At 40.0% G+C, this 422,500-nt stretch overlaps 29 protein-coding genes and 2 long non-coding RNA genes across 53 annotated transcripts in view; 17 read left to right on the top strand and 14 right to left on the bottom strand.

The window, feature by feature from the left end:
* adgrl1a (adhesion G protein-coupled receptor L1a) overlaps positions 1-30,271 on the bottom strand; it is a 94,086-nt gene extending 63,815 nt beyond the window's left edge. Inside the window, exons 1-2 of one of the 3 annotated variants that reach the window (XM_068336921.1) lie at positions 30,097-30,271; positions 29,839-29,958 (exon numbers count right to left, since the gene is read on the bottom strand). The gene's annotated coding sequence lies outside the window, so the exon portion shown is untranslated. Of the gene's footprint in view, positions 1-12,330; positions 12,398-13,333; positions 13,421-29,838; positions 29,959-30,096 lie in introns of those variants that run through there. The other 2 variants (XM_068336923.1, XM_068336922.1) reach the window with 2 other exon arrangements.
* Positions 30,272-59,711: 29,440 nt separating this feature from the next.
* LOC137609055 (uncharacterized) lies at positions 59,712-67,335 on the bottom strand. Its single transcript, XR_011038283.1, has 4 exons — positions 67,214-67,335; positions 62,045-62,094; positions 60,298-60,452; positions 59,712-60,092 (listed from the first exon to the last, which is right to left on the bottom strand). It is a non-coding gene; the product is annotated as an uncharacterized lncRNA (long non-coding RNA).
* A 31,397-nt stretch (positions 67,336-98,732) lies between these two features.
* On the top strand, positions 98,733-106,586 carry LOC137609848 (adhesion G protein-coupled receptor E2). The gene is made up of 19 exons (XM_068337183.1): positions 98,733-99,088; positions 100,638-100,718; positions 100,823-100,993; positions 101,107-101,259; positions 101,436-101,582; positions 101,911-102,033; positions 102,191-102,237; positions 102,339-102,446; positions 102,626-102,779; positions 102,882-103,004; positions 103,119-103,309; positions 103,409-103,573; positions 103,684-103,878; positions 104,132-104,349; positions 104,454-104,514; positions 104,598-104,689; positions 104,940-105,108; positions 105,184-105,279; positions 105,681-106,586. The coding sequence occupies exons 1-19, from the start codon at positions 99,058-99,060 to the stop codon at positions 105,720-105,722; spliced, it is 2,367 nt and encodes a 788-aa protein (XP_068193284.1). The 5' UTR covers positions 98,733-99,057; the 3' UTR covers positions 105,723-106,586.
* A 2,498-nt stretch (positions 106,587-109,084) lies between these two features.
* slc27a1a (solute carrier family 27 member 1a) lies at positions 109,085-114,358 on the top strand. Its single transcript, XM_068336444.1, has 13 exons — positions 109,085-109,648; positions 110,597-110,764; positions 110,857-111,251; positions 111,805-111,972; positions 112,280-112,349; positions 112,430-112,521; positions 112,604-112,713; positions 112,798-113,007; positions 113,084-113,210; positions 113,305-113,442; positions 113,680-113,844; positions 113,948-114,094; positions 114,189-114,358. Exons 2-13 carry the CDS (start codon positions 110,598-110,600, stop codon positions 114,344-114,346), a joined length of 1,947 nt encoding a protein of 648 aa, XP_068192545.1. The 5' UTR covers positions 109,085-109,648; position 110,597; the 3' UTR covers positions 114,347-114,358.
* A 983-nt stretch (positions 114,359-115,341) lies between these two features.
* On the bottom strand, positions 115,342-117,795 carry trim35-13 (tripartite motif containing 35-13). The gene is made up of 6 exons (XM_068336445.1): positions 117,472-117,795; positions 116,605-116,700; positions 116,293-116,523; positions 116,167-116,189; positions 115,949-116,067; positions 115,342-115,881 (listed from the first exon to the last, which is right to left on the bottom strand). The coding sequence occupies exons 1-6, from the start codon at positions 117,676-117,678 to the stop codon at positions 115,343-115,345; spliced, it is 1,215 nt and encodes a 404-aa protein (XP_068192546.1). The 5' UTR covers positions 117,679-117,795; the 3' UTR covers position 115,342.
* Positions 117,796-120,608: 2,813 nt separating this feature from the next.
* On the bottom strand, positions 120,609-124,943 carry vac14 (vac14 homolog (S. cerevisiae)). The gene has a single exon (XM_068336337.1). It carries the CDS (start codon positions 124,941-124,943, stop codon positions 122,565-122,567), a length of 2,379 nt encoding a protein of 792 aa, XP_068192438.1. The 3' UTR covers positions 120,609-122,564.
* Positions 124,944-125,013: 70 nt separating this feature from the next.
* On the top strand, positions 125,014-127,793 carry LOC137609357 (uncharacterized). The gene is made up of 4 exons (XM_068336338.1): positions 125,014-125,484; positions 125,609-125,721; positions 126,240-126,330; positions 126,418-127,793. Exons 1-4 carry the CDS (start codon positions 125,181-125,183, stop codon positions 127,227-127,229), a joined length of 1,320 nt encoding a protein of 439 aa, XP_068192439.1. The 5' UTR covers positions 125,014-125,180; the 3' UTR covers positions 127,230-127,793.
* A 190-nt stretch (positions 127,794-127,983) lies between these two features.
* Positions 127,984-134,771, bottom strand: LOC137609364 (zinc finger protein ZFP2). The gene is made up of 8 exons (XM_068336348.1): positions 134,473-134,771; positions 134,306-134,375; positions 134,101-134,206; positions 132,770-133,444; positions 129,843-130,118; positions 129,479-129,612; positions 129,277-129,382; positions 127,984-129,191 (listed from the first exon to the last, which is right to left on the bottom strand). The coding sequence occupies exons 1-8, from the start codon at positions 134,769-134,771 to the stop codon at positions 128,578-128,580; spliced, it is 2,280 nt and encodes a 759-aa protein (XP_068192449.1). The 3' UTR covers positions 127,984-128,577.
* Positions 134,530-137,135, top strand: pgls (6-phosphogluconolactonase). 2 transcript variants are annotated; one of them, XM_068336340.1, is made up of 6 exons: positions 134,530-134,616; positions 135,502-135,775; positions 135,867-135,974; positions 136,090-136,191; positions 136,459-136,599; positions 136,805-137,135. In XM_068336340.1, exons 2-6 carry the CDS (start codon positions 135,512-135,514, stop codon positions 136,949-136,951), a joined length of 762 nt encoding a protein of 253 aa, XP_068192441.1. In that variant the 5' UTR covers positions 134,530-134,616; positions 135,502-135,511; the 3' UTR covers positions 136,952-137,135. The 2 variants fall into 2 exon arrangements, with proteins under 2 accessions (XP_068192441.1, XP_068192440.1); XM_068336339.1 differs by lacking the exon at positions 134,530-134,616 and adding an exon at positions 135,186-135,243.
* A 575-nt stretch (positions 137,136-137,710) lies between these two features.
* Positions 137,711-145,228, top strand: colgalt1a (collagen beta(1-O)galactosyltransferase 1a). Its single transcript, XM_068336446.1, has 12 exons — positions 137,711-138,175; positions 140,093-140,203; positions 140,298-140,415; positions 141,413-141,547; positions 141,634-141,838; positions 141,939-142,058; positions 142,526-142,602; positions 142,727-142,833; positions 142,931-143,063; positions 143,147-143,274; positions 143,371-143,577; positions 143,684-145,228. The coding sequence occupies exons 1-12, from the start codon at positions 137,952-137,954 to the stop codon at positions 143,949-143,951; spliced, it is 1,833 nt and encodes a 610-aa protein (XP_068192547.1). The 5' UTR covers positions 137,711-137,951; the 3' UTR covers positions 143,952-145,228.
* A 2,294-nt stretch (positions 145,229-147,522) lies between these two features.
* Positions 147,523-160,274, top strand: gmip (GEM interacting protein). Of its 6 annotated transcripts, none has more exons than XM_068336299.1 (21): positions 147,523-147,808; positions 149,078-149,165; positions 149,650-149,728; positions 149,923-149,986; positions 151,938-152,063; positions 153,065-153,129; positions 153,238-153,345; positions 153,455-153,535; positions 153,781-153,942; positions 154,047-154,184; positions 154,858-155,048; positions 155,347-155,432; positions 155,535-155,597; positions 155,699-155,788; positions 155,890-156,032; positions 156,131-156,307; positions 156,413-156,550; positions 156,666-156,865; positions 156,951-157,275; positions 157,693-157,798; positions 158,768-160,274. In XM_068336299.1, the coding sequence occupies exons 1-21, from the start codon at positions 147,763-147,765 to the stop codon at positions 159,382-159,384; spliced, it is 3,093 nt and encodes a 1,030-aa protein (XP_068192400.1). In that variant the 5' UTR covers positions 147,523-147,762; the 3' UTR covers positions 159,385-160,274. The 6 variants fall into 6 exon arrangements, with proteins under 6 accessions (XP_068192400.1, XP_068192401.1, XP_068192404.1 ...); XM_068336300.1 differs by having other exon boundaries at positions 157,696-157,798; XM_068336303.1 differs by lacking the exon at positions 149,078-149,165 and having other exon boundaries at positions 147,523-147,833; positions 151,943-152,063.
* Positions 160,275-160,461: 187 nt separating this feature from the next.
* On the top strand, positions 160,462-177,571 carry lmx1al (LIM homeobox transcription factor 1, alpha-like). Its single transcript, XM_068336305.1, has 9 exons — positions 160,462-160,753; positions 162,451-162,539; positions 163,193-163,382; positions 173,248-173,480; positions 173,950-174,113; positions 174,289-174,366; positions 174,441-174,561; positions 175,220-175,375; positions 175,653-177,571. Exons 1-9 carry the CDS (start codon positions 160,710-160,712, stop codon positions 175,808-175,810), a joined length of 1,233 nt encoding a protein of 410 aa, XP_068192406.1. The 5' UTR covers positions 160,462-160,709; the 3' UTR covers positions 175,811-177,571.
* Positions 177,572-178,052: 481 nt separating this feature from the next.
* LOC137610188 (coiled-coil-helix-coiled-coil-helix domain-containing protein 5) lies at positions 178,053-179,288 on the bottom strand. Its single transcript, XM_068337663.1, has 4 exons — positions 179,199-179,288; positions 178,833-178,973; positions 178,583-178,734; positions 178,053-178,322 (listed from the first exon to the last, which is right to left on the bottom strand). Coding segments are annotated over exons 1-4 (324 nt in total). The 5' UTR covers positions 179,201-179,288; the 3' UTR covers positions 178,053-178,293.
* A 348-nt stretch (positions 179,289-179,636) lies between these two features.
* Positions 179,637-188,176, top strand: atp13a1 (ATPase 13A1). Of its 2 annotated transcripts, none has more exons than XM_068336903.1 (25): positions 179,637-180,112; positions 180,771-180,860; positions 181,210-181,476; positions 181,614-181,769; positions 181,917-181,986; positions 182,073-182,179; positions 182,318-182,447; positions 182,589-182,644; positions 182,783-182,909; positions 183,053-183,190; positions 183,315-183,435; positions 183,594-183,751; positions 184,050-184,225; positions 184,315-184,425; positions 184,535-184,660; positions 184,747-184,855; positions 185,061-185,254; positions 185,634-185,730; positions 185,816-185,997; positions 186,104-186,218; positions 186,319-186,515; positions 186,631-186,773; positions 186,899-187,010; positions 187,099-187,242; positions 187,344-188,176. In XM_068336903.1, exons 1-25 carry the CDS (start codon positions 179,759-179,761, stop codon positions 187,452-187,454), a joined length of 3,591 nt encoding a protein of 1,196 aa, XP_068193004.1. In that variant the 5' UTR covers positions 179,637-179,758; the 3' UTR covers positions 187,455-188,176. The 2 variants fall into 2 exon arrangements, with proteins under 2 accessions (XP_068193004.1, XP_068193005.1); XM_068336904.1 differs by having other exon boundaries at positions 181,213-181,476.
* Positions 188,177-189,547: 1,371 nt separating this feature from the next.
* On the top strand, positions 189,548-194,581 carry LOC137609859 (kinetochore-associated protein DSN1 homolog). Of its 2 annotated transcripts, XR_011038384.1 has the most exons (12): positions 189,548-189,599; positions 189,801-189,831; positions 189,933-190,218; positions 190,321-190,394; positions 190,656-190,728; positions 191,033-191,120; positions 191,215-191,271; positions 191,397-191,468; positions 191,571-191,718; positions 192,102-192,189; positions 192,285-192,458; positions 194,478-194,581. XR_011038384.1 is itself a non-coding variant. In XM_068337198.1 (11 exons), the coding sequence occupies exons 1-11, from the start codon at positions 189,565-189,567 to the stop codon at positions 192,359-192,361; spliced, it is 1,029 nt and encodes a 342-aa protein (XP_068193299.1). In that variant the 5' UTR covers positions 189,548-189,564; the 3' UTR covers positions 192,362-194,378. The 2 variants fall into 2 exon arrangements, 1 of the variants encoding a protein (XP_068193299.1); XM_068337198.1 differs by lacking the exon at positions 194,478-194,581 and having other exon boundaries at positions 192,285-194,378.
* A 1,008-nt stretch (positions 194,582-195,589) lies between these two features.
* On the top strand, positions 195,590-224,353 carry pbx4 (pre-B-cell leukemia transcription factor 4). Of its 7 annotated transcripts, none has more exons than XM_068336231.1 (10): positions 195,590-196,117; positions 198,368-198,481; positions 199,897-199,970; positions 215,190-215,434; positions 217,211-217,401; positions 217,554-217,689; positions 217,940-218,096; positions 219,473-219,576; positions 220,412-220,498; positions 220,957-224,353. In XM_068336231.1, the coding sequence occupies exons 1-10, from the start codon at positions 195,933-195,935 to the stop codon at positions 221,071-221,073; spliced, it is 1,410 nt and encodes a 469-aa protein (XP_068192332.1). In that variant the 5' UTR covers positions 195,590-195,932; the 3' UTR covers positions 221,074-224,353. The 7 variants fall into 7 exon arrangements, with proteins under 7 accessions (XP_068192332.1, XP_068192333.1, XP_068192336.1 ...); XM_068336232.1 differs by having other exon boundaries at positions 220,984-224,353; XM_068336235.1 differs by lacking the exon at positions 219,473-219,576 and having other exon boundaries at positions 220,984-224,353.
* An 84-nt stretch (positions 224,354-224,437) lies between these two features.
* On the bottom strand, positions 224,438-227,455 carry lpar2a (lysophosphatidic acid receptor 2a). The gene is made up of 4 exons (XM_068336239.1): positions 227,197-227,455; positions 225,735-226,487; positions 225,066-225,325; positions 224,438-224,693 (listed from the first exon to the last, which is right to left on the bottom strand). Exons 2-4 carry the CDS (start codon positions 226,483-226,485, stop codon positions 224,643-224,645), a joined length of 1,062 nt encoding a protein of 353 aa, XP_068192340.1. The 5' UTR covers positions 226,486-226,487; positions 227,197-227,455; the 3' UTR covers positions 224,438-224,642.
* Positions 227,456-231,535: 4,080 nt separating this feature from the next.
* Positions 231,536-267,321, bottom strand: brd4 (bromodomain containing 4). Of its 5 annotated transcripts, none has more exons than XM_068336623.1 (20): positions 267,184-267,321; positions 264,777-264,922; positions 244,996-245,380; positions 244,306-244,443; positions 244,087-244,222; positions 243,659-243,999; positions 241,098-241,478; positions 240,861-240,989; positions 240,265-240,495; positions 239,948-240,174; positions 239,463-239,794; positions 237,697-237,792; positions 237,247-237,612; positions 236,194-236,997; positions 235,990-236,096; positions 235,741-235,891; positions 235,517-235,647; positions 235,182-235,387; positions 233,828-234,080; positions 231,536-233,715 (listed from the first exon to the last, which is right to left on the bottom strand). In XM_068336623.1, exons 3-20 carry the CDS (start codon positions 245,218-245,220, stop codon positions 233,647-233,649), a joined length of 4,323 nt encoding a protein of 1,440 aa, XP_068192724.1. In that variant the 5' UTR covers positions 245,221-245,380; positions 264,777-264,922; positions 267,184-267,321; the 3' UTR covers positions 231,536-233,646. The 5 variants fall into 5 exon arrangements, with proteins under 5 accessions (XP_068192724.1, XP_068192726.1, XP_068192725.1 ...); XM_068336625.1 differs by having other exon boundaries at positions 264,672-264,922; XM_068336624.1 differs by lacking the exon at positions 267,184-267,321 and having other exon boundaries at positions 264,777-264,931.
* pet100 (PET100 cytochrome c oxidase chaperone) lies at positions 265,286-266,773 on the top strand. The gene is made up of 4 exons (XM_068336629.1): positions 265,286-265,665; positions 265,842-265,928; positions 266,052-266,084; positions 266,348-266,773. The coding sequence occupies exons 1-4, from the start codon at positions 265,639-265,641 to the stop codon at positions 266,435-266,437; spliced, it is 237 nt and encodes a 78-aa protein (XP_068192730.1). The 5' UTR covers positions 265,286-265,638; the 3' UTR covers positions 266,438-266,773.
* A 580-nt stretch (positions 267,322-267,901) lies between the features above and the next one.
* stxbp2 (syntaxin binding protein 2) lies at positions 267,902-280,151 on the top strand. 2 transcript variants are annotated; one of them, XM_068336626.1, is made up of 19 exons: positions 267,902-268,005; positions 270,365-270,414; positions 270,499-270,580; positions 271,637-271,713; positions 271,808-271,883; positions 272,087-272,190; positions 272,848-272,996; positions 273,084-273,168; positions 273,790-273,920; positions 274,033-274,140; positions 274,410-274,467; positions 274,572-274,637; positions 274,876-274,956; positions 276,390-276,531; positions 276,697-276,803; positions 276,896-276,994; positions 277,094-277,179; positions 279,249-279,409; positions 279,499-280,151. In XM_068336626.1, the coding sequence occupies exons 1-19, from the start codon at positions 267,969-267,971 to the stop codon at positions 279,576-279,578; spliced, it is 1,779 nt and encodes a 592-aa protein (XP_068192727.1). In that variant the 5' UTR covers positions 267,902-267,968; the 3' UTR covers positions 279,579-280,151. The 2 variants fall into 2 exon arrangements, with proteins under 2 accessions (XP_068192727.1, XP_068192728.1); XM_068336627.1 differs by having other exon boundaries at positions 279,252-279,409.
* A 2,686-nt stretch (positions 280,152-282,837) lies between these two features.
* LOC137610296 (tubulin beta-4B chain-like) lies at positions 282,838-286,193 on the top strand. The gene is made up of 4 exons (XM_068337852.1): positions 282,838-282,976; positions 283,550-283,658; positions 284,344-284,454; positions 284,569-286,193. The coding sequence occupies exons 1-4, from the start codon at positions 282,920-282,922 to the stop codon at positions 285,624-285,626; spliced, it is 1,335 nt and encodes a 444-aa protein (XP_068193953.1). The 5' UTR covers positions 282,838-282,919; the 3' UTR covers positions 285,627-286,193.
* Positions 286,194-289,243: 3,050 nt separating this feature from the next.
* LOC137609170 (uncharacterized) lies at positions 289,244-289,748 on the top strand. The gene is made up of 3 exons (XR_011038305.1): positions 289,244-289,291; positions 289,390-289,524; positions 289,624-289,748. It is a non-coding gene; the product is annotated as an uncharacterized lncRNA (long non-coding RNA).
* A 240-nt stretch (positions 289,749-289,988) lies between these two features.
* LOC137609539 (uncharacterized) lies at positions 289,989-294,449 on the top strand. Its single transcript, XM_068336628.1, has 10 exons — positions 289,989-290,091; positions 290,219-290,395; positions 290,638-290,782; positions 290,880-291,055; positions 292,435-292,602; positions 292,776-292,929; positions 293,013-293,158; positions 293,406-293,588; positions 293,805-293,843; positions 293,945-294,449. Exons 1-10 carry the CDS (start codon positions 290,074-290,076, stop codon positions 294,374-294,376), a joined length of 1,638 nt encoding a protein of 545 aa, XP_068192729.1. The 5' UTR covers positions 289,989-290,073; the 3' UTR covers positions 294,377-294,449.
* Positions 294,450-295,471: 1,022 nt separating this feature from the next.
* LOC137609536 (myosin heavy chain, fast skeletal muscle) lies at positions 295,472-306,485 on the bottom strand. The gene is made up of 38 exons (XM_068336620.1): positions 306,276-306,485; positions 305,971-306,114; positions 305,720-305,876; positions 305,600-305,627; positions 305,398-305,512; positions 305,226-305,318; positions 305,081-305,144; positions 304,870-304,968; positions 304,610-304,713; positions 304,382-304,520; positions 304,066-304,184; positions 303,815-303,964; positions 303,557-303,727; positions 303,170-303,464; positions 302,998-303,077; positions 302,832-302,919; positions 302,615-302,732; positions 302,056-302,179; positions 301,838-301,974; positions 301,482-301,737; positions 301,147-301,389; positions 300,875-301,051; positions 300,580-300,725; positions 300,377-300,467; positions 299,900-300,289; positions 299,625-299,751; positions 299,281-299,399; positions 298,092-298,288; positions 297,823-298,006; positions 297,574-297,739; positions 297,370-297,494; positions 296,952-297,260; positions 296,666-296,869; positions 296,460-296,585; positions 296,176-296,346; positions 295,964-296,068; positions 295,785-295,880; positions 295,472-295,684 (listed from the first exon to the last, which is right to left on the bottom strand). The coding sequence occupies exons 1-38, from the start codon at positions 306,483-306,485 to the stop codon at positions 295,487-295,489; spliced, it is 5,865 nt and encodes a 1,954-aa protein (XP_068192721.1). The 3' UTR covers positions 295,472-295,486.
* A 7,160-nt stretch (positions 306,486-313,645) lies between these two features.
* Positions 313,646-324,982, bottom strand: LOC137609534 (myosin heavy chain, fast skeletal muscle-like). The gene is made up of 40 exons (XM_068336618.1): positions 324,873-324,982; positions 324,533-324,755; positions 324,201-324,344; positions 323,950-324,106; positions 323,798-323,825; positions 323,604-323,715; positions 323,427-323,519; positions 323,274-323,337; positions 323,089-323,187; positions 322,901-323,004; positions 322,679-322,817; positions 322,484-322,602; positions 322,224-322,373; positions 321,964-322,134; positions 321,574-321,880; positions 321,194-321,261; positions 320,994-321,081; positions 320,785-320,902; positions 320,132-320,255; positions 319,914-320,050; positions 319,533-319,788; positions 319,102-319,344; positions 318,830-319,006; positions 318,537-318,682; positions 318,334-318,424; positions 317,857-318,246; positions 317,445-317,571; positions 317,198-317,316; positions 316,617-316,813; positions 316,342-316,525; positions 316,078-316,243; positions 315,843-315,967; positions 315,444-315,752; positions 315,155-315,358; positions 314,949-315,074; positions 314,665-314,835; positions 314,453-314,557; positions 314,274-314,369; positions 314,040-314,171; positions 313,646-313,749 (listed from the first exon to the last, which is right to left on the bottom strand). The coding sequence occupies exons 2-40, from the start codon at positions 324,734-324,736 to the stop codon at positions 313,729-313,731; spliced, it is 5,811 nt and encodes a 1,936-aa protein (XP_068192719.1). The 5' UTR covers positions 324,737-324,755; positions 324,873-324,982; the 3' UTR covers positions 313,646-313,728.
* A 2,444-nt stretch (positions 324,983-327,426) lies between these two features.
* LOC137609535 (myosin heavy chain, fast skeletal muscle-like) lies at positions 327,427-339,389 on the bottom strand. The gene is made up of 40 exons (XM_068336619.1): positions 339,368-339,389; positions 339,019-339,241; positions 338,765-338,908; positions 337,620-337,776; positions 337,473-337,500; positions 337,278-337,392; positions 337,090-337,182; positions 336,946-337,009; positions 336,711-336,809; positions 336,500-336,603; positions 336,278-336,416; positions 336,083-336,201; positions 335,823-335,972; positions 335,563-335,733; positions 335,115-335,421; positions 334,734-334,801; positions 334,534-334,621; positions 334,325-334,442; positions 333,672-333,795; positions 333,454-333,590; positions 333,073-333,328; positions 332,643-332,885; positions 332,365-332,541; positions 332,072-332,217; positions 331,869-331,959; positions 331,392-331,781; positions 331,100-331,226; positions 330,889-331,007; positions 330,535-330,731; positions 330,260-330,443; positions 330,008-330,173; positions 329,796-329,920; positions 329,091-329,399; positions 328,751-328,954; positions 328,546-328,671; positions 328,266-328,436; positions 328,052-328,156; positions 327,873-327,968; positions 327,640-327,771; positions 327,427-327,527 (listed from the first exon to the last, which is right to left on the bottom strand). The coding sequence occupies exons 2-40, from the start codon at positions 339,220-339,222 to the stop codon at positions 327,510-327,512; spliced, it is 5,811 nt and encodes a 1,936-aa protein (XP_068192720.1). The 5' UTR covers positions 339,223-339,241; positions 339,368-339,389; the 3' UTR covers positions 327,427-327,509.
* A 5,998-nt stretch (positions 339,390-345,387) lies between these two features.
* On the top strand, positions 345,388-353,815 carry xab2 (XPA binding protein 2). The gene is made up of 19 exons (XM_068336902.1): positions 345,388-345,522; positions 345,903-346,051; positions 346,318-346,441; positions 346,530-346,727; positions 347,090-347,224; positions 347,345-347,509; positions 347,666-347,810; positions 347,899-348,050; positions 348,177-348,296; positions 348,399-348,530; positions 349,146-349,277; positions 349,465-349,578; positions 349,684-349,846; positions 349,954-350,144; positions 350,510-350,632; positions 350,748-350,919; positions 352,325-352,451; positions 352,576-352,688; positions 352,777-353,815. Exons 1-19 carry the CDS (start codon positions 345,487-345,489, stop codon positions 352,836-352,838), a joined length of 2,553 nt encoding a protein of 850 aa, XP_068193003.1. The 5' UTR covers positions 345,388-345,486; the 3' UTR covers positions 352,839-353,815.
* A 1,135-nt stretch (positions 353,816-354,950) lies between these two features.
* camsap3 (calmodulin regulated spectrin-associated protein family, member 3) lies at positions 354,951-379,246 on the top strand. 2 transcript variants are annotated; one of them, XM_068336893.1, is made up of 17 exons: positions 354,951-355,418; positions 361,608-361,870; positions 369,278-369,418; positions 369,650-369,736; positions 370,844-370,982; positions 371,066-371,205; positions 372,474-372,558; positions 372,646-372,679; positions 372,766-372,821; positions 373,092-373,164; positions 373,243-375,370; positions 375,492-375,616; positions 375,877-376,169; positions 376,276-376,369; positions 376,496-376,614; positions 376,702-376,820; positions 376,962-379,246. In XM_068336893.1, exons 1-17 carry the CDS (start codon positions 355,286-355,288, stop codon positions 377,259-377,261), a joined length of 4,329 nt encoding a protein of 1,442 aa, XP_068192994.1. In that variant the 5' UTR covers positions 354,951-355,285; the 3' UTR covers positions 377,262-379,246. The 2 variants fall into 2 exon arrangements, with proteins under 2 accessions (XP_068192994.1, XP_068192995.1); XM_068336894.1 differs by having other exon boundaries at positions 373,128-373,164.
* Positions 379,247-379,478: 232 nt separating this feature from the next.
* nr5a5 (nuclear receptor subfamily 5, group A, member 5) lies at positions 379,479-383,108 on the bottom strand. The gene is made up of 7 exons (XM_068336675.1): positions 382,889-383,108; positions 382,120-382,235; positions 381,840-381,981; positions 380,807-381,555; positions 380,548-380,667; positions 380,260-380,407; positions 379,479-380,097 (listed from the first exon to the last, which is right to left on the bottom strand). Exons 1-7 carry the CDS (start codon positions 382,986-382,988, stop codon positions 379,850-379,852), a joined length of 1,623 nt encoding a protein of 540 aa, XP_068192776.1. The 5' UTR covers positions 382,989-383,108; the 3' UTR covers positions 379,479-379,849.
* Positions 383,109-384,249: 1,141 nt separating this feature from the next.
* soul5 (heme-binding protein soul5) lies at positions 384,250-386,121 on the bottom strand. The gene is made up of 7 exons (XM_068337214.1): positions 386,001-386,121; positions 385,793-385,864; positions 385,532-385,613; positions 385,349-385,454; positions 385,004-385,146; positions 384,708-384,868; positions 384,250-384,581 (listed from the first exon to the last, which is right to left on the bottom strand). Coding segments are annotated over exons 1-7 (666 nt in total). The 5' UTR covers positions 386,003-386,121; the 3' UTR covers positions 384,250-384,481.
* A 3,369-nt stretch (positions 386,122-389,490) lies between these two features.
* notch3 (notch receptor 3) lies at positions 389,491-417,681 on the bottom strand. Its single transcript, XM_068336274.1, has 33 exons — positions 417,441-417,681; positions 416,314-416,386; positions 405,833-405,975; positions 405,417-405,752; positions 404,636-404,758; positions 404,313-404,546; positions 404,060-404,215; positions 403,774-403,959; positions 402,525-402,638; positions 401,323-401,436; positions 400,152-400,385; positions 399,803-399,913; positions 399,512-399,704; positions 399,237-399,382; positions 398,742-398,975; positions 398,481-398,633; positions 398,129-398,357; positions 397,831-398,032; positions 397,578-397,734; positions 397,305-397,489; positions 397,065-397,197; positions 396,711-396,968; positions 396,503-396,615; positions 395,858-396,381; positions 395,440-395,766; positions 395,210-395,349; positions 394,895-395,123; positions 394,676-394,766; positions 394,384-394,552; positions 393,971-394,275; positions 393,724-393,871; positions 393,527-393,624; positions 389,491-393,412 (listed from the first exon to the last, which is right to left on the bottom strand). The coding sequence occupies exons 1-33, from the start codon at positions 417,499-417,501 to the stop codon at positions 391,898-391,900; spliced, it is 7,434 nt and encodes a 2,477-aa protein (XP_068192375.1). The 5' UTR covers positions 417,502-417,681; the 3' UTR covers positions 389,491-391,897.
* Positions 417,682-422,500: the final 4,819 nt, after the last annotated feature.

Genomic DNA, 422,500 nt, shown 5'->3' on the forward strand with positions numbered 1-422,500 from the left:
TCACTTTTCATTTTCCATGCGAAACACTCCGATGAGCGTGTCTTTCTTTATATCTCTCTTCTTTCCCTTGAGGTAAGACATTTTTCAGAATTTCAACAATGTCTCCTGCTTCAGTAAACCAGGCTGTTCAACTGGCTCAGAATAGATTTCTACTGTCTATGTTTATTCAAGGGAATAAAATGCAACTGCTCTTTATTTACCATCCTTAATTTTTCATAGTGTCATTAATCGAGCTGTGAAAGTAATTAATTTTACATCTTTCATTCCTTTTTCACCTTCCCCTTTGAAAATGGAAATCACAACTAATTCTCAGCTTTCTAATGAATTAGCAAATTTGGAACAAATACGCGGAAGAATCCAATGTTCTCATACTCAGATAGATGATTAATCTAGATAATTTCCATTCTTTAAAAATGTTATTAAAAGTAGCAAAAACGAGTCAGTGGCACATTGAAATAGAGCTGGGACAATTATTTGCACTGATGCTGCCCTTGGCATTAATTGTGATCCACAGCAGCATGGCCAAGTCATTCCAGACTTTAAGTGTGTCATTCATAACACGGGCTAAGCTAGATAATGGAATTCATTAAAGATAGACAGAAGGAACTGAGAGAGGCAGAGAAGAAGAAAAAGAGAATTTATAGAAGTACAAGCTTCAGTGAGTGCTAACATTTCTAATTATCTCACTGTCATGTCTGGAGGTAAGAAGATAACACCTGAAGTCATAGGGGCAGCAGAGTGGGCATACCCACCTACGGAGTGTGCATACAGTATATTCAGTCACAGAGACTAACACATCCTCCACATCCTGCACCTTCATCCTAGGTTCCCAGATTTGTCTCTCTCTCTTTCCATGCTTGCTTCAATCTGTCACTCTTTTTTCTTTCTTTGTAGTTCAGCAGAAATGCATTGAGACAGGATCTATCCTTGGACTCTTGGTTGGTTGGTTGGTTGGTTAATTGGTTGGTTGGTTGATTGATTCATCAAGAATAAACCTTGTCAGTTTTCTAACTTTCCCCCAGAGGACACATCATCCCAGCAAACCCTGCCAACATACTAATCCTCTACAATGTTATGTTTTGTGAAACAAGTTTTGACGAAGTTAAAAATCAAACTGAGGGTTTTTTTTTTAGTCAAATCAACATTCATTAACATGTTGTTAATATCAGTATGTTATAAATGTCATAATCATTTTTCTTTGAAAGCATAAACTATTTGCAACGTTTACGTTTGTATGTAAGACTTTTCCAAATCTGGGCAAAACGGAAGCGTTTTTCAGAAGCATTTTTTTTTCTCTTCCTTTGTATCCTCACTCTCATTACAAAACACACTATATGTGAGGTTTAACCGCTGTTCACTTGTGTATGCATTGATGTCAAGATGTTGCTTTCATCTCCCCCCAATTGCTCCTGTGTGAAAGCAAGGCCAACAATGCATTGCATCTTCCCACTTATTTTATCCTTGTCATGCCAGTTGAACGTGGCCCGTGTTTGGTATTAAACCACATGCTGAGGTTGGCCAGTTGCTCCACTGATCAGACCAACACCAAAGGAAAGAAGGGAGGATTTACCTGGTTTTAGTAATCACAACAGTGCATCCATCCCCTCTATCCACGAAAGGGTACATCCCAACGGAGGGATTTGCTTTAATACTGCAGGCTAGTTCAGACTGCGCTACCGTACAAACGGAAATTCCTTTTTTCTATAATGCCTGAGACATAACATGTGACTTCACAGTAGAGCACTGTATTACTACTATAGCCGTACAACCTTTACCAGGCTGCTAGCTTCTAAAATGCACTGCAGGGATGATGAAATATTCACAGTCCTGAGTGTTACAGTAATATGGGATGTTGTGAAGCTTTATAAGGTCAACTTTCACCAAGATTTTTGGTGCAGTTGCCCATTTGATGCCCTGTAGACGGCCCTATGGTTGTGACAGCCGTTCTCCTGAGACCTCCGTTTCTCTGTCACCCAGCCATCCTGCTCTCACCCCCTTTCCCCCCAGGCCTGTTAGCAGCAAGTAGTGTGAAACCTGAGAAAATTTCCTCTGTAAAACCAGGCTGTAGTGACTCAATGGTCGCTGGAGACCTACATGACTTAAACTTTAAGGTGGTGTAAATGATGGAAGTATTCAGGGAACAACCTTGAAATTTTAATCACGTTAGAGATGGAAGAACCATCCATCCCACTCACTGCTTTGATTGTCTGGACTCAAGTGTTACTTTTATCGCCTGAGAATTGAAATTTAGACTTCCCAGTTCTCTCCAAAAAGTCATCTAAAGTAAACACACTGAGACATACAGAGATATTTATCGAAGAATAGGCCTTCCGTACAGACAAACATTCGTTGCTTGTAGGGTTGCACAACATTGCAATAAGAGTAGACACAACCACATCACAGGTTGTGCACTGTCACGTAACATACATGTCAAATCTTTGGAATACCAGTAAGTCTTAGAACATTTCTGCGCTTTAACGTTCCTGTAGAAACTCAGTGGTATCTTACAGGTAAATAAATTGAATGCATGTGTTCACAAAAAATTGAAAAGACTACCACAAATAACACTTGGTCACACGTGCTGGTCAAGTTAGTAAGACAGCTGACATCCACTATGAAAATACATTTTTTACTACTGCAGGTTTAAATTCAAGCTTTATGCATGCATTATTCACTTCCTACGGATTTTGCGAAAATGTGAAGTTTTACAGGTGAGCATCTGATGAGACCGGTGTGTGTGAAATATCCCAGAGGTACATTAGCTAAATTATTCCAAACAGAACCTTTTTGCTGCTTGATACAAAGCAGCAAAAAAAAGTGATTCTAATTTCCCATGTCTGATCCACAACAGAAGATATAGATACACAGAACATAATACACTTTGACTGACAGATCCTTTATATAATAATTACTTGTCAGAATATGAGTCTAACAGACAGGTCTCTGGATTTGAAAGTTCCATATCTACTATGAAGACATTTTAGAATCATAATTCTTTTCAAATAAAACCATTAAAGCAGTTTGGTAAAATCCTGGATTTTGTCATTACGTAACTATACTGGAGAAAAGAAAAATATTTTACCGATATTGTACAGCCCTATACGGCAAGTACCTGGGAGAAAAAAAGCCAAGCATAAATCATCCTACATTTACAGGTGCACAAAATCCGCCTGGTTACAGAGACCCTGCATCTTGGTTAGTTGCATAAATTGTTCTCCAGGCTGCCTCATCATCAAATCCGCTGACACACACACAGCTACAACCTGGTACTCTGCTCTGTGGTCCTACAATCCAGCATCAACAGCACAGAGGTCCTGTGTGACTCATGGTATTGACCCTTCAAAGCTCCCGTGGAACCTGGAGTTCTGTCTCTTTGACATCACATACCGGGCTCTGATTGGTCACCAGATGACTGCCCTGTTTGGATTCTGGCCTAAACTGTGCAGACTGAATCACTGGCTCATTGCTAATATGGACACACACACACACACACACACACACACACACACACACACACACACACACACACACACACACACACACACACACACACACACACACACACACACACTAAAACACCACACACCACACACAAACATCTCACAAACACACACAGACACACAGACACACACAGACACACAGACACACAAACACACAAACACACACACACACACACACACACACACACACACACACACACACACACACACACACACACACACACATACACACACACAAAGATATGGATTCTTGCACATAAGCAGAGCTGCATACATAGAACAAGTATCAATGACATTCAATTAACCAAGCTCATTAATAAAGGATAAGTCACGTAAGTGCCAACAACTACACCTTCCTCTCAATCTCTCTTTACCTTTTATATGTCTTGTCAATTGATTTTAAAGGGCCCCTTTTTGAAGATTATGGCTCTTTAAAATCTAAGTACCCTTGTTTAACTTGGCTTAAACGACTCTTCCTCTTTCCTTTGTGGGTTAGGCCCCATTTCAACATTTCTGAGCACTGTCCTGGGAGACATAAAGCAATGAGAAGCAAGGGCATTCAGAGGAGGAGAGAAAGAGAGAGAGGTTTCCTGTGCAATGTGTCAGTCTCCCAGTATACCCTGGCTTTTACGGATGTATCTACTTTCGCTCACTCTCTGTTTAGCTACGTGAAGCAATAAGTAGCCCTTAAGTGCAGGCATTCTCTTTTAAATACACTACAAATGGATGCTAGCATCTACTTCAGCCTTGAGAGGCACTCCTGAAGCATTCCTGATTGAGACATGAAACCAGAGCACAATCCCATCCCCTTCCTGCAAATCCCAAAGGGATGCCTGCAGCATGCCTCTCTAAAGATACCCCCAACACACACATTTGCACCAAACCCAATTCCCTGAGGACAGCTGCAGGCACACTGCAGTGTCTGTCCATATATCCAAACCACCATTCATTTCTGGTGAGCTCCAGAGCTCCACAACACTTCTGAAACAGCCACAGCATTGTTGTCATTCGTCTCTCTACATGTTAGAAATGCTTTTCTTGGTTGTTTCAATATCTTCTCTGTTCATCTTGACGTTCAGTCTTGCGCACTTCTTTATTTCTTAATGTCAGTAGGCTGATCAAACACTTGCATCTGCAGCTTTTTCAATCTCTAAACCCTCTCCGAAGTTCAAAAGAAACAGAAGCACAACATTTGGCATGGGACAGACCCCCTACTGCACCTGTACCCATTCAGGCGGATCAGTATTTAGCATGGGCTGACTGCTGCCCCAGGGACAATGACAAGAGATGGGCGGATGGACCGAGGATTTGAGAGGAGGACTTGGACACCATTCCCCACCTTCTGTGCCAGCGTTACGAATCAAGTGGACCAAATGTCTACTCATTGGCACTAACACACAGCTGTTTGATGATCTGCCTTTGGGCCAGCCCCACACAGACACATTCAACATCTTGTTCAACACTGCCATCTCCGCTTTTTTTCCTAGACTATAAAAAGAAGGAAGAGGAAAAGGCTAGATGCATAGGGAGGGGCTATACTGAAATTATGGCCGTGGTTAACAAGCACTTGTTCTCAACAGACTAGGTTTGATTTAAATTAGCTCCAACATTCTCAAATTAGGGACCAAAGCTACTATATTTTGTTGTGCAACTATGTCTGTATCTATATCACCTTGCTTTGCATTTCAATGTGTGCCAGCAAGACTTCAGACTCGTCTCGTGCTTTTTCCCCAAGGTTGCCATTAATACTGAACAAGCTTTGCTCTAAATTCAGAGAGAAAAAAACAAATCCCTCTTGGTACCAAACACTCCTGCACCCATCCCCTCTAATATTTAAAAAAAAGCTGTTCATCACACCTGTTCCCACTCCATCTTTGGATGTGGGAATCACAATGAAGAGAATGGTACCGAATGATCTGATATATCTGCTTAGGAGCTGCAGCGCTGTGTTTCTATGGCAACACTCCACCCGGTGTTACAGTCACTTTGGTGTCTTTTCTTTCACTGGCAGCTATTCTCAGAAACAGTGTGGGTCCTGTAAAAAAGGGCCAACAGGAGTGGAGTCATGAAAACAAGTCAGGAAAAGAGGAGAGACTCAAGTCTTACATTTACTCACCCAATATTTTTGGGTAAAATTTCCATCCATAAGGCTAGCATGGGGAATGTGGAAATATTTCCAATCTGTTCAACAGCCATATTTAGAGCTACTTACCAACAAAGGACGATCTAATTAATGAATCATTTTATTTATTGACTAAAAGCTATGTTTGCCTGATTAAAAGCAAAAGGTCATTTTAGAGTGCCATTTGCGAGTGCGACTTGAATGAATAAATGAACATGGAAGTGTGTGATGAAAGAGTAAGACACTCCACTGAGAACATGATGTTCTCTGGCTATGACTTTCTGCACAGTGACAAACTGCGATCAGTAGGGCACATTATTGATCATGCTCTGATGATCAATGTCTCCCCTTGTCCCTATCATTACTATAACTAGTGGCATTAATGAGCCCTGCTGCTCACATTATTGAGGCCTATATGTACTTTCCCTGTCTTACAGCATGTGTTTTACACACACACACGCACGCGCGCACACACGCACGCACACAGACAACACAACATACTTTCATGCACAAAGGGGGAGCTACAATATCTAAGGTGTCATATAATTAGATCATGGCATGTGCAAGAGATCACACATACGTGTGGTACATACATTCACAATTGGACAAAGGGCAGGGATCCTTGCATTCAAGTCTGCCGTAGGAGGATAAACTGAAGCTCATCCATGAAGGATAGACATGGAGACAGAGAACCGCAGGAACAGAGGTAAGATGAGAGGGGAGGCTAGAGAATAAAAGACCAGGAGACTACACTAGCCATATCTCTTCTTCCTCTTTCTCTCTGGCCCTGGAGATTTGCTGAAGAAAGCGTGAGTGAACAAGAGGTAGAGGCAAGAGACTGACTCACCCCTGAGGCTATAAAAGGCTAAAGGGTACTGTAGTGCAACAAAATGACAAAGCTCTGTACAGACAAATACCACCAATTACATCCACATTATAAATACAACATTGCATACAAACACAAACACTCTGAAGGCAAAAAGCAAGCATAATGGAGGCATGAGGGAAAAAATAACAATACAAACAGCACAGTGGAGGAGACCTCGATGGAAAAAGACAGAAACAAAAAGAGGAGAAAAGAGGGGTAGCATCATCAGACCAGGCGCATAAAAGACTGGTAATTGAAAAGAAAGACATAGAGCTAGTCATGAAAAGAAAATTGACCAAGGTATGTGACTTCCTCTAGACTGGAGCGCACAGTGGAAGAGGAGCTGATGAAGATGAAGAACGGCCGGATTGGGGGGGCTCTTTAATCAAAATGTTTTTCAATTAATTTTACAATTAGGGCTCTGCTCATTAGCTTTGGCACACACAAGAAATGACATTGCTAGCAGTGCTATACGTGTCATTAATATAATGATGACAGATTGGCAGACCCAAGGGACTGCCTTGGTAACAGCTGGGCCCTCCACACATCGTCACCTGACAGCAGGACACCACCTAACCTCATTCAACATGGCTGTGCCATCGGTACCAGGGACACAGCCGCTACACATTAGCTACCGCACATCCACTCCGAGCTGCCAGGAAGGGCATCGACATACATGGAGACACTGTTGCTTCCTTCTCCCTCCCACCAGCCCTAGTTTTGTCATTCATAGTCATTTGTCATTCAAGGACACACAGCCAAACAAACAGTAAAAGGAAATAAACTCCCACACATCTTTTTTTACAAAGAATACCCAAGGTGCACTTGTGTTACAGTAGTGTATCTTCTCACTGACCATCAATCACTTGACAGCAGAGCCAGTATGTGAACAATTTCATAGGCACACATCCGTGTACTTTGCTGGCGCCTGACTCTCTTACACACCGTCGTCATGGCAACCCCATTAAGGGAGGACACTCAGCCTGCAACTCAAGTGAAATAAGCACATCTCTCCTCTACCTCTCCCCTCCCTCTTTCACACACACACACACACACACGCAAACACACGTACATCCCTTCATTCTACTGCCAGCCATTTCTATTTTTCTTCTTCCATTACTTTCTCTTTCTCACCCAGTGTCCTCCTTCCATCCTTGGATCACCCTTGGCACACCTCTCTGCCTGTCTCTGTCCATTACCATGTTTTCATCTCCTCACCTCCCATCATCCACTTCGCAGTTGAATGTGAATATGTCATTTTGCTTTTCAAACCCTCATCGTGTTTATAACTCTGACTTTTGTTTGGTATCTGCCCACACATTCTGAAGACCTGTCTGCATCTCTCTCTCTCTCACTCTCTCTCCCCCCTCCCAACCATCCTTAGAGACACAGAATACATTTGTGATTGAGGCAGCATGTCTCTTCTGGTGGCTTCTCCAATTAAAGGGGAGATTTACAGGGGGAATCAGTCAGATGGTAGCCTTGGAGGACAGCTTTAATAAAGAATACGGGTTGTATTGCTCTTTTCTCCCTCTTTAGAAGATGACTTGCCATTTAGCAGGTGCGAGGACCAGTGACGAGAGAAACAGGTTACATGATAACCTCTCTCTGACAAGAAGATTAAACAGTGGCCCAGCTGCTTAAAGCCATCCAACCATCAATGATCAATGCCACTTTAGGAGTGTCCTTATGTAGAAAAAAATAATCATATAAAAACAAGCTGCAGAACTTAACAGCTAAAAAACATGTTATTCAAGCTCATGCCTTGAGACTCAGCTGCCACATTAGTTCCAGCAGCCACCCCATTCATCTTGTAGCTCACTGGCAGTTGGTGGGCCGTCTGTGCCGCTTCACAACTTCATGTTTTCAAAAGCACGCCTTAACAAATAATAGTTTGTCCTTTAGAAAAAGAAAGCTATAGAAACTCCACCATCCTCCTTTACCTTCAGCAGTATCCCTGTGGGACACCTGTATGCCATAAGCAGAGCATCCAGCCTCAACCCCCACACAAGTCTCGAGTCACTCCATGATGAGGTAAATAACACAGTATGGTGGAGAGCATAGGATTTCTCCCAAGAGAAATAATCTGGAGATACAAAGGAGTGCAGACCATAAGCAACTGGATCCAGGTCAGCAGGCAGTCTGCTTGATGAGAAGGGAAGGATAATCAAAGAAATGGTGATGAGATGGAGAGAATAAGAGAGCTGGAGGGATAAGGGTAGCACAAGACAGAGGCATCCACGTGGGTGTTTTTCCAGCCTTTACGTTTCTTAGAGTCACACTAGGACCCCATGCCCAACAAAACATCTCTGACATCACTGTGTTTCGTTTAGTAGAGGAGTCCAGATTCTTTCCTGTTCATAAATTACACGAGGATCTAGTATGAGTGTCTGCTGTGTGCCCCGGGGGTTTGCCAGTTGACTCTTCTCAGCCAGTGCTAGATGGGTTTCAGGATAAGGAAGCCACATGGACCATTTACCAGAAAGGGGCTTGTACCCTGGTTGAGAAATTGAATGTGAAGGAAGGTTGTGGGGAATGGAGGGATGGGAGCAAGGAGAAATAACGACCACATTAATTTAGGGACACAGTCTGAGATTTGCAGACATGCCTGCAGCCGAAAGTGTGTTATATTAATACACACTGGACATGCATTGGGTCAGAACTTTGAGAAAAGTTGAGGCTAACAGTAGCACGCCTGTAGAAATGGTGAGCTCTCTGCTGTTGTTGCTGTATGGCTGTTATGCATATTTGAAGTAGTCATATCGCTCGGCTCCTGGCTGTTGCTTGAAGGGGGAAAATATGGGCAAGAACACAGAGTGGTTGGCAATGCATAGAGGCCAGTGTAGACAGGGGGGTTGCAGGCAGTGGCAAAGGCAGTGGCCCATCCTGAGGCTGGCAGCAGGCGGCTCAGTGAATGAAAGCAGGGCAGGTCATGTGTGGGTGGGGAGGCGGGACTCTCCTGCTGCTGAGACAGATGCCACGGTTGTTAGGCTTAATTTTCTTTGCCAAGCACCACCCAGCACTGGCCAAAAACAAACTCAAATGCTTGTGGCCAGTGTGTGGGTTTCTGTTTGTGTTTTGAGAGTTAAAAGAGAGGAAGAGTGCTGTTTGATTTGGTATCAGGCTCTACCAGGAGCACACACAGGCAGAGGAGTAATAGTTTACTGTTCAACTCCGACCACCTTCCATTTTCTCCTCTGTCTTTCTCACCCCGTCTCCATTTCTCACCATCTGTCCTCGTGACTCGTTCGAGTCTGTCTTTCTCATTCTCTCTCGATGTTAGCTCCATCTTTCTCTGCAGCAAAACTGGCTCCTACTGCAGTGAAAAACGGGAAAGGCAAAGAGAGGGTGGGGGTGGAAGACAGAGATACTGAAAGAGAGAAGTGAGAGAGCATTGTGGTATTTGGCTCACTTGGCATTATTTGCTTCAGCTGATCTGATCTGAACAGATTACATGAATGCAATATGTACAAATCACCATTCTGTCTTGTGAGCCTTGCACCCTGTCACTCACAATGAGCTGACACCCACAACCATTCTGTAGATGCTGATCTATCCAACATCACATACAATCATCACTACCACCTTCCTCAACAAGAGGCATTAAGCATGCAGCAAGACATGATTACCTCTTGACTCATAATTACTAAATTAATACAGCAGCAAAAAGACTGAACACATTTCATTGTTCTCTTATAATGTATTCATGGTATAGTCGTCTCCACATGCACTTCTGCTCCTCTCTCTGTCTCTTCACTCCTCTCTTGACTTCTTCTATGTTTGCACATTAATTCAAGTATTGATCATGTTGGTGTTTCTTGCAATGAAAAAGAGAGCAGCGAAATCAGGAGAAACCCAATACAGAATTTAACAGAAACACTCGCCATAATGACCGTTACGGAAACAAAAAGACTGTTTATACACAAGCACAAGCTGGTTTATGCTTCCCAACTCCCAACAATACGCTCCTCATAAACATATTTGTAACCTATAGTGTTGAAGGTATCTTCAGCAGCTCCTACTACCCCATCTTTCTGGCATACTGTGCAACCACCAGTATATTTATTTCACATGAAGCACAGCAGGTCTTTGGAAGCTGATCCATAAACATCGATTCACACTCTGACGGCACGTATTCATTATCTATTTACTCATTCATTCACTTTAGTATTTCACATCAAAGAAGTGCCAGCTGCTGTCGTTGATCTCGCTATTGACTGCATTGATTATTTAACTATTACCCCATTGAAGACACAAAAAAAAGAACAGAGTTTGTTTTTTCTGCCCCCTGTGGATTTTTTTTTCAGTTGCTCAAGACAGAAAAAACACCCCTCATCTCCTGCTGCATCATGAACTCAGACGTTGACATTTTAAAGATTTATATGTGAATTGTCAATGTAATACTCAAGCAAGCTGGGTGAAATCACAGAATTACAGTGCTTTATAAAAACAAAGAAATGCTGCTGCTAAACTCGCCATTGTGCAACAAAGCAGTAATCTCTCACACACATCACAACACACAATGGTGAAAGCACTACAAAGGATCGTCATGCTTTCTGGGTGGTAGATTCGCTTTGGAGAAAACAACGGTGAAAATTTAATTCCTTTAAGACTAATCCTATTTCCAACCTCTGCAGAGTCGCACATTGTGACAGTCAAGGGAATCTGTCTCAATTGCTCTATTCAAGGAATCGATGGTTAAGCGTGATACAGCACAAATAATGGAGTATGCACAAGCACCCAAGGAGACTATGACAGGGTCAGACAGGCATGCCATAGCCAAGGGTGCTGGAGAGGCCATGAGATAGAGCTATGCCAGACAGGAAAGGGAGAGAGTGAGACAGGAAGAGAAAAGGGGACAGTAAGTGCGTATTTATGCCATTCTAATTCTCTTAAAATTTAACAGGCGATATTGTTTTGCTGCTGTCGCTAATGGAGATGAGGAGAGGAAGGATTTAAGTCGATCAAGGCTGCAGGACAGACATACTGTATACAATCATATATAAACTTGCTACTGAAGGTGAGTCTGCCATTCGCATCCCGTTGGGAAAGAGAAACAAGAAGTCCTCTCCCTACAAAAAACACCAATCTATCACATGAAATAAAAAGGGTCTCAGCTACAGTGTACCAAAAAGGTCATGATTTTTGTTAGTGGAGGTAAATCTGGCCTAAAGATGCAGAAATTATTTTGGTACCTTGGTGATGGTGAGAGGACAGGATGGAGGGCCATCCTTGAAAAATAAAGCACAGAGCAATCTCACTCTCTATAATGACACAGATCAGGAAATGATGTGCTCAAATGTAGCCACATTTATGTGCAAAATAGACTGGAGAGATGCTCATCCCTGGGGATCATCTAAAATGATATAGTAATGTCAGGAGGCTGACACATAGAGATGGATGCACAAACACCATCCACCCACTTTTCAAATTTATATTCATTTCACATCCAACTTGAAAATCAAATCCAATTTCACAGTCAGTTCACGTCCAAGCTGGCACTCAAATGTAGCCACTTGTGCATGCAGCTTGTATTTGCGGGTCAGTGTGGTTAAAGCTGACACTTTCTGTCAACGCACACATCACTAACCCCCATTACTCGATCACTTTGTCTCATCCGTCGTGTCTTGCTCACTCTTGACTGCGCACTCACACGTGCACGAATGCCCACTGAACATGCAAAAACACACAATCGTCACCCACTTGTTTGCTGAGCAATTTGTTCATTTACTCAGCCTGGTTGTAATCACATTTTTACCCACATTGACATTCATTCATTGTCCCAGCCACAGAGTCATCTGGTCCACCGCTCTCACCCACTCACTCAGTCTACTTCTCACCTATTGTTCGTACTCACACTCCCATCTCCCTCTTTTCTCTTCCTCTCTTGTTGTCACACTGCGCAGTCAGACTGTTCCTCCCCTTCATTATCTGCCTTGATGACACATTTCCTCACCTTGCCTCTCTGCTCGTCCTCCATGGCTCTCTGGCTAAGACTCTTCTCCCATTCTGTCTTGATTATCACACGCACCAATAAAAGATTTAAGAGTCCCTTTAAGTGTTAATCAGGTTGTCATCTGTGCAGCCAAAATCAGAGGCTTGATAAATGCTGGCTTGTCTATGTTGGCTAGAGGCTCACTGTGTTTAAAGGGGACACCAGAGTGCATTCTGAGTGCACAAGATCGATGCCAGAACCCCTGGGGTCTCACGAAACGGTGAACAGAGACAAAGCTTAGTCCTCGCTAATAATGCAGGGATAGGCAGTTTGCTCCCTATTTTCAGAGCTACTCTCCACGGGCTCGTCCTCCACTCTCCTTGCTCTTTTTTTTTCCTGTTTTCTCATGACAGCATGCTCTCATAACACACAACTAGGCAGAATTGCATAAACATAGACAGTCAAAAATTTTATTTTCACATATTAGATAGAAGGTTAAGCTATTGTACTGAGTAAAGTGCATTTAAAAAAGTACCGACAGCTGCAACAATCACTATTATCTTCAATCCTCAACCAGCACACTCTCTTTTGTCCAATCATCCAATCATCTTTCACTATGGTCAAGTTGCTGCTCCACATACAAACTGTGCACATCACATGAAATATCATTTGTCCAGCTCTTCCTGTCAGCCGCCATGTCATATGAATGAAATACTGCCTTCATCTAATAAACCAGAACCAAGGCAAGCTCAACAGATGTGTGCTATCACTGATTTGTATCTATACAGGCTGACAACACGTTGCTCCTCTTTAATTATCCTAAGCCCCCAAATTCATCTCACCTGGAGTCCATTTACATTCAGTCCCAGGGAAGTGCTTTACCCTATGATGGCAATATCAAGGTTCACCTCTTGCTCTGTGGTTCTTTCTCCTTGCTTTGATTTTCTGTCCTGCAAGGGGGCGTGGATTAGCAGGCTCTTGTTTATCTGCTCGTCAGTTTTATCTATCTATCTATCACTAAGCCATCCACTGTGCTGCAGTAGCCTCAGCACTGCATTAATCCCCTATCAGCCAGCCAGCCATCCATCACCCCACTGTCTATCACGTCAGATCCATCATCTGCCCATCTGTCTTGCACTGCCCATGCTCAGAGATGATCTCCACGGAGAGGTCCACTGGTGAGGCATAGGGGGTGGAGGGGACAGCTGGATGGGATAAAATTAAAGCAGTGGTGGGCCGTGCATTTTACACCTACGCCTACAACGATGTTCTCCTTAGTCGAACTTGCATAAATCCAAATCATAACACAGTGGTACCTCTACTTAAGAAATTAATTGGTTCCGGAAAACATTACATCAGTAGAAAATTACTTAAGTAGAGACGCGTTTTCCATGGAAAAGCCCTAATCCGTTCCAAGCCCCCAAACATTCCGACATAAATGTTTTATAAAGCATAAAAATGCATCAAAACAAGTAACAAACACATGTTACGATTAGATTATTAGAGAGCCGAATGAAGAGGACTCTGCATAAACACCGATCTAGCGCCACACAGAGGTGGAATGGCATCCCTCTTAGCCAATGGGATGCCAGGAAGATATTAGGTAATAGCCAATGGCAGAGCAGCTATGAGAATCTTGCGTTCAGGAACCTGTGGGAGCTGCAAGTATCAGCCGATACTGTATTTTTACCTTACGCAAGTCGAAATTTCTTTCGTAACTAGAGGCAATATTTTCCTGCTGAGAAATTTCGTAAGTAGAAAATTTCGTAAGTAGAGACATTCGTAAGTAGAAGTACCACTGTACCGTGAGCAGCTCCCACCGCTGCCACCAATGTAGCGTTCAGGACTGAGGTGCTTATGACTTCTCTCAAACGGGACAAAAACCGGCATCATCCCCACTCCTTTTACTGTAACTGGAACAGAAGAACCCCGTGGCCACAAGTTTTATAGACGTCACACAGCTTAGTCACAATAAAATCAGCTGAAATGACCATCATTTATGACACCACTGCTAGAGAAACAAACTAAAACAATACTAGATGTGGCATCACCTCTATCAGGTATAAAACAGGCTATTTTCCAGCAGGGACACAAGTCTCTCTCTGTATTTCCACTACAATCACACAGCTGCGCAAGTGTGCCAGGTGAATTACACACATTGCAGAAGTACAATCATTTTTTTTCTTTTTTAGTATATTTGTCATTTTATTTCCTTATAATTGATTTGATATAAATTAAATTGAATTAAATAGAAAACTTAAATAAATGAAATGCTTGTACTCACCGAAACAACTCTTCAAACGGCATATTTAAACAGAAAATCCATTCTTCTCTCTTTCCTCAAGAACACTCCGTTAGCTACAACAGGTTAGCTATTTCAGGTTAGCTATTTCAGGTTAGCTATTTCAGGTTAGCTCGTTCAGGTTAGCTAGTTCAGGTTAGCTAGAAAGAGGTTAGCTAGAACAGGTTACCTAGTTTAGGTAAACTAGAACAGGTTAACTAGCTCAGAGATCAGACCCTCAATGTGCGTCTGCACAGCGTTTGCATAGCGCCGCCTTCTCATAGTGAGTATCCAATCAAAGGACACATACATGAACGTGAGGCCAGCTAGACGGCCTGATCATGATCATGATCTGATTGGCTAATGTATCTGTCTATTAACTATATGTTCCCGTTCACTCACAGTGCAGGGAGGACTGCCTTCTAGATTTTTGAAGGTCCTGGGCAGATTTCATTCAACCTGGCAACACAAGCTAGCTGAATTCTGATTGGATAAAAGCTCAAAAATAGAACACTGACCCAGTGTTGGCCTATGTCATATTATATCCTAATGTATCATAATATATTTATACATACATTTGAATACATTTAATTAAGGAAAATGCAATAAAACATAATTAACTTTATTATAAATATTATCATGATTTCTGTTTATGTTACACCAGCAGAGAAGGCCTGATGGCCCTGACCGCCCACCATTGAATTATGAAAAGAATCAAAAATAGGACGGCAGAGAGGGAGGGGGGGGGGATTATAACTCATATGTTCCTTCATCCATCAGAAAGCATATTCTTCATCTGACTACAGTTTATTTGTTTCCTTGCAAATTGTTGATTTCCTCTCCTGCCTATTCTAGCTATGAGAAGTACTCAAAAGAGGGAGAAACAGCTGCTGGAGATGGGGCTCAAAAATTCCTCAAACTCTGATGTAGTGAGAAACCCTGGGTCTCCTGTCCTCACCACTTTACAGTAAGGAAGGGATATTGTTTAAAGCCTCAAGGTTTAAAACAGCTCAATATCTGAGTTCATGAGAGGTCATTTGTATTTCCATCCATATGTGCTCCCATCTGAGGGTGAGTAGGGAGGTCACATGAGTAGGAGTGAGAGTGAATGTAAGGTAAATGTTGGTACACTTACATAGGAAGAAGTCCACACAGGTACATGCAGGTGCAGTTTGCAGGGGCAAAAGAGTGCAAACAGCTACACAGGGTTTAAGGAAAGAGTAGGTTGACAGTCTGACCTGTTTGACTGTCCCTGTAAAACCATGCATTTAAGCAGATTACCACCGCTACATCCGACGCAGCGGGTCACGGGGAGCCGCAGCCTATCCCGGTGGCATAGGGCTTGAGGCTGGGGACACTCCGGGCTTGACACCAGTGCACCGCGGAGCCACACACAAAGACGTACAACCATGCACACAGACACTCATTCCTAAGGGCAATTTGGAACGGCCAATCAACCTGAAGCGCATGCTTTTGGAGGTGAGAAGAAGACGGAGAACCCGGAGAGAACCCACGCAGACACGGGGAGAGCATGCGAACTCCGCACAGAGCAGGACTCGAACCCGGGTTCGCTGTGTTGTGAGGCAGCAGCGCTAACCACTGCGCCACCGTGCCGCTCTAATGCATTTAATGCATTTAAGCATGCATTAAAACTTGTCTATATTTACTGTTTGTGATTATTATTTATATTCATTTCCATTTCCATTATTAACAACAGAAGACCATTGAGTATACAGACTCTTTTCTGCTAATGTCTTAATTACAATATATACAACATAAATATAAAATATAAAAATATTATAGTTAAAACAAGCCTATATTCACATGAAACAACATAGAAACATTAAATAAACACAAAATAAAGCAATGGTAATTCAAAGAAAACACACTTTGCTATGTGTCGATCAAGTGATTTAAATTAATTAAAATCCAATTTCTGAAGATTGTTCTTCTTATGTACAGTGTGCAAGACATCCATCCATCCATCCATCCATCCATCCATCCATCCGTCATCAATCAATCCATCCATTTTCTATAGCCACATATCCACCTTATGTGCCTTGGTTCAGCTAGAGCCTCTCACAGCTGGCTACGGGCGTGAGGAACGGTACACCCTTGATGAAACACCAGCAGGGCAAAAGATGTGACATGTACTAAAAAAATTAGTGGGTCTGTATCTCTGGCTTTCTTGCTTTTTTGTCCATTCATCCTGATTCAGTGGGAGTGGTATCTGATTCTGAAACAACCAGACAGAAGGAATAAACTTTATACAATGAATAATTACCTCCAGCTAATTGTTTGATTATGGTAACTCGGTTGGCTCAGTAGCCGTTATTTACATGATGCCACACATGCTTATTAGGGTTCCTCTGCTACCCATGCTGCTGTTCGTACAGAAATACCTCAAAATTTAAATGCAAACAAAGCAGAGTGTTTTGGAGTACTGTACACGAAATAAGATGAATTTAAAAAATTCTCTATTGTATCAAGACAATCCAGCTATATTTCAAATGTACAGTCTGACATCTACTGTGGATAGTACTCTGGTATGCACACAGAGTATACAAGTTGTGTGTCATCAGATCTCCATGCGGCATGCTGAGGAGTCAAGATAAGTCACTAGTTAGACAGTCTTATATCCAATGTCAGTAGAAGAGAGTTAGCGTCCCTCTCCTGTCCTCCATTGTTTGACTAATTTATGGATTGAAACAAACTGAAAGTGTACTGATAAATGAGTTCAAGCATTTTCATCCTAGATCTCCGGTGTTAACGGTGTGTCTGAGTAACTGTACACCTACTGTCATAGCCTGATGCCACTATAGTCCAGTATGGAGTACAGTGAAAGCGTGTTACCTTTTCCAGTTCACACACTATTTAGATAACCACTATGTAGATAAGGAAGTGGCTCAGGTTGAGAATCCCCAAAAAACTACAATACAGTTTCAAATAGTCACTGTGTGTCCTGTGCAGAAAAAAACATATATTCACTCAGAAAAGAATACTGTGCATGTGCTCCCAAACAAATTATGTTGATTGTCCCTGCTAGTCCTGTGTTGTAAAGTGTTGTGTAGGTACATTCATTTTGCATCTAATCAGCATCAAAGTGCAATAGTACAGCCAAAGGTAAGAACGCCTCGATTACAACCTAACCTGCAGTCTTTAGCATGATAACAATCATATTTAAAAATGACAATGAAGTTCAGTCCTCACTTCATTCACTACATGATTATTCCTAAACTTTTCTCTCTCACCTTGGGGCAAGTGTGAGAACCTCTGGAGTGTAAAATGTATGCTGGAATAAAACGGAGCATGGCAGGGGAAGACATAGAAGGCATGCTAATGACAAAGAGAGGGCAATGTGTGTTAGATAAGGGCAGTAACTACGCCAAGGCAGGTCCAGGGAACCTGCAAACTAGGAAGGCGAGGCACCTTTTCTTTAAAGACAGACTGTTCATTCCAACCAAATGGTACCCCAAGATTAAGGACCTGACCTGCCCTCATCCATAAATCTGAAAGAACTCTTAAGATCTCTTTTAGTTAACAACATTTGCATGGAGAATTAAGGGAAATGCCTAAAAGTATAAGGTTTGCACGTACTGCTTAGCCAGTAGTGGAGTACTGTTATGTCCCACTTTTTCTCCTTAAGGAGCTTTCAAATGCCCAACTCCTTCAAACAACCCCTTCTTCTTTGTACAAGCCAAGGAAAGTGGAGGCAGGGAAGGTCTTCACTGGCCCTTTAGGCACAATGTCAAATATCTGGGGCACAAAGGCTGCAGAGTTACTGACCAGATGCTCGTATGCATGCACAGAGGCATTTGGATAGACCATGTTCTCAGTCCAGTGAGCCTCTCTAGATCACAGAGGTAATTCAACACGAGTGTCAAATAGCAGGTGCAAGTGTACCTCCTTTCATGTCAGCACACTTGAGGTGAAACCTCTCCAGCACTGCTTTGCAGAAACTACCTGATAAATAGTAACCTTGCTGTGAACCTTCAAGGACTCGTTTTTGCTTACTACAAATTGACAGGTGTCTATGGTCTCCGAGACAACATGATTATCATTGGCTTTTGTTTGGGTGCCACTTTAACTAGTTAGTGTGCCTGGTGTGTATAGCTTACAACACCTTTTCACCCTTATAGTGGCTGACCTCTGCATCAGCATGGACAGTGAAGCTCCGGTAGCATCTCACACCAGGGCACACAGTAGAAGTTGATGCCTAATATATGTGTCATCCGTACTCTGGGGATGAATCCCCATACATATAGATTATGTAGCTGTTTAGAGACATACTCTCTTCACTCAGAGAACAAGGATTACATCATAACCTACAATTCTATGGTACAAAAGAAAAAAAAATCTGAAAATGCTGCATAGTAGTTGAGATTGATGTTTTTATTTCAGGCATCTATAATCTATCGTTTTCCCCCAAACTTTGAACATCTTTAAACCTTCATCTAATTAACTATATACAGCACAGATTATGTATATCATATAATACATTGCAAAAATGTCAGCAAAGCAGGAGTCCCTGCCTTTTCCCCATTCCCTGGGCCACAGTCTATGTCATATGATTAAAGAAACTCAAGGAGGAGTTTATACTTCCACCGTGTTTTGTTGAGTTTACCCTCCACCAACAATCTCACTGCCTTTCCTGGATTTTTTATCATGAATCTTCAACAGCTTTCAGGAACTACAACAGTGTACAAAATGCCAGTTAATATGACATATAACCCTTGGAAATTCATAATTTTATGTGAGCTCTCTAATCCAGTTGATTTCGGTGCACTCAAACAGTCCTGAGTATAACAACTAGGTTTGCATACTGTCCTATGAATGGGCAGCCAATTGACAGCTGGGAGTTTTTTTCAGTCTGAAATACTTATTGGCAGTCCTCCATTACACATGGCATAGGAGGACAAAGATGTGTAAAATATTTTTTCATAATAAGCCTTAACAAACATCTCCAAACAAATGTTCTTCTCCCGCACGCAGCTGAATCAGATGAGACAGCTGTCAAAAGGCATCCATACCCACTCTGAGTTGTTCTAATTGAAGAAGTACTCTCCCTCCTCTGACCCTGTTTGACAGAAACTGCTTAATCACCACACCAGCGCCGAGCCCTGCTCCAGATCAACAACATTATGACTGCAGTTATGCTCATTCATGTCATATATTGATGCATACTGCATTCATCAATACATAGTACTCATATATGATGTTTAAATGCTAATTTTATTTGCACGTGCATCCATTCATATGGACATGCATGTTCTGTCAGTCAGTTATTGATAGAGGTGGAAATGCTGAGCCTGCGTATGGCATTATTTTACAACATACAGTGGAGGCATGTTCAGGAAAAGTATAAATTGTAACTGGGTTTACTCCAATAGGAGGGTGAACCCTGTAGTCCATAACAGATGCAATTACCAGTTACACAACTACTGTAAGTAGTGAGACAGAAAGAGAGACACAGACATAAACATTCACCCAGCCTCATAAAAATGTACCTACATTATTTTGTACACGCTGAATTAATCAGCTCTTAGACAAATAGCTGAATAAATACTGTGGATAACCAGATCAATATTGTAAACTCAATTCATCTGAGTTCACAGAGATGTCAAATTCTGCACAGTTCCATAGCACACTGATTAAACTGGCACAACATTAATTCAGCAAATCAATAAAACCAATCTTTCAAATAAATCAAGTCGCATGGACGGCTGGAGCCAAATGGAGGGCAAAAACACATTAAAAATCCCCTGTTCCAACTGCATATCTATGTCAAGCAGGCAACACAATGATTTGCAGTGTGGATTCCACAATTTGTGGAATTAAAATGATTAATCCATTAAACAATGGCCACAGTGCCAACAAGGCACATGGTAATTCTATAATGATCAAAGACACAATTAAATCCGTTCCCACTCTCTTCCTAAATATGGCTGCTGAACATGATGAGAATCTGAGTGTGCATATGTGTTTATTTGTGCTGTTGGTGCTATTGTCTGAGTGTGTGTCTGGGCTGTGAGATGCCCAGGGGTTAAGCTGTGGTTTGGTAAGTATCTTTTGTGGTCAGATAACGTATGACATGTTGTTCATATCCATACTCAAAGAGTACTACTGGATGGGAGCAGGAATGTTGTGATATAAATTACTATTAGATTGCAAAATCTTTCATAATATGATAGATGAACCAGTGCACTTTATTGGAAACATGTCCCTCACGATATGACCACAGACATTCAGGGTGCCTATTTTCAGTTTTCGTGTAACTACGGTATGTTTTGTTTTGTTTTTCAAAATGAAAGTAGCCGAGGACTAAACTGAGGCCGAACCTTTACATTACCAGGGAAGGTTTGCTGAGGCATGCACGACCATTTTTAGCAGCATCTTATTTCAAACTGATACTGTCACACCTGGGTGCTAGTTTTTGTTTTGACATTCAGCGGAAAACATGGGCATTTATCCCCCTAAAGCACAGGACTTCACAACCTCATTCCTGTCTTTGTAATGTAAGGAGAAATGGTGTCATAGAAATTCCCTATACTGCCAATATTTAGCAATTTAAACTTCAAGGGAGGTCGAAGGACTGAGAAATTTTTCTGACATTTTGCTTTGTCTCTTGCAGAGAATGATAATAGAGGTCATAGACTGTATGCACCAATATGATCAATTTGTGCCACAAATTCTTGCTTGAGTATTTACAACACGATGTAACGTCCACATTGGATTCTGGGTATTGCAGACACGGTTGAAAGTAAACATAAAGTCTCTGCACAACATTTGAATTTACTGACTGAAAAAAAAAAGGAATTTAAGATGCTCTAATAAACATTTTTATTAACAATCAATCACATCAACTGTCGCACAAAGGATGTCAGTCACAGCAGCAACGCCACTGAGGATGATGAGGTGACTCAGCAGTTCGACTCCTCTCTTAAAGCAGTGTTTTATTAGCTTTTCATTATTTTTCAGCTCATTGTTTTGGTTTTACAGGACAAAATTTTATTGTTTTAAATCAGTTCACTTCTCTCATCAATCTTGAATCCACTCAAAGTCCTGTTAAAGGTCGCCACTTTCCCTCTCTCTCCTCTATTCATTCATCCACACACCCATATATATACAGTATATATATGAGATGACCACAACCAGTGATCATCGAGGGCAGTGAGGTGGAGGTGGTAGGTAACTATAAGTACCTGGGACTGCAGCTAGACAGCAGACTGGACTGGTCACTGAACTCGGACTGTGAGTACAAGAAGGGGCAGAGCAGGATGTACTTCCTGAGGAGGCTGGCCTCCTTCAACATCTGTCCTAAGCTCCTTCTCATGTTCTATCAGTCCGTAGTCTCCAGTGTGCTGTCATATGCCATTGTGTGTTGGGGTGGGGGGGCCAGGAAAAGAGATATGGACCGTCTTAACAGACTCATCCGCAGAGCGGGCTCAGTGGTTGGGCTGAGCCTGGACTCTGTGGATACGCTTCTGGAGAGCAGGACCATGTCTAAAGTTAAGGACATCATGAACAACACCAGCCACCCCCTACACACCACCTTCTCCCAGCAGAGAAGCACCTTCAGCGACAGACTGCTGTCACACAGCGCCTCCACAGAGAGGCTGAGGTCCTCCTTCGTGCCCCGTGCCATCAGGGGGTACAATGACTCTCTCAGGAGGAGCGGGGGGAGGTGGCCAGGTCAGTACGCGGTTAAATGGATTTAATTTAATTTAATTTTATACTGTTTATATTTTAATTTTTTTTTTTTAGTATATATACTGTTAATGCTACATGTGTCTGTTAGTGTAGTGTATGTCTTGTAAGTATCTATCTATCTATCTATCTATCTATCTATCTATCTATCTATCTATCTATCTATCTATCTATCTATCCATCCATCCATCCATCCATCCATCCATCCATCCATCCATCCATCCATCATCCATCCATCCATCCCACCATTCATTCATCCATCCATCCATCCATCCATCCATCCATCCATCCATCCATCCATCCATCCATCCATCCATCAATCTATCTGAAGTTAGCAACCTTGATGTATCTTTTAGGGTATGGACACGGAGACTGAGAAGACATAATGGGGTGGATTAAATTAAAGAAAAATGCCAACTAAAAAGGGTAATACATGTTAAGTTTGTTAAGTTCATGCATTTTTTGCAGCATGTCAGAGAGGTGAGCCTATGATAGCATAAGTGTGAGTAGTATTTTCCTGTGGCTTCTCTCCTTATGTGCAGTGGAGCAGAGGGCATGAGGACTGGAGACGAGGGCAGTCTCAGGTGAGAGACATGCATAGTCCCAACATAATTATAATCCTTAATTAATCCACTCCGGATGCGCTCTCCTCTCTCTCTCTCTCTCTCTCTCTCTCTCTCTCTCTCTCTCTCTCTCTCTCTCTCTCTCCCTTCTCTCTCTCTCTCTCTCTCTCCCCTTCTCTCTCCCCTTCTCTCTCTCCCTCCCTCTCTCCCCTTCTCTTCATCAAAGTTCATTGCTCTAGGTGTTTATGGACTTTTTCCATCAGGCTGAACCTCCCCTTCTTTGTCTCATCTGGCATCAGCCGACTGGATTATGCTCTGGGTGTTTCTACAGCTTTTTATGAATATACTGAATGTGCCCCTTCACACCTCTGTCTAGGAGCTTTATCTCCCCTACCACCTCTTTTTTTCTTCCCTCCAACTCCCTGGCAGACATGCTGCCTCTTTTGGTCTTGTCTTGTTTCTCAGAGTTAACTTTTTCACAGCTCACAGCATGAAAACATACACATGTAGAGACACATAAACACAAACATGCTCACACGAGTCCAACACGATTACTCCGAGGAGAGTACCGCTGACACAAATACAAATCCACCAGAGCCATCCTCTATGGACTTACTCAGGTGAGTCTCAGGTGAGTCCCACTATTTTTAAGGGCCAGACAGCAAGAAACACACACACACACACACGCACACGCACACGCACACGCACACGCACACACACACACACACACACACACACACAATTCTGCAGCTGGACAGAATGCATTGAAATCTCAGGCATTACTGAGAAACATCAGTCAGTGAATGTGAGGAGTGGGAAAGAGAGGGGCTGATTGTGTAAACAGAGATGTAATAAGGGACCCCTGTACTCCTGCAGTGGCAGATGAAGAGTTTGGACATGGCACTGAGCTGAGTAATAAGGACCAAAGTGTCAGTATTGACACTGGTAGAGTGAGAGTGCCAGGTGCAAGACGGAGAAGTAACTACTCCTGCTTTGCCTGTTCCTGCGGAGCCAATTAGAGGTGCTCATTTGGCACTCCAGTCTGCACCCTTCGTCAAGCTATCAGAATAACATAAGGATTGATTGGACAAGCTATTAGGTCAATTGATCCCTGTTTCCTTTCATCTATGTACTCTTTCTTTTTTCAGATGGACAGACTGGACTTGGAAAGCTAGTCCAATTACCTCAGGACACGGGTTTACTTGATGGACCTTCTATCCATCTTGATCTTTGTGAGTGAGAATTTTTTGCAAGTTTCTCCCTTCCACTCTTCAGTGGTTTTAGTTTGTGTGAAAATTTACCGCTCAATTTGTGTCAACAGATAATACAGTCCTGCGCGAAAGTTGTTTTGACTTGCCAGTATTTCTGAACATGCACTGCATGTTTCAGCATCCAGGCTGCCTGTGGGGGATGTTGTGTTCTCTAATGGCAGAGGGTGATCAGAGGCAATCACACAGTATTAAGCATCATTCACATATGTTTTCAGCAAGTCCTACCATAATTTAGTTCCTAACATGATAGACAGCTAGATCATGATTTGACTGATTGGTGATCATAATTCTCAAGTGCTTTCAAAGCTGTATCATGACACGTGGCCTTTAAACCCTATTAAATGCATGTTAAGAAAAGGAAGCTGACAAACACGGAGGAAATATCTGGTATTTCCTTTTCCCTTTTAACAGCATGAATAAGAAAATCAGACAGTCTCAAAAGGATAATCAAAGCCAGCCATTAAAACAGCAGTTACGATTTAGTCGAGAAAGCTGCAGCGACGCTTTTTAAAACACCGATTCAGAGCCTTCTTTCCTGGGACAAATCCGACTAAAACCAAATGAATTTCTACAGCGGGTGATCGGTCACATTGATTGAGCATCACTGAGTCTTTTCACTGCTGTGCACCAAGTTGTCTCTCAGTCGATAGACACAACCCAAATACACCAGGCACTCAATCCAGTGTGTTGCTACATGGGCCCATCCGGCTAATTTAACACCCACTCCATTTATGAAAAAGAGTCCTCATCGATTTTTGCTGTTCATGTGCTGTTGTTGCTCCTGTTCATTTTCGCCATGCCGGCGCCTACACATGCTCAAGGCTGGCAGCAGTTGAATTGAATTAGTGTGCGGTAAGGTTCCTATAACATCGGCTTTTCAAAACCCACACCTCCAGTCTTGCTCCAGATGTAGCAGAGACCCGGAGCCAGAGGCTGCAATTAGAGGCTGCTGTGTGGCTACGTCTGCAACACAAAGGGCGTGAGCTTTGAAATGGATGCTCACTGCCCATTACTTTTACACCTCGGCACCACAGCAAAGATGATTTGTGCTTGTTACTCATCGTGTGCATGACCCCTCTGCTGTTCCTCTCTGGACTCTTTGCTCTATTCTATTTTAATTTCTCACTTGTCCTCCACTTATCCTTCCCTTTATATCACATTATTCCAAGTCCATGCTTCTGACATGATTTTACAATCAAGGGAGGAAAAAGCCAACAGGAATATCCTTGGAAAATATAAGAGGTATTGCTATTTGCAGTAATTAGCCCTTTGAAACCATTTTCAGTGTTTTGTTGGCAGTGTTAAAACTCTGAAACACGGTAACTGTCATTTCAACTATAATAGCTGTCCTGTCAGTACAAGTCTTATCAGGCTGGTGACAACAACGGAGGAAACACTGCCAGGTAAACAGCTCTGCCTATGAGGGGAAGCTACTTCCCAACAATAAACATTTTCTAGGCCAGTCCAATGAATAACTGCCCCACAGAGACACAGCGTTTTGACATAATTGAAAATGGCATAAAAGACTACCTTTTGTCGATGCACAAGAGATATGTATTGTATTGTACGGATACACAGCAGCAGCTCATGAGCCACTATAAATGGTGCATGGATTCTAGCTCTGCCATATTCATCACTGCACACATTCACCCTAATGAGACGGATCAAAGAGAGCTCACTGATCACCCACGGAAATGAAACTACAATAGGCAATATGAGTATTCAACACATTCCAGTAATAGCAGTAACCAATGGGTGTAAGTTTTTTGGCACATGTTGACAAATCTGTAAAAAAAAATTACAAAAAATCTATTTTAGATATTCAATATTTCCCGTTGTTTTCAGTGGATTATAATTACAAATAATCTTTAGAATTGCAAATAAAATAAAGTGATCCAGTGTCATCCTTCAGAATAAAACCACCATAAGAAACCAGTGACCAGCAGAATAGCTTGCCGGGCTTTTCTTACAAATTGAATCCTGTATCTGGGTGTCGCTATTCCTTTTGAGTCTAGGAACAAACCCCTAAACACATAAACCACCGTGTAACTTTGAGAGGTAACTACACACACACACACACACACACACACACACACACACACACACACACACACACACACACACACACACACACACACACACACACACACACACACACACACACACATCTCCAGGGTCATTCCCCCACAGCCACTGGGCTAGGTTCCAGCAGACCTCTGACCCCCAAGACGGATAAGTGACTGTAGAAGAAGACGATTAAAGTCATCTCATCTACAAGGAAATGGCTGGATGACGGTTCCTATTTGAATGCTACTTCTGCTGATTCCACTGTGCTCTTAGAGGCTGGTTGCTGTGCAAAGCGCTCCGAGGCTGTCTGCACTAGTTGTGGCATCAACACCTGCCTTCCCCTTCACTGCAAACTATTGAGGCGGAACACTTTACACCATGGGCCAAGTACACCTGACTGCTGGATATGTTTCTACAGGACAACTGATTGGTTCGTTGTGACAGTGACACCCAGATGTGCAGAGAAGTCTGACTTTGAGAGCACAAACTGTGGCACAGAGTGAATGTCTAGTGGTTCACTCTCATTGTGATGAGTAAAAACAACAATTTAGCCTCATGAAAGCGATGGAAGTACTATCTGAACTGGGGTACCACATCAAGATATGAGAATAAACATAAGAATATTCAAAGTTAAATTGATGATGGTGTCATAAAACTGCTGAAGTGTGTGTGTGTGTGTGTGTGTGTGTGTGTGTGTGTGTGTGTGTGTGTGTGTGTGTGTGTGTGTGTGTGTGTGTGTGTGTGTGTGTGTGTGTGTGTGTGTGTGTGTTATAGCTAATTAAGTTCAGTTTTTATTTTTTTATTGAGTGACAAGTTGTGTTATCTTTTTTGTTCCAGCACCTCATGGCGCTGGAAAGTTTTGTTCTTTTTATATCAATTTTTTTTTCATAATAATCAAAACTGATGAGATAATGTTCGTAGTCACAGTTTAATCATCTGTTGAGATGACAGGCAAAAAAGAAAATATAGGAATATTTTATTTCCAAAATGAAAGCATAATTAAAATGTGTATTTGCTGGATTCTTTCAACCGTGGCGTGTAATCTGTTTTTTCCCTGCCTTACTGATGTTATTTGTTACCCAAAGCCAATTGTCAACCCGAGACTAATACGCAGCTACGAAAAACCACGCTAGCTTTTATTTCACACCATCTTATGTGTTAAAAAGAATCTCCATGCAGTGAAAAAACAACATTTCATTGACATGTAGTATTCAATATGTATCCCTTGTTGTTAATAATAGCCATGCTGCGGAAATGTAGGCATCGTGGGATGTTGTCCTGATACCAATAGCTATCAGCATCTTTTAGGATCTGGAGAATTGTATTCTCATAATATGCTTTGAACCAGCAAATACAATATATTACATTTGGCTGTCCTGGGGGTGTGAAATAGCATAGGTCATTTTTTGAAATTCATATCAGGACTATTTTTTTCTGCTTATTTTCTATTAACATATTAATTCAATCAGCCTAGTCAGAGCTACAGGGGGTTCAAAGCCTATATTACACAAAGGAGAATCTAACAAAGATGTGAAGAAATATAAGAATATTCTTTTGGGAAAAATACACTTTTATCCCTAAGCCTATTCATAAAATAAAAATAGAGTGTGTGTGTGTGTGTGTGTGTGTGTGTGTGTGTGTGTGTGTGTGTGTGTGTGTGTGTGTGTGTGTGTGTGTGTGTGTGTGTGTGTGTGTGTGTGTGTGTGTGTGTGTGTGTGTGTGTGTGTGTGTGTGTGTGTGTGTGTTGGAGAGTAGTCTGTGTGCATAATCTATGTATCTCGCACACACACGTACACAGTCACGATGCATATGAAAGTATCAGCCTGTGTATTTGTAGTGTAATCCCATGTGCACCGTACACAGATATTTTTTTTTAACCTCATGCATTTTAAATTCAAACTATCTAATTAAGCTGCACAAAGATTATAGAAAAAGTTATTTGTGAAGTATTCACTCCACAACACCTTGAAGAAAAATATGGTAGTCTGTCCAGTCTTTCAAATCCTTACAAAATGCTCACACACAAAAAAAAAGTAATCATAGTTAGAGACTTATTAAAAGTCGGAGGATCATTAATGTCATGCTAATGCATGATTATTATGCACCAACTGAAAGCCGAGAATAATTTTTTTGATGGTGATGTGACACACAGACAAGGGGAAATAAATCCTCCTGTCTTCCCGGGGAGAGTGTTTGGCAGTAAACCAATTCTAAGTCTGGCTTCTTGAATACCCAGATAACGCAATCAGACAGTTGCAATATTGCTGTTTTACCACCTGAAGAATTTGAATTTCATTCAACCCCCTCAGAATAGTAGACATGCCAATTTTTTCCCGGAGAATTGGAAGGACAAACACAATGCACCCCGGTGAATGAGGAAGAAGCTTACCAGTGGAAAATAACTGCTTTCAGTGTCTTTCCTGTCTGCCTTCTCAGGATCCATTTTACAATAAGAAAACAGACAAAAGGTTTAATTTCTTCCATCATAACTATAATGCAGGTTGTTCATTCCTTTTATTTGATCTTGCATTATTAAATTGGGAATTAGTTCAGCATGACAATAAAAGGGGAACCTCAGTTTTCATCACATGAATATTTCAACATTACAGAGTCACTTCTTATCTAAATTATACGCTGTCTATTTCTTGGTGTTTTTTTTAAACCACACTCAGGTGACATTTTCATTTAAGACATGAACGGGAATGAAGGACACGCACTCTCTGATTGAGGTTTCATACATTTTAAATTTCCAAAGGAAAATAAAACCACCTTTCATGTGGCTGGAGAACATTTTGCAAGGACTCCTGGGGCTGCCCTACCCATGGATTTGACAAACTACAGGATTAATGTTGTTGTCTGGGGGGACTGGGCAGAGCAGTTAACTTTAAAGCTGTGCTCTGGTGGATATATTCCTAAAATATCAATGAGGTACTTATTTTTTCGTTCTCTTGGACGGAATTTGTGCTCAAAAAAGAATAAACAGTGAGAGGGTTTAAATCTACACAGCCACCATCCAAAGACATCTGTCTTTATCTACTTTTTTTTCTGGTCGGGATGATACCAAACAATTTATCCATGATATAGTTCTTTTTTTTTTTTTACACTGCTGATTATTTAACAGCATCATAGTCTTCACAGACTTTTCCCCCGCCTGGTTATAGCGAGGACGAGAAACCACTCCATAAAGTCTCGATTATATCTGTTTATTAAAATTGAGCAAATCTATGGAGGCGCAGGTCACGTTTCAACACATAGGCCCTCAAACGGGAGTCTTGTTTTTACATCCGACTAATTTAGATCATTCAGCACGCATGTTAAATATGAAGCGACTGCTGTTTACACACTGTAAACAGAGAGCTGCGCATCTGCCTAAGCATAAAATATCGACAGATAAATCTGCTTACGTGCCTGAACACCTCACAAAGCCTAAAATGGAAGACCGGACCGGCACGTTACGCGCTATAATGATCACACTAGTTTATGTATTGATCAAATTTAACATTAAAATTGTGTTTCGTCCTTACCTCGGTTCCTCCAATCTCCTTTTCCTTAATTGCTCAGTGTGTCTCATTCATTCTCGCTTCCCTCCTCACTTGCGTCCTTCTCCTTCTCTCCCTCTGTGGTTTTCTCCACTCTGGTCCCGTCTTCGTGTGGATGCATAAGAATTAAAAATTAATAGCCTGCAACCTTAAAGACAAACCTACTAAAAAATAAGAGGGGGGGGGGGGAAATCCACTCGATTAAAAATGTGATAAAGGCAGTGGAAGAAAATCCTCACGTACGGAGCAGATTTTCACAAAAATGCGCGCGTAAGGGCATCAAAATAAATAACAGCGACGACATCGCTGCTTTTGCTTCAACACAATAGGCTTTAATAACATGCCAGTCAGCCTACTGAAAAGTCGTGAAAACTGAATGGATTGTTAACAAAATTGAAGTTGTAATCGTGTCGTCCGTCCGTCGTTGGTGAGATGGTGCGCATGTGAGCAAATGTGGCACCGTCTCAAAACGTCTGCGCAAGACAAATCAGACTCCCCGATGTCTCGCGTGAATGTAATGACAGGACGCCTCTATTTTCAAACGTACTCCTTCACTACGCGCAGTCTGAAAAAGCCATGAGACGACCCGTTGGAATCAGTCTATACCCGGGCCATCTGCGGTAGCCTCGTACACGTCCTGACGCACCGAGCGGATTACGCGGCTACTCGTTTCCATCTTCGCTGACAAGCAGCGCGCACTCTCATCAGGACCATTATTTTCGACAACTGCAGGTCTGCAGCAGGCCTGCAACAACACAGCGAATTCCTCATTGCCCTTCACAGTTTGGTAGACTTTTTTTTTTCTGAGCAACATAAAATTGGAAAAATGTAACACTGCTTAAAGCCCACCACCTAAATGACCTCGGCTGACTAACGTAACGCCTTTGTTTCTGTCTGCCTGACAGCAACATGATCCACGCTTCCACAAATTGGGGGTTCAGGTACCAGCAGAGGTTCTAGAACTGGTCGTTAGCTTTTGAATTACAAAACTGATTTCTCTGTTGTGATTCTTCAAAATCGTCTGCATGTGTGAATAAAAAACCATTACAGTATACTGCATTCACAGCTGTTAGTATTTTCAAATTGATTGTTAGCAATGTTAATCCCACAGGGGCTTCTTAACATGTTTTTAATTTAAAAAATGTATATCCACATCTGTTCACTAATATAAAAATGGTCTTTAACTGATAAATGGTTTCAAACGGCTAGAATATTTCACAAGAGCTAGAGTTCTGTACTCTACAGCATGGATGAACCCACCATTGACTGCTGTTATGTAAGAGCTGCAATGGAATCATTTACTGTGATGAGAGTCAAATACTCATTGCTGGACTGTGTGTTTCAGGTAATATTTTAAAGGATAATCAATTCTTAGGATGCAACAAGTTTAATACTGAATCCCCAGCAAATAAATCAACAAAGCATTAATTACCGCTTGTGGTAATCATACAAGTTCAACAGCTCATTTGTAATATGAAACGTGTGAATTCTTCTCTGAAGTACAGCATCTTGAATTTAAGTGCATCCCAATGAGATTTTTAAAAAATATTTTGTCATTAGTTTATGAAAACACTTAAGATAAAATTTCTCTTTTTAAAGCAGTCCCAGAATGGGAATGCTTACATACATTTATAAGATAGAAGTTTCCTTTTGTGAACAGGCACAAAGTGCTTTGATTAATTTCTAAAACAACCACTAAAAGATAAGTTGCTGAAGATCCTAGTTGAAGGGGAGCTCTGGGCAGAATGACTGCTATTAGCTGGTAGTTAAGGGGCTCTTCGTTACTTTAAGGGGTTCTTCATTATGGTGATAGCACAAATGAAAACTGATAAATACAAAGCCAGTAGTAAATTCAAACCCTTAAAGCAGTGATTGGCGACTGGTGGCCCACAGGCCGCCAAACTTAATTTTTTCTGCATAATACTAATAGACGTATAAAATGCAATATCTAACAGTTCATTTTACCTCAAGAAAGTAGTGTATCCCTGGGATGCACTTCAACAAAACTGTGCATCCTAACATGATGTGTATGCATCCGAACAGTAATAACAGAATATACAGTAGACGCGTAGGCAAAAATTGAGTTTTGCCAATAATACAATATAGTACAATATAAAAACTAAAAAAAACGTTAATTTAAATAATTTTTATTAATAATGACATCATAACTGTTTAAGTAAAAAGAAAAAAAAGAGTAAAATTATATTATTTTTATCAGAATGCTAAAGCCTGGTAGTCTTTTTTTTTTTTTTTTTAAAACAGTTTTAGAAATAAAGAAAGATGTAATACAGTTTTTTTTTCCATTTTTGCTTTTCACTCAGTAGTTTTCTTTGCCTTTAATTCATATACTGTATTTTCCTATGGACACTGCACCAAGCTGACAGCCCTCTCCACACAAATTTCAGTAACATCTGTCAGTACTATCTCTCTTTTTCGTGTTTAACTTGTGGTTGTTTTTTATTCAATGGGGGTGGCAGCGGCTCAGCGGTAGAGCAGGTCGTCCAATGTTCGAGATTGGTGGTTTAATTCCAGCTTCCGCCCAAAAACACCTGGAGTGTGAGCTGACAGTGGGAGGTGTCAGCTCACCTCCGGAGCACTGCCGTGGCGCCCTTGAGCAAGGTGCCGACCACCCCAACAAGTTGCTCATTTGGGTGCACCACAAAGGAGCTGCCCGCCACTTTACCTCCCCCTGCATGCGTACCTCCCCCTTGTGTGTGCTTGTGTGTTCAGGGACTGTACACACTAATATGTGTACAGTGTGAATTAGTAGCACAAGAGTGTGCCAATGATTTCCCCTAGGGGATCATTCAGGTATGTAAAATTAAATTTAAAAAATGAAAATAAAAAATTATTCAAGAAAGCTCTAATTGTCACTTGGTTTTCTCCAACTTTTGCGTCTTTTTCGGAGGCATGGTGATAATCAATCAATGAATCAATATACCTTTGCAATATTTGAATAGAGCTTAATCACATCAGCAGACATTTTAAAGCACTTTAAAAGACAGACAAACCCAACAGGACCCTCCAGAGGAGGGTCTAACTAACTCCTCACTCTCCCTGCAGTGTGTAAAACGAGCAGACGTCGTGCTGCCGTTTGGTCAATTTTAATAAGGCAGAATCACGCAGGTGTGTTTTGAGATGAAAACATAATGGCAATTTCCAGGTTCGAAATTTAAGTGGAGAAATGGAATAGTTATGAATGCAATAATCCATCGCTTATCCGTGCATCAAAAAGCGCCGTTTCACTAAATTGCAGCTTCCAAGACTGCGTTCCAAGACTCACAGAGTGTGCACTTTTGTATATTAAAGAAACAGTTTTCTTTAATTTCAAGTTGTTTTAAATAGTCTACTAGAGTGTGGGAAAAGGTAATACAGCTATAAGGTGGTTTAACATCAGTATGACAGTGACACACAGTCCAGCAACGAGCAGTCGAGCGTCGCCTCAGATAAGACTACCAATTAAACAAAACAAGATTTAATTAATAAAAGAAGATAAACATCGAAGCTTAAATATCAGCTTCGAACTTCAGATCAGGAAATAACCCGCCCTGTTCAAACTGAGTGGTACATTCGTAATGAACTTAACCAGACTGCTAATTTAATGGAAAATACGGCACTCTGTTTGACTCATAGAACTGATATAAATGTGTTATTTCCAACCATGTTTGACTGTTTTTGTCTGTTAAATTTGTGTGCTTTTGATTTAAAATGCATGTCAATAAGTTGAACATGGACTTTGCTGAAATTTTATTGAGAGGTCAGCTTTAATGAGGCTGACCCATTTATGGATGTGGGTTCTGGATTGATTATTTTATTCCCTTCATGATCACATGTTTTAACATTTGACCAATAGCATGAAAAATAATGATAGTAAATCAAAACAAAACAATAACAACACATGCATATCTAATACATTTTATTTTTTAAATTTGGATCCATATCAGGACCGTTTTTGAGGGGGTGTAGCTCTAATGGAGAGGCATGGCACTGCTGTAAAGTAATACCTAAAGTGGTGCAGATTCAGTAACTAAAACTGATTTTATGTGTTAGCAAAAAAGAAAAAGTTAAATCTAGACAATATCCAGATTCACCATCACATAAAATCGTCTTCTTACAAATACATAATTTCAAACGCTAGGAATGTGTTGATAGAGTCAGGAGTCAGGTGTGTTTTAATTTGACAGGAGGTTTATCTAACAAAATAAAATGTCATCACCGCAGCATCATCATAACATGAGTTATGTTTACACAATAGATGTCGGTCATACAAAACAAAATGCATAAAATATTCACAATCGTCTTTGTTCAGAAGACCAAATAACGACAGGAACTGCTCTCAACAGAAAAAGCAATTGAGAGAAGAGTTCCTACAGAGTTGGTTTAGTATTCAGTCCTGACTCCATCCTCGGTGGAGGCCTGAGAGTATTTACTAATTAAGGATCTAGTTATTACTGCTCTCTCTGATATAGCCAAATAAAGACCCTTTATTCTTATTATATGGGAAAATGGAATTATTAAACAATAATAGGCTACAAATGGACTTTTTTTATTTGACAGTCCAGCCATACCCTATCTGCTCCGGAAGAGATCTTGGCCGGAGGACAAATCTTGCTGCTGACCCCAGCTTTGCAGGATCATGAATTAGATACTGCACAGCACATGCAAGATTCTCCATGGGAAGAGAGCACACAGCAACAATTTCAAGCAGAGCGTTTGAAATATTCCTCTTCAGCTCTCTGAACAGCATGCAGCTTGTAAGTCAGGTTTCTTTCCTGGAGGTATAAATAGAAAACTGTCCAGAAGACATTTTATTCTTATTCCATGTGGCAAAGCAGGCCGGTGTTAATGTACCAAAAGCCATGCACAAATCAATTATTCATAGTTACAATAGTGTTTGTAATTAGCATTGTTCATCAAACACATGAATGGGACTAACATCAGTTCAATGATCGTCAATATTAGGTAAACTCCACCTATTATAGAATATACTGGACAGGCTATAGCCAGAGGTCAGGTGTGTGTGTGTGTGTGTGTGTGTGTGTGTGTGTGTGTGTGTGTGTGTGTGTGTGTGTGTGTGTGTGTGTGTGTGTGTGTGTGTGTGTGTGTGTGTGTGTTTTAGAGGGGTGGGGGGTCACGTCCTCACACAGACAGACAAGGGAGGAGGGGACTCTGGGACAGACAGGGAAAAATACAGGATGAATGCACGAGGGAAACATGGAGTCACGGCTGCATCATAACGCTTTATTGCCTTTGCGATATTGTTCTTGAAACTCCTGTGTTGGTAAAACCCCAATGAACTGAAATGAATGGGAAAATGCAGCGCTACAACAAAAAACAAAACACCCTGCAAGGCATAGTAATCAAAACTCTCCATAACAAGGAAATGTGTTTAATTATATCTAAATACAAGAATTTACTGGTTATAGTACAGTTGTGGATATAGTTTGTCTGAGTGGTGTTGCCATGCATTGCTATATGAAACCTTTTGAGATAACTCTCAAAAAATTGGGAAACCACTAATTTCCTTCAAAGAATTTGATTGTTTTATTCCAAATAAACAGAATATTCTTATTATGTAAGCTTGAATAATTTTTTTCCACTAATAATATTTAGGCATTCTGTGCTAGAATCAGTTCTCAGCAGTAGATGTCACTGGTGCCAGAAGGCTTCTTAAAAAAAAGAATTTACAATTTTATTCACTTATTTAGTTGGAATTGTTTTCCGTTTTAGGAACAGAATATTTCTATTTTTCCTTCTGATGTTGGCTCTTCTCCCTGATGACAGTTATCTTAGATCTTGGGAACCAATAGCCTTTTACCTTCTATACAGTATGATCTCAATATGTCGCTACAAGCAAGTGATGAAGGGTAGCATGTTATATTATTTGTTATGTGATTTGCTAGAATGCTAAAATGCTCACAGATATAATGACATTTGATATTTGCTTAAGGGCAGCATGTTGATGCAGTAGTTAGTTAAATCAACTCAAATCCTGACCCGGGGCCTTTCTGCTTGAAGGTCTGTTGCTAATCAGTGGGAGGTCAGTGTGGAACCAAAGGTTGTGTGACACGATGATGTTTCACTAGTTTAGACAGGCTGACATTGAATCACACATTTAGCTTGCAGTTATATTTTTTCATACCTAGACATAACAAATGTTTTCAGAACATTTTACCTGATTTACATTAAATTACTTCCAGTTCTTATTACACTACCAATGATCCGAGACAAAGATGAATTTATAGATCCATTTAATTTGTAATGGACATAGACACAAATACTGTGTGTCCGCCGTAAGGGAGACTCCATGTTGGACACAATTGCATAGTGTCAGAGAGTTTTATAGGCAACCAATGTAAATACCACTGGTGTTCGCATACAGTTTTACTGCTACTGTTTCAAACCCATTAAATAGGGATTAAACCATGAACACGCTTCTTGTTCTTTTTTTCGCCAAGCCACTGCTGCTCTCCTGGTGACCAGGGCTGGCTGCACTGCCACATGAAATTATTCAACTTTCATATCTCCCACAATAATTGCCCCCAGTGCACAGAGCATGTTGCATTTTTTTTCTCGCCCCTCCGAAAATACCTTTGTCACTTTCTATTATGATGGCTAATTTTGGGCTCTATCGAATGGGGCTCTGCACGCCTTTGCCACTTAGCCTTCTGTCACATCGCACCTACTCTGTTCTACTGCTCTCAAATCCAGTCAATTGACCTTCATGGGCTGTCTGACTCATTGCGCCAATAAACAGGTAGCATAATGTAGTTTGTGCTCCATGGCAGTCACAGACCCTATGAGCTTTTTTTTTAAAGATGTTACTCATGCACACACACTTCGAGCTGTGCAATCTGAGGAGACTGTTTTCAAACAGCGACACCTACTCCACAGAATAGACCCACTTAAAATAAAGGTAAGTGTGACCTGATTTAACCAGGGCTTTGAACCAGAATTTTTTGCCAATCGGTTCGTTTCGAACAGAAACGGAATTATAACGCTTCCGGTTTTGTGTTCCACCCATAAACTGACGTTCCTAAACCGGTCAGAACAAAAAAATAAGGTTCCTGAACCGGTTGGAACAAAAAAAATAAAGTTCCTGATATATACTGTATATATATATAGTATATAGATAGATAGATAGATAGATAGATAGATAGATAGATAGATAGATAGATAGATAGATAGATAGATAGATAGATAGATAGATAGATAGATAGATAGATAGATAGATAGATAGATAGATAGATAGATAGATAGATAGATTTTAAGATTAAATTAATTAAGATTAAATTCACTTTGTTGATCCGTCGGTGGGGAAATTATCTTTTCACTCATTCATGTACATGCATATACTGTATGTGTGCATTTATATGTGTTAATCACAGCTCAATGTTATGTACAGCCCCTGAAGCAGACACAACACTCTAGGGGCCTATAGGCATGCAATTAGTACAGCAGGATAGGGGAGGCAGAGTGATGGGTCGAGACTTCGGGATGCACCCCAAATGAGCAGCTTGTAGGGGGGACAGCACCTTGCTCAAGGGCACCTCAGCAGTGGGCAGGAAGTGAGCTGACACCTCCCACTGTCAGCTCATACTCAGAGGGTGTCTGGTGCGAATGAGAATCGAATCGCCAATGTCTGGGGGATGTCTGGTTTTAACATATCTGTTCTACCGCTAATCCACTGCCGCCCCAATATATATCTATAGATAAATGTGTGTGTATATAATATATACACACACAATGTGTATATATTATATATACACACACACACACATATATATACTGTACATTGTGTATATAAACTATATATATGTATATATATAGTGTGTATGTATATATATGTGTGTGTATATATATATATACACAGTATATATATATTAGATCAATGATTGCGACTCCATCTCATTGCGGATTTTTAGTTTTTAGTGGGTAGTCACGTGATACCGTATGCGCATTCTGTTGGCTGATGGTATCCTGAAGTTTGCTCGGTTCCTTCTCGGACTTCCGTGAGACACAAAAGTGCTTTAAACAGTCTATAAGAGTGTGGGAATAGGTAATACAGATATAAGGTGGTTTAATATCAGTATGGGGAGGGTTCGTAAACGTTTAAATTACCATAAATAATAAGATAAATAGATCGCAATCTCGATCACGGATTCCTCCATCGTGTGTGGTTCCTGGAACACATTAACTGCAGAGAACGAGGTCGCACTGTATATACAGTATCTAAATCTATATAACTATCTATATCTTTATATCTATTAATATCTAATAAGATAGATAGATAGATAGATAGATAGATAGATAGATAGATAGATAGATAGATAGATAGATAGATAGATAGATAGATAGATAGATAGATAGATAGATAGATAGATAGATAGATAGATAGATAGATAGACAGATAGATAGATAGATAGATAGATAGATAGATAGATAGATAGATAGATAGATAGATAGATAGATAGAAATAGTGATATAGATATAGAAATATATATACATACACACACAGTATATATGGGGGTTTTACTGTTCTACTACAATTCATTATGGTTGTATGAACTGGAGCCCTCAGCTCATTTTTTTCCTTCTGTCACATACTGATCAAAAGTCCAGCAATATTCAAAACCTTTTCAGAGACAACATCATAATTACTCTCTTGCCTTTCACAAAAAAAATGATCCAGATAAGTGTTGATAAATGCAGTGGTTAGAATACACAGGAGATGGGACATAATGAAAGGAAACCTGAGATAAGAGCCTGTCACTGCGTAGCCTTTTTGTGTTTTTGTACTAGTGTGTTTAGATGTTGAATAGTTTCATACTGGCTCGGCCACGAGTGTGAAAATTTCAGTCAGTGTTAATTATGATTCTTTTTTCTTCACTTGTGTCCCATGTTTCATTTTTATTCCCAATACAGTGATGTCCTGAATGATAAGACAGACTTTTCCAACAAAGAATCAGCAGCTCTGTTTGCCTGGATATTTCTTGTTGTCGTCCAAAAAAGGAAAAGATGGACTCTTACAGCTGGCATATTTTAATTTGTTGTAGCTCATGTTTGATTAATGCCAATTTTTCCTCATCAGAGCTAATGTTTATGCAGCACCATTATTTACATAACACCTTGCCCTATTTGCAAATAGCTCCCATTTTCGCAGTTATATAGCTTCTTGTTTTGAGATGACAAATTGTCTCTTTTACAACAAAACACATTATATTTTTCTCAACATGTTTTATAAAAGTGCTTATTCATTGTGTTGCATGAAATAATTGCTTTCATAAAGCAAAATTATTTGTTAAAACGACTAATAAAACTCATAGTGATCAGTTATATTAAAAGCTGTGATGCTCTATAGACAAATCAATATTACAGTACTGGGTATGACACTGGTAACACATTCATCAACAAAGTAACGGCATTTCTTTATATCAGTCCAAGTTGTACACACATAAACTCAATATCATATTTATGTAGAAAATAAAAAACATACTGTGGCACTTTCAGTCTTCCGTGCATGCCCTCTATATACTGTACAATGTAATGGAGCAGGAGGCCTGCGGGCACAGATATGAACTTAATGGCAAGAGAGAAAACTGTTTGGCATTTCCAGTAGTAAAAAGGAAAGAATCCAATGAAAATGCTTTAAAAATTCAACAAAGCCCAACATACATCATAATTTCAAGCCACAAAAGCTTTGGTGTAACCCCTTTTATATAGCAATCCTGTGACCGTACACGTTCCCTTCATATCATATCACCATTGGATGGATGTTCGCAGTAGGAATTTCAACATTTCAGACAGTACACCTCTCTATCTGTTTTGGCGCTTCCTTTGTCTCCCCATCTCAATTTTGTTCTCTTTTTCTCTTTTTGCCTTTGCTGTGTCTCTATTTCCCTTATGCAACATGACATCGTCCATTATCTGCTTTTATTACTAATTGGCTTATTAACGCTATGTTGAGGGTGACAGTGAGGGAGAGTGAGAGAGGGAGAGAGAAAGAAGGAGAGGATAGACAGAGTGAGAAAGAGAAAGAGAGAGATGCAGGATGAATATGGATGAGAGGAGCAAGGGAGGGTGTGAGGCTCTGGGGGAGGCGAGCACAGAGTGATTCTGTGTGAGTGAGAGAGAATGGGAGGCCAAGGTAAATCTTTTAAGCTACACAAGTGGTTAAGAGCGGCATGGCAAAATGACGAGTGAAGGGGAAAAAAAGAAAACCATCCTGTAATGGCTTGTTTTCCTTTTTTCAGTTGGCCTTCTCTGTATCCCTTTCTATCCTGCTCTCACCGTCACCACTTTCAACCCAATTATCCACTCTCCCTGGCGCCACTGGCAGCATATGGAAATGTAAATTGCAAGCACTTTTTTTCTAAATTTGTGGAACAGCATTTTTTTTTTTTTCAATTTGTGGAGCATGGGCTGCTCTTGAGGATGGGGAGAGTAGGTGGAAGAAATGGAGGAGAGGACAAACAACTGAAGCTAAGGGACTGGTTTTAGTCTCAATAGAATGTCAATATTGCTACACTATCAGATACACAATTGCACCCACGAATAATTTAGTCACCTCCATTCGATTCCAGCTACAGCCTCTGAAGCCCAAATAAAGACAGAATGTGTGCAGCCGTGAGATCAAAATTTACAAATGACTCGATATCAGAAACATTCGTTCCATTTATGGACATTCTCTCTCTCATTCTCAGAATCACACATGCCAGGCATAATTTCACACATTAAATTTTATGTAGTGAGTCCAACAGTTGAGGTCCACTTCCTCTGTGCTAGAGAGGCTTTTCAGACGGGGGTCTGCATGCCAGCCCTCAGGCTGGTGAAGAGCTGCTAAGACTGAGGATGCGGAGATCAAAAGGTGCTCATCCTCTCCCATCCGTGTGACATTGAGACATGTACGGGCTGATTATTCAGATAAGCATATCTATCCTCGGGGGCGGACTCAAAAAAAAAAATGGAGGCGAGTGTTTTGTTCATTATCATTGAGATCTGGCTTTTTCTCTGTTCACCTCTCTTCTCTCCACATGCTCATATTCCTCCCTCACAGTGCTGATGAAGCCAACTTCTCAAATCTGCAATTTGCTCAATTATTTTCAATTATCCTGCCATTGCTGCCTCGATCATTCCCCTTAGTTGAATTGTGAACAGAAATCACTTGTTGATTGACAGCAAAGGCCAATTAGAGCCAAGACGAAAACTCAAACCCCTCCAGCAATTACTGCTGATCGGTGTCACACAGACATTTCACAGGACTTACCCACACAGAGCCTCGTGAGAGCAAATGTCTTTGTCATCATTTGGCCACCTCATCATCAACATATTCTACATTTAAAATACATTCTTGTTTGGGTAGTTTGCAGAATTATATCATGATACACTTGGTGATGTATTTATAGGCCTGAGGAGAACTGTGTTCATTGTGAGGTTTCAAAGGGAGCACTGAGATAGTATGAATTTCTCTCTACTAAGAGCACCGTGTCTTAGTGCCTTTAGCGCATTAACTTCAAGGTGGTGCTATCTCAAGGCTTTAGAAAAACTCTTCAGAAGTTGGCATAGGAGTCAATGACGAACTGCTTTTGAACACGACAGAGACCCACAAATTCAATATACAGTACCTTTACCAGTTTTTCTGTCTGGTGCGTCTTCAACATTTTTAGCAGGATTATTCGATTGAGGATAAATAGAAAATCAGTTTCTTCGTGTACTTTCATTTATTTTGCATTTGTACTTATTTCTTTTCGTATTAGGTTTTACATGTTGGGATACATGTACTGTGTGTCATAGTCATAAAGTTGGAAATGAAAATTGGACATTGCTTGGTACGGTTTAAAGCTGAGAGGGAGCGGAGTGTGCGTGTGTGTGTGTGTGCGTGTGTGTGTGTGTGTTTGTGTGTGTGTGTGTGTGTGTGTGTGTGTGTGTGCGTGCGTGCGTGCGTGTGTGTGTGTGGTGTAAACGTATGCACATGCTCATGCTTCATGTTTGTGTAATTTTTAGAAAGCTCACTCAAAAGGCCTTTTTAACCATCTGTTCAGTTTCCCTTAATGCTGAAATGAATCTTATTTAAATAAAATTCTGCTTTTCAAAAATGAATATTTAAAGGGAATTTACAAAGAGGGCACAGCATTTAATTAATATTTCACAACTCATGTGAAATGAATAAGGGCAGACAGCCATGACTGGACTGTGATGTTACCACCAATGACTTGTTGGAACAGACACAAATACAAAATCCTCCCTTTTGCTGCAGCAGCCAGTATTTTCATCTGAAGTTATTCTCTCAGATGAGGAGACTGAACTTTCATTTTTCTCTAATCTCCTCTGTGCTGCTCTGCGAGAAAATGTTCTCGCAGGCCAACGTTACTGACTTGGCCTGTTGTTTGTGACAACTGTTGTTTGTGACAAGTGGGTCGCCTATGTAAGCAGCGGTTACTCAAGACTCCTCTAATGACATTATGGGCCTAATGAGCTTTAATGGGAAGGAGATCTTAACTTGCAGGCCTAATTGCATCTGATTAAAGACAATATTAGTTTTACCGCTGGTAAATTGGTTTGGGATGGTGGGTGGAGTGGGGGATTTGGCAGGATCAATGCTGTCCTTGTGGAAATATCCTAAATGTCCTCTGAACGGTGATGAAGAGATGTAACAAACGCATAAGAGCAGAAAGGGCTGGGTTAAGAAACACTCAGTGCGCAGCCAAAGTGTGATGAGAGGAACTGGAAGAGAAGCGATTATATAAGTAGCACTGAAGGGTAACATCTCAATCAAAACAGGATTTGTCTCCAGCCACAGTTTTTGAAATTATTTTTCTTGTCTGTACTTTTTTAGATTGAATTTTTAAAAAAAAAAAATGCAGACAACACCATTACACATTTTAGTAATAGTTGCTCTTCTACCTATCAACTGTTTAACAATTGCAAGTTTCACTTCCCCACAGTGTAACATTTACTACCTCACATTTTGTTTATATTTCTTGGTTTCATTTCTTAGCTTGCAGTTTTTCTGTGAGAATCTGCTCTTCAGCAGAATTTGTCTATTTGTGTGATCTTCAGCAGATAAATCAATATTTGAGAAAACAGTTTGCACTCAGAGCTGGGAAAGCAGCTCAACAAGTGTTCTCATCTATTCATCCACATATCTTCATGGGCTGAAAATGATTAGATCAGATTTAATGTCTAAATTTTCTCTTGCTCTAAATTGCCTGAATCTAATGTCTCCAGTTGAGTGGTGTCTTTCAACAATGTTTGCCTCTTTTGCTCTTGAATGGTGGAGGAGTTATTGGTCTGCACGGATGCTGCTTTTCTTCCTGGGGTAAAAATGATTTTTAACAGAAGGCCTGAACTGCCTTGACTCATAACACGGGTGTGTACAAATACTATTCAGGGAAGGTTTAGCATGGCGTCACCAGAAATACAAGAAGGTTTACAACAAACCACCCAAATCCCCAGTCACAGATGACGAGTATCACTATGGTGGTTAGCAACTTTCACAGTCCTGTGAAAAGCAGGAATTTGATCAATTATTTTGGCTCTTTTTCAGCACAGCATGGAGCGACCGCGTGCCGCCTGCTTTAGCAAGGAACTTCTGTCACAAAAAGGAAGCTGTGGACAAAAAAAAACTTTAAAAGTAGAATGAAAAAAATATGAAAAAATAAGCTAGTGTCTGACTTTATTATACCATCCCATACATGCCTAAGGCAAAATTTATTTCTTAATGATGAAATGAAGGAAACTTGGGTTTTTCTTTGAAAAAATCAAATGGAAATTAATTTTAATTTTGATCTTAATCTGACAGGAACGGTAATAGACTAATAAGTGGACTGTAGTGTACGTATCCTCATCGTTCTTCTCATGTGTGGATAATATGTGAAAATATTTTCTGCATCGCTGGCTAATTGTATGACGGTTCCTTTGGCAAAAACAGCATGAGATGCATACAGATCGCGCTGCTCTGCGGTAATTACACGTCTTTGTTTGGCGACATTATTAACGTACACCTCAGCAAGTTTGCATATGTGAAGTATTCCCTCAGCTATGGATCTATACCCTTTCCAAAAAAAAAACTGACAGGAAAAAAATTAGTTAAAGGGCAGCGCTGCTTGAGGCCATTTTACTCTGAAAGTGAATATAACATAATCTGGAGCAGGTTGGGTGTTGCATCATAAATTAAAGCGGTGAACCAGTCAGGTTCAAAGAAAGAGACCTTTGTGACATAAATAACTCTGCTTGCTAACCCATTAATTGGTCTTTGTAAAACCTGCTTTCATCAACCTTGTGATAACATAATTTAAGAAATAAATTATCTCCATTGAAGTAATTAAATGCAAGTTACAGTACAAACATTCCAACCTGATTTATTGCATATTTTTGTATATTTCGATCCATTCACAATGTAACAACACATTGAGGAAGATATTTGCATGTTACACATTGGTGGTGCAAGTAAATACGTAAACAAAAACAAACACAACTCTCCTTTCCTCTCAATGCCACCATAAATATGAGCTTTGGATCAGTGGTAATTTAAAGCCAGACACAGGAGAGTATAGTAAATTATGTGTGTATGAGGCTTCATTTCCTCCTCTTCTTAAGCACTTGCTTAATTGCCATTCTCACCTGAGCAATTTTTATAATTTCCTTTATTTTTCTCCTCCTCTGCCCAGAATATGAGTCTATAATGAGCTGTGGGTGTCCCCCAAAGCTAAGCCTCGCGCATTGAAATAGGTTTCACTAATTTACCAATTAGTCATAAGATACAATTAGTGTGCAAGTTCCCCAAGTCCATGAGTGCCCCCACCATCGGCCTCCCCACTTTGATTTTTCAATCTCTGCAGTGATCATCACTCCATTACTCATGCTCTCACCCTCCTTCGTTCAGCTTCGCTATGAAAGTGAGGTCCCACCTGCACTTTGGATATTACTCTAGCCCTATGTGCCTCAGAGGGAATCGGGTAGGGAGTGGGAGTGTGTGAATGTGTCTACGTCCACATCTCTGGGTTTCTATTTAAGTGCAGCTGGGAACAGTTTCACTGACCAAGAGGATGAGAATTGGGGAGGGGAGGTGGGGGCATCTGGAGACTCAGAAACTTATGAGAACTGAGACAAGTTACGGAGTAGCAAAGTGAAAGTTTGCTGGAGGTGCAAATCTAATTTATGTTTGGAGAATACTTTGTTGTGTTTCTCTCCTTGGTTTTTGCCCAGCTATTAAAGCCAAACCTGAGGACAAGTGTACAGACCCCCCCCCACCACCACCACCACCACCACTGCAACTATAAATGCAATGATGCTGGTGGTTGTGTTATGCCATGCAGGAGACTCTGGTTGAACAGCAATCAATATGTGAAAGGTCATTTATCAGTGCTTTTTTTCCGTGGAAGGATTTCTTTCCCTTTATGGAAACGTAGTTCTCCTACTCAAAATTTGTTGTAATTGCAGTAAATGTGTTTTCATCAGTGAAAGGTCTTTGCATGCATGATGTGCTTTACATGCCTCCCTGTTGTGAGCCATATAATAGATGTAAAGAATACTTAAATAAAAGGTATTGCATGTGTTATCACATGACTGAGTCCAATGAATAATTTACAGTAAGAAACACACAATTTTTTCTCATAGACCTGATGAGAAAAGGAGAGGGGGGTTGAATTTCATCACGTGTTGTTCTGTCAGCCAGAAGCTCAATATCTGCACATAAAAAAGAAAAAAAAGAAAAGCTTGTGTTGGATTTGAGCTTAAAATGTGAACATCTCTACAAAGAAGAATTAAAGAAGATGCAGAATGTCATAGTGGGCTACATGGTGACAATCTCATTCTCTCATTCACTTCATATACACAAGAAATTTTACCCTAATATGCCTGAGAATTTGTGAGTTATGAATAAAAAATACTTTGTGAAGTCAGTGACCTTTAACGACCAAATGCTAATCACTTCATTCTGGAGTCCAAGTGGTCATTTGTAGCGGATGTAATGAAATTCCCTCAAGGCGTTCCTCTGATATTGTGTTCACAAGTACGGGACGTTCAACTCAGACACATAATGATTCCAACCGTGGCTATTGCCGACACGGAAACATCATAAAATTAATTGATGGCTAGGAGAGACTCAAGTCATTTGAAAACAAGGACGTAAGAGACAAGAAATGCAGATAATTAATCATTGTGGCATTGTCATCCTAAATATCAGATTTTTGAAGACTACAAAAAATTCTTACTGTTTAATGCACGCTGTGTCCACCTTTAACTGACACGTATACAGTTTGTATATATACAGTATATATACTGTAAGTAAGTTTGTCAAAATAAGAAGTGTAAGAAACTATGAAAATTAGAATTATTGTCAAATCACACATATATAACAAAGAAACTGATGGTTTCCATGAAATAATCTGAATTCATCTTCTCATTGAGCAAAGACAGAACCAGGAGCTCTTATGTCGATCGCAGTCACCACAACAGGAAATTCAGTGTAATCACACCCAACATATTTGAGTAATTTACTGAAACAACAATGGAACAGTGTATATTTAGACGTGCTACACTGATGCCATTTAATCCCCAAATAGTAGCAAAAAACAGTGATCATAGGGAGGGAGGGAGGGCTAACTGTGGCGTTCTCTTTGTCTTCTAAGCTTTCACACTGTTTATTAAGTACGACTGGCTAGTCACTTCCAACAGACATGTGTGAAAATTAGAGCACAGATTACACCCATTTTGTCTTGTTAAGACGTACTGAGCACCACACATTGTGACTCTCTTGTGCAGAATGTGTACACAGCATCATCAGATCTATCCAATGTTTAAATCTATAATGCTCGAGATTTCAGCTCTGGTTGATTTGACAACACCATCGGTAATACGAGCAGATTTGATTGAAGAAGTAAGCAAACACTCTCCAAGTAGAAGACAAAAACCTGAATCTTTTTCCAGCACAGTCAAACAAGACCACATCATTTGGGACTACAGAAGTCAGTCAGTCATTGCAGTGATAACATAATTTCACGTCTGTGGCACAAGTACTTCTCTACATGGAAACAGAACAAAGTTAGGAGTTAGTTACTTGGCTGACAAGTAGGAGACGGCTGTTCATCCAACAGTTCAATATGGCTGCTCATTTTTGCTCTGTTTACTTCTTGCAAATAGTTCTGCAACAAATGAGTTTATAGGCCATTTACAATGAATGCTCATTTATTGTAATTTATTTTTGTTTTATTTAAATATTTGCTGACTTGTTTGCGTTTGGTGTACACTCAGTTTATAAAGATTTGAATTACAGACAAAGTATATAATTGCAGCTTCAAATGGCTTTCTTTAAACTGGTTGAATATCTGGTAAGGAAAAAGTTTTGATTTTTAAAGCAAAGGTTTAAAGGTAAGAAAAGTGAAATAAAGTGTTGAATATTTTGAGAATGTCAAACTAGTTCTAGCAGAAGACAAAGCAGATAGTGAAGTCATGTTTAGATCCAAATAACCCAGATCAATAACTCTTCTGCAAAATGTCAAAACACAAATAATACTTCTTTCATGTGAGAATAAAGTAAGAAATAAGTGTCATCTCCATCAGAACAAGCTGTTCTCTGAGTCGGGAGAAGAACAGGACTCTATGTTCGGCTAACTGTCAGACACATTACCAGGGACTGTCAACAAAGGCCAAACATGAAAAAAAGATCCAAAGACATTTAATAGCTTTGCTGCTACTGTTTACTACAGTGCAGTCCCAATGACATCAGTCCACACATTACTGCTGGATGTACTACCATAATATTTTACTGACATGTGATTACATTTAATTTAGGGGGGATTTTTTTTTTGAGAGAGAGAAACTATTGAACGATTTTCCAGTCATTTGTTACATGGATGATGTGACCTTTTCTGAATCTGTAATGTAAACTTAAATAGTTTTTCTCCCGACCATGGTCTGTGTGTCTCAGATCTTTACTGAGTGATCCCAAATCATTCTGAGACAGTAGTGATTTCTAAGGCGAAGGATCAGATGGTGGCAGTGGTGTCTACATCATCACAAACGGATCCAAACTTGTTTTGGGGTCTTTCTATTCAGTTTTTTGTTGCCCAGTTGCGTGGATTGGAAGGATGACTTGGATTGATGATGTCTTGTTGTACGAAACGTCTTTCATTGATTGATGATACTGTATTGTGGACAGGCCTCTGTTCTCCACATATCTTAATACTGCCTTGAACATTTCTCTTTGTGTCTGACATGCAATAACTTTTAATTTTGAAAGTCCTTGATTATGATTAAGTTTGATTCGATAACTAGAGTTCTCTATATAAAAAGGTGCATTATAATGAAATCTGTGTGTTGTGTCTGGTTCGTTACTATTGCACACTACAACAGAGCAGAGTGATTATTTTGCGTATGGATGTAACATTATGTACTTAATCAAATTAACTTTTGAGGATACAAGGTGAGAACGGAGTGCTCTGAGGCTTCTTGAGGGGTGAATTATAGTTTCTTGTATTTTTGACGAAAAGAAAGACATCCAATATAAATAGTAAACAAGATAAAATTCTCTCTGATAGTCTCTGATAGTCCTCGGAAAAAATATTTGTTTCCAAGGATGTCTGCAGATCACGTTTTCCTTGTATTTTTCTTCATTTATACGACGTCCCTGTAGCAATAAGATGAGATCCAGAGATCTCAGGGCAGCAGCTCATGGTCTTGAGCACAGAAACTGACATGTTGGCTGGTTTTGACTCACCAAGCACAAGTCACTATTAAAGTTAAGACACAGTCTACATTTGTGGGTCTTAACAGAAGTGTTAATTTAAAATTTTCTTGAGTTATTGGGTTTTACCCATTTTTCTAAAACCTTGCAGACATCTTAAAGGTGAGCATCTGATGGGATTGACATGAAATTCATGTCACTTCCTTGTAATTTACCAGAAGAGTTCATGTGAAACAATTGAGACTCATAAATTTAAATGTATGAATGTTTTGTTTTGTTTTTTGCTTTCCCATGGTATGTAATTTAAATGTTGGGTTGAACACTTTTGCCAGAATGGCGCCGGGCTAACATCAGCAACTGGTTAAAGTATAACTTTTTTGTTTCATTTTACTTCTTTATTCCATATAAATAATGTGTTGATCTTAAAATTATAATAAACTTTTCTTCCCTGTAAATAATCTGTGATTGGTTCAGTCTTTCCAAGTATTTTTGAATTGCACTTGAGGTATTTTCTGTTGGGTTTTTGTTAATGACATAATCTTCAATAACAGACAAAGTTAGACAATCCCGTTTTTCCAGGGGATGCTCCTGGCTCCAATCTAACCTACAGCTGAAGAAATAATAGCGTGATTCACTGGACTAATCACATTAAATGTAATTCTATATATGAAGCTTTTAGGCAACCGGAGTCATGGATCCTTCCTCATAAAATCTAACTTAAATATCTTATAAATCAACTTTTCGTATTTGTTTCAGTGTAGGAGAAAAGGTGGGTGTTGCCATTGGCTGGTAGGAGGCTAGGTCACACAAAATTTGTACTTGATATTGTAAAATCAATGAAGATCGTCAAAACAATCGTATGTGCATTGCTTCCAGCACATCTAAGAGCAGGAAGGACCCAGGAGAATACAAAGATTCTGAATTTTCACAAGTTTTTGTACATCTCCAGATTTGAAACTGTTCCTTTTATTTTGAGAACTTTTAATCCGTTGATATTAAGGTTTAATTAAAACAAATAATTTACTCAATTGAGCAGCACAGCAGCTTGAGTGAAAAGAAAATGTTCCATCCCATTGGTGCAAATCTGATATGAATATGCATTCACTCACTTATCATTCACTTCACAGCGTCTCTGACAATTCTTTATCTCGGTTTCCCTCTCGTTCCTGTTCTCTCCTCTCTCTCTCTCACTCACTTCCTCTGAGGTTCATTCCCTTCATGCTAATGGATAACCCCCCTCCACATGTCTATCTAATCAAAAATCAATTAAAAACACCTCGCCGTCGAGTCGCCATTGCCGAGCCCAGGTTGAGGGTGGAACAGAAACGCTTCCCGTACTATCTCCCTCTCACAGCATCTCCCTCCCTCCCTCTTATTCTCTGCCTCTCCCTCCTTCGTTCTCTTATGGTCTCCCTGTCTTTCCCCTTTAAGCTCCGCCCTCCTGTCTACTGGAAGTTGGCAACATGATTTACGAGAACGGAGAACTTAATTTATATATTTTTTTCCTCTTGCATCCTCTCATTTATTTATTAGATTTTTCTCCCCGCCGCCTCTTCCTGTCTCTGGCGTGGAGGGGAAACGGAGGATAGAGGGAGAGAGGATAGGATTAGATGGAGAGTGGTCTCGGGGCAGACCAGTAGACTGGCAGGCCTGCAGACATGGAACAGATCTGTCCCACACTTAATGGCATTAGTGCCGTCCCTGAGAGGGGGAGGGGAGTCCGGCAGGGAGACAGGCTAACATATTAAAACTGCTTCCATCCCAGACGCTTGTCTACTCCACTCAAACTTCTGCTCGCTTTCTTTCTGGGAATATTTGTGTGTTGTTTGATTTGGTATGTGTCAGACATTCTCTTGAAACTAAAGTCTGAACTTCAACTCTCTTTTCCATTTGATGGATGCTGATCTGAATTCATGGTATTGTCACGTTGCTCATGTTGCTCCCACACGATTAAATCGCAAATAGTTACACAGTTAAATTCATACAGAAAATTTTGTCTCGTGTTGCGTCAGGAAAAGCTAGCATAGTCCTGGGTCGACAGTGACATCTCTGTCAGCCTTGTCTAACTGGATAAAACCACAGCCACCTCTTTCTCTACACCCTCTGGTTAACTCATTGGAACGTTCTCTGTTCCTGCCTGGATTTTGCACATCCTACAGATCTGTGTGACTTTGGTGTCATCAGTGCTGCATTGCTGAATGTCAGCAAACCATCCAAAACGAGATCCAAGCACCACGACATCCTCAGAGGATCAAATTACCTTCTGTAAACTTGTTGAACAGTGCACTCATACTACACACTACTACTGTTCCAGGAGCATTGGGGACATTGCATACGGGGAATGGACAAGAATGAAAGAGATAAAAAGGTAAGGAAAGACATTGAAATGTAGAAGATTTGAGTCAGCAACCAAAGGCCAGGGACAGAACAGAGCCAGGGAAGACAAAGAGGATAGAGCTCTGAGTAAATATGCACATATCAAGTGTAGGAGGCCATGGAGCGACCGGGGGAGAGAAAGTGGCAGGGGATGTAAGAGGACACTGACAGACAGGTGGAGCCAACATGCTGTGTCTTTTGATTAATGGAGCAGAGAGCTAGTAAATATACATGGACCCCGCCCTCAAGCGCTTTCAGCTGTCTCAGCACAGCCATGCATAGATAGATGGGGGGAATTTTTTTTTAACCTCACCTTTAAGAAAAGGTTAAGTCACAACAATATTGTTCCGGATCAGGAAAATATTAGCAATACTTCCCCTCTGTCTCATGATTTGATTTATCCATCTTCCGCCATGCTGGCTGAGGAAGAGGAAGAGGAAGAAGAGGAGGAGGAGGAGGAGGAAAAGGGGTGGTGAAACAGCGACAGGAGAAGATCAGCAGACACAAACAGCCTGGGGAGTGTTTTCTCTTTATCTGTGTGTCACAAAGGCCACCTTGGGTACAGCAGGTGTGTCTGGGAGAAAGCTTTAGAGAGAGCTATTGATCCTAGCGAGTACTCCTACTGTATATAGCCGAGGTCTACCCACATCCTCACACCCTGAGGAAAACTATACAGGAACGGGCCATGCTAAAGGTCACCCTCTGATGGAGACAGCGTGCTGCAGCCAGCTCTGCATACCTATTTAGTGTCTTAACTTCCTTGGAACCTTATTTCTCAGTCAATCCACACTGTCACAGACTTTCATTTCAGAGTGAGAGGAACAACAATAGAGCATGACTTGAGTGTATTATTATAATAAGAGTTTGTTTAGAGAATACAAAGCACATAAATACAATATGGAGCACATTGATAGAGTAGCTACAGTTAAAACACTAACTGGATGTTTCAGTCACGCATTTAAATTGATGCACTATTGAATTGCAGAACATGAATCTCCCTCCTCCTTCTCATGATTCATGTTTTTTTTTTAAGTTGCACCCTTAAATTTTGAAAATTTTGTTGGTCAAAAGAAAAATAAATTGCTTCCTGGAAAAATTAACACAGTCTCATGACGACTTCTACTTAGAAATAAGAAATATTATCTTTATCCTTAAAGCACTTTTTCTACACCATTTTATAACAAAATCATGTAATTATAATTACTATTGGAGATAGAAAAAACCTGTGTCATATTTATATTAACTGATGAAAATAGAAATGCAATTATTGAAACAAATTAATCTTACTAAATGTATAATCTTGTCTACTTCTCTATTAAATTATTGTAAAAATATATATATATCACAGTGCCTTGATTAAATTTAGAATTTATGAAGATGCCCAGGGTCACAAAAAAATACTCACAATGAATAAATATGGTTTGTACACTGTTTATCCTTAAAAACAGGAAACTGAATAAGCTTGTTGGAAACCTTGTGAAGAACAGATGTATCTGTTTGCTCTGGGGTTAATTGGTGATGGGAGTGAATGTCCATTAAATGTAATCTTTTTTTATCTAACGCTCAAACCACAACTTCAGAAAATTGCCCATCGACGAAGATATCATCCATCATCCCCCTGACAGTCTGCCAGAATGTTCACAGATAAATTTAGAGGTTTTTCAAGTCTTACCTGTCTTTGAAAACCAGACAATCATAAACACACGTACAGTAACAAGGAACACACTCATATTTCTTATCTTGTTCAGCACATCCGGTGTGTAAGAAAAATCTTTTTCTTTCCTCTTTGCCTGCTACGACTCACTCTGTCAACAGCTGCCTTTTATCCAACATTTTTTATTTCACATCTTGATGTCTTCTCTGTGTCTGAGTATTTGTGTGTGTCTGAGCTCCTCCACCCCGGCTCACCTCCTTTAAATGTATGCCATGATCCACCCAGAAATGTGAGGTCTTGGTTTAATGAAATAGTGCTTTTAGAGTTGATCTGAGGACCTCAATAGAACACTTATCGCAGCATCAACAGTGCTGCAGAAGAAAAAAAAAAATCTGCCTTAATCGGATTGCTGAAGCTCTCAGAGGTTTTCTGCACATGGGTTCCTCTGCAGCCTGCTGGGCTCCAAGGACAGACTGGGCACCGAGGCTTGGCTGCCAGTCCAACTAAATAGCCTGTCTGATAAAATACAGAAGCCCACTGGTATTTTTATGCAGGGCAGGATGAGTCTATGAGTAAGATTATATTAATTAGAGCTTTTGAATATGTGATTCAATCAGTGTACACTACGCACAGATGGATGGAGAGGCATCTTTTTTAGACCAAGACTACTCAGTTATTACAATATGAGTCGAGGCGCACATGCAGACTCACACTGAAATTTGCTTTTGTTCTCTTTCTCTCACTGTACACCTACACATCAGTCCACACAGGAATTCATTTATCAGTGGTTCACTGTGCCCTGAAGCAAGCTGCAGCAGACATTGATCAAACTGACTTCTAACATGAAGAAGTTCAAAGTCACAGTCTTCCAATCCCTTTACTGCTAGAAGCCTTCCACCGGTGAAATAAAAGAAAGCACACACACATATACAAACACACAGACAAGATTACATCCTGCTGTGTGTGTTGTAGCAAACACCCAGATTTCACACCCCGTTCACACATTGCATCAAAACGCACATCATGCTCTTAACAGTTTGACCTAATATTCAAACACGGCTCGTATTTCACTTCACTTTCACTCGATATCACTTTTTATTCTCCTGATTCTCTAATTTGTTCTCACAAATTGCTTCATTTGTTCCATCAAATTCATAAATCTTGTCCTCAATTTATTTTATTCACACAATGAAAGTCCTCCTTAGTATAATCAACATTGTTCTTGTTGCCAAACAATCGTGCTACAGACATTTAGATGTTTTACTGCTTTGTCACATTTTCTGCTATTCAATTAAATAATAATAAGGTGTCTGGCAGGGCTTCAGCTCATTTTACAAGATAGCAGGTTAATTCTGCGGAAATACAGAAAATGCCAAAAAAAACCACTAATTTGGAGCAGTTTCAAATTCACCTGAGCTACTTTACCACTGACATTGAAAATATCTCTTCGTGGTTCAGATAAGCTCTCAAAACTACTCAAAGAATAACAGAAGTCTGTGTTCCTCCTCCAAATGATACAAAACCTGTTTGGCTTCTGCAAAAGTCAAGGAAATATACCATCTTTTTTTCACATCAGCTCCAGAGTTATTAGCCTTTGTTCCAACTGTTTTACATATTCAGCTTCCCTTCCAGCCCACATCGATGTTAATGCACTCCCACACAAACAGATCGGTGTGAACAGGGCAAACATATTTTCCATCGCTCTGTCTCATTCTCGCTCTCTCTTGCACACGTGCATCGACAGACAGACACACACACACACACACACACACACACATACAGACACACACACATACACACACTGGTGTTTCAAGGAGTTGAAAAAGTCTGCCTGGACCATCTGGGGCTGAAAAGTTGAAATCTGAAATTCTTCAAATCTCTTGTGAGAATGTACCTTTACTCTTGTTAACAAATTATTTTGTTTCCTAAAACGGTTTAGCTTTACAATCGCAGAATCACTAGAATATTTGATTAAATGATAGATATATGTATAACAACCCTTTAAATTGTCTCTATTTGAGCTGGAGTGTTTGTTGCTCTGTTTTCATTGAATGTTGGAGAGACTGACGTGGAATCCTGCTGAGTAATGCTGTCACCCTACATATGAAGCTTTGTGAAATGTTTTGTAAAGAAAAACGAACGTCCCAAGAATCATCAAATATTTATTAAATACTAAAAATCCAACACGAATCTAAAAAAAAACAAACAAAAAAAACACAAACACATCATTCATACATGGATAGGCAGATGACAAGCGTGTCAAACTCCTTTCTCACCAATTTGTAGGTTTTTATGAGTCACATACTATCTCCTGGGGGAACAAACAAATGCAGTCTATAAACTCTTGCAACATTCAAACCACATGTCGTGAGAATAATAATAGATATGTCTGTAAAATGTGCCAACACACTCCATTGACCTCAAATGGTTAACAGTAATATTGAGACAGTCGCTCTGGGCAAAATTAACATCAGATCCTCTAAGAAATCTCAAACCCATATGGCACTGGTGTTAAATTACCACTTTAATATCTGCAATTATGTATTTACATTTATTGTGATTGTAAAGTAATTCTCCTTCTCAGTTAGAATTTGAAATATTTAGACTCAGGCGAAACATAATCTTTTGTGTCTTGCTTGAATTTATTTCAGTGCTTAGAAATTTCAATTCCTTCTCAGAAATGCTGTCTAAATGTTCTCCATGTTATTAAAATGGCAATGTAAAAATGTTTAAGTAAACGTTAAATAGACATTATCAAGAAGTTATTGTCTCTCACTCTACACTGATGAAAAACTGATGATAAAAGTGGTCCAGTTAACAACAGTTCTTGGGTAACAACAGCTTGGACTCATCACTTAAGCGAAAACAGCATTCCAATCCGTGTGTTTTGAGATGTTCAGACAGATCAGAGAAATTCTGAGAAAATAATCCACTTAGTGGTGGGTGGATAGTTTATGCAGAGGCGTACGAGCAGATTCGGGTGAACTCAGAACCACAAGGGGGCTGCAGCTGAACTCACTGATCTTGCATAAAAGATGACGTTAACCAGCCCTACCTACTCCTTCAGCTTCTCTACATTCACACATAATGTAGGCAGTAACATGAGTTCTGTCAGTTGGGAATAAAATTATTTTGGGAAATCTTTTTAGATTTTTATCTTTTTCAGAATGGATTCTAGTTAAATGGCAGTCCCAAAATGCTAATGTCAACACACAGATATATACCACTGACTCAACATCATTCAGTCATTGCTTTTGTAAAACCCACACGCCTTACAGGCAACATGTGTACCTACATTTATAAATGGACACACATACACATACAAGCAAGGGTTTTTTTGACTCTCTAGCCACCACCTTTCATTGTGCTGGATCAGCTGAAACAGGATCCATTCCTCAGATCCCGCAGTACTTCTCACACATACTGATGTAGCCTGATCTCCTGTCAGTGAGACGGTCTGCAGGGAGCGGGTTTGGAGCTTACAGCACGGCCTCTCGAGACAATATCAGCCAGATGCTCAAAGAGCTGGAGAGCCAGGAAACAACAGCCACAGCAGACATTCAGGATATTATGGGGCCAGGGATTTTACACTGGACCCTTGCTACTTTTTATGACATCACCACAAAGCTCACGTCTGGCAAGTCACCAGCATTCAAACGTGAGATGAGTGCAGTATCGTGATACGCCTCGAAGCACAAAAATGCATGCTAACCCGCTCATGCCCACAAAAGGCTTATACACACTCTTAGGTCCCTGTGGCAATTGTGTCACAACAGTGGGCATGAAAACAAACTGTGTCAAAGCAAATTTACAGTACAAAAGCTGAGTGTCACTGCATGATGGCTTTTAAATGGATGCCTATAGCTACAGCTCAGACTCTGCAGCGGCTGACTCTCAGTGAGTAAAAAAAAAAATTGTTTCTTTTTCTGTGGCATTTCTTCACGCTCACAGACATGTGAAGTCATAACGCAGGGGTGTAAGTAAAAGTAAGTCTATTTTGTCATTAGGTGAATCATTCATAATACTCCATAATAAAATTCTCTGCCCATGCTTTGTGCAAAAGGTCTGTTTTCTTTATACAACACAGCATATCGTTAAAATACCAGCACAGTTTTATCTTGCTGTGACAATGTTGTAGTCATCTCTTCGTGCAATTTGTTGTTCTCCAATGAGGTAGACGCAATCCACTGTTTGCAATACAACATAGTCCACTCTCCTCCTTTTTTCTTTTTCTTTATTACTGTCTTTATATAAGAATGTATACATATGGAATATTGTGAAATTGATTGTTGCTCTATTCTGTTCAGTGTGACCTTCCTCCCATTAATCTCGTGCCTGCAGAAGAAGCTGAAAATCTATCTGGAGCCCTTGCTGCAGACAATTGTCTGAAAGGCCTGTTCCATCCAAATTAAATTAGAATCAATTTGGAACATACACAAGAAAAAGCATCATTAGATCAAGAGACATAAGTAAAGAGAGGGACAGTGAAGGAGACAGAGAAGGGAAGAAGCTGATGACTCTCTTCCTTGCAATATCAAGTCATCAAATGACATTAGAATGAATGAATTTTGGTTTGTTAATTTTTGTCAGCTTTTAAACTGACTCTTACTTTTGTGCCCTTGAACACAAGTGCAGCATGCACATACATGCATAAAACTCACATCTTTTCCAAATTAGTGCTCGTCTCAGCCTTGAGCCTACAGGTTTTGATGTAGGCAGAGGTGCAACAGTGGAGGGGGTGGTGCAGGAGAAAAAAGGAGAAGGTAGGAAAATGAGGAGGAGCAGAAAAGAGAAGGCAACATTGAGCAATTCGCATGGGCACAGTGTGACCAGGCTCCGTGAGTGAGAGCAAGACGGGTCTGAGAGGAAAATGAAAGGCTGTAGGAAAGTATAATAGAAGAAGAAATGGTGTATTATTGTGAAGCTGAAAGCGGGTCAGCGAAAAATGGAAATACTAGGTGGTTGATATGCCTGTCACAGCAGCAAAACTATTGATATGAGTCAGGAAAAGCTTTAGGTAAAGAACCCAAAGAGGAGCCAGTTGGAGATTAGGCAGATTTAGTCAACAGGAGATGAAGAAAGACTTTGAGAGAGTACATTTAAAAGCAAACGAGGATAGGGTAGGCGGATGATATAAGTAATTTCGAAACTGATGCAGTTTGTAGGCAGGAGAGACTCGTGTGAGGGGGTTGAGGCAGGAAGAGAGGAGATACGGTGTGAAAACAGAGATACAGAGAAAGAAAGATATGAGAGGAGGTGAGATAGAGATAGATAGGCCAGCCTGGAGTGAGACAGAGTTATCGGCCGTGATCGATCTGGCCGGCTGATGCCAAATGGGGGGTGTAATGATGGGTAATGATAAGAGCCCGGACAGGGAGCGCGCGCGTGTGTGTGTGTGTGTGTGTGTGTGTGTGTGTGTGTGTGTGTGTGTGTGTGTGCGAATTTTAATCCATGGCCACAAAGTCGCTCACATTTTCATTATTAGAGCCATGTCATCGCACCTCACAGAGAGAATTTAAAACCCATCCCATAATAAGAGGTCTTTTGTGTAAGCATCACAACAATTAGAATTTGACCATCTCAAGCTTTCTCTCCACGTCCATCTGTGTGTTTGTGACTCAGTCTTTGTTCTCCATCTTCACTCCTTCTTTTCGCCCTCTGTCCCTCGCCGCTCTGCAACTTTCACACCCATCATGTGTCCCTTTCTTTTCCCTCCACGGTAACTTTTTCACTTCTTTCACACCCAACACAAATCTCATTGAATCTGCTCATCTGATTTTCAAATCAACATGTGAATCAGTTACTGCCGGTGGATTCTACAACATTTCAGTTGTTAATATACATACCAAACGATACAAACACACACACGGATATCATGATGCGACAGCTTTGTCTGCATATCCTTGGCAGACCTGCTGACTTTTAAACAGTTTCCACAGCAACGTGAAGTTAGAATGAGGAGTTCTGTTATGGAATGACTAGCATTACCACTGTCTCTCTTTAGTATTTTAAAAACCCATCAAAACAGCTTTAAGCAGCCACTGCGTTGGCTAATGATGTAAATGAGGAACTGCTGTGCTCGGATAGTGATGTTGGAGTGTGCAAAATCACAGGCTGGCAAAATGTTCATAAAAATCCATGTCCTCTGCCATCATTTAATAGATGGGAAAAAAATTGTGAGAATCACTATTGGAACCCCGAATCCAATTCAAATGAGTTGTTTAGAACATCTTTCAGAAATTAGTATTTTCTATTTGACTATACAGATCATGGTAACTCACAAGCAGACTGCATGAGTTAGGAGTGGAATATTCAAATGCATTTCTATCAGTGAAAAACATGCACTATGTCCTTTAAACTTAATTACAATATTTACTCTGAGATTCTAATAATGGATTGATAGAACAGTGTAACTGCTATCTATAAAGGTAAATAAAGTGGGGATGAAAGTGTTCTCAAGAGCTGGACAGAATAGTGAGGATGAAATATGTATCAGAACCAAATAAGGCAAGAAATCTGTAATCATTACAGGAATTTTCCCTCATAAAAATATATGATTAACTTTTTGACACGTAAAATTAAATTATGATGTAATAAAATAATAATATATCAAGTGTATAAAGTTTGATAAAAGTTAATTCTACTGTAATACTAAATACAAAAAAGTGGTCAAGTGAAAGTTCCAGCACCAGAGAGGCTAGGCACAGATGGTTCCCTGAGAGGGGCAGTATTTCTTGACCACGTCAGCTAAAAAGAAGAACTTAAAATGATTACGACCTTAATTTCCTGTAAATGTCCTGTATAATGACCAAAGTGTTTAGTAACTAAGCATGACAGCAGTCACATACTCAATCTGGACCATGAGCTGATCCTGCCATCTGTGACTTCGCCCAGTCTAATTTTTGTCTATTAGTAAATGAACTTCTTACAAAAGTTAATTCAGATAGAATCTTTTGCAAACAGTTTATTCACAATCTATTCAGACATTCACATTCATCACTTATTAGTTGAAATCATCTCTGGCTGTTCATTCAGATTTCAGCTGGGCACATCTACCTTACAGTACAGTGACGCACCTTCACTGTTAGCCTTTAAATGATTAATTATAATTTTTTTCAACACAGCAGTTATAGCAGGTTCTTGTTTGTGTTCTTCTTTTTTTTAACCATTTCTTTGTTGGCCTTGTCAGCTTTACCCTTTTCCACATTTTGTCTTTTTTACACAGAGCTTCTTTTGTTTTTGTGTTACTTTGTCACTGCACCAGCTGGATCAATGTACAAATCTAGTTGTGATAAAATGTCTTTCAAACCAGAACGCTCTATATTTCATTTCATTTCTGCTGCACTTGGCCCACACTCATAATTTCCATTCAGTTAAGATTGTGATTGAAGGTCTTCTGCCATGAGCAGCGTCTCAGGGTTCAGTTACTGGTGTTGGTGTTGGCCGAAGACTTTGCTGAGGATGATGAGGATGAAGATCCTAATAAAGTGATGAGGTTGGTGAGTATGTGAAGTTCAGGCGTTGCTGTGGAGATGGAGAGAATGTTTAACATTGGTTTGAATGTGGGTTTTCGCAGGTATTTGAAGACTGGTTCATATGGATAATTATAGTAGGATAAGGATGAACATGGACTTTGGAGTGAGCACTGGCCAGGCTACGCCTAGGCTGACCAAATACGTTCAAATATCTAGGGTGAAGCCAGCAGGGGCTGGAGGAAGGGAAGACTCACCAGAGGGAAGAGACGTTCCTGAAGGCTAGAAGAGGAGAACGGTTGCTGTGCCCTTGGGGAGCTGTTGTTGACAAATGTTGTCAGAGTGACACAGTACAGTGTACTCTCCACCACACACCCCAGGACAATGGGGTTGTGGAGTGCATCATGTGCAGCTAAAGAACACAGTGCAAAAAAAAAAGAGAAACAAGACTATTAATATGATTAAAACCCAATGATGCAGAGCTCCATGGTACAGAGAGCAGAAATCTTCTTTAATTGTACTCTTGTGTAAATGTAAAAAAGCATTTTGTGCCATTCAAAATTTTGGATGTAGTTTCCCAAATTGTATTTAAATTTGAGCTCTTATATGCTTAGAAATATGTGAAGCAGTCTTTTCTCGACATTACAGCAGTGAAAGTTAAAAGCAACTTAACAGATAATACAAGTCTAAATGGATCCTTCCTCCCTTTGCAATTATACATGAAATAGCTTGTGCTTGCATCTCACGGACGCACAACCACCCACATATGGTGCTGTCACAGGACTGTGAATACAGGCCTGTTTGTGTTTTCTTTCAGAGTATGCAGAAGCTGCCATCTAGTTAAAATGTGCTTTCTAAAACTCAAAAGCCACAGAGGATGCAGCTCTATTGAAAGAGATGCATCAATTTTCCATTTCATGCAGGATGTTACATCCATTAAGCCTTTTTTAATCAAAATAATATAGTCAAGGACATCAGTCAGACAAGTCTCAGACGAGACAAGAGGCCAGTTCCAGACAAAGATGTTATTAAATCAACTACCATTATATGTCACTAAACCACAAGCCAAATTGAAATTCTAAAAAGATTCATGTAACTTCAATGCACAGTAGTAAAACCCATCATTAGCTGCCTGTTAATTTTTCTATATGTGCTAAAACAGATTAAGTCAAATGTTTGTTTTTTTCAAGTATTTAACAGAATAAATAAAATTCCTGGAAATGGCATGGCGGTTTTTTTTATGAGCATTTTCCTGTTTGATCTGCAACTATATTCAAAAAAAGAAATCACTTCAACAACCAAACTGTCTGTTTGAGTCACATTATATCATTATTTGATTTGTCACAAGTTTTGTACAGTTAATAATTCAAATGATGAAAGCCTGCTGTGGAGCGAATATAGGCGACAGCAAACAGACACTGCGTATCGGCCCATTATCTCTTCTCCGGAAACTCCTTCTCACAACTTTACAAACTGTGCCTAAAAACATTCATGTGGACGAACTGGCAAGTGAGCATGAGGAAAATAAATGAGAGGGAAAGGCTGCTTAATGAGAAATGCTATTTTTATTGCTTTGATGTCTCCCATCTACATATGCACACAGTTTGGACAAAAACAAATTAGAGATGTCGAGATGCATCCCGAAGACATTAAAAACATATTATCACTATGACCATTTGAGACTGTGTCCACACACATGCACATGTAGTGTGAGTGTGTGTGCATTTCAAATTCAGAAAAAGTATTCTTAATGTATTTCTTACTTTGTCCATGCTGGCATTATGAATGCACATAACTGTGAGCTTTTGTTCTGTATGGCTAATAGCAGACAAAATATCAACATAATGACAATATAGTTTCTGCACGACTTGAGGAGTCAAAGGCAGAACAACATGATTTATTTCCCCATTGGCAATGTATAGAATACAGATGACTGAAACTATAACATCAAAGTGGTGGTGTTGAGCATATACGGGCAAATCTTTAAGCACTTTTTCTTCTTACTTTTAATCTAGGAGTCATCGGAGAGGAGACGACGACGCAGAACAAGAGTCCTGCAGAGAGAATGAAACAAACAGAAAGATCAGCACTGATGAAAGCGAAAAGCTTGAATATTATTTTGGAAGTTACAACATGTTTACATAATTTGCATCACTATGAAGGATGAGCAGAGTGCCGCCACCTTTGACATCTATTGCTTGTTGCTGTGGACGTCAACACTCAACACACTGCTCTGGCAAACTTTGCTTGTTAGCAATTACATAAAAAAAGAGACCCATCGCTCTCTCTAGGAATTTGCATGACTCTGTGCCAAGAAGTGTATCATTTCTATTTTTCATGGCAAAGATAACAACAAAAGAATGACAGAAATGTAATGACCTATTTCTAATATATTCTTCCACGGCTGATTCTTTATCTTACTTCTTAAAATTTTTAACCCTCATTTGTTTTCACATTTAAAACCAACTCTGTACCGTTTGCTGAATTTACCACACCTTTAGAGCCAATTATTTCACAACCTTCAAACATAGACAACATACATTACTTGGCCTTTACCCTCATGAATGCACTGATTAATTATTATTAAAACATATTTCAGGAGCTAACCACAGGCTCTTATCCGGCATTGTTTTTAATTCAATAGTTTGCAGTGCAAGTTACATAATTTTAATGTTTTAGAAGTTTATAAAAATAATTAAATGAATTCTACATGATGGAGACATATTCTCCAAGTCAGAAGGGGAATCATGTAGTTTGTTATTGATTCCTATAATCATTCTTACTTTCTGATCTTGTGCTCATACTGACTTCACTACACTGTAAAGCAAATCATCGTTTATTCCCACAATAACATAATCTGTCATCTGAGTGTCAAAGATTTGTTTAAATCAAGCTCTGATCACTCAGATTGTCATACAAACCATATTAAGTTTCTATACAGGAATTTGAAAAAACAACCAAGGCTTTAATATTTTCTTGATAAGACAGTATAGCTTATTTATTAAAAGAAATATAGGATCAATACTGGTCAGTATTGTCAGAAGGAGCATCGCTAAACTGTAACACACATTGAACAAAACAAACACAGAGGCACACCGTCAAGGGAAAGATGCTGGAAGAGGGTTTTATGACATTAAGGGAATGGTAATGAGTGACACAGAGAATTTGCAATGTATCAAGAAACACAAAGAGACAGGAGAAATGAAGGAAGAGTGGTTAAAATGAGGAAAATAGAAATGCCTGCAATAACTGACCATTGACTCTCGACCGCAGTCAATATATCTAAGTGGATTTTAGCTGTGCAGTAATGCTTCAACGCAGCTCCAAATCACACACCACACACACACACACGCGCACACACACACACACACACACACACACACACACACAAACACGTATACACTACAAACAAACAAACTCAGAATTGGTTTAATTCTACCGGCTGGGTTTGAATGTGAGAATAGAAAGTGACATCATACACACACACTGCTACGTTTTCATGCCTGCCTGCAGCTTCATTGGGTAGTTGGGGGCAGCGAGGTTGCGGGCTGAAATATTAAACCATCAATCACCCCCCAAATTAGGCATTTTACATCACACAAGCACTTACGGCTCTCTCTCTTTCTCCCACAGGTGGGGTCCCAGCCATGGGAAAAGAGATTACATCACAAAAGCAATGAAGGTGCGGCAAGACTGAATACATTACACTATCATATATATGGAGAGAATGGCAGGGAGATGGCAACAGAATAATAAATCATAATGAATAACATTTAATCCCCTAGTTATTTTCTTACTTTGATGTATGTAAACTATACATGAATGCAGGGATTTTCAGTGCGTTTTAAATGGGAGATAAAAATATTGGGATGTGATTGGAACAATTCTTCGTATCTATGTCATGTCTGATTCATTACTTCATATGTTTTGGTCAGTTGTAACACACAACAAAAGGCTCCCCGCGGGCCTCCATGGTGAAAAAGATGGCACCGTGTCCACTGATAAAATTAAGAATTAAAAGATCATATTGACGTCTGTTAACCCGGAAAAACCATAAACACACTCCATATAGACAGGGGGGCACATAAAGTTGAAGTCAAACTAAAGAATGAGGAAGACAATGTTGGGGGGCTGGCAGACAGGAGAAGAGAGGGTGAGGGCAAATGAAGCATGGAGTTGCATTTATCCCAATTAGCTGCTGCTGGGTACTTGGGTGAGGGAGGGAGAGAGTGTCCACCCCCATTAACAGTGTTTGCTGACATGCCTACTGATTATGAGCCGGGTGGAGAAATTGATTACACAGCTTCTCTCTCTGCCAACCCGAAAAAGAAAATAGTATATATGCTTCTACAACCAGAGAGAACCCAGACTGATTTTTTTTACTCTTCCCATCTTCTCTTTATTCCTCTTTACTCTCGCCACCCTGCCTCGCTCTCCCTCCCTCCCTCTCATTCTCTCTCAATCTACCAGCACGCCCAACATGAAGGTAGATTTCACATGGACCTTTTTTGAGTCCCCTCAATTCTCACCTTCCTCGTTCAAGTCACTCTATGTTGTGTGGCGGCGATAATGGAAGTAATTACACCGACTCCATGTCTGTTCCGCAGCACGGCAGCAGCGGAACAGGCGGGCGGCGACAACAACAAGCCCGCTTCCCAGCTGCATCCTCACACCGGAGAATCGGTGTTAAAGGGTCTGCACACGGAAACACAATCATCTGGGGAATGAAACTGTGTTTGTCTACGAGTGCGTGGATATTTTCATGTGGTAATTTTCACTCTCTATTCATTCCACAAGTATTTCACCTAGCTTGAATATGTTACTCCGTTTTAGAGGAGATTTGCTCGAACCTAATCTACCAGCACCGCTGAGATAAGCTGCCCGTGGGCAAACATACCGCTTCTCTTCTGACCTTCCAGTACAAAATAGCATAACCTTTGTAGCCCCACATTGTACCTGATTCAAGTGACTAGAGGAGCAAACAAAAAAGAGCATTGAGGAAATTAGTTCCTCTCACAGAGAGAGACAAACAAAAGAAGGGAAATGCAGAGCGCCAACAAAATCAGACCGGAGACAAAGAGAACATGCATTCACAAGACTGAAAGGCCTGAATACAAAGTACTTGTTGGTAAATCAATCAATACGTTGAAAAGATTTAATTTGTATGTTTCAGGATGTCAGAAAACACTTTTGTCTGTATTGACGTCACAGATAAATTGTTGCATTGTGCATCACAAATTATCTAATTCTAGATATAAGTTGGTTACATCAGCTTTTGTAGCGCTACAGCCAACATAAAAATGAAACATGACATTGGTGCTCAAAAACGAGCACAAAGACAAGCACAGGACCCTCCTGTCTGGGTCTGACCTCTGACACCTAGTGGTGTGGACGACAACCCACCTACCTGTGGACAATGAGTGGTATCAGCATAACTACCATGTATAATACTGTAACACATCTGCCTCTTTTAAAAGATGCTTAACAAAGACACATTAATCAAAGTGAACCCCTAACCACATCAATTACTGGTGTGATTCGCATGTTGCTCGTTCTCAGCACCACGATCCCTTCTCACACAGTCAAAGAGCCGTAAGGAGATCCGTGAGGTGAGACAAAATGGATAACAGTTATGGATGAGGTGTCAGCTTTTGTGGCTGATCAGCTTTGGTGTGGGTATGTTGGAGAAATGAGCCTCATATCACTGACCAAGGATGATTAAAAGCCAGCCTTCAGGTAGGCAGTGTAATTAGAAATCAATTAAGTTCTGGGGGAAAAAAAGATACTGGAAAAGAGTTTGTGGTATTGTTCTGTTGTTAAAATTTGTTCTATCCTGTCAGTAAAAAGGCATCGAGACTTGTTGTGTTTTTAAGTACAACTTTAGGAAAATAAATCCTGGTTTCTTTTCACACCACTGATAGGCAGGAGAAATTGAAAATCCTTCACATCACATTACAGTTTTTGTCAGTCGCTAACAAGCGTTTGTCAAAACAGTAGTCACATTTTCAAAACTCTTTAACACAGACTCACACCTAGAAAAGCACAATTAACCAAATGGTTAGTTTTTTTTCAAAAACACATTTTGTTAAATAAACAATAACTCTTCATTTCAAAATAGAATACCAAAACACCAACGCTAGTTAGTGACTGAAAAAAAAACTGTAACTGCAAGGAATGAATCCGTCAAAACTTTGGGGGGGGGGGGGGTCTCTTGAATTGTAAATAATGTTGTAATGTTGTAAATAATGTTAAAATGAATGTGAGAGGTTGCATACAGGATGTCATTATTCTCCTTAAGGGGGTAGACGTGACAATTATGACTGGATGACACACTTAAAATACCTGTCTCACCCCATAGGTGTGACACTAAATCAGCTGACAAGAACATGGTGACACTCCCCTCCAGTCAAAAAAAAAAATAAAAAAAATCAGTTGAATCATGAAGCTCTTGAAGAGCTGATCTGCCATGACTGTTCAATGGGCTTCTCTGATAAAAGCCAGACAAGGTGGTATTACACCAGCGAGCCCCAATCAGAGGGACCCGAGTCGATCTGTCATAGTGTTATCTGCGGAAGAGGTATATTACCTGGGGCCCAGACAGCCCTGGGCATGCATGGATGTATGGTGCCGATAGCAGAGTTGGCTGTCATCCCTCTGGCTTGATTAATGAGGAGCTTGGCCCAGTGTTTAATGTGTTTAATATGGGCCACTGACGAGCCCGTCACACTGACGGAACCCACCCGTCTCTCTGACTGATGAAGTCACTCACAGCGCTTTCCCTCTCTCCCTCTCTCGTACATTAAAATGAAAACACACACTCTATGAGAAACACTCTCCCTCCACCTCTCCCGCAATAATTTCTGAATTTCTGTCCTGTTTACCAACATGCAAGGAACATTTGAAGAGAAATTGTCCTGCCTTTTAATAACATCAATTTTAGAACATTGCTTGCAGAGAAAAACAACTCGGCTTTAAAAATAAAAAAATAAAAAAAACCTAAAATATCAACTGAATACACACACACACACACACACACACACACACGGATATGACAACTCCTAACCATCCTGTGACCTTTCATTTCATGCAGAATGAGAAAGAAAATGAAGGCCAATCAAAAAGCTCTATTCTGAGGTATTTTAGAACACCAAATCTCTTACGAAGGATACTTACACCTCTTTTTGTGTGAAAAGACGTTCTCACTCTGTTTAATGAAACAGCTAATATTCTTGTACTTTCTCTGCCCAGCCATCAGATTCGCCTCCACCTCCCATTCTCACTGATAAGTCTATTGCTTTCAGCCCCCCCCCCCCCACTCTCTTTTTACTTTTATTTCAGCTCTTCTACTCCCACCTTCTAATTTTCACTTCCTCCTGCCTTTCTCTCTCCTGCAACTACCAATGCCTTCCCACTCCTTACCAGCACATTTCTATCTCTCCCTTTTTATCTATCACCTCCTCTGCAATGTTCTCATTTAATCATCCCCTCAAGAAATATATTCACCTCCCAACAACTGGGCTCCTATTAGATCATATACTCCTGTTGTTACCGCTCTCATCGTGTCCGATTCCTGTGCTGTCAGGGTGGCCAGAGGCTGCCATGCAAAGAGTTCACACCGAGAAATACATACAGAGAAGCAGAGATGCATAATGCAGGAAGTATCCTGTTTAATATGTGTGAATATCATGGTAGCATTGCTCAAAGCACAGATGTGTTAACATCTCAATGTTAACAACATCCAATCCCTCCCGTGTGGCTTCAACTCGCATACTGTGCCAGCTATCGCATCTTTTTCTCAGCTCATATCCTTGCAGTTCATGTAAAAAAAAAAAAATCAGAACTAAAAATATTCAAATCTACCTGGTGGCAAGTTGATATCCCAATATTCATAGCAGCTGACCCACATAAGATTGTTTGGTTGTTGTTGTTTTCTTAAATCAATTTTGTTCTGGCAAGTAGTAGAACTCTTTTTGCATGATAGCATCAACAATGCTGAAGTGTTAAGTGCTTGTTGAATCACTCTTACATGTGTGGGTTGGACTGAAAATGTCATTTACAAGTCCGCGGTCCAATGAAGAGTTGCACAGTATTGACTGTTCTCTGTGAAACAGGTACAGATCCAGACTAGGAGCTGAGAGGGGGGGGGGGGGTTCACTCACTCCCTGCAGGCAGGAATAATGAAATATCAGCTATGTTCTGCCCTCAGGGTCATTAGCTAAGGTCCAGTTTAACTTTACATTATGGACTGAATCCTAATGATCCCTTGCCCAGTCCTCCTGCTTTGGGCTTTGGTGTTTTTAATATACAAGGCGCTGCTATTTAATTATCTCCAAGACACGTTACACCTCCTGCAACAAGAAAGACAGAAAAGGCTCCTGCAACAAGAAAGACAGAAAAGGCATGATGGCTACTCCTGCTGCAGATTTTCCAGCTCTGGCATGCATTCCTATCTGAGATTTTTTGGGTTTTTTTGCTTTTTCACACATGCACAGTTTGTACGAAGCGTATGCACAAGCAGTGGAGAGAGAAACACATGCAGAGTCTCATGTGAGGATGCAGCCATGCACGATTGAATACGCAAGAGTAGAGGAACACATATACTTCATATAATTGTCTGTTGTGATTTAAAGACTAAACCTGATGGCTTAAGACACACATAAGGTGTGTGCAGTGAACATGAACAAGTACACAATCTAAAGAGAAGAAGTACCCTTTCAAAAGCAGATTTTGAAAGGGTCATGACATTTTCATTAATTACGAGTATGTGGCCACTCCAAATAAACATGTAGGGTCTGTGTTCTCAGCGTAAAGAATGTCTTTACTTCTCCGTTCCCCATTGATGTATCATAACATAATCACTGTCAGGCCCAGAATGAAGGTGTTTCTTTCCCAGGGATGAAGGCAGAACTGTGGTAATTATGCAGCCGTAATGGAGTCAGTGCCTACTGAAAGCCTAATGAGCTTACTGAAGTCTACCATTGAGAATTGATTCCTGAGGAAAAAAAGCAGTTGTGCTTGCAGGAGAGGGCTAGCGGAGGTGAACTTGTCTCCATTGTTGTGCACTTAATTGACAGGGAACCAACATGCACTGAAATTCCCCAAGAGCAATTAATAATAATGAAAGGTGCAGAAATCTTTACACACTGAATATCCAGATCTGAAGCCTTTCATTGTATTGTCACCTGTCGGGAGGAAGACGTCTGATCATATTTTTAATGTGTGTGTGTGTGTGTGTGTGTGTGTGTGTGTGTGTGTGTGTGTGTGTGTGTGTGTGTGTGTGTGTGTGTGTGTGTGTGCGCGCACGTCCGCTCACTCACTGTACAAAATAAGATAAAACTGTCCATATCAGCAGGGGAATCGGAGAATCCCTTCCCAAGCTGGCGAAGCTGTCATAGTCCTCCTGCAGAAGAGGATGAAAGGAGTCAAGACAATTTTTATTATATAGTGCCAAACCTCAGACTCAACGTTCCCCCATGAGAAGCTCCTGGGAAATATGGTGAGTGAGTAAATACAGCTTTTTAAGAGGAAGGCACATGTGATCAGATCCATGTGTGGGGGGGGGGTGTAATGAATGCGATTATGTAAGTAATAATAAGAGGAATGATAACGGTGATTATAATAAGAGCAATAATTGTAATGATTAGAATCGTGATGTTTATTATCACTAATAATTATTATTAACTTGTACTAGTTATACAGTAAATAGCAGCTTTTATAGTAACATTAACTGTTACAGAAAGAGAGAATGAAGACGACAGAGAACCCCAGTGCATCATGGGAAGGGCCTCTGCCTTTCTGCTTTAAGAGACTAGAGACCACTGGTTACAGTGCACTGTTCTAGTCAGCTGATAAAGAACTATAAGCTCCTTAAGATATGTCAGTACCTTTACCATTAAATCAGTAAGTGAGCTTTGTAGGCAAGGAGAAGGATTTTATATGACATTCTGGATTTTTCGGAAACCAATGCAGATAATCTAAAACAATCATGGTCAGTACGGATGTAATAGACTTCTGGATTAGCACTTAATCCGGAAAGCAGTAAAAATGAATGTGAAGTCTTTGTGCTGGCCATAGTGTAGTAGCGGTAAAGCAGGTAGATGTGCAGTGTTTTCCTATGTAATTGTATGTGTATGTCTGATGCAGTTAATATTTAACACCAAGGCTCATATCATCTCGCAGACATATCACAGAAGCACAGATTTCTTATTCAGTGACATGGTGCTGTATTTTTTTTGCCTTCCCAAAAAAAAAAACAGATTAGTTCATTTCTATGGCGTGAATTACAACACATCTGCCGGCTTCAGACAAAGCTTTCAGACTTCATTTTCACACCTACTTCACTCAATAAGTGCTCTCACAGTTTTTTTACACTTCTCCCTGCCAGCCTTATCTTTCTGCCATTCGTACCGCCTCATAATATTTCCTGCAATTAATGCTTATCAAATTTACTCACCATTACAGTGAGAGAAATTAAAATATTTGGTGTAATTAAGAAAACTAAGTTTTGAAGGGAGTGACTCTCTGTGGCAGTGACCATATGGGCACTGGCGATACCATTCTGGCAAGTAGGCTGGGAGCAGATGCTGCAGCCCAGTTTATTTTCCCTGGAAGCAGGAAATTCAAAGTAAAATTAGTCTATTCTTGAGAGGAATTTGCTTATTTTGAGAGAAAGGGTTTTAGTGGAAGAATTGCATTCATTTTGGAAATAAAAACAGGTGGATGGCCCAAATGGGACATAGTCCTTATGAGTCACTTCACATTCATTGCTTAATCAACTTATTTTGTCTTCTTCAGCCAATATTAACATTTAGACGAGGGAAGAATATTGAGTATCGTAATAGTTCGGCTTCCAAGGATAATTAAACTACAGTAATGCCATGTTTTGGGGTAAATTTGAAGCTTAAAAAGTATTTCATAAACTTTTGAAACTTTACTTTTGCCCAGCTCCCGTCCACATTCATCCTAGATTAAATCTGACATTCCAAATCTGCACAGGAGAGAGAGAGAGAGAGAGAGAGAGAGAAGTGTATGTGTGTGTGTGTGTGTGTGTGTGTGTGTGTGTGCGTGCGTGCGTGCGCGTGTGTGTGAAGGAGTGAGAAGAATCTGTCACAAACCGACCACATGCTTCTTCACACTCTGTATTCTTGGAATAGCGCTGGCCATGTGACGTTGGAATGAAGCAGTTAAACATGGAACATGTGGTCTGATGGGAAAATCTGTAGATCTGCTGAAAAATACCCTCCACTGGAGCTGATGTTTGACGAGTCACAGTTTAACACAGTCAGACTCTTCTCTCCAACAGAGAAAGCATGACGCATTGTCTAGCACCAATAACTGCAGTCGTACTGGTGCAATTTACAATATGACCATAATGTATCCACAGGAGGTTGCGTGGTTTTTCTGATCAATACAAATGATCATTTCCCTGTTATGAGCTGTGCCTTTCAAAACTCACTTTCCTCACACGTCCTCTTCTCACACATCCCCTGAAACAGGACCTCCTGTTGTTTTTGTCGTTATCTATACTTGCATTTCCAATTGCTAAATCGAACAATGTTTAACATTTCAGCTACGAGGCCAGCGCTGAAGACGGCAAAGCAAATGACACAGCAGTATTATTACTGCAGCGTTTTGTATTTTGCATGGTGATATATTACCTTTACAGAAGCAATTTCTGTTAGACCTCTGGTGTAATTAGCTACCATATTTATCTCACTTGCGAATACAGGACCTCATTGTTCCAGTAGCTGACCACCTTGGATTCAAGGGTGGGGATGGGGGTCGCTGCTGTCTCTACTAAGAGGTGACTTCCATTGATGTTGTTGCAATTCCTATTGATTGCCAATAGATGTCAATAGAGGTCATAGATTACTGAACAGAGCTCAAATTCTAAAAGGAAAGACATTAGTCATGTTATTGTGTCTGTATTATATTTTGTTTTTCTCAAATGGTCACAACTGCGATTCAGAATGAAATAGCCACAGTAGCTCAAACATAACTGAGCATTGTTAATATTTCCGCGTGAAGTGAAGTGTGGGAACACTTGAGGATGGTGGTTATCAGAAAGCATGCAGAGAGGAGTTTACACATCGGTGCTTTGAGCCACAGAGGCGTGTTGCTATAGAAGCAAGGGCAGGATTTACTAAGGGACATGACACACCTACACACTAAAGAACTGTTCACTTAATGTGCTCCTGAGGGACTGACTCACTGCAGCAGACTCTTATTCATTTCAATCATCATCTCTCTCTTTCTATCTCTCTCTCTATCCTTTTCTCTCTTGCCCTTGTCTTTTTCATTCTCTTTCCAGGTGTTCAAATCTGTGTGTTAAAAACTCCCTCCAGTTCTCAACTGTTGAATATTTCATGCCTTTCCATTTTTTTCCTGGGTATTCAAAGTAACTTTTAATACGTCTGCCCCTCTCATTTTCCTTATCATTCCGTTTTTCAAGACAGATATCTGCTCTTTCTGTAGAAACATTTCCACAGCAGAGTCTGCATTAACGTCACGAAATCAACAAAAACTTACATTCTGAATAATGTGGCACCGCGACACATTTCCTTCCGCATGCTCTCTCCCTCCATCCCACAAATGAATCGCATCAGTGGTAGACTGCTGACAGCATTGACACTGACATACTTTATCACTGTATTTCAAATCTCCATTGTGGCATTTAAATAGTCCAACGGAAATCCCACAATGGCTCGACTGGACAGTTGAGATTGGCTATGTGTGGGTGTGCCAAGGCCAAGTATTCATAATGGCTGGAATGATTAGAGGCAAAGGAGAATGAGCGGTGAATGTTAATCATAAATAAGAGATGACACAGGGTGGAACGGCATTTACAGTCTAACCCCATACTGTTTCAAGAAGATGAATATATTGCAATTAAATGGAAAGGCTTTTGAAAATGCAATTAAACAGTGGCCTGGACTTAATTTGGTTGCCTGTAGATACCAGAGGATTTCATTAAGGATTTCATTGTTTGGCCTTGACCAATTGAGCATAGACATTTTAACCTGAGGGTTAAAAAGCTATTTGTGAGCATTTGGCTTCTCCATTCATAGAACAACTTTCTCCCCTTAGGTCTGCTACAGTCTGGTTCTTGGCTTCAATTCTTTCCTTCTACTTCTATCAGGCAGTGGCTGTAGAGGAAAGAAGGATGAGGTGTGGGGAGTGCACAGCCCTGTTGAATCAAAAAAGGCCAAACATTTCAGGGCATGCATTATCGAATCCTGTGGGACCACTGTGATTAAGACCTGAATGAAACTAAAGGGTCATGGGCCGCAGTCAATCTCTCAGAGGTCTCCAGATCCCTTATTGCTCATTGATTGGTCACCTGGAGCAGCAGCACCATTTGGTAAAGTACACTATATAATTATACTACAAAAACATAATACCTTCAACAAAAACACAATCATGCACATGCTCATACAGCCGCAGGCAAAACATGGACTCTGGGGAGTTACTGAGGAAACTGTAAGAGAAAAGATGCAGTACACTAAGTTCTATTTGGATAGAAGCGTCATCAGTCACAGTGGGTAGTATGACGCTGTTTCCTCCTTATAGCCTTCTTCTTTCAGGTTTCATGGTAGTGGCATTGAACCATGTGAGCAGTTGTTTCTTTCTCAGCTTCATTCGTTCTCAGGAGGAAGTTTTTTGAGGTTTTTTACGACTGGCTGGCAAATAATAATTAAGGGACCCTGTATTTGTGTTGTGTTTTTGAAAAACACCAATTATATTCTCATTACAAGATAATCAAGGATAAACCTGGTATTTAGATTAAATCCGATACTAATGAGGATACATATAACACTTTACACATGATATTATAATAAATAATGTTGTTAACATTAGACCTTGGAGTCAGGGAGCACTATGATTTTAAGTCACACCAGATTTTAATCATTACACAAGAGGGATTAGTACAAAAAAAAAGAACAATATTGATATCTGCTTATGGGAGATGAGTTTGATAATTTACATAAGATTTCATTTTAATGCGTTTTGAACTCTAGCGGATTTCTTCAGATTGTAGCATCTGTGAACTGTTTGAGCAGTGACGTACAATACATCCAGTGTTAATGATTGGTCTGCACTGCTACAATACATCACCTGTGCCCTTAACATGGCTAATTACGCATTCATAAGCCATAAGTAAGCAGGACAAATGAACTGTCTGCTCTTGCATTGCTTTATACTAATTACCACAGCAAGCCAGATGCTAATTACTTTTATTACCATCCATATGGTTACTTTTAATTTATCACAAAACTATGTTTTCCCATCACGAGCTACTCTGATGTGCTTACAGTGTATATAATGACAAGGAATATTTCAAGTGTAGTAAATAATTTTCAGTAACCTCAGAGTATACACACATTCTGATTCATTATACTCCAACTGGGTTGAATTTTCATCACATCTCCTGGTGGCCTAATAAACAATAGGTGGTGACAGACCCCCCCCCGACACGTTACTAAAGCATACAACCTGCAGAGCAAAAGGTCATTCATGTTAACTGGATCTTGGCGAGCAGACAATAGATCTATATCCCACATCTGAGCGGGAAAACCACCGGCTAAGATGGGACCAGTGTGTTCACAGCAGATACTCCACATACATAATATATGTAATACTGTGCACATTTAGTGTTTTATAGGAGCTCATGAACCATCTGTTAATTGTAGCGCGTATGGAGAAGACAGAGGCCAAAGCTTGCTCAGTCAAAACTCCTCAGTATAAAGGTTCAGGGGCCAAATTGCTTTCATGTGTCACAAATTCATCACAATTTAGAAGTATGCTATTGTCTAATATAATTGACTCTTTTTTTTTTTGATGATAGAGTTTCACAGAGTGGAGACTGAACATGTGCCAAACAGCTGATACACAAATAAAATTATAGCAGCTTAGTTTCAGATCAAAGTTGCAGTAAACCTGGTTTGTCCACATCTTGGAACAAGAACCATCATTCTGCATTGAGAAAGATATTACAGTATTTTCTGCACTATAAGGCACACTGGACTGTACTGTAAGGTGCACCATCAATGTATTCTAAAACTTTTTTCATATATAAGGTGCACTATTCTGTTTTTGAGAAAATTAAAGGCTTTTAGGTGCACCTAAAAGGTTGATTGGCCATTCCAAATCGCCCGTAGGAATGAGTGTGTGTGTGTGTGTGTGTGTGTGTGTGTGTGTGTGTGTGTGTGTGTGTGTGTGTGTGTGTGTGTGTGTGTGTGTGCATGGTTGTATGTCTTTGTGTGTGGCTCCGTGGCGCACTAGGCTCCAGCTCCCCATAACCCGTTGCGGTGGTAATCTGAAGATGACTGAAGGTGCGCCTTATAGTGCGGAAAATACTGTACATGTTAAAGAAATGTGTCAAGTCTTTCAGGTTAGCTAATATGTAGCACACTGACTGAGCAACATCCACAGCAACAAAAAGAGCGCTGGTCAAATTGGAGTGGGCAAATCATTTGATGTGTGCTTCAGCGTATCCTATTCCATGTGGAATGTATGAAGCAGGGAAGGGAAGTGTAGAATTGAGCAGGATGGGTGTCATGTCAGCCTGGACCTAAGTGCAAAGTGTAGCATCAGGTAACGCAAGACAAATCAGGCTGACGATGGTGGGAAACCTTTCCTCATGTTCGCCATCTGAGACAGTCACTCATAAAAATGGCTTTGATTTACAGTGAGTTAACCAATGATTTCACTTAACATGAATAATACCTAATCTATAGCATTCAAAGTCCTGCTGTGCTTTTGTGGCTGTATATTAATTAAATGCTTAATTCTTCTGAGACCGTGGAAATGTAAAAGTTGCTGCTTTTCCAGGGTTTAGGTGTCTGTTAATCCCCTGCTAGTGTGGTTACGGGGGTAAAACACATTTCCTCGCTCATGCTCTGCTGCATGTTGCACTGGTGTATAGCTTAAGCTCCGAGCAACAGAGAGGGAAAGATTCAGCCATTTTTTTTTCCCTTAGAAGAGAATTTTTCCAGTGTCGTGCTGCTGAACGCGTGTATTTTGGGGATTAGTGGCTTAATCGACCTTGTAATAGGGAGATCAGAGTGGCATGTAGGCACAGAGAGACGTGCATGCACACTTGCCAATACACATGTGTGCATGCACGTCTCTCATATTTAGGCAAAAACACTTAGACGCAAAAAACTGTGTATCCTTACTTGTCAGAAGCATTCCTTTATTTCATAGCCTAAAACAAGGAATGAAAGTAACTACTGCTTTCTACAGAGAACTACGTGCCCACCAGACACACACACACACACACACACACACACACACACACACACACAACACACACACCACACTAATAAGCTCATACTTCTCTCCAACAGCCAGAAAATGTACACTTACACCACATATTGCACAGGAGTGCATTGGATACGTTATCGCTGCTCCCACCCACTGCTCCCTCTGTAATATGCCGCGGCTCTGTGGGTACATTGCACTGCAAGCAGAGGGCTCTCTGGGGGGTCAGTGCATTGTCTCAGTGAACAATGAGCAGACTGGCTAATGCTTCTGTAGAGGTCAACCCTCTCCATCTATAAGCCTCCTATAAAGCATGTCCATCTCTCTTTTCCCTTTCTCCGAGGGATTGTTTGCCCAGTCTGCCTGGGTCACTCTTCTTTATGACTGGTGTAGTGAGACAGTCGGACTGAATGGTGAGGGGTGTATGGGAGTAATGCGAGTGTTATCTCATATCAGCTTCAGTTGTGGAATCCAGTGCAGTGCGGCTGATAAGATAAACAAACATTTGGGATCATTAGAGCGAAGACATTGTGTAATCACCCCTCTAATCTCCCCCTAATCCCAACATCTCCAACCAGCCAGGGGCTCCAAACCAGGCAGGCCCAAACACCAGTCAAATAGCCTGGCCTCTGTATACACACATACACACACTCACTCACACATAAACACATAAACACATACACACACACACACACACACACACACACACACACACACACACACACACACACACACACACACACACACACACACACACACACATAGCCACCAACTCTTCTCCACAATCCACTTTTTTGTTTCTAAACTAATAACAGGCTGTGCGCACATGGCCAACCCAGAGGAAAAAATCAATACTCTCTCAGACAAAATCAAGATTTCTTTTATCCTTCTATTTATTCTCTTTGGCTTTCCCCAATCGCTCTGTTTCCTCTCACACTCTCACTCTCCCTTTCCTCAATCGACATCGACAGCTTCTTGATCTCGGTGTAAGTCCTTAGGGCTCCAGGAACTAGTCACTCCACTAGCACATCTTTAGTGGTACTCACCCTCAGAGGTTGATCGATTAAAATAATAAGACATTTTCCCAGGACGTCTCCATGACCCAAAACTTCGCCCTGGCCCAGGCCAATCCGAGTTCATCTGTATGTTACAAAGAAGCCCCCTGCGATAGCAGTTCAGGCCTCCCTATTTCAGCTACATTTCTTTGAAAGGAACTCCTGGGTCAAATTCCATCTCTCATCGCCCCAGGACAAAGACTCCCGCCACAAATGATGAGCTGGGAAGGAGGCCAGCAGAAGACACTATTGCATACACACATTAAACAAATACTGTATGCAGAATAAAAATGGAGGCCAATGAGGGAAATACGTTGAGACAGAGGAAGGAGGAAAAGAGTTGAGAGGAGAAACAAACAAAGATGGACAGCATAGCGTCCAAACCAATCTGGTGATGCTTCCTCTCTAATAGGAAAAAAAAAATAGAATATTTTCCATTCAGGGATCTCACTGGTCAACAACAAAGAAAAAAAACCCAAACAGAAGACGGACTGAGGAAGATGGGTGAGGAGTCTGCATTTTCTGCTGGCTGCAGTCATTACATACTGGCAGAGTGGAGACGTACTAAGGCTGCAAAGGGAGAAGACGTGGAGAGGAGGATATTATATTACACTTTTTTTTCCCTTTTTGCAAAGCTTTGGCATCATCAAAATGCTTCAGTCATGCCAATAATGGTTGTTGGAAATTAATTGAAAATACAGAGGCAGCCAGTGAGAAGACGGGGAAAAGAGCAAAGTAAGGTGTCAGAACAGGGAAAGAGAAACTCATTACACCCCACTTTTTTTTATAATATATAGATTTCTCATTTTGTTTCTGCAGTATGTTTTATTTATTTGAAGTTAGTGGTGTAATGAGATCCCAATGGTCCTACAATAGCTAAGAATGAGGAAAAGAGAGACAAGAGAGATGAGAGACAAATAATTTCAGGGAAAAAAGGGATGGACGGATGCAGGCAAGCAAATAAACAACAGAAAGACAGAAGGGCTCTGGATCACAACATCAGAGGAAGTATAATATTGGCAACAGAGGACAGGATAAATGATACATTAATGTACAAGCTCACTGTAAAGTGCTTTGCCGTTCTTCTGTAAAGCACTTGCAAACAGTTGCTTTTTTTTTTGTTCTGCACCTGTTCTGACAGATATACATCCAAACGTCTGGGAACAGACAAAGGTGTGTTCAGCCAGTCTGCTGTGAGCTCCAATGAGATGAAGTCCATTTCAGACTGCATTCCTCAACCTTGGCTGAGATGGATTGGTCACAGTGCAGCGGCACTCGGCCAGCGCTTTTTGCCAAGCAAAGGAATGGAAACAGATGCCACATAAAATACTCTGGTTTGGGGGCTGCATATTGATTTATTTGCTGTACTTTCTCTCTTTAAACAATGCTACTTTATGACTTTGCTAAATATGCCGTATGGTTGCATTAGCATGCACACACACTGAAATGAGGACTTGTGTATGTGTGTGTGTGTGCATATTGACCAGGGCTGCAGTGTTGGGCTCAGCCCAAACATATTACATCTTGCCCACCCAATCAAAAGTGAATTTTTTTTTTTTTTTTTTGAGAGACACCAAAGGCTGAACAAACTGATCAGGTGTTCTGGCTCTGTGGTTGGGATGGAGCTGGAGTTGGTAGCAGTGGTCACAGAGAGAAAAAAAACACTGGACAAGCTTCTGTCCATTACTGATGATGTCATCCACCCTCTGCATGCCGCCTTCACATCATAGAGCATCTTCTTTTACAGCAGACTGTTGTCTCAGAGCTGCTGTATAGAAAATGTCAGAAAATCCTTCCTGCACAGAGCCAACAGACTGTAGAACAGCAGGAGGGTTGAAGCAGCACGGTTTACTCTGTGGCTCCATGTGTTACATGCTGGACTTTGCATTTAAAATAAAAATATTTACATTTCTATCTTTTTTTGATTCAGAAAATTGAATGAAATTCAATTTGTTCTATATAGTATAGTATAGAGCATACCAGTACCATTCTAGGTTTGTGATTGGGTGTACAGTTAGTACACAGTTGCTGTTTCCAAGATGTCTTCTCTGTCTGTTACTTCAGACCCATCACAGGAGGCAAAAATCTTCTTCACAGAACACTTTACAGTTATAATCAATTTAAAAATGATTATCAAGTGATTTCCAATAGAAACATATCATCGATTAGCTTCTGTCCTCCACTGGTTATTGCATTGATGTGAGCAGGATCTGACTGACCATGTGACAGATTTCAAGGCGTAAATGGTCATCACACAAGATAGCCATCAACAACCGTCAACCCCCAACAGCAACATATTTTAATAACCAACAACTGCACAACATAAAATAATAGTGAACATCCACAACTCGTCCAAACTCAAGGCTTATGGCCTCAAACATCATCTCAAGGTGTGAATAGAGGTCTTCCTACACTCCCCAACATACCACAATAGAAAGAGTTCCGATCTATTTTGACTACAGTCTTGGTTGTGGCCTGTTTAGTTGTTTTCTGTGTCCTTTTGCAGTTTGAATATGAGGAAAAACTACCTTCCAGCTCTATAAATTGTGTGGTTAATGGTAAGAATGATTTTATTTTAGTTTTAGAACTAAAGCAGCAATCAGGAAAGCAGAGATGCAACGGCGTATGAACTTTTAAGCTCCTGTTATCAAACAGCACCCTGATCCGCTTCGAGATCAGTAGATATGTGCAAATCAAATTTTCAAAAGTGATGATGCTTCTCGTTTTTTTTAGTAAACAAGTCCAGGAGAAAAGGTTAAATGGCCTCTAGAGAAATTAACTTTCTCCCAAATTCCAATTCAGAACTGAGGCCTTTACTATGAACCATGTTCAACCATTCCAGGCTAAATATGATTACCTAGCACCAGTAAAAGTCAATGACAGTAATAAAATACTAGTTAACAGTCTCACAAAACAGTGGTCATAAAATCACAATCATAACAGACAACAAATCTACCAGCAGCAATGTGACATCTTACAAACAAGTTCTTCACGCGTATTATCCAGGCTAAAAGCAACAGATTCATCTCCCAAAAGCAGGAGGGACATCTAATCTATGAATGTGTGAATATGATTGTAATTCTCAGTGGCCCATCAATGGGTCACATGATGTGACCATAATTATATTAGTGTACTCCATTGACATCAAGTGTTGCTGATCCCTTTGGTGTCCATCTGTGATATTATGGGGGCCCAAAGGACAAAACCCGCTAATTCTGCTAATGCTGCTATAAACTCCTTCCTGCTCAAAGAGCTCAGAGACTCTGCGTTTGGAATTGGCCTTTCGCTGGATTTGTGGGACATGTGACGTGCTGCTGTTAGGGTTCTGCTGAGGGATATGTAGATACACGCCAGCTGAGGTAGCGTTGCCCTTGAGGTGTCAGTGGTGTCTGTGGCGGGTGACCTGTGGACCAGTGCAGATATACCTGTAGTGTATTTGTACTTGCTCTGTACACAGACATGTATTCTGGCTTTATTCTTTCAGCTTTTTGTCACATACAAATGTAGTGCAGGGATAAGATTGTAAAACTTGTTCTGAATATTTCACACATATTTTGGGAATAGAAGTGAGTCACCACCACATGCAACCAGCAATGAAATGATTTTAACATTGATTGCAGCCACAGGAAAAATGTAAATAGGAGACAAGAGGGGGCCTTCCTACATGGAGAATGATTTTCCTGGAGCCAGCCCTGAGATTTTGGATAGTAATGAATGTTTTCCTGAGAACAGACCGGCATTGGGGGCATTCTGTCTCGTTTTATCAACCACGATTTGTTCCACAGCAAGTTAGATGACTGACAATGTTGACAAAAACCCTGAGGTCATCTCCCATAAATCTTGATTTGTAGTACAGCCTTCCTGTGTGATCATACTTATTACCCTTGTTTTTCTTTTGAGTCTATGAGTCTTTGTTATTTTTAAGCTGCATGTGTTGTTTTTTTTACCTTCTCACCTTCCACTTGCCTTTCGGAGGACGTCCCCTCTTTCTCGTCATGAGCTTACGCATCCAAAATGCATGACTTGTACCCTTCAGCATCATTAAGGTTCATAGACGTCCCTTAAATGTCAAGCTCTCGCTTTTCCAGAGCATTTCTTTATGCCCACTACCCCCTACTGCTTGCAACTGTCTGTACAGAGAGGAAGAGATGGTTGACTTTTCTTCTTTGCTTTGCAATGAGTGGAAGGAGTGGAAATGGCAGTGAAAAGGTGTATGTTACAAACTGAGGCAAAGGGTGAGGAGGCAAGCTGTGTGGCAATGAACAGAGAAGAGATGCGGGCATAGTGGGGGGGGGGGGTGTGAAAAAATGCAGAGTTGAAGGGTTTGGAAATGCAGACTCAGCATCTATGCAAACACTCTGAGGAGCTAGCCACAAACACACATACCCACACACACACTCACACCTGTACAACAGCTATCCAGTAAGTTTGCTGTAGCACTATTACGAATACCGTCCGTATCAGGATGTTGTACTGCGTAGAGTCTGCTCCTGGAACAGTGACTCCCTGTTGTGCTGTGAGGCTATTACATGGTCTAACAGAGCTCAGCTAATAACGGACTGGATCAACCTCTTCCTTCCTCCTCAGATCATCACATATTAGACCAGTTTGGGCATTTTTACCACCCACTCATGCCTGAGACCTCTCTCAATCCTAATCCTACACAAAGGACCACACAAACACACACGCACACACATGCACACAAAGTACTAGCCTTCGTTTTCCATGCCTCCTAAACTCCCTAACCTGCATGTATACCCATAATACATAAATCAATTGTTGCCATCGGTCAGTTGGCGACCATCCACCATCAGCGCTTTATTGCGCTTTGTTTGGATGTTTGTTACCATTAATCTGTTTGAATAGCTGTGGGGACCTTTCCAAAGCACTTCCCGCTGAATTTACTGTCTTGGTGGCTGAGCACACATCTGTCTTTTCCTCAAACAGAATTCACACCCAAATTCACAGGACAAATCCAACACACATCAACACCTCCAGAGCCCCAATCCCTAAATCCCTGTTTAGTAATCGTGTGAGCATGCATGTGTGTTAGGCCATCGCGGGGCTGAGATGTTTACCGTCGCCGGTGAGAATTGCGTTTGCCACCAAACACATTACTTTTTTTCGGTTTGCATTTTGTGCTATGCTACTGATTGAATCAATTCTATTGACTGACCTGAGTGATAAAGAGAGATGACACGTGAAAATCATTGTATTAAACAGTGAGGTCTTATCGACTCTCATAATGTTTCAATTGCACCGAGCTGAATTGTCTTGCTGATTGGGTATTAGATCACATGTGCTGCTACTATAGCTTTTAAAAGGGATCTTTAAGGTTCGCTTCAGTGCTTCAGTGGCACAAAACGAACCTTCAACAACAGTGCAGAGAATAAAGGCATCATTACTCTCCTCTCTACAAAGAGCGCTGTAGTCTTCTTCCAGAGCCAAGAGTAGACGTGTGATTTGGCAGGCTTCTGCAAAGTAAACACCAGTAGCAGTATTGGAAATGGTTTTATTGTAATGCTATAGGTGTTCTACATGTATATGTTAGTGCCAGACAACACACTTTACTTCAGGTGGTGTAAGATTGCATAAGAAGGTGGCAACCGATAACTGTGTGTACAGAAAGATGTCCTCTGGGACTCTGGAATGGAACACCATTAAATGGCTCCCAAGCACTGGGCTGTATGGCTTTATTGCAAGTGGTGGTGCATTAACTGCAAGTGTATTTTCACCAGGATAGAGCATTTTATACTAGACACACCCGCAGGCATAATATCTGTCGCTCTGCCTCTCCGTCTGTCTCTCTCCCTCTCATACCCACAGGGGCATGCATGCACACACGCACAAATGCACACACACGCACGCACGCACACACACACACACACACACACACACACACACACACACACACACACACACACAAGCTCCTGTCAAGCCCCTCCCTCTCCTTAGTCCTCCATTTTTTCCCTCCATCAACTCAGTGACACCCAGCATTGGGCCGTGACATTAGAGAAAAACAGAGCGGGGGGTGGGGCTGGGGGAGCTTGGGGAAAGGAAAAGTGAGAGGGGAGTATTGCAGGAAAAGAGGAATAGAAATTGTGAAGGCAAGAGAGAGTTATTTAAAGAAGAGGTTAGGAGGGTGTGAGCTCCAAAAAGATTGAGAGGGAGCAAGTGGTGGAGTGAGAAGTAAGTGAGCGACATGTGAGCGATTTCCTCAATGTCATGAGGCAACATGGGGGTGGCTGCAGCCACGGGTGAAGGAGCGGTGAAGCAAGCTTGATGGCCTACACATCTGATAAGAGGAACCGGTCCCCTTGAAAGAAAAAGCTCAATAATTCAAAGGCCTGTAGAAAAAGAGAGAGTGAAAGGCATGAAGGGGACAGAATGGAAGCTGTTGGCTGATACGTTTTTAGAAAACACCTTGTGTAGAGGGTTGGGAGGTGAGTGTTGAGCCCTTATTGGTCAGAAATTATCTACACCGGCACTGCTCCTGCCGCAAATAACACCTTGCAGGCAGACCAATATTTGCAGTCCTGAGGCAGCATTCCTGGCACAGTTTCCATGTATTAAAACCCCTATGTCCATTGGAATGGGCTTGAAATATCTTTGTCTGTAAATCAATAAATACTCTGTAATTAGATGATGTCAGCATTGCTGGTTGCACATTGGATCCTGTTTATTCAATCACAATCTTGACTTTAAGTATGCTCTGAGAGAGTGACAGACATCCAACAGAACAAGCATGGACAAGCAGATTCTTCCAGCTGTGGTCACATTTGCATTTGGTCAACAATTGAGTGGCCAGCTGAGAACGATGATTTTTTTTTTTCCTCATGAGGCTTAGAGATTTCATCCAAGTGTAATGGTGCCATTTCGCAGATGTCTGTCAAATAATACATCAAAAGCAAGTCACATCAATGCGCGGGTGAAGACGCTCTTCCTGTGTGGGGAGAAACGGCTTGGCCTATGACTTCCCACTGCACCAAGGCACTACAGCGCAGGAAGCAGCTGGGACTTGGAGCTGGAGTGGTGTACTATCCTAGCAAATCAATCATCAGGGCCAACCACAAGTCATACTTTGAAAATTAGTTTTCAACATTCAATCTTATGAAGCTGCTTGTCTGAAAGGAGACTTTGTGCCACAGCATCCAAGAACAAGGGTCTGTTCCTCTGCCAGGCCTCCTCTACAGTCTGGTAAAGAAATGGGCAAAAGGCCACCAGGAAGCTATGAAGAAGTTGTAAGCAGTGAAACTAAGGTGGCAATGGTCAAATGGTATGACAACAGACCAGTTGTCATGGCGTCCAACTTTGTTGGTGCTGGCAGAATGGATGAAGTTCACCATTGAGACAGAAAGAGGACCCAGTTTGTGATGGTGTCGTATCCAGAAGTGATGAATCTATATATATACATATCTATACCACACAACTATTCGGTCTTAATGTGGGCCTTAAGAATGACTACACATGCTTGTGACGTGGCTGTGGTGACCAACCAGTTAAAGTACAGGACTGATTCCAAGAGAGCCATGAGACCAAGACATCCAGGATCTCCTCCATTTCAAGATGAATGTGTACCGAGAGTCTGGTGAGAGTTCATGAAACAGCAACGGTACACATGGAAAACCCAGTATGTCTCCAGAACCACAGATTGTGTCCACAGATCAGGTCAGGGTGTTACGTCCTCTACCTGACGTGCAGTGTGACATGGTTGAACACATGTCAAGTTCTGATCAGAAGTAAGAGACTACCTTCATTTTGGAGATGAATCAGTTTTAAAAATATGTTTTTCCAGCAGAGAATATGTGGTTGTAAAGGGACTAAAATCTGTCTAGCTCTTTGTGCAGGGCGTCACTTTGGAGCACTTCCTTTACACTGGCAGCTGTGCAGTTTGGACAATCAGGGCTGCCACCATCAAGCATTTCAGGCACAAACAAAGGAATTATATTCTTGTGAAAACCAAAGGGACCCATCCAGGCCTCCGATGTTCAATGCATAACTCCATACTGTATAATAAATGCTGTATCATTTGTCTCACATGGCAGTGCTCAGAATGCAAGTAAGGATTTGAATGACGAAGGAGCAATTTGCTGCAGGAATAGCATAGTAAACATCCATTCGCCTTGTGAGTGGTAAGACACCCAGCACTTATATGGCACGTAATGAGGGCAGCACAGTGAAAAAAGAAATGAAAGGGCAGTTCAGAGGTTTTGGCCTCAGCAAAATTAATGTTGAATGGAATGAGGATTAAAAAGAGGTCACATTGGGTGATGCTGTGACAAGAGGACACAGAATTCTTTATAATGCAGTATATTTAAATTTATTTCTTTGGGCTAAATACTTTTACCATGTTGAAAAAAGTTGGAAATCTGGAATTGTTCCCAAGTTGAATGATAATAGTAAGACTAATGCAACTTCAATTAAGCACCAAGCAAGATAAACTCAGTGCAATTTCAATGTCTAATTTGAATGCTGATATTCATTTATGTGAAAAATGTCATTTTTTTTCCTTTGCACTCTCTGCAAATATGCATAAGAAATTGTGGCTTTTAACTTGAAAGTTTTCTTGGCGTTAAAGTTGGAGCGTGGTGGGGCTGCAGTGCATCCTGCTGGTTGAGCACGAGCACAACAAGCCCCTCACCCTCCCTTCCTGCGAGAGGCCACTTGACCAACTTTTGCTTAATCTACAGTTTGTGATTTACAGCAGGAACATTTTGCAAACTCAGCCCTGATTGAGGCTAAATGGGAATGTACAGGCTGATTTTCAGGGGGACTGGTACAGCTCTAAAGCTCTCACCTACTTACTCTTACTTACTTCCCTAAAATACTAAACCTAATCCTCTGATCAGTATCAATGTCCAAAGAGATCGACTTCTATTATTCCTACACAGATGTTCACACAACTAGTCCTTAAATAGAAATTGGAATAATACAGACAAGCAAACATATAAAGCATCAATACACCAACACATCCACTATGGATAGATGTGAGAAATAAAGAATTTTAAAATACATACATATATGTACATATATTTATATGTACATACACACACACACACACACACACACACACACACACACACACACACACACACACACATATATATATACATATATATATATATATATATATATATATATATATATATATATATATATATATATATATATATATATATAGACACACACACAAGCAATTACATATACAGATACGTAGTGATAGTCTGGTGTTAAAGGAGAGGATGCAAAACAATAAGATACAGATGAAAGATATTTCACACCGACTGTTCTTTCACGCTGCATTTTGATAATATATCAAGTTTTGTTCCAGAACAGACAAAACCATTTACAGAATAAACAAATCATGCACAACCTTGGTGCTTGTTGTGTCCTTTTTGGTGTAAAATAATAAAAAAGAGTTGAATTAAGTAGGTCTTAAGTCTTTGGCAGTGACTTTCGACTTTTAGCAATATATTTTTACCTTGGTGTTCCTAATTTAATGTATTTTTAAAGTACTTGTTTTTGTTTTTTCATTGGTGTAGGCATTTTAAATTCTACTGAAGCTACCCACTTTTTGCACTCATGACTCCTTTAAAGACCTGTGGGTGTATGTGCAATATATCCACACAGGCAAGCGTGGACAGAACTAATGGTAAGAAGTTATGAGCATCCCTGATGATAGAATAATGCAATTATCCTAATGTTATTATGTGTAAGAGTTTGATCATTTGTCCCTTGAGCAGCCTCACAGTGTTTTGTTTATTCATGCTCTCCAAAACGCAAAAACACATTTACATTTTTACTATATACTTATAATCAAATGAAGGAATAATCAAGTTCAAATGCATTTCATACAATATGAAGTACATCAGTCTATGATTATTAACTTAGTGATGTTGAATGGGTCTGGTGGGGCTCCCTTTACAACAAATGGGCTCTTACAGGCTTGTTGCTGATAGTAGCGAACGCTTAAATCTGCATTAGCCACAGACTTCAGCACTTTGTAGCGTGCAACCACTGAGCTGTTAGTGGTTCAGTCTGGCTTTACATACATTACTTATTCACAAAGATATCCAGTAATATGACCATGTTAATATAATAATTACATTAATGTTTTGTGGTAATATACAACAAACAGTATCTTACAACAACCCAAGCTTTCTTTAAAGGCTCTCTTGATAATCTCTCATTTCAGTATTCATTTGATTTAGTAACAACATAATATATAGTGTCCTCATTATTAACTAACAAAACTCTAAAACTACCATCCTTCACCGCTGTACCTTAAACTGACTTTTTAAAACATTTTAATCTTGCTAATAGCCCCAAAGACTATAGTAAATAGTATTTTATGAAATATTTTCAAAGATGTAATGTGACACAGTAAAATGAAATGCACATACTTTTCAGTGCAGCTGTAGGATGTGACAGATTTAATAGGGGGATTATAATGTCCAAAATGTGACCATTAACATGATTACTGATATATTCAAACATAATGCATTAGTCCAAACTGGTGTAAAATCCGCAAGGTGAACTGAGGTATACTAATATTCCCAGACCTTTATGAATAACATACATCAAGAGAGATGAAAGGTAGAGAATTTATGTGGAACAGTTCGGGTCCAGAATGCTAAATTTAAATTTCTGTGTTCCATGCTGTGATAAGAGAGTTGAGAACATATAAATGATGAAACAAATTCATTTGATGCAACATTAACATTTATTTTTTTGTGTGAATGATTAATAAATCATCTATAGTTTTTAAAATATCTTATCACAACATGTATTGAGAAAGTATTATTACTCAATTTTTTATGAATGGCATCAATTCTTTGAGAGAATTTTATATAAGGCGCTCCAGGTATCAGCTTCCTGCAGTACATGCATATCCTGTATAAAAGGTGTTTGGTCTGAGCCTCAGGCAAAGAGAAGTAATCTGCGTTGACCCAAACTTTTCTGAGGATGAACTTTCTCAGTTTTCAGTGTTTTCACATATCAGTTTTCTACATGTGTTGAAAAGTATAATTTCAGTGGTTCACACAGCTTCATTATGATATTTAATGATCCTCAGTGATTCAAGTTTACCAAGGCCAAGAACATGTTGCAACGTTGTGCTGTCACTCTGTCCTCGTATTCACTGCAGTCTGTCAGTGGGAGCACGGATCCACATTGTCACAGAATACTGCAGGAGCCCACTCTTTCTAGCAGTTTGCACCTCATTTGCAGACGATGCAGATAATATTACATGTTTTTGTGAGTGACAAATGACAGCCTCTCCTTGGCCACCCTTATAATGATATTGCAGGGCAGGATAATATCTGAATCATTTCTCCAATTTGTGTTCTGACTGAAATGATTATTCAGACCAGATTGCATTGGAAGATGATTCAAAATTCATCCACATCCAATTCTCAGAGGGTGGCAGTGGGCCATAGAGAAAATTAGATGAGTACAGTTCAATCTCTCTGTGGGGAATAAAAAAGGGCATCCATCACTCTGCAAAACTGTATGGTGGCTATGAAGTGACATTCTTTGTTGTTTAATGGTTTTTTTGCTAGGGCACCAGGTTATTTTTGGAGTTGGACTGTTATTTTTGACCTCTTAATTGAGTCAGTCAAAAATGAGACAAATTAAATGAAAAATAAATAAAGGTTAAACAATAACTTGAATGAAACATACTCCAAAGAAACATGACTGTACTGTGTCTGTAAAATTGGGAAAAGGTTCAATATTAGATGTATGATGATCTGTTCAATCATGTCTTACTCCTTGTCCAAGTGAAAGTATATACACAGTACAGTATAGAGTATTTGTCCGGCCAGACCCTAAGGTAGGTGTAATTATTCTAGTGTGGATAAAAGCTTCTGTAAGGTTGAACTTTCCACCTACAACAGTCTTATGACTCAGCAAGTAGAGGTGTTTCAGTAGATTTGTGCACAAATCATTGGTCCCATCTTTGGCTGCTTGTGAAAGTGTCTGTGTGCAAGAGACTGGACTAATAATATGACTTACACGGCAGCCTATCGAGATGTGAAAATGCCGTGTATGTAAAAGTGCTTGGAATAGCAAGTAAACTACAAAAAGGACCATATAAATGTAAGTCCATGTACAGAAATTATGTACATATGTAAACACATACCTCAAGAGACAAGGTTGATCCATACATGTTAGTGCCATAATCTGGATTATTCAAACTATACTTGATGACCCATGCTGCGAAGGAAAAGGAAAACATGTTAACGTTTAATGTTGTAATAACCATGGATAAATGCATTCATTTACAAAAGATTTGTTCTATTCTGCCCTACCTAGTTGTAAAGAGCCAATTTTTGCTGCTAGTTACATGTGACCTGTGATAAATGAGAATCTAAAACAAGGAAATGTATGTGGACAGCATAGCGTGAAGGAAAACTTGATAATGACTCATCTACAAAGGAATCAGTAAAGAAAGAGAGAGAAGTAGTAGGCAGATGAAAAAGACAGTTATGAAAGAAACAATGTTTCTTTCAACACCAGGAATCATAGCTTTCCTAATCAATTTTAGCAACTAAGACATATATATATATATATATATATATATATATATATATATATATATATATATATATATATATATATATATATATATATATATATATGTTGCCACATCTGTCTCACTGACATGCAGGTTTGCGTATTTAGAGAAATACTACTTTTAGGAATGATACATTTTGCACTGTAAGGTTTTTATAAGGCCAGCGTCTTCACTGTAATTAGCTGTTGGGTAAATGAACATCAGGACTGCTGTGTTTATTTTTTAAAAGAGAAATGTGCACAACAACAAACACACCAGGTGCAAAAAACAGACAAATAATCACATTTGTTCTGTGGCTGTGGCAATTTAACAGATGCTGGTATTCATTCTGTCTCTTCAGTTATGTCCAAGAATTTCCAGCCCATCTGACCCAACCATGATCCACCCTGACAGGCGTTTGTCAGATCGGGGGAATTCTGTCTCACCTCACACCTTATCATCAAATATGTAGGAATGCAAATAACGATGTCTAGTGATGACTGATAAGTGTGTAGCTCACAGCTACTTTTCATCTATTCAAAAGATTGCTGCACAAATTTTGAGTAATTCAAGTAAAATCTCCACTGGATGAGGTCTTACAGAGAGTACTGACACTGTAACTCAGAACAGAATTGACAGCCAGAGGCTCCAGGGCCTGGTAGTAGATAGGCTTGTACAGTCTGACCCTGGCATCATGTACTGAGTCTGAAAAGCCCATAAATGTAACTAGAAATCTGTGTTTGCATCACAGATGGCTTGCATTTGCATTCATAGAACAATTGTGCAGGAATTTCATTTCTATATTAATTTTATCCACTCAAGTGAAAATAAGTTCTCTGATGCATCTCTGGCGAAGAATATCATCCTTGTACTTTGAATTAAATCTTATTTTTTATCACATTCCATTCAAAATATAACATAAAACATAGTTTAGTTGGCAATGACCAGCAATCATACAGGAATATTAAAGTGTAAATCTAAATAAGTAAAACTACAAAAATAAAACTGTCTAAATAAAATGCTGAATCAAAAAAAATGATATACTTGTCTTTACTTGTGTAAAACACACCCTTCTGCTGGTGGGTGTTTCTGCTTCCAGAAAATGCTGATACAAATCTGTGGCAGGTTCATCCCAAAAGATTCCATTACATCCCCTACCTAAAAGATATAGGGTTGGTAAAACACTGTAGAGGCCTTTTTTCTTTAGTTTCTAGAAAATCTCTTACACACATCGCACAGTATGGAGCAATAACCTCCCGAGTCAAAGAAAAGAGCAGACTGTCAGTCAGCAGCCTCAGTAACGTGAGCACACACCAACAGCACTGAAAATATCTCACCAGGTAGCCTTTTCAGAAGGAAGTTCCTTTGTGGCAGTGCTTTGCTGGTATTTAAATGATTTTACCCTCTTAAGTTTTTTGTTTTTTTTAATTCTTGCATTTATTAACCTTTAAAAAAGATTGGGAGGTTGTTGCATGTAGTGAACTTGCAACTCAAACATGTCTCCCAGCAGGAGATGTCTGGTAGTCAGGTGGTGTATTTCAGAGGAGACACTCTATTGGGTTGGATTTTATCAGTTTAATCCTTTCAAAGTCGAGTAATGAAGGGTGCCTCAGCCGGCTGGCGTGACTACCAACAGCTACACTCCATAGATCCACTGCAGCCCAGAAACATATACAGTATATCTACATGACATCATTGATATAAATGTCACCGTCCCTCAATAAACTATACACTCAATTTATATGCTTGTTCATTTTCAATGGATAATATATCCTGTGCAGCTTGTTGTGTGACATTTTAAAGGTTTTAAGCTAAATGAATACTCACCAAGCAGAAAATGATTGTGGAACAAGTTTTCTCTTGCGTCATTAGTGTTATGCAGAGTTCATCTGTTTTTCTTCTGGATTCTGGAGTTATTATCAGTAGCTCATTCCACTGGGCCTTGGCTTTGAGGACGATGCGCGGTTCACGAGAATTCTTGTGAAAATAATTTCCCTACGGCGACTAATAAGTTTTACTGTAATTCTTTTTTTTTTTTGCAGAATTTGGTTCCTTCTGTCCAGAACCAAATATCTTTTCCTCTTTTAGCCCATTTATTCTGTTCCCTCACATAGCTTAGGGATCTTTCACATCTGACTTTATGTTCCACTCAAGAATGAGTGAATTATTTTTGTACTTTTTTTTTTTTTAAATTAAAAATACTGTGGTAGGTTATACAAAAAAGTCGAGTCAAGCTCGGACTTTTTAACAAGTGCTATTAAACATAATTTGCTGTTTTAATTTGTTTTTGCTTTTACATTCACAAAAATAAACAAAAGACAAGAAAGAAATGCGAATCAGAAACACACAGAGATTTCACCAGAATACAACACATCTTCTTACTCTTCTGTCTGTCCACATTGAGCCTATGTTGCAGACTTGTTGATGTTGCTTTTAAAGGAAATGTAAAAAGTATTAAATTGAATGTTAATATTTCATATTAAGCTAATTAAGAAAGCAGATAATCTTGATAATTTCCTATTAGTCCAGTGTTGGTCCTAATAAAAGAAAGGTTTTAGAAAATGTGTGGTAGAGAATGTACCATTAATGTGTGATCATTTCAGCACCATTTAATAATGACTAAAATGAAACGCTGTCCTAAAGATTCCGTTTTGGGCTTGGGAATTTAGAGATGCATGTATTAACATAAAACACGGCTTGATCAGCGCCCTGGAGCAGCCCTCTGGCTTTGTTACAGTACATGTAAACCAGCAACATGTTCAAAATGCTTAAATCAGCATCTTGAAGAGTTTTATTTAATCCTGCTGAATTTGCTGAGTTTGTGGATCCACCTTAATTTCCAGCCTAATAACAGGAGGCAAATTGTTGTTCCACTCCACACCTGATAAGAATAAACGTCAACAGTGAAAATTATTTTTACATCTAGAATCTCTACGGAGACCCTGGTGGCCTGAATCTTTGCCCTCAAGATTTTTTTTCAACGTAAACAAAGATGAAATGATACAATAGAAAAAGAAATATAAAGCTATAGTTTTATGAATAGTAAGCAGGTGTCTGATGTTTAGGGCGGCACGGTTGATTCTAGGTTCGAGTCCCGTTCTGTGCGGAGTTTGCATGTTCTCACCGTGTCTGCGTGGGTTCTCTCCGGGTTCTCCGGCTTCCTCCCACCTCCAAAAACATGCGCTTCAGGTTAATCAGCCGGTTCCAAATTGATCATAGGAGTGAGTGTGAGTGTGTGTGTTTGTCTACATCTCTGTGTGGCTCCGCGGTTCACTGGCGCCGCGCCCGGAGTGTCCCCCGCCTCATGCCCTAAGCCAGCTGGGATTGGCTCCAGGTCCCTGTGACCCACTGCAGAGGACAAAGCGGTAGCAGATGAATGAATGAATGAATGAATGAATGGATGGATGAATGGATGAATGGATGAATGAATGAATGAATGAATGAATGAATGAATGAATGAATGAATGAATGAATGAATGAATGAATGAATGAATGAATGAATGAATATCTGGTGTTTTTAATATTTGGAGTTATATTTCTCTGGCGCGCTCATTGGGGGCCTGTGTATGACACACTTTTGTCCACTAGGTCATGTCATTTCATAGCAACAAAACACTGCATTGTTTTTGCAAAAACGTTGATTGAATTTTGGACCAATTTAAGTCATACTCTGACTCTGAAAGCACGTTTTAATATTTCTTTATTGGGTGATGGGCATAAAAACAAATGTCAAGTAGGAAAACAGCTTCATTCACCTTTTAAATTATCCGAGACTGAGCCACAAAAGGTTTATAAATTCAACTCTTAGTATCTGCAGAAAACAACACTTTAAATTATGTGTATTTGACTTAAAATTCTTAATCTAATAATCAGAATTCACATCATTTTCTCTACATTCACAAATGGCCATGCCAGTGCGAAATGAAATGTTTATGTGTCATATTTATACAGTGTGTATATATATACACTATATGTTACTGTATATACTATATAAATACTGTCTGTATATACAGTATAAATACTGTATACATACTGTATACTTATATACTTACATATACACATACTGTATCTAGAGTGTATGTACATATGTAGATAGTTGTGTTTATACAGTGCGCCCTCGTTCCTTGCAGTTAATGCGTTCCAGGTACCACACGCGATTAACGAATTCCGCAATATAGCGACAAACTATTTTTCTTTTTTACGATAATTTAAACATTTATGAACCCTCCCCATACTGATACTAAACTACATTCTATCTGTACTACCTCTTCCCACACTCTCATTGACTGTTTAGAACACTTTTGTATCTCAAGTAAGTCTGAGACTGATGGAAGGGAGCGCGTTTCCGGATGCCATCAGCCAATAGAATCCACATACGGTATCATGTGACTGGCTACCAAAAATCCACGGTGACGTGAAGTCGCGAGCGTTGATGCGCGAATGCGCGAGGGTGCCCTGTATAGTTATATAGCTGTTTTAGTGTGTGTGTTTGTGTGTGTGTGTGTGTGTGTGTGTGTGTGTGTGTGTGTGTGTGTGTGTGTGTGTGTGTGTGTGTGTGTGTGTGTGTGTGTGTGTGTGTGTGTGTGTGTGTGTGTGTGTGTGTGTGTGTGTGTGTGTGTGTGTGTCACTTAAAGAGAAAAAAGCAGAAGTGTTTTCCCGCAGTAGTTATCAGAGAGAATGAACGTAGACTTGAAACCAGCATCCTCTCCCCTCTATAAAAGTGGCATAAGGGTCACAGAATTGTTGGAAGTTGTCAACACTATACAAGCTGTACAAAAATTATTCAATGCCAGTTGTCCTCACTTCATCCTGTGAACTGCAGTTCAGCTTGAAGGCGTGAATGTGGATTGTGTGACCGTAGTTCCTCTATCCACATGAGAATTATTTTTTACAACTTCGAAAGGGAAATGTCATTTCACACATATTGTTGCTTAGCTACAGATGTACTTTGCATTCAAGAGCATGTGCTTGAGTGCATGGCTAGCAGTGCCATTCTCACATGATTCAATGTTAGTAAAATATATAGTTAACCTGTAATAGTAAGAATAATCTTAGTAAACTAACTAACATGTGTACAGAAGCCCAACAGAATTATTGTTTTGTAACATTTAAAGTTATGGTATCCTCCAGCCCTGTCTGTAGTGGATGGCATAATGCACTTAATAATATCAAGTTTTCTCAATTAATGGTATGTCGCCAAATTTCAGCTTAAGTTATTTCAAGTCACTTTAGAATAGAAGCCTGTTTGGATCAACGCTTTATTCTACCCAACATTCCCCCATGAAGAAGCAACAAGAAACAAAAGTTTAATAAAATAGTAATGAAAGCCAACATATAAGAAACATAGAAAATGTAAACAATCTGAAATATATAGTGGAAAAAGTAATATACAAGCAAAATGCAAATTTGGGGACATGGAGAAAATATGGTCAATAGTAGTGATATTGATATATTTCATCTATCACTAACAAGACCCCAGTAAGGGACGTGGGTCAGCAGTCAGGATTAAACACAGTTATTTAACATAACTATCTTAAAATTTACTTCCAAACAGCATTCGTATATCTTGAGGTACTTGAACTGAGTCTCCACACCCTCTCCATCGCTCATCTCTTCTGAAATGTTTGACTTCTGCTGTCTGAAGTACAGTCTAGTTTAGGCAGCTGTGAACCAAATAACCTATTTGCCCATTTAAATGAAACAGAAAGGAAATAATGAAATGGAACTTTACATTTTTTTAAAATTATTACAACATATATTACATATATATTACAACATCAACAACAACATCCGAAAAGAAGGGCAGACGGATAGAAGCCAATAGGCTTGTGAAAATTCCCATCCCCAGAATCAATAAACATCTCTCTCATTAGAATATTTAATCAACAAACTCAGACATTAAAAGTTTTCAACCAGCTCATAGATTGAATTTTGACAGACGTTCATACCGTTATCCACTTCCATATATTAGCCTTTTACCCTACAGTATAACCATGTCAACATTCTTCTTAGGAACAACAAGGTTTGTTAACATCACAGATAGTCAAAACAAGACGTTGTCCTTGCCAGTGTTCTCCACAAGAATATAATGATCATATTCACCTCTTTCAGCAAACAGTGTTTATACAAGATTTAACCAGTTTGTTGCAGACACTTGAACAGTTTTACATGGTATTATATCGTCAAAAGATATCAATATGCTCTTTAAAGTCTCAAAATTAATGTAATCCCATATTAACACAAATACATGTTTTGTTTTGTTGTTGTTGTTGTTGTTGTTTTGGCGGTTTTTTTTGTTTGTTTGTTTTTTGTTCATTAGTCCATGTTCCTGACATCGATGATGTTGATTATTTCAACTGTTCCATGAAATACTTGGCGTGTCCAAAATTGTAGAGCTCCCAATATTGAAGTGATTCTGTTGTACTGATCTTTAGTGTAGTAACAATTCTTGTCCGTCTTTATTGCTCATATTTCACCAACTCCTCTGCACTCCTGATCACCGTTGTTTTCATCTGGTCCGGAGAAAGCCCTTTTGTTTTGATGAAGATCTTGCAGTTGTTTGTCCAGGTGTTGTCGATCAGCCTATTCTTCTTCAGTTGTCGAGCTTTTTTAGCGATATCAGCATTCTTTTTAGTGAGATTCTCATTTTTTCCTTTCAGTTTGAAGCATTGTTTCGGAAGAGAAATTTTGTGTTTACGATTGTTGAATTTGATCCTCACTGCAGGTGGTCTCCCACCTCCAGATGGTAATGGGTAACATGTCAATCTGGTCTGGATCTATAGTTATCTCCAGATCCCTCAGTTGAGAACTCACTTGTTACTCCAGAGATTCGATGTCAGCGCTGTCCACAGCATTTCTGTAATTCCTCGGCTTAATTTTGCTCCCAGTGATGATCACATCATTTATACAAATGCTTTGTTCCAAATCATCAGTTCTTTGTTGTCCCTGTTCTTTTTTTTCTTCCTAGGCGTCTAGCATCGGTTTTAGCTTTTCTTCAAACTTATTATCAAAGTCATGTGGTTGTTGTGGTTAACACATGGTATGGTTAGGGTGTACATCAGCAACTGCTGCTGATGCAAGGGAAGGTGACTGTAAGACTGATGTCATCGTTCCTTTCGATGAGACATTTCAAATGACTATATTAGAGCTGTTACTGTAATAGTAGTTTGACTGTTCCTTCTTCATCCTGACCTTTCTGTACAGAGTTAATCAGGAAGTTGTTGAGACAGAGGTCCAGACTTCTCATTGTTTGAGATTTCAAGACAGAACCAAAAGAACAAACAAACATGGATTTAAAACTCTGTGTTTGTGTATGGGCAGGAAGATGATTGTGAGCTAGTGGGCAAAGTCCTGGATGCTTGCTGTGATCATGTTGGCTACAAACGATACTTGGAAAAGAGGCCAGAATTCTTTAAATTCAGGCTATGTAGAAACGTGATATTATTAGGCTCATCATAACTCAACACAGCCACGTAGAAAACACTTCAGGAAATTTGTGTGTGGGCTTCAGTACTTTCTCAGTGTAAATCACCTATCACCTTGTTAAATTTAAGACTATATGGTAAACATGTTTTTTAGGTGATTTATTATGCTGATTAAGAACCAGCGTTGTGCAACATGTGCTGTGGAATAAAGATGTCAAAACAAAACAGGATGCTGAAAATTAGTACAAAGTGTTCTTTAACATACCAGAGCAGCGCGTCAGCACAAGTTCACGTTTTCGCTGTCTGTAAGACCCTTATCTCTATGCAGGTGGCGTCTTCCTGATTCACACTTACAGCCTGCATCTTGTTGTTCACATCCGCCATCGTAAGGTTAATATATTATTTGTATGGAATCTTAACCAGAAAACATTTAAAAACTTTGGCACTAATGAAAGACACTACACCTAGTTATGGAGAAAATGGTAATATATCGGTCTGTACATGCTTTCTCTACAACAGTCCCTGAAGATCTCTTGTCTGTCATTATTATGTTCTGAGAAATATGCAGTTCAAAACTCACTTCATTGTTAAGAAGTGTTAAATGTGCAGTAGCCAATCTCCTTTTCAGTGAGTTTTTAGACCTTCAAGTGGCCTAACAATAGTGCTGCAAAAATAATACTTGATGAAAATGAAACAATTTGTCTGATTCCTTTAAGTTCCTTTTAGAAATGCTTGCAGCTTATTGGAATTTCCACAAATTTTTAAAGCTCAACCCACACAAGTCTCCATGTGCAATATTGTGTACCGTGTGTTGGCATCCTGTTATTCAGGTTGAGTGAACATTAAAAGTGTGTTATATACATTTGATGCTACAGGGTTGTTCGGTCCTGTTTTATTGTTTTACACTCAACATTAATCCATGATAAAACAAATTTTCTTTTTCTGCCCTTTCATTGAAAACTAGTCCACCTTTAGGGGATATTACACGCTTTTCTATTAATTTCTTTCCAAATGAAGCTCAACAATGTTACCATTGTTGCATTGTCTCAGACGGACACACTCAGACTCAAAGCTATATATCTGTCATTGTCATAGTTCTCTCAGCGCTAAAAATCCGCCTGTGGGGTTAAATCTACCAGCAGCAAAACAATGACCTGTCGCACAGCCAAACGACTGTGCCCTGGCCAGCAATAAAGTTCATTCAACAAAATTAGCAAAAACAGAGAGAGAGATAAAAACTACCTGTAAAAACATACTATTTAGTAACACATGTCGTCATGGAAACAGAGTCACATGCGCTGGCCCAGCCATTTCCTCTCACTGTGACCCTGCCCTGGTGAGAGCATAAGTTCCTGCGAATCCTCTACGAAACCTCAGCATAAGAGGCGTGATTGAGAGAGAGACCCCTCCCCAGAAAATCAAGTCATCTCAGCATGTCACCTCAGTGGTGAGATGATGAAGACTGGGAGAGGAGAATGAGAAAGCAAGAAAGAAAGAAAAGAGAGGCCATCGTTAGATTCCCCCTTTTATATATAAGCATGTTTATACTGTAGCTACGAGAAGAGAAGAGAAGAGAAGAGAAGAGAAGAGAAGAGAAGAGAAGAGAAGAGAAGAGAAGAGAAGAGAAGAGAAGAGAAGAGAAGAGAAGAGAAGAGAAGAGAAGAGAAGAGAATAAAGAGAACAGAACAAAACAGAACTCTGGACTTCTTCATCTTCACCATGATGGGCAGGTGGAACCTTCATATACTGGGTGAGTCAAAGTACTTCATACATTGTAATTCTTAAACAAAATTAGATTTCTACAAAAATCAAGAGTTACGTTTTTTTTCTAATTTTCATGGTTAATTACTTTGTTAAACAGCGTTCTGTTAACATCCGGCAGCAATTTTATCCTGAGTCTTGCTGTCAAAATTCCAATCTTACACTGTTTCATTTCTTACTGCCAACCCCTCGGCAGCAGTGAGGGTGGGAAAGTACACAAATAAATTCATATAAAGGAAGAAGAATGATGCCCAACACAGCAGTTTTTCTTCAAACAACCCTCTGGTCAGCCCCCAAAGCACAAAGGACCTCTGTTCTTCTGCTTTTACAGTGATAGGCCTATTTACACACTACGGGCTCAGTACCCACGATGCCTGTCATCTGATAATGACTGTATCTGAACCTCCAAAGAAGAGACTGTTGCCGTTAGTAACAACACCTGGAAACATTTTGTAATGTCATGACCACAATCTCCGCTGGCCACTTTTTATCTTAAGTCATGTTGTTAGCCTAATTTTACTCTACCTTATTTTAGTCATGTTATTAATGAAACCAGCTGTACTCCCAAATTGCCAATAACATCCTGAACTTACTTATCCTTAAAATGAACCTATATTTAGGATGCTGTTTTTACTCGGAGCTATTTCCTTCCAAGGGAGGGGGGAAAAAACGGTGAAACTGTCGACTTAGAGGTTTTCAAGCACAAAACTTTCTTTGCAATGTCTGAGTGTTGCGGCATATGCTTGAGCAGCAGAATACACGAAATGATGTTTCAGTATTGTTGGGAACAGAAATAATTTACTGGGAATGGTTGAGCTGAAAATGATGGGATGAGGCTTGTGTTTCAAGCGATGTTTAGGGGTCAGGAAGAGGTGCCGGGGGGGAGATGAAATGAGGATACAGCTTCTTCACCCTTCTTTGGTTCCTATGATACAGAGAATGAAGAATTACTTAGACTTACTTTGGAATCATAGCACATTCTTTAAAGGTGGGGCTGTCTTACCTTCATATCTGAATAGATAGATGCCATTAGTGATAAGTGGGAGTATATATCTCTGAATCAGCACACTTTAATTAACAGAGCTGCGTCTCTTTACAGTGAACTGACAGTGTATAAAAAATAAAGTTTACCAACTCAAAACATGCTTCTTCTTTCCATTAACTTTGCATTATAGTCAGCTGGAGTCGTTCATACGTCCACATAGCACTGACTCTTCACTCTTTCCCCCTGAGGATGTCGTGCTATTTTGTGCTGGGCCATGCCAGCTGACATTTCCTCACACATAGGAAGCTCCTCCATACACAATGAATTCATTTTTAATTATGGTACAGATGCTGCTGCAGCAATCTGAGGAAACTGGTTTGGACAATGAGAGAATGAACCTTGTCTTTACGTCTTTGTCTTGTTCGAGGGATTCGCATTGATTCTTTCATCGACATGGAGTTACAGAAAGGCAACTGCGATGAATGAAGCATAGACAAAACAGAGGTAATGTTCAGAGGAGGATTAAACCAACAGTTGTTTGGTTGTTTTTCAGCTATGTACTTCTTCTCCGTTGTGGTCCTGTCAAAGCCCAGCTGCCCCAGAGGATTTAGTAGTGTGAATCTACAATGTATTGGTATGAAAATCAAACATGTATTTCATTACGGTAAATAAATATATACATGTATACATACATGCAGGGTATATGATGGTGTTATCTCTCATTCAACTTTAATGAAGATGAAAATGAATGTGACTTTGAAGAGGATTATTCGGATGATGTTGGGCCCTGTGGAGAGAACACTGCTTGCTTTAACACATACGGCAGTTTCTACTGCCAATGCGTAGACGGCTTCAGGTCATCCACAAAGACTGTAAATTTTTCTGCTGAAACATCTGCAACATGCAAAGGTCAGTCCCGCTGTATTTCAAATCTATGCAGGCAGACGCTCTGATTACCACTTTACTGACTTTTACACTTGTAGTCAAAAGTTTAAAGTCATATCTTTATTTTTTGCTTACAGATATCAATGAGTGCTTGGAGAACACAGCTTTGTGTGGACCTCATGCATTGTGTTTTAACACAATTCCACACTATGACTGCAGTTGTGATGATGGATTCATTTCCTCAAATGGAGTGGAAATTTTTCGCCACACTGGCAATGTCGCATGTATAGGTAATAACAGTACACTCGACACAAGAAACACTGAAATACTGTGTGACATTATACACAGCATGTGCATCCATATCTGTACATCTTTCTCACCATGTTGCAGCAACATGATTGCAGTGTAATCTTAACATGGTGTGATGTTTTCATTATTCTTAAATACATTCTGTCGTGTCTTGCAGACATCGATGAGTGTGAAGAGACGAGCGTTTGTGGTCAGAATGCAGAATGCATCAACACACCAGGCAGTTACGTCTGCGTCTGTAATGCTGGGTTTGGACTGAAATCTGGCCATGCTAACTTCTCTGGGAGTCAGGAGCAATGTGAAGGTTAGAGAAATGACTGAAAAATAATTGGTATTTTATAATTAAATATTTTGTTTCATTTTTATTCTCCAAAGGCAGTCATCACAAATTCTAAAAATGAAACTAAAAAAAAGACTGGAAAAACTATTTCACAACTTTTTCGGAAGATTGACGATAAATGTGTGCGCTGTGTTTCAGTTTGGTCAGATCTGTTTTATATGATTGTGTATTATCTTTAAAACCACTGTGATGTGAGCCTTCTGATGAAGCGGGATATCTACAGTATCTATCGTTCCATTGACACTGAAAGCTATTAAACTATTTTCCTCTACCTGATCGCTTTCCTCTCCAGACATATGTGTCATTGATAAGACAATCTGTGGAAATGGAACCTGCCGCCATGGAGCCAGTGGCCATTACTGTGCATGCCATGCAGGATTCACTAACTATGGCAACACAGGGTTTCATTGCACCGGTAAGGACACAGGAACACTCATCTTTTTCCAACATCCATTACTGAACCAATATTTGCACTGTAAATATTTTAACAGAACTTTTTCACAAGTAGAGGTACCAACATGTCGTGCTATTCAACAGCAAATTTAATGAAACAGAACTTCCTGTCTCCTCAGCATTGAACTGCGACGATTTTCAAAAGGAAAACCTGAGAGAGCTAAAGGTATACCAGAAACAGAGTCGGTATGCATTAACACTTATCTAATATGTGTTGTGGCTCATACTTCTCTTTCATTATTGTCTTTTTCCTCAAACTTGCTCTAGGAATCTCAGGATGCATATAACTTTATGACGCAGTTGGGAAAAAGCTGTCTGGAGCTTAAAAACCAGTCTGAGACTCCAACAGGAGTGGATGGAGCCAATACACTGACGGTATTTTTGCAAAATAAATTCATTATAACTACTAACTCTTAACTTGTTCGGGCCCCTTTGAGTATGACTGCATGGCCATGTCTGTGTACAATTTTGTAGACTGTTTACAATGACCTGATGTACGCAGCCTGAAAGTCTCATGCTTATGTGGCTCCCTCTGGCCCTCCTCTGCTGTGTAGAGACTGTTGTCTGTGGTCGACAAGCTTTTGTCCACTGGGGCCTTCAAGGATAAAAGGAAAGTCTCTGCCTTACTGGATATGGTGGAGAACAGCCTGAGGTTCATAGGACCTTTCCTTGGGCCCCCCGGAACAACGAAATCCTCCCCTCACACAGGTCAAAGCAATTCAAAGAAGCAGAATTTCTTCTTGGTTTCTTCGCTTTTTAAACACGGTCATAACTTGTTAATTATAAGTTGATCTTTGTATTTGGGTGCAGAGCTGCAGCTGCTGGTGCACAGAGGGGTTGACTTACCCCACGGATCTGTAACTTTATCACTGAAACAAGCCCAGCTGGACATCCAGCTGGAGACAGCTGCTGGGGATCCCGTCCATTACCCAGGTATGGTTCGTGTCTAAAATCATCACACTTTACCACTTTAATCAAGACACAGATGATCTGTAAATCCAATGAACATCATCCTCATCCAGTGTTGTTCTGCTGTGATTGCGGAAGGCTTTGCAACGGTGTCCTTGCTGAGCTTTGCAAACCTGGAGGACTCAGCAGACGGCTTCTTTAGTGGGATGAAATCGCGAGATGACCGAAGATTCCAGATAAACTCTAAAATTGTGACCGCGACTGTCAGTAACAGAAACACGAGCTACCTCGAAGAGCCAGTTAAACTAACTTTCTACCACCTGAAAAAGGTAGCATACAGGATCCTATCAGATGATAGAGAGGGCAGAATCTATCTCCACAGAAAGATGTCTTCTATACTGGCCATTATTTCTTTTTTTGTTTCGCAGTCATATAAATCTAACCACAGTTGTGTGTTCTGGGATTCCTCTGAGGGAGGAGGGAGGTGGTCTCCTCATGGCTGCAGCGTGGAAGAGTCCAACCCTGAATACACTGTGTGTTCCTGCAGCCATCTGAGCAGCTTTGCTGTTCTCATGGCGCTCTATGAGATAGAGGTGAGATCCTGGACACATAGGAAAATCACATCACCAACACTTCAGGGTTTACGGTTGGATTTTCAATCTTTTCCTACTGTAATGTGATTCTCATCTCTCTGTCCTGACAGGACAAGTTTGAGCTACAGCTGATCACATGGATCGGTTTGTCCCTGTCACTAATTTGTCTGTTCATCTGCATCCTGACGTTCTGGCTGGTTCGCTCAATCCAAAGTCCAAGAACCACCATCCACTTGCACCTCTGCATCAGCCTCTTCATTGCCACCCTTATCTTCCTTGTGGGAATCTCTCAGACAGAGAACCAAGTAAATACTTCTGTAAAAGTTCTCACAGTCAAACTGCTAGTGAGCCCAATGTTATTTCCTGAAACCTCTGAATACAGCAAGGGAATAGACACTGAGCAGCCATGCAGCTACTGAATGATTTATGTGGGTGCCAGAGATTTATAAACAACAATTCAGCAAGTTGCTCACGATTCCTTTCTCCCAATTTCCCAGAATCCTCTGTCCTTTTTCACTGCTGTCATGCTGATCATCATCTCTCTCCCTGCTGCATTAGGTTGGCTGTGCAGTGGTAGCAGGGCTCCTGCATTTCTTCTATCTGGCAGCATTTTGCTGGATGTGTCTGGAGGGCATACAGCTCTTCAGGATGGTTGTCCTGGTCTTTAACACCAACTTCAAACCTCTTTGTATGATGGTAGGGGGCTATGGAGTCCCAGCTGTAATTGTTGCTGTTTCAGCCTTAACCAATGCCAAGGGATATGGTACTGAGAGATAGTAAGATTCCTCTACTGATGCTGATTTTATTTTAGTTCCTTTTCATATCCAATCCAGATCCTGTTAGAATATGGTCTTTTATATAAAGTTTCAATTTTTTGCAGTTGTTGGCTAAATCTGGAATTAATTTGGAGTTTCTTGGGCCCTGCCTGCATCATCATCATTGTGAGTTAGAAAAAACAACAATGATGAATATCCCTAAAATAGATGTCAGAATTGTCTAAAGCTTAATCTCCTATAATTTTCAGATAAACATTTCCTTCTTTGTCCTGACTTTGTGGAAGTTAGCGCAGAAGTTCTCAAGTTTAAACCCTGACCTGGACAAACTGCAGAAAATAAAGTGAGTCAGCAGCAACACACAAGCTTCTGCACACGTATGCTCAGTACATGTGAACGAAGAGTACATGTGTATGTAAACGTGTGGGTAAATGTTTTGAAAGTGAGACTACACATTTTCCATGTGTAATAAATGATGTGTCTCAGTAAAGATAAGGAGAAAAAATATATAAATATAATAATATAAAAACTACAAGCTCTTATCTGCCACAGTCTCAGATTTAAACCTTATGTGTATTTGTCTCCCCCTGCAGGTTATTCACCATTACTGCAGTTGCTCAGCTGTGCCTGTTGGGCACCATGTGGATATTTGGTTGTTTCCAGTTTGAGAAGGGCACGATAATCATGTCATATCTCTTTACAATCTTCGGCAGCCTTCAGGGCGTCATGCTGTTTGTCATGCACTGTCTGTTTGCCAAACAGGTCAGTTACCATCCTCTCAAAAATAACTTTGCTGCTGTCTCTGATGCCAAAACTCACTTTGGATTCTTATTTTAGGTGAGGGAAGAATATGGAAAACTCCTTTCCAGATTATGTGCACCTACAAAGAAGAGATACTCAGAGTTAAGTTGGTCACATTCTGCAAAAGCTCAAGTAAGAATCTATGTATTCTTCACTACAGTATCTATGGCTCAAAGAGAATATCATGTGACGTGTTGGTGGTGAAGTCCATTAATTTACTTTTTCTGAGCAAACTATACTTTTTGTATGGAACTGGATGTCACACCTTTAGCATTTGGTTAGCAGTAAGATCTTAAGAAATCCAGTGTAGATAATTCAATTGAAGTACATTTTTGGAGCCCTTGCAAATTCAAACAAGACATGGTCTTTTCCAGGGCTTGATAACTGAAAATAACAAGGTATTACAGGAGATGAGAAGTGAAGCGTGGAGTATCTGGGTGACAGAGTAGACCCTGTCAAGATTATGAAAGAGTAGCCTACTGAAAGTGTCAGTTTTGATTGATTAGGTCACATCTCTTTTCTCTGGTCCTCAGGCATCTAAGAGTACCCAGGACACGGGAGAGTCTCACATGTGAAGAGCTTCAAACAGATGTGGGAGCCAAGTCTGATTTATCTCCTGAGGACTGCCATCTCAGACATATGTACAACTACCGCACTACCATTTATAGTCATTATATCTGTGTTGTTTAGTGAGAAGTGTTGTAAATATTTTTATTTTTTCATTATAAGCTATTAAATGGGAGCCTTGGTCAGTTAAAGATATGTCTATTGTCCTATACAAAACAGTTTTTAAATGTTGAAATAAATTGCATAATACAGGCTAGTCTGCAAGACAATGTAAGATAATGCATATTTAAAGCTAGTGTCCTTTAATTTCATATCAACCGTTTATTGTCCCACATTGCAAATAAGTATTTAATTGAAAATAAAATCAAACCAACAGAACAATTTTGGACAATAAAATCTAAATGATACTTGATAGCATAAGGATATATTTTATCGAGTACACATGATAGGATGTGTTGTGTCCTCCAGGTACTTAATTAAACAAAGATAATCTTGATAGATCATTTTAAGGCAATCGATTTTTTTTTCTGTGTATCTTCTCAACCTCATTTAAATGCATTCATCCAAATATGATCAACAAAAAAGCGGAAAGACAGATGATTGTAATTCACATGTTTGTGTGCATATTACAAGGAAATGTGTAGTCACTCCTGCCTTATTCAGCGTGTTGTAAAAGGATACATGTATTATATAAAATCTATATATTAGAAGAGTTAATTAATTTGCCAATTTCAGACAGAAAATGTTTCAAAACTTGAATATTTACCAAACAACTTTATATTAAATATATATTCCTTGTGCTTGTACATCTTGCCTAATGCCAAACAATTACACTTGAATTACTTTAATAAAGAAATAGAATAAAAAAGTTATTTTTGTTATTATGAGAACACATATTTTGGCAAATGGAATAAGTAATGCAATAATTTGGCAAGATACAGAACCCAGTACTGTTGGTGTGAAGTATTAGTGTGACTAGTTAGACCATCCAGAGAAAGCATAAGCTGTCGCTCGTGCTTGGAGAGTCCTGTTGGGATTCTCTGTCTGTTAAAGTGCTTTGAAATGTCTGCTGAAGTTATTAAGCGCTATACAAATACAGGTTGATTGATTGATTGATTGATTGATTGATTGATTGATTGATTGATTGATTGATTGATTGATTGATTGATTGATTGATTGATTGATTGATTGATTGATTGATTGATTGATTGATTGATTGACTGGTAACCAGTTCAACCAGGTGGTTCCTGTTACACTACAATATGACTGTTAGTGTGACAAGGGGAATGCTTTAAGTGGTTCAGCAGTCTACAAGAATGCACTATATTTAGACCATTTACCAGTCCATTTACATGATGATCTGAAGGAAAACTCTAAAGTCTCTACTTAAATAAACATTCACTGTAAAAACATAAATATCCCTGCATTTTACCTCTTTCAAGACACTATATTGAGACGCTGTGGGTGGGTTTTTCAGATTTACACTCAGCTTCTTCTTCCAGAAAACTTAAGGGCAGAGTTTAGTTAGCATCTTATCTTATTACATCTTGGGAATTAATGATTATAGCCCCAGTTCAGTGCAGGAAATTAGATGCATTTGAGAGAGTAAATTAGAAAATTTTCCCGACAAGTAACTTATTTTGCAGCTCAGATATTCATTTAGCACTGGATCAATACTACACAATGAAAATGACTTCTCAGATCCCCTCTGGTTCAAAGGATCAAGAGGAAAGATGAACAGATGGAACACATCCAGGGAGGAAGAATGAGAACAATGCAAGTCCATCATATTCATATAAGATAGTTGCCAAGCCACTCTAGGGACAGTCAGGCCAGGGACAGAATGAAATTACAACGAGCGAGGGAAAAGAAAATAAGGGCAAAAGCAAATTAATATGAACCACGGTGATAAATGAATATTGTAATTCAAGCAGCTTTGCAGACAAAAACATTTTTCTTGGTCACATATTCCACTCAAAACAACTCAAATTTCTGAAGGAAAGCATAATATATTATTCATGAAGATTTAAATGTAATTTCATAAGTGACATATTTGCCACATTATTTTCTTATGGCAAATTCGACTACAGTATGACTAGGAGTTGGATCATCATGAAAGATACTAATTCTAATTCTAATTCTATTTAATCTACTTTCATTATAGATGTGAGATGGGAGGCAATTCACACATCCCACTAAAGTTTTTTAAGACACAAATAATGGAGGGAGGATATGTCCCATAAGGTCAACAGGGTATTAATTTAATATGGCTGAGTCGCTGACATATGTTGTGAAAAGAACAGAACAGTATTCTGTGACAGAGAAATTAAACAGACTAGACAGGGAGCAGAGTGAATCCCATGACTTTTAATGTTCTGCTGCTTTAGTGGTGTTGACACAAGGAGAAGCAGTGGAATTTAATCATTCTCTCTGAGGCTTTATGTGGTCCTTCATAACCTTTGAAGGTCTGTAACATGAGCAGGTTATGTGGTAGGTGCTCATAAATCAAGTGTGGAGTTATGAGACTGGTATCAAGAGTGAAATAATTATTTGTAATCGTACGAAAATATGCAGAAGAAGCAATTCAGGTGAAAAATTCACTTTCCTCTTGTCTTAGGAACATAGCAATGCCTGGAATCCTGCAGAAATCGAGGCTCTTGCAAGATTTACATGCAGTCTGTATGTCTGTGGAATTCATTGTTTAAATTATAATTATTCTTGAGAAAAAGAAAGGATTAACCAGCAAGCGTCATCAAGCTTAATCCCTAGAGTAAAACACAAAATGTATCACAATAGACTGCATTTTGTTCATGCAAATGAGAATACAATTGAGGTTGATCACAGCAGATATCGGGTGGCAGGACAAAGACAAGCCTGAAAGGAGGGGGAATCCAAATGATCACATCCCACATCTGCTTCTGTAGCACAATAGTGAGTGAGAAAAGTAATTTATAAAAAGTGTTTGTATTTGTCAGAATGGTTCTGTCCATGTTTACCTAGAAAGCACTTGTGCTTGTATAATAATCAAACACTAAAATCAATAATCAAGAAAGGGAGTCTTATTATTCCAAGGCTTCTTTGAATGATCGAACTATTAATGACCTGATTTTCTTCATTTCATGCAAATAAAGATGAAACTGAATCAAAATCCGATATACTGTATAAACAAATAAATTGACGTGGTCACAATCACAAAACATCAAAACGTTGTCTTTGCAGTTTTATCTCAGTGAAAACAGGAGTGGTTGATCTTCGGGGAGGAAGTGGAACACGGTGGGAGTGTTTAAGGGATGGTGAGCGAGTTTCGCAGCATTCAGGGAAAGTCGTTAGTAGTCTGTGCCGGTACGACGCTAAATAGTCGCTCCACCGAATCTGGTCGTAACGGAATTAGTTTTGTCCAATAAACGTTGAGGAAAGCTTGACGAGCATTGAACCTGACCAATGGCTGAGCGGTTCGTGAAACCTGACACCGGGGTGGGCGGTGCTGCCGAGGCATCATCTAAATTCAATATGGAGTACAGAGACTAGCCTCATACTGATTCACTCAGCATTTCACTGCTTTTATTCATAATCGCGTGTGTTTTTGAACGTGCAGAATGAATGATGTGCTCTCCCCGGTCGGTGCTATCCTCCAGGTTCCGCTTGTGACATATTTGTAAATGTCGTTTATTTGTAAATGATGTACTAGCATAGTGAACAACAAGCGTGCTAGCGACAAGTGATCTGTAGAAGTGTGGAAAACACAAACTAGGTTACTTATTTATATTTTTAAAAAGTTGCATCGCGCATGTTTTGGACGCTGTCAGCATTCGTTAAAAAAATAATTTAATTATTTGCGCGAAATTCAATAAATTAGGCCTAAATTACAAGTTTTGATCGTCGGGGAGGTTTTTTAGGTGAAAGGTGTCGTCGCTCCAGGCAGCTCAGACCGGAGGTGAGTGCCGTGTGTTCATGACGGCCTGCATGTCAATGTTTTACTGAGAACTGATTTTGTGTTGATTTTGTGTGCCTTTAGGGATTAGCTAATCTCAGTTTACAGTTGACATTTGAATTGGTAACAATAGTAAACCCCCACCGTATGGCAGGTTTGTTGTCAAAACATGTTATTTATCAGATGTTTGCAGTGACAATGCTGTACTGTAACCCCCTGCTGACAGTGAAGCAGGGTAACCTGGTGATCCCCTGGACTTATTTTGATTCTTCGGGCGTTAGAAACCTTTAGCGTTTAAAGGTGTGATGGGTTCCATTATGTGTCAGATAATCCTATAAAAAATTATTTCTCCATCCTCCAAAAGGGATAACAATACCAAGCAGACCTCAAAGTCCACCAAAGCTTGGATTAAGAAGTCCTTGAAATTTCTAGAGCGGCCGTCAGTCGCCTGACTTGAATTCCTTTCAAAATCCCTGATGGGGTTTTAAGGAAGGTGGTTGAAGTAAATGTTACAGAACTGGAGTTCTTTGTCCATGGGGAGTTGTGAATGCAGCAAGTTGTATCATCAGGTGTCGTACAAACACAAAAGTTACCTGTTTAGACTTTTGCAACTGTTGCGTTTCTTGTTTTGTGTATTTTTGTGTGGTTTCCAAGGTGGCAGCTAATGAGGATCCAAATTAATGAGGGAATAAAAATGGATTTTGGGTTATATTTGAAAAAAAAAAAAAAGGTTCTGTTTTTTCAGAATATAACTTTTATTGATTAATTTTGTTATAGCAAAAAAGCAGGTAAATGGAACATTTGTCAGTAGCCCTAATATACAGTGAGGTGTGAATAATTTTGTATACAGTATCGGTTAAGTTTTATAGCTAATTAAAATCATCTCTCATGTGCTGTAAGGGCTCAGTTTCCCAAATGAAAACCATCTTTCTCAATTTAATCCTTGACAAGAATGCACAATGCAGCAAGTGTCTCAGCCTCTCTGGGGTCCTTTGGACTGCTGCGAATTTTCGGGGTGTCCTGGTCCTGGAGTCTGGCAGCAAGCCTGGGGGTGTATCTGTGCATGAGAACCTGGAAGTACTTCTACATCGCTGCTCGCACCGCCAAAAGAGACGCCACGTAAGTTAAATGAAGATGTAGTTCTTTTGATTTGAGTGTACGTATCTTCTTTCTATCATGTCTCCTTGTCTTTTTCCTGTAATCCTCTCTAGTGGCCTTTGTGTGCTGTTGAGAGTGAAGCTGGCTTTGTGGAGATACATGCGCAATGGAAGTAACATCCCTTCCATGTTCGACCAAACAGTAAAACTCTGCCCGAATAAACCAGCGTTGATTTATGAAGCCACAGGGGAGACATGGACCTTCACGCAGCTGGACGCGCTGTCCAATGCTGTTGGCCACTGGGCAAGGGGTCAGGGGTGGGTGTCGGGGGATGTGGTGGCCATCTTCATGGAAAGCAGACCGTTACATGTGGCGCTGTGGCTGGGCCTTGCCAAGGTTGGGGTGGAAGCTGCACTCATCAACTTCAACCTCCGTGGTGATTCCCTGGTGCACTGTATCGGGGTGTCGGGGTCACGGGCGATTGTGTTTGGAGCAGAGCTTGTTGATGGTGAGAACATGTTCAAATACAAAAAAGCTGATCAGAATTTAGCTTGTAGTTTTTAATTATGCATCAGTGGAGTGCTTCTTTCTCAAATGCTTTATTACAGAATAATGCACATCAAATCATTCACAAATGAATACCAAAAAGCCTCTGTAACAAACTTCATATTTCCTGTTTAACGTCACGTGAGCTTGCATGCTGCTGCAGCGTCACACTTTCACATAATGACAGTGATTGTGAATCTTTCATACCATGTGATCGGATGAGGCCAGTGATCACGTTGCCAGTAAAAAGTCTTTTGTTAACCTCTGTTTAAAGTTAGTTTACACTTGTTTCATCTGTAAAAGACAAACAGCCCTATGTCTGTGTGGTTTATCTGCGGTTCTAAATTTCTGTATAAATTAGTTGTGTTTGCTTTGCTTTTGTTCTAGTGTCATCCCACGGTGCTGTGATGTTTTAATTTGACATAATTAAAGACCTTAATGTCTTCATGTATTATATGACTTGTTGTAGTACATATTTAATGTTGCTCAGGTTTCCTCTTCTTACTGTATGTCAGCCGTATTGGAGATCAGTTCCTCCTTCAGCCAGTCCATGGTGAAGTTCTGTACAGGAGTCCTCAGCGCTGAACATCTGGCCTTTCTGGGGGCTCGACCGCTGGACCCAATTTTAGCTTCTGTGTCCCGGCACGCCCCTTCACCATGTGTTCCCTCCAAAGGCATGAATGGTGAGTACCTGGTCATTGACTAAGCTGAATTAACTCCAAAACTAATTTTATATGTTAGAATGCTTCCTTTGAAAATTTGTTTCAAACCGAGTCCAGATACCACTCCAAAAATTCCTGGATCCTGGGTGCCACATGTACCACATTCCCATCAAGCTCTGGGTTTTTACAGTTTCCATGCCTCAGTTTTCACATCATCTATATTTTTTATTTCACAGAGAATTATTTTCTCTCCATGCTCTACCAGTAACATCACTCCTCCTATGATGTTTAGGTTATATATATGTCGTCATTGTTCTCTCTTTTGCAGATCGTCTGTTTTATATTTACACTTCTGGCACCACAGGACTTCCTAAGGCTGCCATCGTAGTACACAGTCGGTAGGTGAAACACTTTCCAGAGTTGTTACCAACGCTGCAGAGTGAATGATGACTGAGAACGTTGTCCTGTCTTCCCTCAGTTACTACAGAATTGCAGCTTTTGGGTATTATGCTTTCCGGATGCGTTCTGATGACATCATCTATGACTGCCTACCTCTCTATCACTCAGCAGGTATGTGATGATGGCCTCATTCTTTAGATAAATACAGTATTCCACTTGCTTGACCAAAGTGTTAGCCGTCTTGTCTTGCCAGGTAATATTATGGGAGTTGGTCAGTGTCTGATCAACGGAATCACGGTTGTAGTGAAGAAGAAATTTTCTGCCAGCCGCTTCTGGGACGATTGCATCAAACACAACTGCACTGTAAGAGCTCATGCTTGTATAGAATTGAAAAAGTGCTCATTTTGAACAAGCACAATAACAAAAACGGCTCACCTGTTGTTGTAGGTGGTGCAATATATCGGGGAAATCTGCCGCTACCTCCTGTCTCAGCCAGTACGGCCATCAGAAAAAGGCCACAAAGTTCGACTGGCAGTCGGAAACGGGTTGCGACCCAGCGTGTGGGAGGCCTTCACAGAACGTTTTGGAGTGGGACAGATCGGTGAATTCTATGGCGCGACTGAGTGCAACTGTAGTATCGCCAACCTGGATGGAAAGGTCAGCAATTAATGTTACTTTTTTTAATTCTTATGAATAAGATGAGGATGGGATTAGAAAGATTCTGTCCTTCCAGGTTGGAGCCTGTGGATTCAACAGCCGCATTCTCCCCAACATTTACCCGATCCGCCTGGTGAGGGTGGATGAGGACAGTATGGAGCTGATTCGTAACAGCCAGGGCCTCTGTGTGCCATGTCGTCCTGGTAACCAACTGTAATATTATAGTAACTGCTTTGCTAGATGTAGTTTGTGTTAATCCTCCAAAGTAACTCAGGACTACTTTGCTGTAACGTTCAGGGGAGCCGGGGCTTCTTGTGGGTCGTATCAACCAGGAGGACCCACTACGACGCTTCGATGGGTATGCTAACCAGGAAGCTACAAAGAAGAAGATAGCTCACAATGTCTTTAAGGAAAATGATTCTGCATACATATCAGGTTCCCAATTGTTTTTACGTCTCAAAATACAGAACAGTTTATTTAAAAGCATTATGTGGTGGCATGCCATCACAGGTTTAGCAGCTTGCATGACTTGTTTTTAAAATGTAGAATTAATCTCCTACATTTACAGCTGTGAAAACACAAAATTTTAAAACCTGGATTGCAGTGCTTTGCCAATGCTCAAATAGGGAAATCTATAAATGTCTCATGTCTAGTTTCCATGTGTCTTTTTAGGTGATGTGCTGGTGATGGATGAAATGGGCTACATGTACTTTCGAGACCGTGGCGGCGACACGTTCCGCTGGAGAGGAGAAAACGTGTCCACCACTGAGGTGGAGGGCATACTCAGCAACCTCTTGTCTCAGACAGATGTAGCTGTGTACGGCGTGACAGTTCCAGGTGATGGTTAACTTTCAGTGCCTTCAGCAGAATGTTTGGGTCATATTTGTTCATTCTTTATAAGAAGAATTATATTTGACTCTCTACTTGTGTGTCATACCAGGTGTGGAAGGTAAGGCAGGTATGGCTGCCATTGCAGACGCCACGGGGAGTTTTGACTGCAACAGTTTTTTGGAGAAAGTCCAGCGATCTCTTCCCCCATACGCTCGCCCTGTGTTCCTGCGCCTCTCGATTTGTGTCGACATGACAGGTAGGCTGTCCTGATATCCCGATTGACTTAACCAACACTGATGTCGTGTCTTTACATCCTAAATTGTTTTATGTGTCTCCTCATTTGTTCATAGGTACATTTAAAATCCAGAAAACCAGGCTGCAGAGGGAGGGATATGATCCACGTCTCACTACTGACCAGATCTACTTTTTGAACAACAGAGCTGCACAATATGAGGTTGTTGATGAGGAGCTATTTAATGCTATAACGGAGGGAAGAATGTCTTTATGACCTGGAGGTTATAACAGGGAAACAGTGTGATGCATTATGCATAGGCTTAGAGTGAGGACCTGTCGGTCTCGGTACACCACTTACCTGATCGTAACCTTTCAGGGAAAGAGTTCAGAATATTACTTACATAGGCAGAGACTCTGTACAGATCATGTTTTGACACTGTATGAGTAACAAAGCAGGACTTAACAGGAGGGCATTTACTCTCTTTTTATTTCATAACTTAAATACATGAACACCTCAAAACATTTTTCAACATGTACATAAAGTGGGTACCTCCCACGATAGTACTAATGCTTACAATAGTATATGCGGGACAGCGAGGGGGAGCAAAACTGTTACAGGGTATTTTTATACCCGTTTGATATATGCAGCAGAAATATTTCTGTATAGGTTGAAGCAATACTTTTATGTGAAGCTAAACATTTGTGTGTTTGGAGGCTGAAAGACTGCACTTTATCATGCAGTACCTGTTACAGCTAGATCTAGCACTAATCATAGAGTTTTATAATGTCATGGACAGCTAACTTCGCTGGTCGTTTTTTAACTCCTTAACAGCAGCAGCACAGATTTACAAATGCACAAAAGCTGTTACAATATGTGCCTTATATGAAACTTCAAATCAATGATTCATCTGTATTTATACTTTTCTTGAAAAGGAGCTCTAAAGATTGTGGAAGTCACAGTTATGATTTTAAGTTATGCGTCACACACAGTGATGGTCATTTTACGTGCAAATTTTATCACTGTAATACACAGGTGTTAAAGGCTATATAAGTTTTCACAATTTCACATCTCATGTTGGTTTACTTGTCGTTACTCAAAATGTTTCAAAACTCTTTCTATTCTTCATTAAAGATGTTATCCGTTTCCTTTCTTGGAAATTGAGTCCATTCTTTTCCTCTTTTTTCAGCTCTTGAACAAACAAAACTTTTATAATCCTTGCAAGCTAAGCAGCTCCTCATATTTTTGATTTTGAATGACAGTTAATGTGAATTAATAGTCCGTGGACAAGGAGATCCTCGAGGGCAGGATTTTCAGTGGATGCTCTTTGCAAGCCGTGCAAAAGTAAGGGAAGGTTCTTGGTGCGATGATATCTGTGAAGGTGTAGAGCGGTGTTCTCTCTGTGGGGTCGTAGAAGGTCACCTTTCCTCTGTCCATGTCTAGAACTACTCGGATCACTTCTGGAGGCTTGTTCATGTTCAGGGGTTCCCACGGCGCGGTGCAGGCCTTGTGCTCTCCATTACGAAACCTTATAGTCCAGAATCCCTCTGCTGGCGTCAGTACATGCTTGCCTTTCCTCTCTATGGACTTGCTAGCTACTCCTACCACCCAGTAGGTGTTGTCCTTCACTTCAACATCCCAGCTGTGGCGTCCAGAGGAATAGCTCTCTGCAGCCAGCATCTCAGCGCTGATGTCGAAGCGTTCTGGGTTATCCGGCAGCTTGAAAATCTGGTTGCTGTTCCGCACCACTGTGAGATCCTCAGAGAGGCTGAAGCAGCTAGCAGCTGTGTTAGGGTCTATGATCACAGGACCTGGACAGGAAAAGGAGGGTTAGAAAGCAAGCTAGTCAACGCATGTGACTAATTTGAGGAGCCTCACTGTATTTAATTGTCCTCTTCATCTTCTCCCACACTTTGAATTTCAGAGAGCCCAAGTGCTTGGCTACGTCAATCAGAGCACCAGAAATCAACTGTGGGTCAGGAGATGTTTTCCAGGTTCTGAAAAAAATATTTCTGCTGTTAGTTACTGAAAACCATGCCTGAATTGCTATTTTATGATAAAATGAATGGAATCCAAAGGGTGGCAATAACTATTACCTCCTTATTGTTTCCTTATAATTCTGAAAATAAAGAAGACAATTTTCACAATGTTCAAATGAATATGAGACCCATTTCTGGATGAACTTTATTTTTTAATATGTCTTAAGTAGTGTGGTTAGCTACCTGAAGGAACGGGACATCTGGAGATAGCATCTCCTGCTCCACTACTCTGATGGAGTTGGAAAGAGAAGTAATTTCACTATTCATTTCCAGAATCTTCTGGTTAATCATTTGATCCTTCTGATCTTTCTCAGCCTTTAAGGCAGAAACTCTGGCAGCCTCCTGCTCATTCAGGAAAACACGAAGAGCCTCAAATTCCTCCTTTATCTGCGTTTCCGTGTGTTCTGCTTGGTTCTGAACAGAGACATGATTGATCATACATCAATACTTTCAATCACTGGCTCTTGATTGTTTAACAGAATATATTGTCAATACCTTGACATGTTCTGACATTTCCTCACAGACTGTTTTTGCCTTCTTGTATACCTGCAGCTTCTCTTTCAAAGGCAGCAGTGCACTCTTCAGTTCCTCCTGTAAAGTCAGTGACATCACATAAAAACAAGGTCAGTCTGACAGGTGGTTAAGTAGACAGAACAATGTCTGACTTTCAGCTGCTGCGTGCTATTTCATGCACAATAGTACCCACATTAAGTTGGGACAAATCTATAAAAGATTTAATGTCCTGCCTGCAAGTTTTATCAGGCTTGTGCATTGTGAAATCAGGGTAGAGAAAAATATGGCAACCAGATGCACTTCACATTACTAGATTGAGACGAGTAGAATGAATATAATGTCACAGAAATGGTGGGAGTCGAATTTCAGTCCTCTGGGGACTCCAACGGCAACAGCAAACCAAAAATATAACACTATTATTAGAGCGTTAATGAACTCAGCCAAACACCTTCATACATACAGTATCAGTATATCAGACTGAAAGGAGTACAAATATCACAAGAAAATCAAAGACCACACCTGTGGGGAAAAAAATGCAAACATGCATTGCATTAAAATAAAACTGATATTCAAGGTTCCATGTCCTCTAATTATTAAGCGTGTTTGACATTTCATTTCACTTATCTCTCCATTTACTTTTCTTTATTTTTAATTAGCATTACATACTAGTCTATTAAAACAAACTATTTCAGTGTTTATTCCAGCCATAATCATCAGCAGTAAATCACAGGAAGAGGTTTTTATTTCTCAAGCAGTTGATATTGAACAATGTGCTCAAATAAAAAACATTTGCTTCCAGTGTGTTTAGTCTTAAGACTGATGTGAGCGATCCATAACTCCTTTTCCTACCTTACAGTCATGAACACCTTCCCCAATGGGATAGAGCCTGTGTCCAGTGTGTGCTGCTGCTTTCCCACACAAACCACACAATGGCTCCAAGTCCTCCAAACAGAAGAGTGTCAGCTTTTCTCCATGCTCCTTACAAGTAATTGAGCCATTCTTGCTTTTGGACTCACAGGACCTGTTCAGCACAGAGCTCATCAGCATTTGATCCATGGAGGAACGGCGCCAGCACAAAGGACAATAGTGTGAATCCCCACTGCCTTGTGTCTCCCAGCTGTCTTTCAGGCAAGCCTGACAGAATCTGTGTCAGCAAGTAAGCGCCACTGGTTGATTGAGTGTATGGCCACAAATTAGACAGGAAAGGTCATCAAGATGAGTGCGTCGGGTGACCATTCTGTTTGACAAGGTTTTGATGACAGGGCAGGATGTGGAGTCTCCTCCCACAACTCTGCAGGGCAACCTCATCTTAACCCCAGGAATAAGTGTCAATACCTTTGCCCCAAAAAGCATCTTGTCTTACACTCCCTTGTGTTGAGCATGCACATTACACGTTGTCAGATAAACACACCTGAGAATGAAACAATTTAGCTTCACATTTCAGAGACTGCATCAGGTCAGAGCAAACTCTAACATAAATAACCCCAGAATGACCATTATTGTATGGTGACACTGGGGTATTTTCATTGAAGTTGTTTTTTTTTATTGGAATATTTTCCTAATCACCTTTAATCACCTCTTAGCCATTTGAGATGTCTGACGAAACAATCTGTCACAGTGTAATAAAAGAACCCAAAGAGACACAGCGTCCAAAATAAGACTTGGGTGAGGTTATAAATAGGATTATGTGGCCCATGTGGATCGAAGTTATGTGGGTAAAAAATATCCTGCTCAACACTGGAATATTTCCACTTCACAGTCAAGTTGACTTTGGCCAGTTTTTAAGGATCAACATAAGATTACTTATTCGAAATAAAAATGAAATTGTATGTTGTATGTTTACAACTTTTGTGTCTCAACAATAAAGTCTTGCTCAGACACAAGGGGACAATAATGCATGTGGGTCTGCAGTTCAAATATATTGATAGCAAACGATGACAACTATAAATCTCCCATGAAGCCGCTGTGCACCACAAACAGAACACTGCTACCGAATGTCATTCCTTTAGACGCCTCTGCAAGACAAATCCTAGTGAGGGGAGAGGTCGACGTGACGTTTCCTGAGAAAAGAACAGGAAATGAAAGCACACAGCTGCGGGCTTTATATGGGGCCTCACACCATCAACACTGCATTAACACACACAAAAACACACAAACACAATATACTGTATAAACAATAACCCAACCAAATTACTCATGTTTGTGTGTGCAGTCATTGAACAATTAGAGATGTTCCTTTAAGTATGTAAATTTTAAATGTGGTTAAACTATTGTTTATTTGACCTAAATTGGTTTCTGGACAATGAAGTTTAAATTATTTGGGAAAAGACAGGAGTATAGTATTTTCATAGTGTTTACAGTACAAGGCGAACCCAGGAGCCTTTAATTTTCTCAAAAACCAACAGTGTGTTTTATAATCCAGTGTGCCTTATATGTGAAAAAAACAGTTTTGAAATTCGTTGCGGGTGCGCCTTATAGTCCAGTGCGCCTTATAGTGTGGGAAATACTGTAATGCTTTGCTCTGCAAGTTAGAAGTAAAGTCTTTGTGTTTGCTATGACAAGTTGTACATTACCAGATCATGTAAAAGACAGGGATGACAACATGGAAAATATTTTATCAGCTGACACCCCCGCCAAACACACACACACACATACACACACACATACACACACATGCCCCCCAGAATGTGAAATTGATGAGATAAACAAAATGCATAGACTTAAAAAGAGCCAACATATTTCATGAAAACTTAACTTATTTTGGAAATACATTCAGTCACTCTTTTCCTTCAATACTTTGCACTTGTTCTCCTGAGAAAGCTTCTGAGAAGTCAACATCTCTCTTTTAACTTCAAAAAGTTTTCTAGCTGTAGGTTTTATTCATATTTACACTACCCATACCTACTACCATTGGTGCTTCTAGTTTGACAACTTCCTCTCCTTTACAGCACGTTCTGCCTTCCTCTTTGATCCCTTCTGGTGTGCTTGCCGTGCCGTCATCTCTTAAATGAAGTCTCTCGCCATGAATTTGTGAAATGAAATGCTTTGAGCATTCTCATTGGTCAGTCTAATTTGTTTCATATTCATCAAATACCTTATTTTTATTCTTTCAACAATTAAAATAAGGTTCCCATCAACCCTAAAATGTTCTCAACATGTTCAGATGATTCACAGAATTGATGAATTTGAATTAAAAACATAAATCTGCTGATCAGAGGAAAATTATCTTCTGTGAAAAGGTCGATTATTATTAATCACATAAGCGTGGTCTCTATTTTATTCTAGGATACATCTGTGAGGTTGCTTAACCTCTAACCAATATTTTTATTTTTATGATACATTTTTATCTTACCTTACAACACACTGATGCTTCATTAATGGGACAGCCTTTTTGGTGCACATGCAGGGCTGGTCTGCAGCATGCAGTGCAGACGGCCTCCGGATGAGCCGCAAAGAGAAGCAGTCTCTCCTCATGTGCTTCACATGTTTTATGCAGAAGGTGAGTGTGCTCTTTAACGCAGAGAGGACACTCTTTTCCTCTGTGCTGTATCCAGAACTGCTCCAAACATGAGTCGCAAAAGCTTGTATCACATACGATGCAGCAGAGGACCAATGCAGTCGTGAAGATTTCGCCACAAACGGCACAGTAGGACTCCTCCACATCTTCATAAGTGATATCATCCTCCATCTGAGACATTCAAGACAGCACTGCAATGTCTGGCCGGCAGTAACACATATGTTCCCTCTGTATGTACCGCATGTATCTTGTTTAACATACATAAAATGGGAGGGACCAGCTCTAGTTTCCCCATAAATAACAGTGTTTTGAGGTCAATTTCCAGACAGAAAAAACCTTCATCAGTTTCAACTTGACTAAGTATGATGAAAAACATGAGGCATGAAAGATAATTTTGTGCATGTAAGCCATGTAGCAGCACACTTTATATGATTTAATAACATATCATTACATTGATGTCATTTTGGGGTCATTTTGTTATACAGTTCATATCTTAATCACAAGAAAAGCCTACAAGTAAAGTTAACAGAAAAGCATTAACAATTCCAGAGTTACACTGATTTGATAGCGAACGTTACTTAAATTATGCAGTAAAGAGCTGTTCTATGATGTCAGAAATACAGATTACTACCAGAGCAGGAAGGAAGAAAAAGGTCATTACCATCTACTCCTACTGCTTCATCCTCGAACTTCCTTTCCATTTGTTCTGTTAGGAGTCACCGCAGCGTGTCATCCTTTTTTCATTTTAGATGAACGCTCCCATTTGTTTGGCAAAGTTTTTTACGCTGGATGCCCCTCCTGCCGCAACCCTCTCAGACCGGCCTACAGTTCACACTGGCTTGTTGCACCCGTAGGACAGTTGATGCCGGGGATTGAACTCAGGGCAGCAAATGTGAAGTATTCGCTCCACCACTGACCTACATAATTGGCTTATTTTACAAAACTGTATTTAGATAGATGTACTTTATTGATCCCAAACTGGGAAATTCACAAACCACATTTCTATTTCTAACTACACAATGAATATGGAAAAAAGTGTGTTGTAATGACATAATTCAGTTTATTTATTTTCACACAAGACTGAAAAAAGTGTAAATATTTTAAGCAGACAGAAACAGTACACAGAAATATACCTACTAGCAAAGAAATGTAAAAAAAAAATGGAATGGAAAGAAAAGCTGGAGGGAAATAAGTTGGAAAGGTATGAGGGAAAGATTCTAAGGGGCTCCACCAACAAACAAGAGGAGGGTGGAAATAGAATCAAATCCTCCATTACTTCCCAAATTCAAATCTCAGTTGAGCTCAGTCAATACTGTCATCTTTTCTGACTGATAAGTTTAAGACAACCCTATCCATGCCTCTCCACCTGATAATCCAACAAAACACTGTGGTTCACACAGAGATTAATAGGCCATTTAAATCTTAAATGCTTATCAGATTAACTTGAAACGCTGGACATTTCATGTGGCTCTAACAAATCTCAGGCGCTGGCAGAGCATGATGGAACCTCACGATGTGACTATATTATCACCCCGTATGGGATCAATGTACATTCTTCAACTTAAATGAGCACACAGACCTCCATCAACACCATTGTCACTAAAGCCTGAACAAAATGACAAAAAGTTTCAAGGCTGTGTCTGGATCTGATATTTGCTTATTGGAGGTTTGTCATCTTTACTCATTTCTGCATCATGCCAAATGAAGCACTGCCACTAATTCCTCAATTGGAAACCTACTCCTAGCTTTTGAAATCAATATAATTTATGATTAATTATAATAATTTATTTCATTTTGCAAATACATGACATGTATAAGATTGACTTACTTAGTAATATCTGTACCCCCTTCACTGCCATGGACTTGTACATATTACCCCGTTCCAAATATGTACTCTAATTCCAAGGATCCCAGATCATGAGTTTTTCATGCCTATTTTCATTTGAATTAATATATTATTATTTTTCATGATACTGACAAAATTTAAGAACCTGGAACGTGATCGAGATTCTGTTCCCAGTAATTAACTCTTCTTCAGTGTGACAGTCAGCCCTAAACATTTTCATCAATGTCTGATGACAACTTTCAAGGATAATTTCCAGACAAGCAAACATGGGCAGAGATCACAAAAGGAAATGTATATCTGACGTGTATAAAATCTTTTCTTCTTTAAAGTGTTTTGTTTCTTACGTGACAAAAAAAAACTTCTCTTACCAACTTATTATGCAAACAAAGCAGTTGTTTTTTGACAGTGCATACCCAGTGTTTCCGACATACAATAATTTGAACAAATAATATTTTGATTCACTTGTACCTTCATCTTTTCTTTCAGAACTACATAAATACATATATTGTTTTGTCCTTAATAATATTCCTTGGTCCTCTTGCAGTATTCATGGACCTGGGTTTCTACGACACAATCACTTCACATAAACTTCCTGTCGGAGAAATCCGAGGCCCGTCCGGAGCGCTGGTGTCGAATCTCCAGATGTTTGCTCTGAACGAGGTCAAAATGCAGCAGCAGCTCTTGGTAATCCATCTGCGTGTGAGAGGCACGTCTTGAGACCACCTGCTGTTTGGACTCCATGTACTTGGATTCATCCACAGTCCTCATGAGCTCTGGGTTGGGGACACATCGCAAGCGGTGGGAGAGAAGCTGGAAGGCTTGGCTCTGTGGCAGCAGCATCAACAGACCGTACAGCGCTTTTATCAGGTAAGGGTTGTTCTCCACGTCTAGGAGCTGCAGGCGCAGGTAGGTGAAAATTGGGCTTTCAATGAGCTGTACCAGCTTGTCAACCTCCATCAGGAAGTCTACAGTCACCTCCAGATCTCCAAACTTCTGAATGAGCTCGTAGGCGTGTTTATAGTTCTGTGTGAGGAAACAGAGCGACACGGTGGCCACAGGGTTGTGGCACCAGGAGCGATACAAGCAGCAGAACAATGCACAACTCTCCTGAGTACGTAGGTCTTTCAGCTGGTTGCGTAACTGGAAGAGTTCAGTTGAAGTGAGCAGGATGGTGTTTAGAGTTTGAACCATGGTGGAGGCAAATTTGAGGTCCTCCTCCCTCAGCAAGATATCAGCCATAGAATGGAAGATGTTTTCTGCGTGAAGCAACAAACAGAGCTGCCTGATGATGAACGCCCCTCTGACCTCCAGAAGCTTCCTCTCCAAACTGAAGCGCTTCAGCAGGTTGATCATGAACTTGTAAAAATACGAGTTCATGCTCGGAGTAGAAGGAGACGTGTCCGATGCTTTGGAACTAGCGCTCGGAGACTGTCCTGGCTTGATGTTCTCTGGAACCTGGAGCTCCAGTTTGCCATCACTGTTGTCACAGGAGTCAGACTGGTCTGACTGGCCAGCAGGAGATGATGCTATCTCAGCTAACACCTCCAAATCTTTTAATATCACTTCATCAGATTCGTCAGACAGAGTTTTTAGCAGCATGGGAAACAAACTGTCGGTGTGCCGGAACATTTTGCGTGGTGTCTTGATGTAGAGGTGATAGACCCATTTGAGCACGGCTATGCGAGTCATCATGCCAGTGGAGGAGTCGTGAAGGTGGCGGTCCAACACCTGAACAATGCCGTCCAAATCCAGGGTCACCTGAGGGCGGTCTGTACTCGCTGGAGTGAAGAAGCTGATGTTACTGAAACCAACAGATTCTTGTGACGTATTTAGCATATCACTACTGTCTGCCTCTGTCTTCAGCTGGCTGTCTTCCCTAGATGGTGTCCCTATACTTCCACCTTTCTCCTCATCCTCATCATCATCATCATCATCCTCAGGAGTCACCAGTTTCATCAGACTATGATTACAGGCACTGGCTGCTTCTTTTGTATTCTTCTTTCTGTCATCGTAGGAAAGGCAAGGCAGCACCGCAGTAAGAACTCCAGAGGAGTAGGGGAGCATCACCCTGCCTGCATGCTGGATAAACTCTCGCATCCAGGTCATTGCCGTCAACTGGATCAGATCGTTTGTGAGCTTTGTTTCATCTGCTACCTGACAGTGGATGACAAGTATATTGGCCATCTCAGCAAATTTCACACTGGAAGGTGTTTTCTTGATCTCCTTCAAAAACTCTGCCAGGACTACCTCACACGTCCTACGGATCTCCTTGCTGTTGTCTCCTAGGATCTGGAAGAGTCCATCCAGGATCTCAGGGAGGTAGTCTAAGAGGTTTATGTCTGGCACGGACTCAAGAACATGAATCCAGGAAATGATGAACTGTCTAGCGTATTGATTATTGGAGTAGATTCTCTCTCTGAGGAGGGGGACAAAAGCCACTAGGTCAAACTTGTTGCTCTCTGTCACAATGTCCTTCAGCAGTCTGTCCAGGAGCTCAGATCCACTTTTCACATTGGGGTCTGGATCTGCTGCCAGCTTACTGAGACCATCAAACAGCAGGTTGAAGTGGGGCAACACTGCTCCTCTGGCCACTTTGACGATATTATAAAGGGCCTCACATGCATAATAGCGTAAGCGGCTGTCTGCGTCATTGAAACATGTGAGCACGGGTTCAATGAGCTCCTTCAGATACAGACCTGAGTCCTTACCCAGGGCGATGGAGCAGGCTGCCAGTCCGATCAAACCCCCTTTCCGGCTGTGGGGGTGTTGGGAAAGCGCGAACTCCGAGGCCAGGATCTGGATCACGTGTCTGATCTGCGTGGAATTATTCTGAGCAACAAATTCCCGCACCAGCTTCTCAATTTCCAGAGCGGCGACTTTCCTCTTCTCGTACAGCTTGTCATTCAGAGCTCTGACGATGTTCGGCGTCAAAGGCGAAAAGTCTTTTTCCGAGCTCATGTTCGGAGCTGAGTAGTTCCAGATTCTCCCCACCGAAATTTACGTAAATACCAGAAAAAAAGTAGTCTGCGTTTAAGAACATTTACCAGTCTCGATTACTCTAACGTACCCGGAACAAAGCAGCTGACGGTTACATCCGCCGGAAATACGTCATGGTTGCAACCGCTATTGGTGTCCGGCTTGGCGGAGGTTAGCATCACAAGCTACACACAGGAGTCCGTCCAGTGCCTCTGGTTTATGCGGGGTTTTTCTTCCACGCCGGTGATGTCGAGCCGCCTCACCTTTCACTTACAGCTCGCCTCCATCATGGAGACGATGACCAGGTCTGTCCTGAGTCAGGTCTACCAGCTGGTGGACGAGGACTCCGGGAAGCTGCGGCTGGAATTGTCTCGACTCCTGGAGGTTAATTCCACCCTGGCGGACAGAGTCAGGAGTCTGGAATGTGAGCTCACCGCTGCGAGGCGAGACGCCCCCGAGACGAGCAGGACGAACCGCAGTGTGGGGGTCCAAACCGCTGCCTGCAGAGACGGGGAGGCTCATGGTGCGTTGCGTGGTCACAATCAAACGAAATGAACTAAAAAAAAAAACTACCAGCATGGCTTCTTTGTTTACTTCTACAGCTAAAACATTTTTTGCATGTTATGTTTGACCCCCACCACCACCAGCGGCCCAACCCCCCACCATAGCCGGGATTTTTGGGAAAGATTGGTGTATGAATCTGTGGAAAGACAGAGACCCAGACAGCCTGGATCGAGTCCCGCCACAGTCTCCTGAGGAAGTAAGAGGAAGGTTCACAGGTTACAGAAACGTGCATGTCAATAATAATAATGGTAAAAGAAATTAAATGCACAAATTGGAAAATTACCAAAAAAAATCAAAATTATCTATTGAACATTGAAAAGTACAGTAATTGCAGTTGCAGGGTGTAGATGTCCTGAAACATCTCTGGACTATAAATATGTGTGTGCCTGCTTTTAAAGGGAGACCACGTTCATTTAAAAAAGGGTCATTACAGTATATTTGTGGCCATTCCTCATTACCAATCCTCAATCCCAGTCCCTTAGTCATGAGATTTTAATTTTAGTTTTGTTCAATTATTGTATACATCCACAAAAAAAAAAAAAAATCCTTTCCAAAGCTTTCACGGAGAACCATTAACTCACATATACAAAGCTGTAACCATGGAAATTTTCTGTTATTGTTTGAATTCCTTTGGCAACTAATCACTTCAGTCTTTAAATTATTTCTGTCATAGAAAATAGACTACAGTTTAACATCTGAACTGTTCTTATTTAGAAGTCCGTAGCACCGCTACCTGACCACACTGCTGTAGCTGAAGTGACGGTGGACTCTGGTAGCTGCCAGGAGGCAACACTGAATGCAGAAGGTGAGACAGTGAAGGATCACTAGGTTGAGAGAATACACACAGCAAATGAGTTTATACTTTTTTCTGTTTGTTTTTTTTCCAAAACAGAACATGAAGAAATCCTGTCTACAGAACCACAACTGTCTATTGGGTACCAGACTAACAACACTTTCAGCATGTCATTCGATCAGGATGAAGAACAGATTTTGTCTGTATGTGTCACTGAAGACCCGTCTGTGCATCTGCTGTCCATCAATGACACTGAAGAGGCCTTCACTACTTATATGGTTCCAATTGAAGAGGATGACGATGATGATGTACAGTTTGTTGAAGAAAGTCAGCAGGAGCCTTTAATGAATGATACATGTGGGTCTGGCCACAATGAGCAGCAAACATTACCTTCTGACATCTGCCAAAATAGTTCTGCTCAGGATAAAGGTTCACAAGAAACTTCCCAAGATCCAAACAGAGACAAATTTACTTGTTCTATATGTAGCAGGTCATTCTTCCACAGGGGGACTCTAACACATCATATGAAATCACACAGGTCTACCTTTTGTAATATTTGTAAGCAGTATTTCCCAAAGAGGGAAAAGATGATCTCACATACTTGTGTGCCGCCAGTCCCCAAAAAGAGTATCAGCAGGTCGTGTGAGCTGTGTGGGAAGACCTTTGCAAACCAATCGGCTCTGCGCATTCACTATGTTGTCCACACAGGAGAAAAGCCCTACAGGTGTGGCTTATGTGGGAAAGGGTTCACCCAGAAAGGCAATCTGAAATGTCATCTACGTATCCATACTGGAGAGAGACCGTTCCGCTGTGTTCGATGTGGGAAGACCTTCACACAGAAGGTCAACCTCAACCATCATTTAATGGCACACAGATATCGGGAGGTTGTAGCAGAGAAGTCATTGCTATGAAATCTCTCACACATTTGTATGAATGGTAGTCTAAGTACCTGTAGGTGAAAAGGAATAGTAGTGATGTTATCTTTAATTTTTATGTATTCTCAAATTCTTGTAAAAGAAATCAATGTTGTGTATAAACCAGTTGTAGTATTGTCCATTCATTCAGTTTCTACCGCATGTTCCGCTGCATGGCAACTCGGGGTTGCTGGAGCCTAACCCTGCTGACTTGAGTGAGAGGCGAGGGACACTCAGAGCACAACACCAGTACACTCCAGAACCACATGGAAGGCAAACAACCACTCATGCACTCACATCCAAGGGCAACTTGGACCAATCAATCCACCTAAGCTTCTTAGAAGTGGGAGAAAGCCAGAGAGAACCCACAGGGAGAACATACAAACTCCACACAGAGAAGAACTCGAACCCGAAATTATTTTACTGTGAGGCGGTGTACGGAGTGCACCACCGTGCTGCTGTATTGTATGTTAAAAAATGTTAAATGCTCTTATTTTGCCAGTCAATCTTGTAGCAATTCAGTGTTCTAAACCTTTTTTGTGTTTACAGTAAAGCAAATAAAAGTTCTCATGGTTAAAATTTTATTTGCTCAAATGTTTCTCGTTACGTTAGGAATCACTTTGTCAAAACTAGACATTACATTAAATCATCTTGATCAATGTTAGCCCTACATATTTAGCACTACAAAGGTTAGTCTGGACGGGGTTCTGTCAGGGACATGCAGGTTTGGAAGGACGAGCGGAGATTCTTCGGCAGGGAAGACTCAGTTGGTGTGGTCTGTTCAGGATGACAGTTCAATAAAGAAAAAGTTTTTTGACAAAGACGGCTAACATTCAGATAAAAACACAAGTTTGGCTTGACTTCACAGTGTTTCTCACAGTTTGCTTTTATTAATAGTTAAACCTGAAGAATTTTAATTCATTTAAATACTATATGACTGAAACATGTCTTCTTAATCATTGGTAAACAAACCAGCTGACTCACTCTGTCAAGTTAAACAGAGAAATGAGGCATTACTAATAGAAAGCAACAACAAGACATAACCAATGAAGTAAAGAGTTGTTACTTTAAAGGTTCTACATTGTGAAGAGGTAGTTTTTAAGGGTAGCAACATTTGTACAGTGGAATTTGCCTTAACCTGACCATTAAATGGTATATCTCTTAGCATTAAAACACAACTGTCACATGGACGGTAAGATTTGATAAAGATGGTAATAAATTTACATTTTTCCTATTCATACTGTGTTGCATATAAATATTTTGGCACATGTTCAACCACTTTGAGCAATACAGGGAGCACTTTAGTAGATACACAGGCTGCGATCAGAGTAGAATTTTGGGGAAGTCAAGAGAAACACTGATGGTGATTTAAGCCATACTTATACGCATAACATTTCCCACAATCCACACAGCTATAAGGCTTTTCACCGGTGTGTGTTCGAAGATGTATGTTCAGAGAGCTTTTCTGAGAAAAACTTTTGCCACAGTCTGGACAACTGTAAGGCTTCTCCCCGGAGTGCACACGCTGGTGCAGTTTCAAGTATGTTTTCTGTGCAAACCTTTTACCGCAAACTGTGCAGCTGAAAGGCTTCTCACCAGAATGACGCCTGATGTGGACTTTTAGACTACTCAAATAGTTAAATAGCTTCCCACAGAATAAACACTGAAAGCGTTTTGTCGGTTTCACAGCTTTTGGCTGAATATTGAGTTCTTTCGTTGCATTTGTGTTGATATTGTTGGTATAGTCAGAATATTCTGTTGCAGCTGAAAGAGGATTTGCGTTATCGGTCAAAATGCTCATCGCTGCGTCATCTATTAACTTGTCCATAAGAGTCGACTGTGCGCGCAGTAGTGTCTGACTGTGAGCCGTCATGGGAAAGTTGTTCAATTCCCCCGATTGAAGCTGCAGCTCATCAACAGATCTATGAAGCATGGTCTCCTCCTCAAAAATTCCAACAACTGTCAAATGAGAATAAATGAGATTAAATCACAGATATTTCTAAGGATATTATTGTCTGGTTTGGTTTTATCGATTCAAACGTACTCTTCCTGTCTTCGGTCAGCCTCATCTGTTGACCGATGGGGTGATCGTCGTATGTCTCCTCCTTGACAAAGATGAGATCAGATTCTCGCTCCAGTAAATCGACGGCCTACCAAAGACAGACAGGATCGTTCAGTCATCGCCCGTCACGGGGGAAAAGGGGAGTGGGTCTGAATGGGTGAAAGAGCAGAGATGACCGACTCACCTGTGTTGCCATGCTGGTCATAGCGGTCGCCACCTGAGGTTTACGCTGAGATGAGTGTTTCTCCTCTTTCCACAGATCCATGCACCAGTCCTTTCCAAAAACTCCATCGATAGCCAGAGCAGACTGCTGTTGTTCTGGAATAACAAGCAGATAGGACACCATGACCTTCTACAACCTCGACAAAGGGAAGCTTTATGACCAACACTCAGTGAAATCACTAATGTAATGAGGATCAGCTGTAGTCTACACCACAGCTGATCAGCCTGCTCCGGTCTGTCGTATTAACACCCCGTCTGACCTGCTGGGGTGAACCCGGACAGAGTGACAGGCCGGGCGGACGGCGGAGCGAGGTGACCATCCTGACCTGCGGGGTGTCGGTGCTCCACGCCGGTGACGTGACCCGGGTAGGTCTGCGCCTCCCTGGCGGCTCTCAGCTGGACCTCCAGCGAGTAGCACTTCTTCTTCAGCGCCTCGTTCTCCGTCTTGTGGAGGGACAGCTCGGTGTGAAGGACGGAGGAGCATTCGTCTGCCAGATTGCCTATTTCCACCAGAGCCGCCTTCGTTAGCTTGTCCAGGATGGTGGCTAACTGCAGGCGGAAGTTTCGGTTGGTCGTGTCGCACATCATCTCGACGGGGAACGCTCAGTTTTCAAAGGAAAAAAATAGTCAATCCCTTGCGAAAATGGGGTGCTTTTTAATATAGATGCGATGTAGCTGGGCCGCAAAGGATTGTGGGAGATCGGCCTTGCTGCAAACTGGCGTCTACAACACACTGTAGGACACGCCCACTGAACCCAGGACACGCCCACCGGGATATTTTCCTGACCATAATTGTCGGTTCAGTGTGTCCGTAAATACGCCTGTCCTCCAGGGATTTAAAGGACCCCACTCATATTTTCAGCCTAGTTTGAAAAATAATACCGTATTTTAAAATAGGTAGTACATCTATCTCTACACTGATCGTCTATAGCTATATATATATATATATATATATATAATTTATTTATTTAAATATATAGCTATAGACGATCCGTGTAGAGATGTACCACCTATTTTAATATACGGTATTATATTTGAAACTATATATATATATATATATATATATATATATATATATATATATATATATATATATATATATATATATATATAGTTTCAAATATAACACCGTATTTTAAAATAGGTGGTATAATATATATATATATATATATATATATATATATATATATATATGGTTTCTTTTTTGATGAATATGCGTGACTATTTTTTTTTGGGGGGGGGGGGGTTTAGATCTTGTTTCTGATGATTAAATAATTAACCATTAGTTTGCTAAGATTGAAGTCAGTGACAATGCAAATGGTTGAATGGATGAAGAAATTCACATCACATTCAACATCAACACTATGAATATACTCAGCCATGTTGTACATCAATATTCAAACCTATGTCAGGTCACGTGTGCTGTTGATGGAGCCTCACATAGTGAGTTGGACGGCAATGTGATAGATCACAGTTTGTGTGATAGCCTGGAAACAGTCAGCTTAGAGAGCCTAGGCTTCCTGCAGCTTGTGTGTTACTATCCTGTTGTGGTGATCAAGCATGGAAAAATCAAGTTGTTTGTGATCAGATAACAGCCAGCACTTTTTTTGCTGGAATAAATTAGTAGGTGTAAATTATTTGGAACAAATGGACCAAGACAATGCTAACAGAAAAGTGATCCTCTTCACCGTCTCTCTCCTACTCATGCATTTCCAGCTCCTGCCTCTTGTGAAGCTCCTTCAAGCCTCATGTTATCTCTGTCAAAAGCATCTGTCACAAACTGATGTCTGTCTTCTTTGGCTTCACCACTTAATTCAGAGAATGAGTTTTAAAAGTAAACAAGGCCAAATAGTTTCTATAAATTTTCCACTTGCTGTATTCGATTTCTTCCACCTTCGCTTCACCCACATTTTCAAAGGAACAGCCATTCTGTGACAAACCCTGGTGAAAGACCCAACAGTTACCTCTCCTGATTTCATCCACCTTCATATTGTCCATATCTTATATGTTCTCTGAAAGCTGATACTGCGTGACAAAGATGAAGTCAGACAGTATCGCTTTAGTATTAATTCACTTCAAACTCTTTGTGATAAAGATTTACTCTTGTTGACATGGTTTCTTTTATATTTTTGGTGGCTCTACCGTTCCTTAATTCTCCAAGCAGACTCAAACTCCTCTGCCTGTAAATTTGAATTATGCCTTTCAGTGGGTGGGTGCACTGGCGTTGCACCCGGAGTGTACCCTGCCCCACACCCCCAGCCAGCTGGGATAGGCTCCAGCACCTCACGACCCGCGACAGCGGATAGAGCAGACATTGAAAATGAATGAATATCTAGCGCCCTCTACTGTCCAAGAAACTACAACACAATATTTATGGTTCAAAATGATTCGCAGTCAGAAACACACGTAGCGTAACGAGTCTAATACATGAATAATATTGAAATACAAAATTTTTTAAGACTTAGGTTTCATCAAATATAAATATCTTAAATATTTAACAAGCAAAATAAAAATTGTCACAGAATAAGTTTGTCAATGCAGTTACAATCCAATGACTCAAAATACTTTTATTTTAGTGTTTTATTATAAAATAATTATTACCCTCGTTTTGTCTGGAGAAATACTGTTATTAAAGGAGCAGAGAACAAAAAAATCTTGTTCTGAGATCACTTTTCTCCTGTATTTCTGTACCTTTCACAAGATCTATGATTCTAAACATGGACTCAAAAGTCGGTCTCATTTATATTCCTAAAAAAGCTTTTGCTGAGGCAGCTGATCAGTTCCTGATGCGGTGTCACATTCAGGAGGACTTTCTTCATGTTATTTGACTGCCCACTGATTTAGAAGCTTCTTTAATTATCCATCCATCCACTTCCTTGCAGATGAGAAAATTGAAATGGTCTCATCTATAGGTCTGTGGGAGCCTATACCAACTGGCTACAGGCAATAGGTGGGGTATACCCTGGGTAAACGCCAGGTCATTGTGGGGCTAAATGAAAGACAAACCCACATGCTGACACTCACACATATGAGGTTCTTTTTATGTAATCAGTTTTGACAAATATCATTAACACAAGATTATTTAATAGATCAGTTGTCAGAAAGCACAAAACATTTTGTATCACATTGAGCTTGGACATTTTGGAAAGGGGATTGGCTCAAATGAAAATAATCCTAAAAGAACTTTATTTCCCACAAATTCTTTCAGTTAAACAGGAGAAACTTCCTTTACTGGTTGTTTAGGTGGTTCCATTTATGAAAGTCCCACTAAATGTGGGTGCAGTAATCTCACTACTGTACATGTTTAGACTAGGATCTAGATGAACTGCTAGGTGCTTTTTCAGATTACAGTTTTTTGTAAAGCCTTTGCCACATTTGATACAAACAAAAGGTTTTTCTCCTGTGTGTGTGCGCTGATGCATATCAAGAGTGCATTTCTGAATGAAACCCTTTCCACAAACAGGGCAGCGGTACGGCTTCTCTCCAGTGTGTGTGCGCTGATGTGTGTACAGATGCCCTTTTTGTGCATATCTCTTCCCACAAAGTGTACACCTGAACGGTTTCTCCCCAGTGTGACTTCTTTGGTGTATTTCCAGCTGGCTAAAACATCTGAAGCTCTTGCCGCACTGCAAGCAGCCAAATCTCTTGGTAGCTGAGTTCCTTAAGTTGTGAAGCTTCATATTCCTAAGTGCACTTAGGTTTTGTGAGGCAGCATTTTGGGACGAGCTTTTCCCTGCCTCTGGGTTGGTATGTAATGATGAAAGCTGTGGGTTCCAGTGTGTTTGTCTCCCCCCTGGTCCACTGAGAGATGACTGGGTGCTGAGGATAACAAAGCTGTCAGGAAACACAGGCTGCTGACGCTCTGTGATGGCGTACGGATGCTGCGTTACTTCAGGACTCTTCTGAGTACCTTTGACCTCTTCCTTTCCTGTTGACAGGACATGACCATGTTAAATTTGACTTCACTCTCACTGGGTTCACATTTAAGTTATTCTTTAGACCTCAAATGCTGCTGCTTTGAGTTTTGAGACTTAAGAATACAAGTTCTGAAAAAATAATAATCAATCCAATCAATCAATGCTTTATTGTCACGTGTAAAACAATCACATAGAGCTGTCGCGGGGATTGAAATTCTTGTCACAAGCTCCCTCATACAATGCTTCAAAAGTATTAATAGATAGATAAATATAACTAAGTAATAACATATCGGCCTAAAAAGGTTATTAACAGCATATACACCACATAGAAAAATATTTAAAATTAAAAAAACGTGTAAAAAAAAAAGGGGGTTGTCAGTAAAGTGTGACATTACCTTGGTGACTTCCTAATCCTCTTTCACATTCACTAAACCGAAATAGTTCAAAGACAATATTTCTTAAGCTGTATCAAATAGACTTCAACATTTTTTGTGGTTTCTTCTGAATTTTGTGTCAGCATATCTTCGAAAAACACCTCAACGTGCAAATGTAAGGAATTTGAGGATTTCACCATCTACAAATCATAATATAAATAAAATATTCAGAGGATTTCGGCAAAGTGAAAATCATGGGAAGCCAAGGAACAAAACGTTCATTAAATACTCACCGTTTGCACTTAACCTGTCCTGTTCCGTGTGTCCACTGTCATCCTCTGATGGCTCTTCTTTAACAACTATCACGTTGCTCTTTTGCTCTTTTTGTTGATTTGGGACCTGATGAAAAATAAATTTATCATTATCGCTTGTTCCAAATGAAAAACACAGTGTATGGTGACAACAGTGTGACTGTAATAATATGATTTAAAGACTCACTTCAGTCCCTTCACCCAGACGCAAGCTGCTCCTCTCTGTGGATGAAGTTATGTTTTCCCATGGGCTCTCACTAGGACGCAATAAACTTAGATTAGCTGACAAAGATGTATTTATGGTGGCACAGCAATACAGACACACTAAACGCCTGCAGGAATCAGCAGTCCTACCTTTTGGAGGCATGTCTTGTCCTGTTGAGGTCTAACACCCCGTCCTCTGAGCCGCCCCTCGCCGCTGAGCGCGCTGCGCCTGACGCGCCCTGCCTGCTCCCCTGAGCAATATAAAGCAATTTCTCCATCAGCTGCAGTTTCTCTGTAAGAGATGCAATTTCGTTCCGCCCTCGAGTTATCTCTATTTTCAGCATCTTCGACTCGATCTCGACCAGCTTGCTTATTTCCATTACAGCCGCTTTAGACAGCGCGTCCATGATGGAGACGAGCTGCGTCTGGAAGGAGAAAACTGCCGACATTGTTTTAAATGTTCTCCGAGCATGTGATGTAGACAGAGACAGCCTTCAGATGTTTATGTTAAAGGAAGTTACAGTATTGCACAGGAAACGTCGTGTGAGCATGCCCCCTAAAACACAGGAGCGTCTTCTTGAAATTCAGGTGGGGGATTTGAACGAATTGTCGCCGCCTACCGGCTAGGAGTAGGAAGTACAGCTCCGCTTGAACGTGACGGCTTCCGTAGTTTACTCGCTCTTCTATACTTCTGTGAAATGTTTCCACTTTTACTTAAAACAATTTGCTGGCTGCATGTTTTCAACTCGCATCGTTCACGCGTCTAATTTCTATGACTGACAATGACCAGAATGCATTGCGGTCTAAACAAGAGAATGTGATTGGCTGATGACGACTCGATCCAGGAAGTAGTGAGTCGAATTTCATTTTTGCCGACTGAAAATCATCCACATGAAAATCTGCTTTTGATAATTCAGTCCAGTAAGTGAAGCCAGTTATGGAGGAGTTCTCGGTTGGACCTGACTGTACATGCATATTCTGGCCAACATGTTTAGAAAATAACGTCGTATTTCATCTCATATTTCTGACATTCTCGATTGTAAAGTTTTGCAGAAATAGCCAGGCTTGTTAGGGGTTACAGTCACGGTGTTACAGTAGGGTGTTACTAACATACACGTGTCACCATGACTTGCACAAAGGTGTTGGGTTGTTTGACTTCCTTCTTCCGTTTCTTCCTAGTTCTCTCTTTATGGCTGGTCGGAGAGTCGCGGTGTTTCCCTCCTCGGAGGATCTGGGCCCCACGCTGGCAGATCTGGTGCGATCCCGGGCGGACAGAGCCATCGCGTCCCGGGGCAGGTTCACGTTGGGGCTCAGCGGAGGAAGCCTGGTGTCGATGCTGAGCAGAGAGCTGCTCGTCCCGCCGGACCTGGACTGCAGCCGGTGGGTGGTCGGCTTCTGCGACGAGCGCCTGGTTCCTGTTGATCATCCTGAAAGCACTTATGGTCAATACAAGGTACCTGTTCAGACCTGTGTCTGTCAGTTCTGCATTGATGTGTGTTTTTTGTTGGCGCTTACTAAATGGAAAAGTGCTTTTTCTTTTCCAGAACAAGTTGTTTTCCAAGGTGAACATCCCTGAGAGTGGAATCTTGGCGATCGACTCCTCTCTGCCGGTGAAGGCGTGTGCTGAGGATTATGCACGCAAACTGAAAGAGGTGCAACATGTTCTGTGATTATTGCTGCTTTTAATTTCACAGAAATGAAGTCTTTTAGTTTGGATTGCTTTACACAATATTTGCAAAAACGTTTTTGTATATTATCAAAGCGTAGGCCATCCCGGAGGATGATTTCCCCGTGTTTGACCTGTTACTGCTGGGTATGGGGCCGGATGGACACACCTGCTCCCTCTTCCCAGAACATCCACTGTTGGAGGTGAGGGCAGTAAGATACACGCACAATCACACACTTGTTCTTATCTCATTGAGTTACCCTCTCCTCTGTGTGTGAAATATTGGTAGGATTTGATTTAAGAACATACTATTTGTGGTTTTTTTTACTTACATCCCTTCCTCTGTGCCTGCGATGCAGTCTGGTTCATATTTCATCGGGTGTTGGTTCATCTTTATTTCCTTGTTATTTATCAGTACGGTGTGCATTGCACATGATAACTGTTTGTGTATGGATGTACTCCATTTTCAGGAAACCCAGAAAATTGTAGCTCCTATCGATGATTCTCCCAAACCACCACCACAGCGTGTAACTATGACACTTCCAGTGGTGAATTCTGCACGCTGTGTGACTTTTGTCTCAACAGGAGGAAGTAAAGCACCTGTTCTGAAGGTAACAACATTTTTATTGAACTTAGAAGTAGTTTAATATGAGATATTTGAAATAGGAAAGAAAAAAACAATTGAAAGATAAATTAAATTACTGTAGTTATTTTCTATAAAGCACATATATCTAATCAATAAGAAAAATAAGAAAGTCCTTCCAGAGTTATATATGTTGATTATTTTATTGTAACAGAGTGACCTTCTTCTTGCAGGAAGTGCTGGAGGGCAGAAAGGGTCCAGCTTTCCCAGCGGCCCTTGTTGTCCCGACTAATGGAGAGCTGTTCTGGCTTGTTGATGCCCCAGCAGCTGCCTCCTTAACAATCCAGGTGGAGAGGCTGGGGTTAGGGGCCAAACTGTAGAGCTGTATATCATCCATGTGTCCATGGACCTGACAGCTACTAAAACAATGTGCCGTAGCTGATGCTCATTTTGCTCAGCGTTGTGTAACAACCTGCAAGATGTCTGTAAAATATCAAATCCACAACTTGACACTTGAACAGCATTCCTTTGATATTTATTTTCATCTGGAATAAAGAAATAAAATTAAAACATTGACTTTTTTTTTTCTCATGTGCAGTACTGCATTGTCGCCATTTCAAAGTGGAGGTGGGACTGCATCAGGGATCAGCTCTGAGCCCATTCTTGTTCGCTATGGTGGTGGACAGGCTGACAGACAGGGTTAGACAGGAATCTCCATGGACTATGATGTTTGTTCTAGAGACAGTGTCACTGAAGAAAAGACAGGAGGCAGAGCTGGAAGGTAGCAGAGATGAAGGTAGCAGAGATGGAGGTAGCAGAGATGGAGGTAGCAGCATGAAGATGCTGAGGTTCTCTTTGGGAGTGACCAGGATGGATAGGATCAGGAATGAGTACATCAGAGGGACAGCACATGTTAGAGGTTTTGGAGATAAAGTCAGAGAGGCCAGACTGAGATGGTTTGGACATGTCCAGAGGAGAGATAGTGAATATATTGGTAGAAGGATGCTGAGTTTTGAACTGCCAGGCAGGAGATCTAGAGGAAGACCAAAGAGGAGGTTTATGGATGTATTGAAAGAGGACATGAAGGTAGTTGGTGTGAGAGAAGAGGATGCAGACGACGGGGTTAGATGGAGGCAATTGAGTCACTGTGGCGACCCCTGAAGGGAAAAGCCGAAAGGAGAAGACCGTATTGCCGCTAGACCATCCCCTTTAAGACCGAGGCGCCCCTCCCCTTTAAAGCTGAACTTCGCAGTGGTGTCATTAGGATCTCTTGCTCAGCTCCTCTGTGTGATGATAGAGCCAAGTAATGAAAAAAACTCTCCTATAGCCGCCGCTTCGACTGGTTCCTATTAGTATATCTATTCTTTATTTATTGTGGCGATGCCGGGTCCGGTCGGCCTCCTCCCCGCCCTGCTCCTCTCGCTCCTGTCGCCATGCATTCCTGTCCGGGGATACTTCGCGGAGGAGCGCTGGAGCCCCGAATCCTCGCTCCTGGCTCCCCGGGTCCTCCTGGCCTTAGTCTGCAGGAACTCCGAGCACTCCCTGCCGTTCGTCCTCGGTGCCATAGAGCGCCTCAATTACCCCAAGGACCGAATGGCTCTGTGGTAAGTTTGGAAATGGACTTTCTTGGTCCTAAGCGGCTCCCTGAAAAGTAAATATATTCGATATAATTGTGGATCGAACCCCCGGAAGAAGAAGGATGATCAATAATGGAGCCTTAAAGTTGAGTTTGGAGCATCAATGGACATTTAAAGCGATCCGAGTCATCCACAGTGTGAAGGTGTGAGGGGAGCGCGTCTGGTCCATGCATTGATCTGTATACGTGGAGGGGAGTGGAGGGGACTGATTCATCCACGGGGGGAGCTGTATGGTTCTACACAGCAGCCATCAGGGAATAGTCTATTAATACACAAGCATTATTTCATCTCTGGCTATTTCTTTCTTCGTCTTTGCCTTGGTGTGTAGTAGTAGATGATACATTATACAGATATGAACAGCCTCCACCTTTATTCTAGGAGCCTCATCAGTGGTAGGTGGTGTTATTAGAGGGGTAGGTGCAAACAGTAGGGTGTAGTCAGAGAAAGTAGATCCACGTTTTCTCTTAAGAGGAAAAGGAACCGATCAGGACTGAATACATCCTGTTTGGTCTCAGTTTTTTTTCTCTACACGCTAAAACTTTGTGGCATCGTGTCCCGTTCAGGTTCATTTTGTAAGGCGGTGATGAGATCAAATATGTCTCACTGTATCTGTGTTTGGGGTTAATATAACTTTAATGTATAATTTTTTATAACTTGTGAAATTAGAGGTTGGTGTAGACACTAGAAGAGGTGTGATATCTCAACAACAGCCTCATCCAGATGACTTGGAGCGGTTTGCTCTTCGCTTAGCCCTTAAAGAACAAATTTGACTTTACTGAAGGGCAATAAAGTGTCCCCCTTTTTTGTTTGGTACTCATACAACCCTTGTGTAAATATGTTTGAGGTATAAGGACATTTTTGTTTTGAAATGTTCCACAACCACATTAGTGGACATCTGGAAAAGGCAAACAGCTGTGAGATGATGTAAACACTGCACGGCCTGGGGATTGAAGCTGCAGTTTGACATCACACTGAATCCCACAGATTCCAAATTGGCCAGAGTGTCTTTAAAATCTGCCAATTAGTTTCACATTTCTTCCTCTGTGGAGGAACAGTGGCTCGATTGTAAGAGAAGCGCCATTTGTGGATGTATGTGTAGAAACGCCAGCCTTAGGTGGTTCAAAATTATGCTTTTGGCAAATGTTTGTTTGAATCGAACATGAAGTGGAAGCTTCGGTGTCAGTCAAGGTTTGAGACTTGGGAAGGATGGTCAACATGACACGGTTTAGGAAGGAGCTGCAGTGTTCTCACAGATCCATGTGAAATCTGTCAGGAGAACCCGGTTTGGCAGTCGTCCCTCTGAGCAAAGCCTGATTTCAGTGCAGCTGGTCTGAAATGTTGACTTCAATACACTGGATGCTTAAAGACAGGAAGGCTGTGGATGTGTTGTGGCATGACACCTCAAATCCTGATACATAGATTAAACACCTGGTTTTGTTTCTTTCTGCTGCACAATTAGAAAAGTGGTCTAGCTTGTGTTTGCTTGTCGCATTCATGAGCTCAGCTGGTTCTGATCATTTCTTTCTGATCAAAGGTTTTATTTCTGTACTGCTTTTCCTTCTCTATGGTGTGTCTTCTCTAAAGTGTAACATGCTGCCCTAAATTACGTCAAGTAGATGTGCAATGTCTCAGTTTTGGAGGTATCAGTGACATTTATGTAAGTTCTGCAGACAATGAACTCATCATAAGCCGACACTGGGCTTTTGTTATGTGAGTCGTGGTGTCGTCTTTCATTCTTGTCTCAGCTTGAATCCAGGCTGGCGCAGGAACTACAATCATCGCTGTTGTTTTCCCACTTGATGATTGCAGTTGTTGATAATGTTCTGCTCCTCTCTTATTGAATGCAGATCATTGTAATCATTTGCATGCATTTCATATTGACAGGGTAGCAACTGATCACAACCAGGACAACACCACATTCCTGCTGCGAGACTGGCTTGTCAAGGTGCAGAAGCTTTACCACTATGTGGAGTGGAGGCCAAAGGAGGAACCCAGGTTGGTTGTTTTCTTGAAGATCTACCGTTTTTGGTTTTGTTACCCGATGAGGTCACATGAGACCAGTCTGATTGTGCATAAATGTCTCTTGTAGTGATTATGAGGATGAAGAAGGTCCAAAGCAGTGGACGGACCTTCGTTACGAGCATATTATGAAACTTCGGCAAGTGGCTCTAGATTCAGCTCGTGAGATGTGGGCCGACTACTTTCTGGTGGGTCAGCAACACTTCTCTTGCACAGTTACACTGAAGTGTAATCATTCAGCCAATGTGTCTGTCTAGACTACATGTGTCAAACTCAAGGCCCAGGGGCCAAATGTGGCCCACCACATCATTTTATGTGGCCCACGAGGGCATTAAAGGTCAGAGGGTCTAAAAATAAATAGGTCAAAAGTGTGCTTTAACCAAAACTACATTTCCCACAATTCTATAATTTTAACTTTGATAAAAACGTTTTGAACAAAGTTAATGTCCTAACTTGTGTTTGATGTTATTTTTATTTATTCTCTTTGATAGTTTGATTCCTGATTGGTGGATTTATGTGGGTTTCATAACCTGACAAAAGGTTTGACGTTATAACAGAGCAACAAGCAAACATAATGTTTGGAACTTGAATAAGTAATAAATTTAGAGTTTATTCTATTTATTTTACATTACGTTGTGCCACATTTAGTCACATTTATAAGTTACATCTGGCCCTTTGAGGACAGCCATTATGCTGATGTGGCCCTCGGTGAAAATGAGTTTGACACCCCTGATTTAGCCGATCATAATTCCAAGTCCAAAGTGCCTCAATAATCATAATTTAAGCACCAAAGAGGGTGTTGAAGTTTGGCCTTGTCATACTTTTCTGTCTCTTAGAGGTGAATTTAAACTAGTCTGTGTCCTTACTCTGTCACAAAGCTTGACTGATCATGAAGTACTGTATACCTAAAAATGTGGCTCTGTTCACATTTCTATTTGTATTTCTCAGCCCGGCCTTCAGCGTGTGGCTTCAGTGGGGTATAATTTTGAAGTAAAGTACTCACAAAATTGCAATAATCTTGTTTTGGAGACTTTCTCAACCTTGTTCTTAGAAAACTTGAAAAGAATAAATATAATAAAACATTCTTGTCTAGATATGCCTGATTTGGTTTCTTTTTTGCCACGCATACATATCATTGTCAGTTCCCAAATAAATTCTCCAGTCTGTGCTCTCTGCCTGGTGTAGGTGATAGACTGTGATAATATCCTCACCAATCCGGAGGTCCTCTGGAAGCTCATGAACGAGAATAAGACAATCGTCGCTCCGATGCTCGAATCACGTGCAGCGTACTCAAACTTCTGGTGTGGAATGACCTCCCAGGTACCGTGTTGGCAATTTGAGTTTAAGGTTTGTTACAGAAATGGTTTTAAATTTTCTCTTATTTAAACTCTCCAACATTTCTTCAGGGCTACTATAAGCGTACTCCTGCCTACATGCCCATAAGGAAGCACGTTCGTAAGGGCTGCTTTCCAGTCGCCATGGTCCACTCCACCTTCCTTGTAGACCTCAGGAAGGAGGCATCAAGGCATTTGGCCTTTCACCCTCCACACCCAGAATACAACTGGGCTTTTGATGACATCATTGTGTTTGCCTTTTCTGCTCGGATGGCAGGTATTGACAACGTACTACACATTTATTTGTCATTTACTTGTTTAATACAAACATTTTAACTTTAGATTGAAATAACATTTGTATTCGCTGCTTTCTACAGATGTCCAAATGTTTGTATGCAACAGGGAGACCTATGGTTATCTCCCTGTGCCACTGCGATCCCACAATACTTTGCAAGATGAAGCCGACAGCTTCAGGCACGTTCTGCTGGAGGTCAATGGTGAGTTGTCTGCATTCAGACTGAGGACTTACTTTTGCATCCAACTCCTCTTTTCTTCCCTTGGTTTGAAGTCATTCTTCTACTTCCTGCGTCTTTAACCCACAAGTAAAGCTCCTGTGCAGTGGTGACTGTTCAGAACATGCTGACAGGTCGGCCTCCTGTATTCCAGCTGACAGATTTTATGAGAACCACTCATCCAAAATTTGTCAAATGACCTCAAGACTCATTCGCTAAAACCAGCATTGCTGTTCGCACACCCTCACCATCCTAAGGGTTAAGGTGTGAGAAATATCCTGAATGACATACGTATGCCCCTAGCAACATACCTACTAATTATAACGTAAATCAAATGGAGGGTTCTCGGGATGTTCCGACGTGATTCTCCCTCTTCAGATGATAACTATCAGCTCTGTTTTCTGAATATTATTCATTCCATTTGTGCATCCATCTTCCCTTTCACCATGTAGTGCGAAATCCCCCAGTGCTGCATTCCAAATACATTCGTCCTCCTAGAAAACAACCCGACAAAATGGGCTTTGATGAGGTGAGTAATGAGTGAATTGAAGATGGACTCTGCAAAATGGCTCTCTATCCACTTCTGTGCTGAATGCCTTCCTCTGCTTTTAGAAATGGGTAATTAAAGTGAGTCCATTGTTGCCCATGTGCAGGTCTTCATGATTAATCTGCAGCGGCGGAGCGACCGCCGAGAACGTATGTTGAGGGCTTTATACGAACAGGAGATTACATGTAAGGTCATTGCAGCTGTAGATGGAAAGTAAGTAATTTTAGTGAGTTCTTAATTCTTATTTAGGACTTGGTCATCACAGCTCGCTGCCATGTCCCATTTTTCAATTTGTTCTTCTCTGTTTCAGTGCAATGAATATCAGTGAAGTTCACAGTATGGGCATCCACATGCTGCCCGGTTACAACGACCCCTATCATGGTCGCCCACTGACAAAAGGAGAGCTGGGATGTTTCCTTTCTCACTATAACATATGGAAAGAGGTGAGCTTCAGACACCGAGCTAAAGACCGTTTGGAGAACCAGATCGATGAGTGATGTGTTGGTAAATCTGTGTCTGACCTCAGATTGTGGAACGCGGCCTGCAAACCTCCCTGGTGATCGAAGATGACTTACGCTTCGAGATCTTCTTCAAACGTCGATTGATGAACTTGATGAGTGAAGTGGAGGATGAAGGCCTGGACTGGGATCTCATGTGAGTTTGTTCTTCTTTCACCACCAGTTATTTACTCTGTTTGTTCTATGTGTTCAATTCCTTCACACTTCTTTTTTTCCCTCTTGTTTTTTCCAGTTATATCGGTCGGAAAAGAATGCAAGTGGATCATCCAGAGAAAGCAGTACCTAATATACACAACTTAGTGGAAGCAGACTATTCATATTGGACACTGGGTTACATGATCTCATTAGAAGGAGCAGAGAAGCTTTTAAAAGCAGAACCACTAAAGAGGATTTTGCCAGTGGATGAATTTCTCCCAATAATGTACAATAAACATCCTGTGTAAGTATTTTCTATACCTAATGTAAGTACATACTCATAATGAACACACGTGTGCTCAGAAGTCTAACCTGTTTTACTTTTCTTGTTATTTCATTCTCCTCCAAAGGTCTGATTATATGGATCAGTTTGAAACTAGGGACCTGAAGGCCTTTTCAGCCGAGCCTCTTCTAGTGTATCCAACTCACTACACAGGCGATCAAGGGTACATCAGTGACACTGAGACCTCTACAGTGTGGGACAATGACAAAGTTCATACAGACTGGGACAGAGCACGCTCAAGAAAAACTCACGAGCAGGCCGAGATCAGCAGCGAGGCCCAGAACACAGACGTGCTTCAGTCGCCTTTGGACAGTACAGCACGGGATGAGCTATGAGAGGAATTGTAGTAGTCCCTTAAAATTTAGATCTGCACAGGAAAAACCCTTTTAATTCTCTAATCATGTTTCATTTTTAACACTTCTAACTTTCTTTCACAGCACGACAGGAATGTGACTTCAAAGTCAGTAAAGAGTTGCGTTAATTCACATGCAACATGTTACAACAAAGGGATCAGTTGCGTCTTATGTTTTCTCTTATGTTCTCCATTTATAGTTTTTAATTTATAATGGCACTAGACTTGCCATATGGAATGGCATTTGCAGTACCCAACTTCCATCTGTCATACAGAAACGAGCCTATAATTAGCAAGGAATGCAAGGAGGGGTGGGCAAATTGACAGTTTTACATCGAGATTAATTTGGAAAGAATCCACAATCTACCTTGGAGACAGATTGTAGAGATTTTACCATTTGATACTTCTGTTTCCAAACTCCAGATAACCTCATTAAATAGCCATCCCTCCCACATAAACAAACCAAGAATAATATAGCTAACTAGATGATTACACTTTGTGGACAAATTACTACTTTATGTGCGCAAGTAATAAAAAATGAGTTGTAGCATGCAAGACAGCGGTGAGACCAATCTGCTGAAGCTTGTTTTCTTTAAGCTGCAGGAGGTTGGAGAGCGGACTTGAACGTGAGTAGAGCCTCGAGGTCATTCCCACTCCTGAGCACAAGAGCGATCTACCAGAGATTCAATATTTCACTAGAATGAAGCGAGACTATCAGAGCTTCAAGGCTGTGTTGGCGCACTTGTGACCTAATCCAAAAGGAATTGCAGTTTCTGGAACTGAAGGAAAATGATGATTTTTTTTTTTCTGCCAGTTTTTATTTTGTTCATTTTTTTAATTAAAGTAACCAGGGAGAGATAATACATAAAAATTCCATCAGCTAATTATTTGCCCCTTCAGTTGCTGCGAAATGCATATCTGTGTAATGTCACAAACTATAAGCCACTTTGAGTAATTTATTATATTAATAGTTGGTGGAATTTACATTGGGCTTTACATGAAGCTCCTCCTTTAGTTTTGTATTCATTCGGATTCATTGAAAAATCTCTAGACTCACGGAAGGCTGTCCTGTCTTAAACCATTAACTGACCAATCCACAGACATCAGTCGAATGCTAGCTGTTTGTGGCCAAATCATTTTCACTGTAAGAAAAGAACATTAGGTTTTGTTTTGGTTTTTTTCATTTCACTTCTGGTGTACAATGGACTAAAGATTTGTTGTCCATTTTGATATGATGGAATAAATGTGGTGTGAAAAGGCTCTCTGGGGAATGGCTATGGGTTAACTCCAGGGTCTAACTAGTGGTTTAGATTCTTGCAAATTGTTTAAGGACTATTATATTGGAACTTCTGTCACAACAAAGTGACAGATTTAAATAATTTCATGTCTTAGAGAAGTCAGGGCTTTTAAGACTGATTAAAAAGGCAGAAATTTGTGACACAGATATCACTGTGTATCCAGTGTGAGCCCCATCTGTGGAGACTGCAGTCCAGCATCCATGGCCTCAGTTCTTGCTCACAGGCGTTAGCCGCTCGTCTGCTCCCTCACTGTTTCTCTCCATTTCCTGTCACAAATTCTTCAGCTGTTCTATCTAAATAAAGACAAAAAATGCACAAAAAGAAGCCTATTCCCCAGATTGCCCACCCCCAAGTGGAGCAGGAACTTAATATTTCAGGTAATGCAGGCTTTATTTGATATTAAACTCCTGAAATGCTACCTTCATAAATTTATCAAAATAGAAATTAAATGAATTCACATCTTAAATCTGCAGCAATTTTAATATACAGTATGATGTGAACACATTTCCCTCTCTCTATGCTGCATGTATTGCTATGTTAATCCCAAATCGGTAACTGATTCCTGTTATAACTTTACGTGATTTGTTGTTCATTTCAGAATTAATGCAGTTTTTGAAGAAATAATACAACAATCGAAGTTCTTTTTCTGAAGACACTGCAGTTAAATGTCGTTAAATGGAAGAGCCAGATAAGTTATTTCAACCACAGATATAACAAGATTAAAATCAAATACATGTCTCTGAGAGAAAGCCCAGAATGAAAAACATCATCATATTTGTTATATCAAGAATTTCTATTTTTCTATTCTTTTTATATCTTCTCTATTTCTTATTTTTAAACTTTTTTTTAATTAATCATTACCCATTTCTTGAGATACTTGAAATAAAGTTTTACCATAGTCACAAAAATCCAAAGATTTCAAATCAGCTCAGTTTTACTTTGGAGTATGTAAGAAAGCAGTTTGTCATTCATGTGTCTTTTGTCACTATAAATATTCAAGAAAACTCCATCCAACCACGGTCAAGCAGGCATCAGTTTATCCACTTCTGTGTTTCCCAGTAATTCTGAAAGTATTTTGAGTAAGCAAGTCCTCACCCAACAACAACATGCCCCTACACAAGACAAAAACATGGAAGTTGGATGTAATTACATACATTTGCCATACACAGCTTCGCTATATCTGCTTTGGTTAGTGTTGGATATTAGTGATTGGAGCCAACTATGAACCTTGCTGAAACGTTAATGGTTCACTTTGCCAAAAAGAAATAAAAAGGTTTTTTAAAAAAATAATGGAATTTGTTGTTAATTCAATATTTTCTTACCATGCCTAGTGTAATTTATTTCCTTTGTTACTGCTGATAATGCAATATTTAAATTTGATGTTGGTATTCTGTGGCCAGAAAAATGATGATGCCATTTGACAAATTATAACTATAGAAATAGCGATGCGAACAAATGCTGTGTACTCTGGTTGCCAAGCAACGACATGTCATCGCCAGATTCACTGTTCTGAGTCTCTGTGCAATGACAATAAAAGGAAGCCTAAGTCTTAGTCTATAAGGGCAACGGATTTAAAATTTACTCTTATAGTTTTCTTCAGTTGCAGTAAATGTTCCCTTATGGCTCATTTTAAATCATCTTAAATACAGTGTAAACAATGTGAACCTTTTGTTGCCTTCATATCTACTGTTATGTTACTGTTACTGAGGAACGCTGCAGTAATAATTTTGTGGCACCAATCTTTTCTCACTAGTTTTGTCCTAGAAGCCTTGAGGGTGTCATTGTTTCACCAATGTTACTTTTAACTCTCAGTTAAACAGTCACAAACAACAAATGCAGGATATTTAACAATATGTTAAAGCAACCATGCTGAAACAACTAAAACTCTTGTGCCTTTTTGTCTGCCTTAGATCTCATAGAAAGAATGATAAATAAGGCTTATTGTGGCATCTGAAATGAATAACTTACCCCATTGGTATCATTTTAAATTAAATGTTGATGGTGATGTTTAATGTATAAGTATTAGTGGTGTTGCACCAACAGCTGTCAAAAGAAAAGGTGTTCAATCTGTGATAATACATCTTAGCCCAAACTTGGATGTCAGTCGTTCTCACAACAAGTTATAAGTCTTCTAACTGAGACAGCACAATTTAAGCACAGTTGCACTTTCTCACTATATGCTATGTGTGGTGTCATAACTTGGGTGGGGCCTAAAGTCACAGTAAGATACACTTCCTCTTCTCATGGTGGTGGAAACATTGGCCAATCTCCATTGTACAAGACAAACATCGCTTTTAGAGCACAAACAGTAGTGAGGTTAAAGCTGCATCCTAAACATTTAGTGTGTTAGGTTGTGTGTACGCTTCAGTGTAGAGTCCCTGCACCCTCTGTTGTTTGACACTCATCTGCTGATAGTGTGTTAGAGATAGACCTCAAGGGCAGACGATGTGTTAACAGTGTTGGTGGGGTCTTCTGTCTGTAGGGATAGTGGAAGTAATGGAGGAAGATAAAGTACCAGCCGAGGATCCCTCTCAAGCCACAGGTGAGATAAAGTGATTCCATGAGAGGTAATGATGAAAAAGTGCTGCTGTGTATGCTTCATATGTATAAATCCTTGTTGATGTATTTGTTTAAATGCATGAATATTGCCATTCAGTGTGCTAATTAAAAACTGCTTGACGTTGCTGTTATGCCATTGTGACATGAGCATTGCGTGTAAGTTCATGCATGCGGTGTCTGCACATTGTGCCCGGATATGCTTTGATAGTTCTGACGGGGTTTGTGGTTCTTTGTTGCATCCCCTAAGTCAAAGACAGATTGTGAACTTCCTGAATGCTTTTTTTTTTTGTGTAACTTCTGTGTATTTATTCAATAAGATAATGCGTGTCCATCTTTAATCGTTGAAAGACAAAACTAGAAAGTATCAAGCGTGATTGACTTTGGTGTCAAGTTAACTAGATAATTAGAATTCTTTCCATCAATAAGTCATCATTGTCATGAATGTAATTTATTGTCAGCAATTAAATGTATGGACAGAGGAGTATTTGAATTTAAATAAAACATAGTATTTTGATGTTTGATTGATTTCATGCATCTTCCTGTAATTCTCATTCTTTGCTGAAACAGCTTGTGTGAAAAACACTCGTACGCTCTTTATGAGGCATGACACCAATCATAAGCAGGATGTGGTTGACCAAAATGGAGACATCTCTGAGAGACAGAGAGAGAGATTGCTTTCTTCTTTCTTTCTGTTATTTGGATATGCCCTATGGTGAAAAATCCGTTAAAATGTGGGAGTACAAAATGACGGGTTTTGTTATTAAACACCAAGATATTCTTCATTTCATTTCATGTTCGTTTTCTATTCAAGCTGTTCTCACAAATGCAACAGAAATGCTGTTAGATATGATTTCAAAATAGATCGAGATCCTTTTTTTAATTTAAGCATATTTATTCATCTTCGTGTTTGTTTTTAATATATTCTCTTGGACTGTAATGTAATTTTGTACTTTAGATACTGTATGTTTCTGATGCCTTTTTTATGCAGCTAGAAATAAATGCTAAATTAAAATACAAGGTTCCCCAATCACTTACCTACTCTACATTACAGGTGACCACTAGGCATCAATTGGACAATAAATTATTTATTCGCCATGCAAACATGTGTATTCCTATTTTTATGAAAAAAGACAAACAATTGAGAATCTTTCTGCTTGGACTTCTCACTGCTTTTTTTCAACTATAATATCGAAGTTTGTACATTTCTATTTACAGAGACAGAGCAATTTAAAATTACCGTTTCTTATTACAGATGAGGATGTGGTTCGTAAATCTGAAACCAAGCGATACAGTGAAATCCTGCGGGACTTTGATAATCTTGATCTTTCCTTATTCTCTGCGTAAGTACCACACAGTTACATACAGCATGGCCATGTGTTCATCTCGTCCGCTGCATTGCGCCGACCTTCGACCTGAACACAGTGACAGCAAAACTAGAGAGTAGTGAGTCATCCTTTAAAGATGTTATAAGTTTAGATGATTTGTAGGAATCCAGACAAGATGGAACTATTCAAATAAATCTGTAAGCTGAAAGTTGAAATCTATCAACCTCAGTCAGCTATAAGTCATCGTTAGTATATTTCTAAACCAGGCATGACTTTATTTTTTTGAAGCTGTTTAATCTAAACGGTTTGTTCAATATTGAAGCAAGTAAGTACGTGTGATAAAAATGTGTAATAGTGATCATCGCACTAGTACACTATGTGCATTTGGTGGCAAATATTTATCCAGACATGTACCTACAGGACATTGGTATGCTTGTGTATAGATTCCTTTTAATTTTTGCCAGCTGTCTGTTTCTCAATACACTCTTTCTGTCTTTAGCACAGGGGAGGATCTGCTTGCAGATATTGATTCACAGTCCATCCCAGAATCAATCTCTTCAGAGCAACATGACATTTCTGTAAGCGATAAATAACTCATATTAAAAACCATTCAAGCATTATTTCTTGTTGATGATTTGCTAAAATACACTTCTACACAGCAGAGACAGCATTGCTTTATGTCTGTGTGCTGATTACACTATAAAACATACTTACAAAAATATTGTTTTCATATTTTTACAGTATAAGTGAATCTTTTTTCCCCCCCCAACAGTGTAAAGATAAGTTTAATCCACAGAGATGTACTGAAGCCAGTGAAGTTGATGGAAACCAATCAGGTATGTTTAATATGAGAAGGAAGCTGGGGAGAAATGATATAAACTATGAAGTTCTACTCAAAGGGAATCAATTTAAAGCTCATACATACATAAAGTCATTGGTGTGTTTGTTAAGGGGAGGGGGGTATGGCATAGACCACCCTGCCATAGACAATGGATCATTAGTAATGAAGTCCTGGAAACGCTGTTAGTCCGTCGGGATCCCATTCAATCTTTAGATGTTTTCTTACAATTAGCCATGATTTGTAATTGCCTTGTTGTAATGAGATTAGGATAAAGGGAGAGGATTACAGCAGGAGACAGCTGCTCTCAGACAGAAATGAAAGAGTGATGCACAGCAAAAGGAGGTTACAGCAGTAGTTACATGCCAAGGAGATGGAGAAAGAAGACATGCACTTAAAGCTTCTGACACGAGATACGAGTCACAGCTCTAGAGACTTAGAATGACACGCATGAATAGTGTTTTAAAGAACGCAGTGGCCTGTGAAGTGTAGCTAAATCAACATTACTTGGAATAACCTATGGCAGAATGCTGTCTCTGATTATTGTATTTTAAAGGCCTGCTTTTGACTTCAAGCTCTAATTTATCTGGTGTCTCTGTCTTTTTTCACACATGTCATGCTATCACTCCTCAGGAGGTCCATTATTTTGGTTCAGGGTAATTTTTTAATCAGATTAAAAAGTCTGCCCTTAAACACTCCTCCCACTAGTCCTCACACCAGGAGGTAAACCTCGCTCAATGCGCCACCAAAGTCTGTCACTCCACAGTCTGGGCCTGATGAGGATAATCTCCAATTCAAGTGAAGGAGGCCGTACCCATGGCACAGCACATAATCTGCTTGGAGGCTGATTTCTGAACATTCGGAGCTCTCCCTAAAATGAAACACAGAGAAGGAGGCTAAAAGAGGTCGACCTTGACAGGAAATCCAGCCAAAGCGACATCATTCTCCTGGAACTCTCTATTCTTTCTTGTGGATTTTGATTGAAGACAAAAAAAAGTATCTCTGCCTGCTTGGATTGTATGCTACTTCAACCTGATTTGGAATCTTTTACAAACAAATGAAGAACAGGATAAAATCTGCAAGTCTGATCAACAACCTTTCACTTTCTCTATTAGTATGTGATAAAAGAGACGAATACGTGGAACAGCCTCCATATCAGAAGAAGTGAAAGTTCCTGAGTGGCATCTTTGCTGCAACGCCATGTCTCAGCAGGAAAACAAGATGTATTCTAATAGATTCTGACGTCCATTCTCTGTACAGGACGTGTGGGGAGCATCTGAGGCCATGTGACTGTCACACACACATCATTTGTCCTGTGTTGGTGGGACTCAATGAAAAGCCAGAAGGCAATTTCATATCAATGCTCTGCATGCGTGACCACTGTTGATCTGTGACATGGTGTCTGATGTTACACGACGACACTGAGCGGAGCTGATGTCCATGCTATCCAAGCACAACTTTGTAGGTGACTGGAAGTAGACAGGTGTGAGAGGGAGGGGCCGACAGAGAGAGGAAGAAGGGAGAAGAGGGAAGTAAAGTAGTTAAACTGTCTTTGGTCTACAGGACCTCTTCATTATAAAATCATAACCCTACAACAGTATACATCATTTTTTTATACAGGCAAGAGAAACGGAGAATGTGCTGAAACCTACTGGAAACCACAGGATCTTTATTCTGAGGAGCAGCTATGACGCGTCATATACAGTCATGGTTTCCTGTTTTGGGTTTGAGTGAACTTTTTAAAGTGACAACGGATTTTTGATCATTTTTATCTTGTCTGATAAAATATAGGAGCAGTGGTGCGACTGCTCCAAGGTATTTTGTGTTTCTGTGACACTGACTGAGTCCTCCAGAGGAAGGACAAGCTCGGGGTAGAGCCCTCTGTGCAATCTCTGGGTACAGCTCCACCTCACTCGAGCCTGCAGTGATACTGATGTACTCCCTCCCAGCCCAGGAAGCAGACATGGCCCTCTGTCGCTGTGCGGATGGAGTGGAGACGGCGCTACAGTACACAAAAATGTGGTGCCGCTATGCCAAAGACCTTCTGGTCTGGCTGGAGAAGAGAATCAGCCTGGGTAAGTGTACCTGTGGGGGTGAAAAGCAAACAGAAGTGCAGCATGCTAATTCTGGTCATACCTGTGGTTGCTTTATCAAGACATTAGTTCCTCTCATGTTCATGCATTTGAATGTAATCTGCATATTTAAAGCAAATGTAGAAGGAGTTAGAATATGTGAAATATCTTCTCTACAATGGATAATCCGATTCAAGATTATTTTAGTCACTGCGCAAAATGTAGTTGATGCCATTTGAAGTGAAAGTATATTTGATATCAGAAGATGTTAAATACAACATTAAGAGTTAGTATGAGATCCACAGGATTTTTACTTTATTACTACAGATTGCCAAAAGAGATAAAAATACCCGATAACTTTACATCAGACGTCACAGGCCCTTAGGAGGCGAGAGCCACTTCATATCATCCATCAATAAGAAGCCGGTACCTGAGATATGTGAGGAGGTTGACTAACCTGCTACAACATGTCCTGACTATGTTATTTCACTGCAAGGGTATCTTTAGTTGGTGAAGTCACCCCAGTTCACACGCTGAGATACAGGATTAGTATCTCAGCGTGTGGGCAGATTAACAGGGCAAAGCAGGGTGGTAAAGAAGACAGAGTGCCTTTGACATAGACGGTGATTATACTTGTACCAGACTTCACAGGTTCCCAATGTCCAGACAGAGATGCCAATCCTCCATTGACGGCAATCTAATTGTAAAGCGACACGGGAATCCAAATAATAGCAGCTGATATGTTACGATGAATGGAACTCAGCCCGAAACCACCAAGTGTGACAGAGTCAAACAGAAACACACAAACAAATCCACTACAACTTTCAGTGGTATTATCAGAACTAGTATTTTATAATCCATCATACTAGTGGAACTACAGAACCGACGTTTCTTAGTTCCTCTTCTAAGTGATATCTCTCCAAATACAGACCGACTCAGCTTTTTTGCATACAGAATCGGGTGAGCGCTCCAAGCTAAAAATAAAAAGTCATTTCTGTTGACAGAGCAAGAATTTGCAAAAAATGTGATGAAAACAGCTGAAGGAGCCAAAGTCAACGTGGCACAACAGGTACAGTTCTATTTACTTCAACTATCACGATGTGCTGCAGAGTTTGTTTGTTTTAAATGTCTTCTTGCACCAAATTTGTGTTTTTAACATCTCATTTATCTCTGTTAGGAAATGATGCCACTACAGTACATCTACACAATGGCCCTGGAGCAAGATATCAAGAACAGCGTGACCTCCAGAAAGACTTCAGAACTGATTCATAACCGCTGCTACCAAGTATAGAAGTCTATTCATTCATACAGAAAAGTTTTAGAACAGCCTCTGTGTCTTTTTATCTAGTATGTAGCCATGAGGTTGTGTTTAATACGGCATCACTGTCTCAAAGGCCTTGACTGCCAAGAAAAATGAGATCGACAAATGGCGCAGAGAGTTTAAGGAGCAGTGGGCAAGAGAACAAAGGAGGATGGTGAGGAATTAGGAATCTTGTTTGTGACATAAGTAGAATTCAGGTTATTGCACTGTCAAAACTAATTTTCTCAAATGTAATCCATTCTGAATAGATGCCTGAATAAGCATTGGAATCACAATATTTCTCTCTATGAAAGAAGGATTTGTCTGTTAAAACCTTGTTGACACTTCCTTTAAACATATTTGACTGTAAATGAATCATGCAGGAAAAGCAATCTGTGTATCCCCTTTGTTTATCCTCAGAGCGAATCAGTGACTGCTTTGAAAAAGGCTCGCCAGCAATATTTCCAGCGCAGTGATGAACTTGAAAAGGCCAAAGCTGTGACTGCTAAAGCTGTGGATGACACAGCAGGACTCAAAACACTGGATAAGAGGCGAAAGTCCAAAGATGAAGCCCAGAGTAAGGTGAATGTCATACAGAAATGCAGTTCTAGTACAGAATAATTGCTGATTTGTAGGACAAACGAGTTTTGTGATAATTTAGCAGCTCTCATGTCCATCTCCTCCAGGTGGTGGAGGCAGAACATCACTATAGACAGTGTGTGAGCGATGCCAAGATCCAGCAGGAAGAGTTAGTGAAGGTCAAAGAGAGAATAATCTCCCACATTCGTAAGCTCATCTGTCAGGGAGACACTGTTCTCAAGGAGGTTGGTATGAATTGAGAAAGCTCAACGCCTGTCTTCTTGTCAGCTTGCTGTTGGAAGGCTGTTCACAACAAGGCTCTGCACTGTTACTTGGTTAAACCTGGTTGTCTTTTAATTATAGGACTGTTGTAATTGTTTCAAATCCATTTATATTAGTCACAAAAGCAGATCTCTGTGGCTTGAGGCATTACAGTATTTAAGGTGCACCTTCAATGATTCGCCTATTCTAAAATTTTTCTTTCATAAGGTGCGCTGGATTATAAGGCGCACTGTTGATTTTTGAGAAAATTAAAGGCTTTTAGGTGCGCCTTATAGTGCAAAAATACTGTAAATGTCCATTTATGGCAGTGTTTAGGTAGGGATGCATTTGGAGAGAGTCTTTTGTTCTCTATTTCAAAAAAGACAGCATTTCCAGAGAATCTGCTTTTGTATGAAACAACACATATTTCTTAGAATGTAGCTTCAGTTCTACTTCTATATAAACAAATGCATCTACAGTATTTGCTCGAATATTAATAATCTACTAAAACAGAATTGTATGTTTCACACCATTCCTTCCTTCCTTTGAGGGCAAAAGTAGGACTTGGAAATTTATATTTCAGTTTAGCGACTATCTTTTGATAGACAGCAGAGGAACATCCCGGCTTTGTCTCATCATTTCTACTTTTCGCATCAGGCAACAGTCAACATGTTCTACTACCAGCGCCAGCAGACAGAGTCTGTTCCACTCGGCTACCACAACCTGGAGATGACATGCAGGTCGCTAGAGCCGGGTGAGCCGTACCTCCTCTACATCCTCAGCAGGCGTCGCCACGAACACCCCGTCCAGGTCTTTACCTTCCAGGAGTACACTCCTCAGGGAAAGGGGTACGGTTAACTGAACAATGTCAATCTCTACTGCTATTTTGGATGTGGTTTGTGTATGTGATGTGTATTTTTGTGTTTTTCCTTTTAAAAATATTAATATCCAAATGATAATCCTCTATGCAAAAAAAAAAGAAGCTGTGAGTTGGTTCAAGCAGTAAATCACTTGCATTTGTTGAAATAGTTTAGTTCAGGGATTTTAAATGGGATAAAAGCTTACAAGTTATTTGATGTACATAATTATATACTGTATTTTTTTTAACTTATTAAAATGAATGTCACTCTACTATTTGTTTGAAAGATACAAAAGGAAAAACAACATCCTCAGCCCCGTGCAGGACCCTTTTATAACAGAAGAAAACACTTACAGGCGATCAAGTGACGCCAGTAAGGACGCTACATGATCACGCCATCAACATATAGTATTACAGTGAATAAACTTTCCTTGAATTTCTGCTCTTCTTATGTTTTATACTGTATTACATTTAGGAAAACAAGGTTACAGTGACAGTGAGAGCATTGGAGGCAGTTTGGAATCTCTGTCCAGTCCTGGTAACCACAAGCCTTCTCTTCCTTTTCTTTCACCCTTATTTGAAAACAAAGATGGAAGTATTTGATATGCCCTCTGCTTCTGCTTTGTTAAAATACACAAGCTCACACTAATAGGAGGCTACCTAAAACCGCATCCATTTTGACAATGTCATCTGACGACCTGGATGACCGTGATATTGCATCAGAATCAGGTAAGGTTTGTCCATATTTATGCCTTTACTAGCACGATACAGTACGTTTGTGTGTTCATTTAATATTGTCATTAATTAAACATGTCTGTTCTCTCCAACAGAATGCATTGAGGGTCAGCCGGTCAGAGTACGCACGCTTTCACGAGCCGCCCTGACACACCGACTTAGGAAGATGAAGAGTAAAATGATTAAATGCAAGCACTGTGACAACTACATTGTTGTCACTGGGGTTGAATGTGAAGAGGTAGGGGCCAGGATAGGAGGAGTAGACGGTGACAGTGTATTTTGAGAACTCTAATCATGCAAAGTAAGCTTAACAATGTCTGTCCTGTTCCTGTTTAGTGTGGGCTTGCTTTGCACAGGAAGTGTATGGAGGTTTGTCAACTGGAGTGTGAGCACAGGAGGGGAACGGTGTTTGGAGTCGATCTCTCCCTGCTGCTGTGTGACAGGCCAGATGAGATTCCCTTCGTGGTGCAGCTCTGCACGTCTGAGATTGAGAGTCGTGCGCTTTCTGTTCAGGTTTCTCTTTATTTTTTATCACTATAGTGACTAAAAGGTAGAAAAACACAGACGAGTCTTATTTTGTGGTCTGACAACTCTCCCTCACTGCTGCTTTTCCTTCAGGGTGTATATCGTGTCAGTGGTTCCAAGCCTCGCATCCAGAGGCTCTGTCACGCCTTTGAAACACAAAAGGAGCAGGTGGACCTGTCCAACCTCTCACCGCATGACATCACGTCTATCCTGAAACACTTCTTCAAGGAGGTACAGGAGCGATTGACCAAATCAGCCACAATGGATGCTTCAGGATGAATTTATTGTTCCTATATTTTCTTTGCGATCTATAATTCTAATTTATATTAATCTCGTTCTGTCCTAGCTCCCAGAGCCCCTTCTAACATTTGACCTGTACAGTTCTTTCATGGTGGTGGGAAAAACTATTCAGCACTTGGGCGAAAGGGAGCAAATAGAGGACACTAATGAGATTAAGGACATCATTCACAATCTACAAATGCTACTGCAAAAGCTCCCTCCCCATTGCTACAGCACCTTGCAGTACCTGATGTCTCACCTTCAAAAGTGGGTCTTAGAATTCTGTGGTTGTATTTTTATTTAATCTTTTCTTTAATCTTACTTTGTATATCACTGCTTTGTGTTCTTGCAGAGTGTCAGATAATGAAGAAAATAAGATGTCCCCTAGCAATTTGGGTATAGTGTTTGGCCCAACGCTGTTGCGCCCTCCAGTGTCTACAGATATGCCTATGATTGCTTTGCTGGAAACCACTTACCAAGCTGTACTTGTCGAGTTTCTCATCAGACATCATGACAAAGTTTTTGGCCTTCAGCGAAGATCAAGCGTGCCCCTTCCCCCTGTCCCTACTGCACCTCTTCCCAATGCCCCTCCAGGAGCTTCCTGTCCACTAGATGGGGAAGTCCACGCCAGCTCGGAACATGAAACCTCCTCCAGAGAGCGTCCACGCTCATTAGAAGTAAGTACTGCAGTCACAACATATTCACCTCAAATCTAGCTGCAGGATCAGTGGCCGTTGCTTGGCTTGTCTATACGACAGTGTGTTTAAACCAGAGCTGTTTTCCTGTCTGATTAACCTGAAAGAGTCTTTGCACCTTCACTCAGTCAGGATTAACACACTGGATGCTACTTCACCTCAGCTGCTTTCTGGATTCTGCTTTGCTTTATATTTTTATAATGTGTTTCAAGATGCAACCATTACAAGTTGCTTCAGGTGGTTAAAGGGGGGCTAAAATTGGGTCTCAGCGCTCTAAATTCATAGCCTCTTCCATAGGACTCGCCATCACGTACTGAAGCTTTAGAATACTTGAGAATTAGACCTGGTATGTACAGTAGGTACTATTGGAAATCCACAACCCAACTTGTGTTATTTCAGCAGAGTCGAACGATCAAGAGAGAATCAAGCGAGGGTTATATATCTGACAAGTCTTCATCCAATGAGGCAGTGGACCAGCTCAGCTCTGAAGCCAATGAGAGAGCAGGTAGGCACACTTTAGAGTTAGAGCAGTGACTGATTCTGAAAGGCTAAAGAGTACATAGTTAGTTTCCAGTGTTGATGAGTAACATAGTTTAAGGGGGGATTAGTTATAGATTATTGTATAAACTTGTATTGATGTTGAAAAACATTTGGTTAATACTCATTTTTCTAACAGACTTGCTTTTGCGTAGCTCATGACTTCTTTTTGTCTTATGAAACACCAGATCGAGTTCTGAACAGTCTGTTGCAATCCTTTTTCCTTTTCTTTTCTTTTTCTTTTTTTTTTTTTTTTGCTCACTTCTACACATATCCTCAGGCTATTTTTAGAAATGAGGCTTCCTTCTTTCTGCGTTGAAGAAGCCATTTTCTATTCATCTGTGGTCAGATTGCTTAGCTCTTCATGCATGTTGTTAATTTTATCAGAGGTATTTGAGCAACATTTCTCAATTACATTTTTAAAAAGAAATGTGAAAATACTCACATTTTGCTTTTGCTGCTGCGGATGTCTGAGGTGTCATCCCTTCTTTGCTTGCTTTTCTCTGTGGCTACAACAGTGAGCAGCTTCATGTCACTATTCACCTAAAAAAACATAGTTTTATCATTCTCCAATCCTGATTAGTTTAATTTTAATCTTCAAATTTGTGTAGAATATTGTTTCAATCTGCAACATAGCCTATGATCCATCTGCGGCTATGTTTTCTGTCAGGGTACTACTCATTATTACCAAATCTGTGTTAAAAAATTATACAATTATACAAGTTTATTGTAAATTAATAAATAGTATTTGTGAATAACATGTGACGGTCTACAGGATGTCCCGTGTGCACAGACTGTAAATCTCCCTGAGACAAATGTACACTGGGATTTTGAACCATAAAAAATAAAAAATTTGTTGATTGATTGATTGATTGATTGATTGATTGATTGATTGATTGATTGATTGATAATGCTTCTCCTCCCTCATCTACATCAGTCCTGGCTATAAGAGGGGTGTCGAGCGATCCTCAGTGCCAGCTGGTGGGTGAACCGTGCTCGGATGTGGGGACCCAGCCACACTATCGCTTCACCAGACAGCCTGTGAAGTATCACCGGCATCATAACCCAGGAACACGGCTGACCAATCCAGGTCCTGTGGTCAGACCGCCTGCAATCCCAGTGACAGGAGGTCCAGGGAGTCCAGAGAGCAGCCACAGCTCCTCTCCAGAACCAGAGATGCAAAGACCTTACCAAAATTTAGTGCAGTGTGAGAAGACCCAGCAGGACACCATTGCCACCATCAGTAAAGCTGACATCCCACTGAGTCCCCGTGAGGTTGTGGAATACATGCTGAGACTGGATGCACCATTATCATCAGGTGTAACAGCACCACCAACCAGTAGAACACAGAACTATTCTCAAGAGGTGATAGTTGGGTGTCAGGCTGACCCAGTCATGAGTATGGACAGTAACAGACTGAGTTCTGAACGTTTTCCCACTCTGTGTCCATCGCTACCTGCTGAACGCAACCAGCCCTCCCCAGCCCAAAAGGTTCTGTCCAGCCTGAAGCTGAGACGCAGTCAATCAGGGAAGGACGAGCAGCTCTTTGTCTGAGAATAGAACTCCTAGGATATTACACTGTAATGAATTCACACACATGCTGGAAGACATGAAGTCATGGATAGCACTTTGCTTGTAGCGACTGTCAAGCTGTTTTTATTGCTCCCAAATTCTACACACAAAACATGTTACCTACAAATCACTCAGTTAAGATTAAATGTTCAAAACTCCCATTTGAGGAAACACAGTTTAAGAATTTGGGCCTGATGCTAGTTTGTTTTGTATTTGACTTGTTGACTAACCAGGTGTGTAAAACTTACATTGGATGATGTCTCCATATTTTGCATACAGTACTTGAATACTTATGAGGGGACCCAAGTGATTTTATAACATAATTAACACATAATTATGAAGTTCTTGTTTTTTTTTATGAAGGTTTTGTTCTGAACAAACTGTGGTGAGAAAAAAAACTGTAAAACACCAATGGAATCAAGTTGTGTATATTTTTTTTAGACAAATTTTTTGTGTATCTGTTGTTATTTTTGTGTTTCATAGGTCTGAGATGGATCATTTGTTGTACGTGAAGACAAGCGTTGTTAGAGGGAAGTCGCGTTTTCAGGTTTTGTTTCATGCACTTTTCCTCTTTTAACACAGGGGGGCATTCGTCTCCCAGTGTGAAGGAGAAACGCGCCATAAACAATAGCAGAGGAAATAAACCTCATACTTCTAATTACAACAATGGTTTGAGATGTCACTTCTTATATCTACATTTAAGCCTTTCTTTTCCTGGGATCTGTTTTGACATGGAGTGTAGAGGCGGAGAAAGTGAAGTGGCAATATTTTCTGATTGCATCTTATATGTACAGCTATAGAAACATGATTGCTGCTGTCATCTTCATGTGCCTTTGTTCTTTTTTACCAGAATAAGGCAGGAGAAGGGTCAAATGAAATATTATCAGTAGAATAAATATTTTCCATGTAAAATCCAGGGGAGTTGGTGTTTCGCACTAAGTCTTTTCACGTATCATCTTTGCCCTTCAGAGTCTCTGTCTAACGCTGAACACAAATGCAAAAGATCATTCTCATCTGAGTTATCAATAGGATGCATCATCGCTCAAACCCCCCCCCCCAATCATCATCTTCCGCACCTTCTCCCTCCCTCTCTGTCTGTCCATCTCCTCCCTCTGCGCCTCTTTACGCACAAAACAAGTCAGAGCGCACACACGGGTGGCGGAGAAAACAGGCGAGACAATAAACAATAGTTCGGGTCATCATGGTATCTGGATTTTTGCCGTAGCACCAGGCGTGCCGTGAAATGCAGGCGAATAATCTGTAGACGCGTCTGTTCTTCTAGCGGCTCAAAGTTTCCCCAGGTTTTAATGTTGCCGACCGAGATTTCAGGAGGAGTGTGTTTCACTTCAAGGTAGGACTCCGCACCTTCAGAACAGGTTGTCAGTGAAGGCATTCTTGTGATTTAAATGTTGCTCCTTGAGTTGATGTGTGTCTAACGGTCCTGGAAAAAATGTTTTCTAAGGGGTTTCACCTTATTTCACGTGTTTTCAAAGTGCTCATGTAAAAAATAAAAAAATAAAAAAAAGATCGGGCGACCCTGATGTTGGAGGAATTATGAAATTTGAGTGTTCAGTCCACACTCCACTATGAAGTGGTCGGGAGTCTTCGCTGTTCTCCCTCAGACACGCTGATTTGGAGACTGCTGGGTGATTATGATGGATAATATTTCACACCGACACATCAATTTAGTTTTCTAACAAGTGGATAAATCAAAACAAACTGCTGGACAGAAACAGACTTATGTCATTTTAAAAAAAACTTTTAATTGTCGAATTATTGTTTTCAAAGCTTTGTTTATTATAAAAACAATTCTTGAACATTATCAGCGTTCATTACTTTGAAATCGAGTAAAGGTTTTTACTCATTATTTCGACATAAAATCAATGTATTGATCTTATTAATGACAATCATGAATCTATAAAAGGTATTTATTGAAAAGTTTATTAAATCTTGACATTTATTCCTCTATATACAATAATAATATTATATAAGGTATATAATATAAGAATGCCTCATTATACTCTTTATCGATAAAATCCAACTCAATATTATATATATTATATTTTAGGATATTTTATTTATTTTACTTAATTCGTGGAGCAAAACCTACATACGTTATAAATGAGATTTTATCTGCTTAATTTATATGTCTGATGTAATTTTCTTCTTTTAAAATATAGGCTATAAATACGGCCAAATATCGTTATGTGATAAGGCCACAACAATCAAACTTTGTTTTTATTTTCTATGTTTAATGTTGGTTTCCTCAGAAAAGCTTTTCTTCCATGGATTTGATAACTTGAAGAGAACTTTGCGCAGTACAAAATCCCGTCAGTGTCTGTTAGTGCGTCTTCTGTAACACAGTACTCCATTTATTAATATTGTTATTGGGAATAGATTGACAAAAAAGAAATAAAAGCCCAAAATTAATTGACTGGCCGTAGAAACACTATGAATAAAAGACATAAATATATATTTTTTTAAATAATTAAACAATAATTTCAATGTTAATCTAAACAATTCTCTAACAAGTCAATACATGTACAGCACATATACTAAAATATGCTTGTTATTTTCACAAATCCTGTTGTTTTAAAACCTTTTGTTATTTTTGTGTGTCTGGTGTGTATGAGGAGCGCAGTGATTATTTTACAAATAATTTGATGACTGACTTTTAAGCAATACTAGACTAAAGTACTATTATACTTTTCTCTCTCTTTCTCTCTCTCTCTCTCTCTCTCTCTCTCTCTCTGTGTGTGTGTGTTTGTGCGTGTGTGTGTGTGTGTGTGTGTGTGTGTGTGTGTGTGTGTGTGTGTGTGTGTGTGTGTGTGTGTGTGTGTTGAAATGTGTGTGAAATGTGTGTGAAATGTGTGTCTCCTTTTATGTGTGTCTCGTTTTAATTGTAGTCAAATATTGGATCTGTCTTATCTGTAAAATTTTTCCTTGCAAGTAATGTCCACTCTTCAATTACCTGGTACTCGAACGTGTTTACTGCGGAAGTCTATCTGATATCCTTCTTTGAAAATGGTGCATTTTGTCTTTCTATAGCGATCACACTGAGGCAAGGAGAGAAGGGATGAAAACAGAGGAAAGCCAGTCGTCCTGTCTGCAGCAGCCACCATCCTCAACGCCTTTTGGTTAGTGTTCATTAAAACTAAACATTGATGAAACTTAAATATTATCACAATGTAAGAGTTTCATGGTACCAAGGGTTGTGAATAACGGTGCATATGAAAATCGTAAATGGGTCACCACGAATATAATTATTTTCAAATCCCGTGTAGGCTTTCTATAGTCACAACATATTAAAAAAAAATTTTTTTTTAGAAAGTTTGATCTCATTGTAATATTAAGTGCCAATACATGTCATCAGTATTTCAAGCAGGCCTATAAAAACTGTGATCAAGACAAAATAACATTCACAATCGGTGCAAAACAAAAAAAATTCGGGGTCTACCAATATCAGAGAAACACAATGAAGGGAGAACCAGAAAGAACAAAAGTTTGTCTGGTCCGGTGAAATCAAAAAGCGGCATACCATTTTTAACGGAACGGGGGGCAAGACTTATTTAATTATGCTGGACAAATAAACTGCAAGACCATGGAACGGCAATTTAGAGGAAGAAAAAAAAAAAGAATTAATATTCTACTAGAATAGTTAAATTAGGAGAACGAAAAAATCGGGCGCACCGAGGGAGTCATCGTCCCCTCGGGCGTGAGGACGCAGGGAGACCCACACTCGGCCCCGCAGCCTCCGTCTCTCTGTCCAATCACGTGTTTCCCCCTCCAGGTCCGGAGTACAGGGGAGGGGGGGAGTTGTGTGCGGGCTGCGAGGCTCCCATCGCCGACCGCTTCCTGCTGCGCGTGAACGAGCGCTCCTGGCACGAGACCTGCGTGAAGTGCGCGGTGTGTTTGAGCGCGCTGACCGGGACCTGTTACTGCAGGGACCGCCTGCTGTACTGCAAGCATGACTATGAAAAGTAAGCGCGCACGCACACACACACACACACACACACGCACACTTGCAAAGAACTTTCTGCTTCAGCTGCGCAGGACAATCGACCTGCCCTGGAAAAAGAACGACGATGGCGTGGCACTTTTTTTTTTTTTTTTTAGGAATGACCTTACATTTAAGTCCAGTACGTACACTGTACCTCCAATAAAATGGTTTCTATGGATTACAATATGCACCTAATTTTTTTTCTCCAAGTTTTACAATAGACTATTGAAGTATATGTGCATACAGAGGTTGTCAAATAGGCGTGGAACTGCAATCTCTTGTGAATTCAGTGAGCACAACTGTATTCATGTGCATCAAAAAGCATAATTCTTTCATAAATTACTAAATATAGCATGTCATTCAATCACAGCATTTTCATATTTGTTCCTTGTGGTATCAATGTGTTTTGTGGGAATTTTTGCCAATTTTGTCAAATTGTTACATTTGTATGAAAAAATAGATCTCTACAAGAATGAGTGCAACATGTTTTTATATACAGTACTTTCATCATAACATTCTAAACACATTCTAAGCAAGACACACATGATCAGTGAGCTGAAACAAGGCTTTTCGGTATGTAAACTACCACATGTCAAAATGTAATTTATGAAAAAAAAATTTCCTTAATGTGACAAGTTTTTATCATATAGGAAAAATAGCTCTGATATTAAAGCCACAATTTCCTCTAATCAAAAAGATGATGTTATATCACATATCTTTCTCACATTGCATACTTTTAGACACCTGATAAAGATTTGAAGAATAATATATCGAAAGCGACTGATGACCACATTGGATTTATTCAGTGAACACTGTTCAGGCTGAGATACATAGATTGAGCATTGTTTGACAGTTACCGATCAAGTTAATGGAGTCTACACTCCATTATTAAGTTATTTGATAGCAGTGTTACAGAGGATTCTCATATTTTTCAGTTGTAATACTGTGCAATTTTTATTATCAAGATGTAGAGTTCACTAAAGACACAGCGGCATCTTTAGTCAGTTTATTAGATAAGATGAATGTATGTAGATGGTTATAATAAAGAAGAAAACATCATTTATAGAAAATGAGTGTATTGGATTTTTGTCATATCTTTAATAGTCTTCATATTGAAACCCATAGCAAAATGTCTACGTGTAAAGAAGCTTCAGTCAAACCCATTCCTTTATTTTTGTTTTAGTGATTGACGTTGACTTATGTATAAATACATGAACATGAAGCGAATACATTTCACTGAATGATTGAGTGACTAAACACTAGATTGTTGTTGACCATGTGTAAAAAAAAAAGATAGAAAGAAAGAAAAATAGAAAGAAAGAATATGGAGCATTTAAGGGAATATTTGTATTTTGAATGATTAATTGGAAGATCCTATTTCATAATATTTAGAGAATCCTGACAAACTCCAGCAGCTCAGTTTCCTCTGGGAATTGTTGTAATCATAAATTCTAGTCGACCGATTTCTGCAGAATTGTCTACTCACAATTTTAATTATCGATTTTTTTGTCGATACCTGTAGTGCTTGTATTCACAATCTCCTTTCATTAAGATGCTTTTATTGCTGCTCTTGCATGCAAATGGAATGCACAACATCTGATGCAGTTCACTGTCATGCTGAACACTAACACTTGGGAAATATGCAATGGTCTGTTTTGAGTTTGATGATTCGACTCTATTAAGCCATATGGTGTGTCTGTGATTTTGTCTGGACTGTTTGGTGTGTACTGCGGTCAGTGGGTGTGCCTGCAGTGGGAGCTCTATGGGTAGACAGCTGAAGGACGAGCCTGAAGCTTGTTATCACTGTTTTGAAAAGTGTCAGACGGTATCAAGCAGCACAGACTCTCCCACTGTACCTGACATCTGGAGGAGAGTAAGAGAGAACAAACTGAGAAAGAGAGAGTGACAGAGAGAGAGAGAGAGAGAGAGAGAGAGAGAGAGACCAAGACAGAGAGAGAGAGATGTTAGCTGGTGTGACGTTTATCTGGAAAAATAAATGACAAACGCTTGTCGTAAATGGGGTTCAGTTTCAGTGATGGAATGAAAAAGCGTGTTTGCTCTCATTGTGTAATGACTGTAATTGTTGATCCAAATTAATAGTCAGCAGCTCCTTCACTATGGTGTTGATTTAGTCCCCTATACATTGCATATGGATAGTTGCCTTGTTGTGTGAGTCGGTGCCAGACTTGGCCCGATGCCTGTGACCTTCAGTGGATCAGTAACAATGTCTCCTTGTTTTCCTTGCAGTCTGTCCATCAGCGCCTAACACTACTACCCCCCCATGCAGAGCAGGTGTGTGCATTGTAACAGATAACTGTGTCCAAGAGGGACAAGAAGGTGCATACAATTTTGAGGGGAATTCAGATGATTATTAGGAAGTTTAATATTCTTTCAAATCTGCACTTTAATCTCATTTCCATTTACTGTAATTTCAAATGGTTGAGATATATCTGCACTATCATTAGGTTAGGAACTGACTTCAACGTATATTAATGTAATGTATGCACATATATGGTAAGGACACATCTTCCAGGAGTTTCTCACTCATGCTTGGTTGTGGTCCAGTTGCCCCATAACTGCCTTTTTGGCTTGTACAACTATTTTATTTTAATTTATCCTTTGCTTTGATTGCGTCACCCATCACATACAGACAGGCAGAACTCTCCTCCCTGACTCTCCGTCAGCATAAAGGCCTCACCGCACAACACGGTTACTAAGTGCATTTGCTCAAATGTGCTTGTTAGTATTCCCAAAATGTACACATATCTCAGACATCTCAAGTTTAAAAAATAATTCAGTCCGTTGTAGCAGGAAAAAGACTCATGGATGTGGAAATCAGTTAAAATTAGAAAACAAATTTAATTTTAAAATGGACCCTTCCCCCACTCTGATTAATCTGACCTAAACTGCCTTCAAGGCAAACATTTATTCAGTATTTACATATTTAATGTTTTTGAGGCTATTTTACTTCAACGTGAATCTAAATTGTCAAGCATGACACGGTCTTATTGTAATAGTTATTGTCACCAGAAAACAATAGCAAAACAAAAATAAATTAAATCTATTTCAATGTATTTTTTCAAGACTAACTTTTGAGTTTTTAAGTGACATTAAAGTTACGTGTTCAAAGTTCTTCATGAAAAATAAGTGATCTCCCTGCTGCCATTTATTATCTATGCAATAAAACAGGAGGTATGGCTTCAGTCGGCGATCCTTGGTCTCAATCTGTTATGGAAATAAGGGGATTTAGACACAATAAACTCAAGTGCATCTTGTGGATTTTTCTTGTGGGTTTATTTTTCTTTTTAAATTGAAAAAAAAATGGGTGGAACTCCCCCTTATGGACCAGATGTTTGGAATGAGGCTTCAGAATAATTTAACACTTAAAATTTCCATCAGGGTGTGGTTATGCCTTGATGCATTTTACTAATAAGACACGGGGATTCCATTTGAATGAAAAACAACTTGCTACACCAGAAAACACAAAGTCCAAATAAAAGGTCACAATTTCTCAAAGATCTAAATCCTCTCTGGTGGAAAAATGGAGGCCATCTTTCTAAATTAAAAATTACAGGATAATTGAATATATCCCTCATTGAACAAAGCACAGTCAAACCACTTTATGCCTCGACCATCCTTAACGTCCCAAGCACATTTTTTTGCAATCATGGGCTTTCATACACTGACTGGTTCCTTTCTGAACTCAGGAGTATGAGGCCGGTGTTCCCTGGTCAACAGTGCTGAGCCCAAACAGAATGGAGGTAGTCTGGCTGTGTGGAGCCTGCATGTGGGCTCCCTTATAAAGCCCCATAAAGGCAGCTTCAACCCTGTGAAAAAGCAGGTCACCAGGGTGGATATTCACTAAATCTTGGGTTTAATACTTTACTCTGTGGGGTAAAGAGCACTGTGAGTACATCAAGGTTTACAAACCCTCTCTTTTCAGACAAGAGAGCGCGAGACACTGCCTCCATAGCAATGGAATCTTCCACCACTGACCAGGTCGCTAGTATCCTCTCGGGTTATGGTGTATTTATGTGAGTGAACTTGTGACTTGAAAAAGAAAAAAAAGATTGAATGCATCTTCCACCCTATGGTCTCCCTTCCATACCCCCACCTTACCCACAATTCCCTGTCTCTCTGTCTGTTACCTCGTTCATCACTGTCTGCTTTGTAATAATATTTCTCGATTCCAAACCTCATTTTGTTCTTGTTGAGATTGATGGCAGCGATGACACCAAACAGTTTATCTCCCCGTTTATCCCTTGTTTTCTCTTAATCGCCTCCCCTCCCTCAGCGCCTCTTTGTGTCTCGGGATGGTTATGGGAGGAGGTTGGGGGTCTGATTGGGTACACTGCTAATTACCCCGCCTTCTGTGGCTGTCCTGTGATGACAGGCCTGACACTGGGCTGCAGGGAAATACAATCAGCCAGAATTATGCAATGGTGTGTCAGACAGACAACATGCTAGTTTCTATCAGCTCGTGCAACTCCTCTCATTTCAGATATTTGTGATCTTAAAAATTAGTCAAAATAATGAAAAAATTATTAATTACTGTTTAAGATACAAAATTGCAAAATATATTTCATGTTTGCTCAAGAGGTATCTAATTAATTTTTAAGATATTCTTGTAGAAAATGTAGGGAAGACAGATAAACCTTTATTATGGGTATTAAGAGAAATTAATATACAATATATGTCAAAAAGCAGGAAAGTATTCTTTAACAGATCAATAGTAATGTATCATGGTGTTATTGGGGTCTCTCAGCTATTCTCCTACCATTAGAAGCAAAAGAGAACACATATGCTGGTATAACTGAACATTACTGCTCATATAAAAGATTCTCTTTGTGGAAGAGAAGTTGTGGTTCTGGGTAGATTGAGGTGAATCATGGTGGTATGTATGACTCAGTACAATACTGAATATAGAAGTCCTAATGAGACACTATATATAATACACATATGTGGTTGAGAAACACCCGCATCTCAACAGCAGGTGATGGCTGAAGGTAAAACAAGTGTAGAGAAGTTACAACTTTTGATTTGATAATGCATTGTTGGAGAATAGAAAGATGTTTTTTTGTATACATGCCGAATAGTTAGAAATTCTTTTAAAATTGTGTATAAAAGAACAGCTTAAGATGAGGTGTCTAAAAGTGTTATTTTGGGGTATAGTCACAGAGAAGGGTTGATTTTTGTCCAGGTGCATATTCATGTATGAAAGGAGGGTATGATACTGCCACTGTTTTTGCATAATGTGAGATGAGACCCCATCATCTTTCCACCCCCACAACAATTTTATAACAGACAGCTAATAAATGTTTCATGGCAGAACAAGCTGCTCGCCTTGGCTTTATTAAATCTGAGATAATAAAAGCAGAGAGGGAGAGGAAAAAAGAGAGAGAGAATAGGGGGTCGCACCAGAGAGGGAGAGATAGGAAGATCGGCGTAGAGTTTTCTCAAATCGACCGGCTGTATCTCCTGTTTCTGGGGCAACGGGTCCCGCTGTCCCCCACCAACTCCCCCCCCTACTGCTTCCCACTCCGCCAGAGACAGACAGGAAATGAGAAACCGGCAGACAGGATATTGCGTTCTGGTGGCCTGGGGATTAACTGTTTTATCTAAACTAACACACACACACACACACACACACACACACACACACACACACACACGCTCACACGCACACACTCATTCACACACTCAAACATCGATATCCTCACACATAGCACTCATTTGGTAGCATCAGGTGTAAATCTCACACACCCAGAGACACGACTTATGCATGCTTGTTTCTTAACGTTACTCCACACAGGTACATTACATTAGGTTTTCAATGTTCCAGCCATCAGTGTTGCTCTCTTGCAGGGAAGGTCTTATTACTAATGTAAATGAGTCGTAGTGAAAGTCGTGACATGTAACAGTATAGCTGTGGGATTGATTGTGGGTTTGTGCAGAAATGTCTCTAAAAATATTAACTAAGCATTGAAGACTCTTATGACCAAGCAGCTTTTACAAATTTTGAGTGTTCATTGAGTAGTTGACTGTTTATGATGTTAGATTACTGATGCTTGGATGGATGTGGTGTACAAACGATAGCATCTGTCAGTATTTTATTGGTGTTTGTACCCAGGCACCTTATCTGTGTTTACACAAACTGGGCATATCTATGTTTATGTGTGCATGTGACTATACTGTATATGCCCATGTGTGTATGTTTCTGACTATTTATATACTGTGTGTGTGTGTGTGTGTGTGTGTGTGTGTGTGTGTGTGTGTGTGTGTGTGTGTGTGTGTGTGTGTGTGTGTGTGTGTGTGTGTGTGTGTGTGTGTGTGTGTGTGTGTGTGTGTGTGTGTGTGTGCGTGCTCTTATACTTTTCATAGTCATGTGTGTGCTTTGAGTGAGTGGTGGCAGGGTAGTGAGTATCGTGGGGAATGCTGGGAGATTTTAATAACACAGAAGCAGTGCAGGGAGATTTAATAAAAGGAGATGATGTGATTACTGAACCCTGGCTCTGAGCCATTTTGCTTCACAGAGCAATATCCGCCAAAAGTGCTCTCACACACACACACACACACACACACACACACACACACACACACACACACACACACACACACACACACACACACACACACACACACACACACACACACACACACACACACACACACACACACACACACACCATCAAACATCGAGGAAATGGATACTAAACAGAATAAAACTTAAAAGTAAGGTTGTTGCGTATCATTTGTTCTGTTTGCATCTTCCACCTGATAGTATGTACCTTCATTTTCAGGGACTCAGTAAACTCATAGTTGTTTAACAGACACGGTCATTCCAAACACTACACTTCTGAGAAACCTCTACATGAGTAACCATATCATACATATGTGAAATTGAGATGCGTCTTTAGGTGTAGCCTATTGAATCTTTGACGAGCCACTGTTTCACAGTGATGCTTGAATTTGTGGGAGCGAGTACAAACAAACCTATACCTGTATATATTCATCAATTATGGAAGCAAGCACAGCCACTGTAATTGCTCATAGGCACATCCATATTTATGGAATGATTGTGTTGCGGTCCCAAAAATGTCATCCTCAGAGCTCACCGGCAGAACGATGCCACATGACACAGCTTAGGGAGACAGGAAAGATTCTGTTATTCTGTTTGTGTACAATAAGCAAGTAAGAAATGACAGATTATAACCACCCAACATTTATGACACATGAAGTTTTTCTTTCCTTTGTTATATATGATGTCATAATTTAAGTGTTTTTAGTTAATTGCGCCCTCTAACCCTCATGAACCCATTGCAGCAAACATTAAGTTGCTTGCAGCTGAAGTTATGTAGATCACAGACTGGCAAGCAGTCAGTCTTCTGTCTGCGCTGTCTGTTCTTTATGCTGGATGAATATTACGTTCAGTCCTTTAATAAAGGGAAGCCATCTGAAGTCGAAGAAACACCCCCTCAAAATATCCTTCAAGATAGATTCGTTCACAGCTGGTCTTAACTCTGTAAGACAGCTTTGATAAACATCGATATATGACATCAAACTAAACTAAACTTATTGAGTCGTGACAATTTCTTTTACAAACTTAACCATATGATATATTGTACAAAGCTAAAGAGATGATAATCTATCTTAATTTATGATAAATAGAAGAAAGGATATAGAAATATTAGTATTACAACAACAACAACAACAACAACAACAACAACAACAATAATAATAATAATAGTAATCTTCTCCTTTTGGCTTTTCCCTTCAGGGGTCGCCACAGCGAATAAGTTATAATAATAATAATAATAATAATAATAATAATAATAATAATAATAATAATAATAATAATAATAATAATAATAATAATAATAATAATAATAATAATAATAATAATAATAATGTGGGTTTTTATTAATCATATACGTTTGGGATGGATACTTACATTATTTGATCAGTCGCTCCATAACCAAATTGTCCGTACTGATCCATACTGATTTATTGAAAGCTACATTCTGGTAAAGAGCAGTGTGAATGATACTTCTATTAGAGGGATTAGACTGATCTACTTACAGGCCCCCCTCTGAGGCAGTTGCCCCAAGTTCCCTTCATTTGCCATGTTGAGTAAATTCCTACTGTGCTGTGCACACCCCGATTAGGGAGAGCGCCCTTAAACATCGACAGCATCAGTCTTATGTCAAGCAGTTCTGCCTCACAGTAACACGAAGCATAGAGAGTGAGGCTGAAATATGCAAGTTGGCAAAAAATATTGTGGAAGATTTGTTAGAGCTCAAATATGTGGTTAGTGTACACATTTTACAAAGTACTGTAAGTATCTCTTTGAGATGCAAGGCAATGCAAACCCACTGCAGTTAAGATTAAACCACCTTAGTTAACCTCAAGGCTGTGTCACAATAGTTCTGTGTGGAACTGTTTTAGAATACTGTTTGATTTATGATGTTAAATTAGACAATGTCATTTTGGAAATTTGGTGAGCATTTGGCAGATGGATTGAGAAAAGATTAGCCATAGCAGCTGCGTTTGGGACAGAATTGCAGATTAGGAGCGCTAATGTGCAGACCTGGCTCCTTCTTTACACTCCAGATTTGGACAGCAACACCTTCCTATCTCTCAGTCAGGGAGCGTCAACACTTTTGCCTTCATTCCTTCCCCTTCTCTTCACTTCCCTTTAATCCTCCCTGCCCAGTTGTTCAGGTTTGTGTTTTGTATTTTTTTGGAATAATATGACCTTTTCACTTTCTCACACCTCTGTACTGACATCCAGGGGACTTGCAGAGATATTCTGTTCTTCAAGCATGTTTGTATTATTTCCAGATTTCTGGTTGTACCACCTCCATGTTCATGTGATGTTATGGTGAATGTGGATAACTAAACGATATCCAACTAGTTATGCTGATATTCGGTGGATGACTTTGTGCAAATGTCTGTGCACAGCCATGTGTGTGCACACGCATTTGTATGTGTGTCTATGTGTGTGTATATGTGTGTTTTAGTGTGCCTAAGTGAGAAGGGAGAGATTAACCCCATGCTATCCCCAATCCCTGGTTATGAGTTTACAGCGTCTGTCTGGCCATTGCACTGTTTAAACAACAATCTAATTAATCCTGTCTTTATTAGTTTCAGTGAACTGGGGAGGGAGGCTGGGAGGGCATGAGGGAGAACTGGGAATGCTGGCAGAAAATACTGGTATGGGGGGTGACCAAGTGCGAGTTGAGAGATTTGAGAGGAATTTCAGTGCAGGGACTTGTCCTGTGAATAGAAATGAGGATGCAAGGCAGGGGAGAATTTGAAGGGTTATAACATCTCACAGAGGGGGAACTGGATGGACAAAGGGACGAAAGTGGAAAAGCAATGGACTTTAGAGAGACTCTGCATTAAGGTTATTCATAGAGTTAAATAAGAACTTTAAGATTTGGATGGGATGTGGGTAGACCGAGTTTACCCCATCAAACAGATTTAAACATTTCAGGATTTGAAAGGGAGAGTCACATCAAGCAGTTCTTGCATCACCAGCTAACTACTGCCACCTACTGTTACAAGGGGGGAAGAAAACACAACAAAAATGCAGACAACTGTGATTTGAATCAGCAGATGTTCACCTTGTTGCTCTGTGAATTGGGTAATGTTTATACGCCTTTTAATTAAGAGGCTATGCTAATTACCAGAATCATTTGAGCTGAGGGTATTCGTATTGATGCTCTTTGTCTGTGCCTCCATCTTTAATTACGTCACCTTTCTTTACTCCTTCACTCCCACAATGCCATGTTATTCTGTTTATGTACATATTCTCATCTGTATGTCTTGCTGTGCACTTCTAGACTGTTTGTGAGGAAGTGCAGCGCCTGTCTGCAGGTGATTGGACGTTCGGAGCTGATAATGCGAGTGCAAGGCCAGGTGTACCACCTGGGCTGCTTCACTTGCTGCGAGTGTGAACGGAGGCTGCAAAGAGGAGATGAGTTTGTGCTGAAAGAGGGCCAGCTGCTCTGTCGCATGGACTATGAGAAGGAGAGGGAAATGCTGGCAGCAATCAGTCCGACACCGACTGAATCAGGTAAAACAGGTTTCCTGAAAAGGCTGCCCTATCTGAACGAGTCAACTGGACTTATGCATCTTATCACATTTTCAGTTCTGAATATAAAGAAGTTCCTTGGATGAGGGGCGAAACATCTTCAAGTTATTAGCAATTTTCCTTCTCTTTCACATGCCCTATTCTGGTTGTCAAATGAGTATAAATTTACTTTCTTGTTTCTTTGGTCGGAGATGAAACTGTATATAAAACAAATAAAAAGTTTCGTCAAATAATCCAATGACCATTGCAATATGAAGTCAAGGCATACATTAAAAACAGTCAATTGACATTGAGTAGGGTAATTCTCCAAAAGCTCCATACCCAACTTTAAATTAACTTAAACGCACAAATATTAGTTTTATTAGTTTCAAATATTAGTCTTTTTCTTTTAAGGGAGTTGGAGGTTATACTTTGCTGTTCTGATGGTTTTGTTGTCTTCTCATATTTGTAGTGAAAAGTGAGGATGAAGATGGAGCAATAGGTTCTGGTGGGGGGAAAGGTGGTGATGAAGGCAAGGAGCACAAGCGTTCAAAACGACCACGTACTATCTTGACCACTCAGCAGCGTCGTGCTTTCAAGGCCTCCTTTGAAGTTTCTGCAAAGCCCTGCCGTAAGGTGGGTAGACCGCTTTGTCTTATCAGTGGAAATGTCTTCTACACACTACACCATCACCCTGCAGTCTTTATTATTTTGGGGCGTAATAGTAATAGCACAGCAATTAATTCTGAAATGTGTTTGTCAATGGAAATTTTTTTGTCTTTTAAAAATATTGTTAAACTCAACTCTATAGGTGAGAGAGACACTGGCTGCCGAGACTGGACTCACAGTGCGTGTTGTACAAGTGTGGTTTCAAAACCAGAGAGCCAAGGTTAGAATTTATACACATGTTTTGTGTTTCACACATCAACACAGAAGGTTTATAAAGTAATTTTTGGGTCTCAGATGAAAAAGATAGCTCGCAGACAGCAGCAACAACAGCAGCAGCAGCAGGAACAGGAGCAGCTAGGAGGGACCAGAAGAGGACCCAGCAGAGGCGGCCGCCAGAGCAACGATGACAGTGAGGGTAAGAGCTTAAAGGGTCAGTGCAGAAATACTGTACCTCTACCTGTACTGCTAGTTATCCATACAGACTTGCTTTGCTTTTCGAGATGGACAGTTTTGGAGTTATCATCTACAGTGATATCAGCCATCTCTTATGTACATTTGAACTAGATGGGATGCATCTTGTGTTGCTTTCCATCACTTAAGATAATCTTCCAAATATTGTTTTGAGCAGTTTTACATTGGAAATATGTCTTTTCAAATAACTATGTAAAAGGAAGCTCATGGATAAGAGGCTAGCCAACTAAGCTGAATTAATGTCACAGCTCAGCTGAGGGAGAAGTCATGAAAGTTTATGTGCTGCCCTGTCAGAAGCACAAGCCTCTCCACCATGATATGGTCTAATGTTGGTGAAATGGGCTAATTCTCTACAAGGAAAACAGCTGCACGCCAAGAGTTTTGTAAAACCACAAAATGACATCAATTTTCCAAATACTCAAAGAAACTCAAACATCTCATCAGCAGATATTCCCTGAACTCCCACGAAAACATTCTGTTTGGAAAGATGGAACTACAGCTAAAACTAATCCAAAAATGATGTAGAACCAATAAGAACTGGCCAAGACTTGTGGAACAAATGGTGAAAGCGTAAACTAAATGGATTTTTATCTTTAACATAGATGGCTCTAGTAACCATGGCATGGATGGTATACTGGGGTATCCCTCTCTGCCACGCCAACAGCTACTTGCTCTTGACCCCAACATCTATGGTGGAGAACCTTTCCGACATGGACTAACACCACCTCAGTTGAACAGTGAGCAGATCCATTCCTATGGTAAGACAAGAGATTGAAACTGTAAATTCAAAAAACACTGTCTCAGTTTCAAAGAGAAAAAATAGGATTTTTCAATTTAGCCCATCGTCAAGTCTCTGTAACTCCAAACAGTTACAGCTTTCTTCAATATTTCATAAGGACGTACATATTAAATAATCTGTTATGTATAATTAATGTATTCACAACAGTTGCTATATGTTTCAGCCCATTTTACCCTCTTCTGTGTTACTAAACTGTTCCACTTCAGCACTGAACACTTGTTGTTTTCTCCCTTCAGACTCAGAGACAGTGTTCCATGACCTGGACAGCGATGGAAGCCTTGGTCACCTTGGAGATTGCCTCTTAGCGGCTGGGGATGGCAGTCTTTTGCCAGGGCGAGTTGGAAACCCCATTGATCGTCTCTACTCCATGCAGACCTCCTACTTCACCTCCTGACCCTAATAAACTCTTACCCTTTCTCCTCCAAGTCACCTTTCACCTCAGAGATGCAGCTAATGGAGTCTGTCCATCAACATGCTTTAGCAACCACTCCATGAAAATGCCTACACCCAAATACAATTCTGAGTTTTTATCACAGGCCCAAATCATTGCAAATGCTAAGTCATTGTCAATTACAAAATTTGCAGAAGATTTGCATAATGTTCCCATGCATTATCCTTCCTCAATAAGAATCACATGCTGGAAATACATACACTGTAAATTCCAAAATATGTAAAAAGACCTCGATTGCTCCTGTTTTATCTATGTAATGTTCAATGAAACACCTTTCACGGCACTTTTCAACAAAAAAAAATCAACAAAGACACTTATTCAAACATTAATATATATCTATATATATCTATATCATGAATTACAGATGATAATTGGTTGATGAAGGTGAATTCATCAGTCAAGTTATATGTATTTAGGAGTCTTGGCAGGTGTTACAAGCAGCTGAGGGTGTAGCTTAAATTAGCATATTGCATAACTTTTTATTGATAGTAGTTAATAATTTTGTGTTAAAGACTACAATGTATACATACTGTGTTTGGCTTTAGTAAAATTTTTCTCAGGTTAGTGTGTATGTTTGTGTAACCTGAGCTATAACTCAGGACAGGATTACAATTTAACTAGCCAAATTACTCCAGGACCATAGATTGCATGGAGGAAGAAACGCTTCATGTAGAGCTAGCATGCCACTCACTTCTGCCAAGGCCGAACAATCCTACACATCTGCTGAGTTCTCTTGGCCCATGCCCGATCCCTCCACAGAGTATCAAGGCAATCGCTTCAGTAGTTTTTGCATAACAAGGAAATATGTTGAAAAGTTTGTTATCCTGCAACTTTAAAGATATTAAAAATTCCCCTTTATTTGGATCTACACCAAATTAATGTTCTTTCCTCGCCCATATTACATCTTTCCACCATGTTTTGAGGAAATACAATAATAGAATAATTCTGATGACAAATTAACCAACTAATAGATACGGTGAAAACTCACTGTCTTTGACCATTTCAAAAGACATTCTTTGTTTTTCATGGCGAGCGTGACAGGTAAAATAATGGCCAATAAAAATATATGTAGACATTACACTACAGGGTAATTTGAATAGCCTTATGCGGAAACAGGGTCATGTAAATGAATATTGATTCAGTTTAGCCTTCACTTTTATAATGTAATCACTAGCAGTGGAGTAATGACAACCAAGACCAATAATGCGCAAAATTTAGGACACTAGCTACTTGATGATGTTTTCCAAATGTAAATGTAAGTATGACTGTGTTACAATTAATTGTTGTAGTCACTTTCTGTAATAGTTTCTTTCTCAAACATCTTAAATTAGATGTTGTTAGGTAGATGATTTGTACCTTCTTCTGTGATAAACAGCATATATTTAAAACGTGTCATATTTTGTGTCACAAAGTAGGACTAATGGAATAGTCTCCAAACTGAAGCTGGATATTAAGTGTTGCAAAAAGAATATGGATCAGATTCACTATGTGGTACAGAATGAAATACGATTAAGGGAAACAGCTTGATTTTGCATACCAGTGATCAGCTACAGCTTGTAACATTCTTTCATGACTTTGACTGATTACTGACTCATGGTAATTTTAGTGATATTTTTGTGGATGTAACTTATTTGTGCGGTATTAGATGACCTTTGATCTTACTTTTTTGTTCAGTGACTGCCAGGTGATGTGCTTTGAATGTAATGTTGCTATATCTTCAATACAATCTGGAGTTTCACCTTTGGCGTGTACTTGTCTTATTCTCTAAAATGTAGTAAACGATGGTGTACTGATCACTTTTTCATCTGGCATAAACCAACATTATTACAGCTGAAAAAGACAAATCCTTTTCCCCTCCATATCTTTTATAATTGAACCAGAAAAAGTCCGTTCTGCTTAGTGGTCACAGGGCTCGTAACTCAACATACTCCCTCTGTCTCTCTCAGTAGTCCTACTGATTAGAAGTGGACAGCCTCCTTTCTCTCCTTCCTTTCTTCCAAGACTCCCTACTTCTCAGTCATTGAGTAGTAGGGACAGTTTTTGTGGGAGTGATGCATTCCAGTTTAATATTTAACTCTGACTCAGACCTAGAGAGGGCAAGGATGGGAGGGGCAGATATATACAACTAAACACAGCAGGATGAAATCAAATCAAATGAATACTTCAAGTATCGTATCAATTTTAATTAGATACCTGAATTTACAAAAAACTGTCAAAAGGCAATTATGTTAATTTCACATGAACATTACATTTATATGACAAGTTAAATAATGATGCAATCAGTATATATTTTACACAACTTTTCTGAACTCATATGACATGGATCTCTTCTCGATTGAAGACAAACGTATTAAGTAGCACATAGGAAAACAATTTGCTGTTGGGAAGGCAGAGGTAGTCTGTAGATGATTGGAGATCTCTTATTGCTACGATGGCTGAGGATCAGGATTCACATCTAGGAAAAAATAGAAATAGAACAAGTCATGGATCCTTTTTCATGTGTATTTCATTCTCAAGATCATGCCCAGTACATGACAACAGTGCTACAAAAGTCAGAATAACCAGAATGCACAAAAGTGTGTGATAACATAAACACAGCTCCCCAGAAAAACGCTAAATATGCACAATCCTATCATTTATAATCTAATCACTTCAATTCAGAACTGTTTATACTTGACCTGGAGATTTGTATGGTCAAGTGCAGCAAGGATTTACCCATTCCACTGATGTCCACGGTCTCTGCACAATTCACAAAGCATGCCACACGTGCTGAGCAGGAGGTGGGTCTGTCCGGGTTCTCCCTCAGACATTTCTCAAATGCCACAAACTCCTTGGAACATTCCTGTCTGATTTTTTGGATCACTGGACTGTAACAGCAAAGTCATAGGTTACATAAAAATGTGCATTAAGATGTGAGATGAGAGACTGATGGACTGACAGCAGATGTTCAGATATACTGCCTTACTGTGATGATGTGCACTGTCCAACCTTCATCTTCAGATGGTGACACTCTTGCTGCCATGTTGATGGGTTGAGAGCCACACATTCCCCATATTCTTCCATTTCTTTGTGGCAATATTTTGCCGTAATATTCATGGCAGCCTGCCTGAAAAGTAGCAGATTATGTAAATCAGTCGGCCCAATGGGCCAGCAGTCATCGATCTGGTAAACTTGTTGTAAAATATAAACGCACATGCGATTCATAATTAGCAAGCTGTAGGTTCACGCAAAGCGGTGAACCTATCTTTGTTTACAGAATATATGTACTCGTATATCAAGTGAACTGAAAGACTAATTGTGGTATTGAATTTTCCGCATTTAATTTTCTTACATGTTGGTGTTTAGAAGTTGTCGTACGGGAAGAAGCTGAACAAGGTTATTGAAACTAGATATCTGCAGGAGACGCCATGTTTGTGCGCGACCATCCCGCATAGCATTGTAACCACTGGTAGTAGGATGGACTACAAGCACACTCTGGATGCTAATTGGTTCAGATTTGTGTCACTCTCCTATTATGGCCACGCCCATACGATGACGATATATATTTTTAAAGGGGCCGTTTTTGAAATACGACATTGAAATGTAACTAAGTAGAAATATTTTTAGAAATACATATATTAATTTAATGTTAAAAATTAAAAAAAACACGATTCAACTTTGTATAAAATATAAATTATTAGTTATTTTCAATTCAATGGTGCCATTCCGATTAACGATTACGTGTCTTTGCGTGTTGACGTATGCGGAAACAAGTCCGGCTACAAAGCGATTCATTAACGAGATCCATAGACTGGAGCTTTCACCGCTTCGTGTGTAGAATCGTCTTTTAAAGGCTACAACACGACGGGTGGCGGCGGATGATCGAGGGGACAGGGGAGTGTGCACAGTACAATGAATCACGCCATGAAAGAGGGAAGTATGGCTGTAGACGGGATCCGAGAACCTGGTGAGATGCAGACGGCCCCCTCTCTGAACCATAACCAGCATGACAACGGCACCGGCGACGAGCTAGTAAGCTCGGTGACGCTGTACAGGCGAAGACCCCGGCTGCTACATGGCACTGTCCTCCCCTTTCTGGCTATTCTGTACCCTGGCTGGCTGTACATGTGGCTAGGAGTATACGGTGCTTCCGAGTATCCGGAGGCAGGCCTCCTGGCTCTTGCCGCTATCGGGATCGCGCACGTCCTCACAGCGCTCTCAGGTTATTGGTCCGTGCATGCGCACTGTTGGCTCACTTGTTCCAAGGTAAACACGAGGAGCAACAACGATAGTAGTGCTTTATTCAGAATTCTTCTACATAACTGAAACGCCAGGTCCAGTCTTAAAGAAAAAACAGTGTATACAATGAATGAAGTAATGTTCTGCTCAAAGGCATGGCAGAGTTTGGGGAAGAACTCCAATCAGGGGTCTTGATGATGGGCCCTGTAGCTGCTGCAATACACGAATGATCAAATATCTATCAGATATATTTTCTGATTTAAATGCATGTATGTACATGTACGGAGAATCAGCTAGCTATGGAGAATCACTTGTGAAATGTCTACGTCTAATTCTTTAAACTGTATTGGGAAGTAAATGAGGTATTTTCTGTAATAAGAAAATTATTACCTTTGTGCTCCCAATTCAAAAGTGAAATTTGTGTTTTATGACACTGTTACCTCATTGAAATGATTGTATTTTTTTTAGCACCATATTGCACAAATGGAATGTTGCCCAGCATTGATGTTTATTTTCTTATAAGTACTAGCAGAGAACAGACTAGAACCCACAAATTGTTTTAGATGAGGCCTGTATAAACATCGAAATTAAATCAAAACCTAGGAACATGGCTAGCAATCATATTAAGCAAACAACTTACTTGCCACATTGTGTGAATTTGCCACCTGTTATTTTGTACACACAGGAACCAGACCCAAAGAAAGCTACACTGGCAAAGGTCATACCCACCCCGAACAACGGTTTTGCTGAGCTTGTGGCATTACAAAGGGACCAAGTAGGTTATCAACTCTCAGGAGGTTCCATGTTGTCTCTATTAGAAATATGTTCGATATCATTACTGTATTTGAATGCATGCTTCGGATACAAATAATTTTTTGGTTTGTGTGAAATCGACACCAGTTGCTATCTATTGATTCTGCATGGGTTCTTTGACTTTCTCCAAAAACAGGCAACTGGTCATACGAAATTGTCCATAGGTTTGAGTGTGACCATGTGTTGGTTTGTCTTTCGTGTGGCCCAGCGATGAACTGGCGTCTCATCGGAGGTTTATTAAATGTGTAAAGAACTAATTTCCTATTTAGAGTATATCCTATAATCAAAAAAACATTTTTTGTTCTGTCCAGCAGGATGAAAACGAGGAGGAAATTCTGTCTTTTGAGTTTCAAAAGATCTGCTACGTATTTGACCACAAAGAGAAGAAATGTTTCCTACCATTAGCATTTCCCGTTAACCACCCAATGGGCTACTTTCAGTCGTGGCGTGGCTATCAGGAGGAGGCAGAACTTCGAGCTGCAGAAAAACGTTATGGCACCAATCGTGCTGAGATGGTGGTGCCAGATTTCTTGGAGTTGTTCAAAGAAAGGGCCACAGCTCCATTTTTTGTTTTTCAGGTTTGTTTGCACGAAAAGTTGTAAAAAGTTAATACAGTAATTGTTATTTATTTTTGAAGTGCTTTGTATTTCCTGTTGTTATCATTTTAAGGCTGCCTTTGTCTTAATGAAGTTACTAAGTGATTGCTGTTCATCAGGTGTTCTGTGTCGGGCTGTGGTGTCTGGATGAGTATTGGTACTACAGTGTTTTCACACTGTTCATGCTGGTAGCATTTGAGGCCTCGCTGGTTCAGCAGCAAATGAGGAATATGTCTGAGATCCGCCGTATGGGAAACAAGCCCTACATGATCCAGGTAGTTTTGATCACATTAAAAACAAAGTCCATTTATGTTAAAAATTATAAACACATTTTATCTTGCACCTCACAATTCATAGCTAGAGAACATTAGTCATGTGTAAACGATCCGAAATGTTTTTTTAAAAAATCTGTTATATGCTAGGTATACCGAAACAGGAAGTGGAGGCCTATTTCGAGCGATGAGCTTGTCCCTGGTGACATTGTCTCTGTTGGTAAGTGTCAGTATTTATATGACTTCAAGTCGAAACAAACAGTTTGGCTTTGTTAGTGTTGAAAATGTCTGTCCTCCGCTTCGTAGGACGTTCACCCCAGGACAACCTGGTGCCATGTGATGTGCTGCTACTCAGGGGCCGTTGCATTGTGGATGAGGCTATGCTGACTGGAGAGTCTGTTCCCCAGATGAAGGTAAATGATCACTAGTATAGTATATGCAAGTTAGCACCATATATAAATGACAGCGTAGGTTACACCTAGAGATGTAAACCTGAATTGTTCTAAATAACCATGATGATATAAGAAATGCCGATAATATGGGGTTTATAGGAGCCTGTGGAGGACTTGGACCCAGAAAGAATCATGGACCTTCAGGCTGACTCCCGGCTCCACATCATCTCTGGAGGGACAAAAGTTGTTCAACATAGCCCCCCTTCAAAGACCAGTGCTGGACTCAAACGTGAATGCTAATTCCTCCTTTAATTTATTTGTTACCAACAACATGTACTGGCAGTAGATGAATCATTAATGTCTGCATCTATGACCCATCTCCATCTTCAAAATAAAGTGCAAACTCACAAATGTTTTCCTCTATGTGTAGCTGTAGATAATGGGTGTGTGGCCTATGTACTGAGAACGGGATTCTATACCTCTCAGGTAAGGAATTTGCTCATACTTATTCTGTCTTTATGACTTAACTAAATCTTTTTCTTCTCATGCACTTTAATTCTTGCATCATGTACCAGTGTGGGACTTTTTAGGTCACGTCTTATGTATACTGATAACTGCCTCCAGGGTAAACTGTTACGGACCATTCTGTTTGGTGTGAAGAGAGTGACAGCAAACAACCTGGAGACTTTCATCTTCATCCTCTTTCTCCTTGTGTTTGCCATTGCTGCTGCTGCTTACGTGTGGGTAGAAGGTGAGGTTTGCAAAATCAATTCATTAAGATACTGTTCAATTCTTATTTGGTTATAAAGTTACGATAACGAAGTGGTAGTACATAGCTGGAGGAAAGGGCGTACTTAATATGTTGACTCTCTTTGTGCTTGTACACTTTCTCAGGAACCAAGGATGCCAGCAGGAACCGCTACAAGCTGTTCCTGGAGTGCACACTAATACTCACCTCAGTGGTCCCACCTGAACTTCCCATTGAACTTTCCCTGGCAGTTAACACATCTTTAATTGCCCTGGCAAAACTTTGTATGTCTCTAAATATACTTTTCCTGCTGAAATATTGAATATATTTTGAGAGATGCGGACAAAGGAGCCTTAGAATACAAAAGTTTTATAGCACTGTTTCATGTCTTTTTTTCTTTCTGAATAGATGTATTTTGTACAGAACCCTTCAGGATACCATTTGCAGGGAAGGTGGAAGTTTGCTGTTTTGACAAAACAGGAACACTGACAAGTGATAGCCTGTTAGTACGAGGAGTAGCAGGCCTCAGGTAAACTCTGCTCACCACAACTAACCCTACATGATAGAAGCATAACTTCAGAAAAACATACACAAAGCACACCATGCTTTGCTTTACGTTAGTAAATTGTCATACATTTTGCAATGTGTAGAGCATGACAACTGATGTTCTCGAATGTTTATTGACAGGGAAGGAAAGGAGCTGATACCTGTGTCTGAGATCCCAGTTGACACCCATCGGGTCGTGGCCACCTGTCATTCATTGGTCACCCTGGATGATGGACAGTTAGTTGGCGATCCACTGGAAAAGGCCATGCTGACTGCTGCTGACTGGACCCTCACAAAAGGTATATTAAAATGTCCACTGAATGTACCTCGATGGGCAGTTGCAGGTTTTTGAAAGATTATTTGTATGCTCTTTTTTTGTGTGTATGTACAGCCACTGGCATTTGTATATAGTTCCAAACACAGGTTATGCGGAACCTGCTTGTGTTCAGCTTGGTAGTGCAATGTGACTATACAATTTTACATCAAATCAGTCAAAAACATTATATTTTAATGCAGATACCACTATATAGGTGCAGTCACACTTCATGGAACAGTGCTTTTGTGTGTGTCTTACTAACTTATTGACTCTATGACCAGATGAAAAGGTGTTTGCACGAGGTATAAAAACCCAGGGACTTAAAATCCACCAGCGTTTCCACTTTGCCAGTGCTCTGAAGAGGATGTCGGTCCTGGCCTCCTATGAGAAACTGGGTTCCACTGAACTTTGCTACATCTCTACTGTCAAGGGAGCTCCAGAGACACTGAGAGGGATGGTTCGTATGGCTAATGACCTTAATACTGTACATTTGGGTTCTAGCCATCATGTGTTACTACCAATGTTCTTACATTGCTATTATCATAGTTTGCAGAATACCCTGCAAGTTATGATGAAGTCCACAAGGAGATGTCTCGGGAAGGAGCCAGAGTGCTGGCCTTGGGTTACAAAGAGATAGGACACCTCAGTCACCAGCAGGTTTTTGTTTGATTTTTCTCAGAACCATCAGAAATCCTCTGATCTCTCAGATTTATCTGAGAAGGATAGATTTAGTTTATACACTGTGTTGGATCTATGTGGATCACAGGTCCGTGAGATGAGTCGCGATGCGCTGGAGTGTGACTTGCAGTTTGCTGGATTCATGGTTGTGTCCTGTCCCCTCAAGAGTGACAGCAAGGCTGTCATTAGGGAAATCCAGGAAGCTTCTCATCATGTAAATAAAAGGGTGGCGGACGATTATACATGCATTGTCAAATGCCATGCTTTTAAGATGGATAATAATGGAACCTTTGATTTCAGGTGGTGATGATTACAGGTGATAACCCTCTAACAGCGTGCCATGTAGCGAGAGAGCTGCACTTCATCCAGAAAGAGCACACACTCGTACTGCAGCCGATCCCTGGTCGGGGTAAGACAAGTAATTATTTCACAGAATAGCATAGTTTACAGAATAACATGTATGTTATGTACATGTGAAGTAAACCAGTGATGAATAAAGTCAGGTATAAGTTTTGTTGAGGGCGTAAATGGTTTAATCCATGTACAGTAGATGTTTTTAACAAGGCCAAAGACAAAGTGCAGAATCATGTACATGATGTTATTTTGCTTTCCAGTTGCGTGGCAGTGGGAGTCCATTGATGGCAGTGTCCATGTACCGCTACCCCCTCCCTCTGTTTCTTCATTTGTGCGCCAGTATGACTTATGTGTAACGGGGGAAGGGCTGGCCAGATTGGGCTGTGACCCCCGACTACTCCACACCATCTTGCCTCACATACAAGTCTTTGCTCGTGTCAGTCCAAAACAGAAGGTAGGACCAAACTCAGCAGCTTTATGTCCTTTGAATGCTACATGTTTTGAACTTGCTGATGAACTTCTCCCTTGGAAACACGATGCTAAAAGGTCAAAAATTGGAAATGGATAGGTGCAAGTCCACTATCTCTTCCCACATTTGCATGTTATAGGACCTTTGTTTGAGTCTGTGTATGGATGTGAGTGTGTTCTAGCCTATGTGTGTAATAGGCTAGAACACACTCTAAAAACAATTGTACCGTTGCAAATTATTGGCCACTTTAATCAAAGCTAGGTAGTATATGATGTGTTTTTTTCAAAGAGCAAAAACATCTCTTTTCACTTGTGGTTATATCAGCTGTCATTATCTATAAAGATGGTTGTCTGGACTGTTTCAGGAGTTTGTCATCACAAGTCTAAAGGGCCTGGGTTATGTTACTCTGATGTGTGGTGATGGCACCAATGATGTTGGAGCACTCAAACACGCCCACATAGGTAAAATCTATTGACAAACCAACACTGCAAACACATTTCCCCATGTGAAACCTCAACAGTGTGTAGTGATAAAAGTTTTCTTCAGGTGTCGCTCTGTTAGCCAATGCCCCGGAGCGCATGCCCGAAAAAAAGAGAAGAGGGAGAGAAAAGGATGCAGCAGCAGAATCCAGACCTTTACCGCCTGTCAGCTCGGGAGGTAAACTGAGTTCCAGGGCAGTCAGGCAAAGAGTGATGGCCCAGAGAGAAGAACAGCTTGCTGCACAAAAGGTCTGCATCCACAGGAACAGCCTCCTTACTCTCTAGAGAGTTGTTAAGAAAACATTTTGTAATGTTTTTTTGTGTGTGTTTGTGTGCGTGTGTGTGTGCGTGACAGGAGAGGATCAGTCAAGTCTTGCGGGAACTTGAGGAAGATCAAGTCCAAGTAGTTAAACTGGGCGATGCCTCCATAGCTGCCCCATTTACCTCCAAACTCTCCTCCATACAATGCAGTGAGTAGCACATTTATGATTTCAGCTGGCGATGATGTTATTGAAGTTACTTAAAGCTGAAACTTAAAGCTGAAACCTGTGATTTCATCTTCTTCATCAGTCTGCCATGTAATTAAACAAGGCCGCTGCACTCTGGTGACAACACTCCAAATGTTCAAGATTCTTGCGCTCAACGCCTTGGTGCTGGCCTACAGCCAGTCCGTACTCTACCTTGAGGGGGTCAAGTTTAGTGATTTTCAGGCAACTCTGCAGGGTCTGCTCTTGGCTGGCTGCTTCCTTTTCATTTCTAGGTCAAAGGTGAGATTTTCCGAGTTTGTGCTGTAAGTTTCTGCTTCTTTGTTTTAGTAAGCTAACCATCATGTGCCTTTTGTCAACAGAAGTCAGATTAATTGTGTTTTTTTAATTTACACAGCCACTGAAAACATTGTCTCAAGAGCGGCCCTTACCAAACATCTTCAATCTTTATACTGTGTTGACCGTACTCCTGCAGTTTGCTGTCCACTTTTGTAGTCTGGTATTCCTTTACAGAGAGGCACAAAGCAGAAGTCCACCCAGGTAACTCACCGTCAGACAGTAGGAAAGAGAACAAGAAAGTGATCAGGAGTTCTGCTGCAAATGTATTTATGTGAAAACCATAAATACATTTTAATAACATTTCACCTGTCGTTTATCCCTTGCAGAGAGGAGCAATTTGTAGACCTATATAAAGAGTTTGAACCCAGTCTAATCAACAGCACCGTGTATATAATGTCCATGGCCATGCAGATGGCTACCTTTGCCATTAACTACAAGGTACACATCCTTAATACCATTAATGTTTGTTGCATGTATATTATTTGTAATGTAAGAGGATCACAGTCTTGCTTGTTGTGTCCAAAAGGGTCACCCTTTCATGGAGAGTCTCAGTGAAAATCGGCCACTACTGTGGAGCATTACTCTGTCGGGCCTAGCAATTGTAGGACTTCTTACTGGTTCATCACCAGAATTCAATGAACAGTTTGCTCTTGTAGATATTCCAACTGAGGTGAGCTGACATTATCTTACCACATATTGCTGTCTTGTAACAAACCTGTTATAATGTAGTATACCATGAAGTAACCTGTTTCCTGTTTACATCTTTTGCAGTTCAAATTGATCATTGCCCAAGTTTTGGTGGTGGACTTTGTTGTTGCTCTGCTGGTGGACCGTATCCTGCAATTGCTGCTGGGAAAAGGAACATTAAGGCTGCCTTCATGAACTCAATACCAACAATGACAGTCTCCTTTACCAACCGAACTGTAAAGAGAAAGAGGACTTGGAGAACAAGAGTTAAAGCTGTTGTGTCATGTCAGAGCTGAGATGGCCGTGGTGTGCAGTTCTGTACACTCAGTATATCCCTTCTTTCCTGCTGCTCAGCCTCACCTCATCCATCTTTGTTTCCACATTTTCATCAGCTTTGTTTAAAATCTTTTTCTGTTTTATTTAAACTGTTGATTTTAAATATTCACATCTCTCCATCTTTCTTCCTCTCTCCCTCCCCCCTGCTCCACAAGGCCATGAAGATAGCAGTATTGAGTCAAGTGTGAGACTGTGTGCCAGCTTGAGAGAAAAACATACAGGCACACAAATGTGGCATTCTCCAAGAGAATTGCAAAAGTGTTTTTTGATTTTTTTTTTATTCCTCTTCTTGATTTTGTAAAAAGTGAAAAACATCCCTAACAGACTTATAAAGACTTAAAGATACAAACTATGAAGTCTGTCAAGTGGTTTTGTCAATTATAAGTGCTGAAACGTCTACACAAAGGATAGGCATGTTCATCTGTTCATGAACTGTTCCCATAAGTAGGTAAGTAGAGAAGGATCGAGTTATGACAATATTATACAACTGTACAAAGAGAGGCATTACCTGTTTAGAACGTTTTTCGCATGGGAAAAGTCACCAGCCAATACAAACATGCAATTATTTTAAGTTTCAGTTGATCGGGAAAAAAAACACAATATGTCAACTTTGTGTTCGTTTGTCATTTGAGATTAAATTACTTTTTTTGTTTAACTTCACCTGAATGTGAATGAAAAACATACATAAACTTGGTGTTATCAGTAACATTCATTTGTTTGGAGGCTCCAGCGTCCTCAGCAACTGCTAGACTTTTTAGATTGATAAAACAGTGTGCTACATACGTAAGTCCATGAGAGAAACATGGTGCATGGCAATTTTTGATTGTATAATTTCTGGTGGGATTAATATGTTTTTTTCTTAAACAGTATTCACTAATCATGGAAATTGTCAAATTTTGCTATTTAATCTAATGCCTCCCTTTTACAATTAGAAATGCAAAAGATGTTGGTTGTTATAATCAATGAGTTTGTTTAAATAGGTAATTTAGAAGAGAATAATTTGAAAATATCTCTAAATTAAGGTTTGTTTTTTTTACATTTTAATATACTTGGTTTGCCAATATTGTGAAAAAAAAATTACGTATAGGTATGATTAGTGGTGTTATGGACCCAAGTCATCCAGGACACAAGGAACTCAAGTTATTTTGTCAAAGTTAAAGGCAAAAACACACAGATTTATTTTGTTTGATTTAACCATTATATGTATATGTACATATTTTCATCAATGTAAATTTGTCACATTTAGTGGCAAAGTATTTTATGAACAGATTATGATGAATATACTGGTGCCATGCTGTTGATCAAAGGTGAATATGCACAGTAACTGAAATGGGAACATGTGTCAGCAGATCTTACTTCTGTTTTCCGTAAAACAGAACCATCAACAAATGGCAAGTATCTGGGAAAACTGTTCATACTAGGACTTAAACTCTGCAGCCCTTGCACTTGAAAACTCATACATCAGAAATTAGATTTGCTCAAAGAGAATCATTCCCAAGGTTGCACTTCTAAACTAGTATGTCAATGTCTATGCTTAACTTATTCAAAGGGCGTTCAAAACTAAGAGTATTTGATCCCTCTGCCATACCAAGGCCAGCTCACTGCAGACATCTATATTTGATTTGATTTGATCATTTTTATTTCCTTCCGGGATTATTACAGTAAAGTATATAAAAAATTTTAAAAATGTTTTCGGTTCTGAAAAATATTTTTATTCATGTTGTCTTAATCCATATTCTTATTATTCATCTTATGAAATAATTATTTGTAAAATCTGTACAAAAAACAGTTTTTTGTCTGTATTTTAGACTGTCAGGACAGTATCTAATTTTACTACATGCAGCAGAAATGAATCTTGGACTGTATCTTGACGCATGTGCTACAATCACACTACATTTCCCATCATACCTTGGTGGAGTGGGCCGGGCTTGTTAGGCGCGCGGTGAGGAAAAACCATTCGAAAGCAGAAATGGCGGAAAAACCCTCGGAAGTCGCAGAAGACTGGTATGTAACTTGTTTTAACGGCAACAGCGTTTATGTCAAAAGTTTTTGTGACACCGAAGTAAAGGAAAACATTTTCATTCAACTTCACCCATTTTTGTCCGAAGTAAATGGTTGTTGTCTTTTTGTGAATCGTACTTTGGAAGATTTGGACGCATCCTGCTGCTATTCTGTAAATCTGAATATTCATTTACGTTCTTTCAGTGTTGAGAGTGTTGCTGATTCCCAGGATGAGGTAGTGTATTAGTTTTTATTTGCTAGTGGTAAATAATAACGCCTCAGCTAACCCTGTATCCAGTAGCTAGCTGTGGTCCGTCTCATGGCTACTCTGTTCAGTTTCTATCAATCAAGGTCAACTCGAAAGAAACCTCGAAAAGGTGCTCCTCCAGCAGCCCCACCGCGGCTCCCCCTGACAAAGCCCCCTGCTCCGGACTGCCATCACCGGGCCCACACACTCCAGATACAGTGGAAGAACCCTCGGAGACAGACAAGCAAGACGTGCAAATAGAAAGCGCTGACGGGCCTCAGAGTCCAGCTGTCAGCCCCACGGCGCGGAGGAAATCCTGGAGGAGAGCCACCCTCACTCGACGCTCTCTCCCTGGGCTTCCGAACCAACATCAGAGTGAGAATTCTCTGTGCTGTGCCTTTTTAAAACGAATGAATTGTAGTTTTTTTTGTTGTTGTTGTTATATACTATATATATATACTTTTTTTTTAATTGTAGTTTTATGCAGAACGATAAGTACATCCCTATCACAACAGGAGAGACTCGAGAAACTGATGGAGGCTTCAATGAGGGTAACTATATACATGTATTCTGCATTAGAGGATGACAATTCTCATGTCCAATATATAAGATTCACTGCAAACCTTAAATCTCTCTGGTTTTTATTATTATTATTATTATTATTATTATTACATGGAATAGCACACTCTTCCGGATAAGGTTTTACCCACTGAATAGATTGCTTACATGAGGGGAGCATACAATCCATTATAATGTATCGCAACTGAAATTCCTAAAGGATGTCTTTCTAACTACATCTGATTTGTCTCTAGCTGGCAATAGAAAAAATTCAAAATTCACTGGAGTCTTTGCCAAAAGCCTCACTAGAGTCTTTTAATCAACAAGGTTGGTATTTGAGTGCTCCTTTTGTACGTATTTCTCTGAGCTCATTGTGTTAACCGAACAGCTATTACAGAGATATGAATTAGTGCAGTAGTTAATTCTATTTTATTATTTTAATTGATTTGATGATTTCCACTATTAGTGGTTGATTTGCTGAAATAAGATCATCACAATTTGGGGGAGTTTAGAAGATATCTTTGGATATTTTTTTTTGACTCATCAACAATCCAAAACCAAAAAGACTAAATTATTTGTCGTATCTAACAGAAGTTGCATTTTTCACTTTTTTGTTTGTTTTCTGGTGCAGTTCAGCTCATGCATAAAGACTGGGCTTTTTTGGCTGAAAGCATACGTGGTGAACCAGAAAATCATCAGCCCCTTGCTAGTACAGTCAGGTATTCTCAATAATTCATTTTATTTATTTATTTACATAAATTTGAATACCAACAAATTTATTTTCTGCTTTTATGCATCTGTTATGTGTTTCAGATTAAGTGACCCCTCAGTGCAAATAGCCATGGAAAAACTCAGGAAGGCCATCAACAGGCATGTTGTTTTTCATTGTTAATATCAACATTTCACCTCCAATATTTGTGCAAATCATGTATTAAAAAAAGAAGGTTTTGACCTGAGGCACAAGGTTCCTCTTTTCAGCATCTTGTGTGTTTCAGGCTCAAGGAAGAAAGTAAATCTTGGGAGTCCTTGTTGAATAAACACAGGAATAAAGCTGAGGAATTGAAACGGTAAGCATATCTACTGTCACTAAGTAATACTTTACTAACACTGTGTAAGAGTACGGTAAGTAAAATGATTTTGACCTGTATTGTTTATTTTATTCATTGCAGCAAAGTGGAGCAGGGCCAGGAGACAGGCATACCATTAGACTCTGCATCTGTGGCCCAGTCCTCACAGTACCACCTCATACAGAGTAAACCTGACTACCACGGTCTCCTGTGTAGACAGCAACCCATCCTTCACACTATGGCAATGATTGTATGTTGAAACGTTTATTTTCAGATCATTAACAACAAGAATCAAAATTTGAACCAATATAACTATTTTTTCATGTTATACTACTAATTCAGAACTATGAGGGTTTTTTCATAACCCTAATTATCATTGTTGTATGCTTTTGTAATAAATAGAAATTTATGTGGAACTAAGGATGTTTTTAATTGGACCTGTTGAAAAATACATACCACAATTAGCTGGCATCTTTCCTGGTGTGTACCCCACCTCTCCCCCGTAGCTGTCTGGGATAGGCTCCAGCAGACCCATGGCCTGCAAAGTGGATAAAAAGTGTTAGAAGAGATGATCGCGATAATCCTGATCCTCTGTATTATGTTTTCTAATCAGTTATTGCTGTTTATTTGTAGATGGATGCTCAGCGTAAGATGGTGAAACAACTTCTGGTAATCAAGGACCAATCACAGTTATTTGTGAAAGAAACCAGTGGCCGATTGGGTAATAATTCTAAATGTCTTAACAATGTATTTTCTCAAATAATTCTATAATCCAACAGTGATTAACTTTTAACCTGGTTTACTTTTTTCCAATAGCGGCAGAGGCAGGATTTGAGGACCTTCCACCTGACCCCCTCAGGAAGCTGATGGCAGCACCTTCATTCACCACATAGTCGCTCTGGCAGGAGGAAAACAAGCCTGCAATCAATTAGTTAATGCACCATGACTCTTCATGACCTGTATATGAAGCTCATAAAAGTGTGCTTTCTGGTAATTTTCATTTTGTTAATATTTTTCTTTTGCTCTCCTTGTTGTTTCCTTTATGACATAAGGGACACTCTTAATTGTATGTCACCTTAGGTTATATTTTATGTCTGTTATGAGCATGATTTGATCATTGAGTCGTCCAAGTAATTCGGACATGTGACCACCAGATGGCAGTAGGTGACAAAAAAATAACGGTCTGAGCGGATTCTTTGAAGGCTCTAACCGAGGCATTCTCACCTGAAAAATCAGACTTAAACTAAACCAAGTTATCTGCTTAAAATGAAATTTACATTTATTTCAATAAAACGTTGCTGTAAAATTTAAATTATTGCTCATCAATGACAATATTTTTTTCTGTTAAATAATGAACTTTTGAGATTGTACTGTTGTCTCCAGATATTCAAATATAACTGGGAAACGAAAACTGATCTGCACTTACAAAATAGGATTATTCAAAAGATGTAGTGCAGTGGCATTCTTGGTTACTTGCATCGTATAGATATCTGTGAAAGTAACTGTCCAAAGAGTAATATGATCTCTTTAGCATTTGTTATATAGAAAAAGTAAAGAAATCTAAATAACATTTATAATTTTTAAATTCCAAATTTTCTTACATAAAATAACCTTCAACATCAGGCTATGAGATAAACATGAGTTCAAGAACAGTAGACTCTGGTACTGTGCCTACAGTTTATATGGGGTCCTATAGAATAGTCTGTAAGTTCTCAGTCATCCAGGTTGATATAAGTCCAAAAAAGAACAAGTGGACGGTTCACTTCTAATCCAATAGGACTGTTCAGTTCCGACCAACTAGTAGAGTCCAGAGACATAAAATGCAGTTGGATCAGAAACACTCATCCATAGTTGCATTTACTAGCTTTTTGGTACCGTATCTATTTCACTTGATCTATATTCCCTGACCATTCAGAAAGAGGCCCCTCCCCCACAGTGACTCACCCCCATCTCTTGCATTTGGCTGGGTCACTGATGCAGAACGAAGCTTTGACATTGTACCAGTCAGTCAACGCTTTGTTGGCTATCATTCTTATTTCTTCGACTCATTTATTCATTAATGTTCGGGCTTAATTTTTCCTCTTGATAATTATTGGCAGAAAAAAGCCTTATTATGCTGGTGCTACTAATAAAGGCTGAATGACATGTTTTCTCTATTACTATATTGTATAATATAGTCTGGTGAATTTTCTATTTGATTTTATTCAAAGAGGTGACAAGAGAGCACAGGGACAAGCTACAAGACAAGCAGGGCTCTGTGACCATGAGAGTTGTGAGTAAGGGAGGATGGTGCACAGCAAGAGAGATCGATTCTTATTTAGATGAAAATGAGGCTTGATGCTTCTGGGGTGAGAGGAGGGCAGCTTTAGCATCCAAATGAATAGAAGTTTCTCAGAAATGATCTTTAACCGAATCACCTAAAACAAAAACATGAAGAAGTTTACTAAGCCAATGACAGTCATTTTACATTTGAGAAGGGTCTCTTAAACAGTGATCTATACTGACTTTGGGGGTTAGATGGGAAACCCTGCAGCTACTGTAATTGTTAAGTGTTGCTTTAAACAACCTCAAAGAGCCCAGTAAATGACATGTTATAATGTGTTATTTTAAGTGATTCATTTGGGTGTAGTGCTTATTTAAATAAAGGTTCATTAGGTTTGACCAGGTTTTCTGGGCTCCTTGTTTGTTAAGAAAAAGGAAAAGATTATTTTTTGTATTATGAATTGTTTTTATGCTTCAGTCCAGACTGGAGATTTGGTTGTGATAGTGATAACTTAGAATGTGTAAAATCCACTGCTTAGTGTAACAACAAACCTGAATTGTGACTTGTACTCTATCTGTATACACATGCAAAGAACAATTACTATTAGATTACTGTGGTCTCCATTCTTGATGTCTCGAACTTTAGATTGATTAGTTACAGATTGTAGTAGATGGATGAGTGGAGAGTCAGCATAAACCATTGCCAGTTTGGTGTTTCTCTCATGCACACCCATCATCTCTCCTCAGTACTGCAAGGCTGGCTGCAGCTCTCCTCCACATCTATTCAGCCAGTCATTCGTCTTGGAAAGCTGTCTCTCTGATCTGAGTGATAAACTACAGCAGAATTGCCCAGTTTGCAAAAAACAAGGACAGTTGTTTTCAATCTGTACTGTCAACATTTTCATACTGAAAACTGATGGGATGTTTCATTCATTGGGGGTTTAGGAAAGAGTAATAGGCTGGACATTTTATTGCTCTGGTATTTAATATCATTTTTGAAAATGACATTTTCCAGATATTATATTGGTGAATTGACTTTTGTGCACAATTTAAGAAATTGCTTTACTTAGTAACAATTTTTCCAAGCTTTTTTTCTGAAACACATAAAATTATAGAGATTTTTTAAAGTAAATATTTCGATTTGTCCATTTCTGCTCTTGTTTTTACAAAGAATTAATATAATATTTACTATTGTTTGCACAGCTTGTGATGAAATTTTGATGGAAATGTAATATCACACAGAAAGAAATATTTGAATATATTTATATTTATATGTTTTGATTTGAAATGCCTTCCAGGTGGGAGGTAGCATCACTTCACTTTATTGGGGGAAAAAAAGCCTAAATTCGTATAGGACAACCATCGCTGATGACGTAAGGCGCCATTTATTTGTTAAAGATGTACACGGGAAGAATCTTTTCACCTGGAGGATAGCGCAGTGATGGAGTCTTGAAAACTGTCCTATAAAATGTATACGTTAGTCATTTCGTGCCTTGCGTAGACCAGATCTTCTATACATTTACCTGCACCAGCTGATACCTTCTATGGTTACGTTTTATTCCACTGGTAACCCGCCTTCGAGCTCGCGGGCTGTGATGCTGCGAGTTCAATGGTCAACCTACACGGCTCGCGCGTCTCAGATCATCCCACACACACGCGCGACATCAATAACAATGGCAAACCGTAGTCTGTTGGTGAGAGATATCTGATTGGAGCTAGACGCTTTCGAAAGCATTGACGTCTTGCACTTGTCTTATTTTCTTTCTTTTTTAAAAAAAACAAACAACTACATTTTTTTTCCCCAGGCACAACCCGCTATCAAATTTTTTGTTTTAAATTTTTTTTTTTTTTTCAAAATGTGCGAGGCGCTGTTGGCGAGCTCACACAGTCAGTGCATGTGTGTCCCTGCTGCTTTTCTGCTGGGCTACGGCTACTAACCTAGCTGCCTTTCACTCGGTGGATAGCTAGCGTTAGCTTGACCACCTTTATTGACTTGAGGGGGAAAAGCGCAGGCGAATGTAAGGCGTGTTTGAGCGATCTGTTTATGACAGCAATTCTCAACTATTTTCCCCGTCGTTGCTGCCAGGCACGGTAAAAAGTGTTGTATGATTTGTCGTAGAAAATACTTTGCTGGCTAGCTAACAGGCTAGCTATTTGTGTGTGTTCTTCGACTGAGGAAAACGGCGAGTTTTCTTTGAAAGTATGGATGACCAAACCAGAATGTTGACGGGTCTCACCGGACTTGCTGGACTACAACAAGCCGATGTCGGCGACCCAGACTCGGTCAGGAAACAGCAGTCCCTTGGTCAACCTCAACAAGACATAGGAGATATTCTACAGCAAATAATGGCCATCACCGATGAAAGCCTGGACGAAGCGCAGGCCAGGTAAGACAGGCGAAGAGCCATTTTCCACACAGGATCGCTAAGCTAAAGTGCTTTTGAATGTGTTATTTTTGTGTTTTGTTTTAGCGCTCAAGCGTTTGTGTGAAACGTTCGCGTAAAGGTAATGCGTTATTGCAAACACCAATAAACTTTGTAATTTTTGTAATCCACTGGTGAACGTGGACATTTACTCACAGAATAACTTGTGCAGCAACATTGCAATGCTGGTGTAGTTTGAAAGAAGGTTCTTTGTTGTTCCAAGTCACGCTTTATTGTGAACTATTCAAATCCACATTCCTGTTTTAATGAAACAAGTCGAGTTACGTTTAACTGGTCTATCGTTTATCAAAAAGTTGGAACTTGTCGTTGATGAACCAGTTGTAGTCGTGTTAAATTCACAAAACCATTTAACACTACAGTGTCGTGTTGCGTAGCTGTTGTTTTTTTATTTCATTTGACCACTTAAAAAGCGACATTTTCATTAAACCCCTACATAAGGTGAACAAATTGTACACATCTAGTGAGTTTTTCTTATCTCTCCATTCTGGCATAAGACAGTAAGAAGTTTGTAATGCAAATTCTATTTGTTCACCAATTATTACAACTCTTATGAAGTACGTTGACACCATACAAAATGGTTTCCAAAATGGAACATATTAAATTACTTGTGTGGCTTCTGAAGTCTTCGGGTCATATTGCTGAAGTTCACAAATACTTATCCATTCCAAATCCAGTTTCCTAATTATAAAAACACTTCTAAAATACTAATTCACATAAAATTAGTGCCAATAACATTAGTAATTGAAATGCTAATGAGTGGATAAATTAAGGTAAGGATGAAGATTACTCAAAGGTCCCATATGTCACCCGTGTGCTATCTGTGATGACAGCAGTCATTCTAGACATATGACTTGTCACTTTATGTATGTGCCAGAGGTGTTTTTGAATGCCATTGTTGCAGAGAGTGTTCTGCAGTGAAACACTGACCTGTACTCATTTACCATGTGGCTCAAGGAGTGTAAGGTCAGCTTCAGATGACGCGTCAGTATTTTAACAATAGACAACCGCCCACTGCAACACTGTGGCCACAGTGTGATGTGTCATTAGCTAGTGATTTTCCACCCAACATTTGACCACCTGGTTCTCTTAATTAATTCACTCCTCTTTCACTCCCTCCCTCCCTGGTGTTCATCCTTTTCATTGTGTGCTGGGTGCAATCAATTCTCCTATAATGTGTACGCGAGTGCAGCTGTCCGCAAATCGAGTTTCTATTAATGAGATGGTGGTGAGGGGGAGGGATGATGCTATACCAGCAGACTATGAACACTGTGATATTACCTTGTCGTCAGAACAAGTTTGAGGACTTCATCAGCCCTCATTGCACAGACAAATTAAAATATTTTTGCTGTGGAATGCTTCCGTTAGTCCAGTTTTGTTTTTTGTTTTTTTTTACCCCTGTCTTTTTTCCCCAAGCAAAAGGCTTACAAACTGTTACAATTATTTTGATTTAAGGGTCCATTTATAATTTAGGACTTTATATAGGACTAATATTACATGGATTCAAGCTGCTCTGTAATTCCAATTCAATGTGGGTTCTTTGGAAGAGCTAGAGTGTCCTTGCTGTGTGCTTGTATTGATCTTTCCTCCCACTCAGAGCATGTCCTCGACATGCCATATATCTGCAGGATTAATACTAAAAGGAATGTAGACTATTGTCAGTTCAATGGACTTGATGCAAATTGTGTGGCATGTCCACCTCAAAACCTTGATGCTGTGTATAGCATGCACGTAATCAATAAACGGAGTTCTGATGATAAAATATTCATCCTCTGGAAAGTTTTGCATTAGCTGAGAGACCACCTTGATTGAGGTGTAACATTGTTGAACTGTTTGCCGATGTGCTTCTCAGGTGGACTGCACGTAATGAGTCAAACATCACTATACTTGAGACTACAGTTTGCTGTTAGAAAGTTTGCAAACATATAGCAGTGACTGAATTAAAATGGGCAGTGGTTTTAAACATCATCCTTAACTCTAAGCAAGTTTGCCAAGCACACACCAGTCTTTGCCTTGGTCACGATTTCCCATTAAATGAGTTTGGAGGCTCCCGTGTAAGCGTGGCGTCCTTGTTGTGCAGGGTGGCAGTATGTTGAGATGGGGAGCGGTCAGGGCAGTGCAAGAACATGGTGTTGCAGAGTCCACTTCCTGAACACCATCAGCCCTCATCCTCTCACCCTGTTGACATATGTTCAGATGCTGGCCAGAAGAATCGCCGGCGCATTGGGGTGGATCAGACGACCCCACAGAGGGAGGGAGAGCAGGGGGGGGCATGGCAGGGGGTGGCCTGCCACTCAACTTCCAGCACAGGTCAGTACAGGACCGCATGAGCAACTCCTTCTCCCCCTCCTGCTCATACCCTCCATGCTGAAGGCAGCCCTCCCCCCAACTCAAATCCAGCAGTGATAGAATTGGTGGACAAAATGACATATTTAATGCTTGACACATAACTCTTTACTTCACACTGCCTCAATATTCTCAGAAAGGCAGTCTTCCGTGGAATCAACCGTAGGCGACTTCTTTCTAGTCCCCATCGTCCCTTCATTAATACTGCAGTGGACATTCACAACTGGAATTGGTGTTGAGGTCAGGTTTAGCCAAATCATTTTCATCAGTTTTTTTTGTTTTTCTTGTTTCTTTTTTGTTATTGTTGTGTTGTTGTCGTTGTTGTTGTTATGAGCTCAGTTGGAAAAGAAACTTGAGTGATCTGATGATTTTTCTTGTTTCATGTTTTCTAAATCATACTCATCAGAAATGGAGGTCTCATTTTGGGTTTCGTTTAAAACATTTTTTTAAAAAAACTTTTCCAGTTCCATAGCAGTGTTGTTGTAACTGATGCTTGTTTTGCAGTAAGTAGTACTTGTTGTGATTTGTAAAATTTCGTGTCATGATTGTTAACTCCACATGGACGGGAAAATGCAGGAGGTGCACAACAGAATAACTTTTAAAGAATGAGACAATATAAATCATTCCAAATTATTGCCATGCAGTTACAGTAAAATAAATTTTTATCATTTCAAATATTGTGTAACAGTGCCACCTACACACATTGAGAACAAATTAATGAATATTTAATTACATGTTTATCTGTACTTTTTGATGTTGAAAGCAGACTTGCAGCACCAATGTGTGCTCAGATACTAATGAACTCTGTCACTCTGATGTAACTGGTGTATGCTGTTATAGATCACATCAGAGTCTGAGCATCAAGTCCACTATTGTGACATTAGTGTAGTGGCTTTCCAGCATTCCAGTCTGGTAAATTTTGGTACCTTAGCAAGTGTATGTGGGTGAAAGACTGTCTTAGAAATTGAAATGTTATTTATAATTGTATTAATCCTAAACCTCTGCATACATTTACAATGTACTTCAATGGAACAAGTTGAATTAGATCACTATGTATTGACTCCGGTGCACGGTAATGACGACCTTGAGGTTTGGCATCATTACTTGCCCCTCACTGCACTGCACTCAAATGACACTATAACTCTTTCTTGTTCAGATAAGACAACTGTTTCTTCTTTTCTTAATTTTTTTTTTCAATGGCAAAGCAAGGTATTTGCCTATTGGAAATGCCTTAAAACAATATTTCCCTGTCCTGCTGTGTCGCATTATACTCTTGAAATGCTATATGTAATACACATAATATGAAATGATTTGAAATGGATATTTTTTTATTGCACTTATTCTTCTTACCTCGTCTAATTCCCACTTTTCTCTTACAGGAAGCATGCTCTGAACTGTCACAGAATGAAGCCAGCCCTCTTCAGCGTTCTCTGTGAGATCAAAGAGAAGACGGGTAAGTTTCTACTTCACTCGTTCTCTTCATGCTTCCAGTCTGCACGTGGTAACCCCATAGCTGTAGTGTGTCTCTGCTCCAGTTTCTCAGGGAACAAGTTACTTTTTCTCTGGATTGATAGAGAATATGTTTTTTTTTTTTATTTGAAGCTGTTTTAACTTTGTGTAGTGTATGATTTGATCGATTGCATTCTGTTGTTGCTCGTTTGCATGTCACATGAACAATATGGCAAAACTTATAATTGGCTTGACGAACAGACTCCTGAAGTTGGATTAATATCATTGTAATATTCACCAGGGATGCAGAATGTGGTTTGAACCAATAGTATCCCAATAAAGGAAATATTGTAGAACCTGCTGATAATGAAATAATAGCAATAAATAGAGCCAGTAATATGAAGCCTAATTATCTCTATTGACTGAACAACCGCAGCGTCTACATGTTCTGTCATGGTTTGCATAAACAGGTTATGCACTTTAAAATACAAAATATGAAATGATCTATTATATCTATATTATATCTATTATATATTTATATGTATTATTTTTTATCTATTATTTCTTCTCTTTCTATAATCAGTATTGGTAATGGGTGATTAAGTGATTTTCCATATCTGCTTGGGGGAAGGAAAATCGTGTCGAGCCTCCTGAGCACTTAATATGTGATTGCAGAAACACCCACAATTACCACCTCTGCAGTTTATCATATCCAATTTAGCCAATCCAATAATTAAATTAAAGTAATCTTCACAAATAGTTCATGCAGCGCTTGATGACGGGACGTAGAAATGGAAAACTCCATTGGGGTTATCGCTTTACAGTCAGAATGCTATTTTTGTACAAAGAGATGATCATTTCTCCTGCATATTTCAAAAAAGCTACACCATACAGTGTAAGGTATTTGTGTATTGGGAATAAATTTCTATGCACATCAGTTCAGTAGCTTCATCCAAACATGCAAAGCAGCAGGAAACTGTTCTTACACTGTCTTTACAAATAATACTGAATTTCAAATACACATGATCCTGATGGAAATTATAGCTTATGTAAATGTCTCTCAGATTTGCTCTTGCTCAGAATTGTTCAGAGTAAACACGCTGCTTATTCTCTTCTTGTTAGCTATTCGAGTCAGCAATGTGACAGATTCCTCAGTGGTTCAAAGGAGCAGGCCTGGGATGGATGGGAGATTGATGGTTATGGTAGTGTAAATGGGATGTGTTTTTGAATCCTCTCCCTCTGCCAGTCTCTTTACTTATCTTTCTGAGCTTTTTCTTTCTCTCATTCGCTTTGTGTATCTTCTAACAGCAAACCAGTGCTGTTCAAATACAATTTGAAAATGCTGCACTGTTGCCCATTGTGGCCCTCTGTCAATAATATATTATTGCTCTCAAGTGATTGGACAAAAGTAAAGGCTAGGCTTGAGTGAGTGGGGCAGGGTACACTGTTTCCCAGGCAACCAGTGGTCCTATTTACCCTAATGCCATTCACTTTGATTTTCACATTTAGTCTCCCAGCAAACTAGAAAGAGGTTGTGTGTGTACCGGTAAGTTGAGCAGAAAAAAGACAGAAAAATGTTAACAACAGATTCTTGCATGCGGTGACTATATAACCATGAGCTACAGAGATCTTTTCCATCCCTGTACTGTGCTAGCCATCTGCCTCGAATTGCCCTCCTAACTGTACTGTGTACCTGCTTTGGCATTACTCTGCTCCTCCATCACACCCCCTGAAGGCCCCATTATGTACCTCCTGAATGTGAATTGACTGCTCTTCATTGCAGCATGTGGAAGACCAAATCAGTAGTCTCTAGTATCTCCACAGATTCCATGCAGCTTTATTTATTTATTTATTTCACTAGAAAACATGCACTTGTGTCAGCGTACCCATATGCACACTGCCTCTCTTCAACAGGGATAAAAGCAAATTCAGTCTCGGGTCTCCTACTGCCTCAGTCTTGTCCTTTCTCCCAACCCTCTCTATGCCGTGCTCCTATTCTTGAAAGAGAAGACTTGCTCTGAACTCGGGGCTTTGATATGGTAATGTAATGGTGGTGGAGGAGGGGGGATGGGGTGTGGGGGATGGGAGGTGAATTCCTCTGAGTGCTGCAGTTGGTTAGATTGTTTTCATTGTAAAGGAAATGTTCTGCGCTAATGCCAGTACCCCCTTCTTTCTACCCCCCCCCCCCCCACACACACACACACACACACAACAGTGCCTGCGTTGTCCTGTGCTCTCACATTAAACGTGACCTCCATCGGCATGAAATTTGATTCTTGTTAATACTTCATTAAAGCTAGACTCCAAAAAATAAATCAAAGCACGAGGAGAGAGTCAGGAAATGATCAAAGTTTGGAGTAAGTGGCTCCGTTTCAACTCAGTTCTGTTCTCTCCTCCTCTCATGGGTATTTGCTGTAAAAATAGCTCTTGGTGCAATGGGACAGCTTATGCCAAAATCTCTCACAAGCCACTGCAGTTACTCTCAGAAGTTTTTCATTTGGTTTGGGCATGTTTGAGGCATTTTTCCTTACTTTTATGCATTCACTGTGTTTTATACATGACAGCAGTTGCTGTCACTCACTCTGCTCTGCCACCCTGCTCAAGTCGCTGTTCTTCAAGCTTGAACATTCCCTGGTGGTTATTTTTGGCCAGGCTTTAAATACAAATAAAATATTCAAATGGTGTTAAAACCTTAAATCTTGATAGCACCCCTGACAAACAATTCTGTTGGATAATGCGGCAAGTTGGCTATGTAGAAATACTCCGATTGGCTGGCATTCTACTGGACTTACTGTCACCTCTTATTGCTGAACCTTAATGTGTCCTTTAGCATCTTTATGATTATGCATGTGTCTGAACAGAACCAAAGTCATGGGCAGTGTTTCCCCCAGCAACAACAATGATGGTTCAACAGTAAAATATTCTGATGGCTTGTAGCCAGTCTGATGTAAACTTGAGGCTGTGGGTTGTTTTGTGAGGTACCCAGTTATGCCAGTGCCCTAACAATGTCCCCGGGGAACTGGGTTTTCACTCTCTGCCTCCCTTCTTTCTGAATTTTCTCTAGTGTTCCCCATAGCTTCTAGCTGAGACAATATTTTCATATGCATAGTCATTACACATTCATCCCTTGTTGGACGCATTCGTGTGAGTCTTTTTTTATCACATCTACACTTCTATGCACACTTACATGCCTCTTTTCTCTTGTCGAGCTTCGAGTCCATAATAAATCTTATGAGACAATTTTTTTTTCTTGACATTTGTTGAACAATCTTTTCAAGCACTTAATTTTTAAAAAAAATAGAATTCTTTACTTGGTCACTAAAAGAAAATTTCAGATACCATAACAAAGTCAACTTGTTAAAATGTACAGTATATACTGTGTGTGTAATCCAAAGTGCCGTTAGTGTCTTCATTGTCAAACAATTTAATACATTTTTTATTCTAATTGCCAGGTATTAAGTGTTCTTAACATTCAATTTGCATGTAAAAAAATACAGTATATGTATATTATTACAGTATGTATGTTTTTCTGTTAATTTAAAAAGTGAATGCATTCAACACAATACCTCTTTGCATCATAATTTTAATTTTAATTGCTTGATCAATTACATTTTTAAATTAAGATTTTACCTGTTTGCACCACCTATTATCAGTTATGCAACCTGACAGAAATGTCTAGTAATGCTGACTAACTTTTCTTTTTATTTCAAATGCAAAAATTTATAAAGTATATCAAAAGTAGTGGGCTCCAGTGCTGTAAATTTAAAGGCTCTTTTTAAAAGATATGCTTCTTATGCAGTGATTTAATTTTTAAAGCACCTCCTGTGTTGTGTTAATGCTTCATCTAAAATTACTGAAAAATATAATGAAACCACTTTGACTGTGTAACATCTCGAACTTGAAACCTATTAACATTTTTATGAAGTAATAAATAAAGCTGTAGTTTTGATCTGGTTACACCTTGTGCAGTTGCACTTGGCTTTTACAAATAATGTCAAATTAAACAAGCTGTAACTTGGATTTCGTTGTTTCTTCTACCTTTGCCAGCGAGCTTATTCATATACTGTAATTCTTAAATCGCTTTTCAAATGATTTGTACCATTTTAAATATTACATTGCACCACCTGACATCTAAGGTGTAACAGCGTATCTGTGAGTTGAATTCAAGCTATTTTATCCATATTGGACTGATGTACAATGCCACTTGAAGGTCACTTGGGGTCTTTTTGTTGTTGCATTATGGGAGCATAAATATACTTCAAACAGACAGAATTTGGGGTGTGAAGCTTGATACCCGAACTAGATGACAGGCTGCATTCAGATTGGCAGCCAAAATCAGATTTTTAGCCCAACAAGATTGAAAGCGAATGGCTCTATTGTAGTCTAAACAGTCACATACCACATAAAATCCGATTTTTGCGGGACGGATTGAAACAACATTCGGAGGTAGTTTCAAATCGAATTTGGACAGATGCGTCTCAATCTGAACAGCTCCACGCACACCGATCGGTATTGACTGTCCGTGACATTGCTCTACGAGACGCAAGAGCCAATGTACGCTATGGAGTATGGACGACACCTCAGCTTTGACGTCGTCGCTATGGCAACCTGTCAAATGGCCAATTATGTGGCCCAGAGCAAGATCCCATTTGGACACTTTCTAAAAACTGTGTAGACAGTCAGCCCTAAAATTCAGATATGTAAGAGAATCTGATTGTCTTACAATTTGCCTGCAGTCTGAACGCAGCCTTAAAACCACCTCGTAGCACTTATGCAGCTACCTCCATGGGGAAGAAAATTGTCAGTGTTGTGCATAAACCTTTGTTTCACAAGTTTCTTATTGAAACTATATGTCTCCTGCCATGCCACCCACCACCAAAAGTAAGTTTGCAATCTGTTGGCCAGAATTATTTTTATAATTTTCTGTTAATTAAATGCTGATAAATTATCTGATTCTTAAAATAATTACTTAACCACAACATTGAAAATTATTGATCTATCATGGATGGATGTCACATTCGAAACAAACTTCAAAAGCTTTCATTTTATGCAACCAATATTTTTGAAATTTCATTACCTCCAGAATCCTTCAGACACATTCATAAGACATTTCTTTGTCCTTTGGTGAATTTGGCCTGCATGTTTTCCATTTTCTTAAAAAAGAATAATATTTTGAAATTTATCTTGTGAGGAGGAATCACAATGCATGACCTCTTTATCCTATAACGTGTAGCAACACACCCAACCCCTTTGTGATTGTTTGTTTATTTATAAACTAATCTGCGCAGTCATTTATATAATTTTCTGTTATCCTGTTGACAAGCACACTCTATTTTTGCAAACCATGCAAGTTCCTTTATCAAATTATTAGCTTACCTGGGCATTCTCAGCACTCCACTAGTTTTTATATATTACAAAACCATTCCAGCCACCAGATGGTCACAATTACATGCTAATTGAATTACAACATGATTGCAGTTGTTAAGACACCACAACAAAACAACACTATTAAGAGTTACAAATAGTTGCTATGCGTTTATTCAGTGCCAGAATAAAGACATTACATTAGGTATTTTTACAGCCTTTAAAATCACATTTTAATTTGTATGCTTTTTTTTAAATTTCAGAAGCCATTAATAAAATAGAATCATGCACCAGTGTTATCTAGTTGGTAAAGCCCAGTTTTTGTGAGGAAATAAAATGTTCAGCATGATTGATTGAGATGTTTGTATTTCAATGACTTTGACAGAGTGCAGTACATGCAGTCTAGTGAATCACATGCCTCATTAAAAGAACTTCATTATTATTAGTTTTCAAAGAGCCCAATTTGGAACAGAGCCATAAAGTTTTATGAGTTTTTAGGAACCTGAGGGATGTCTTCGATTATATTTTTAAGAGGTAAAGCATTCAGTGCCTTTTGCACCAAAATAATAATAAAAAACCTGGCTGAGTTTTACTATCACTTTTTTTCCTACAAAATGAGGCCATCTAGTTTTTACAGTGGAACAACTTCGTATTTGGTCATTTGTGTTTTTTTCCTTCTGATCCTTTTTTCTGTGTTCCGCCGTCCTGCCACTCATTCCTTTTTTTTCCTCATTCTGCCTCTTTGCAGAAGAGAATGAAGAAAAAATAGTGTCTGTTGGGAGGAGGATGAAAGAGTGATACAGGGAGATTGATGAGGCAGTAAGAGCAGGAGTAATTACTCTGTGTCCATTCCCCAAGCCAGATTGGCAGACGGCTAATATCACACAGACCCCTTGCCCTGACAGACACCCCCAACCCTACCCCCCAACTCAAAATTGGGAGGCATAGCACCCCAACCTTCAGCCTAGGCCTAATGGTGTGTGGGCCAGCAAATATCCCCATGTGGCATTATTCCTGTAGGAACTGGGTTTCTGTATATTGACAAGGGAAACTGCTGTCTGCACTGTGTTTTTAGGGTGGGAAAAACTCAGTGGAATTGTTCCCATTTAAAACTGCTGCAATAAGATCTTGACCATGATTCATCAGCAGGGATTTGGCTCAAGTGTCATGCAGCATTTCAGTGGGATCATGGTAGCTGAATATAGGTGATCAAATACAAGATTCATTATACATGCACTAATGATGTAGGTCATTTATCTGGTGATATTAGGACAAGCAGCCAATCTGGGATTTTTTCAAATTTTATTTTGTATGTATTAATTTATTTGTTGTCCAATTTGCTCCACATAGGTGCTTGAACAGCAGGTTTACTAAAAGGGGAGTACTAATATCACTTTTATTCAAGCATGTTTATTTGCTTGATAGTTAACATTAGACGTATAAGATTTAAAATAACAAGGTGAAATTAAAATGAACACCTAGGAAGAGGATGCTCAAGTAGTGGTACTCGAATCCTAAAATTTAATGGGTTAGAGTGACATTGTAGGCCAGTAGCCTTTTTTCCACAATTGTCTCTCACTTTGGATGCACATATTCCCATCAATTTATACTTAACAAGAAACCAGGACATATCGAGTGACCCATCAGTATTGGTCGAGGATCACCCACAGGGAGGTCTCCTACCTCTTCATCTCATCTGCCCTCCCTCTCAGCATGTCTGTGCCTCTCGCTGCTTTAGGCTTTGCTGTTGAAGAAAACCAACCGTCTCTTTAATTAAGGATATGGAAATGTGGTCTCAGCTGGATTGCAGTAGTTTGGTGGCAGTGGGGTGGGAGAGTGTCAGAGCCTAGCCCCTAATCTTGACTAATTAAGGATTAATTACAATTGATGGGAGCTTTCCACCCCTCTGCAGCCGTGCACATTGCTGTCCCAGACAGTATTGTTTGTATACTTCACACCATGTCATAAATGCAGAGGAGAGATGAAAACATCAAGGACAACGAAAAGGAGGGGTTTTTTACAACCCACCCAAGATTAGCCAAATACAATAGGTTGTTACAGGTAATGGGATACCCGTGTCTATGATTATTGTGTTAATCTTAATCAGTAGTTTAATGGCATGCTGTGGTAGTATTTGCTAATCTGGGATATATCCATATTCTGGGAGGCTGATACATTTGTTTTCCTGTCAAATTTTAATATCTGTGCTGTACATATTTGAGATTTCACACCAGGATAGTCTCCTGTAGTACATTGGTAAATTTTCATTCTCAATAGGACAGGTATGTTATGAACACATTGATTTTATTTCTTACTAAGCTGCTACATTGGACCAGTGTAGACTAACCACATAGCCTCAGCTCGCGCCAGCACCATCTGACTGTGTCATAATGCTTGTTCACTTGTTATAAATGGGCACTGCTCTTCTGATCTATTGCTTAATTGCCACCTAATTTGCATAACAGTGCAAATTAACGGCCTCTCAAATGAGCGTTCATTTTTCACAAAGTCTTTAGGAGCTCCTTAAGAGTCTGTGCTAATGAGCACAGGAGGCAGCTGGCCTGATGAGAGTTGACTGGGGGAAGATCTTAACAGTGCTTTAACAAGCCTCCAGCTTAGGTGCTCTTCGTCATCTTCATCTTCCTCATGTGACATTTCAAAAATTTTTCCACATTATTCATATATTTCTGTTGATATGGAACTGCTCTGCATTTGGGATATGATGGAAACATGGTAAGGTTTCAACAAAGTGCTTAATACATCATTATAAACCTTCATCTTTTTCTTCTGCTTTTCTTCTGCTTCTTCTTGGAATCTAAATTATTTTGTTGGATTATATTTTATTTTAGCTATTACCGGTTTGCAGAATTCAGGTAGTCCTCAATATACAAACATTTGACTTACAAACATTCAGAGAAATGAACAAACACACGCCGTCGTATTCAATTATTGTCCTGCAGTCCCCCTTTCTGCCACAACCACTACCGAGCAGTACTGCTGTGTTCACTAAGCTTGAACACACGTCTTCCTCTCTTGTTACATCCCGCTTCAAAGTGGTGATGTATTGTAATTGCCAGTGTTAGTGTGTTCATCCGTTCCTCCGGCCGTTATTTAGTCCACCGAATATCTTCGCAACCTTTGCAGATAGAAAGGTGAAACAAAAAGGACAATACTCGAGCGGCAAAGGGGATGACAATGAGATGATGGCTTTGACCTTGAGAAAACTATGTCAAGGTCAAATTTAAACTTTTGTACATTCAGGAACCAGATGAGGGAGAAGGCTAGTGTGAGTAACACCATAGATCAGTGAAAGTGGGTCGGAGCACTAGCTTTGATTTTTCACCTATGCAAGTAAGTCAGGGTAAAATTTTGAATTCAGGGATGTTATGGGATGTTGCAGTCTGTGACTGCCTTGTTGTTTGTTCTTGTCTCGGTGAGCCTTTCAGTTTGTCAGGCTTTGTACTTTCTATACATTACTGTTTATCATGGAGGTTAAACCAAAGGCTAGTGAAGACAGTGGTAGTGGTGACGATTTCTGATGACAACTTTGCTTCTGAAAAAAATAACCCCCCCCCCCGTTCTTCGCTCTAAAGGTAAGCTAAATGCTACAGTACCGTACAGCGGATCATCTCCATCAACAGCTGACTCTGGCTCTTGTTGTTGGATGCACTTAGAAAACTGTTGGAGAGTTCTTTGAAGTGTTTTGTTCTTGTTCTCCTCAAGGATTATATTGTAAAGAGCAAAATCTTGCCGTAAACTAATCTGAATTTGAAGCAGTTGTGTGACTCGCCACAAGTGATGCTTACCGGTAGATATTAGAACTATATGTACATATTTTAATATGATTATATGTTATTATTTTTGTCTACTGTTACCGTAACATAATATTTTGTGCTTTTAATGATTTTGTAGTGATTTTAAGAGCCCAATATTAGTGACTGACAAAGTCTTGTACGGCACCGTCTTGTCTTCAGCTACTTCTTCCGCATTGTGGGAAACAGGGATTGGTACGAGCTGATAATATGATGCGTTTTTATTCTGATTTTTTTGCACAGTAACATCATTAAAGTTTTCTAGTGATTTTACGGGTTTGCCATTTGTAGTGGACAAACGTAAATTCGAGTGAAATTATGTAAACCTGATTGTTATTTTTATGTTGTTGGGTTTTTTTTAAAACCATCATATAATCAAGAACGACATAACTTGATGAACTTGTACCTGTATGTTATCTCATTATTTGTTGTTTTTATGTCCTGTAATTGTGTCTGGCAAGGTTTAGTGAGTAGCACTTTCGTATATAGAGTAGTAATGGCGGTTATGGATCGAAATTTAATAAATAACAACTTACGAACAATTAAACTCAGGAACAACTTCTCGGATTTGTATGTTGAAGACTACCTGTACTGCCACTCGTATTTCAGTTGTATTTTAATTTTGTTATGATTTGAGTGACTTGTTTAGGCTGTCGACTGTCACAGTAGATCACATGTGTCAAACTCAAAGTTAAGTACAAAGTTAATGTCCTAACTTGTGTGTTGATGTTATTTTTCTTTATTCACTTGGATAGTTTTATCTTTGGCTGATGAAATTATCTGAGTTTTGTAACCTGACAAAGGATTTATGTTACAACAGAGCAACAAGCAAACAGATTTTTTCTGTGCAACTGTAATGTTTGTAACTAGAGTAAATTTATTAAGTAATAAATTCTGAGTTATTTAACATTAAAGAGTAGTTACATTCGTTATATGACATTGAGTTACATTTAGTTACATTTATTGGTTACATCTGGCCCTTTGAGGACAGCCATTATACTGATTTGGCCCTCGGTGAAAATGAGTTTGACACCCCTGCACTAGGTAATTGCAAAGACTGCATTCAGGTAATGGGAGCTTTTTAGGTCATTTCACTTGAACATTTATAAGAAACAGTTCAGTAATTCTTATGTATAACGATATGGGTTTATTATATATTCAATATTTTTGAAATGTAACACTCATTATTGATGATTATCAAATGTGTCCCAATGTGCGTCTTGTAGAAATGAGAAATCATGTTCTCTGTGATTATTTAAATTCTGTTTCGTTCATCATCGCTAACCATGTTTTTGTTTAACCACTGTCAAGGAATTATTAATTCTACAAAACTGTGCATATAAATGACAATTTATATGCATATGTATGCAAGACATGGTACTGTTTGATTGGTTATTGCTTAATATTCACGCATATTAAGTGAGAACACAAACTGATCATTAGTGCATTTTTGTGCATCACTTTTGTGTATCACTTTTGTGTATTTGTGTGTGGCCATTCAATAGGAATGCAGCAACCTCTCTCTCTAGTTAATTAAGGGCTGATTAATGATGTGTCGGACTGAACTTTTGCTTGCCCAAGGTGCGAGTCCTCCACTTCACACCTTAATCAGCCCACACTATTTGCTCTTAATGCTTTTTGTGCGTGTGTGTTTGTTTGTTTGAGAGGGGTGGTCTGCGTGCAACAGGAGTCTGAAGTACCCAAACAGATGCTGATTAGTGTGAGCTGCTTAAAGTAGGAATGGACATATGGATTAGACTCATTAAGTTGACTGTACCCAACCAAAACACCCTTTTAGATGAATGTTCTCATTCTGCGTATTGTTGCAGTAATCATTTTCCCAGAAAACCTTTGGTTAAAAGCCTAGCAGGGAAACAAATACTTCTTATTTGATTCTATATCGTGCAACTTACCAAAGGCAACTTTTTTTCCATCCATGATCATATTTTAATTATCCCTATTCTATCTTAAATCCCAATTTTGCATATATATTTGTTTGTAAATTCAATTGGAAAAGGGTCTGTTTAAAAAATGCCATCGGCATGAATGCTCATCTTCCAGATAGTGAAAGATCATTGATTTTGAAATGACGTGCTATTTATTGTTTAAGTGATTTGATGTTATATTTCAGTTGAATGCATGAACATTATGAGTGTGAATATTGCATTTCATCTCAAACAATTTGATTTCACTTTTCTCTTACTCGTTACTGTTCCTCAATGTCGAAGACAAGTTAGTCAGCACAAAAATTATGGAGAAGAACACTGAGATCATGTATTGTCAGGTTTGAATTATGTATGATGCCCACATTTCTCTCCCAAATTATTCAAGAGGTTCAGGTAAAATGTATTTATGTTTTGCCATTCAGGTTTCGTTTGTTATTATTAACCCTAAAAAGATCTGTACTTAAAAAGGTTATTTAAATAGTAGTGGATTGGCCCCAGTTTGTATGTTTTAGAACTGCATGTTTTTCTTATACTGCCACTGTGCTCATACCAGCCATTATATCTCCATTCAAGATGGGGTTTTTCAGTTTTTGATAGGTAAATTTGGAAATTCCTGTACTATTTTTTGTCCTTTACGGAAATATCCTTTTAAATTAGCTGTCAGCAATAAAAGAAAAATCTGATGTTTTTACAGCCCTATCTATTCATTCTTTCAGGCTCCTCATTCTCTGGCTCATATATACTCTGGTTTCGGTAGCCCCCCCCCTCGCTCTGTCTTTCTGTCTCTCTCTCTCCCTTCCTCTTTTGCACACATATCTTCTCCTCTGACTCTTTTTTTCAGTTCTCCTTGGTTCTCCTTCTACCCTCTTCTCGCTCTCTCTCTCCTTACCTTTTTTTTTTTAAACCGTTTTTCCTTCTCTATCCTTTTCTCTCTCTTTCCCGCTCCCTTGCTCTCTCCCAGTGAAAGGCTGAGAATACCCAAGGGAGCTGATGCAATTAAAATGCTAATCCTGTCTGTCTACAGAGAGAGGGAGAGGGGGGGCTGACAGCATGAGGGATTGCGGCTCACATGGAGAACTCGACTGAAATGGAGAACAGAGGGGAGGAGGGTGAGGGGGGGTGTGCTGAAAGGGAGAGGGGGAGGGGACGTGTGTTGGGGGAGACAGAGTGAAAAAGGGGATGCCAGCGAGGGAAAAGACAGACAAGGATAAAGCTTGTGTTGTGAGCTGAGCAATGATATACTGACTGCATTTAAGTCTTATCAATTCCTATGTGTGGAAGGCATTACAGTTAATGTACAGCACTCTGCTATTCACCCTTACCTGCACCACTTCATATATTGTGTGCTGTGTCTGCGCAGCACACCATTTCTACATTGGCTGTGCAGAAATGAGAATGATTATGTATGCAGTGAAAGCCCAGCTGGATACCCTGAATATTTCATAGTATGTGTTGCTTGCTCAGTCTCTCAATGCCACCCAGCCTAGCTAGGGTGGTAACATGTGCATAATTGTGTGATTTCTAAGATCTGTGCATGCTGACTGTGGGCCTTAAGCTGTGCTTTTTTCTTTCTGTTTTTTTAAATGTATGGTTATTTAAAGCACTCAATAATTTTAGTCTCTATTAAAGAAAAGGTGATGACAGGAACCAGTTAGTTTTACCTTTTGGAGCAAAAGAGAAAACCAGCTTTCACATTTGTAGGCTTTATTCTCCACTGTTCTACCTGTGTGCATGTCATGGGGTCTTTTTCTGTTCAGTCTTTTAACTTATCTCAACAGCTGCTATGATACTACTATGCCGCTAGACTGTGCATGAGTGCAATTGTGGGTAATCACAGCTTAATTGGAGTAATTAAGGGAATGTAGGGGCATTAGGCTACAGCTGGGGGCCATAATGAGGAGTGGAGGTATAAGGGAGGGGGTGAGAGGTGAGAAGCTTCAAGTGCTGTATTTGCCTTCTTCACTGTAGGTCAGATGCACATGAATGGTGACGACCTACACATGACCACATACAGTCAGCGCTGCTTGTGGTGAAATGGCCTACATTTTCCAGTTTACACAAAACTGAGCATGAGTAAAAAGCGTCCAAATTATCCTGTGGATACTGCAAGCAGAAACTGGGTACTTCTGGTCCTTGATCAATAGATGGAAGTATCGGCTGCCTGTCTAGGAACTGCTATGAGATTGTTAGTGAATGACTGAAAAAGAAAGAAAAAAGGAGGGAAAGAGATGGGCGAATCAGGGTCATTAGTTCAGCCAGCTGGGTCTGCTGCATTCCTGAGCCCTGAGATGGGGGAGCAGCAGAGGAGGAATGTGCCTTGGAGAGAGGAGAGACCTAAGCAGAGGGACAGAAACAGGCAAGAAGCAACAAGAAAGAAGGGGGGAAAGGAAAATAAGACGCTTTGTTATGGGAGACCTTAATGTCGGGAGAATCATTTATCAAATTAAACATAAAAAAGCAAGAACTACATCTGCACTGTGGCACTTGGAAATTTAGCAAAATTTCCTTTGTCCTCATTTCTTTCAGAGACACAGTATAGTTATACTCATTAGTTTGCACTGACTGCTCTACCGCTGAAAACTTGTTTTCCAGGGTGACTCACTGCAGGAAAACTTTGAAACATCATGAAGAGCTAAAAGCTTGTTAAAGGTGTGCTCACAAGAGAGTTTCGGAATGAGTGATTCATGTTTCCCCCCCTTACCTTTGATGAGCTTTGAATAACTAGCATAATCCCTAAAGAGGACAAGTAGCTAGCCCATTTACAACTGGGATTAATGCTGTCATCCATATTGTTAGCGTCTGTTGTTCAGAGTCCTGTTTGGCATCAGTATTGTTCAATTGCACTATTTTCTCCGTCATTTAGATTCTATTTAAAAATATCACGTAAAATTTTTCAACAGGTCTCGCATTGGTGTGTAAACATCCTGGTTACTAACATCCTTAGTTTCATAATGCACATATACAATTAAAATATTTTTCCTTGCTATGAGAAATGTATTAATTTCAGTTAATTTGCGGCTTATGTTTTTGATTATTTGGTATGCAGAATTTGAGAAAAGGCAAATTGCAATTCTTCTGTCTGTATGCAACAGCTTTGAATTTCTTGCTCTGTAAAAACACTTAAAAACTGAAAATACACTGTGACAGACAGAATGTTAGGTTGTCCTCATATTTAAAAGGAAACTATTTAGCATTTTTGTTTAGAAATGGTCTGAAATAGTTAAATTATTTTTTATTTAGATTTTTGGTGATAGGATAATTAATTAATCAACTTACAACCAAAATTATGCAATATGTCTATTTGACAGTACAGTCAGCGCTATTTCACTAATTCAAATAGGATTCAAATGAGAACCGTCATAAACATTTATTTCTCATTATTTCGAATTCGATAAAGCTGTTAATGAGCAGTCAGTAAAATCATGTGAAGTTTCTGCTCTGAAATTGAGTGATCGAGATGTGAAAGGGGCAAGAGTAAATTGATTTAAGTGGTAAAAGCTACAGCCTCTGGAGAAAAGATGTTTGTCTGTACTTAAAACTTTATCTTTAAAGGAGTGTGTGTATGTGTGAAGGAGAGAGAGATGAGAGCATGGCTGCAGGCTGACAGAGGTCCTGGTATAATGCAGTGGTGGGGAGCAGCAACTGATAACTATACTTATGGCCACTGGGGCTCATAGTGACAGCACATGCACTCCCATTACTGGTCCCATGCCTCATGCCCTTATAGCTGGCAGCCTGCCATGGAGGGACCACACTGCCCTCTGCTGCTGAAGAGGGAAAAAAATTTCGGCTCATTGAGAATTCAGCCAGGCGCTCATAGCAATGACTCAGGGGAGAAAATTGAGTGGGTTTTGACAGGGCTGCACTTGGTTGAATTTTTAGCAGTGATAAAGCATCTCCCTATGCACCCCTAGTATCTGCTGTATTACTCTTCTCCTATGAAAGGAAATGTGCGGTCTGTCAGTTTTCAAAAACTTTTTTTGCCAACAGGTAGTCTTAGCTCCTAAAAGGTGATGTAGCTAGGCCAGAAGACAACAACACCAGTAAATACTAACTTTGTCCGTCCTAACGGGTCTATGAATTCTCTATTCTCCTGTCCAGTGCTGAGTATACGAGGCGTGCAAGAGGAGGACCCCCCGGATCCTCAGATCATGCGGCTGGACAACATGCTGCTGGCAGAGGGCGTCTCAGGACCAGAGAAGGGTGGAGGATCGGCTGCTGCCGCTGCAGCAGCAGCAGCGGCAGGGGGCTCGCCTACTGACAGCAGCATCGAACACTCCGACTACAGAGCCAAGCTCGCCCAGATCCGCCAGATTTATCACTCAGAATTGGAGAAGTATGAGCAGGTATGTGCAGAGCAGACGGAAATGTTAAATGATTTAACTCCTATTTTATCCGACCCATATTCACATGAGTTCACATCAGGCCGTTAGGCTGCGTTCAGACTGCAGTGATATTGGATTTTCTTCCATATCTGATTTTAAGGGATGACTGTTCGCACCGTTTTTAACAAGTGTCCAGATGCGTTCTGGCTCTGTTCAGACTGGGCCAAATTATTGGCCAATTTGACAGGTTGCCGTAACAATGACGTCGGGGCTGAGGCGTGCAGCAACAACAACGGCGAACATGAAGTTTTGTTACCTTAGCGCAGTGGTTCTCAATTATTTTCTGTTGCACCCCGCCCCTAGCAAGAAGAAAACAATTTGTGCCCCCGCACTCTCTGCCGCGACTATAAATAATATAATTTTTCTAAAAAATTGTTATGAGTACACCTCTGCATAACACTGTATCCTTATTAACAGTAAAGAAAAAAAAAAGAAAAATAGTTCAATTTATAACAAAGAATAATTTTACTAACATTATTTTTTAGTCAATAACAGAAAAGATTTTAAGTGCATCAATTTGCTTGGAATTAAAAAAAACCTTGTTTAAACTGTAAACGTTTTTCACTAAATTATTGCACCATTTGTTACTGAAAAATACAATTAAATAAAATCAATAAATAAATTTTAAAAAAATCAAAGTCAGTTCAGTAACATTAACTGAGGAGCACAATATATAAAACACCTTAACCTACAAAACAGAAATGAATAAAACAAGTTGTGCTGATTCCCCCCCCCTTTTTTTATCAAAGTGAGGAAATCAGGATTACTAGCTACAATGAGCTCGTTTAGGCAGTGCACAGCTGTCCGAAGCGAGGTTTGAAGCATAAAACTGAACTCTCAGCTGCTGCACAATGTTTCAGCTCCTCTGCTATGGTAGGGGTGTTTTTGCACTGAACAGTTTGGTGCTCCACCTTATATGATGCTAACAGAGCTCACTGGTTTACTGAAGTAGCATTCACAAAGTGGAATGATGGCTGGCAATGTTTGGCACGTTTTCACTGAAAAAACTTCAGCAGCTTATCGGCGTGATTGGGGTCTAATGTCTTTAAGTTCCTCCTTAATTTCTTTGGCTTCATGCTGTCCGATGCCATTTTTTGACACAGTAAACACACCGGTCTGTCGTCACAGCGATGCCCAGCGCTAAAGACGCTTCCTTGTCTTAGCTTTTGGGTAACTTGCTTTTGTCATATATAAACAGGGAGAACATGCAAACTGCGCACATAGCAGGACGCAAACCCAAAACCAGAAGTGCGCTACTTTCCGTGGGTCTCGGAACGCAACAAACTTCCATGAGGCACAAAAGTGCTTTAAACAGTTGATAAGAGTGTGGGAAAAGGTAATACAAATATAAGGTGGTTTAATATCAGTATGGGGAGGGTTCATAAATGCTTAAATGACTGTAAATAATAAGATAAATAGTTTTTCACTATATCACAGAGTTAGTTATATGTGTGTGGTTTCTGGAACGCATTAACCACGAGGGACGAGGGCGCACTGTAGTTTGCAACTGTCACATAAAGAAGTGTGAAGTGTTGTTCAGCTGCAGTGATACTAGTAGTCACATCCACGTATCTTAGCGATGGTTTATTTTAAGATAAAAGATGGTGTGCAATCCAAGGATTCAGACTAGATTCTGTCAAGACCTGAGGCAGAGTCTGTTTTGAGTCTCTCAGTCATTTTTTCCCTCTCTTTTTACAAAAGCATTCAACTCCTCTTTTCTTTTTCTCCTTGGTCCAGGCCTGCAGTGAGTTCACAAACCATGTAATGAACCTGCTGAGAGAGCAGTCTCGCACACGGCCCATCTCTCCCAAGGAGATTGAGCGAATGGTGGCCATCATCCACCGCAAGTTCAGCTCCATTCAGATGCAGCTCAAACAAAGCACCTGTGAGGCCGTCATGATTCTACGCTCACGCTTTCTTGACGCCAGGTCTGTCTGAGATTGTGGAGCTGTCGCCATGTGTGTTTGATGGCTGCTTATTTCTTGAGGGCTGAAGTTATGTGAGGACACTGACCAGGTTGTATGAGCCATATAAATTCCAAAAATGTTCTCATTATTGTGTGTCTGTGTGTTTGTGCTAGACGCAAGAGGCGCAACTTCAATAAGCAAGCCACAGAGGTGCTGAATGAGTATTTCTACTCTCACCTGTCTAACCCTTACCCCAGTGAGGAAGCCAAGGAGGAATTGGCCAAAAAGTGTGGGATCACTGTGTCTCAGGTAATTGTTACTACTGTACACTATTGTGACTATTTTTGTGAAAGCTGATCTTATTTTACTCATTAATCCCAGACTCACCTGTGAAGACTAGCTTTATATGTCTGCATGTAGCATCATGAAGAAATGGATGTAATCTTACTTGTTCAACTTGTTTTTTTGCTGAGGGGGCGACAATTGTGATGCCACAACAGCAAAAATTAATGTGCAGGAAAAAGTGCATTCAAGTAGCTGACATCCATCTGTCCTTCAGGTCTCTAATTGGTTTGGCAACAAGAGAATACGCTACAAGAAGAACATTGGTAAGTTCCAGGAAGAGGCGAACCTCTACGCCGTTAAAACAGCAGTGGATGCTGCCAATGTGTCTGCGCAGGCTAGCCAGGCTAATTCTCCGGCAACACCCAACTCAGGTACAGCATTTTTCCATCTCATCTTCCGACAGTACGTTGTTCTCATGCTTCTGTTTCTGTGTATGATTCATGTAGAATTATCTTGTTGGCCTCTTTCAGTGAAGTTGTTGGAATGAAGTCACTACATTTAGACAACAATGGTAGACTGGTGGTAATAGAATCCTAGACACAATCAGGACACATTTCATACATCGGCAGCTGTCATGCACTACTTGATTTTATGTTCGAGCTCCATCCTTTGTCTTTTCAATTGTGACATCAAATAAATAAGTAAATAAATCAAAAATAATGAGTACTTCATAGTTTCAGTTTCTTTTCCATTGGTTAGCCAAGTTACTCCCCCCATTGTTTAAGTAAGTGCTTTATTGTGTGAGTTATTTATTTATTCTACACATAACACCTCTTGATTCATTTGACCAGCTACCCTCTTGGGCTTCAGTGTGCTCCAAATAAATGGTGACCACTTTAGACAGCTATATAGAGCCTTGTGTGAATGACTAAATGTAAAAGATGGGACATCAAGCTGTCTGTCGTGAGGGCAGGGGGGTGTAATTTATAGGCAAGTGACAGAACAGTGCTCTTCCTGAAAGATGCATCGACCATAGGCAGATTCTTTTTGTACAAGGAAAGAGGAAAACATTAGCATTGCAAGACTAAGCACAGAATTAAAAACCTTTCACTTCCAAGAATAATTTCTTGATGTGTAGAGGGATTCAGATGCGGTTAAAGCTGACCACAACATGATCAATGAACTGTCAGTCTTCCCCTCCTCTCTGACTGCCCTAACACAACTGCCATGAGATGATTGTATTGGTTGGAATCCTCACAGAATTGTGGAAAATAAATTTGCTCTCACTATTTTTTTAAATTACATCCTGCTTTAAAGTGGTGATGTATTGTAATTGTCAGTGTTCGTGTGTTTGTCCGTCCGTCAGTCCACCAAATATCTTTGCAATCATTGCAGATAAAAAGATGAAACAAAAAGCACATTACTCGGGCAGCAAAGGGGATGAAAATGAGATGATGACCTTGACCTTGAGAAAACTAGGTCAAGTTCAAATTTAAACTTTTTGTACACCTAGGAACCGGATAAGATATAGTATAAACACGAGGGAGAAGGCCAGTAGAGTAAGACCATAGATCAAAGCTAGTGCTTTGAGCAATGACAGTAAGTCAGAGCACTAGCTTTGATCTTTGACCTATGCAAGTAGATTAGGGTAAAATTTTGAATTCAGGGGTGTCGCAGGATGTTGCTGTCTCTGACTGCATTGTTAGAATTTGCCTCTGCCAGTCAGCTGTCCATGACCACTACTCACCTTTTGACCCCATCATCCTGTGATGGGGCTGATTGGATATTGGCTATATATTGCCTGCAGGGTCACCGGGGTCATACAGTCTGTCTCATGCAGGCGAAGCCTACCTCAGCCTGCATTCACTCAATGGAGAGGGTCTCAACATCGCCCCCTCTCTACAGCCGCAGGTACGCGTTGAGGACAGCTGCAGAGCCGACCTCAATGCCTTTAACCCAAACACCCACAATCCCTGGATACCTACCCTTAGCTTAGCCCCTTTCGACCCCGACCTCTCCTGTTCCAACCTTACCTTAGACCCCATCATTGTCCTCCCCCAACACAAATGAACACAAACTGATTCTTCATTACTCTTCCCAGAGCCCTGAGGCTGTTGGCTTTACTGTAAAGGAATAATGTCAGTGTGGCTAGGGAAATTTAGGTTAATATTGCACATCCATCAATAGTTGCATACATAGTCCCTGCCCATTCAATTTTAACACTAATTAGGGTCAGCCTCGGTGCTCAACAGCTGGAACAGGCGAGAGCCTCCTTAAAGCTCAAGCTTGTACAGCAAATCCAATCCGTCATCTGCCCAGCAGCCTCGTTGTTAGTCCTGGTTTTCCCCTGGTCTTCTTCAGATTCCTTCATTCTATCTCTCCACGTCACCCCCTTGAGTGGACCAAGAACTAGTGTCCTGCAACTGAATTGTCTTTGTGACTGTCGTCTCACAATGTTTTGATGGATCCACAGATTTCTGCTATTAAACACAATATAATCTGGGAACATTGAGAATTAGAGCAGAACTGGTTTGACGAAATTTATTGAAGTTGATGGATCACGATGTTCAGTGTGACCTCCTGAACGAAAACGTGTTACGTAAACAGAACAGTCCATTAACAGGAAATGAGCTCTGATGGATGCAGTAGAGGTTTGTGGATGCTGTCACTTTTTGTCTGGGATGTAGATGTTTAAACATTGTTCTGAAGTTTGTGTTGGAATTTCTGAGCGTTGTGTCTTTGACAGGTGGATACCCTGCACCGTGCTACACACCTGACGGGCGACTATGAGGAGCTGTCGGGTAGTGGCCTCTACACCCCTCATCGCCTGGATGTGAGTGCCAGCTAAAAGATGTTACAGTGTAATTGATGAATAAGCAGCTCCAGAATCCTGCCAAGAACATGCTCTGCCGTTGTGCTCGAATTAAATGCAGATGGATGAACGGCTGTCATAGTCTCACATGGAAAGATTGTCATTGAAATGCTGTTGAACAACCGTTATATAGGATCTACTGTAGAAACATTCATCGGGGTCTACACGTACTGTATGTGTTAATCTGCAGCGAGGGAAAATATTGTCCGATGCTTCTGAGGAACAAGGTTGTTTATGCATGAAACTACAGTAAGAGTAATCAGATGCTGTCGTGTTTTAACAGATTGTTTGCTCTTAAAATGAATACTGTAGTCTCTCATCTGCAACCAGTATGTTTTATGGAGTCTGCATCATTTTGCCAGTAAGCACAAATATGGCTGATTTAGACAACTAATTAAAAAAACTCCTTCTTCATGCAGAATACTCTCTTCACTGACTGTTTGCAGGCTAACAGCTGGCAGGACAACACCAACCCCCCCTCGGTCACCTCCCCCCCTGGTCCTCCTGGCAGCGTCCACTCCGACACCTCCAACTGATGCTCTCCTGCCATCACGCTACTCCCTCTGTGGTCTGCTTTGACTAACATCCTCTGTCCTCATTTCTCACTATTCCCTCATCTCACTTAAGCGCAGCCACACAAGGCTGTTCTGGCACTTGACAAACACAAACTGTGCTGGAACACAGGACAGCCAAACCCGTTTCACCACACTCCTCCTCTCCAATGATAGAATCTCCTTAAATCCCCATAAAAGAGGGATGGAGCGTGCCGATGCTGAGACGGATAGAAACAGTCATCTTCAGTCACAAGGACTTTTTGAGAAACCACTGACCCAGCTGTGTAGATGATCAGGATCTCTGTACATTATGTGTAAATGCACGTTAACTCCACACAGTACCCACACAGCTTGTCCACGTGCTGTCGACCGCTGCACTCAACCCTTTGCTTTGGAAAACTGTGCTCGATTGGCCGTGTCTCCTGAAGCCTTGGCAGTCGACAGCCGAACCGTTGACACGGATCACCAGAGCTCTGCTCACCTTGCTCGTACCAAAGTGCTGCCCCAGTAGTTGTCAACACAACTGTTGCTCCGTGAACTCCCTCTCTCTCTCCACTCACGAGATACTGTTGCATCTCCCGGTCCTTACAGCCGGATGTTTCATTCTGTTGGGAGATTTCAAAGCCGGGACTAGAGATAGGCACAAATGTGCTCCCCCTCCACCCCCCCACCCCCACCATAATGCACACACCCCACAACAATCCAGAGTTGTCATCTTGAGCTGACAAAATGTGTCAAGCACAGTTAGCATCCGTGTTCTGGGTGTCTACCTGTCAAAGGGTAGTAAAGGGGGTCACTGTTCTGAAGCAGAGGGGACAGGTGATGATAGGGCTGGTGTGAGGAGTCGGAGGAGAGGGCAGAGAGAGGATCATATCTTTGGTTGATTGGATGTAACTAATAACCCATTTTGTTGCTAACCAATAGAGGGTGTTGTTAGGTGGCTTGTAGACTTAACTTCTTGCTTTCTGTCTCTTCAGTTTGTTTGATTGTAGGCTATTTTCTAATGCTGTTTCACCAAGAATACACCAGCCGCCACCAAAAATGAGCTCAATAAAGTGATGGAAGGGTGGAAGGGTCTGGTGCACCGATGTGTTATTGGGACAAATGAGACATGAATTTAGAAAAGTGACTGTCTTCCATGCATGTAGGACTTCTAGGCGTGGTTTTGTTCTTGTTTTCATTTAACCTTCCAAGTTTTAGCTTCGTTTTTATTCACTAAAATAATTAAGGGTATAATTATTACAGTCAGACCAAAAAGGAAAAAGTGCATCATGTATTACTATGATGTGTGTGTGTCTCTGTGTGGGCGTGTGTACAGTGTTATTGGGATGTCTTCGTCCAACAGGCTGGTGCCCTCTGACCTTTGTAAGCATTAGAGACTCGGTGCTTCCACCAGCCAGTGACACACTAGGTGGGGCTCACCAGAGACGCCCCCCACCACCACCACCAACCCCTCCATCTTGAAACATTTAAGCTCGTGAGCCTGAGGCAACACATTACAACCGTCTGTTGTACCAAAACCAAAAATACCATGTTCAGCAATGTAATAATGCTACTCTGTGTCTCTGAAGCCGGTGCGCAGCCACCAGCGCGTTCAGTTCGTGGAGAGGAGGGAACTATATTTGTATCTGTGTCTCTTTGTGATGTTGTCATGTCTAAAATTGATTTGATTTTGGGGTTTTTTTGTTGTTGTGGGATTTCATGGGAGGGTGGGTGGAGTGAGGACTGTGATCACATCTCAGTTGTTGATTGTGAGCATAGATAGCATGCTCTCCCCTTTACTCATCTGTTCACACCTGGTGAAACCACGACTGTCTTTTAGTTCTAAGGCCGATTGGGTAAGGGCTTCTCTCTCTCCTCTGTTACCAAAAAAAGAGGCAGCACTGGGCGTAGTAAAACTCTTCACGTGTTTAGGACAAACCTGCAATGTTTTATGGGGATTTTTCATTTTTTTGGAACTATTTTATACATTAACTGTTATGTGAATAACAAAGCGTTTTGATAGTAAGGTAAAGCCTTATGAAGATTTAAGTGTCAGTCAACACTTTGTTCAACCATGTGTTACAGAACAAAACTTGAGCTTATAAGCTGGTCATTTGTGATATCCCACATCTTAGTTACTTATTTTGTTACTCATCGCAGTTCATACGACTGTATCTTATAACGTTATCACCACACCAAATTATCATTCTCCCTTTTTTCTACCTGTTGTAATGGATGTCACTGTACAGTTTGTGTAATGTTTCAGTATTTTTTTTTCCTTTTATATGCTTCGATGCTCGGTCGAGATGCCAGCTTTTATTTGCCCTTTGTGTCATACACGATAACTCTGTATCACGTTTGAATATTATTTAGGTTATGTTACATGACTGGGAGGAAATGTAGGGATAACAAGTGTCACATTTGGTGCTGTGGAATTCAAATTTACAGACTATCTTCACATCTGATTCCCATTCTGTTTCTTCTTCCACACAAGGTCAATTTTTAAACATTAATTAAATCCAGAATGACTTCAGATTTTTAAACTGTTTGTTAAATGGGCATCTCCTAAGATTTAGATCAGCCATTGCAGCGTAATGTTAAGGAGCAGATGTTTTGAAGAAATTTATTCCCAGAAATCGTACAATATTACAAGTTTTTGCCTTGTTTTTTTTTTTTATACAAACAACTAATGGCGACTCGATCTAAAACTGTTAATAATGAACTCCCTGTGGCAGGATGAGCTACAGGAGAATATTAAACCAGATGTTCTGCTCTGCTCGTTCTGACTTTAGTGATGAGTACAGCGAAAACATTTGTCTAAACCTAACGGATGTGCAGCTGTAACACAGAAGCTAATTTAACTGTTTTTTACGATGTGGTTTGGCTCCTGCAGGTTACGAATTGACCCCCACAGCACCAAATGTTTTCCTCAGCTGTTTTCATTTTTGTTTTATTAGTATATTTGTATCTCCCCTCTTTCCCTTGTATTTACCCCTCTCTACCTCTGTCTTTCCATTTCTCTTGTATATAACCCCCACTGTTTTCAGACTTGTGAGTCTGTATGAACTCCTTTTATACCTCAACTTTAGAATTGTTCTAGAAAGAGTAAAACAAAAACGAAGAATATGACAAATTGTAGTGTTCTTATTAGAAAATTAATAAAATGATTTAGTGTGATTTTTCAGTATTTGATTTTGGATTTTAGGAGTGTTTCATTTTATAATTTGTCACAAATGCTCTTGTGATAGTCAAATGTAATAAAAGGAGAGATTGCACCATCTACTGATGAAAATGTGAATCTTTCAGCCTCACAAACGAACCAAACACCATCTGTGGATGAAAACTTATTCAGCATGTCAACCAATACAAGCACAGTCATTTTTCCTTTATTGAAGTCACGAATGCAAAAGCTGAAGAGAGGTAGTTTGGCTGAAGGTTGATGTCCATCAGTAAATAATCGATTCATTTTAAACAATATGTTTCGGTAAGCAAATGGAGAGACTTTTTTTTTTCACAGGCCTGTAGCCACGATGTCCTTAGTGTAGTCCAGCCGTCTCTCTGTTGTTCCTTTATGTGCAGATGATGAGATCCTCTGACTTCTGGACACAGTCGACAGTTTCCTGTGGAGAAAACATCATTTACAGTGTCGTAACAGTGCTTTAGTAAATGTGAGCATTGTTTTAGCTAGAAATCCAGACAGTGCAGCCACAATCCTTGTTTTTTACCACTTAAACTAGAAAATTTAACTACCAAGATTAACTAAATTAAATCAAGGGAAGGAATTTACTCCTTCCAATTCCAGGTATCTGATGCGATAAGACTGGAAATCAGTGTGTGTGTGTTAATGTGGTAACCTACGTGAGTCACTGAACTCAAAGGCTTTCCTTCTCGGAACAGCAGTCATCAAAATACTTTTGTCATTATCTCGACTCCCAAGCACTGATACAAACATGAGTTTGACTCTCGGTGTATTGTATTCCCGCTGCCAGTACCTCTGGCTGAATTGGTGCCAACACAACCGGCGCCCCCCTCCGCTGGTCGGCGCGTCTCCGACACAGGAAGCACAGGATTGACTTGAACGTCCTCCGCATCTCATCGTCTCGCAGCGAGTAAATGATGGGGTTGACCAGCGAGTTGCACTCCGCTATCACCAAACAGAACTTCTCATAGGCGTTGGCGTGGCTGGCTTTACCCATCAGCCCATCCAGCAGGAGGGTCACCAGACCGGGCGTCCAGCAGATGACGAATGCGCCTACAAAAGTGTGGGATGGAGGCCAGAAGAGAGTCAACAAAAGTAAAGACAGGGAGTAGAAGCATTTCTACCTACAGCTTGTCTGAATGTGATCATAACCCTCAAGCAATCTAAGATTTGAATCGACAGCGAAAGCGTTTCCATTGTCAACACTGGGAAATCGTATCAACCCCTCATCTGCCATGGTCTGTTTGGTTAAAGCTGCAAAACCGGTTTGTGGGGGAAGTAAGAAGCCACAAACATCAGGACTGAACAAAGTCCCAGTACTGTACTTAGTGCAAGTAAAGTGGATTCACTTTCATAATAACACAGTGCTAAACAAAAAAAACTTAACAGGCGTGACCTTTAATCCATAACTAACATCCAATTGTAGAGCGTTGCACATGGACGAACATGGACAACTTCTCACCCAGTACTATGGAGATGGTTTTCATCAAGTTGATAACAGTCTGGCTGTGCCGCATCTCTGAGTTGTGCTGGGATGCATACCTGCTTTGGTATCTCACATAAACAAAGATCCGGGTGTACATGGCCACCATGATGACGAAGGTTAACAAGTTGAGAACTGCCCAGAAAATGAGGAAGCGTCTGCTGTAAAGAGGCGCGATGGTGGAGCAGTCAGTCAGGTCACACTCACAGTTCCAAATCGTGGAGGGCACAAGACCCATGATTACGCTCACAGCCCAGATGCAGACTATCAGCAGCACCACACGCCGTTTGGTCATTTTACTGTGCAGCTGCATTGTGATGATTGTCTGGTGGCGTTCCACGGCGACAGCCAGCAGGTTAGCCACCGAGGCTGTCAGGCTGATGTCAATCAAAGCGCCACGGATGTACCACTGCTCCTTGGTTAGGGTGCTGGTCCAGGGGCCGGTGTTCAGCATCAGGTTGGCGTAGGCAATGCCTGCGAACAGGTCTGCTGCTGCCATATTACCCAGAAGATAATAAATTGGAAAGTGGAAGCGCTGGTTCATGGAGATGGCCACCATCACCATTATGTTGGCCAAGACTACGATGAGACACACTGTCAAACCCAGTCCGATCACCACCATGTCCCGTGTTGACCACACTGTATTGATCTTCTTGCCCACCCAGTTGTAGAAGAAGGTGACATTGTGGCTGTAGTCACAGGTATTCCACATGCTGCTCTCCATGGCCATTACTGCACACACAAAACAAGCAGTAACAGTCCACAAGATGCCCAGCAGCACAAACAGGGTTCTATTATTTTCAATATGAAGCTTCCCATTAAGGGCATATTTAACATTCACCACATGTGAGAGTAATGATAATGGTTTAACTTTACCAGTACAAGCTGCTAAACAGTCAAAAGTCAAGGTCCTTTTTTTTTTGTTGTTAAATTATGACCCTTGGAGTGTAGATTTTGTGAGTCACACACATGGTGTTGACATCACAGTAAAAAAAAACTCAACGCAGTGGTCATCAGGTTTGTGAGGACACCAATAACCAACAGCAGAGCAGGAATAAAAGTTCAGGTTGCATGAATATCTTACTTTAAAGGGTGGGTGATACATGTGTTTTCACAGGTTAAATATTACTGTAGAAAGTATTTGATAAAGCAGGTACATTAACTTTTGTTGCTCTAAATGTTTCTCTAAAGTACTGCGAAATAAAATAAATGTTAATTTAATGTAGCATCACAATTTTACTGTAAGCAAAAATGACATCTTAACATTTTTGTTTTGCCTGTCCAGCAGTCAAAAAAAAATGAAACAGAACGGACCTGATCTGAAAAGTTGAAAACAGTGTGTATAACTAAAAAACAATTCTTTAAAAAAAATAAAAATAAGAAATAAAAACTCCAGGGAAATTAACTCATGTTAAAAAAAAAACAAACTCAGCAGACATACCCGTCAGAATGTTTTTCAGGTTGCGGTGAACTTGTTACTGATCCCTTGTGACAGCAGCGCTGCTCTCCTCCGAGTTTCGTCTAAAGAATCCGCGTTAATTCTGTGAAATCTTCCCCGGATCGATTCCCATTCATCCAGACACAAAACGAAAGTGTCTCACCTGCCATCTGAACACACCAAACCTGTGAGCTTTCTTCACTCAAGTCTGTTCATGCAGCTCCACAACTTGTGTTCGACAGATCGGATCCGTGTCGATCAGCTGGAGCAGAATGACCGGCAGGCCCAGCGTGATGCCTTCACGGCGGCCCGGAATCCTGGGAACACAGCCACAGCTCGTTTGAGTCATTATGAGTCTCCAAAACATAATTTGGAATGAATTACTTTAGATACAGACGCAGAAATTTTTCTCAATTTTTAGAAGTTATTCAAACGCTTCATTTGAACCCGGAAGTGGATTTTAAATGAGACACGTTTTCAAGTTTAGGAGAAGTGCCTCAACGCAGCAGGACACGACGATCATGTTGTCAACATGATCGAGAGCGCGCGAAATCAATAAACCAGATAATTCTAATAGTTTTTTTTGACGTCATTCATGTTTGTTATCGTGCTAATATGGTCTGAGACATTAAAAGCTGTCGTTACTTTTATTTCAAAAGTATTTGCCGGATGTTTTAGTAAAGTAAAAGGAAAACACCAGAAGATACAAATAAAGATGCATATTTCCTTCTACCTTTTGTTTTTATCGATCACAGACATGTCCTTGGTGAAATGATTCATAACAATTGTGTCTTGGTACGATGTTAGTTGTGAAGTTACCTTAGCAAATCCTAATCGTGTTTAGAAACATGTTTATATTTGATGCTTAGACCAACAAAGAGCACATTTTAAAGGGTTCCTATTATGAAAATAACATTTTTTCAGGTCTCTACATATACATAGTGATCCTCCCCTGCCCGAGGAACTCCCAAAACCTGGAAAACAAACGCTTCCTGCATCAATAAATATTTGGAGTTTTAGATATTCATGACTCAGACCGAATCAAAACGATCGGATTTTGCTATAGAGTGATGTCACAAACGGTGCTCTGTGATTGGACAGAGTGATTGATGATATTGATTGGTTGACATGGCCAAGGGCGTGGCCATCCCCAAGGAGGGAGTTCTTTCAGGCTGAGATAGCATTGTGCGGTAATGTCCTAGCTCAGAGCTACACACTGAAAGTTCCTCAGAAACTGTTGAAGTCAGCTAGCATTTGGCTAACTAGTTAGCTCCGCTTCAGTCGTATGTGTGTGTGTGTGTCGGCTATAGGAGTAACCTCAACGTCATAGCGAACACAGCTGCGTGTGTACACACCGGTCATAAACAAACAGCCTCAGCCTTTATTTACAGCCTAACAGATATTCTCAGTTACCAGTCAACATAAAGCCTGCATGTGAAATACACACACACGCACACACACACACACACACACACACCTACAACTTCCCATTCTCCCTGTGTCGTAAGAAGTTGAGTCTAGACCGGTTATCTGACTTTGAAGTGACCGACTCTGTATCCATTACAGGATGTAAAACCCCTGCATCTTCGTCACTGTAGAGAAAATAGGGACGGCACCCAGCAGCCAGTTCGATATTCAGTACTCGCTAGGTACAGTACTCAAGTCCTACTTTTCCCATGTTTCATTTAGACAGCAATAGTTTCGCTCACTGCAATCTCTCATTGTCCATGACGATTGTCGAGAAACAGCATACATCTGTAAACATCTGTTGTCGTCGCCACCGATGATTGTCTCATTTGCAAACACTATGTGTTTTAAATTAGATAGAGGCCGCTCAGAGGGGAGGGTGTGGAGATAGGGAGCTGAGAGCTACGTCCCATTAACACAGAGCGTTTGGGGGCGGAAGTGATTTTATCAATATGCAATCAAAGATATTGAGGACTACGGATCACTTTGGGGCAAGACATTTCGAATACAGTGTAGTTGGACATCTGGCAGCTGAATGACATGAATTAAAAAAGCATAATATGGGACCTTTAAAATTACTGAAGCCATATTAGTCATTAATTTTAAACCAAAGGCCAGTGCTATTATCCTTAGTTTGTTTTAACCAATTGAGAATACGTAACTATTAGTGGTTAGAATCAGGAACCGCAACTTTAAAACTTCAAATATTTGCTTCAAATGATTAAATGGGTTATTTTAGGTAACTGGGTTCAAGGAATGAAAGCACCTTCTTGCACTCTATCGGCCAGATAGAGATTTTGAATTAATCTCTATCTGACCGATAGATGAAATTATAATAATTTCATCGACCAGATGAAATGAATTAACTTCTGCATTCTTATGCAGTAATAATGTCATTATGCATGAATAGCTTTATTTATTACCACACAAAAAACGAAGACTTTTTAATACAGCTGTGAGCTGATAAGGGCGGGCGACGTTAAAAGGGCATCTACTGCCGTCTGGTGGCCATAATGACAGCTACAGCATATTTAAAATTAACCGCTTTGAGACTTTCTGTCTGATTTCTCTAATTCAAGATTAAGGGAGCCAACAGGTAGATTTCTACTCATCCTCAGACCCAATAAGGACCACAACGAAAAAGCCACGACTCATGTAATCAGTACAAGTGATTTTAGTTTCACTTTCTCCCCAGAAGAGAAGCGTTATGGTGTTTGTAAATACTGCCACCAAGTGGTCATTTCTGGAAACTGCTGCAAAATGCTTTACTGAAGCGGCACACAGGGGACGCTTTGTTTTCAGTTCGATAACATGGACGTTTAAATAAAAAAACAAGTCGAGTACTGGTTCTACACACGCAGTGAAGCGGACTTGATCTAATGTGGTTTCGCTCCTGCTTGGGGCCACTAGAGGGCAGTAGAATTAAAACTTTGACGCTCGTTCAAACATGGCCGATAAATAGCAGCCTTGTCCCGTAAATAGAAAAAAAACCAAACCAGTTAATACGACTTATATAGTCAATGGTTAATATACATATTGCATCGCATAATTTCATAATCCCACCCTTAAAAAAGCGCATGACTGAATGAAAACCAGCTAATTCAATTATTTTATTCGATTTTATTTTATTACAGGTATGTCACAATACTAATAGCTATTCTTGTGTTGTCTTCCAATGAATATCAATGATGGTCAATCCAGTTTCATGGACCCCATAGAAGACTCCATCACAACGTTTGTGAACACTGAACAAAGACAGTCAGAACTAATCACGGTATCTCTTATCTGCGTCTCAAGTTTTACTTTTTTTCATTTGAAAAATTATAATTTATCGCAATGTTTAAAAAGTTTTATTTACATCGCTTCAGTCATGATATTGTTATTACTATGCTGTTTGTGATAGTCAATGTTTTCCTCGCAAAATCACTACGCACATTGAATACAAATCAACATTTGAATGAATAAGCCCTGTTTAATTTCAATTTAGCCTTAATGTTAAACGTTGCAGTTTCACTCTATATCCACAAGGGGACAGCAGAGAACCCGATAAATTTATATCCATCAAGTTAGACGCAACGCCTGACATCACAATTTCCTACTACTGTCAAAATAAAATATTCAAATTGCATCGCTGATCAGGCTAATTAAAAAATGTCAATACATGTAATTTCATTATGTAAATAAATGAAATTGGATTTCATGCTACATTAAACAGTACACATCTGACAACATCTGGATGCCTTTCATTCACTTATTTTACGATTACATTTGATGGATGATCAAATGAATGCAAACCCCTCAGTTTCTGGGATGGTGATTTTTTAAAGCCTTTGATGTAATCCATTTTTCAATCAGTTGTTTAGATTACAAGTTGACAAAACAAGACAATAATGCGATTTGTGTGATAGTTTCGTGTTGTTACAATGCCTCCTCATGTTGTGGATTTAATTTTTAAGAACTTTTTTTCCTGACACAAAATAGGACATCTAAAACTGGTTTAACAATGACAGTAACGCTCCCTCAACTAATCACCAGAGGCATTCAAGAGACAAGAGGCAGAATTTGATTTGTTTTTTTTATTTTCTATAAAAGAGATGAGTTTATTCAATGATCATAACAGACTGAATCAGGGACCTCGATAGACCACTCACATACCAAATGATATTCGAGGAAAATGTCTCAACAAAACCCCAAAAATACATATGTAGCACAAAATAAAATACCTGAATAAAGCAAACTCTGAGATGAGCTGTGGGTCAGCACATTCTCTGTAGAACTCATGGCACATTATGTCCAACAGTTATTGTGAAAAGAAAAGGCTAAAAAGGAATGAAGTTTTTTTTTTTTTACCATTTCAAAAGCAGTCTAATAAAAATTCTATACTCATATATGGTGGACTTCATAGAAATAAAAAAAAGGTGACTTAAGCACAGAAACACGTTCTCCTGAAGTACTCTTTATCTGTTTATTCTCCTCCATAGAATGCTTATCATTACATTAGGGAACATGCCTCCCTGCACCACACACTGTAAAAAGAATTAACAAAAACAGACCATACAATCACACAGCCATCCAAATTTACAATCACACTCACAGACCAGAATCAAACGCTAGTGTGGCAATGCTGAAACATACCTAACAAAAGATATGCTGACGGAACAAAATCAGAAAATTGTTGTCAGGTGTATACACTCATAGAAGTCCGGCTAAAACTAAATTTAAAACCCGAATATTGACAACGGGTGAAATATAAAAACGCTTTCTTTTCCTTTTTTTTTCTTTCTATTTTACACACTTCTCAAAAATCTCCTTCCCATTCAAATATTTCTTCGCCCAGTGCTGCCTCGCAACTTTCGAACCCCATTCGAAGTGTAATATAAACCAACGAGCATTGCAATACAATACAGGCACTGGAGAAAAACACCATATGAGACAAGTGAAGAGGACGAGATGCATTCAGGTTTCAGTCCAACCCTTCCCCGGTCCAAACAATGTCTCCGAGAACAGAATCATAACTCACATCCACTATTAGCAAACAAGAACAAAGATAAATCAAAACAGTTTTTTCACCATTTTCCATTTCTTAGCCTTTATTTTTTTTTATTTTGTAATGTTGACAGTGTGTCAGCGAGGTATAAGACAATTTGATGAAAAACTGAGTGGGAGCTCTGTTCCGACAGTTATTATTTTTTTAAAAATCTGATTGAAGTTACCATTCAGAAAGGTGTTTTGTCTGGCTCCACAGACTTATCGTCTCCTCCTGTTTTGAGCACTAATGAAATCCGATCTAAATTGTTAGACAAAATCAGTGAGCATTCAGATCAAATAGCAAAGGACACCATATCTTCTCACACCTTAACCGATCCAGTCGTGTGACTGTAGTGAACAGGCCAGTGATATGGACATTTCCAACATTATGTGTAATACAAACAATGGTGTGATTCTTGCAGTGAAATCGTATTCAAACACAAGAATCTTTCGATTCTCCTGCTCTTCGAGTTCCTGTTTGCAGCTGTAAAAAGATAAAATAAAATAGAGAACAAGGAAGGAAGAAAACTTGATCTGACTCTGTCTTTGATTCTCACTTGATGGAACTGTGATAATGTAAATACTCAGGGTTTATAGTCACTAACTTCCGTGATTTAGGACAATTAATCAAGCAAATCATGTGCTGTTTGGCATAGACATGTTGATGGAGTGTGTTTGTGTCTTGATTCAAAAACTGAAAGAGGAAAAAAAAAAAGAAGAGATTTAAAAAAAAGTTATTATAGTGTAAGAAAATACTTCTTTACAGTAGATACTGGATGATGAAAAAAAGGTCTGCACGACTTCTACATCTGGTTGCAAATGTTATTGGTTTTGTCCAGGTGTGCAGGCCACAGAACGTAATGGTCTGTTTAGGAAAGAGGTGTAAGGCAAACTGTACCTTCTCTGCTGAGAAATATACATGATTTACAGTATGGAAGCCCCCCCCCCCCAACCATTTCATATGTTCACTTACAACAATCAAAACAAAACAGAACATAAAAGACCTCAAACATCTGGCAGTTTCAAAACACCTCTGCACAGTCTGTCAGTACATTATCAGAGCATTTTCATAGATATTGGGATGTCTTCACTACTTGCAGATTATTGTTGCGCCCACGCACACTGTAAAAAGCAAGAATGACAAAGGCAACTGTTCCAACGGGGGTCCCCGCTCTCCTTTTACCAGACGTCACATGGGCGATGCCAACAAGTAACGGCGTCCAGAACAACGAGACCGACCCCATGTGTTGCATATGGTCCATCCACAGGGGGCAGAGGGACCCCCCCCCCCTCACCCGTGCAGCATTTGCACAGTCTTCGTGGGGGGGGGGGACCACATCTACTTCCAGTCCGTGAGCCTCTGTGGGGCGTGGTCGCCAAATCTTTCTTTATAGGAGTTTTAGATCACCAAATTTTTTTTTCCATTTTTTTTGTAGTTGCATTGAGTTGCTTCTCTCCTCAAAACAGGTTTTCCTCAAAGATAGCCATTAAGTCACTTTGGAAATTCATGTCAATAGTTGCTGCCATCTGGAGAAAAAGAACAACGCATTTCTTTTATATTCATTACTCATCTTACGCTTCTGGAAAATTGCATTCTAATTATTTTTTTTGGGTGTTACAATCAAAGTGATTATCTCACCGCTTCTCGCCTCCTCCGCTCCTGCTCCCTGCGGCGCGCTAGCTCCCTCTGTTGGTCTAGTGGGTTCTGTGTGGTGGGCTGTGGCGGCGTGGGGGGCTGAGGAGGTGGCTGAATGGCAGCTGGCTGGGGCTCCTGCTGCTGCTGCTGCTGCTGCTGCTGCTGCGAAGGAGCTGGGATGTGCTGCTCCAGACGCCTGCGTGGCTCCTCGTGCACCCGTCTGCTGGGCTCCATGATATCCTCTTCATCTCGACCTCTGGAACACAGACAGGTCGACAATTTACACCGAGTGAACGATGAACGCTTTTTGAAATGCTGGGACCTAAAAAAAAACTGTTTTAAGGGGGTTCACACATGGGCAGGAGGTACTGCCACATCTGGTGTCACCCTCATCCCTCCTGATAAAACTGGCTGAGATAAAGATTATAAAGGAAACGGGACTAGTTTCAAACACAAAGGGGATGTTAGCAGCAAAAGACGGAATACTGGTAAGCACAGCATTCTGGGATGCAGGTCTTGCTGTCCTTACCTATACAGTAGATGTCATGCTTTTTCCAGTCATTGTGACTCATCTATGGCAGCTTTAGGTGGATTACTCAAATATCAGTCTTACCCAGTGCAGCATAACATGTCTCAAAACAATACAGGTTTAGAAGGAGAATGATATTCGATACATTATTAAAACTGCACTGCACTTATTTTCTTGAACACAAAGCAATACCATAATTACTCTCTGATGCTAATGGCAATATGCCCCACAAACCATCCATTCATCTATTTTCTGGTCGATGACATGATCGTAATCGTTTTGTCTACCTTTGGGTCACGGGTCTGCTGAAGCCCATCCCAGCCGGCTAAGGGAAAAAGGCGGGGCAACACTCCAATGCATATAAATTGTGGATAATGTCTTCAGGATAACATTAACATCAGACACAGTCCTTCTATTTGCTTTGTTTGTGTCCTGCTACAAGGTACATGGTGTTCAAGTTGCTTCCGGTGTTTCACCCCTAAGTGAAACAGTTGGAGCCACTTAGGGATGTGGAACGTTGTTCATTGATGATATGGATTTCAGATAAAATATATAATTGTTTTTGCAGTTCAGATTATTTCAAGTCTCAACCCCCCAACTTCTACTTCTACTGACTGATAACTGTGATGAGTAAACCGTCCCTGCTGTGAAAAGCAACAAGAAGTCTCAGAGGGAAGGTTCTTCTTCTGAAACAGACAGCCTCTTAAACATTATATATGACTCTCACTTTGCTAGTTTTAGTTTCTCCTCAAAGAGCTATTAGTCCCTAATGAGGTATTCGCTGTGTTCCTCCATATATTTTGGAGCTAATCTTCTTGACAGCCTTACCGTAGTTTATCCTGCTCTCTGCGTAATCTGTCTTTTTCTGCCTGCTCGGCTTGTGCCTTCAAGGCTTTCTCTCGCTCCTCCTTCTCCCGGGCGGCACGACGAAACTGTTCAAAGCTTTCACTCGATGACTTGGCTGCAGATAAAGGCGTGGATGTGGACCTTTGTGCCAGGCTGGCCCAGGAGCCCATATTCTTCAGTTTCACATCCTAAGAAGTGAAACGTATCATTCCATTGTCATTGTCAGACGGATAAAAAACAAGGATGGTGTGGTTTTTAAATAAGGAAGTGATTAAGTCTTCAGGAATATTACGAAAAGTGTTTCTGTTTTAACCCACCTGAACCTTTTTGGGGCCAGTGGGTGTCTTGGGCTCCTGCTTGAACTTCTCCTTATCCTGCAGAGAAGGAGAAGGCCCACTGGGCTCAGAGGAGCGGATGACCGGTCGTGAGCTGTCCATGGACTTCACATCTGCTCAGACACAAACACACAGACATCTCATTACCTCAAAATCTAAAGCAGCTTCTTATTCACACAAAGGAACATCAAGAGTGTAGCACTCACTCTGTTGGCTGTGTCCTGGTTGAGAAGGTTTGATATCTGGATGTTTGTGATGGTCAGGTCTCATTGCGGGGTTAAATGGTTCTCCTCTTATCACTGGTGAAGGAGAAAGTTTCTCCTCCTTCAACCCACCTTGACTCCCAGGGACTCTCTGCTGCATCATAGTAGTTCAAAGTTAGACCCAGGCATGTAGACATGACATCAGCACTGCTCTAAACCTCCTAAAGCACCGTGTCCAGTCGAGCTTCTCACCTTCTTGGGCTGCATGTTGTGAGGTGGTGACTGGTGGGACACAGGTGGGAACTGGGGAAGTTGTGGGGAATGCATCATGAGAGGGGAAGGGTTGTCCCGCATGTGACCTGTTACATGTGAGGGACATGAAACACATACAGTTACATTTGATGATTCCTTTTTTTGTATTACAGGTTAAAATATCTTTGATCTCGTCAAACTCACCAGTGTTGTAAGGGTCTGCTTTGGTCGGGCGGGGGGAGGGTTGTTCCTGCTGCTGCTGGATGATCTGCTGTGCTTTGTTTGTGGACATGGATATCTTGTGTTGGGATCCCTGCGTCTGACCGGGTAGCCCCGGACCCTGCTGGTAGTTCAGTTGCTGCTGTTGTGGCTGTTGTTGTGGCTGCTGAGTGTGCTGCATGAGTCGGGTCTGGTGTAGAGGAATTTGTTGGGGTGGGGCCTGATGCGATGGGGCTGCCTGAACCTGGGCCTGAACAGGGAGCTGGGGGGGAGGCAGTGCAGTTTGAGAGGAGAGTTGAGCCTGTCCCTGAACAGACTGAAGTAGGGACGTCTGTCCCGGTTGTTGCTGCTGACGAGCCTGCGCCTGGAGCGACTGCATGGACTGCTGGGGCTGACGGCTTTGTTGGAATTGCTGCAGATAGAGCTGGACTTGGTTCATCGGCGTCGTCGACCCGGGTTCTTCGTCGTCTTCCAGTAGCATCTGGGGAGGCTGAGAAGACAGCAAGCCCTGGGGTGTGAGCGTTGGGGGGGACATGGGCCGCTGGTGAAGCGGCTGAGGAGGGTGTAGAATCTGAGTGGGGAGCTGGTGCTGTGGTGGAGCCACCGGCTGGGGTTGGAGCTGCTGCTGCTGCTGGAGCTGCTGTTGTTGTGGTTGCGGTTGTTGCTGCTGTTGCTGCAAAGCCGGCTGCTGCTGAGGCGGTGCTGGTTGCTGCTGTGGGGGTTTTGGATGAAGGGGTGCTGCCTTGTGACTGGGTCGTGAAGGCTGCTGAGGCATGGAACTGTGCAAGGCTACGGATGCACAGTTACAAGAAAGCAAAAAGAAACAAAACAATAAATAAATAAAAATCTGATGTTTATTCTGCTATATAAAATGAAATGGTATTTGCATATTTTCATAACAGCAATGGAAAAAGTTGGAATTTCTAGGAGCCGCGGTTGTCGGAGGCATTGCAGTTACACCTGCACAAAAAATGAAAATCTAAGCCGCTATTTCTACATGTAGCAGCAGAAAGTGGGGCAGCCTACATACAGCCTTACCTGGGGATGGGAGGATGGGATGCTGGTTGAGGAAGGGGTGGGTCTCAGGGGACACTGGCCCGGCAGAATGAGCATTGAGGTGCGGAGGCGCAGGTGAGGAGGAGTTGCCCGCGTGGTGGGAAAGCTGCATTAGAGGCTGACCGAAATGTGGCAGGGATTCAAAACTAGTCTCCAGTAGCTGGGAAGACTCCAGAGCAGCTACAGGCGGAACAATGAAGGCTGCGGGAGACGGTTGGTGCTGCTTCAACTGACTGGTTACAGCTTGTAAATGAAGCCCAGTTTGAGGAAGACCGCTCTGATTGTGAGGATGCATCTTCTTTCCCTCCTTCACAGACTGGCCCTTCTTTTTTAGTTGCTTTATCATTCCTAAAAAGTGTAATAAAAATTAGGCGATTAACCTGACATATTTATCCACTGGGCTTTTGTCATATGAAGTGTGTCTTTAATCACCTGTCCCCTCAGCTTCGCTGTCTGTGCTGGAGCCGCTGCTCTCTGAAGAAGATCCAGTCTTTTTGGAGGTAGCCACGGACTCCACAAGCTTCTCAACTGCAAAATAACAATTCTGTGATCATGCACGGATAGAACAGTACATAATTCACTGTTCATTAGTTCCCATTTCAAAATTACCAATCATAAAATGCTGAAGACAGATGCCACAGGTGAAGAATGACAGAAGTTATTCCAGTCGTCCCTGTTAATTCTTCATGTAATTCTTACTAAGTAGCCTAGTGCCATTCTAAACATGTTTGGAAAAGACTGTCTAAATGGCCAATGGTATATTGCTGGTTGCAGCTTTCTTATTCAGATATGCAGAATATATTTAGCATCCAGCATCAACATTGTAAACACAATCCTCAGGGCCTTGAACTGAAGAAACAGTATTTTCACTTCAGCACCTGACTTAAAAATCTAGACCAGATTCACATCCTAACTGCAATATGCAGTTAACATTAAAAAAAGACATAGACAGTGCGTCCTCGTTCTTTGCGGTTAATACGTTCCAGGAACCACACATGAATTCCGCAATAGAACTACAAACTATTTATCTTATTATTTACAGTAATTTAAACATAATGAACCCTCCCCATACTGGTATTAAACCACCTTCTATCTGTATTACCTTCTCCCACACTCTGATAGACTGTTTAAATCACTTTTGTGTCTTACGTAAATAAGACACTCTCAGAACCGAGCGCACTTCTGGATGCCGTCAGCCAATAGAATGCGCGTACGGTATCACGTGACCGCCTACCAAAAGTCCGTGATGAGGTGAAGTCGTGAGCGTTAATGTGCGAAGGCGCACTGTATGTTTTCACACAAGTCTGGGGCAAAGAAACAATTAACAGCCTGTGTTGTACTGCTGTGATAAGAAATGTCCTGTTTGCTGAGCTCTCAGAGCAGCAGTGTTTGGTCTCTCTATCCAAAAAACTCCCACGCTTCATATGACCGAGGGCCCAGATTTTTAGCTGCAGCCTTTTTTTCTGGAGGAATGCTGTTCCGGGTTCCAAATCTCCTATTTGCAATCTCAACCTATTTGTGTTTATGTGTGTTCACACTAATAAAAACGCACAAATGCAGTATAGTGGTTAAAGCAGAGGACAACAGCAATATCTACATATATGGATTAACGATGCATCAGTTTGAATGAAATGACGAGAGCATTAAAACGTTTACTTTAGGTTGAGTCACTTCTTAACAGAGGCTTGACTTTCATTGTCAAATGTTGAAACCATTTCCTGTAATCACACTGCAGTTATATCTGATTTAACACTCCGCTAGTACTACTTCATGCTTTACTCAGATGTACTTGTATGTAGTATAGTATAGTACACTTCAGTCTAAAAACTTATGAGATCTAAAACAGAGTTATGCCCAAAATGCTTGGACGTGCTGTTGTGGACTAGGTGCAGCCAAGCACAGATATATAAACACACACACACACAAATCATTACACGCACGTGTGTGTGTGTGTGTGTAACGATTACTAATAGAAGTGGAAAAATAAATTCCCCTATGGGAGATTAATAAAGGGTCTTTAATCTTTAATGGTAAATGACAACAGGCACTGGAAAATCAAACCAACCACCAGAATGAGCCAAAATCCAAATTCGACCCATGTAAATTAAAACATAAATATGATAAAAAATATTCCTGAAAGAGCAACAGGCATCACTTCAGACCCAGGTCCATCTCATTGGCTTTCTAGAGATGCTTACCTGGAACTTTTTTCTTCTTGCGGAGGCATGAAGATACATATCGCTCCAGCTCACGTAGAGTAGAAGGCTTTAGCGTCTCAAAGTCAATCTCGATCTCATCGGGGTTTGAGTTTTTGAGTGAAGGCTCCCTGGACTGAATGATGTGCACTACACGACCAAGCTTGTCCCCAGGAAGCTTGTTGATATCCAAGCTTAGCTGCCTCTTCTCCTCATAAGTCATAGGTTTGCATTTTTCCCCTGGAACTGATGACCCAGCTGTTCCCAGATCCTCTTCCAGGGTGGGAACTGGTAGCAGGTTGGAGGGATGATTACCTTTCATCCCGTCCTTTTTACTACAGAGGGAAAAAAAAATACACAAGGGGACAGGGGATATTAAATTGAGTTAGGGTAGACAAAAAAAGCTGATACCCAAAGAAAAATCCAGTGTTTGCTATTTGCTTGAAATATATGCGATAAAAGTTTAATATTATAGAAATGATAAACACCTGGATTTCTTCTTAGGAGCCACCTCTTTGCTGTTATTGTTACTGGTTTTTGACTTCTTAGAGAGCTGTGAAACAAGTGGAGCATCCTGGATCTCATCTAAGGCAGGCATGCCTCCTTTCTTCTTATGTTTCTCTTTTTTCTTCTCCTTCTTTTCCTTCTCCTTTCTCTTTGGTTTGCTGGCTTGTGGTTGGGACAGCGCAGCCAGCTGCTCATGGACAGCTTTCAACTAAGGAAAAGAAGAGACCATTCATAATAGAGTCCACTAAGGTCTTGACAAAACAATTCTAGCCACTGTGGATTTTCTATGGTCACTGACCTGTTCCTGAAGCTCTGCCAGTCTCTGTGCTCTCTCCTCTTCAGAGTCATCAGTGGAAGACTCGGACTCAGAGGATGAGTCACTGGAGCTGTCAGACGATGAGGGAACTGGGGCCAAAGTAGGCTGCGGCTTCACAGGGGCAGGATGGTGAAGTGTAGGCGCTGGAGCGGAAACAACAGGCTTGTTCTCAGGTTCATCTGGCATCTTTGCAAAGCGCATCTCGAAGACATCCTATAAAACACAAATTTAAAAAATAAAACATCAATGCAAAAGACTGATTTATGTTGCAAATGATAACTAAAGCAATAATAACAGGTTGTAAGTGTGTCCCACCTCTGAGGTACATAACAAATAGCATTCCATACCTAAATTTAAGACAATTAAGCACAGCAGCTGATGTTGAGTATCTACTAAAATTGGATTGCAAAAAAAGGTATTGTCCAGCATGCATCAGAAACTTTAAAATACATCACGTATGTTAATCATCTAATTTAAATCATGTTTATGCCTAATCACAGGTAATGAAACAAAGGATGACATCATGGTTGACTTTTGTCTCTTAGAAATAAGCATCACTAAGGTGTGTGACTGTTTACCTGTAACTTGCGTGCCATAGAAACCACCTCGTGGTCTGGGGGATTATATTTGTAGCAGTTGGAAAACATTAATCGAACATCAGCAGCAAACTCCTGGGGTTCCCGGTATTGTCTGTTCTCCAGCTTGGCCTGATAAACATACCAAGGATATTATATATATTTTTTATGCCACAATTCCCCTTTATTCAATATTTTATGGCACCACTGAGAAACAATGTCTTTCCACGTTCAACACACCTTGATGGTGCTGAGGTCCATTGGATGTTTGATAATATCGTGATAATCGTGTAATCCCAGTGCATCCACATCAACAGGTTTGTAGAATGGCCAGGCATGAGCAGCGTGCTTCTTAGATAGCATTTCCCTGACGAGATTAGCACAGTATCCCAGCTGATCCTGCGGTTTGGGGCTATGACCACCTGGTCCACTGAGTCCAATCCCAATGCCTATGTGATGCTGGGAATCTGGAGCCTCTTTCTTCATCAGTTTCGTAGGCCGTGTACTCTCTCGTCTGGGTAGTGTCTTTCCAGATTTGGAATCTGCTGGTGACGACTCGCTTAGTTGGTCGTTTGCTGTGGGTGTTGTAGTGTCAGCCTTCCTTTTCTGGCTCTTTCTTTGCTAGAGTGAATTAAATATAAGGAAAGCATAGAATCGGGGAAGAAAAGAAAAGGAAATAGTTAGAATGGGTTGCATAAGCTTCAACACTCGTATTGCACTGACTTCAACAAGCATGTCTGTTGTTCCTCCCAACCTCTTTGCTTGATAATTTTAATTTCCTTCGTGCCCCGTGCCATCAGGGGGTACAATGACTCTCTCAGGAGGAGCGGGGGGAGGTGGCGAGGTCAGCACGGGGTTGAATGGATTTAATTTAATTTTATACTGTTTATATATATATATTTTTTTTTTTATATTTATTTTATACTGTTTTATATTTTAATTTTATCCTGTTTATATTTTAATTTTTTATACTGTTTATATTTTAATTTTATACTGTTTATAATTTAATACGTTACATTTTTTTTAATTTTATACTGTTTGTATTTTAGTTATAGTTTAGTATATAAGTCCTGTTAGTGCTGCATGTGTCTGTTAGTGTAGTGTATGTCTTGTGGTATGTCCTGTGATGTCAGTGTTTCTTTTTCTCCTGGTGTTTATCCAGTATTATTCGTTATGTAATGCCTGAGCAGTGGATATATACAATTTCCTCCGGGATTAATAAAGTATCTATCTATCTATCTATCTATCTATCTATCTATCTATCTATCTATCTAATAGTTTCTAAACTTTACTAAATCTTTTAATATTCTCCAGTAAATGACTAGAGGTGAACCTTCAGCCTCATTCGAGACTCAAATCTTGATCATTCACTACCAAATAACTTAAGATCTATTTCCAAGTTGCTATTTTTGATTTTGGTAGAAAATAAAAGTAGACAGATGGTGTCATTTCTTAACAATAATAACATATTTTAGGAGTCTATATTGGATTTTCCAGGACACCACAAAATATTCACTGTTGATGGTATACAACAATCTACTAGCAGCTGCCAATGATGGCCCCCCCTTAATAGTGGTTTACCTAAATTTCAGGGCATCCCACCCCTCTGTGATCACCTGTGTTCTTGGGTTGGCGTCACTAGAACAGCTCACAAGTGGATTTCCTCTAACACCACTGCCAGGACTTTCTTTATCACTGTTAATAACTCATCATCCACCCTACAAATCGCCAAATGGCGGCTCTGTTCCACCGTACTTTTTGATATACGTATGCTTCCATATGACAAAAATATACAGAATCATAATCTGTAATTTCACTGGAATGCAGATGACACCTAACTGTGCCTGCCCATTCAAACCAACTACCACATTTATTTTATTAACTTTATTAAATGTCAACTTGATAATAAAGAATGGATACTAATAACATTCTCTAGCTAAATGAATTTTTCAGGAGCTCACTCCTCCACCACCTCAGTGCAATCCATTAACCAGATATGTAACCACATCACAGTGAGTGCAAAAAAATCTTTGAATTACATTTGGACTCACATTTACTGCCTTGGACATGATTCTGAAAATACATCTCTTTTTATTTTATTAATATCTGTAAGTGTAGGTATGTATAGCTATGCAAATATGTGTGCATTTTGTAGTATGCATATATCCATGTATTATGTGCGCATTTATTATGTCAGTTGTGTTTGTTGTCTGGCACTGTGTTACATACAGATTTTGAGAGAACTTTTTGAATGAATCTAACCACAATTTATGTAATTCTTCCAAGCGTGGTCAAAACCGTGACTTGCAAATCACATTTCAATGTGTTAATTACTCACTCTGGTGAACACACATAAACATTTGGAACCCAGAACAGCATTCATCCAGAAAAAAGGCTGCGGCTAAAAATCTGGGCCCTCCGTCATATGAAGTGTGGGAGTATTTTAGAAAGAGAGACCAAACACTGGTGCTCCGAAAGCCCAGCAAACAGGACATGTCTTATCACAGCAGTACAACACAGGCTGTTAATCGTTTCTTTGCCCCAGACTTGTGTGAAAACACATTTGTCTTTTTAAATTCTAACTGCATATTGCAGTTAGGATATGAATCTGGTCTAGATTTTTAAAATTTTAAATCAAATGCTTAAGTGAAAATACCGTTTCTTTAGTTCAAGGCTCTGAGAAATGTGTTTAACATGTTGCTGCTGGACACTAGATATGTTATGCATATCTGAACAAGAAGGCTGCATCCAGCAGTATACCACAGACCATCTCCAAACGTTTCGATGTGTTAATCACTCACTTTGGTCATGGTTATAGGGTTCTGCATCATGGGAGCAGCGCTCTGGATGGATACTGGAGGAAGAGAAGTCTGAGCAAGGGGAGGCACAGAGGTCATGATGGGAACTTGAGGTGAGCAGTCCGACTGGCCAAGGCAGTAGGGAGCTCCAAGCTGTGGTGCATGGCTGGATAGCATTGGGGGCACGTGGGACGGCAGGGCCAGCATCAAAGGCTGGGGAGGTAGTGAAGGCGGGCCCTGCACTGGTCCTCTGGTCTGTGGTGCTGCTGAGAGGTTTGACAGACCACGTGTTTGTGGAGTCGTAGATGAAGAATCAATGATGGCCCCTGGTTTCAAGTTCAAACCTTGATGAGATAAGACACCGGGTTTCACAGAGGCCTGCTCGAATAAATGTGGAGAGCAAAATAAAGTGTAAAGCACAAATCACATACCTCCGTCTCTCCTGCCACGACCACGTCCTTTTCCTGTCATGACAACAATCTCAGTTTCTTCCTGAGGCATTTCAGAGACCTTTTGAAGGAAATCCTTCTCTAAAGACTTGGCCATTAAGACAATGTCATCGGAAGGCTGCAGGGGGAGACAAACACTTTTAGCAAAAGCTGAATTTATGGGTCTTGATGTAAAATTGCTTAAGTGAACAATTGTATCACCTTGTTGTATATGTAGCAGTTGGTAAACATTGTGTTGAAGTCTTGGATACATTCTTGGGCATTACTGTAGTAACTGTTCTCAAGTCTTTTCTTGATTGTTCCCATGTCCATAGGAGTTTTGATTATTGAATAATAGTCCTGAAAAGGGTGCAAACATGAACGTCAGAAATACTAAATTAAAATTGTGTTTGCCTTAGTTAAACAATGCATTATTATTACAATTGGCTGTGAATGATTTCCCCACACACTCATCTGGCACTGATTAGGAAACACAAATAGTATAATGTCTGAAGAAATAATTATAACAGAGGTCACTGATTAAACATACCATTAAGCAGCAATTAAATGAAAGCAAAGTTAGCTGGTACAACATGCACTAAAGTGGAGGTATATATAAACATTACTGACTTAAGACTGGAAAACAAACCAAAAAAAAGAAGTGAAATTTTGGTAGCCTTTTTTTACATTCTCAGTCAAACAGCACAAAGGGTAATCAATATTATTTTGTTGACGGAGAACACCTCATTTATTCATGCATAGCATTAAAAATAAATTACCATAAATCAGTAGTTAAGAAAGACAGATGTAAAGCTGAAATTCACTGATGCAACTTGCTGGAAATTTATGAATGATATCCAACATATACATGAGAGATTTGAGGTACGTGAGTCATCCTCACAAAGTACTCACAGGCAGGTTGAGTTTGACTGCATCCACTGGTGCATGAAAGGGCCAGGCAAACTGGTGCTTCCACAGGGCCTTCAACACTATCTTCAGCAGGTACTGCAACTGATTGGTCTGGCGCTTTGGCCTGTTGGGATTGATGTACTCTGGGGGTGGGGGGTTGATCTGCTGGGCCTGCCCCTGACTGCTGCTGCTGCCCGACATCTGCGCTGCATCCAGGCCGTCCCCCATTCTAACAGGGTTGGGCGTGGGCTCGGGCTCCAGAGCAGGAGCTGGAGCTGAAGCAGGGGCAGAGGTAGTGGTGTTGGCAGGACACCAGTTCAGTCTTGGCCCCGGCACAGACTCCACTGACAGAGCACTTCTGATCCCATTGCACTCCTCACCAGACTCTCTGCAGAGAGAAAATAGACTATAAGCAAAGGCATAGCCCTAAATAAAATCATCAATAAAATGTAATGTGGAGAAAATTTGATTGGAATGATTAATAAGTTATGTAGCCTTCATTAATGCAATTGAACTGTAAAGGAGAGAAGAATGGTAATCTTTGCCCACTGTTTGCCTCTAGAATGTTGTGGTTTTCTCTTTGAAGGCAGCAGTCATGTAATTGTAATGGGTAGATAGTATGTTAATGACATTAAGGCTGCATACATGAATCCAATGTTCAGCCATATCTGCTGATGGACCAGAAACGCGTTTCACAATAGCCAGACGAAACAGTTAAAATTACCTGAACAGGGTTATTCAATTTCAGAATCAAAAATACTAAGTATACAACTTAAATGACGGAAATCTCTGCACTGATTTGATATTACTTTTACTGGCCTGCCAAAATGAACTTGTCACTCCCCAACATCATCTCATGCACCTTTGTGCAACAGGGTTTTTAGTGCTGAAAAGACCTATACTAATAAATGTTAAGTGAACTAAATAACTTCAAGTACATATACCAACAAAGGATTGATTGAGTTTGTGTTTTAAGTGGCTGTAAAACTGAAATGTATTTTGAAAAATCTCGCATGTTGTATAAAATGTAATGACACTAAATAATGACTGTTACTGAACCCTCATATTCAACTGATAGTAAAATAAAGAAAAAAATAGCAAAGGTCGAAAATGAAAAATGTTATTTGTTTTTTGAGAATTATATTAATAAATTGAATCTGATGCCAGCAAGTGGAAAATAAGTTCACCACTGCACTGTAATAAAGGGATAGTTATGTTTTTCAAAGTCAAATTGCAAAGAACAGGAAAATTTAATCATCTACACACAAAACATCATTACAAGGTTCATATAATGTGAAATGTGTCTCCGCACACAAAGGAAAATACCTAAAACCACAATTGTAAGGCTATGATCTGTAAAGTCAGTTGAAAGTCATCAGAAAACACCGGATAAAAAACTAGTACACAAGAGTCTTGTTTTTTGCATTCTTGTCAAATTTGTTGAAGTAAGACATCCAAATTGGTTATATGAAGGAAATAATATCCTATAGCATCTCCAAATTCAGCATGACGTCTCATTTTTGCAGTGGTGAAATAAGCATATCTATAGGGTGCTCATGTTAATTCATAATGAAGAACAACCATAGCTTGGTGCAACATCATTAATTCCTTTAGGGACTGCATAGATGATTACAATATTATACACCTTTTTTTCTTTTCATTTAATTTTCACAACCGCTTCATCCGCTGTAGCGTGTCCCAGGGAGCTGGAGCCTATCCCAGCTGACTAAGGGCATGAGGCGGGGGAAACTCCGGGCGCGACGCCAGTTCACCGCGGTGCTACAGAGACGCAGACAAACATGTGCACACACACTCATACCTACTGTCAGTTTGAGACCAGCCAATTAACCTCAAGCAAATGTTTTTTTTGTTGTTTACCGCATACTATGACGGTTGGTTTTACACCGATTTTCAGAGCAACTATAAACATTTTCACCATTTCCTGTGGTTGGACATCATATCATAGTCACACAGCAATGTACTCTTACACACACAAGCCAGTGTTTAACTCGCATCAAACAACAGTACAGCTCATTTACATTATCATCAAATAGTTAATCAGGTCTTGCTGGGACAGGTTTTCTTAACAGAAACCATAATTTTCAAGGAAGCTGATGGCACGTGTTTGGTTTTCATCTGTGATGATGATCATTACTTATTCTGTTTTTCTAACAACACGTTGCTTTGTCTGTTAATTTAACAGACTGTCTTCTGCTGGTGCTTTGCTTTCCTATCTTAGTCATCTATAAGCATTGATACTGAACCTCATTGTCCTCTGTTTACTTAGAAGTTACACAAGGATGTCTTCTTCCTGTGTGCCTGTGTGACACACACACACACACACACACACACACACACACACACACACACACACGAACACACACACGAACACACACACACACCCTCTTCAGGGCAGTCAGGGACAACTTGCTTAAAACACACACAAGGGCTGTTATGGTAACAAATAATCTAGAAATTACTAAAAATAGATAGCGGAACAGCAAAGTTCTACAAAATACACATCACAAGGTTGTGCGTTCAAGTCTTTTACACGCATACGTTTGTCTTTCAGTCTCATGCACTGAAATCTGCCCCCATAGGGCCTTACAGATAAACACTCACCACTGTATCGGTCTGTGACTAACCTCATTCTTGATGACTCACTTTCTTAGAGGAGGGACACAGATTGTGCCTCACATGATGGCTGTCTTGCCTCCCCTCCAGATACACAAATGCGATACACAGAATCTCTTTAACTGACCATTATGATTGATGAATAATGAAGAAGAAACGGCACTAGAGCAGCGAAAACTATCATCTCACCTTTATGGATAGAAGCAAGAGGACCCTGCAAATACAGGTAGTCCACAACACACACAAATATTCGAACAAATGCTTGCTACCAAATTTGACTAATGTTCTTTAGTTTCCCTTTCTGCCACAGGCCCCTGCCAAGCAGGTAAGCTACAAGCTATATTATGGTACTGTGGATCGTCAACAATAGCAGCTGACTCTGGCTGTTGTTGTTGGATGCTCTTAAGAAACCTGCCGACAGTTCCTTTAAGTGTCTCATTCTCCTCCTCAAGGATTAAATTACAAGGAGCAAAAATTTACCGATAACCAATCTTAATTCAAAGTAATCAGCTGAATCACAAGTGACGCTTAACAGTAGATATTGGAACTATTTTTACAAATTTTAATATATACGGTTTTATTCTTATTTATTGTACAGTAACATTATATTATGTGCTTTTAACGGTGATTTTATGAGTTAAATATTTTTGGAGGACAAATGTAAGTAAAATGGCGTACACTTGATTTTTTTCGCCCATGTATATTTTCTGAAAACCGATGTATAATCGAGAAAGACATAACTTGAGATAATCTGTACCTGTATTAATTTGTGTTATTTGTATGTCCTGTCATCGTTTCTGCTTAGTCTTAGGGAATAGTACTTTTGCATTTAGAGTAGAAATGGCATTTAAATGACCTCAGATGGTGATTATAGATGGAAATTTAATAAATAACAACTTACCAAAAAATTCAACTTATGAACAACCTCTTGGAACCAATTGAGTTGGTAGGTTGACATAGGTGCTATGGTCGTCTGGATGCAGTGTAGTACAGCCAACTGAAACAATACTTTTATAGCTAATAGAAATGCAACATTACATTCATAAGGAGATTATCTGACAAATTAAATTATTAAACCTTAGAGAAGGACTATTATACCATTTATTATTTAATTTAAAGAAAGCAGATTTCATAATCAACATATCAGGGGTGGTTCAGCAAATCAACACTGAAGAAATATTGATAAGCTCAACATAATGTGAAGCACAAACACACCTGACAGTCTGATGTATTTTAGTTGCTGTCCTGGTAACAGCAGTCCATTAGTTTTCTTTGAACACAAACAAGACTTGCAGGAACTCTAAAAGTTATTCACAAAGTATGGCTGTGTCATCAACATTTTTAGTCAGTCACATTTCCCCTATTTCTACAGCGATTTGAAGAGTTTCCACTTGGAAGAGTATTTTATAAGATTGCGGTTCTAGTGCCCAAAATTTTTTTTCAATAAACAGAAGGCTGAAACAAAAGAAAAGTTGTCAGCTTTTGGGTCAATTGATTAATCAATCAATCAATCAATCAACTTATCTATATAGCACTTAATCATGTCAACAGACATTTTAAAGCGCTTTATCAGATCGAAAAACCCAACAACCCTCCAGAGCAAGCATAAGCGACAGTGGTGGGGAAAAACTCCCTTGTTGAGGAAGAAACTCTGAGCAGGACCCAGACTCTGAGTGGCCATCCGCCTTGACCGGTTAGGTGGAAAAGAAATACAATGCAGATGAGGACAGGGTAAGAAAAAGACAGGAAGGGAGAATGGCAGGTAGGCCAGATAGAGTCACTGTCTTTACGGTTATGGTTAGGAGATTTGATGCAGGTGCTGAAGGGAGGAGGGAAAAGTCAAGTTGTGTTCTACGACTCTTAGGGTTGTTTCCTTCTATGCATGTTCCCTATCATGTAGTTAGTTAATTCAAAGCACAATTACAGCTGCATGGGATACTGTATGATGGCACGGAGGAGAAAAAGAAAGCAGGACCCCAATAATCCATCAATTATTTTGCCATTAATTGCCATACACTGTATTGACTATGATCTACTTCAATGGCTAATGCCAATTTCTATTTTTCTATTTACTTTATTACTTCCATTTTTTTTTTATTTCTATTTATTCTATAACGAATGAAAATCAGGTAAATTGTTGCACTGACAAGTTTTTTGAGATACGAGCCATCACTTGATGCATATTTTTGTTCAACATACAAATGAAAATCAGAGTTATGAGTCGGATTTGGGACACAGAATAAAGAAAAAACTTTTTAAAAAAGCTACTAACAACTTTCACTTACAGTGAAAGGTGTAAACACAGATGCTGTTCTTGTTTCACTTATATCATTACTGATATAATTTGCTCACTGTAGTACTAGCAGCACTGAAAGGGAACTACATTTTGACTACTTAGACCAGTGGTTCTTAACCTTGTTGGAGGTGCCGAACCCTGTGGGTTTCATATGCTCACTCACCGAACCCTTCTTTTGAAGAAAAAAAAAATCTTTTTTTTTTTTTCAAATTTAAGAAATAAGTATATGTTTTACTGATGTATTTAATGAATTGTGCATTAATGTCACCTTTTTCAAAGAACAAAACCAAGACAGTGCATGAACTCACATGAAATGACCTACCTGCAAATCAGTGTGACTTCTGGTGTTTTTATTGAGAGACCAGTTCAGATATGCGTGGCTTCACCTAGGCAAGTGCTACTCTTATGTCATTTTCACAGCAAAGTCTGATCTGTTGTTTTCCATTCAGCTTAAGAAAGTGTTCCTTTAATTTTGCCAGTGCGAGACTAGAGTTGCTCAACTTAGCATTGCAAATCATGCAGAACGCCGAGTCCCATCACGTTCAGATATACAGTGCATGTAAATTCACGTTGTACATATTCGTCCAAACACTTTCTTTTTTTGCTCAACATAGTTACTATGAATTAAAATATTAAGAAAGCAATCACATGACGTACCATCATGACCGGCATAAATCGACAACTGAGTGCGCAAAATCCCATGTAGCACATGTAGGCTAATCAATGTAGCGTGATCACCTGCAGCCAGTGATGGCTAAGGGGGGCGTGCCATCACGAATTGACACAATGTGTCAAACGTACACAGTGATTCGTGTATGTTCGGCAAAAACACTTTCATGTGAAATGACCTACCTGTCTTAACCCCCAATTTCCGCCGAACCCCTGAGACCGACTCATCGAACCCCTAGGGTTCGATCGAACCCAGGTTAAGAACCACTGCCTTAGACTGACTTCAGAAAGACTGAATTGATTCTGTTAATAGTGCACTATGTTATAGGCCTCTTTCATCTGATTTGTTCGTAAGCCAGTGATGGACAGCTGGTACTCAATCACATGGTTTTTTTTTAACGTAACATATGCAAATAACATCTGGTGTTTCAGGTAAATAATGAGCTGACCCAGTCAAACTTGAAAGACAAGATTTGAGACACTCAGCAGGAAGTACGTCAGAAGATGAACTTTGATAATCACATGAGACAAGCTTACAAACAGACCAGAAGAGCATGGCATCAAAACCCATCACGAGTGGTGGCCGCTTTGTGCCAGACTGGTGTGATGACACGAAAGTAATATATACTGGCCATCAACACTTTACAGATAGCAATACGACAACTATTGCTCAGAAATTTCGATTGTGTCACTTGAACACATTTAATGCAAATGATAATAAAAAGCAGATAACAACAACTTAGGTCAGTCTACAGCAGACTATGTTGTCGCTATAGCATGTTTTGGTTGAAAAACAATGGAAGTCACAGCATGTGTTCAGTTGTTGGTGAGTGAAGCCACTTTGTAGTTTTTAGTGATACATTTTGCATGAGTAGTCAAATTACTAGAAATTAACAAAGACACAAGACATTCTAAAAGTCCTTAAGCTATTAACTACAATAATAAAAATAACCAATTCATTCAATCATAAAATGTAATATTCTGTACTTAAAAGTTGTTAAGCTACAAGTAAGGAGATAAAATTCATTGTGTATTATTTTATCAAAAATACACAATTGAAAAAGTATCAATAATTACCAATAATGACTTTCATCATGACACATTTTGCAGTCATATCCTCTCACCTCTGCTGGCTGCTATTGCGGTCAGTTCAATACATAAACCACGTGTTGCTACATACATTTCCATGATTTCTGCCTGGGTTGTATACCTTGTGTGAAATCCTTAATATTTCCTGGGCTTGCACTAGGAGGTAGTATGACTAAGCCACTGTGGCTCAGTGTAAAAGAATTGAGTAAGCCACAAAAAGCCACATTCTGTGTCCAAAGCAGCGGCTTCCTGTAACAGCAAGTAAAACTTACAAGTAAACATTGACTAATACCAAGAATCAAATTTATTAAAATCAAAGTGTCTAAGTCAAAGTTAAAATGTCTTGTAGTCCAAGTAAAACTTACAAGTAAACATTAAGTAATATTTTGTATGACTGTAACTTCACAGTGAATGCAAGTTTTCAATTGTTGGGGGGTGTAAAACTACACTTGTCATAGGGGGGTGTGGGGGGATACCCCCTGCATGGGGGATGGGGGCCCCCCAGGAAATTTTTTAGAAAATGGAGTTGTTTTCCTGCATTCTGAGGGCAAAATCTTCTTTTCAGTTTACCTACAAAAATACACTAAAGTCAACAGCTTAACTATCTGTATTGCTATCCTATTTTATGCAGGTATAAATGTGATATTCAACAATTGATAATTTGCATTCACTATGTGAAGATACAAGTAAACATAGTGTAATATTTTGTATGACTGTAAGTTTTACTTGGACTAGAATACATTTTAACTTTGACTTAGACAACACCATTGGTATGCCATAGTTTAATTTTTTTTTTAAAAAATTCAATAATATGATTTTTCATTTCAATTTAAAAAGGCATATAAAATAGCAAGCGAGGTGAATACACATCCTGCCGGTCATAGAGATCAAAAGTCTAAGACTACAAAAAAGTATTGATAATATCTTTCATTTACCTTCTGATCGGTCTGTCACAATTCCTACCCCCTCTCAGCATTCACCATTTGTTGTTCAATTAGAATTTTAACGCAAAATCTACTATAAAACACTATTCCCATTTTCTTTCAATCGATCGTCCTCGCCTTGTCGTACACCAATTCGCGGGTTTAGCTTATAAAAAAAGAATCTTTTTGTTTTTCATTGGACGAGAGGAGGTCATGACCCGAGTGCATATTTAATGATCGGGAGCGTTCGGGTCACTTCGGCTATATCCGCCGGCATGCGGAAATAGTGGCGCTAGCGAGCGGCGTTAGCCGAAATAGCGGGGCTAGCGAGCGAAAAAGTATTAAGTTTTAGCCTTTTTTCCGTAATAATAAGAACGCCACTGTGGCTACACAGTCTAAAAACCTTGTAGCCAATCTGGAATTTACTTCGCCTATGGCGAAGTGGCGAATGGCTAGCGCAAGCCCAGATTTCAGTGTTACTAGTCTAACTTGCAATTAGCTAACTGCATTAATAAATTCAGGGGATTTGCCTGTCAAAGGAAATTACTGATCAACACTGAAAGCTCGTTCATGCTCAACATTAAAACCAGAATGTTCTGAAAGCTTAGTTGTCGTTTATACAACAACTTTATAAGATACAAAATTGACATTGACATATACAGTAAGTCGATACCAGAGTACCACTTCTGTGTCAATTACAATGCTTATGAACAGGGACCGTGACATTAGTTCATGCAATTTTGTGATCGCAGATAAAACATAGCAAGCTAACAGCAGTGTGATCTGCCCGACATTCATTAAAGCACACTTTTACCTTCGGAAGGTTTCCAATTATTTCAATTATTACAAAGTTAGTGATTTTGTATAATTTCCTATTCAGACTGTCTCAACTTTCCTCAATAACAGAATGCAATGAGAATGCAGTGATGTCCATCCTTTCATGTGGCCTCTGACTACTTCATTTCTCAAATTTCAAAAGTACTCACAAGAAATAAAAGCATTGTGTAAAATTATGTCCTGTTTGAAAATCAGTTAATCGTTCAACCCGTGAAATATTGATATTTGTGTAAAACTGTTGTGAACAATAAACAAACTGTAAGTAAATGCAAGATACAAACCAGTCATAGTGAATTTTGGTCAAATGACCACTGCAATATTTCATAACCCAATTCATTATAGGTGTTGTGAAATCAATATCTCTGGTGTAGAAACTGTAGCTAGAGACAGATTATTAAAACTCTTCCGTATTTGTCTCATACATCTGACATAATCACTGAAAATAACCATTAACATTACACTGCACTAGAAATAGCATTATAGGTTTTTCAACATTTAATCATTCGTACCACTTGATTGACAACTAGTTAATGTGATAAATTGGTTTAAATTACTGTCAACATAAAGCAATGTTGGCATGTGAGACTTATCAAGCCAGCAGAAGCCTCCAACAGAGATCAATCAGTGGTCTACTTCCTATGCTGCATGTCCAACATTGCTCTCAGCTCTGAAATAACAGTTGACCTTTGAACTAGACATACATCACTGTAGACTGCGGTGGAATGTTTTCTTAGGCGGAAGTGGATCCAGTTACTGAGTGGGGGATACACAATTCCCACTAAGAGAAATGGTTGTGTTTGCACCATCATGCTAACCCCTCTAACACAGAAATCCTCTAATCCTGACTCACACACAGACATCATTCTAACGAAACGTGAGTTTAGATTGAGTGTGGCTCCTTGGGTGCCTGGTCATATTTAAAATGACATTACATCCCGCTTCAAAACTGTGATGTAATGTAATTGTCAGTGTTCGTGTGTTCGTCTGTTCATTAGTCCACCAAATATCTTCGCAACCCTTCCATACAGAAAGATGAAACAAAAAACACATTACTCGGGCAGCAAAGGGGATGAAAATGAGATGATGACCTTGAGCTACAGAAAACTAGGTAAAGGTCAAATTTCAACTTTTGTACACTCAGGAACCGGATAAGACAGAAAGACGAGGGAGAAGGCCAGTGTAAGACAATAGATCAAAGCCAGTGCTTTGATCCACCTATGCACTAAATTTAATCTATGGTCTTACACTGGCCTTCTCCATATGCACTGGTCTATGCACTAGTAAGGAACTACTTTCAGGGTACCCTGACCTATAGGTCAGGGTAAGTCGCGGGATATTGCAGTCTCTGAATGCCTTGTTTGTCTCTTTCATTACATCCCGCTTCAAAGCTGTGTACTGTAATTGTCAGTGTTTGTGTGTTGGTCCGTCTGTTCGTTAGTCCACAATACTGTATATCTTAGCAACCATTGCAGCTAGAAAGATGAAACAAAAAGCATATTACTTGGGCAGCAAAGGGGATGAAAATGAGATGATGACCTTGACCTTGAGAAAAGTAGGTCAGGGTAAACTTCCAACTTTTGTACACTCAGGAACCGGATAAGAAAGAAAGACGAGGGAGAAGGCCAGTGTGAGTAATACCATGGTGCTTTGATTTATGAAAGTAGGTCAGAGCACTAGCTTCGATCTTTGACCTATGCAAGTAGGTCAGGGTAAAATTTTGAATTCAGGGGCATCGCAGGATGTTGCAGTCTGTGACTGCCTTGTTACATTTGTCACTGATTTAAGGGTGAAACAACATTAAGCTATTTTTGTGTTTTCCAAGGAAGCGGTTTAAAAAGAACAAGTTACTGTACTAAATGGTAAGGGAAGCATTACATGACAAAAAGATGTATTAAACTAATATTCTTAATCGTGGACGATAGGAAAAAACAAAAAAATGCTTCATCTTCTTTCTGCAAGCAAGGCCCTGAAGAAAGACAACCACCAATCATTAATATATGGGGGTGATTGTTAGGGTTAGTTTTGCATATTCAAGTTAAGGCCTCACTGATGCAAGTCAGAATGATGCTGTTTTACCTAAAAGCATAGGCATACATAATTAATGCAACCACAGTAACAATGCCAAGTACATCACTCCCTACATATTTAACTGTTTTCATCAACTCTTCTCCAGAGAGCAGCTTTATTTTAGACTATTCAGAAAGAATATCCAGAATATGCCAACAAATACACAAAAACAGCTACAAAAACAAAAGAAAACAATTCAATACACAGAAGCTCTGTTCATGTGACTTTCTTGAGTCCAGCTGGAATATGCATTCCAGACATGCATCTGTACGTACAGAGTGTGCACCCTCATGGGAGCTGAGTATGGGGCTAATGCTACTGTGTTTCCGTAAATGTGGCAATTCAATTCACCACTGCTTTAATTTGCAGGTCTCTTGGTTCCCATGTCTTAAGTTTGCCCATTTTTTCTAATGCTGTGATTACTAGATCAGGAATGTGAGGTTACTTTCTGCTTGTTGAATAAAAATGATTCCAGACTAATTCTAATAAGCAGACTGATACAAGAACAAATTTGAATGTAAAAATAATGATTGCAATTCCTCCAGAAAATCATCAATTAACTGTATACAGACAACAGACGTTATTCAATCATAATCTATTACCTTACTTGTAAACCAATAACAGGAGGAAATGTACAGATATTGTGAGACAAGATATGACTTGATACAAAATTAATGATGTTTAAAATCCTAAGGCTTTTAAATAAAATAAATTAATAAATAAATACATTTTGAGCTGAAGCCATTTCCACACATGCCCTTATACAAAAGAGAAGGAATGAATCAAAACTTAAGATACTAGTCTGTCAGAGTAAGATAATTTATTTATAGTACTTATAACCAGTAACAGAACTGTCTTGTATAAAGTGTGCATATTTATCATGCTAATTATAGCCCAGTAAGGGTGAATTCCTCTTAATCGTAATGGCCACATCAAAAAATTATAGCTCAATGGGCAGCCGGTCACCCTTGATTTTGGCCCCATTCAGAAAGAATGGTATGCAGATAGTATTTTTATTCTGGTCATACTTATGCTCTTATTCCACTCTGATGGGTTTTTAAATGTAATGGAGGAATAATAGGTTTGTTTGATGTTTGTGACACCTAAACACTAGTCTATACAAATGGAGTGTTCCCACATTGCAGAAGGGGTGTGCAGTTGAAGTGACATATTCAGGTGTGACCCAAAGTATTTAACCACCAGTTTTATCATTGATTCAGTGTGTAATGGTTAGTCCTATTTTCTATAAGGGAACTTAAGACCACTAGATCTTATCTTGTTGAACCTGTACAGTGTGGAGTTGAAGGTCTCCAACAGAATTATGAATTGCAATGGTTCCAAATACAGTAATCCCTCATTATTCGCGGTTAATGCGTTCTACGACCACCGCAAAAAACGAAATTCCATGATATAGCGACAAACTATTTATTTTATTATTTACAGTGATATAACCTTTATGAACCCTCCACATACTGACATTAAACCACCTTATATCGGTATTGCCTTTCCCCCCCACTCTTATAGACTGCTTAAAGCACTTTTGTATTAATCAGCAATGTAGTGAAGCTGTGCATCTTTAAGCGTGAATAAGCGAGGGATTACTGTACATTAAGTGAATAACAAGTTGTGTGTCCATTGACACACAACTTGCTGTTTTTGCGCTGCTACTTTGTTTGAAAATGTCTAAAACTTCAAGACGAAGATATTTTTTATAACACTCCACTATACAGCCACTGTTAAGTTTTTCTTCATGGTTTAACAACTCAATAGTAATCTCCCACGGCCAGAGACATTTCAATGCTTTCATAGTCAAACACAAGCAAAGTTAATTAGGACTACCCTTAACTGTTACAAAACGGTCCCATTTTTAAATGTGTTTTGTTGGCATGAAAACAAAAAATATTAAATTCTTCTTCCTTTAGCACAAGGTTGTACACTTAAAAACATTCCACTAACATTGCTCACAAACACTTGCTGTATGAGTCATTGCAAGAGCATACAAACTCACTCTCAAAGGTTACCCATGAGTCATGAGTTTTAACAGGAAAAGGCGAGAATCACATCATTTCTTTCCGGCAAAGGTCCAGGTGGTAAGGAAAGAATAAGCCAAACCCAAGCTACTACCAAACAGACAACCCCCACCACCCTCAGCAATACCCCCTACACAGTCACACACGTGTGCACACGCACACACACCGACACGCACACACACCCCAGGAGGTAGGTTCATGGCTGTCGACTGAAATCTGGACAACAATACTATTCTCGTGACAACACAGAATAAATCTCAACTCAATCATTATGCTAGGCCAAGTAAGATTTTAAAAACTGTTCAGTTCCTTAAAACTTGTTGAAGAGTTTACTAAAAGGATAACATTACCTTTTTACAGAGACTGAATGTGCAATTTTTTCGAGAAGAGCATCCAGCTTTTGGAAATCCAGTAAATCGTTAGACTTGGTATGCATTTTGTAATCCATTTACGACCTCTTCGTGGTAGAAGCTGATGCTAATAACCAAACTATGGCACAAAACATTTACGCAAAAGTTTGTTTTTTCGTTTTTACTGTCCACAGAAAGGACTTAATCTTCTGGATCCATGTATCCTAAAATCCCGCAGATCACAGACAACAATCCTTAGTGTGTAGTCCAAGTGGAGTTTGAAGGTGGCCTTTCTACTATAAAGACCCCAGCCAGGAATCAGTGTTTCCAGGAATGGAGGAACGGCTGTGGAAGCCTACAGCCGGCAGGCTGTGTTAGCTGTGTGAGCCGGTCCTCTCTCTACCCCATCCCCCTCTCAGCAGTACAACGGCCCAGTTGCCACAGGCTCTTCGCTCCATTGTGTCTCCTCTCCAGGGCCTCCCCAACTTAAATGGACACTAGTCACAAGCAAGAGGTATACAACGAAGGGAGGGGAAGGCAAGAGAGGGGAGAGAGGGCTCCTATAAGATCCAAGAGGAGCGATTTATTCCTCTAGCTTGCTCTCTCACCCTCCCTCGAACACAGGCTGAGCAGCATGCAGTTACTCAACAGTAAAAAATGGCTCTGCTGCTTCCTTATTCAGCAGTCTCAGCCCACACACCCCTCCCTTCCTCTGTCTACACTCATGCTCATTCCACCCCTCCCCTATTTTCCCATCAACAGCTTGAGGTCCTGGCTCTCTCTCTCTCCTCTCTCTCTATTACACCTTCAACACCCCACCCCCTTGCTGTCTTTTCCTTCATCCATCTCATCATACCCCACCCCCACTCACTCCTTCAGTCTGATCTTGCATATGCCTTCCCCCAACAATTTAAGTACCGGTACTCCTTTATCTTTACTCCATCCCCTCCTCATGAAACACATGCATTCATTTTGCTGATGGAGTACTGTAATAAAATTAAGAATAAGTGAATTTTTAAAAAAAGTTAAGTCAGTTTTTCAATCACCCTTTCCCCTCCATAGGGTCATGATTTTTAAAAGTGCTTTTAAAAATTTGTTAATGAAATCTGTTAAGTTATCCTACTGATAAACACTAACAAAAAACAGGACTGACCATATAACCTCACCAAACTCTTGCTGATAGTTTACTACCACAGTGTGAATTACACTGTACCAACAACTTCTCTGAACATAATAAAACTGAAAAGATTGCAGAGTAACACAAAGTTTGACAGAAATGAATGAAGACCACCCACTGTGCCTTTGTTTAGCAATACAACCTCTAGCAATGTTGCTCACGACAGTTCGATGGTCACTGTAAATGTTAGCTCAAAAATGTATGAAGGAGCCAAACAGAAATAGTTGTTATGCTGAAGGAGCCTATGCAAGCATAGCCATCAGTCAAAAATCACAACTCAAAATACAATCTCAAGAAACAAAGTGGCATATACATGGCCTGTTTATCCTCCACCAATCATCTAACTCACCATATAATCTTGAACCTGCCAACAGTGACACCAGACTTAGCCTGATGTCTACCACTCAGCAAGCGACAACATATGAAAAATCTTGGGCAAATGAGCGGTGACTTATCGAATGGTGAGTGGATTTTCCTCCACTTGAACCGACTGAATTTGACTTTCAAACCACAAAAAAACTGAATGTCTGGGTGAATGTTAAGCTTTGAAATGTATACAGAGAGGAATGAATCAGTTTAAAAATGAAGTAGAACAGTAAACCCCTAGAAATCAGGTTAAGAGCAAAAGCCACCTTGTGCAATGCACACATTCCAGGTGAATGATGATAGTGTGTTTTCCCAGATGATGAAATAAGCAGCTTCTTCGTGCTGCAGCCACACACTCTGCACAGACCAACTTCCCTGTCCACGTGCCATATGCACCCTTCCCAAAGACAATGAAGCAGCTGCTAGAGTGAAAAAACTCCAACCTACAGCAATTCAGAGGCCAAACCGATGGCCCTGTCACTGGAAACATGGGGGGAGATCGTATTCAGACACAGGAGAGGAGGGAGGGGTGATAGTAAGAGGAGAAGGGGAAGGCAAAGGACAGACTTACATATAGACTGGGGGTTGGGTAGGACAGAAAGGAAGCAGCGCACAGAAATGAGACTATGTGAGAAATAGTAAGGCACTCCCATTAATCATAACAGCACCAGTCAGTCAGTCAGTCAGTCAGTCATTTTCATATTACCACCGCTACATCCGCCGCAGCGGGTCACGGGGAGCTGGAGCCAATCCCAGTGGCATAGGGCGTGAAGCGGGGGACACTCAGGGCACGACGCCAGTGCACCGTGGAGCCACACACAAAGACATACAACCACTCACACACACACACTCACACCTACGGGCAATTTGGGACCGGCCAATCAACCTGAAGTGTATGCTTTTGGAGGTGGGAGGAAGCCGGAGAACCCGGAGAGAACCCACGCAGACACGGGGAGAGCATGCAAACTCCGCACAGAGCGGGACTCGAACCCGGGTCCGCCGTGTTGTGAAACCACTGCGCCACCGTGCCGCCCCATAACAGCACCAGATGAGGTAAATCTACAGAGACTGGGAAAAGAGAAAACAGGGAACAAACACTTTGCAACCCTAGTGTGATGTACCATGCATTTGTACATTCACTCATGCATTGAGAAAAATAAAGGCTAAAAAGAGGAAGTGTGATAAAAGAGTTCCTGTACTTGGTGGTAATATTAGTAGTAATAAAGGCCCTTTTCTGAGCATTAAGTAAATCTAATAATGTTTCAACTGCAATAAAGTCTTTCTTTTAAACAAAGAATTTCAAGACATGTCAAAACTTTCGGGAACCCAAACATTTCTCACATCTCCTGTTCACCACTAAAATATCCCCACCTATACATTAAAATAAGCTCACTTGAAAACTTCACGCTGTCACCTTCCGGCGTCTACCCGGAAGTACGGGCTGCTAGCGGCTCTGGTCTTCATATTTGTCCATGTCTCTCACTTACGGGGCCGTTTTGGCGTCGTCAAACATAGCGGTTTATATTCTTTGATTGTGACGGACCTCACATTGTCTTGTGGGGAACCCCAATACTTTATTCACCAGGACTGAACTCTCGAAGCCGGTCTCTACCCGGATGGTTGGACTGTAATGCCGAAGCGGCCTTCGTCTTCGCCTGTGCCACACACACGGAGCCGTTACGGCTTCGTCGGACACAGCGGTTGGTTTTCTTGTGACAGCGAAGAAAAAAGAAGAAAACAAACTCTGATATTAACGTTTAATCATGGAATTTCCACGGGTTCCCGCTAATATTGTAAAGATTTGTTTACTATCTTGGCTTCACTAAGTCTAAAACAATCAATTCAGCCATCTTACTGGACTCAAAATGATTGAATATTTCATATTAATTAAAACAGCACTTCTTGGTTGTACAGAAAAGGTATGATTTTCTCTTTCCAAGTCTTGTGCAGCTTTTGAAATCAGTTACAGTATGTTCCAAGGTGTCACAATTCACTAATTAATGCAAACCAGTTTCCAAATAACATTGGCTAACAAGGTAACAATAACCTCCTGTAGAAATGGTCGTACCACGTGTATTTGTGTGACATTAATTATTTCCATCACAGAATTTTCAAATAGTTGGTGCTACCTTTGGCTTCCTGAAAATGTGTTTTGTTTTGTGATTATATTTCATCAGATTTCAGAGATCTGTACCTAAAAAGGGTATAAAAGTGAAAATTTGACCTTGACTTAGCTTTTCAAGGTCAACAATGTGATCTAGTTTTCATCCCCTTGCCTCCCGGAATACAAGCCATTTGTTTCGTCTTTCTATCGTCTTTTTGCACATATCTGGTTCCTCAGATATGTGCAAAAAAATGTACAAAAGGTGAAATTTGACCTTGACTTGTTTTCTCAAGGTCAAGGTCATCATCTCATTTTCATCCCCTTTGCCGCCCGAGTGATGTGCTTTTTCTTTCACCTTTCTATCTGCAACGGTTGTGAAGATATTTGGTGGATGGACAGATGAACATCCAAACACTGACAATTACAATACATCACTGCTCAGGATGTAATTACAATAAATCACCGATTCGATGGATGTAAAAGAATTAAAAATAAAACAATATTTAACTATTAATTTTCCGTACTGCTCTTTTTCCCGTTTATGCAGGTCACAGGGGTTGCAGGAGCCTTCTTCTTCTTCTCCTTTCGGCTTTTCCCTTCAGGGGTCGCCACAGCGAATCAGTTGCCTCCATCTAACCCTGTCTTCTGCATCCTCTTCTCTCACACCAACTACCTTCATGTCCTCTTTCATGACATCCATAAACCTCCTCTTTGGTCTTCCTCTAGGCCTCCTGCCTGGCAGTTCAAAACTCAGCATCCTTCTACCAATATATTCACTATCTCTCCTCTGCACATGTCCAAACCATCTCAGTCTGGCCTCTTATGGGTATAAAGTGGGGAGATGTTCTGGATACAATGTGCCAGGCAATCATAGAACAACAGAAAGGAAAACAACCACCCATGCACACATAAACACCTACAGATTATTCGGGACTGACCAATTCACCTAAGTTGCCTGTTTTTGGAGGTGGGAGGAGAGCGGAGGACCCGGAGAGAACCCAGGCAGACATCGGGAGAACAATACTGTACATGATTGATAGTTACAAGACAAAAAGGACGAAGTCAACATTGTCTATTCAAACCAAGTGATAGTATGTCTGCACATCAAAACAGATTTTGTTTACTCATTCATTTCGTCCTTGAATCTTTCTCATTCAAGTTATTCACAACAATGTTAAGGATGGTGTTACCATGGCAACTAAACAAGAGCAAACAAGCCTCCCCTCCTAAAAGGAATTAATTAAAATACAAGAGAAAAGAGAAATGAGAAGAAAAGCTTTTACAAACTATAACAAAAACCAATGCAGTCAAAGACTGCAACATCCTGCGACACCCCTGAATTCAAGATTTTACCCTGACCTATTCACATGGGTTAAAAATCAAAGCTAGTGCTCTGACCTACTTTCATATATCAAAGCAGTGGCTTGGACTATGGTCTTTCTATCTTATCCGGTTCCTCACTGTACAAAAGTTAAAATTTGACCTTGATTTAGTTTTCTCAAGGTCATCATCTCATTTTCATCCCCTTTGCTGCCCGAGTGTGTGCTTTTTCTTTCATCTTTCTATCTGCAACGGTTGCGAAGATAGTTGGTGGACTAACGGACGGACGAACACACAAACGCTTACAATTACAATACATCACCTCTTTTAAGTGGGATATAATGAAAATGAAGCATGACAGCCAGATGCATTTCAGTAAATTATGCGGTGCACATGAGCTTTTCTTGGTTTACATGGAGGCCATCTCATACAAACTCCAGTTCTAATCCCTTGCAACCCTGCAAAAGATTAATGGCTACACAAAAATTGATAAACAGCTGAGGGTAAATGATCTAGGTGGTTAATAAAATTCAAATGGAAATAATCATCATGAGGTGTGGCAGTATTAGTTGTACTCTGTGAATTCTGTTCATACATGCCACAACTTTTTAGAAGTTTTTACAAACCTACTGTGCAAAAAACAGTTTCAATTGAGGAAATTAGTTTGCTGTAATGCAATTAATAGCTAAGATTTCCAGGTTTGCTTCACTTACTGCTGGGGTGTAAACTGTGTTCCCTTTGGCCCAAAATGTCTTCTTTATTTACATACGTTATTTACAAGTTGTACAATGTAATAACATTTATAAATGCTCAATTTCCTATCTGAATTTATTATACAGATAGCATTCAAGTCTGGATGACAGACAAAATACAGAGTGGCAAAGACAATGCAAATGCAACCAGTGAAAAGCACGGCTACAACTTTGCTTCAGTTGTTAGAAACCTTTATAAAAGGAAGCTTATTCAAGCAAGTGGTTACAGATCGGCAGACTAGTATCTGTCACGACAAATTTGTATTTGCATTAATCTCTCAACTACTGAGGTAAGGGTCACCCGCAGGTCACTCCTAGAGATGATAATTTCGTCTACAATGACAACAGCAGGGACAGTGTGCTAAGTAACGAGGTTTGCATTTGTCAATTGTAAGACCGCTCGGTTGACTGTCAACGCTTTGTCTATATTGTTAGTCCATTTTCGCTACAAATCCAACCACGTGTCTAGCTAGGATATGGTCAATTATTACATTTGTTGAATAATACAATAAGACACAAAAACATGACTGCTGGCGAACAACCATGGTCGGTGAGCCAAAATCTTGACGTTAGGCCACAGGGCACAGATGATTGCCTGGGTTTTGTAATGGACAGAATTCAATGCACAGCAGATTGAGAAAGATACCAAGGGGGAATATTTTGGTTCCCGACGTTACGGGAACAATCTTCGGAAACTGAACAAAATGATACTATTGTATTCCGTATTTTCTGCTCCATTGACTCATCAAATAACCTCAGTCTGAGTATACGCCATCATCACTGTGACGCCGCCACCGTCTCCCACAACACAAGACAGTCGACGAGCAAAGTAGCAATTGATGCCGAGCATAATGGCAGTAGCAGCATTTGTTGGGTTATTGGAAGCGTAACTATGTTGAACAGAGGTGGCAACAGGAAAGGGATGTCAAATGTATACACAATGTAGGTGCGGTTTTTGTGTCTTTTGATAGAGAACTGCAACTAGCTTTAGCTAGCAAGCTAGTTAGCCAGAGCAGGCCGCCGTACAAGTGAGCGGTCTCAGTGGGCGCCGGGCATCAGCATTACCTCTTAAACCGTAACACTGGTGTTACGGTGCCTCTTGTTGTCTACTCGTTCGGTTTATTGAGACAATGTGACCTGCAGATTATTGTCTGAAACAACGGCGTTTACCTGGATTTATCAGGTTGCCTGGACGCGCGGGATCTTTCTCTCCGAGGATCCTGAACACCTCTCGTTGTTGATTACGTCACGCGTAGGTCTTTCTCTGAGGACGTAAAAGCATGTCACGTACCGCGACTCCACCGGCGACCGAGAATCTGTGGATCACCCGTGAAGACAAATTCTTATTAGTCGTTCCGAAAAGACATTTAAAGACCACAGCAATTGTAGTAAAATTGCAGACGAAACCTAATGACATGCCCTTCTCATAGAATGACACTTAATGTTTGACTAAATGTTAACATTAATTTTCTGTAAAAATTACAGCGGGTACTCTGTTTTGTTATTCTAGCCTTCCTTTTAAAATACAGCTATTAACTATTTTTGATTATATTAATTTATTTGACAAAACTAAAAACAGTGTCAATAGATTTCCCCTAAAATGTCCAAGATTCATTTTATTATTTGCCATGAGAATGGGACCCGAATTCATTTGGGGCAATGTTGTACAGTACAGTATTTCAACTTTCAATTCGTCCTCATAAAGCACGGGTCTGATGAGAAAGCGTGGTTTTTAGCGCCCTCCCGAGGACAACTACAAATTAAACTACAGTACAACGTAAAACATTAGGTCGTTTGCAAAACAAAATTAATCTTTAGATTCACGGATTCCTTTGTTTATTTATTCAGCAGCAAAACTTTATTGGAACAATGTGTCACATAAGGTCCGTTTTCCCATAATCCACAGCGCTTGCGGTGTCGTCACGCAGCGATTGGCCTTCCGGAAACCCGGAAGTAGTGTGAAGGTCTTTTTTTGTTGACGTTTAAAGAATAGGTAGCGGTTCACTGTTGTAAACTCGCATTCAGTGTGACAATGGGTGTGAAATTGGAATATTTCCGAGTGAGTAGAAAATATTTTACTATAACAAAATCAAATTACTTTTATCGTGCTTTAATCTTCAGGTTTAAAACCCGTGCAAATCTACTGTCATCAAATTCGAGTCTAGCTAGCAACACAAAGTACGTGTGGTAGCATTGTAACAGCGTTTCACTGGGCGATTTGTTTGTTTTGAGCAGATGATGCTTTACCTGTCCTTTCCCGTGGCAATGTTCTGGATCTCAAATCAAGCAGAGTACTTTGAAGAGTACGTTATAAAGAGGAAGGTTAGTAGTATTGCTAATATTTATAACTGTATGTTTCAGTTCTCTGTGTGAGACTTTATTGTCTTCTTGTTTGACAAATTTCCTTTTTGTACTGTGATTTCGCATTCGATTAACACTACCTAGAGGGAGATCTTTCCCCAAGATGAAGAAGCCCGTGTAAGTAGCACCGACTTAATTTGTTTTATTTTTCCTAAAGGCTTCAAAAATATAAAAACATAACCACGGGGTTTAATTGTCAACCAAAATGGTGTTACATTAGATGTTTTCTGAATTTTATTCCCCGTTATTGTATTTAGAGTAATTTGTCCCCTCTTTTAATAACTGCATGTTCAATAAAGTTGACCTACACATTCATTATGTTTTACAACTATTACTGTGGTGAACATAATATGATGATAATGACTGTAATTTATTTTTAGAGAAAAGAGATGGAAGACTTTAAAGTGCGAATGCGTGTTCGTATGGAGCAGCAGCGATTAAAGCGGATTTCTGCAGAGTCCAATGAATGAGGTTTTTTTTACATGAAGAAATGGGTTTCTCATCACCATCATATGACGAATATCAGCAATGACTTTTGTGCAGATGGAAACTGGTCATACTTGAGTAGCAGCACATTGCAAATCATTAATTATGACCAACATATTCAATGTTGTGTTCAATTTACATGTGGGACTTTTTCACATGAAGCCTTTAAAGAAGATTTATTCAGTGTGGATGCCTGGTCATAATTGTTGCTGTTATTACAATGTGTTGAAATGTGTGGTGTGTATTTTGTTGTATTGAATGTTATGCATTATTTTGTTAGGTGCAACGATAATAAAGCTACAAAATGATTGATATTTTCATTGTTGTCATTTGTTGAGTTTGTTTCACATATTTTAACAGAAACCTTAATTCACTCACCGGAATTGGTTGTTTCTCTATGAAGATGCTTTCATGTGCTAACATACTACTGGCTACATCTCAGTAACTGTTGCTGTGAATGTAAAACAGTTATGCCTTGACTGGAGAACAGCAAAGCAACAGTTACCTATATTAATAAAAATGTTTCTGAAGAGACACGTCTGCTGTCAGGTAAGAGTAGCAGTTTGTAAATTGTTTTAATTTTGCATATAAAACAGAAGGTCACACTGCCTCTTCTTAAACCGGGTTTACCATTTTACTACATTTTTGAACAAACTGATGAACATCCCATATGACTTTACCAATACTATAAATATGTGGAAAGAATCGTTGCTAGTTCAATGTGGCTTACCTTATGGGAAGGCAGATTGTGTGTCATTTTTTTGTAGCTGTACTGTTTTCTTCATGTGTTTAACTCCTCAAGTGTTGACATGAATAAACTCCTTTTCAACAACCAAGAAATGAGCGTCCTTGGTCTTTTAGTGTCTTCTCACACAGCAGTTTAGTTGCGATGAAACATTGAACTGGCCTGAATTAGAATGAAAACCCACTGCTTTCTGAGGGATTGACCTGGAGGATCGCACTCGATTCTGACGTAGTAAACCATACAATTACCAGCAGGCAACCTCCGTTTGCGTCGTCCCGCTACTTCCTACTTCCGTTTTCATTTCCTGTTAGCGATTTTCCTTTCAAAATAAAAGCATCGTGATCTTTCTAACGCTAATAAAATAATAACAATCAACCTGGCCTTTTAACAGGTTTTAACACATTTCAACAAACTCAGGGCAGAATTTCTGCCTATTCTTGGCTGCCATTACATTTTCGGATTGGATAATATAATTAGTTTTATTAATTACTTTGCATTTAAATATAAAACATTCTCTGATCGGACTTGTTGCTGGCTGCTGTGACTGTTTGATAAAGCCTAGGAATTAAGCATATTTATATTTAAGAAAACTATTGGAATTGAATGACCTGAACGATATTTTCTAAGTGTTTTGGAGAACTTGTGAAAATCCGCGGACATGTTCCTGTGTCACACACAGGGGGGAGATGTGATCCTGTCAAAGGCTTCGTACCGGAGCCACACAGGCTTTGACAACAAGGAAGTGGCTCCAGCGCCAGTAGACTGTCAAGATGGCACCGAGTGGCCTCAAAGCAATAGTTTGTGAAAGTGAGTAAAATATTCTCTTTAATGTCGTCTGCTTTCACAGATTACCGTAATATAAGGAAATCGGTAATAAGAAACTACATCTGGAACTTTATAATTTGACGATCAAAAGCAGAAACTGGGGGACACTTTAGCCGACCGAAGGTTTCTTCCTGTTCCATTCCAAAGAAATGCTCGTTGTGTGTCGATGGAGATACAGTAATAGTATAGGCAATCAAAACGTGTGCTGTACCGTTTCGTATGCTGGCAGTCGCATTTACTGTTCTTATTTCGTCATATAAAAGAAGAAAAAGGTGCCGCTTTATTAATAAAAATGAGGCAGTCCGGTTTGCAAGCTACATGAGCTAGCTAACTTAAAAGGAAGTCCGGTAAGTTGTGTTTAACCATTTAGCACCGATCACCTGGAACGTGTCTGGTTAGTCTTTAAAACATGCGTCCTCTAATCCTATCGTCATTTAAAAACTCATTTTATAATCTATACAGTGTGAATTCACAAGTCACTAACTTTACCAAGCAAAAGTTTCATCTGATGGTGTTATTTGTTTAACTTCTCTAGTTTATTATTATAGCATTTTACATTGAAATGAAGTTGCTCAAGTTCAATTTGTTTTTTTTGTTTTTTTTAATTAACTATGCGACTATTAGTGATGCCAGTGTGATTCAGAACTATCATGGGACTCTTGCTTTTAGATGTAATAACATAATGGTGACCCTGAGCTGTCAAGTTTGAAGTTTGCATTCTCTGCTGCCTAGATGGCAATAAACTCTGAGCAGTGATAGAGAATAAACGACAATAAGACCCAATGCACAGGCAGGACAGGCTTATATCTGGGTAAGTTAAAAAAAAAAGTTTAATGCATGGTAGTAAGATTACCAAAATTACTTTGTGGATGATTCTTCACTTAATATGACGAATCACAATTACCAGTCTTTTTCCCCCCACTTCTCTGTATGAAATGAGTAAGAACACAAGGCATTCATCAGTAATGAAATTTCCACATGGTTGATCGTTTATCAGAAAACCCCCCAGACATGATTAGGATTTACATTAGTCTCAAGTCATCCTGACAGCTTTATGTTATTGTGGGAAGGTAAAGGTTAGATGATAGTTCTTCACTTCTACATATATATATATATATATATATATATATATATATATATATATATATATATATATATATATATATATATATATATAAAATCTGAAATATTCCGTTACGCCATAAACAGCATGGAATTCCAGAAGTAACACCATAATGATCATGATGGTTTATCACAAGGTGATAATAAACTTGTTCCAGGCCTGTTACCATGTTATTATAATGTCAGTTAGCAAGTGGATTGACGTAGTACTAAGATGTATAGCAATCAGTATCTTGTCACTACCATATTTTTTTGTGTGGATAGAATAATGAGTCTGTCTTGTTTTTTGTTTTTGTTTTTTCCCACACACCCTTCTTCTTTCGGTACTTTATTAAAGGAAGGAAACTGTGTAGCAAAGGTCATAAGCCGCCCAGATCCTCTTGAGTGGATAGATGACTGCATAAAATGGACCCATACTGATTACAATTGCATTGTAGAGACAATTAGGGTGCTGGTTTTTATCCATGAAAAATTTTGGAAAAGTGGGCCACTCCATTGTGAAGTACAGCAGGAAAACATTTCACGTTTAGTACAACATCTCAGGCGGAATAACTACGCTTCTATTATCACACACAGTCGTCTGCAGTTTAAAACAAGGAAGTTGCATGAGTTCCTTGTCCCTGGTTTTGAGGTGGAACGCACAACTGACAGTGAATGTTTTGTTGGTGTATACATTAGATACCACAACATCCATCCAACCATCCATCCATTCCAACTTCTTCCGCTAATCTGTAGTCGGGTTGCGGGGGCAGCAGCTTCGACAAGGAGCCCCAAACTTCCCTATCCCTGGCAACATCCACCAGCTGGACGTGCCAGGAGGCATCCGCACCAGATGCCCAAACAGTTTCAGGAAAATCCCTTCAGTTACAGAGTTACAGAGCGTCACTTTTGTTCCATATAGCATCTTTTACATTAGCTGTAAAAACAGGGATTGTGTGTTTGTCCATTTGATGTTGACGACTTGTTGGAAGGGAATGTACTTCCTCTGTAGATATAAGATGGTGTCCTAAAGTAACTAAAATCGATGATTGAGTTTCTTAGTTGTACAGTAATATACTGTAACTGTAATAAATCATTTTCTGCATTCCATTTTACCTGTATTATATCCGGTTTCTGTTCAAAATTCCTTATAAATCCTAAACACTATGACTATGAGTTCAACACATCAGAAGTCATTGGTAGCTCAGTCAGTTTTTTATCTTTTTGTTTTACTCAACAGAAATACTTAATGGGGTCATCAGGAGTGTGAAGAAGGATGGAGAATGGAAGGTAAGGGTAATATTTTAAATGGCCATTAAGCTTCATCGTCATTCACACAGAATTCTGAACTCTTGTTCATCTTGTGTTTTTCAGGTTCTCATTGTGGATCACATGAGCATGCGAATTTTGTCCTCTTGCTGCAAGATGTCTGATATTTTGGCAGAAGGGGTAACCAGTAAGTTGAGGATACTGTAATTTAACGATCAGACTACAAAAGCAACTAGAAAATATCAGGATACTTTTATAGGTGTTGCGTGAATTTATAAGTTATAATTATTTCTGTTATTTTTCTTAGCCTGTAGAAAATCCTCTCCACTGCTGTAGAACAATGGAACTATGAGATTAGCAAGATAACACTGCCTGACCAAAGAAAAAGTCGGCACCAAAAAAAGTCACTCTCATATTTTACGCTGTGTATTTCCTGTGAAATTGATTTGATTAGCTACTGCAATATCACAAGATTTATTTCCATCCAGCGATGCATTATTTTTTCATCAAGATCTTGCATTGATGATGGTGGGATTTGACAGCTGGGCAAAACCATCTCCAGCACATCCTGAAGATTCTCAATGGGGTTAATGTCTGAACTCTGTGTTAGACAATCCATGTGTGAGAGTAATGTCTCATGCTCCCCGAAATGCCCGGTCAGGTCAGGTCTAGGTTCAACAACAGTATGTGTTCAAAGAATGAGGTCAGCTGACTACCTGAATATACTGAATGACCAGGTTATTCCATCAATGAATTTTTTTCTTTCCCGATGGCACAGGCTTTTTTTGAAGGGGCCAGGCAGTGTATTTGAGAATGCACTGGACCTCTTATAATGATTAGTAGCATTAAATGTACGCATTTTCTAAATTTATAAATTTTTGTAGGCTGGATGTGGGTTTCTGGCCGTATCAGTACAATACAGACAAATGCTTGTAATCAATGAATATTGCCCACTATACTAAGGGGCATAAATGCTCAATTACTGATATTAAGTCCATAAAAAGCTATAACAATCATACATGTCAACAACAAAAAGTAATTAAACATGAATGTTATTACAGGACTGTTTGAAATTGACATCAACGATTGATATGTCTATAATTTATTGTAGAATTCACTCATTTTGATGTGGATGTTTGCTGTATTTCACTTTACAGGATGATGATTTATTTGTTGATATTTTGATGTTGATGTTTTATCACTTTAAGTGCTTTAGCATCTCCTAAATATCTTCCATTTTCAGTCGTGGAGGACATTAATAAACGAAGGGAGCCCATCTCTAGTTTGGAGGCCATTTATTTGATTTCACCTGTGGAGAAGGTCAGTTGTTGTCTTGTCTCCAGTGTTCTCCCATAATGTTAACTTTTGTCCTATGTTCTTATACTTTTAAACAAAATTTTGCTTTTCGTTACAGTCGGTTCATGCTCTCATTAATGACTTCAAATATGCAGCCTTTACGTACAAAGCAGCTCATATCTTTTTCACTGACAGTAAGTATGCTTGTGTGCAGAACATTCTGTTCACATTTTTGTTGTTAACTTCATATTAAAATGCTACAAAAGATGAAGTGTTTCAACCTTTAGAAACTTATTCCACAGTTACTTTCAAATGTACGATGCAAAAAATGTATTTTAAAAATAAGAAATAACACAAAATATCATAATTTCTAATAATTTTATTTTTGTTTCCATAGCTTGTCCAGATGGGCTCTTTGCTGAAATTGGGAGATCCAGAGTTGCCAAAGTTGCCAAGACTTTAAAAGAGATTAATGTTGCCTTCCTGCCATATGAGTCTCAGGTAATGGGTTTTCCCTTTTTCACTCAAATTACAATTACACATTATTGTTTTTTATGGGATATGATTACCAAGTTCTCTGAAGCCAGTCACTCCACTACTTGCAGCAGTTAATCAATAACAGTGTACGGTGGGTTTGTCTGACATTTATGAAAGTTTAGAGTGAAGCAAAATGGTAAAATTGCAGTCAATACAATTAAAACAAGCTGAAAGACATTGGTATGATCTTGATAGCCAAAGTTGGTCATACCTTTCTGAGTTCATTCCTGTGAGTGATACCTTTCATATTACACACAGTGTTTGTACCCGGTGGTTGGTTTGCCTGTTTGTTCATTGGAAGAGACAGAAAATACAGAAAGAGGCATGTTCCATGAAATAAATCTTTGGATTAATGGACACAAGTTCTCATTTATCCAGGTCATGGTTATCCAAAGTTGTTTAAATCCATCCACTGCACTTTAAGAAACAGTGGAGAAGAAGCTTCTTCAATTGGATTGATTTAAACATCTTTGGATATCCTGCTATTCTGTTTTCCTTAAGATTTTGTGAAGGAGGGCTCAGGTGAGTTAAATAGATGTGAAGAATTTTAAGTCATTTGTAGTTTTCCATTGGTCTTGTACTCATAATGTGACAAGCATTGAATCTCTGTCTCCCCTGCAGGTGTTCTCCCTGGATGACCCAACATCCTTATATTCCTTCTATAGTTCCAAGCCAAATGAAAACAAAGGCAAAATGATGGAAATTCTGGCAGAGCAGATTGCGACTCTGTGTGATACACTGAAGGAATATCCTGCAATTCGTTACCGCAAGTACGGATACGTTGCATTAAATTAAAACAAAACATTAGATTGCCATTGATTTGGCTGGTAACAGCTGTGCATGTTATGTTCTCCAAGGGGACCAGAGGAGAATGCTCGACTGGCTGAAGAGGTCTACCAGCACCTTAATGCTCACAAAGCTGACAACCCAAGCATGGGAGAGGTAAGAGACTACCTACAGCCACACCAATTTTTACGTGCGTTATTATAATGTATCAATATAGTTCTGCAATGTCAAACATTGAATGAATTCTCATACTGCTTATTTATGCTAAACCAACTTTTCAATGTAAGAGAATTCTCTTCCTTAGGGATTCTGCAACTCTTCACCTTCACTGTTCGTAGATATTTTCATAGTTTCTGGCTTTTATTTCCTGCCGGTTCAATTTCTCACACTTTGCTGGACATTTCCTTTCTGCTGTTTTTCTCTTCTTTCTCAGCTGAACCCCTTTCTTCAGAGATTCACAGGCATGTATTTCTGTTCCCTTCCTCCCATCACATACCTGAAATGCTTTACTATGCTGTACTATCAAATCATTCTGTGTACCTTTACTGTACTTAACACTTCAAGTTCACTGATGTGCTTCCTCCTTCTTGCATTGGAGGTGACAATGAAGTCATACAGATAACAGCTGAAAATATTTTCCGCATGACAGATCCACAAAAACACAATAAGGGCCTTTCTTCTATGTTGTTTTGTAATCGATCATAATCTTTTACTGTGTATCTATTAAAATCAATCAGAATTTCCATCATCAGTTACTGGTGTCTCTTATGTCTTTAGGGTGCCGATAAGGCACGGTCCCAGCTACTGATTGTTGATCGTGGGTTTGATCCCATCTCTCCTATTCTACACGAGTTGACCTTGCAGGCAATGGCCTATGACTTGCTAGATATAAAACAAGACATCTATAGGTAAGTGATCATCTTGTTAATTTTCTGCTTTGCGAAGGCAGTGTGCTGTCCTGGACATTCAGTCTACTTATTCATGATGATGTACAGTGTGAACTTTTTTTTTTTTCTTAAGTTATCAAACAACTGGAATTGGGAATGCAAAAGAAAGAGAAGTGTTACTTGATGAAGACGACGAGCTCTGGGTTCACCTCAGACACATGCACATTGCAGATGTCACCAAGTAAGTCCGTCACAAGTAGACAAGTCAGCTGTTACATCTCTATATCTGTCCAATGTGATGTTTCACAAATATTAGTTGAGAAGATTTATGGTTGCCAATTTTCTTTGTAAGCTAGTAATTAATGTTAGTGCAATGAATATACAGTATGTTTTGTCTGTAAGGTGTTTCGAAAAAAAAATTCAATCTGGATTACATTTTTTTTCTCCGTAATATTATAATTCATTAAACCAAGGAATCAACTTTTTTTTTAAATTAAAACTTTGTTGTAGGAAAGTGACAGAGCTTCTTCGCTCCTTTTGTGAGAGCAAGCGGATGTGCACTGACAATGTGAGTGTTCATGAACTTTTTTTGTATGTATTTACAGACGTCCATGATAAAACATTAAGATTTTTTTTATTGTCAAAATTTTGCTTTAACTATTTTGCTTTCAGGCCAATCTAAAAGATCTATCCCAGATGTTAAAGAAGATGCCACAGTATCAGAAAGAGCTGAGCATGGTGAGTGGGACATAGAGAAGCCAACTTTTTTTTTTAACCATGTAGTATCATCAAATAATGATTAGTGTCACAATGTTGATTACGACCCAAGACTTGCAGAGGAAATGCTCTCAGTGGGGGTTTTTTTTTTGTCATGTCAAAATTGTCAGTTATGGCTGCAGCTTAGAAAAACATTTTGTATTTCATGATAATTTTGTTACCACTACAAATGAATTAAATTTTTTTCTTTCATTCACAGTACTCTACTCACTTGCACCTAGCTGAAGCTTGTATGAAGAAATTCAAGGCCTCTCTTGATAAACTTTGTGAAGTAGAACAGGTTAGTATTTTTTCAATTCAGAAACTTTTTTTTTTACAGTATTGCCTTAGAGACATTACTTATTGGAGTCTGTCTGCACGTAGGTTGTTGGCTAAACTAACAATAGTACAGGTTTTTTTTTTATATCACAGCAGATCAACTATAATCTCCCATCGTGTTCAGTCATCAGACACATACATTAAGCACCTTATAGAAAATGTTTGGCATGGATTTATTCTGTCCAACCCATACCACACAGTAATTGACCTCGACTTCATGGTATTTTTATTTATAGCTCCTCTGGAATATGTAACTTCCACGATCTGGTTATATTTAATGGAGAATTGTAATCGTAATATTGCATAAGAAGCTTGGGAAATGCGGAAACAGCTGTTATGTCACAACTAGTGGAGGGCTTTGAATCACATTCATGTAATGCAGTGTAGAAATCCTTCCATCAACATGAGCCTGTGATAAACAGTCCAGAACTGTTCCAAGCTTCGATGTTTTGTTTTATGTGCCAGACATGCTTTGTCTCAGTGGCAGGAGCATTCTGCTACTGTTGGACTTGTATCCAATGAGGTGTAATCACACAGCAAATTCTAAGTGGTACATTGTTGTGGTATTACGACATGCAAGTGTTAATGGCTTTTTATATGAGTGAATCACTCAACTGCACTAATGGCTAATGGCTCGACAGCATGTCCGAAAGCTGCCATTTTAATCCAATGGGCATGTCTTGGCTGTAAGATGAACAGTGTTGTCCAAACGGCAATAGCTCTCTGTCAGCTGCCATTTGTTTAAGTGCTCTACATTGTTTGGTTTGGCCAATATAAATATATCTGTGTAATGTAATAAATAAAATGCACTGTATTTTTATGAGCTATCCTCGCCACTCTAGTTTCACTTGTCCATGAATAGTTTTTGTTGATTGGCTAAAGCAAGGCTTAGTTCAACATCATCATAGGTCTGGGCCAGAGATTTTTAGGAGGTCACATAGTGCCCAGGAAATCCCAAAGCTACATGTAAGTATAAAACCCTAAATCATTATATTTTTTTACATGCCAAATCAGGATTTCCAAATTTAACTCCAGTCTAGGACACATTTCTTCATTTCAAGTTTATTTTCTTCTCTTCAACTACAGGATGCATTTACTGTAGATTTTTTCAGAACATTTTTTATGACATACATATAATGACACAATTTGTTTCAAATTAGTTTACCCCTCTGATATTTGGAAAAAATATGTAATTTATTTCAAATTAGTTTGTCCAAATGTCAGAGGGGAAGTGCTCTTTAAATATGGTCATGGTGTAGTTGCATTAATAGAAATGTAGTAAGGCTGAAAGTTATTCCTGAGGATGTCAGCTGCTAAACCAGCTGTCATAAGAGTCTGCTCTCAGATGACTTGTAGTTGTTAATGTTAATCTTTAACCATGGATGCGTTTTGTAGGACCTGGTAATGGGAGAAAATGCAGAGGGGGAGCCTCTCAAAGATGCGATGAAGAGCATTGTTCCTGTCCTCCTCAACACCGAAATTGCAGCTTATGACAAAATCCGCATCATACTGCTTTATATATTCCACAAGAAAAAAGGTGTGCAGTGCTCTGTTTTGTTGAATCCAATTTTAACACCCACGTGCCTTTTTGTGCACAGAAATAGACCACAATGTACATCAGTTAAATATTATGACCAGAACTTAATACTTAGTATTACTGTTGTTCTCATTATTTTTTTGTATTTTTGTCTTGTCCATTTAGGCATTGGGGAAGAGAACCTTGCTAAGCTCATTCAGCATGCAAACATACAGGCTGACAGCAGCATCATCAGCAACTTGCAGAACCTGGGCTGTAATATTATAGCTGGGGTAAATTCCTTAATTTCAGTTTGATTGTAGGCTCAGCATTACTGTATTAAGAATAGTCCTTCAGTATTTGTTACATATGGCGTGATTTTTAGGGCCGTAATGCTGGGAAAACACTGCCAGAGAGGAAGGAGCGCACAGAGAGTACATATCAGCTCTCCAGATGGACACCCATCCTCAAAGACATTATGGAGGTATAAGGCTAACACTACATTTCTGATGTGTCTGGTCCATTTGCTCAGTGTTGCTTTTACCATTTTGCATTTAATTTTATTGGCTTTCCTGTGTCTTAGAACGTTATTGAGGACAAACTGGATAGAAAACAATGGCCATTCATCTCTGATCCTGCTCCCATCAACACAACTCAGACTGCCGTTAGGTGGGTGCTGAAAACAGAAAATAACAAGGCAGTCAGAGACATCCCGCGACATCCCTGAATTCAACATTTAACCTGACCTACATATTTTGTGCCTCTGGCTTCCTGAAAATGTTTGTTTCTGTTTTGTGATTATATATACAGTGCGCCCTCGCGCATTCGCGCAATAAAACTCACGACTCCACCTTATCGTGGATTTTTGGTAGGCAGTCACGTGATACCGTACGCACATTCTATTGGCTGACGGCATCTGGAAGTGCGCTCCATTCCGTCAGTCTCGGACTTTCGTGAGAAACAAAAGTGCTTTAAACAGTCTATCAGAGTATGGGAAAAGGTAATACAGATAGAGGGTGGTTTAATATCAGTATGGGGAGGGTTCATAAACGTTTAAGATAAATAGATCGCAATCTCGATCGCGGATTCCTTAATCGCGTGTGGATCCTGGAACTTATTAAACGCAAAGAATCACTGTGCACTGTATACAGTGCTTAGCTTGTTTGCGCAAATGCGCTGACACTGCAAGAAACTTAAAGGAGCTGTTCTGAAAACACAAATGAACATGAGGTCAGATCCAGAGGAAAAAAGGTTCTAAAAGGAGAGAGTTGGGCAACACAGACATACACAATACCACGGTTATGTCATCCCTCCTTTAAGTTAGAATCTGGGTTGCTCCAAAGAGATGGATGCGGCTAAATTATGGCACAGTGCCTTAATAATCAATACAATGAATGGGAAACAAGTGTTCATTAAAAAGCCTTGTGAACGTGTTTTCTCAAAAGTGAAGTTGATCAAAACCAAACCATGAAACAGGCTCTTCATTTAACACTTTAAATTGAGTTGTGTGTACTTCAGAGTGTGTGAAAATAGCTAGTAGATGCTCAAAATTCAAGTAAATTCAACCAATCTTTACCAGAAAATGTCCGCTACAACCACCACTGGACCATGTACTTCAGTTGCTGAAATGCATGCAAAGATCAGATGTTGACCCTGAGTTGGAATTTGACAATTACTTTAGTTGTCATTTTGAGATTTAAGGGTGACGGTGAATAAAACAGTTGTTTCATTCAATTCATTCATTAAGTTATTTCGTTAGTTATTGTAGTTCCATACAAATACAATTTTTTTTAAAAACGCACAGCCTAGTGTGTGAATATTCATGTACAGTAGTGAACTATGTAGTTTAGTAGTTTTGAGTCAAAATGCAATAAATTTAAAGACCATACTACTTCATTTCCCATCTGACAACACTGGTGCTGGCAGTCTTTAGTGTCATCAGTTTGTCAATCTGGCCCATTCTTATTGAGGGAGTATACTCACATTCAGAATTTGTTTGACTGAAGGATGAATTTATTAGAATAAGGTGGTCACCGGTGACTTCACAAACATGTTTGATATGTTAGCCAAATTTTCAGAAAAAATCATGAATGTGTTTTGATTTATGCTACATATAATAAATGATTACATATGGTAGTAAAGTAATAACTACATTCACCTACATTATAGCAAAATTCATAATTGGGAATTTTTTTGTCACGCTTTGTTGTGGTTTGTAAAATTAAAGAAATATTAACTAGACCTGCAGACAGATTAATGTTGTCTTTCCTATGGTTTTTGAATACCCTGTAATCCCCCAGGGAATTCCTTTCATGAAGCTTTCACAAACCACTTTCATGTGCCTGGGTTCTTTCATAATCTGTATCATTTTAGTAAAGTGCAGAATTAAAACTGAGTGGTCATTAATGTTAACTGCAGATTATGGGATGGCTATATATAAACCCAGACATAGCCATTTGAAAAGAGGTTAATTTGACCTCCTTCAAAAAATTTTGAAACCTGATTAGTGGACGTAGTGAACAAAGCCTTGCATTTTGTTCAAATATGCTTGATGATTTTCATTTGAATACTGGGACAGCATGAAACACTACATTCTATTTAAGGCCTTTGCTATTTTTACGAATAGATATGATTGTTGTTGGATCAATATGTTTGTGATAGTGACTTACAAATAGACATTTTCTTTTAGTTAACTGCTGCTAGCTCAGATATTGTTTTGTTTTGTTTGTTTTTCACAGCAGTGCTCGTTTTGGACACTGGCACAAAAACAAAACTCCAGCAGAGTATCGCTCTGGCCCTCGGCTTATTATATTTGTGATTGGTGGAGTTTCACAGTCTGAGATGCGCTCTGCCTATGAAGTCACCCGAGCAACTGAAGGGAAATGGGAGGTGCTGATTGGTAAGCATGAGGCATGTGTTTTGTCCCAGGAAGGCAACTGTCCAATGGTTTTGATAAATTTTATGGTAAACATTCCTCTTCCTCAATAGGGTCATCTCATATTCTGACGCCAACCACCTTCCTGAATGACCTAAAGAGTCTGGACCAAGTTCCTAATCCTGATTGTTAAATAACTGAGAAGTAGTAAGGGTTTAGTCTCTCATTTTAGATGATTGATTGTTGGTCTTCTATGACATCTGAAGTGAACTGTGAAGTTGAATTTTAGATGCAGCCATGGAAGGATACGTTTATTATTATTTTATTTTTGAATGTTATTTTGAGTGTTTGTTGTTAATCAAGCTGTGTACACTGCTGTAATTGAAATTGTATTAAAATATTTAACATAAAAAATATAGAAGACATTTTGATTGTTTATGTATTTTATTTCCCAGATTTTGTACTCTTGAAAAAAAGATAATTCCCACAAACCCTGATCAAAAATATTATTCATGTCTAATATAGATGTATCTAAGTCAACTACTGTATGTGTCATAAATTCTGTGACAAAGTTTGGGAAACTTATTTATCTTCTTCTACTGTATTTCTTTCCTTATCTGGGAAATTTAGGCTCATAGAAATGTCTCAACTGTTGTTTTATTAAATCCTGCACTTTTACCATGTACAATAATATGTGATTGAGAGCAAATGTGGTGGGTGTTTATTTCTTTCATGCATAAAAATGAGTAATAAAATAAATACAATATGCACTTAGAATTGTGTCTTGTGCTTAATATTCCTGGGGACTTTTGTGTTTATGATGGAGAATTAAAAAAAGGATCCACTGGACTTGCTTAAATTTGTTTTAAGGGGATTCACCTCTCATCCAAGAGGCTCTTTCAGTGCAGTGAGGAATGCAGTGACTTTTACATTAAGGACACCAAACAACCGCTCCACAAGCATATGACTCAACACAGGAGTCAACTCCTCAGGACTAGACGTAGCAGTCCACCTGTGCCTGAATGACACAGGGCCCTCCTTTGAGGACAGTAATGTTCACATTTCATCAGGGAAGAGTGACTTGAGAGAGAAGTTAAAGAAGCTATCTTTGTCAAATTGGAGAAACCTCAGAACAGAGAAGAAGGATTGAGACACCATCCATCAGCAATCTACAATGCAGTATTGACCTCCATCCCTAGAAACCACAATGAACATTCACACCTGGGTGCATCTCAACACAAGAGCTTACATGAAGGTGGGCAGGAAAATGACTCCCTTATGAATGGTAATGACTCCTAATAAGACTAATTTTCATGGTGGGTTTGGTTGTTTTATTGTTTTTCTGGACCAACAGGAGTTTAAGTGTCTGGACTCTACCAGTCAGTCAGAACTGAAGAAGCCTCTCAGACGAGAGGAGAAACGTCTTCAACCAACCTAAAGCAAGTCCAGTTGATTCTGTTTTCATCTTCTTGACTGAATCTAGTCCTTACTTTTATAAACCCATGGAACATTTGACCCAACAATGGTCACTATTGTGGGCTACAGTTGATTTATTGATTTATTGTATATTATTATTGACACATTTAATTAATGTAATCTAAGAGAGTTAGAACCGTTTCACCAGAATCCTGGATTGTCTGTGCTCCTCATCATCTTGTCTCTTCAGCACCGACTCCATATGGTAGCAACAAAAAAGCTAACGGCAATCCCAGGCAGAAAAATAACTTTAGTCTTAATTGCTATGAGGACTGGAACAACAGCAGCGGAGCCATCACAAACTATGGAGTAATAAAATACCACAGACAGTATAACCTGTTTGATCTGGAGATTATACATCAGTTCATTAATAATGGAATGACAAGGTGACACAGAAAATTATTTGTCAAAATAATTTATAAACTGGTCAAGACAGTTTATAGAAAATGTCTGCTTGACTTGTTATAATCTTGAGGAGGGTGTATGTATGCCTCCTGTTAGTTTTTTTTTTTGATGGGGTTAAACATTTACAGTAATTTACAGTAATTTACAGACCTCTCTCACCTATAGAGATCAATAGAGTTTGTTCTATCACACACAACTGTGACAGGTAAATGATAATATTAAGTGCATCAAAAATTAGTTGAAATGTCTTTTAATCAGCCAGAGGCCAGTCGCCACAGTCATTTTATTTTATTGAATCAAAAACATTGAATGAGGCAGCCTCTGGGTCTTTGTGGATGTTGTTGGCTGATATCATACTAGACTTTATAGAACTACAGTCATTTTACCTTTTTAGTAGAAATGCTGCAGTAACATTCTTTAAACACAGAATTGATAATTCCGAAGTTGCAGACGAAGCTGCTGCCAGTTTGTCAAGAGTAGATTTCCTTTCAGATGTTTCACGTTCTGTGGATCAGTAATAATCAGTAAAGTGGGATTAGACCAAACTTGGTATCAGAACCCATTTCAAACTTTTGTGTGTCAAATTTTGAATGGACCCCCTTTTGATATGAAAACAAACCTGAGGGAGTGATGATTTTGTTCAGACTGAAAATGTCAGTCCAGCAATTCGATAGGTCTAATGTCTGCGTAGGTGCAAGCTAATAATAGGTCATAAAATCGCTGCACCTGACACATCACAAGCATACAAATGTCGGTTGGACACTGTCACGGAAGATACACCAAGAAGTAAACTAAACTCTAAACACCTCTTTTTAATTCCTATCTTCAGGAATTCATGAGTCGTCAACAACAAGCATCAGATTTTCCATTGTAGTAAATCAAAGTTTCACAGGTACAAAACAATTTGAATGAATCTGAATTTATCTCAGCTACGTACTGTATTAATAGCAGTGCTGTGAAGTACTGGGATCCAGTACATATACAGCACATATATATGTATAGAGATTATCATCGGTGTCTGGTTTGACTGTCTGCCACGTGGCCACTTCTGGAGACTTTTGTAGGTATTGGCCCACTGTTATTTTTTCAAAACGTTGTTACTAAAACAATAATCCTATCTCATGTTGAAAAAAGTGAAAAACTGATCAAGAATTTGCAACCAAATCCAGACCCAACTTAAAAACGTATGAGTTACCCATGAACGCCTTGTCATTTTGCTATACTCACTGTTGCTATACTCACCAGTATGTATTTCCAGGTTGGGCATTGCCATGGTGGAAGGGTTGGGGGGGGCAGCATGACAATCAATCTAAATCAGTCCAATGATCAATTTGTAATTAGTTTTAAAACGCAGATTGACATTTCGATCAACACCTAGTGGGGTGTGGGTTTCTGACAATAAACAATCATTTTCTCAGACGATGCACTGCCTCCCCATCCTATCCGCCATTTTCACGGATCTTTATTCCTCCTCCTGTCTGGTTGCCATGACGATGACGTAACATTTCACCACCGATTCAGTCCAATGGATGCTCCAAGGGGCGGTGCGAGAAATGTAGAACAATCGACCACCGGAGCCATCGTTTTTGTGAAGCTCTGCCATTTACTTGAACAGGTTCTCCTCAAGAAAATCCTCCATCCTCATCGTCCAAAATGCGTGAGATTGTCCATCTTCAGGCCGGACAGTGTGGAAATCAGATCGGAGCGAAGGCATGATTCTGATTTATTTCTCTCTCTTTTGTTTTTTTTGTTTTTTTTTAGGTTCTGGTGAGAGAGTTTTTTTTTTTACGCGCCAAGAAGAGCCGCTTAATCCAAACAGACATGAATTGTTAAGGAGGAACCCTGTCCGCCCTTTTGTTGAGTTCTCTGTGGAATGAATCAACATTAACATCAGAATCTTTTAGTTAATAGTCGATCGAGTGTCTGATTTATTTGGGTGTCAGGGTTGTAACGGAATCAGTCATGTCGGACTAACAGACGCCATTGAGGCAGCCCCCCCCCCATGACCTACATCAGCATCACATAGTCAAGATGGGAAAATGTGCAAAAAGCTTTAGGTTTTGTGCTCTTGTAGCATGGAAAACAATCACTAATATGGTTATTAGAATATTATATAATATAAACTCCTCTTTTTGAGTCCATGAAGGCTATTTTAAATTGTTTGGATTCTAAGTACTGTCATTTTTCAGTATGTTAAATGAAATGTATTTTTGTGTATAGTGCTAGGTTAACACCGCCCCCCCCCCCCCCAATCTTCTGTTTCCTTGCCTTTTTTTTCCTCAGTTCTGGGAGGTGATCAGCGATGAGCATGGCATCGACCCCACCGGTACCTACCATGGAGACAGTGATCTTCAGCTAGACAGGATCAGCGTTTATTATAATGAGGCCACAGGTAAGCTACGTATTCTGTTATGCACAGCAGAGCACATCTCAGGTTACCTTTAAAAAAGCCTTTGAATACAGATCAATGCTTTATATAAGACGTTTCATGATCGACAATATAACAAGTGTTAGCTTGCTGATTTTCCTTGATATGTTTATATATCATGTTTAGTCACATGCCTCCTCCCTGTCCAACTAACTTATTGTTTGCATGCAAAGGAGCAGGAGGGCAAACACAGACCTCCATATTGCCCTCCCCTCTGGTGCTGAGGACATCTAGGACAGAACATTTAGGTCTGAAGCAGCGGCAGTCTATCAGCCAGACCCAGAGCTTCAACACTGGGCTCACATCAGTTCTGTTCACCGCTGATTGAAACTGAAACGAGACGCAGGAGGTTTTCTGTGATGACACACATCCAGAGTAGTTGGTTTAAGTCAGAACTAATCAAATTTGTTAGAATCTGACGAGGGTGTAATTCTTCATGATTTATCTTCCCTTCACCACGCTGATAAAATAACTATTTGTGTTGTTTAAGCAAGTCCATCATTTGAGCACATTTAGGGAGTGTAAAATAATTTATAAAATGATAATTCACAATGATTGAAGCTAACAGTTTGAAGAAGTCATGATTTTAGTTAAAAGACTGCTCAACCAGTCCTTCTCAAAGAGTTTGAATCATTTCTTGTGATTCCAGGTGGCAAGTATGTACCCAGAGCCATCCTGGTGGATCTGGAACCTGGAACGATGGATTCTGTCAGGTCCGGACCCTTTGGGCAGATCTTCAGACCCGATAACTTTGTATTTGGTGAGCTGTTTGAATCAAGTGAAGATGCCTGTACCAGTAACTGCATGTGAATTCTTCTTTGTAAGAATAGCTCACCTGTTTTCGTAATGAATGACCTAATACTCTTGACTGCAGGTCAGAGCGGAGCCGGAAACAACTGGGCCAAGGGCCACTACACCGAGGGGGCCGAGCTGGTGGACTCCGTCCTGGACGTGGTGCGTAAAGAGGCTGAGAGCTGCGATTGCCTGCAGGGCTTCCAGCTCACACACTCTCTTGGTGGTGGCACTGGGTCTGGCATGGGCACCCTGCTCATCAGCAAGATCCGCGAGGAGTATCCCGACCGCATCATGAACACTTTCAGCGTGGTGCCCTCTCCCAAGGTGTCTGACACCGTGGTGGAGCCCTACAACGCCACCCTGTCTGTCCACCAGCTGGTGGAGAACACAGACGAGACCTATTGCATCGATAATGAAGCCCTCTATGACATCTGCTTCCGCACGCTCAAACTCACCACCCCCACTTACGGAGATCTCAACCATTTGGTGTCCGCCACCATGAGCGGCGTGACCACCTGTCTGCGATTCCCCGGCCAGCTTAACGCTGATCTCCGTAAGCTAGCTGTCAACATGGTGCCCTTCCCTCGTCTGCACTTCTTCATGCCAGGCTTTGCTCCCCTCACCAGCAGGGGGAGCCAGCAGTACCGCGCCCTCTCTGTGCCCGAGCTCACCCAGCAGATGTTCGACGCCAAGAACATGATGGCCGCCTGCGACCCACGTCACGGCCGCTACCTCACTGTGGCCGCAGTGTTCAGGGGCCGCATGTCCATGAAGGAAGTGGATGAGCAGATGCTGAACGTGCAGAACAAGAACAGCAGCTACTTTGTTGAGTGGATTCCCAACAACGTAAAGACGGCCGTCTGCGACATCCCACCCCGTGGCCTCAAAATGGCTGCCACTTTCATCGGCAACAGCACCGCCATCCAGGAGTTGTTCAAGCGCATCTCGGAGCAGTTCACCGCCATGTTCCGCCGCAAGGCCTTCCTCCACTGGTACACCGGCGAGGGTATGGATGAAATGGAATTCACCGAAGCCGAAAGCAACATGAACGACCTGGTGTCTGAATACCAGCAATACCAGGACGCCACCGCCGAGGAAGGAGAGTTTGAGGAAGAGGGAGAGGAAGAAGTCGCTTAAATCCAACCTGAACCTCATTCCACCCCAATCCCATCCGTCTCCATGATGCATTAGATGGTTCACTACGATTAAAAACGTGTTCTCTCCTGTTAGACGTTGTTAACTGGTTCTACTACTACTAATTTTTTGATTGAGATGTCATTGTATGTTCTGAATACACTGAAAGTTTGGCATTCCTCGCATCCGTTGGAGAACACAGACAAGACCTACTGCACTGACAGGGAAGCCCTCTATGACATCTGCTTCAGCACACTCTAAACTCAACACCCCCACTTCTGGAGATCTCAACCATTTGGTGTCTGCTACCATGAGCGGAGTGGCCGCCTGTCTGTAAGCTAGCTGCCAACATGGTGCTCTTCCCTCGTCTGCACTTCTTCATTCTGGGCTTTGCTCCCCTCACCAGCAGGGGGAGCCAGCAGTACCACGCCCTCTCTGTGTGTTCACCAGTACGGAAACGTGTTCTCTCCTGTTAGACATTGTTAACTGGTTCTACTACGACTAAGTTTATGGATCAAATGTTTTCATATGTTCTGAACACAGGTTTTAAAATAGTTATAATCAAAAATATTTCTGCCTCTGGGTTTTTATTGATTGAACTTCTTCTTTTCCTTTCGGCTTTTTCCTTCAGCGGTCGCCACAGCGAATTAGTTGCCTCCATCTAACCCAGTCTTCTACATCCTCTTCTCTCACACCAACTCCCTTCACTACTTTATACTGTTCATACTGGGTTTGGGGGGTGGTGATGGACTAAAAAATAAGTATTTCAATTGGCCAGTTAACTAGATAGAAAATATCAACTTGATGTCCACACTTATATCAAATTGGGGGATTATTCAAGGTAAAAGCAATAAATAAAATAAAGTTCTGACACGAGTTAGGGATAAAGACTTAAAATTTAAGACAAACTCAGCTCAGAAGAATCAGCTAAATGAGTTGCCATGACTAAAAAGGAATGAAATATCTGATAGTCAAAACTAATGACAACAGTCTGAGCTTTTGTTGTATTTCACAAACCTCTTGCCATCATTTAACAAAGGAATGCATTAACACTATTTAGTAAATCATGCTTTATTTTGATGCGTTTTGCAATGCATGATTGGTTGGGTGACAGATTTTCTTCAAATTCTGTGATATTAAATTAATTTGATTGCTTAATGAACATGAAATGTACTATTTTCTTTCATTTGTTTGCTATAGAACCTAGTGAAGTTTGAGGTAAAAGATCAACATGGATTTTTCCAGTGACTAATTCATAAACTGCAAAATCAAGTACAGGTACATGCTATAATAAGGCAAAAGACAGGAAAACATCTGTAAACTAAAATACTTTTTGGTGCTGAAACACTAAAGCTCATCTGCAGAGGAAATGTTTCAAAATAGACTATAAAGTTAAATATTTTATGTCACTCAATTCGGAAAGTGAAACCCATATATAGATTTATTACACACGTAGTGAAATATTTCAAGCCTTTATTTCTTTAAATTTTGGTGATTACGGCTTACAGATAATGAAAACGTGAAATTTTCTGTGTCATAAAATTTGAATGCTGTGGCAAAGTTAATATTGGAAAGTCATGGTGTCACACCCTAATCATCTATACCTGCAGAGGAATCCTCTCAGTTTGGGTCAGTAGGCTGCACAATCATAGGTAAGACTGTTGACTTGACAGCTGTGCAGAATACAGTCATTGACACCCTCCACAAAGAAGGAAAGCTTCAAAATGTCATTGTTGAACAAGCCGGTTGTTCACAAATCCAAGCATATCTAGGGGAAGTTGAATGGAAAGTAAAAGTGTGGTAGGAAATGGAGCACCAGTAAACAGGATAACTGCATCCTTGAGAGGATTGTCAAGCAAAATCCATTCAGGAATTTCACAAGCAGTGGATTGAGGCTGGGGTCGGTGCATCAAGAAACACTATGCACAGACAAATCTTAGACATTGGCTGCAAATGTTACATTCCTTGTGTTGAGTCACTCCTGAACCAGAAACAATGTCAGAATCGTCTGACCTGGACTTACTGTTGCTACAGTTAGTATTACTTTGGGTTTCCATGTTATCTGCTGGTGTTGGTTACATGTTTTTGTGGTCCACAGTCAACACAGCGATCTGTAAATTCGACAGCACTTCATGCTTCCTTGTGCTGACCAGCTTTATTGAAATGTTGATTTCGTCTTCCAGCAGGACTTGAGACCTATTGACACAGCAAAAGGTATTGATAGCTGGATCAATGATCATGATGGTACTGTGCTTGATTGGCCAGAAAAAAACTGAAGATGAGAGATGTAATAAATCTATCCGAGTCTCACTCTCTGAAATGAGTGACAAAAAATATTGAACTTTTCCTTGAAATTCTATTTTTTTATATGTATCTGCATCTTTTTATTTTCATTTATTTGACCTAGCGTGTTTGTGAATTTAACCCACAGCACACAACAAATGTAAATAAATCTGTGTCTGTGAAGATTTTAAATTATCCCGTTCATGCACTCTTGTTGGAAGTCCAATTGACTTAATTCAACATTCTATGGGAAATATTTATCACAGCACTGGTTTTCTTCATCTCAAAATGACAACCTGGGCATGAATCTACCTCAAGCATACAGTATTTACTATGTGAGGCCTTCAAACCTCAACTTAAATCACGGTGTTTGGTCACAAGAGAGAAAATGCACACCTACTAGTGGAAAAAGATGATCCTTGTCCATGCGAAGGATTATGTTTTCATCTGGGATTACAGATGGAAATATTAAGTTCGGGGAAGCTGGGGTTTTAATGGTAATGGTTAATACTCACGACTTAATTCTATTTAAAAGCCTTCCACCAAACCATATTCAGTTCACATTTAGAGTAGCGCTTCAGTCGGTATCATCATTTCGATTACACAAACAATTGTTACCTTATGTATCTATTGATTTTTTTCTTAGTTTACTAGAGGAGTTTGTGTGAGGATTTCTGTGCTGTTCTACATTTTGTCTAGGTGCATTTTCTATTTTTGTTATATTTTTCATAATGGCATAGTGGACTCAAATTGAGGAGCTACAGACACTATACTGGTAAGAGATTCATTTTTGTGTGCGAAGGGTTATGTACATTTAGTCATCAATGCATTATTCTCTGATTCCTTATATTTGTGAATAGAAATTTTGTATATTTTAAATTATTTTTGGCAGTTGTATTTTATGCACTTTTTCATTAATTCATGTTATAATATTACATCATAAAATTATAACTTTATTTAAAAAATCATATTGATTGTTATTATCGATCCCGAACATGAATCCAAGACTACCTAGCGTAACATTGTCTGTATAAGGGTTTTATAGGTCTCACTATTCCCTCTTTTCTTATGGCTCTATGTGTAACAGGAGGCCACAGAGCAGGGGAAAATCCACAAAATAATGAGTTACTCACAGCGTGCACAAGCGGAAGGACAGAGATGCGTCTTGGCTCCTATTAAAACTGGAGACACTAAGATTATGCCTGAAGGTTGGGACCACAGACACAAAGATATCTGCATTTATACATATTGCAGTGAATTTACTGATTGATTGACCCCTGCTCCCCACAGATTTACATCATAGGGCCCTCGCCTATACCTTGGACAGCAGACAGAGGCAACAACTTAATGACTCTTGGGTTTCACTGCCTATGTTTAATCACCAGGTACTAGGCTTACACTTTTGAATGACTTGAATGCATGCACTGCAAGAGGTGACGTGATTCATAAATGAATGAAGTCTGCTTCAATTTCTTTTTGTCAGGAACCTGGGTTTAATAAACATCATGGCTCCGCACCTCAGATCTCTGTCACAGAGAGTACTCCAGATAGAAACAGGAAGCTGCTGCTGGTACAAGCCAACCAATTAAAAGTTCCCACTAATACCAGTTCTGTAAAGGTACCTTCTGACCCATCATGTCATTCTTGTTGCTTTCATGGTTAGAGTTTTCTTTTATTGCTAGACTTCATCTTCATTCCTGCTGCTTTTTCTCAACAGACAGAATTACCCGATGACCAGCAGATGTTAATAAATACAATCAGTCACGGTCAGCGTGGACGCATGGACGACCAGCGCTGTTCGATGGATCCTAGCAAGAGTGCACCCTGCACACCCAAACACACAGACACAAAACCTATTGCAAATACAAGCTCAGGTGAAATTTAATGTATCCCTATCTGTACATATTTCCTTAATTATCTCCATTTGCAGACTTGTTACAGACAGCTTTTCCCAAACCTAGATTGAATTTTAAGTTTTTACTGTCTATTTAACCTTTTTTCCATTTTCATCTGTCTGAGTTTAGATTCTGAGATGTTCTTCAGCCTCTTGGCCAACACACAGAGCAATCGACTCAATGACCAGCGTGTCTCTCTTCCATCATTGCCGGGATTACAGAATGAGAACACAACTTCTAATGCAGGAGGAGAGTCAAGCTACTTGTGTTACATGGTCTCTAAAGTTCAGGTCAATACTTGTATTTTTTTTTGGATGAAAAAAAGGGATTATTATGTTTCAGCAGAATCAGAAAACATCCTGATTATTGTTGAGAAAATCTTAAATATTCATGACTTTCATCCCAATTCATTTTCAGGGGTCCAGAATGGATGACCAAAGGTGCTCGCTGCCTCAAGTACTAAATGTGGAGAACCCATGTTCGCCAAAAACAGATAAGTCTGCTTCTACATTAGGCTCTCCACGTTCAGCCTCCTTCAGTCCCAGCTCAGACATAGAACGACCAAAGAGTAAAGAAAAAGCAGCTCAAAAACAGGTATATAATGTCACTTTTATGATATTATATTATTTAAACACACACACACAAACACACACACACACACACACACACACACACACACACACACACACACACACACACACACACACGCACACGCACACGCACGCACACACACACACACACACACACACACACACTGTGTTTACATACAATTATTATGTCGGATTTATATTGACTGACCTGAATATGTAATTTTCATCTTTGTTCCCCACATCTAGGTCATGACTGCAGCTGAACAGGAAGATTTGTGGACCCTTATGAGTAATTCCCAGCGCGGACGAATGGACGAACAGCGATGTCAATTAAATATTAATTCCCAGTCCCCATCCACTCACAAGCCCAGTCAGAAAAATTTGTCCCAAGGTTAGAATAGTAATTTATTTTCTAATTGTCTGTTCTTACAATGACAGTATTTCTGTCCTTTCCTCTCAGTGCATTGTTTTGTTTTTCATGATCACAGGTCCAGATACTGACAAGTTTTTCAACATGCTGGCAAACTCTCAGGGTAGACGGCTTGATGACCAACGCATGTCTCTTCCTTCATTGCCAGGAATACAGAATGGAAGCACCTCATCAGCAGCTACTGCTGCAGAGATGGATGCAAGTTATTTGTGTTACATGGTCTCCAAAGTCCAGGTTGGTCACATTATATAGCATGGTGTAAATGAAAATTATCCATCTGTCTGTCTGTCTGTCCGTCTGTCTGTCTGCGCACACACACACACACACACACACACACACACACACACACACACACACACACACACACACACACACACACACACACACACACACACACACACACACACACACACACACACACACACACACACACACAGTGCATACAAGTGTACAGGTCGTCCTGAACCTACGAACAAAACTGGTTCCAAAAGGTTGTCCGTAAGCTTAATTGTTCTTAAGTCGTTATTTGTTCAATGTCAAACTGTAATCACCATTGTGATCGTTTAAACGCCATTAGTACTCTAAATATGAGAGTACTATTCTTCAAGATTTACCAGAAAAAAAATTACAGGACTTAAGAAAACACAAAATGAAATACAATCCAGGTACAAGCAATTTTTAGTAAAGTTCTCATTTATATATTGGTTTAAAAAAATATGAGGAAAAATAAAATTTGAGTTTATGTCATTTCACTCCACTTTACGTCTGTCCACCACAAATATTGGGTTCCTAAAATAACTAGAAAATCGTTAAAAGCAAATAATATTATAATACCTGGGCACTATAACTGCAGAGGAGATGAAACTCTCAGACACAAGATTTATCGGGCTTTATTCATCTCTTTACGCTGGAACTCTGGAGACACAACTCCAGCTCATAACTAATTCACTAACTCTCGTTCGCTTTTCCTAAGGCTTCCCACATCCCAACACATGAGCAGCCTAAGGCTCAGGGCAACATCATAATAACAGTCTGTATTAACACAGCTTATCACAAAACCATCTTATTGTACAATATGTAAGAATTAAGACATATAATCATATTAAAATATGATTGTGTGGAGAGAGGAATGAAGCAGTTAATACCCAGGTATTACAACATTATGTGCTTTTAATGATTTTTTTTGTGATTTTACGAGTCCACTATTTGTGGTGGACAGACCTAATGTCTAGTGAAATGACATATCCTTGAATTTTATTTTTCCGTGTACTCTTTTAAAAAACCGACATACCTGTATATATTGAAAACGACTTAACTCGACACGACCTATACCTGTATTTTATTTCATTACGTGTTCTTTTTATGCCATGTATTTATTTCTGGAAAGTGTTAGGGAATAGTACTTTCTTATTCAAAGTAGTAATGGGATTTAAATGACGTCAAATATCTAATATAGATTGAAATTAAATAAATAAAATTTTACAAATAATTCATGTTACGAATAACCTCTCAGAACAAAAAGTGTTTGAGAACCTGTAGATAATATAAGCACTATATGGAATTGTATACAAGTAATAGTTTGTATAACAGCTAATCTCATTTTCCACCAACAGGGGTCAAGGATGGATGAACAAAGATGTTCTGCACCTCATATCTTCCAAAATTCTATGGATAGTATTTCACCCACTCAACGTAAAGATCATGGACTTTCATATACATGTGATAAGTTTCTGCAGAGGTCATCATCCTTGAACCATGCCAAAGCTGACCACCATCAGATGGTACAATATCAACTAAAATCAATTATTAAAATGACACCAATCATGAATAAGGAAATTCACCCTTCAGTCTTTTACAGAAAAATGTGTTGTTTTTTAGACTTTGTCCTCCTGGTTGTTTTGCTGACCATTGAAACATTGAGAGTTGTACTCCCTTTTCTTTAAATTGCTTTCAGGAGGTATCTCCAATTGAACAGGAGCAGTTCCTAAAAATGATCACTCACGCCCAAAAAGGACGTATGGACGAACAACGTTGCTCTTTGCCTTCTGATAGTAATATTCCTGTCTCACCTGCACACAATGGAAGCGCTTTAAAGCATGTACCTACAGGTTAGGCAGACACACACTCGGTTCATGTATGTTTTTTCTCTGTCTAACATGTCACAGACATGACTTTGGGTTTTTCACAACAGGTGCAGATGCTGACAAATTCTTCAACATAATTTCCTCCAGTCAGGCACGACGGCTAGACGATCAGCGAGTTGCACTTCCTTGCTTACCAGGGATAAGTGAGAATACCAAAAGAAAAGAGGGTGGTAAAAATAAGACTGGACGATCAGTAAGTTACCTGCATTTAAATTGTAGTTGGTACCAACTTGAGCAATACTGTCAAATACAGTATTGCTATGTTTTATTCCTTGTTGTTTTTTAAGCCTCATTCACATAAAGTTAGTGGTAATGTTGAGATGTTTGTTGATAATTATCCTTGTACCCACAATCGGATATCAATTCATGAATTACTGTGGTTAGATATTAGATATTGACCCAATACTTGACAGCTCAACTGCCTGTTTCTCTCCTGCAAGGCTTCTCCATTACACATCACTGTGACAGAAAGTACACCAACAACACCAAGGAAAGATTGTTCCAGACCTAAGTCAAAACCCCAAAGGACCAACGCAGAATTGGGTTCCCCCAGAGCCATCCAAAAATCTGCTTCATTCACCCCTGAAACAGAATATCAAAAGACAATCAATTCCCCAGCCCAGGTAAATGTTTGACTTGATGTTGGTCTGTTGGTCACAGATAGTTTTTGTTTATAACCATTAAAGGGTTCATTTGGGGGCAAGAACAGTTCTTGCAGCTCATTGCGACTTTCACTGCTGTTTTATTTCTGAAGTTCTTGAGTGTTTACAATGCACCAACAATGAATCAAAGGTTTAATCTAAAACACATCTTACTGAACAAACGCTTTTTCTTTGCAGATGACAGTGAGGGTATCCATGAGCTTCACACCACAGCAGGTAAGCTTAGCCACAGCCAGTGTATGCTCTAGGCCGAGGGAACAGTATTGCTTAATGCATGACGTAGCTTGATTAGTGTTTATATGACTTTTCTGCCAAAGGGAGACAAGAAAATGGATCTTCCGTGTGGATTCCCAGAAGTCTTCCTCACTCTCGGAGCCCCTGGAGATAATCTTGTGATCCCCCTCAGCCCAGCACCTGGCAGACCCTTATCTTTAAACTTAAACCTTGTCCCAAAAGAAAATGTTAAGTCCAGGCAGCACTCTCCAAGCTGTGCAAGTCCAAGAAAACCATCTCCGTCTTCCAACCCAGGAGCAACCAGTGAAGCACATCCTGAAAGTTTGTGCCTACGTGAACAGAGGAAGCTGAGCAGCACTCTCAGTCCACATGAAGACTGCTGCTCTCTGGTCGAGAAAGTTCACACAGCCCAACTGCTAAAGACGGTAGCTCAAGATGGACAAAAATGGAAAGAGGAACAAGGAAAAGGAAAAGGAGGTGGAAAGAAAGATAAGAAGAATAGTGGCAATAAATGATATCTTAGTATACAGTACTTTATTGTACATTACCTTCAGAGAGAGTTTGTAACAGTACATTGAGGTATAAGTAAGAGACATAGAAAATAATAATGAAATTATATTATTTATACACCACAACAATGAGTTCTTCCTTGTGTAGAACACGTTTTTTTCAGCATTTATTTTCTTGTTTGCCAGTTAAATGTTCCCAGTGTAAAATATCCATATTTCATCTAAGTTTGTAGTCTACAAATAATGAGAAACCAGAAGTCAAAAAGTAAGAGAGGAATAAGTTGATGGTGTTGTTGAACATAGATTGACATTTTACAGAAGATAGTTTATCTTATGCGTTATTTTGAAACGCCTCAGCTAGCTCTTGTATTTCATTCAGCAGAGTCGCTTCCCTGGAAGAAAAAAAGGATAATTAGTAATTGTAGGCAGAGTTAAGGCTTTGATATTCTCATATGTTCTTCTACACTTATTCTTCTATATTCTTATGATAATTTCAGAGGTTATTATCAAAGGTGGCAAAAAATGGTCTCTACCAAAAGTTGAAGCATTTTCAGCTTCTTTACTCAAGTGAAAGTGCTGTTTTTGAAATGCATTGAAAGTGTTTAAGACATTTTTTCATGTCATATTAATATGATATAAAAAATACTGATTAAAGGCATCATGAACATTATTTTAACCTACTACGACTGACAGGCAAATTATACAGTATATTCAGTGTGAAAGACTATGCTGAACTCAAGTGAAGGAAAACAATGTGGGATACTGAAAACACTGACTTCATGTCATTTCTTTGGGGTCAAGTTCATAAATGTCTCCTGTTTGTCTCCTCTCCTGTTTGTTTTAGTTCTGTCATCTATTTTATATGTTATTGTCCCTTTCATTTCAATTGAAATCAATCTTGAAAGTGGGAAAAAAATTACAAAATAGAAATAATCTAGTGAAACAAAAAGCTTATTTGAAAATGAAACAATTAGAAAATGTCAATAGTGGTGTTAAATGTATTTTGTAAAAGGAGAATGTTGTTAGATATTTAAATAATTAAAACAAAAATATCTGAAAACTAAGTACAGTAACAAAGTATTTGTGTTCCCACCCTCTGCTCACTATTTACAGTTGTTAAATGTCTATATTTACATTGAATGTATCATGAAGTTGATACAGAACACTGTCAATGACAGTTACCTTTCCAGCATCACGGCTCTTGGCTCTCAGCTTGTTGACCTGGGACTCAGCGATGTCAGCACGCTCCTGAGCTTCCTCCAGCTCATGCTGAACCTTCCTGAGCCTGGACATGTGAGTGTTGGCCTGCTCCTCCTGTGAAGGGAATGGGATTTTATAAATAGTTATTAGACAGGTAATGACAGTATTCTTGATTCTAAATTAAATGATTATCATATAAATGCTTATGACTTACAGCCTCCTCAGCCTGTCTCTTGTAAGCCTTGACCTTGAGCTGCAGTTTGTCCACAAGATCCTGGAGTCTGATTCCATTCTTCTTGTCCTCCTCAGTCTACGCAGATACAAGCTCATTCAGTGAGTGATGAAGAACCGAGTATTATAGAGACGATAGGGTAGTTTTTCAGGAGGAATTACCTGGTAGGTCAGCTCCTTCACTCTCCTCTCGTATTTGCGGACACCTTTGACAGCATCAGCTCCACGCCTCTGCTCAGCCTCAACTTCAGCCTCCAGCTCACGCACCTGGAGGGTAATGATAAAGAACAGAAAGAAAAACAACCTTCATCGGGTGCTTTTAAGCTTGACATTAATGATGAAACTGCTCTTTGAGTTTCATGTATATTATATACCCTGGACTCCAGTTTCTGGAGCTGCTTCTTGCCACCCTTCATGGCGAGATTCTCAGCCTCATCCAGACGGTGCTGCAGGTCCTTGACTGTGACCTCCAGGTTCTTCTTCATCCTCTCCAGGTGAGCGCTGGTGTCCTGCTCCTTCTTCAGTTCCTCAGCCATCATGGCAGCCTGAATAAAAAAAAGGTTTGTCCTTTTATAATCTATAATAAATATCCAGCAAATGATAATACTGCATTGAAAGTAGAACAAAAACAACAGATAAATACGAGACGTAAACTCACATCAGTGATAGCCTTTTTGGCCTTGTCTTCAGCATTCCTAGCTTCCTGAACTGAATCATCCACTTCGCCCTGAACCTGGACAAGGTCAGCCTCCAGCTTCTTCTTGGTGTTCAGAAGACTGGTGTTCTAAATGTTTAAGAATAGTCATGTTTAGAATAATAATTTCAGTATTTTCCTAAAGCTATTTTCTTGTAATGAAAATGAACCTGAGAGTGGAGGAGTCCAACACGCTCACTAGCGTCAACCAGCTCCTGCTCAGCCACTTTACGTCCTCTCTCTGTCTGTTCCAGAGCGGCTCTCAGCTCCTCAATCTCAGCCATCATCAGACCATTTCTGCGCTCCACCATGGCAACCTGCTCCCTCATGTCTTCCTGTCCTCTGACTGCATCATCAAGGTGCAGTTGGGCATCCTGGGAACATAAAATAAAGAATAAATGTTCACGGAATACAAACTCTATATACTAAAAATGCACACTATCAAACATAGCTGACCTTGAGTTGTCCCTGGACATTCCTCAGCTGTTTCTGGGCCTCAGCAGCCTGCCTGTTGGCATGGCTCAGCTGAATCTCCATCTCATTCAGGTCTCCCTCCATCTTCTTTTTAATTCTCAGGGCATCATTCCTGCTCCTGACCTCAGAATCAAGAGTGCTCTGCATGGAGTCAATCACCCTCTGGCTGTTCCTCTTGATCTGCTCCATCTCCTCATCCTTCTCTGCCAACTTCCTGTCAACCTCACCTTTGACCTGGTTGAGCTCAAGTTGGACGCGAAGAATCTTGGACTCCTCGTGTTCCAGGGTACCCTACAGGGGATAGTATAAGTTGCAATGTAAATATAAAGAACAAATGGAATATCACTTATTTTTCTATTGCAATGAATCATTGAAGTACCAAACCGAGTAAACTTTTTACCTCAGCTTCCTCCAGTGCAGTCTGAATTTCAGCTTTCTCACTCTCAACAGCCTTCTTGGCTTTTTCTAGTTCGTGAATACTTTTTCCAGTCTCACCAATCTGTTCAGTTAGATCAGAAATCTCCTCTACAAAGTAAACATTAACATTGACTTTTCAGGACAAGCAACAAAATTATTATTTGCTTAATGTAGATTCTTCACATACGTTGCAGGTTCTTGTTCTCTCTCTTCATGGTCTCCAGATGATCCAGAGCCTCCTCATAAGAGTTCTTCATCTTGAACAGTTCAGTGCTGAGAGAACGAGCCTCTTTCTGAGCTCCTTCCAGCTCTGCTTGGCCCTCCTCATACTTCTGTTTCCATTCTGCAAGGACCTACAGTTAAAGTTAATGTTAATAAAGGGTGAATTCAAAAAGGTGCATGTTTATGGTATCACTAGGGTATCACTATGACTAACTTTATCAAAGTTCCTCTGCTTCTTGTCGAGGTTGGCAGCCAGAGAATTGGCTCTCTCCACATCAATCATGAGGTCCTCCACCTCGCCCTGCAGCCTCTGTTTGGTCTTCTCCAAAGATGCACACTTAGAGTTCACTGCCTCAATGGATTCTTCAGCATCCTGCAGACGCTGGGCCAGCTTTTTCCTTTAGGGAGAGGAAATGTGTTTATGATAAATACAACAGAAACAACAATTAAAGTTTCAAAGAAAGAGCAGCAAAGTTCATCTACTTTGCTTCCTCCAGCTCCTCAGTGCGCTGAATGGCATCAGTCTCATATTTGGTTCTCCACTGAGCCACCTCACTGTTGGCCTTGGACATTCCACGCTGCAGCTCAGCCTTGGCCTCCTGCTCCTCCTCAAACTGCTCTCTGAGCAGATCACAGTCATGGCGGGATGACTGAACAGCGTGAGCCAGGGCGTTCTTGGCCTATGAATTAATCATGAGCATCATGAATGTCTTCACATATTGTTTTACTAGATACACACAAATGCTTTTCTTAAATATTGGCCAATATATTTTTATTGTATTATTTTAGGTTTGAATATTTTAAATATTTAAATGTTTGACCTTCTTCTTAGCCTATTAAACCATTAGGTCTGATTAGTCTAATTTGGAATACATTACGTAAACCATTGCTTTCATTTGTCAATTCAGTCAAGTTTGCAACATTGTTTGACATTCATAAAGTTTTATAAAACCCATAACAGCGATAACATTGAAGATAACATCCATTCATTCATCTTCTCAATCGCTGTTTCTGCTTTTGCGGATCACGAGGTTGCTGGAACATATCCCAGCAGACTGGTGGGGAGGGAGAGAGGTGGAGTACAGTCCAAGCCCGACACCGGTGCACCGTGGAGTGGAGATAACATACCAAATTTAATAGACAAATCTACTTCTTTTCCTTTTGGCTTGTCCCATTAGGGGTCTCCACAGTGAGCCTATCTTCTGCATCCTCCTCTCCGCAACCAACTGTCCTTATGTCATCCTCACTGCATCCATCCACCTTCTCTTTGGTCTTTCTCTTGCCCTCTTGCCTGGGAGCTTCATCCTCAACACCCCTTTACCAATACACTCACCATCTCTCCTCTGGACGCATCCAAACCATTAAAGTCTGCTCTATCTAAATTTGTTTCCAAATTTACAGAAAGCAGGTTAAATAGGATTGACTAAGTTGTAAAGGGTCAGAAATGAGTTCCTCCAATGAACTATTGTCTGACCTTTTCCAACCTGGTCATGTAGGGAGAACCTCAACATCCTCATTTCCTCCACCTCCACCTCAGCTTCCTGTCTTCTTTTCAGGGGCACATTTTCTAATCAATGCATCAAGGGTGGCCTCACCACTGTCTTAAAAACTTATTCTAGCAGACAATTTAATAGACAGAGAATGGAATCAAATAATGTATTAAATCACATACCTTCACCTCCTCTTCAATGTGTCTCTTGAGCTCCTCAATCTGCTGAGTATAGGCCTGTTTGCCTCTGGTCAACTGGGAAATTAGAGCTTCCTTCTCCTCAAGCTGGCGTGAAAACTCACCTGAAAAGATTAGAATAAGGAGAAGATTTTAATAGCTGCAATATTACAGAAAATTTATTGTATTTCATAGAATATTTGCTGATCATATAGAAATCACTACATCACACTATGTAAAAAAACAACAACGAAACATTCATGATTTGGAGCCTGGAATAAATCACATCTGAACATTTAAAAGGCATACATTAATACTTTATTACACCTTTCATATATCTGTATACACACCATTCTCTGTCTGCAGTCTGGCCCTCTGAGCACTCAGGTCATTTAGCTGGCGAACATTCTCATCATTTTTGGACTTGATTTCACTTAATTGGTCTTCAAGAGTTCGGCACAATTTCTCCAGATTGGCCTAGAATTGTAATGTATTTAACATTATTCTTACTCAGTACATTGATATTTACTGCTCAGATAGCTCAGCTCTTCACATAATTTTGATATTACTCAAAAGTTATTTGAAATTGTGTTTTCATGGACAAACAAGAAAACAATCCTCACACCTTAGCCTTGGCAACAGCCTCCATGTTGCTAGACAGGTCATCAATCTCCATCTTATATTCGCTCTTCTCCTTCTCCAGCTTCTGCTTGACACGCTGGAGGTTGTCAATCTGCTCTCCCAGCTCTGCAACACTGTCAGCCTGCTTCTTGCGGAGAGCAGCAGCTGTGGCTTCATGCTGCAGGGTTGACTCCTCAAGATCACGGCGCAGCTTCTGGAACTCAGCCTCACGCTTCTTGTTCATCTCAATCTGAGCAGCTGTTGCTCCACCAGCTTCCTCAAGCCTCTCGCTGATCTCCTCCAGCTCCCTGGAGAGGTCAGCCCTCTGTTTCTCAACCTTAGCCCTAGCAGCCCTCTCAGCCTCAATCTCTTCCTCCAGCTCCTCAATACGAGCCTAGATTTGATAATATCAAATGAGGTATTAACTTGGAGCATGGTGGTTTTGATTCGCTGTATTTATTATCCAAGTTAAATACATTACCTGGAGCTCCTTGATCTTCTTCTGAAGCTGAGCACCAAGAGACTGTTCATCCTCAATCTTGCTGAGGAGCTGGCTGGTCTCGAAGTCTTTCCTTGATTAGGATACCAAGAACACTTTTAGTGTCACCATCTGTTTTGTTATTGAAGTTCAGTGTGTGAAATGCTGAAAAGAAAATGGAACACCCAACACAAAGAAACCCTTACTTCTTGATTTTCTCCTCAGATTGTTGTTTGTCATTCTCCAGATCCATTATAGATTCCTGGGCCAGTTTCAGATCTCCCTCAAGCTTCCTCTTGGCTCTCTCAAGGTCCATGCGGAGCTTCTTCTCTTGTTCCAGTGATCCCTCGAGCTATCAGATGAGAATCCATGTTAGCTGATTTATGTATTCAAAAGACATAGAATCAGGACCAGGAATACTAAATTATTCCACATATAAAAAATGAGAAGAATAGAATCAACTTCACCATATAAACACATTCAAAATAAATGTTGTCATACATCATCCACTTGCTGCTCCAGCTTTGTCTTGGCCTTGGTCAGAGTGTTGACTTTGTCTTCCTCTGCCTGGAGATCATCCAGTGTTTGCTGGTGGGCCTCTTGGAGGGCTTTCTTCTCCTTGGTCAACTTGGCAATAGACTCATCTTGAGATGCCATCTCCTCTGTCAGGTTTTTCACCTAGAGTCAAGGGACATGTTAATAAGTCCCATCACATTATATTGTGTTGCATATACAGTATATATTAACAAGTGTAGTTTAGAGATGATTTGAACCTTGTTTTCTGTGGCATGTTTCTCCTTCTCCACTTTAGCCAGGGTAAGCTCCAGGTCATCAATGTCTTTCTTCAGCTCAGAGCATTCATCCTCCAACTTCCTCTTCTTGGCAGTCAGCTCAGCATTGATTTCCTCTTCATCCTCCAGTCTCTCAGTTGTCTCTTTGAGTTTGGCTTCAAGCTGGATTTTGCTCTTGATGAGCCCTTCACACCTTTCCTCAGCATCAGACAGGTTCTCACTTTCCTATGTTTCAATCAATAATACACTGTAGTGTTATTTCTAATAAATACACATTCCATGAGATTCTCTGAAAATATTGTTTGTGTCCTACTCACAGAGGCCACTTGAAGTTGCAGGTCATTCTTCTCCTGCAGGAGGGAAACCATTTTCTCCTCTAGTTCTTTTTTCTTGGCCAAAGCAGTTGTCAGGTCTGACTGCATTTTGCCATAGTTTTCTTTCATCTGAGCCAGCTCCTTCTCAGTCTCAGCACTCTTCAGAAGTGGCTTTATCTTAAAGTACAGATGCATCCATGGCCAGTTCTTCACATTCATGAATGAACGGACGTTGTACTGGATAGTGAAGATTGCATCCCTAATAAAATAACAATTAACACATTAATTTTAGTATTATATCAGTTAAACATCAAACTGGAAAATTTCATACAATGCATTATACGTAATGATTATCCCACCTCCTCTCCATCATCTTGACAAACTCCTTCCTCATTAGAAAGCCTCTACAGAGAGCCTGAGTCATCGTCACCAGCTCAGCCAGTTTCTCATCTCGCATCTCCTCCAGTGTACCCAGCAGACCAGCTTTGAAGAACACCTGTTATGTTACAGAGAAAATGTCATCATAGACACATACACCAGGACAACTGCACAGGTAATGCAGCCACTGTGGACGTACCTTTGTGTGCCCAAACTTGTACTGAGTGTGGTCCACATCGATGGAGCCCAGCAGTTTCTCTGAAGCTTTCTTGTTGTCAATGAACTGTCCCTCAGGGATGACACTGGCATTCAATACTTTGTATCTGCAACGTAAAATATGTAACTTATATTATCTCTAATTTTCTGGTGTTTTACATTATATTAATCCGGGATAAATTTAACTTGTCTTCTTCTCCTTTTGGCTTTTCCCTTCAGGGGTCGAGATAGCGAATCAATTGCCTCCATCTAACCCTGTCATCTGCTTCCTCTTCTCTCACACCAACTACCTATTTCAGTACATCCATAAACCTCCTCTTTGGTCTTCCTCTAGGCCTACTGCCTGGAAGCTCAAAACTCAGCATCCTTCTACCAATATATTCACTATCTCTCCTCTGGACATGTCCAAACCATCTCAGTCTGGCCTCTCTGACATTTTCTCCAAAATCTCTAACAGGTGCTGTCACTCTGATGTACTTGTTCCTGATCCTATCCTATCCTTCCTGGCCACTCCCAAAGAGAACATCAGCATAAAAAGTCACCTCTGCTTGAAGTCACCATAGAGGATTCTGCTGGGGAAACCCTTTCTGCAGATTCTAATACCTTCTAGCACACCATTACATCTGAGTTGGTGGATGACCAAGTGGTTCTCCATAAGACCTGTAAAATGAAAAAAAAAGAGTTTGAATATAGCACCTTTGAAAAATAGTGCTTACTTTAGATAAAAAAACCCAAGACAACTACACAGAAGCATCAAACCTGGTGTCTTTGTTTCATTGGGAATCAGGCAACGCACAAAATGAGGATGTGTGCTCCTCAAGTTAGTCATCAGTTTGCCCAAGTTTTCCTGGGAGGACAGGTATTGTTATTCCACTTAAAACATGAACTTAGTAATTGATTTTGGCTTTACAGCAGTAAAACCTACTCTGAAAAGACAAGACACTGTTTGGAAGGAACCACCTTTCTTCTTTCCACCACCCTTCTTGCCGCCACCGCCAGCAGCATCTGTTTTCAAATAAGGAAATAAGTTACTGAATTACTGAAATGCACACATGGATTACAGGACTGTAACCTTAAAATCCTACCATCGCCGGAGCTGTGTGATGCATACAGCATGGCAAGCAGTTTGTTTGCAGACTTCTGATAGAGCTGAACAACTGAGTCATTCAGGGGGTCCTTGTTCTTGTCCAGCCACCCAGTGATATTGTAGTCCACTGTACCAGCATAATGAACCAGGGAGAAGTGAGCCTCAGCCTTGCCCTTTGCTGGTTTTGGCTTCTCAAAGGCTTTGGTTTTGCCAAGATGCTGATCGTGCAGCTTGTTCTTGAATGAAGTGTCTGTAGCCTTGGGGAACATGCACTCCTCTTCAAGGATGGAGAAGATGCCCATTGGCTGAGAAAAAAGATTGCAGTATTTTATAAAAATTATCAATAATTCATCATGTTGTCAGAAAACAGGTTTCAATTCTGTGTGACAGATTTTACCTTCTCAATAAGCTCAATGCAGGCAGCCAAGTCCATACCAAAGTCAATGAACTCCCATTCAATGCCCTCCTTCTTGTACTCCTCTTGCTCCAGGACAAACATGTGGTGGTTGAAAAACTGTTGCAGTTTCTCATTGGTGAAGTTGATGCAGAGTTGCTCCAGGCTGTTGAACTACAGGATACAGGCAGACAGTCATGTCATTGGGCATGAAGCGTTGGTATACTGTATTACCACTGCTAATGTATTTTTTAAACTCACATCAAAGATTTCAAATCCAGCAATATCCAACACTCCAATGAAGAACTGTCTTGGCTGCTTTGTGTCCAGCATCTCATTGATACGGATGACCATCCACAAGAACATTTTCTCATAGACAGACTTACAGAGAGCGCTGACAGCATTGTTAACCTAGACATTAAGATTTTATTGAAAGGATTTTTATAGAAAAATAAACCGAAATCAAAATGTAAATGCAGCCAATCTTTCATGTCATGTTTTCATTTTATTACCTGTGGCACTGTCTGACCTTTGGTCACCATCTCATTTCCGACCTTGACTCTTGGGTAGCATAGAGCTTTTAGCATATCGGCTGAGTTCAGGCCCATGAGGTAAGCGATTTTATCGGCCTCTGATTGAGAAATGAGAAAAAATTGATTTTAATGCAATGCAAAGTAACGTGAAGCATCTAACTTCAAAAACCTGACATTGTGAAGCCTGAATCTAAGTTACTACATTGAAGCAATATGCATGTATTTTCAGAACACCTGAGCTTCATGCATTTTGGTACAATAAAACAACTCCATTTCATATCATTAATTCCATTACCCTCGGTCCCATCAGGTTCAGCCTGCTCCTCACGCTGTTTCTGCTTGAATTTCATGTTGCCATGATGCATCACAGCGCCAGTCAGCTTGTAGATGGCAATTTTCTCATCAAAGTTGAAGCCCAAGATGTCAATGGCAGTCTGCAATCCATACATGACACATCCTCTTTAAAAAAATCCCTTGTTATAATATTAATCAGCTGCTATTATAGAAACTGGCATTAACATACATCAGTTGCAATGAACTCCTCCACATCATTGATGCTCTTGACAGTGATTTCACCTTGACTGACCATTGGGTAGTCATATGGGTTGGTAGTGATAAGAAGAGCCTCTGCAAAAATAGCAGACATACTCAAATGGGAACATAAATATATATATCTATAATGATTATAATCATATTTTTAATTATAATTATGACAACTTACAATAAATTATTTTAATAACTAATGAATAAATAGTAATTATTTAAAAAATTGCCACAACTTACCCAAAAGTTCAGGCTTGTGTCCAGTCATCAGCTGATAGAAGATATGATAGCTCCTCTCAGCAGACAGCTGGAAGGTGACTCTAGATTTCTCCAGCAGATCTGTCAAAATGAATGATGAATGTGTGTTATGCCATGAAAATAACACAACATTTGAAGACTGAACTAACGATGTTTCCAATTTTGTAATTTATGTAAAATAACTGAGTTTTACATGTTTCGATATCAGCTGAGGCCAGCTTGCCAGAAGAACCAAAGTGGATCCTGATAAATTTACCCTAAAGATTTTAACGAAAATGTTAGTTTTAATAAATGTAACAATATACTGTCAGTTATGTGAAGGTATAGATAACACTTACAAATCGAGAGGAGTTGTCATTCCTCACAGTCTTGGCATTACCATAGGCCTCCAGTAAAGGATTGGCTGCAATGATTTGATCTTCCAGTGAACCCTTAATAGAGACATCATAACGTTGTATAAAACCATAGCCATAGTATTTTAAAGTTTATTAAACAATGATATCATTTTACCTGTATTTTGCCAGATGTTTGCTCAGCTTTCTTGCCAGCTCCAGCTACTGCAATTGTTGCAAAGTACTGGATGACACGCTTGGTGTTGACAGTCTTTCCTGCACCGGATTCTCCACTGGACATTTAAAAGATAGTGTTCATATGTCATGGCAAGGCAGTCACAAAATAAAAGAACTGAGATGACAAATTTCATCATACTCACGTGATAAGAACAGACTGGTTCTCACGATCTGAAACATATACATTCATATTAAACTTATTGTTGATTATTATTTTTTTGTTTGTTTTGTTCAGTCAAATCTGAAGACACTTTGGATCTTACCAGTGAGCATGAACTGATAGGCATTATCAGAGATGGAGAAGATGTGAGGTGGAGCCTCAATTCTCTTCTTGCCTCTGTATGCTCCAACAACCTGAGCATCGTACACTGGAAGCCACTTGTAGGGGTTCACAACGACACAGAAGAGGCCAGAATACGTCTACAGTGAAAAAGAGAAAAACATTTTCATGTTTCATTTTAAGGTTTAACAAGGTATGTAAAGTGTAAGTACATTACATATGATTGAAATTTACGTAGATCATCCATGATGCAAAACGCTCTTTGAGGTTATACAGCACAGCAGGCTCATTGAGATGGGTCATCATTGCCATGTCTTCAATTTTATCAAACTTGGGAGGATTCATGGGATGGATGTCATCCTCTTTTACAGTGACAGTCTGAATAGAAAAAATAAAAAATAAAATCGATATTCATAAAAATTCTTACATCGTATATATTAGCTGTTTATTATATTGTACTAAAATGTGTCAACTAAATAAAGGATCTATCATCAAAATGTCTGTCAGTCCTTGTTAAGTTGCACTTTTAGGTATATTACACTTACTTTTCCTGTGATTGTTTCTACTGTGGCTTTGCCACCCTCCCTCTTGATGAGTTTACCCTTGACATACATGTCATCAGTATCAGTCACAAAATAGGCTGTTTTGGCATCAAATGGCGTATTCTGTGCTTCAATCCTCTCCTTCTCAGGTTTCCGGAGGAATATGGATGCTGGGCCATAGGCCTCCATCTCTGCGTCCGAACTCATGGTGGTACCTTAATTGACTGTAAGTAGGGAGAAGACATACACACTAAATTTCTCTATTTGGTTAAATAAATGTTAACATGTTGACTTTAGGCCTGTAATTTACCCCTTCAGGTCCCAACAGAAGATGTAATTCAATCAGGTCTGTTCTTTCGATCCTATTCAACAATGTTCAAGCATGAATAAACACATAGAGAGAACTATATTCACTTAGATCTTTAAATAAAAATCATTGTTCAGCATCACTTTTGTGTACAGTGCAACATAAATAAACAGCAACAAAACAAAATAGGAATGCATGAGCATTGTAGCAAATACATTACGAATCAAATACTCAAACAAACATGAATTAATTGAAGTTAATGAGTACCTGAGTTGGAGGCCTTCCAGTAAATGAAAGAGTCTTGAGCAGCCTCTTTTATAGAAGAGAGACTGTCTCCTCAGTAGGTGTGCCCCCCTTAATATGGTCATGCATTCTTGTCGTGTTGTCCTGTGTCAGTGACATTCACAATGATTGATGTTTCCTCGCACTGCAGATGTCTTTTCATAATCTCTGTGGCAAAAAAGCACAGTGGCATAGTGGCTATAAAAGGATTTTTATCATATAAATTATTGAAATGGTCTAAATGGTCGCTACCTGTCAATATTGGTAGCCAATAGTGAGTGTTAGGTGCTGTGTTACTTACCTTTGTTGACATATATTACATTTTGTAATATGAGACTTAATTTTTTTGTTTTGTTTTATGAGCTATCTTATAATACGTACACATATAGAGCTAGATTGATGTGTTTTTGAGATCATTTGTCAAATTTGGAGATTTTGTAGAATATTGCATCACAGCATACTGCTTTATTGCTGAAGTAAAGTAGCATTTAAAGTGATCATTTCTTTTTCTTTCTTTAATCTATTTTTACTTTTTCAAAGCCATGAATGATGTAGAAACTTTTACGAAATTGTGGTGTGTAAAGAATGTCTTATTCTGGGTTGAGTGAGAAGCTTGTGTTCAGTCATTGATTGGTTTAATTCATGTGTATTTTGTGTAGTTTTTTAAAAATTGCTGTTATTTGTTTTGAATGTGAATTAATTTTTGCCTGAATTTCTTTTGGATTTTGTGTGTGTGATTATTTTGTAATTTGTTTTTTGTGAATAATCGTGCTTTAAAATATTTTCTCTTTCTTTCTTCCTTTCCTTCTTCCTTTGTTTCATTTCTGTGGTGATGGTGTCTGGACAAGCACACAAATGTCTCTAGTGGTCAGTTGTAGGACATCCACACTTAGGATCTTTAAATAGGAGCAGAACCACTTTAATTACAGATATATAGAGTTATCTCAACAATATATGGCTTTCCTTTCAAAGATGTATAATCAATTAATCACTAATTATTTTAACTATCATATTATTTGACAATATAAGTGTATTTATGGGGGATTATTTAGATTTGTCACTCACTTAATTCAAAATAAGATATACTTTCCTGTATGATCTTCATTAATTGTAACAATAATATTCTTAGAGTACCTTATGTGGGTTCAGGCCTTGGTTTTGGAGAAGCATTTAAATGTCACTGGTATACAGTTGCAGCACAACCACACATTCTCATATGTCTGAAAAAAAAAAGATACAGGCTGAACGCCGTTCCATAAAAGCTGAAGAGGGATTACATATCGCCTTGGAATGGAGTGGACGAGCAGTTGCCATCTAGACTGGGATAAGACCCAAAATAAGTCCTGTGCCAATAAACAAGATGTTCCAGATGCCAGAACTGTAATAGTACCATGAATGAAATGTGGATCCAGGATTAGTGAAATCTACTGGCTGAATGTAGAATCAACCCGGGAAAATAAATGTACTTTATTTTTTGTGTATTTGTGTGTATTTCATGTGGATTGCTGTGTGATGTAGTGTTAATGCCTTTTACATTTACCTGACCTTCTCACTTCAAAAAAGGAGATGACCTTGAGGAATGAGACACATGTGACCTCAGTTGGTAGGTGGGCTATTGTACAGACATGTGTTGCACACAAGCTATTCAAGTTAGGTCAAAGGTCTTTAGTTTTTTTCAGCTAACCTGAATAGTATGTGTCAAACATCTATTCAAGTAAGGTCAAGAGTCAAGAGTCATTTTTTGGCCATCTTTTTCCATCAGAGGATACGATATGTGTAAATGTATGTATTTATAAGTTTAAATGTATTTGATACTATTTTTGAGCAAACAGGAAGATAACTGTTTAGTTGCATACTTTACTTTTTGTAATGTTTCAATAAGGATGAGCACATCTTTACATTACAGTAACCTAACAGCAAATTTCTAATGTTGAAAATTTGTTACACATGGTATGAGTCCCCATGTTTCATCCTGAATACACAGCATGCTGTGGAAAAGGTCAGCAGGCATCCTGTCTTGTCTCTGCTGTTCAAATTTTTTTTTTTTTTACAAATTAATTTCTTAATTCACCTGTAAGCTTTGAGTATTTTTAGAAAGTGGCAAGAAGATGGACGCAAGTGGGGACAGATTGCCCTTCTAATTTTCTTCTTATAGATTTGAGTGTCCTTGAGCCTAGTAGATCTGCCTCTACTCAGACCTTGAACTAAAATATAACATGTCAATACATATATTTAGGAGGAGCTTGAGATGAAAAAATGTCCAGCTCATTTTAATCGACATCTATATTAAGTGAAATGTGAGACAAGTTAGATGGTAATTATTTTATTTTCATTTTAAGCATAACGTTGTAACATGCCATGCATTACAAACATACAGACAGCTGTGTTGAATGGTTACATGATACCGTCCTCACCACTTTAAACAAAGAAAATTGTCTTTACCACAAGTGTCTTAGTGGCAACTCCTAAATTTAGATTGGCATGCAAATGGACAAGCAGTTAGTGTCATCGTAAACGACACCTACCCCAAGGTCCAACAACACCTGTGCTTTCTTTACAGACTGTGAGGGTTTGATGCCAAAGCACAAGTGCTTTTAACAGCTGCCAATCAGATTCCCTTGGTTACACTGTCATGTAAACTTGCAAATATTATACAATATTTACAAGTTTACATGACATTAAAAGGATATCAATATCCTTTTAATGTCACCTAAAATAGAAAATTAGAAAACAAAAATCAAAAGGACAACAATCATCCAGCACTACCATGTAAAGGTTTTTGTTTTTTTTAATGTTATGTAGCATGGTCATATCCTGCAGTAAAAATGCAAACCCAAGTTTTAATAACTTATTTTGTGTATTTATTTTGCTTTGGCTAAATCAATATTTTAATGCTATGAACTGTTGGAAGAGCCTTGTGAAACCATCAGCACACAGGCATTGGATAATTCTTGTTCTTGTCCTTCATTCAAATCAAGTGAATAAAGGATATCCTGCTTTCATTTCTACTATGCTGGTCATCACTGTGCATGAATGGGCTCTGTTGGCAGCAACAAGTGGTCATAAATTTAGAGTCCCATTAGGATTCTTATTATTTCATAGTGACTGTCAAGTCTGAACACTTCAAACATTGGGATCTCTTGCCAGCAGTATCTGCAGCAGAGTACTTGAATTCCTGCTGTGGCTTTGAGATTATATTAAGCCAATTGTCATTCCACAACAGTGAGTGCTTCAACATTACAAATGTCATTGGCTAACTGTTAAATCCTTCCATAATCTCAATGTGTCAGTGGCATCAATTTTGCATTCTTTTTTAACTGATTTGTGCTACTGATCTAACTGGACTGCTTGAGAAGATGTAGTTCTATAGTTCTACAGTAAAATAATAATAATAATAATAATAATAATAATAATAATAATAATAATAATAATAATAATAATAATAATAATAATAACAATAAATCTATGTATCTACCTTTTTTGTAGTAGACAGTACCGTATACTTTTGACGTTGATAGTATTTTTAAGTGTTTCTAGTTTCATCACCATGTCAACGAGAACGGTCACCTTCTTGAGACGCGCGTCTCCAGAGCTCCTCCGCGACCTTAAGATGAAGACGTCGGTCTGAGGATTCACACGTGCATGACGTTAGCATAATACGGAAGTGCATATTTGTACACGCACGTGTGTCACGTCTGTGGGTGACGCCTGTGTTTGACACTTGCTTGTTTTCAGATGTCAGCAGAAAGTCTCGCGAGGCTTGAACTTCAGACGGACGCACGAGAGAGGAAGTGTGTGTTGGCGGTACGTCATGACTTTATCAACACAAAAGGGAATCATTCAAAAGATTGACGGGGTTATCCTCCGTCAACGCTGCCCAAAAGGCTATAATGTGCTGATATCAGTTTATGTTCTATGTGTAGACTTGTCATGTCAATGTCAACCAGCAGGACAGACAGATATCATTTACAGACTCATGGCCCTGATTTACTGACCTGGAACTCTGGGATGTCAGTGTGGTACTGAGCTTCTTGAGGTGGACATGTGAGTGTTGGCCCATTCGTGCTTACTGACTCCTTGCCCTAGGTAGAGGAAATTAGTTACTACTGTATTACAGCTGTGAATGGTCATATTAATAGCTAAATATTGCAGTGTGGTTGGATTTGTCCGTTTTGTAAGCTCTTAGCAGCTTGCTACTGCTGCTCACAGTGTGTTCTGTATGTTCAATTTAGAACAGGCATAGTTAAGAAGAATGAGTATCGTTCCCTCTCCGTCTCTCTCTCTCTCAATATATATATAATATATATATACTGTATATATATATACACTGTGTATATATATATGTATATGTGTGTGTGTGTATATATATATATATATATATATATATATATATATATATATATATATATATATATATATATATATAACACACACACACATATGTACTGTATATGTATAATGAAAAAACTAATTTCCCCACAGGGATAAATAAAGTAAATGACTTCTTCTTTCTTCAAATGAACAAATATTTTACCACAGTATGCTCATTGACCATCTTAAAGTTTGGATTTGGGAACATGCCCTCCTCTCCATGTATAGAGAAGATGTTTGGGAATATTGTACTGAAATGACTCATATCTTGATGTGTACCAAAATACATTGTGTACATATACTGTATAAATCTTTTTTTTAAAAATTCATATATTGATATTTCACTCAAATTCCTGTATCGTGGCACATCATAAATACCTCATAACACAGCCATGAAAATAGTGCGGAAAATGGTGTAAAGTATATTAATTTATGACAATATTATGTTCAAATATTCTTGATTGTTGGTATACTAAAAGCTTAGTACTGCATACCATTAGAACTTCAGTACAACTCATTACATTTTAAATTTACTATTTTAAATGAAACCATTTTAAGAATATGCCATTTAAGGTAATCAGCTAAGCCCTTTTGATTTTTTTAAAATCACAGTCAGTAATGAATTTTAAATATAAACAAGCATTAAATATCAAGTTTATAGTTACAGGATATGGCTGCTACAGGCTGCTAGTCTTTTCATTAATGTGAAAAGTGTTCTAAAGTTTTTTGGAATGGACCATAATAAGGATTGCCAACTGAGATAAACTAACACCAGAAACATTTTCCTCATAAATTTCATCAACATTGTGCTTTGAGAAATGAAAATTATGCAATTTTGGAGTGGAAAGTTTTAACATACTGTCTGAATGATTGACTGCCAAGCAATTTAAGAAAGGAAACATCTTGGGCCTTTTCCAGGCTGGTTTAATATTTGCCAACTTACCAGTCAGTCAGGAGGTATTACTAAAATAAATCCTGCTAAGGCAGGGAGCAGTAGTTTAATACTTGGCAAAGATAGTGGGATATATTTATAGTACTTATTTAGATATGTTTTAACATCATAGCTCATATTTAATAAGATTTTAATTTGCAACAATTTTCTTTTATACTGCCAAATGTACTGAAATAAAAATAACAAGATGTTATCAATATCACCCTCCAGAGTAGGATGACTTGATAGAATTTTTCAGCACCATAAGACAAAACAGCTAGTGAAAATCAGAAACTGGGAAAAATGTATCCATTTAAGCTAAAAGTCAGTCATTTTGACCAGGGCCAGAATTGAAACCACTGTTGCCAGAGGTCTGCATTATTTGGATTTGGGAACAATAACAGTAGGTGGTTTTGGCCTGAATCAAAGTGCACATGATTCAGTTTGTTCACTGTGTGAACATGACACATCTTTGAAAATGAATTTAATTGACTAAGGAGCAATAGTCAAACCATTTTAAATATTCCCATATTCCCAAACCAGTCAAACTATGTAAGGATTCCATTAAGATATGGTGAGGATGCCAAGGTAGAAATGGCTTAATTTTAACTACAGTACTACTTTACCAAAATAACTCATAACTAATTTAAGGGTATGAAAAAGTCGTCATAAGAGAGATATCAAATGTAAGTATTATATATTTTGATGACTGCCCACAATTTCCAATTAGGATAAAGTGTTAGGCACACAGCATGATCGAAAATAGAAAGTTGTCTTAGTGTCTGGCCTCGTGTCAAGAAAGCATATGACATGTTGATGACAGAGACTTCTGGAGTGTGTATGACCGTGTATGCTTTTGTATGCATATGTTTGTGTATTTACATTTGTAAAAAAATAAAGGGTTCATTTGTATCTGTTTGAAATTACTTTCTGATATACTGTATTATTTTGACAGATTCAATGACATGTATAGCCATGATAAGGACATGAGAAATTATGTGACTTTCACTGGATAGAAACAGGTTACGAAGCTCAGTTAGTTGGCTAGACTTTATGCAGGTCTGTTAAGAAAGGCTTATGCTACTATAAAAAGTATTTACAGACTTTGGCTTTATCTTTGTAGAATTGTTTGTCTCAGAACCTTATTCTGGTATTGTTATATTTTATGTAATTTAGGTTATCAGGTTTTAATAAATCTATCACATGGTAGTTAGATGGTTTCATCTGTAATTGAATATGAATGAAATATGAAAAATGATTTACATAGGACCTGTAGCTGTGTGAATTGAAGGAAGATAAAAGTAGTTACTAACCCTTAAGTTGCAGGTCACTAAAATATATTTTCTCTAAACTAACAAGTAATTATTTACCAATTCTGTATTTATACACACAGTATTAGTATTAGTTTAAATCAAGTATCTGTTACCAATACTGTCTTGTTTTGTGTGAATATGACAAAAAGGGAAATAGACAGTGCCTTTTGAGAAATGCTTAGCATTTATTTGCAGACAAAAATTTACAGGGATTGATTTTGAATTCCCTCCGTTGGATCTTGGAATTTACTCAGCAGAGTCACCTCCCTGAAAAGAACAAAGTAGTTAGTAGATACAAGAAGAAAGATTGCATTAACACTCAGAATGTGATTAAATAAAATGCAATGTGATATTCTTTGTCCCAACAAATCTACAACAAATGTGGTTACTTCTGCAAAATCATTTTGAATGGTTTAAAAATACAGTAGGTCCCTAATTTCAGAGCCAGGTTTGTAGTTAGAATTGATGTGTTTGAATTTGGAATGTAAATTTCATGGTGACATACAGTGTATGTGCGGCATATGGTTGATTCACCACACTAAAAAAACAATAGTTACCTTTCCAGCATCACGGCTCTTGGCTCTCAGCTTGTTGACCTGGGACTCAGCGATGTCAGCACGCTCCTGAGCTTCCTCCAGCTCATGCTGAACCTTCCTGAACCTGGACATGTGAGTGTTGGCCTGCTCCTCCTGTGAAGGGAATGGGATTGTATAAATGTAGTTATAAGACAGGTAATGACAGTATTCTGGAAGCTAAATTAAATGATTATCATATAAATGCTTATGACTTACAGCCTCCTCAGCCTGTCTCTTGTAAGCCTTGACCTTGAGCTGCAGTTTGTCCACAAGATCCTGGAGTCTGATTCCATTCTTCTTGTCCTCCTCAGTCTACACAGATACAGGCTCATTCAGTGAGTGATGAAGAACCAAGTATTATAGAGACGATAGGGTAGTTTTTCAGGAGGAATTACCTGGTAGGTCAGCTCCTTCACTCTCCTCTCATATTTGCGGACACCTTTGACAGCATCAGCTCCACGCCTCTGCTCACCCTCAACTTCAGTCTCCAGCTCACGCACCTGGAGGGTAATGATAAAGAACAGAAAGAAAAACAACCTTCATCGGGTGCTTTTAAGCTTGACATTAATGATGAAACTGCTGTTTGAGTTTCATGTATATTACATACCCTGGACTCCAGTTTCTGGAGCTGCTTCTTGCCACCCTTCATGGCGAGATTCTCAGCCTCATCCAGACGGTGCTGCAGGTCCTTGACTGTGACCTCCAGGTTCTTCTTCATCCTCTCCAGGTGAGAGCTGGTGTCCTGCTCCTTTTTCAGTTCCTCGGCCATCATGGCAGCCTGAATTAAAAAAAGGTTTGTCCTTTTATAATCTATAATAAATATCCAGCAAATGATAATACTGCATTGAAAGTAGAACAAAAACAACAGATAAATACGAGACGTAAACTCACATCAGTGATAGCCTTTTTGGCCTTGTCTTCAGCATTCCTAGCTTCCTGAATTGAATCATCCACTTCGCCCTGAACCTGGACAAGGTCAGCCTCCAGCTTCTTCTTGGTGTTCATAAGACTGGTGTTCTAAATGTTTAAGAATAGTCATGTTTAGAATAATAATTTCAGTATTTTCCTAAAGCTATTTTCTTGTAATGAAAATGAACCTGAGAGTGGAGGAGTCCAACACGCTCACTAGCGTCAACCAGCTCCTGCTCAGCCACTTTACGTCCTCTCTCTGTCTGTTCCAGAGCGGCTCTCAGCTCCTCAATCTCAGCTATCATCAGACCATTTCTGCGCTCCACCATGGCAACCTGCTCCTTCATGTCTTCCTGTCCTCTGACTGCATCATCAAGATGCAGTTGGGCATCCTGGGAACATAAAATAAAGAATATTCATTGAATGCAAACTCTTTATACTAGAAATGCACACTTCGGGCAATCAGACATAGCTGACCTTGAGTTGTCCCTGGACATTCCTCAGCTGTTTCTGGGCCTCAGCAGCCTGCCTGTTGGCATGGCTCAGCTGAATCTCCATCTCATTCAGGTCTCCCTCCATCTTCTTTTTAATTCTCAGGGCATCATTCCTACTCCTGACCTCAGAATCAAGAGTGCTCTGCATGGAGTCAATCACCCTCTGGCTGTTCCTCTTGATCTGCTCCATCTCCTCATCCTTCTCTGCCAACTTCCTGTCAACCTCACCTTTGACCTGGTTGAGCTCAAGTTGGACACGGAGAATCTTGGACTCCTCGTGTTCCAGGGTACCCTAAAAGGCCCCAAACATAAGAAGTTGCTGTTTTGCATAAATAATTTCAATGATGAATTGGATAGTTGAATATTATTATAATGATTTTACCTCGGCTTCCTCTAGTGCTGACTGAATTTCAGACTTCTCAGTCTCCACAGTCTTCTTGGCTTTCTCCAGCTCATGGATGCTCTTTCCAGTCTCACCAATCTGTTCAGTCAGGTCTGAGATCTCCTCTATAGAGGAACCAAAGCAGTAACTTAAAGTCTATGCAGTACACATTACACGAAAGAATTGTTATGTCAAAATTTCTCAAAGGCCACATTAAATATAAGAGTTTACATACGCTGCAGGTTCTTGTTCTCTCTCTTCATGGTCTCCAGATGATCCAGAGCCTCCTCATAAGAGTTCTTCATCTTGAACAGTTCAGTGCTAAGAGAACGAGCCTCTTTCTGAGCTCCTTCCAGCTCTGCTTGGCCCTCCTCATACTTCTGTTTCCATTCTGCAAGGACCTACAATTAAAATTAATATTAATAAATGACAAATTAGTTCCTAAAGCATATATTTATGGTATTTAAAAAAAAATCACAAAAATCAAATTATGACTAACTTTATCAAAGTTCCTCTGCTTCTTGTCGAGGTTGGCAGCCAGAGAATTGGCTCTCTCCACATCAATCATGAGGTCCTCCACCTCACCCTGAAGCCTCTGTTTGGTCTTCTCCAAAGATGCACACTTAGAGTTGACTGCCTCAATGGATTCCTCAGCATCCTGCAGGCGCTGGGCCAGCTTTTTCCTTTAGGGAGAGGAAATACGTTTGTGACAAAATGAAATACAACAGAAACAACAATTAAAGTGTCGAAGAAAGAGCAGAATAGGTAATTTACTTGGCATCCTCCAGCTCCTCAGTGCGCTGAATGGCATCAGTCTCATATTTGCTTCTCCACTGAGCCACCTCACTATTGGCCTTGGACATTCCACGCTGCAGCTCAGCCTTGGCCTCCTGCTCCTCCTCAAACTGCTCTCTGAGCAGATCACAGTCATGGCGGGATGACTGAACAGCATGAGCCAAGGCGTTCTTGGCCTGATGAGCACACACTTCGTGTCAGTGATTCATTTCAAGAACCTAGGGTGCTATATGCTACATCCAAATGCTGTTCAGATAATTAAAGTACTCTGAGTGACTCCCTTTGAATAATTATTGTGTATTTTCCTACACGTGCTTTATCATATCTAAAGCATATTTGTCCCAACAGCAGTCAAACAAAATATTCTCAGATGATTTTTCTTACTCTTTAATAGCTCCAAATTGGATCATTGGTTTTTTGATAATGGAAAAAAATCATTGTGTATTTTTTTGTCCATGTATGTACTGCATGTTATATACAGTAATAAAAGGTGATACTCAGTGGAAAGACCAAAAAATAGCTTGTTATATTCTGAGAGTAAAAGAAATTAATTTTCCTACCTTCACTTCCTCCTCAACGTGTCTCTTAAGCTCCTCAATCTGCTGAGTGAAAGCCTGTTTGCCTCTGGTCAGCTGGGAAACAAGTGCTTCCTTCTCCTCGAGCTGGCGAGAATATTCACCTGAATGACACAATATTCATGTGTTATGAGGATAGTGTTTACATTTCTTAAAAAATTCGTCTTTTATGGTTAATGTTTCATGTATGGCAAATCTGCCTATACATTGGTTTTAATTACAGTGTACTGACCATTCTCTGTCTGCAGTCTGGCCCTCTGTCCATTAATGTCGTTCAACTGACGGACATTTTCATCGTTTTTGGCTTTGAGCTCACTCAACTGGTCCTCAAGAGTTCTGCACATTTTTTCCAAGTTACCCTATAAACAAAGAAGCAGTATGCATTAAGAAGATAATAATTTCAACCATTCAAATGTTTAGCATTACAATTTTATAGTAGTATATTAAAATCACTGAAATCCTCATCCTCAAAGGTTGAATCAGAGGCTATATGACAATTTACACAAACATATTTTTTCCTAATTTAACAATGATAATTTAAGATAGTTAAGCTCTTAGGATTGCTTTATTTTAACCATTCGTATATATCTGCCTTTGTATTCCTTGTGTGCCAAAACAAGTCTCACTTATGACAAATCACATACCTTAGCCTTGGCAACAGCCTCCATGTTGCTAGACAGGTCATCAATCTCCATCTTATACTCGCTCTTCTCCTTCTCCAGCTTCTGCTTGACACGCTGGAGGTTGTCGATCTGCTCTCCCAGCTCTGCAACACTGTCAGCCTGCTTCTTGCGGAGAGCAGCAGCTGTGGATTCATGCTGCAGGGTTGACTCCTCAAGATCACGGCGCAGCTTCTGGAACTCAGCCTCACGCTTCTTGTTCATCTCAATCTGAGCAGCTGTTGCTCCACCAGCTTCCTCAAGCCTCTCGCTGATCTCCTCCAGCTCCCTGGAGAGGTCAGCCCTCTGTTTCTCAACCTTAGCCCTAGCAGCCCTCTCAGCCTCAATCTCTTCCTCCAGCTCCTCAATACGAGCCTAGATTTGATAATATCAAATGAGGTATTAACTTGGAGCATGGTGGTTTTGATTCGCTGTATTTATTATCCAAGTTAAATACATTACCTGGAGCTCCTTGATCTTCTTCTGAAGCTGAGCACCAAGAGACTGTTCATCCTCAATCTTGCTGAGGAGCTGGCTGGTCTCGAAGTCTTTCCTTGATTAGGATACCAAGAACACTTTTAGTGTCACCATCTGTTTTGTTATTGAAGTTCAGTGTGTGAAATGCTGAAAAGAAAATGGAACACCCAACACAAAGAAACCCTTACTTCTTGATTTTCTCCTCAGATTGTTGTTTGTCATTCTCCAGATCCATTATGGATTCCTGGGCCAGTTTCAGATCTCCCTCAAGCTTCCTCTTGGCTCTCTCAAGGTCCATGCGGAGCTTCTTCTCTTGTTCCAGTGATCCCTCGAGCTATCAGATGAGAATCCATGTTAGCTGATTTATGTATTCAAAAGACTTAGAATCAGGACCAAATACTAAATGATTCCACATATAAAAAATGAGAAAATTAAAATCAACTTCACCATATAAACAAATTCAAAATAAATGTTGTCATACATCATCCACTTGCTGCTCCAGCTTTGTCTTGGCCTTGGTCAGAGTGTTGACTTTGTCTTCCTCTGCCTGGAGGTCATCCAGTGTTTGCTGGTGGCTCTCCTGGAGGGCCTTCTTCTCCTTGGTCAACTTGGCAATAGACTCATCTTGAGATGCCATCTCCTCTGTCAGGTTTTTCACCTAGAGTCAAGGGACATGTTAATAAGTCCCATCACATTATATTGTGTTGCATATACAGTATATATTAACAAGTGTAGTTTAGAGATGATTTGAACCTTGTTTTCTGTGGCATGTTTCTCCTTCTCCACTTTAGCCAGGGTAAGCTCCAGGTCATCAATGTCTTTCTTCAGCTCAGAGCATTCATCCTCCAACTTCCTCTTCTTGGCAGTCAGCTCAGCATTGATTTCCTCTTCATCCTCCAGTCTCTCAGTTGTCTCTTTGAGTTTGGCTTCAAGCTGGATTTTGCTCTTGATGAGCCCTTCACACCTCTCCTCAGAATCAGACAGGTTCTCTACTTCCTAGCAGATTAGAGATGCAATATGGAGGTGTTTTCCATGTAAGATTTCAATATTTAGCGGACTGTGACTAGATATGCCATTTTTATGTATTCAGTATACTTAAAAAGTGAGAGTATTACTTCAAGTTGAGATGTGCATGTTTGACAAAATGTTATCAAATGCACAGTCACGAAAAGTTTCTTACTTACTGAAGCCACTTGAAGTTGCAGGTCATTCTTTTCCTGCAGCAGGGAAACCATCTTTTCTTCCAATTCCTTCTTCTTGGCCAAAGCAGTTGCCAGGTCTGATTTCATTTTATCATAGTTCTCCTTCATCTGCTGCAGCTCCTTCTCAGTCTCAGCGCTCTTCAGAAGAGGCTTGATCTTAAAGTACAGTTTCAGCCATGGCCAATTCTTCACATTCATGAATGAACGGACGTTGTACTGGATGCTGTAGATCGACTCTCTATGATATAAATATGACCAAAGTATCAGTTATTTTGTAGTGGATATTCACATATCCAAAGAGTTAAAGTCTTCCGAGACATTCTTCAAATGAACAGAACACAGTGTGTGATACTATAATCCTACCTCCTCTGCATCATCTTAACAAACTCCTTCCTCATGACATATCCTCTGCAGAGAGCCTGAGTCATCGTCACCAGCTCAGCCAGTTTTTCATCTCTCATCTCCTCCAGTGTACCCAGCAGACCAGCTTTGAAGAACACCTGTTATGTTACAGAGACAATGTAATCAGTTACACATACACCAGGACAACTGCACAGGTAATGCAGCCACTGTGGACGTACCTTTGTGTGCCCAAACTTGTACTGAGTGTGGTCCACATCGATGGAGCCCAGCAGCTTCTCTGAAGCTTTCTTGTTGTCAATGAACTGTCCCTCAGGGATGACACTGGCATTCAATACTTTGTATCTATAAGAAAAAAGCGATGTCATTTATACTGTATGTTTTACTTTTACCTTTGTATTCAGGTTGATCTTCAATTAAATAGGTCACTCGGAGTGTCCATCTCTGTGGCAGAAACAAAATTCCTCTTGTACATTCAGATTTTGTGTTGAACATAAACATTTCTGTATGATTATAAAATATTTTCATATTTTGCGGAACCACTTTTTGTTGTCACATATTTCTCTCTTTAACTCTCACTTTTTTGATTGGTAAACCTGTTAACCCATGGATGTCTCTATAAATCGTTGACTGACGTCTAAATTTTTTCCACTTTTTCCATGACAGGGAAGAGTTGTTTATGTTTCTACACAGTGATTAGGGTCCCCTTCAAATATTCATGGCTTTTTTTTTTCCCTGTATTGTCACCATTCCAATAAGTTTCAGGAAAATCAAGCCAGTTTGTATTTTAGTATTACTGCTAAGAACCAAAAAAACAAAGTATCAGACTGAAAAATGTTAACTCTTCGTCACGCGCGTTTACAATGAGAGTCACCTCTGCTTGAAGTCACCGTAGAGGATTCTGCTGGGGAAACCCTTTCTGCAGATTCTAATACCTTCTAGCACACCATTACATCTCAGCTGGTGGATGACCAAGAAGTTCTCCATAAGACCTGTAAATTGCGAAGTCATTGCCGTCATTAAACATTTTTCCACATTTATGTCTTACACAAACCAGAGTTTAGTTGTTTATTTCCTTTTTACCTGGGGTCTTAGACTCATTGGGAATCAGGCAGCGCACAAAATGAGGGTGAGTGCTCCTCAAATTGGTCATCAGCTTACCCAAGTTCTCCTGTGGGTCATCATCATAGGATAACAAGTCATCAATTCTTCACCTCAGATTTTTAATTTTAATTAATGTATTTATTCATGAATATATTACACAGCATATATGAAATACACACTCTGAAAAGAGCAGACACAGTCTGGAAGGAACCACCCTTCTTTTTACCACCCTTCTTGCTTGCAGCCTCTGATTTGTAAAAAAAAAAAAAAAAAGTTATGTCTGTCAATAAATAACAGTACAGCAATGGTTTTGAGTTTTCTTTTCTGTAATATGTTTTAAATTCACAGTAGTATACAAAGCTGATAGCCACCATCAGGCTTGACCTGAATGAAACATGACCTCTGTAAAGACAATCCTACTACACCCCCTGTAACGTTGAAAACTGCATTTTCTGATTTGATAAAAACATCTAATAAATGTATGTAAACAATGGCAGTTACTCTCTTTAAATGTTTAGTAGGATGAAACATCAGTACGAAGTTAACACATATTTCTTACCTTCAGCTCCTGCATGAGTGGCATACAGGAAGGAAAGCAGTTTGTTTGAAGCCTTCTGATAGAGCTGAACAACTGAGTCATTCAGGGGGTCCTTGTTCTTGTCCAGCCAGCCACTGATATTGTAGTCCACTGTACCAGCATAATGAACCAGGGAGAAGTGAGCCTCAGCCTTGCCCTTTCCAGGCTTTGGCTTCTCAAAGGCCTTTGTCTTGCCAAGATGCTGATCGTGCAGCTTGTTCTTGAAAGTTGTGTCAGAGGCTTTTGGGAACATGCACTCCTCTTCAAGGATGGAGAAGATGCCCATTGGCTGAGAAATTTTATGATAAATGTAAAGGAAGCACATAATGGCCCACGGATCGAGAATTCAGACAGACCATTGTAATTTCTTACCTTCTCAATAAGCTCAATGCAGGCAGCCAAGTCCATACCAAAGTCAATGAACTCCCATTCAATGCCCTCCTTCTTGTACTCCTCTTGCTCCAGGACAAACATGTGGTGGTTGAAAAACTGTTGCAGTTTCTCATTGGTGAAGTTGATGCAGAGTTGCTCCAAGCTGTTGAACTACAGGATACAGGCAGACACTCATGTCATTGGGCATGAAGCGTTGATATACTGTATTACCACTGCTGATATATTTTTATTGAACTCACATCAAAGATCTCAAATCCAGCAATATCCAACACTCCAATGAAGAACTGTCTTGGCTGCTTTGTGTCCAGCATCTCATTGATACGGATGACCATCCACAAGAACATTTTCTCATAGATGGACTTGCAGAGAGCGCTGACAGCATTGTTAACCTAGACATTATGGTTTTAATCAATGGACTTGATGAAGAAATGGCAATACCAGACAAAATAATGTCTCATTGTTTTTGTCTTTTTCAATCATTACATTTTCATTTTATTACCTGTGGCACTGTCTGACCTTTGGTCACCATCTCATTTCCGACCTTGACTCTTGGGTAGCACAGACATTTTAGCATATCGGCTGAGTTCAGGCCCAGGAGGTAAGCGATTTTATCGGCCACTGGTGAGGAGAAACATATTTAGCATGCAATACATGCAACATTTTACACATCAGAATAAAGACTTTTTGCAATTACCCTCATTGCCATCAGGTTCAGCCTGCTCCTCACGCTGCTTCTGCTTGAATTTCATGTTGCCATGATGCATCACAGCGCCAGTCAGCTTGTAGATGCCCAATTTCTCCTCAGCAGTGAAGCCCAAGATGTCAATGGCAGACTGGAAAACACATCAGCTACTATTAGAGGTACATGAAACATTTCCTGTAGTATTCTATCTATTTAGTCAAAGTGTTGTCTTACATCTGTTGCATCAAACTCCTCCACATCATTGATGCTCTTGACAGTGATTTCACCCTGACTGATCATTGGGTAGTCATAGGGGTTGGTGGTGATCAGAAGAGCCTCTACAGAAAAAAGAGAACATATTAACATATTTTGTTCTTATCGTACTTTTTAAACTTCTATTTCAAATTTGACTAATAAGTTACCCAGGAGCTCAGGCCTGTGGCCAGTCATCAACTGATAGAAGATATGGTAGCTCCTCTCGGCAGACAGCTGGAAGGTGACTCTAGATTTCTCCAGCAGATCTATCATTCAGATGAGAAAAGTAACATTGCCATATTGCACGTTGCTTTACAGCTGAATCTATATTCACACTCTGGTTTAAACTTACATGTTTCAATATCTGCTGAGGAGAGTTTGCCGGAAGTGCCAAAGTGGATCCTGATGAATTTACCCTAAACAGATCATTGTCAAGATTTGTTTTCGGCAATTGTTTGTTTAGGTAGTTTGCAAAATGTTTCTAGCCTTTTCTGCTATTACTTACAAAACGAGAGGAGTTGTCATTCCTCACAGTCTTGGCATTACCATAGGCCTCCAGCAGAGGGTTGGCTGCAACAATCTGGTCTTCAAGGGAGCCCTGGAAAAGAAGATTTGAGTCACTCGAGTGAAGCAAAGCAATTTTCTTCTTGGAAATAATATTATCCTAAATAACCTAATTTACCTGCATTTTGCCAGGTGTGGCCTCCTTTTTAGCTGCTCCAATAGCTGCAATTGTTGCAAAGTACTGGATGACACGCTTGGTGTTGACGGTCTTTCCGGCACCAGACTCTCCACTAAGGGATAAGAGACACATTTTCAACATTCCACTTAAGTCTTTACATTTGTAAAGATTTGGCATCACTGTTTTATACTCACGTAATCAGGACAGACTGGTTCTCACGATCTGAAATACAAACATGCGTGCCTCATGTGAGTTCCATTTTTATTTTTCTTCAAGAAGCTTATCTGTACATTATATTTTACTTATTTTCAATTGTGTATTTCAACATAAACAATTTTAGTCTTACCAGTGAGCATGAACTGATAGGCATTGTCAGAGATGGAGAAGATGTGGGGTGGAGCCTCAATCCTCTTTTTGCCTCTGTATGCTGCGACACACACAGCGTCATACACTGGAAGCCACTTGTAGGGATTCACGACCACGCAGAACAATCCAGAGTAGGTCTGTAATAGTGAGTAGTATAAATACATGGTTACATAAACAAATTTAGATGTACTGTATATACAATCAATTTTGTATTATATAATCAAAACATACGTAGATCATCCATGATGCATAACGTTCTTTGAGGTTATACAACACACAAGGTTCATTGAGGTGGGTCATCATGGCCATATCCTCAATCTTGTCATACTTTGGAGGGTTCCTGGGATGGATGTCATCCTCTTTTACAGTAAGAGACTGAGTGGAAAATACAAAAAATCACTTTACTAGGGATGCTAGTTTGATTTTGTTAGTGTCATTTGAAGTACTATAACAAATACATTGTTCACGGAACTAAATGTTAATATTACACTGAACAGAAATGTTCTTAAATACAAATCAATTGAGCAGCATTGTTGAAAAGTATTAAATAATGAGCGGCTTACCTTTCCACTATCGGTGTCCACTGTAGCTTTGCCACCCTCTCTTTTGACGAGTTTACCCTTGAGGTACATCTCATCAGTGTCAGCCACAAAGAAGGCGGTTTTGGCATCAAAAGGAGCTGTTTGAGCCTCAATCCTCTCCTTCTCTGTCTTGCGGAGGTAGATGGCCGCTGGGCCATAGGCCTCCATCTCTGCGTCTGTGCTCATTGTGGCACTTCAGTGGAGACTGAAAAGTGAACTAAGTGTTAACATATTATTCAATTGATGGTGGGGATTATATATAAAGTACCAGTCAATGTTTTGACTTTTGAATAGTACAGACTATTTATCTTAGTTCTCTTACCTCAGCTTCCTTCAAAAACGAAAAAAGTGGAATGGTCTCCGAAGGAGTTGTAGAATGCTGTAAAAATGAAATTAATTATTCAAATGAAATAATTTTAATGACTTAATTTAATTGGGATTTAGAAACTCAGCTCATTAGATAGCAAATGAGAATGACTGTGGTAAAATGTGTTCAGACTCAAATCATACACAGTATGCTTAAGTCATGTTCAGTTACATGATTGAAGTTAATTAGTTTCACATTTCCTCAGCTTCTCTGATAGCCAAAAGAATAAACCAGCTCTTCATGATGATTTACTGTGTATATGATGAGACAGTATGCACATTAAAGAGTTCGGTACGGAGGGACTTTGTGAGTTTTTCTGGAAAACTCTAATAAAGGAAATTGTTTTGAAAAAATGTTCACTCAAGACAGATATGATAACCAAATAACTTGACAATGCGAACAATAGGCATAAGCAATAAGCAACTTCACTGACTAATATGTTAGAATGCAAGGAGAGGTCACACTGCAGATACTCACCTGTGTGGAGCCTATCAGTTCATGCAGAAGTCCAGAGCTACCTCTTTTATAGAGGGTGGGAGTGCCAGGTCAGCAGGAGTCTGTCGCTCTGTTTGGGCATCATGTCTTTTCAACCCGTTGCTTTTTTTATGGCATGGACATATGCAGCGGTGGTTTGCATAATTATTTGTGACTACTGTTTTTTTTTAATCATTAATCTATAAAAATATTATTATGACATAGTGTGGGTGTTTAAATTTGGAAAAAAAAATTAAACAGAAGACATGTTAGATATGATCCCATTTTCTCTATCCATTCATAAATCCCAGTGGACCAAATAAAAATCAAAGGCTTGCAGTTCTCAATGTCTATGCAACAATGCCTCCAAAGTTCAGACACAACGTGTAATTTACTTCAGAGTGTAGACTATGGTTTATTTGTAATTTCAAGTATTATATTTCTATTTTTAAAGCTTTTGATTTTAAATATCTTGTGAACAACAAAATCTTTTTTCTTTTTAATTAATTGTCAGTGTTGGGGTTAGCTTTGGACAGCCGTCTAAATTCCATTAGTATTCAATTGCAGGACACTTGCACATTTGAGATCCCTTAAATGTCACTCCTCAATGACAGTAATATAAAACAACTGTCAGCATGTTAATTAAATCTGAAATGAAATTAATATTTGACATAGATTTAGGTGATTATATGAGTTTTAAAGATGTTTCTGGTTGTGTTTCTGCTTCATCTGATCTCCTTTATCAAATCAAATCATATTATAAATAGATTTTACACCATATTTCTGTTTTTGTGCCATGTCAGAATCATGCATAGTGTTTCACTTTGGAAACACCCCCAGATGTTTGTTGTCTACAATTACAGGACACTGGCACTGGTTCATGTAATAAAATTAAAGATGAGGTACTTTCCATATATGCTTAGTCAGCTGTTATGTAACTCCCTAAATGGACACATGAAAACAGTTGGCAGCACATTCAAAATTAGGCCCAAAATAAGTTCCACTAATGGGAAAACAAACTTCATCCAGTTGCTACATTTGATGCGAAGGAAATGGAATCTCTTAAGGAACCATACTCAGTGCGATGGCATAATATAAGGGCTTATGTCTGTGATGGAATGGAATTTTTGAACCAAAGTGACAAACCACAGAGAACTGACAAATATGGAAACACATTTCACGTAGAGTACCTTATGTTAAACTTTTTAACTCTTGCTGACTTCTTTTTAGTTTGCCTCTAAAACACATACTTCACATACTTTTTTGACCTGATGGTGTGAGGAATTGAAGCGGCCAACAAAGTATTTCCCACCCCTCTTTATAGCTCCTTATCTCATGACACTGACTCTATATTGTACATGAGACCATTGCACTGAAAGGAATTTTCCTTGTAAATTAAGGAATAGAAATGGGTGATTATTATATGCACCCACCCATCATCTGTTGTTTGTTTAGCATTTGGGATTTTGCTATGGAAAGAAATATCAAAATACAGGTTTGTATATTGAGCTTTCTACAGTGTTGGACATATGAGAAAACCTTTATTCATAAAACTTCAGGCCATCTTTTACTGGGCCGTAACTTTAGAGCAGACCCAGACTCTGTGTGGGTGGCAATGTGCCCTGACTAGTTGGGTTGACATCCCTCAGAATTTTTCATGAAGCATAATAATTCGAGATCTTAACAATATCTTTGGCAGGCATCAGCTTTATCCTCTCACACCCATTGTTACCATTTGTTTTGTGACACATTCTCAACAATGTCAAAATTCAGGAACACTACTCAGCTGAGGTAGACCACATTTTAATCAGATCACTTCTGATGAATGCCAAAACATGAAACTGGTTAGTCTGAGAGTTAAGTTGTTGGAAACCATTTAAACATACATTCAGACATTCCCCAGCTCTGACAAAAAAGGAAGAAATAAGATATTAAACCTCTACTGCTCTACTGTTCTACTTCTTTCTTTATGTTTGGACCAATTCCCCTATTCAACCAGCTAAATTAGTCAGCAGTGAATGACAGGATTCATGACAGTGGTGACAGTGATCATCTTTATTGAAAAGTATCCCCAACCAGTAGTTCATATTTTATGAACACAGGTCTTCATGATGACCCTCATTCAGCCGAGTCCGACTGGAAAGGAGATGAAAGATGATTAGTGTGTCAAATTTTATGCAGTACATCAAAAAATTAACTTTTGATTTCAGCACAATTGATTTTATGATCCTGCAAACAGAGATATTACCTTTCCAGCATCACGGCTCTTGGCTCTCAGCTTGTTGACCTGGGACTCAGCGATGTCAGCACGCTCCTGAGCTTCCTCTAGCTCATGCTGAACCTTCCTGAATCTGGACATGTGAGTGTTGGCCTGCTCCTCCTGTGAAGGGAATGGGATTGTATAAGTGTAGTTATTAGACAGGTAATGACAGTATTGTTGATTCTAAATGACATTATTATCATTTAATGCTGATGACTTACAGCCTCCTCAGCCTGTCTCTTGTAAGCCTTAACCTTGAGCTGCAGTTTGTCCACAAGATCCTGGAGTCTGATTCCATTCTTCTTGTCCTCCTCAGTCTACACAGATACAGGCTCATTCAGTGAGTGATGAAGAACCAAGTATTATAGAGACGATAGGGTAGTTTTTCAGGAGGAATTACCTGGTAGGTCAGCTCCTTCACTCTCCTCTCGTATTTGCGGACACCTTTGACAGCATCAGCTCCACGCCTCTGCTCAGCCTCAACTTCAGCCTCCAGCTCACGCACCTGGAGGGTAATGATAAAGAACAGAAAGAAAAACAACCTTCATCGGGTGCTTTTAAGCTTGACAAATTAATGATGAAACTGCTGTTTGAGTTTCATGTATATTACATACCCTGGACTCCAGTTTCTGGAGCTGCTTCTTGCCACCCTTCATGGCGAGATTCTCAGCCTCATCCAGACGGTGCTGCAGGTCTTTGACTGTGACCTCCAGGTTCTTCTTCATCCTCTCCAGGTGAGAGCTGGTGTCCTGCTCCTTCTTCAGTTCTTCAGCCATCATGGCAGCCTAAAACAAATGAAAAAAAGGTTTCCAAATTTGTTATCCGTGTTAAACATAACTTTACTAATGCATTGAAAGTAGACCAAAAACAGATAAATACGAGATGTAAACTCACATCAGTGATAGCCTTTTTGGCCTTGTCTTCAGCATTCCTAGCTTCCTGGACTGCATCATCCACTTCACCCTGAACTTGGCTAAGGTCAGCCTCCAGCTTCTTCTTGGTGTTCAGAAGACTGGTGTTCTAAATAATGATATAAAAGAAGGGATCTGAAATGTCATGCTTTTATTTAAAGAACAAAGCTATATTACAGACAGCAAACCTGAGAGTGGAGGAGTCCAACACGCTCACTAGCGTCAACCAGCTCCTGCTCAGCCACTTTACGTCCTCTCTCTGTCTGTTCCAGAGCAACTCTCAGCTCCTCAATCTCAGCCATCATCAGACCATTTCTGCGCTCCACCATGGCAACCTGCTCCTTCATGTCTTCCTGTCCTCTGAGGGCATCATCAAGATGAAGTTGGGCATCCTAACAACAATAAAAAAAATGCTTTCAACCTTTCTCTTATTTATTTTTCTGCCTTTTTTTTCTGCTTGCCAATAAGCAAACTGTCCCAAAATAATTTAAAATTAAAAAAAAAAAATTATTATCATGCTAGCCTTACTTTGAGTTGTCCCTGGACATTTCTCAGTTGTTTCTGGGACTCGGCAGCCATCCTGTTGGCATGGCTCAGCTGAATCTCCATCTCATTCAGGTCTCCCTCCATCTTCTTTTTAATTCTCAGGGCATCATTCCTGCTCCTGACCTCAGCATCAAGAGTGCTCTGCATGGAGTCAATCACCCTCTGGCTGTTCCTCTTGATCTGCTCCATCTCCTCATCCTTCTCTGCCAACTTCCTGTCAACCTCACCTTTGACCTGGTTGAGTTCAAGTTGGACGCGAAGGATTTTGGCCTCCTCGTGCTCCAGGGTACCCTTGATTCGGTTTCATCAATTAAAATCTAAAGGTTAGTATCTCATACAAGGATTGTCTGAGTGTATCATCACATTGGAAGCTAGAAAATACTAACTAATCTGGTAATGATATTTTTAAATCATTATCAGGCAGAAGCTGATAATGATTTAAAAAAATTTGAACACACTGGCAGTTCACATTGAAAACAGGTGAATGAGAAAAAGCAGCTTTTGTCATGATACAAGTTTGATTAACACATCAAGAGCTGACTGGCCACTCAATGGTTTTCCTGACTCCTTCAAGTTCTAGAAAGCCTCTTAGAAATTATTTTGTTATTGCTAATTGGAGTGGATAATGTCATGAAGAATTGTGTCCATGAAACAAAACATAATTTCTATAATTTGAAAATGTATTACTTCAGCTTCCTCAAGTGCAGACTGAATTTCAGATTTCTCGGTCTCCACTGTCTTCTTTGATTTTTCCAGCTCATGGATAGTCTTTCCAGTCTCACCAATCTGTTCAGTCAGGTCTGAGATCTCCTCTACAGGAAAGAGAGTGAAAAACAAAACAAATTACACCCAAGTGTATCATAAATATTTTCTCTATGTAACTTGAAGAGTTCACATACGTTGCAGGTTCTTGTTCTCCCTCTTTATGGTCTCCAGATGATCCAGAGCCTCCTCATAAGAGTTCTTCATCTTGAACAGTTCAGTGCTGAGAGAACGAGCCTCTTTCTGAGCTCCTTCCAGCTCTGCTTGGCCCTCCTCATACTTCTGTTTCCATTCTGCAAGGACCTACAATTAAAGTTAATGTTAATAAAGTATGAATTAGTTCAAAAGGTGCACATTTATGGTATCACAAAAATCAAATTATGACTAACTTTATCAAAGTTCCTCTGCTTCTTGTCGAGGTTGGCAGCCAGAGAATTGGCTCTCTCCACATCAATCATGAGGTCCTCCACCTCACCCTGAAGCCTCTGTTTGGTCTTCTCCAAAGATGCACACTTAGAGTTGACTGCCTCAATGGATTCCTCAGCATCCTGCAGGCGCTGGGCCAGCTTTTTCCTTTAGGGAGAGGAAATACGTTTGTGACAAAATGAAATACAACAGAAACAACAATTAAAGTGTCGAAGAAAGAGCAGAATAGGTAATTTACTTGGCATCCTCCAGCTCCTCAGTGCGCTGAATGGCATCAGTCTCATATTTGCTTCTCCACTGAGCCACCTCACTGTTGGCCTTGGACATTCCACGCTGCAGCTCAGCCTTGGCCTCCTGCTCCTCCTCAAACTGCTCTCTGAGCAGATCACAGTCATGGCGGGATGACTGAACAGCATGAGCCAGGGCGTTCTTGGCCTTTAAAGAATTTCAGGAGACGTATAAATTGGCCTACATGTAGTATAATGCAATTATGGACTTGCAGTGTGCTAAAATTTTCTTGATAACATCCACCTGATGCATATTGATTATTTATTTGTATTGAGATAGGTTGTGTGAAAGAATATGGTAATACCTTCACTTCCTCTTCAATGTGTCTCTTAAACTCCTCAATCTGCTGAGTGAAAGCCTGTTTGCCTCTGGTCAACTGAGAAACAAGTGCTTCCTTCTCCTCGAGCTGGCGAGAATATTCACCTGAATGACAGTAATTAAAAGGCCTTTGTGAACAACAATGGACCCACACGAAGAATGTTCTTCTTTCCAGACATACTGTATTGGTGACTCACCATTCTCTGTCTGCAGTCTGGCCCTCTGTCCATTGATGTCATTTAGCTGCCGAACATTTTCATCGTTTTTGGATTTAAGTTCACTCAGCTGATCCTCAAGAGTTCTGCACATTTTCTCCAAGTTACCCTATGAAAATATGACAAACTTTTAAAGAATGTATGACATCTGAACAGCCTAAAAATTAGTGGTTATAATGTTTAATGTATACGTTCTTGCATTAAAATTTTTGATTAGGTTCCTTTAACTTAGAGACAGACAAGTGAGTCTTTCCATCATAAAAAAATCACATACCTTAGCCTTGGCAACAGCCTCCATGTTGCTAGACAGGTCATCAATCTCCATCTTATACTCGCTCTTCTCCTTCTCCAGCTTCTGCTTGACACGCTGGAGGTTGTCAATCTGCTCTCCCAGCTCTGCAACACTGTCAGCCTGCTTCTTGCGGAGAGCAGCAGCTGTGGATTCATGCTGTAGGGTTGACTCCTCAAGATCACGGCGCAGCTTCTGGAACTCAGCCTCACGCTTCTTGTTCATCTCAATCTGAGCAGCTGTTGCTCCACCAGCTTCCTCAAGCCTCTCGCTGATCTCCTCCAGCTCCCTGGAGAGGTCAGCCCTCTGTTTCTCAACCTTAGCCCTAGCAGCCCTCTCAGCCTCAATCTCTTCCTCCAGCTCCTCAATACGAGCCTAGATTTGATAATATCAAATGAGGTATTAACTTGGAGCATGGTGGTATTGATTCACTGTATTTATTATCCAAGTTAAATACATTACCTGGAGCTCCTTGATCTTCTTCTGAAGCTGAGCACCAAGAGACTGTTCATCCTCAATCTTGCTGAGGAGCTGGCTGGTCTCGAAGTCTTTCCTTGATTAGGATACCAAGAACACTTTTAGTGTCACCATCTGTTTTGTTATTGAAGTTCAGTGTGTGAAATGCTGACAAGAAAATGGAACACCCAACACAAAGAAACCCTTACTTCTTGATTTTCTCCTCAGATTGTTGTTTGTCATTCTCCAGATCCATTATGGATTCCTGGGCCAGTTTCAGATCTCCCTCAAGCTTCCTCTTGGCTCTCTCAAGGTCCATGCGGAGCTTCTTCTCTTGTTCCAGTGATCCCTCGAGCTATCAGATGAGAATCCATGTTAGCTGATTTATGTATTCAAAAGACTTAGAATCAGGACCAAATACTAAATGATTCCACATATAAAAAATGAGAAAATTAAAATCAACTTCACCATATAAACAAATTCAAAATAAATGTTGTCATACATCATCCACTTGCTGCTCCAGCTTTGTCTTGGCCTTGGTCAGAGTGTTGACTTTGTCTTCCTCTGCCTGGAGGTCATCCAGTGTTTGCTGGTGGCTCTCCTGGAGGGCCTTCTTCTCCTTGGTCAACTTGGCAATAGACTCATCTTGAGATGCCATCTCCTCTGTCAGGTTTTTCACCTAGAGTCAAGGGACATGTTAATAAGTCCCATCACATTATATTGTGTTGCATATACAGTATATATTAACAAGTGTAGTTTAGAGATAGAGATGATTTGAACCTTGTTTTCTGTGGCATGTTTCTCCTTCTCCACTTTAGCCAGGGTAAGCTCCAGGTCATCAATGTCTTTCTTCAGCTCAGAGCATTCATCCTCCAACTTCCTCTTCTTGGCAGTCAGCTCAGCATTGATTTCCTCTTCATCCTCCAGTCTCTCAGTTGTCTCTTTGAGTTTGGCTTCAAGCTGGATTTTGCTCTTGATGAGCCCTTCACACCTCTCCTCAGCATCAGACAGGTTCTCTCCTTCCTAGCAGATTAGAGATGCAATATGGAGGTGTTTTCCATGTAAGATTTCAATATTTAGCGGACTGTGACTAGATATGCCATTTTTATGTATTCAGTATACTTAAAAATGAGAGTATTACTTCAAGTTGAGATGTGCATGTTTGACAAAATGTTATCAAATGCACAGTCGCGAAAAGTTTCTTACTTACTGAAGCCACTTGAAGTTGCAGGTCATTCTTTTCCTGCAGCAGGGAAACCATCTTTTCTTCCAATTCCTTCTTCTTGGCCAAAGCAGTTGCCAGGTCTGATTTCATTTTATCATAGTTCTCCTTCATCTGCTGCAGCTCCTTCTCAGTCTCAGCGCTCTTCAGAAGAGGCTTGATCTTAAAGTACAGTTTCAGCCATGGCCAATTCTTCACATTCATGAATGAACGGACGTTGTACTGGATGCTGTAGATCGACTCTCTATGATATAAATATGACCAAAGTATCAGTTATTTTGTAGTGGATATTCACATATCCAAAGAGTTAAAGTCTTCCGAGACATTCTTCAAATGAACAGAACACAGTGTGTGATACTATAATCCTACCTCCTCTGCATCATCTTAACAAACTCCTTCCTCATGACATATCCTCTGCAGAGAGCCTGAGTCATCGTCACCAGCTCAGCCAGTTTTTCATCTCTCATCTCCTCCAGTGTACCCAGCAGACCAGCTTTGAAGAACACCTGTTATGTTACAGAGACAATGTAATCAGTTACACATACACCAGGACAACTGCACAGGTAATGCAGCCACTGTGGACGTACCTTTGTGTGCCCAAACTTGTACTGAGTGTGGTCCACATCGATGGAGCCCAGCAGCTTCTCTGAAGCTTTCTTGTTGTCAATGAACTGTCCCTCAGGGATGACACTGGCATTCAATACTTTGTATCTATAAGAAAAAAGCGATGTCATTTATACTGTATGTTTTACTTTTACCTTTGTATTCAGGTTGATCTTCAATTAAATAGGTCACTCGGAGTGTCCATCTCTGTGGCAGAAACAAAATTCCTCTTGTACATTCAGATTTTGTGTTGAACATAAACATTTCTGTATGATTATAAAATATTTTCATATTTTGCGGAACCACTTTTTGTTGTCACATATTTCTCTCTTTAACTCTCACTTTTTTGATTGGTAAACCTGTTAACCCATGGATGTCTCTATAAATCGTTGACTGACGTCTAAATTTTTTCCACTTTTTCCATGACAGGGAAGAGTTGTTTATGTTTCTACACAGTGATTAGGGTCCCCTTCAAATATTCATGGCTTTTTTTTTTTCCTGTATTGTCACCATTCCAATAAGTTTCAGGAAAATCAAGCCAGTTTGTATTTTAGTATTACTGCTAAGAACCAAAAAAACAAAGTATCAGACTGAAAAATGTTAACTCTTCGTCACGCGCGTTTACAATGAGAGTCACCTCTGCTTGAAGTCACCGTAGAGGATTCTGCTGGGGAAACCCTTTCTGCAGATTCTAATACCTTCTAGCACACCATTACATCTCAGCTGGTGGATGACCAAGAAGTTCTCCATAAGACCTGTAAATTGCCAAGTCATTGCCGTCATTAAACATTTTTCCACATTTATGTCTTACACAAACCAGAGTTTAGTTGTTTATTTCCTTTTTACCTGGGGTCTTAGACTCATTGGGAATCAGGCAGCGCACAAAATGAGGGTGAGTGCTCCTCAAATTGGTCATCAGCTTGCCCAAGTTCTCCTGTGGGTCATCATCATAGGATAACAAGTCATCAATTCTTCACCTCAGATTTTTAATTTTAATTAATGTATTTATTCATGAATATATTACACAGCATATATGAAATACACACTCTGAAAAGAGCAGACACAGTCTGGAAGGAACCACCCTTCTTTTTACCACCCTTCTTGCTTGCAGCCTCTGATTTGTAAAAAAAAAAAAAAAAAAGTTATGTCTGTCAATAAATAACAGTACAGCAATGGTTTTGAGTTTTCTTTTCTGTAATATGTTTTAAATTCACAGTAGTATACAAAGCTGATAGCCACCATCAGGCTTGACCTGAATGAAACATGACCTCTGTAAAGACAATCCTACTACACCCCCTGTAACGTTGAAAACTGCATTTTCTGATTTGATAAAAACATCTAATAAATGTATGTAAACAATGGCAGTTACTCTCTTTAAATGTTTAGTAGGATGAAACATCAGTACGAAGTTAACACATATTTCTTACCTTCATTTCCAGCATGGGTTGCATAAAGCAATGACAGCAGTTTGTTCGAAGCCTTCTGATAGAGCTGAACGACGGAGTCATTCAGGGGGTCCTTGTTCTTGTCCAGCCAGCCACTGATATTGTAGTCCACTGTACCAGCATAATGAACCAGGGCAAAGTGAGCCTCAGCCTTGCCCTTTCCAGGCTTTGGCTTCTCGAAGCCTTTTGTCTTGCCAAGATGCTGGTCATGCAGCTTGTTCTTGAAAGTTGTGTCAGAGGCTTTTGGGAACATGCACTCCTCTTCAAGGATGGAGAAGATGCCCATTGGCTGAAAAATTGAAAGATAATCATAAAAAGAGGAAGCAGATGAACAAAAAATTGTATTACATTATAAAACCAACTACTTAACCAACTAATCAAAAACTGGCATATGAACCAAGACATCAAGTTGACCATTGTAATTTCTTACCTTCTCAATAAGCTCAATGCAGGCAGCCAAGTCCATACCAAAGTCAATGAATTCCCATTCAATGCCCTCCTTCTTGTACTCCTCTTGCTCCAGGACAAACATGTGGTGGTTGAAAAACTGTTGCAGTTTCTCATTGGTGAAGTTGATGCAGAGTTGCTCCAAGCTGTTGAACTACAGGATACAGGCAGACACTCATGTCATTGGGCATGAAGCGTTGATGTACTGTATTACCACTGCTGATATATTTTTATTGAACTCACATCAAAGATCTCAAATCCAGCAATATCCAACACTCCAATGAAGAACTGTCTTGGCTGCTTTGTGTCCAGCATCTCATTGATACGGATGACCATCCACAAGAACATTTTCTCATAGATGGACTTGCAGAGAGCGCTGACAGCATTGTTAACCTAGACATTATGGTTTTAATCAATGGACTCGATGAAGAAATGGCAATACCAGACAAAATAATGTCTCATTGTTTTTGTCTTTTTCAATCATTACATTTTCATTTTATTACCTGTGGCACTGTCTGACCTTTGGTCACCATCTCATTTCCGACCTTGACTCTTGGGTAGCACAGACATTTTAGCATATCGGCTGAGTTCAGGCCCAGGAGGTAAGCGATTTTATCGGCCACTGGTGAGGAGAAACATATTTAGCATGCAATACATGCAACATTTTACACATCAGAATAAAGACTTTTTGCAATTACCCTCATTGCCATCAGGTTCAGCCTGCTCCTCACGCTGCTTCTGCTTGAATTTCATGTTGCCATGATGCATCACAGCGCCAGTCAGCTTGTAGATGCCCAATTTCTCCTCAGCAGTGAAGCCCAAGATGTCAATGGCAGACTGGAAAACACATCAGCTACTATTAGAGGTACATGAAACATTTCCTGTAGTATTCTATCTATTTAGTCAAAATGTTGTCTTACATCTGTTGCATCAAACTCCTCCACATCATTGATGCTCTTGACAGTGATTTCACCCTGACTGATCATTGGGTAGTCATAGGGGTTGGTGGTGATCAAAAGAGCCTCTGCACAAGGATAACAATTCAGACATTTTTTCTTGTGTTTTTTTCACCCATCTTTTTGTAGTTTTACTTGTACATTTTTTTTTTTTAATAATTATGTTGAAACTTACCCAGGAGCTCAGGCCTGTGACCAGTTGTCAGTTGATAGAATATATGGTAGCTCCTCTCAGCAGACAATTGGAAGGTGACTCTGGACTTCTCCAATAGATCTAACGTTGTGGAAAAAAAGACTGCAATTCACTATTTTGCATGTATGAAGTATGGCAAAAATGTCTCTAAATGCAAACCACCATCATTGTAAAAAATTCAAGAGTTGACTCAGAAAAAATGTATAAAATGGCTTACATGTCTCAATATCTGCGGAAGCGAGTTTGCCGCTTGTGCCAAAGTGAATTCTGATGAATTTACCCTAAACGGAAGTCAATAAATAAATAAATAAAATTCTTGATATGTAACTCAGAGAAATAGCTCCTTTTATGTAACACTTACAAAACGAGAGGAGTTGTCATTCCTCACAGTCTTGGCATTACCATAGGCCTCCAGCAGAGGGTTGGCTGCAATGATTTGATCTTCTAGTGAACCCTACATGAAAATGTTAAAATACACATTGTACATAGTGATGAATCCATAAATAGACAATACTCTTAGCATGGTTCCATTAAAAGCACCCACTTTACCTGCATTTTGCCAGGTGTGTGGTCCGCTTTCTTCCCAGCTCCAGCTACTGCAATTGTTGCGAAGTACTGGATGACACGCTTGGTGTTGACAGTCTTTCCTGCACCGGATTCTCCACTGGGGAAGACATAAACGTCTTGGATTACACAATATACAACATGTCCAAATTATTACATAGTTTTATGTATAATACTCACGTAATAAGGATAGACTGGTTCTCACGATCTGAAATGAAGAAATATTTTGGTGACAGCTTTCAGTGAAGGAGTATTGTACTGTTAATTCTTTAGTGTTTGATGCAACAATAAATTCAAGTGTCTAATTTTCAAAAGAAAATATCCTACCAGTGAGCATGAACTGATAGGCATTATCAGAGATGGAGAAGATGTGGGGTGGTGCCTCAACTCTCTTCTTGCCTCTGTATGCTCCAACAACCTGAGCATCGTACACCGGAAGCCACTTGTAGGGGTTCACAACGACACAGAAAAGGCCAGAGTACGTCTGGAAAGAGAAGAAAGTTTGTCTCCTGACAGTGCAAAAAAAAGAGCAGTATTTAGACAGGATCTAGCCTCCAACATGTTTGGTTGGTCATTTGCTTGGTTGGTTGTTTAGTCCAGAACCCACGAAACCGTGCCAAACCTTCTCACCATCCCAGTCTTCACAGAATGCTCATTTGTTCAAAATCAAATGTGCTGCTACTTTTTTAAGTTAATGAACAAGTAAGGCATCCGCTCTGACATATTTTCAGTTTTTGTTTAACAGTTCTGAATATGTATGTTGTAGATAATGGTATGTATGAGAACAATCTGCTTATTTGGTCCTTCCAAGGCCTTCAATCAGGGGTCGTATTTGAACTTCTGTTGATGACATTTGTGACCATCCCTCACCCAAAATATACTATACATTAACTGAATATCACGCATGACCACATCAGAATCTAATGGATTTTTCAATAGCTCAGTAGATAAGTTTCTCTAACTTAATTATTGATTATAAAATTATGATAATCAGTCTTTTCAGAGGTGTTTCAGCCCAACAATCAGGAGTTTTCAGCTGTTACAAAATATATTCAAACTTTGATGGAGGGAGCAAATGCAAACATTGCTGAACCATGCTAACATTGCCATATGAGAAGATGACTGAGAAGTAATATTAAATGGGCTACTGAAATAAAATAATCAAAGAAAATTAATGAGAGATGATTTTTATTTGCTATAGGATTAACTGCCCATGTTCCTAAGTTCATTTGAGTGCCAATTGATCTCCGGGTTTAGCAATAACGGACTGGATGACACTTTTCACACACAAACCTGGCCAAAATTCCAAACTTTTTTTCAGAACATTTGTATACGATGTATATCACTTCATTCTAAATTTGATTTAGAGTAGTAGGCAGTTATATTGGAATGATAAAACCACTTGTGAAAGTATATTTCATTATCTGTATGCAAATTTTCGTGCTAAAATTAATGTGACGTTAAACACTCACGTAGATCATCCATGATGCAAAACGCTCTTTGAGGTTATACAACACACAAGGCTCATTGAGGTGGGTCATCATGGCCATGTCCTCAATCTTGTCAAACTTTGGGGGATTCATGGGATGGATGTCATCCTCCTTTACAGTGAGAGACTGCGTAGAAAAGGAAATCAATAAATAAATAAAAAGACAATGATACTTTCCAGGATGGATAACATCATATTTCATTGTTCACAAGAGGCTGACATAAATTATTCACAAACCTTCCCTAAAAGAGTCTCAACTGTAGCTTTTCCACCTTCCTTCTTGACAAGTTTACCCTTGAGGTACATTTCGGCAGGTTCAGCCACAAAGAAGGCCGTTTTGGCATCAAAGGGGGTGTTCTGGGCCTCAATCCTTTCCCTCTCGGGCTTCCGGAGGTATATGGAAGCAGGCCCATACTGCTGCATCTCTGCGTCTGTGCTCATGGTTGCACTTTATTGGGGACTGAAAATACGAAGGTGTTTGAACTACATTGAGTATATTTTATTATTATACAATAAAAGTTATTTTAATTGTGCTAATACCTGAATATTATAACTACCGTAAATATTATTCCTGCATATGTCTTACCTCAGCTTATATAAACTGAGTGGCACAGATGTTTTGTTGTTTAACGATGCTAGAAAAGAAAGATTGAGAAAATTATTGAAGAAACACAATCTATACTAAATATTTTCACTTCTGTATTGCTTATGGTGTTAATAGCTATCATGCAATATGAATGTTATTGAACTTGAAAAGTTTTTTTTCTGTCATTTGAATTTCTATTAGTAATCTCATTTTCAGCAAAATCATTCTTTATATTTCTTCAATCAGTTCTGAATGCCTCTGCCATTCTGATCCTGGTAAATTTTTTAAGCTTTACTAAATGCATGGTCAAGACTAATTGCAAAACTATATTTGGATCTTGCTTTAATAATGTAAAGACACATCATTAATTGATATTATTCCTTTGGGAATACATGTAAATAAAACCATAAACATAAAAACAAAGCATGCAATTTAAAGCAAAAGCAAATATTTCAGGATAAATGCAAAGAGAACTAACCTCGGATGTTCTGTCAGTTGTCTGAGGTGTCTGAAGCTGCTGCTTTTATAGAGGCTCAAACTGCCCGGTCAGCAGCGGTCCGCCTCTTGATTTGGTCAAGCATCCCTGCCCTCACAAGATCTATCTTAGCCCATTGCAAGAATTGTAAAGCTCATTTTATCGATCATATTTACACATAGTATTGTTTAACTATTCTAAAATACTAATGTAAGAAAACTGAAAATCTTAGATTTATTAGAATCAGAATTTATTTGATTTGGGTAGTCTTAAAATGAAAAGCAGTTTCAATTTGTATTATGTACATTTTGTATGTCAAACCTTTTTATATACATTAAAATCACAACTTACCAAATCTGACAAAAATACATTTAAATCTATTAATGGAGAGTGCCTTTACTTCCTTTTTTGCCCTTTGTAAGATGAACTCAAATGTCATCGGTATTGAGTGTCAGAACTTGTCCACATTTCAAATCCTTGAAATGTAGTAAAATTGAACACGATTTGGGAGTATGACAAATATAAGTACTGTATAACTACACATTGTACCAGTCTCTCACACACCATAAATACATTTAGAAGAGTATTTCATGCGACATTTGTAATCTCATACAAGGTGTTTTCGAGAGAAGCACTGGACTTATCTTTATTTTGAGTCATAAAATGTGCTGCTAATTCTCAAAGCATGTTCCAAAAATAGATGTTTTGAAATACATTCAAGTTTTTGGGCCATCAGTTTGTTAATAAATAATTTATGTCATTTTAAATTCTCATTTGCCAATATTTAATCATTTGACAGTAGAAGGTTGTCTCTTCTTTCTCTAGCAATTAAACATGCTCATTGCCAGGAATGGACTGTGAATTTGGAGAAGCACCCAAGTGGTGCTGGTATATAGTTGCAAGGCATGGGCACTTCTCATATTCCTCTATTAAAACTGAATGTAAGGCCCTTTCCATAAAGTTCAAGTGGTATTACACCTTGCCTTAAATGGATTAGAATATTTGACAACCATGCTGAGATAAGGCCTATATTAAGTCCCACTCGGATATCAAAGATCTTTATCCTCATGCCACATTTGATTCTAAGGATGTTGTTGCTGTTATGGAAACTCACCGTCCTTGGAAAACTATGTGACTTGTTTTTAGAAATTGTTGTCATTGGCTCGACTGTGAAATTACTTTATAATCTTGAAAACAATTTTCAAATCCAACTGCATTTCAGAAGTATTAACATTGAATTGTATAATAATATTTAGAGTATTGTTAAAAGACAGTTTGCAACCTTCTTAATAGAAAGCTGACTTTATAAACATAATGGTACCACTCTATTTCTCTCAAATCTCTGCACCCAATTTGCTCACAGGGGGATAATTTTCTGTTTCTATAAGTCAAAAGACAGGACTTGATACAGAACAGTTTCACTGTTCAGTTAGTTAATCAAGAAAAATCACGGTAATAAAATAATAACACATATTCAAAGTCAAACATTTTACATATTCAGGAAAACATGGGGTTTCACACTGTTAAAAGACAGTATTGTCTTAAAAAATTGTAAAGGTTTTGCCATGAGGTTTAATTGTATGTTCGAAAAGATTTTTCACACTTAGGCCCCCAAGGGGCGATTCCATTTATGCTGTACTCATCTTGGCTGTCTTGCAAATTCACATGCTCGTACAGCCGGGAATGGAATGGAATTTTGGAGAAGCACACAAGTGTTCCTGGTATATAGTTGCAGTGCATTTGCTGTATGGGTCTTAGCTGTCATTTGAGCTGTAATGGCTTTCGTTTAGAGTGCACATTTCAGTTGGACAACTCATTCTCTAAGACATTTTATTTAAATGTAGATTCTAATTTACTTGACATTTTTTGAATAATTTACCCATCATAATAAATGTTCTCATTTAGCCAGGAAAAGACCATTGCTCCAGGCAAATTTTTTTTACTGTTCTCACTAGTGAAACAATGAAGTTTCAGCATGTTCCAAGTATAGTTATTCTTATATTGTCAACATTTAATTAACAATTAAGTTTTTTCATTAATTTAATTAATAAATGGTTCACTTCAGAATGTGTTTTTTTAGTCAGCATGTAGTCAAATTAAATATAAGGATTATGTTTGTCAAATGTGAAGCAACACTATGATTTACAAACACATTAACTGGTAATTGTAAAGTCAAACACAAATATGACATTTCAAACAAGATAAAAAACGTGATCTCAAAAGCAAACCGAAAGGCAGTTTGTTGATCAAACATAAATCCAATAGGCTAGATTTAAAACTTACACAAGTAACTTATTAGTCATTGGACCCTTTTTTATTTTTTTATGAAAGAGAAAGGCTGTTATTCTTTTCCCAAAATATATTGCACACAATTCACACTTGAAATTTCATTATCATATTGCAGTTTAAAAGCAACATTACAATTATCATATTGCTGTGGTTTCCTACACAGGCTAATTGTATGTGTTCCATCTACTACATTATTAACATGTATGCCACTTATTCTACCACGTAAAATCATTTATCTTGCGATAACGAAAGTAAAAAAAACAACAACAATCATACACAGAGAAGACCCTATGCTCCCCCATAAATTGGTTCTTTCTTAGTCACAAAGGACTTTTCAACCAGTTTTCTGCTTATAAGTAGGTCAAAGAAAGGAAAACAAGGCAGCCAGAGACTGCAACATCCCGCGACACCCCTGAATTCAAATTTTTACCCTGACCTACTTTCATAGGTCAGGGTCATTTAATAAAAGACCCATGATCCAACATGTAACTGGTGCATTCTATTTTTCATGAGGTTTCAGAGATGTGTACCTAAAAAGGTATAAATGTGAAAATGTGACCTTGACCTAGCTTTTCAAGGTCAAGGTCGTCATCTCATTTTCATCCCCTTTGCCGCCCGAGTAATGTGCTTTTTGTTTTATCTTTCTATGTGTCACTGCTCTGCACCAATTACAAGATTCTGTCCAAGGCTTTGGCTACCAGGCTGAGGGAAGCTATGGAGCAGGTCATCCACCGGGATCAAACCTACTGTGTGCCCGGCAGGTCCATGGCAGACAATGTCTACATAATTCGAGATGTTTTGGAGGTTTCCAGATCATTGGGTATAAGTACTGGTCTCGTTTCATTAGATCAGGAAAAGGCATTTGACCGTGTTGAGCACAGCTTCCTCTGGACAACTATGGAGAAGTTTGGGTTCAGCACCGAGTTTATTGCCAAGATTCAGGTGTTGTACAGTGACGTTGAAAATATACTGAAGTTTAAAGGCAGTTTGTGTGCCCCGTCAGGGTGCATCCGGGCATCCGGCAGGGCTGTGCTCTGTCTGGAATGCTCTATGCACTCTGTCTGGAAACTCTCCTCTGTAAAATCAGCAAAAGCATCGATGGTTTGATTTTACCTGGTGTTAGAGAGAGCATTCTTTTATCTGCCTATGCTGATGATGTTGTTGTTCTTATCAAAAACCAAAGGGATGTTGATGTTTTGGTGGGTTTGACAAACTCATTCAATGTTTTAACTGCTGCAAAAGTAAACTGGAACAAAAGTGAAGCCCTTGCTGTTGGTGAGTGGCATGGCAACCTCCCGGTTCTTCCTCAAAACTTGTGCTGGAAGACTGATGGTCTCAAATATCTCGGTGTTTACCTGGGAAATGAGACAACAACCAGGAAGAACTGGGAGGGCGTCATTGAAAAAATAGAAGTGAAACTTAAGAAATGGAAATGGTTGCTCCCCAGAATGTCGTACAGAGGTCGAGTTTTAGTGATAAACAACCTGGGGGCCTCACAGCTGTGGCACCGCTTGGCCTGTATGGACCCTCCATCAGGGTTTCTAGCCCAAATCCAGACCAAACTTGTTAACTTTTTCTGGGATGGGCTGCATTGGGTGCCTCAAGGAGTGTTGTTTTTATCAAGAGAGGATGGCGGACAGGGCCTCATCCACCTGGCTAGTAGAACAGCCACGTTCAGATTACAGTTCATCCATCAGTTTCTGACCGGACCAGCGGATCTGACGTGGAGAGAGGTGGCCAGCTGCATATTCAAACGTGTGAGTAACTTGGACCTGGATGCTGCACTATTTTTAATGGACTCTAAGTTTCTAAAGTTAAATGGTTTACCTCCATTTTATCATGGTGTTTTTAAGTCATGGGCCCTATTTAAAAGTAGCCCAGGAAAAAGCTCTGACTCTGTTCTGGTTACTGAAGGAACCACTAGTGCATGGAGCCAGGCTGGATGTCTGCAGTGGAGCCACACCTGGGCTGTCTGCAGCGCTTTGCAGAACCAGGACCAGGACCCTCCAGCAGCTGGTGGACAACGCTGGGCCAGCGTTGATGGATGCCCAGGCTGTGAGCTCTCAGCTGAACATCCAGTCCACCAGGGTGGGTCAGAGGGTGCTACAACTGTGGAGGCAAAGACTCTCCGGGAAGGAGAGAAGCCTCCTCCTGGACAGGGACTGTGCCGGACAGCAAAGATCCTTTCCCTGAGGTACTCCAACCCTGTTGGAGACCTGGAGGGTCCTCTCCTCGGAGATGAACGACAAATCAGCCTGCACACGGCCAACAAAAAAATACTGTACAAACAATGTGTAAAAGTAATCAACAAGAAAAGCCTGTATGACAGAGCACCCACTACCTGGGCCAACAGGATGACGGGAAATGGACCTGACCCACAGTGGAGACTTTTATACAAACCTCCCCTCAAGAAAAAAAACAGCCGACCTCCAGTGGAGGATTTTACGTGGTGCCATCGGTTCCAATGCTTTTATCTCTGTTTTTAACCCTGCGGTGTCCAGCCAGTGTCCCTTCTGTCCCCTTCGTGAAACAGTCTTTCATGCTTTCAGTGAGTGTGGGAGACTTGCAGTGCTCTTCACTCTTCTAACGAATGTTTTAATTTGTTCAGTGAAAATTTTAGTATCAGGAAATTCATCTATGGTGCTGGGTACAATAAATCGAATCAGAGAAAGTGGCAGCTTTTAAATTTTATTTCTGGAGAGGCAAAGCTCACAATTTATGTGACCAGGAAGAGGAGAATTGAAAACAAAACTGTTCAAGAAGCAGCTACTGTTTTTTGCGGTAACATCAGATGTCGCTTAAAACTAGAATTTGGTTTCTATAAAATGACAAAAGACCTGAATAACTTTAGGAACATCTGGTGTTACAAAAATGTCCTATGCACTTTAGTTGATGACCACCTCACTTTTGCAAACTTCCTGATAAAATGCACTAATTTTTAAATTGTATTTCCTTTTGTTTATTGGTGTTTAGTGTTTTTGAAGTTTCATCTAATGAAAAATTGAAAAATGTTCTAAATGTTCTGAATGTGATTGAAGTTTTTTTTTTTTGCAAAAAATCTTCTTCTGAAGCACTTTAAGTGCTTTCATCTAATGTAAAATTGTAAAATGTTTGAATGTGATTAAAGTGTTTTTGCAAAGAAAAACAAAAATCTATCTGTTTAGATATTTGGTGGACGGACGCACGAGCACACCAACACTGACAATTGCAATACGTGACGTCTCCACGTTACGTAAGTTCTGTGACGAAGGCGGAAGTGTGCTTTACGACAACACGCTTTTTGAAACCCACAAGCTAGTGTTAGCAACATCTAACGTAATTGTGTATCTCGGATAGTTATTTTCTGTAGGGAATAATGCTTTCGCAAGATGGAAAATCCGCTGTTCTGTTTGTAAGCTGCACCTTTCAGTATATTGTCAAATCTTATAGTTTATCGATTGCAAGTGTTACCCGGTTAACTTTTGTTTGCTACCATTAGCTTTGCTATGTTCAGGTATATCGTTGTTTAACTTAAATTGCTGTAAGGTACTTGAAGAGATTTATTGACTCACATGCCTCTCGCCTGAATCGTGGATTGCGTGTTAAAACCACGAAAATCATTGCAGGTCGTTAGCGTTTGTAACTGTTAGCTTGCTAATTATTTAGCTTGCTAACTTGCTGATGCACTAATTCACAGTATGTTAGCTTTAGCCAACTGAGCCCCTTCAAAAGTTATAAGTAATAAAATGTTTTGTTAACATGTTTTGTTCCGTGATTTTTATGTTCCATCAGGAGGATGATGATCTGCCATATGAAGAGGAGATTATCAGAAATCCTTATTCGGTCAAGTGCTGGATGCGCTACATTGAGTTCAAGCAGAACGGACAAAAATCCACCCTTAACATGATATATGAGCGGGCTCTGAAAGAGCTGCCTGGCAGGTAAAACATTTGATGCAAACATTCCATGGTCACTTTTCACTATTCTCGGAATCACTTTTGTTATTGTCCTGAAAAAGGCTGTAGACCCCACCTAAATTATTTTATACAGATGTACTTTTTTTAAAATAAAGGTGTATGAAAAGTCCTCAGTGATGAAGAAGTAATTAGCATTGCCGTGTAGATTTGGATTACTTCAAGATAGGAAAATGAGGTTCAATATTTGTCGTCAACTACTGTTTACTAATGGACTTTTTTTTTTTTAACAGCTATAAATTGTGGTACAACTATCTGAGAGAGAGACGAAAACAAGTCAAAGGAAAATGTATCACTGAACCAGGCTATGAAGAAGTCAATAATTGCCATGAAAGGGCATTGGTTTTCATGCATAAGGTAATATTTGTTATAGAACTCAGTACTGAATCACAGATAGCTATGTAAGTTGCACTCAAAAATATCAATTTGTTTTTCTCTAAACTAGATGCCAAGAATATGGCTTGATTACTGCCAGTTCCTTGTGTCTCAAACCAAGATCACAAGAAGTCGGCAAACATTTGACCGTGCCCTCAGAGCTCTCCCCGTTACTCAGCATCCACGCATCTGGCCTTTGTATCTTGGCTTTGTTCGGAAACTAGCTCTTCCTGAGACAGCAATCCGGGTGTATCGCAGATATCTTAAGGTGAGAGCATAGTACATAGTCTACTTCTATACAGCAGCTTAGTTAAAGACAACACTAAAGGATGCTTCTAGTAAGGGCTTCATGATTCTGAAAATTCAAGATTTCTTTTTTTATGTTTTCATGCTTAGAATTAGTATCATTAATTTCTGACGTGGGCACCCCCAAATCTAAATGTTTAATATGTTTTGACCACAACTATCTCATTCATTTAATGTTGCTGTCTCGTGCGAAATGTTTTTACTGCCAATTTAAAAAACTATTTTTTGGTTAAATTACAAAGGAAAGCTGATATGAAAATTTAGATGAAGTTATTTTCATCAGTGGAAATGTGGGTAATTTATGCTCTCTTTTGTATGATATAGCTTTCTCCAGAGAATACAGAGGAATACATAGACTACTTGCGGTCTGTTGGTCGTTTGGATGAAGCTGCTGTACGATTAGCAGCTCTTGTCAATGATGAAAGCTTTGTGTCCAAAGAAGGAAAGTCTAACTATCAAGTAAGATTTCATTGTCTTCCTCCCCATCTCCAAATGGGCTTCCTATGTTTTTATTTTTTTTAAAGTGATCAAGAAAATTGATAAATATTGTGTCACCCTGTGCATTAACTTTTTGGGCAGCTGTGGCATGAGCTTTGCGACCTGATCTCCCAGAACCCTGATAAGGTGACCTCTCTGAACGTAGGAGCCATTATTCGAGGAGGCCTCACCCGCTTCACGGACCAACTTGGAAAACTGTGGTGCTCCTTGGCTGACTATTATATCAGGAGTGGCCACTTTGAGAAGGTCTTTTTTCTCTAAATCATTCATTGCTCATGCATATGATAAAGCACATAACATTGAAAGCTCTTTTTTTAAATGCTCCTCTGCTTGCTTTTTGGTTATTTAGTCCCATACAATTGTATTAATAATCATGTACCTGCGTCTGTTTTACCTTTTCAGGCCCGTGATGTATATGAGGAGGCCATTCTTACCGTGGTAACAGTAAGGGATTTCACCCAAGTGTTTGATAGTTATGCTCAGTTTGAGGAAAGCATGATTGCAGCAAAAATGGAGACCACTGCTGAGATGGGGCAGGATGAAGATGGTATGTGTGCATTGATTAGTATTGGCAAGAATATTCACATTGTCTTCTGCTGATATGCATGTATCACTCTTTGTCCCCATCTACCCAGATGATGTAGACTTGGAACTTAGACTGGCCCGCTTTGAGCAGCTAATAGCCCGTAGGCCCCTCCTATTGAACAGTGTCCTGTTGCGACAGAATCCTCATAATGTACATGAGTGGCAAAAACGAGTAAAACTGTACGAGGGCAATCCAAGACAGGTGAGTGTTTGGTGCTTTTTTAGTTTTTGTTTTACTCATTTATTTCCACACAAGCTGCACACACACCCCGTGGTTGGTAAAACTTTAACCAACCTCTTTGTCTCAATTCTGTGCAATCCTATGCAGATCATCAACACATACACTGAGGCGGTCCAGACTGTGGATCCCATGAAGGCCACAGGGAAGCCTCATTCTCTCTGGGTTTCTTTTGCTAAATTCTATGAGGAAAATGAACAACTGGATGATGTAAGTCACTAAGGTCTTGCCATGGGGATTGTGGAAACTGCAATTCAGGTCACATGCTATTCCTATTCTTGACATATTTGAATTTAACTGACTGTTGCACAGGCCAGGACAATTTTTGACAAAGCTACCAAGGTAAACTACAAACAAGTGGATGATCTTGCTGCAGTGTGGTGCGAATATGGAGAGATGGAGCTGCGTCATGAGAACTATGAACAGGCACTACATATATTGAGGGTAAGATAACTAACCTGCAGTTATAATTACAGCTGTAGTGAAGTGGTTACCCCATCTGCTTTAGAAGTTTGGCAGCACCTACTGGCTGGGCTGAGAAACTGCAGCAGCATTGGTAAAATTGGTCTTACTGTGCATGTTTCTGACAATGTTTCTTTTACTGAGAGTTTATTAATGATATTTTTTAAAACTTAACATTTAGTAACTGATACAGTAGTCCATAAGATGCAAGGCTGCATATTATAATAGTGTTCAGTATAGAAAGCCGGTAATAGGATAAAATATCGGCTTTGTTGTTGACTAGCGAAAACATGTCTATTGTTTTTTTTTTTTTTACCTTTACACTGTTTTGGGGGAAACAGTTGTGTATTCCACCTACTTTAAACAGTTATATTGTGACATTATGCCTGCATTTCTTATTATTTGCACTTCTTATTAATCCTGCATATTTTCTGCATACTTCAGCAAAAGACAATCATGAGGAAAGCAAAAATAATTTGCCTCTCCATGAGACTCTAGAGAGATAAATATATGTGTGTGTGTGTATATGATATATGTAGAGCTATAATCTTTGAATATAAATGGTTTTTTTAAAAATTATTTTTGACCTTAATATAGAAAGCTACAGCCATCCCCTCTAAGAAAGCTGAGTACTTTGATGCATCTGAGCCAGTCCAGAACAGAGTCTACAAGTCTTTAAAGGTTTGGTCCATGTTGGCAGACTTGGAGGAGAGCCTTGGCACTTTCCAGGTATGACCATGTTATTGTATTTTTTTTCTAACATATGAACCAAAGATGTTCTGGTTGTACACCACATATATTGCGGATAAACTTTCAGTTTTTTAAAAATCCTTTTGTTTTTTTATTGTCTTTGTCAATTATTATCTGTGGGATGTATATGTATAATTTTTCTTGCACTTATTTTTTTTTGTCCTAGTCTACAAAAGCAGTGTATGACCGGATTATAGACCTCCGCATTGCCACACCACAGATTATTATCAATTATGCCATGTTTCTCGAGGAGCACAACTACTTCGAGGAAAGCTTCAAAGTAATAAGACTGAACTTATTTGCTAAACCACAATCAAAGTTTAACATGTATTATTGCTTTGAGTAATAATAGTAACAAATTTATTGTTTGCCAATACCTGTTTAGGCATATGAGCGTGGTATCGCTCTCTTCAGGTGGCCAAATGTTTATGACATCTGGAACACCTACCTCACTAAGTTCATTGATCGTTACGGGGGTAAGAAGCTGGAGAGAGCTAGAGATTTATTTGAACAAGCCCTGGATGGCTGTCCTGCAAAGTTTGCCAAGAGTAAGTAGCATAATGTTATTCAAAAATATTTTGTATACTGCACACCCCTAACTGTTTCTTCTTTCTACCTTCGATCACTGAATATAATGCTCTTTCTTTCTATTCAGCCATTTACTTGCTGTACGCTAAATTGGAAGAGGGATATGGATTGGCTCGACATGCCATGGCTGTCTATGAAAGAGCAACGCAGGCAGTAGAAACTGAGGAGAGACATCACATGTTCAATATCTACATCAAGAGAGCAGCTGAAATATATGGAGTTACATATACCAGGGCAATCTACCAGAAAGCTATTGAGGTACATGGTAAAAATTTTGTTGACACCATTATTATGTCTGTGAAAAATCTAAAACCACTTTTTTGGTTTGACTGTTTACATCATTCTAGTGCAGCACTCTAGCTACATTTTATTTATATTTCAGGTGATTCTGTACATTTTGCATCTTTTTCATAGCACATATCCAGAACAATATTTATTACCAGTACTCCAGGCTCATGCAATGCATAAACAATATGTTGATACCTTCACTAATGTGTGGGCTACTTTGTTGTCCAATTCTGGGGAGATGATGGAGGAATATCATGGGCAGATGACTTTTATTTCTTAAATTAATGAATTGACCTCCATGCTAGAATCTAAGTTGTCACATGGTTCTTATCCAGGTCCTTCCTGATGAGCATGCGAGGGACATGTGTTTGCGGTTTTCTGACATGGAGAGTAAACTGGGGGAGATTGATCGAGCCAGAGCAATCTACTCATACTGTTCCCAGATTTGTGATCCCAGGGTGAGACTATCACTTCCTGTGATTCCCTGTATTAGCACAAAAATGTATCTTTTATTATAAGTGACATGCACATGCTATATCCTCTCTCTTTGTGCTTATGATATTCACATTTCAGGTTACTGCTCATTTCTGGCAGACCTGGAAAGAATTTGAGATACGTCATGGAAATGAGGACACTATTAGAGAAATGCTGAGGATCAAACGCAGTGTCCAGGCCACATACAACACCCAAGTCAACTTTATGTCCTCTCAGATGTTGAAGGCCACAACAAGCTCCACAGGCACTGGTAAGAAAGCTTGCAGTAACTACCATATTTTTTTTGTCCTGAATAGTACGTCCTGAGGTGGTGAAGTGAAGAGTTTGGGCTTTACAGGATAGTCTGTGGTTGTCATAAAACTCGGACTGCAAAGGCAAGACCTGTTTTACCCGTAATTGGGACGAGGCTGGGCCTTATATTATTGGTTCTTCCCATATTTCTGTCACATTTATTTTTTGGAGAGAAATTTGAATCTTCTTACACATTTTTTAATATCAATCTAAACTGGCAGTTTTTGTCAAATGCTTTTCAATGTTTCCCATCTTTTTACACCAAACAACAAGTACTGAAGTGGTGCTTTTATTGTTGTTATTTGATATTTTCCATCTCCATGGCTACAAGTGATTTTGTCTCAGATGAGACAGTACAATCTCTCTGTTGGTAAAAAAAAAAAAAGTGAGGATACTAATTGAAAGAAATTAATTTCTTTCTAAATTGGTAGATGCTTTCAGTTGCACTTTTCTATGAAGCATATTTGTGACAAACAGGGTGTATTTTTCTTGCTTAATTAAGGAGGATGTTCCTGAAAAGACATTGTTTGGATAGTAGTCTGTGTTTCTCCAAATGTGTCATTTAACACTGATGGTCCTGTTTTACTTAGAGAGCACATTGTCAATAATTACTACAAACAGTTTTCAATATGGACTCATCAGAAGACAATACTCTTTTTCACTTATTTTCATAGTGCATTTCAGATTTTTAGGTGGCATAAATGGATGTTCTGAAGCTTTTCTAGGAGTCTTAACTTACGCTTGTAGATATACTGTAGTGGTGAACTGTTTTTCCACAGTGATTTTTCAGTCTTTGTGAGCAGTCATGATGATTTTTACTGAAGTCCTGCCTGTAGGATCACCACAATTCAATCAATTGGCTTTCAGCCTTCTCCCTGAAGAGCAGCTAGATACAGGTTCTCTGAATTTTTAAAATTATGGTCTCAAATTCTTTTTTTATTGAGATTGCCTTAAACACCTGGATTCCTTGCTCCCAAACTTTTTAAAAGTCCTTTGAAAAACTGGCCCCTTGAAAGCCCAACCACAATGCTTTTGTCTGACACTGTTAAATCCTTTTAACTGTGGGACATCTCAAGTACGTTCTAACTTGATTGTTTGCATCAGATTGAGAAAATGAAAATATTTGCAATAGTACATAAAGTTGATGAGCTAAAACATTGAATGTTATTTTATTCTTCCAAAATAGTATGTTATAGCTTATTAGGGAATTATTACATTCCTGCTTTGTTTGAAAAAGTATACCAATATTCTATTCAATAGCAATGATATTGGTCATGATGCTATATATGTGTTTACAGTCCTGAAATTACCTCAGAACTGAAGGAATATAAATGCACTAATATATTTTTGCTATTTGTGTCCAGTGTCGGATCTTGCTCCAGGCCAAGTGGGAATTGATGACATGAAGATATTGGAGCAGAAAGCTCAGCAGCTTGCTGCAGAAGCTGAGCAGGACAAACCCAAGCCCAAAGAAAAGATTCTCTTTGTCAGGTTTGTCTAATTTTTAATTCCCGAGTCAGGTGTCCCTCAAAATGTATATGAAATTGGACTAGATCTTCAAAAGGAAATGGACATAAATGAGATGTACAGTAATTATTTTTCTTTCCATGTGCAGGAGTGACACCTCTAGAAGTGAGTTGGCTGAGCTTTCTAAACAAGCCAATCCTGATGAAATTGATATAGATGATGAGTCTGGGGATGAAGATGATGAAAATCAGGGTCCACCTGGTGAGAGACAGATCTTTGCTTAAATAAGGCTCAAAAAATGTTTTATTCATGAACATTGTACTAATTATTTTATCTTCCGACTTAACAGAGGTGCAGCTTGAACAGAAGAGCGTCCCAACAGCTGTCTTTGGGGGGCTTAAAGATGACTGATCCCCTTCACTGAACTTTTCTTCCTGTTTGTCTCGTAAACATTGAATAGGCTGTACTTTTTTTTCAAAATATTCAATTGTATCCACTTAACTTTGAAAGAATGTAACATGTATTAAAACAGAATACCAGCATTTTTACCTTCTATGTACTTTGTTTGGGAATTTGTAGTGCAGTATGCGTGACCTCATTGGTACTGGCAATGAGGTGTCATTTTTTGTTATTAAATTTTAGTATGTTGTTACGTGGCATATGTAACTGAAGTCTAGTGTAGTTTGACTAGGTTACCTTGAAGAGTCAACAGTGACAATACTTGTGGACATCCGATAAATGATTATACTTTGAAAGGAAGTTCTGCACACAACATGGAAGAATCTTAGTTTCAAAGTAAGTGGGGCTGAGCACGTACATTGTATGCTTGAGGCTCATTTGTTAGGCGGATGCAGCATGCAACCTACTGTATATCATACATTCATACATATACTTATGTCACCAATCACCGGAGTGCTTTAAAAAAAAATTAAAACATCCTAATTTAATTAAAGGTGACTTTGTAAGAGTTTCTAATTTTTCTTTCCTTTTCATTTGTTTTTGTCTTTGTATAGAAGTCTGAAATTTCATGCTTTCTTGATGATTTGAAGGAATGTACAGTAACTAATATCTGGCTTGTTCAATGTGCTTATTGGTGTATATTTGTACTACACAATTTGACTTCTTAATAGGGAGGTCATGTTCATAATCACATTTTTATTTTTAATACGAAATTAGGCTTTTTGTAGACTTTTAAATCACTGTTTTTTTTACGATTATGCTATTACTGTTGAGGAACAAATTGTAACTGGCTTTATTATACACAGAAAAATGTCTGCACCTTTTTTTCTATTCCCACTTCACAAAACTTATGGTGTGTTGGAATGGTGCATTTCTGTGGATGTCCTTTGAAAGAGTAATAATAAAATTTTACTTGTTTAATGCAATAACTAATTTGATGTTACATCTAACGGGAAAGATGGACAAGAGCTTGTTTTCATTTTCAAGTTAGCCTTTAAAAAACACAATTTACAAGTTACATATGGTGCTAGATGACTTGCAATATATTTAGACGGCACTAAAAATCAAAGTGAAGCACGTTCAGCCTGGGTTTTATTAGAATGTTACGTATTTGTATTTTGGTGTTTAAAGGAAGGTGTACATATTTATTGTCACCCTTTTTTTCAAATGTACTGGAAAGACAAGAAAATTGTTACTTTCATGAGTAGATTAAAATAGCTCAGAGGTAATGCTCTTAGAAAGCTATCGCATTAGGAGTGCTCTTATAACTTTGAGCAGTATCATGTGATGAGGTTATGTAGAGACCTGTGTTTTTCTTTCTCTGGATGCTGCTGCTGAAAGCGACTTGGAGAAAATTTGTGAATAATATGTATGGGATCACAATCATCATTAGAAGCTACCAACTGTATTTTTACCCAACTATACTTTGTCTTTATATTAACAGACAGCTAGTATGTGTAACCTACTCTTGGTAGTCTTTTTACATACCGCTCTATTGGCTGCTGAGTTGTTAGGCATACAGAAAAATACATGCAGGCGGCTTTGTAACTTTAATAGTAGTTATGTTGTTTATTGGGAAGATAACAGGAATAGTTCTTACCTAAGTAAATCCTTGTGGCCATCATATGAGATGCTTTTCTACCCATTGAGCTCAGTGAGAGGACTAATAAGCATTTTAACCTCTGCTTTTAATAATATACATTACATGTTGATTTCTTTAATGCTTTAATATTTTTGATATTTTATAATTTTTTTAAGTTTACCTTATATATATATATATATTATATAAAGTATTGTTAGTTTTATTTATGGTACTGAATGTATCTTTAGATAATACTTACCTGTTTAATGATTTCCATCGAATGGGGTCCCTCAGGCTGTCATGTGTGTGTGACCAAGCAGATAAACCTGTAGCACAAGTCACACCACACCTCTACCTGCTGTCTTTGCTGACACAGCGAGGTCCCGCCCTCAAAGCTCAAACTCGATGTCTATTGGATGTCGAGAAGCGCGAGTCATAGTCGTGTGGAGCACCTTGTAGTCAGTCATAGCTGGGATTCTCAATGGAGCTACGTACGGTGAACAGACAGCCTAGCAATGCGGACGAGGAAGGGCAAAAACGAGGAAAATACTGTGTTTTTGCCTAACAGACCGGTGGGACAGGGTTTTTGGGGATCTTGATGCGTAATTTAAGAAGGATATCGTCTTTCAACCACACAGAAGAGGACATTTAACCACTTGGAAGCAGCTTCGGACTGGTTATTTTCCTAACTATCCCGTCTTCCCATCCCCAGCGCTCTTGTGGAATAGTTATTTAAAATAATGATTGCTTGAATTTTTTTGTGCTGTCTAGTAGCCTTTCTTAGCCTGCAATCCTTCCTTTTTGAGGCAGAAGCGCTATGGTGGACTCCCCCAGCATGAAGAAGACTTTTGTGGTCCCAGACATAAAGCCATTGGATTTGTATGACTGTACTAAAGCAAAAATATGCGCAAGTGTTGGTTGGCTGTTGGCAAAATCCTACGGCAGCACAGGTAGGTTTATATTGAAGCTACAGGCCGTATGATTTATAATGTTGTTGGGATGGGTCGTTTCTGTATCCTTTTGTTGTCCGCAATATGTTTATATCCTATCCGGCTATGTATCGAAGAGCACAGGCATGACGGGTAACTAGTGTGTGTATAGCTCAGCGATTCTCGCCACAAAGAGCAGCAAATGAAAAGGGGACCACACACGGTTTGCATTTTTTGACACATGTCATTTGTTGTCCCTCAATGTGTGGCTACATTTTCCTTGTGTGCTTGTGCCTGAGAAACAGGCCGCCTCACTAGGCCTAGTTTAGGCAAACCAATTTTGTCGTATTTCCAGCCGCCAGACTTCCAGGATATGTTTTTAATCCGGTTACACAGGCATGGCATGTACGGCATAGATGACTTCCAGTACCGTCCTTCACTCTGACGACAGCCGACACTAACCAGGGAACACCACCCCTCTTCCGCAGTTTACAATCGTTAATTGCATTAATTGTTTTGGGATTTCTTCCAATGTCATTAGTTCACAATTCTCAAGAGACGTTCTAGGGCAACAGTCCCCTATAATGAAAAAAACTCATCACAATAAGAAAATGGGATTTCTATATAGAATACGGCACCTTTCACACCGGTTTTCACTTGTGCTGATGAAGACACATCAGAATCACACCAAACGTGATGCTGAGGTAATAACATGACGCTTGGACATGAAGTCTAGGCTATCTGGATAACATTTCTCAAAGAAAACCACCAAAAGACAATGTTTAAGACATTCTTCTATTTCATCAAAATGTCAACATTGAGCCTATTCATAATCAAATAACTGGGTTCTATTTTTCTAATAAACCTGTTTACCAAAACGAATAACTCAATCATTTTTCTTTATGTGCTGTGCATGAATCCACAAACTTGGGGGGGCAAGGATTTAATGCAGACATCAGAGTTATGAGTTGAACTCAGTTTTACTTGAACAACCTGACTTCAGTTTGTATTTTACACAATCGAAGGCCAACCTTAGGGCCAGGACTAAAGGCAGACACAGTATACTCTGCTTAAGACCTCAGTCATTACGTCCTCTAGTCAAACACACACTTCATATGACATTAAAGTAATAGAAAGTCTAGGTTTGTGTGGTTTATAGTCTTCGTCGTAGTCAATTCATTTGTCATGCTTTGAAGGTCCTGCATATCAAGATGACATCATGAAATCCTTTCCCAAGTCTATAAAATAGACTTTCTTGCTGGTGTACATTGTACACATCTCTAGTCTATATTTAGACAGGAATGTGTTGGAAAGGTAGTTACCGGTAATTGTAGTAGTAAGTCTAACAAAATAAAGAACTTAATACTAAAACAAAACTTAAGTCTCATGTAAATGACTTTTAATTCATGTGCGATTGTGATAATGCAAACTGTCCTTAAAAGTTTGAACCATAGTACCTACCGGTATGTGTTTTCATCTCTGTACTCTTGTAGGTGTGAAAATTATTGCAGTAATGAGTAGTTTGAAATATAAGACTTGAAAGATGAAAAGATCAGCCGTAATCATTTCCTCATCACCTTTTAGACTAGAAAAAAGTGGCACAGGAAAACATTCCAGGATTATCTTTGAGTTTTCCGATAATGTGCTGTTTGATGTGTAAGGTAACATTTTTGGAATTTCATAATAGCATTATGGAACTCACCAGCCTAGACTCTCATCATTACAAAGTAATTTGGTGCCTGGGATATACCAACAACTTGTCTTTTGGCACAAATAGGCCCAAAATTTTCATTACTGTAGTTTTTTTGGGGCCATGGTTGACTGAGAAACATGTAGCGCCAGATAATTTTTGAAAACCTAGCATATTTTTATTTTCAGCTTTTATGGAGCATATACTAATTTTTTTTGTAGAGGTGAAAATCTAGGACTCCCAGAGGTGGTCCACAGCAGTGATTACATGATTTTCACTGTCAAAATGAATAGTGCGTACGACCTTCTTCATCTTGTAGAAGAAATAGTGTAATCAATCTATAAATAACAAAATTTCCACTAAACTCTGAGTCAATAAAAATGTACATAGTCTGTATTTGAACATGGGTTACAATATGCTTTACACAAAACAAGAACAAACTGCTTTACGTAAAATGAGAGACAACACAATTTACATAAGCTAAACAGAATATTGCAACACTTGCCATGTGCATATAGATTAAAATATATACAAGTGCAATACATTACAAATACAGTGGTACAGCCCTGTTTAAATGTGGAAGTTTTGGTCATCAGTCTCTTCAGTAATATTGTATAGCAGTGAAACAAGCCATTTTGTGTCTGTATGTTTCAAACATGTATTTCTTTTTGTATTTTACAACTACTTTCAAAACTCCCTGTGGATCTGACTTAAGTTCTTTTGAAGCAAATGCTCAGTCTTCACTAATGATATGTGTCTGTTGAGTAAATAAAGGATAAGGACCTGAAGAGGTGTTGTTTGCATCCAGTGTTGACTCAAAAGGTAGCGCGTCCAACTAGTATACTGCATTAAACTCTTACTGGAGGATGCCTTTTGATAGAGCTGTACTTTATGTTTAAAGATATTGCCATATTTTATAAGACAAGACAAGTCATTTGCCACACCTCAGTGTGAGCTTAAAAACACTTGGCAACTAATCAGTAGTTGGCGTCTAACTTGAAGACACTTGAAAAGAGATGCTCATACTTAAATACATTATGCACACTTTGTAACGATTATCAGTTTGTAATCTTATGCATGTATATTACTAGCTTTTCATGTTGTATTGAAGTACCGTATAGGGAAGAAAAGTGTCACCAAAATTTTTTGATTGGGCAGGTATGAGCTCTTATGGATGGCAGTGTCTACTGTAGTCTTGAAATTCCTGCTGTTATGCTTACCTTGCACACCTCTGCAAACCTGTGTTGTAATTAATTGTATAACCTCCCTGACTGTTTTGATTTTGCAGTCCATCAGGTTTTACAAGATGTTGTGCTGTGTTATTAATAGCAAAGTACTTATGTTCAGTTACTGTGACAACATTTTGTAAATCTTACACTGATTAGTCCACTTCAATGTAAAATGAGAAGGAGTGGGTAGTGAGCCCTTCTTTAAGCCCCCACCCCCAACAATGTGGTGATGTTTTCTTGTGCCTGTTGATTAATGTCTGCTTGTTCGGCACGACCTGTGACATGACGAGGACAATTACTAGATTGAAAAGGTGCAAGGTAGCACAAGCATCCCACTTTACATTTTAGTAGCAAAAACTTTGTGATTTCCTGATAATGATGACGATGATAATGTGACACTGCTATTGAGAAAAGCTGTTTGATTTACTACTACTCAAGAATAGAAGAGCTCAGAGTCAACAATTTCACAGGGCACCTGAAGATAAAGATTAAGCCCTTTGGTTAAACTGTTATGGACAAATGTCTGCCTTGACCTTTCTGAAAAGCAGTCCTCCACTAGTAGATAAGCACTGACCCTTTGAACTATGAAAATGACTGATAGGTTGTTTCACTAATTTATACGAACCCACAAACTTATTTGTAATCTAAATTTTTCTCCTGAAGACAATGATGTCAGTGCTATGGAGGAATCAAATTCCATATTGTTTTGTTTTTGATGTGCTCTAGTTTTACCTTGCTCATTCTATGTTGCAACTGATCCTTTTAGTTTTTTAACATTAAGTGTACCCTTATCCTTTGAATTTGACCGTTTATTTTTTGGAGGATTGTGCTGTAATTAGCAACCTCAAATTTTTTAACACATTTCCACGATATGTATAACACACAAACTCTTCATAGCTAGGCCACCTCATAGGGAAATGATTCTCATATCGATCTCCCTGATCTTACTGAGTAGAAGCATTTGCATCCTGCTTTGCCTTCTGGGAATGTTTTAAGACATGTTATCGTGGCAAGGCTTTTCTACCCATTTTGGTGCTTGTCTCACAGTGTTAATAGTGCTACGGAAAGCATTATTGTTTTTTACACAGGAGTATATTTACAACAAACTGGACCATTTAGTATGACTGACAACATTGTCTCACCAAAGTCATGACGGAATGAGAGACCAAAAAGATTGCATTGACTAATCTTTTGAGTTTGGGTGTATTGTTCTGTTATCTGAAGTCAGTGGTTCGATTACATGAGTTTATAATGATAAAACATAGTGACACCACCTTTGAAATAACCCTGAGGCAAGAATGACATGTATAGGGTTCTCCTTTCTCTTCTCAGGGAGACAACTGGTATTTCAGCATTTCAACTCTTTTCATTCCCCAAGGGTCCTCTAAAATGTTTGCTACAAGTTTTGTTTTCATACAGAGAAACCTTTTTCCACAAAGACTGTTTCTACATTGCTTTGAAATATTATTGTGCATGGTTTTTTCTGTTTTTGTATGTGTCTGTTATGAAATTGTGTTGAATCCTCAAAACTGAATGTTCAACAAAGGCAACCTCACCAATAGCAGATTACGGCAAAATCGAAAGAAATTCCTGACAAGGTGAGAGAGATGACTTAAAAAACTAGACTGGGAAGGATTGTAAAGCTCTTCCTAATACTCAGGGACTCTACAGACCTTGAGTGAGACACATTATCTACAAATGGAGAGGACTTAAAACAAGAGTGAGCATTCCCAGAAGTGGCCAAACTTTCAAAACTTCGACCACAGCAAAGGTTCATTCAGGAAGTCCAAGAAAACATTAAAGCACTTGCAGGCCTCTTTCACCTCAATAAAAGTCAGTGCTCATGGGTCCAGTATTCCAAAGACAATTGGCAAAATGGCATCAATGGTTGTGTGGCGTGGTCTAGGGAAAAATATTTTATGGACCAATGAGCAGAGAGTTGAGCTGACTATCAGAATAAGGGGTACCGTTACATCAGTGCGTCAGTAAAACACAACATTCTATGATAAACACTATGGCATGTTCAAACATGGAGGTAGCAGTGAAAGACCTGGGGGATACTTTTGCTGCTTATGCCAGGACAACCTGCAATAATTGAAGGAAGCATGCATTTTGCTTTTTATGAGATAATTCTGAACATGTCAGTTCCTCAGGTCAGGTGAAGCTCAAGCGGGACTTGACCAAGGCAAGAAAATGATCCCATGCATAAAAGTTGTTCCTCATATGAATAGCCCAAAGGAAAACATTTTTTATGGCCTTGTCAAAATTCATACCTGAACCCCTTTGTACTTCTGTGGTAGGAACTGAAAATAGTGACAAAGCCTACTGACAAAGCCCCCAATGTGACAGCACTAAAGCAGTTCTAGAAGAGCAGAGTGGGACAAAACTCCACTGGTGATGTCAGAGACTGAGCTTAAACTAGTCTGTTATATTAAGTTGTAGGGATAAATACCTTTTCATGTTGGTGATTAGCTATCAAGTATTTGCCTGATTAAATAGCATTATCATTTATTTTGCATTTTGTGCTAATTCAGTTTTCAAGGACAAATATTTTTTCGCAGCATTGTAATCTAGTGTTTATCAGAATAACACTATACAGCCTTAATGTATTTAGTGTTGATTTTTGCACATGAAAGTTCTGCTGAGGGTGGTAGGTAATACAGTATACACACACACACACACACACACACACACACACACACACACACACACACACACACACACACTGTATCTACTTTTTTTTTTTAATCCCAGAAGACATTTCTTGTTCTCAAAGTCACATCACATTCTTTCTGATCTGATCTGAACTTTTTTAGATGGTGGTGGTTGTGATTCTAAATTTTAATATGAAATGTGCTTGTACTGTTATTAATTTTTTTTCTGTTGAAGGTAGTATACACCCTCACCAAAGTCTATATATCCATTCCCAAACTTCCTACATCTTGCTAAAGCAAAGTAAACACAAGGGCAGGTGGTGTATGTGAATGTTACAGCCTACACCAAGTTAATAATGCAGCTATAATGTTTATCAGAAAGTTCTGCAAAAAGGTGAAGACGAATGAGTGGCAGAGCATCTTGTAATCATCTTGTAATCTGTAGACTTCGACCTCTGAGCACACCGTGCCCCATGGTTGCTTTGCTTTTTCTCCTAAAGTCAGAACATTCAGAACATTGCCTTCTTTATGCAGTACATCTCCTTTATTGTTTGTTAAAGTTTGAATTCAACTCTGTAGAAGTAACAGTGTTCCAGGAACATTTCTAACTGTGTCTGCATGTTTTGTTTCTTTGTAGAAAATGTCCCAACAGAGCTGCGAGACCCCTTCTACTGTGACCAGTATGAGCAAGAGCATCTTAAGCCACCAGTCACGCGACTCCTGCAGTCCTCAGAGCTTTATTGCCGCACCTACAGCCTCTTACAGGGGGGCAGCAAAACCGAGGAACAGCCCAAAGATAATGCAGCCCTAGTGCAGCTCCTGACTCAAAGGGGCATAATCCACAATGATCAGGACATACCAGTGACTGATGCAGACCTTCGACATAAGCCCATCAAAATGGTAATTTTATGGTTTGTTTGTGTGAATAATATGTACATATACATCTGGGATCCATTTGTGTTGGTAATGGCCTCAAGGAGTATTTATACTGTATGTCATATTGGTAGTGTCTGGCACGCTGAGTGTAGACCTTCTGGCGAATTTGATGATATGTTATCCCGGAAGTCTGGTGAAAATCAGATGGGGTAGAAAGGGTTCCGTATGTTGATATTGTTATGTTTTTTTGCTTTGATTCAAGGGATTAAGGGACATAAAAACCCCTCTCTTTCAAACCTGCCCCTCCCCCCTTCTGGCCCCCAGTGATCTAAGAGGATGAGTGGATCCAGCTGTTTGGACTAGGGCCTTTCCACAAGGCAAAGAAGGGACACAGGGACAAAGAAGGTCTAGACTCAATAGTTGGTCCATACAATTTATGGAACAATGACTAAACAGCTCTGGTGAAACTTAAATACCCCGTAGAGAAAATACTTAGTGTAAGTGAGTCAAACTCAGAGAAACCGGTTTATCCTTTTAGCCCTTGACAATGAGAGTCTCTCTCTCTCTCTCTCTCTCTCTCTCTCTGTCTCTCTGTCTCTGTCTCTGTCTTTCTCACTCTCTCTCTGTCTCTCTCTCTCTCTCTCTCTCTCTCTCTCTCTCTCTCTCTCTCTAGTACACAAGAGAAATCTCAATACACCTGAAAATTAATGGACAACGAAAATTACTTGAAAATAAACAATCTTAATCTTTTACTGCTTTTCTACTTCAGTTCACAAAAGGGAAACTAGGTTAGTAATGTTCAGACAGAATCATTTTATATAAATTATTTCTTTCAACAGCCACCTTGATACACATGTATTCACTGGCTGTTTCTGAGAGGTAAACTGGGAGTCTCCTAGGACATGCAGGCTGTTGTTAAGAGGTGAATTCTGTTTGCTCCACCGTTGTCTATGGGTTACCGGAGCAGGTGTGGCACAGGTGCTTTTGTTGCTCTTATGCTAATTGTTTGCTTGAAATGATGTGTATGCATCAACGACATTTTCTAGATTTAATGCCAGAAACACATTTGTAGTAGCACCTGGTAAAATGGAAATGTTGGTGACTGTTATGTTGTGATATAGGCTATGACTATATACACCATATAATAAAACAAAAATAATGAGTAATAAGATAAAGTTTATGCTCAAATTTTACTTTGGAATCTACCAGACTTCATTTATGATTTGTATAAATACAAGTGAAACTCTAACCAGAGGGAGAAAGCTATTAAGGACAGTGGAAAGGATACTTTCAGTAGGGATTTTCTTCTTTTTCATTATTTCAGTAGTCTACTTGTGCTGCTGTTGCTTCCAAAAGTCAAAATCTAACAATGTGAATTTCAGAAGAATTTTTCACTTTTCAAATGCTATCTGTAGTGTCACATTCAATCTTGTCCTTGCACATAATGTCACAGTCTGCAAAATAAAGGTCTGTATATGCTCACATCTGCTCTTATTAGTGCAACAAAAGATTAATACTAGGTTTTATTTAAAATAAAACCTAGTCATAGTAATTTTGTCATAATTACTGCAGTTTTCCCGTAATGAAGTTACTAAAGCACAATGGTCTAGTGATGTAATAGATCTCTCAAACATGCTGAATGTGTGGTCATTTGCTTTTAGGCCTTTCAGGTTTTGTTGGTTCTTCAAAGCTAGATCTGAACATCTAAGTTTTAAATCTTTATCACTAAACTCATTTTGGCTGTTACTCTTCATGCCTCATGCTGTTTTTTGCTTTCATACATGGGAACTTCAGTTGCTTTTTGCTCCAAAGCTGATCTTGTCTGCTGCTGACTGGCACTGTGGCTACAGTGTGGCAAGCAAAGAAAAAGTGGGTCATGCTGCAGCAGCATTAGAAGGATGGAGCATCAGTGTGGGTCTTGGCCAGTAAACGGCTTTGGAGCAACAGCAGCAATCTGCTGCAGTACTGCTTGTATGCTTAAGCCTCAAATATATCTTTGGCAAACAAGAGGATAAGAAAGATTTCATATACATAAAAATGTGTTGTTCTGGTTCATGAGTTGCCAGAATCTTCTTACCTCTGTGCTTGGTCTGCGTTCACTTGCTGTTGAGGCATCACACGTCTTCTGACTTTGCTATTCATTTGAATACAGTTGTAGTATTTGGCTCAACTATTAATCCAGAGATGTGGGTTTATCCTAACCCTGAAAGATGCTGGCACTGGGTTTGGTTGCTGCGCCATTTTCAGTACTGAGCATCAATAACCTGCTTTTTTTTTGTTTTTTTTGTACACAACACTCTTTTCTATCATCTTAAGTGGGGCAAAAAATGACATCTATATCTCAGAAAGCACATTTAACTGAAAACATTGTGTGAAATTGTGACACAGTAATCATCGTCAACAAAGTTTGTGTTGCTCCAAGAATTATTTTCCTTTTATTGTTTCTAGAAGAACTTGAATTTGTGAATCAGTAGTTTTTTGTGTAAACAGATTGATCTGGAAACTCTAAAATGGTGTATCTCAGTAACACAACCTCACAAATAAGAGAATTAGTATTTATTTGCATTTCTTTTGATTTTAATATTTTGTTTTAATTATATAAATTCTATGTTGGTTAAGTCACCACTTCAGTTAGTTGTTGGGTGCTGATGCCTCTACGTTCGCCTCATTTGTGCACAGAATGAACGAAGCTCTTGAAACAGGTGAATGATGATGCTTCTGTAATTTATCTACAACTCAGCCTGTTCTAAAATTTGTAGCTTATATATGCATCTTTGTGTGTGTGTGTGTGTGTGTGTGTGTGTGTGTGTGTGTGTGTGTGTGTGTGTGTGTGTGTGTGTGTGTGTGTGTGTGTGCGTTGGTGTGTGTGCGCGTTGGTGTGTGTCCTGTTGGTAACTGTTCCTCTGCTCAACTCAGCCCAGATTAGAGATAATCTGCCATGCAGACTGAATCTCATCATCCATGAGTGGATGATGTGCCAGAAATGACTACTGACTCACTATTTTAACTCGTCACAACAACATCAACAATATACCAAGTTATTGTTGCTTTAGACAATGGAACAAGATCATAATTGTTCGTTTCAAACATACAGTATGTTTGAATGTATGGCTATGTATTTTTTAAACCAGAAAGGAATATTTGGTCTGACCGTGACAAAACAAGTCATGTAGCCATAATTCAGCTAACCCTGTTCCTGGTCCTCTGTTGATCTTAGATCAGCACTGACACTTTGTCTTAAATCATACTGCTGTGGTAGCAGGTTTCTGGTCAAGTGAGCATCCATCAGGGGCTTATTTGAAAATGGAGGTGACAGACCATCAGAAACAGTGACCATCATCTTGTACCATTTGCTCTGGTTTTGGCCTTTGCTGATTAAAGAAAAACTGATGTGTAGTAGTTATTATTTACCACATGTTAAGCAACTTTGATGTAAAACTATTCTGAACAATTTTTGCTGTTGTTTAAGCATACAGACCATATTAATATAATTGTTCAAACTGGCTGTGAGAGAACCTCTTGTGGAAAGTCCTAGTTGGGCCCCATATTTGCCTGATCCCCCTGTTTGTCTCCCCTTTTGTACGGGAGGGTAAGGGTTTGGATTAAGTCACATTTCGGGCATAATCACATTTCCCCTCATTATAATCTTACTTAATGATCTACAACATGCCTTTGAATTGTAGAAAAAGTAGAGCTTCCAAAAGATTTCATACTGACAAGCTCAGTTGAAAGGGCATTAATATTTTGTCTCATATCAGCTTGAGACATGTTGGATGTTTCCCAGCAAAAAAGCCAGGGCATGGAGCAATGCTGCAGTCAGGCTTATGTTGAGATGCATTGTGGGTCAGCTGGTAGGTTGTTATGGTGATTTGGCAGGTCCAATGCTGAGTGTTCATGAGTTTCTCCTCTATCCCCTCTCATTAGTGAGACTTGTGATTTAGCTTACCAAATACTTCAGGGCCTGCTATGCAAAATCAACCCCGTGTTCCCCTTGCATTCTGCATTTTTTGTCATGATTTGCATTCCACTTTCTCCTGTAAATAACTTTTCTAGTACGTGTTTACAATGTTTGTCCGTCTCGTTCATCCGCGTGCATTGCCAGTTTTTTACACACCCAGTGTCACATGGTCTCCTTTCATACAGTGACAGTAGTTCAAACCTAAGGTGACACTTGACTTTCAGGAGCAAAGCCATTTATTTGAAATATACTACTTACTGGCAGAATTTAAAAGATGATCTTTGGGGGATTGGGCGGAATGTGGGCGTGGCAGATGGGGGTTGGGGGTGTGGCAGGGGGGTGGTGTGGTGGGGGGCCTCCCGGCCCCTTGCCCTTTGGGCCAGTCCCGTGCGCCCTGGCGGTGGCGGCCGTTGCCTCCTTTGGGTCCCTGGATCTACGTGGTTCTCGGTGCCCCCGGTGGCTCTTCGGATGATGGCTTCTGGATGCTCCTGGCTGCCGGGGTTGGGAGTGCTCGGCTGGCCTGGCCCTGTTGAGTTCTGGTAGCCTATCTGGGTGTTGGCTTCATCACACATGTATGCTGGGTCAGGGTTTACCAGCTCCTGTCGAGTCCAATTACTGAGAACCATTGGGTCCCGTCAGAATGTGATGAGTCTCACATCAGTCATCACAATATTATGCCCTCTATCTTCCTCTTACACTGGTTTCTTCTGGTGGCCTATTCTATACTATCAGGACCTCCACTAATCTGATGTTTTGTAACATCTGTGTCGATCGAAATATCAGTTCTAAGAATAAAACAGCCTAAACCTTTTTCACTCCAACAGCACTGCCTGTCTATCCACTACCTTGTTTGTGTTTTCTCTCCCTGTCTCCTTTTGCTTTCCCCCTTAACTCACAGGGGTGCAGCACTTCCCTCTCTGGCTCACAATAGGAAATTCTAATAAAGACTGACAATTTAGTTCCCAGAGAGGAGTGGTGACGGTCACATGCACGCATTAAATTGTATAAAAGATTTTGCTGAAAGACTAAAATAAGCATTGATCTCATAAAAGGTTGACCCCCTTTTATGGGGTTAAACTATGAGAATACATGCAGACAAAAAAAAAAAAGATGCTCAATCTCAAAACACAACTGGCTGAAAATAGGTATCATAAAATTAATAACCTTTTCCCAATATTAGTATTTAATATTCCGTCTCTTTTATGGAGGAAAATCAAAGGTTATACAGTGTAACAGCTGTGCCATAAATTCTGCTTTAACTAGGACATTTTTCTGTTTTTTGATTAATGTATGGAGTTTTATTGTTTTGGTTAACTAAACTGACATATGTAAGGGGAAGGAAAACACTGTTCAGTTTTCAAGCATTTGGTTACGTGAACATTCTGATAAAATTTAAAAATGACTATAATAAGTTTATGCTCCTGTGACCTACAGAAGATAAAACAAAGCTGGTAGCGTGGATTTTATTGGGTTTCATGGATGTACCCATTAAAGCGGCCAAAGATCACACAGCATTATAACATGACAGATGTATACACAATAGCATGTAAAGCTAATTTTGCAATAAATTGGGTAATATCTATTTACATCAGCAAGAAACTCTTCAAATATCAACCAGTAGACATGCATACTTTACCTGTGCGTAATTAGATGTTAGTTACATAAACAATGATAAAGTATGAAAAGAAACATAAAGGTCATGAGCACACACAAGCTATGTCTTTACTCTGCGGACACCATGTGGGAAAGAATGAGATGCAGTCTCAGCTGATGTTGTATCCATTTGCCAACTAGTGGTGGAGTCCCGAAGCATGACTCGTAATTCAGATTTTCACTCGCGGTGGCTCATATCTCAAAATACTTGTATGTTAAGCTACTACCGTAATGAAATTGCCCTGCCCTACTGTTTTTATTTTTGTAAATAGTACTCTGAATGAGTCAGATTGAAGCCCTTCTCTGTATTAAGTGGAAATTTCTCCCCTTATGCAGACATTTGCAGTGCAAATTAGAAAGTTGTGTCATAGATAAAAGGAGTTTTATGGCAGTGTTGGGAGGGAAAGCCGACCAGGGCCACATGGTCCCTGGTGACTCACTTCAGTACAGAGCCTAATGATAAATGACAAAACTGCAACAGTCTGCATGGGTCAGCATTTGACCTCAGGTTTCAGTACTAAGGCTCATGCACACAGCAGGAGTATCACCAGCACCCAACTGGGACAACACAAGAGATTAGAGCAGGAATGTTTTGCTTCTCGAGTGAAGTAATAAATGGAAAGAGGCACTAATTTGTACAGATTAGAGTCAAAGCTGAAGGAGTGACTCTAGGATGGGAATGTGTTTCTTTTGACTTGTCCATCCTTTCTTTGATATATGAATCGGTTTCGCACTGAGTAGGCTTTTCTTTTGTTGATAATTTGGGAATTTTTTCCCCCATTCATTTAAATTTTAAACTTTTGTCTTTCTGCTACTACCACATAGACATTGTTTATCAATGTGGGGAGTCCTGAAAGAAGAAAGAACTTTGTAAAACAGTTACTGTGATTCAACAAGCATGCAAAAAAATTATGATTAGAATTGTAAAAAAAAAATAAATCTGAATCAGTTACAAAAATATGAGGCTTAGACATATAAAGCGTTGTTTGTTGCCATCCCATGGCCCAAACAGAACACAACCTATAATGAGCTAACAGGTTAATAGCATTAAGGTGCTCTTTTTGACTGAGCTGATAATGTTTGGTGCATTTTAATTGGCTCCAGCCATGAGAAAGGGCTGTCCAGTGGATTTATAAGTGTAAGTAAATATACTCATGGTTGTTTGATACAAATGCTTAGGAAGGCAAAATAATTGCATGTAGCAGTGATAATATTTTAATTGTTGGATCTGTAAACAATCTCTTAAGTATATTGTACATCAAATACATTGTTTGGAGAAAAAACATACTTTTATACCAGATCTATTGAAGGGATATGGAAACTTTGTTTCGTACCAGAAAATGTGGTTTAGTCTGGTGACACCTTATTTTATCCTGTACTCTTTTCCACATGAGTCATACAGCAGTATTATAATGGGTGGGAGGGAAGGGAAGCACGCTGAAGAGTAGGCAAATAAAGGTAAAGCAGCAGAGGAACGACAGCCCTGGAACAAATATGTTATCATATTTCAGGTCCATTCCCTCTTTAATGATTGTACAAACACAAGTCCAAAGATCACCCACACCTTCTTCTGTGTTATTGCTTGCTGAGAAAGCCTTGTTAGTGTTTCTGCTGATTCACAGCAGGCCTTTAGGGACCTCTAGAGGATGCAGATGGTACCAGTTCTGTAGCAGTTACAGGTGATCTATGTCCAGCTCAAGCAATAAAAATCCCCCAGCATCATAGCTGTAATTGATTGGTGCTATCTAGTCTGGCTGATCTTTGTGTGAATTGTTGCGCCTCTGACAGTTTTTCATCTTCCTGTCACATGATTGGTGCAGAGTGTTCACCTGGCACTGATCGACGCCCTGATGACTGTTGGAGCCATAGAGACGGTGACTGTGGTGAAGTCAAGTGGATCCGCTGAGCTACTGGGTGGAGCCTCCAACTGGGAGGATTCTCTGCTTCATTGGGTTGATGTGGTAAGGAGAAAACCAAAGCATCACAATGTTTGTTTCACACACATTTATTGTGCCCAGTCAGAATCGACTCATTGTACAGTTTAGTTAATCTTTCCATGACCTGTTACTGGTGATCTGTTACTGTTTGATTGGGATGTAACATTTCTTTAGTTAAGTCTGCCTTAAAACTATTTACAATCTATTGTAGATGTTTGATGTGTTCTAACAATATCATTCTTGGCCTGATTTCAGTTAAACCACAAGTTGAGAGAACAAACTGAAGGACCCCAGAGTGACACATCTCAGGTTGTTACACAGCCCCAACCTCTTGAACCCTCTGTGAGTATCACATCACACTTCCAATGTATGTCTGTGTTTTGTAATGTGTCAGTATATCCAAACATATATCATAATTTGTAGAGAACCATGCTCTCACTACCTCACCCAAACTGTTGATTATTAGGCTCATGTTGTTAGTTTTGCAGCACTTTTAGACATTTATATTCTACAACTCATGCCAGTGTTGACTGACACAATAAGAAAAAATTTGCTTTGTTTGTCTTCACAAGACTGTAGAGTCATCACAGCCCTTTCTCATATTTGTCCAGTTCTTCCACTCCAGGCTTAATAGCTCTCCTTTTGCTCCTGTTTTGCATTTCCCTGTCTTTTTCTATTTCCTGTCCCTCGTCCTTTCCAACAGTGTCCTACTCGTTGGTACTGGAAACTTGTCCCTGTAAGTTCCCTCCTTTTCTCCACTCCTTTCCCCTGTTCCTCCATTGCTCAGATGTCATTAATTAAGCAGCAATAATCTGAGGATCAATTGTGTTTTTTTACCTTGTTGTATTGGTGTTGGAATGCTAGTGTACATCACATCCTGGTTTTCCTTAAATTGCACGTCACAGTGTAAATGTGGTAGGGTGGGACAAGACAGAAGCATGTATGACATTGTTGTGCATGAATCACAACCGGTACTCAAGAAGACCTTCAAACCACCAAGTACAACCAGTTCCCCAGGTTCTGTGTACAGCAGAGGTGTGTGTGTTTGTGTGTGATTGGCTGTGATGGTTAACAGAGATGTCTCACTGTTGGCCCTGTTGACACTAGGTTGTTTATCTTTATGCTGTAGTTGAACCAGTGACATTTTCCTTTCTCTCTCTCTCTGGCTCCCTGAGACCTTCAGTTGTTCCTTTATCCCTTATTCAAATATTCTCTTTTTCAATGATGACTCCTCTCTTCTTACATTTGTTCACATGAATCTTCTCTGTTACACATTAGCATGACTTTTGTTTATATTTAGACTTTATCTAACCACATTTTACTTTCACTTTCACACTGACTTTCATGTTGGTTTGAGCAATAATTGCATATAACATATATTTAAGTTACCACACACTCAATTACACTCACACTCTGATTGTTTTGTTTCCTTGTTGTATTTTTTTTTAGCTCCGCTACAGGAAGGATAAAATTCACTCCAAACAAAACCCTATATTTCCAGTGGTGAATGAAATCAAAGATCTCTCCAGTGGTTGTGCCATTGCTGCAGTCATACATTACTATTGCCCTGGCTTGCTAAGACTTGAAGGTACCAACAAAGATTGTTTCTGCAAGCAACTCTTAACTACTTTATTTTTGTCTGCATAACACATCTTTTCCTCTCTTTGTCAGATGTTTGCATGAAGGAGCCCTTGTCTGCAGCAGATAGCCTATATAACCTGCAGTTCATCCGGGAGTTCTGTGACAGCTGCCTGAAGAGCTGCTGCCACTTGGCACTGGAGGACATACTTTACACACCACAGGAGCTTCAGGTAATTACATTCACATTCTTTATCATTCATCAACTGAATGAGCGTAGGTTTGTCATTTTGTTTACCTTCAATACATCTATTGAAGACTTTGCTTGATGAATCAAATGTTCATGGTGTTGTCACCTAAAAGGGAAGATTTTTGAATGGGTTCCTCAATTTGAAAAAAGTAGTAGGTCTAATCTAGCTGTCTTATAAGGGTAATGCAGCTCCTAATACAGAAAAGAATAGTACATATTGCAGGAATTTTGCAATGTCTGGTAGAGCACGACGGAGGAAGCAGTAAATTCGTATTTCATTCAAAATAACTCAGAAAATATAAGAATAAGTAAAGAGTTTGCTCTGATGTCAGACTCCATATGGCTTTCCTGTAGATGCATCATCTGCAGCATCTCCATTTCATCTTTTTAGCCACATCTCTGCAAACTTCTGACCAGGGAACTAATACACAATGTATTTACATTCATGGGGACGTTCATGAACATTGACGCTACTGACAATTCGGGTCAGGTTGGATATTAGTGCCAGCAATGTAGACTATAGGCTTCCTATGAGGAAAATCTGTGACAACCTGCCTGTTGTTTTGTTTTGTTTTTCATCCCCTTGTAGGAGCTAAATGATGTAGGAACCAATGTTGACCTGGTTACATTTCTACTCGGAAGCATTAACTGAGGCTAATATTCGATGCTGAACTCCACAAGTTTTTCTATTTGATATTAACTATTGGTCGAGTTAACTGAGAAATTGAATGGAAATAAAGCAGTAATCAAACATGAAGTGGCGTGTAGGACTTTTGATCACTTGGAAGCGCATCAGCATCTCATTAAATGCGGTGGAAAACCTAAATAGCTTAAAACTTGACTTTTATACACCCCCTGAGGAAAAAATTCATTTAGCAGTGTTAGAGATGTTAATTACTACAGTATTTTATTTCAGTATGTGTTGTTTTTATGTCCTTTTATTGTTTGTGGTACGTGTTAGGAAATAGTACTTTCATATTTAGAGCAGTAATGGCTTTTTAGCAACTACTATGTTGATTATATATTTAATATTAATAAAGAACGACTTACAAACAATTTAGCTTGCAAACGGCGTCGCGGAACTAGTTGTGGTCGTAGGTTCAGGACTATTTGCAGATAGATCTGCTTAACAAAAATTAAATTTGAATGTGATTTAGGATTATAATGTCGCTTGTACCTAATTGAAGGATGAACACAAATATTGCATACTGTTTATGTAATAGCTGTTCTACTTTGTATGATTTTGTTTAGCTGAACTTGCTGAGTTTCCTAGCAGAACTGCTTTGGTGGTTTGAAGTACGAAGGCCAGAATTTGTCCAGTCAATAGACACATTAGGTGAGTGTCATCAATTTTTGGGTCAATGTGATCATAACATTTGATGTATGATATAATGGAGTGTTGGGGTTTTCTTTTTTATATTAGATGGATCCACACCAGTGACACCAACAAGACTGAGGTATGGAAACTCTAAAAGTGGTTTTGCTTTGGTGGTTGTTGTTTTTTGGAGTGAGTTTGAGCTGAGGTTGTTTCTCTTCTTGGCAGTACTTCCCCTTCAATCTTCAAGAAGCCATTCCTCCCCATCTCGTCTTCTGTGTCAGGTATGATTAAGGATTTGTCTTGTCATTAATACATTAACCTATAACTTTTGTTATATGTTTCTGTCTTTTTCCAATCTGGTTTGCCATTTCCCACAGTCCGTTTTTGTCTTAGTTGCGCTTAACATTAACATTGATATTATGATCTTAAATGTCTTTGGTATAACATTTTTTGCATCTTTTTTGAAGTTTGTTGGCCCATTGCTTGGTGATTTGTTCATCCTTGTGTGTTGTGCATGCCTTCACATGTCTGTGTGTCCCCATTGTGCTCAGGATCTTTGACTCAGTCTACCTCAATGTCTCATATAGAAGGAGCTGGAAAAACATGGAGCAAGAAATCTCACAGGTATGACCCATATATTTAGTACCATTTAAACTCACTTTTAAATTTACTATGGACTTACTGAGCTGCTTTATCCAATAGCCGGCCCTTGTCAGCAGTATCCTTCAGTATCCCCTTTGGGCTGGACAGTGATGTGGACGTTGTAATGGGCGACCCAGTGATAACCCGCTCTGTGAGCTCAGATCAACTCAATCCACCAGTCCAAAATGTGACCCGGGGATCCTACACCCCACCTGAAGATCTCAGTCATTTACTAAGTAAACCTCCTGGCCCCAGTGGTTCACATAGAGCTTCCTGGGCTACTCAGACCCCCAGCATTCCAAAGTTGGCAGAAGAGAATGGCCTTATAGCGGGAGACACTGGAGAACTGCCCACCATTGAGGAAGCTCTTCAAATTATCCACAATGAGAACAAGATGGAGCCTCGTTTACACCCTGATGGTGCTCCTGATGGCTTCTATCTCCACTCTCCTGACGATACTGTGAGTTCTAAACATAACATGCCTAACTTGGCGCCCGTCAGTTACTCTGCCCCTACTCGCTCAGGGATGATGTACCGACCTGCAGGAGAATCCAGAGAGTCTAGTCGCATCAGAAACACCTCTGAATGTTCACAAGATGATGACTCAGTCTTGAGAGATGGCAGTGTGGACTCTGATGCTTCGGAAGAAATGCCCAAGGCTCAGTCCTCACCAGGCACACCAGTCACTGGTGCAAACTCTGTTAGAGACTATGGCCAAGATGTGTCTGACAGTGGTGTGAAGATGACCAGTTTTGCGGAACGCAAAAAGAAGCAGGCAACGGATTCTCCTAAGGCTAGCAGTCCTGCTTCTTCTCAGATAACCTCATGGGCCCAAAAGCCTGAAGAAAGCCCCAAGAGCCCACAACTCAATAATGACATGTCTGAGCTGGGTGTCCGGCTTGAAGAAAAGCGCAAGGCTATTGAAGCCCAGAAGAAACGCATTGAGGCTATTTTTGCAAAGCACCGGCAAAGGCTTGGCAAAAGTGCCTTTCTGCAAATAAAGAAGGGGCAGCGTGAGGATGGAGGCAATGGGGAAGGAGAAAATGGCCAGGCCAACACCTCATCCACAGAAGAAGACCTGTCTCATTTAACACTGGAGGAGCGGTTGGCACGAATGGAAGAGGAAGAGCGTCAAGAACAAAATGAGGCACAACAGTGCCCCTCAGTTGAGGATGAAGGTAATGTCAGAGTAGGACTTCAGCACCGGAATCAAGTCATTCATTCCAAAGAAAAGGAAGGTACACCGGGAGAGAAGGGCTCTGCAACGCCGGGAGAAAAAATGACAGTTCCACTAGGGGATTATAACAATGCTGTATCCAAGCTGACTGCAGCGCTTAGCTCCCTGCAAAGCGACATGCAGCGGCTGACTGTGCAGCAGAATGAGCTGATGAAGAAGAAAACGCCAGTCTCTAACAACAAATCCTGGGTCATTCCAGCCAGCCCTAAAACCTCCACCCCAGCACCTACCCCTGCACGCCTGTCTCGAGGATCCAACAGGGATTTAACTTCAATCTCCTCCTCTCTATCTCCCTCTCGGAAGATCGCAGATCACATGACGCCTCCTAAATCTCCCCACAGCCATCGAAGAGCTCAGTCTGTGCCCCCTAAAAGCCCCAAACAGCACCAACACAATCGATCGTTTGATGCAAAAGTTCCAGCCTTGTCGAGGGTCATCAACGTACCGCGAAATGTGGATCGTATCCCCCACCTTCGTCGTGTAAACCCTTGGCAATCGCAAATCCACACTTCATCCACATTCTCCATCGGTGACTCTGATAGCCAAGATGAGTTACGTTCATCTGGACCAACCCCTGTCCCCACGCTTACACTGGCCCCTGTAACATCTCCTGCACCAACTCCCTGTCCTGTCGCAGATGACACCCTGTCAGAGTTCAATGATGATCATAGTGTTTTTAGCATCGACCTGGAGGCTTCACGTGGCCCTTCACATAAAAATGGAAGACTTGCAGTTGGAGGCTGCAGCTCTGGAGCCCCATCAGAGTGCTCCTTTGAGAGCGATGCTCCTGCAGGGATGATGAATGGCAAGCGCAGTAGTCTGATAGAAATCTCATTATCGGCTTTACGGGACGATGGTGAAGAGGATGACAGACTACCTGACCCTTTTTCAGACTCAATGAGTGACCGGGCGGATCTGGAGATGAAAGGAGGAGTTGGTTTCTTTTTCAAAGTAAGAGTATAATTATTGTTACTAGAGTCAGTAATAAAAGATTACTGGAATGACTCTAGAAAAATTTGCATTTCTGACATGAGCCCAATCCTGCCTTTCTAATTCTGTCTGTTATTAATAGGATGACAAGGAACGGCCAGAGGATGAGATGGCCCAGCGAAGGGCAGCTTTGCTAGAGAAACAGCAGAAGAGAGCGGAAGAGATGAAGAGACGCAAGCTTGAGCAGGAAAAAGAAAAAGAATTGAAGTGAGATTCTTAGTCAGTTTTAAACCTACATATCCAAGTGAAGACAGTACTCATTATCATTTATTCAAATTGTTCAGGTTTGTCAAGTTTGATGATTACTGTTAGCACATAACTGGTGATGATTACAATTTACTGAATATGTCCTAAATTTAAATTGATTAAACACATTATCACCACTACTAATCTGATATGTATCATTTCGTTTGAAGTGTCTATGTCTTACATTCAGAGTTTCATGCATTATTGTCCTTTTCTTGTAGCAAACCTCAGTGGATGATCATTGAGGGCTGGGGCAATAAGAGTGACGACAGACCTCAGACCCCAGGCACACCTCCAGCATCTCGTCCCACATCAGCAGAGGGGACTCCACAGCGTAGAGGAGCTTTCACAAAACAAGAGTATGAGAGGAGACAACAGCTGAAGATTATGGAGGACTTGGACAAGGTCCTAAGGCAGAAACCCACCACAGTTCGAGGTGTTAAGAAGCAGAGACCCAAGACTGTGTTCAGAGACGACTCTGTCCTCTCTCATAGCCCTGTGAAGGGTTTAATGGGTAAATAGTTCAGATTTTTACCCACACTTGTGTTAAGCCTTCTTCCCACACTTGTATGAATTTTATTTGCATTATAAATTCACATGTTCTTTTTTCTCTCTTGTAGGCTCAAAACTGAACAAGGTGTACTCCCAATCAACAATGAACTTGTCCTCTATGGCAAATGACTCTGGAACCTTGACTGTCAGGAAGTCTCCTAGGTAACATTCAGTGATGATGGCTTGTATTTGGTCTAAAACAGTATCAAGAATGTGTTAAGAGATCTAAGTAATTTCCTGTGATTAATTATATATAATTAAATTTTTGTTTTGTTTATTTCACTCTAGTCGTTCACATTCTCCCTCCCGACTAATGTCACCGAGGCGAACAAGTGTTCAGAACGGTGAGAGAGACTGGGAGAGTGGCTCCACTATTTCCTCACCTGCTTCAATTCCAGAATACACAGGTCAGTGATATCTTCAAGACCGGGGAACTGTAAAAATGGATCCGCTCAGGTCTATTGGGTGAACATTTTAAATTTAATGTGTTACAGGACCAAAGCTCTACAAGGAGCCAAGCTTCAAGTCCAACAAGTTCATTATCCATAATGCTATCACTCGCTGCTGCCTGGCTGGCAAGGTCAATGAACCACAGAAAAACAAGATTGTAGAGGTAAGCTATGCTGCTGTGCCAGAGTCCAACAAACTGGTCAACACTGGTCAACAAATTGGCTGAGTGAGTGAGTGTGGTTTTCATTGACAGCAGCTCATATGTGGTGTTTTAAAAAAAAAAAAATGTTTTCTTCTACTTCAGGAAATGGAGAGGAGCGCTGCCAACCACTTCCTTATCCTCTTCAGAGATGCCAGCTGCCAGTTCAGGGCAGTTTACACCATGAATCCTGAAACTGAGGAGATGACACGGCTCACTGGTATCGGCCCCCGGGTCATCTCTCTTGAGATGGTTGAGTCCATTTACAAATACAGCTCTGACCGTAAGCAGTTCACTGTCATCCCGTCCAAAACTATGTCCATGAGTGTTGACGCGTTCACCATCCCTGGTCACTTTTGGCAAAAGCGTCCAGGAACTCCCAAGAAGCTTGGCACCCCCAAATAAAGACAAACCCGGGATGGGTGTTACAATTCAGGAAACTAACCCCCAGTTTGACTCCTTTGACCTGTATTTTGTTTGGTGAGGCACTTGAGATGTTTATTGTCCAGTTGGACTAGCCATGGACTGCATGGTTAAATAAGCTTTTGGCCAGCTATCAGCCTGGATATGGAGAACCATCCAGTCTACACCACTACATGCCAAGAGAAAGTTACTAGGTTGCAATCGGTTCTTGACTAAGTCTCCCCTAATTGAGATTGTTAATTATAATGCAACCGATAGGTGGGATGAAAAATTCTCTGTACCTTGTACCCTGCCTCCTCATGCCTTGCCTTACCTAACCCATAGAGTCCTTTTTGTGACTCCTACTTAAAGAAAAATAGGGGACAACCATACTGCCTTTGCCTGCAGAACAGTATTGTGGGCCAGAGTAGTTTGTGCCCCTTTCATTTTGCTTTCTTTTCTTTTTGCTGCCTTTCCTCTTTCTTCCAGGGCTCACTTTCTCACCAGCCTGCTTGAATAAGTGGCACTCAACTCTTATAGTAGATAACAGCTGAATATTAATTGTGGGTAACACTGCTCTCATGAATGTAGGACACACACTAATGACTCATTCCATTCAGGGCTATTTTGACTAGTTGTTACAACCCAAGTAAATCGGGGAATTCCTTTGTGGGCAGCACTGGTAGTTGCTACTGTGGTTTTCGAAGGACTTACACACGTAGAAACTGCTTGTGCCCTCATAGTTCTTGTGTTCCACTCCATTCCAACTTTCAGCTGTAGACATCTGGATGTTTTTTATACTATTTTTTACATGTTTTTGCTGGACAAATCCCTGCAGCCTTTGAAAGCTTAAAGAAGAATGAAGTTCATGTGACACTTTCCTCTCAGTCTGCTTTCTCATTTTCAACATGTGATGATATGAAATGTTATCTGAGCTTATCTTGAATAAAAAATACTGGAAATATGAAGGAGGGCTTTACAATGTTTATAATTACTTGGATACAACGCTGTGTGAAAAAGATAATCATTGCTAATTTAATATATACTGAATGCTGATTACTTTAAGTTTTTTGACAATGATTTGTAAATTGAACTTTGTAAGCTATGAATAAGCTAGCCTGCTGCTTATGTATTAGTGAGATGTATGTTTGAGATGAGAAGTTGTGAATGAGAATGATTATAAACAAGAATTGCTGAAAGCCTTGTGTCTAGGGATTAATAAATCTTTTAGGTCATTAGGAGTCTTTCTTGTTTCTTATTATATGATTCCCTGTTCATGCGCCCTGGCATTTAAACAATAGGTCTTTTGATGAAGGATCATTCCAAGCTGTAACGGCCCTCATATTTTCCACTTTGTCTCTAGAAACTCCTTAATGCAAAACGGAGAATGTATACACCAAGATGTTGTTTTCTTGCAATTATGTCCATACTGTAAAGAAAAACACTTTATCCTGCAAGACTTACCTGCAAGACGTTATCACAATGGATTTTTCACTACAGCGGCTGTCTTTAACTGCAGCTGACCTTTTCCATATCATTAACTGTCTCTAAATACTTGCTTTGTTTGAATGAAATTCATTACATATGTGAAAAAAATGTCAAGTAACATTCAGCACAATGGTGAGATGATGGATTAGAAATAAGAATAGAGGAGCTGTTAAGGAAGTAGTGAATATTTGTATGTATGCATTTGTGAGTAGTAGTTTGTGGTAGTTAAACACTACATTTTGATTCTGTGCAATTCTTCCCTCGAATCCCCCCCACCCACCCAAACCCTTGTCACCAACATTTGTATTTATTTGGTTTGCATTAGATGATGCATTTGATGCTTAGTTTCAGGTTCTATGTATGTCTCCATTGGTTAAGGTTGTAAATCATTTACTCATTTTATAGGAGTTGTAGCATTTATTTTTTTCTTTCTCCTTTATTATCAGATCTGTGCCAGCACATATTGTATTTTCATTTTATTGATTATCCAAGCAAATGAACCAGACAAATAAAATAATTTTTAAGTCATCATGTTCTTTTTTCCATTCTCATTTATTTTCCCATTTGTATTTTTCATTGTTTGTGTTATTAGGAAGTTGATTGGGTCCAGCAGGTGTCTATTAACCCCTCCAATCTGAGTGGAACCAAAATCTTGCTCGCAGTACACGGGCATCGATGTGCTTTAATCCTAGTCTGGATTCAATTCAGTACACACAAAACACAACAGGGTCATTCATGAAACGTTTTAGCCATAACCTTTTATTTTTCTTTCCACAGCTACATTTTTCTGCTTAAAAACATTGGTAGTGCTTGGACCTCAAAAGTGTCCAACAATACTGACAGAAAAATAAACATATGAGTGGTTTGGATGTGTTAATACTGTTACTGGGGACTAGGAAGACACCTGATAAATTCTGGATATAAAATCTCTGATTGGTGAATAACATGTTTAACCCCTTTTATATGAGGATGTAAGAGAGCATAAAAGGTGTATACCTGATTATCCTAAAAATAAAAAGCACAACTGCGTCTGAACGGCAAAAATTCCCAGCCGCACATTCCAACTGTATTACTCGTGTTGATCATGATTGAATAGCAGCATTTCATCTGTGCTTGGTGTGCAGCATCTCAGTGAGAAGAGAGTTGCATGGTAAGTCTCCCAGAAGGTGTCGCTGGTATAAATACTCCTCAACCTGTAAGCTAATGCTGCGCACTTCAGGTAGCCGGAGCAGCAGCTGGCCAAACTTGTCAGAGTGTCCTGGATGATTCTTTTGGGTGTGCTCCATCAGCGCCCTGTTCACCCCCTCTTGAGTGTGCTCCACCTGCCTCCGACTCTGCACTAGTTTCACGTCTGCAGCAGGAATGAGATGCATAGCTTATTCATCATCAACACACAATGCAAACACAGGTTCAGTGCTATTTGAGCTGTATACACAACAGTAGGTAGTGAAATGTCACAAAGATCACCAAAAAGCTGGGAAAGGATCTAAAACTCTTTAAAGAGAAAACTCACCTGGGTTGAAAAGAACCAAATATTTCAGAGAGACAAACTCATGTCTGTCCAACTGGAGTGCCCTCAGTTTTGACACCAGATCCTGGGTTCTTGATACAAGGCCACTCAGAGTCGCTCCTGCTTGAGAGATGATGGTTGACACTTCAATCTGAAGAATGAGTGACAGAAAAATGGTGGCCGGTTTAAAACTTACCGTGCAGAAATCATAAATTAAGCTTGATGCCTAATCAAAAGACATTTTTAATGATCAAAAGATCTTTATATTGTGCAGGTGACCCTAAAATTCACCTGTTGACCTGTGACCAGATAGATGCAACCCTCTTTGCCATAGGTCACCTGTCTACAGAGGTGATCCAGGACGAGCAGCTCGCTCCAACAGCTTTGCAGCAGCACCATTTGGTCCTCCACCTGTGTGAAATATAGAAAAAATTAATCTGATCTACATTTTTTACCTTCAACCTCTGGTAAGTGCCCAATATACAGAAAAAAACCATAAGACTGCTCACACTGATGTGAAATGATTGGTTAAAAATTGTAATTTCATTACCTTGAGTTCCTTGAAGAGTGCACTGTTCCTGGCCCACTGCACAAGTCCGAACAGAGTCTGGTCAGCCATTTTGCACATAATGCTGAACGTATTTAACCGGTCATGTTTGCCTCGGTTGGCCTGCTCTCTCTGCAGACTCGCAACAACTTTGGCACACAGCTGACTCTCATCCTGCTCCCCTTCCAGAAGCTGGCTTAAGAAATTCGGAGTGGTTGACGAGGAGGCGTGTTGGTCTTCGGTGGGAACGTGAAAGAGAGGGGCGGATGAGCTTGGTGTTGGGCAGGGAGATGGAACTGGTGTGCTTTTTGGTGTGAATGACTCCTCTAGAGTGGGGTAGACTGTGTAGTTTGTGGCAGCTGGGCTGAAGCAAAATGGAATTTCACCCTTCTCCTGAAAGAAAGCAGGAAAATTGTGGTACAGTCCAGGGTAGGGTAGGGATGACGGAGTGACTACCCTCTCTCTGTTCATAGTGCAGTCCATTGGCACAGCTGCACCCAACTGACCAATGCCAGAGGGATGCATGTGGGACTGATGAAAAGTACCAGGTGACATTGGGGCACTGGTGCAACTGTTCTCTAAATGATGCTCATTTGGGACTGTGGGCCGGTGTAGCTGGGCAGTTTCCATCTTAATCCTGTAGGGAGCAGTGTTTAGCTGGTGATACACTTGTTGCTGTTTCAGCTGTCGGTCCCGTCGGTACAGAGGACCAAATTTATTCCTGCCACCTCTCATTCGATCTGCTCTCACTGCTGTTGACAGAATATGAAATAAATGAGGATTTTACAAGTTATTTCACACTGTTTGAGATTATTTTTTCCATAAAGATGATAATATGCCTTCTCTATATTAGCTCCAGTAAGTTAGTCACACATTATCTGGGTCAATACGTCATTCATTTATAACTTTTAGATATGGTAGAAAAGGAGTGTCTGTATTACTGGAACACAAGACAAGTAAGACAAGTCACAGCAGAGAAGAATTTTGTTTCAAAACCATTCCTGTACATGCCTCATTATGGTTTTACTTCTTTTACCTTCTCTCTTCATGCCCACTGCCAAACACTTTTGGAAGCGACAAAAAGGACAACGTTTCCTTTGCAAAAGGTTCATGGGGCAACTTTGTTGTTCTGCACAGGTGTAATTCTTGTTGTTTTGCACTGAGCGTTTGAAGAAGCCCTGCAGATGAAGGGAGACACGGTAAACCTTCAATCAACAATACTACAAATATACTACAGAAATGGATGTGACATTAGAGCATCTTACGGTCCTGAAACAGAATGCGAGCCATTCTTTTTCTTGGACTCTATATCTTACTTTGCAGCTTTCACAAGTGAGCAGCCCATAGTGGTATCCCGACACTTTGTCTCCACACACAGGACAGCTCTCCTCAGACTCTGGCAGGCCGTCCGCCTCGCTCTTTAACTCCAGTGCTGGAAAAATGTCACCACAATTAAAATGAAGTGTTAAACATTCAGTTTGATACAAATTTCTGTTAAAACAGAGTGAGATGATGAGTCCTGATTGTTCACTGTAATTTCTTTTTCTTACTCACGATGCAGAACGCCAGAGGCCACTGCTGTATTTTTTGCATTAAAATAAATATTAACACAAAACAGAAATCCACATTTGCATCAGTGTAGACAATATCACAAGTCCTTCAGGGCGAATTAGAATGCTGTAGCATGTAAGTGCGTCGTCTGAAGAGCTTTATCATTAAGTTGTTGAGACAATGGGGAGATGTTCAGGACTAACCCCTGCTGCAGGCAGGATCTTATCACTGCTTGATTTGTTTGACTGTTTACACAGATATGACCCTTACATAATTCCCAGAGATCACTGGTTGTGCCTTCCACAGGAAACTGGTGTCAAGTGCAAAATCCTTCATTGTGATTCAACATTTTTAGCAAAAATGTGAATTCTCACGAGTGTGATCAGCAACAATCCTGTGTCAATCAGCGCTTTAACTTTACGGGCATTGCTATACTTTGACTTTCAAAACCAGACTTTTAAAGCATTTTTACCTTAGCACTGCACACACAGCATATTCTGAAGCCAACGTAAAAGGGGAACAAGCTATACTCACATGATGATGATCCTTCCAATGCTAACAGATCCTCTCTGTAGTTCCCCGGATGGTGGACAAGAAGTTGGGGTTGCTGCGGGTGATAACCCGGTGGGTCCATTCTGGTTTATAGATTATTAGTTTCAGAGAAAATCCAGTTTGACTTTCATCGCTGCAGAGATCAGGAGACCTGACAGGAGCCACAGCGAGGCCCACAAGAAGGCCCAACAGCCCCGGTGGACTGATGGTTATTCGAGGTTCCAAGTGGACTTCGATCTGTGCTGGGTGTCATAAAAACTCTCCTGACTGGCACTCCTACCTGCACAGAGAGCAAACCAGCCAGCCACAGGAGACACAAATCACTCCACTGTAATTGAACTATCATCAAGCTAAACTGATGAGATGTGATTCCAAAGAAGAGAGATTTTAATCACAAGTTAATTAAAGAAGAAAGAAAATCCCCTTTATTAATCCCTCAGTAGGAAGTTCTTCTATTTCACTCAATGTATTTCACACACACACAGGCTGGAGCACGCACGTGCACGCATGCACACGCACGCGCGCGCGCATACACACACACACACACGCACACACACACACACACACACACACACACACACACACACACACACGAACAGCCTGTAAACATGCAATTAAGGAGAGAGAGGGTGGAGTGAAGGGCAGCCACGTAGCAGCACCACAGCAGTAGCTTGTGGGGTTGTATGCCTTGCTCAAAGGCATGTTGGCTGTGTTCAGGAATTGAACTGGCACCTCTCCAACTACCAGTTCACTCTCCATAGTTTGGCCCATGCTGGTCTTCAACTGGCCACCCAAGCCAAGTCCTTGTGGACTGAGCTACCGCTGCCCCCAAAGTGTGTGTCTGTGTTTGTGTGTGTGTGCGCGCGCGTGTGTGTGTGTGTGTGTGTGTGTGTGTGTGTGGTGTGTGTGTGTGTGTGTGTGTGTGTGTGTGTTGATCATGTATGTAAGTAAAGGTATAAGAAATAACACACAGTGTCAAGGATGGAGGTTATAACACGAATCTCCTGCATGTAATGTCAGCGGGGGAGGTCGAGGGAGGATGGTTTGGTTCATCCTCCGGCTATTTTCACCTACATGTTAAGTCTTTATGAATTCTCCTGAAATTTAATAATAAAATATTGAACAATTGTCAACACCTGCCTTTGAAAACCCTTCAGTGTTGACCAGTTTAAGTCATTCTGAGTGTAATGGGATTCCTGAATTTAATGGTGCCATCTGGTGGTATTAAAGAAAATCACTCTTCTAAACTGAGTGGATTGTCTATCATTCAACCAATTGTTTTTCATACCCTGTACTTGTGCCGAATAGGAGGCCTTCGATCAGGTAAGAACAACTGCATGAAATTAATGCATTGGGAAAACTTTATTTAATGAAGAGGGAGAAAAAAAAATCACAATTAGCTCGCATTATATGCAAGTTATTCATATCCATTACATTTTTGTAGAAGTTGAGGTCTTGCTGGCTGATCAATTGCATGGTGCATTCTTGCTTGAAGCGAACTAACACTGCATCTCTCCAAAGTCTGCGGCAGGAAGTTGGACAGTTCACAGCATTCAAGTGAAAACATTTTTCCTTTCAGTCTGTCTCCATGGAGGACTCTTCGCTGCTGGAACACTCCGCCTCACCCTCAGCCACAAACCACACCTCATTGTGCCTGTTTAACATTGTCATCGGACTGAAAGAAAGAATGCACATACAATTTATCATGGAATCTAACAATCAGAATCACAAACTGAAGGGTTTTTTTCTACATTTCTTTGCTTTTTTGTACAACATTGAGAAAATAATGATTTTTTTTTACCTATTATATCCAGCGGCATAGTGGTAGGCTTTGTTGTATTTGGCAGTAGCAGGAAGGGCAGAAGGAAGTTGATCGGCATTGTAGCTATCAGAGGCGGTTGTCATCCAGCCTGAGTAGCTTTTCACATACACTTTCATATCTGGCATCTCTACAATCCTCACCTGCAAGTCAACAAATTTTTTTTTTTAAAAATCAGGAAGCAGACTTCATGGAATAAATTCAAACACAATCACAGGAATACAACCGGGAAAGAATTATTTCTCTAGGGTGTCTTTCTGTTGTTTTTCAGAGGTTACCTGATCATTAGTCGGTTTGGGGGGGTTCTTCTGATGTTCAGCTGGCAGCAAGAAACTCATTGAGAAGAACTTTGGCATCCACCATTGTGGCTCAGTGTGATTTATTTTTATAATAACAGGAGATGTCATATCAATCCGGTTATCTGAAAAAAAAAAAAATTTTATGGATATTTTTATGTCACAAATAAGTAATTGGTAATAATTATAAACTGTCAGAACACAACTAAATAGAATAATTATGCCATCCAATCACACACACACACACACACACACACACACACACACACACACACACACACACACACACACACACACACACACACACACACACACACACACACACACCAGAGATGTATTGATAGAGTCGCCAGAAAGCTCCCATTGATGCAGTTTCCATGAACCAGGATGCCTCTTCAGTTGTTACCCATTTCACAGATTCATAGTGACGGACCTGAAAAACACGGACAGACAAGGAACAGTGATTTTTTTGAAATTTCCTTCCACCTAAAAGAAAAATATTTATCTTACCTCATACTGGTCGGTCTTACACATCAGATCAAACAGGAGACATTGTTGAGTTTCAGAACAGAAAGGTAACTGAGAGGAGTCTCTGAAATGAAAGCATTCACAGTAATCACAATTTAAAAGATCTGCAAAAATATGTGATCTTAAATTTCTCATATGCATTTTACTAGTGGGATGATAATGTTTGTTGGGTTTTTTTTACTGTAATTGTGGTCAAATGCAGATGCAGCTTTTTAAAATGGGAGTTAAATTCAGGTTTCTTACCCAACTCTGCTCTCAGTTGTTAAAACCAGCAGGAAACCAATAAGTCCAAAAAGATGCAACCTGAGATGCAACCTGAGACACACAAAATATTAAAATATTATGTTTATCCATATTTTCTAACATTCGTTCTCATTTCATTCTATTTTCAAAATACATTTCATGATTTTACTCTGACAATGTTTAAAATAGAACTAAAAATCATACTTACATTGCGGCAGACTGGGTTCTGAGCGTCTGAGAATGCTTCGCTTGTGGTCTGGTCTGGTTTGGGACAAGATGGGTCCAGACTGACTTTTCATTCCAGCTTTTATTATGAAACTAATCTGGACACTCCCAGAACCCACAGCAAACTGACCAATGACAGGAAGAAACCAGGAGCTGAGGAGACATACAAAACATCCAGACACGTGCTTATATCTTGTGAGTATTTTCTGACTATATTTTAGAAGATCCTAAAATAATAATAAAAGTAGATGGTTCTGGAAAAAAATCCTTTTAACGGCTTTCATAAAGAACAATTTAGAATGATGACTAATGATCTGTTTTTGTTGTTATTTAAAAAAAAAATTTTTTTTGTTTGTGGACTAACATTTGCATCAAGACATTAGGAGGAGACATGGAGGTGATGAAAGTTCACCTTTAAGAAAAATAAAAATAAATCAATGAACGGAACACTTGAGTTTGTAAAAACACTGATGGAATGCCACAGGAGACTCAAGTCTTTACTACTGGAACACGACTGACGCTCCTAATTCCCACAACCTACCATCACATGTATAGGATGACCTAAATAACCACCAATCAGACACAAATGACTGAAGAACGAGACCATCAGAGACCACTAGAGAATAACTTACTTTTTCCTTTTAGTTGACACTGAACACATGATACCTGTTCTTTTATTTTATAAATGTGAGGTTTTTTCCCCCATTCAAAAGCACAGAAACAAAAGGAAAATTCAAAGAAAAGATGAATGGTGCAGTCCCACCTTTCTACACAATTGAGAATATAGCTTTCCTTTGCGCTGTGTGGTTCAGCTTACATGGAACAAACAGCACACAAGTTGTCCAACATGTAATATTTAAAAATTTTTTTTAATCTATTTAGTAGTCAGCACATCTTTTTTCTGTCCAAACAGCATTTAGGTAATAGTTCTGAATGTAAATCAGTTTCAAATGATCAACATGATTAAGAACAAATAAAACTACATTTGCAAATGAAACCTTGGTTAAAAATCATAATAAGGACATTAAAAAATGTCAGGGTTGAGCAGACCAGAACTCTCTGGTCCTCAGATATGTGGACAGCATTTTTCTTGATTCCAGAAACATAACAAGACAAAGATGTCAGATTTCAGCAAATCCCACGGTTTATATAAGAGACAGAAGGGAATGAAACATAAATGCTGACACCGGGTTCAGTTGACTCTGATTGTACTGAAAGTGTGTCCAGACAGTGAGAAGTCTAATCTAATCTACGTTCAGAACTTTTAGTGTTTCTGGGAGGATCTTCTCACCTACCTCTTTCTTCTCCTACAGAATGACCCTGGAATGCTTTGATTATCTAACAAATGGTTTCTACTATCTTGTCTGAATGCTTTGACATCTGAGATTTGTATTTTTATCATCCAGAACTTGAGCATGTAAAAACAGGACGTCAGTGTTAATCACATGTGAGAACATGCAGAACCATAAATATAAGTGATCTGACTCCATTCTACTAGCTTAACAGTGAATGAACCTTTAAATTGCACATAAAGTGGTCACATGATTAAGCAAAACTCATATCTGTGCAAACAACACAATTATTCGGCTAGATTGATTATATGATTGATTCTCTTAGCAATGTATGTAGATCCATTTTTTTTATTCAGCAATTATTATTAGATAATTATTAGATAATTGAGTAAATATCTTAATTAATAAATTCATTTTTCTTTATAGATAATTTAGATGGCAGTGGCGCATGTTTTTACTGCTGCCTGAGAGGTCAGCGGGTTCAAATGCGTTTTGAGGCTTTTTGTTGTATGTAAGGATGGATGGATGGATGGATGGATGGGTGGATGGATGTTTAAGTTTAAGACAGCGATAAAGGTATACAGTAAATAAAATACAGAAACATTATCAACAGGAACCCGAGGTTGTGAAAAAGTGGACACTGAGTAAGTGACAAGAACACAACATGGTGACATGGTGTGTTCTTGAAACGTATAGAAACAGACCATTCATCATAACATGTTGAAGTTATTCACTAATCAATGTTCACTTATCACGGCATGGAGTAAAATATGTGTTTTTTTCTTTCACTTTCTGCCATGTAAGGAAAAATGCCTGTTTGCTTTCGAACTGCTTCTTTGTGTGACAACTCACTCATTCCAACATGAACTGTACATACATGCAGTTTTAACACCAGAAGTGCTTATAAATGTCAGTAATATTTACTGCTGCAAATTAAATTAAATTTATCGTGATTTCAATTTTGTTAATTGTGTCTGTTGTTTATAAAATACTGTTTGTATTTTTATTATAATAATGCAAAATGGATGAACGTAGTTTTCTGCCTTTATGTGGGTGGCATTCAGCGCCATCATGTGGCCACGATGAGAAACTGCAACAGCTTTGACAAATGACAGACTCGGTAATGACTGTCAGTCGTCCAGATCGTGGCAGATCTCTGTGTTTGATTTAAAAGCTGAATGAAGTTAATATCTTAGAGCTTTGAGTCAACTGTAAGTCAGTCAAATGGAATCTGAAAATCCTGGTCGGGAACAAGTCTGAGTTTTACGTAGAGGACCGCTGATTTCGAAGGAAAGCCTTCTACTGTTGGATGGAAGGATTATGAGTCTTTACTACCATCTTGCGGTCATCAGAAGAACTGCAATATAATGTACAGTGTACGTAAAGCTAGAGTTAGACATTACCGGACTGTATTTACGGTAGTTACTTTCAAAATTAAAGGAAAAAAATTGAGGTATAAAAATCTTCACGTTATTGCCATTCTATACATAAATACGTATCTGATAAGTGCTAATGTTAATGACTTCTCTTGTTGTAAAGCACAATGCACAGGAGCTTTAACTAAGTGAGAATCTTAAATAAATAAATAAATAAATACATACATACATACATACATACATACATACATACATACATACATACATACATACATACATACATACATACATACATACATACATACATACATAAATAAGCCAAGGCACTTTTGAAATAAAATGTCCAAACTAAAACTACCGCAGTGAACACAAACTACTCTATTACTACTGTCATAAGTGAAAATAATAAATTGACTTCAACTATCAATGTTCTTTAAATGTGTACTAACTTAAAAATAAACAGTCAAATTAATTGTAAATTTCAGATTGTGCAGTGCGAGTAATATAATGTTTAGAAATTAAAAACAAAATGTAAGAATTTAGGTATTCATAAATATTTTCTTTTATAACATTTCTTCTTCAGGATGCAATGTTCCTGCAATCAGTCATTTGGCAGATTTTCTAAAAGTTACCTATGAAATTTGGTGAATGTTGGAAAAGTAAGGTATGACTCAAAAAACAATCAATAGATTATTGTAAAGATTTCACCTGAACAAGATTTTTTGTGTTCTTTTTAATCAATTTTGTTATTTAAATACTCCAATAATTTTCAAAGGGGGTGCTTGTATTATCATTAGCTTTGAATGCAATTCAATCAAATACAGTATTATTACAAAATGTGATTTTGAAGGTCTAATATCTATTGTTACAAATAGCTTTTCTATTCAACACATTATCTTTTAATTTATAAGAATCGGTCGGATAATTACACATTCAGACTATAGATTACAATTATGAGGACAGTAATAGATCTACATTCCCCTTTAAAATATGAAACACTGAATTCAAGGAAATCACTGAATTCAAGGACACAAAAATGTATTTCCCTATAGCTTTTATTATAAGTAACTTATTTTACAACTTTTGATGGTAGAAAGAAACACTGAAAAGTTTTATGTACAATGATTTTGAACTACTATTCAACAAGTATAGTAATTAATAATGATAGAAAATACCTAGAACTGTTCTAATAACATAAGACCAATAAAATATCAGTCGCAGCCTCAGTTTCAAATAATGCTAAATGAAGTACATTTTATTTTTGTCCTTTTTAGTACATAACAATCATTTTAGAAACATAAGACTTCTTAATCAAAGATCTACCCAGAACAAACATATTTACAAAAAGAAGTTGGAAGGTTGAAATGTACAAAAAACACTTAGTGTGACCTGGAAGGGAAGTTGAAACCAGTTATATATAAAAAAAATTAATAACCAAAAACAGAGACTGAGTCTATATTGAACAGGATAAAACAATGAACGACAGGTAAACTCAGTCTATGACACAGCTAGGGGCAGTGTTATGTCACCGCTTAAGTAGTAGCTAGGGGTGATGGCCTACTCTATGTCCAGGGTGTCACAAGGCATAAATGCAATGGTGTCTTATCAAGGTTCTACTATTATTGAGTTGATGCCACAATGTGCTCAGAGAAGTACAGGATGATTTCTACTCTACACCCACAGCTCATGTGGGGGATAGTTGGTCGAACTATCTGAATATACCTGGAGGGGTTGCCTTCTCAGAATTTTGTCAAAGGTTAAAGGGTGTGACACTACATAGCAGCATCCTCTCCTTTGTTGTCTTCAGACAATCTTCTTGAGAATCTACTCCAAGGCCCTGGACTGGAAGCTACTGTGGATGCAGGGGAGACTCTCCCCGTACATACCATAAAACACCTCCATGAGGAGTGACACGGCCTAAGCAGCCACAGCCCAGCAGCCACGTGAACACTATTCACGGACACGCTCTGCTAGAGTCAAGATAAGTGTGTCCATGATATGAAAGATAGTCCTGGAATGTTTCCATTTAGTCCAGTGAAGGACATTCTGCAGACTCAACAATTTTAAGCCTCTCGGTGTCTCTCATCTTTGTGTTGGTGAAAGGCGTCCCAACAATGCAGTCAAAATGAAGGAATGTTTGCAGGGAAGCGTGATATGAAATAGCAGCTGACAAGCATAGCTTAGTACATCTGAAGTGATGTTACAAAAGGTATCCACAGTTTTCCATAAAAAGTAAAAACCAAACAGAAGAAACATAAAATTATAAAATTTTAAACTAATAAAAGGCAGTGAGAGGCCGATTTTAAAAAATCTTTAAGTGAAAGAAAACAAGCTTCCACACTGATGTATTACGTCTGGAGAACTGGTAAAAGTCAGTGAGAAACTACATAAAAACAAAAAAAATTACCACTAAATCTCTGCTGATTAACATTGAAATGTCATGAGGAAGATGCCACCAGTACATTATAAATATCTATTGCAGTTAAATGTTGTATTTGACAAACAGTGACCTTTGAGGGTGGTCACCTGAAGTGCTCATCTACATTCTTATTTATAATACTCATATATAAAATATCAATTTGATCAAATCAGAACATACCACTACTGCTTAGCAAGTCGTAATATATATTTGCTAAACCCACTTTATCATTTTCACCACCTGTTGTTTTCCAGTTTTCTGTTAACTGGCCTGATGATGAATTATAACCCTTTAATATGCTGGCTAAATAAAAATACAGGACATATAAAATAGGAGGGGGCACACTGGGACAGAAAAAAGCAGTTCAGAGGCAAAAACAATAAATAAAAAATAAATGAATTCCCTTCAACATTTCCCTCTTTTTTTTTTTTTCCTCATCTACTTTTTAAATGTTTGTTAGTTTCCAGGAGAGTATCCCTAAGTCTTTGAAATGAAAGACTTGGTTTTTCTTCATATACTTTTTTTTTAATAATAAAAAATAAGTCCATCTGTGACAGAATTACTTCATTAAATTGTCTGCTGTTTTTTTCAGACAACACACATTTCCCTTTACTTTTCTTTTCTCTCTCTGCAAAATTCAATAGCAGACGATCTCAAGTGACAAACATTAGTCAATCCAAATCCAATAAAAATCTTGGAAAGAGGCTGACGCATATAAACACAGACAGGCCCAGGAGCCAGTCCACAAATTCTTTTACCCCAGGTCCCTTTTCAAGCAGGGGCCGTGAGATCTTCACGCGAACACCTGCATCTTGCCACTGGTTTCTGGGATTTGAGTAATTTGGGTTTGGGCAGGACCAGCAACTGCTGGGCTGGGTGTAGAATCTGACCAATCAGAAACACAATGTGGAGAGGGGCTGGACCAGGGCTCAGGAGACTCAGGAGAGGGGGTCAGGTAGGGATGCTCACTCGGCAAGTGGAGATAATGCTTGGGCGTGGCATCTAGTGTGGATGAGTAACTGTGCTGGGATGGAGGAGTTGGGTAATCCTCCGATCCGGCAGCGCTGCCGCTTGGCTGGTTGAGCAACGGCTGAGTGGGTGGGGCTGCGGGCGGGGCTACTTGCGGAGGCTGAGCAGTAGGCTGGGCCTGAGGAGGTGGCTGAGACATCGGCTGCTGCTGGAAGAGGGGAGGTGGGGGCTGGGAGGACTGCGGTGTTGGTGGTGTGGAGGTGCCCATGCGGGCCATGTTTTGCTGTTTGGTGATGGTGTGGTTGATGAGCTGCTGTTGCTGCTGTTGCTGGTGTTGCTGTTGTTGCTGTTGTTGTTGCTGCTCAGCAATGGAAGGCAGCTTCACCGGGCTGATAGTGGGTGTGGAAGTAACAGGTGTGGGCTGCAGCATCTGGTTACGGTACATTTGCTGTTGGTGCATTAGCATGTTCTGCTGCTGCATGGCTGGGCTCTGGGGGTGCAGGCCTGCCTGGCTGCTCTGCACAAGATTCACCACTGGCTGAACACACTGGGAGGAGAGGGACATCCGGTTGTGCCAGTCAAAGGGCACGCTCACAGGACTGACCATACCCATGTTGAGTCCCATCTGGCCTGAACTCAGCACGTAACCGTGGTTAGCATCCGACGCCATGGTGACACGTCCCTGCAAGGACAATCCCCCCGCTCCGATATCATTGAGTTGGGCGAGAGACACAGCGAAGGGGCCGCCTCCCTCCAACATGTTGTTGTGTACCATTGGTGTGTTTGGGACAGACATAGAGGAGTGGAAGAGCCCCGGTGACTGCATGGCCACAGGGGAAGTGGGGTTAGTGATGTAGCCAGCATTGCTAGCCCCCCCATGTGGTGAGTCCAGTGAGTCAACAGGTGACAGGGTGACTGAGCTCTCCAGTAAGGCGCTCTGCATGTCCAAGGTCAGCTTCTTATTACGGGCCTTGACGGACTCTTTCAGATTTGCAGCATGCTGGCTTCCCAAAGAACCCTTGGCACCAGGCCGGCGGTTCTTCTTGCCCTGGGGAGTGTTCTTCAGACTGGGTAGGAAGGAGCTGGGAGGGCACATGAGAGGAGACAGAGTGTGTCCTCCTGTGAGATGGTGTCCTGGCCCTCCGTGGCCCTGGGGACTCCTCACTGTATTGTACTCATCAAGAAGTTGCACAATGTCATGGTGCATACGCTCCTGAGCAATGTCTCTGGGCAACCTGTCCATGTGGTCCGTGATCTCTCTGTTGGCGAAGTGAGCGAGCAGCACCCTCACCGCTTCACAGCTGCCCTCACGAGCCGCAAGGAACAGAGGGGTCTCCTCCTGAAAACAAAGGCAGGGCAACAAAAAATTGGAGGCTGTGTTAGATAAAGAAAACATACCTCTATTATACTGATACTATATTGTAATTCAGACAGTAATAAGAAGATATCATACCTTGAGATCTTGCATATCTTTATTTGCACCATTTTTCAGCAGGGCAATAGTGGCATCCACATTATTAACTGCAGCAGCCCAGTGCAGGGCAGATTTACCTAAAAGGGACGATGATCACCAAGATTATAGTCGATATTTTCACAAAACAGAAGATCGGCACCAGGACACGACTCGATTGAATAATTACACAAACGTACCCAATTCATCAACTGCATTGACATCAGCATGACAAGTGATGAGCTCCTCCACCATGCCCTCTACTGCCAGGCGTGCTGCCAGGATGAGTGCAGTGGAGCCATCATACATTCGGGAGTCAAGATCTGTGGCCCGGTTTCGGATCAGAATCTGAATGACAAATATTGGGTTTGACATTAACTTTACAACTTCATGGAATTTTCATCGCTGGAATTTCCAATAAACTGTGCAAAGAGATGTTTGTTTTACCTGGAAGACACCCTGTGCATCTGCAGCGACAGCAGCATGTAACGGCGTCCTTCCAGTGTTGTCCTGGGCGTTAGCGTCCGCGCCGGCGTCCAACAGCCTCTTGGCTGCGTCAGCACGGGCGTAGCGGGCGGCGAGGTGGAGTGCCGTCTCACCCGTACGGTCTGTCTGGGCGGCTAGAGACGCGCCCTGGTAGATTAGGTCAGAGATGATGTTGGCTGAACACTCTTCATTTTCCTCCTCTTCTGTCACTTCAGGCTCTAATCCTCCTCCACAGAATGATGCCAGCATCAGAGGTGTAAAACCATCTGGTAGAAGATCAAAACAGGGATGAATAAGTTTACCTCAATCCAAATGCTTAGGAAACCACTTTATACCAAGAAAATAAGACGTCAAACGTAGATCTCGCTACCAACCTGGGCCTCGGACATTAACGTCCATGCAGTCACTTTCAAACTCTCCTTGAGGTGGGGTGAGGGCCATGGTGGGAGGCACACGGATGTCCGCAGCGGCCAGGTGATGTTGTGTCCACTGCCTGCTGTCTACCGCATCTTCACCATCCGAGAGCATACTTGGTTCCTCAACCTGAATTCAAAGAATAACAAAGAACATTCACCTTCATTACATCATTTAATTGAAGCTAAAAAGCTGTTGTGAAATATACATGTGCACTATTGCGCTTGTGTTCAACATAGTTCCACAACTTGCCTTCAGCCTTTTTGCCTCTGGGCAGTCGGAGTCCATCCACTGCTCACTGTGATCGCCAAGAAGAGATTCCTCAATGGTTTTTGGCATGTGTCTGAGACAAATGTGAGCACAATAAATCAAAGTAAATTTCCAATTCCACAGTAATAAAGATCGTATTTTGAAACCAATATAGTCCAAACAAATATCATTAATGTAAATCCTTCTACATAAATAACCTACTTCATTCCCAGAGCATCCTGGCCCACAGGTTCCCTACGGTTCTTGTTGCTGCTGGGTTCCTTCTTGAGGAAGAAGCCCTCAGGGAACCAAAGGGTGCTATGTTCTCTCTTCCGACGTGCGATCAACATGCCAATCACAAGGATGACCAAAAGGAAAAGAGAAGCTATCCCCACCAGCATCAACTTGCCCCATTCGGGTATTTGATCGCTTTCAATTGGTATCCTTTCACCTGCGTTAGAAATCAAGAGTAATAAGCACACATTTGTGCTTCATTTGCATTAGTATTCACTAATCACTTTAATTTGCCCTACTTACCACGGACTTCTTTGAGTGGATATGGGAAGCGGAGCATCTCTACTGCTGACAAAGCACCCAGGTACTCTGCAGCACTGTCAGCTGTAGGGAAACAGTCCTCAGTGCAGAGACGGTTGTCGATTTCCACATACACTATGGAGCTACAGGAATAGTAAAGTAGTAGATATATTTATTGCACAAAGTCCATTATAGAAAACCACTTTCATCTGACTTCTTTAGGCCCGACTTACCCAATGACCTCCTGTTGTGGCTGCAGCTCTCGTTTGAGACGTGCCTCTCTGCGGGTGTAAGGGCGGATCATGGCTTCCCCATTGTGGTCCAGCCGAAAGCGTGTCGGAGTACGTAAAATTACACTTAATTTCTGCAGAAAAGCTGTCCTGGTGCGAAGAAGTTCCTCTGGAGGTAGTAGGACAACCAGAACCAAGACGCCTTCAGCAAGGACTTCTGGAACCTTCACTGCACAGTCCAAGCCATCCCATCCGCACTCCACCGTGTTACAGCCCTGGTCACACTGCCCATTGGCATAGTGGTCGATACAGTAGGCTTCATATATCGGACTGGGGATGACAAAAACATAAGGATGAGTTCTGTTATATTCTCAGCTCAGTTCTGAAAAGAAGCTAAGGATAAAAGTAAAAGTGAACTCACTGGCAAACTTTCTCCTTTTCCTTGCAGTCAAAATTGTCATAAAGACAGTCAGCATTGTTGCAGGACTCGTCACACTGGCTGTTGTTGAAGGAATCCACGCAACGTGGACAGCGAGTCCAGGGTTTCACTGACAGAGAACAGTCACCTCCATCCCAGTTACATGGGTATATGTTACATTCCTTGTCGCAAACGCCGTCATTGTCTTTGCCATGACAATCCGGTAGAGGGCACAAGGGTGTTGGGAGATCGAGAGGTATGATGCTCTGCTCGCACCGTTTACCAGTCCAGCCACTGGGACACTGGCAATGGAAGTATGGGAAGCTGGTCTCCTCAGTGCACAAGCCTCCATTCCTGCAGGGCTTGGCAGAGCAGCCGTCTTTAGTGCGATGCTGACACTGGGTCCCGCCATAACCTGGAAGGCAGATGCAACGCGTCCCCCTTGTGCTAAATGCACAGCTACCTCCATTGTAGCAGGACAGCTCACGACAGGACATGATTCTCTCACAGTTGACTCCGGTATAACCCTAATGATACACATAATTTACATAGTTAGGTTGTGAACCTTAAACATGCATGAAAAGCAATAATTCATGAGCTGCTACAACAAATGAGGTGTTTGGACCCTAAATGCAAATGCACACTTACCAAATGACATGTGCACGTGTATCCCAGTCCAGAGGTGCTGGACACAGAGCAAGCACCTCCATTCTGGCAAGGATGAGACTCGCACACACTGAATCTGCTCTGACACCTCCGGCCTAAACACAACATGTTAAAGTTACAGCTCTGTAGCTGGAACAGTATTTTTGCACAAGAAGATTTGCCGTGAGAGTCTACAGAAAGCCTGGCTAACCTGTGAAGCCCGGCTTGCAGACACATTGGTAGTCATTGGGCATCTGGATACAGTCGAGACTGTTGGTGGGACTGCAGGGGTTAGAGTGGCACTCGTTTATGTCTCCTTCACATCTTTCTCCTGTGAATCCAGGGGGGCAATTGCAGCGGTATCCACCCACTCTGTCCACACAAGTACCATTGTTCAGGCATTTAGGAGGAGCACTGCGTGGCCTCAAGGGGGGAGCACAATCGTCTTCATTGATCTCGCAGAGAACACCTAAAGTACGTAAATAACACCACAATGAATTTACCTGCTACATATAGAGGAATCTGTGTCACAATATTAATTCCTGATCAACGTATGTTTGCATACCTAGTGTTCCAGGGGGGCATGAGCAGATGTAATGCCCCACCAGATCAATGCAAGTGCCACCATTTTGGCATGGATGAGACTGACACTCATTGATCTCTATCTCGCAGTTCTGTCCAGTATAGCCTGGCATACACTGCAACAACATGAAAACAATTTCATAATTCCAACAATGAAGCATCCTTTGAAAAAATATTAAAGAAACAGAGAAAACACATCATTTAAACTAAGAGATGAACTCACGTCACATTGGTACCCTCCCACATATCCCCTGCAGGTGGCGCCATTGCGACAGGGTTTATCTTCACAGTGGTCCACCTGACTTTCGCAGTAGCTCCCAGTGTAGTCAGCGGGACATTTGCAGTAGTGGCTATTCCCAGTGTTGACACAGTGGCCACCATGGTGACAAAGCTCATCTGTCTGGATCCCTGATTGAAATGTAGGAGAAATTCTTAATACATAAATAAAAAACAGAATTGAAATACTATCATATATACGCACGGAGTACAAAAGTACCTCTGTTGCGAGCAGCTGTTTCACAGGAGACTCTATGGATGTCACAGTAACGTCCAGACCAGCCATTGATACATTCGCAGATGAAGGATGAATCTTTTTGGCGACAGCGGCCGCCATTTTGGCAAGGAGATGAGCGTCGGCACCAGTCCACCGGAGTCTGATTGAGCAACAGGCAGATGAACGATTGTCAGGACTTGTTATGACTCCAGAATTTCAGGAGACCTTTCCAGAGTGTCTGTGAGTGTTTGTTTACCTGGCAGCGGTTGCCAGTGAAGCCTTTGGGGCAGGAGCAACGGAAGGACTCTAGGGCATCTTGGCAGATGCCCCCGTTGAGGCAGGGCTGGGAGTCACACTCATTAACCTCATACTGGCAGTGGGAACCAGTGAAGCCTGAGCGGCAAGTACAGGAGTAACCATTGATTTTGTCTGTGCACGTCCCTCCGTTGAAACAAGAGCTGTTGACACGAAACAAATTTAAATTTTCAAGTTTCTTTGCTATATTTGTTATCTATAAATGTGTAAATGAGCCACACACACACATACACACACACCTTTCAGTGCAATCGGGGATGTTGGTTTCACAGTGGACACCGGTGAAGCCAGGTCTACATGTGCAGGTATAAGAATTAACATAGTCCGTGCAGGTGCCTCCATTTTTACAGGGGGAACTCTGGCACTCATCGATCTCTAAAGCGCAGCGGGGCCCAGTGAAGCCTGGCAGGCAGTTACAGTGGAAGGAGTTTACACCATCTGTGCAGGAACCTCCACTTAGGCATGGATCTGATGGTACAATAGGAAAGAAAACCTTTGGTTAAGTACAGTACATGTGCATGGCCCTGGATGTGTTTTATAGCAACAGGCAATGGCAGTAATTAAACATGTTAATTTTACACGACCACTCACTAGGAGAGCAGTCATTGATGTCTGCTTCACAGGTAAGCCCAGTATATCCAGCTCTGCAGGAGCACAGAAAGCCTCCAGGTGTGTTAGTGCAGGTCCCACGGTTCTTGCAGGGATTTGAGACACATTCATTTATATCTATGTTGCACAGCTGACCTGAGAAAGCAAGATGAGAGTTTGTGCATTTAGACTCACTGAAAACCCTCCACAAGAACTAAAATTAGATGAGAAGGTGCTGAAAAGACAAGTAAAATATTTGCAAACCTTGCCACCCAAGCTGACAGTCACACTGATAGCCCAAATAGTCGGGTGTGTGTGTACAGCTAGCATGATTGGCACAAGGGTTTGGGGAGCAAGGGGTGAGGACCTCTGCACAAGTGGGTCCACTGTAGGGGAGTTCACATAGACAGGTGAAACTGGCCACACCGTCCACACAGGTGCCTTTGTTCAGACAGGGACTGGATGCACATTCGTTTATGTTCACCTGGCAGAGGTTACCTGTTGGAAAAGCCGATATATGACAATATAGAACATATAATGAGGCTAACATTTAGTGGAATTTAGTGGTGAGAATCTACACATTTTAATTCCCCACTAGGGGGCGGTAGAAATTATATATATTTTTAATGTTAACCTTAAGAATGAAATGCTTAGTAGGTGTTCTGTGAAACACTCAGTTATGATTTCTTCCTACACATGTCTCCTCCTCTCTTTGCACTGTTGATCAGTGGACATTGTGCTGCTATGTCACCCTCTCACCTCTGAAGCCTTGACGACATTTGCAGGTGAAGCCATTGAGCTGGTCAATGCATGTCCCAGCATTCTGGCAAGGACTTGGCAAACAGTCATTCCTGTCCAGGTCACAGTTCTTTCCCACCCATCCCGGCTCACAGTCACATCGGTAACTGGGTAAGTGAAGCAGAATGGATAAAAAAACAATCATGCGCAAGTTGAAACAACAAAATTCTAAGGGCCTTCGTGATGATTTTTGTTCTTGATGACACAAAGCCATGTGAGTCATTAATAGTTCATACCCATTGATGTCATCCCGGCATGACCCATGGACACATGGGCTGCTGCCACATTCGTCCACCTGGGAGTAACAGTAAGGGGGCTTAAAGCCCTCGGGACACTGGCAGTGAAATCCATTCTCTTCATCTACACAGGTTCCCCCATTCCTACAGGGACTAGATGCACATTCATCTATGTCCACATTACATTGGGGACCTATAGGAGACAAGACATACTAGTAAGTGTGTTTTACAACATCTTTAATGTTGATTGTTTTAATGGAAAGTTGTGGTTTCATTGACAGAAAGCCTTACCAGTGAAGCCAGGCTTGCAAACACAGTCGTAGCGATTGATGCCGTCTTTGCAAATGCCGTAGTCACATGGGCTGCTTGCACAGTCATCAAAGTTTATCTCACAGTTTGTGCCTGCATTTACATAGTCAGAATTTTTAAATTCATAATCATTTCTAACAATACTTTAACATGCTTTAATATGGAAAGATGAAATGAAAAGAATTTTTTTTAGCTTTATTCTATATTATAATGACCCTCAACAGCAAATAATATGCAGATATTTGAGAATACAGAAATATTTCACCTTGTGATTTAAAAAGCTTGAATTAACAAAGCCTGATATTGTGTTTATGGGGTTTTTTCTTCTTACCAGAAGTCCCGTGCTGGCATTGGCAAATGTATTTGTTGACCAGGTCCACACATTTGCCCCCATTTTGACAAGGGTTACTGTGGCACTCATTGAGCTGGTTCTCACAGCGATAACCTGTGTAGCCAGCATCACAGTCACACGTGTAGCTTGCAATCCCATCTATGCAGGTACCGTGATGGCATGGGTCCGGCTGACAGTTGTTGATGTTACTGTCACAGAGTGTACCTTCATAACCTATGAGGAAAAAAATCAATGCATGGAGATTGTGTAAGGATCTGGTCATTTAACACAGCAAGCCATCAATCTTTTATGTTGCAGGACATCCTGAAACAACCTGAAATGACAAATGAACTGTCCAAATCCGATATTTCTCATGAAAGCGCGTGTGGTTTTGTTTGGGTTCTGGTCACTGTGGACTGTGGTTTCAATGCCGACAGTGTCTGTGGGGAAGTTAAACGTCGGGTGTGTGGTATGTGTGCAGTTCAGTGCTGAGTTGGGTAAAGCTGTAAAGAAGGACCCTACAGAGGCCTCCCAGTCTTGCTTTTGTTCTCAGTGGCGGGGGGAACAATAGGCTGCACCACGTCAAACAGAGCCACTTCACTCAACAGAAGGGGCCCACGAACACAAGGAATACCAAGCAGCTGGCAACTGAAACAATGACGCAGACTCCTCTGTCGTTGTATGTCTAAAAGAACATGTTAAATATCAATGTGTGCTCAGAATGAGCTCATACGTGGAGCATGTGTGACAAACGGGATACTACTATTGACCATTTGTTTGAAGGAATAGGTATATTCGATATGTCTTCATGTGAAGGAATTAAAGTTCAAATGCAGCAGAAGGTGGTGAGTGGGGGGGGTTTAACAAATGAACAGATGTTGGGGTGATGACCAAGGCTTCTTTTTTGGCAACTGCTAGTCCTCAGTGACCCCATGATCCTTGACGCCAATGAAGGAAAGAGTGGGATTAGGGGCCTCGAGTCAGTCTGCCTAGCCAGCAGACATCTAGAGAACTAGCTGACCCCCTCCCGAAACATTGAACATTTAACAAAGACCAAACACAACTCAGCAAATAGTTAAGGCTCATCTACTCTTCTGCCTGGGAGGAAACCATGTACTGTGTACTGTCTAACAAGAATACATTAACCACTTCAATGTACAGGATTCCTTACCTTCAGCACAGCGGCACTCAAATCCATTGGGACGGTCGTAGCATTTAGCTCCGTTTTGGCAGGGTGTGCTGGCACACTCATCTATATCGATTTGACACATAGTGCCAGTAAACCCTGGGACATACAAACAAAGAGGTGAAAGGTCAGAAAGAAGGTCCAGTGGAAGGGTCCAGGCTCAGGTCAGAGGGTAGTTTTGTCCCTACGCAAAAGGGCAAAGGTCTTAGGGTAGGTTAGTAATGTCTGGCTACGTTTGGTGTGAGAGCTTCTTGACTGGTTAAAAACGTCATTTGTGTGCACTTGAGCCGATGCAGAGATGACCGGTAAAAATGGCCTGGGATGCCTCTGACCTTGATGAAGTTTTTTGATGGAATTTACAACTTAGTAGTGGATCTGACGACCACGACTGGATATTGTTATCAGATGATTTTTAATATCTGCACAGTAAAATGTATATGTGAATGTAAAGAATAACAAAAAAAATGGTATTGTTAACAATTACATTATTAGTATTTATATAAGTATGATTCCATTATTACTGTTACTATATAAAACAGCAGGATCAACTGAGTGGGCTTTGAATGGGTGGGCACAGTGCCCAGACGGGGGTGAATTGGTGCATTGGTGGCGAACTACTCAGTTGATTAACAGTGTCAAGACGCTCTGCTTGTTGGTACATGGGCTGAAAAGGTGGCGGTGGTGATGGCGGTGGTGGTGGTGGTGGGGGCGGCTAGAGAGATGGTGGGATTGTTTTCTCTTTTAGTGAAGCCCCCTCCCTTTCCTGCATCATCTCCACTGGCTCAATAGCTAGATGGGGGGTGAAGGGGGGACGTCTGTCCCAGATGTAAATTGCGGACCTGGAAAAGAATCTCATTAGCAGGACTGCTGTTCCCCACCACCACCAGGGTAGGATGAGGGAGACTGCTGTCCCTTCCACATTCCACATTGGGGGGAGGGGGAGGAGAGGGCACAATAGTGTCTTTGTTCAAGCAAAAGAAGCGGATAGGCAGCTTTTTGGGCCTGTCTTTTTGTATGAGTGGTGTTTCTAGATACCAGCAGGCAGAAGCAGCAAGGCTGACCCTCCCTCATTTGATTCCAGGGACATTTAAATTCTGGCTTTCTTGTTGGTACTAATGTTGTCAGAGTTGGAATTATTAAGAGAAGGTGAAAGTATCATAGGCAATAGGTCATTTAGATAGTCTTACCTGGTTGGCAGGTGCACGTGAAGCCATTCACCATGTCCCGACAGATGCCATCATTCACACATGGGTTGCTTTCACAGTCATCCACGTCTATCTCACAGTAGGTCCCCATGTAGCCTGAAAAACAGCCAAAGGTCTTGGTGAATTTACATGTTTTTCCAGCTAGTTGCAGTTCAGTTTTTGGTGTATTGGTATGTCCAAAGCATTATGCTGTCTATGGAATTGTTCATACTCTTTGGGATGGGGAAAGGATCTCAGGGAAACTTCTCTCATGGTAGGCCTCAGATTTTTTAATACTAATAAAATTACTGGATGGTGTAAAAGATCCCAAGAGAATGCCCAGGGTTCCCACTCTACCAAACTCAAACCACCACACTCTACTGTCCATGGAGCATCACCCCTCCCTTGGTCAGTATCCAATTCAGCAGACACATGTTATACGTTCTGTGTTAGCAAACTATGAAGGGCTCCTTCACCGGGGTGAAACAGAGTGTGGATCAGAGTGTCACCCCTGGGGAGAGACTAGCGTGGAATCAGAAATAATCACCAGCACCGCATGAGCTTTGCCAGGCTGGCTGATGATGAGGAGGGTAAAGAGGAAGAGCTAGTCTCTAGAAATGAAGGGGGAGAGACTCTGGGAAAAGTCCTCTTTCCCTCTGTGTGTATGAGGGGTGCAAACTGGAGCACAGAGGGGCCCTATTGTTGCACTCCATTCCCACCACTCTCCCACTCATTAGTATTCACAGCACACTCCTCCCCCTAACTGCTGGCCCTCTCTCACATCCACTCCTATAGACCCGACTCCCAGCTCTAATTTGTATAGTTCCCCAAACCCCAGGATGCATGTAGGGCTGTGTGTGAGAGTTTCACTGTGTTTGTGTCAGTGAATGCCCAACCATCACTCAGTCCAAACTAATACCCTGTCTGGCCTGTACAGTGCATTAAGATTAAAGCAGAGCCTCCATACCCCTGGTGTCAATGCATTACATAATAGTCTGCGCTGGCAGTCAGTACTGCAGACAGCACTGTACATAATGGAACTTAAACAAGGATAGAAGGCCAGGTTTAAATAACACATAATCGTATGACATAATTACACATTACTTGACATTGGGAATTTTATATCCGTTTGCAATGAACTGATAAACATGACAGAGAAAAGAAGAATAGTTTACTTACTAACTGGTGTTCATGAATTACAAAGCATGGAAAATAAAAATACTCATTGAATTATCTATATTTGTATTGATACCTGGCATGCAGATGCAGGTGAACTCCCCAATGCGATCCAGGCAGGTGGCATCATTCTGGCAGGGCATGGATAGACATTCATTAATGTCAATCTCGCAGCGTGGGCCAGCATATCCTCGACCGCATTGACACTGGAAGGAGCCCTCTGTGTTCACGCATTTGCCAAAATGCTCACACGGGTTTGCACCTGCAGGTATAAATCTGCTGATCAGTGCATGAAATACAATAACAGATGAGTCAAATCTGACTACATGAAGATGTGACCACAGCGCCGGCTACCGTCTTACCAATCGAACACTCATCCATATCTTGGTTGCAGGCACCTCCAACAAATCCAGCAGGACAGGTGCAAATGGCACGTCCATTCAGGGGGTTGGTGTCACAGACCGCTCCCTCATTGCAGGGATTGCTCACACAAGCATCGTCAAGGTGACATAGCAAACCTGTATTTATACAAAAAAGTAAACACATGAGATATTAACAATAAAGTAGGCACCATGTCTAAAATGGTCACAGAGACTTTTGGAGAAACCCACGCACCTGTCTTTCCAACTGGACACTCGCAGAAGAAGGACGCTACACGGTCATGGCAGGTTGCACCGTTAAAACACACAGCTGTGGCGCAGTCATCAACATTCTCACTGCAGTCATCTCCAGTCAAACCATTAACGCAAACACAGTTATGACCGCCGATGGTGTTGATGCAAGTGCCTCCGTTATGGCAGGCATTTGGTTGCATGAGACACTCGTTGACATCCTCAGCACAGTATTGCCCTGGTGCAATGAGGAGACACATATTTAATATACAGTATATTCAGGATTTATTTAAAACTGCAAAATGTGTTTTAACAGGTAAAAAATACCTGTCCACTCAGGTGGGCACTGGCAATTGTAGGTATTGACTCCATCCACACATATTCCTCCATTCATGCATTTATGACCTGGACAGTCATCCACATTATTCTCACAGTTGTGCCCCTGAAACCCTGTGACAGATGAAGAGACAATAAACTTATCATACACAAATACATTAATAAAAAACTGGGAATTCAACGTTGCCAGTTTCAAGCCCTCAGCACTTCTACTCATAACCTTGGGTCGTTTTTCTCACACAGGAGAATGTACGGGACAACGTGGTCAGTAAAAAGATTCAGAAGTGTCTGATTATTTACATGTTCCTGTGATGGTTCCCATACTATACCAGCACAGGCTGTGACCCCTGTCTGCTTCAGAGGTCCACACTCCCTGTAGTGTTTGCTTGTTTTATAATCTCTCACAGTTTCAATGACTTCCTTTCTGGCAAGAGATGTTTCCTGTCAGCTCCCTTGTGGCAAACCAGAAAGTCCATAAAGTAAAATCCTTCTGTTGTGAACCGAACAGAGTATTGTGGAGTACAGACAGGCAGCCTCCTCCAACTCTCCCACCATTTCTTCTCCCATCAGTAGCTAATAATAGCACACAGGAAACTGACATAGGACAGAGGAGTAAATCCCACCACTCACTAACCAGCTACGTCATCAGGCTGGGAAAATCTGTATGTCTTAATTTCCACGCTGAGGGCTTGGGAAAAAGTAATGTTTGTGCACAAACCCCTGGTGTATTGTGTGTACATGTGTGTTCTATTAAGCCATAGAGTCACTCTACCTGGTAGGCAAGCACACTCGTAGGAATGGTCACTAGTCTGGCGACAGGTTCCTCCATTAAGGCACTGAGAGGGGGCACATGGAAGGGTGGACACCTCACATGTGCGCCCGCTGTATCCAGGTTGGCATTGGCAGTGGAAGGATCCATGGGTGTTAATGCAGAAGCCACCGTTGAGGCAGGCACCGAGCTTGCGACACTCATCAATGTCATTGCGGCAGTTCTTTCCTTGGAAGCCAGGTGGGCAGGAACAGTTGTAGTGGTTATTCCAATTGGCACAACGGGCCCCATTGGCACAGGGACTTGTGGCACAAGCATCAATGAGGGAGCAGTCTTGGCCTGGAGATTAAAAAAGTGATTTGCATAAGTCAAGATAGAAGCTTTTAAGAGGTCACGTTTCTCAATGAAGACAACTGTACCTCTGAACCCTCTCTGGCACACACAGGTGTATTGTGGGATTCCGTTGATCAACTGACTCCTACAAGCTGCTCCATTCAGACATGGAGACCGGTGACAGGGATCGAGGTGCTGACAGAGAGGACCAATGAATCCGGGACGACATCTGGAGGAATAAATTCACACAGATCAGCTGACAAGCTCAGACACTTAAACACAGGGCTGTGATTTTCCAACTGGAGCCCCAGTTCCCATCATGTTCTGGCTTTGGCAATCTGGGCTCAATGACATCTTGGCAAAGCCTACTCTCTGACTCATACCTTGGCATGAATAATGCTTCTGAGCCTGGAATAAATTTGTATTAATAAAGCTTACCCCATAGGTAATACTCATGCAATATACTGTTCATGGAATGAAATAAATATACATTAAGAAAGTTTAAAACATGATCATAGTGGAATGCCATCTTGTGTTACAGGCTTAACAAAGCCCACTCTGTTACTTCCAGATGGAAATCCTCAGTTTCTCCATGTCAGTTAACATTCCTGCACTGTTACACTTTTCCTACACCTCAGTCCCTCTTCTCATATATGAATAAGGACACACCCAGAGACATCAGTCTGGAAACTCATAAATTGCCAAAATATACTGACTGAAGAAAAATGTGGGCTGCTTCACATACAAATAGAAGAAGCAGCTGTCGGATTTTTGCATATACTCATTAATAAATAAATATAAGGTGCATTATTTTGGTAAATCCCTGCTGGTCTGCTTACACCTAGATATTTCTCCAGTGTATTTTGAGTTGTTGGCCTCATGTGCATCCAATGACACAGATATTCCTACATTTCAATAAAAAAATTGTTGCCATCAAACTTCAAGCAATGGCTATATTTCACTCACATTACATGTACATAAATTCGACTATATATACTTTCCCCTTTCAAGTCTATTTTAGTCAGTGATACATACAACAACAACAATAACAACAACAATAATAATTGATGATAATAATAATTAATAGGGCATCAGAGTGGTTCAGTGGGGAGCGCTGTCGCCATACATCAAGGTGGTTCCGGGTCGAGTCCCTCTCTTTGCTGAGTTTGCATGTTCTCCTCGTGTCTGCTTTGTTTCTCTCCGGGGTCTCAGGCTTCCTCCCACCTCCAAAATCATGCACTTCAGGTTAATCGGCCGGTTACAAATTGACCGTAGGTGTGTGTGCCTGCATCCTTGTCTGTGTCTCTGTGCGGTTCACTGGCGTTGCACCCGGAGTTTCCCCTGCCTCACGCCCTCAGTCAGCTGGGATAGGCTCAAGCCCCCCCCCCCCCCCACGACCCGACACAGCAGATGAAGCGGTTGAAGATGAATGATTGAAAGAATAATAATTAATAATAATGAAAATAACTTTTAGGCAACAAATCTTTGCAGCGCTTTTAACCTGGGAGCAGCTCAGTTGTCCTTCAACTCAGTTGAAGGACAGAAGCAGCAGCCGCTGCCCTGCTTCAGACATACGTTTAAGCCTGACCAAATATTGTTCAACTAAGAGGTCAAAATAAACATATAAACATGCTTTCAAAAGCTACATAAATCTCATGGGAGTGGAGACATGCTGTGAAGTCCAGCATGCACTGGTAACTTGACACCCACAATGGAGCCCCTGGATGAGTACATGCTCCCTTTTCAAAACAGTCTGTTTGATGCTGTTGACAGGGCAGTGTCGGCTGGGTTTTAGCCTGCCCTTGGGCTGTGTCTTCTCTTTCAATGGGATGGAACCCCTGGCTGGCTTCAGCAAAGGATTTTCATCAGTTCCTTTGTAAGCGTAACCACCAACTTGTGTTAGTTTGTCTTTTATTTTTCTGTTGTGCTTTGACCAACTTTTGACTCTCCTTCTGTGCTATTACTAACATGGACTAGAAAAAAAGGTTTTGTCCAGGCTGGGAGAGGGAATATGCTCCAGGGAAGGCTCAAAGGATCAACCAATCATTTTAGATTTTCAACGATACAGCGCTTTTTCAATGGTGAACAGAGACAATAGTAAAATGAAGGAGTCGTAGTGAAGGGTATGGGCCCTTAGGTCAATTTACGTAAGTGCACAAGTAAAAAAATACAATTTGTAAGTGTTAGAAATAAAAAGGAATAAAAAGAAATTTGTGCAGCCAATCCAAACCAAATAAAAATTTAGGCTTCCCCCTTGTGTCATAGGATGAGAGGTAAGCTATCCTTGGTCCCCTAACTGATTGTGATAATGTCACTGAGGCTGCAGGCTTTGGTGGAAGGTGGAATAGACAGAGTGATGAGCAGGAGGAAAGTGGTCTGTCCAGAAAGAATGTCATGCCATATTTCCTGTAATCCCTCGTCCCTTGCTCTGAAAACACAATACTCACTCTGAATGCACAATCCCTGTTGACCTAGCAACCTCACAGATGAATGGGCAAGTCACACACCCAACCAATCACTCCTTCCCACCTCTCCCCTTGTGCCCAGCGGCTATTTGTCACGGCTTGGCTAGGTTTATTTAGAGGCACATTAACTACATCTGGAATCTTGGGTGTCACTACAGAAATGAAAAACAAAAGATGAGACTAAAGAAGAATGTTGCTCATTAAGCTAAATAAATACAATACACTAAATACACAACGTATATGGAGGTTTGGATGAAGATGAAAGCCTAAGTGCTACAGTCTTAACAGGATGTTTGATGAGCAAAGTGCACCAACATTTATTTGTGTGTGTTACCACCTGTAAAAATGTATACAAAGACAGCTGTGGACATAACAAACATGGAGTCATTCTGCTACACTATTTCCTGTAATTACATTCAGATTCATTGGTATTCAATAGCAACAAATTGGAGATGGCTGTATGTGTGCTTGGAGCCTGCATGTTCACCAATTCTTCAACTGGACCCTGGCAGATATTTGTATATGCAGGCATATAGATGGGTGTGTGCATGTAAAAAGGATGATAGTAGTCATGCTCGATTAGTTAAGTTGTCCTCTCTTTCAAATGCAAACTGAACTGAGTAGCCAAAACATATATTCTTTTGTCTAAAACTGAGTCATTGCCAACAAGCTACTCCCATAACATGAAAATCAAAGTGCTATCAGTGCAGACTGTGAGAAACGTGTAAATGTGTCCTGGTGCACTCCAGACTGTCCTTATCAGAATTTTTACTACCTCCTGGATTCCGCTGCCTCTGGGAAAAGAAAGGCAGGAATTGTGCTTTAGTCTGGGCCAAGCCTTGTTTGTGGAAGACGTGGATAGCAGGTGCAGTCTGTTCTTGTGCAATGGGCCCCTGAGTCATAGTTAGTGAGTGCCGACTTATGACCTTTGAGGAAGAGCGTGCAGCAGATGAAGAGGAGGTCTTTAAGTGCAGGGGAGGGATGACCAGAGTTGGTAATCTCTCTGTGTCAACACATGTGAGGGCTTATGCCAGCTGCAGCCCCGGCACCATGCATCTGTCCACATCTGTCACTGAAGTTCTGGGTGTGTGGCATATGACTCTCTTGTCAGACTTAAAGCCAAAACAACTGCACTGTTTTGCTCATGGGACAAGCCTAGTATCCAAAACACACACTGGCTATCGAAGACATGTAGATAACCATCACAAGCACATGCACTAATAACTCCAATTTTCAACATTCTTGCACAAAAGCACAAAATCACCACTGCAACAACACCAAAACATGCAACAATCACTGCACACACAAACACAGAGAAAAGAAACTTACAACCAGACTCAGCCTCTGAGGAGCAGCGGTATAGGGAACCCATAAAAGAGAAGATCCACAGAAAATATTTGTCAAGAAGAACAAAAGCGATCGGAAGCGTCAAACATTTATCAAGAGAAGTACAAATGACTGTACAAAACATTTTGAGTTTATGTAATTCTTAGTCATTTAGCGTCAAAACATTTCAGTCAGACATGATTTATCGACGTGATTTCGGTCACCTATAATTTTGTATACTCGAGGGTAATACAATCCTAGTTTTCCTGCTTTCTGGGTCACTGCAGAGTAACCTGAGCTCATCCTCTCTTACAATAGCAGCTACCCTGCCAGAGGTCAAAGAGTGGCTCACCTGTGAACAAAGAGGCTGTAATCTTTGACACGGTTCATACACACAGTCATGCTTCACAAAGCAAAAAGTATAGAGGACACTTCCTCTTAAAGGTCGTTTCCCTAGACATTTAGAAAGCAAGCAGAAGATCAACAGAAGAACAAGCTAAAGATTTTTTCTAGTTGTAATGACAGGAGCTAAGTGACCTTTTGCAAATTCAAGTTTGTTATACGAAATTTTTTTTACTAGGGGACGGGGGGTATCCACCATTTTTTGCATTTCAACACAGGTCTCAGTCAGCAGGAGCATGCAATTCTCCATTATGGAAGTCCATACTGACACCACACTGCCAACTACCCCCCCCCCCTTCCAAACAGCCTCCTCTGCTTTGCGGTCCTCAACTTGGCTCTCCCTTTCTCAGAAAAGAGCCAGATTGGGGGTTGGGGAGTTTTTTGTGGTCCAAATAAAAGACCTCAAGTAGTCAGAACTTCTTTGTATGAAAGTTTTTTTTTGTCGGTGGGGGTGTGTGTGTGTGGGGGGGGGGGGGGTGTCTGGGCTTACACGGACCAACAGGCCTGAGCTGTAGCCTGGCAACAGTAACCCATGGTGAGAGAGAACTGAGAAAAAGGGGGTGTTGGGAGACAGGGTTCTATAAGGACAGTTGGAACACTTCAGAGGACTGATTCCCTACATATGTAGGTATCTCAAAGCTCCATCTAAGAACAGATTCCATCTCTTAAATATTATAATTTCTAAAAGGATGTGCGCTTAAGTCTGTAGTGCAGTTTGCTTTATTGTGCTTTGACACACAATGGAGGTATTGAAATCACTGGTGGGAGGCTTCCAGAGCACCACCTGGGGCATGAATATTAACCATGTGAATATTAGGACATGTAACTTTGTCTAAAGAAAAACTGGTAATGCATCGAATGAAAAAGGTAAACACGCATCCTTCTTGTCTCTGATAGCCTGTAAATATGCATATTTACATTTATCTATTTACATATAAGAATGTCAATCTAAAATCTACCTTTGAACCTTTGCAGTCCTGTAATTCTTCTTTGAAAGAATGGGATACAATTGTTCTTCATACACTATCCGAACAAATTTTCCTCAAGTGTCAACAGATCTCTGGAAGAATACTCAGTGACATATTTCAAATAGCAGCACATTTGCCCATGACCACATTGCATGAATCCCAGAGTTGAGGTCTTTCAAAGCATTCTCCACTGAATGCAACCACAAATACCCCACCCATCCACCTAAACTGAACCAGATTTTCACTAAACTTGGAACTGAAATCTAAGGAGACCCCGTTTCTACGAAACACTAACACCAGTTCACCTCAACAGTACGAAGCTAATGTATTAAAAGATACCTTGCTCCTTTTCAGGGCCTATATTTCTATCAATTTTCTAATAAAAATTGGAAAACTAAAACTGATACATATTGGATCTTAATTAAACATTACTCCATTAATATTTACACAAAGACACTCTAATGATGTTGACAGAAACTGACTGACTGTGACAAGTCGAGATTCTCACAGGCTTGTAGTCCTGAAAGAATTGGTTTTGTTTATAGTTCACTGGGAAAGGTTCTTGGTGATAAGCTAAGGAGAATGCTAGGGAGCAGCCAGAGAATGTCTATTATTGGCTGCGTTTATCTGGTGCTGTCACCCAAAGACCTGCTTGGGATATTAAAGAAACACTGTGTCCAGTCATACCTAACAACACATTTTATAAAACTGTATAAAACAAATAACAAATGTCTTTTATTTACATGTGGCAGAGTATTTTAGTTGCAAATTCTTTACTATATTTTAAATCTGGAACATGTAAACAGCAAAATGCTGCCTGGTGGTCTGTGGAAACTGTGCTTAGTGGAAAAAGGAATGCCTTTTCCTGAATCATTTAATGATGGACCCATCCCTTCCTCTTCCAAAGGGGAGGGAGAAAACGGGAAAATTTTGCTGGCAGCTCCAAGTTATTTCAATCAAGCCTGCCTGAATGTCTCTTCATAACATTAAAGAACAAACAGCCAGGGGATGAGAATTTAGAAATTTATCTGCAAGTAAGCATGAAGTTCACACATAAATGTTACTCCAAAAACTAACCATAATACAGTCGGCTAGTTTTTTGCATTCATATAATGAACATAAATGAACACACTTAATTTCATTTACACATTGTCAGATATAAATTCTTAGTAATAATGCAGAAAACAGTTTTTTTTTTACAAGTTCATGTGGTGAGAAGGGATGATGGAATAAAATAAGGAAACAGATAAGTTGCAAAGGATGGACTTGGTGCAGTCTAGGCTTCTAAGATGAGACAGTATGTAGTATATCTGAGAGGTCAGAAGGCACCACTTCCTCTGATGGGTCCCAGGAACCACAACTCCCACTTTCCAGTCCTGACCCAGAAAGTGGAAGGGACAATAAACCCGAATATTCCTCCCGATTACAGAGTAACCTCTTGGTCAGATAGTTCTCATCTCATAGATAAGACCACTGATCTCCTACAAAGACATTTCAAACTACTGGATCTGCAATGCATCACTTTTCCGGGATAATCACTACAATGGCTCCATCTGCCTGTCAGGATAACATGAGTTACATGGGCTGAAAGTTTTCCAACAAAACAGCAAATTGCAAAGCAAACAAGTGATTTTAAACATACAGTTCTCGATGGGAGGTTGCTGACAGTCGTGTCAAAGACATTCCTGAGGGGGCTACCTGGATAAATGGATAACAGGAATGGACAATAACGTGAAAGCACCAGAGGCGCAGGAGGAATCTTACTAGGCATTCCTTTTCTAATCCACCATAAAAATGCCAAAGAAAACAAAAGGCTGAGGTGCTCTGTCCTAGGTCAACAATATAATCTGTCCGTTTCCTATGGTCTTTGCAAATGCCTATGATTTAGAGGACTGTTACTCACTCACACTATTCATCTTTCTGATTAATTTCATGTGTGGTTGCTGTCTTTCCAATTTAGAGGGGCTATAACACATTTTAAGTCAAGAAATGTGAAGAAATAACTATATTCTTCAAAAATGTAGTTATTAATTTTACTCAGATTCTTTATGAAAGTGAAATAAATCAGGCATAAAAACTCTTTACTGCAGAAACAGAACTCCACACTCAAAGTCAAAGATGCCATCTTTATCATGTTCATAGTTGGGAGTTGCTGAAGGGTTATAAGGAACACTCACAATTTATATGTTAACGCTGCTACTGAAGCCAAAGGCAAAGCAATCACAATGTAAAGAGGACTGCTGGATCCAGTCATTGAGTTTTGTACAGCAACACACACTTGTTTCCATTCAGTTTGACCGGGATGAGAGCAAAGGGCAGGTCCGTGATAGGCCATTCTGGTGAGAGATGGAGCAACAACGTGGGACAATGTGTGCAAATAAAATTTAAAAGCGTCTGAATCGGTTTGCTGCTGCACTGTGAGAGAAGCAACATGTGTTGGAAGGACTGGGAGCTACCAGCTTCATTCCTCCACAAGCTTGTCTCTCACAGTATGGGGGCGGCTGACTGCTCAATGGCAGCACCTGGCCCTATGCTTACCCTTTGTCAAGATCTGACTTCACTGGATTACCATCACAACATCCACCAGCTGTCCTCTATGCCGCCCCACCCACCCGCACACCCTCCTTCCCAGCCTCACTTCACCCATTCTCTAGTCCAGTCCGATTCCTCCAGCTGGATTTTCTCTGTGCAACACCCTCTCAATCTGCCTAATTATCTCCCCTCTTGCTGCAAAACGATGGCCTTCTCTGGGCAGCGCATTCTTCTCACTGGGAGAAGACCAAAGGCTTCTTCTAATGAACTTCCAGACTGGTCACCTTAAGGGAAGCAACACTATCAATCCTACACTGTCAAGTTCAAAACTCAAAGCCAATGACTGTTTCATGACAATTATTCATTTACATCACATCATTGTGTTGACATATTTTAATCATTGCCGTGTTAAGTGGCCCCACTCAGAACTTATTTATCATCACAGTGACAAAAAAGGTTCGTAAGCAGAGCTATGGTTTCTGGGAAACTATTGATTTGTGGCAGACATACATAACTAAATCATCTATGCTGTGCTTATCTACAGGCCTAAAATTAAGTGAACTGGTTGAAAGAACAATGCATTCAAAATATTTAAATATAACAGTTATGAAGTCAAGTGAACCATCCTTATTAAAAAAAACCCACATTATATACTTTGAAGTGATATCAGTTCTGTATCCAAACTACGTAACATTACTGGTCGCATTGCTGGTTATTGGCAAATGGCCAAGTTAAAATACTCGACCCATTCAGATTGGCAGAATTAGCTGATTGTCAATATGGAACTGAAACAGGTGAAATATCTTATCTGTAATTCTGGTCTTCAAGCTTTACTAACACCCAAGGAAGCCGTCGGCATTAACAAAGCGGAGGATGAATTTGAATATTTCTTGCATGTAAGAACTGAAGTGTGGTATCGTATCTGTTTGCCAACACGAGACATGATACACTGGTATCTGGGGCGGTGACAATGGCAGCTGCCATGCACAAAACATTACGGTCATTTAAGGAGATTTATTTACCATAACAAAAATAAGACAACGGATGCACAACTAGTAACAGATGATAAATTTGTGGGTTTCTGTGGAATAGTGGTGACTTTGAGCAATGTTGTTTACTGGCTCCCCCAAATTCCTTTCAAATGCCAAAACATGGATCTGTATCTGAAATCCATTACTCTCTTTCTTCTCTGTATTGGGCTCACTTTGCTGTGGCCATTCTTCTCCCTCTCTCTGTCCCTTGTTCTGATGGTGCCAGGTTACAGTCCGGTATCTAGTAGGAGAAAGAATCTTTTCTGCTGTTTTGGGTCTCCTATTTCTGTAAGTTCCCAGGGGAAGGGGTGGGGTGGCTCCCCCACTCACCCCTGTTTACGACCGGCCTGACCACTCTTGTGTGGCCATGCTCCACTCCACTGCTCTGCTGTGGAACCCTTTCTGTGCCATTTTATGATATCTAATTCTTCTTCCATTAGAGATACTTTCCCTGTGAACTTTAAATCCTTCTTTCTCTTGGTGCTTAACCACAATATTGATGACTTAATGCCAACTCCTACACAGCTAACTACACACACGAACACAACACAAAGGACTAAAGGAGAACAAAGGATGGCTGAATCATGTCTTCCAAAAGAAAACTGTGATGAGATGACTAAAACTGTGAATAACAACTTACACACTTATGTAGGCTAAAGATTGAGAATGCCTTAGTAGTAGTAGGCACGTCCTACTTCTATGCTGTGTTAAAAAATAAATGATTGACTCAGGCAGTTATGTTAGATTATATGAAAAAAGGCTCCATAGAACTATTCATCCACACACTTAATGACACTCTCCTGTTTTAGCTCGAGCTAATGGTTAAAAATGTGGGCTGGTACTGCACATGTATGAGTTACACATTGGCTAAATTGTACGGGATACTCCAAGCAGAATGATCACTTTTTCTACTGCATGTAAAGATATTAATGTTAGAATATTACAGAAAAAAAACTTCTAACATGTTTGATTGAGCAAACACTATTTAGGGCGCTGACGCAACTTTGAACCAGGTTATGTTGTAAATTGCAAACAACTCCAATATAATAATAAATTTTTGCCATTTTGGAGGGAAGCAGGTGGCACCCAAGGAGTTTTTGTTCTATCAATGAGTGTGTGCCCGCCATGTGAAACACTGAGGCATGTTTCCTAAGCTGTTTTTTTTAAAAGGAAAAACGACCTCAGGGCATGACACTGTAGGCTATTTAGCTAGAGAATTGTAATGGGGTCCCACACAGCCCCCTCACCAAATTGAAAAACAAAAGCCTCATCCCTGCCAAGAGATGTGAGCTCAGAATTGCTCAAAGCAGTCAGGAAACAAAGACAAGGCCTGAAAACTTTGACATAAATGCTTTTTGCTAGAAGGTGGTAAGTACAACAGCAAGAAAAATAGCATGTGGGAAATATTAATGAAAAACACAGAGGGAAAACTTGATTCATATTAAGTTTAATGCTATGATTTATGTCTGACAAAGCAGCCGAACAGGTGTAAGAGACAAATGTGTCAGAGAAGCATGTTGAGGCTTGCTAATGCTTATCCGTGTAGGCCTCATCAATATTTCCCGTCTTTCAACACCTCATGTAAAAGGTTGAAAGTGGAACAGTTTACAGAATATAATGATGGAATTTACATTGTTATTTTGATTACTGTGAGACTTGGTCCTAAATCACTGCAAGTCCAGCTGAGAAACACAAACCTTTGCATATCAATTCACAGACATGTTTAAAAGTATGTTTTAAATCAATTTCAAAAGCCAAAATTGTGAGGATTTGACTTTTTGAGTGAAGGAATCACTCATCTACAAGTGTCATCATTTTACATCTGTACAAATGTTTCACTTACATGCATCGAGTGGGTGAATCTAAGCAGGTCCCTCCATTTTCACAAGGTCTGTATTTATCCACGCAACGGGACCCTGTGGAAGAGAACAACACAAGTAAGAGATCCACTTTAACCTGAAGATGAACATGTAGTCTGATCATTCACTACTGCCTCACAGCAAAAACAATAAATATTGTCCAACTAGACCTCAGATCTGGTAGATATTCAAAAAGTGACTTTAAGTATTAATAAGATGCCAGACTAACCCTTTAAAACTGTTCCACATCTCTAAGCACGTCTTTCGAGTTTTCTAGACAGGCCTTTGCCACTTGTGGCATCTTGATGACACACCAACATTTTTGAGGCTTACTTTGGCAGAAGTAGATCAACATTTGTGCTCGTTTGTCACCATGAAACAGTTTGTGCTCAGACTCAAATCGGTCTTTATATCCATTAATGTATCATGTAACTGTCATTGTTCTCTGATGGGGGGGAAAAAAACAACAACATTCAGTTGTTTGGAAAGTCTTTGTCTAGAAAAAGGGAAGGGGACTTTCCGATCATCACTTTCTTTAAATTGAAAACAGGGTTTCGCCTTCCCATCCACACAAATTAGAAAGCAAATAGAGCACAAACCAGCGCTCCCCGGTGAAACCTTTAAAGGGCCGCTGATGTTCCAGCCGCGGGAACGCGGCGGAGCGCAAGTTGCGCTGGTGCATCAATCGTCTCCAACAAAAGAAAACCAACACTTATAACGGATGAGATCTATATGTTGTACTTTCCCCCATGCAGTAATAGGAGGTTTCTGAAGTTAAAACACTTTCATGCGTGTATTATGATACGTGATGCGCACGATCGTCCTCCACATTGCCATTATCTGCTGGCGGTCAGTTCCTCCGTGGGGCTTTGTGGGACTTGGCTCATTATCCGCTCCCTCAAACAAGTAAATAACTATTACCTTAAAGAAAACAAGTGAAAAGAAAAGTCACGCAGAAACACGCCAGTATTCATTGGAAGTCAAGAACGACGAGATAGCCCCACTTTTATTTTAGAATCACTCTGATGATGGGCTGTCCAGACATGGACACCAAAGCCTCGAAAATAAAATTAAAAAAAAAAAAAAGTTCAAGTGAATTTGTTAGACTTACCCTCACAGACACGCAGAAACAACAGAAATGACGAAATAATCCATAGAATATTCCCTTCCATTTCGGTGGAAAAGTTTCCAACGTTTTAAGTTGGGCTTTTTAGTAGAAATACATCCTTTGAAAAAGTCCACATAAAAATGATGGCTCCAAAATCGATGGGGGTTTTTTCATCAAGTCAACCGGAAAGTTTAGGTCCCCGTCCAATATTATCCTCAGCAGCTCGGCCACGGCTGCTGTGATTCTCGATTAACCTCCTGGAACTTTTCAAAAACTTTTCCTCCCAGATTTTCCCAGCGTCTAGTGTTACTCCGCCTCTCTCTCTCTCTCCCTCTCTCTCCCTCTCTCTCTCTCTCTCTCTCTCTCTCTCTCTCTCTCTCTCTCTCTCTCTCTCTCTCTCTCTCTCTCTCTCTCTCTCTCTCTCTCTCTCTCTCTCTCTCTCTCTCTCTCTCTCCCCCCCTCTCTCTCTCATTGGGACATTGCTCACAGACAGCTACATTAAATGTCCCTTACAGTATAGTTATCATTAACAGTATTTCCAACTGCTGCCTTAACGCCAGGTAAAATTATGGTCAGCAAATAAAAAAAAACCCTAAATACTTAAAAAAAAAATTTAATAAGTAAGTGCTTTTGTGAGCCATTAGTTTTGATCTGTTTGCTAAGGCATGGAACCATTTCTATGTATGACACAGATGTACAGAATTGGAGTTTAGAAACATATTCAGGTGATAACAGCAAAATTAACCACAGAATGACCCCCACAGGAACTAAATTGTGGTTTCTCAGCAAGGTAACTGAGCTGGTGGTTTATATGTCCCCACATGCATGAGTAGTACTTTACACTTGGGATGCTCAATAACAAAGTCGTCATATTGCCTAAAGATCAATGTCTGCAGGTAAAATTGTTTTGTTTGCTGGAGTATAATAAGGCAAATTTCAGAGGACGGGAAGATAAAAACGGGACGGGAAAAAATATTTCTGGAGCAGTTGAAAAACAACAGGACTCAGTTTAGAAATTGATTATCATGCTCAGAAATATAATCATTAATCCTCAATCTCTCATAAAGGGAGATATATATTCTTCAAAGGGAACATCTCAGACAAAGAGTTCCAGATTATGTCTATTCAAAAGTAGCTTCTGTATTATTGCACTCAACTGGAAGGTGTCCAATGCTGTGCAAACTTACTTTGTTTGCATGATAAAACAGTTGGTGAATTGTGGATATAGAGAGTGAATTGTCTAAACATGATAGAATATAGTGCAGTGATTCCTATGCTTCCCACGGCCCATGCATGTGCCATGTTACAGCCTTGCTTTCTGCGCCTGTGGCGGTGGACTGATTTTCTGCAGCCGCTGTATAGTGCCTTGGTTGTCCCGCTGCACAGAGTGGAACGGGTTGCTTATCAAGACAATAGTCTTGATTTGAATTATAAAAGAAGTCCAGCATTATGACACAGTTTCTCTCAGCAGGGGAGGGCAGTACACTAATATTCAAACACTGCCCCTCCACCCTCATCCTCCTCCTTACCCATCACACTATTCCAATCCTGGCCTCGAATAAATGACAAAAATGGGTAGGGCCTTGGCTGGTTTGAAGTTAAGTTCATTAGTAGATGTGATGTCATCTATAGGGGTTGGTGAAAAGGGCTGCTTAGGCTTTATAGACACCTGCTTAATTTGGCATCAACTGTGTGCTGAAAGCTGGGCAGTGCACAATTTTTAATACTGTAGCTTCTCCAGTTTACCCTGCCCCTATATTTACAAGTATCTTAATTGTAATAATTTCCTTTACAATCCTGATTATTGAGTTTAATACAACTTTCTATTCAGGATCACGTGGTTGCACTTGTTACTGTTGATGTACTCACCTGTAAGTGAAAACCTGACAGAGCTTGGGAGAAAGATGTTAAGCAGTGATTTTACAAATGTATTCAACAATCTAGGTGTTTCATCTGGTTGTGAAATATGTCTCTCACCTTCTGGGTATGCATGTAAATGCAGCCCCAGATTTCCCTGGCAGGTGCTGGTGGTGTTTTGTCTAAAGTCCAGTTGGAGTAGGTCCCAAGGAGAGATTTCCCAGAGTGCACCGATACAGATAGTTGTATTTATAATACGTTGCTGTGTAGGTACTCAAAGTCTACAAATCCTTCATGCGCCACATTCCTCTAAAAAATTTTGAGGCCTTGATCAGTCACTAAAAAAAACAGCTGCTGGCTTCTTAATCTCAAATAATCTCTTCATAACAAAAATGTCAAAGTCAAAGCTGTTGTCAGTCATCACATTTTTTGTACAAAAAAATGCTCATAAAAGGAATGATTGAAATGTACTGACTTGATTGGGATGATTGATTAATCCAGACGTATCTACAAGCAACAAAATATACTTTTCAATTATCAATTGTAAAAGCAAGTACACCACAAATACAGTCCATTTTGAGTATGTTCTTCTTTTCTTTTCCTTTTATTTGTCACATGATACCTTGAAAGAGTTGAAAGAGTACAACTGAAAAACACATTAGATTTCTAATTGTTGTTTGTGTGATAGGCATACAATCTGTAGCACATAACTCAAATGAAGAGTCAATGAGAACATTTTATTTCTCATTGGAAGTGTCAGCCTTTCAGAAAAGAAAAATTACAGGCAGTGCAATTTCATCTCATACATACAACAACAGTAGCACAATGTGGTTTCTGTAAGGGACGTTTTTCTTTTTTCCTGGTAAATTGTATTATTCATGAATTCTTAATTATTTAAATTTTCATCTCATCTCTTTCCAGTTCTCTCTCTCTCTCTCTCTCTCTCTCTCTCTCTCTCTCTCTCTCTCTCTCTCTCTCTCTCTCTCTCTCTCTCTCTCTCTCTCTCTCTCTCTCTCTCTCTCTCTCTCTCTCTCTCTCTCTCTCTCTCTCTCTCTCTCTCTCTCTCTCTCTCTCTCTCTCTCTCTCTCTCTCTCTCTCTCTCTCACACACACACACACACACACACACACACACACACACACACACACACACACACACACACACACACACACACACACACACACACACCAGGAAAAATACTCAGTGTTGTTTGTCCTGGACTCAGGAGATAATCTCCAATCACACAAAGATATGACAGGTTAGGATTTCTAACTCTGCTCTCTGCTGGAAACAGAGTAACTCTCCTCTTTGAATAGTTGTTATGTTGCTTTTGGCTAATAGATGCAAATCTGGAAAATAGAATGACTGAATTCAATCAAGAATCTTACACATTTTAGATAGGAGCAGCCTCTCTAGTATCACCTCTCTGCTTTTGTATACTCAGCTGTACAAAGCAGTCTGTAATTCTCTCCAATAAGCATTTGATACCTTGGATAACTTGTACTATTGTGACGCACATTGCTTACTGAAAGGCTTTTATTTAGTCCTGCATGTGAATGATACCGTGTGTTTGCAGAGTTGAGTGAAAGTTGACCACAGACTTTTAAGTGAAGACCACCCATGGGTAAAAGAGTAAAAAAATAGTATTGTCATGCTGTTACTGTTCTGTGTTCTCTCAATGCAGGGGAGCATGTCCATACACTACACAGGTACTCTTGAAGCTACACTTTAAAAGCTAACAGTAAATTTGGAGGTTTAGCTATATTTTACATGAGATAACAATGGTGTAAAGATGAGTTGCAGGTAAGAATCTAGAATCTATTTGTTGTGTCTAACAAGTACCGTCCTTTCATATTTAGTGGCCTTTCAGTGCTAGCATGCTCCAAATGATAGGGGTGCGAACAGGCAGTGTTTGTGGACACACTGGACGTGATGACTTTACCGCCCAGGCCAGACTGATTTATATGGGAAAAGCCCTAAGAGCACCCACAGAGAGTGTGGAGAGGATTAGTACCCCCTCTAAAAAAATGGTCATGGCCAATCAGTAGCTGAGACCCCCTACGGACAGATGTCAAAGCCAATTGCAGTGCCCTGATCAGGTTCATGTACAGATTTTACTTCTCTATCATAACTCCATAATTATATGTTTGCTTTTATTAAGGGTTTGTGGGTTGGCACTTCACCTTCAAATGTTGTGGGTTTCTGCAGTTTCTGCACACTTCTGATGTTGTCTCTTCAACTAGGTGTACCAACGGGCTCTGAAGAACATTTACAAAGACTTGTATCTTCCAGTGATGAGACTATTTAACTCTTTTTTTCCCTAGAAAACTAGGATATTTAATTAAAATAAGTCAATCAGTCAATCCATTAATCAACAGTTTATTGTCGTGTGCACAACAAGCACATAGAGCAGTCACTGGCAATGAAATACTTGTCACAGGCTCCCTCATACAATGCTTAAAAATTGGAGCAGTAGTAAGATAAGTATAGAGTCCTAAATATGTATTACAAAAAAGTAGAATAAAATAAAATAAAAATGAAATAAATGGTGCGCAAGTTAACAATATTGCAGGCGCAGAACAATCTACAAGAACATTCTTCTATGCTTTTTGTCAGATACATTTAGTTTTTAAGAACATAGAGAAGAAAAAACTGTATTGTCTCTTTGTTGTCTCTGTGTTGTCTTTGTGTTGCCCTTGGTCTTCAATATTCTAAATTTTGAATGAATTTTTATTTTTTATTTTTTATTTATTCAACCTGGACAGAGACATTTGTGTGATATCAGTCTTTGTTTCGTTATTGTTACTGTTATCAGATCAAGTTGAAAAAGCAAACAAAACATGTAGATTTTGAAAGTATCCGCATTAAAAAACAATCCTCAAAACTTTCTTTTAGGCCCAGCAGTTCCAACTACGAGTTATCCATGTATTAAAGAAAAAAATGTTATGCTAGAATTTTAGTCTATAAAATGTATAAAAGTCTGTTACAGATGTAGAAACAAAGGTATCCTGCTCTGAAAATTCAGCTTCCTAAATGATCACTGATTACTAATCACTGATCAGTGATCATTTAGCAAGTCAAATTTTCAGACGCAGCCACTGAAGTTTGTCCAACCAAACTAAAGTAAGTGCGGTCGATTCTTTTTTACTCTTCTAGATTTACCTTGACCTGGATGACTGAAAGCCTACACACACGCGGGACCAGAT

Source organism: Antennarius striatus, chromosome 16, assembly GCF_040054535.1.
Source record: "Antennarius striatus isolate MH-2024 chromosome 16, ASM4005453v1, whole genome shotgun sequence".
Lineage (NCBI taxonomy): Eukaryota > Metazoa > Chordata > Actinopteri > Lophiiformes > Antennariidae > Antennarius > Antennarius striatus.

Bases quoted from the DNA above. Each gene is read 5' to 3' on its own strand.
- pet100 (XM_068336629.1), top strand. From the start codon at position 265,639: ATGGGTGTGAAATTGGAATATTTCCGA. The intron at 265,666-265,841 runs GTGAGTAGAAAA...TGTTTTGAGCAG, and splicing joins TGAAATTGGAATATTTCCGA to ATGATGCTTTACCTGTCCTT. The intron at 265,929-266,051 runs GTTAGTAGTATT...AACACTACCTAG, and splicing joins AGTACGTTATAAAGAGGAAG to AGGGAGATCTTTCCCCAAGA.
- LOC137610188 (XM_068337663.1), bottom strand. The intron at 178,735-178,832 runs GTAAGGCAGTAT...TTGCTGTTACAG, and splicing joins GGACAGTGCACATCATCACA to TCCAGTGATCCAAAAAATCA. The intron at 178,323-178,582 runs GTAAATCCTTGC...ATTTTTTCCTAG, and splicing joins CGTGGACATCAGTGGAATGG to ATGTGAATCCTGATCCTCAG.
- LOC137609357 (XM_068336338.1), top strand. From the start codon at position 125,181: ATGCGGGGTTTTTCTTCCACGCCGGTGATGTCGAGCCGCCTCACCTTT. The intron at 125,722-126,239 runs GTAAGAGGAAGG...GTTCTTATTTAG, and splicing joins CGCCACAGTCTCCTGAGGAA to AAGTCCGTAGCACCGCTACC. The intron at 126,331-126,417 runs GTGAGACAGTGA...TTTCCAAAACAG, and splicing joins GGCAACACTGAATGCAGAAG to AACATGAAGAAATCCTGTCT.
- pbx4 (XM_068336231.1), top strand. From the start codon at position 195,933: ATGGATGACCAAACCAGAATGTTGACGGGTCTCACCGGACTTGCTGGA. The intron at 217,690-217,939 runs GTAATTGTTACT...TCTGTCCTTCAG, and splicing joins GTGGGATCACTGTGTCTCAG to GTCTCTAATTGGTTTGGCAA. The intron at 219,577-220,411 runs GTACGCGTTGAG...TGTCTTTGACAG, and splicing joins CCCCCTCTCTACAGCCGCAG to GTGGATACCCTGCACCGTGC.
- xab2 (XM_068336902.1), top strand. From the start codon at position 345,487: ATGCTTTCGCAAGATGGAAAATCCGCTGTTCTGTTT. The intron at 346,728-347,089 runs GTGAGAGCATAG...TGTATGATATAG, and splicing joins TGTATCGCAGATATCTTAAG to CTTTCTCCAGAGAATACAGA. The intron at 349,847-349,953 runs GTAAGTAGCATA...CTTTCTATTCAG, and splicing joins TCCTGCAAAGTTTGCCAAGA to CCATTTACTTGCTGTACGCT.
- atp13a1 (XM_068336903.1), top strand. From the start codon at position 179,759: ATGAATCACGCCATGAAAGAGGGAAGTATGGCTGTAGACGGGATCCGA. The intron at 183,752-184,049 runs GTATATTAAAAT...CTCTATGACCAG, and splicing joins TGACTGGACCCTCACAAAAG to ATGAAAAGGTGTTTGCACGA. The intron at 187,243-187,343 runs GTGAGCTGACAT...CATCTTTTGCAG, and splicing joins TTGTAGATATTCCAACTGAG to TTCAAATTGATCATTGCCCA.
- stxbp2 (XM_068336626.1), top strand. From the start codon at position 267,969: ATGGCACCGAGTGGCCTCAAAGCAATAGTTTGTGAAA. The intron at 271,884-272,086 runs GTAAGTATGCTT...TTGTTTCCATAG, and splicing joins TCATATCTTTTTCACTGACA to CTTGTCCAGATGGGCTCTTT. The intron at 272,191-272,847 runs GTAATGGGTTTT...TCTCCCCTGCAG, and splicing joins TCCTGCCATATGAGTCTCAG to GTGTTCTCCCTGGATGACCC.
- soul5 (XM_068337214.1), bottom strand. The intron at 385,455-385,531 runs GTAAGATAAATA...CGTGTTTTTCAG, and splicing joins GTAAGACCGACCAGTATGAG to GTCCGTCACTATGAATCTGT. The intron at 384,582-384,707 runs GTAAAAAAAAAT...TCTTTCTTTCAG, and splicing joins TATGCCGCTGGATATAATAG to TCCGATGACAATGTTAAACA.
- LOC137609535 (XM_068336619.1), bottom strand. From the start codon at position 339,222: ATGAGCACAGACGCAGAGATGCAGCAGTATGGGCCTGCTTCCATATAC. The intron at 332,218-332,364 runs GTATGACAACAT...CTCATCTGATAG, and splicing joins TGGAGCAGCAAGTGGATGAT to CTCGAGGGATCACTGGAACA. The intron at 331,227-331,391 runs GTATGTGATTTT...ATATTTTCATAG, and splicing joins AGGCTGTTGCCAAGGCTAAG to GGTAACTTGGAGAAAATGTG.
- vac14 (XM_068336337.1), bottom strand. From the start codon at position 124,943: ATGAGCTCGGAAAAAGACTTTTCGCCTTTGACGCCGAACATCGTCAGA.
- notch3 (XM_068336274.1), bottom strand. From the start codon at position 417,501: ATGGAAGGGAATATTCTATGGATTATTTCGTCATTTCTGTTGTTTCTG. The intron at 398,358-398,480 runs GTGAGTGGTCGT...TTGTACCATCAG, and splicing joins CATCAATGACTGCTCTCCTA to ATCCATGCCTAAGTGGAGGT. The intron at 398,033-398,128 runs GTGTGTGTGTAT...TCGTGTCAACAG, and splicing joins ATCCCCGATTGCACTGAAAG to CTCTTGTTTCAACGGAGGGA.
- lmx1al (XM_068336305.1), top strand. From the start codon at position 160,710: ATGTTGCCGACCGAGATTTCAGGAGGAGTGTGTTTCACTTCAAG. The intron at 160,754-162,450 runs GTAGGACTCCGC...GTCTTTCTATAG, and splicing joins GGAGTGTGTTTCACTTCAAG to CGATCACACTGAGGCAAGGA. The intron at 175,376-175,652 runs GTAAGACAAGAG...TTCTCCCTTCAG, and splicing joins TGAGCAGATCCATTCCTATG to ACTCAGAGACAGTGTTCCAT.
- pgls (XM_068336340.1), top strand. From the start codon at position 135,512: ATGGCTGGTCGGAGAGTCGCGGTGTTTCCCTCCTCGGAGGATCTGGGC. The intron at 135,776-135,866 runs GTACCTGTTCAG...TTTCTTTTCCAG, and splicing joins GCACTTATGGTCAATACAAG to AACAAGTTGTTTTCCAAGGT. The intron at 136,600-136,804 runs GTAACAACATTT...TTCTTCTTGCAG, and splicing joins GTAAAGCACCTGTTCTGAAG to GAAGTGCTGGAGGGCAGAAA.
- camsap3 (XM_068336893.1), top strand. From the start codon at position 355,286: ATGGTGGACTCCCCCAGCATGAAGAAGACTTTTGTGGTCCCAGACATA. The intron at 369,737-370,843 runs GTGAGTATCACA...ATTTTTTTTTAG, and splicing joins CCCAACCTCTTGAACCCTCT to CTCCGCTACAGGAAGGATAA. The intron at 375,371-375,491 runs GTAAGAGTATAA...TGTTATTAATAG, and splicing joins GAGTTGGTTTCTTTTTCAAA to GATGACAAGGAACGGCCAGA.
- LOC137609534 (XM_068336618.1), bottom strand. From the start codon at position 324,736: ATGAGCACAGACGCAGAGATGGAGGCCTATGGCCCAGCGGCCATCTAC. The intron at 319,789-319,913 runs GTAGGATTATAG...TTTATATCATAG, and splicing joins GTTAAGATGATGCAGAGGAG to AGAGTCGATCTACAGCATCC. The intron at 318,425-318,536 runs GTAAGGGTTTCT...ATCCTAATCAAG, and splicing joins TCTGAGGAGAAAATCAAGAA to GAAAGACTTCGAGACCAGCC.
- LOC137609364 (XM_068336348.1), bottom strand. From the start codon at position 134,771: ATGTCGGCAGTTTTCTCCTTCCAGACGCAGCTCGTCTCCATCATGGAC. The intron at 134,207-134,305 runs GTGAGTCTTTAA...ATTTTTCATCAG, and splicing joins GTCTGGGTGAAGGGACTGAA to GTCCCAAATCAACAAAAAGA. The intron at 133,445-134,100 runs GTGAGTATTTAA...TCCTGTCAACAG, and splicing joins GGACAGGTTAAGTGCAAACG to GAAAGGAAGAGGTCAAAGGT.
- LOC137609859 (XM_068337198.1), top strand. From the start codon at position 189,565: ATGGCGGAAAAACCCTCGGAAGTCGCAGAAGACTG. The intron at 189,832-189,932 runs GTAGTGTATTAG...TACTCTGTTCAG, and splicing joins TTGCTGATTCCCAGGATGAG to TTTCTATCAATCAAGGTCAA. The intron at 190,729-191,032 runs GTTGGTATTTGA...TTTCTGGTGCAG, and splicing joins AGAGTCTTTTAATCAACAAG to TTCAGCTCATGCATAAAGAC.
- brd4 (XM_068336621.1), bottom strand. From the start codon at position 257,985: ATGGATTACAAAATGCATACCAAGTCTAACGATTTACTGGATTTCCAA. The intron at 241,479-243,658 runs GTGAGTGATTAA...AATTCACTCTAG, and splicing joins ACCCTATAACCATGACCAAA to CAAAGAAAGAGCCAGAAAAG. The intron at 233,716-233,827 runs GTGAGATAATCA...CTTTTTCTCCAG, and splicing joins AGCGGAGGAGGCGAGAAGCG to ATGGCAGCAACTATTGACAT.
- nr5a5 (XM_068336675.1), bottom strand. From the start codon at position 382,988: ATGGACCCACCGGGTTATCACCCGCAGCAACCCCAACTTCTTGTCCAC. The intron at 381,556-381,839 runs GTAAAAGAAGTA...TTCTGTCAACAG, and splicing joins AGTGGGCATGAAGAGAGAAG to CAGTGAGAGCAGATCGAATG. The intron at 380,668-380,806 runs GTAATGAAATTA...TATTTCACACAG, and splicing joins CACTCTTCAAGGAACTCAAG to GTGGAGGACCAAATGGTGCT.
- colgalt1a (XM_068336446.1), top strand. From the start codon at position 137,952: ATGCCGGGTCCGGTCGGCCTCCTCCCCGCCCTGCTCCTCTCGCTCCTG. The intron at 138,176-140,092 runs GTAAGTTTGGAA...TCATATTGACAG, and splicing joins AAGGACCGAATGGCTCTGTG to GGTAGCAACTGATCACAACC. The intron at 141,839-141,938 runs GTATTGACAACG...TGCTTTCTACAG, and splicing joins CTTTTCTGCTCGGATGGCAG to ATGTCCAAATGTTTGTATGC.
- slc27a1a (XM_068336444.1), top strand. From the start codon at position 110,598: ATGCACAATGCAGCAAGTGTCTCAGCCTCTCTGGGGTCCTTTGGACTG. The intron at 110,765-110,856 runs GTAAGTTAAATG...AATCCTCTCTAG, and splicing joins ACCGCCAAAAGAGACGCCAC to TGGCCTTTGTGTGCTGTTGA. The intron at 113,443-113,679 runs GTTCCCAATTGT...GTGTCTTTTTAG, and splicing joins TGATTCTGCATACATATCAG to GTGATGTGCTGGTGATGGAT.
- lpar2a (XM_068336239.1), bottom strand. From the start codon at position 226,485: ATGGCCATGGAGAGCAGCATGTGGAATACCTGTGACTACAGCCACAAT. The intron at 225,326-225,734 runs GTGAGAAGTTGT...ACACTTTTGTAG, and splicing joins AACCATCTCCATAGTACTGG to GCGCATTCGTCATCTGCTGG. The intron at 224,694-225,065 runs GTACTGGCAGCG...TTTTCTCCACAG, and splicing joins TGGCACCAATTCAGCCAGAG to GAAACTGTCGACTGTGTCCA.
- LOC137609848 (XM_068337183.1), top strand. From the start codon at position 99,058: ATGATGGGCAGGTGGAACCTTCATATACTGG. The intron at 101,260-101,435 runs GTAATAACAGTA...CGTGTCTTGCAG, and splicing joins TGGCAATGTCGCATGTATAG to ACATCGATGAGTGTGAAGAG. The intron at 102,780-102,881 runs GTCAAAGCAATT...ATTTGGGTGCAG, and splicing joins GAAATCCTCCCCTCACACAG to AGCTGCAGCTGCTGGTGCAC.
- LOC137609539 (XM_068336628.1), top strand. The intron at 290,396-290,637 runs GTATATAATGTC...CCCCACATCTAG, and splicing joins AAAAAGCAGCTCAAAAACAG to GTCATGACTGCAGCTGAACA. The intron at 290,783-290,879 runs GTTAGAATAGTA...TCATGATCACAG, and splicing joins TCAGAAAAATTTGTCCCAAG to GTCCAGATACTGACAAGTTT.
- gmip (XM_068336299.1), top strand. From the start codon at position 147,763: ATGGAGGAAGATAAAGTACCAGCCGAGGATCCCTCTCAAGCCACAG. The intron at 153,943-154,046 runs GTGAATGTCATA...CATCTCCTCCAG, and splicing joins AAGATGAAGCCCAGAGTAAG to GTGGTGGAGGCAGAACATCA. The intron at 154,185-154,857 runs GTTGGTATGAAT...TTTTCGCATCAG, and splicing joins GAGACACTGTTCTCAAGGAG to GCAACAGTCAACATGTTCTA.
- trim35-13 (XM_068336445.1), bottom strand. From the start codon at position 117,678: ATGGATCAAATGCTGATGAGCTCTGTGCTGAACAGGTCCTGTGAGTCC. The intron at 116,701-117,471 runs GTAGGAAAAGGA...CTGACTTTACAG, and splicing joins AAGGTGTTCATGACTGTAAG to GAGGAACTGAAGAGTGCACT. The intron at 115,882-115,948 runs GTGAGGCTCCTC...TTTCCTGTCCAG, and splicing joins GAAGAGGACAATTAAATACA to GTCCTGTGATCATAGACCCT.
- LOC137609536 (XM_068336620.1), bottom strand. From the start codon at position 306,485: ATGAGTTCGGACGCAGAGATGGAGGCCTATGGCCCAGCATCCATATTC. The intron at 306,115-306,275 runs GTAATATACCTA...TTTTCTATTCAG, and splicing joins CAATCACAGGAAAAGTAAGT to ACTGTCACTGTAAAAGAGGA. The intron at 305,319-305,397 runs GTAAAATGATAT...GTCTCTATTAAG, and splicing joins AAACATCTGGCAAAATACAG to GGTTCACTGGAAGATCAAAT.
- LOC137610296 (XM_068337852.1), top strand. From the start codon at position 282,920: ATGCGTGAGATTGTCCATCTTCAGGCCGGACAGTGTGGAAATCAGATC. The intron at 282,977-283,549 runs GCATGATTCTGA...TTTTTTCCTCAG, and splicing joins GAAATCAGATCGGAGCGAAG to TTCTGGGAGGTGATCAGCGA. The intron at 284,455-284,568 runs GTGAGCTGTTTG...TCTTGACTGCAG, and splicing joins ACCCGATAACTTTGTATTTG to GTCAGAGCGGAGCCGGAAAC.